This window comes from Balaenoptera acutorostrata, chromosome 21 (genome assembly GCF_949987535.1).
Source record: "Balaenoptera acutorostrata chromosome 21, mBalAcu1.1, whole genome shotgun sequence".
Classification (NCBI taxonomy): Eukaryota; Metazoa; Chordata; class Mammalia; order Artiodactyla; family Balaenopteridae; genus Balaenoptera; species Balaenoptera acutorostrata.
Window position 1 is genome coordinate 11,191,930 of NC_080084.1, and position 576,716 is coordinate 11,768,645.

The following is a 576,716-nucleotide window of genomic DNA, read 5'->3' on the forward strand; positions in this document are numbered from 1 at the left end:
ATCCCGCTCCCGGCCATTTTAAGAGCTTTATACATAATTCATGCTCACAATAATCCCATGATGTCACTAAGTTATTATCCCTACTTTATAGATAAGTCAACTATTGTTCAGAGGTCAGGCTAGTCAAGAGTCACGCTACTATGAGTATTCCAGTTAGAATTTGAACTTGACTCCAAACTTCAGAGCCCATTTGTTGCCCTGTAAGGTTTTCCATTTCACAACCCCAGGCAGGACCCTCAGGGTCTGCTACTCCCCAGCCTCATTTCTTAGGTTCTCCCTGAGTCTCTTGGTGTTTTTTCTGCTCCAATACACACCTTCTGTGAGTTCTTTAGGCTGTCGACTGAAGAACTGAGTGTGAAAGGAAGCAGAATTAATGAAAAGAAACAAGGAAAGGAGGAGAAAGATAGAAAACAAATATTTGGTTACAATAGCATGCTCTCTAACTTACAGTAATAATGCTATTTTTTATAACATGATTATTAAAACATCTGTGAAGAGTGGTTCCAAAATGTGTTTGCATGGTCATTGGATGAGTGGGTAGTTTCTCAATTAAGCTATACTGCAGGTGAAATCAATTTGCATGTAAATGCAATACACACATATACACAAATATATATATATATACTGATACCTCACCCCAAAAGGCACTGAAGGATGATGATGATACCCCATTATACATCAATACGTAGAGTCTCTATAGTTGAATTGGTAAGTTTTTAAAGTTATGACATCAGAATCGATTTCAGCACTGAACACTTCGGAGATTTTTTACTATTTAAGCTAGAAGTATGAGATCCTTCCATGACACCAGAGTGTGAGGCCAAGTATCTAACATAAATGAGATGACAAAGTCAGAAAACCAAAGGGCATTCTGTTCAAAAGCAGTAGAACCAACACAATGTCCAATACCTAGTTTTACTGCAGGATTCAGTAAAGTACGAAGACGGTAAGATTTCAAAACAGAACTTTGTCAGTCAGTTACTCATAAAGACATGATGTGACTCTGAATATAACGTCAAACTTCCTCAAAAACACCTGTGGAAATATCTAAGGAAGCCATTCTCCATTCATCAGTTCTGATAAACTTCTTCATTCACCTTCTTATTAACAAACAGTTTAAATTGAAAATAATTTTGGGGGGACTTCCCTGGCGATCCAGTGGATAAGACTCCGTGCTTGCACTGCAGGGGGCATGGGTTCGATCCCTGGTCGGGGAATTAAGATCCCACATGCCATGCTGCTCAGCCAAAAAAAAAATTATGTTTAATAGACTATCAACTAAAAAGAAAGCACAAACGAACAATAAGAATTGTATAGTGGTTCAGATGACCCTGTGTCTCACTGAATATAAAATTCTACAATTGCTTATGATACTGTCTTTTCTCACCAATTTATATACAATGTTTGTAACCCATACAATATAATATAAATTATATATATTATATTTTTATATTATAATTGTAATATAAATGTGGTTTGATGACAGTTCTGGAAAAGTTGCTCCTTGGCCCCTTAGGCAGAGTAATTAAATTAAAGGCTAGTCTCACACTTTATTAGAGTTTCTACAGGAAAAGCATGTTGATAGCATGCTGTGTGTTAGGGGCTCCTCTCTCTTTTCACATAGGGCTCCCTCAGTCAGCATCGGCCTCTTGCAATAAAAGAAAGTCAGCCAGCCAAACTCTGCCACCTCCACTACAAAGATATATGAAGACTTCTTCCTCCCGATCACCAATTTATACTCACCAGGCACATAAGACTCCCTGCAAGGCTCTCACACCCGGGGTCTGGGTGGTAGAAAATAATGGCTGTGCATTCACCTGTGCCCCGCCAGCCAGATTGCATGAGGAGAAGTCAGCGGAACTGCTCCAGGTCCAGCTGCTTGGGCTGGTGTTGAAAAATGTTGAATAATCAAATTGCCCATTTCTGCTCAATTGCTCTAATTTATTATCCCAGGCATTCTGAATGCTAATGAAATCTGCCTATCCTGCCAGCCCATGTCACTCTACTTTATGATCTTATTAAAATCTCAGCGTTCCTTAGCCCAGTGACATCAGGTAGAGAGTGGGACAGTTGCCCTCCTGACTCTGGTGTGGTTCAGACACCCGCCCTGATACCACTAACGGCTGAATGATTTAGACCCAATGAGCAGCCTTGGAGTGATATTTTTATACCCCGTGACAGGATTATATAACTTAGAGAAAGGCCATTAGTGAACACAAAGGAATAAGCAGGAGGGGGGAAGCAGGTGAAAAATGGGCAAGTAAATCTTTGGATTTGCCTCTTCATAATAAAATGCCCTTCACATGTAGATTTAATGAGCCGGTTATCTCACCAAAAGGGAAGGGGGAAGCTCTCTCCCGGGCTTTCCAGCTTTCCTCAAGATATACCCAATTACAAAGGGGAGATGCAGTAGACAACGGATGCCTAGCTCTTCCTAGTTCTGGGTGGCATTGTAGCCAGAACACAGCCCCGTGGGAGCAATTAGCAGTCCTCGGATCTCAAGACGGTGACTGGGAGGGGACCCCGGAGTTCATGTGTGTGACCCAAATATGATATAAAACTAATGAACTGTAGGCCATTTAGGCTTTCACTGTGGTTGCCAGTTCTTTGTATCCGCTTCATTGAAATGGAAATAACACCATTTCCCTAGCAGCATATGGTGGGAGCTATTTGACAGAGAGGCCTAAAGCCATCTGACCCCAGGGGTGTTGCAAGGGTTCGGGGGTCCCCCGACAAACCAAGATTCTCCATTTCAGTATTAACTATGAAAACCATACGATATGAAAGCTTCCAGAGAAAAAGTATCACTGCCATTCAAGTGTCACTTGAATGGAAAGTATTACTTTCCATTCAGCAAGTACATGCATTTTGTTTCCTCCTGGACGTGATTTGTTTGTCAAAGAAAGATAATATATTTGACATTTATGTGCACATATTACCATTTCTCAAATTTCTATGTTTTTTAGTTTTAGAGCAAACATTCGCCTTTGTTTTAGATGAGGCTCGTATATAAAGCTGTGTAGTTTTTATTGTAAATGATATCTAAGTAATATATTTATTTGTGTGTGTGTATGTATAAGTAATAGATAAAACTCTTTAATGCCCCCTAAGCTCACCGGCTTATGGGTCCTAAATCAGATTCCTGTAGTCATCAGACCCTACGTCCATAATATCAATAATCTCCGCTTGCTGAATAGCTGTTCATTGTATTTCTCCAGGTGTTCAAAGACAGTTGTAAATAGGACATGGAATTTGTTTGACCTTTATTTGGGCCCTGGACTATACCTTGGCTCTTCTTGTCAGCCCACTATGCTTTCGTGCTTGCCCCAGGTGATACCACCTACACCTGCCCAAAACAGGCAGTGCCAGTCTTCTGGCTTTCCATCCCCCCAGCCCTCCTCACACTCCCTATTCACAGACCTCTGGCCTTCTGTGCTCACCTCTCTACTGTTTGGAATTTTTATCTCTTTTCTCCACATGTCTGATGTTCGTCTCCTTCTGGCTTACAGGCAACTTCCTTCTTTTCTAGCATCGTCATTTTTACTGAGGACGTGGGTGATGGTTAAGCAGTAGGGCATCTCCCAGCACAGGTGCTTGCCACCGCCTGCAAAGGATACAGTCAGAAGTTTCACACAGAGACCTCTCCTCCCAAGGGAGCTGAGTCACCTTCAGGGCCCTGAATTGAGATGCTTTCCAATGTAGTGTACTCAGAAATACTCTTCCCTCCAAGTTGTGCCCCTATTATTGGGCCAGGCTACTTCCTTCTTTATGCTGATGGTTTTTTCCTCAAAGGCCTGTAGTGCCTCCCTTCAATCTGGTTTCTATCAGGCTCTATTTAATTTCTCATAAATATCTGTACTACACTGAATCCCAGTTGTGGTCAGGGTTTACATTCTTACCCATTGGCTCCTTGATCCCAGGCAAATCATGGGTTGTGGCTATTCTTAGGGGTGCGGCTTAAGAGAATGTTTCCTTAACTCCACACTCTTGCACATCCTAGATTGAGCTGTATCCAGCTGGAAGCATTACTAGATGGAGAGAGGGCATAGAGGAAAAGCAAATAGAGCGAGTGAGTCTAGAAGTAGCTAGCCCTGAAATTAAATGTTTTATCTGGACAGTCACTAAGTGATATATTAAGATCCAAGATAAACAAGGGGAAATGTGATCATGTTAGTTGTGTGATGTTAAACCTTAACCTAATGATGATGTCAATATTGACTTTGGGGATGTTGCATTCTCAAATTTGTCAAATTTAACCAAAAAAACAAGTGACCAAGGGAAATACAGGTTGTTTGTTTTCACCTGAAGATCCAACTTTGTTTTATATGTCTGAAGGTACCTAGGTGGATGCCAGGAAAGCAAAACTGTTTTAATGTTAGACTTTCAGCTTTTTCATTCTACTAACTCACTACTGGAAACAACACTGCCATAGAAGGAGAAAGACAGGATACAGCATGAGTTCTTACTCAGTGGGCCACAATCAAGGCCCCATGTCTATTTTACCTCTTCTTGAGTGGCTCTCTGTGTGTAGAGGTATGTTTGTGTGTGCATGCATGAGTGTATTTGTGTGTATGTGTGTGCACGTGTGCATGAATCATCATTGACATTCACCCATGAAGAGAAATATTCAAAGAGAGATGAGACTAAAAATTGTGGCTTTTAAAGTCCAAATCCATTTTATCGTGCCTTCCAGAGGATGAGGTGTCATAAATGTTACTGTCTTAAACCTGACTAATACTCCCTCCTTTGCCTGGTGCTTCAACAAGCATATAGAATCTGATGGTAGAGCTGGGCAGGATGAGTCTGGAATAGGAGGAGCTACCTTCTTTTTTTTTCTTTAACATCTTTATTGGAGTATAGTTGCTTTACAATGGTGTGTTAGTTTCTGCTGTATAACAAAGTGAATCAGCTATACATAAACATATATTCCCATATTTCCTCCCTCTTGCATCTCCCTCCTACCCTCACTATCCCACCCCTCTAGGTGGACACAAAGCACCGAGCTGATCTCCCTGTGCTATGTGGCTGCTTCCCACTAGCTATCTATCTTACATTTAGTAGTGTATATATGTCCATGTCACTCTCTCATTTCGTCCCAGCTTACCCTTCCCCCTCCTACTGTCCTCAAGTCCATTCTCTATGTCTGCATCTTTATTCCTGTCCTGCCCCTAGGTTCTTCAGAACTACTTTTTTTTTTTTTTTTTAGGTTCCATATATATGTGTTAGCGTACGGTATTTGTTTTTCTCTTTCTGACTTATTTCACTCTGTATGAGAGACTCTAGGTCCATCCACCTCACTACAAATTTCGTTTCTTTTTATGGCTGAGTAATATTCCATTGTATATATGTGCCACATCTTCTTTATCCATTCATCTGTCGATGGACACTTAGGTTGCTTCCATGTCCTTGCTATTGTAAATAGAGCTGCAATGAACATTGTGGTACATGACTCTTTGAATTATGGTTTTCTCAGGGTATATGCCCAGTAGTGAGATTGCTGCATCGTATGGTAGTTCTATTTTTAGTTTTTTAAGGAACCTCCATACTGTTCTCCATAATGGCTGTGTCAATTTACATTCCCACCAACAGTGCAAGAGGGTTCCCTTTTCTCCACACCCTCTCCAGCATTTGTTTGTAGATTTTTTGATGATGGCCATTCTGAACAGTGTGAGGTGATACTTCATTGTAGTTTTGATTTGCATTTCTCTAATGATTAGTGATGTTGAGCATCCTTTCATGTGTTTGTTGGCAATCTGTATATCTTCTTTGGAAAAATGTCTATTTAGGTCTTCTGCCATTTTTGGATTGGGTTGTGTGTTTTCTTGATATTGAGCTGCATGAGCTGCCTGTATATTTTGGAGATTAATCCTTTGTCAGTTGCTTCATTTGCAAATATTTTCTCCAATTCTGAGGGTTGTCTTTTCGTCTTATTTATGGTTTCCTTTGCTGTGCAAAAGCTTTTAAGCTTCCTTAGGTCCCATTTGTTTATTTTTGGTTTTATTTCCATTTCTCTAGGAGGTGGGTCAAAAAGGATCTTGCTGTGATGTATGTCATAGAATGTTCTGCCTGTGTTTTCCTCTAAGAGTTTTATAGTTCCTGACCTTACATTTAGGTCTTTAATCCATTTTGAGTTTATTTTTGTATATGGTGTTAGGGAGTGTTCTAATTTCATTCTTTTACGTGTAGCTGTCCAGTTCTCCCAGCACCACTTATTGAAGAGGCTATCTTTTCTCCATTGTATATTCTTGTCTCCTTTATCAAAGACAAGGTAACCATATAGGTATGGCTTTATCTCTGGGCCTTCTATCCTGTTCCATTGATCTATATTTTTGTTTTTGTGCCAGTACCATACTGTCTGGATTACTGTAGCTTTGTAGTATAGTCTGAAGTCAGGGAGTCTGATTCTTCCAGCTCCGTTTTTGTTTCTCAAGATTGCTTTGGCTATTTGGAGTCTTTTGTGTTTCCATACAAATCATGAAATTTTCTGTTCTAGTTCTGTGAAAATGCCATTGGTAGTTTGATAGGGATTGCACTGAATCTGTAGATTGCTTTGGGTAGTATAGTCATTTTCACAATGTTGATTCTTCCAATCCAAGAACATGGTATATCTCTCTATCTGTTTGTATCATCTTTAATTTCTTTCATCAGTGTCTTATAGTTTTCTGCATACAGGTCTTTTGTCTCCTTAGGTAGGTTTATTCCTAGGTATTTTATTCTTTTTGTTGCAATGGTAAAGGAGAGTGTTTCCTTAATTTCACTTTCAGATTTTTCATCATTAGTGTATAGGAATGCAAGAGATTTCTGTGCCTTAATTTTATATCCTGCTACTTTACCAAATTCATTGATTAGCTCTAGTAGTTTCTGGTAGCATCTTTGGGATTCTCTATGTATAGTGTCATGTCATCTGCAAAGAGGACAGTTTTACTTCTTTTCCAATTTGTATTCCTTCTATTTCTTTGTCTTCTCTGATTGCTGTAGCTAAAACTTCCAAAACTATGTTGAGTAATAGTGGTGAGAGTGGGCAACCTTGTCTTGTTCCTGATCTTAGTGGAAATGGTTTCAGTTTTTCACCACTGAGAACAGTGTTGGCTGTGGGTTTGTCATATATGGCCTTTATTATGTTAAATTCCCTCTGTGCCTACTTTCTGGAGAGTTTTTATCATAAATGGGTGTTGAATTTTGTCAAAAGCTTTTTCTGCATCTATTGAGATGACCATATGGTTTTTCTCCTTCAATTTGTTAATATGGTTTATCACATTCATTGATTTGCATATATTGAAGAATCCTTGCATTCCTGGAATAAACCCCACTTGATCATGGTGTATGATCCTTTTAATGTGCTGTTGGATTCTGTTTGCTAGTATTTTGTTGAGGATTTCTGCATCTATGTTCATCAGTGATATTGGCCTGTAGTTTTCTTTCTTTGTGACATCTTTGTCTGGTTTTGCTATCAGGGTGATGGTGGCCTGATAGAATGAGTTTGGGAGTGTTCCTTCCTCTGCTATATTTTGGAAGAGTTTGAGAAGGATAGGTGTTAGCTCTTCTCTAAACGTTTGATAGAATTCACCTGTGAATCCATCTGTTCCTGGGCTTTTGTTTGTTGGAAGATTTTTAATCACAGTTCAATTTCAGTGCTTGTGATTGGTCTGTTTATATTTTCTCTTTCTTCCTGGTTCAGTCACGGGAGGTTGTGCTTTTCCAAGAATTTGTCCATTTTTTCCAGGTTGTCTATTTTATTGGCATATAGTTGCTTGTAGTAATCTCGCATGATCCTTTGTATTTCTGCAGTGTTAGTTGTTACCTCTTCTTTTTCATTTCTAATTCTATTGATTTGAGTCTTCTCCCTTTTTTTCTTGATGAGTCTGGCTGATGGTTTATCAATTTTGTTTATCTTCTCAAAGAACCAGCTTTTAGTTTTATTGATCTTAGCTATTGTTTCCTTCATTTCTTTTTCATTTATTTGTGATCTGATCTTTACGATTTCTTTCCTTCTGCTAACTTTGGAATTTGTTTGTTCTTCTTTCTCTAATTGCTTTAGGTGTAAGGTTAGGTTGTTTATTTGAGATGTTTCTTGTTTCTTGAGGTAGGATTGTATTGCTATAAACTTCCCTCTTAGAACTGCTTTTGCTGCGTCCCATAGGTTTTGGGTCATCGTGTTTTCATTGTCGTTTGTTTCTAGGTATTTTTTGATTTCCTCTTTGATTTCTTCAGTGATCTCTTGGTTATTTAGTAGTGTGTTGTTTAGCCTCCATGTGTTTTTATTTTTTACAGATTTTTTCTTGTAATTGATATCTAGTCTCATAGCATTATGATCAGAAAAAGATACTTGATATGATTTCAATTTTCTTAAATTTACCAAGGCTTGATTTGTGACCCAAGATATGATCTATCCTGGAGAATGTTCCATGACCACTTGAGAAGAAAGAGTATTCTGTTGTTTTTGGACCAAATGTTCTATAAATATCAATTAAGTCCATCTCGTTTAATGTATCATTTAAAGCTTGTGTTTCCTTATTTATTTTCATTTTGGATGATCTGTCCATTGGTGAAAGTGGGACGTTAAATTCCCCTACTATGATTGTGTTACTGTCGATTTCCCCTTTGATGGCTGTTAGCATTTGCCTTAAGTATTGAAGTGAGGAGCTACCTTCTTTACCATTGCTGCTGGCCCCTTTCTTAGCCTATCCATTCCTCCCTGCTTCCTCTGCCATAGAGGAAAATGTATGCATAATCCAGTCACGCTACAATGTGGGTTATTCAAATTGTTCCTTCTATTAAACGTGCACATATTTTCAAAGAAGGTCATCAGGAGAACTTAACAGCTAATAGGAGGAAAGGAAGTGTTGAAAGTAAAATCCAAAATATCAATAAAGATAGTAAGGTAGGCATTTAAAGGGGTGCAAAGAGGGACATGCTGCCATTCCTCCAAATTCCACTATGGAGGCTATCAGTTCCTTTGCCAACATCGATATGCTGGATGAAAAAAAAAAATGGAGCTGATAGATTGTGAGTCTGACTCTATTGAGAGGTTTTCCAGTTTTGGCAGAGAGCTTAGAGATAAAGCAGTGACATATATCTTAATACAAAACTACACAAAGGAAAAAACTAAGGTGATTGTCAACTCCAGGTAAAACAAGTGGTATAAAAAGACAATGTAATATATTGTCTTACTCAGCTCAGCTGTAAACACCAAATACTTATTTAAATAATAAATATATTGGGAAGATAGAGGTGGTGGTAAAAGTTGTGTGGAAGTTTGGTGTAAGAGTTAAATCCTCATCTTTCATCAAGGGAATTTTAAAATGTCTAAAACTGAAAATTGAAGAAATAGCAATAATATTTAGAAACATGGAAGTAAAGAAAAGAAAATTAAATGAGTTTAAAGAAGCTGCCTCCACTGAATGAATGATTGGGAATGAGTGTGTAGGGAGCTTCTGTTTATCATTAGAATAATTGTTGCAGATCTTTTTCAAGTACCTACATGTATTTTGATAAAAACTAGGTTAAAATGTTTTTGAAAGGCCTCAAGGCAGGGAAAGCAAGGGTTTCCATTTACAAAATATGCTATAGTTCCAGAAATCCAGACCAATGGAAGAAAAAGGATTGTGGTTTCCTTGTGTCTCTTTTTAGGAGTGAGGAATGAGAAAGCCCCTTGCAGTTCTCTTCTCATATCATAGTGTCTAGAACTGGTCAGCTACCCATCTTTAAACCAGTTGCTGGCAAAGAAATGAGATACCATGATTATCTTGGACTAATCAGATATTAGCCTTGGGTTATATGGGGGAAGGAGGAGGAGCACCCAGATGCAACAGATGCCCTGCAGGTAAGGAAGAACAGAGCAGAGTCAGTTGGGTTGTCAACTAAAACCATCTGTTGTCAATCAAAAAAGTTTTTATAAGACCCATCCTTCATTGCCTTTTCCTTTTTGTTTTTGTTTTAAATCAATGGAGAAATGCTGGAAGGAGTAGGATATATTTGGAATCTTACAATTGTGAGCATATAAGTATCTGATGTTATGGGCCTTGGACCTATACTCATAATGAAGGAAAAGTGTCACATACCTAATACCAATAGGCCTACATCTGGAACTGTGTGTTATTCAGTTTTCTCTAGTTTGACAAAGGGCATCTGCCTTTTTTTTTTTTTTCCTGGTTATATATTGGTTCTCAGTGTTTATAGAGTTAAACAGTCCTATGATTTTCACAACTAATATTAGTTCACCAACTGCTTGAGGTGTTTAAAGGATGTGTGAACCACTCAACTGTGATATGTAACTCGAGAGGATCTTGACTTTTAAAACCACATGCTTCCAGGTAATGCTTTGCCAGAAATGATGCTGAAAACTGGGCCTCTGTGCATTGGTGCCGAATCGAATCTCAGAGGCAGAGTTTTGGGTGAAGTAGAAAAGAATAGCTTTATTGCTTTGCCAGGCAAATGGGAACACAGCAGGCTCCTGCCCTTGAAAACTGTGTGTCCCAACCCGGGAGGATTTGGTGAGGAGTTTTAAAGCAATGGTTCCAGGGCAGAATTGCTGATAAGATTAGGGTGTGTGCAGGGCCTGCACTCCTTTAATTTGATCTCAGGTAATCTCTTGATGAGCCTCTCTCTTTCCTTTAATCTGGCCTCAGGTGGGCTTCTCTGGAATGAAGAATGCTGACATCTTCCACTTGTTGGGTTTTCGTTCTATAAAGAGCTCAAAGATATTGTTATGTGTATCCCTTGAGGGGGAACCAGGACCCTGTCCCAAGGCTGCACTATTCTTTCTTGGCTACTCCTCCCTTTTCTCTGCATTCCCTCCCTTCCCTGATTAGCAACTGTTCAAATCTGCCCTTTAGAACTCAGGGAAGGTCATGGAGGCTTGAGCTTGTTCCCTACAAACAAGGAATGGGGGACACAGAAGGGCTTCCATGCCCTGGAGCCCCACAGGGTCCTGCTCGGCTTCAGAAACTGCACTTCCTAAAAGACCAGGCCTGCCCAGGATAGTTGTGTATGCAGTTGCATGGCTTTGGGGCATCGTTCACTGCCTAGGCTACACAGCACACAACCTGTGTAGCTATGCTCAGTGGCCCATGTGAAGGCCATCTTTTAGAGACTCATTGTAACCAGTGAGTGCTAACTTGAAGGCATGCTTGACAGTTACTTGATGCAACAGAGAATTTTGATAACAGGCTCAAGGTTGGGTAATAATGCACATTTATTGTAAATATTTTGGAAAATATTGAAGAATATCAGGAAGTATATAAAAATCAATAGGATCCCACCACCCAGAGATGACACCATTAATGGTATTAGCATATTGAGGAATTTCCCTACTGGTCTTTTAACTGTGTGTGTACTGCAACACTGGAATAGGAATTTGTAACCTGCTTTTGTTTTTTCCAGAACTACATGAATAGTTTTCAAGTCGTTAAAATCTCTGACAACACAGCCTTAAAAAAAATAGACAGAGCAGAGAGGAAGACAGCCTGATAGACTGAAATTATCCAAATATAAAATAAAATTTGAAATTGAGGACACCCAAGAAATTCACCTCGTAAATCAACTCATTACGTATCAGTATTAATCATAAAAATAATGGGGTAATGCCTCACTTAGGAAATCAGATTTCAGGCGTCATCGACCATCTGGAACAGAAGGATGACATTTTTCTGAAGAGAGAGAAATCCAAACACAATATACTGACTGTGTAAATGACTCTGTTTCATGAGGTCTGTAGAAATGCTTTTTTTTTTAGAAATTAACTTCTGTGTATATTATATGGTTGTCTCAGACCCTCTTAGTGTTCTCTTACACAGATGATGGTGGGGATATCAATGATGTCTCTAAGTGTTTTTCATAGTATCTGATATATGCTAGGCATTCCATAAAGAGTATTTATTTATTTATTTTTGTATATACCATCCCGGTACTCGCAGCTGTGCTCAGTCGCCCATGTGTTTTCAGGTCTTTTAAAAAATATATTATTAATACCAAGTCCTTACAACAGTCCAATAAGCAAGGTGGATCTCCTGACACTTCCATTTTGCTGATGGAGAAGTTGAGGTGCTAGGAGGATAAGTAGATTTTATAAGATTATGTTGTTGGCAGGGCGCATGGGTGTGACAGTATTCCAGGTTCCGCGGCCTCTAGCTGCAAGACGTGCTTGGAACTATAATGATCTCTACACGCAATACAAGACTTAGGACAAAAATTGTCCTTAGCCCTAATTTCACCCCAATATGATGCTCAACTTTATGTTATTAAAAATATAACTGTGTTAGAAAGCTCTGCCTCTACGTCATAGAGGTAATAATATCTTTAAATTATACCTTGGAGCCACCAAACAGGAGAAAGACAACCATGGTGCAATTCCTGGGTATTCTGTGGGCCTCATGATAATAATAACAACTAACATTTATTGAGTACTTGCTGGATGCCTATCACTATGCCAGGCACGCTATGCAAGGCAAGATACATCCTCTTAGCAGGTCCTTAAATAAAACAAAACCTCATGGAGGCATGAACTATTATTTCCCCCAAATTGTAGAAGAGAAATAGGACTTTTAGAAAGGTTAAATAGCTTCCCCCAGGTGAGACATTTAGTAAGTGGGAGGGGATGGGAACTCAGATGGAGGTTTTTTCAATTACAAAACCCAGGGTCTTGAAACAACTAATTTCTAGTTCTTCCTGCCTACTCTATTTCTGTAAGCAACATCCCCACTAAAAATGCTATTTAGGTTCAAATTTCTCTGCTAGATTTCCTGAAACTTGTCTTGATTTTCCACTTTTTTTTGAGACACAGTCATCTAATCTTCATGGATTTGCTCTACAAAAGCTAACGAAAACACAGTTCAGGTGTTTTTAGGTGACCATCCACCTCCAAACCCACTCTCTAAAAACTCAATACTTCTTCATTTACACTGACTTTACCCTGCTCTGATCTAGTCCTGTTAAGCTGTTACCAAGGTGAAATGAGGATCTGCTTACTGTATTCCTTGTGATATTGTGATTTATAACAAAAATAGTATATATCAATATTCGGTCTTCGTCCTGGGTTCTGGCACAGAGCTGCTAAAACCTTTGAAATTTCCTATGATGAATGTGATAAGGTGCCTTTTGTTACGTTAACGAGGCTACCTCTGGAAAGCACCTAAGGCTGGGGGCTGGTTATCAGTGGAGCCTACCGGGTGATTAGAGCATTGGAATTTTCAGCGCCATCCCTGACCTCCTGGGGGCAGGGGTGAGGGGCGGGGAGGGGTGGGAGGGACTGGAGGTGGAGCTCAATCACTATTGGCCAATGACTTCATCAATCGTGACTACGTAATGAAGCGTCCATAAAAACCCAAAAGGAGCAGCTGTGTTGATGAAGACGTGGAGGCCGGGGCAGAGTGGCTTGCTCAGAGAGAACACGGAAGTTCTGCGCCCTTTCTCCAGACCTTGCCCTGTGCATCGCTTTCATTGGGCTGTTCCTCTTTGTAACAGAAATAAGGTACGAAAAATGTTTCTCTAAGTTCTGTGAGATGCTCTGGCAACTTAATAAACCTCAAGGAGGGGGTCATGGGAACCTCTAACCTATGGCCAGTTGGTCAGAAGCCCAGGTGACAATTTGGGCTTGCGATTGGCATCTGAAGTGTGTATCCGGTTGCAAGGGTGGAGGTGGGGCGTCTTGTAAGACTGAGCCCTTAACCTGTGGGTTCGGCCTTTAGGTAAACTGTTGGACACCCAGCTGGTGTCAGAGGATTGCATGGTGGTGTGAGGAAAGAACCACCCACTGGAATTAGTGTCAGAATTGAATATCCCTCCGTGTTGGATATTCCTTGTTGGGCGTTGCAGCATTTTGTGTATTGTGTATTTTGTGTATTATCATCCTTGGCTTAATATTGGGCTTCTTCTCTGACGGTCACTCTTGCTCAGATAGCTTGTACTGCTGGATTTTGTCTACCATGCAGCAGACAGTGTTAAATTCTTTGGAAAATCTACTTTGTTCCCCTGCTACCCCAGGTTTCCTTTACCACTACTAAATTTAGTAATTAAAACAATCATCATTATCCCATCATAAGAATTTCCAGGTTCGCATTGAAAGAAACCCCATGTATAAACTTCCCCTTTTAGGTAGGAGTTCTTGCCTGAAACTTTTTAATTTTATTGAAGTATAGTTGATTTACAATGTTGTATTAATTTTTTCTGTACAGCAAAGTGATTCAGTTATACATATATATATATATTCTTTTTCATATTCTTTTCCATTATGGTTTGTCACAGAATACTGAATATAATTCTCTGTACTATACAATAGGACCTTGTTGTTTATCCGTCCTATATATAATAGTTTGCATCTGCTAATCCCAAACTCCCATTCCTTCCCTCCCTTACCACCCCCTCCCCCTTCTTGCCTGAAACTTATTAACACTTAACGTCTCTGGCTGTACCTTAAGCAGATCTGAGAACCTAAATAGGCCCCTAAGGCTCATACCTAAATTAGATTATCAACCTTACCTGGGCAAAGACAGGAATGAAAGTACCTGAGATACCCTGAGAGGCAGTTTGAGGGACTGTGTAGTTGAGAGAAGTCAAAATAAAAGTTACAATGACCACAAACTCCAGGCAAGTGTTTCGTAGGGTCAAGATATACTCACCCAGTTAATAAGAAAGGGATAGTGTGGGACGCCTCTCTCCAGAGCCCCTTATTTCCAGCCATCAGGAGAGTTCCATGAAGCCATTTTATTTTTATCACTTGACTAATCTTTGCAAATATCTTAAAATCTCTTTTTTCAAATATCATAAAATTGGGTGTGACAGAGGGCAGAACTCTGAATCTGCATTATTTATAGACTAGCAGCAAATCAGTAGAAGTGTATCATTTTTTTTCCGATTTAGCTGCCACCCATTCTTAACTAATATATAGATGGTTTAAATAACAGCACATAGAATCAAAGAACAAGTGGATTGAAATGGTTCAGAGAAAGATCTATCTTTCCTCTCTTTACTCAGCTTGTCTGATTAATCTGAAAATAGAACTACCCATGATTTACTTCTATAGGACTCCATGATTTCTTCCAGTTGTCTGCAAATGTGAGAAGTGATTGGATTCTGGGAGATGTCATGATGGCCCATTCTCACCTACTAGGGTCTCAAAGTTCTAACTTCTACAGAATAATCCCGCAAAAGCCCCAGGGGAGGTAGTACCCATGTTGCTAATGGAAATAGCTGGACCTTGGAGAAGTGACATTCCCAAATTGTGGTTAGTTTCCATCTATTTTGTTTAAAATTAATGGCTGAACACTCTCAATGCATTCTTGACTTTCTGACCCCCAACTTTCTCCTAGATGAACCATTCAGTGGTGTGTTTAAGCCTGTACAGTTGACCCTTGAACAACACAGGTTTTTTTTTTTTTTTTAAGAAATTCACGTTCTTTTATTTATTTATTTATTTATTTATTTATGACTGTGTTGAGTCTTCGTTTCTGTGCGAGGGCTTTCTCCAGTTGCGGCAAGTGGGGGCCACTCTTCATCGCGGTGCGCGGGCCTCTCACTATCGCGGCGTCTCTTGTTGCGGAGCACAGGCTCCAGACGCGCAGGCTCAGTAGTTGTGGCTCACGGGCCTCGTTGCTCCGCGGCATGTGGGCTCTTCCCAGACCAGGGCTCGAACCCGTGTCCCCTGCATTGGCAGGCAGATTCTCAACCACTGCGCCACCAGGGAAGCCCCCAACAACACAGGTTTGAACTGTGTGGTTCCACTTATACTTGGATTTTTTTTCAATAAATATACAGTTGGGGCTTCCCTGGTGGCGCAGTGGTTGAGAATCTGCCTGCCAATGCAGGGGACACGGGTTCGAGCCCTGGTCTGGGAGGATCCCACATGCCACTTAGCAACTGGGCCCGTGAGCCACAGCTACTGAGCCTGCGCGTCTGGAGCCTGTGCCCCGCAGCGGGAGGGGCTGCGATGGTGAGAGGCCCGCGCACCGCGATGAAGAGAGGTCCCCGCACCGCGATGAAGAGTGGCCCCCACTTGCCGCAACTGGAGAAAGCCCTCGCACGAACCGAAGACCCAACACAGCCAAAAATAAATAAATAAATAAATAAAGTAGCTATAAAATTTAAATAAAAAAAAAAAAATATACAGTTGGCTCTCTATACTTGCGGGCTTTGAATTCACGGATTCAGCCGACTGTGGATGGAAATTTTCATCCACGGTCGGTTGAATTCACAGGTGCAGAATTCGTGGATACAGCGGGCCAACTATGGGACTTGAGCGTTCATGGATTTTGGTATACCTGGGGGCTCCTGGAACAAATCCCTTGTGGATACAGAGAAACGAACGTATTTGCAATGAGCAGTGATTTTTACTGGGGAGATGAGATGATTTTAATATTTAAAAAATCACTGTTGCACTAAAGGAAAGTTAAAACTAAAACAACATTGACAAATGCAATGTCAACCTTGTGGCAGCTGGTGGGTATTAGGTAATTAATGTGGTCATTGTCTCCCAAATTAAAAGTTAAAGAAAGGGAAGGGAAATACATCCAAAATCTAGAGTAAATTGATAAAAGTAAACATGATACACTTGATTCTGACCACTTCACTCTTTTCCCCACTCTCTCCCCCGCCTCCCCCCACAAACAGTGTGGTTGCTTCTAATTTCTGAACTACAAATTCCAGTTTCTAAACTACAGATAATTCACACCTCTTCCGGTTGCCAGCCCAAATCCCTACCCCCTCCTCAAAGCCTCACCCAAAGCCACTTTTTCTATGAATCTTCTTGCTCCGAATTCCCTTTCTCTGAGTCCTGTGTCATACACATTTGCCTTTGAATTCGGTTACCTCTTATTCATTAGAATTTCCAAATCCTTTCTTTACATTTCACACATTCTAGTCATATCTCCCCCGATAGACTGCATGCTTCTTGAGGGCAAGCACCGTATCTTATATTTCCTCTGTATTTCACAAAGAACCTAGCACAGGTGGAAAGAATATAGGTGATTTTTGGTGCATGATCCAATTTCTTGCATAGCTCATGTCTCTTGATTAAGACTACCTGAGCATTCACCTTCTGGGGCTTGAAATACCTTTTTCAAATAATTCAGAACAGAGAGATGTTTGATGTATGATGGGATACTTGGTTGTTTTTGTTTCTGGTTTATAGCTCCATGTGATTTTAGGCAATTTATTTTTCTTGCTGCTATTCCAGCTCTTACCTGTCTCAGCTCCTACAGCCAGAAGTAATGTTACATCATTGATCTGACTTGGATTGAATCTTCTGTGTGTCAGAAAAAGCTATCTACCCCTAGAATATTTTTAATCAGGTTTAATACATGTAACAAATCCTAAGAACATCATGTAGATTGGGGATAATTATAATTTTAATTGCATCTGTAAAAGTGGGCTTGGCATTGAGTGTGGTGGGAGAAGCATGTAAAATCTCAGCGTAAAGATGATCACACAGTTAATCTTTGGTCTCTTGCTGGTTTCTGCTTCGCTCAATCAAGATTAAGTGTATTGACATGATTGGAAAGCTCCTTTTCCCCACATTTTTTAAAGAGAACAAACACACATTGCGGGCATTCTACTTCAATTAGGCACTCAGTCTTTCCTGCTACCATGAATTGCCTTTGCCATGGAAATCTTTTTCTTTCTATGAAAATGTCTCATGGTCTAGTCGCGTATTAGTTGTTTTTCTTTTTTTCCCCTCTTTCTTTACACAGTAAAAATATAAATTTAAAAATGTTAAATAGTACTTCCAAACGTATACTGAAAAATAAGTTTTCTTTTCCATTCTATTCACTCCTAATTCTCGCTACCCTGAGGAAACCCCTTTCAACTTTTTTTTTTTTTTTTTTTTTTTTTTATGGCCGTGTTGGGTCTTCGTTTCTATGCGAGGGCTTTCTCTAGTTGCGGCAAGCAGGGGCCACTCTTCATCGCGGTGCGCGGGCCTCTCACTGTCGCGGCCTCTCTTGTTGCGGAGCACAGGCTCCAGACGCGCAGGCTCAGTAGTTGTGGCTCACGGGCTCTAGAGCACAGGCTCAGTACTTGTGGTGCACGGGCTTAGTTGCTCTGCGGCATATGGGATCTTCCCAGACCAGGGCTCGAACCCGTGTCCTCTGCATTAGCAGGCGGATTCTTAACCACTGCGCCACCAGGGAAGCTGCCTATTCTTTTATATTTGCTTCTGTATTTGCAAATACTGTTTCTATACTATTCTTTCTTGAATTTTTTAAAGCTGTATATATTCTCCGTTGCATGCCTAGTAGGAAGCATGAGAAACTAGCTCTCTTAAATATTTAACACACCCACTCACACACATACAGAATGACATGCACATACAATGCAATCACATTCACTCATAAACTATTCTCTCTATATAGTTATTCTCTTCTTCCAATGTACTTACATCACATTTTTCTTGTGAGATCAGTATTATATGTTTATATTACTACGACTATGAAACATTCACAGCTGAACAGTGTCGTACATCCCAGTCACATTTTCTTTCTTGGAGAGTAAGTCCTTCTTGAGATCCCCTCATTATCACAATTTAATTTTGCTTAGTTCTCTCTGTATCAATTACAAATTTATCTCTACAGTCTCTAACAGATTTGACGATGTCCCCTGAATATATTCAAATATATTAGGTATTTTATCTGTTTTGTTTTCTTACTGGAATTATTGCTTCTGGAACCCACAGATATTCTGCTCCATTTTTTAAAAATTGAGATATAGTTGATTTACAATATGATACTAGTTTTAGGTGTACAACATAGTGATTCAAAAGAGATGATACTCCATTTAAAGTTATGTATAAAATAGTGACTATATTCCCTGTGTTGAACAATATATCCTTATAATTTATTTTATACCTGCTAGTTTGTACCTCTTAATCCCGTACCCCTACCTTGCCCCGCCCCTCTTCCCTCTCCCCACTGCTAACCACAGGTTTGTTCTCTGTATCCCTAAGTCCGTTTCTATTTTGCTATATTCATTCGTTTTACTTTTTAGATTCCACATGTAAGTGATAATATACAGTATTTCTCTCTCTCTGTCTGACTTACTTCACTTAGCATAATACCCTCCAGGTCCATTCATGTTGTTGCAAATGGCAAAATTTCATTAGTTTTTATGGCTGAGTCACATTCTATTGTGTGTGTGTGTGTGTGTATATATATATATGCACACATATATATTACATCTTCTTTATCCATTCATCTGCAGATGGACACTTAGGTTGCTTCCGTGTCTTGGCTATTGTAAATAATGTTGCTGTGAACATTGGGGTGCATGTATCTTTTCCAGTTAGTGTTTTTGTTTTATTTGGATATATACGCAGTGGTGGAATTGCTCAATCATATGGTAGTTCTATGTTTAGTTTCTTGAGGAACCTCCATACTGGTTCCCATAGTGGTTTCACCAATTTACATTCCCACCAATGGAGTACAAAGGTTCCCTTTTCTCCACATTCTCACCAACATTCGTTGTTTGTGTTCTTTTTGATGATAATCATTCTGACAGGTATGAGGTGATATCTCATTGTGGTCTTGATTTGCATTTCTCTGATGATTAGCAGTGTTGAGCATCTTTTCATGTATCTTCTATGGAAGAATGTCCATTCAGGTCTTCCGCCCATGTTTTAATCAGGTTGCTGTTGTTGTTGTTGTTGTTGTTGTTGTTTTAAAGAAATTCACGTTCTTTTATTTATTTATTTATGACTGTGTTGAGTCTTCGTTTCTGTGCGAGGGCTTTCTCTAGTTGCGGCAAGTGGGGAACCACTCCTCATCGCGGTGCGCGGGCCTCTCGCCATCGCGGCCTCTCTTGTTGCGGAGCACAGGCTCCAGACGTGCAGGCTCAGCAATTGTGGCTCACGGGCCCAGTTGCTCCGTGGCATGTGGGATCTTCCCAGACCAGGGCCCGAACCCGTGTCCCCTGCATCGGCAGGCAGATTCTCAACCACTGCGCCACCAGGGAAGCCCGTTGTTGTTGTTTTTAATTGAATTGTAGGAGTTGTTTATATATTTTGATATTAACCCCTTGTCAATCATAACATTTGTAAATATTTTCTCTCATTCAGTGGGAGGTCTTTTTGTTTTGTTGATGATTTCCTTTGCTGTGCAAAAGCTCTTAAGTTTAATTAGGTCCCATTTGCTTGTTTTTGCTTTTGTTTCCTTTGCCTTAGAGACAGATCCTAAAAAATATTGCTAATGGTTTATGTCAAAGAGTGTTCTGCCTATTTTTCTTCTAGGAGTTTTATGGTTTCCTTGTCTTGCATTTAGGGCTTTAATCCACTTTGAATTTATTTTTGTATATGGTGTTAGAGAATGTTTAATTTCACTCTTTTCCATGTAGCTGTCCAGTTTTCCCAGTACCACTTACTGAAGAGACTCTTCTCCATTGTATATTCATGCCTCTCTTGTTGTAGATTAATTGACCATAAGTACATGGGTTTATTTCTGGGCTCTCTAGTCTGTTCCATTGATCTATGTGTCTGTTTTTGTGCCACTACCATACTGTTTTGATTACTGTAGATTTTTAGTATAGTCTGAAGTCAGGGAGCATGTTACCTCCAGCTCTGTTCTTCTTTGTCAAGATTGCTTTGGCAATTCAGGGTCTTTTGTGCTTCCATTACAAATTTTAGAATTATTTGTTCTAGTTCTATGGAAAATGCCATTGGTATTTTGATAGAGGTTGCAGTGAATCTGTAGACTGCCTTGGGTAGTATGGTCATTTTAACAATATTGATTCTTCCAATCCAAGAACACAGTGTATCTTTCCATCTGTTTGTATCATCTTCAATTTCTTTCATCAGTGTCTTATAGTTTTCCGAGTTCAGGTCTTTGCCTCCTTAGGCAGGTTTATTCCTAGGTATTTTATTCTTTGTGATGTGTCTGAAGCACAGCAGTCATCCTAGAAGTTTCATCATCCTGGGAATCTCTTTCACTTCTCTTGTTTTCTAGATTCCAGATTTTTCTCTTTCTAGTTTTCTCTCTTGTTTTCAATGTGCATATCTCCCTGGATTTCCCTAAGAATGGAAAATTTTGAGACATTTTCTGTCTGAAAATGTCTTTTTCTATCCTCTAATTTATTTTAAATTTTTTATTGAATATCCTCTAATTTGTTGATAGCTTGGCTAGGTATAAAATGCCAGGTTAGAAATCATTTCCCTTATGATAGAGAAGTCCAGTGAATTCCTTTCTGATGTCCTTTTGTCTTTTTTTTTACTCTGGGAACATCTCAGAACTTCTGTTTCAGGTGTTGTGAAATTTCAAAGTAATATGTCTAATTGTGGATCTTTTCTTTTATACAGTATTTCACAAGTCTTCTCAATTTATTTCACGGTCTGCAATTTGAGTTGTGTTTTTTCTCTTTTGTTCCTTTGGCAGTTCTTTTTAATGTTTTATCTGCTTTCTCTGTAATTGCTATTCTTTGAATACTAATTTCCAAGTTTAATTCCTTAATGTATCTCTAATTTCTTGTCTAATTTCATATGTTTTGTTTGAGATTTGATGTTTTCTTAACCATTAGGTTGAAACTACAATTATTTCTATGGGATTATTTTAATTTTGGTGTCGTATTTTTCATTCTCAGAACTCTTTTGTTCACTGATTTTTTTAATAGAATCTTTCATGTTTCATAGTTTCATTTCTTATTCCTCTATAAAGATTAATCATAATTTTAAAAGTTTTCTTTTTCTTTTTAGTCTTGATTTTCTTCTCCATAGATTGTCTTTTCTTATTGTTATTCTATACTCTCTTTCACTTTTGGTGTTCCTCTTTTGGTATCTTGAGGCTTTCATCAAATGTCTGGTCATCAATGATTTTCTGTTCATATTTTAAAATGAGGCAGGCACACACACACACAAACACAGAAAACCCTATTCAAAAGCTCTCTGAGTGGGCAGGGCTTGTCAACTGATAAGCTTCATGATTGGGTAATCAGGTTGCCCCTGCCTGTCTTGTTTGAGGGCCTCCAAATGTCAGTATCCAGTGTTCCTTTCTCTCAGCCTTGTCCAGTTCCCCATCGAGGAATCCACCAATTTCCTCCCTGGGTGATATAAGTATTGTAGGAGGGGAGTGGGAGGGGTATATGGCCGTACCACTATTCAATATAGTCACTGTCCCTCTCACTGTTCTAAGCATGGTGCACACTCCTTTCAGTAGCTGTACATGAACTCTTTTCTTTAATGCTTGTTTGTTTCAGCTTCTTCAAAGTAAAAGCAACCTCTGTGTGGTGGGCACAGGGCAGCCAACTGGTGTGATGGGGAAGGTATCCAGGAGTCAAACTGCAATTGTTAAATCCTGTTTTAGGGGTTGTTTAAAGCCAATCCTGCTTGCTGATTACTCTGCATCCCCACTTTTACTCTTCATTCACTGTGTATCACTACTCTTAGAACAGTACTTGACACATATTAAGCACTCACTAAATATTTGTTGAATTAATGAAATAAATGACTTTAAAAATGCTCAGCAATCAGAGGCAACAGTTATAATGTATTATTGTAGACTCCTACTTGATAGGTCCAGAGTTCAGCTTCTCAGATAGACTACTTCAATTACCACTCCTCTACCCAGAGTAATTTCTCCTTACTGCTCTTTGATCTTTTCTTGTTCTTCCTGTCTTTGGGGATTTATAGCCTATTTATTCCTTTGCTGTCATTTTTGTAGGCACTGGAGATAGGAGAGACGGAGAGTGATATGTATTTAATCTGCCACATAGATACATAGATTTTCTGCTTTAATTTTGTCATAATTATGTATATATTTAAATATTTCAAGCATCGATAAAATATAGAAAATAACGTACGTATCCACATCTTTGAAAAGTCTTATCACAGTCATCTTTGCTTTGGATTTCTCTCTCTTTCTCTCCCTCTTTTATTTATAAAGAACCAAAATATCACACAGATGTATAGTTAAAGTCTCTTAACATTCTTCAATTTCAGTCTTTTCCATCACTCCTCAGAGGCAGATACTCTAAACTCACTTGGTATAACTTATTCCCATCCATGTTTATATCTTAATGTCCATGTATATACCCCTAAGTAATTTGTGATTTTATTTTACTTGTTTGAAGGTCTGTGTAAGTAGTCTCATGCTGTATTTATTGTTCCATAAATTTTTTTTCACTGAACATATTTTAGTGATGTATACATGTTGATGCACTCATTTTAACAGCTGCAAGGCATTCTGTGGGTATATTCTATATCCTTTATTTTTTAGATTTTTTTTGATGTGGACCATTTTTTTTTGGAGTATAATTGTTTTACAATGTTGTGCTAGTTTCTGCTGTACAACGAAGCGAATCAGCTATACGTATATGTACATACCCTCCCTCTTGAACCTCCCTCCCATGCTCCCCATCCCACCCATCTAGGTCATCACAGAGCACCGAGCTGAGCTCCCTGTGCTATACCACAGGTTCCCACTAGATATCTGTTTTACATATTGTAGTGTATTTATGTCAAACCTAATTCATACCATCCTCCCCTTCCCGCCCTGTGTCCACATGTCTGTTCTCTACATCTGTGTCTCTATTCCTGCCCTGGAAATAGGTTCATCTGTATTATTTTCCTAGATTTAACATATATGCGTTAATATACGATATTTGTTTTCCTGACTTATTTCACTCTGTATGACAGACTCTACGTGCATCCGCATCTCTACAAATGACCCAATTTCTTTTTTATGGCTGAGTAATATTTCAATGTATATATGTACCACATCTTCTTTATCCATTCATCTGTTGATGATCATTTAGGTTGTTTCCATGAATTGGTTATTGTAAATAGTGCTGCAATGAATATTGGGGTAATGTGTCTTTTTGCATTATGGTTTTCTCTGGGTATATGCCCAGTAGTGGTATTGCTGGGTCATATGGTAGTTCTATTTTTAGTTTTTTAAGGAACCTCCATACTGTTCTTCATAGTGGCTGTATCAATTTACATTCCCACCAACAGTGTCAGAGGGTTCCCTTTTCTCCACACCTGCTCCAGCATTTATTTTTTGTAGATTTTTTGATGATGGCTATTCTGACCAGTGTGAGGTGATAGCTCATTGTAGTTTTGATTTGCATTTCTCTAATGATTAGTGATGTTGAGCATCTTTTCATGTGCCTCTTGGCCATCTGTATATCTTCTTTGGAGAAATGTCTATTTAGGTCTTCCACCCATTTTATGATTGGGTTGTTTGTTTTTTTGATATTGAGCTTCATGAGCTGTTTGTATATTTTGGAGATTAATCCTTTGTCCATTGCTTTGTTTTCAAATATTTTCTCCCATTCAGAGAGTTGTCTTTTTGTCTTGTTTATGGTTTCCCTTGCTGTGCAAAAGCCTTTAAGTTTAATTAGGTCTCATTTGTTTTTTTGGTCTTTTAATTTATTAATTTATTTATTTTTGGCTGCATTGGGTCTTCATTGCAGTGTGCAGGCTTCTCAATGTGGTGGCCTCTCTTTGTTGTGGAGCATGGGCTCTAGACGCGTGGGCTTCAGTAGTTGTGGCACGCAGGCTCAGTAGTTGTCGTTCGTGGGCTCTAGAGTGCAGGCTCAGTAGTTGTGGCTCAGGGGCTTAGTTGCTCCATGGTATGTGGGATATTCCCAGACCAGGGCTCAAACCCATGTCCCCTGCATTGGCAGGTGGATTCTTAACCACTGAGGCACCAGGCAAGTCTCAGGTCTCATTTGTTTATTTTTGTTTTTATTTTCATTTCTCTAGGAGCTGGGTCAAAAAAGATTTTGCTGTGATTTATGTCAAAGAGTATTCTTCCTGTGTTTTATAGTGTCCGGTCTTACATTTAGGTCTTCAATCCATTTTGAGTTTATTTTTGTGTATGGTGTTAGGTGTTCTAATTTCATTCTTCTATATGTAGCTGTTAGTCCAGCGGTTTGGACTTGGCACTCCCACCACAGGCGCTCAGGCCCAACCCCCGGCCCAGTCGCTTGGGGGTTCCTCTCATCCCCTTAGGTGTCTGAGGTCCCCCACCAGCACTTGGTAGGTGCCCTAGTTGTCTGATGTGGACTATTTCTAAAGTCTTTTATGAATTTGTTACAATATATATATATTTTTTAATGTTTTGGTTTTTTGGCCATGAGGCATGTGGGAACTTATCTCCCCAACCAGGGATCGAACCCACACCCCCTGCATTGGAAAGCAAAGTCTTAACCACTGGACCACCAGGGAAGTCCCCTGTATCCTTTATTTTTGTCTTAGATTAAAAGCTATCATGCAGCACAAATCAAGTCCTTAAGGCTCATTGCATTCCACCACTACAAAGAAGCAGCATAGTTTTAAGAGCCTGGACCTTGGTGTCAAGTAGATCTGGATTCAAATCTAGACTCTTTTGTTTACTAGCTCTGTAATTTAGGGCAAGTTACTTAACCTCTTGGGTTTTAGTATCATCATTTATAAAGTTCAAATACTAAGTAGTGCAGATCCTGTCATTGTGAGTGTTAACTAAGTATGTAGATTTCAGTGCAGTATTTTACAATATTATGTAGTCAAATAATGGAGCTGCTATTATTATCATATTATATGGCCAACAATTCATTGACTCAAAATCTTGGAACTATTTTAGTTGAGTTCTCTTTACAAAATCCCCTCCAAGTAGTAGTCTGGCCTCTGATGAACACCTTCAGTGACTTGAAATTCTGAGAGTTCATCCTAGTTCTAAACAGCTCTGTAAAAATTATGCTCACTATAAGGAATTAAAAAACAAAAAAAAACCTCTCCCTGGAGTTTCTGCAGAATTGGTCCTATTTCTACCACTTGGGACCAGGCAGAACAAATCTAATCCCTATTCCATATGACAGACTTTGAAATATTTGAAGACAAATATCAAGTCCACTTGAGTCTAATTATATTGAAAATGGAAAAAAAAAAAAAAGGAATAGAAAGAAAAGGAGGGGAATTGGTTCATGTCAGTGATAGATGAAGCCTCACACCTTGAAACAGGTAGAAGAAGAGATAAGTACCTTAGAACTTCCCCTCTACTAGTTGCTCCAAAATGAAAAGCTGTCTCCAGAACCTCCCTTTGAGGAAATCTTGTAAGCATTATTGAAATTCTTTGTTACTACCTTTTGGAGACTTACCTTGACGGTAATAACATAAGTGCTACCAAATGGACTGGGAAATAATCTTTAAACATATCTTATTACCAGAATGTTTATTGTCATCTATTATACTTTAAGCCTGAAATGGATAATAATAGGAGATGCTCTGTTTTACAATAATGTGGTGTCTGAGCAGTCAAACTTTATTGTGAGGGAGATAGCAGAGTAGGTTAGCCCAAAGCCTGCCTCTCTGACAAATGTAGACCTGCTAACCCTCTAGAGGTGCGATCAGTCTCAGAAAGTTTTGTTAACAGATTTAGTTCTTCCTACTTCCCTACTTGAGTTTCTGACTTTTATTCCAGGTATTGTGTTCGAAACATGCACACCTATCATCATATCTTCAACTGAAACCACTTTTAAAACTACCCACTTAGATAAAAATGTGGAGATATGAAGACTTCTGACTGAACCCTAGGACTGCTCCTGTCCCCCAGCTCTCAGCAGATTCTCAGCCTGTAGTTTCTCCTTTCAGATTTCAATGCATCTGATTGTGTCTTTTCGACAGGTTGTCCCTCCTTAGGGTCTATAATGAGAAGCTAAGGCGGGAGGTGTAAACTATAGCCCTTGGGCCAAATCCAGCTGGTTACCTGCTTATGCACAACTTGAGCTAAGAATAGTTTCTTTACTTTTTATTTATTTTTTTTAAGGTTTAAACATTTTACTTACATATTTATTTATTTATTGAAGTATAGTTGGCTTACAATGGTGTGTTAATTTCTGCTGTACAGCAAAGTGATTCAGTTTTATATATATATGTACATATATATACATTGTTTTTCATGTTCTTTTCCATTATGTTTTATCACAGGTATTGAATATAGTTCCCTGTTCTATATAGTAGGACCTTGTTATTTATCCATCCTATATATAATAGTTTATATCTGCTAATCCCAAACTCCCAGTCCATTCCTCCCCTACTTCCCCTCCCCTTTGGCAACTAGAAGTCTCTTCTCTATGTCTGTGAGTCTGTTTCCATTTTGTAGATAAATTCATTTGTATCATATTTTAGATTCCACATATAAGTGATATCATATGGTATTTGTCTTTCTCTGTTTGACTTAGTTCACTTAGTATGATAATCTCTAGGTCCATCCATGTTGCTGCAAATGGCATTATTTCATTCTTTTTTAACTTTAAAAAATTTTATTTATCTGTTTTTATTTTTGGCTGCGTCGGGTCTTCGTCGCAGCATGCGGGATATTTTGCTGCAGCGTGTGGGCTCTTCATTGTGGCACGCAGGCTTCTCTCTAGTTGTGGCGTGTGGGTTTTCTCTCTCTAGTTGTGGTGCACGGGCTCCAGAGCACATGGGCTCTGTAGTTTGGGGTGTGCAGGCTCAGTAGTTGTGGCACATGGGCTTAGTTACCCCACAGCATGTGGGATCTTAGTTCCCCCACCAGGGATAGAACCTGAATTGGAAGGTGGATTCTTTACCACTGGACCACCAGGGAAGTCCCATTTTGTTCTTTTTTATGGCTGAGTAGTACTCCATTGTATATATATGTACCACATCTTCTTTATCCATTCATCTGTCATCGGACATTTAGGTTGTTTCCGTGTCTCAGCTATTGTGAATAGTGCTGGTATGGACATAAGGGTGCATGTATCATTCTGAATGAGTGTTTTGTCCAGATAATATGCCCAGGAATGGGACTGCTGGCTCATGTGGAAACTCTATTTTTAGATTTTTGAGGAACCTCCATACTGTTTTCCACAGTGGCTACACCAACTTATATTCCCACCAACCGTGTGGGAGGGTTCCCTTTTCTCCACACCCTCTCCAGCATTTGTTATTTGTAGACTTTTTAATGATGGCCATTCTGACTGGTGTGAGGTGGTACCTCACTGTAGTTCTGATTTGCACTTTTCTAATAATTAGTGATGTTGAGCATAAGAATAGTTTTTAAATTTTTAAATGGTTGCAAATTTTTTTAAAATCATTCTTATGTGATTCATAAAAATTATATGGAAATCAAGTTTCAGTGTCCATAAATAAAGTTTTATTGCAACACAGCCACACTCACTTGTTTAAACATGGTCTGTGACTGCTTTCTTGTTACATGGCAGAGTTGAGTAGTTTTAGCAGAGACCTTGTAGCCTACAAAACCTGATGTTTACCCTCTGATTTACCAAAATGGTTTGCTCATCCCTGGACTAGGGAATGAAGATCTGGTTAGTGAGAGGAGTCAAAAATCTCGATCTAAAGGAAAAGAGAAAAAAAAAATCTGAGTGGTGTCTTGGGAGGGAGGGACTTACCCAAAACAAAAAAAGTGTCAACAAAGAGAGCATGACACTATTTGCATGTTTCAATGAAAGTCATGAATAAAAGATGACCAGAATCTTTAAAGATTCCTTAAAAGCTTATCCCAAGTTTAAACAGCTCTATGAAAATTATGGTCCCTAAAAAGAATAATAATTTTAAAAAGTCTCCCTGTATTTTCTGCAGAATTTATCCTATTTCTACCTCTTGGGACCAGGTAGAACAAGTCTAATCCCTCTTCCATATAACAGAGTTTCAAATATTTGAAGACAAATCTCAAGTCCCCCTGAGTCTAATTATACTGAAAATGGGGGGAAAACAGGAAAGAAAGAAAAGGAGGGGAATTGTACATGTCAGTGATGAATGAAGCCTCACACATTGAAACAGACCCCCTCCCCCCGCCACAGGCTCACCACTTTATATTAACTATGAAAAACAATCCTCAAATTCAGGATTGGCAACTGCTTAGATTTAGACAAGGATGGAGATAGGAGACTTCTATTTTTCCCTAGTGGCTTCAGATGTTGAGTTATTGATGTTGGTGACAAAGAAGGGATACAGGCCTGCCAATCATTTTCTGTCCTTCAGTGCAGAAATAGCTGATCCTTTCTTCACGGTGAAATGTGGAGTAAGTCTTTCCAGGAGCACACATACTATTTGTTTTAATGCAGTGGCTCTTAGATTTTATTGCTCCTAAAGATCTCAGGGTAAGGTTGTGGAAATGCAAGATCAGTATGATTATTAATCTCTAGTATTCATTCTAAAGTGATTGTGAGATTCAATCTGAGGTGTAAGACCCAGAAACCTACATTTTTAATAAACACTCTAAGTGATTCTACTTCAGAGGCCTCATACTTTGAAAACTACTGCTAAATTGCCTAGATGAAGAAAACAAATTTAAGTTGCACCCTGCTTCCAAACTCACTGCCTATAAACTTTTGTATTAAAATGTCCCTAGGTACATTTTAACATGGTTACTCAGACTAAAACCTTGGGGTCATCACTGATTTCTTCCTTTTCTTTCCCAACATCCATCCATTGTATAAGCATGTTCTGCCAGCTGTACCTTCAGAATATATCCATAATTCAAACTCTTCTCATCACACGTAAGCAACCACTTTGAACCAACCCACAATCATCTCCACTCCCCATCCTGCAACTAAGTGGTAATTGTCTTACATCTACCTCTTTGTCCCTACAACATATTCTCAAGCCACACCAACACTGCTCAAATCCCTCAAGTGTCTTCTCACTTCACATGATTACAAGCCCAAACCTTGTGAGATCATATCTGATCCACCCCCTGACTTCTCTGAGCTCATCTCCTCCTACTCCCTTACTCAGACTGCTCCAAGCCACACGGACTTCCTTTCTGTCCTTTGAATGGACCAGCATACTTCCACCTCAAGACTTTGGAACTGACGTTTCCCCTGTCTTCAGTCCTCTTCTCTCAGGGATGATCTTGATTCACTTGTCACCTCCTTCAGCTCTTTAGTCAAAAGTTGCCTTCTCAGTGAGACCCTGCCTGACAACCATATTTAAAAATACAACTCGAATCTCACCCCCAGAAATCCCATTCCTCTTTCCCGTGTGTAACTTACTCTATATTTAGTTTGTATTCTTTGTCTCCCCCTCCAGAAGAATGAAACCTCTGTGAGAGTGGGGTACTTAGCTTTTATTTATTATTGTAGTCCACTGCCTAATATAGTGTTTCCCTGATAGTAGGCAATAATAAATATCTTAAATATTTTTAAAATATATCTTCTTTTTTTTTTTTTTAATTTTTTGGTTTTTATTTATTTATTTATTTATTTATATATTTGGCTGTGTTGGGTCTTCGTTTCTGTGTGAGGGCTTTCTCCAGTTGCGGCAAGCGGGGGCCACTCTTCATCGCGGTGCGCGGGCCTCTCACTATCGCGGCCTCTCTTGTTGCGGAGCACAGGCTCCAGACGCGCAGGCTCAGTAATTGTGGCTCACGGGCCCAGTTGCTCCGCGGCATGTGGGATCTTCCCAGACCAGGGCTCGAACCCGTGTCCCCTGCATCGGCAGGCAGATTCTCAACCACTGCGCCACCAGGGAAGCCCTAAAATATATCTTTTAAAATAAATAAACCCAACATTTGGGTAAAGCAGTGAGCCAGTAAAAGGCACAATTAAATGGTAAGTTGTGTTTCCTTTTTTTGCCAACATTGTAAAGGATGATAAAAAGAAATGATAGTTTGTGCCCATAAAAGACAGAAGAGAAGTATTAACCTCTTTCAGGGATGACAATAAATGTAGAGTTGACCTTCGCATTTTATATAATTTTTCACTTATGATGTTGTCAAAATACGTTCATATTGATAATCCTTCCCAAAGTATTTGGATTTTGAGAGCAGTGATGCTAGGAGAAGAGATCATCTCTGTTTTTCTGGGCATTTTAACCAAATTATTTAACCCTAGGTATCAGCAAAGATGAAGGAACAAGTATGGGTCACTTAGAATTTTTTACCTGCATGTCTCACAATAATTTGGTCTAAAAATATTCATTTCAGATCTTTTATCATTGACAGTAAGTGTGCAGTTCTCATTCTGTTAAAATACCTGCATAGCATTTACTAGAATATAAAGTTATTTTTCACATGCAATATTTCTTTTGATCCCTGCTGTAGACATATATGGGAAGTGGGACAGGATATTCATGATGCTGATTTTACAGATGCGGAAATTGAGACTCAAAATGTAAAATGAATTGTCTGATACTCTACTGGTAGGCCTGAGAGCTAGGAGTAGAATTTTCTTCAGATAGTGCCTTTTTTTTAATTGAAGTATAGTTGATTTACAATGTTGTGTAGTTAGTGCCTTCTTAATCTACTCTGGGCTCTGTCCATTTAACTTCACAGCATCTCATCCATGGCTGGACACCAAACACTCACCTTTTTTGAAAGAAAATATAGATTGAATTTTTCTCTGAGCTTAAAGAAACCAAGGTTATTTGATACAAATCATTTAATTGTTTGTAAAGGTGCCTCCAGGTTTTAAAAGTGGTCTTTATAAGATTGAACAAAATAGAACTCATCCCCATCAGTTTTAAGGATGCATTTTTAATTAGTTATAGAGGAACTTAGTTAAATCAAGCATTCAGAGGCAAGAATGAAAATGTTAAAAAGGTTGCCATGGGTTTATCATACGTTTGGAGATAAGAAATTTTGCAAAATGCAAAGAAATGGGTTGATAGATGAGAAAAAATAAAAGATAATCTGGACTAAATTAATTTAAGATGGAGGACCCAATTTATTTCTTATATTTCTTTAGAAAAGTGAATCCCAAAATGTGAACTGTGAGATGTTACTACATGTTCATTAAATGGGAGTTAGTAGTGATATATATTTGGAAAATGTTGTAGACAATAGCCTTGGCTGAGTGATTAAAAATGCACATTAACATAACTTCTTTCTTCAAGTTCCCTACTTACAAAATGTGAACAAAACTTCATTGGTTGCTAGGGGATTAAATGCGTGAATCCATGTAAAGTGCCTAGCATATTGAAAGTATTCAGAAAGTGTTGATTACTATTATTATGCAAAAACCTTTGAGAGGTCTCACAATAAAGAAATGTCTAAATGTGATGAACTCAGCTTTTCCCAAACATGGCTAACCATAGGGTCAGTACCTAATAACAGCATAGAAGTTTGGAAAGTGCTATTGTAGAAAATCCAGTGGGTCCTAAGGACTAGAGGCATGAAAAACAGTATGACAGCCTCTCCTGAATAACATGATTATTATATATTTATCAATGCTAATCTTCCTGTTTGAAAGCTTTCCCTCCTTTGTGTTTTTAATTATTTTTTTATTGAAGTACGGTTGATTTACAATATCATGTTAGTTTCAGATGTACAACACAGTGATTCAGATATACAGTTTTTTTCAGATTCTTTTACCTTATAGGTTATTACAAAATATTGAGTATAGTTTCCTGTGCTATACAGTAGGTCCTTGTTGATTATCTATTTTATATGTAGTAATGTGTATATGTTAGTCCTCACCTCCTAATTTACCCCCCACCCCCCATGCCTTCCCCATTTGGTAACCATAAGTTTGGTTTCTATGTCTGTGAGTCTCTTTCTGTTTTGTGTATAAGTTCATTTGTATTTTTTTATTCCACATATTGATATAAGTGCTATCATATGATATTTGTCTTTCTCTGTCTGGCTTACTTCACTTAGTATGATAATCTCTAGGTCTATCCATGTTGCTGCAAATGGCATTATTTCATTCTTTTTAACGACTAACATTCCATTGTGTATATGTACCACATCTTCTTTATCCAATCATCTGTCAGTGGACATCTAGGTTGCTTCCATGTCTCCCCTCCTTTATTATTTTTTTTTCCTCCTTTACTTTTTGTCTCACAAATTCTTACTCATCTCTGATGGAGAAATTGAAACCATGACCCAAATTCTCCACCCCTTTCTGTATCCACACTCTTTGCACTGTGATTTTGTAGCAATTCTCATCAAGAGGTGGATTCTATTTCCCTATCTCTTGAATGGGCTGGTCTTGTGAGTTACATTGGCCATGAGAATATTGTAGAAATGGTGGTGTTTCAAGACTGGGTCTCCAAAGACTTGACATGCTTCTCTTCCTCTGCCTTTACTGTGAGACATAGCCAGCCTCACCTATTGGATCATGAGACACATAGAGCAGAGTTTAGTTGGTTCTATTCTAGCCAAGGCCCAGACATGTCAGGAGTCCAGTCTGGAAGAGCCAGCCCAGCTAACCTCCCTGCTAACTGCACATACATGAATGAGTCCAGCTGAGATCAGCCAAGCCGGGATCAGGTCAGCAGGACCCCCCAGCTGACCCATAAACTTGGAAGAATAAGAAATGTTCATTTTAAGCCACAAATTGTAGGGATTTTACCAAGTATTATTGAAAGAGCTATATTAATACACCATCTTTAAATCTTAGCCCAGTGGCAACTTGACCATGTAATGTTCCCTCACACAACACACCCTGGTCTCCTGCCCCCATTCTCCCTTAACAATCTACACTCACCTCTTTCATTTGATGGTATGATAATCTTCTGGATTATCAGAGTGTGAGCTTCTTGAAGGTCGAGTCAATGTCTTTCATGTATGAATGCCCAACTTGTAGAAGAGGGGTTGGCACATACAGGTGATAGTGCCCAGGTAACTCTTTGATGTTGAAATTGTGAACACTGCCATGTTTTTAAGGCCCTTGTGTTGTTTGAAAACCAGAAAATGGGTCATCTCACTGATGGAGCATCTATTCTATGCCATATTACTATCATTTTAAACAAAATGTTATTTGTCTTCATGATAGCTATCCTTTTAATATGGATTTGCCTCATTCTTTCTCTCCTCAAACCATTCTATATGGGTGGAAAATGGGACCTTAGTACAGTTTTTTTTTTAAGCTCATTGTATTAAGCCTTAACGTTTATATTTGAAAACAAATTTCATTTCACTTATTTCAGGGATAGTTTAAGACATGGTTTTTTTTTTTTTCTTAAATAGCTTTCAGGTATCAGAATGACACTAAAGTTGAGTACATCTTTGGCCCTTGTTGTTACTTTACTATGTTTATGCAGTTGGTCCTCTGTATCTGTGGGTTCCCCAACTGTGGATTCACTCAATCAAGGATTGAAAAAGCTCCAAAACCAGAACTTGAATTTGCTGCACACCAGCAACTATTTACATAGTATTTACATTGTGCAGTTGACCCTTGCATAACGAGAGGCTCAGGGGCTCAGTTGAAAATGTTTAACTTAGAGCCAGCCCTCTGCATCCATGGTTCTTCTGCATTCACAGGTTCAACCAATCATGGATCATCTAGTACTGTAGCATTTACTACTGAACAAAAACCATGAATTAAGTGGGAGCCGCACAGTACAAACACATATTGTCCAAGGGTCAACTGTATAGATATTATAAGTAAGCTAGAAATGATTTAAAGTATACAGGAGAGTGCTCGTAGGTTATATGCAAGTACTACGCCATCTTATGTATGGGACTTGAGCATCCACAAATTTTTGGTATCTCTGGAGGTCCTAGAACCAAGCTCCGTGGATACCGAGGGACAACTTTAAAATGAACACTCTAGGACATCTCTGTTCAGAACCTGAACTCGCCAGTGACAGGTGGAGATGCTTTTATCACTACACTATTTCTTGAACATTTACTTTGTGTCCAATGAGCTTGATATGATCATCTCCTTTTAATGATAGTTTCTTGGCCAAGGTCACGTATCCAGAGAAAGGCAGAATCTGGATTATTCCCCCAGACTGTGCTGATGTCAAACACATCTTGTTAACTACTATGCATACTGCCTCTCTAAAATAAGACAAAACCTAACACTCATTGGTTGCTTACTAAGTATTATGTAGTGCGCTAAGGGCTTTACATGTATTTTTTTTTTTCTCATTTAATCTTCAGACTTTGGAAAGAATCTAAACTTCTATTATCATCCCTGTATTATAGATAAAGTAGAAATGCCAAGTGTCTTGCTTGATATCAAATGCTAACTGGTAGAGTGAGAATTTGATCGCGGACTCTGTTATCTATAGAAAATGCTAAATAAATATTTTTTAAATGAATGAGTAACCCCTATCAGAGTAAGTTTGATCAAATTCTAACAAATGAATGTTGGCTACATCAAAGAAACCTAGATTAGCCCAAAGTAGCTTTAATCCACTCAGAATTAGTTCTTAACTAGATAAAACATTTTTATAATTTTTAAAAATTATTTGGAACAGTTTATTACAGGTTGAAGCTGATCTGTTAAATTTTCATCAGGATGAGCTAGTTATATCTGGTATCTTTATGCCAGTCGACAGCCTTCACCTAGTTAAAACTTGTTCTGACCAACTCAGATTGGATTTATTTGCTCTAATGATACAAGTAATTCTGAAATTTTTGGTGTGGTTCTGCCTAATCATACTAATTTACCTAGGTTAAGTTAATTAGAATCACTTATCATTCTATCAGTAACTTAAATACATTTTAATCAGCTTGAAAGCGCTGCCTACCTTAAAATGTCAGAAAGAACAGTTGAAACCACTCACAGCCACTTTGTGAATATTCATACCCATTCCTGCTACGTCCCATCAGATGATCCCCCAAAAGTTGAGGAAATGTTGTCTGTACTCCTCCCCTCTTAGAGCTCCATCATATACACTAGATCCATCATACACATAAAGGTTTTCAGAAATCTAGAGTAGAGAATTATATTTCATTTTATTCTGTAGATTTCCAACTTGGGGGAAAAAACCTGTTACCTTTCTGTGAAAATGGTTTAAAAAACCAAATTTGGAAAACACTTGGTTTAAGCCAACTTGACCTTTTCATTGATAACCAACTAGTTGAAGCAGATCAGAAACCATCTTCTAGTAAATCATACTGTTTAAAATGGCTCCAACGAGTTGTAAGTAGTTATGATCGAATTCTTGGGAACCTTTGGCATTTTAAAAACCATTCAAAACAGATTCAGTCTGTGAAGATGTATTTGAAATGTGCAGCATTGTACTTATTTTCTTAACGTTTTCCCATGGAGAGGCATAACACTTTCTAGAGTGTCTGTAAAAATAATGCAGGCATTTTGAGGAAAAAGATGAATGGTATCCCAGTTATGGTATGGCGGGTATCTCAGAGTATATTAAACTATATCCCAAGGATAGTGGTATGTGTGTGTGTCGGAGTGGAGTAGGAATATTTAGAAGATCATCTCAAAAAAAAAAAAAAATCATCTCATCTTTGCTTCCATTTGCCTCATTTTAAACTCCTTCTTGAGGACAGAAGGAGAAATTAGGTTCAATATATAGCAGGTATTAGGAAATTGACCTTGATGTGAAGGGCATTCCAGCCCCTGGCTGACTGTGGCAGGAGGTGTGTAGAGGGGATCCTCATTGGCAGTTCAAAGTTCCACTCGTGGAGTATCCTAAAACGTCAATAAAAGACTCTTTATTCATAAATAACTGATATGCAGTAATTTATGTCTGTACATTTATCTTGAAAAGTCTGTAATCATCCAGTTTTTTTGCAAACTCTACATAAAACATCCAAACCGTCCATTTTTGTTCAATACAATATAACACAGCTGTTTGGCATTACCAAATATATATGTATATATATTTATAGATATGTACATGTGCTGAAAAAGAAGCCAGTGCAGCCTTTTCTAAGAAGTCCATCCAAGTATTTACTGTACAACATTCAGAATTTACATTGATAATACAAGGCACAAAAAGTGTGGTATGAAGCCAAGGCCATGCTTTATTCAAACTCTCTCCTCTGGCTTGTTCACTCCTTCAGCTTCATGTCAAATTAAGTATTCAGTTCTGCTTTTTTTTTTTTTTTTTCGGCTTTGAACACATCAAATGAAAGTTGAGGGTGGAATGGGTTTGAGATATGAGTCACTTGAAAGAACCACCCTCCCCATCCCCGAGACACACACACACACACACACACACACACACTTTCCCAAAATAAATAGAACAAAATGAAGTCTGTTTTTAAAATTCTTCCATACAGAAATGGAGGTAAACCATTACTCATATATATATATATTTTTGAGTTTGGGTCAGGAGAATCAGCCAGTTTTCCTCTAACTGCTTATATTTGCAATATTTCTAGGTCGAGACTTACTGGATTGCATGCACCAATTAGATACAATTCTGAAGAATGGGAAATGTTAAGTCAGTCTTTATTCCAATTTAGAAAGGGAGAATACTGTTTTCCTTACTGGAAAATTCCCACAGATGGAGTGTTTCCCACCTTCTTATAGAGAAGTTTTGAATGGGAGCGGCCAGCATCATCTAGAGCAGGCCTTGGAAGGTGTTTCTGATTGAAATATTTTAGTCACCCTCTGTTAAGGCTTAAATGGAAGCCTCCTGCTAAGGGGTGAATCTCCCTTCAGTATCATCAGAGCTGCTAATGGAGGGGTATTAGAATTATTAGATCTATTTCTGATTGCAATATCTGTTCCAGTAATGGGACAGCAGGCATGATATTCTGCTTACAAACTCCCCTCAAATATCATGATTCAATAGAATCACAGTCAAGTTTCTATCCTATATATCCAATTTTAATGGAATTGTATAATTTGTCCATTTTGGATGTAAGTAATGCTTGAGATAGGGAAATACTTTTGGGGTGAGCACAGTTTGAAGCAAAAGGACATTTTCACTGTAATCATGCCTTTTGTAAAATTATTTATCACGCATTTCCATTCATGCAAAGAACTACATTACCAAATTTAGTTATATATTTTCTAATTCAACTTTTTTGGGGGGAAAAGTACCCCTTGCCGAACTCAATAATAGGGATGGGGGGAGGAAATTTTTAAGCTTAGGCCTAAACATGAAGCTTACTGCCTTTTTCATCTTTGGGTTCAGATGGAGGGTGGGTTCTAAGACTTAAGAGTTTAGTGTTACTGTCTTAAATCCACCTCGTGAAGACATTCCAAATCCATGATCTTCACAGAAAAAGGAAAAATCAAAGTAGCTGCTTCAAAAACCACAATTATTCTATGTGAGTTAAATTTCCTACTTCAGATCACAGTACTACACACTAGTGACTAATGGCCAGGTCTGATTTCCATCCCCTTTTCTCTTTTGAAAAAAATCACAGCATACAAATTGCCATCTCGATTTTGTTGATGAGACCGGAGCTGGGGATGTGAGGAGTCCATGGTAGACACTGGCTCTCCTAGAATTACTTTTGCAAAAAAACACCACATGCTGTCAACACAGCCAAACAGCTTTATAACTGCAGCTTTTGAAAGAGTTTGGAAAGTAAAAACACAAAATATGCAACACATCTAAGATTAGTAACATTTTCACTTTGTGACATTTGACAAAATACATTTTTGCTTGTAGTTCAGGAAAATTCTATGCAGACGAAACAGTGGAAAGGGCGGAAACGGTGGCCATTCAGCGTTTGGCTAAAGCATCGATTTTGCAAATACAGTGCTATGGTAGCTAACACCAGAGGGATAATAAAATGTGTCACTATCTGTAGGACAGTATATTTTGTTCTCCCATTTGCTGTGGATGTCACCCCTAGTCCAGTCAATGGGAGTTACCAAGGATTCAGAACTCTGCAATGTTTCATGAGGAAACTTAATGAAAATGAGCCACACAATGGGCCAGAAAAGCACGTTTCTCAGCTCCTTCACGGTTCCTGTGACCTTCAGGGTTCTGGAACAAAGACCCTCGAGAGGACTTCACCTTCAACATATCTGACTCAACACCTTTACAGAGGGATTAAGAAATTGAAGAGAAAATGGCAAAAAAGGAAAACCAAAAGCACATCAAAAGATTCTGTAATGTTTTGAAATTCACAGGTAGATTGGCCAGACGTTTGACAAGTGGAGAATACCATCTTCAACCAACTGTCTTTTTAATATTCTACCTTTGCTTATCAATTCGGATGTTGAGAATTTCTATCAAGGGAAACAGCTGCAATAAATCCAGAACGTTTAATCCAAAGAGAACCCTGTTTTAGTGATTGGATTTCATATCCTCTCTCAAAGTCAACTGAAAGGAAAATGACAAGGGGTGTGGCAAAGGAGAACACCTGCAGCTGAAGATAAAAATAAGGAACAAAAGAGAGAAGTTCCCCCTGGTTAAGGAGAACTGTGTCAATTCCTATTCATCTCTTACAAAAAGGCCGGTAAAATTTTTGTGGGAGTCCATCTGAATTTTATGAGACTTCCTGCACCGGTAAGGGAAGTTTGCCTTTAAATCCAGAGAGAGCGCTTCCTTTTGGCTTAAAGGACTTTTAATGTAAACTAGGAGGACTGCACAAGCGACATTGTAAAAACTGTAAATTAACTTTATGAGACTGCAGTCTGGTTAAGCTGGGAAGGGCACCATTTTGGTGGCATCCTTTTAAGTCATGTTTAAAGCAGGACTATTAGACTTAAATGCTTCTGAGGACTGAAAGATTTGGCATTAAGTGGGCTATTCTGTAAAAATTTTAAGTAACCTACCAAGTATGAAAGACCACCTTTAATTTCGTTTTTCATTTTGCACTAGGACAATAAGACTTCGAAAGTAAGCACTTAGGCTGATGAGTAAATCTCTTTCAAGAGAGGCATTTGTGTTGTGATATGAAAATATTAAAATTGAACCAGGGTTTAGGTTACAGTGAGTAGCACAAGTTCAAGTGCCAGCTAAGTCTATCTGATCTGCAGTTTCATACTCCCTGCCCCCCCCCCACACACACATCTTCGTCTATAAATCTCAAAAACATGGGTTCTCTTTGGAATTCTTTTGTAAAATACTGCACAATCCTGACATGCAATAGCCATAGAATCTCAAGCTGTAGAAAACCTGTAGAAATCCTACGTAGAGTCCTAGCAGAAATAAGTAGGAGAAATGTAAAGAGGAAACAAAATGGACTGAAAGATGGATTTGAACCTTGGGCTGAAATCCGAGATGAATCATGTTCCTTTGCTTCCTTTATCACTCCAAGTGATATGGTGATCAAGTGCATTTATTTATAAAACCCAGGCCAAAGAAAAAAAAAAAGAATAAACACATGGGAGGAAATTCTAGACAGTCAGGGATTGATAATAAATTCTTATCTTAAAATAATCTAGATAGATTCTAGGGGAAACATTAACATTTTTCATCTGTTTTAAAATATAAAAAATATATCAAAAATCTAAAAAAGATCTGTGTGGATTCACAGAATAGATAAAAACAATTATAAGGCCAATTAGAAGGGAAGAGGAAAAAAGGATAGGATGTTTAAAACAAAAATCCTCCAAGATGGATAACAACATATGCTCTCCACTGTACTTTCTGTAAGTTCCTATTTCAACAGTTTAATGCAGATTCTTTCTGCATACCACCCATGCCAATCAACCCTCTGGTTTATTTTGGGTGGACGACCATCTACTTCCACTTCTTTCTCAGAAATTATATTCCATCATTATGTTAAATGATTAACACTTTGATGCTTTCTGTCTTTCGCTCCCTAGAAGGAATAAACAAGTTGCGTATACTAGCAAAAAGGGTATTTTCCTGATCTAGTTATGGTATTTTGAAAATATGCTCAACAGTTCTAAGAGGACTTGTTTGTTCTGTATAATATGCCTTTGGTTCCTGAGAAAAGCAAGATGCTTTTTGAATTTCATGTAGCAAAGCCTTCCATCAATTACAGGGGACCTTATATACCACACATTCATTAGAATGGCCAACACATTCAAGAGTTACTTCTTCAATGCCTTACCCAGGATATCATAAATTCAACCTATTTTAAGTATTTTTCACTTAGGTGGAGATTCACATTTTTTTAAACACGGGATCTACAAAAACATTGTTTAAAAAGTTGATCACATACCTACTGCCAAGTACTCCCTACCTCCCCTATTCCCTGACTATTTTTATTCTAATGGAGCCAACCTCTAAGTAGCGAATCAACTTTGTGGTTAATCTAGGTCCTTGACGTTGGTTGTCCTGATTCTGGACAGCTAATTAAAACAACCACCAAAAGATAATCAGGAGCAAATCTGTTCATCTGTAGTCTACCAGGACATCTTGTCAAAAATGATTAAATAGGATAAAAGATGGAGTGAAGTGTTAAGATGGGGGTCATGTATTATCCGTGGATTTCAATTCTCCACAGTATCACTGCCTCTCATTTAAAATGTAAAACAATATATTAATGGTTCTGGAAAGAAAGCATACTTGGTGAGGTTGAATTATCGGAGCTTGAAGGCTCCTTGAACAATGCATATGGTTTCTGAGACACTGTGGTAGAGGTATTCCTCAGGTCTATGTACTCGGATATCATTTAGAGCAAAGACCATCTGCTAATTTCCCAAGAGGCAAAACGAGGATGACCTATAGCCCCATGGAGAGATTTTGTGATAACATAGTACCAAAAGGCTAGAAAATTCAAGAACTGGATTGTGAAGGACAGTAAACCCCCTCATCCCTTCATAACAACTGTACTGGGGAACTAAATCAACACCTGCATCCTAGAATAACAGCTTATTTGAGGCCTATGGCATCTGCAGTTCATGTTTCCTTGGACCTGATTTGACCTCCCTGGTCTCTAAATCTGTATGATAAGCTGTGTTCTGATAGCTTTTGCAATTTGCGTGGCTTAGCTGGGAATAGAGATGGTCCTGCTTTGAGTTAGAAAAAAATAAATTTCCGTATTGAAAAGTCTATGCTCCTTGAAACCTTCCCCCTAGTGTAATGGGTAAGGAAGGGGAAGAAAGAATGTGGATAGATTTGGTCCTTGGAGAAAATGAAGGAGGGGTAGGTACGCTGCTAGAGCTAGCTTGTGATCTGTCTACCTCTTGATCGTGTTTCCATTAAGTGGCTAGGATAGATAGGGAATTGGTGCTGGTGTGGTGTACTCAGATTCGAAATTCTAAATGCCCTCCTTGACGTTGAAGTCCTACAGATGGGTTGGCAACTGTGTTTCACTTCCAAAAGCCAGTTGACAATGATTGCCGGCATCCCAGATGCCAGTTGGTAGAAAACGCAGGCAATCCGGTGCCAGAATCAGCTGGCCCTTTGGGTCACATCATTAAAAATCTGTTGCAAAACATGCACTCATTCAATCTCTGCCTTCCCAGCTTTGCTGTAGCTCATCTTGTCCCGCAGTTACTTCTATCTAGATACGCCCTCGCTTTTATCCTTGCCACTCCAAATCTGAGAAGCTCCTCAACTGTGAACCGGAGTGTGGCTTCAGAGGAGACACATATATTTAAGAGAGCTTGTACTTTTCCCTATTAACATACTTTACCTATATAAAATGCAGTTTCTTCAATCAGGGATGCTCACGGATTGTAATTGAAGGCTGAATTCCCCAAATGCCACTGGGCAGAAAGCCGCCTCTTTCTTTCCCCTGTAAAGCAAATGTCCCGAAGTTGGCCATCACTCTCTCATGAGAATGGAAGTGGAACTAGAGTCCATTTTGCCTGCTGTAGCTGAAGTCGGCTTCATCGAGCTGGGATTCCTTCATGTTCGAGAGTTTCGCTTGTGTCCTCCCAATCTCTTCAAGGGCACAGGCCAGGGAGTCAAGGTCACCATCATGCTGATGACGAGCTTCCCACAGGTTCAAAATGACAGCAGACGGGCTACTTTGTGTAGCAAAATAAGATAAATTCCTAGACAGAGAGTTAAACAAAATGACAAACTAAAAATAGAAATAAAGGAACAAATACAAATCACTATAAGGGAATTAAAAATGAATTGGAACAGATATTATTAAAATAGGAATAAAGAGCTCCACTAAGGCAGGACTGGGGACAGTCCAGTTTGTATCCCAACACTAAACTGAAACTGTACTTTGGAGGGTTACCAATGACCTTCTTAATCCTCCATGTCTTTTTTTAGTCCTCACTTTCCTTGAGTTGTGTGTGTATACATGTACATGTGTTTCTCTCTTGAACACCCTCTTGAAACACTCTACTTCATTAGCTTATGTGATGATATAACTCATTCCTTTTTTTTTTTCCCCCCAAAATATCTGACCCCTCTTTATGTCTCTCATGGTAAACCTAAGGGCTGTCAAGATTTTATCTGTGTCTTCTTGGGCTCATATACTAAATGGAGTAGTTATCAACTCCAAGTGGACAGTGTCTAAGTCGGCGTCTCCTGCCTTATAGGTTAATAATGAGCTAGTCACAGATCTTTAAATGACCTTGGGACTGCTCCAGTTAGATATAGCTTTCCACTTCCTCAGACTCGGTGCATCAGGAATTGATATACTCTCCAGGCCTCCATTGGCCCCCATTCTAACTATAACAAATATCCCAGTAATTACAACCATCCTTCTAATCTCTCACACTAGGACATTTATTTCTGAGTCTTCTCTTTGTTTCTTTCTTTTTGACAAACTCATCAGCTTCACTCTTCCTCTCCATTCATACTATTTGTATTTAATTTATGCTCTATCATTTTACGACTAAATTCCAGCAGAAGCCTTATAGCTCTTTATTTCTCCAAACTCTCTAATATACCTTGCGTTCTATTTCATAAATCATCATGTATCTACTCCACTTGTTTTCAGTGCCTGCCTTGGTCTGGCCTCAAACCAGCTCTGGTAATATATATATATTTTTTCCCTCAATATTCTTTTCTCCTTTGAGACATCAACACTGACTTAGGTAATACTTTGTTCTTGCTTTCATCCAGTGTATTCTGTTCACTAGGAAATGCCCTCTTTCCCCTCTGTTTATCAAGATCCTATACTCCTACAATGCCTGGATTGTAGATAATTCTCATGTCGTCTTCTCTCAAAGTAATTTATTTCTTTTCTCAACTCTTTTTATGCTTCTGCTTAAATTTTCATGTGAGTAAAACGCTTATATATTCCATGTGTGTGACCTCTGCCTTCTCAGTGTGATTGCAGACACCTGAAAGAGAAGGGTCATAGCTAATCATTTTCTGATTCTACAACAGCACTTAATACTGTGACAGGTATTTATTCCATATCCATCAACTGAGTAGTTGATTGCTAGGAGCTTGTTTCAGATGATATAGGATCTTCAGGGAAAACAAATGATAACCTTTTGGACAATGACTTTGCTCTGATGAAGACTGAGACAACACAGAGGATTAAAAGGTCACAGTTTTTCACAGGTACTTTTGAGGATGGTACAACTTTCCATCACCAGACTCAGCATATAATCACAAAGCAGACTCATGTAGCCAAGAGCAAGTGGAAGAGAAGACAAGCTTTTAAGGGCACGTTATCATTTACAAGCAACATACACACATAGTAATTCTGAGTGAATAAAGTGCTATTTTATTCAAAGGTCTTACGACACTACTTAAAGCTAGTTGGTTGCCAAATAGCACAAATATCAGGGTACGATATATGCTTTCCACTACATCTGAATCTTTCATTGAGAGAGGGAGAAGGCCAGCTTAAAAATATTCTCTCCAGTTTCTTTTCCTTTTATCTTTCCTTCCTTCTCCCCATCGCCGCCCCCTCCATAGCTGGCCTTGGAATCAAATATAGTTCTTTCTTTCTACACTAATAGAAATGGCAAAGCAAATGTTGCTTCTGTAGTTGAAGGGATCCTAGTTCCTTTTATTCAAAACGTTGTTTTGAATACTGCCACTTCCTTTTAGTTGTAGGGAGCTGTTTGTGGGGAGAGCTGCTGTATCTCCAGGTCTGGAAATAGACTGGTACACCCCAACCAATGTGCAGGCAGAATACAAACTGGAGGAATAGCTGAGAAAAGAGGCAAAAACTGAGAGACTGTGTGAGTGGATTCTGGGTGGGCTGTGTGATAATCTCTTTCCATGTAATTTGTGAGAATAATGACCATTGACACACATTGTTTCCTGGAGTGGGGAAATAATTCTTCATGCTCTCCATTGTTATTTCAAAAGAAAAATAATTCTGGCAAGCACAACAAAAAGAAGCACAGATTTCTCATATTATTGAAGGTTTATATTTTGTATTTCCTACTGAACCACAGTGGACTAGTTTCTGTTGGAGTGACTGGATCCTTGTGATCCTATTAACCCCAAAGCTACCCTTTATTCTATACCAGGGGTTGACAAACTATTTCTTTAAAGGCCCAGACAGCAAGTATTTTTGACCACATCTGGTCTCTGTAGCAGCTACTCAACTTCGCCATGGTAGTGGGAAATGGCCATAGACAATACATAAGTGAATGTGCATGTCTGTGTTCCAGGAAAACTTTATTTAGAGACACTGAAATTTGAATGTCATACACTTTTCACATGTCACACCATATCTATCACTCTTGTTTTGTTTATCCTTCTGAAACCATTCTAGCTCTGGGGCTATAGAAAAGCAGGTGTTGGGCCAGATTTAGCCCCTAGGTCATGGTGCTGACCACGTTCCATGTTGTCTTATAACCCAAACTAGATTTCCAGACATAGTAGCCATTTCAGAGAAGATGAGATTGAACTTTCATTTTGTGCTGCATCTGAAAATAAGCACCTAGAGGGTGAAAGTTGCTGGGTCCTCAAGCTACATGTCCTGCCCCAAGCACTCTGAGACCTTTATCCTTGGTAACGTTTGGGGAGCTTTGACATTTCAGGACATGAGAAGAAGATCTGGGCATGAAAATGCAAAAACAAAACTTTAGGAGAGGCATACAGACTATGTTTTGGAGGTTGTGATGAATCTTTGTCCCAACATGCTATTCAAAATATTCATGAATCCAGTTGCAGTGTGAAGGTGTTTTAAGTGCACCTGCCTAGAGGAAGAAGAGCAGAGTGGAGATGACTCTTGCCAGCCACTTGGTTCTGAGAAGTCCTGCAAATGCCCTGATTTGTAGACTAGGCACCCAGGGCTACAGGAAGCTAAATGATCAAAGAGGCAGAAGTAGAACTCTCCCTTGTCATGGATCTCTGAACATACTGTAGCAAGTGAAATGTGCTCCCCAAAGCATGTTCCAGATTGATGCTCTGAATTTATACAAGTACACTCGGCAACACACACAAATCTCAAATTCCACTTAATTTTAGTAAATACACGTAGGAGCATATCAGCCTTATTAAAAATGATTCAGTCAGCTTTGCCATAAACAGACATCCTATTAAACTACACTTACTTGTCTACACCAGAAGAATTAATAGACAAAAGACACTAAAGTGCTAATGCTATAGGCTATTTCTCAGACTTAGTTGGATTGTTTTACTGCTTACATGTGTGCAAATGCATTATGATTTTTTTGAAAATTGGTATACCCTATACCCATTTGGTTATCTCCATACCTTCCTTTTGAAATTATTTTGGTCCCAATCTGTGTGACCCATTTCTCTTCATAATAACGCTGGTGCATTTGGACACCAGCAGGTAAATGCACACACAATTCAGGGAACATTGTTAATACTAGAAAACAGAATTCATAGCAATAGTTGATTTCCTGAGTCTTTGATTTTTTTTTTTTTTTTTGAAATGAATAAAGAACATTTGGCAGAAACAGTCATCTTGAAATTCAGGTGGATGGCTCAAAACAAAACAATGTTTTCCTTTCTCTTTGAAAAATGTTTAAAGAAGTAAATGTTTATTATGCTTGCCTTAGATGCTTCATATTGTTACTTCTTTATGCACTGAATCTTTTGTCATAGCCTTTTCAAATTCTGATCGACTGAGGTAATTCTGAAAAATAAGATTTATTTTTTTGTGGTTCATAAAGATGCTGCATACTGTGTACATAAGATTATTTACTCTCTAAATTTTAAGAATTTACTTTAGAATCATCCTATTTCTTCAGTTTATTTGTCCTAAGTCCTGTAGACTCAGTGACCCCATCTTTTTCTTTGGAACTCTCACTGAAAGAGTCCAGATAAACTAAAAAACCACATGCTAAGACAGCTGTATAGATTTATCCATGTAAGTTCATTGAGTAGTAATAGTTTATTAAGTTTAGTTTTGCTTTGTTGAGCCTACATGCTTTCTATTCACCTGAGCCCCTGAGTTGTTTTATTACTATGATTAATTTCTTCTTTCTGAGACTTCCTTATCTGTGCTGTCCCCCAGCCCAATTAAAATTCCATTGTTTATGTGGGAGCCAGGGCAGAATTGGGAACATGAATCTTTAGCAATTTCACTAGCTATCAGAGGCCAACTTATAATGGTGTATATGGGTCAACCACCAAATTTTTATATAGAATCTCAGTTTTCAAAATACATCTTCAAATGAATGACCGCGTTAAACTAATAACGAAAATTAGGTTATTTCGAGAATTTCTGGAAATAGTTATTGTGCCATCTGTTTTCTTTTTTGGGTACAAGGAGGGAGAGAAAATTGAGGAGCATGATAAAATTCTGCCATATAAGTCTTTATATACTGTTGCAATGCAGGGCTCATTTTATGGAAAGGAAAAGTGTCTAGGTGTCCAGTGTGAATTGAAAGATACCACCCTTTCTTTAGTACTTGAAAGCAGTATTCAAATACAAATGTCTCAGGGAATAGTAACATCTAAATCCTCAATCAGTTAACAAAAAGATTAGATAACAGTAACCGATGGGGCACAGGTCTGAGACTATCTGAGCCCTGGGGACATGCACTCAGGAAGAGCTACCAAGGGCACGTGCACTTAAAGCTGGAGTCTGCCTGCTTAGGGTCTTAGTTCTGTCTGACTATGTGTGGCCTATAACGGACTCCCTTTCATTCTGAATTCCAGATAACAAAGCTTTTATCTTAGTTTACTCAGGGCCATGCTACCAGGGGGCTGACATGCCTATTTGAAAGCTGTAAGCTCTTCTTTGTAACTAATGGTGAGAATGAATTTCCTCTGTAATAAAACCTAGCAGGGGACCACATCTGCACTGCAGCCTAACATCCTTAGCACAAGAAGACGCCTCATCCCAGGTACATGCCATACTTTCATTCAGAATTTAGGATGTCACCCAGCACTTCCAAGTACAAGGGAGCACTTGCACCTGTAACATTAAGGCAGCAAGTATGTTTATATTCTATAAGCTGTTGCCATTTATATCTAAGTCAACTTTAAAAAAAAAAAAAAAAAAGCATATTTGAAAAATATCTTCCTGGTAGGTTGGCAGCATTGAAAGTGAAAACTAAGTTAAGCTGCCTATAATAAATTGGGAGACATCATTATAAGAACGGTGCATAGTCCTACTGTATAGTACCAAATAGGGAATTGAAACATAGTCATAATGAAAAAAAATATTAATATCCCCGCTATCATCGTAATTGTCTCATTTAATGAAAGCCTCTTATGTGACCAAAACCAACCCTCCCTATGGTTCTTTAAATGCAAACAGAAGAGAAAAGCCACTTATACTGGATAGCGGTGACTGGACCACAGCATAAGCATTTGGTCCATTCCTCAAGCTTTCATCCCCAAACTTCATCCTCACTGGGTACTCAACAAACAGCAGAGCAGCTTTCAGGATAAAGCAAGTCTGTTTCATTTCCTAAAGAATAAGCAAAAGATGCTTGCCATTATGTCACCTCTGCCTATTGCCCCCCCCTGTGCCTTCAAATGAAAGGAAGCTGGTATGGGGAACCCAAAAGGAAAAGATACAGGCAGTTGAAAACATGCTGAGTTCCACTCTGCCGTGCCCTTAAAGGTGGTACATTAATTCTTTTGGACCAATTAATTTGGCAATAAAATTCCCCTCATAGTTCTTCCTTTTGCCTATTTCATTATCTGGCTCCTGAAAGGGACTAGCAAGGATTCTTCCTTCTTTGGAAAATGTATGTTAGCCCTGGAGTCTTCAGGACCCCCTGGTGAGTTGCCAAACAGGAATAAAACCAGTTGTAGACTCTTGTTTTCAATTCTCCAGTTTCATTCCTGATAAGGCTCTGACAATTTCTCATATTTGGCAATGAAAGGCAATGAAAACTGCAAAATCAGATCTCAACTTTTCTTTGAATTGGGATATAGCATAGAAAAATACATCTCATTTAATGTTCCTCTTCAATAACGTTGAGACATTTTCAAGAATCCTGAGGGTAAAGGAGAATGGCCACTATTTGTTCCAAGAGAAAAGACCACAGTGCTAATCCTGAAGGGGGAAAGGGAGAAATATTGATACCTTTCCTTTTGCAAAATACTCAGTGTGTTTCAATAAAACCTCACAAATAATCGCAAAGAAATAGTTAAGCACTTTATTAAAGGACTCTCTAATGAATTAGGCAAAATCCTTTCCATAATTTCATTTTCTCAAATTATGAAAACATCACATCCAGGGATTGTGACTTTGTCAGCTTTTGCAGGTCTCTTTGAGACAGACCCATGAAGGGGATTATTTCGGCTATAAAGGGGCTTGGGCATGTCCATCTTTTCTGAAAACTACATTAGCTTAAAGGAGGGAAACCTAGTCCTTCAAAGACCAAAGCAAACTCGCCCCTTGTCACCACCCCTGCAGCTTAGAGTGGGAGTGCGACTTTGGTTCTCTTGGAGGCATAGAAACAGCTTCTCTCCCTTATTGCCTTTAGGAGAAACACCTGCCACTTATAAACCATATACGGTTTGTTCATGGCTAAACTGGCCGTAGGCTGTTTTCAGATTCGTATTAGTAGGCAGTTTCATGAGTCCCGAACTTAAGCGGAATGAAGCCTAACACCCACCACTTGGCTGTGCTGGGTCCCTCTGGCTTCACACTGAGGGCTCTTCAAATTCAGACTCTGCACAAGTCCATTGGGCCAGAACCAGAAAATCTGATTGGAGCTTTATCATATTTTGCCTCCAAGGATCTGTGTAATGAATGCTATCTTCCTGTGCATTACTTCTCCTTAGAAGAGTCATGGATATTGTTTTTTGGAAATGGCAGCCTCACATCCATTTTTATTATTTAAAGGTTAGGATGTGTTTTCTAGTCTCTAGTCTGCAGAGCCCAGACAGCTTCATTTGGTGTAATCCTAACAAATCCCAAAACACAAGAGTGAAAATATCTAGTCTCACAGGTCCCTGAGTGACCACCCTTGGTGGTCTGCCTGTGAAGCAGGCATTCTGTATATATTTTGTAATCACTTTCTCTCTCTTTTTTCCTCCTCTGTCCTTCACCCCAAAAGAAAGCTGGCCCTGGGACTTCCACTTTTAGTGAATTCTCAAGAGTTACTCAGAGACAGATTAATAAACTGTCTTGCGACCTTCCTCTGTCCTTTCCCACTGCCCTCTGGCCATTTCACTGTTCCTGCGTATCCAATTAAGAGGGGGGACAGAGGGAATAAAAGGATTTGACCTCAACGTGAGAAGATTCTGCTTCTCATTAGAGGTCCTGTTAAAAGATTTGGTGGAAAAACAAGTTACTGTAGCACCGCTGATCAGCCATGAAGTTTGAGAAATTTCATTTGCTCATGATTTCTATACCATCACCCAAAAACATTAACATCCAAAATACATTTGAACTATTTTACCCAGCTGACCAATAATAAATATGTTTCTCTGGCAGTGCTGACGCAGTTTCAAACAAGTGTACTATTATAAGAAACTGTTAATAAGGTGTGGTTTATCTACTCCTTTCCATCTTGGAATCCTTTCTTCCATTTTGGTCACTTCCCTCCTCCTCATCCTCTTGTATCTCATGCACTTTATCCAGCATCTGTTCCCACGGCAACTTGGTCAAGCTGGCTATGTTTTCACAAGGGCTTCTGGAATATGAAAATCATGAGGTCTTAAAGAAGAATGATCCAATAGTAGAATTTCAGGTACTGAAAGACAGGAATCCTCCACAGTGTCAGCCATGTAAGCTGCTCTCTTTTGAGACCAACTTTCAAAATCCTTTGACACTTATTCATTCCCATTCTATTAGGAGGCAAGTTTTTAAGGTCAAGTATACTATCCAAAGAAAATGTTCATGTCATTCATTCAAGACAAGTTTCTTGAATTTCCCCGAACTAGATAGTACTATCTAGGTATGTCTAACTGTAATTAAAAAATAAAAAAGTATCATAAAAATACAAAGTGCTATGGAAGTTTAGATATGGAAGATTACTTCTAGCTGAAGCAGTTAGTTGCTGATATCATTTAATTTGTTTAGTTCTCAGCAAAGCTCCCCACCATCTACCCCTACGTGATCAACTCTTTATTAGTCCCACCTACCTACCAATCACCTTGTGACCAAGAGCATTGAAGAGGAGAGTTATTGCAGCTGGATTTGTAGAATAAATGTGCAATCTCAGCTCTAAAATGCAGCAAGTATGGGCTCTGAGTAATCGTCAGTTTGCCCAAAGAATCTGTAATTGCAACTGTTAACTATGACATTCTTTGCTAGGCCATGTGGCTTATTTATCATAATCCATATGCCAAGCAAGTTGCAAGGCCACCTGCGTTGCTGCCTTAAGCGCACCCACTGACATGTCTCACATTCTAAGCCTTTAACTTCCTATGCCATGTATCTTCTCTCCTATTCAGATCTAAGTAGAAACTTGTTAGGCAAAAAGGCAAATTATCATCAGTGACATTTGCATTTACCGAAAGGAGGAGAACATTTTCACTGGCAACACGATAACAGTGAATGTCTCCTTCCACTCCCTTTGAAAATGCTTCCTTCATGGTTTGAGGGCTGTTGCTTTACTAGCTTTTCACTTTCGGAAATTGAAAGGAAGGGGAGAGTCAGGTAAAGGTGCTGTCACAAGATCAAGGTAGGTGAATTCCCTAATAGAAGACTGACTCTGTGCTTTGTGATCATCCTTCTCTCGTGATCCCAGGGTTGATGAAATCTCAAGCTATCCAACAGCTTTCTTACCCAATAATACCGGCATATTGACAATGTCAGATTTCTGTGTTTTAACGTACATTAATGATCACATTAGCGACTGATGATTATGTAGTATAATAAGTACTATATTATTTGTAGCCCTAAGAGAGTAAGACCAGTGATTTGGGATCACACAATAAGAAGTTGTGACAAATTACATCTGAAAATCTCCTTCATCTCTGTCACACAGGTTTCTTCCCATGTAGGAGAAGATACATTTTTGCTACAGTAGTGAAAACGTATAATGAACTTGACAATTTCTGCAAAATGAGAATAAGGATTAGCTAACATGGTGCGAGGTGATTTTCCATCATCTTTCTCTTTTGGCTTCTCTGAATATCTTCGTGGCCATCTCTGCCGGGACAGCACCAGCTTGCAGAAAGGGACTTCATCCTGTGCCTTAGCTTTAGCCTCAGGTGTAACTCTGACTGCAGCAACCAGTCCTATGAAAGTTTTACTAAATGAGAACAGACTCATTTAAATGAGGGGTCAGCAGACCACGTACTGTAGGCCAAATACATTGCCTCCTTTCGTAAATAATGTTTATTGGGACACAGCCCCCGCCTGTTTGTTTAGATATTTCCTGTGGCTGTTCTCACACCACAGAAGCAGAGTTGAATAATTGCTGAGTAGTTGCAATAGATCATACATGGCCTAAACTATTTACTGTCTCTGGGTCTTTAACAGAAAAAAGCCTGCTAACCCCTAGTTTGAATCGTTCTTACTCCATAATGAGACTACTGTTGGAGAGTTAAGCTAGAGAATAAAGAGGAAGGAAATGCCATTCACTGAAGTTGAATATGGTAGCTAAATAAGGTTTAAAGATTAAACCTTATTTAAATACAAAGATTCCGTGCATTCATGCTATTCTAACTTGCTATTAATTGTGAACATTTCAAAGGGACTAACTAACATTTATTTAAAATGGACATTTTCTTAGAACCATGTTAGAAACTTTCCATAAAGTAGGTTGTTTGAATTTTGTATACTAAGGACGTTTAGGCTTTCCTGGAGAGAGGGGTCTTAGGGAGAAACAAAAGCGAGCAAAAACAAGCAGGTACATCAAATGGTTGCCTTTTTTGACCCCGGCATTGGAGGGGACAAGCGTGCTCCTGTGTAGCTATTTACTGCTCATTAGAGCCCAGACACAAAAGGATGCTAGCCTTAGTCTCCCAGTTTGAAATGCATTTTCCCTACTGTGCAAGGTCAGAAACTGATGGCTTTGGAGGCGGCCTGTGTAGTTCTCGTATGTTTACTGTAAGTGGAGAATAAAATGAACAAGGCAGGAACATGCACGTGCTTCTTTAGCAAATTAATGCCAGCATCCATGGGTAGGTAGATATTTAGTGGCAATTATTTTCTTGTGAATTAAAAATCATCAACTCTTATTGCCAGAATGGATTAGAGAGTTAATGTAGTTTGAATTCTATGAATTGCATCTGCAGAGAAAGTAACTTAGGGATGGTAAGTGATGTGTTTGGGCAGACTGGTATTAGCTGCAGAACCAGGGCTGCTGTACAGAGCTTCTGAGTCCCTGCCCAATGTTCATTTTTCTTTAGACCAAATTCTGTCCTCTGGCTGAGTTTTTCATTCTTGTCCCCAGGTTGATCAGAAAGTGAACCTGACATAGTCACGGTGTTCATAGGTTATACACGACACGTCTCATCCTTTATCAAAGTTGCTGGGAAAAATTCAACCTAATTTTTTTCCCCCTATACACTCAGACATTTTTGTAATTTTCACTATCTGCCTTTTTCAAGAATGTGTTCTTTTTGGGCCTGCCTGTCTGTAAATGCCATTTTCTCTTACAGCCATGCCTTCTCTCTTGATTTTCCTCTCTGAGTCTGACTGCTGTCTAGTTGGGCCCTTCGTTCTTGGATTCTGGATCCCTTTTGAAACGGGGAGCAGCCCTCTATCCTTTCTTGGCAGACATCTACCTTCCTTTCAGAGAAGAAAGAGTCAGGTAGGATGTCTGTGAAAACAAAGAACAAAAAAAATGGAAATGACAGCGTAAGCCAAACAGTAAGAAAAATAAGGCTTTGTCTCAAAAGAAAAAAAGAAGTACCAAAGGAAAGGGAAGGAAAAGGGTGCTGGGAAAACTTGTTCTCTTTTCATTCTGGGGTTTGCGGCGTGGGTTAGGGAGAGAGGAGATCCTGTTTGTCAATGCCTTTTCCCCACCAGTCATCCCTCAAGCTGAGCCCTAACTGGCCTCCCCATCACTGCTCCTCTGAATAGCATTACCCCTGCTTTTTCTCATCAAAGTACGAGCGCCCACTATGAATCTCTCTAGTCCCCTTTCAACTCAACCACAACACTAGCCCAGTAATGAATAGTGTCGGTTTAAGCAGCAGACTTTTGCTTTTGCTTGTTTAATGCCCTCTGCCTTCAGACCTGAGAGGTATCTCAAACTTCCTTTTTTATATTCGCGCACCCACTTCTTCAGGCTGAGCATATCCTTACTAGGGGTTAAATAACACTTAAGGTTACCCGATGGGAGGGACGAGGTGTGAGAAACTCGCTTCTTTGTTTCTCCATCACTGTCTCAAGACTCTGGGATCCCTCACCAGCACCAAGGTGACAAAGTCTAAACCTCCATTATGGGGGCCCAATTAGCAAACCTGAAGTTGGAACCAGGACTAAAGTAGGACTTTTCCGTAACGTCCCCAAAGGCAGAGGGGGGTGGCAGGAAGGGCCACACACTGTGTCATATTTTTGTTCTTTTCCCACTTCCTTGTCCAGATTTCACGTGAAATACAGCCAGAGAAATCCATACAGATATCAGGGCCTGGAAACCACGTGGATACACCCGCCCCATTTTCTTTTTCAAGCTCTTTTAGTAAAACCCTCTTTTTGAAGTTGCCCCCAATTACCTGTTGATGCTGTTTTTCTGTGCTAACATCTGCCAGTCTTTGCCTTTGGCATTGGGTGTGTCAAATGTAGCACAAATCCGCTGTCTGATGGAGTAGGGAATTTTGAAGGCTTTGGGGCCAGTCTGTGCAGGGAAAGTGCTGTCCTCTTGTGCGAAGAAAGTTATGGTCTCTCTTTCATTCTGTAAACAAAATAAGGAAAGCAGGATCAGATCTAAGTAGAAGCCTTTCTGATCAACACTTTTATTTTTTTAAGAAAAGTTGTATTAACACACATGCAAAAAATGCTTGCCTGTTGTGATGGAGTCTATAAAATACACTAACAAGTTCCCCTCTCTTCCAAAATAGTAAATAATGTCTCTAGTAGCCTAGGAAACCGTGTACTGGAGTTTTACAAAAGCCTCTTCCACTCAGGGGAGTCACAATCTTCAGCTTCCTACATCCAAGGAGGTGTCAGGTGAGAGCAGAATTAGATTTTTTTTACTTCTCAAAAAAAAAAAAAAATCTAGAATCAGTAGGAAGAAGCTACCAGATGACAGATTTCAGTTCACTGTAAGGAGACCTTCTGAGAGTCAGAGCTGATCAGAGAAGAATGTGCTGATCAAAGGAGCTGGCTGGGAAGCCACGTGTCAGGAAAGCTACAAAGGGGACCTGATTGTATGTTGATCATTTTCAAGTGTGTGTTTCTCCCAGGCCTCAAGTGTGATTCTCTAGTAAATATTTTGGCTTTGTTTCAGAATTAAATTGCTTTTGTAAAATAGGAGGCAGCCACGAGTCAGCGATGAGACCTGGACTAGCCAGCGGAGTGCTGCAGGCTGGAGAGCTTCTGCCTGCTGTCTGCCCACTCTTCTGACTTAAGAGCCGTCCAGTGAGGATTAGTTATACATCATAACAATTAGATCATCATATCCAATGTGAAATCACACATCCCTCCATCATATCAGAATAGTTGCTGAAAGTTTATATGGACTAACAGAATTTTAAGGCTTGAAAGGTAGTTGAATCACTCCTGTGATTATGATGGGATACAAGGCAAAAGGGATTCTGCAAGTCCCTCATCAGTTGACTATGCATAGACGAAGATAGATTTTTCCGGGGTGGACCTGACCTAATCAAGTGGCTCTTAAAAGAGAGAAGATGCAGCTCCTAACTGGAGGTATCTCTCCTGCTGGCCTGGAAGGAAGCAAATAGCCACGCTGTGAACTGCTTATGGTTGGGGGCGGGAGGGGGTGAAGCTAGGAACTGAGGGTGTCCCCTAGGAGCTGAGAGTGAGCCCTGTCCAACAGCCAGCAAGAAATTGGGGGCTTCAGTCCTACAGCCACAAGGACCTGAATTTGTCAACAACCCTAATAAATTTGGGGACAAACCTCTGAGCTCCAGATGAGAATGTACTACTGCCACCACCACCTTGACCTCAGCCTTGTGAGATCCTGATCAGAGAACCCAGTTAGGCCATGCTTAGACTTCTGCCCTCAAAAAATGTGGGACAATAAGCGGGTGTTGTTTTTTTCTGATAGATTTGTGGTAATTTGTTATGCAAGAGAAGAAAACTAATGCAAAGGGAAATTAAAACACAAATCTGAGGTCGGGTTAAGGGACTAGTTAGCACTGTTTAGACCCCAAGAAACTATCCTTTGCATTAGGAACTTGTCGACTTGGGCTGTCCTTTAAGTCAACACATGCCCTTCCTGAACTGCCCCTGTGAGCTTCCCCTGATGTTTTCCTGACATTTACACATCTCCTTCTGTGGACACCACAGCCATGGAAGCCCTTCTTGGCTAGTGTCCAGGCTCACGGAGCTATAAGCCTTCAGACTTGGTATGTCTTACATCTCCAAAAATCTGTTAATTGAGGAAACTAGTTCATGCAAAGATCTTATTAATTAATGATAATGTGTTTTGTCTTTCTGTAACCATTTAACACAGTTACATATGGGGGGATGTTTTGGAAACATAATGCCTTAACCCAGTATTCCCACAGGGTATCTCAGAAGATGTTCCAAGAAAGAGCAGTCACATGGTCAAATACTTTTTGAGAAATGCTGCATGTTATATCTTACTCTTGGAACTTCAAAGTACATGTTATCAGATTAAACAGATTCTGCTTACTGGTTTTGGTTCTATTCCCTGGACTATTATAGAACAACGCTCATCAAAATTCTTCCAGTTTTGGAGGTTAGGATGGACTAACAGAAAAAGTGTGGCTTTCAGAGTCAGAAAGATCTTGCTTTGGAGTATAACTTCACATTTCGTAGCTCAATGACCTTGGATGCTACAGGACTTCCCTCAGCCTCAATTTCCTAATCAGTCTTTGACATTTTTTATAGACTCCACAGGGGTTATCAACTTGGGTAGAAGTCACCCAGGTAATTGATGCCATAGCTAAAACTAGAGTTCCGATACCCTAATACCTTTACCAGGACTCACTTCACTACATCACCCTGCATCAAACAAGTACCAAAAATCCACAGAGCAGGGTGGTCCAGAAAAATGCTCTCTGAGTGATATTAGCATTGTCTTTCAAGAATTAAGAGTAGTAGAGCTTCATGGAGGAGGCATTTGAGTTGACCTTGAAGGATGGGTAGCTACTGAGTGAACAGAAATTGATTAGATAAGCGGTTATTTTTTGGCAGAGTAGTCAATTCTTTTCTTTTTTTTGCCTTTATTTTATATATTATTTTATACAGCAAGTTCTTATTAGTTATCTATTTTATACATATTAGCGTATATATGTCAATCCCAGTCTCCCAATTCATCCCCCCCACTTTCCCCCCTTGGTGTCCATACGTTCTCTACATCTTTGTCTCTATTTATACCTTGGCAAGTCAGTTCATCTGTACCATTTTTCTAGATTCCACATATATGTGTTAGCATATGGTATTTGTTTTTCTCTTTCTGACTTACTTCACTCTGTATGACAGTGTCTAGATCCATCCACCTCACTACAAATAACTCAGTTTTGTTCCTTTTTATGGCTGAGTAATATTCCATTGTATATTTGTACCACATCTTCTTTATCCATTCGACTGTCGATGGGCATTTAGGTTGCTTCCATGACCTGGCTATTGTAAATAGTGCTGCAATGAACACTGGGGGGGCATGTGTCTTTTTGAATTATGGTTTTCTCTGGGTATATGCCCAGTAGTGGGATTGCTGGGTCATATGGTAATTCTCTTTTTAATTTTGTAAGGAACCTCCGTACTGTTCTCCATAGTGGCTGTATCAATTTACATTCCCACCAACAGTGTAGGAGGGTACCCTTTTCTCCACACCCTCTCCAGCATTGTTTGTAGATTTTTTGATGACGGCCATTCCGACTGGTGTGAGGTGATACCTCATTGTACTTTTGATTTGCATTTCTCTAGTGATTAGTGATGTTGAGCAGCTTTTCATGTGCCTCTTGGCCATCTCTATGTCTTCTTTGGAGAAATGTCTATTTAGGTCTTCTGCCCATTTTTGGATTGGGTTGTTTGTTTTTTTAATATTGAGCTGCATGAGCTGTTTATATATTTTGGAGATTAATCCTTTGATTCATTTGCAAATATTTTCTCCCATTCTGAGGGTTGTCTTTTCGTTTTTTTTTTTTTTTTTTTTTAAATTAATTAATTTATTTTTTATATTTATTTTTGGCTGTGTTGGGTCTTCGTTTCTGTGCTAGGGCTTCCTCTAGTTGCGGCAAGTGGGGGCCACTCTTCATCGCAGTGCGCTGGCCTCTCACTATCGCGGCCTCTCTTGTTGCGGAGCACGGGCTCCAGACACGCAGGCTCAGTAGTTGTGGCTCACGGGCCTAGTTGCTCCGCGGCATGTGGGATCTTCCCAGACCAGGGCTCGAACCCGTGTCCCCTGCATTGGCAGGCAGATTCTCAACCACTGCGCCACCAGGGAAGCCCTGTCTTTTCGTTTTGTTTATAGTTTCCTTGCCTGTGCAAAAGCTTTTAAGTTTCATTAGGTCCCATTTGGTTATTTTTGTTTTTATTTCCATTTCTATAGGAGGTGGGTCAAAAAAGATCTTGCTATGATTTATGTTAAAGAGTTTTCTTCCTATGTTTTCCTCTAAGAGTTTTATAGTGTCTGGTCTTACATATAGGTCTTTAATCCATTTTGAGTTTATTTTTGTGTATGGTGTTAGAGAGTGTTCTAATTTCTTTCTTTTACATGTAGCTGTCCAGTTTTCCCGGCACCACTTATTGAAGAGACTGTCTTTTCTCCATTGTATATCCTTGCCTCCTTTGTCATAGATTAGTTGACCATAGGTACGTGGGTTTATCTCTGGGCTTTCTATCTTGTTCCATTGATCTATGTCTCTGTTTTTGTGCCAGTACCATATTGTCTTGATTACTGTAGCTTTGTAGTATAATCTGAAGTCAGGGAGTCTGATTCCTCCAACTCTGTTTTTTTCCCTCAAGACTGCTTTGGCTATTCAGGGTCTTTTGTGTCTCCATACAGATTTTAAGATTTTTTGTTCTAGTTCTGTAAAAAATGCCACTGGTAATTTGATAGGGATTTCATTGAATCTGTAGATTGCTTTTGGGAGTATAGTCATTTCACAATATTGATTCTTCCAATCCAAGAACATGGTATATCTCTCCATCTGTTTGTGTCATCTTTGATTTCTTTCATCAGTGTCTTATAGTTTTCTGAGTACAGTCTTTTACCTCCTTCGGTAGGTTTATTCCTAGGTATTTTATTTTTTTGTTGCAATGGTGAATGGGATCGTTTCCTTAATTTCTCTTTCTGATCTTTCATTGTTAGTGTATAGAAATGCAAGAGATATCTGTGCATTAATTTTGTATCCTGCAACTTTACCAAATTCATTGATTAGCTATAGTAGTTTTCTGGTGGCATCTTTAGGATTCTCTATGTATAGTATCATGTCATCTGCAAACAGTGACAGTTTTACTTCTTTTCTGATTTGTATTCCTTTTATTTCTTTTTCTCCTCTGATTGCCATGGCTAGGACTTCAAAAGCTACGTTGAATAATAGTGGTGAGAGTGGACATCCTTGTCTTGTTCCTGATCTTAAAGCAAATGCATTCAGTTTTTCACCATTGAGAATGATGTTTGCTGTGGGTTTGTTGTATATGGCCTCTATTATGTTGAGGTAGGTTCCCTCTATGCCCACTTTCTGGAGCGTTTTTATCATAAGTTGGTGCTGAATTTTGTCAAAAGCTTTTTCTGCATCTATTGAGATGATCATATGATTTTTATTCTTCAGTTTGTTAATATGGTGTATCACATTGGTTGATTTGCGTATATTGAAGAATCTTTGCATCCCTGGGGTAAATCCCACTTGATCGTGATGTATGATCCTTTTAATGTGTGATTGGATTCTGTTTGCTAGTATTTTGTTGAGGATTTTTGAATCTATACGCATCAGTGATATTGGCCTGTAATTTTCTTTTATTGTAGTATCTCTGTCTGGCTTTGGTATCTGGGTTATGGTGGCATCATAGAATGAGTTTGGGAGAGTTCCTTCCTCTGCAATTTTTTGGAAGAGTTTGAGAAGCATGGGTGTTAGCTCTTCTCTAAATGTTTGATAGAATTCACCTCTGAAGCCATCTGGTCTTGGACTTTTGTTTGTTGGAAGGTTTTTAATCACAGTTTCAACTTCATTACTTGTGATTGGTCCGTTCATATTTTCTATTTCTTCCTGGTTCAGTCTTGGAAGGTTATACCTTTCTAAGAATTTGTCCATTTCTTCCAGGTTGTCCATTTTATTGGCATAGAGTGGCTTATGTAGTGTCTTATGATGCTTTGTATTTCTGAGGTGTCTGTTGTAACTTCTCCTTTTTCATTTCTAATTTTATTGATTTGAGTCCTCTCTCTCTTTTTCTTGATGAGTCTGGCTAATGGTTTGCCAATTTTTTTTAATCTTCTCAAAGAACCAGCCTCTAGTTTTATTGACCTTTGCTATTGCTTTCCTTGTTTCTATTTCATTTATTTCTGCTCTGGTCTTTATGATTTCTTTCCTTCTACTAACTTTGGGTTTTGTTTGTTCTTTTTTCTCTAGTTTCTTTAGGTGTAAGCTTAGGTTGTTTGAAATTTTTCTTGTTTCTTGAGGTAGGATTGTAGTGCTATAAAGTTCCCTGTTAGAACTGCTTTTGCTGCATCCCAACAAAAACGTGTTTTCATTGTCATTTGTCTCTAGGTATTTTTTTATTTCCTCTTTGATTTCTTCAGTGATCTCTTGGTTATTTAGTAACGTATTGTTTAGCCTCCACGTGTTTGTGTTTTTTATAGTTTTTTGCTGTAATTGATTTCTAATCTCATAGCATTGTGGTCAGAAAAGATGCCTGATATGATTTCAGTTTTCTTAAATTTACTGAGGCTTGCTTTGTGAGCCAAGATATGATCTACCCTGGAGAATGTTCTGTGTGCATGTAAGAAGAAAGTGTAATCTGCTGTTTTTGGATGGAATGTCCTATAAATATCAATTAAATCTATCTGGTTTATTGTGTCATTTAAAGCTTGTGGTTCCTTATGAATTTTCTGTCTGCATGATCTGTCTGTTGTTGTGAGGTCTTAATGTCCCCCACTATTATTGTGTTACTGTCGATTTCCTCTTTTATAGCTGTTAGCAGCTGCCTTATGTATTGATGTGCTCCTATGTTGGGTGCATATATATTTATAATTGTTATATCTTCTTCTTGGATTGATCTCTTGATCATTATGTAGTGTCCTTCCTTGTCTCTTGTAACGTTCTTTATTTTAAAGTCTATTTTATCTGAGTATTGCTACTCCAGCTTTCTTTTGATTTCCATTTGCATGGAATATGTTTTTTCCATCCCTTCACTTTCAGTCTGTATGTGTCCCTAGGTCTGAAGTGGGTCTCTTGTAGACAGCATATATATGGGTCTTGTTTCTGTATCCATTCAGTGAGCCTGTGTCCTTTTGTTGGAGCATTTAATCCATTTACATTTAAGGTAATTATCGATGTGTATGTTCCTATTACCATATTCTGAATTGTTCTGCGTTTGTTTTTGTAGGTGCTTTTCTTCTCTTGTGTTTCCTACTTAGAGACGTTCCTTTAGCATTTGTTGTAGAGCTGGTTTGGTGGTGATGAATTCTCTTAGCTTTTGCTTGTCTGTAAAGCTTTTGATTTCTCCATCGAATCTGAATGAGATCCTTTCTGGGTAGAGTAATCTTTTTTTTTTTTAATTAATTAATTTATTTATTTATTTTTGGCTGTGTTGGGTCTTTGTTTCTGTGCTAGGGCTTTCTCTAGTTGCGGCGAGCAGGGGCCACTCTTCATCACAGTGCGCGGGCCTCTCACTGTCACGGCCTCTCTTGTTGCGGAGCACAGGCTCCAGACGCGCAGGCTCAGTAGTTGTGGCTCACAGGCTTTGTTGCTCTGCGGCATGTGGTATCTTCCCAGACCAGGGCTCGAACCCGTGTCCCCCGCATTGGCAGGCAGACTCTCAATCACTGCGCCACCAGGGAAGCCCTGGGTAGAGTAATCTTGGTTGTAGCTTCTTCGCTTTCATCACTTTAAATATATCGTGCCACTCCCTTCTGGCTTGTAGAGTTTCTGCTGAGAAATCAGCTGTTAACCTTATGGGAGTTCCTTTGTATGTTATTTGTCATTTTTCCCTTGTTTCAATAATTTTTCTTTGCCTTTAATTTTTGTCAATTTGATTACTATGTGTCTCGGCGTGTTTCTCCTTGGGTTTATCCTGCCTGGGACTCTCTGCACTTCCTGGACTTGGGTGGCTATTTCCTTTCCTATGTTAGGGAAGTTTTTGACTATAATCTCTTCAAATATTTTCTCGGGTCCTTCCTCTCTCTCTCCTCATTCTGGGATCCCTATAATGCGAATGTTGGCACGTTTAAAGTTGTCTCAGAGGTCTCTTAGGCTGTCTTCATTTCTTTTCATTCTTTTTTCTTTATTCTGTTCCATGGCAGTGAATTCCACCATTCTGTCTTCTAGGTCACTTATCCGGTCTTCTGCCTCAGTTATTCTCCTGTTGATTCCTTCTAGTGTATTTTCCATTTCAGTTATTGTATTGTTCATCTCTGTTTGTTCCTTAATTCTTCTAGATCTTTGTTAAACATTTCTTCCATCTTCTCGATCTTTGCCTCCATTCTTTTTCGAGGTTCTGGATCATCTTCACTATCATTATTGTGAATTCTTTTTCTGGAAAGTTGCCTATCTCCACTTCATTTAATTGTTTTTCTGGGGTTTTACCTTGTTCCTTCATCTGGTACATAGTCCTCTGTTTTCATTTTGTCTGTCTGTGAATGTGGTTTTTGTTCCACAGGCTGCAGGACTGTAGTTCTTCTTACTTCTGCTGTCTGCCCTCTGGTGGATGAGGCTATCTAAGAGGTTTGTGCAAGCTTCCTGATGGGAGGGACTGGTGGTAGGTACAGCTGGGTGTTGTTCTGGTGGCCAGAGCTCAGTAAAAGTTTAATCCGTTTGTCTGCTGTTGGGTGGGGCTGTGTTCCCTCCTTGTTGGTTGTTTGGCCTGAGGCAACCCAGCACTGGAGGCTACAGGTTCTTTGGTGGGGCTAATGGCAGGCTCTGAGAGGGCTCATGCCAAGGAGTACTTCCCAGAATCTCTGCTGCCAGTGTCCTTGTCCCCGCAGTGAGCCACAGCCACCTCCCACCTCTGCAGGAGACCCTCCAACACTAGCAGGTAGGTCTGGTTCCGTGTCCTATGGGGTCACTGCTCCTTCCCCTGGGTCCTGATGTGCACACTACTTTGTGTGTGCCCTCTAAGAGTGCAGTCTCTGTTTCCCCCAGTCCTGTTGAAGTCCTACAATCAAATCCCTCTAGCCTTCCAAGTCTGATTCTCTAGGAATTCCTCCTTCTGTTACCAGACCCCCAGGTTGGGAAGCCTGACATGGGGCTCAGAACCTTCACTCCAGTGGGTGGACTTCTGTGGTATAAGCATTCTCCAGTTTGTGAGTCACCCACTCAGTGGTTATGGGATGTGATTTTATTGTGATTACGCCCCTCCTACCATCTCATTGCAGCTTCTCCTTTGTCTCTGGATGTGAGGTATCTTTTTTGGTGAGTTCCAGTGTCTTCCTGTTGATGATTGTTCAGCAGTTAGTTGTGAATCCAGTGCTCTCTCAAGAGGGAGTGAGCGCCTGTCTGTCTACTCCGCCATCTTGAACCAATGAGCCCAGTGCTTTTCTGACATATAAGATGTTCATAAAATAAACCACCTCAGGCTTCTCACTGCATAAAATAGGTTACAAGATACATCATTTTTTATCATGGTATGTAAAATTTCTTCTAGCCTTTAAAAATAGAAATCAAGTAGGAATCATTTCTTTAAAAATTTCCTGACTTAAGGCAGGGTAATGTCCTTAAAAAGAATAGTAAAAAACCATTGAGAAAGAGAATAAAAGGAATTCTGTACAGGATAACATGGTAATTGTCATTGTAAAATGGCACTAAAGGGTGTTAACATGTGAAAAGGTGGCTTGCCAGTGAAACTGAAAACACAGTGTATCCATGTGAAAAGATGGCAATAGACAGAGACAGATGCCCTCATAGCATCTATGATTTGACCAACTCGACCAAGCTCTGTCTTTCCTGTTGGCAGAAGAAAGAGCACCTTGATACACAAAGTCTTCAGAAAAAAATGGACAGAGTGGTACGATTTAAAGGTGAATAAAGTATTACATGAGACTGACTTGTAAAAATATGTATTTTTTCTACTTACTACACTTTAATAAATGGGCCCCCATGTCCCTCGTAAAGTTTCCAAATTTAAATATTTCCCATGTGTAAGGATGACACTTTATATAACATTTATGATACATTCTAAAAGACATCTGGGCCGAGTAATAAGAATCCAGTGGATGCATCACATCTTCTGATTGTTTAAATTAAATATGCAGAGGAACAGTAGATTTTCATGCTCTGAACATAGGAGATAAGGTGCTGCTACCTGGTTAACGTGGGAGCTGTAAATCAGTGAGGAATTCCAAGTATTCTGTCTACTTTGTAACAGACACATCATCCCCCAACTTCTACCACTTTTAGAAGAAAGATAAGAGAATTTCTTGAATGGAAAATTTTAACATGCAAGATTCCCATTTTAAGTTGTTTCTACCAAAAGATAGATTCTTTAATATTCTTATATTAATAAGGAAGGAGGAAATAAATGACTTGGGGATTCTTCCCTTCTGCTCAATATTAGCAAACTTATTTTGCTTTAGTCCACAGTACTGTTGCTTTATAGAGTATCAATTGGCTATCATCATTAGGTAATGTAGTTGGGTTAAATTTAAGGAGAACCAACCTGCTTCCAAAGATTGACACAATAATGGCTACTCTAAAGAACAGAAAAGATATATTACCTTGATCACTGAAATAATTTTTAAATTTGAGAATGATATGAATGATTATTTGGAAAACCATTTAGATAAGAGGCATGAAGGAATATGATGGATGTGGAGCTGAACATAAAGAACCAAATGCCTTCAATGAGGATGCTGACTGCATTAATTAATTTAAAATCAATGTTTTATATATATATACACACACACACACACACACACACACATGCACACACACAGACACATATATATTTTACTCTCATGGTTCCATTGCTAAAATCTCGAAATATAGTGAGACTAAGGCAATCCATTTTAAAGTAAGGTAGGAAGGGGGAGCTCTGAGCCCAGATATGTGAGGATTTTTTTTTTTTTTTTTGGTGGGTGAGATATTAAAATACATATTTCAAAGATATCTATTGAAAGTTTCAAAAATTTTAGTTCTTTATTATTATTAATCAATGACACCTTATTACTAACTTATTAAAACCACCTAAAGCAGAATCTTTCAGCGTAGTGGCCATGAAGTATGATGACCTTTAATAACTGATCTATTATTCTTGACTCAGTGATTGATACAGACCCATGTCTTGAATATATCCTGCCTCCTCTCTCCAGGTATTCCCACTTTCTCAGAACTTTATGTATCTTCATTTTTCTCGAACCGTCTACCATAAAAACCAAGTCAGTTTTAGGGAGAAGAAGATGGTTTTTATCACCAGATATATGCTTTTCCCAGGAATGAAACAATTCCAGGGTTGGAAGGGCCTTGAGTGATCATTCAATCAAGACATCCTTTTGCAGGCAGATCTACATGTAGGGAATCAATTCTATTTGTGAAGATGTATAGAATGAACACTTATTCTAGCCCAACACACAAAAGGTACATCTCATCCTTCTGCAGTCTTGAGGAAAGAACTTCCCAATTTTCATCTACTTTTAGACTCAAAGGCAAAATTGCTGATGCTGTGATGTTTGTCACTTGTGCCTAAGTCCCCAAAGAGAGGGCTTATATTATGGACAAGGCCCATGGTTAGGACTAATAAATTAAACCTCCTCGGTTGGGTTCCTGGAGTGGTATTGAATAGAAATCCAGACTTTGGTCCTAATGTTTAGTATCTCAGCTGGGAACTCTGGCTACCCATCTTATTAGCTCTGTGATCTTGGATAAGAAGGTTGACTTCCTGGAGACTGTTACATCATGTAAAATTGTGATGATATAATACTAATCCACAGAGCTGTGATGGTTATATGTAAAAGCACATGAAGTGGTACCTGAAACATAGTGGCTTTCAAAAGTTATTAATTTTCCTCTGACGTAGAAAATGATGGCCAATGAGATTTGCCTAAGAAATAGAGTCTGGTACAAAGAAATGGGGATGCACTGGGCCAAATTTCAGCAGGGACACTTAAAGCAATGAATTAAATGATCCTTACAGGATCAAACAAGTTAATAAAGCTTCCAAAATGCAGCAGCCTACAACTTAGATTGCTGTAGTCCACCACTGAATGTCTAAATATTATTCTGCAAATTCTGCCTCTGTTTACCAAGAGGTACTGTGATGTCATGTTCTTTAAGGCTTTCCAAAGTGATCGTAAACTTTGTTAAGCATTAGAAAAGGAACTGGAGAGTAAAGAAGATTATGTTTATTAGCTCATTTTCTTTTCTTTTAATTAATTAATTAATTAATTTTTGGCTGTGTTGGGTCTTCATTGCTGCGCGCAGGCTTTCTCTAGTTGTGGTGAGCGGACTTCTCGTTTTGGTGGCTTCTCATTGCGGAGCACGGGCTCTAGGTGCACGGGCTTCAGTAGTTGTGGCTCGTGGGCTCTAGAGCACAGGCTTAGTAGTTGTGGCGCACGGGCTTAGTTGCTCCGCAGCATGTGGGATCTTCCCAGACCAGGGCTCGAACCTGTGTCCCCTGCATTGGCAGGCAGATTCTTAACCACTGTGCCACCAGGGCAGCCCCTATTAGCTCATTTTCTTTCCATGCACTTCAAGGGTTTATTAAGCAAGGAGCAAAGGTGCCAGGATGTGTCAACCTTATCACATTCCTTTCACACAAATATCCTGTAATAGCTGAAATTGATCCTCAATATCTGGGTGCCTTAGAAAGTAAAAACCTTTTAAACCTGGAATTCTTTTGTCGACCTGTTGACAGGTATTTAGGGCAATTTTCATCAGAGGCATCTTATGTCCTGCCTTTTTACTCTTTCTTCTGAAGTGCAGCTCTTCTTAGATTTTCTCTTTTGTTTTAATTTTAAAACTCCCATACGATTTGTATTTTACTTTGAAATAAATTGTCTTAAATATGCCATGACTGTTCAAGAAAGAGATTCTAAAAATATCTTGCCTGAGGTTTCTGGATCTACCTTTCCTATCAGAACTATGTTAGCACATAATGCTAACTGGCAATAACAAATGCAAATATGGTAGAAACATGTCAGTTAAGACAGCTATCAATTTTGAGGCACACTTCTTTGGAAAGCCATCCGCACTTTAGAGAAAACTATTTGGGGAATTAGCCACACTCATTTTGCATAAACAGTGAACCACAATGAGAAAGGAGGGAAGTGATAATGCTTGTAGGCTACAAGTTTTGAGAAAAAACCGCACCTGAAATTGAGTTGTACAGATACAAAATGCATTAAACCTTCTGCTGAGCTTATATTTTATATATGTATACGTGAATATATGTTTGCGTATGTATGTATATGTATATATACACATACACGTTCTAAGGTGAACAATCCAGTATGTGTGTTTTTCTAAACTAGCCAGGGATTACGTTGGAATTGCTAAACAACGTGTTACCAGCTCTCCTGATTCTCGCCTCAGCTACTCTCTCCCTCTACCCTCAAATAACCATTCAGGAGGGAATGCCATTGTCTACTTGATAAGCTCAAGTCCAGAGCCCTGGAGTCATTCAGTGGTTTAGGGCCAATCCAAAGCCATGGCATTTCAGGTGTCTTTTTGCAAAAGTTCCCAAGTGAATTCTCCTCTGACTCCCATTCTAACTCTGCCCTTCAGTTATATGACCTTGGAGGAAGTCCTATCCCTTTTTGCACTGCTATGTCCTTACTGTGTAGAATGAGATTATTATCTACTCTATCTTATATTATTGTATTGATGAAATCTAGGCTTAATGGAAATGAGGATGTGTAGAAACCCTGATCCTGGAGGGTAAGAGAAATTGTAAGGCAATCAGGAACCAAGGCCTTGAAAATGAAATAACACAGATTGGGCAACTGACTTCTGAACAACTAGTCAGAACCGGCAGAAAAGCAGCCCACTGGTGACCTTGTGTCTTCTTAGGGTTATGTGTCTCAGTTCAATAATGAGTCTCAGCTGATATTCCATGTCTGCCATGAACTGTTAGATTGATTGTGGTTTTGTGTGTAAAAAGCCCTGGACAAATTCCTTCCCCAAAGGTCCCTCCACAGAGCCTATGCTCTGATGGGTTGTGTTTCCCTGCCCCAGTGGGCAGCTCAGTTCCATCCTCAGCCTGAGAAAAAGTTAATTTTCCCTTATCAGTAATGAGGATTCAAAGAGTGAGTGCGTTTCGAAGCTCTTTCATGCTATATGTATAGCACAACTGAGACAGGTATACAGTCCTTAATGTCCTTTTAGAAACGGGGTCGGGGACCTGTAGACCAAGGACTCACCTCGAGGATTGACGTCTGCACTCGGAGAATCTGTTCATGGCCTTTGAGCTGCCGGATGCAGATTTTGCAGGACAGCTGGGTGGTGGTGGGCGTGTAGCGTTCCAGGGAGAAGGCACAGTGCAGGGGCTGCCGGTTACCGCTCCACACGCGGGAGAATGGGACTTCCTGTGGGGGAGACGGGGGCGGGGGGAGAAGAGGGCTATGGTGTGCAGAGCCCAGCTGAGGTGAGCAGAGAGCAGGAGGGACCTAATCACAATAATTAGGATGATGATGATGACGGTGATGGCAGGAGAGGTAATTGCCTAAGCGACTCTGGTGGAACTGTTGTAGAAATAATGTTCCAGCATATGCCAAGCGGCACAAAAGTAATAACGTCAATTCCAATTGATAACATATGAATTCCAAAACCACACTGCAAGAGCTCAGCTTTCACTTGGTGACTCACACAGTTAGAAAGAATACCATCAAAAGTTAATCGTCGTGTCTTTCCATGACAGAAATATTCTAAAAGACTCCTATGGGTAGACTCCTAGGATTAGATGCCTACTCCATCCTTCTACCTAAGCCCGGGGTAGGATGATATCTTCTCACTTAAATGAAAATTATGCTGAAGAACTGATTGGCCAGAGCTTATGCCCATACCACAAACTCATGCCAAATTGTATAAACATAATGTTGCTAAACGTATCCAGCATAAAAATTATACCTACTGCAGAATCATACACACACACCCCAGAGAGAGACACACAAACACAACAGGCAACCCCAGAGCAGTCTAGTTTGCCAACTCCTCATTCATTCAATTCATCCATTCTACAGTTACGTGTACAATGCCTACTAATAACCAGACACTGTACTAGATAAACAAGAAAAGAACAGTAAGAATTGAGGTCTGGTCCCCACTTTCAAGGGACTTATAGACAATTGAGTGGCAAAAGCAATTTTCATTAAATGAGGGGGGAAATTATAAAATCTATACACATTCCCCTTTCCCCCATGGTTAGCTGGTGCTTGCCACCAATTGGCTCAGGCACGTGGCTTTACACTAATGTGAAGTAGAGGTCAGTCACTGATAATCTTCCATCTACTAAAATGTCTTTCATTCCTACTCAGATCAGGCTGTGGTCCTTGGCAATGACCTCCTATTTCCAGCCTATAGTAATCTTCATTCTCCCTTCTTTCTCTTCTCCGCATCCTATTCATTTGCTCTTTCACCTGTTGCTACAAATACAATTTTCCCCAATACTGATGCTGAAAGGCAGCAAAAGGTGTATCAAGTCTGGAAGTCTGAGTCTCTGAAGTGTGCCTGGTGATGGACTCAGCAGGTGTTTTAAGACCAAAGGCCATGATTAGAATTCAATCTACCCACTTTGAGGAACTATGAGTTACCTAGTTATCCCTGAGCTCCAATCTGTACACTTGTTGGTTTCCTCATTTTCTCTATAGGAAGTCTCGCAGACCCTGATTTTGGATACTTGCTGGGGGTGACCAGCAGGGAGGGATGGAGTTTAGATTGTTGCAGACTTGAGTACAAGAGAGCCAGCTTTAGGGATTACGAAGGAACAAACTCACGTGTTAACCCCTACCACACATCCCAGCAAGGGATGTAAGGGTGTCGTGTTTTTGTTTTGTTTGTTCTGAAACCTGAACCAAGGGAAAGGCAGTGGATCTTTGTCTCAAGAAGTAGAGACAAGGACTCAGAGAAGGTCTGTATGTTGACACTGCAGACTTTCATTGACTTTATCCCTGTGCAGAATGTGGGCTGTTAGGAGGCAACTCTCTCTCCACCATCTTCAGTTCTCCCCTACGTGGCAGGGGCTGGAAGCCTGAAAACTACATTTCACAGCTCTCTCCAGCAGGGAGTTCACATGTCCATTCTGCCAGTGAGAAGTACTTGTTTTAAACTTGGAAGGAAGAGAAGGAGTGGAAGCCTCGTCCTCGCTGCTCCTCTGACAGCAGCGAGCAAACCCAGAGGCTTCAGCTGACAGCACGTGTGAGGTTTGCAGGGGCTTCTGAGAACCATCTGCTTCAGGGCTGTTGTGTTTTCCTGAACTCACCAAACTTGCCGGTTTCCTTATATCGCTAGTGGCTTTCTCTGACCTTGGCTCTCCTAGGCTTTCCAAAGGCTTTATAAGCACATAAATCCTTTGATTACATTTCCCCTGGATTGAAATATCTTTTCTTGACCCAAACCATTCTCTAATGACACACCAGTGGCTTAGAAGAAGTTCTCTTAGAAACTAAGATGAGCTGGGCAGCGCTGGAAGGTTCACTATAGTGGGTTCCACAGAGAGGCTCTCATCCAGGGGAAACTCTGGGAGAAGCATGAAGCTAATGGTCACTAAGGAAGCATGTGGCGCAGCGCCGCTTGCTTATGTCACCAGCAGGACAGCACAGGTCCAACCCACGTTCTTCCTAAGCTGAGAGTTTTTCTTATGAGCTCTTCCCTTTCCCTCCTAGCAGCAGCAGGCACTTCGGATCGGTGTGGCCTCCCAGCAACCTTTAGAGGAAGTCATTCCCTAAAACACTCAAAAATGACTTTTCACCTGCACCAAATCCTATACCAGATAAAACAGTAATAATACGTATTTACAAGGTCTGCCGTTTCTCCTTATTGTGTAATCTGACTCTTTTCACGCTGCTCCGTGGTTTAGTAAACCACGGGTAACTCTCACTTCATATCTCAGCCTCCAGCTCTTGTGTCTCTGTCTCCTGAACTCTTCAAAACCCCATCTGCTCACATACGCCCAATTGCCATTTCTCTGTGGAGAACCCCAACAGCTGCATCTCTGGGTTTTATTTCATTACCATCCATCACTGACATTATACCCCGAATCAGTAGAAACAATTTTAGTTGGCCTTTCCTTTCTCAGACAGGTCTACCTTTTGAAAACGGATTATCACCATCTCTCTCTCATCGTCATTCTCCTCCAATTTTTCTATCTCCACGCGTAATCTTCTCTGATGTCATCAGAGCTAACTGGGAGTAAACTGCTCGGCAACCTTCCTATCTTGAGTCTCTACTACACGAGTTAATGAGGGGGTTGAGGCTTGACTGGGGAGGAAACAGAAAGCAGTTGATTGGTATTCTTTAGGGAAGAGCTTATGGTCTCTCTTTTACCTGTAATCATGAGTTGGGGGGGGCACTGATGTCACCACATCACCTGAGAACTCTGTTTTCATTACATGATTCCTCTGCTTGGGGGACCAGAATGGCCCCAGGATGCCTGCGTGATAAACACAGCCCCCTGGGACTTCCCTGGTGGTCCAGTGGTTAGCGCTCCGCGGTTCTGCTGCAGGGGGAACTAAGATCCCACATGCTGTGTGGCCAAAAAAACAAAACAAAACAAAACAAACACAGTCCCCTGCCTGGCCTTCAAGGGCTTCTTTCATCCTCTGTCACCTCATCCTCACTCTCTCCAGTCTCAACGTACAAGCCCTCAAACTCACTCTCTTCCCCAAGCCAGTACGTTTTGATAGTTACTCTGCACCATCCCCTTCAACGAAAGTAACTATAACAGAGGGCTCCACGGTTCATAGGTGTTTTTGCCTAAATAAGCTAACTAAGGAGGTTTTTGTTTTCTAAATCTGAAATTTGAGTCATTACAGGGTAATATAAATGTTTGGACTTCAGGGCTCTAGACAGAGCTGAATTCAAGGTCCAGATCTTAAACAAACCTACATTTTTTCTGCAGTAGCTTTGAATCCTTGGTAATGCTTACCTTCCTTAAATTAAAAAAAAAAAAAAAAAAAAGGCACTGACCACTTATTGAAAAGTATCTTCTGTAGTGTTACTTGCTAAATTTTGTATATTTTCTCCTGAGAACACTGGAAAAACCCGCCACAGAGATAATGTTTTCTTGCAGAAAGACGTGAGAATCGGCACACAAAAAAATTCTTCTCTTTTCTCTTTCCATTCTACTGCACACAATCAAAACATTTTAAAAATCTGATATTAAGACAGTGTCAAAAGAATATTTTTTAATTGTTGACTTGAGTAGCAGCTGCCGGTAGTGCTCAACAAAACATTTAAAAATAATAGAATTAGAAGCACTGTGATTAGTGTGTTTTCAGGGCAATCATCTTTGCTTTCATTTATTCAAAAAAAAAAAAAAAGGCAAAACAAAACACCAAGATGTTCACTGAGCTGAGAGGAATTATGTGGAAAGTAATACAAGAGGACAAAGTGTAGCAAAGTTATGGGTGTTTCAAGAATTCCGGAAATGTTTTCATTTTGAGTCCCATTATAATTAGTTTCCTAGCAGATGGGGATCATGTAAATCATATCCTAGCAGGAGACAGACACTGGGTTCTCCAAGATACATAGCATGCTGTAAGATAGCTGCTTTTATCCTACAGAGGTGACAGCCTGGCTTGGTGTTTTGTAGGATTTAGAAAATAAATTAATATTTTATTGCATACTGTTTATTGCAGCTTCTTCACCCCACGGGCAGCAAGGAATAAAGGCAACGATGATTAAGTAGCTCTCAGGTCCCAGTAACCTACTGAGAGCAGTTATTTCCCTCTAAAGGAGGGTTGCTAAGTCTTCCAAGGGGACAATAGCATATCACTAATTGTGGTAGAGTTTTAAGAAAAGGGGGCATAATTAATTGTTTATTTTGGAAGGACTAGTGTTGTGGGCCTCATTTTTTTCTTTGAATCAAGGTTAGTGGGGTCTATGGTAACCAGATCTCCTAAGAACTCACATACCCTTCCCTTTCACCCATCATACCTAGTTTCATAAGCAATAAGGGTTGTAGCCTAGCATTTTATAAACTGTCATCCTCCAGAATCGAAACCAACAAGATTTACAATCTAGTTGGTCCTAATATGTAGGCTCTCATCACATAGCTCTGGACCCAATCTTGAACTCACATCATTCTAAAAACATCTCTTGGTTGGTGTCTGATAGGGCAACTATTCTATGCACTGGATACCTCCCTGAGAAATTCCACCTTTCCCAGAAGAAAAAAGGAAGGTTTTTTAGGAGAGTAAGCTTTGGGTACCAACTGGAATATGTCACTTCCCAGATTCCTGATTTGAAGTTAGAGAAAGGGAGAGAGGAATAAGAAGACAAGAATACCAGAGGTCTTCTACCCACTGACTTGGAAGATGACAGAAGATGACAGGAACATTTACCAGCTGAAGGAGAGACCTATAAATGATTTCAGGAGGACTGAGGTTTTCTGTCTCCACAATAGTGCTCTGTGAGTTCTCATCCACTAAGCCTTAACAAAAAGCCATTCTCTATTATCCACACCGAGTTTGTCAGCGCACATGATGTTCTCCATGAAGTTCAAGCAGGCTGAACACAAACCCTCCCCAGAGTGTGAGAATCTGATGCCTGGAGCAAACACAGCATGGCCATTAAGACAAGCACAACATGTAGGCATATTGCTGGGGGTTCAGTGATCACAGGAGCAAAGAAATTGGTTCTAAGGGTGGTGAAGAGAAAGGAAGAATAGAGCAGAAAGCCATTTGTGGGGAAGAAAAATGAAGTGGAAATGAAAACTCAGTGGCAAGCCTCCTGGTGCAGAGAAAATTAAATTGTTTCTCAGCCTTCCAAGACTCTTTCAAATTATGCTCAATTACAGAAGGCAAATGCTTATACATGTTCACAACCTCTACGTAATCCAACCCACCCTGGCAGTAAAGCTGGTTGGGTTTTCTTGCTAGCCAGTGCCCTTTGCCTTTGGCTGGCCCTGTTGCATCCTTTGGGGTGGGCAGGCATTAACCCCCACCAAGCCTTTTGTACCTGAGGCTCTCTTTGGAATCCCTGGTGTTGGAATTGTTGTTTAAGTGCCACTGAGAGGTTATGGTTCTTTCATCTGATTTTTTTTTTTTTAATCTCCAAGCATTAAACTTAATAGTTACTTTGGACTGAGTCACTTGTACCAGATCCAGTGAAATGATGCCCTTAAATCAATAAAGATTAATACACAGAGGAATTTGCATGACTATCAGGATTTGTTTTAATAATACCCTGAAGTTCAGTTTGGACTAGAAACTTTGAATACTGCTTTCTGGGAAACAGAGCCACCTAGGTCTAGAACATCATAAATAACACATTTATTCATAGAAAACCTCTCTCCATAAAAAAAAAAAATGGTAAAGTTTTCAAAAAAAAAAAAAATTGTACAGGGCCCTGAGAGAGATTCTTGTTGCTTTGAATGCACTAAAATTATACATAGAGGGGGCAATTCCCAAGGTAATGAGAAATCTGAAAAGTAAATATAAAAATATGGCCTTAACCAATTTGAAAATTCTGAATTTTAGAAGTGTAAGGTGTTGGTGGTACAACTTTTTTCTAACTCTCATGGCATAGGCAAGGTTTTTCTCTTTGAGATTTGGCTTATTTCCATTCTGACAAGCCGGTATATCCTGTGCATGGTTTTTAAAAAATGAATGCTGTAAAGATGGAAAGGTTAAAAAACCCAAAGAGGCATTGACATTTCTTTGTTTTTCAATTTGTGATTTCTTCTTCCCATCTTGCTCAATTCATCTGGCAGCAAGCACTTTATATATTCAGGACAAACTCTCTTGTTCCCATCTGGTTGGCCAGAGCGCTCTACAACTCAAAATTATCACCCTTAAAAGGTTTCTCCCTGACATCCAGTTCATTCGTACTTGAACAGGATTAAAACTGTGTCTCATAATGAACTGATCTGAATCAAAACAAACCCACAAACACATCCTGCTCTAAGTTGTTAAATGACCACCTTCAACCTATCCCGAGTGGCGATTTAAGCAGGAGAGAGGAGAAATGTCACATTACCTGACACACAAGCCCCTTTTTCCCCCACGTGTTAGAAACCCATGGATTTATGACAATAGGTTTCATTCCCTGGGTGTAGTGCAAACTGTTACATGTCTGTGACAGTTTTGAAATTAAATCCATAGTTTTAAAGGAGGAGGAAAGTCAAGAGTACCCTCACCAGGGCTTGTGATATGCATTCTGGTTAAAGCAAAGCTATTTCTGTCAGAAACCCAATGGGCCAGTACCTGGCATGCAGTGAATGGTTTAATTCTCCAGAGGAATGGGGGGATATCAAGGACAGAGATCTGCAGACTAAAGGTATTCCCTTTGAAATGCAGCAACTTTGGTTCTTCAAGGAGTTGTCCGCCTTGATGCCTTTCATCTGAAACCACTTCCTATAGGGCAAGAAAAAGAAAGAAGCACAACAATGAAGTACCCAATTTCCTCCACGTTTCCCTTCCATAGATATGTATACTCCCTCTCATGTGTCTCCCAGGAGTAGACGAACAGCATGATGAGCGCACTCTACTTTTACGCCCCGCCCCCATCCTTGCAAGGTCAGGGCTAAGGGGCTACAGGCTGCTGAGAACTAAGGATCTGGACACAAAGAAACAATTGTTCTTCATTACTGTATTGTTGAGGCTTTTACACACACTGTGCCTGTCTTTAAAACTGGAAGACCTCCTTTGCCCCAAGCAAACTATAATACTCTTGAGTTTCCAGAACTGTGTGAATTTCATCCTGATATCGCCATAATCAAGGGATGTATTTGTACTTAACCTAACACATCATCATATTTCATGAGAAGGGGAGACACAGCCCCTCCTCCACTCTGGTTCCCTTGTTTGTCACTAACACAGGCATCATCCAATATTTATCCTTTAGCTCAAAATAAACGTTGCAAAGTGCATGTATCATGTTTATTTGTAGTAATGTTCACAGAAGTTATGCCAAAAGGCCAAGAAAAAATAAGTTGTCAAGTCAGTTTCAGCTCAGAAAAAAAATCAAATTCCTGAGATAAATACTCCTTTATCTTTCACTGGCAAATCTTTATAATTATATCTCATACAAACACAATTCACATACATTCTATTAAGCAAACCATTTAACTGGTTCCAAATTTGTGGCGTTTAGAATCAGCTCCATAAGACAAGTGAAATAATAGAACAGATATGAACGCTATAAAATGTCAAACTACTGTAGGGGGTGAGGTTTTCAGTGTTAGTGGAGATGAAAGATTTCCCTAAATCCCCATTTAAAAAAATCACCGTTAATTGACTTATAATTTCCTTGCAGAGCTAGGATAAATAGGAAAACTGAAATCCTTTAATGATGTCCTATAATCTTCCCAGAGTCTAAAAAAGGTTGTTAAGAAGCCAGGCAAATAGGTTTATAAATACAATAAAACTTACATTTCAATTATCAGGGAGTGAAAGCAGCTTCAGAAGTTATCTTTCCCATCTCTTGTTTATGTATAGATTAACATTAATGAAAGTATTTCTAAGAAGCAGCTTTCCAGCTTTTATCCTTCATGTACACACAAACTGTTAAAGGTTGCTAATGTCTCTTCTCAGGACTAAACGATTCCATTCCAGTGTCATTTTCTCCAGCTCTTGGGGGTGTGGAAGGGGTGTGTCTTGGGGCCCTGAGTCAGCACTGAACTTGCTGCGATGATGGAAGTGGTCCATACCTGTGCTTTCCAATATGGTATCCACTAGCCAGAGTGGTTAGAGTGAGTAAGGAACTAAGATTTTCATTTTAGTTAATTCGAATGTAGATACGCACACATGGTTGGCAATTACTGCACTGGACAGGGCAGTGCTAGATAATTCATTACCTTGTGGGTCTAAGCGTTGGACATAATAACACAGTGGCCAGTGTCTAGTGAGGGCTGCAAGCAGTGGAAGGAAAGAGGCAGGGTGGGAGGAAAGGGAATTAATGCCAGACGCTGACTTTAGGTCTTTACAGATGCTGGTCTGTTCCCTCTTTTGAGATTTAATGAGTGTCCAGTGGAGCAATGCTTGAGCTGGGCACTGGGTGAACAGAAATGAAACACCAAGGAGCTCAAAGTCTAGAGAGAGGGTCAGAACAGCAAGCATATGAGTATAATATAGCATCTAACTATTACAAATATGTATATTCCCAAAGGTTAAGGCAAGACAGAGGGTGCCTAACCCAGATGGGCAGAGAGGCCAGGAAATGAATTGGGAAATTAATAGAGGAAGTGATATTTGAACTGAGCCTGGAAGTAAATATAGGGGCTACTCATGGGAAAGGGAGGGAGAGTGCATTCCAGACACTGAATGGGCTCTGCACAAAGGCACGGAGGCCAGACAGAACGGGTGGAAAGTGTATGGCTGGAAGTGATGAATATTATAGGGCAGGGGCCAATCACGAATTCTGCCTTACCATGCTAGGGACTTGTATTTTTCTTTAGAGTAATGTTGTTCGGGTTTAAGGGAGTATGAGAATTTTCTGAGGGTTATATATACTCAAGAGGGCACTCATCTTGTAAACCAAAAATGGAAGCACAGGCTTCTAATCACATTTCCGCATGGTCTTGGGCAAGTCACTTAATCTTTAGGCTTCAGTTCTTTACTTGGGTTTATTCACAGCCAAGCAAAATCATTAGCATGGTAATATACTAACTTCTTTTTGCCATTCAAGGTTAGAAACAGGAACAAATAAGAAATTTGCTTATTCAAACCATATTAAAGCCATGGAATAACAACAGTGTTGACTTGTCAAAGTATATTTGACTGTGGGCTTCCCTGGTGGCGCAGTGGTTGGGAGTCTGCCTGCCAATGCAGGGGACACGGGTTCGAGCCCTGGTCCGGGAAGATCCCACATGCCGCGGAGCAACTAAGCCCGTGAGCCACAACTACCGAGCCTGCGCTCTAGAGCCCGCGAGCCACGACTACTGAAGCTTGCGTGCCTAGAGCCCGTGCTCGGCAACAAGAGAGGCCACCGCAATGAGAGGCCCATGCACTGCAACGCAGAGTAGCCCCCGCTCACTGCAACTAGAGAAAGCCCGTGTGCAGCGACGAAGACCCAATGCAGCCAAAAATAAATAAAATAAATAAATTTATATTAAAAAAAAAAAGTATATTTGACTGGGTAGGCTCTCTGAAGTGTATCCCTGTTCTTTAACTCTGACTTGCCTGAAAGTACAGCGAAATAAACTGAGGTCAGGCGATGAAGTGACTTGTTCAAGGCCATGAATTACTTGGTGTAGAGCTAGTCTATTTTAATATTTAGAAACTACATAGCATCATCACACTTGAAGGGAACTTAAGGTACTTAGTGATTTAAAACTTGATTATTTACAGAGGAAAACATGGGGACCCTCCCCCTTACCCCCAAGAAAGTGATTTGCCTGAAGTCACATGGCTAGTGACAGAGCTATTATATCAGTACTTGTTCATGGTCTAGTATTTTTTCTACTAGATTTCCCTGCATTTTCCTATACTGTGCTTGATGTTTTTAAGAGTCATGTGAAGGTCAGACTGCTATTAACACTGTCCCATAAGTAATTTTTCATTGGTGCAAGATATATGTAAAGATGACATAAGTCAGTCTGTTTTTCAGTAAATGCTGGAGAGGGTATGGAGAGAAGGGAACCCTCTTACACTGTTGGTGGGAATGTAAATTGGTGCAGCCACTATGGAGGACAGTATGGGAGGTTCCTTAAAAAACTAAAAACTGAGCTACCATATGACCCAGCAATCCCACTCCTGGGCATATATCTGGAGAAAAACAGGGTCCGGAAGGATACATGCATCCCAGTGTTCATTGCAGCACTGTTTACAATAGCCAGGACATGGAAGCAACCTAAATGTCCACTGACAGAGGAATGGATAAAGAAGATGTACATATATACAATGGAATATTACTCAGCCATAAAAAAGAACGAAATAATGCCATTTGCAGCAACATGGGTGGACTTAGAGATTGTCATACTGAGTGAAGTAAGTCAGAGAAAGAGAAATATTGTATGATATCACTTATATGTGGAATCTAAAAAGAAATGATACAAATGAATGTATTTACAAAACAGAAACGGACTCACAGACTTCGAGAATGAACTTACGGTTACCGGGGTGGGCAAGGGGAAGGGTGGAGGGAAGGCATAGTTAGGGAGTTTGGGATTGACATGTACACACTGCTATATTTAACAAAGGATAACCAACAGGGACCTACTATATAGTACATCGAACTCTGCTCAATGTTATGTGGCAGCCTGGATGGGAGGGGAGTCTGGGGGAGAATGGATACGTGTATAGTATGGCCGAGTCGCTTTGCTGTGCACCTGAAACTGACACAACATTGTTAATCGGCTCTACTCCAATACAAAATAAAAAGTTAAAAAAAAAAGTCAGTTTTTGCCCTGTGGTTATATATACTATCTAAGCCATCCCTGAGATACAGAATGGAGGATATTAGGAATTTTTTAAATGGATATCCACTTACAATTATCACTGAGGAAAAACGGCACCTCTTAAAGATTTCTGTTTTAGGGCCCCCAATTTAAATACAACCATAATTTATTTTTACTTTTTTTTTTTGCTTACTTTAATCTCCACATACTGAACCAACTACATACAATTAACAGTGTCTTGTAACCTTGCACAAAATATTAAGCAATTATAGCTATTTTGTAACAAAACAATTACTTATTAAAATGAAGAAGCCCAATAATGAACTAATCACTGTATTTATATATTTGTAAAGGCACAACTGGCTTCAGAGTGCAAGCTTAAAACCCTCTCCAAATAGGATAAATTGTACTTAACACAGAATTCCCAGTTACGCCCCTTCAACCTATTGTATTCCGCTCAGGGGCTGGGCCTAGACACTGTATTTTTAAATACTTCTCAGATGATGCTGATGTCCAGCCAGGTTTGGGAATCAGTGGTACAAACAACTCTGCTGAGCTCCTTCGGAGTCATTCACACGGATGCGTCACCCCGAGAGTGGATCTGATATCCATCTGATTTTTTCCTATCTGCCTCCTATGTGATAAGGGCCCTTGGCTAAACCTCTGAGTCTACTGTTAAATTGATATCTGTGTTAATTAAAGTAGAAAGTAGGGTCTGGCTGGTTTCTTGTATATAAGATGTACCTAAAGGCTATGGTTGGTGGTTTTTCTGTCTCTTCTATTTCATCATTTCACATTGGCGGTTGCTAGTCACCCAGGGCTAGGAGTTGTAGCCAGGAGAAACTTGTGCTTTGTGCCTCACTGAGCCATTTATGTTGATTTAATGAGACAGGCAGCGATATTCAGGTGTGCTTCAGGGATACTAAAACAAGCAGGCTGAATTTACATATTTATGAGCCAAAACTGTTGAACTTAAGTGCGCGCGCGCACACACACACACACACACACAAGTTATGTTGCTGTGGTGTTTTCCTTTAAATGTTTTGCGTGAACGATACTTTCCAAGGTTGTATTATTGATAAACACAAGAGCTACATCTGGAGGAAATCCTCTGAAATTAGATTCTAAATCTCCATTAATGCCAAGTAAGTAATGAGGACCCAGAGGTACTGAATAGGAGTGCTGGGAGCAATGGAGAAAAAAATTAGTTGTGTTTTTTTTTCCCTCTAAGATAGGGCAAGTGCTTAATTCCTTGCTTTCCCTATGTTAAGGTTTGTTTGAACTATGTGTGTGTGTGTGTGTGTGTGTGTGAGAGAGAGAGAGAGAGAGAGAGAGCGAGAGAGAGAATGTAATAAAATACAATAACAAAAACCTAGGTCTTAACATGTTACAAATTTGAAAATATATCACCATTCCTCAACCTTTGGTTTGAATTCATCAAAAGCGCCAATGTCAAACACAAACATAAAATTGCAGCTCTAATTACTACAGAAATACAGGAGCAGGAAGGACAAGTCATTGGTCCCTTTCTCACCTTCAGGCAGATGGCATTTGTATTTTTTTCAAAAAGCCTATCTGAGCGGATTTAATTTTCCATAGAGGTGGTTTTAGATGTATTTATTAGAACATAGCTTCAAAAATCTGAAACCAAATTAATTATGTCTTACCAAGGTGCATGAGGCACTTTGTTTTTGTCATTCAAAGAAATTGCTACTAGGATTCAGATGAAATATCCCCAGAGCAAATGGGAAGCAGCCCTGCAGGAGGCAAAGGAGGGCACGGCAAAAAATGAAGAATGTTTGTTCGATTACTAAAATCCTATAAAGGAATATTTTTTGGTGAGGCCACTATCTTGCCAGGTCCCCACCTAGTTCTAAGAGGACAGGAGAGTTGGGTCTAGAAGCTGCCCTTCTTCCAAGGATTTCCAGTGAGAGGGAGGGTGGGCTTTTAAATAGTTGCCGGGACATAGTTTCCCAGGGAGATGGAAACGGCGTGAAAATGCAACCATGTCCTTTAACCAGGCTTCCTTCTTGGTTACAAGCCCCGTTCTAGCTGGGCTCATATGTATCATTACTTTGAGCTATGAAAGATGTACTACAATAAATACAGCAACTGTCACAGCCACGCTTGGTCTCTATTTCCAAATCATGACAAACATTTTCATTACAGTGATAACGGAGGCAAATTCCAGGGTAGGCAATTTCTGCAGAAATACTTCATGAAAAAAAAAAAAAACTACCTATGAATTTTGATTAAGAAGTTAGGGTTCTATTCGAGTTATAGAAGGTGAGTCATCACTGCATACACAATGTTCAGCTCACACCGCACAAGTTGGGGGGAGCGAATATTAATGTGTGAAGTCCTTTAGAGATTACAAAAGTGTCCTGTTGCTATGGCTTTCTTCAAGTGCAACTGTTTTAGTGGGTTAGTAACTATATACTATTTCCCTCTAATTAAATACCATATATGAAGCCATGAAAAATATGACATAGATGATTTGGGATATGAAGGACATTTAAATGAACCTGGGGAGGAGGTCCTGAACACATTCACTTAGCAAGATACAAATCCAGAAAGCAAGATTCCTTTCTTGCACAAAACTCAGAGACTAAGACCGCGGAGTAAACGATTGTGTTCAGAAAAGCTACAAGTTATGTTCTAATCTTTCTGTGGGCCAGAAAAGTTATTCAACCAAGGCTGATGGTCTCTCGGAAGCCCAGGGGAGAAGCATGCCCTTTGCTGTTCACGACAGCTGTCACATACATCCTGTCAATAACAAGTACAACCCAACTCAAATTTAAAATCAGCTTTATTTGACATAATAGGAGAGGGAAAGAATCACTGGCGGTAATCAGATTCCGACCAATGGGGCCAAAGGTATCTCCACTGGAAAAAACATTTCTCTAGAGCAAAATTAAAGAATTTTAAGAAATCTCTCTCAGTGATGAAATAAAGATATTTATATTCAATTCAAGGGAGAATATCAGTTTCTCGAGCATTGATTAAGAAGGGTCTACTAGCCACAGGGATGGATAGTGGTTTGAAAAGCTGTGGTTTGAGCCTCACTTTCATGATTCCCACTGCAATTCAGCTGTTAACAGTTGAGCTCTTCTAGAATCTGAGAGCAATGAATGGGAATGAAAATACATTATCTGCAAGTCCCTTAGAAGAAACTCCTTGGGCAAATGTCTAACTCACTGGTATATACATCAGCAGTGAGACTGTTATTCAAAGAAAATTCCAAACTGGTTATGATCGCTGACTTCCAAGGCAGTTGTGATGAACAGATCGTCAACAGTAACCCTAGTTAGCAGTGGGTTATTCATATGAGCCCAGGAGATTGGAAATCCTCCCCGCCCTCCATGTTTACTCAGCTTTCAAAATCTGGCTGAGTTACTAAACATCCAACTTGTGTGATGGTGCATTTTACAACTAGTCAGTGGTGGCAGTAACCTCAATTTTCTTTTTGAAGTACAGTTGATTTACAATGTTGTGTTAATTTCTGCTGTACCGCAAACTTCTTTTTCTTATTAGTTATCTATTTTATACCTGTTAGTGTCTGCATGTCAATCCCCATCTCCCACTTCATCCCACCACCACCACCACCCCCCCCCTGCTCTCCCCGCCTGGTGTCCGTACATTTGTTCTCTACATCTGCGTCTCTATTTCTGCTGCCTTGCAAACCGTGTACTGCAAAGTGATTGTTTATACATATATATATATATACACACATTGTTTTTTATATTCTTTTCCATTATGGTTTATCACAGGATATTGAATATAGTTCCCTGTGCTATACAGTAGGACCTTGTTGTTTATCTATTCTATGTATAATAGTTTGCATCTGCTAATTCCAAACTCCCAATCCCTCCCTCCCCCCATCCTCTTGGCAACCACAAGTCTGTGAGTCTGTTTCTGTTTCACAGATAGGTTCATTTGTGTCATATTTTTAGATTCCACATACAAGTGATATCATATGTCAATTTATTATTTTTGATTACTGAATGTCTGTCAGGTATTTTATCTTGGAGAAATCCTCTTATTAGGGGGTCTCAGAAGCAGATGAAGAGTTTAAAATGCCATTCCTAGGATGAGGTTTAACTGCTTACACTGAAGTTCTTTACAGAAGGGCACCCCTTATGAAAAAGGTCCCTTTTGTGAACAGCCAAATATGAAGCGTGCCCTTTATAATGACCTGTGCTACTGAAGAGGTAGTCACGGAAGATCTGGGCACGTAGGTTGGCACTGTGTCACCTTTATTGGTTTATATTCAGGATTCAGGTCACTGTATCTCTTCTGTTGGTAAATATGAGTTTTCCAGCTCAGTATCTTAAAAGCTAGTTCCTGAGGAAAAGCTCTGCATCATGGACTTAATGATCCAGAACTGGAATAGCTGGCATCTGGGATGTCTCAGGAGAGCTGTTTATATAGGGGCGGAGCTTACACAGGCACTTCTGTATTATCTTTGCTGCTATTAATAAACTTGCACTCTTTGTGAGTAGCTAATTTAAAAGGAATCATGCATGATTAAAAGGACCAAAAATGGAAAGGAACCATCTCTGCCCTAGTAACCCTAAAAATTAATAGACCGTGTGTCCAGGATGTCACGTGACAGCCTGCTGAGAGGTATGCTTTATAATTGCTGTTCCCCAACTACAACCTTCAGGTGATCAAGCACTTTTCTTACTGCTTGCTGTACATCAAAAAATGTTCCTGTGGTTCACACCATTCTCTTTTCTGGACATGGTATCCCTTCCTCTTTCGCTCTTAAAACTCATTCATGCAAGAAAGTACCCTGAGGGTCCTCCAAAACTCTTCTCCAATTCCTCTCTTACCATTGGGTCTCTGTTTTCTGAATCTCAACTTATACTTCTAGTCAGTTTTCTCCTTTAGCACACAGTGTTCCTTATGTGTTCATTTAACTCTTCTCTCTTCTTGACTGCCAAGTACCTTGTACCCTCAGCACATTGTTGGACACATAGTAACACAGCTCTTGTTTCGAGAGAGGTTTCCCCATCGAGCCAGTGATGTGGGTTCATTTTCCAGACCCTCTGCAATCGGATTCTCTATTGATACCGATCTTCAGGAAACCCCATGCTTTCATGACACCCCAAGAAGAATTACAGAGAAAAGGCTGACCTGAAATGCACAAGGGGTATTGTCCACACAGTAGACCCTCAAGTTGTAGTCCAGAGAGTTACAGGACATGCAGCCAAAAACCGCAACCTTGAGCTGCTTCACGGCACAGTCTGTGATTGGTTCTCCAGTGAGGGCGTATGTCCCGAAGCTGTCTAGGAGCACGTGGCACGCAAAGGGGTCCAAAAGGCAGTAACAGGATGTGGATTCATCCTCTACCGACATCACTTCCTGTTGGGAAAAGGTCTGTTGAATTCTCTCAGCTTGGGAAATCAAATGTGATTTAACAGTCACTTTGCAAGGACCTGACATTTTTTTCAGAATATTTTTATTGAACTCATTTTCTCAAAATAACTGCCGACATCAGGAACCGAAGGAATGGCTATATTCAGGGTGTTGGGATTCGATTTAGTAGATTATAACAAACGTCACTTTCAAAGTTCTCCAATTTTCAGTTAATTTGTTCAAGGCCAAATTAAAAACAACAACAAAACAGCCTTGAACATTAATATCAATGAGCAAACTTTTATGTTTTTATAAAGGTCTATTTCTGAAAACCTCTTTCTCTATCCTTAAGGTAATATTTATTTTCTTTCAAATTATTTTTTCCTCTTTCATTCCATCAAAATCATTCACGAGGGACCATTCAATAAATGGTTTGGATAAGACGTATCAGAATATTTCACCCTCCGTGATAAGGTATGTGTGACATGTGATAGAGCATGAATCTAACACCATCTGGATGTAAATGACCGTGAGGAAGTGCTGGGAAGAAAAACGAAGATGGTAAAACTCAAGGCAAAGCAAGACGTAATGGAAAAGAGAACAAAACCCGGACCCCTTCATGAAACCCATGGAACTTGACTCCCCAGGAAATTTGCCTGTGGTTGTACCACAACTGAATAAATAGCAGAATGCATTTTCAATAAAGAATAGCGATGAGTTTCAAGACATAGCTGGGCAGGGTAAATGTCATCCACTGAAGCAACTGGGAATTTTCTTCTCCTCAAGAAACATCATTTTCCTTTTACTTCTTTTGCCTGAAGCACCGACTGGGGAGGTAAGATCCCAGGGCTGGAACAGGTCATTGTGTTCCAGCAAGATAATTCACCTGCTTTCATGCAAACTGACCTCAGACACCAAAGGAATCCCTATCAGACAGATAAATCAGAGGTTTCACTAAGAATAGTCATTCCACTGCCATCTTTCTTTGCTGTGGCGGTCTCCCTTGTCTTTACTCTCCTCTTGTGGATTCTCATTTTGTCCCTTTTATCCTCTCCTTGTACTGTTTCTTACATGTACTCGTACACACAGGGCAAGATAGAATGATTTTCAATGCATTCATTAATTCATGAACATCTATTTAGCAGCTACTCTGTTTCTGAATACTTCAACATAGATTTGTTATAATCTCTACGATGGCAAAAACAGATAGAGTGATTCCTTTTATGAATCCAGCTTGCTTGCCCTGGGCCTCTTCCCTAACCCCACAGAAGCCACAGAGGAAAGTCAGTTCAGACAGGGACATGGCCTGGGAACAAAGGCAGATACACAGGGTACATGTCTATGAGGGTAATTACAAGTGTATTCTAAAACCCAAAGATAAAGCTCTGTATCCTCTCTGGCCTCTCTTTTCCATATTCTCTCTCTCTCTCTCTCTCTCTCTCTCTCTCTCTCTCTCTCTCTCTCACACACACACACACACACACACACACACACACACACTCACACACACACTCACACACCCTGCCCCAAAACACTAGCCAATACCTCGAGGATGCTGTGAACACTTGCCACCAACTCTCTGAAAAACAAGTAAATGCTCACAAATTTCACAGCTGACTTGTGTGAAGAGAGGGTAAAAGTTAAATCCATTCCACAGGTGGAACCCAAACCCCGTTTTTTAAAAAAGAAAGACTCAGGTCTCACCTCCCACTTGCCCTGCTGGGTCCTCTTCTTTAAATGGATATTCCAGTGCTCAGAACTGACGTCTGCACAGTGGGGTATGGTCAGGGCAAAGGGAGTGGTGACAATCATGTCGGGGGGACCACAGGTGACTTCTGGACTCAGGAGTACCTCAGATCCATCTGACTGGAGGCTGTACGGTTGGGAAAGGATAAAAGAGAGCAGTATGTAAAGGAGCGGGGCATATGTGAATGAGAATTTAGTTGCAGGTTTAGCAAAATCCTTTCCTGGGACTCCCTCCTGAGTAACACCACCTCCTGGAGGATGGCTCTTCTGGACCACAGCCATCTATCCTGAACTGCTCAAGCACACAGACTGAGGTTGAGCCTAGATTTCAAATCTAGGTTTTGAAAAACAAAATGACAAATGCTTCTTCAGAAATACAGGGCAGAGCAGGAGAAAGCAAAGACCTGGCTGGCGGGTCACACACCAGCTGCTGAATCCTTATTCTCATTGATAACGTTATCAATGACCAAGGCCAAGGACCTCATAGAAATGACCGATCTGGTAATCTTACCATCATCACACTCCTTTCTCCCAACAACACATTCTATAAATATGTTTAATGCTAGTCAGCAACAAAACAAATTATTTTTGTGAACAAAGCAACACTTCAAACGTACCAGGATTGAGTATGTCTCTTCTGGTTTTGAAAACATTTATTTTCTGCCAATGCCAAATACACAAGTTATATAGCAATAGCACAGTAGACAGTTATAAACGGCATAATCAAATACATAAATATATATGTTTCATCTCTTTCCTATTTTAGCTCTAAATTTAAAATCATTCTACCTAAACCTGGTGTTCATATTTTTCTGTATTGTGAATAATTTACAATAGGAAGGCAGAGCCACGAAACAGATCAAAGAAATTTAACTAAAAGGAAATAAATACCACCTTACTGAATGCCTCCCTCTTCCATTTTTGTGTCTTTTGTTTTTAATCTCTGCCCCAAAGAGTAAATGGGTTAGTTCACAGGACAGCAATCAATGAGAACCCAGAAGTCTCCTCATTTTCCCCAACTGCTTGTATGTTTTTGAACAAGCCAGTTGATTTTTTTCCCCTTTATTTTCACTTGTAAGAAATATACTGGTACAGAATATAGTCCATAAAGCAGTTTAGGACTCTCAGACGAACAATGCAACATGAGAGCTAGGACTGGTATTATTACCTAAGCTTTCTCTCATCTCACCTAGGAAGGACATTTAAGAAATGTCATCCCTGGTCAGAAAAGCAACCCTTTGAGCAGGATGGAATCAGTACTGAAAGATACTACCTTGTCTGTGATCTTGTGTAAACAAACAGGTTTTCTATGACTAGGCCTAACATGTTGTTAATTTCTGAATTGCTTTTGTTGACACTGCTTGTTCCCTCTCCAGTTGGTCATGGCCGCACTTTACCTCATTATCTATAATTCACTGTTGCGATAAAAGGCACGGGGGCCTATAAGCTAGGAGCATCTTGTATCTACTGTATCTAAAATAGACCTGAACACCATCACAGGGTCTTCTTCCCTCCCCAAGAAGCACTGGAGCTGCCTTCCGAAAATTCAGCCTTCCACGTAGGCAAACCAAAGTTATCAATTCTTCCCATACAGGCAAAGCACAGACTAAACTGAAAATGTCTTTTATGCATTTATATGTCGAAGCAGGGCAGGCAAGTCGGGGAGGTGGGTGGGTTTGGAAAGTCCTGTATTAGCAATGACAAATGCTCTGTGAACAGCCTAGAATGCTATACTTGAGGTTTGAAAAAAATGTAAAATTGCAGCGTGAGCTGTACCCAGCACGAGGTGGCAGCTTGCGTGTGGTTGTCTGCCCGCCGCCACTGGAGAGGGTTAAGTGCTTTCTGTGTAATTGCCGCCTGCATCCTTCACAGACAGGGATAGCAGGGGTGCTTCTGAGTGACCAACGACAAGCTCTCCTAAAAGAACTGTTAAATCGCTTTCAGAGAACGATCCCCCCTTGTTGAACATATTATTCAAACATATGGGAATTGGGGGAATTATTTAATGCCAAGTGAATGGAAAGCAGCTAATGAGGTGAACTCTCACACTCATTGTGAACAGCAGGGCTCCTTTCGGTAATAACGTAAGCAGCATGAGAAGTCAGAGATGGTGCCCGGAGAAACTTAGGTGGGGACTGGGGTGGGGCCTTGCATTAGGCAGCCATTGGGCATTTCCGGAAGTGCAAAGGAAGTAAATTAAGACACATCTAGTCCTCCTACTGTGAAAAGGGTGTCCGTGTATGTAGGTCTCTCTCTGGTGAAGAAACAAAACTTGATCTGTCCGTTTTTTTCCCCGATAATTAATAATAATTTGCCCTTTTCTGCCACCTTCTATCTGTGGCAATCAGGGAGATTTACAGATATTAATTAAAGCTCTCCACATGCCTGTGTGGGCAGGTGGTAACAACATAAGGTCACAGAGAAGTCAATCAAAGAGATGGCAGCCAAATCACCACACATTTCTGACTTCCAGGCTCCTGATCCCTGTGAACAGATGCACTTTGTTTCTCTGTTAGCACTAGGAGACTGCTGGTCAAACTGCTGGCTCTCGTGACATCCCAAGTACAGATGGAGGAAAAGATGTAGTGTAGGTATAGCCATGAATACAGACCCAGGACATCTAGGGACAAGACAGCAGAGGAGAGAAGGCTTTAATTGGGCAAAACCAAAGATTTGTGAGGAAAGCACGGATGGCATTTAAGTTTGCCCACATTATACAGTATATGCCAAGGAAGTATTTGTGCTCTTGCTAGGTGTTAAAAAAAGAAAAAAGGCAACACATTTTTCTAAAATAGCTGTGAGCTAATAATAACTGGGAACTAATAACAGCAGCGATTTCAGGACCGTGATATGAACTACGTCAGTGCATCACACACCCTCCCGTATGAAAAGTCTGGTGGCGTGAGACTTCTGCTATTTAATTTTTTCATTGTGTCCCCCACCCCGGCCTTTTTCTCCATATATATGCGGTGCATGTTTACAAATGCTTACGGATACAAAAAGATCAATAATTTAAGAGCCAGGTCTGTGTAAGCAGGTGGCTTGTTGAGTAACTCTATGGAAACATGGTTGTGAATTCAAATTTCTGCTCTCGCAGTGCAGCTGAGAATTCTGGAGAAAATTCTGCCAGCTTTGCAGCTTTGATGCCCCCAACCGCAAAATAAATATACATGGCAGGAAAGGGTGCTGGTAAAGGGCCTGGGAGCATCTTGCCTGGGAATCTGGCAAGACAGAAAGCCCCACGTGACTAACCCTGTTTAGTTACCGGCAGGGGAAACCAAGAGGAGCCGCAGAGAACATAGAACGTGGATGAAAAGAACATTCTTGTGTCCTCACTTTGTGGCATCATCCCTGATATTACACCCCTCGTCTGACCTTTCCTGTGGCATGAAAACCAGACATGGTGGCAGAAGGGAAAGCCTTTCGGAGCCTCACTTGCCTCCCATGCAACATAATACCTACTCTAAGATTGTTCTAGAGTTAAAAGAAGTAAAGCCTAAAAAGCGCCTAGTATGTGCTCCATGCATAAAAGTTCTGCTTCTCAACTCTGAACTCCCACCTCTCCTACCTTTTTATGAGTCTTATTTCTATAGCAACTGTGTTTTTGAGATGGCTACTTTATTCAGTAGATGGTTCTTATCTCAGTACGTGCTTTAAGAGAATCCCCAATGCCTTAGTGATGTGCACTCTAAGAAATGAAGGCACCTTGGCAGGGCTTTCATGCTTCCCTTCCATGGTCTGTCCTCAACTCATGATATTGAGTTGAGAAATCCCACTAAAAATGCCAGCTTGTTCGTCCTCGAGGAACCGCAGCTGTTTCTGCTGCTCTGGAATTTTCCTCCAGACATCCCCATGATTATCTCCCTCGTGCCCTTCAGACCTTTGCTGCAATTGACACCTACTAACAAGGCGTTCCCCAATTATGCCTGAGCCGTGGAACTGCAACATTCCTACATCAAAAGCTGATCTTTGTTTTTCTTTGACTTCACACTCATTGCCCTCCAATGCACTATACCATTTGTTTATTTTTCTCTTCCACAGACTGAAATGTAAGTTCTATAAGGCCAGGGATTTTTTTTTTTTTCTGTTTTGGTCATTGTTGTACCCATTTCCCGCACCCCAGTGCCTCATGTAGGCCGCAAGCACTCACAAATATTTGTTGAAGCAAGCTTAGGAGCCAGTGGTTTCCACTGATCAAATCTGGAACATCTTGAGCATCAAACTGAATAATGGTAGTAAATGATGATAAGCCACTGAATAACATAAGAACCCACGAAAGATACACATATAAATGAATGGATGAGTGGGAAGGGAAAACTCTTCCATACAATAGGAAGCCAACTAATAAATGTAGGAAGTCATCATCTGACAACCAATCATATTAATAACTGACTCAGTTAAGAATTATGAATGGGATGCTAATATAATTGGTGAAATTTTCAAGAACAAAAAGGAACTATTTACGTGGTTTCAAAGTATCTTCCCACAAGGTACTTAATAATTACAAAGGGTAAACCTGACTTTATACTTGAGAACCTTGGCAGACACCACCTAACCCAAGTTATCAAAGTTAATCTTGCCAGTAATGGGATGAATTTTCAGAACATACTTCCCGATAAGAAAAAGTGAAAAGAACTCAGCATCGCTTCCGTAACATTCCTGCCAATAATACATAACCTGAATCTAATCATGAGAATTATCAGACAACTACCAGCCCAAATTGAGGGACATTTCTGCAAAATAGCTGATGTGCACCCTTAAAAGTAGTCAATATCATGAACCAGAGACAGACTCAGGAACTGCTCCAGATCAAAGGAGACCAAAGGCACGTGACAACAAAACGAAGTGAATGGAACTGGATTTTCATTTGCCATAAAGGACATTATTCAGATAAAGAGGTGATATAGGAACCAAGTCTGCAGAGTAGATAATAGTATTGTATCAATGTTAATTTCCTGATTTTGATAATTGTGCTGTGGTTATGTAAGACTTTGTGTTTAGAATATACACACTGAAGCATCTAGGGGGAAGAGGGACATCTTGTTCACAATGGTTAAAAAAATATATGTGGATGTGTATTTATTAATTCCTCTCTCCATATGTGCATGTCTCTCTCCATGCACATGCGGAGAAAGAGTAGAACACAGTAAATGTAGTAAAACGTTAACATTTGTGAATCTGGGTGTGGGAGAACTGGGAACTCTTTATACAGTTGACCCTTGAACCACACGGGAGTTTAGGGGCGCCAACGCTCTGTGCAGTCGAAAACCGTATCCGTGGTTCCACAGGCATGGATCCAACCAAGCACAGATAGCCATGTTTACTATTAAGAAGTGAACCCACCCAGTTCGAACCCGTGTTGTTCAAGAGTCACCTGTACTATTCTTGCCACTTTTCCTTAAGTTTGAAATTCCGTCAAAACAAACAAACAAAAAAATATGAATGAATGAATGAAGAGAGGCCCAGGGAGAATCTGTCCGGAACTCTTACAGTGAAGTCAGCAGGGTCGCTGACAGCTGCACACAGTGTGTGGCGGAGGTGATGAACGTTCTGCACTTGGTGGTGGTGAGGTCATGGTCCAAACCTTGGCACATCGTGACTCACGTTCTGCAGCGCCCATCTGCACACCAAGGTCACAACAGAAGGTCACGGTGAAGGTCAGCTACACGGTGGCAAGTGCTAACCACGGCAGGTCTGGAGATGCGTCCGGGCACATTTTGCTTTTGCTCTCAATATCTCTTGACCTGACTCTAGGCTTGTAGTGCGTCACTCTCTTCAAGCAAAACAATCAGCTCCATACTTAAAGACGAGATTTTCACTGTTGTTGTCGTCTGCCATGCTGTGCTTGGTAATTATCGTTCCCTCCTTTCCTCCTTGTGGTCTGTATTATAGATGAATGTAGGTTTGATCACCTTTACCCAGAGCATCACTCAGGAACACGGGCAGGAGAGTAATGATAGTTTTACTATGCCAGACCCTGGGTCGATCCATAATTAAAGCATATTTTAATGGAATAGACATAAAAGGCCGATGGATGGAAGCTGTACTTAGTTTTAAAATTAGAGCTCTGAAAGCAAGCTGGCTCCAGCCTCCTACAGTTTTGGACCTGAGATGACACATAGTTTTACTATTATTATTCTCTTTTCATTGAAACCCTCGTACACTGACCTAGAGTGCTAACATTGCTGTGGATAAAAATCCGTTTGCGGTTTATGATTTCTCGTTTTATGCGAGTCAGATACCTGTCTCACTCTGCAGCTCTGACCAGATCTTTGAGATCAGTCCCAGGAAACGATAATCACAGCATCTCGGAGATATGGGCCCTTTAGAAAGCCAGCGTGGCTCATCCGTCCATCCCAATAGCATGGCTAGGTTTCCTGGGGGATTTAACTCTGGTAACTGCTATGTATGATTTAAGAAAATAGACTTCTGGAAAGGGAGAATAGGGCATCAGGAGCAGAACAGAGGAGAAAAGAGAGAAGTTGAGCAAAATCTCTTTATCACAATTGATTCCTCTTTCAGTCTTTAAGTGGCCCTAAAACTGTAACGTGGTTTCAAACTCCTTGGGTAGCTTGTTTAAAATTATATTCCTGGATACCACCCATGACGATTCGGATTCAGTATTTCTGAGGTAGGAGCTGGGAACTCATGCTTTTCACTTGCGTTCCTTGCTTGCAAGTTAGCCCTGGTGCTAACGTTTGAGAAAAGCTCTGTGGTTCTTGGGAAAATATCCGAAGCAAAGCCTCACGCAGCGGGGGCTCGGTGGTCTGTCAGATATACATCGGGTAGGCTTCTGAAATGGAATTCAGATGCCGGTCAAGTTGAAATGCTCACGATTATGGCTTTGGATGATGCTACTATAGTAGAAAATGCAAACGCACAGGGACTGTCCCTACATCCTCTTTCTCTAAGTAGCACGTGTGTTAATATGGAAGGCTCTCAGGTTGGGGGGTTGATTAGCAGTAACTGGAAATAACGTTACAGCTCTTCAAGCCATTCTATGCCATTAGTTGGGGCGGGAGAGGAGCCAGTTAGAAGAATGGATTACAATAAGCAACAAGCCCAGTTAACTGAGGATGGAAGCATACATCTGTGCTATTAAAGGGTTTAAAGATCTGTGTCACCCACTTGGTATTATCTGCAGTAGGATCACGGGAAGGGAGTTGGCACAAGGGGCTTGGGGTGGGAGGGCAATTACATACGGGCTGGAATGAGGATTTGACTTTGCTGAAGTTTGAGCGACACCACACTGAGAGATTAAACTGTTTGCCTATGTTCAACGGCTTTAGTTTACACACACATTCATAGGGTGTTTACCAATTAATATACTAAAGGAATCGCAAATCCTGTGTAAATCACCAGTTCCTAGACACAACTTAAACCTCATCTTTCATGCAGTGTTGGCGTTTTAGCTTTGTTTACTATGAGAAGTGGAATAATGATGGCTCAGGGAGAGTGCTTTAAAGTGAAAGAAGGGGAGGGGAGAAGAGCGGATCTAGGCGGCATGCTGCTCTGACAGTTTTTATTATCTGCTAAGTGGTTTACTCATTGGCATTTTGAATGAGCCAAACAGCCTTCCCTGGAGGAACCTGAGTCCTGTGTCATAGAATCATTTCATTTCGGGGCTGGGAAAGGACCTAAGAGTAATCAGGTCAACACCATCACCATTCAGATGAGGAAACAGAAGGGCGTGCTACGGGGTGGAGGGACATGGTCGAAGTCACACCCACTTGTGACAGAGCTGGGATTAGAATCTCCTGTCCTGTGGTGGTCCTGGGGTGTGTGTGGTGGGGGGCAGGGCGGGGGGACAGGCAGTGGGAGAGACAGATGTTCCCTGGGACATGGTCTCCAAACCTGGAACTTCGAAGGTGTGTAATGTTGGCATGAGAGTTGCTAAGATTGTTTTCATAGACCCTGGAGAAAGCCTTAGGAAAACAGGGCTTTGAGAGGCGTAGAGTGGTCACAGAGGCCTGTGTTGGTTTCCTATTATTGCTGTTCCATAGACTTACTGGATGAAAACAACCCAAATTCATAATGTTACAGTACTGTAGGTAGAAGTCCCATAGAGCTAAAACGAAGGTGTCAGCGGGGCTGTGTTCTTTCTGGAGGTTCTAGGAAAGGATCCATTACCCTGCCTCTTCCAGCTTCTAGAGGCTGCCTGCATTCCTTGGTTGGAAACCCCTTCTTCCATCTGTGAGCAGTATGACATCAGTCTCCTTATGTGAGTCTGGTATTCCCACCTTCCTCTTAAAAGGATCCTTCTGTGGGCTCACCTGCATAATCCAGGATAATCTCTCCTTCTCAAGGTCCTTAACCTTCATCACATCTGCAAAGTCCCTACTGCCATGTAAGGTTCCGGGGATTAGGATGTGGACATCCTTGGGGCGCCATTCTTCTGTCTACCACTCTTCTACCACCGGGACTTTCATGGCTTGTTCACTTTAAAGTTAGGACCTAAAGACCCCTCTGTCGCTGCCTCCTGACCCACGGCCGTCTCCCAGACACCACATAATCTTGGGGGTGTCGGTTGACTTTTGGGTTATCTTCACACTTCAGCTGCACAAGTTTCTATGCAGAGTGAAGCTCCATATCTGCATATAACTTGATGGGGTCCTGGGAAGTTGTTAAAGACTGTAACCAAGGGAGTGAGGCCGTTGATTATCCAGGTTTTCAGAGGGCGTGTTTTAGTAAGCAAGGAGGGCAGCCTCAGTGTGGGCTGGCATCTTCTCTCGGCATTTTTATTAGGCTACAACTAAGTGAAGTGGAAAGGATGATATATTTTAAATATCTTAATAGGACAGGTTATTTCTACTTCCAGCATGGGCAATAAAAGAGATGGCACATACAAAATAAAGATAATTATAGTATGTGCTATTCCTTTACAATGTGCAATCAAACTCATGAACCAATGACTTTCCTCTTATTGAATTAAGGTGCCCCTTCCATTCAGACCTATTAGCCATGTTCACAAACCATTGTTATCTTGTCAATGGCATCTTTAATTAAAGACTCCTCTGGACCACTCTAATCACTTCGCATTGTGAGCTCACATGGGCTTCAGAAGCACTTTGATTAGAATGACGGCAATTTTTATTTATGCGTGTTTGTTTGTGGACCAAGGGGGTGTGAGGTAGAAGGATGGGTGAAGGCCTTGATATGAGGAAATTCTCCTTTCCAAAAAGAGCAGATCATAAAATGACAATGTGAGAATCCCCCCCCCCCGGCCCCGCTTTTCTTTTCCCTCTTTCACTATTTTTCTCTTCCCCTCCTCATTCTGGGGGCTAATGGCATTACATTCTAACCTAAATGACTTTGTGAAGAAACCATTATGATTTTACTGCGGAAAAGAGCACAATCTTCAGCTAAAGTTGCATTAACCCTTCTAGGCCATTAAGGTACCATTTGATAAATTGCCCCTTTTATTACACTGCATGACACTGGCAGTCTGAAAGAATTAATGTGTTTCCCAAATGGCAGCAATGTACTCCCCCTCACTAGCACAAGTAGTAACTTTGTTTGTTACTTCAGAGCCTCTCTCCTCCTCAGTGGTCCCCTATGCCTGTTATAGAGTTGATTAATGCCAAATCTCCTCAAAGGGATAGCTAGACACCATTAATTTGATTCTTCCAATAAAGATTTCTAAAACTCAAAAGCAACAAACCAAATTCAAATCCATGACTGACCACTAAACAGAAACAGTGACAGGGATAATTCGTTCATTTATATCTATCACTATCTAGCACGGAAAGCCTGGCAAAGTGGAGAGGGACAAAGCTTGTTTAAGGTGGCATAAGCACCCACGCCACCTTGACTGGTCATTGATCTCTTAATCTAAATACCAGCCCGCCCAGAGTCCATTGTTCGGACCCATAGGATATACCTCTAAAGTACCAATCATAGGCCAGAATGTTATGAGAAACAGAGGTAGACAAAGGAATTGATGCAGGATGTCCTTTGTATCATCACAAGGCTCTTGATTTTACTTTTAATTTAATTTTTTATTGAAGTATAGTTGATTTACAATGTTGTGCTAATTTCTGCTGTACAGCAAAGTGACTCACTTATACACATATATACATTCATTTTTTTAATATTCTTTTCCATTATGGTTTATCCCAGGAGATTGGATATAGTTCCCTGGGCTATAGTAGGACCTTGTTGTTTATCCATTCTAAATATAATAGTTTGCATCTACTAACCCCAGACTCCCAGTCCGTCCCTCTCCCTCCCCCCTCTCCCCCTTGACAACCACAAGTCTGTTCTCTATGTCTGTGAGTCTGTTCCTGTTTTGTAGATAGGTTCATTTGTGCCGTATTTTAGATTCCACATATAAGTGATATCATATGGTATTTGTCTTTCTCTTTCTGACTTACTCCACTTAGTATGATCATCTCTAGTTGCATCCATGTTGCTGCAAATGGCATTATTTCGTTCTTTTTTATGGCTGAGTAGTATTCCATTGTATATATGTACCACATCTTTATATCTGTCAATAGACATTTAGGTTGTTTCTATGTCTTGGCTATTGTAAATAGTGCTGCTATGGACATTAGAGTGCATGTATCTTTTCGAATTATAGTTTTGTCTAGGTATATGCCTAGGAGTGGGATTGCTGGGTCATATGGTAACTCTATTTTTAGTTTTCTGAGGAACCTCCGTACTGTTTTCCATAGTGACTGCACCAACTTACACTCCCACCAACAGTGTAGGAGGGTTCCCTTTTCTCCACACCCTCTCTAGCATTTGTCATATGTAGACTTTTTAATGACGGCCATTCTGACCGGTGTGAGGTGGTACCTCACTGTAGTTTTGATTTGCATTTCTTGAATAATTGTGATGTTGAGCATCTTTTCATGTGCCTACTGGCCATCTGTATGTTGTCTTTGGAGAAATGTCTATTAAGGTCATTTTTCAATTGGGTTTTTTTTGTTGTTGTTGAGTTGTATGAACTATTTGTATATTTTGGAGATTAAGCCCTTGTCAGTCGCATCATTTGCAAATATTTTCTCACATTCTGCAGGTTGTCTTTTCGTTTTTGTTTTTTTTTTTAATTTAAAAAATTATTTTATGCTTTCCTTTGCTGTGCAAAAGCTTGTAAGTTTGATTAGGTACCATTTGTTTATTTTTGTTTTCATTTCTATTGCTTTGGGAGACTGACCTAAGAAAACATTGGTATGATTTATGTCAGAGAATGTTTTCCTACACTCTCTTCTAGGAGTTTTATGGTGTCATGTCTTATGTTTAAGTCTTCAAGACAAAGCTCTTGATTTTAGAGCGAACACTTATTATGTTTGCTATCACTGAATTAAACTTTCTGCTGAGTCTAGGCATGTGTTAGTAGTTAAATGGGAATGACTCAGTATCATTGAGTCAGAGCTCAAGCAAATTCCATGGATTTTGTATCTTTGTAATTAAAAAAAGATAGACAAAATAATATCAAAATGTAGCATGTAGTTTGCACAGGACTTCTCATATTTAAAGTCACTTTACTGTCCTCACTCAAATCCTGGAATGCAGTTAATAATACACAAAATTTATAGATGATAAAATTGAGGCTTGGAGAAAGAAAATGACTAGCTCAAAGCCACCCAGGCTGGAGGTGGCAAAGGGGATTGGAACTCAAGCCTTCTGGATCCCTGTGTTGTCCTTACTCTGCTATACCATCTCATTTCTGATAATTCTTCATTTCTCATGCAGTGTCAATGACTAAGTCTGTACTACTTTCCTGACAAGTTATGTATGCCATTAGTTTACTTCAGGATTGGCAGAGTCTTACCTAGCTAGGAAGGCAAAGAAAACAAAAGGAAGGCAGAAGATCCCACTGTGCATGAGGCATACAAACATGGTCCATGCCCAATATTGGGACATTTTGCTGTAAGTAGCATTGTTGTCACATGCTCCGGCCAAATGTGGGATTTCAATTCAGCAGTTGTCTGTTTTCTTGAATATATTGCATATTATTTTCGTCTTTTATTTATTTATTCTTTAATCAATTTTCTTCCTATCCCTTTTCTTGTTAAGTCAAAGAGCTGTGTTTATTCCCTGGAAAGAAATCCAGAGCTGCTCCCAGAGCAGCTGTTATCACAAACTCTCAGGTGACTTCAGCTGGCAAGTCTCTCTCTACTAATTAATCATCAGTTCCCAAGCCAGAATTCTGGGAATTATCTCCAAGTCCTTCATCTCTCTCACCCCACATTAACACACGCATGCGCACACCAGCGGACCTGGCCGAGTTTCTCCCCAAGTCTATCTCTCAAAGCTCCCCATTGGGCGAGAGCTCCGTGACCCCCAACTAGGTAGGGTCTACAAGCCCCCTGGCAACCTGAAGAAGCTACAGAAGACAGACCTTTATCCTTCCTCCTCCCAATAAAGATTTCTTGGGGTTCGTGTCTCTCAGGGAGGATTTGGGGCAGGAGATAGATGGACCCCAGGCTGAATAGTTTCTCCCTTGTGGACAGAAACTCCATAATAGCAGAAACTCCATAAAAGCAGGATGATGGGGGAGGCTGGGCCCTGCCCAGATAGAAGATAAAAGACCACATATTCCTTATTCTTGAAGTCAAGGAGACCTCCCCAACTACACATGCGCAGAAAGGCTCCCTGGAGGTCAAAAAGGGAAGGGGTGCCACCTCATAGTAAGTGATGAAAACTACCCATAGGCCTCTTCACTAGAATCCATCTTGGCCAAGAGATGCGGACGCACACAGGGGAGGACCCTGAGATAAACCAAATACGGACTCACAACCCAGCAAAGCAAGATGATTGGCCAAAGGAAATCCAGAAGAAATGCCCCATAAAAGTGATTCAACTGCCACGAGGGTGCGACTCTCTCTCTCTCTGAGTCCGCCCATGTGTCTATCCACACGTACTGTCCTCTTTTTCCTCCTAATAAACACTTTACTTGCTTCACTTAAAAAAAAAAAAATCCCCATTGACAGCAATGTGGGGATTAGAGAAAGGATTTAAAACGTTTGCAACTAGAGACAAGGACACTCAGAAGTAGAGTGAATATAATTTACTGTCCAAATTGAGATACTTTTGAGTGTGAAAAGGAGGGCTATTAATATCTGTGCTAGGCAAAATGAGGCATCTTTTCACTGTGCTCAGAAGGATACTAGTATGATGAAGACTTGAACGTGGCCAGTGGCAGTGGAGATGAAGCAGAAGATAATACATCTCAAGTGTAAATATGACAGGGTCTCCCGAATCTTCAGCCTCAGCAATCCCTACCCATCAAGTACATTTCAGTTTCCCCTAGGCAGCAAACAACACTCTACATGGTCAAATCTTTATTTTTTCAGCTGCATTCCTCATCACTCTTCCTTTCATATTTTGTTCTGGTTTGCTTAGTTACAAAATATGTGATGCTATTTATTTATTTTTTTACTTATTTATTTTTTAATTAATTTATTTCTGGCTGCCTTGGGTGTTAGTTGCTGCATGTGGGATCTTCTGTTGCGGTGCACGGGCGTCTCTCTCTAGTTGTTGTGTGCAGGTTCCAGAGTGCGTGGGGTCTGTAGTTGTGGCGCATGGGCTTAGTTGCCCTGTGGCACGTGGGATCTTAGTTCCCTGGCCAGGGGATTGAGCCCGCATACCCTGCATTGGAAGGCGGATTCTTATGGACCACCAGGGAAGTCCCTATGTGATGCTATTTATACCTCTGTGCCTTTGCACATTCTGTTCCCTTTGACTGGAATGCCCTTTACTCTCTGTCTTTCAGGTTTTAAGTCAATTGTCACTTCCTCTCTGAAACCTTCCCTGAGCCTTTACCCACGGTTCATCCCTTCACTCCTGGTTAATATTTGGGTATCTTTGTCACCACATGTAGCACACTGCAATATCATCATTCATTTAACTGGGTTTGCTTTCGGGGTTTCATCTATTATGGTATGAAGTGGTTCTAGTTTTCCTAGTAGTCACTCTAATAGTTGTGCTTCATGGAATTGTCCATGGTAGCAGGGTACCCTGAAGATATTTAATTTTGATTCCATAACTTTTCCGTAACATTGAATTATTAAAATAGTTTGTTTTTTGGACTGATTTTTGTTCATGTAAAAACTTTAATCTCACATCTGATTCAAAATTCCACTCCCACTCCCAGTAGCCATGCACACAGACACACCTGTGCCCACACACTCATGCATATTTGCATGAACACACACAAGGTTCTAGCTACTGGGTCTGAAGCAGACAACTTGTTCCCTCATGCATTCCCTCTTCCACGAGCTTATTTCTGTAGAGAAAAGGAAAATATACACCATCTCCTACTTAACTGTGGCGTATTTTTCTTGGATGGCTTAAGTTTCTTAAGATAATCCTTAATGAATTCAGTATAAATAGGTGATGACTCCAAAAGGCCTCACCGACAGAGGGTGCAGGTGACTGGATTGCAGTTATGCCTAAGCATCTGTTGTTCCTTGTGTGTTCCAGATACACCTGCCAACCAGCCCCCAGCTGGCAGCATCTTTACGTGCTCTCTGAGCCCCTCTTCCTGGCACTGAAGTGGCCTCTGGCAAACCTGTTTTCCATCTCACTTAACCTCTCTGGCTCCAACTTCCTGGCCTAGGTTCGTCTTCTCTACCTCTTGGGAATGTGGGGAACTGGAAATTACAGAAGAGCTCTTTGCCCCTCTCTCCTGGGCTTTGGCAGCATGCCCTCTCTTCTCAAAGCTTTTTATTTTTTCCCTCTTCCCTGGGAGCATTGAACAAGTCAACAAACTGATAAACAATGAGAAAATCAGGTATCGATATCCATTTCCTGCAGATGACCTGAATTTTATGAGTAGTTCTCCTGGGGTTACTCTCTTTGGCTTTGGCAAGCAAAGGGACAGCCATCTTGGATCCCCATACTTCTCCAAAATGTGACTTCTCTTTTTCTCACTTCACGTGCAATTCTTACATCAATAGGGAGGGATAAGGCATGATGTGTAGGTGGGCGGGGGAGTGGTGGTGCCCATTCTGATGAAATGATGTTTCTCTGCAGCTTCCGCAGGGAGGTGGGAAAATTAGACTTGACATTACCCTGGCGAAATCTCTGAAACTAGAGAGATCTTCCAGACATGATCTTCCTACATATACACAATCTGTCCTCCAACCAACACCTCCACCAGAGTAACCTCCTTACATATAAGGGGTCCTATTTTTCTTGGTTCACAGTACTGAGTACATTTGGCCCTTGTCACTGACTGAACTGAGCTCATAACTCTTGCAGTGAGAAGGTGTAGTATTCTTTGTTGATGTTTTTTGCCTGAGCTGCTGTAGGATGGCTTGAGACATAACCTAGTGGGTAAGTCCTCCAAGCTGGAGAAGGCAAACAGAGATGCAAATCATCCCAGAGGTTTTGGCCAGGTTTCCTCCCTGCAGTAATGTCCTGATCCGTCACCTGGTGTCAGGGTAGAGCCAAAGGCAGGTGCTCTTATTTTATGCTCAAGAGGTAAGGTTTTTTTGTTTGTTTTTTTTTTAAAGACAGTGAAATAGAAAGTCATTTTTTATGGCTGTGTTGGGTCTTTGTTTCTGTACGAGGGCTTTCTCTAGTTGTGGCAAGCGGGGGCCACTCTTCATCGCGGTGCGTGGGCCTCTCACTATCGCGGCCTCTCTTGTTGCGGAGCACAGACTCCAGACGCGCAGGCTCAGTAGTTGTGGCTCACGGGCTTTGTTGCTCTGCAGCATGTGGTATCTTCCCAGACCAGGGCTCGAACCCGTGTCCCCTGCATTGGCAGGCAGACTCTCAATCACTGCGCCACCAGGGAAGCCCAAGAGGTAAGGTTTTGACTGGGACCACTACACTAATTGCAGTAGCCTGATGGCAGGGGTTTCTTAGCTTCTGTGAAATCAGAGCCCTTGGAGGCTCTGATTCATAAAATATGAACTCAGTTTCATATTTTACTGGGATGGGTGCTTTTAGAATGGCCTCATATGTCTGCTTTGACATAAAGCGTAGTTTACTAGAAACAGATTCATTTCATTAAAACCATTTTTACAAGTAGAATGGCCATACATATCTGTTTTCTTTTTAGCCTTCTAGAAATGAGGTCCTCCCAAAGAGCCTAAGGACATTTCTGAGTGCTTGTATCCTCTATCAGGCATGGTATGTGAGCAAGTGTGTGTTTATAATTTTGTTTTTGTGTGTGTCATTCTTGCAACCATGGAGGAAAGGCCACATGAAGCCATTCCATAGAAGTAGCTACAGTGCGGTGCTGAATGGTGAGCCAGTCACTAGATGAGAAATTGTCTACTCTCTTCCATTTCAGGCCTACTTTTTCTGTCTTCCTAGTCTTGTATTTGGTCTTATTTCATGCTTGCTATCAAAGCTAGTGCACCATCAAGGCACCACTCCCCCCAAAAGTTAACGTTTCCTAACACCACCATGTCTGCCTTCCCAATCCTCACCCCAAGAAATCCTCACCCCAAGATGTACCCAGTGGGAAGACCATACCATTTGAGAGAAAATAAAAGCACAGTAGAAAAACAGTGGTTGAAGTACTCCATCTGGGTTGAGCCCAAATTCCAAATATGTGTCCTTTTGTAAATTCTTCAGTAAGATTACATTTCCAGCTCTAGTCTAAGCATTTGGTCAGGACTATCCACATGACAGTGTAACTGGAAAAAGAAATGAATGGTTGCCTTTGGTTTCCTTTTATTGCTTCTCAGAAGAAAGCTCCATATAGTAATGTCCATTTCTCTACTCACCAACCATGGGTGGAAAGGGGGGTACAAAACGAGAGCTGGGAGTGGGTAGTGGGATGATTGTGCTACATCTGTATCATTTTCTTATTGGGGTGTATGTGGGGGAAATCTCTGAAAGGAGACAATTGATTTTTTAATCCTCTTGTTTAAACACCTTAATTTAAAAAAAAAAATTTTATTGGAGTATGGTTGATTTACAATGTTGTTTCAGTTGTACAGTAAAGTGAAATCAGTTATACATATACATCTATCCACTCTTTTTAAGACTCTTTTCCCATATAGGTCATTACAGAGTACTGAGAAGAGTTCCCTGTGCTATACAGTAGTTTCTTATTAGTTAATCTATTTTATATATAGTAGTGTGTATATGTCAATACCAGTCTCCCAGTTTATCCCCCCCTTTCCCCTCTGGGTGACCATAAGTTTGTTTTCTACATCTGTGACTCTTGTTTCTCTTTTGTAGATAAGTTCATTTGTACTTTTTTTTTTTTTTTTAGATTCCACATATAAGTGATATCATAAGGTATTTGTCTTTCTCTGTCTGACTTAGTTCACTTGGTGTGATAATCTCTAGGTCCATCCATGTTGCTGCAAATGGCATTATTTCACTCTTTTTTATGGCTGAGTAATATTCCATTGTGTATGTATGACATCTTTATCCATTCCTCTGACACTTAGGTTGTTTCCATGTCTTGGATGTTGTAAATAGTGCTGCAATGAACACTGGGGTGCATGTATCTTTTCAAATTATGGTTTTCTCTGGATATATGCCCAGGAGTGGGATTGCTGGATCATAGGGCAGTTCTATTAAACACCCTTGTTTAATAAAAGTTACCAAAACCTGTTTAGAGAGGATGAAAAAATCCACATCCCCCCAAAGCTCCTGAAGAAATGTTAGAAAGAAAAGACCCAAATTCTTTCAAATTAAAGTTTGGGAAAAGAGGCAGCCTTGTTGAGAGTGATCACTATGCTGGTTTAAGGCGGCCACACTTGGCATTGACTTAGCGTCTTAAATACACTTGATCCAGGAGAATCCTAAGGGCCTCTCACCAGCAAATACTTCTGGCAGCTCCAAGTTTATGCCATTGCCTTTCGGTGAGGCTACTCTAGCTTCTGTGACATCACGAAGCATCCTCTATTTTGTGAGTGGAGCAGTGCCTGAAACTTTATCCCAGGCCCAGCCACAGACAGACAGAAGGGTTGAGTTGGAAGGAAGCTGCTTAAGGCAATATTTGGGCATCAGAGTGACTTCAAAGCAGAGAATAAATGCTTGGATTTGATACCTACACCCCAATGTTCATAGCAGCACTATTTACAACATCCAAGACATGGAAGCAACCTAGTGTCCGTCAATAGACAGATGGATAAAGAGGGATGTGGTACATATACAGAATGGAATATTCCTCAGCTATAAAAAAGAATGAAATATTACCATTTGTAGCAATATGGATGGACCTAGAGATTATCATACTGAGTGAAGTCAAAGACAAATATTATATCACTTATATGTGGAATCTAAAATAATGGATTTATTTATGAAACAGACTCACAGACATAGAAAACAAACTTACGGTTACCAAAGGGGAAAGCTAGGGGGAGGGATTAATAGATAAACGACAAGGATTTAATGTATAGCAAAGGGAGCTGCATTCAGTATCCTGTAATAACCTATAATGGAAAAGAATCTGAAAAAATATATGTGTAACTGAATCACTTTGCTGTACACCTGAAACTAACATTTTAAGTCAACTATACCTCACTTAAAAATAAAAAAGCCTGGATTTTTACCTACTGTTCTATACCCCCTTCCTACCTTACAAATACTGGAAAATGTATCCTGGAGCTGGAAATCACTGAGTTAATAACCCTTATACCTTTCTTTGTCTGGTGAATTTCTACTGATCTTTTAGCCACCTTCCTTCCCTACTATGCCTCTGTGAATCTATCCTTAGAATAGATTAAGGGCCTCCTCTATTTTTCCCATTGTTTTCTGCGAAATCCTCTATTGCAGTGTAATTCCACATTGAAGTATAAAGTTATTGTCTTTGCCAAATCTGGGCCCCATTCTGTATGTTTCACAGTGTATTTCCATTATTAGGCATAAGCCCCATCTCTCATCAAACATGTCTTACTGGACTCAAGAATAATACACTTAATTATTCCTTAAAGTGGGGAGTGTGACATAGTCTAAAAATACATTATTAGTCAGAAACTTTTGTTTTGGTACCCAGTCCTGCTACCACGTAGGCAAACCTACTAACTTTTTTTTTGGTCTTAATTTTCAAATCTACAAAATTAGGGTAATTATTATTACTTACCACAGCAGGATGGATGAGAAGATTAAAGGAAATATTGGAGGTAGAATACTTTATCAAATATAAATGTATCAATTAGGTGTTCTCATTTTATCTTTCAAATTGTAGTATCACTGTAGATCATGCAATCCTACAACATCCCTAAGGAGGTAGGTACCTACTATTGTTTTTCAGATGAGGACACAGGGTCAAGGAGCTTCATTAACTTACCTAAGGTCACATGAATAAAACCAGTGAGTCTTAAGTCTGAACCCAGGGCTCAGATGCCTGAGTGCACACTCTTAGCCCCTGAACTCAAATGTCTCCTAACATCATGTCCACTAAGTTTCAGCACTGAGGTGACACCTGTTTCCAGACCTTTTTCTCTCAACTATGATGATGTAACAACAGCCAGTTACCTCTGTAGATGTCTAAGAAATGCTCGGCTTCATCCTGCCTCCTGGTCCTGCCTAATTCTCAGTGCTCTTACAGAGCGATTCCAGGGGATGCCTCTTTACAGGGGCCAAACCTTGGAATGCAACGTCAGAAAGCTGTTTCCCTAAAGTCTCCGACGTCAAGGAGAGGTGGCATCCTTTAGTCCGTGAGCACCGGAACTGGAGTCAGATATCCTGAAGTCAAATCCCAGCTCACCGGTAAGTAACAGGCCCTCGCAAAGCAGCCTCACTTCTTCGAACCTTCCTTTTTTAGATCTTTTTTTCTCATCTCAAAAATTGATATAAAACCCCCTTCTTTTGAACATAACTGGGGAGATTAAACGAGTTAAGCATGTGAGAGCACCTTTGCAAGTTATACTGAAACAGAGGTAAGTAATTACTTTCCCAAGGATGCGAAGTCCCCTTCTAGTGAACCATTTAAGGTGTATATATGTACAAAAAGTCAACAGATTTAATTCCCTCAGCATTATAACCAACCAAAAGTCCAGATTGCTGGAGGAGGTTAGAAAAGATTCATTAGGATGGTTGTTCGAGTCTGAGAGTGTAGACAAAGCAGGGACATTGAGGAAGGAAAGTGACATCATTCCACTTAATGGAAAGTACAGTGTCCTCTTACAGACTTCCCACGTATGCAAGTAGGACGTCCCAAGAGAGACAGAGCACATTCAATTCAAACAATGAACAACCTCCCTTGAAACTTAACCAGAATATTAAATATATCCATCTGAGACTATTTGAATACAGGGGCTTGTTTTGAGTCTAACTCCACACACCCATACCCCTGGAAATCTGGTACAGAGCTTGGATCCTTGATATCCATTACGGTTCCACTAAATCATCACCCTGCTACACCAGGGGTGTAACTCAGAAAGGAGCAACAGAAATAAATCATCAACAGCAAAACGGAACAGCCTTTCAACACAGCATAAAGATGGTGTTCAGAGAATCCCGCTGTAATTCTGTGTGTGTGGAGGTGATGGAGACTCAGAAAACTCAGTTCTCACACCTGTGACCCAAGAGGGAGGGAACTGAGATGGCTCTAGAGGCAAAGGTGAAAGAGCCAGAGCAGTGCCGTTCCAGCTCCACGAACTTTGAGGAAATGGGCCTTAATCTGGACACAAGTTCAGAATGACAGACAGCATGAGATGAAAATGGGTTTACAAGTGACCTTACAAAGAAAAGATGACACTGAAGAGCTATATCAGTTGTCTTCCCCTGATTCATCACAGGACTAAAAGCAGGACTCAGATACAAGCAGCCTCCTGGCAAGGATGGAAAAAAAAAATGTACCTGAGCTTTAGAAAAAGTAACTAAAAGGCATTTACTATTTTTAGTGTTTTTGGAAGTATGTAGTTTGGAGCTCCTCAAAAAGGAGTGAGACTAGCCAAGGAAGCTAAGTGGGCTGTAGTCTAGTGGTGTGAAGTAGGAACATCTGGGAAGGTTTCAGCAACGTGGAAAAAAATGTGTGCATTCTACAATTTTATTTCATCCTCTGTTAAACGGAGAAGAACATGCTTACTTCATAGATCTGAAGTCTTGGAGGAACTCTTCTTGTTTCCACCCACCTTCCTGAACAGCAGCAATGAACCTGCACCTCAGATACAGATGGATAAACCAAACTGATTAACATGGAACTTACAAAGCTTAGCAGGGGGTGATCCCAGGAGGCCAAAGCCGTCTTTCAAAGTCTTTGAGCTCTGGTGACTTTTTATGTATTTTTCTTTCTTATTTTTCAACTGCAGGATGTCCCAAGTAATATTTCCCTCATTTTTGAGCCATTTTATTTAAGTCCCTGTATGTTTGATGCCTTTGGACACATTCTAGCTCTGACCTCCTAAAAAGAAAGTTCTAGTAAGAGATGAGGATTGAGGTGAGCTGTGCATTAGATGCCTTTGAAAATGTGGATGAGCCCTAGGCTGGTTCTTGCATAATGACGTGAAAGACCCTGGGGGTGGGTTTGAGAGGAAGGAGCTGAACACAGGCTCCGTGGACTCATTACCACTAAACCACTAAGGCAGCAGGATGCAGCGGGGAGGAGGGTTTGCAGGAGGCCATGATTTTCAGGCAAGGTTGACTGGATTCTGCCTCAAACTTGATTTTTGAAGGGTGATGCATTTAAAAGCATATGTATAATTGACCATGACCTCAATTTTGAACAGGTACAGTTGCTTAAATAAATCCACCAAAGAGAGAAAAACGAGGTAACTCTCATCCAGAGAACTCCATTTTTAGGGCTGCTTAGTTGAGATTTTGAATAAAACCTCTTGCCCTTTTTGCCAAGTGGAGATATTTAAACACTGGCATGTTTTCAGGTGCACAGGTAAAGGACCTACGTCTACAGAACTGAAGAACTGAGGAAATAACATAAGAGCCCGACATAGCACAGCTTATGTGCAAATCCTCTGAAAGTCTCCCCAGCAACCAACTAGCAGAGCCTTTTCTTCCATTTTTTCTCAACTGCCGTAGAGCAGAAAGTTAAAACCACTGGTTACCAACAAATCCTCTTATGGAGATAGCTATCAAAGTCTGTTCAAACCATCTGTTTCTCTGACTGTTTTTCCTTCCACTGTTTTTCCTTCGTGTGTGTATTTTTTTTTTTTTTTTTGGCTAACAAACAATGACAAAATCTATTCTAAAATAACCAAGATGTTATGACTGAAAATGCCAGAGGTATACAGACCCAGTTTATAAGAGAAATTGCTTTCTCAAGAGGAGTTTGGTTTATCTTGTGTGGAGGCAGGCAACATTTCTACAAATATTATAGTTGCACTAGGAAAATAACCAACTGCTTTCATTAAGGGTATGTGACAAGATTTGTTCATGTAATTGAATTTAATGCTGCTGAAATTTGTCAGACCTGAAAGCTATTGAAGTATAGACTATTTTTTTCTTTAAGGAAAATTGCCTAAGAAATTGTCTCTCGGCTTTAGGGCAGGTCTTCTGTTGATATTAAAACGTCACAGGTCAGTTATTCTCTGCATTTTCATAATGTGTAGCATCAAAGGGTACCTCCAGGGATGATATTTTCTTCTTTTGAGAGGAAGGCTCTGTGACGCAGTCACTGTTTGTGGAGAGACCCTGATTATGCCTTGCCTATGGATTTACTGTTTCCGTGTCTGCTGTCTAGATGTTGGTGACTTGGGTTAGCTGCCTACAAAATGGACAGCCAACAGTTTTGCTACTAGTTTTTCCCTCTATAGAGTCAAGTAGCTCACTGTCTCACCCACACACCACCATGTCACATTATCTTAGTAACTTCAGAGTTTCCGCAGAAGTTCCATTTCATACTGAAGATCTCATTAATATACCATCCTTCTCTGTCTCTTACCTGGGTTCACCTTGGTTGATGGACATGTAAATCTCCCAAGAATTCTCCTCCGGGACGGCACCGTGTGGTATCAGTAAACTCACCCCTGAAACAGAAAAAGCCAAGAAATCATTTGTAGATTCTCCAGTTATCCTGAAGCACCTCAGCTGAACAGCTTACAGCTGCCCTCAAAGAGGGACCACCTCACAGCACTTTATGAAATTCCAATCCTGGCAAAGTTTATGAAGTCCAAAATGATCATGAAGAAGACACTGTTTCCTAAAGTGACATAAAGAACTGCCTATTAGTCAACTGTGTACTACAAATGAGATTTTTATTTAAAGTCTTCCTAATGTAAATTGGTGGCGCTACTGTGGAAAACAATATGGAGGTTCCTCAGAAAACTAAAAATAGAGTTGCCATATGATCCAGCAATCCCATTCCTGGGCAGATATCTGGACAAAACTCTAATTTGAAAAGATATATGCACCCCAGTGTTCACAGCAGCACTATTTACAATAGCCAAGACATAGAAACAACCTAGATGTCCATCGACAGAGGAATGGATAAAGAAGATGTGGTACATATATACAATGGAATATTACTCAGCCATAAAAAAGGAAATAACGCCATTTGCAGCAACATGGATGGACCTAGAGATTATCATACTAAGGGAAGTAAGTCTGACAAACACAAATATATGCTATAACTTATATATGGAATCTAAAATACAACACAAATGAACCTAGGAAAGAGATTCACAGACATAGAGAACAGACTTGGGGTTGGGGAGGGATGGATTGGGAGTTTGGGGTTAGCAGATGTAAATTATTACATATGGAATGGATAAACAACAAGGTCCTACTGTATAGCACAGGGAACTATATTCAGTATCCTGTGATATACACATTTATATTCTTTTCCATTATGGTTTAACTGAATCACTTTGCTGTACAGCAGAAGTTAACGCAACATTGTAAGTCAACTATACTTCAATAAAATAAGTTAAAAAAAAAGAGTCTTCCTAGCATTTTAAAAATTCTCTTATAAGATTTGGTGTCCTGAGACCTGGCACTATCAAACATATCTGAGAATATATGAGTTTATCAGTTAATTGACTCTAAAATTTCAAAAGGTACTTCTCTGTCTCTATCCACTCATTTCCTAAAAAGGTATCTGGGATGATGGGTGAGCCATCTAACATTTTGCTAGAGCCTGGTGTGTAATTGTCTTCTAAATGGTGCATCTTGAAGTCAGTTTAGGGAGGTGACCCATGGAGTAGTGCATTTTGTCAAGAAAACTGGAGAAGGAAAAAGCATGGATAAGCTTAGGAACTTATAGGTTGTTGTGTAGCCACTATTTGGCCCCATATTTGCAAACAGAAGCTAGAAAAGGTGACTTAACCATATTCATTCAAGGTCAAATTGAAAAAAAAGCTCAGTAGCCTTACTTCAGTAAAATCATATAATGAAGGGAAGGGGGAGCACATCACACTGCATTTGAAAATTCCCCTCTTTCCTCCTGAATGCTGTGAACTAAATATTTCACTTTGGCCAAGAGGGAAGAGTCTAGAGCAGGCAGAGAGTCTCTTTAAGGTACCTTCTTGTTTATAAAAAGAAATGGAGACACAATAAGATCTTTACAAAATAAAATCTCAGGGTAGTCTCCTATTCTTTGAATAATGCAGCACTCACCTTTTCTCCTTTCATTAGAGCTAATGTGATCACACAGGAAGCTTTCAGGTTGCTGACGATAATTTAAACCTAGAGATGGCAGGCTTTACCGATATCCTTCTATGTGCCTGTTAGCTGCTATAGAATCAAGAATGCAAGACTCAGGGCAAAACAAGTTACTTGTGATTCACATTTATGAACATTATTCAGTAAGACGCTAGTTACCGTCAGTATCCTTCACTAATACTAAGAATGAGGCCCATTTAAATCTTGCTTACAGCTTTTCAGCGAGGGTGTTCATTTATATTCTGGACCCTCATGTCAACAGTAGGAGAACTGTAATTGCCATACTTAATGCCCTCTGATCTGGCGCCTCCCTTAATTGCCCATTCTTCCTTACATGTAGTTGCCGAATGAAGGGGTCTCCATTACGTCCTTCCCTGCTGGGGAGCAGAAGTTGTAATACAGGGTATTCAGTGTGTGTGGATGTCAACTTGAATACACACACCAGACATTGTGTATTCTTAGTTTGGCACCGCAGTTTCTCTCTGTTGCCTCTCTTTTAGACTATGATGACAGCAGAGACATTTGGACCCTATTCTTTAGACACAGAAACGCATAGGAGGTTATCATCAAGAAATAATGCCATCTTAGGCAATTAACCCAAAATAGGAGTTTTGTTGTGCTCCCGTTTCCTATTTTTCTTTTCCTTTTTTTCCCTTGATTGAGGTATAATTCACATGGACCCATGTTAGGTATATGAATTGATGAGTTTTGGGGCAAATGTATACTCTCATGTAACCACCATCACGATCAAGATACAGAACATTTCCACTGCCTCAGAAAGTTCCCTCACGCCCTTTAGAAGTCAGTTTGATCGCCAGCCCAAATCATCATTTATTTGCCTTCTGACATGTTGATTAGCTGTCTTTTCTAAACTCTCAAATAAATGAAATAATACGGGGTAAAAAAAAAAAAAAAAGGCACTATGGCTTATTACCTCAGTAACATGTAGCACAATGCCTGGCAGAGAGTAAGCGCTCAAAAAATAAATCATGACTATATGAACAGGATTCAATATTTTGAGGGGGAAAAAAAAAAGCCAGGCTTTGAGACATGCTGTCTTCTGCAGGCCATCAGGGCCTGACAATCAACTCCCAGATCGAGTCAGAATAAATATGCGTGTGGACTTTTGAGAAAGGGCTGTTTGTAGAGCAGATCCTATCACATTCCTTTGAAGTCGGCTTAATTCTTGTGTTTACAGTGAAACATTATTCATAATACTCCTAAATTCAACCTGAATGTACGGGATCATTGGAGCTTTAAACAATTTTGCACGATTATCCTTTAAACATACTTCCCTCCCCCCACCCAAACATGTAAATTGTACGTGGCAACTGCAGATAGTCAAACACAGAGGCAAAGGTCATGGGAGGTGGTACTGCTTGTGGCAAGTTACCCCTTATGAAGAACGAACAGCTCTGTGAATCTTTATGCCTGTGGTCCCCTAAAGACGTATCTATTTTCAACATGTCATTCACGAGTTCTCTCTGATTAAAGAAAAATATACTCTCCCCCAAACTCCACCTGCTACCCTGACAGCCTTTTATTTGATAGGAGAACAGAACCACCTGAGTTTTTTAGTTCATGTTTTGCATAATAAATGATTCTGAGAGTGTGGGGACCACTGCCAGGCACCCCACAATAATTTGGGATGGATGATGACATTACAACAATTTAATTTCTGTGCCTTGCTTCTTTATACTTTAGCTCCCAGGGCATATTTTACATTTATGTTCTGCAAATAACAGAGCATATGTTTCAATTCCCCACACTTATTTTTCCTCAAACTCATTCCCAGTGAACAGCTTCAGTCTTGTCTAGGGCTTCTTGTTCAGAGCTCTGGAAATGCGCCTTCACAGAGGAACCGTTTGGGAATCATAGAAGACGCTATCAGAACTTTGAGTTTTCAACCCAAGTGCCTCTCAAGTCAGAAGGGAAACAAGAAAAAAATCTGTTTCATCGTGATTTCATCTCACTTTCTTTGATGAACGTTAAACAGCCAATAAATGGGTGGATCTTGGCACTTACTCCACGTGTGTGTAAATGTACACACACAGACACACAAGGATGGGAAGAGAGAAGAGTGGGCCAATCTATTCAACCAGTAACTACTGAGAGGCACCTAAGTGCCAAGCACTAGGTAAGAAAGTGGAAATCAAAGTATTCAAACTCAACATGCAACTTCATATAGTTCTGATGTGTGTATATATATATATATATATATATATATATATATATATATATATATACTCTTCTTTTTGAAAGGGCAGGGTTTGTATCTTTTCCAGATCCCACACTTCCAATTTACAGATTCTTACAAGAACAGTACCTGTAAATATGGCCGTCTGCTCATGTCCCATCAATCTCCTATCTGCCAAATCTCACCAGGCAGAAGGCATCACACATTGACACTCAGACATACTTAAACAAATTTTCTTACCACATCCGAGAACACTGACCGAGGAAGATTTAGAGAATTGGAAGTTTAGAAAACAAAATCATCATTGGGGCTGTACTGGAGGGCTATTTGCCTGAAATGAAGTTTTTAAGGAAGCGACTGCTATAGGAAAACCAAACAATCATCAGCTTGAAACAAACTGCAGGCGCAAGTCACTAAGCTACTTAGATGGTCAGTTAGTGGAATAGTAGCATCAGACTAGTTCTACTACAGAATTCATTGTATTAGAGAAAATGTTTGATATTTTAGGTGGGTTAGTTCTACCCTACAGAGAAATCTGCCAAGGCCCTGCTGGTCCTGACTCAACGCTAGCCAGTTCTTTAACAACACTTGCAGATCTGATATATTCCCTTTCCTCTCAGCCAACAGTGATGATTCAGAGCACTCCCTAAATCTCGTTGCTCAGAAATCGGAGGAGAGATGGCTCTCTTCCTCCATCCAGTTAGGTCTTAGACGGCAACTCTGAAGACTAATCTATAGGTAGGGTGTCATTTTCAAAGTGACCTGGGCTGTACACCTTGTCAAAACATCAAGAAGATCTTCCAACCCAAAGGGAGAAAACACTCTTGAGAACTATATGGCCATGGATCTGAAGTTTGAATTCAAAAGAGCAACCCCATAAGGAACCCTCATCACTGCGCATCATAAAGCAACATTACAGTAAAGTTGACAGACACCGATGGTGTTTATTAGGTCAGTTACTGAGGAAGTTTGACTCTGTCATTGCAGTAAATTATCGACTAGTGCATAAACCATGCTTCGCTATAAAAATGGTATTTTTCAGTCACGTCAAAGAATGTTTTCAGTGCTTCCTGATCATGTTCTAGGAAATATATTTCAAGGGGGCTTAAACTCTGGGGACCACCCGAAGCTTTTGAGCCAATATGGCTGTCAACCCTAACAGAGCATCTGATGGAGTGTACGGTCCACGCTGAGATGAAGATGGCAAAATCTAATCTCAGTGCTGGTTCTGGTTTGCCACGTAAATCAAGCCAACTTATGGAGCCATGGTGTTTGTCACTCTGACATGGGAACAGTCAACATCTTATAAATGAATCTTACGGGACATCATTATGTAAATATGATACGTTCAAACAAACGCGAGAAAATACACAAACGCACACTTACCACCCACCTGTATTTGGCATGACTAAGCGTCCTCCTAAATGGCCAAAGACACCAGTGGTCCTCAGTTCTGTCCTTGTAGGAAGTGATGACAGATTTTGGATGTAGGGTGTTTTATTTCTGGGATGCAGTGTAGTGAAGCTGCAGTTGTTTCCATGGGGAAAAGTCCCGGAATGATTCTTGCCGTGGTACTCAGCTCTCTCAGACACTCCCAGGGAAACCATGAATGAGCTCTGCACTTTGACTTTGATGTCCGACAAAGGGTTAAAGAGTGAGGACTCCGTCATGAGTTCCTTGTCCAGGGGGTCCTGTAGACAGATGGGCCCACTGTATGTTCGGCTGACTGTTAGGTCTGGTTGCATGGAGGAATTCAAGAGCAGGGAGTTACCTGGTCAAAGAAGATTGATCTGTCACTCAGAAACCAGAAAGCATCACAGTCAGGCCTTTACATCTGCTTCTCCTAACTGCGCAACAAAGTCTCGCCAGCTGCTCCGGTTAAGGCTAGCCCTTCAGACCCACCCTGGGCATCTAAAGCACCTCTAATAGGCTGATCGTGAGTGCCCAGAGCCTTGGAATCAGGAGCTCTGGCTTTCACAGTCAGTTCCCTGAATGCCACTGACCAAATGCATCACTTTCCAGAGTTCTTTACATGCTATCATCTTTTCAAAACAAGTATTTCTGGCACTCCACCAGGCAACTCACTCAGGTATGATGGTTTATGGGATTATTTTAACTGGCAAAGAGAAGCTTCCGAAAAATAAGAAGGAGAGAAAGCTGTTTTGCAAGCCAGTCTGGAGCAAAAGTAACATCTGTTCATTTTAAATGGCAAGAGATGACACAGCGTGGTGACGAGGGGGTGCTGTTTATAACCGAGGTGGCGTGGGTGCTAGCACGTCTCACGTGGGATTCTGGGCAGTTTCTGGGGCTGGGGGAGGACATGATGTGTCCTCCGAGCAAAAGCGTCTGGGGGCTTCACGAATCGCTCCATGGCTGAGTAGCCAGTTGGCTCTAATAGCATGTATGTCACTCTGAGAGGCAAAGAGGGTACCACACATGGATAGGGAGACTCAGATTCCACACGGGGAGCATCTTAGAATGGCTTCCTTTCTGACTCAAAACAAATGGAGAAAAATAATCCTTACAAAAACATGAGACATTGGACTTTCTCATCTGTTGGGACTTACCTATATATATATATATATTTTTTTTTTTTTTTTTTGGCCAAGTATAAAAACAGAAATGCTGTGACATTTTCTTGTGATGAAGTAATCTCATTTATTAGTAAATAACAAAATAACCCTCAGTTCCAAACTTCCCACCCATATCAGTCCGTCAATGTGACATCTCAAATTGAAACCCAAACCATATTAAACCATTTTCCTTTGGGGCTTGACAAAACTGTTTCAAGTATGATATTTTTGAAAATGTTGCAATTGCAGGCCATAGCATATTAGCCTCTATTGTTTTTCCATTTTCATAATTTGTAACAACGCCAGCAGGAAATCTATAACCCTGACTTTTCCCACCTCTTTGTTCTGATGCTCTAAGAATCCAAAATCGTAGCAGACGAGGTTCAAAATGAGATGAAATGACCTTATAGATCTAAAGGCACCTTGATGAGGCATTTTTTTTCATGTTTGAGCCTCTTGTGCTAAGACACAGGCATAATAAGGAGCTGAGCTTTGTAACAGAACTGCATTGAACTCTATAGGTACCAGCCTTACCCTGGGTTATGGTTTTCCCAGGCAAGAAGCGGGACTGAAGAACCATCTCACATCTCAAGAGTTTGGAGCCAGATACCCGATACCTGAAAAAGCATATCTCTGAGTCTCATGGCTGTTTTGTCTTACCTTCTGGAGTTTAATTTCTGGCTACTCTTAAAAGACCCTCCTATCTTATGTAAAGCCAAGAAGCAAAAAACATTTCCTAGAGTTAAACTCAAGTCTAAAATGCTTGATTATCGTAATATATACACATGACAGAGTCCACGGTTGAAGAAAGTTGGCAGCCAACTTGATTCAAGTTTGATCGGGGACAATCCCCCAGTGACCCCAAGTTCTTCTTTAGATGTCCTTCGAGGTCCCTGATCTACTCTACGTATGACATTCGATTGAAGCCTCACCGTTCACCTGGCTAGGGCTCCAGCCATATTTGTTCAAGAAGGGATGTCACTAAGACAACAGAGCACCAGTGTACGGTGTAGCCTCACCGTGAATATGGGGGAGAGTAGAATTTTAATAAAGGGTTTCTGCTTGTATCACTAGTTTTGTGAATTCTTGGTCAAAGAAAATGGTAAAGTAAGTTTGGAAAGGCTACATCCTCTCCTAGAAATTCACAGTGCAAGTACATCCTGAGAAGCGTCACGGTAACGAGGTGTGTTTCGGCTTATCCAAGTCAGCCTTCCCCAAATGTTCAGGTCAGGGAACCACTCCTCTCACATGCTGCCTGGTGCGCTATGGAACTCAGCGGTGTCCTGTACCAAGGTAAGGGGAAACAACTGGCTTCTAGAACGATACTCACTGCATTTACTGAGGCCCTTCCATAAGCCAAGGGTTTATGACCCATGTTATTCCAGGTGGTTTCATCCTTACAAGAACCCCCTGAGATAGATGTTAGTATCTCCACTTTATAGCTGTAAGAATTGAGGCTGAGAGGGAATAATTGTTTCACTAGGTCCTACAGCAATTCTGGATTCAAGTCTATCTATCTGATTTCAAAGTCTCTGAAGTTGTGCACAAAGCTGCCTCTCACACTATTGTATAGTCTCTATTTTTCAAGTGTTAGGGTCAAAGACATTGATATCTTATGTTTTGATGGAAATACAGTTCTAGTTTCTTACACACTAAAAAGATCAGTTCTTGGGCTTCCCCGGTGGCACAGTGGTTAAGAATCTGCCTGCCAATGCAGGGGACATGGGTTTGAGCCCTGGTCTGGGAAGATCCCACATGCCGCGGAGCAACTAAGCCCGTGAGTCACAACTACTGAGCCCACGTGCCACAACTACTGAAGCCCGCACGCCTAGAGCCCGTGCTCCTCGACAAGAGAAGCCACTGCAATGAGAAGCCTGCGCACCACAACGAAGAGTATCTCCCACTCGCTGCAACTAGAGAAATCCCGTGCGCGGCGACAAAGACCCAACGCAGCCAAAAATAAAAATAAATAAAATAAATTTTTAAAAAAAGATCAGTTCTTCACTGGATGTATTTCTAATTAAATCATATATACTAAGCTCTATACCCACATTGAGGGGATGTGTTCTCATCTGAGGTCAACCAGACTCAGACCCGGACCTGAAGCCGAGGGGCCAGAAGTGAGTGGTAAGCAGTCACGCATCCTGTCTCTCCCGGCCATCTCCCAATCTCTAGTCTGCTTGGGCTCCTGCTTCGCTATCCTGTCCCTAGTCCATCACTGCCAAGCACTGAGACTTCTTGTCGTGTGCTGCAGGTGCTACTGACAAGCAGTAAACAGAGATAAAAGTGACAATATTGACCACGAGGGTCAAGGTAGAAAACTTCATCTACGGAAGCGAGACAATTTCATTTTGTAAAATAAAAGCCATCCATCTCACCCCCATCTCCCAATCAGGAATAGAGTGGTTCAGATAAGAGAATTAAATGACTGTGTTTTAAAAATGAGTATTGCTCTAGTTTGACATGATACATTTTCTTTCCCCACAACAAAAGACTGCCTTAACTTGGCAACAGCAGAGTCATTTAGGCTGGGAATTTCATTTTTTCCCCGGCTAACTGGCCCATCAGAGATCCTTGAAAATCCTTTTACTTATTTAAAATAGAAGCCGCAAAAATAACTCCACCTAATAAGTGGTGTAATAAATATGCCTGGTATAGTCGTTGGCCCTTAGCCTTGAATAATCAGTACTTTAGTTAACTAAATATACATCCCCAAAGCAGGCTGGTTAAAATAGAAAGTTGGGTGATCTGAGATGAAATAACTTGTTAGGCTCACTACATATCAAAGACTTCAATGAGATGCCTCATATAAAATGTCGGTAGGAGTAAATCGAGACCCATTGATCCTCACAGCAGCCAAGGACTCAGGCAGACTCCTCCATCGAACCTGGTGTCCTAAGGAGTGAAGACAATTTGGTAGCGGCTCCCAGTGCCAAGAGCTACCCTCACACAGGACCAAAGAGCGCCAGGGTCTTGCGTGAATGTAGTCTATGGTCCTGGGGACGCAGTGTTGGGGGGCCCTATGCCGCTGACCTTGACGGACTGTTTTGAAGTTGAAGGTCTGGAAGCCACCTGTCAATGCAGAAGAGTCGATGACGTCCACGCCGTAGTCACTCTGGCTCCGTCTGTAAAGCGTGATGCCGACGACCAGGACCGTGACGGCCACGACCGCAGCGCCCAAGCCTGAGTACAAAGCGATGTCGCTGGCATTCTCAATGCCTGAAAGACACAAGAGAAATCCTAAATGGCCAACATGGGCACAGGGCCAAAGACCCACCCCGGGACACAGAATGAAATGCTATCGGAATTTTGGGAGATACTGATCAGACGAAATGACAAATGTAGCTAGTTGTGAGTTGGACTCTCTTTCACACAATAATCATGTTTCTAGAAGACCTTGTATAAATCAAAGGGATGCTAGTCAAATAATGTAACTGCATTAAGGTAGCTCACCGCATAATGGAATCTGGAACAGAATCAATTTTGCAAAGAATATAATATTTTTCAAGGAAAAACAGGCAACTCCTTAATTTGCTTGTTTTAGGAAGTCCTATTGCCCTGCCAAGTATTTTTTATATTTTATTTTTGTTGGAAGACACGAGACCCACGTACAATGACAAGATACAGGTGAATTGCTCTGCTTGTCTATGACCTGGGGCGCATGCATTCACAGAGAGCGGTCTAGGGTGAGAGGGTAACGCATGGTCTATGAGTCGAGAGAGGAGACCAGAGCTCACAAGTATGAACTTGAGCTTTGGCACGTCACTCAGTTCATCAGAATAGTGACAGACATCAGGGTATTTACAATCATTATGAGCGACTTTCTGTTGTGAGATATGAAAAGGGTTTGGTCCCAGGCGCTCTTATGTCCACGGTAAATGTTTTCTGGCACCAATTAAATGCTTGACTCTAATACATTTTTTGTGGAAGAGGACTGGTCTCTAAGAGGGCACATGCTGTTTCTCCCATACCTCTCCTACTCCATCCTATTGAATGCATGGGCAAAGCAAAAATAAAAGCGTTAGTTTGAATTTAGATTGTGGGTGTCTCCCCATACCCCAAGGTAAGCTGTAGCTGCTTCCCAACCCTTTTGCTAGATGTACACTGGGTGTGGTTCATTCCGGAAGAGATTCATAATGGCTACTGCAACTCAGCATGACATTTACCCAAGACCACATCATCTTAAAAACGTGTGTAAAAATGGAAGGTGGCAAGTACTAACTACATAATTGATTTCCCTACAGATTATGCGGTAGGTATACTTAATAGGTCCAAAAGTAATTACTATGTCACCCCTTTTGGGCTTAGCAGATAAAATAAACCCATCATATATTTACCTTGTAATTGCACGGCACTTACTCTGCATTCACTGCACCCTAATATGGTACTTACGTTACCAACCGAGTAATACTAACCATACAAGTCCATTTATTTTCAACAAAGTTAGTGGACTATAAAATAAGATGCCACCAAATTAAAGAGGGAACAAGGAAATCAAGCAGAACCGGTTCAGTAATAGGGCGGTCAACACATAAAAATAATTCGCGAGGAGAAGAACAGTCATCCCAAAGAACAGTAACTGAAAGGTCAGAGGATTATCAGACACTTTTCATGACCACAACAGCCTGGGAGGTATGGAGAAACGGTGTGATTTAGACTTTAGTTCAACTTCACGATGGACCAAATGGGAGAGGGAGAGGGATGGGGCATTGGTGGTGGTCTTCCCTAGACACCCAGAACCATGGGGATGATGATTGATACCAACCCCAAATGTCTACCTATGTCATGTGGGGAGAAAGGACGGCAGCTATCACCCCACTTACAGTCTCACCCTCCCTCTACTCAATTAAGTTCCTTGGAGGGAATCGTTAGAGCACAGAGAGGACACAGAACACAACAGGTGCAGCAAGCCAGGGTACCAGGAGCAGTGAGAGAACTTTGGATTGGAACCAATTAGGCTTCGCCCACCCCTCCCCTCCAGGTCCTTGGGTGCTGCCGACTGATGACACCACCATCTTAAAAGGTGTATCTGGGGAGAAGACACCCACTCGGCAACTGAGCACACAGAGCAAGAGCCTGACAGTGTCCTGAATGCAGTTGCTCTCTTGCTGAGTGGGCGAAGTAGACACAAAGGCGTCTTTAGCTTCCCAGGTACTAAAATAGGACCAGGAGCCAGAGGATGACCAGGGTGAAAGTACTTCTGCTGAAAATGGACATCACTGGACACGAAATCCTGAAACAAAACTAAGTAGCAGGAACAAGCTGTCTTTGTTCCCCTGGATTCCTATCTTGTTCTTTATGTGTCCACCCTCTTGCTACCTAGGTAACCAGAATTCTCTGCCCTCCAGATACAAGTCCTGTTTTAGGGAAAGACCCTACTTATGCCTTCAGACGGAGGTATGGATGTTGGATATAGCTCATTGTGTTTCCCAGGAATAGGTGCAGAATGTATTTGACTTAAGAGAATGAAATACTGAATTACAGAATTTTAAAAAATGAATACGGGGACTTTGGGGATAGGGTAGGGAAAGAAGGGAGAGAGGTTTGTTCGGAGAGCACTGCTTCCTTGTGAGGCTCACTCTGGCACTTGGTGGGACAGTCTGATCTAAAAGCAGAAGTTCATGGACTCCTACAGAAAGATAAGCAAAGTGGGATTTATTTTACAAGAACAATCTGTCTGGGGAATTCGAAGGTTCAGGATCTAATAATTTCATTCATTCAACACACACTTGTGGAGGCTCAACCATACAGCGGAAATGAGGATACGGGGGTGAATTAACATGTGGTCCATATTCTCAGTTGTTTCTTGTTTAAAACTGGTAAAAGACAAGGTGGTGATGGGATCCTGGTATCCAGGTGCAGCTACCGAGGTAGACCCAAGTCCTCAAAGCCACGTGTGTGCGTCTCAAGAGATGTAATCAGTCATTCTTATAGCTCACATTCTTCTAAAGTTGGGTCACCCTGCTTCTTTTTCCTCTTTTTTTTTTTCTCTTCTCTATCTATCTGCTTTTGCTTCACCTCATTCTTTCTTCTTTTCTTTTTCCCCTCTGCCCCACCATTTTCTAATCTATTTCTCCAGGACAGTAGAGTGGGTTTCCCTATAAGGGTTCCTGTGTGCTCACAAACGTAATTGATTCCCTTTTCATGTGTGTTCAGGACAGGGCCCAGGAGAACCTGAGGTCTAGTTCCACGTTTTTCAGCACAGTTTCATGGGAGAAGGGGAAGGCTGGGTGTAGGTGTCTGTGAGTACACGGGCACTGGGAGGGGTGCCACTGCAGAATCACCCCAAGAGTGAGTGCGTGCGTGTACGTGTGCACACGAGTACACACTAAGCTCTCGTCAGAGCATCAGAAGCCACTGCCGCTCCTTCCCAGGGGAGCTGCTCCGGTCACATGCCCACAGGGTGCAGGCTCTTCCCAGGACTGGAAAGCTTTCTCTACGTCCAGCCCTGCGCTCCTGCGCTCCACACTGCCTACACCCCACATTCAGCGGTCATTGACTTACTGGCTAGGTGGACCTCTGCTAGCGAAAAGCCCCGTTCACCTTTCAGATTATAATGATGGGTCATTGCCCTATACCACCCCCTATACCACTAGGCATCTAGGCCCTACCCATCTCTATCTACCCATCTGTCAGGTGCCAGCGCAGGGCTTCGTCCTCCAAGAAAGTGACTCTGTCCTAGCCAATCCAGCCAACCCTGCCAACCCACGGTCTTCTAAACTCTTCTATCACTTACGGTTCCTAGAACTCTTTTTGGATCTTCTGATGGTTAATGATCTGAGTGCATTCTGTATAACTGCTTTAAGTTCTTCACAAGCAGTTCTATCTCTATCGTTTCCCACAGAAATTTGCGTTGAATCATTGTGCGACTGTGTGTTGATCGCTTGCCTGGTCTCAGACTGCGGGAAGAGAAGTAGGAAGGAAATCCCGGTCTGAGGTTGATTGTAGAACCCCTGCCCCAGAGACTCTCTTCTTCCTTTACATCCACACACATACATGTTTATACCTGTCTGCTCACTCTCACACTCATGTGGTGCTGGTTTGTTTCCTCCAAGTGATTTTGAACAAAAGCCTTGATACCCCCTGACAGATCAGGCTATTCTGCCTTTTGCGGGCACAGGGTACTTTTCTCTGAATTTCTGTTTACGTATCAACGTGTGATTGATGTCTTTCCTGCGTCTTCATCCCTATTTTCCTCTCTCTGAGAGTTGCGAAAGTTTTAGGCCAAGCTCAGGAGGAGCCAACATGTGGTAGAAAAACTTGTGTGTCATCTATAGGCTAAAGAAAACAAAAAGAAAAAAACAAGGACTGGGAAATCTCTTATATTCCAAATTAGTCCGAAACTACAGAGGAATCTTTTCATTGCCGGAAGGATTGTGAAGCATCTACAGAGAAAGGCTACAAAGATGAATAGTTGGAAACTAGGACCCTGGAAAGGAGATGTTTATGGGTTCATTTGGCCTGGAGAAAGCAGAACTAGAAAGTGGCCTGTGGGGGGCTCTTTCACGCATAAAGCGTTGCTCCAAGAACAGGCCACAGTAGGTGCCCAATGAACCTTCATTTACAATGAAGCTAGTAACCAGCTCTCCACCATCTCTAACAAGGGCTGAAAAGGAGGACACGTGACCTTTTGTTATAGCAGTTGGGACTCTGCTTAGATATCAGAATGACCTTTTCTACAAGGAGGGTTGTTTAAAAAAAGCCACACTGTATTTCTGAGGGAGCTTATGAAATCTCCTTTCAGAGGCTCTCAAAACCGGCGTGACTTGACAGTCGTCTGCGGTTATTTCATTTTTGGGCAAAGTTGGCGAGAAAGGCTAAGTGACCTTTCAAAGCCCCTTCGAACTTCAGAGTTCAAGGACTGGGTATTAGCAAGTTCCTGTCTTCATGAATTATAATCACACCAAGTCATTCATAGTAACTTATGCCCCCAAAGGAATAAAGCGAAGGGCTGTTTACTTAGTTTGCCTTCCACTCTCCTCAGGACTCTCACTGGCAAAACATATTAATGCCACTTATTCATGGAAATTCAGCTCAATTCCCATGGTATGAGGTTAACTACATATCAGATTAGAATCCATTTTACAGGATTAGATAGGTACATCAAATGAACAAAGGAGGACAACAAAATGCCTTTCAAAACATATAGTTAGGGAGTTTGGGACTGACAGGTACACACTGCTGTATTTAAAATGGATAACCAACAAGGACCTACTGTACAGCACAGGGAACTCTGCTCAATGTTCTGTAACAACCTAAATGGGAAAAGAATTTGAAAAAGAATAGATCCATGTGTTTGTATAACTGAATCACTTTGCTGTACACCTGAAACCATCACAACATTGTTAATCAACTATACTCCAATGTAAAATAAAAAGTTACAAAAAATATGCTATTCTGTTTTATCTCATTAGATATTATAAAATGACCACTGCTCCCGTTTCAGGGAAATAAACCCCAAAAACTCAGCAACTTGAATTGGTATATATGTGAGGCAGTGAATTACTAAGGAATTCACACAATAAATACTCACAAAGAGAGGGCTGAGAGAGGCAAAATAAATAGGAGGCTAAAGATCCAGCTGCTGTGCTGGGCTCCCAGGAAACAGCCACCTCTGGACCAGTCCCTCCTTATCCAGCACAGGCAGTGCTATGTAGGTACAGAGTCATGTGTTCAAATATTTAATTGCACATGGAAACATAACAGAAGTTATTGTTCGAGTTGTTTATACTTGCTGTCATTGAGAAGCAACATTTTTTTCTTTAACACATCAGAAAATAGCTTTTAAATGGTCAGCTATGGTCAACCATGGTAAGCAATTCCGATTATATCTGCATTGCTTGGACTCTCAAAATCCCGTCACCAATCAGCATCTCACTTTTCCAACTTGCCATCCTCCAAAACCTCCTTATTGTTGTCATTAATAACAACAGCAGCACATTCTTAAATCGCACTTACTACGTGCAAGGCACTGTTCTACTACTTTACACTTATTAACTCATTTTAATCCTTCCAACAACCTTGTAAAAATGTGCCCATTTAAATGTGTAAACTGAGGCCAGAAAATCACTTGCCTTGCCCAAAGCCTCACGATTGGTAAGTAGCAGAGCTGGGAGTCAATCCAAGGCAGTTGGCTCCAGAATCGATTCTCTGGCTCATTCTCTTTCCAGCTGTTAACCTCTGTCCTGGTCACACTGCCTGATACTGAAACCGTGTACCAGCCCCTGTGTCCTTGTCTTCTGAAGTAAAAGTTGGACTCAAAAGTTAATGATTGGGAAATGTTAAGATGTAGAAATAAAGAATAGCTGTTGGGCTGGGGAACTGGTAACAATTAAGACGATAATTCCGCCACATAGCAGAACTCCCAGTTCCCTGAAAGATACAGATAAAGGCCTGACACACATTCCTAAATTGCTTTTCTAGGAAGTAGACCCCCACCAGATGAAGACTGCTGCCCACAAGAACACAGACCCCCCCCCCAAAAAAATAAAAAAAAAGAACACAGACCCTAGACCGGTTGGAACCAGAAGGTTGATGATGCCGACTCCCAATTACCTCACCACCAGCCAATCAGAAGAACGTCCACGAGCTAATCCCTCCCTGCTCCATGAACCATTACTATAAAACTCCTCACTGCCCCCTCCAGGGCGGGACACACAGGCTTGAGGGCATTAGCCCGTTGTGGTCCCCTTTGCCTGGCAAAGCAAAAAAGCTCGCTCTTTCTATTTCATCCCAAACTCTGTCTCTGAGATTTCATCCGGCACCAGTGTACAGAGGCCGAATTTCGGCAACAATACCTCTTGCTGGCAAGGGTAACCCAGTAAAGGAGCACTAAGCTTGTGCTTGCTTCTCTGAGAGCTACAGGTGTGATCACATTCTCATCCTCACAACCAAATCTATTTGAGGTAGGTATTATATTTCCTCTTTCACAGACGATGACTTAGGTGCAGATAAGATAGAGACCCGCTCAAGGCTTTGTCATGAGAAAATGGCACAGGCAGCATGTGGACACCCATCTGTCTTCACTCCCAAATAGCTTAACCATTAGAGGGTCGCTCCCTGCACTGAGGTCAACTTGCCCTGCTGGAGGAACTCAACAACTAGACTGGTGGGTATCATCAAAAATCAGATGCTTGGGCTTCCCTGGTGGCGCAGTGGTTGAGAATCTGCCTGCCAATGCAGGGGACACGGGTTCGAGCCCTGGTCTGGGAAGATCCCACATACCGCGGAGCAACTAGGCCCGTGAGCCACAATTACTGAGCCTGCGCGTCTGGAGCCTGTGCTCCGCAACAAAAGAGGCCGCGATAGTGAGAGACCCGCTCACCGCGATGAAGAGTGGCCCCCGCTTGCCGCAACTAGAGAAAGCCCTCGCACAGAAATGAAGACCCAACACAGCCAAAAATAAAAAATAAATAAATAAATAAATAATAAAAATAAAGGAATTCCTTTAAAAAAAAAAAAAATCAGATGCTTTGCAAACTCACCGGGGCCTTCCTTGCAGCCGAGTAATTATTGGATTCATGTCCTATGACCAAATGACACTTTTCATCAAAACAGTTACTCTGAACTTTGTTTCCTTTCTTCAACACCCCTGCTTCTCACCGGCCCCTTTTCTAGTTGAAAAAACAGAGGCCCTCCTATGTGAGTTCCCTCCTCCACAGCTCAGAATTCCTGTGCTCCTTCCTGTGTTTTTCCTTTCCTTTTCCCTGTTCCCTGAACAGCTGCTTCTCCTCTGTCAGGCCAGCTCTGATCCACCCTCTCCTGCGTCCGCGGGGCCCTGGCTTCATTCATTATTCCCTTTTGGGCTTGCATCTTTCAACTCTGCCTCCACACCTGAGCCTTGCCTTCTGTCTGCAAACACAGCCCTGGTCTCCCTAATCACCTCCCCCCCAAATCCTTCTCCCGACTCTGATAAACCTCGCAAAGATGCAGTTATCTTTTCACATCCACGAAATCCTTAGCTCTTTGTCGAAAAGAACTTAAAGCATTTGTTTTTAACATTAAACCTTTCGTGATCCATGTTCCATAATTTCCCTAACCAGTTAACCTCTGTCCTGCTGAAACAAAAGAATAAATAGAATACATGCATGAGAAAATGTCTTAGGAACTATAAAAAGTTACACTACACCAAGAGAAAATTTATCCTCCAACTAAGCCAGACAGAGAAAGACATATAATACCATATGATATCGCTTATGTGTGGAATCTAAAAAGAAAAAGGATACAAATGAACTTATATACCAAAGAGAAATAAACCCACAGACATAGGAAACAAATTTATGGTTACCAAAGGGGGAAGGGGGGAGGGATAAATGAGCAGTTTGGGATTAACATATACACACTACTACATATAAAACAGATAACCAACAAGGACCTACTGTATAGCACAGGGAACTCTACTCAATATTTTGTAATAACCTATAAGGGAAAAGAATATGAAAACAACCCGATATATATGTATATATAACTGAATCACTTTGCTGTGCACCTGAAATTAACACAACATTGTAAATGAACTATACTCCAATAAAAAAATAAATAAAATTGAAAAAAATAAAAGTAACCACTCTTGATAGTATCTTTGAGATCTTTCAGGAAAAAAAAAGTAAATTTCCTTTTTTTTTTTTTAACCATTTTTACTCAAAATTCTATTATCCTTATATTTCTATATTATATTTCCTTTCCTGTATGTTGCTCTTTTTCCCCCACCATGTACAGCATCTTGTAGATCTTTCCTCTATCAGAACCTACAGACCTGCTTCACTTCTTTTTACATGTGCCTAAGCCCATTGCCAGGCTGTATAATGATGTAACTCGTTCACTGTTTCTGTCTGATTTGGTTGTTCTCTTACCCTTTTAAAGTCTGGCTCTTGTGCAAACCACTGTTCCCTCTTGAAGACTGGTCTCAACTACTCCATTAATAGTAATGTTCTTTGTCTTATTCTTTTCCACTGCTCTGCAGTAGAAACACAAGAATAGCCAACCCTCCCTCTAGGGGAAAAAAAAAAAGTCCCTTAAATTTGATTCTTCTAACTTCTCTTTTCTTATTGTTTGGGAACTACCCTATCTTCTCAAAGTTCTATAAAAGATCTTTAAAGCTCAGTTCTTGGCCCCTTTTGCTCATCTAATCGGATCATCACTCACACGCAGACAGCGCTAACTATTCCTCCGATGACAAACAGTCTCAAACCAAGATCTCCTGCCTCATCGCCTATGTGAAGACCTCATCCAACATTTCCTCCTGCTCGATGGATAAAACCATCACGCAACTCTTTGTTGTGCTAACATCTCAAATTTGTCATCTGATTGATGAATTCACCATTCTTATCTCTTCAAATACTTTCTTTTCTTGAATTCCCTTTTTCTAGTAATGACATCACCAGAGACCAGGCTTGAGACTGAGAGTCATCTTTCCTCTTCTTTCCATCGATCCCTCCCCCAGACCACTGACATGCCTTACTGATCAGATCCCCAGTGCCTCTCACATCTCCGTTTCAACAGGAGGCACCCACATTGCACAGTCTCATCTTACCTGGTACCCAGGCCCCAGTCTTTGTTCACTCTGAACCACTTTACACATGGATTACTCTCTCCAAACACGGTTCTGGCACTGCTATTCCAATACCTTTCAATAACTCTAGTAGGTGCTGACTTCACTCCAACAGGGACTTTCCTTACAGCTCAAGACACTTTCTGCTCTGCCCCATCCTATTTTCAACTGCTTTCGCCCATTTCTCATCCATAGGGACCCTACTCTTTGGCTAAATCTGACTACAGGCATAACTCAAAGATATTATGGGTTCAGTTCCAGACCACTACAATAAAGCAAATATCGTAATAAAGTGAGTCACACAAATTGTTTGGTTTTCCAGTTAAAAGTTATGTTTACACTATACTGTAGTCTGTTAAGCATGCAATAGTATTATGTCTAAACAAAACAATGGATATACCTTAACTAGAAAATACTTTATTGCTAAAATGTGGTAGCCATCATCTGACAACACAAGGTGGCCACAAACCTTCAATTTGTAAAAAAAAAAAAAAAAAAAAAAAAAAAGCAGTATCTGCAAAGCTCAAGAAAGCAAAACACAATAAAATGAGGTCTGCCCATACCCATTTTTTTCAAGTAGAACTTGTACTTCAGTAGACTTTTTTGTTCAGACGTTTTGCTTTTACTGAAAGGCTCTCTCCTCTAATATTTGTTTTAATTCTAACCATTCTTCCAAGATTGACAGTAAAGATAATCTATTCTATAAAAAATATTCCTTTTAATTAATTTATTTATTTTTGGCTGCATTGGGTCTTCATTGCTGCGCGCAGGCTTTCTCTAGTTGCGGCAAGCGGGGGCTACTCTTCGTTGTGGTGTGCGGGCTTCTCATTGCGGTGGCTTCTCTTGTCGAGGAGCATGGGCTCTAGGCGCGCAGGCTTCAGTAGTTGTGGCACACAAGGCTTCAGTAGTTGTGTCTCGCGGGCTTTAAAGTGCAGGCTCAGTAGTTGTGGCGCACGAGCTTAGTTGCTCTGTGGCATGTGGGACCTTCCCCGACCAGGGCTTGAACCTGTGTCCCCTGCACTGGCAGGCAGATTCTTAACCACTGTGCCACCAGGGAAGCCCAAAAAATATTTCTTGATAATGCACATTCACACGTTTTATTCTTCCTTCTGAGTAAAGTTGCCAGATCAAGCAAATACAAATATGACATAGTTAAATTTGAATTTTAGATCAAGAATGAATAACTTTAGTAGAAGTATTTCTCATGCCATATTTGGGACATGCTTATGCTAAAATGTATTCACTGTTGATCTGAAATTCAAATATAACTAAGGGTTCTGTATTTTATCTGGTAAGTCTACCTTCAGACCGCAAAAAGAACTGTGTTTTTTCCCAACAGATACGAAGACCGAGGTAAAATGAGAAATAGAGTCAAAAAGCAGGATTTTAACTCCAGTCCTTGAGAAAATGACTTCACTTTCATTTTCTATTCTGGAAATTAAAGATATAAACTCTAACTTTGAATATACTAACACATGGAAAGATGGGGCCTGTGGATTCACATTTTTAGGAAGTACCCTGGGTTACTCTGATGCTGATGAAAATATTGGTCCATCACTTATTCACTGTGTCTGTGCTTAGTTCCGAAGTATTTAATGAACGAAATCCCATCATGTCCAGTAAGGTCAATGATATTCTTGAAAATGGTAATAAGAAAAGGTATACACTTACAATGGAATAAAAATTAGGTAATATAAAGATTGAAAGTAGTAAGAAAATTATAAATGTTGCACATATGCATGGGTTGAATTGATTCAGAGTTGGAATGATTCTGAAGGACAAAGCAAGTCATGCAATTTGTGGGAAGTGCTATGTTTATTATGTAATGGAAAATAATCAGCAGGAGATGAAGAAAAATGCTGGGTAAAATAGAAAAAAAATGTGCTTTACATCATGGCTAGAAGATTAGCATTGATGCCAGTTGCCTCATGTTAATTTAGAAGAATCTAGAAATCTATTGAGAACTTAAAGATATTATGGTTCAAAGTCGCCGATCGTTCTATGGGTTCAAGGTACCATTCAGGTCTACACAGCCTGAAAGAGAATGGTCCAAATTGCCAGTGTAGACTGCGCATCTTCTGAGGAGTTCCCTAACCCTATGAAGATCATAAAGAATGTGTATTCCCAGAATCCACATTATTCCACTATGGATGAAAGCAGCGTACTTGGGGAAAAGATGTAGAATGGAGTGTTAGTAAGGAGACGAAAAATACCTAATTTTCAGACTGTAAGGACACATTTGGGTCATTCTTTGATAGAAATGATTCTGGGAAGCATCCAGCTTGGACTTTAACCTAGCACCTGGCACAGAATAGATGATTATTAAAAACTATCTCCTTACTTCCCCTCTTCTCAAATCCTTTATTATCTTCTACCTTGTATTTAAGTTGTGGGGAAGAAGCCTTTCTTACTGTTTCCTTCACACTTCACTGGGCCAGGACTATTTATATAGAATAATTGTGCAATAAATATCTACTACATGAATGAGTTAAAATAAATATAAAGAAACAAAGTCTTTATTTTCACCTTAACAATAAAAGGCTCCGTGCAGAGTTAGCAGGACGATGTATGACCATAATAACAAGTATGAATTGAACATCTAATACATACTAGGCACAGTGGTAAACGCCACAAGCATAAGGGTGAACAAGATCCTATACCATCTACCAGATGGCAGGAGTTATGTCTAGCAGAGAGGGAATCCAGCCTGGGATAAAGGCAATGAACATATGGTGTAGAAATAGGGAAACTGCTTGATACTGAGCCAATTACAGGAGTAACTAACTCATACTTGTGGGGCTGGGGGGAAGATGGTGAATGCTTTGCAGAAGTGAGACCCAAGCCAAAACCTGGAGGAAGGATAAATTCAACAGGTTAAGATTAGGGGGAGAGAAAGTTTTCTGGCAGAAGTAACAGAATGTATAAGGAACTTTATGCCAAAATGGGCCCAGGGTATTCAGACAACTAAGAAGCTTTGTTTGGCTGAAGAATATGAGAAACTGTGAGAGGGTAGGAAGGAAAATACCTAATGACTCAGCTGCTTGAGAGAAGCTGATACGCTTAAGAAAAGCCATCTGAGACCAGATCACAAACATTAAGTACTTTGGACTTTATCTTAAAAATAATGGTCAGCTAATGAAAAGGTTTAAACACAGAGGTCATGTGACCAGAACTGATGTTTTCAAAAGGTCAGATAAATTGATGTCAGCCAAGATTGGATATAGGAAGCAATGGTAGAAATCCTGGTTAGGAGGAAAGATGGCCTGAACTTTAAAACATTTTTGTCTGGGACACCCTTTTCTTTTCACTTGGTTTTTCTCTGACTACAACTGGCTGTTACTTTTCTGTCTCCTCTGCAGTGACTTCTGACCTTCTCTATATCTAAATGTTGATGTCTTCCAGCGCTGAGTCCTCAGATACCGTCTCTATTCACACTCATTATCCGGTGATCTCATTCAACCTAATGGCTTTAAATATCATCTGGACAGTGACAAACCCCAGATTTATGTCACCAGCCAGGACTCTCCTCTGACCTCCAGACTCATATATTCAGCTGCCTGTTTAACCTCTCCATTTAGATGTTTAAGAAGTATCTCAAATCTAGCATTTATAACACTGAACTCTTGAGTCTCCCTCCAGATGTGCTAAACCAAGTTTACCCCAGATCGGTAATGGGAAGTCCATCCTTCTAGTTGCATAGCCCAAATTCTGGAATCATCCCTAATGCTTTTCCTTCTCTCAAACTCTATATCCAATCCATCAGCAAATCCTTTTGACTCTGCCTTCAAAAGATATCCATAACGGATTATGGCCCGTTTCTACAATTTCCAATGCATTCTGTCTGGCCCAAGCCACAGTCATCTGGAATCTAGGTTATTATAATAGCCTGGGTATTGTAACAGCCTAGATTATTTTAATAGATTATTGTTACAATAGATCATTGTGACAGATTTTCTTGCTTCTGCTCTGGTTCCCTGTATGTTTACACTCAACACAGCAGGTAGAGTTTATCCTTGAAAATATTAGGTCATATCACTATGAATAAACACCCTCAAAGGCTTTCCATCTCGCTCACATCAAAGGTCAAAGTCGTTACAATGGCCTATGATACACTTGGCAGTTTTTCCCTGTGCCCCACTTCTTTGACCTGAGCTATTACGACTCTTTCCTTTGCCGCTCTGCTCCAGATACCTGCCCTAATTGTTCCTCGGACACAACAAGCTCCCACCACACAGCCTTGGCCTGGAATGTTCTCCTCTCAGATACCTAGAATGTTTGTCCTTGTTTTTTTTTCAGGTCTCTTCTTAAATGTGATTTTATTACAGAGACCTTCTCTGAACACCTTATACAAAAAAGCAACACTCCCTCCATCCCTGCCTGAGCCCCTCATCCTGCTTTATTTCTCTTCACAACATGTCACCACCTCCACAGCACTGAGCACTCTTATTTTCTGGTTTGTTTTTTCCATCTCCCCTCACTGTAAGCTTTGTGGGAGCAGAAACTGTATCTGTCTGGCTCAAGTGTTAATTCTCCACCACCTAGAACATGTCCTAGCCCATGGGAAGCACTTGATGAATAGCTGCTGAATGAATGGAGGGATGGATACGCAAGAGGGAAAATGGAGAGAGTCAGTGAACTTGATCTATGTAGGTGGCAGAATGGTTAGATGGTAGTGATTCATTGGGTACTGAGCTGGAGAAGGGAGAGGAAAAAGACAGGGGTCTAGGAGGCTGTCCAAGTGTGGGACCCAGCTGAGTTAAAGGCATAGTATTCACTGAACTAGAGAAGATGGGAAGAGGCCTGGGTTAAAAACAGGGACAGAAAAGGACACATTCAATTTTGAAAAAGCTGAGATTCAGGTTACTGGGAGACATTCAACTGGTGAAGTCCTGGAGGCAACTGACTGTAGAACGATTAATGGGATTCGTGCGTAGCGTGCGTTTCTACTAGTCACAAAACAACTACGTGGAAAGGAGATGGAGGAAGAATATGTTCTGAGTTATTTTCTAGGGGGAAGCTGAATCCTTTTCATCCCTAAGGTGAACTTACTGAAGCAGTCGCCCCTTGGGGGCTCACAGCCCCTCAGAAAGCCTCATCCCCAAGCCTCCAGGAGTCTGTCTGCACACGACCATCCATCTTTCAGCCTGACTCTGGGTGTACGTGTTTGCCATTCAGAACCTCCTATATTTTACTGCACTTCCTGACATTGTTACACAACATTTATTGAAAGCACGTTTGATGGTAATGAAGTTTCTATTAACTATGATTAAATCTCCTAAAACACCTGAAGATAATTTAAGATGCGCAGAAGCAGAAAATGAAACATTCGGTTTAGTACATTAGGAAACGTAATTGATTAAATTATCTCATTTACAATAAGTGCTTTCAGGAGCGATGCTGTGCACATATTTCCCCCCGTTTGTCATTAAGATTTGCCAACAGGCATCTTAAGACTTCACTTTCTTTTCACACCTCCCCGCAACTCAAAGCCGGATCCTTAGCCCGTCTCACACGGATCTGCCCGGGAGGCTCCGAGGGATGCTTTCCATCCAACCAGCCTGGCAGAGGATCATGTGCACGGCTATATATAGGAACAGGTTGTTTCTCAATTATCTTCATAATTGACTTTGATTTTGCATCAGTGATGATTCATGGAATCTTCAGCGAAGCCCCTCTCTTTCAACGAACAACCGCAGCCTGCCTTCATATAATGCACTCCTAACCGTGCAGCCTCCAGAACCCGGATCCGATGCCTCTGGGAGCCTTTCGCAATCACATTGATTCTGTTAAGGTTTTATTTTTAGGAAATCACAAATTAAAACAGTTTAAGCGGTTCCGTGGCAGTATCCAGCAATTAAGCATGGTGTAGAGGAGTGAGAACCGCAAGCAAAACCTCCTTCAAGAGTCCCCGAGGACCAGAACTAGCTACTGTGGGGCTTATGGCTGGAATGTACCCAAATTTGTACCCAAATTAGAATGGCACAGGACTCACAAACTAAGCGTGAAATTAAATTTTCAAAAAACACACATGTGTTTCTGAGGAACTCTCCCATTGGCCGCCACATGGATACCCCTAATCTTGCTTGGGCTGCACACAGGGGCCAGTGGATGGTGAGGGCTCTGTGACCAGGAAGCCCTGGGGGACCACTTACTCCAGCAGTCCCTCTGAGGCCTTGGCCCAGACACAAGCCGAACACTCAGTGCCCCCTTTTCTCCTCCACCCTCACATGCGTGCGTGCGCGCACACCCCCCAATCAGGCTTCCCCACCTTCAGTCTTCCCATGAGTTCCAAATCCAGCATGCACGGCTCTGGAGGGCCGCTGCCTAAGTCCCAAAACGACTTTATGGGCAGCAGACAGCAGGGAAAACAAGAAGGTTTGTTTTTGTTGTTCTGTAAAGTTCTCAGGCTCCAGAAGTCATGGCATCTTTCTATCTCAAGCCTGCCTGAAGCAACATCTGAAGTATGAACATCACAGCTTTACTGTATCTTTCTCTCATGTCACCTGACCCCCATCCCAAGGCACCGATTTCTGTCTATCTTCACAGGGTCTTAATTCTTGCAAAGAAGGTGGCTAATCGAAGCTGTTAACTCTCCCATGCTATTTGAATTTTAATACCCTAGGATTTAAAAGATCAAAAGCCATTCATTTTCGATCAAAATAGGAGATACTGGTCAAGAACGTCTTTCACAAGCTTTACAAACCAAACTGGCTAGGGAGCTGTCTCTTTCTACCATTGCTAAGAGCTGCAATGCTGATGCCCTTCTATATGGACTCTGACATCTATATGATGCCCTAGTATACTTTACATATTTCTGAGAATCATTGGGGGAACATATTAAAATGTAGATTCTCAGGAGCTGCCCCTGCGCTGGGTGTTCAAATTAATTTGTTCCATTCTGAGGGGGGGCATATTTAACAAGCTCCCACCATAACCCAAGATTCTGATGCATGTGGTCACTTATCTAAGTTTCAAGAACTATTTTTCTAAGAAAAATAGTTCTCAATCCAAGCTGCACATTGAAATCACCTGAGGAGCTTTTAATACTAGGGATTCCTGTGTTCTAAATCCCCTCTTCCCATTTTGATTTCACTGGGGTACAGCCTGGGAATTGGGATTTATAAACGGCCTCCAGGTGGCCCTCAGTTTCAGCCGGGGCTGAGCACCCTGGGGTTGAATGCCGAGCTGCCAATCATTCAAGCTGTGCTCTGTCCCCCAAATCTACTGGATGCATAAGATGGAGAGAATGCAACGGCCTCTCCAGGAAGCAAGCCAGTGGACAGGAGACCTCGAGCCAGCACCCACACCCACCAGGTTCAATTCCTGGCCTTTTCACTGTGGAATACTGGTTCTTGGTCTACCCAGTTGCCATGGATTTCAGGGTTCTTCTCTTAGGCCCCCCTGCCCCCTCCTAGGTGGAGAGTCTTGTAATCAGGCTATTGCCCAAGGCTGCTCTCATGAAAGCCTGTACTGACAAATAGTTATTAATTTTAATGAGATAAATCTCCTCAGAAATAAGAGTCCTAGATGACATCTGCAGATAAATGGACTGCTCTTGGCCGGCGGAATCAAGAGGAGAGATTTACTTTTACTCTGAATGGGGGGGAGGGGGTGTGCATATTTCTGTTCCATTTAAACCTCTGATATAGTGACTCCAAACCCAATGAGAAGAAGCCCCCCAAAAGCCCTGGATCTTTCGAAGGAACTTCAATTCTGTTTGGCTCCTAAACAAATACCACAGTAAAGCAGCAAATATGAGAATAAATGATATTCACAAGAGGAAAAATAACTTACTTTGGGGTTTTATTTCATGAAGAGGTTTTTTATCTAAAAGAAAGAAAGAGAAAAAAAGAAAGTTGCATTTAATAATTTACACGGAGCAGATATATTTCGTATATCCCTTTACGTCTACCTCTATAAAGGAAACATTTTCTCTCTTTCTGTAGACAATACGGATTATGTTATTCATATTTATCCTTTTCATTCTAATTTAAAAAATTTTTCTCTTTTGCAATATTTTTCTAGGATGACTGCTTCATTCCTTCAAAAAAAAACACAAAAAATCCCTCAGGCTTACTAGACTTTCTTTCTCTTGCATTTGTTAGATTCTTATCGGCACGATGAGAGCAGTGAGCTTGCCGCCTGTCCCTTTTTTATATACAGCCAGAAGACTGCTCAGGTAAGGGATGCTATTTCACTATATATGATGATAGAAAAACGAACCATGAATAAATATTTAAAGGGATCCTGCATTGGTTTGCAGTTATCATGGTCTGGATAAAATGTTCCAAACTCTGCTTTTTTTTTCCGTTCTCGTTGGGTATAGGTGCTACGGTATTGTGAGCGTGTTGAAGGTTTATTTTTAAGGAATCACACTTTTTTGTTTCAGATCTTGATCATCTGTTAAAATGTGGATGATCTCTCTTAATGGAAAGGTGTCCTTTTTAATCATGCTATTGAGCAGGGCAGCGGTCAGATGAGATGGATACAGAGAAAAGACACTTGGTCTTTTCTAAAGCAAGTTAGACATTCTTATCCATTCTCTTCATGGCTGGCCGTTCATCCACCACCCCCTGCCATCTTCCATCACCAAATATTTTGCAAGCATCTTGCAAATCACTTGGAGACGTGGTGCCTATGGCTTGCTTTGTCTTACACTACAGTCCCTCCACTAACCATTCCTCCTGCCCCTGGTCCCGTCCCAGGCCAACACAACTCCACCACCATGCAGAAACCTGGGAAGACCAGGTCTGACACCAGGTCAAATTCCAGAGGATCTGCAGGGTGCGTCATCCCTCTCATTCGCGGCTTCTTAGGGTGTAGATGGAACACAGTCAGACTACAAGAACCGGGGCTGTTGCTAAGCATTCACAGACTCCCATAAGGCAGGGGACCTTGAAAAGTCACCTTGTGTAGCCTCCTTCCTCTCTTTGCCCGAAGGCGAGCCAAGCAGGGTGAGACACTGTCATTTTGGATTATGTTTTTAACTGAATCAAATCTCGCACAGTACATATTTGAGAACTTCATAAATATTATCTGGCTGACTGCACCATAAACCCTCCCAGGCAGACAGACACAGCTAGGTTCCGAATCCTTCACGGAATATCTCTTACCCTAACCCACTCCTGCACTTAATACTGATTTTGACAGAAAACCCTTGCCGTGTGCTTTATTTAGATACAACTCTTGTGTGTTTTGCCATCTGATTTGTGATGGAAGTAGCTTATAAAAGTTGTGTATAAATCACACTTTTGCAAAGGGGCCACCATTGTTTTCTTACAATAAGGGGAAGTTAACAGGAAAAGGGTAATATCTGACAAATCTTTCTTTAAAAAAGAAATCCTCGTAAAATATAATAATTTTTTCAAGTTGATATGATTGTATTCAGATTCTTACACTGTCAGGTTTCTTAAACCAAAACCTTGCATTTCCCTTACTGCACAGATTCAATGCCATACTAGTTTCCTTAAAGCAGGTGGTACTGCCCAAAGTCCAGATGCTAATGCACTCAAGAACTAGAACAAAACGACTTTGGTGGTTTTAACCTGACTTCAGTTTTTGCTTATTGCATGCTATAAGCATTTGGCATGGGCAGAGCCATGCTGGCAGACCAAGGCTAAGACATCTGAAAGTGATGCATTGCTAGGACAACACAAAGAGACATGCAGAACATCTGCTTAGAACTCTGGCTGAGCTTAACAGTATTTTCTTCCTTCTAAACCACAGGAACGAAGATTATGCCAGGTAGCAAAATGAAACTCCATTAAAAACAGGTGAGATGTATAACTACTCCTCAGAAAAATAAATTGAATATAGTCAAGCTGTGAAAAAACTGGGGTAGTAGAGTTCTACCCGGTACAGCTCTGAAAAAAAGAAAGAGGGAATGGGGCTGAAAAGCCCAGGGCTAAGGTCCCCAGATAGAGGGTAGGGACCACATGGATGCACAGAGCAGCAGAGGAGGACATCCTCTGCTCTGACCTGATGACACCCAGCTCTAGTGTCGTCATTACTGCCAGCAGATTAGTGCAGACTCTGAGGATCAGAAATGGATTTAAATCTTGGATTGTCTTCATCTATCTCTGTGACCTCAGTGTTCCCCACAGTAGAATGGGAATAAAAATGTCCTTGAAGCTTGGTCCCAGGGGTTAAACATGATAACCATGAAGTCATGCAGCATCGGGCTAGCACATGTTCAGCCATCAATAAATAGCAGCTGATGAATCAAAACTTGAACATGTTATGAATATGATCATCATACTTGTTCAGAGGACAAAAATGACTCATGTCCCACTGCGTGGAGACAAGGCACAGCTCCAAATCAGAAATTCTAGTGAATTTCAGGGGTCCTTGAACGGGAGTTAAGAAACATGTGCCTAGTCCTGTCCTCTGCTTGCTGACACCAAGGGCAAGTCGAAACTTCCCTTTCCTGCCATGTAAAAAGAAGGGCAGGGACCAGAAGACCCCTGGGCTCCCCTGCTTTCACTCCTATAAATCTTTAGAATAACTACCAAAGACATTCCACAGAGATCCACCTGAAATGAATTCTGAAAGCAGAGTCAAAATTATTCAGAGGGCCGCTCCTCTACCACCGCGTGTGTGATGCTGAGATCCAGCACGTGTGTTAGCCTGCGTCTTCTCACAGAAAAGGCTGGAAGTCTCTGGTGCCCAAAAGAGCTTTAGTCCCCTGGCATCCGCATCAACATTGGGTTCTGCTGTATTTTGTGAAATACCAGTATCTTGTCAGCAAGCTGCTCTCATAGACCATTTTTCCCCAACTTGAAATGTCTGATTAGAGATTGTTCTACCGTGAGCTCAAGAGAGGGCTACCACCAACCTCGCTGTGTTTTGCAGGAATGGCCCACCCACAGTTCATGTTCTTTTGTTCTGTTTGCATAATCATCTTCTCACAAGGCTCAGGGCCATGCAGCCACTGGTCTTGGTCAACCAAATCCTCTCTGTTTTAATTTCACCTCTCTCCAAGGCCACGTTCAAATGGCCCCTTAGTAAATTAATCCATTAGGGCCATGGTTCTTCACATGGGCTGCATATTAAAATTACCTGGGGAGCTTTTTTTTTTAAAAAAAATGCCCATGCTTAGGCCCCTCTCCAAGAACTCCTAATCGGGGTTTGTGTTTTTGTGATTACTGAGGGCACCACCACTTCCCGGCAACAAACCTGGGGCTCTGTGTACTCAACTCCAGTTCCTCTCTGCCTCCCAAGAGGCTTTGAGGTAGCTGGAGTGTACAGAAGGGCCCAGAAGGGTTTTGCAGGCAGAGAAATGTAATTCTGAGCCAGTGGCAGCTGAGCTGTAGTCTGGGAGAATCACAACCGTTTTCCCAGGGTCTAACTTATACACCAAGAGGTACCTTCTGGGTAAATGGAAATTGATGGTAATTATAACTCAATCCTATAGCGATTTTGTGTATTTACAGGCTAAAGGTGTGCAAGTGTTTTTTCAATTTTATTTTTAATAGTGTTTTAAATTGTGTTTTCTTTTAAAAATCATTTTTATTATTTACACTTATCATATCAAAAAAATACAGATAAGTGCAAAAAAAACCCCCCATAATTCCACCACCAAGAGATAACCACTATTATGTTAAGTTATATATACAAGTCTAGGCTTTTTTCCCCTGTGATTTTATATATATATACGATTACGTGCACACATATATGCTTATACGTATATTAGCAGGAAACTACATGAAATTGATAGTAATTGATCATTTTCACCTACAAAAACATGGAATTGTCTTTTATATATTGTTCGGCAATCTGCTTTTGTCTCTTAGCTCTGTATTGCAAATATTGCTTTGTGTCTGCCGTGTGCGTGATGAGTGTGTGCACAGAGGTATATATATTTATATATGAGGCAAGGGAAGAGAAGAGGGAGAGAGAGAGAGAGACAGAGGCAGAGAGAGAGAGAGAGACAGAGAGAGACAGAGGCAGAGAGAGAGAGAGACAGAGGCAGAGAGAGAGAGAGAGAGAGAGAGAGAGAGAGAGAGAGAGAGAGGGAGAGAGAGGACAATCTACCTTTTTATTTTTGGTGGTGATTCATTTCTTTTCCACCTTTCTTTAAATTTTGGCTTCCTTTTTATATGGGATGCTCCCAAAGCATTTCCATTGTTCTTAGAAACTATTTATGGCTGCATTCCTACCTTCCCACCCCCCCCACCCACAACCAGCCTTATCCTTTCTCTGCCAGGGAACAAATGTGGCCAGCTGCACGCAGCCCACATCCCGCGGATCTGAGTGAGCCGGACTAAGGAGAGATGACACATGTGGATGGATGGATTCCATCTCCAACCCACAGACCGGGCAAGGGGCTGCCCTCAAAACCTGTGCCTTGTGATTATTTGAAATCGGCTTCTATGGGTTTTGGATACCACACATATACGTTTCTTGAGACGCAGGCATCAAGCCACTCCGTGTGGACTAAATATCCACCAGGACAGTAGCCGGGACAGCTCTCTCCTTCCGGGCAGCAGTTGACACATGTCATTAGAGTTCATGATCGCCATTCTTTTCACTATACCTGACACGTCCCATGTTTTCATCTCCAAAGACCATTTTCATTATTTCCTTCTTCATAGATCATATGCTTTGGAACCTTTTTCACCACCACCCCCGCCAAAGATATGTCTTGAATTCAGTTTTATTTTAATTTACCCTCCACAGTCTTTGTAATCACAAATTATTTAGGAGCTGATTCTGAAGTGTGTGGCAGACTCAGTCTTCTCTGCCCATTCTCTCTGGCTAGTTCCTTGTTTGCTGGAAGAATTCTCTAGCATCATTACGTAGGAATCTACCATGATTCCACAGCCTCCACGTCATGGCCAATTTCTCTGTCTACCTTTATGGTCTTCTATTAACTGGTCCCACCACACCAAATGTGACTCAGTTCCCGCTGCGCCTCAACAAAAATCCATATTCTCGTCTGGTCAGTCCATGAACTCTCAGTGCTTTTGCCCAAGCTGTTGCCTCTCCAAGGACACCCTCCCCACTCCAAGCCTCCTATAGAAAATTGTCCTCTCTCCAATGCCTAGATCAATTTCTGATTCCTTCATGAAATCTTTGGTGATTCCTACTCTGTTCGAAGAAACCTCTCCCTTCTCTAGACAGTTTATCTTACTTATACTCACTAAAATACTATGCAATTTTTTTCAAAATATATTACTTAGTAAGTGTTCATTTGACTGATTTTATACTTTTGTCATCACCAATAGTTATGGGTTCCTAACATGAAAATCATATTTAAATGATGAGCTCACAAATAATTGGCATTGCAACAGAGGACCATGGCAAGAAAAACAGTGGCGGGAGAAGTGAAATGAAAAGCTATTTGCTTATTTACTGATTGGGAGAAAAAAAGCTGAAGTTATTGATTATCAGTGTGTTTCATTTACTCATGCTTTCCCTCTTCCCCCATAACCAGAAATAATTAAGAAGCAGTGTTACGCCCTCTGAATGCTTTCCAAAGCTGCAGGAAATCCCAGGATCTGGTGGATCTGCTTTGTATTAGCACTGGCAGATAATTAGATAAACACGAGGTCTGCTTTCATTGGCAACACCACTGTGATTGAACGTGTCAGGCAGACACTGAAGATGACAAGCAGGGATTCTATTCTGTTCTCCTGTGGATGGCGAGAGCTCACTAAGGCTGTAGGACATGCAGGAACACAACCACCAGCTCTTGTAAAAACCATGAAATTCTTCCGGCGATGGAAAACACAGCAAAATCACAAGAGCATAAAACACAGCACATCTCTCGTTTTTACTCTTTTCAGTTGTTAATTTCTGCATTGCGTTTTTCTTTCGGGTTCTTTTTTTTTTTTTTTTAAAGGATCCTGCTCAGAAATGACTCTTCAGAGACCGTATTTACCCCCACGTTACCGAGTTAATTCAATTCTTGCTTCCTCTCCCCGCTTCCCAGCCTGTATAGACCATCATAAGATCTACTGCCCCTTTTAAAATTCACTCTGAGCAGAGTTCCCTGTGCTATACAGTAGGTTCTCGTTGGCTACCCATTTTAAATATAGTGGTGTGTATATGTCAATCCCAAACTCCCAATTTATCCGTCCCCATGGGAAAAGAATTTGAAAAAGAATAGATACATGTATATGTATAACTGAATCACTTTGCTGTACACCTGAAACTATCACAACATTGTTAATCAACTCTACTCCAATATAAAATAAAAATTTTAAAAATGCACTCTGAGGACATCCATCCATGCAGGACAAGTACAGAGAATAGGAGGTTTTGAGAGATTCCTCCCAGGGTTTTCCAGTTGGCTACGTCTGTTAGAGGAATCACTGGTTTCCTCAGAGGTATCTGGGTAATTAGAGAAATTCCAGGACTGAATGGCAAAACCCCCCACCTGAATAAAAACCCGTAAGATCTGAGATGTACATCAGTAAATGAAGATCAGCTCTATTAATATTTTCTACCAAAGAACTGTTCAAGATCCCATCATATTAATTAGGGGAAATCAGATGGGTACTACAAGAGACAGCTCATGGATATGACTTCTGATGACAAAGACCTTCCACAATTGCCCCTCAGCCAAATCACACAATTTGTGTGCATGAGATGATGTCGTCTTCCCTCTTCCTTCTTTCAAATTTGACGTCTCTTATAGGAATGTCTTTTGTACTTCCTAAACTCAGACGAATAAGTATCCATAATGACCATACTCCCAAGGAGCATCTGCATATTTCATTTTTGAACTAAATCATTTCAACGTCTAGATTTCTTACCACCTTTGTCCATTCCCACTGATTCACTGTGGGTTAGTTTGTTTTTATGATGGATATACAGGGTACAGTATGCTTTGGGGTTACAGCAAAGATGTTTAAGCATCTGTCTGCAAAGACTTTCTTGTCGGCAATTGGCCTCAAAGTGATAAAATGCACTGCTTCCAATTCTGCTCTGAGGGAAGGTACATATTAAAATCCTTCTATCCTGTAAATTGTTTTGCTTTGATTCCCTCCCTTCCATCCACAACAGAAAAATATATGTATGTGTATACAGACATACACACTCACTCAAAACTAACCATAAATGTTCAGAGTCTATAATTCAAGCTTAAGGGAATAATCTATTGATAAACGTCATCATGATCACTTCCCTTACCTTAAGGGAGGAGTGATATTCAAATTATTTAAAAATAGTTTAGAAGCATCCTGTCAGTGTAAGGACCAGCCCTGACATAGGGTCATGGTAAGTTTCTGCTGTGTCCAGGGCAGTCCCTTTAGTTGCTGGGTCACAGGGAGGTCTGGGTAGGGAATGGATTGGGGGTGGTGGTGGTGGTGAGGCTGGGGAGGGTGTTTGTTATGATGACTATTCACTGACTGCTACAGAAATACTTAGCAACTGATATACACAGGCCATCAGTTCTGTCTTACCAAAAAAAAAAAAAAAAATGCTGCAAAAGAAACTGTGAATTGTGAATCTTTGACTTGTAGATTTATTCTAAGCTTCCTCAGGCCTCAGGCAAGTAGAGTCTATATCTGTGTTTTTCATCTACTCTCAGTGCCTGGAACAGTAAGTGGAATATGGTAGGTACTCAATAAATATTAGTTGAACAGATGAGTGCTACTCAGCCTTGTATGTACTTTCAATCACAAGCATTACAAAGTCAGGGTCCCTAAATTTCCTAATTTCTGTATGAATTCCTAGGCCATTGTAGTTTCTCAATGAAGGGAATGGAGCAGATGCTAGAGGCCCTGCTTTGATGACTCAGTTCTTAGGGGTGGTTGGCAACCGGCTTTGCTGGGTAGGGGATGGGCTTACCTTTGTTTCAGATCTAAAAGGTGTCCCCCTATCACCCTGCATATTCATCATCCAAATGGTTAATTTTAGGTGTGACTGAACTAGAATATCTCCTCAAAGCTGTCTAAAAAACAAATATCTGACAGCACTGACATGCCAGAGGTATCATTAAATCTTATATGTATAGATGTATAAAATACATCTGCATGTATAAAATATGAAATTTATATACATACAGATATATATGCACCTGTATATGAAAGCCACATTTAAGATTTAAAATCATAATGATTTCAAGTTTTTATACTGAGATGAAGCTTAGAGATCACCCAGCACCCTGTCTTCCGCTGCCCCCACCCCCCATTTGATAGTTATGGACAGAAGGCAAGGGATGGTGGGAGATCTGTCAAGGTCACATGCTAGTAACAAAACAACTGAACTAAGACCTAGGACTCCATACTCCCGGTTCAGAGTCCTTTTCCCTACCCTGTGATCTCTTTCTAAATGATCACGGCAATTTTCTATTCCACTGCACACTAACTTTGTCCTCTCCCAAACACATGTATGCAAGGTCAGGGCTCTTAGGAGGAGGCTGACACTTCTCTGGAAAAAGGACAAGGCCAGGGTGAAGGATAATGCACATTGGTAATGTTCACATCATCTTCATTTCCTGGATCACATGTCTCAACGCTCTTGAAGACACACACGTATTTAATTTGTAACGTTAAGGAGAAAAGATAGAATCAAAACAAAGACGTTTCCGCCGTCTCTATTAATTCACTTTGTTCAGCACACCCCAGAGGGCACTGAATTCTTTACAGGAGTAGATTACTCTGTTTTAAATCACTTCCCTGATTGGGTTCTTGCCATTTCTTTTATGGCTGGTCCACTCTATGATCTCAGACATTAAATCTTTCTCTAGTCCAGACTAATATTTCTTACCCAGGGTTTTGTTGAGTCCTGATTAAATATACTGCAGAGGTAGGATCTGGAAGACACAGAACTGCTGAAATGGGGAGAGTTTGTTTTATATGACAGGAAGCCTGAATTTTGGAAACTTCCTGACTCTGGATATCATTAGTTACTGACCAAATCTATGAGATATTTTTTAAAAATACAAAAAATATGGCAAAATCGCTAATTTGGGGATGTGGGAATGTCGAATGATGGAAGTGTTGACATGTAACAAATATCATTGATCCAGAAAAGCTGGCATCAGGAAGATAACCCTGGGATCTGGAGATGTGTATGATCTAGTAGTGCGTATGGTGGATTTTTCCCCCACCAGTGAGAAAGGATTTTTAAATGTGTGTCGACAAATTAGAACTTGCTTTATGAAAATTTATTTTCTAACACAATTGTTAGAACATGTGTATTTCATAACATGAGGGAAACTCTCAGTATAATGAAGAATGATTTTCTCACTTGGGGATCATCCAGGCTTCTCTCCTGGGCCTTCCCCTTGAGTTATTTTTAATTAGTTGTTACAATCATAGAATTTTAGGACTTGCTGGGACCTCAAAGATCACCTGGTCTGTCTCCTCCTCCTAACTAAATCCCCCCCTGCAAAGGAAGACTGGAAAATCAAGAGCTGTTCTCTCAGCTACTTATCAGACATTTTTGGGAAAGGATATTGACACTCTGGTCTGACACCAAGTTGAAGAATCCTCATGAGTTGTTAGGGTCCTTGTAAACCGTGTTCCTCCAACTAACGGTATGTCTCAAATTACCCCTCAGAACTGGTTCATACAAAGAACACAATTTGTGTCCCATAGATTTTAATGTGAAGCACATTTTATTTCATTAGATACTATATTAGTCAGACATATTAGGAAATGTTTTAACAAAATATCTAAAGTGTCACTTGTCAATTCTTCCACAGAACATGGAAAACACACTTTTTCTGCTACAGGAATCCCTTTACTAGAACACACACACACATTATTATTATTATTTACACAAATGGAGTGCTTACTATAGATGTCAAATGCTTTGCATGGTTTAGGTCATTTCCTCCTCAAAATGAACCCTTTGTAATAGGCATTATTATAACTTTTATTTTACAGAGGAATAAATTTAGGCTTAGAGAAATGAAGAAATTTGCTCATAGCATTGCAACCGAAATTCAAACTCAAGCAATCTGACCCCAGAGCCCAGATTCTTCAACCTGTTATCTATAGGATAAATGTTCAAATCCTATAGGCTCAGCTCATTCATTTCTCTCAATTCTAGGTTCATGTCCATTTCTAATTTTTCAGAAAAAGAATAACATCTCAACTCAGAATCACAGAGGACCCTGGAAGGCCATTCAGCCTTTGCTCTCAATGCCAGCTCAACCCAGGCCCATCCTGGACCAGCCCTCATGGAAACTCAACCTCTGTACCTTCTCGCAATCCCCAGTTCGGAGCCAGTGCCTTCCCTGTGCTTCTTGGGGATGCCATCTACAAAATATTTCTCTTTTCTTTGTAATGAATTTGTATTCCCATCAACTATCTGGCCCTGTGGCTAAAATTTCCCGTCCTTAAGAAATGTTTTTAAGCTTTCTACTGGGTTTTCTGTCTCCAGTTTACACTGTCACGGGGATCTGTTCTTAGTTGTCTATCTGGTTTTTCCTGGGGTTTTTTTTGTTTTGTTTTAGTCTTCTTCCTCTCTCTCTAATGTGATGTGTGTACCCTCTCTAAGTAATGTGATCTGGAGGTTATGTATCCTGTTCTCCAGCTGCCCAAATTTAATTTTAAAGTCCTTCCTATTTACAGGAGAGATGTTTTATTTCAGTTCCTCTCATAAAATGAACAAAGTTAACAAGATGTGTCAGAGATAAACAATCTTCCAGACATGTTTCTGGAGTATGACAGCACTTCCTGTCCAATTCCACCAAAAGAATGTAAGCACAGTGTAAACGTTCATATGGAAATATGGTGGTGGTGGGTCAGGGGGAGTTGATAGGAATAGGAAAAAGAAGAAGAAACAAACAGAATAATTGCATTGATTTCTATTAGCTGAGAAGGAAATTCTTATGTAGGTTACTCTGTCATGACTACGTACATGTGGCACACATCTGGGAAGAAATAAAGAGAAGATGATGACAGAGGGAAAATTTCCTGCATCACAAAAGGCATCTTAAGTCCTTGTTTCAGAGCTGGTTGAAAAGAATGGCCACAAATTTTTTTTTAATTGAAGTGTAGTTGGTTTACAATGTTGTGTTAGTTTCAGGTGTACAGCAAACTGATTCAGTTATATATATATTCTTGTTCAGATTCTTTTCCCTTATAGGTTATTACAAAATATTGAGTATAGTTCTCTGTGCTATTCAGTAAGTCCTTGTAACTTATCTGTTTTATATACAGTAGTGTGTGTATGTTAATCTCAAACTCCTCATTTATCCTTCCCCCCTGCTTTCTTCTTTGGTAACCATAAGTTTATTTTCTATGCCTGAGGCCACAGATTTTTAATGGTTTACTAAATACATATCAATCATCATGGGCCAATGGATGAAGGTCAGTCCTTACTTGGAAGGGGGATTATGCTCAAAAAGACAATCAGATGTCTTTATCTTCTTGTTAACAAGGCATAAATGTAGAAAAGTCCATAGAGGGTGGATAACAAAGCAGAGACATTGTATGGTAATTTGCTGTATATGGCTCATTCTTTTTCCTTTTTATGCTCAATTCCACTCAAGATGCGGCACTAGAGTTCAAACCCTCTTATCACAAGGCACAAAAGTAAAAGTTTTAGCCTTGTAGAATTTTTAAAAAATGCTTTCACTAAGACACATGAGTATTGAGCTATCTCTATTTTCTTTTTTAACTAAGCACAACGGAAACTTCTGTTATGAGCCACTTCACTGTCTCGTTAAAGCTTGTTATTCACTGGTCTTCTTATTGGGTCTCATAACGGGAAAGTATTATTGGGGCATGGGAGAGAGATTGTGGCTAAGTTGCTAATGACACCACATATGTCCAAATCTACATTCTTATCACTCCTGTGGGTCTGCAATATTATATCCACATTTTCTATGCAGTATACATAAAGGCAACTCTGAATTAATCAATTGTTTGTTATGCAGAAAGGCAGCTATTGGGTATTTCTAGGGAAAATCTTTATGGAAAAAGGAATACCTACTATGTACTACAAATGGAATGGAAATGGGTTTTTAACATTAAAACTACTTGGGAGAATTAACAAGCAGTAGGAAACTTCATGACAACTTAATGCATTGTGCTAGCATGTTATCTTGCTGATGCCATTTTTATTTCTTTGCTATATAGAATTTTACTGTGCTATAATTAACCAATTATGTAGTGCAGCGGGCCCTGAAATATGACCTTAGCCAACAAAAAGTTTTTAGCAGAGTTCAATATGATTCCTGACTCTTTACCCAAAGAGAGGACATGACGGTTTTCGTTTTGGTAAAGGGACATCCCTCTGTTATAATCTTATATATGAAACAGACATTCTGTAAACCACTAGCAAAAAGTAAGAGTTGTTTCAGATGCACTTAGCTAATTCTGGAGTGAAAATTCTCTTATTCAGTGCCCTGAGAAATACAGGGAAGGGACCCAGGTAATTACTGTAATGGATAACAATGAGGCTTAGAATGATTCAAGAGAAAATGCTTACCAAGGCAATCTGCACTCTGATGTGATTACAGGCTCACCTTTTCAGGTGCTTCCTTTAGGTCACTTAAGTAGATAGTTCAACAGACAATGCGGTTAGATTATGAGATGTAGCTTGGGGATGTTTATTTGAACCTGCTATTGTACAGACATCTTTATCCTTGATGAGGTTTCCAAACTGTCACCTCCAACTTTTCTTATCAGTGTACTCAGGAGAAATGAAAACAAAGCACCTTGTAACTGATCTTTCCATTTTTGAACTGTCAATGTTGAAATGACCTATCTCACATCCTGACAAGAAGGACGGATTAGCTATCAGGTGGCTCAGCCTTGAAGATTTCCTCTCTCTTTTGGGTCCCTGTGGCATTTCTCTGGCTTCATTCTCACTGCACATCTGGGCACTAATCCCCTCTGAAGCAGATTCACTCAATCCTCTGAAGCCAAAGCCCTTAGTTTTCCATTTGCTGGAATAAAAAGGAGAGGGAGCAGGCCCCCCTAACTTCTCAGGCTCAAACTAAACACCCCACTATTTTCACCCTTCTGTTCCTGCCAATGAGGAATGTACATGTCATTTACATGGACATTTCTGTGATCCTCCGGCACAGAAGCAGCTAAGTTCAGCAAGTAGAAAGGACGGTGGTCAGAAAACTACCTGATTTTGATGTTAAAGCTTAGAAAACATGGATCCACAAGTTCTTGTCTCTCGACGGTCATCCCATGTAATTATCTTCCTCGAAAAGAATTGTTCTGGCATAAAGGCACTGGATGTTTAGTTTATGCTTGTAATTTGGAACCTCGGACCCACTGCTATTGGTACCAACTGCCTGATCTTACACTCCCCGGTCTTGGGGCATTTATTTCCTTGTTGAGGGCATTTAGGTGTGGCCATCTGTGATAGCATAACACTAAGGTCCTGTGCCCCAGTCACAACTGACCTAGCAACAATCATACCCCAATATTAAAGTGATCACTCAGAGCTGGCAGCTCCGTCTCTAGGAGAAATGCAGCCTTCAGGGACAACAAAAGGAATCCAGATGCTTTGCTGAGAGCTAAATAAAATCAAAGAACTGTAGGTCATCCAACAGCCAAGCAATGTCATTGTGTAACTGCCAGGAGAAGTTGGGAATTGAGGACTTGCTTTAGGGTCGTATCTGGCATAAAGGGAAAAAAAATTTAAAAGAAGGAAATCCCCAAATTGGAACATGACCTAGATCTTTCACAAAGCAACTGCTCCATAAAGCTGTTGCCAAATGCTATTTTAATCAAACCAAGCCTTCACTGGATCTCTATCCTGAGAGCACAGCTAAGTTTCACCAAGAGCACTCTGGCGAAGTACCAGCTAGAAGCACAGAGTGATGTTGGCATCATCTAACTAGACTGCTGTTCATTGATTCCTGCAGAGATAGTAAAATGCTATTCATTTTTGTTGACATAGGTAGCCACTCTCTGTCTAAAAGGGCAGAATATATCCCGGTGTTGGGCCGTTAGTAACATACCCCTTTCCCACTGATGTATAAATACATCTCATTCACCTCTATGATTTCACAGGCTTCACTCTTTTTCCATCACAAAGCTTAGTCACTGTAGCCATCAAGAGTCTCTGATCATGTCTGACAGACATCTTAATATGCATATTACAGAGGCAAAGAATGCTAGAAAAACCCATGCTTAAGTAGGAAAGGGAATAGGGGAATGAATAGATTGAACAGAAAGGAAAGGCTTACACAGCATTTTAAACTCATGAGGGGATTTAACAGAGCTCTCAACCTTCAGTGCTGAACATATTCTAAACCTCACTGTTTCCCGATCCGTTTTGTTTCCACTATTGGAAAATGTAAACAGAATATCCACTAAACTGCACATGTGAGACTAAAACCACACATGGCCAATGTCCATAGGAGCGTTTCATTCAGTAATTAAAGCAATTGCCTGAACCTCGGCTTGACTGGCTCCAAGGAAAGAACTATGCTTTAGAACTTCACACGTACATATGTGTTTGTGATGGTTAATTTTATGTGCCAACCCAACTGGGCCATGAGGTGCCCAAATATTTGGTCAGACATTAGTCTGTCAGGGTGTTTTCAGATGAAACCAACATTGAAATTGACAGGCTGAGAGAAGCAGATTGTTCTCCATAATGTGGGTGGGTCACATCTAATCAGCTGAAGTCCTGATCCTCCCCAAGTAAGAGAGACTTCTCCTGCCTGAAAGCCTCTGAACTGGGCCATTGGCTCTTCCTGGTTCTATAGCAGCCTGCCAGCCTTTGGACTTGAACTGGAACATTGGTTCTGCAGATTTTGGACTTCCCAGCCTCTATAATAACATGAACCAATTTCTCATAATAAATCTCTTTACATATGTATGTATGTATGTATGTACATACGTATGTTTATGGCCTGTATCTTATATACGTATCCTATTGGTTCTGTTTCTCTGGAGAACCCTGATGAATACAATATCTCAGATATTAAAACTGGGATCTAGACTGGTCACTATCCTCTTCGTGCTGGTAATTCCTTTTAGCCCTAAACATAACTCTTACTCAACTAAAAAATAACTATATATTGCAATACAAGTGCAAATGAATAATATTCACATATTTGATAACAATTCTTCTCACATTAGGAGCTAACCATTGTCTGTCTTCAATCAGTAACTCTAAGACTAAGTGTCAGTCAACCAAGGTTGAAGCTTGACATTCAGAGAATTTTCCCCAAGCCCAAGTTCAATTGGTGGTTGTTAGGAAAGGTTATTACTATGGTTATCTAAAATCCAACCAGTACTTTCTTATTTCTAATATTTCAAAAGTGTCTAATGATCATCTAAACTATAATCAGTAGCCACATAGTTATACTGTCAACAGCTTTTTAGAAGATATACGAGATTAGTGTCCTAACTACTGTCCTAATCAATGGAAAAATATGTTAAAAAACATGTTAAAAATAGTCATACCTTAAAGGTATATTTCAGATAAATCTGGTGGTAGTCAAGGGTGGCCAGAGACACATTTCCTTAAACTTCTTGCTAATGAGTTTGTGTTGCTTCCTTACATTTGAAAAGACACTTCATCAAACAACATAGATGAATGACCAATAAACAAATGAAAATTTGCTCAATATCGTTAGCCATCACGGAAATGCAAATTAAAATCTCAAATCTACTTACTCATTAGAATGACTTACTTTAAAAAGACCAATACCAAGTGCTGGCAAAGATGTGGAACAATTAGCACAGTTACATCTTAGTGGTAAAAATTTAAATGATTACAGCTACTGTGGAAAGTTTCTTATAAAGTTAAATATCTAATTATGATATGACCCACCAATCCCACTTCTAGGTATTTACCCAAAAGAAACGAAAATACACGTCCACACAAAGATCTGTACACAAGGGTTCATAGCAGCTTTGTTCATGGTAGCCCCCAAATGGTAACAACCCTATGTCCGTCAGCTCATGAAAGGATAAACAAATTGTGGTAGATCCATCAAATGGAGTACTACTTAAGAATAAGAAAGAACTAATTACTGACAGAGGTAACAGCATGGAGGAACGTCAAAAGCATTATGTCAGGTGAAAGAAAGTAGAAGGTGGTTGGGGTAGGAGGAAAGGACTGACTGCAAAAGAGCAATGAGGAGACTTTTGGGATTAATGGAAATGTTCTCTGTCTTCTTTGTGATGGTGTATACAATCGTACGTTTGTCAAAATTTATCCAACTGCACAATTAAAATGGGTGGACTGTATCATATGTAAATTACACATCAATAAAGCTGATTAAAAAAAATGTTTCCTTACATTTAGTAAGGGGACAGAATGTATTTATTCGAGAGCAGGCCCTTTCATCACTGAGACTGGTGGGTAAGTTCCCTTTAATTACAGACCCTTGCATTGTATCTGACACACGCAGGCTACTCAGTACTAGTACCAGCAAATAAAGGAACTATGGGCTATGAGAAAGTGCTTCTTTCAATGTTTCAATGTATTAACCATTTAGACTTATTTTGAAAATACAACTGTTCATAGGGGCTTGCTTTCAAGCATAGCTAGTCATATTGATACAGAAAAATAAATGCAACTTAGATGTTTCCTTCATACCATAATCTTCCCAAATAAAAAGTGACATATATTCCTGAAAAGATGACAAACTATTGAACTACACTGTTTTGTTTTTTTTTTTTTGCTGGATATTTTCCAAGAAGGCAACCTGGTTCTAGAGAATAGGTATGCCCTGAATCTCCTGTTTTTGAAGGATCTAAGAAAAATCAATACACCTTAGCACATCTGAGTGGGCAAGTAGAGAAGGAATTGATATTTACTGAGCACCTATTCTGTTCCATGAAATATTCAAATACATTATTTTATCACTGAGCCTTGATAATAACCAAGAATAGGTACTTTTTTGGTACTTACAGTCAGAGAAGTTAAGCAGCTAAATGACTTGCCCAAGATCACAAAGCTAGTAAAGGACAGCACCAAATTAAAACCAATGTCTATGTGTCTCTATTTGACCCTCCCATACTTTCATACCCAGGCAGACAGTCACTTGAAGATGGTTGTAATGTAATCTCAGGAATAAAGCAAAGGCTTGGGAGTTCTGAAATAAGCATTCTATTTCCTGCCTTGCCAGACCAATTTGAAACAAAACCCACCCACCTCCTCAGTTTTGTAAGGTAACAGTCACAACACGTCCCTTTGTCCCAGAACCATGGTCTCTGAGGATCATGAAACACTTTATAGTGCTGTAAAATTCCTGGACGAAATACAAGCATTTGGTGATCCGTATCAGAATTTCACCAAACCTAAAAATGCTGGCCCCTAAAAGAAAAGACTTGCTAAGCTCAAGAGTCTAACTCATTTTCTTTCATCATGTCTCTTCAAATCATATCCGGTTACATCCATCATAAATATATGCATTTGTGGAACTGACAGTGATAACGATGTTTAAAACGACCCCATCTACTAAACATCTCTTTGTCTACTTTTCGACACTTTTCACCCATTTTCTCTTTGCTCTGGGAGATTTTGTTTTCTGTTAACTTATTTCACCGAATTAACAGTCATGGCATTTCTTTTCCTATGCTGGACAGACACAGAAGATGTGCAACAGAAGGTGTTACCTAGGATGCAGAGACCATCTGTGCAGTTCTCGGATTCCTGGCTTAGGCCTTCGCAGAATTTGCCCCCGTTTCTTGGGGCCGGGGCTGTGCACTCTCGGATCCGCAGATGCTCGCACTCTGGGCTGCAGACTGACCACTCACCCCACACCTCCCAGCTCCCGTCCACTTCAAAGGGAAACAGAGGGAACCATCGTTAGAATGAATCTGGCAGCCATTGGGAGACTCACCCCAGGGCCGCTGTTGTTCTTAGAGCTGGATTTTAAACCGTCACCACCACCACAAAAACAAAATAATATATGTGTTTATCTTCTCTCCGTGGTTTCTTTCCTAAAGAGACAGGCTAACAAAAGCAGTGGCGTAATTCTCTTGCTATTTCAGGATGAGACCAATTTACTGAATTCGGGCAAACATTTGAATTACCCGTGCCCTTGGGTTAGCTAATAATGTTATTATCCATTCTTTCCCCATCTTTCATGCCCAAATGCATCTTAGATGGACAGATACACTATGTGCAGGAACCACTGGTAATCACCGCTTCCTTGTGGGTTGATAGTTTAGAACAGAGAGTAGAATAAATGCTCTTCAAGTCCTAAAAGCCCCTCAATAATAAAAAGTTAAACCCATATATACTGACAGTATTAAACTAAAACAGGTCAGCCAAACCCCAAGACGCCAAGACTTACACAAATACAGTTTCTTGGGTCGTGCATTGCTGCTGTATGTAGAAACGAACAAACTGAATCTAATTCCTCTAAAAAACCACCCTAGAGATTATGGCAGCTGTTGGAGACAAGTGTCCCACTATCTCCCAGGAATAGGCCAACCATGCTTATGTGGGTTACTGAAGACATTGCCATTTTTAATCTAGAGCAGCTAGTCAAGAGTAGGGTAAAATACAAATACTGAACTTGAAGCAAAATGTCTGAGTCCTTATCTTGGTTCTGTCAACTTCTTGGTGGAGCAACCCTAGGCAAGCACTTAGCCTGACTTCACTATTTCTGTCAGCTGGGGGTCATAAAAATCACAACACAGAGCTAAACGACGTTACATGTATACATGTATCCTGCACAGTACCTGGCACATAGTAAGCACTCAATAAATGTATATTGAATACAAATTCAAAACAAAGCTCCAAGCATATGCTGCTGGTGAGACCCTGGCCTTAGCTTTGAGTGGAACTAGACTCGCAATTTTAAAGACACGAGTCTCTGGTCCAGTGTCCTTGGAGCTAATGTTTGATCATGCATGTGAGATCCAGGATCAATTCATTTCTCAGTGGGAGGATATGCTTTCCATTCACAAAGTCATCTTCCATCTCAGCTACTCCTCATTGTATAAATTGGGTGAGAGCCAGTAAGATGAGCAAAAGAACTCATAAAAGCCGTATTTGGTAAATGAAGCCTCCCTCTCTCTATTCAGAAAGGAAGGCAAGCAGAGCCCAACTTCGAAATGGAAGCTGCTGTGATACGATCTCTGCCAATTATATTGCCAATAAATACAAAGGTAAAACTGATGAGGTTAGTTGATTGGTGACTGATGATAAAAGGTCAAGGATTTGGTACCTGTTTTGTGCTCATAGACAACTCACTTAATCCCTATTATACAGGTGAATTCTACAAAATGGGAGAACCCAAGGAGAGAAGGGGATGGCTTAGCCCAATCAAACACTGGTAGTATAAAAATACGTCAAAACATTTGGCTTATTGATGGTGAGTGTCTAGGGTCATCTGAGTATTAAGAAAAAAATTATGCCCCCAAACAGAGGTATTTCACCCATGTTCTTGCTATTACAATGAGTTCCACGTTAGCACTTTGGACAAAGGCTCCACTCGAAGAACTTGGAAGATGGTAACTTTGGAAAGGAAGGTTCTACTGAAAGCTTCACACCAGCTCAATAATGTTGGTGGATCCGAAGGGCAAAGGGAATCTACATATATCTCACCAGGACAAAGAGAAGTGCAGGTTATTTTCTGCACTGACATTCCCTCACAAAAGGCTCCACCATTGAGAGGAGCTGGGTTGGTGCAGGTCCGGGACCGTTTCTGCCATCCTCTACCACAGCGAACATTGCAGGCTGACCACGCTGTCCAGGAAGACCAGCCTCCATTCACTGAGAGAGAAAAACGGGGAGGGGAGAAAAAAAAGGAAAGAGGCATGTACTGATTGCCTACTATGTGCAAGCCACTTGCCAGGTGTTGTGGGTTGAGTACCAAGAGACTGGCGGGGACCCTCACCAGCTGCCCCATCGTGAGGCAACAGTGGGGCTGATCTAGTCTCCACCCCTCAGTCTACTCTTCTGATACAGGAGGGATGCAGAGAATCTGCATTGCAAGGAAATGATGAACCACTGGAAGAACTCATCAACCTATCTCTAAAGCACTTGAAAATCCAGAGTATAAGAAGAAAATCTCAGCATTTGAATTTCTATTAACTTTAAGTGCTTCAAAAATAAATCCCAGGGCTCTTCTATTGTGGAAGGGACTGCCTTTACTTCAGTAGCTGGGAATTTCATTTATACAATACCTGAGATATTCAGCAAATAGTCATGTTTGTTTTTGGTGGATTTCATATGCCAGGAGAGGAGGTGCCGACAGCAGGTCTGGGGAAGATGGGGGGTGGATGTTGGGTTTGGGAAGAGTGGGAAGCAGAAGTTGCCCACCTCATTTCGTTTCAAATATAAACACAATGGAAGAAAACAACTTTTTAGATTATTGTGAAAAGAGATCGAAAATGTCACTGACTATCTCCAGAAGTCCAATTCTGGATGAAAGGGAAACAGGCATCTGCCTTCACCTGTCAAAGGGGCGAGGCAGGAGAGAACGCCATAATGGATAACCCCCAATGTTTCCGTTCTAAACATTGAAAGCTTTAATAAAATGCACCTCCCTCTGCCTCTCTGCCTTCCGTCCTCTCTCTCCATTCCTGGCCTTTGGGCTGGTCTTACCATAAACCACCACTGTGGCTGACAGGCTCCTCCTCTTGGCTACGATGTTGGCCGCCATGCACGTATAATTTCCGGAGTCCGAGAGCCGCGCCTGCCGGATGATGAGGTTGTGGTCTGCCCTGGTGTCAATGTTCTCATCTTGTTCAGAGTCAATGGGCTCCTCGTTTTTCAGCCATTCCACCTATCAGAAGACAGCAATGCTTATAAGTCATTAAAAAAAAAAAAAAAAAAGAACTTTCCTGGAGTTGGAAGATGAGAAGTTAGGGCATATGGGAGAGCGCTGTACCTAACATACAGAGTAACAACAATGATTTTTAAAAATCTTTATTCCATATCCCATCCTTTTTGGTATATTCAGGACATGAACACTCAAGCTCATAAACTGGAGGCCGGAAAAGGACGTAAATATCCTATTGACTTTGACCTATTTTCTAAAAATGCAGTGGGAGAGAGGAAAGACTGTAATTAGGTCATTTCATTATACTTCATCGTGTTACAGCTCTGACGATGATGATGATGATGTTTTAATAACTGGCCCAAGATGGAGCTCAGAAAAATCAACACGTGTATGTGGAATTTGTAATTTGTGCAGAGAGGATATTATGTTGTCAGACAGGGTTTGAAGTCAATATGTTTCCATTTAAACACATTTTAATAAAGGTGCGATGATGTCTACAGGCCAGTGTAACACAGATTTGGGTAATCATAAGCACATCAATGAAACTCAGATCTCTATATTCCCTGGTTTGGGGGATATGTTTCTTTGGTGATCATTTATGTTACTACTTCAGTGATTCAGCAGACATTTAGGTCGGATCAGGCACCCTAGGCATCTAAGCCTCAGTCTCCCTGCCAAAGGAGCTCACTTTTCACATCGTCTGAGCGTAGGCTAGTCCCATCTTTGGTGTGTTTTGTCTAGCTTGCTCCTAGAGAACCTATTTCCCTCTTTCCATCTCCTAATCCTATCCTTGGTCCAAAGTTCTCTCTCCTTGGACGCCTGAGGAAGACCCAGATGAGATCTTCTGCTCCCCGGATCCTGATCCTCCCCACAGCTGGGGTGCACCATCCCTACATCTGTTATTTCATCAAGCAGACCAGTCTTCCCAGACCTAACTGCCTTCCTTCCCCATTCTGTCCTTTGCTTCCACATCTAAACGACGTCTCCACTCTCTCATGCCATCTTGATAGCACCAGACGCAGCTCTTGTTTGACAATAACCATTTAGCTCTAGTTATCAGTATGTGTTACACACAGGAATTTAACAGACACATCAAAACGGTAATTCAACACAAAAAAAGCAACGGCAACGACTACAACAAAAAGACACCACATGGAAGCACATGCATCTGGGTTCTTTTCACCACACCCTCCCTGCCCACCACTAGCATAGATAATTGAAAGTTGGCTTTAGTTGGCTCATTTCATGTTTATATCTAAAGAATTCTAATTTATTGCCAATAATCAAGTGACGTCTGTTAGACAGCAATTTGGTCTAATAAATATTTTTGGCTTCTATAAAAAGGGATTTATTGGGGACTTCCCTGGCGGTGCAGTGGTTAAGAATCTGCCTGCGAATGCAGGAGACACAGGTTCAAGCCCTGGTATGGGAAGATCCCACATGCTGCGGAGCAACTAAGCCCGTGCGCCACAACTCCTGAGCCTGTGCTCTAGAGCCCACGAGCCACAACTACTGAGCCTGCGTGCTGCAACTACTGAAGCCCACGCGCCTAGAGCCCAAGCTCTACAACAAGAGAAGCCACTGCAATGAGAAGCCCACACACCGCAACGAAGAGTAGCCCCCGCTTGCCACAGCTAGAGAAAGCCTGTGCGTAGCAATGAAGACCCAACACAGCCAAAAATAAATTAAAAAAAAAAATTTTTTTTAAAAAGAGATTTATTTATCAGAAGAAAACCTATAACGATCCTTCAATATTTATCCCAAGTACCATCCCATTAATGAGAGTATAGAATACCAAAAGTCATCAGCCATCCAAAATCTAACCTAGATGAGGTCGATTTTTAGAAGAGAAAATGATGCCAAAATAGCCAAAAGAGATCTGAGAATTGCTTTAAAACATGAAGGAGAGCTGAAAAAGCAACATGGTACAGGACGACGAAGTAAGGAAGCAAGCCTGACTACCAACCCCAGGAGTTCCTCAAGGCATCACCACGTGCCAGCCCGGTGGTATGAGAACTAATGATGACCCAGAGCCCAAAAGCACTGCTCTGTTTAACAAAGCAGGACAGTGGAGCCAATTTTAAAACACATCTGACCACCAGCCCATGACAAAATATCCTTCACTCCCCACTAACACTGCCAGCCATTCATTCATTCATCTGACAAATATTCCAACCTTTACTGAACATTGGAGGTCGTCCTGAGAGTTGACTAAAGTGAGATAAACAAAACTAATATAGCTTCTTCTTTCATGGATCTTACTTTTAATGGACAAGATGGAAACAAAGAAGTTAAATCCACATCACCACCAGAAAATAAGAGCTGTCACCAATATTTGGGATGAAACACTGTAAAGCCAATAGGATTGGATTTTTTAAGCCACCATCACTGTTGTGTCACTGGAAAGAACAAATTGGTCAGCTTAAAGTAAGTCTGAGGAGCTTTGGTTCCACTCCACTCTCCTCCTGGTCCAGAAATTCTGAGTGAAAAATTGCCTGACTTTCTGATTGTTAATTTCCTATCCTTGTTACTTCTAGCACCTACAAAGCCGTTCTCTCCTGTCTCCACCTCAAGTCATCTTCTTTTTCCATACCTTCCCCCAAAAAAGCTAGTCAGGAAGTCGGGAAAGTCTGGCCGTGGTCCATAAGTAAATAATTCCTAGTGAGGAAATAACCAGAAAGAGCCCTGGGGGCAGTGACCCTGCAAACAGAAAAGGAGTCCCAGCACCTGGAAATCAAAGAAAACTTTCCTAAAACAAATCTTGGCCCAGAGAAAATTAAAGCCACAATCATCAAGTAGAGGTCTGGTTTCAAATTGAAAACTTATATAAAAATACATCATACACAAAATTAAGTGGGCAACAAACTAGGAAGATATTTGCCAGAAATTTGATATATAAAACAATAATAATATGATGATCTGAGGGATACTGATCTGAATCACTCAAGCTCTCGTATCAGTTGATGATAAAATGCCATCCAAGATAAGACAGAAAAAACACATGCTAATTAAACAATTGAATAAATATTCCATACCACTAATAAAAAAGTTGAACAACAATGACATTTTTCCTACCCAAAGAGCAAACATTAAAATTACACAAGCATACACACACATACGTATAGTATTTTATTTTTGCTAAACTTACAGAGCATGGGGCATTTCTGTTATGGCTGCTCTGCGATTATCTCCTTTCTGGGACGACACTAATAGCCTCTTAACTACCTGGTCTGTCTGGTGCTTCCGTTCCTGCCTCTACAGTTGATTCTCCACAAAGGGATCAGGTAATATCACTTCCTGGGTCCAAATCCTTCAACAGCCTTGAAGCCCACTAAGAACAAAATTGCAAATCCTTACCATGGCTAACAAAGCCCATCTTGGTCTGGCCCAGAGTTAATTCCCCACCTTAGATTCCCTAAGTAACCTCTGCACAGTCTACTCCAGCCCTACTGGACTCCTTCCTGTTCAAGAAAACTCAAAGCCAGTTCCAACCTCAGGACCTTAACACCTGCTGATGCCTCTAGCCTTTCCTGCAAGTATCCCTACAGCTCAACCCTACTTTTCATTCAGGTCTCTAATCAAATATTTCCTCCTTAGAGAGGTCTTGCCTAACAATCCTTTCTAGTATAGCAAAGCCCCTTCACTCCCGGTGTCCTGCTCTAATTTTCTTCCTAATATTATCTCCATCTAATAGGCTTAAAGATAGTAAAAAGCCTTCTGTTCTTGTAATTCTGATCCCAGGAATTTACCAAAGGAAATTATTAGGGCTACAAACAAGGATTTAAACAAAATAAACTATTTTTCATAGCAAAAAAGAATGAAAGAAAACAAAAAAAAGTATGCCAAAGCTACAGGCCAAATAACAGACCTTTGTTTAAATAAATGATTCAGTAATAAAATATAATATTATATAGCACTAAAAGTCATGATTTCAACTAGTGAAAACACTGAAAATGCTCATAATATATGGAAGAGTCAAAATGCAAAACTATGTTCATGGTTATCATAAATTTGTAAAAGCAACAAAAAAAAGAAATCACAAACATACATACACTTAAAAAATGGTTGGAAGAAAATGCAATATGTTTGCAGAGGTTTTTAAGAGAAGACTTGGGGTAACTGTTGTTTTTCTTCTTGGTGGTTAATTGTGGAACATTCAAGGAAAAAGTATTTAGTAATCTGAAAAAAATCACTTTAGCTTAAAAAACTCCTTTACTTATGTAGCACAGTGGTATTCAAATTTATATTTAACCATAGACTGTTTCCTCAATTTAAAGCTTATGTGATCATATGATATATACAATCATATGTATCATATGATATCACTTATATATGGAATGTAAAAAAATGATACAAATGAACTTATATACAAAGCAGAAATAGACCTACAGACATAGAAAACAGACTTATGTTTACCAAAGGGGAAAGGGTGGGAGAGCAATAAATTAGGAGTTTGGGATTAACAGATACACATTACTATATATAAAATAGATAACTAACAAGGACCTACTGTATAGCACAGAGAACTCGATTCAATATTTTGTAATAACCTATAAGGGAAAAGAATCTAAAAAAGAATATATATATATCTGAATCACTTTGCTGTATACCCAAAACTAACACAACATTATAAATCAACTATACTTCAATGAATAAATTAAATAAATAAAAATAAAGCTTTTCAGAAAGCCCCAAGTGAAAAACAGATAAATATGGAAAGCTCTTATAACAGGTACAGAAGTGAGGGTATTTGAGTTACAGAAATGAGGGGCCTTAAGCTGCAATGGCCCACACCCAGGGCCACTGTTTGTAAAATTCCAGGAGAGGTAATTCACATCCTTCCCTGTCTATGTCAATCATGCCCAATGGAGATGTTCAGTGCACCTGTACCATCATATAAGTTGACCCTGCCATACAATCTACTGCCACCCACCTACGTGTGTACTATGAACATGTACAATGGTCTGCTACTTGGTCTCCCCAGATCATAGCTTGAAAACCATCAATACAGGATGAATGAGGTATCCCAGGTACATACACATTCTGGTCTACTTGGTGTTTACGCTGTCATGACTCAGGTCCATCAACCCAATTATGTCTATAAACAATTGGCACATTAGGAGACACCTAACTGCGGGGCTGTTTTTTATTTGTAAACTAATAGTTTATCCATTTAACTGATGGCAGGATCTTTATGAGAAAATCAGTTTGGTGTTTTCTGGGCTTATAAAAGTGACAAATTGCTCTTTGATTTATGCTTTTGTCACTTAGAGAAATGTTAAAACATTTTTGATGAGCTAAGTGCTCCTAATGTAGAATAGTTTAATAAATAATAGAAAAAAAGCATTTCCTACAGCAGCAGTTGCAAACTCGAATGTTCCTGGGGGCCAGGGAGGTAACGTAAACTACTGAAGTGGAACTGGGGGCAAACATCCACGTGCATTGCTTGCATACTAAAGACAAGGGGCTATTCTTCATGCCCACGAAGGAATGAGCTCACGCTCATTTTTCTTAAAAAATGTTATTTTCTTTCTCCTTTTGTTTCCCCACTTTAGATAGAGACACGAGTATTTTTAAAAATTAACGATAGTGTAATGAAAAATGACCGTGAACTCATTTTTGCTTTTAAATTTCTGTTGCTTTTAATGTATCACAGTGGTCTTCACATTTACAGAGTATGTAGCTTCAGTATCAGGATGTACGGGGAGCTGGTGCTGATAACGACAAAAATGTAGATTCCATGGTTTGTGCAAATAAATATGCAGCCACCAGTTGGGTTCACACTACTGGGACCAGTGTAACCAGATCCTTCCGTCTTTCTTGAGAAGCCACGGCTGTGTATTTTCATGTACTATTTCTTGATTCCAACATGATGGCTCATATATTACAAAATAGATTGTGAGGGTCAAACAAAACATGTCCATGAACTACCTCTTCTCCAGATACTACAACACACCAGCTCTCTGGCCCTTTGTGAGCGTTATCACAAAGAGGAGCTCAATGCCCTTCACTGTAGTTAATTCCTTTTGGTAAGTCTGCTTCCCCCATCATCCTAGAATGTTCCGGTTCATAGGTATCAGGGCCCATTCTCAATGTTTTCTCATGTCAAGCACCTAAGAATTTCTGAACTTATATACAGTATCCTACAAGTATCATAAGGGAATGAATACTGAGTTCAGAAATGATTTTATAAGAGGTTGTCAACACTGGAAAGCCCCCATTAAACTCTTAACAAAAGCAATTCACATTTTCAAATTAGCATTATGGGATCGATACAGTGATCACCTGAGGCTAACGGACGTTTTTTTTTATCACTGATCCAAATGACCTCATACTAACAGGTCATCTCTTTGACAGAGAGGCTTAACTTTCTGGAATGTCATGGGAGGCATTCATGCCCTGAGAGGAAAAGAATTCTTCATCTGGTTTCTACTTATTTAGCTTAGATGGATAATCCCAGTTAGGAGTGTGGGAAGAAACCAGCTACTTAGAGGTAATGAGCTAATGGATTTTCAGGATGCATGAGTTCATTAGCATAGTGTTATGTGCAGATGGTCTGCAATTTGTAGCTTTTTCCAGTTTATAAACAAATCTGGAAAAGCAGACCATCAAAGACAATTAGATTTCATGCCCAACAGCAGGTTCCTGTTCAGTCATTCTGGTTAGCTGGGGACAGAAGGTATGTAATTGACGACCCTATAGATTTCCTCAACAATAGGCAGCATGGTGTAATTGGATGGGAGGCAGCCTCCTTTGGAAGAGTGATGCTTCATGGGAGATTATCTTATCTGAGACATGGGTTACATTTGAAAATCTCTGCATGAGTCCTGACATTTCGCTTCTTCTGACCTTTTGTCAAAGACGTTCTGTGCAGGTATACACATAAACTCTACACCTAAAGGTTTATTTCCATCAGACAGCATGTCAGGTTCTAATGCTCCTGTTCTTGTTCTTAATATTCCATAAGAGCCTGAGAAGGTGAGTGCTGTTATTAATCATTCAGAAATGTAAAAGCTAGACTAGAAAGAGAAAGCCACTTTAATAGGCCAGCTCTCTTCCCATGCAGGATCCCAAGCCTGTTGTCTTTTGAATTCTAGATAGTATCAAGCTGGAACTCTCTCTCCCCTCGTATCCCACAGAAAATGCCAATGGGGGCCATTTGTTGGCATCATCTACCAAGTGTTCTTATCCCCCCCACCCCCAATTCCAGTCCTCTTGGGATTTGCTAGATGAAATATAAAATTGAGTTGCTCATATATATTAAAGATGTAACCTCAGATTTCTGACTTTAGAAGCTTCTCAATTCATCTACTCATTGCTTGGGGTCATTTTCTTCTTGCACAACTCAGTGGCAAGCTCCTTAAGAACAAAAACAGTATTTTAAAACATTCCTATATCTTGCACAGAACCTTCTTCTGAGGATATGCAATGGCACCTGTTGAATAAATTTTTTAGCCCAAATTGATATACCTGCAAGTTTAGAGACTGGTGTGATATACATACACACATATACAACTTCAAACTGCATTTTAGGGGTTGGACCAAGGGAGGGGATATTATTCTTTGCTTTAAATTCCAGGATTAAGCATCGATATGATCTAGAAGAGAGACATCTTTAGCGTAGTTGTTCTTAACAATAATCTGGGAACCACTAATATTTCATAATGGCTAGAAAGGGTCTCATGTTGAATTTCATGTATTTGCTCAAGATATGAGCTATGTAAGAGTAATAAATGCTTTTTCTCCTCACTACAACTAAGAATGGCTTGGGAAGGCCACCTTGTCTGATAGGACAGGATGGAGAGACAGGGCTACACTAGGGTGTACGAGAGAGGTCGAGCCAGGGAAACACTGGAAAGTCACAACCATTCACAACGTGGTCATTCCCTACATAACCTCTCAAACTTTTCTGTAAAGTTACCACCTTACCAAATAACAAGTGTGATTGGATTTCTGTGGGAAAACAAGAGGAGGCTGTGGCATGCATTCTAGCTGTTGGGGGCTAACCAGAGATGGTACACAAGGACACAGGGGTGGGGAGGAGGGGACCAGGCAGAAGTACAGATGGGGTTCCACAGGACCCTGGGGAAGCCCCTGACTTCCACACCCTAGGACATTAGTCTAACCAATGTTTCTTATTTACTTAAAGTCACATCACGAATTTTGATCAAATGAGTATTTCCCAGCCTAGAAAATGAGACCTAGCATTTCTTGTGTGCTATGTGCCAAGTACTCTTTTAAACACTGTACATCTGTTAATTAATTTCACTCTTTAAAAGTCTCTATGAGGTCGACACCATTATCGTTACCCCCATTTTGCAAATAAAAAAACAAAGATGTTAAGTACTTTGCCCAAAGTCATATATATAGTTAACGGTAGAGCCAGAATTTGAATCCAAGTTTCAACTCCAAGTCTCGCTTTTTTTTTTTTTTTTTGGCCAAACTGCACGGCACGTGGGATCTTAGTTCCCTGACCAGAGATGGAACCCACACCCCCTGCATTGGAAGCGCAGAGTCTTAACCACTGGACCGCCAGGGAAGTCCCTCCAAGTCTTGCTTTTAACCACTGTGTTCAGTCACCCATATCATTCGCCAGATTTGGGTGGAACGACCCTATGCCATTTGCAAAATTACATTAAACATAACTTTGAAAACGTATGATTTACAATCATTCCTAAGGACGGGGTGCAAAAAATATCTTGACAAAAGCAACATTGTTGAATACGTATATTGTCTCCCAGAGGGTTGATTTAAAGGCCAGCTCTCATTTGAATGCACACATTTTGGTTATATTATATTAGCATGTCAGGATGTTCAGAATGTGACCAGAACTATTTTAACATCAAAAAATTACTCAAACTTAATATTTGTCCCTGTAGAGCTCATTAGAAGGTATGGTAGCCCTCACCAAGTTATCTGGTGTTTGATTTTGCTTTTGAGCAATGGGCAGAAATGAATGGAACAAGTAGTCCGTGAAATCTTTGTGATGACAGCCTGTAGTCTTAAAATACTCAAGAAGGCCAATTGTATCTAAGTCTATTGGGTGACTTACAGGAAGTCATTTGCCTTCCTGAGAAAAGGGATAGGTATTTCTGGCCTTTTACCTGGTTGGGCATGGATGTGATTGTGAAGCTAGGGCAGGCATCTTGTGACCACGAAGAAAAGGCAAAGGACCCCACAGAGATATTGATCACTGTCTTTACACTCTCAAATGAACACATTGCTATACAATACTTTATCTCATTTGATCCTCACAAAAACCCCAAGGCAGGCAAAGAAAATCTTATCCTTCCCATTTTACAGATTACATGATTCACCTAAGGCAACATACTTGGAAAATGGTAGAACTAGAACTGGTAGCGTTCAAATCATTTTCCTGCCACAAAACATCAGCCATTTTCTTGTCTCTTATTGACCACATGAAGGGCCACTCCTTAATATTTCCCATGATTTGGCTCAGCATTCTAAAGTAAGTCTTAACTGGGACTTAACTATTGCAATAGAGTGACATGCCTCTACTCAGAACGGAGCAAATTATCTTCTCATGTTAGTTGAGGCCATCACTTGTTTTGCTACTTTCAGATTAGATGTCATCTGTCCTCTCTGCTCTCCTTGATAATATTTCCTTCAAGTTATTTATAACAGTACTCTCATGTTTCCCCTTTTGTCTTCCTTTTCTTTCCAGACTGGATAGATTGACTTTAAAGCCACCTATACTGCAGTTGCTGCCATTTAGCTCCACTTATCTGATTATGCATCACAAAAGGAAGCAGAAATTCAGCTTAAATGTGAAGCCACAGCTGCAGAACCGGGCAAACGAGAGAAACCTAATGATCACAGACAGAATCACACTCACTGATGCCGAATGAAATGACAGACAGGAGTTCCTTTGTAGAAGCCTGAATTCCGATTATGGAACTTTATGTTCTGACATTGCATGCCTCTTGTCAGATCAGTGTTGTCCTTTAACTTCCCCGTTTCAGTTATGAAAGTCAGGTGCAGCCTCATATTTTTGTTTTTTTTTTTAATTCATTTTGACCGGTAAATGGTCTCGGAAAGTAAACACCCTGATCAACTGTTTACTGAAACTGTAACATTGTCATGAGTGAAAAATGAGACACGTTTACATTAATGTAAAGCATTTACAAGAATGATGATGAGAGGGAAAAGACAACACTGAACAGATGAAGCATAAATATAAAAATGGGGAGAGATGTGCAATCAAAAGATGATCCGTAAGGGAGGGTGTCTGCCACCATTAATTTTTCAGCTGTGCTTTCTCTAGTGCAATGGATCTTGCTGTTCGCTAATTCTACCTTTGCCCATTCCCATCTGCTACGGGAGAAAAGGGAAAAGGAATGCTGGTTTTTGAATCTTTGATAAAGCAACTCCTAGGAGATGCTTCCAAAACTTCTCAAGCTTTGAATTGGATTGGATATCCCAAGGAGTGACCTAAAACATAGTATCATGTGCCTCTTCATTTAAAGGGAGTATTTTAGAATGGGAAGAACTCTTTAACAACATTACAAAGAGTTGGCTTTCAGAGAGACTCAAAACAGTTTCTGCATTCACATTTCCTCCCATAATTTCTGGCATGTAAATCAGGTTTTAAAGTGGTGGTGAGGGGATATTAATTAACAGTTCCCTTGTTCTGTTCCTTACAACCAGGTAATATATACTCAAGTGTTGAGAAAACAGCCATCTTAGTAAGGATTAAAGACTCAAAATGTTCATATCATAACTGGTTTTAAAAGCTGGTATCTGAGTTACATACGATTAGATAAAGAAATGCAAACACATATCATTGACACGTGCATACACACAAACCACTGGAGAAACCAGATCTGTTCAGAATAAAAATGTTTCTATCAGCTACATTGAAAGGTTAATCATGTAATGATCTACAAAGGAAATGCAGGGACAGATATGGATGAGCTCAGTTTCCATATATTGGGTGGCTGAGAATGAATTAGCATAATCATAAATTTGTTCCAATTACAGAAGGCAATTATCAGAGCCCAGCTTACAGCATTTTCAAAATGAAATCAGCAAAGTGCATCTACAGGTATATGCCACTGAGTTAATGGTGCTTAAAAAAAAAAGGCTCTATGCTCATTCATCCTTCATCCCTTTGAGGACCATACTCCATACAAGTCTCCTTTTAGCTGACAGACACAAAGCCACCACGAAAGAAGAAAAAATACATGCTGTACAAAAAAAAAAAAAAAAAAAAAGTCGTGCTTAGTATAATAACTCAAGTGCAAAATAGCCAAATTCAAACTCTGAAGTCTTGTATGGATGATTTCTCTAGATCAGTGGTTCAGGCAGTGCTTTTACATTTTAGACAGTAATTCACATCATCTCTTGTGTCCTCTCCAAAATGTTGATTAGGAATAAAACTGTGAGTAAGCCTGTCATTACCTGCTCCAAACAAAAGTTCTTTGTGCAAAAATGTAATGCTGCTGTTTTGCAAAGGTAACCCCACCGCTATTCCTGTTGTTTTCATGTTGCTTTCCTGTTAAAAATAGAACCTGCTGCCTTGTTAATCGTTGCCAACCTGTAAAAAGTACAGGAGAGTCAAACATATTTTGTACAGAAGGCAACAGATTTAGTCTCCTAATTTTAAAGCTGAAAAGGCAATTCCATTTAATCAGTTAAGATTATACTTATATATACTAGAATGTGCCCAGCACTTAGGAAGACACACACTAAAGAGGAATATTACTCAGCCATAAAAAAGAATGAAATAATGCCATTTGCAGCAACATGGATGGACCTAGAGATTATCATACTAAGTGAAATCAGTCAGATAAAGAAAAATATCATGATATCACTTATTTGTGGAATCTAAAAAAATGATACAAATGAACTTATTTACAAAACAGAAATAGACTCACAGACATAGAAAACAAAGTTACAGTTACCAAAAGGGAAATGGGTGGTGGGAGGGATAAATTAGAAGTTTGGGATTAACAGATACACACTACTATATATAAAATAGATAACCAACAAGGACCTAGTGTATAGCACAGGGAACTATATTCAATATCTTGTAATAACATATAATGGAAAAGAATCTGAAAAAGAATATACACACACACGTATCCCTGAATCACTTTGTAGTATACCTGAAACTAACATACCCTTGTAAATCAACTATACTTCAATAAAAAAATTAAAGAAAAAGAGATACTCAAGAGACTGCAGATTAGTAAGAAAGACAAAAAAGAATTTCTACTGTAACTAAATGCAGTGGGTTTTACTATTACATAGAATGATAGGCCCAGTGGAGCTGAAGCAGGGGAAGCGGAGGAGAAGGGAAGAGAGACTACTACATGTCAGAGGCTATTCTAGGCTCTTTCACATCTTAAACCACTTGGTGAGGTGGCCATTGTTAACTACGTCTTTACAGTTAGGAAAATAACTAGCATGAAAGAGCTGAAATATTTGAACATGCTCAAAATTCTGCCACCTTAAACAAGTAAGCAAACACAAAACCCTTCCTTTCCTTGCTTTTCAGGCATCTCTCTTGAATTCTTTAGCAATTACTCCTCATCATTACATTTCAATTGGGCTTCCACCCAATCAACACACTGAAATTGCTCTTGCTGACGTCACCGATGTTCCCCATGTTGCTACATTCAGTGCAAACTGTCTTGTCTTCTTCTTTGACTCTCAGGGGTAATGAGAACCATTCTTGAATTGTGTCTTCCATTGGTTTTTATGATGCCACGTGTTCTCCCTTTGTAGCCTCAGGCCACCCCTGCTCTGTCTCTGTGTTGGCATCTTCTCTATCCAAACATGAATTATTTTTGGGGGGCCCAAGAACATTCCCAAATTATCTTTAGTTCACTGACCTTCTTGAGTTACAGCCTCTTGAATTTAGACATCTACTCAGAATTTATTTTTGTAAGCTTCATAGATGCTTCAAGTTCAACAGGTGGAATTGGCTTTGGAATTTTTTCTTGCAGAATTCAGAAAGTGATAGATGATTTCCTTACCTATTTGACATTAAAATATATGAATCTCATCATCTGAAAATAGGGACTCTTTGAAAAAGATTGGACGGTTGGTGACATAATAATTTCACATTAAAAAGACGACTCTGGATATGATGTATAGAATATATGGGGTGGGGTGGGGCAGGCAAAGTGAGGAGCCGAAAGATCACTAGGAGGCTGTGACCATAACCCTGGGGAGTGATTGTGGTGGGATGAACTGGAAATTATGATGGGTATACAGGCATACCTTGGATATATTGAGGGTTTGGTTCCAGACTACCACAATAAAGCAAATTTCACAATAAAGCAAGTCGCACAAATTTTTTGGTTTCCCAGTGCATATCACAGTTATGTTAACATTATACTGTAGTCTATTAAGTGTGCAACAGCATTATGTCTAAGAAAACAATGTACACACCTTAGTTAAAAAATATTTCATTGCTAAAAAGTGCTAACCATCATCTGATGACACAGGATTGCCACAAACATGCAGTTTGCAAAAAGAAAAATGAAACAAAACAAAAAACAAAACACACACTATCTGCAATAAGGTGAAGCTCAATAACATCAGGTATGTCTGTACAATAAAGAGTCTTAACAATAAGTTAAGGGGTAAAATAGAATGAATAGAAATTTGTGGTTGATTTGATAAAATATTTCAAGAGAGGGCAATCAAAATTTGGCACCCATATATCTGACTTGGGTAAGTGATATAGAGAACACCAGGTAAAAAGGTCATTTTTGGATGGTGCACTTATATTTGCTGACTGAATATCCCCTTGGGCCCTAATATAAAAAGAACATTCTGAAATCAAAAGAAAGAGAGAAAGAAAAACCAAATAAACATGGCAACCACAAAATAGTCTAAGTACTCAAATAATTAACTCAGTGATGCCTTTAGTTAAACTTAAGATGTATATAGTAACTGAAATAAACAACTTCAACCCAGATCTCTCTTCAGCTCCAGACTTACATCAACAACTTTTTGGGCATATTTACTGCAGTCTTCAGGATAATATGTATCCAATGCTATAAGCACATATGAAATCATGCAGACAGATGAAAAAAAAGTTTGAGATACAACAGTGAAGAAAAGCAGCAGAAAAGGGAAAAAGAGGCTGCAGAAATACATTGATGACATTGAGGTAAGAGAGAAAGTAGAAATGTATGTATCATGGAAGTCGAAAGAGAAAAATATATATATATTTTTTTTAATTTATTTATTATTTTATTTTTTTGGCTGTGTTGGGTCTTCGTTTCTGTGCGAGGGCTTTCTCTAGTTGCGGCAAGTGGGGGCCGCTCTTCATCGCGGTGCGCGGGCCTCTCACTATCGCAGCCTCTCTTGTTGCGGAGCACGGGCTCCAGACGTGCAGGCTCAGTAATTGTGGCTCACGGGCCCAGTTGCTCCGCGGCATGTGGGATCTTCCCAGACCAGGGCTCGAACCCATGTCCCCTGCATTGGCAGGCGGATTCTCAACCACTGCGCCACCAGGGAAGCCCGAGAAAAATATTTTAAGGACTTAAAATTACCACTGAAGTAAAAGGTGAATGTATGTCAAGTCCCAGGCTCCATTTCAACATGAAGCTCCTTCTACAGCATGTTAATTAAAGGACTCCACTCATCTTTGTTACTTTTAATGTAAATAATAATAATAATAAACCTACACTGTCCCCCTCTGTTCAGTTTCCTTGATATTCACTGAAACTTCCCCGAAGTTAATTGGCCACTTGAAAAATAAAGTGGTATCTCTAGCTCACTCCTTACAGCAAAACAAACCTCAGGCATATAAAATATTAAAAATACAGTAAGTGAAGCCACAAAAGTACCATGAAAAAGCATGGGTGAATATTTTTGTAATTTTACAGTAGAGAAGGATTTCTTGCATGATATAAAAGCCATAAAGACTGACTATTAAAGTGTAAAAGTTCAATATACCAAAAAGATGGCATACACATGGATAAACATGAAAAAATGTTTGCAACATATGACAAAGTATTGACAAAGTATTATTATACTAAAATCAAGGGAGATAGTAAATACATTTTGCAACTTATGCAGCATGATGCCCATACAATAGAAACGGATGTTGGTTATTATGTTCTACCAGAATGTACTGAATGAATACCAGCCTGGTTTCTAATATATAAAGATCATGCTAAAATCAATAGAAAACCAGCATTGCAACAGAAAATGAGCTGAGTACTCAAGTAGATTATTTAGAGGAGAAAAATACAAATGGAGGACTAACATATGAAAAGTTTTTCAACTGCTCTAATAATGAATATGAAAATGAGATATTACTGTTAGCCTATTACTTTGACAAATAATGAAACTATATAGGTTTAGCAAAAGTGTAAAGAAATAGATGTTTTCAGTGACTTTAGGTTACCGTAAAAATTAGTAAAATTAGTACATCCTTTTGTGGGACAATGTTGCAATCTTTACCCAAACTGAAAATACTGATATCATCTAATGTAAATTTCCACTGGTTGCAGTTGAATAATCATCAGTAAAAATCCAGAGATATGCACTAAGATGTTAATTACAGCCTTGTTTATAATAATGAAGAAACTGTAAACAACCTAAACATTCATTAACAGATTAAGTCAATTATGCACATTCACTCAGTGGAATACTATGCAACCATCAAAAGAATGATGCAGTTCCATGAGACACAATTGAGTGTTAAAAGCAGATCATAAAACTATATTTTTATTACCTCTACATTCAAAGACACTCATAACTATCTTGAAGGCAGTTCACCAACTGTTATTTGGGTACTGGAATTTACAGTGATCAAAATTTTCTTCTTTATAGATTCCTAGATTGATTTAATTTTCAGTATGAGCCATTCACCAAATATATCTGGCCATCTCCTTTACAAGTATGGCTGTACTTCCAGATTCCTTTTTGGTTTGGTGGGGTCATGTGACTAGTTCTGGACCAATGACTTGTCAGTAGAAGTGACTTTGTCAGTTCCAGGCCTGAGTATTTAATTTCCTGCATTGAGATGCTCTCGTCTTTTCTCCTTTTCCCTCTGCCACAACAGCTCATAGGTTTTTGAAGAATGTCTACTCCATTAACCTTGGAACTGTAGTAGGAGTGTCCATGAGCACCCAGCTGAGGCGTGATGGACACGTAACATGACAGAGAAAAAAAATTGTTGTTTTAAAGCCACTGAGATTTCCAGGTTGTTTGTTAACTTTACCATAATGTACATTACCCTATTTACTACCATCTATATTATGTTTTTAAGCAGGAAAAAAAAAAGCTATTTTCATTAAACAAACAAATATCTGTCCTCAAAAGGTTTCTAATACTCCTGGTCTCTGAGAGATGAAACAAATTGTCTTAAATTGCATCTTTCTTTTCCTAAACTAATACATTAACTAGAAAAACAATCCAGTTCTAGATGGCTAGCAGACTAAGTGACTGTCCCATATCGTATTCTATCTTCACATCTGTCTTTACCCAGCTATGTTAGACAACTCCTTGACTTCTGCATAATCTCACACTGTGCAGATCACGGATAATAAATCACTGTTAAAACTCTAACCTCCAAATCCATGGAGGGAAATTTAAATGAAATTGTTACTTTCAAATGTCATACTTAACTTCAGTTGACTATACAATTTCATTAACAAAACTGGGTTTTTATTTTTTAAATAACATAAGTAGTTTCATAGATTACAAACATTCCAAGGGGAATCTAAAAAGAAGTGACTTTGTACGTCCAACATTTTCTCATTTGGGGAGGGTGTTTACGGTTCTTGTTTTAATCAGCCTGGTCAATTCAATTGGACAGTTTCCTATTTGTTTTCTATCCAGTTTATCCTCCTTGTCTTTGCATGCTGTTTTTTATGAACTAGCTCAAAGCTGCTGTTTGGTCTTCACAACACTACAGGGAATGTTTAAAAAATAACCTAAATTGCCTTAGTGACTTTTTTTTCAAACTTGCTGAAAATGAGATTTTTCAAAAGGTTTTACTCCATAACCCCCTCCTCCCTTTTTAATTTAAATTTTGGTACTAAAATGAGCTTACAATATTCCATTAATATCACTAGGGGAGACACTTGTTTCCTACGCAATGTAGAGATTAGCCTGCAATTCTCTCCACTCCTATCTTTCTTTGTTCTATCACTTTACAATGCCTGTATATAACATATTTAGCAGTTTATTTGCCTTAAAAAAATCCACCTGTCCATCTTACTTATTGCTTCATGGACATATGTTTACCAAAAACCAAAATTACTCTGCAAGCCCTGGTATACCATAAACTGTGTTGGGAAAGAGGTGGTGATTCTAGATTTACTTCAGAACACTTGGAGAGTTGATCCTATTAACACATTCAACAAAGGAAAACCATGATCGAAATTGCCAAAAAAGAAAGTACAACCTACTTGGGAACTAAATATTTGATTATTTATTTTGGGAAAAATAAATGTACATATGTGTATCTTAAATGGGTATACAGTTCATTAAAAAATCAGCTGCAAATTGGTACAGCCACTATGGAAAACAGTATGGAGGTTCCTCAAAAAACTAAAAATAGAGTTGCCATATGATCCAGCAATCCCACTCCTGGGCATATATCCAAAACTATAATTCAAAAGGATACATGCACCCCTATGTTCACAGCAGCACTATTCACAATAGCCAAGACATGGAAACAACCTAAATGTCCATCAACAGATGAATGGATAAAGAAGATGTGGTACATATATACAATGGAATACTACTCAGCCATAAAAAGAAAATAATGCCATTTGCAGCAACATTGGATGGACCTCGAGATTATCATGCTAAGTGCAGTAAGTCAGACAAAGACAAATATCATGATATCACGTATATGTGGAATCTAGAACATGGCACAAATGAACTGACCTACGAAGCAGAAACAGACTCACAGACTTAGAGAACAGACTTGTGGTTGCAAACGGGAAGGGGGCTGGGGGAGGGATAGAGTGGGAGTTTGGGGTAAGCAGATGCAAACTATTATATATAGAATGCATAAACAACAAGATCCTATTGTACAGCCCAAGGAACACTGTTCAACATCCTGTGATAAACCATAATGGAGCGAGTTCCCTGTTGGTCCAGTGGTTAAGAATCCACCTTCCAATGCAGGGGACGTGGGTTCGATCCCTGGTTGGGGCAATAAGATCTCACATGCCGTGGGGCAACTAAGCCTGTGCGCCGCAACTACTGAGCCTGTGCACTCTAGAGCCTGTGAATCACACCTGGAGAGCCCGCACACCGCAACTACTGAGCCTGCGTGCTCTAGAGCCCACGTGCCACAATGAAGAGCCTGCGTGCCACAACGAAAGATCCCGCATGCCGCAACTAAGGCCCGATGCAGCCAAATAAATACATAAATATTTTTTAAAAACCATAAGGGAAAGAATATGAAAAAATGTATATATATGTATAACTGAATAACTTTGCTGTACAGCAGAAACGAATACAACATTGTAAATCAACTATACTTCAGTAAAATAAATTTTAAAAAAATCAGCTGAATGTAAGCTGCAGAAGACCAGTAGTCTGCTAGATGGTAAAAGCATACATCACACTTTCTCCACCAATAATTCAAAAATTCTATAATCTATATAAGTATTATCGAGTGCTGGTTCTGTGTAGTATTTATTATTATGTCAGCGTGGAGTTAATGCTGTATTCTTACTCTGTAAAATGAGAAGGAAAGGTACCTTCTTTCCTTTGCCTCATGGGGATCTTGGGAGTTTGAAAATGAACCTGAACAAAAGGATTTTTGTGGAAGGGTGAAGCAATAAATTAATGTAATGTGGTCGCAGATTCCAGGAACACATCATCTCACGTGGTTTCACTCAGGATGCAGAGTCAACAGTTCAAAAACATGAGACCAGAACAATTGCAGGTTGAACATGGGCCCTGCATGCCACTCAGAGAGGCTGAACTTAACCCTTCAGGCACTGAGCAGCCACTGACGGATTCTTTTTTCCAATTGTTGCTTTTTAAATTTTAATTTTATTAGAGTATAGTTGATTTACAATGTTGTGTTAGTTTCCGGTGTACAGCAAAGTGATTCAGTTATACATATACATATATTCATTCTTTTTTTTTTTTTTTTTAATACTTTATTTATTTATTTTATTTATTTATTTATGACTGTGTTGGGTCTCTTAGTTTTCGTGTGAGGGCTTTCTCTAGTTGCGGCAAGTGGGGGCCACTCTTCATCGCGGTGCGGGGGCCGCTCTTCATCGCGGTGCGCGGGCCTTTCACCATCGCGGCCCCTCCCGTTGCGGAGCACAGGCTCCAGACGCGCAGGCTCAGTAGTTGTGGCTCACGGGCCCAGTTGCTCCGTGGCATGTGGGATCTTCCCAGACCAGGGCTCGAACCCGTGTCCCCTGCATTGGCAGGCAGATTCTCAGCCACTGCGCCACCAGGGAAGCCCTATTCATTCTTTTAAGATTCCTTTCTCTTATAGGTTATCAAAGAATATTGAGTAGAGTTCCCTGTGCTATACAGTAGGTCCTTGTTGGTTATCTACCTTATATATAGTAGTGTGTGTATGTTCATCCCAAGCTCCTGATTTATTCCCCCCTCCCTACCAGTCACGTGTCCCCTTTGGTAACCATAAGTTTGTTTTCAATATCTGTAAGTCTTTTTCTGTTTTGTAAATAAGTTCATTTGTATCATTTTTTTAAAATTAGATTCCACATATGAGTGATATCATATGATATTGTCTTTGTCTGACTTACTTCACTTAGTATGATCATCTCTAGGTCCATCCATGTTGCTGCGAATGGCATTATTTCCTTCTTTTTTATGGCTAAGTGATAGATTTTAATTAAAGGCGTTTTGCTAAAGAAAAATCATTCTGGCATCCATGTGGAAGGTGCCAGGTGACACTGGGGATTGGAAAGTCATTACTCCACTAAGAAAGATGGAAAGTCATTACTCCACTAAGGGGGAGAAATGATGAATAAGGCAGTGAAGTAAAGACAGAGAAGACATAAAGAAGAATGCATAGAATTAATAAGTAGCCATACTGAAAATGAGAGGAAGGGTGAATCAAGGAACTGAGGAAACGTGCATAACTCACAAGTTCCCAGCTTGGGCAACTGGTACCCTTAACTAAGACAAGGGGTCTCAGAGTTTCAAGGTCAAGTATCTGTTTTGTACATGTTATCCTTAAGGTGCTGTGGGACGCTTTCAAGAACTGATCATTGATTTAAGCAACTGGACCCATCCAGTGAAACAGACGTCCCCAAATCATGCAACCACCGGTGTCTCTGATTTGAGGATAAAGTATATTTTATACCAGGCACTGTCGAGTCCTCATCAATGAAAACAAGGTTTGTTTGTGGGTTTCAGGTTGGTGGTGATCATTTCATAGGTCAAACTATAAAATAAAGTTACAATTCTTGAGTGAAGATGTATCGCATCCAGATCCAGAATATCGGCACTCCTTGAAAACAGCAGTCCATCAATCTCTGGATACAAGATAAAACTGGAACCAGTTTAATATAAAAAAGTTCAACAGCTAGCTGGTGGTCACAGGTCATTTTCTTAGAGCCTGTTCTTTTCAGTTTATAAATCATGCTCTTGTTAAAAAACTAAAAAGTAGAAGGTTCTTTACCCTTTATTTTTCAACCAACCACTTCTCATCTGTATTTTCTAATGTAAGTAGGACACAGCCAAATAAACAACCACTCTATACTTCTTTTAATCATTTTACAAAGTACATAGTACCTAGGATCGAAATGAGGGCATTCGACTGGACAATTATCATCATCAAATTCTTTTCCCCATTTTGAAAAACATCCTCTCTCCCCCATCTCTGTCTCTCTCCCACATCTACACATATTCACCCTCATCCTTACATATCACCCTCTTCACCGCCACTGCCACCATCACTGGCACCCGAGTCATCTAGGCAGACTTACAGATGTGATTCCTGAAAGGGGTGCCTTCCTCATTTTCCTGTGGATTTTTAGCTTGTCATGAATACTCATTTTACCTTTAGGCCAAAAGGCTCAAACCACCAAATACACTACAGCTACCACTGCAATTAATAGTACCAATCTGTCTAGTGCTTAAGACCAGCAAGAGTGCAAGCTGACTAGATCTGTCTTTAGACTACAACGAACTGGAATAAGGACAGAATGGCTGTTTGGTCAGGAGGTGCTAAAAAGATCAGTCATTTTCTACCAGGCTCCGGCCGTCTAAAGACAAGGAATGTGTCAGCTGTTTTTCCTCCGCCCTGAGCTCTGTATCGGTACACGTCAATTAGCTCAAGCCCATCTATTCATTGATGTATGTGTACACACTGGTTGGTAATAAGTAAATCCCCTTAAGGACACCCTAAAGGAGATGCAGGATAACTGCCTCTCCTCTTCCAGCAAACTTGTGGCTGCGGATTGACCGTTTATGACTTCTTTTCCTTTTTAGGGCTGTTCCTTTTTAGTCTGGATTTGCTTGTGTGAAAATGTGAGCAGGGGTGTGATAGATTTATGAAGGGAGGGCTTGGGGTCACCTGCTCTGGGTTCCTCCTATCCCCACCGCAGGACCCTGGAGCTATACGACCCTTTCCCTTTCTCTGTATTTATGTTGCTTTAAAGCAAGACTCATCTCTTAAAGGCTCATGATTTTTTACACAAAACACAGACCGAGCGCAGCTGTTCGTTTTCTCATCCTCACATCTGCAATCCCTATCAACCTTGGCGGTAATGCACTATCAACAGAGGGCATCAAGTGCTTTGGGAACTACTGCAGGTTCAATAAAGCACAGGGCCTGCCTTCACTCCACCAGGCTAGTCTGTAACTCTAACTGCTGGACCACATCTTATTATAGAACCAGATTTCACTTACATCAGTCTAAACTACAGTGCACAAGTTTTCTTTTTTAAGCTTTTGTCTTGTTCCCTTTTGACTCTGCCAAAAGCAAGAGATACGAGGAAGCACGCCTCCTAGAAAGTTCATACAGAGAAAGTGCTGGAATTGATACAGGTCTATGAGGATCCTCAGGCCTGGCAGCAGAAAATGTGTTCTGCAACCCACTGTCCTCTTTCCTAGGAGGAGATAATGCTGGCAGAATGATGCTAGCTCCTCAGCCACGGAATGTGGAGAAGCGGAAAGAAAGCACATCAAGCTGGAAATGAGTGACTGCCCCTCTCCCTCAGTCAGAATAGCCTCAGGTTTCATTGCTGGGGGGGGGCGCTCAGGAGTCCCAGACTAGAAGCTTCTAGCGTGAGAAAATCATTAACAAAATACAGATACTGGTTTGAATGTTTGCTTATTAAATTACATGTACCTCACTTGGGACTGAGGGTGGTTACAGGCTAGCAGTCACTGTGGTAAGACAGGAACAGAGAGGTGGGGATAAGCGCTACTCTGGGCTGGCGGGAAGGCTTATGTGCCTTGTGTGTCGCGTGGATTGGCCAGGGCTCCTCAGAGTTCCCCAACCTGGCAGAGGATTGCTTCTGTTTTGTTTTGTTTTTTCTTTTTCTTTTCCACTATGGTTTATCATAGGCTATGGAATACAGTTCCCTGTGCTCTACAGCAGGACCTTGTTGTTTATCCATCCTATATATAATAGTTTGCATCTGCTAACCCCAAACTCCCAACCCATCCCTCCCCTGCCCCTTCCCCCCTGGCAACCACACGTCTGTTCTCTATGTCCGTGAGTCTGTTTCCGTTTCGTAGATAAGTTCATTTGTGTCATATTTTAGATTCCACAGAAGTGATATCATATGGTATTTGTCTTTCTCTTTCTGACTTACTTTGCTTAGTAAGATAATCTCTAGGTCCATCCATGTAGCTGCAAATGGCATTATTTCATTCTTTTTCATAGCTGAGTAATATTCCATTGTGTGTGTATACGCACACACATATACCACGTCTTCTTTATCCGTTCATCTGTCAGTGGACATTTAGGTTGTTTCCATGTCCTGGCTATTGTAAATAGTGCTGCTATGAACATAGGGGTGCATGTATCTTTTTGAATTACAGTTTTTTTCTGGATATATGCCCAGGAGTGGGATTGCTGGATCATATGGTAACTCTATTTTTAGTTTTCTGAGGAACCTCCCTACTGTTTTCCACAGTGACTGCACCAATTTACATTCCCACCAACAGTGTAGGAGGGTTCCCTTTTCTCCACACTCTCTGGCATTTATTATTTGTAGACTTTTTGATGATGGCCATTCTGACCGGTGTGAGAGAACAATGAGAACTACTCACTGTAGTTTTGATTTGCATTTCTCTAATAATTAGTAATGTTGAGCATCCTTTCATGTGCCTGTTGGCTATCTGTGAGGATTGGTTCTAGAACCTGACATAAAGATCAACCTACAAGTCGGGGTAGGGTCCTGAGCATTAAGTCAAAAGCCATGTACGGGCAGGAAGGAAAGCTAGTCATTGCAGATACAAATGTTACACTAGGAGAATCTCTCTTTCGGTGGTTTCTTTCCTTCATACGCGGCCAATCAGGGCCCATTCCCAAGCCTTTCCGTCCTAGCCACAAATACCTCCTTGGGGATTTAAACCAGAAACAAGGAAATTAAACTAGAACAGTGATAAATTAGGAGTTTGGGATGAACAGATACACACTACTATCTATGAATAAATGACCCACAATGACGTATTGTATAGCATAGGGAACTATACCCAATATTTTGTAATAACCCACAAGGGAAAGAATCTGAAAAAAAATAGATATATATGTAGGTATAACTGAGTCACTTTGCTGTATACCTGAAACCAACAGAACACTGTAAATCAACTATACTTCAATAAAAAGTTAAACTATATATAAAAGCTTACATCTGCTAACCCCAAGCTCCCACTCCATCCCTGCCCCACCCCACTCTTCCCTCGGCAACTACCAGTCTGTTCTTTATGTCTGTGATTCTGTTTCTGTTTCACAGATAGGTTCAGTTGTGTCATATTTTAGATTTCACATGTAAGTGATATCATATGGTATCTGTCTTTTTGACTTACTTCACTTAGTATGATAATCTCTAGTTGCAGAAATTAACATAACATTGTAAATCAACTATATTCAATAAAAAATTAAACTCAAACAATATTTTAAAAATTAAATTAAAAAGTGTTTTAAACTAAAAATTAAACCAGAAACAAAGAAGACATTAGAACCTAATGAACCTAACCTAAGACATCTAGAACCTAGAACCTAAGCCTAACCCAAAATTTAGATTTAAGATCCTGAGTTTTCTCTATTCTCACCAAAAGAGGTCTCGGTATTTCAACCATTAGAAATAAGCAACAGGATCGTTCAAATAAGCTCCTCTCTACACCAATGATTCTCATAAACATTTCTTGTCTGAGGCAACTCTATGTGTATAATGCCATACCTTGCAGTATTTAACCTGAGAGGAGTGTCAGAGGATTTACAAGTCACCCTTAGTCACCAAGTGATCAGAACTCCTAAATACACACCTTAGGCCTAGAACTGTATGGGGGAGGGGAATGGTGGCTTGATCTAAACTCAATTCATGGAATAAGAGAAATTAGAACCAGCAGAGTTGGGCGGTAGGCAGTAGGTTATTGTTAGCCAGAATTTGCTGTAAATAGACAGCCCTGGGGAGAGAGAATCCATCTATTCCCACCCCTCCTCTCTAATCGTCTAGTCCCATGGTGTTATTTTATCTCAATAGATTACTATATATACGCAACTCTGCTTCCCTTCTTTCCCATTTCCCCTGTTTTACAACATAAACCAACTCGCAACAGAAGCAGAGTGATGAAGGGTGTCTTTGGCTCTGCATACATTACAGGGATCAAAACTAAATGCTGGGTGAAAACCACCACCACAGAGCACAGAATGCTCCGGGAGAAAATGATCTTTAATGGAGTTGCTCTTAAAAGTATCCGTATGTGGCAATGCTAAGTACCATGACGTCTCGCTTAGAGATCACAGACCTCCAATGCATGAATATTAAAGAAGAAAACAGCAGCGGAGCAACTAGAAGTGAGTGCAGGAAGCTACCAAGAGAAAACCACATTCATCAGGCTAACTGCCTTTCACACAGCCAGCTCTAGGCAAAACTATAATATAGATAAAACCTTTTGTTCTAGATTCACTGTTTTACCCTTTCTCTCTTTTTATGCTCCTTAATTGTTCCATTTCTATCATGTTCTGCCCACAGAGATAGGATCTGAAAATAATTATTTTCTAAAAATTTTTATTGAAGTATAATTAATTTACAATGTTGTGTTAATTTCAGGTGTACAGCAAAGTGATTCAGTTTTATATATATATATATATAAAGTTCTTTTTTATATTCTTTTCCATTATGTTATTACAAGATATTGTGTACAGTTCCCCATGTTACACAGTAGGTCCTTGTTAGTCATCTATTTTATATATAGTAGTGTGTATATTTTAATCCCAAACTGAAATTATTTGGAAAGTACATAAATGACATAGCCCCTGAATATTTGCATTTTAATTGGAACAAAAAGATTAATCTAAGAAATGACTCTCTAATAGTGAAATTTCAGGCAAGAATGGGAAAATGAAGGCGAGGTGGAAATGGATGGACATTTTGGGAAATGAAATCTCCTTTAACTCATTCCCCCATAATGCTTTTCTTCATTCGTGACATTTTCCATAGGGTTGACTTCTTCTCTAACTCTATTTTTATCCTTTTCAAGAATGGGTGGTGTGGTGGGATTTACCAAAGTTTTATTAGAGCTGGGATTTACCAAAGTTTTCAAGTATTGACCCTTTAGAAGTCCAGTTACTACTAAGACCTTTCACAAAACTCCCTCCATTGCTCCAGCAACACGGAGGTACCATGCAGAAGCTATTCTTGTTGAACTTGTAGTTGTGGTGAGGCCAATACCCATTTAAATTGCCATCACCTTCAAGATAAAGCATGAGCTCAAGTTTCTGTGTATGTATATGTGGGTGTGCAGGCACCTGTGCACGCACATGCTTGCAAAGATGTACCTTGAACTCCAAACTCATGAATAAACAGAGGCGCACGACCAAACTGCTTTGAGGAAGTCAGCAGTCACCATAAAACAGAACATAGGTGATTAATCTATACAAACCTCCACAATACCCACAGCACATCACTCGGTTTACTACTTCCATCTTGTTCCTGTTTGCTTCTATGATCATATTGCTATGTCATTGGAATAATAACAGACATACATCTTCATTTCACAGAACTGACCACAAACCTAGGAGAAGGGAAGGTCACTTTACCTGCTGTATTGTCTAAACAAATCCATCGCGGAATTTGAGTCGTTTAATCACAGTGCTGTTATTTGGTTTGGGTAAGCATATTTTCCCTTCATTACACTTAATATATAATCTTATTATAGAAATCTGACACTCTGTACTGACTCTCAACTCATAAATCAGCTTCTACTTCTGTTACTAAGGCCCAAGGAAGAAAAAAAAGAAAGCAACAAAGTGTGATAAAAATGCATAGCATAGGGCTTCCCTGGTGGCGCAGTGGTTGAGAGTCTGCCTGCCAATGCAGGGGACACGGGTTCGAGCCCTGGTCTGGGAAGATCCCACATGCCGCGGAGAAACTGGGCCCGTGAGCCACAATTGCTGAGCCTGCGCGTCTGGAGCCTGTGCTCCGCAACAAGAGAGGCTGCGATAGTGAGAGGCCCGCGCACCGCGATGAAGAGTGGCCCCCACTCACCGCAACTAGAGAAAGCCCTCGCACAGAAACGAAGACCCAACACAGCCATAAATAAATACTTCAAAAAAACACAAAATGCATAGCATAATTTTAGCCATTTAGATAATGCCACGGTGCCGTTCCACTTCTTATTCTCTTGTTGATGCACCCTAGTTCTACTGCCACGTGGGCTATCACACGGACTGCCATTTTTCTGCGCAATCAGACATTTAAAAAATATTTCACTCGTGGATCTTTCCAAAAGGTCACTTCCTAATTTTCCCCCCATCTAATCACATCAGCTATTCCTTTTTTATAACATCATGCAACATCTGGGTACTCTCAGACCACCAACATATCTATTTATAGAGCATCTACAAGTGTGTCCTATACTTGGTCCAGTGTTAAATGGGATGGGAAAGAGTAAACGATATGTTCTCTAGCTCCAAAGATGATGTAATGCATTTGGAGGAAAAAAAGACCCTAGTTTTAATCCCAGTTAAAGTGATTTTCTAAATGTTGGTATGTATACGCTGATACATCTATAATGAATAGACATCACTTATAAAATACCTCTATAAGGATGGATGTAATATACTTCTAATTAACATTTTAAAAAGTTTTAAAACTAATAATTTCCTAGACAGACAAAATGAAGTTGTGTCTCCTTTTTGTAATATTTTAACCCTTAAAAAATCATTAGTCTATTGAGGCCATGTCATGTTTCAGCTCCATAGAGAAATAAAGTCAACCTAAGAAGATGTGAATTCTATTAAGGATTAGAAGGATGTTATAAAAAAAAACACATTTGCCAACTCACACATAATGTTAAGATGCCTTCTGATGTCACACGTATGCAGTCATTATGTCTTCGATGGTAACAAATTACAGAGCATTTTATTTCAAACCGTTCTCGGCTTGCTGCCTGACTTTCCCAAGTTCATTTAAATTTCCATTTTACTTATGAAGTCATAATAGTCTGCCTGGTTGATTTAATAATTCTTTAAAGATGAAAACTTCCCCTCTCTTGATGTCAAATTTGTAGAAATTCTGCTAATTTTAAAGTACTGTAAAAAGTAATCACAATCTCAGGCAAAATGCTGGAAATGTTCAAGAATTATAATGTGTAACTATTACTTAGCCCTTCAGGTTTCTTGGATAAGAACCATAAACCTTTGTACTGCCTCCCTTTTGCATATGGAGATTAGTGTAAGTACCTACTGTACCTGAGAATCTAATCCAGCCTGAGATGCATGCAAACAACACAAAATTCCCAGCAATTTCAAACTTTCAGCCAGATCTTTGTGTGGACAGAGAATGGGCATCAAAGAGCAACTGATTCTATTATTTTTTAAAAATACAGTATCGGGCTTCCCTGGTGGCGCAGTGGTTGAGAATCTGCCTGCTAATGCAGGAGACACGGGTTCGAGCCCTGGTCTGGGAAGATCCCACATGCCACGGAGCGGCTGGGCCCGTGAGCCACAGCTGCTGAGCCTGCGCGTCTGGAGCCTGTGCCCCGCAACGGGAGGGGCCGTGATAGTGAAAGGCCCGCGCACTGCGATGAAGAGCGGTCCCCGCACCGCGATGAAGAGTGGCCCCCACTTGCCGCAACTAGAGAAAGCCCTCGCACGAACCGAAGACCCAGCACAGCCAAAAATAAATAAATTAATTAATTAAATAAATAAATTAAAAAAAAAATACAGTATCATCTGTGGTGTGTGTGTGTATACACACACACACACACACACACACATATATGGCATTATTTCATTCTTTTTTATGGCTGAGTAATATTCCATTGTGTGTATATACATACACACACATACACAATGGAATATTACTCAACCATAAAGAAGAATGAAATAATGCCATTTGCAGCAACGTGGATGGACCGAGAGATGATCATACAGAGTGAAGTAAGTCAGACGGAGAAAGACAAATATTACATGATATCACTTATATGTGGAATCTAAAAAATAGTACAAATGAACTTATTTACAAAAGAGAAATAAACATAAACATAGAAAGCAAACTTATGGTTACCAAAAGGGAAAGGGGGGAGGGATAAATCGGGAGTATGGGATCAACAGATGCACACTACCATATATAAAACAGAAAAACAACAAGGACCTACTGTATAGCACAGGGAACTATATTCAAAATCTTGTAATAACCTACAATGGAAAAGAATCAGAAACAAAATAATATAGATATATACATATATACGTATAACCAAATCACTTTGCTGTATACCTGAAATGAACACAATATTGTAAATCAACTGTGCTTCAATTAAAATATATATATATAATATGATAAAGGGCTGAATGTGGTTCTAGACTAACCTATCTTAAAAATAATACTTGTTTTGGGAGGAGCATGTGTGTGTGTGTGTGTGTGTGTGTGTGTGTGTGTCTGCCTGTTTGTTCTATTATTAAAAAGCTGCTGTAAGCTAGAAAGAATGAGGAGGCATATGTGCACTTTACTCTTTACAGAAATGGACAAACCGTGGCACCCATTCCACTCTGAGCTTTGCTGCTAAAGCTTCCCTGAGTGCAGTCCAGAGCGAAGAACCCAGACTTCAGGGAATGTACTGTTCTTGGTACCTGCACTGCCGCGATTGAAAAGTAACGGGAGGGAGGCGGACTCTGGACTAGGGCTCAAGGCTACAGTGGTGGAGCTTTGGGGTGCAGCTGCCCGAAGACGGTTAAGGCTTGCATGACAGAAGTTCAAAGAAACTGACTCTCTACGGTCTGACTTGATGGTCTCTCTATGGAGAGGGAGGGAGGAGAACTAGGAAAGACAGGAAGCGGGTATATTCCAGAGGGGAAACCTGTGATGGGGTTAACTCAATCCTCTTCTCTTGCAAGGTGAGGAAAGCCCTATTTCATCTACTGTATTTGATGTTTTGCTTCTATGCTACAATTCCCTTTGCGTTAACCTTCGACGTCTCAGGAAAACCTGATACACCTTTTAGCTCTGGCTGGTGCTACTGTGAGGAGGAAAAGCTGGAGATGATGAAATCAAGGGTGTCCTGCTAAACACACATCCCTTGGCCTGAAGTTGACTGTACTGGGACAGGTTCAGGAGGCCAAGAGCAAAGCAAGCAGCGATCTGTACTGAGAGGGGAGTGGGCAGCAGGAACGCACTGCACCTTCACATCAGCTGAGAGGCAGTTGGCTCAGGAGTGGCTACGAGACAGATCCTGGCTCTAACAGGTAAAGAAGAAGGTGATTCAGTGAGGAGGCCGACACTTGGGTCACCTAAATATAACTTAAAACAGTACCTGTTCTTCCTGCTGAACAAAGAAGGTGTTAATATCAACAGTGCCTAAGCCGAGTATTTTTCGCACACAAACTCAGATAGCATTTTGTATAAATACATGACTAAAGTTGGGCCCAGCTTTAAATATTCAAACTTAGAATATAAAGTTACACCTAGCAAAATCTGTGAATTCTAGACAAAAGCCTACACGTTATAGCTGTTTATTATAATTTGGCTGTTGGCACGTTTTTTTCTCTTGTTTGTACAACACTGGCGAGGGGGACTATTTTTCCTTATGATGATTTATTCATCTGTATCAGACTATTTTATCTTCCTCCTCAAAATTTCTAGAGCACTTCCTGTCCTACACCCCAAACTGGGCCTTAGCATCTTCTGTCTTCTATTGTTAATACTGTTTCATAAATTCTGTCTCCTCGACTAAATTAGAAACTTCTTAAAGGAATCAAATCGATCTCTGGGGATCCCTAATACCTAGCTATGTTTATTATGAAGTAGTTATTATTAAAATGATGACCAGGAGGCTTCTTTTTAAGGATAAGTACAGAAATGATCAATGTCATTCTAACAGAGCAGCTGGAATACACAAGGAGTGAGAGAGTTATAAAGTCTATCATTTCTAGGCATGACTCTGTAGATACCAATTAAATACCTTAAAGAAATGGGCACTCACCCAATATCACCAACTGAGAAAACAATGTGTGTGAAGACTTGGTTACATAACCAGGAGACTTTCATCTCAGTAAGAGAAGATGACAATATTTTTGGCTAATATCCATGTGATAATTGGCTAAAACTGCATGAATATGAAAAACTTAATTATGGAGAGAATGGTAGCTTGAACATTTTTAGGATCCATGTGAAACAACTGATGATCCAATGAACTCCTAAAAAATGCCTATAGGAAGCAGGCTGGAAGAAACTTTTGTAGCATTATTACCATTTTTCTTTTCAGAAAAAAGAAAAACTGAAGAGGTTAATTTTATGAGCAAGCATATTCTATATGGCCACTAGTTTCTGTTGAATGTCATAGGACATTACGAAGTAGATTTTGTGCATCATTTTCACCACTGTCAAATCATAGGATTTTAGAGATGGAAGAGACTTAGAGTTGATGTAGCTCAATTCCCTTGCTTTTGATCTGAGAAACCCAGGGGCAAAGGAGTGACGCAAGTTACTTGAAATCACACAATCAATCTGTAATTTTTGGCCTCGTATATTAACTTAAGTTAGCTACTCACACCATGGAAAGATATATCAAGCTCTGTCCCCTACCCCTGCCCCCGCAAAAAAAGGTTGGAAATACTGTTTCTGTAAATTAGACAGAGCAGATGCACAAAGACATTCTTACTAGCACAGAATAACATGCTTGATAGCATGTGGGAAAAAAAAAACTCTTTAAAAGCATGGCTAGACTGGTGATAAAGTAAGGTAAAAATTAGAGGCCAGACATCTCAAGATGTTTTCTGGGTAAGTGAGCCTAGGAGTAGGCATTTTGCATCAGTATGCCTTCCAATCCCTGGGGTAGTGAGACACACACACAGGAGAGGGACAAAGCCTGACATTTAAGTAGAAGAGGAGGTCATCAGAGACCCTGCACAAAGAAGGTAGCAACGGAGGGCAACAACTCAGAGAAGATGCACTAGAAAAAAGTGCACTCCACAGAAAACTTGCTTTTCTTGGAATTGACATTGAGTGGAACAGGGAAAATAAAAGTCTCTCTTGAGAGTTCCTCACCCAAGGTCCATTTTCCAAAGAGTGAGGCTGGGATCCATATAAGAAAAATCTCAAGAAAAAATTTAAGTATCAAATAAGCAGTGTCTTGAAGTACCTAGTAAAAACAATCTCCAAATCCTATCTAGAGAAACATATTCCAAGCATAGGTCACAAAGAATTCCTTTTGATGAAATCCCACAAACACAAGCTCATCATAAAAAATACCTCTAGAGCACATGAGCAAACAAGTCCTATGAATCAATCTGCAGAAACAACAAAAAAAGAAGTATCAGATTCACAAGACTGATGATATGTAATTAACAAGTACAGAGTGTAAAATAGTCCCAATCTATTCAAATAAAAATTATATGTATGTATAACACATGAAAATGAGTCTATTAGAATTGATCAGAAAACACTGAAATAGAAACAAATGGAATTTATAGAAGTGAAAATTATTCAAATTTAAAACAAATGAATAAAACTCAAAATATAAAATTGACATAGTTGAAGAAAAACTTTGTAAACTGACACATGCGTATCCAGAAATGACATGCAAAGTAGTAGCACTGAGAGAGAAAAAATGGCATATATGATAAAGTGGTTAAGAGGCATGGGGAAAGAGAGTGAGAGGTTCTAACAGCGTTTGTTCCAAGTGTGGTCCAAAGACTGATAGCATCCTTACCAGCACATTCTCAAGACACAATGCAAACCTACCATGTGGTAGGAATTTGTTCCATAACCAGTCATCCCGGTGACTTTTTTTGTAGGCTAAATATGAGAAGCACTGGCCTAATGTAGCGCTAATGTAAGTTCTAACAGGGAACATATAAAATATTGGAGTGGTAACATTGAAAAAATAATAGTTAAAGTTCATTAAATTAATGAATGGTACCAACCCTCGTACTCAAGAAATTCAATGGATTCCAAACAGGATAAATAAAAAGAAATCCTCACTTGCAGTGAAAATGAATACCAAAGACAATAAGAAGATCTTAAAAACAGTCAGTGATGAAATTCAATCTAGAGTCATAGGAGACCATAAGAATAAAGTCTAGCCCAGAAAGAGATCACTCCAGTTAAAAGCAGATAAGGCTAGAGGAAAGATTTCTTCAAGATAGTAACATTCACTAAACATTCAACATTTAATATTCTTGAATGTATAAAGAGAAGATTTTCATACCTGGCAAAAATTGGAGTGTGTGTGAATAGCTGATAACCACATAGAAAATTAAGAAAACGAAAAAAAAATCTAATAATTACTCTCCAGGGAAAACAGAATATTGTGTAATAAAAGTAATCATGCTATAACTTGCACATTTGTGAATAGATTTTATACACTCCTACTCATATACATTATCATAAGATGATCTAACAAAAAGTATACTGTAACTAGATTGGGAAGAAAGGGGCTGGAAAGTACTTAATGAGGGTCAAAAGGAAAGAGAAAGGTAGATCCTCCTTTTCTATGAGTAATACAGTAAGCAGTATCTCCACATGAGAATCAAGACAGCAATTGAAACATGGATGGAAATAGCAAAAAAGAAAATCTAAAATGGTTATAAGTAGTCAATGCTGAGGAGCAATGGATATGGTTTCTTTATAGCAAGCTTTCTTAAACTAGTTGACTCTTTAAATAAATGCAAGCATGTTTAACTTTTATAAAAGACCAGTTTACCTTCCCGCATGCTGGCAAAACATGGAAGGTTTGAAAATAAGAGGTGTCTGCCGAGTATGAGGAGCCATAAAGACCAGGTAGAGCTGCTGAGAGTTTACTTTTATATAACCACTCTTAAAAATAATTTGGTGGGGGCTTCCCTGGTGGCACAGTGGTTGAGAATCTGCCTGCTAATGCAGGGGACACGGGTTCGAGCCCTGGTCTGGGAAGATCCCACGTGCCGCGGAGCAACTAGGCCCATGAGCCACAACTACTGAGCCTGCGCGTCTGGAGCCTGTGCTCCGCAACAAGAGAGGCCGTGATAGTGAGAGGCCCGCGCACCGCGATGAAGAGCGGCCCCCACTTGCCGCAACTAGAGAAAAGTCCTCACACAGAAACGAAGACCCAACACAGCCAAAAATAAATAAATAAATAAGTAAAAAGTTGGAGCCTTCCCGCCCCCCCACCAGTCCCTTTAAAAAATAAAAATAAATAATAATAATAATAATTTGGTATTGCCTGGCAAAGGTGGATATGCACAAACTGTATTATCCAGCCTAATCTTACCTCTGTACCTTAGAGACACTCCAGCACATCTGTACAGGAAGTCTGTCAAGAATGGGAATAAAAGCATTGTTTGCATGTATCTAAAACCTGGATACAATCCAAAGGTCCTTAAGTAGGAGAATGACTAAATAAACTGTGACATATTCACATAGGAAAACCGTACACAGCAGTGAGCATGAATGAACCAGAATTATACACATCAACTTGGGTGCATCTCAATCATTTAAAATTACATTAGATAAGACATAGAAGAGTACTATTTCACTTACGTAAAATTCAAAACTAGACACAACTAAATAACACATCATTTAGGGATGTATCTTCTAGGTAAAACAGAAAAAAAAAAAAAAAAAGACAGAAAAGTAAAGGAATGAGTAGCCCAAATTTCAAAATCGAAATGATCTTTAGCGGGGAGAGACAGGGACTAAGGTGGGTAGGTGGGGTCCACCCAGCAGTGTTTCATTTTTTAAACCGTTTTGGTGTATTTTCTTATTCTTATTTAAGCTAAAACTGTAAGTTATATACACTCTTTTATATTTCTCAAGTAAAGCATATCCTGATTCAAGCCACATAACTAGAATTTGATTTCTCAAATGGTCTGGTTTCATCCTCTCCAAACCTAGCTTCCACTTCTGTTCTTGACCTTGTTCTCTTCCCTTTTTTTTCCCATTTCCTGCTTCCATCATTCTCATCCTTTGTGCATCTTGTATGGTGACTCTTAGCGTCTAACCTTGGGTCTCTCCAGCCATGCTTTTCTTCTTCTTTGGTCCCCTATATTTACACACAACCTTCCTGCTCTGGCCTGGCAACTGGGAAGTCCTATTCACATATACTGTTTCCATGGAAAATCCTACCTGGATTGGCCCACCTTATATGTAGGTACCAGAAACATAAAGATTGTGTATCTTTACTCCCCACCCAGGGCCATCCTTTAAACCACACTGGGACTTCTCTGGTGGCGCAGTGGTTAAGAATCTGCCTGCCAATGCAGGGGACACGGGTTCGAGCCCTGGTCCGGGAAGACCCCACATGCCGCAGAACAACTAAGCCTGTGAGCCACAACTACTGAGCCCGCGAGCCACAGCAACTGAAGCCCACGCACCTAGAGCCCGTGCTCCACAACAAGAGAAGCCACCACAATGAGAAGCCCACACACTGCAACAAAGAGTAGCCCCTGCTTGCTGCAACTAGAGAAAGCCCGCGCACAGCAACAAAGATGGAAGGAAGGGAGGGAGGGAGGAAGGAAGGGAAGGAAGGAGGGAAGGAAGGTAGGAAGGAAAGAAGGAATTAAAAAAAAAAACCCACACTGACTCTGTTGTGCGGAACAATAAATACAACAGGGGCCAGACCACAGGGACACCTCACTATTCCTGATAGATAAGGAAGGTTCTATGAGCAGACCTGTCACTTGACCACAGAGCCAAAAACCTGACAGGATGAGAATATAAGATCTTGAAGGGATTTAAAGGAACAGATTTTTTTAAAAGCCTATTTCTTGACAAGGTATCTCATTCTCATTAAAAATCATGATTTGCAAAGATGCTCATGAGTACTAAGCAATGCAAATTCAAGTTCTCTGGCTCCTTTGCTGCAACTGCCAGCCCAGTACTGCACCAAAACAGAACAATTTTTTTCTACAGTGCCTCCTCTTTGTAATCCAGGGTCGTGATGATTAAGGAGGAATAAAAATACTCCTCCTCTCAACAATCTATCATATTAGAAACTGCTTCATCTAAGGTAACAGAGGCTCTGGACACCCACTGTAAGTTAACATTCCCTCAGAGAGAAAACAATAAGATGGGCTAAGTGACCACAAGATTCACATCAAGTCGGTAACGGAGCAGAAGCCAGAGTCTTAATTATCAACTAGTCTCTATTCTAAATTCCTGGTGTGATGGAATTAATTTTTAGATATGGGTTCAGTGGTTGCTTTTTTAAATCTCAGTCTTCATGGTCTGAGTTGCAGGTTTGCAACTTCTTTTCCCTGTTAACTACAATAGTTCTATATTATTTTGAGAACTTGTCCCCATTCCAGAAATAGTCTCATCCAACAATTCTAAAAATCTGATGTCTAAATGTGATTATGAAAATATGACAAGCTCCCTTTCCTTTGTTCTTTCTCTAAGAACATAATCTCAAAGATAAGCTAAAACTTATGTGACGAAAATGCAAAATCATCCCCTTCTGATAGTTCTTGTTCTTGACATTGCACTGCCTTACTAGATCCTAGAGAGTTGCTTGGACTTTCTATGCATGCTGAAATCTGCGTTCGGTATTTAGATTATAATCTATTAGCTAGAGAGGCATCATTCGCCTTGTTCAGTATTCAGTAGACTTCCTTAGCACCACATCACGCCGAAATATAATGAACTCAATCTGTCAGTGACATAACTTTACATTATTAGATCCTGACTGGAATATTGCCACAAGTTATCTTGACTCTTGTTCTCTGAAGCTTCTCTCACTATTGACTTTAGAAGGAGCTGGGGATCTTTAATTTCCCTTAAGAATTCAGACCTATGAGGATATTGTGGGAACAGGTACCCATGTCCCACCTGTTAATGATGGTTAACAATCCTAAAATGTTATTTCAGGGTAAAGGGTTCAAGTTCTAGATTTAGGCCACATGACTAAATAATAATTTTGTACTTTAAAGATGAGATCAAACAGCTAATGGAAGACCACAGTCTATAAAGAAGAGCTATTTGACTTTTTTTTCTTTTTTAATTGGAACACTCACTCATTCTTTCCTTTCTGTAGATGCTGTCTTAGGATTCACTGTTGGCAGAAGGGACTCCAGATGGTTCAGTAGGTGTATGTGATACACTCTGAAGTGATGTACAACATACGAATCAGGTGACTTCAATTATTTTCTAGTAAGAAATAAATGACCCGACCATGGTGGAAACTCTGGATCCCTTGACTATATAGTTCATGGGAATAAGAACAGCAAATTATCTGAGTTGTCTCCGGGATACTACTTTATCTTGTTAACTTGGGAAGTAAAGATGTAGAGAAACACAAAGCCTTCCTTTCCACAATGCTTAGGTAAGCAGATTTCTTGAATCTAGAGCAAAAGATAAAAGAATTCCAAACCCATTGTCTATACTTATTTCTAGTTCGCTTTCATTTCTAATTAACCAGGAAGTGCCTGCATGTTGCCAATAGATAAACCAGGCCAAAAGACAACTGTAGATAAAAATGTGGCAATTGTATTTTTGTATAATCTACAAAGAGGGCATCTGTCTCGACAGCACTCATTTCAAAGATTAGGATCCACACAATAATCATAGAAAACTAATGCTATAAACCAGTAAACTTCTCCTTGCAGATCTCCTTTCCCCTAACATGAAGATTAAGTATTAAAAAGACTGAATAAAATTTAGAAAAAAAATGTAATACTTGTATAATGTTGGAGGTTCCTAAAGACACATCATTGAATGTACACAAACACAAGCTCTTGCATGCGTTCTCTCTCTCTCTCTCACACACACACACACCCCCCCACACAGGAGCTCAAAACCAGGATTTTTAATGATAATGAAGCTTCTTGATAAATGTACCATGGTCTCAAGAAATAAATTATTTTTTACCGCTGGCTTGTGCAGTCCTTATTTTTTTTTTTTCTTAAATTTATTTATTTATTTATTTTTATCTGTGCTGGGTCTTCGTTTCGTGTGAGGGCTTTCTCTAGTTGCGGCAAGTGGGGGCCACTCTTCATCGCGGTGCGCAGACCTCTCACTACCGCGGCCCCTCCCGTTGCGGGGCACAGGCTCCAGACGCGCAGGCTCAGCAGTTGTGGCTCACGGGCCCAGTTGCTCCGCGGCATGTGGGATCTTCCCAGACCAGGGCTCGAACCCGCGTCCCCTGCATTAGCAGGCAGACTCTCAACCACTGCGCCACCAGGGAAGCCCCTGCAGTCCTTATTTTTGATTACAGCAGCAACTTGAATATTTCTTCACTGTGTATAAAAGCAATAGAGTCTACGTGTGATTATGTTTAGAGTTATAGCTAACCAGGAAGGCACAGATATCAGACATTTTCTCTTGATAAACAGTTACTTTCAAAGGGTACATTTGTTGTTTGTTTATAAGATGCAGGTGAAGTCAGACAGATAGAAACATCATTAAGATCTGCTAATGAATCATCTTCCTGTTTGCACTGGTAATAAGTGTTTGAACTCAATGCTATATCCATGTTTGAAGAAATACAATTACTGGTTAACAAATGTGTTACATTTAGATGGTAGGGCTGGATGAATACTAACGAGAAGCAAGCATTGGCTCTCTGCTAGAAAAAATACAGTACATCAATGGTAGTATTCCATTTTCACCTAACCCAATACACATTTATATTGCTATGTTAAGTATATGTATCAAGTCAGAGTTATTACTTTAAAATTCATACTACTCTTTTTCACTGGTAACACGTTTACTGTAAAAGAAAATGTAGAAAATAAAGGACAAATAATCATCATCAATGATCCCATCATTCAATGATAACCACAGTTATAATTTTGGTGTCTATGCTATCTATCTTTTATGACAGATACACAAACTCATTTATATGTACATGTGTACCCCTACTTGCAGCAGCAGAGGAGGTATATGTACATATAGTAGCATTAGTCTTAAAGTACTAAATACCATCATTTAATTCCCCCCTCTCAGTGCATTACTGACAAATACCAATCATGAGACAGGTGACCATAGTTTTACAATCCTGATCATTTCAATGACTGGGTTGAAGCAGTGTATTAGTAATACTGTCCAAACTAAAGATGACATCAGGAAAAAACAGACGACAATGGTGAGCTGATTTTAATTGGCTCCTGGCCACTTTCCAATGTTCTCTCGGTGCTTCATTCCAGAGTCTTTCTTGATTCAAACTATTTCTCAACTTCACTTATCCCCTAATTATCTGAGTTTAAAGCACAGATTGTTTCATCTACCTTTTCCAAATCTAGCATGATACCTGACAGGTAGTAAGTGCTCAGAAAGTGTTAAATTTGCTAAATTGTAAGCCAATGCCCTGCCGTAAATAAAAACTTCACTTAATATTACTCTAATCTTTTTTTTCCCCACATGTTCTCACGTCATTTACATTACATGGGTCAACAGTCTTTACTGAACTCAACAGAGAGAAAATACTATTGGTTTAATTTGGGAATCCTTCAGTCAAGGAAATAGACACATACACATATACAGATATTCTTAAAATAAAACTCTAAAAAAGTAAAATGATTTTAAGGAATTCAAGCCCTGAAAGAACACAGTCTTCACTCTTATCAAGGACCAGTGGGCTAAAGACAAAAGGGAGTTGGGTCTAAGTCTTATCAATGTCTCATCTGTCTTGAACTTGACCGGCAAGAGTCTAGGAGGGCAGAAAAGAAAAGAAAAGTCTCAAGAGAATAATGTCATTCCTCTGCCTTGTCATTATGAATTTTCCGAAGAACACCCATATGTATTTGGAGGTGTCCTAGTTCAGAGACCCTCACATAATGCTTCCACAAGGAATAAGACTCCAGGATTTCTGCCCAGGAAAAACATTCCCCCTTAGGTGACATATGCTAACAGAAGGCTGGGAATACTAAAACAAGCAAGAGTTCACCCTTCTTTTTTTTTCTTTTGATGGAGAAATGTTGCACATGGGTTCAAGGAATCTAACGATTTGCATGTGTTTCTTCCTCCAGTTTCCTTCATTGTTCTGTTAAAGGGTCACCTGGAGGCTACAGCTGCAAGCAGGCATCATGCATGCATCTTTTTCACAGAACTCTATGCATGCCCAATGGATTCAATAATTGATTAATTAGGGAGACCAAGTGCTGCTTCAGCTTCCTCCAAAACAGTAAATTAAGCCCAAATAAGGGCTCTGTCACCCACCAAGAGGAAATTCCTCTATGTAGCTAGCTCAGGTAAGCTTGTCCAAGGATTCCAAAGTGCCAGCAAGAGACATTTATATTAAGAAAGCAAAATCAGATTTGTGTAGAACGAAGAGTTGGGGCGGTGAGTAGGTTGCAGTTTGTGTGTGTGAGAGAGAGAAAGAGAGAACTCTCAAGAAACTAGATGTGGGAGGCATTAAACACAGCTAGGGGATATTGGAACTACCCTGTCCAAAAGTCACTCTCTGATTGTCTGATTGCTTGGATTCTTAAATTGCTCAAACAGATCCATGGAATGGACCTTTTTTAGCTCCAAAGACCTCTGTTTAGAGTCCCAAGATATTATTATATTTATATCAGCTATTCCAAAAAGAAACCATGTCCAGAATTCCACTAGTTACTGTTCCAAGTCTCTCTGCTTGACATGTGTCTGTGTCAAGGGAAGTTCCCGGTGTAGAACATCTGACTGAGTGATTTCACCTCCCTTAGATTACACAAACTGAAAAGAAGAGGAACAGTACTAGAAGCGAGTGAGAATTCACTTATATATTTGTTTTGATGGAGAAATGTTACAAGTGGGTTCAAGGAATCTTGTGGTTTGCATGCATTTCTGCTAGCTAGGCATACATGTGATTAATCATAACCCTTCAAGATGATCCAAGAAGAACTTTCACAGGAAGGGAGAAAATGCTATGCTTTCTTGAACTAGAATCTCAGATGGTCTTCATTAATGAGGGCAGAAATAGGCTGGTAATGGGTGGACCCACCTGAGTGAGGGTGACAGCATGAGCCCACTGACTGCTCACTGAGTCATTCTCAGTATGAGAAATTAGCCCAGAGAGCTTTAAAAATGCTCAAAATGGTTCTAGGTTGTGGGTCCAGGAGCTGAGGGTGAGTGAGAAGCTTTCCATTCTGAAGCCCATAATCAACTTTAATTCTCAAAGTCATATAAATAACTAGGGGGATGGAAGGAGGGAGAAAGAAGATGGTGAATCAGCATAAATCAACACAGCTACAGTGAAGACAAATTTTTTGGTCCCCTGTGGATGGGTTACTGACATCAAAGGTGATGAGAAATAAGGGTTTTCTTTAAATGCTCAGAGGATGGCCATAGATCTGTCTGCAATAGACCCAAGGGAAACCCCATCGCCCCTTTCTCTGTTAACCATTTGCATCTCAACCTTTTCTTCCTATTCTTACGGAGAAGCATCAGGAGATCAAAACCCCTGACGCTATACAAACCTCAGTTTCAAACCCAGCAGAGCTTGGATGTGTGACGATTTGTTAGCGACTACAAATGCCAGTGATGCACTGCAGTTTCTAATTTGAAATGTGCATCGTGAAGCTGTGGGCAGGAGTGGATCTTTCAACTGGTGACAAACCTAGCAGATGGCCCAACACCTGGGACAGCTTCATTGGTCCCCCTTGTTTCCTGTAGGTACCATGAGGAAAATGACGGGCTGCGTTTGAGGTTGGGGAATGATGAAGGTCTTAGGATATTATTAGCCTGATAAAGACCAGGGGTTTATTCCTTATCATCTTTCAATTTTGCTGATGCAGCTAAATTAAAATGGTAAAACAGCCTCTCCAGACTTCGTTCTCGTTCCCATTCTCCTTCCTTACCCATCAGCATTCCAAAACATTTTTAGACAAGTAGGAGCCATTCAATGATTTTGAAGCTATGCAAGGACCAATCTGCTTCAAAAAACTCAGCTGTAGAGCTTTTAAAACAGATATGGCCTCCATGAAGGAGAGTCAGGAGAAAAGGACAGAATTAGGGCACTGTTTCTCAACTGACGGGTAATTGTTTCCCCAGCCCCGCCATGGGACTTGGTAATGTCTGGAGACATTGTTAAGTTGTCTCAGCCGGAAGGAGGTACTAGTGCCATCTACTGGACAGAAGCCAGGGGTGCTATTAAACATTCTACTGTGCACAGGGAAAGCCTCCGACAGACTGATGTCACCCCAAATGTCAATGGCGCTGAGCTTGAGAAGCCCTGAATTAGGGAGACAAAAACTCGCACTTTCCCATAGCCAAGAATTAGCAGGATGACCAGAAGCACTCTGTCTCTTCCATTACGGATGCCTTTGTAGCGTCTTTCTCAACCTGAGATATTGAACCACTCAGTGGGTGTTACACTAATTCAACAAAGGACACGTATTTTACCAGATTTGGGGCGGGAGAAGAGGAAAAAAAAAAAAACCAATTCCTTGTAACTAACGTTAGGGGGAAAAGTCATTTGTAATTATGCAAAGATGTATCTTCTGTGAGCTTAGTTCATCATTAAGATGTCTTATAGGTGCTTAACGCCTCATTAAAATTAAATCTGTACCTGCCAAAAACCAGTACTTTCCAGTTATCTGCAGAGTATGTACTATTTAAATTTAGCAAATGCTTTGAGATTAGCCAGGAGCCCAGCTAGGAAAGCAGTCTGTTGATATGCCCCCTTTCCTGATCGATTTGATGGGTAGACTGAACTGACTTGGACTTGGTGGGGTCCAAAGGAACACTTAGCCAGGGCCCTTGGCTTATCAGGGAAAGTATAAGCCTACTGGTTAAAGTGTGAGTGTCAATCTAGGTGGATAACTATGATTTGTCCACTGAAAGACCTGGAGTAAGTTAGAAGGCAGAAAAATCTCTTAAAAAAAAATGCTGTTGTCATGTTGTTTCTATTGCTTTTGTGTGATAAGAGAACTGTGAAAACTCAAGAATACGATCTATACCATTAGCAAAATATGGGCAAAGAGAAAAGATACAGTAAAATAAAAATCTCTTGATCCCAGGACCTGGGTTCTAAAACTCCTTTTACTAAAACTAAAACTGCGTTTAGTAACACATAGATCACGTGCTTAATTTAACAGCCATAAAACAAGGCAAGGCCTCAGCACTCATGTTAATTCTTGCTATATTAATGTGAGCATATCATGCTTAGATCTGCTGTTTCTGTAGCTCTGCAAGAGTAAAATCAGCTCCAGGAGTAGCAGGGTCAGAATCTCGGCCAGAGAAGTCATTCTGAAGCCAGTGAGTCAGGGGAAAGGTAAAAGTCTCAGACAGCAAATATAAACTAATGGGAGTGGGCTTTACAGAGATGCCCCAGCTCCTTGCTGACCACATGCCTTGGAGTGTTTTAGAGGATTCTCAGGGTATTAAAATGTGAGATGATGCCACCATATGTACCTGAGAAAGGACCTGCAGAAATAAGCTCCCTATGAGATCGTGCCAGCCCTTTATGTTTAGATTATGAAAATCTTAGACAGCACTTGGAGCTGAGATCTGTTAGACCAGAGTTTCAGATAAATAATACCGTTTTCAAGGTCTATCTCCTTAGAGGTCCCATGCCAATTTTCCCAAGTAGCCTTGAAAATAGCGCTGTTTTTGCACAGGCTCTGCGAATGGCTCACAAGAATCTGAGTCCTAGCTTCTCCTTTCCTTTCTATCTATGAAATAATACAGAATGTGTTATATACTGTCATAAGCTATTACAAATGATAGTGTACGACACTCTCTAATGAAGGCTAGCATTTCTTTTAAAATGAAAGCTATATGTGTTCTCACCAAGGAAGACATAATTACACTCCTGCGAGCCACTGACTTAAAAAGTTGGCAAGGGGCTTCCCTGGTGTCACAGTGGTTAAGAATCCGCCTGCCAATGCAGGGGACACGGGTTTGAGCACTGGTCCAGGGAGACAGCACGTGCCGCAGAACAACTAAGCCCGTGCGCCACAACTACTGAGCCTGCGCTCCAGAGCCCGCGAGCCACAACTACTGAGCCCACGTGACACAACTACTGAAGCCCACGCACCTAGAGCCCAAGCTACGCAACAAGAGAAGCCACCGCAATGAGAAGCCTGTGCACCGCAATGAAGAGTAGCCCCTGCTTGATGCAACTAGAGAAAGCCCGCACACAGCAACGAAGACCCAACACAGCCATAAATAAATAAATAAATAAATAAATAAATAAATAAATAAATAACTTTATTAAAAAAATAAAATAAAAATTAAAAGTTGGCAAAGATCTGATGAGGCCCACCATCCCATTTACATTTACTCCATTTACATTTAAGGTTGTTATTGATATGTATGTTCCTATTATCCTTTTCTTAATTATTTTGGGTTTGTTATTGTAGGTCTTTTCCTTCTCTTGTGTTTCCTGCCTAGAGAAGTTCCTTTAGCATTTGTTGTAAAGCTGGTTTGGTGGTGCTGAATTCTCTTAGCTTTTGCTTGTCTGTAAAGGTTTTTATTTCTCTGTCGAATCTGAATGAGTTCCTTGCTGGGTGGAGTAATTTGGTTATAGGTTTTTCCGTTTCAACTCTAAATATGTCCTGCCACTTCCTTCTGGCTTGCAGTTTCTGCTGAAAGATCCGCTGTTAACTTCATGGGGATTCCCTTGTATGTTATTTCTTGCTTTTCCCTTGCTGCTTTTAATATTTTTTCTTTGTATGTAATTTTTGATAGTTTGATTAATATGTTTCTTGGTGTGTTTCTCCTTGGATTTATCCTGTATGGGACTCTCTGAACTTCCTGGACTTGATTGACTATTTGCTTCCCCATATTAGGGAACTTTTCAACTATAATCTCTTTAAATATTTTCTCAGACCCTTTCTTATTCTCTTCTTCTTCTGGGACCCCTATAATTCGAATGTTGGTGTGTTTAATATTGTCCCAGAGGTCTCTGAGACTGTCCTCAGTTCTTTTCATTCTTTTTTCTTTATTCTGCTCTGCAGTAGTTATTTCCATTATTTTATCTTCCAGGTCACTTATCTGTTGTTTTGCCTCAGGTATACTGCTATTGATTCCTTCTAGAGAATTTTTTATTTCATTTATTGTGTTGTTGATCATTGTTTCCTTGCTCTTTAGTTCTTCTAGGTCCTTGTTAAACATTCTTTTTGTATTTTCTCCATACTATTTCCAAGATTTTGGATCATCTTTATTATCATTACTCTGAATTCTTTTTCAGGTAGAATGCCTGTTTCCTCTTCATTTGTTTGGTCTGGTGGGTTCTTACCTTGCTCCTTCATGTGCTGCATATTTCTCTGTCTTCTCACTTTGCTTAACTTACTGTGTTTGGGGTCTCCTTTTTGCAGGCTGCAGGTTTGTAGTTCCCGTTATTTTTGGTGTCTGCCCCCGGTGGGTGAGGTTGATTCAGTGGCTTGTGCAGGCTTCCTAGTGGAGGGGACTGGTGCCTGTGTACTGGTGGGTGGGGCTGGATCTTGTCTTTCTGGTGGGCAGGTCCGCATCCAGTGGTGTGTTTTGGGGTGTCTGTGAACTTAGTATGATTTTAGGCAGCCTCTCTGCTAATGGGTGAGGTTGTGTTCCTGTCTTGCTAGTTGTTTGGCATAGGGTGTCCAGCACTGGAGCTTGCTGGCCGTTGGTTGGAGCTGGGTCTTAGCTTTGAGGCAGAGTTCTCTGGGAGAGCTCTCACCAATTGATATTACGTGGGGCCTGGAGGTCTCTGGTGGACCAGTGTCCTGAACTCGGCTCTGCCACCTCAGAGGCTCAGGCCTGACACCTGGCCGGAGCACCAAGACCCTGTCAGCCACACAGCTCAGAAGAAAAGGAAGAAAAAAAGAAAGAAAAATAATAATTAAAAATAAATAGATAAATATATAAATAAAATAATTAATATAAAAAAGTTTTTAACTAATAAAAAAAATAAGATAGTAGTTAAAAAGAAAGAAGAGAGCAACCAAACCAAGGAACAAATCCGTTGATGATAACAAGTGCTAAAAACTATACTAAGATAAATATAAAAATCAGAAACAAGTCAGTCAGAGGGAGGAAACCCCAAGTCTACAGTTGCTCCCAAAGTCCACCACCTCAATTTTGGGATGATTCATTGTCTACTCAGGTATTCCACGATGCAGGGTACCTCAAATTGATTGTGGGGATTTAATCTCCTGCTCCTGAGGCTGCACAAAGAAATGTCCCTTTCTCTTCTTTGTTCACACAGCTCCTGGGGTTCAGCTTTGGTTTTGGCCCCACCTCTGCGTGGAGATCACCCTCAGGCATCTGTTCCCGCCCAAACAGAACAGGTTGAAAGCAGTGACTGATTAGGGGGCTCTTGCTCACTTAGGCTGGGGGGAGGGAGGGGTATGGTAGTTATACTTGGAATGCGGGGCAAGCCTGCAGTGGCAGAGGCCAGTGTGATGTTACACCAACCTGAGGTGCCCCATGTGTTCTCCCGGGGAAGTTGTCCCTGGATCACGGGACCCTGGCAGTGGTGGGCTGCACAGGCTCCCGGGAGGGGAGGTGTGGATAGAGACCTGTGCTTGCACACAGGATTCTTGGTGGCGGCAGCAGTAGCCTTAGCATTTCATGCCCGTCTCTGGGGTCTGAGCTGATAGCCATGGCTCGCACCCACTTCTGGAGCTTGTTTAGGTGGTGATCTGATTCCCCTTTCCTCATGCACCCTGAAACAGTGGTCTCTTGCCTCTTAGGCAGGTCCAGACTTTTTCGCGGACTCCCTCCTGGCTAGCTAGCTGTGGCGCACTAGCACCCTTCAGGCTGTGTTCAGACAGCCGACCCCAGTCCTCTCCCTGGGGTCTGACCTCCGAAGCCTGAGCCTCAGCTCCCAGCCCCTGCCCACCCTGGCGGGTGAGCAGACAAGCCTCTCAGCCTGGTGGGTGCTGGTCGGCACTGATCCTCTGTGCGGGAATCTCTCCACTTTGCCCTCCGCACCCCTGTTGTTGCACTCTCCTCTGTGGCTCCGAAGCTTCCCCCCGCCCACCCCCCGTCTCTGCCAGTGAAGGGGCTTCCTAGTGTGTGGAAACTTTTCCTCCTTCACAGCTCCCTCCCAGAAGTGCAGGTCCTGTCCCTATTCTTTTGTCTGTTTTTATTTTCTTTTGCCCTACCCAGGTACGTGGGGAGTTTCTTGCCTTTTGGAAAGTCTGAGGTCTTCTGCCAGCATTTCAGTAGGTGTTCTGTAGGAGTTGTTCCACATGTAGCTGTATTTGTGATGTATTTGTGGGGAGGAAGGTGATCTCCACATCTTACTCCTCTGCCCTCTTGAAGGTCCCTATCTTTACTTTTTTTTACAGTTTGTTCTTTGTCCTCTAATAAGGAAAGGATGAAAACTTAATGTAATGTATCCTGAGACTAGCCTCAGTCACAGTATCAGGAGGAGGTAAAGAGTTCTGAAATGAACACTCTTTTTTTAAAAAAAAAATTATTTTATTGAAGTATAGTTGATTTACAATGTTTTGTTAATTTCTGCTGTACAGCAAAGTGATTCAGTTGCACATATATACACATTCTCTTTCATATTCTTTTCCATTATGATTCATCCCAGGGTACTGAATATAGTTCCCTGTGCTATACAGTAGGACCTTGTTGTTTATCCATTCTATATATTATAGTTTGCATCTGTTAATCCCAAAGTCCCATCCATCCCTTCCCCACCCCCTCCTTTTGGCAGCCACAAGTCTGTTCTCTATGTCTGTGAGTTTGTGAAATGAGCACTCTTAATATGGAAATGTATTTTAGTTAAGACAAGGTAAAAGCAATAGAGGATATACGAGTTATACCTACTCTGGTTTATTCCATTTTTCCTACTAACATTTGTTAAGTCTCCTGTAGGTCAGATTCAGGAAAGATGCTGTAGGTATCATGATAAATATACCCTTCCCACGTTGAATTGTGTACCCAAAGTAAACTTCAAGTATAAGGGGAAATAAAAAATTTTCAAACATGTACTGGATCCAGTATAAGAGAGAGGTAAATTGACTTCTGAGAATTATGGTGAGTGAAATCCAAAGACCATGACTAAGGAAATGGTCTGTGCAGCAGGCCCTGAGGCAAGTATAGCCTGACTGGAACTTAGGGATAGGGAGATCCAGAAAGAATGTCTCAAAGAAGAAAATGGAACTGTAGGTTACTGTCAAGGAAGGAAGAAAACTTCCCTCCATCCTTCTAGATTCTTCTGGCTGGTCAAAGAATCAAATTGACATGAGACAGATTAACAGGAGAAAATAAAATTTCATTGTGTAAGTCTGGGAATCCCACATACATGAGAGGTTCAAAGACAGAAGGGTAAAATGAAGTCTGTATGCCATCCTGAGCTAAGGAATGGACGAGGGGCCTGGGGCTTCCAAGGACAGAAGGGTCATTCACAGGACAGTAAGAAGAAGAGCAGATGTTTGGTAATTAGATATCTGCCCTGCCACAGAGATGGAGGCACTTAGATAAAATCTCTCTCTGGTAATAAGTCTTTCTTGGAAAAAAATCCCGAATTTAAATTTTTCTAGGTAGTTAAGGGACAGGCTGTAGTTTCTCTTGAACCCACAGTGTCTTCATTGCCTTTAGCCCAAAATAATCCTCAGACAAAAGTGCCACATTTAGGGGAGGCTCGTTCTGAATCCTTACGTAACCTAATTCATTTGTACATATTCAGAGGTTTACAGTTCTTCTGGAACTGAATTTGGAAGAAAAACTGCCTGCATCAAAAATTAATGGAATTATTAACTCCAGGGGGAAGAAAGCGTCAGGAAAGAAAAGTAATCACAGCAAATTAAGTAACTTAAGTGCAAACAGTGCTAAATATTTCCAATACTGTAAACCTTGAATATTAATTTAATCAAATTTGTAATATATTTATTACACTGGTAGGCTAGTGACTGAGAAATGTGTTGCTGAGGGATAGTATGATACTGAATCCTCCTCCTCGGTAGCGAGAAACAAATAGATAAGTACTATAATCTAAAATCCAACTAATACCCAGAAAAGCACATTATTTTTACCTATTGATATAAATCCTAGAAGTTAAACTCAAAAGTAGGGAGGAGTTGGGGAGGGAAATTAGTCTTTTTCATTTAAGTCATATAAAATCTTTTGACTTTTAAAATTACAAACATGGTGCACTTTCTTCTTTTGAAAAATATTTAAGATATCGCATAGAATTCATAAAATTCAAAAAAATTAAAGAAATTGAAAATAGTCCTATAGCAATTATACAAGCCCAGTTCTCACTTATACTTTAATTCCTATTTTATATGTAATGAGGTTAAACCCAAGCTAGGCCAAATATTTTCCAGCTCTCAAAGTTCCTCAGTTACACAAAATTGAGGATTCATTCACTCCCTGGCTTTTAATTTTTATATTCTGATCTAATTATGATGTCTGCCCTCAGGGTTGTGGAGTAAAAGCATATAACCCTTTAAGAGTTCATGTGCCCAAAACAAAGTAACTGGAAATTCATATGAGGTCAAACTGCTTTTGCTCTACGGACTGAGTAGCTTAAATTCAGATTCTGGACTTTGATCTTTAGAGGATTACATAAAGCTGTCATGAGTCACTCTACACGAGTAAGAAGGCCTGGTGTTAAAAATCTTAGGTATCTTCCATTATCACAGACCTACCTGGAGAAAGATGCCCTAGAAGGATACAGCAGTCAAAGATGAAACTAAAAATTCTGCTCATTCCAAATAACTGTGTCTTCCAAAATCTAAAATCTCTGGAAGCTCAGATGTTTTCACACTTGTCACCTTAACTGGCAGGTTTCCTAAATTCTGATCTATTGCACATTTTCTGTTTAGTAGATTACAGATTTAAAAATATGCCTGACCTGTGCAGCCCACCACTGCCAAGGTCCTGTGATCCAGGGACAACTTCCCCGGGAGAACGCACGGCACGCCTCAGGCTGCTGCAACGTCACGCTGGCCTCTGCCGCCGCAGGCTCGCCCCGCCTCCTCCGTACCCCTCCCTCCCCGCGGCCTGGGTGAGCCAGAGCCCCCGAAGCAGCTGCTCCTTTAACCCCGTCCTGTCTGGGTGGGGAACAGGCGCCCTCAGGCGACCTACATGCAGAGGCAGGGCCAAATCCATAGCTGAACCCCAGGAGCTGTGCGAACAAAGAAGAGAAAGGGACATTTCTGCGTGCAGCCTCAGGAGCAGCAGATTAAATGTCCACAATCAACGTGATGTACCCTGCATCTCTGGAATACCTGAATAGACAACAAATCATCCCAAAATTGAGGCAGTGGACTTTGGGAGCACCTGTAGAGTTGGGGTTTGCTTTCTGCATCTAATTTGTTTCTGGTTTTATGTTTATCTTACTTTAGTATTTAGAGCTTATTATCATTGGTGGATTTGTTTACTGATTTGGTTGCTCTCTTCCGTTTGTTTTATATATATATATTTTTTTTTTTTTACCTTTTTCTCTTTTTGTGAGTGGGAATGTGTATGCCTCTTTGTGTGATCTTCTCTGTATAGGCTTGCTTTTACCATTTGTCTGAAGTTTCTGTCTGTCAGTTTTTTGGGGGTTTTTTTTTAGTATAGTTTTTGGCACTTGCTATCATTGGTGGATTTGTTTACTGGTTTGGATGCTCTCCTCCTTTTTTTTATTATGTTTTAATTTTTTTGTTAATAAATTTTTTTACTTTAATAACTTTATTTGGTTTTATGTTATTTCATTTTTCTTTCTTTTTTTTCCTCCCTTTTCTTTTGAGCCATGTGACTGACAGGGTCTTGGTGCTAGGGCCAAGGGTCAGGCCTGAGCTGCTGAGGTGTGAGAGCCAAGTTCAGGATATTGGTCCACCAGAGACTTCCAGCCTCATGTAAAATCAACTGGCGAGAACTCTTCCAGAGATCTCCGTCTCAACGTGATGACCCAGTTCCACCCAACGGCCAACAAGCTCCAGTACTGGACACCCCATGCCAAACAACTAACAAGACAGGAATACAACCCCACCCATTAGCAGAGAGGCTGCCTAAAATCATACTAAGTTCACAGACACCCCAAAACACACCACAGCACGTGGACCTGCCCACCAGAAAGACAAGATCCAGCCACACCAACCAGAACATAGGCACCAGTCCCCTCCACCAGGAAGCCTACACAAGCCACTAAACCAACCTCACCCACTGGGGGCAGAAGCCAAAAACAACAGGAACTACAAACCTGCAGCCTGCGCAAAGGAGACCTCAAACACAGTAAGTTAAGCAAATGAGAAGACTGAGAAATAGGCAGCACATGAAGGAACAAGGTAAAAACCCAGGAGACCAAACAAATGAACAGAAAATAGGCAGTCTACCTGAAAAAGAATTCAGAGTAATGATAGTACACATGGTCCAAAACCTTGGAAATACAATGGAGAAAATACAAGAAACGTTTAACAAGGACCTAGAAGAACTAAAAAGCAAACACAAAATGATGAACAACACACTAAATGAAATTAAAAATTCTCTAGAAGGAATCAACAGCAAAATAACTGAGGCAGAAGAATGGATAAGTGACTTGGAAAATAAAATAAAGGAAATAACTATTGCAGAGCAGAATAAAGAAAAAAGAATGAAATGAACTGAGGACAGTCTCAGAGACCTCTGGGACAACATTAAACGAACCAACAGTTGAATTATAGGGTTCCCAGAAGAAGAAGAGAAAAAGAAAGGATCAGAGAAAATATTTGAAGAGATTATAGTTGAAAACTTCCCTAATATGGGGAAGCAAATAGTCAATCAAGTCCAGGAAGGTCAGAGAGTCCCATACAGGATAAATCCAAGGAGAAACACGCCAAACACATATTAATCAAACTATCAAAAATTAAATACAAAGAAAAAATATTAAAAGCAGCAAGGAAAAAGTAACAAATAACATAGAAGGGACTCCCCATGAGGTTAACAGCAGAACTTTCAGTAGAAACTCTGCAAGCCAGAAGGGAGTGAGAGGACATATTTAAAGTGATGAAAGGGAAAAACCTACAACCAAGATTACTCTACCCAGTGGGGATCGCATTCAGATTCAACAGAGAAATTAAAACCTTTACAGACAAACAAAAGCTAAGAGAATTCAGCACCACCAAACAGGCTTTACAACAAATGCTAGAGGAAATTCTCTAGGCAGAAAACACAAGAGAAGGAAAAGACACACAATAACAAACCCAAAACACTTAAGAAAATGATAATAGAAACATACATATCAATAACAACCTTAAATGTAAATGGAGTAAACCCTCCAAACAAAAGACATGCATTGGCTGAACGGATACAAAAACAAGACCCAAATATATGCTGTCTACAAAAGACCCACTTCAGACTTTGGGACACATACAGACTGAAAGTGAGGGGATGGAAAAAGATATTCCATGCAAATGCAAATCAAATGGATCCTGGAATAGCAATTCTCATATCAGACAAAATAGACATTAAACTAAAGACTATTACAAGAGACATAGAAGGACACTACATAATGATCAAGGGATCAATCCATGAAAAAGATATAACAATTGTAAATACTTATGCACCCAACAAAGGAGCACCTCAATACATAAGGCAAATGCTAACAGCCATAAAAGGTGAAATCGACAGTAACACAATAAAAGTAGGGGACTTTAACACCCCATTTTCACCAGTGGACACATCATCTAAAATGAAAATAAATAAGGAAACACAAGCCTTAAATGACACATCAAACAAGATGGAGTTAACTGATATTTATAGGACATTCCATCCAAGAACAACAGAATACACTTTGTTCTCAAGTGCTCAGGGAACATTCTCCGGGATAGATCATATCTTGGGTCACAAATCAAGTCTTGGTAAATTTAAGAAAACTGAAATCATATCAAGTATCTTTTCTGACCACAGCGTTATGACACTAGATATCAATTACAGGACGAAACTGTAAAAAAAAAAAAAAATACAAGACACGTGGATGCTAAACAATATGCTACTAAATAACCAAGAGATCCCTGAAGAAATCAAAGAGGAAATCAAAAAATACCTAGAAAAAAATGACTATGAAAACACGACGACCCAAAACCTATGGGATGCAGCAAAAGCAATTCTAAGAGGGAAGTTTATATCAACACAATCCTACCTCAAGAAACAAGAGAAATCTCAAATAAACAACCTAACCTTACACCTAAAGCAATTAGAGCAAGAAGAACAAAAAAACGCCAAAGTCTGCAGAAGGTACAAAATCATAAAGATCAGATCAGAACTAAATGAAGAACAAATGAAGGAAACAACAGCAAAGATCAATAAAACTAAAAGATGGTTCTTTGAGAAGATAAACAAAATTGATAAACCATTAGCCAGACTCATCAAGAAAAAAAGGGAGAAGACTCAAATCAAAAGAATTAGAAATGAAAAAAGAAGAAGTACCAAGTGACAATGCAGAAATACAAAGGATCATGAGAGATTACCACAAGCAACTATATGCCAATAAAATGGATAACCTGGAAGAAATGGACAAATTCTTAGAAAAGCGCAACTTTCCGAGACTGAACCAGGAAAACAGAAAATATAAACAGACTAATCACAAGCACTGAAATTGAAACTGTGATTAAAAATCTTCCAACAAACAAAAGCCCAGGACCAGATGGCTTCACAGGCGAATTCTATCAAACATTTAGAGAAGAGCTAACACCTATCCTTCTCAAACTCTTCCAAAATATAGCAGAGGGTGGAACACTCCGCAACTCATTCTATGAGGCCACCATCATCCTGATACCAAAACCAAACAAAGGTGGCACAAAAAAAGAAAACTACAGTCCAATATCACTGATGAACAAGATGCAAAAATCCTCGACAAACTACTAGCAAACAGAATCCAACAGCACATTAAACTGATCATACACCATGATCAATTGGGGTTTATCCCAGGAATGCAAGGATCCTTCAATATACACAAATGAATCAATGTGATACACCACACTAACAAATTGAAGGAGAAAAACCATATGATCATCTCAATAGATGCAGAGAAAGCTTTTGACAAAATTCAACACCCACTTAAGATAAAAACTCTCCAGAAAAGAGGCATAGTGGGAACTTACCTCAACATAATAAAGGCCATATATGACAAACACACAGCCAACATCGTTCTCAATGGTGAAAAACTGAAACCATTTCCACTAAGATCAGGAACAAGACAAGGTTGCCCACTCTCACTGCTATTATTCAACATAGTTTTGAAAGTTTTAGCCACAGCAATCAGAGAAGAAAAAGAAATAAAAGGAATCCATATCGGAAAAGAAGTAAAACTGTCACTGCTTGCAGATGACATGATACTATACATAGAGAATCCTAAAGATGCTACCAGAAAACTACGAGGACTAATCAATCAATTTCGTAAAGTAGCAGGATACAAAAATAATGCACAGAAATCTCTTGCATTCCTATACATTAATTATGACAAATCTGAAAGAGAAATTAAGGAAACACTCCCATTTACCACTGACAGAAAAAGAATAACAAATCTAGGAATAAACCTACCTAAGGAGACAAAAGACCTGTATGCAGAAAACTATAAGACAGTGATGAAAGAAATTAAAGATGATACAAACAGATGGAGAGACATACCATGTTCTTGGATTGGAAGAATCAATATTGTGAAAATGACTATACTACCCAAAGCAATCTACAGGTTCAATGCAATCCCTATCAAATTACCAATGGCATTTTTCACAGAACTAGAACAGAAAATTTCACAATTTGTATGAAAACACAAAAGCCCTTGAATAGCCAAAGAAATCTTGAGAAAGATACACGGAGCTGGAGGAATCAGGCTCCTGGACTTCAGACTATACTGCAAAGCTACAGTAATCAAGACAGTATGGTACTGGCACAAAAACAGAAATATAGATCAATGCAACAGGATAGAAGCCCAGACATAAACCCATGCACATATGGTCACCTTATCTTTGATAAAGGAGGCAGGAATATACAATGGAGAAAAAACAGCCTCTTCAATAAGTGGTGCTGGGGAAACTGGACAGCTACATGTAAAGGAATGAAATTAGAACACTCCCTAACACCATACACAAAAATAAACTCCAAATGAATTAAAGACCTAAATGTAAGGCCAGACACTATAAAACTCTTAGAGGAAAACATAGGCAGAACACTGTATAACATAAATCACAGCAAGATCCTTTTTACCCATCTCCTAGAGAAATGGGAATAAAAACAAAAATAAACAAATGGGACCTAATGCAACTTAAAAGCTTTTACACAGCAAAGGAAACCATAAATAAGACGAAAAGACAGCCCTCAGAATGGGAGAAAATATTTGCAAACAAAGCAACTGACAAAGGATTAATCTCCAAAATATACAAGCAGCTCATGTAGCTCAATATCAAAAAAACAAAGAACCCAATCTAAATATGGGCAGAAGACCTAAATAGACATTTCTCCAAAGAAGATATACAGATTGCCAACAAACATATGAAAGGATGCTCAACATCATTAATCATTAGAGAAATGCAAATCAAAACTACAATGAGGTATCATCAATGGCCATCATCAAAAAAATGGCCATCATTAAAATATCGACACACAATAAATGCTGGAGAGGGTGTGGAGATAAGGGAACCCTCTTGCACTGTTGGTGGGAATATAAATTGATACAGCCACTATGGAGAACAGTATGGAAGTTCCCTGAAAAACTAAAAATAGAACTACCATATGACCCAGCAATCCCAGTATGAGGTATATACCCTGAGAAAACAATAATTCAAAAAGAGAAATGTACCACAATGTTCACTGCAGCTCTATTTACAATAGCCAGGACATGGAAGCAACCTAAGTGTCCTTCGACAGATGAATGGATAAAGAAGATGTGGCACATATATACAATGGAATATTACTCAGCCATAAAAAGAAATGAAATAGAATTATTTGTAGTGAGGTGGATGGACCTAGAGTCTGTCATACAGAGTGAAGTCAGAAAGAGAAAAACAAATACCGTATGCTAACACATATATATGGAAATTAAAAAAAAAAAAAGGTTCTAATGAACCTAGGGGCAGGACAGGAATAAAGCTGCAGATGTAAAGAATGGACTTGAGGACAAGCGTAAGCTGGGGCAAAGTGAGAGAGTAGCACTGACATATGTACACTACCAAATGTAAAATAGATAGCTAGTGGGAAGCAGCTGTATCACATGGGGAGATCAGCTCGGTGCTTTGTGTCCACCTAGAGGGGCGGAATAGGGAGGGTGGGAGGGAGACGCAAGAGCAGGGGATATGCGGATATATGTATACGTATAGCTGATTCACTTTTTTATACAGAAGAAACTAAGACAACATTGTAAAGCAATTATATTCCAATAAAGATGTTAAAAAAAAATACAGAAGATATAGGCCATCTTTGTAGTTGTCATTCATTTAGTCAAATTGAGTATTTATTATGTGCTGGATACCATTTGCCGGCATTGAATCCTTACAGAGGGAACTCTTTCTGTACCTAAACTGGTGTTCTTATGCACACACTGTACCTATATTAGCTGATTCCCATTAGCATCTTTCTCAAAGCCTACCATTTAAGCTACTCTGCCTTATGGTTTAATTGCTATAGAACAAGCATTTGTTCTTACAACAAAAATATGTGCAGGAAATGTAGGTGAAATATCTTCTTTCACTGTTATGGATTAAAAAGCAAATAACTGCCTTTTCTTAAAGATGAAAAAAGTTTGCAAAACCTCACATTGGTACACATGTAGTTCTTGGAATAAAAATATATGAAGGAAAGATTCTGTGCAAGGATGTATCACAGGCTTTTTCATTTTTTCCTTCCCATCCATCTCAAGACCTAGAAAACACTGTCTCAGAGCCACACTAGAGGGCAAAGGCCATGAGTGACAGCTGGTCCCGAATCAGAAACATAATGAAGGGCTGAATTGGGCGATTGGGATTGACATGTATACAGTGATGTGTATAAAATTGATGACTGATTAAAAATATATATATATATACATTTTTTTAAATTGAGGAAAGATCATATATATATATATATATACACATATATCAGGAAATATATATATATGGAGAAAAAGAATGATAAAGTAAATATGGGAAATAATGATATTTGGGGAATCTGGGTGAAGCATATATATGAATTCTTTGCACTATTTTTGTAACTTTTCTTTCAGTCTGAAATTATTTCAAAATAAAAAATTATTTTAAAAGTCAAAAAAAAAAAAGAGAAACATAATGAAGGGACTTCATCCACCATTTTGTACGTTGGTTGGTTGGTGCATGAGGAATAAAGAGCAGGGCCAGTAAAACCGAGTTCAAAAAGCAGCTCTTGAATAATATCAGAGGGTGAGTGTCTCTCAAAAGCATCCTCATTACCAGGCAAGAGTGAAGAAGCTCTCTCCAGGGAAATAGAGCACACCATTTTCCCCCACCCTTTTGATTTAAACCTGTGAAAAATTCCAATTAGCATCAAGAGACACCAGTGCCAACAGAGTAGGCTGAATTCTCCTGTTAAGATAGGATCTGTGTGTGTTTATTTCATCAAGAGGGTTTAACATACTGGTACTGCCCAATCCTAGACTGCCCCAGACCAATTAGAGAGGACTATGAAAGTGGGAACCCTAATCCCATCGGTCACATTCATCTCTAAAATGGGCTCAGTATCACCGGCTCCCTCTCAATTTTACAGATGTATTATAAATATAAAAGGGCTACTCCACAAAGTGCTTTGGGGATTTTAGATGAAAGGTGAGGCAGGACTACATACAAACTCATTTATTCTATGCACCTGGGAAACTTGACCTCCACATGACATCTAAATAAAACAATGTTTGTTGTGACGATTGAACCTGAGTTGAGCTAGAATACATTTGCAACTCAATCATATAGAAAATGTGTGATTACAACAAATAAGACGAAACAGGTAAACTCCTTCAGAGTACAATTCTGTTTATGGACTTCACATAAAAACAAAGAGTGCTACAAATTAGGAACCATGTTAGGAAACTAGTTATTGGACCTTTACTTAGAAAACTAAGCAATTCATTATATGATATGCTTGGGTATGATACTATTATAATCTAACCTTCTATGTTTCAAACATTTCTTCCTTAACAGTTGAATGGGAGAAGGTTATTAGAGTTTTCCCCATAGGAAATCAGAATGACTACAGGAACAGACCTCAGGCAGACATGTAGAACTGTTCCCACTAGGGAACAGAGTCTGTGAAAATGACTTGTGATTTATCAACTGTCAAGAGTAAACACACAGGATGGTGGCCAGGGTTATTTTCAATGGTACTGGGGTTTCTTACTGAGTTAGCAGGAGTGCAGCAGGGGTCTCCCAAAATATTTGGATGGGCAAGATAAACAAAGACCTCTTGAGAACAGGAGGAAAGGATATCCTACTAGGGGGCCCGATGGGAATCTCCACACCTTCAGGCACTTTCCTTGGCAGTGTAATTCCCTCACTGGGAATGCGAGAGCCAAAGAAGGATTCTGTGGTGTCAAATGCTCTATGGGGCAGTCTCCGTATAGGTCTTTACCTAAATCGATGGTTATTCTGGGGGCAATTTTGCCCACCAATCAAGGGGAGACATTTGTCAATGTCTGGAGTCATTTCTGATTGGCTCAACTGAGGTGGGAGGGGGTTCTACTGACATTGAATGGGTGGAGCCCAGGGACGCTACTAACCTTCCTACAATTCCCCCCACTGACAAACAGCACTGGGCCCCAAATATCAATAGTGCTGAAGTTCGGTAAAACCAACCTAAGTAAAAAGAATGTATCCTTGATACAAATGAACTTATTTACAAAACAGAAACAGACCCACAGCTTAAAAAACAAACTTATGGTTACCAAAGGGGAAAGGTGAGGGGAAGGGATAAATTAGGAGTTTGGGATTAACATATACACACTACTATATATAAAATAAACAACAAGGACCTACTGTATCGCACAGGAAGCTCTACTCAATATTCTGTAATAACTTATAAGGGAAAAGAATCTGAAAAAGAATGGATATATGTATAACTGAATCACTTTGCTGTACACCTGAAACTATCACAACTTTGTAAATCAACTATACTCCAATATAAAATAAAAAATTAAATTAAAAAAGAAATAAAAGGTGACATCAAATCACACACAGAAAAACACTGTACCCTTTATTTGTTTAATTTTAGGTCATTCACCATCTCCTTGGTGACAGATGCTCAGTTACTAAAAACTATTATTGTAGGTATAAAACCTATTGTTACACCCTGCTTTCCATGCCCCCCACCACCAAAATCGATTTACACAAATGAGTGTAGATAAATAGCTCCTGCATAAAGCCAGGCAAGCATTATATAGAATTGGGCAGTAGGTAATCAGAACTCTAAATGACTAGGAAAAATCTAATCACTACATAATTTTGCTTATTCTGTGGCCTTCCTGCGACACATCTTCTCAGTCAAAAATAAGATCATCCAAGATTTCTACTCTCTTCAAGGAGAAGCAAGAAGAACTACAATCCTGCAGCCTGTGGAACAAAAACCACATTCACAGAAAGATAGACAAGATGAAAAGGCAGAGGGCTATGTACCAGATGAAGGAAAAAGAGAAAACATCAGAAAAACGACCAAACGAAGTGGATATAGGCAACATTCCAGAAAAAGAATTCAGAATAATGATAGTGAAGATGATCCAGGACCTCGGAAAAAGAATGGAGGCAAAGCTCGAAAAGACACAAGAAATGTTTAACAAAGATCTAAAAGAATTAAAGAACAAACAAACAGAGATGAAGAGTAGAATAACTGAAATGAAAAATACACTAGAAGTAATCAATAGCAGAATAACTGAGGCAGAGGAACGGATAAGTGACCTGGAAGACAGAATGGTGGAATTCATGCTGTGGAACAGAATAAAAAAAAAAAGAATGAAAAGAAATGAAGACAGCCTAAGAGACCTCTGGGACAACATTAAAGGCAACAACATTCAGATTATAGGTGTCCCAGAAGGAGAAGAGAGAGAGAAAGGACCTGAGAAAATGTCTGAGGAGATTATAGTCGAAAACTTCCCTAACATGGGAAAGGAAATAGCCACCCAAGTCCAGGAAGTGCAGAGAGTCCCATACAGGATAAACCCAAGGAGAAACATGCCGAAACACATAGTAATCAAACTGGCAAAAATTACAAACAAAGACAAAGTATTCAAAGCAGCAAGGGGAAAATGACAAATACCATATAAGGGAACTCCCATAAGGTAAACAGCTGATTTCTCAGCAGAAACTCTACAAGCCAGAAGGGAGTGGCATGATATACTTAAAGTGATGAAAGCAAAAAACCTACAACCAAATTACTCCACCCAGCAAGGAATCTCATTCAGATTTGATGGAGAAATCAAAACCTTTACAGACAAGCAAAAGCTAAGAGAATTCAGCACCACCAAACCAGCTCTACAGCAAATGCTAAAGGAACTTCTCTAAGTGGGAAACACAAGAGAAGAAGAGGACTTACAAAAACAAACGCAAAACAATTCAGAAAATGGTAATAAGAACATACATATCACTAATTACCTTAAACGTGAATGGATTAAATGCTCCACCCAAAAGACACAGGCTCGCTGAATGCATACAAAAACAACACCCATATATTTGCTGTCTACAAGAGACCCACTTCAGACCTAGAGATACATACAGACTGAAAGTGAGGGGATGGAAAAAGATGTTCCATGCAAACGGAAATCAAAAGAAAGCTGGAGTAGCAATACTCATATCAGATAAAATAGATTTTAAAATAAAGAATGTTACAAGAGACAAGGAAGGACACTACATAATGATCAAGGGATCAATCCAAGAAGATGTAAGATATATAAATATATATGCACCCAATATAGGAGCACCTCAATACATAAGGCAAATGCTAACAGCTATAAAAGAGGAAATTGACAGTAACACAATAATAGTGGGGGACTTTAACACCTCACTTACACAAATGGACAGATCATCCAAACAGAAAATTAATAAGGAAGCACAAGCTTTAAATGACACAATAGACCAGGTAGATTTAATTGATATATTTATAGGACATTCCATCCAAAAACAGCAGATTACACTTTCTTCTCAAGTGCACACAGAATATTCTCCAGGATAGATCACATCTTGAGTTACAAATCAAGCCTCAGTAAATTTAAGAAAATTGAAATCATATCAAGCATCTTTTCTGACCACAATGCTATGAGATTAGAAATCAATTACAGGGAAAAAAATGTAAAAAACACAAACATATGGAGGCTAAATAATACGTTACTAAATAACCAAGAGATCACTGAGGAAATCAAAAAATACCTAGAGACAAATGACAATGAAAACACGACAATCCAAAACCTATGGGATGCAGCAAATGCTGTTCTAAGAGGGAAGTTTAGAGCAATACAATCCTACCTCAAGAAACAACAAACATCTCAAATAAACAACCTAACCTTACACCTAAAGGAATTAGAGAAAGAAGAACAAACAAAACCCAAAATTAGGAGAAAAAAAGAAATCATAAAGCGCAGAGCAGAAATAAATGAAATAGAAACAAAGAAAACAATAGCAAAGATCAATAAAACTAAAAGGTGGTTCTTTGAAAAGATAAACAAAATTGATAAACCATTAGCCAGACTCATCAAGAAAAAGAGGGAGAGGACTCAAATCAATAAAATTAGATATGAAAAAGGAGAAGTTACAACAGACACCACAGAAATACAAAGCATCCTAAGAGATCACTACAAGCAACTATGCCAATAAAATGGACAAGCTGGAAGAAATGGACAAATTCTTAGAAAGGTATAACTTTCCAAGACTGAACCAAGAAGAAATAGAAAACATGAACAGACCAATCACAAGTAATGAAGTGGAAACTGTGATTAAAAATCTTCCAACAAACAAAAGCCCAGGACCAGATGGCTTCACAGGTGAATTCTATCAAACATTTAGAGAAGAGCTAACACCCATCCTTCTCAAACGCTTCCAAAAAATTGCAGAGGAAGGAACACTCCCAAACTCATTCTATGAGGCCACCATCACCCTGATACCAAAACCAGACAAAGATACTACAAGAAAAGAAAATTACAGGCCAGTATCACTGATGAATATAGATGCAAAAATCCTTGACAAAATACTAGCAAACAGAATCCAATAACACATTAAAAGGATCATACACCATGATCAAGTGGGATTTATCCCAGGGATGCAAGGATTCTTCAATACACGCAAATCAATCAGTGATACACCATATTAACAAACTGAAGGATAAAAACCATGTGATCATCTACATAGATGCAGAAAAAGCTTTTGACAAAATTCAACACCCACTTATGATAAAATCTCTCCAGAAAGTGGGCATAGAGGGAACCTACCTCAACATAATAAAGGCCATATACGACAAACCCATAACAAACATCATTCTCAATGGTGAAAAACTGAAAGCATTTCCTCTAAGATCAGGAACAAGACAAGGATGTCCACTCTCACCACTATTATTCAACATAGTTTTGGAAGTCCTAGCCATGGCAATCAGAGAAGAAAAAGAAATAAAAGGAATACAAATTGGAAAAGAAGGAAGTAAAACTGTCACTGTTTGCAGATGACATGATACTATACATAGAGAATCCTAAAGATGCCACCAGAAAACCACTAGAGCTAATCAATGAATTTGGTAAAGTAGCAGGATACAAAATTAATGCACAGAAATCTCTTGCATTCCTATACACTAATGATGAAAAATCTGAAAGAGAAATTAAGGAAAAACTCCCATTTACCATTAGCAAAAAGAATAAAATACCTAGGAATAAACCTACCTAGGGAGACAAAAGACCTGTATGCAGAAAACTATAAGACACTGATGAAAGAAATTAAAGATGATACAAACAGATGGAGAGATATACCATGTTCTTGGATTGGAAGAATCAATATTGTGAAAATGATTGTACTTCCCAAAGCAACCTACAGATTCAATGTAATCCCTATCAAATTACCAACGGCATTTTTTACAGAACTAGAACAAAAAATCTTAAAACTTGTATGGAGACACAGAAGACCCCAAATAGCCAAAGCGGGTTGAGGGAAAAAAACGGAGCTGGAGGAATCAGACTCCCTGACTTCAGACTATAATACAAAGCTACAGTAATCAAGACAATATGGTACTGGCACAAAAACAGAAATATAGATCAATGGAACAGGATAGAAAGCTCAGAGATAAACCCACGCATCTATGGTCAACTAATCTATGACAAAGGAGGCAAGGATATACAATGGAGAAAAGACAGTCTCTTCAATAAGTGGTGATGGGAAAACTGGACAGCTACATGTGAAAGAATGAAATTAGAACATTCCCTAACACCATACACAAAAATAAACTCAAAATGGATTAGAGACCTAAAGGTAATACCAGACACTATAAAACTCTTAGAGGAAAACATAGGAAGAACACCCTTTGACATAAATCACAGCAAGATCTTTTTTGATCCACCTCCTAGAGTAATGGAAATAAAAAAAAAAATAAACAAATGGGACCTAATGAAACTTAAAAGCTTTTGCAAAGGAAAGGAAAGTACAAACAAGATGAAAAGACAACCCTCAGAATGGGAGAAAATATTTGCAAACAAATCAACGGACAAAGGATTGATTTCCAAAATATATAAACAGCTCATGCAGCTCAATACTAAAAAAACAAACAACCCAATCCAAATATGGGCAGAAGACCTAAATAGACATTTCTCCAAAGAAGACATACAGATGGCCAAGAAGCACATGAAAACTGCTCAACATCACTAATTAGTAGAGAAATGCAAATCAAAACTAGAGTGAGGGCTTCCCTGGTGGCGCAGTGGTTGGGAGTCTGCCTGCCAATGCAGGGGACACGGGTTCGAGCCCTGGTCTGGGAAGATCCCACATGCCGCGGAGCGGCTGGGCCCATGAGCCACAATTACTGAGCCTGCGCGTCTGGAGCCTGTGCTCCGCAACAAGAGAGGCCGCGATAGTGAGAGGCCCGCGCACCGTGATGAAGAGTGGCCCCCGCTTGCCACAACTAGAGAAAGCCCTCGCACAGAAACGAAGACCCAACACAGCCATTAATAAAATAAATAAAATAAACACAGAATAATCATTAAAAAAAAAAAAAAAAAAAAAAAACTAGAGTGAGGTGTCACCTCACACCAGTTAGAATGGGCATCATCAGAAAATCTACAAACAACAAATGCTGGAGAGGATGTGGAGAAAAGGGAACCCTCTTGCACTGCTGGTGGCAATGTAAATTGATACAGCCACTATGGAGAACAGTATGGAGGTTCCTTAAAAGACTAAAAACAGAACTACCACATGACCCAGCAATCCCACTACTGGCCATATACCCAGAGAAAACCATAATTCAAAAAGACACATGTGGGCTTCCCTGGTGGCGCAGTGGTTGAGAATCTGCCTGCCAATGCAGGGGACACGGGTTCGAGCCCTGGTCTGGGAAGATCCCACATGCCGCGGAGTGGCTGGGCCCGTGAGCCACAGCTACTGAGCCTGCGCGTCTGGAGCCTGTGCCCCGCAACAAGAGAGGCCGCGATAGTGAGAGGCCCGCGCACCGCGATGAAGAGTGGCCCCCACTTGCCACAACTAGAGAAAGCCCTCGCACAGAAACGAAGACCCAACACAACCAAAAATAAATAAATAAAAATAAATAAATTATTAAAAAAAAAAAAAAAAAAAAAGACACATGCACCCCAGTGTTCACTGCAGCACTATTTACAGTTGCCAGGTCATGGAAGCAACCTAAATGCTCATCGACAGACTAATGGATAAAGATGCGGTACATACATACAATGGAATATTACTCAGCCATAAAAAGGAACGAAATTGGGTCATTTGTAGAGACATGGATGGATCTAGAGACTGTCATACAGAGTGAAGTAAGTCAGAATGAGAAAAACAAATACCTTATGCTAACACATATATGTGGAACCTAGAAAAATGGTACAGATGAACTGGTTTGCAGGGCAGAAATTGAGACACAGATGTAGAGAACAAATGTATGGACACCAAGGGGGGAAAGTGGTGGGAGAGGGGTGGTCTGATGAATTGGGACATATATACACTAATATGTATAAAATGGATGACTAATAAGAACCTGCTGTTTAAAAATTAAAAAAATTAAAAAATGAAAAAATAAATCTGGTTATTCACACTAAGTAATCATTCATGCTTATAATGAAGGGACCCTGGAAAAATCCTGTCACTCATTAGCTCTTATAACTGCCTGGATGTTTTTGACTTCTGAGGCTACATGACACTTTATGCTAATACATTCGAAGGAAAACACATTTCATCTAATCAGGCATTGTTTAGACACCTGCCACCTAACTGATTCCTATATGTCCTTCATCACCCTGTCTCAGATGAAGCACTGGTTCTCAAATTAATTCATTAGTTGTGTAGAATAGCACTGGTTCGGGGAGGAAGGAAATGGATGATTTCTTATGCCGTGGTAAATAAAATGTCATGGATTTATAATTAGCTTCAATCGAACTCCTTAAATCTGTATGAGAGGTTTCTTAGTCTGAGAAATTTAATCCACATTTTCTTTCTGACACTGCCACTAAGCCGGCTTTGAGAAAGCTCGTGATCCCTTCCCATCAAAAGACCAATAATACAATATAAATGACAAAAAAAAGAGAGAGAGATTTCTACTCTCTTCTTTCTAAATATAATTTCCTCCCCTGCGTCCACCATATAATTTTACTGGGTTTATTTCCGTGAGGGATGAATTGCATGTCTCCTCTTCAGGGCACCTCAGTGAGTCTGAGAGAGGGAAACTAAAGACGATAACCTACGTCTATCGCCTTGATGACGAGGAAAACACTACAAGCCTAACTCTCTTCCTCTCTCCTTTCCATATGATTCTTGATCTCCCATTTTTACATACGTAACAATCTTATTGTATATGCGTCTTTTATTGTCAGCCAGCTCAAATCCTTTTGTGAATGTAGGCAGGGTATAAATTACAAATAGATAAATGCCACACAGACGAACCCTTTACTACATGCATCATGTGCTATTTATAGCAGGTTTCACACAGCCTTCATCAATAAACTGCCAGCAGTCGGTGTTGTTAAAATGATTTCTTACAACCAAGGAGCATTATCATGTTTTCCAAGCAGGCAAGGCAATGAGTTATTATAACTTCTGCTTGACTTCTTATTAAGAGCTGAACCACCTCAGAGCTAGAGCTAGTTTCCTGGGTAGGTGAGTAGACCCTAGATGAGTGACAGGTGAAGTGGAAGCCACACACTTAATGCATTAGGATAAAATGTGCATCCCTTTCAAAGTCAAAATATTTTTTGTGTGTATGGATGTGGTGGGTGATAGCAACGGAGGTATCACTCTATAGCTACATCACTGGAACCCAAAGGACACACCTGGGTGCAAATACACCCTGGGACTCAGGTCGGGAGGGAGAGTCAGGAGGAAGAAGAGCATGAGGGGGTAAATACTCCCCACAATGGGATGTAGATTATGGTGCCAAAGGACAATAGGGAAAAAAAATAAAACGCTAGTGGACTCTTCTAAGAAGTGTGTAACTGTTTTGTGTAACTTTGTAGAAAAATCCAGAGAGGGGAAAAAAATAACCCGTAAGAATTGTTCCTTCATTTACCTTATAATTGCACAAAAGGCACTTTAAAATCAATATATGCCATCACGTCATCTGGTTTTTTCCCTGCATCACAATGTGTAACCTTTCAAAACGAAATAACTTGTCTCTCTGTACCCTGGAACTCAGTATACTTCTTCTAATGCTCTTAATTCTATCAAATAGATCCATTTAGGTCACCCAAGGCCCAGGAAATGAATTCACACAGCTCTACCAGGAGCTCTCTAGTCAGTGCCAGAGGACCTTGGGATGGAAATCGTTCTCATTTTAGCAATCCCATTAGTAAGGATGCGTTTTGCAGTGTCTCTGTTCTGTAACCTTTGCTACTCCTTTGTGTGTTGCCTAGTTTAGTTTACAGTTTAACACTGAAGTAAAAATATGCAGGCTTCTTGCTTCTTGGCGAAAATGAGCACCATGTACACAGGCCTTGATTGAATGGAAATTCTCTGTGATTCTGGAAAAATGCTTAAGAGCACAACACAAATAAAATGGTGAATGTTTTTTAGTTTTTTGTTTTAGTCTCACTTATGAGTTTATAAACCATTTTCCAAACAATCCTGATTTAAAATGTTAACAACAACATAGGGCGATAGATGTTATCAGGACTGAGATTCAGAAATCTTAAGATCACATAGGTCAATGAGTGGTAGAGTTAAAATGAAGTGCCAGGGTTTTGTTTGTTTAAACTACAAAGGCTGTGTTCTTCTCTGTACATTCCAATGGATGACTGGTTTGGACCAACCACCGGGCTTTGATCTGGCTTCTTGTCAAGATTCTACCTTCCACACGACCGTTCTTGTGGATTCCTACCCGTGGGTAAGTGACCCTGCCTCGTGCCTAACCCAGGCTCTGTGACACTACACTGCTGCCTGGACTTACTGCTCTGGGCCTCCGTGTGCCTGGAAGTGTGTACTGGACACCAGAAAATGTAGGTCTAGCCATTCTGACCAGATATTTTAAATGCTACACCTGGGATCGAAACAGAAAATAATTCTTCATCTCAGGGAACAAAAAGAGCATAAAATAAATTGCTTAGTTTTGGACTAGAAGGGGTATGTACACCTATAATTACTGACTGTGGTTTAGAAAAAGTCTTTGTAAATCAGAAAAAAGGTGGGACACAGGGGACCACCGACAAGGGATTATTTAGATTTTGAACCTGGCAGCAAGTTAACAAGCATGTAAAGATAGACAACTGGTCTACCTAAACACTGGGGAGTTGGGATCCCAGCGTTTTGCACACTGAGTCATATCCCCAGGGGAGCAGAGAATGCCAAGGAATACGGCAGGCAGCATGGCTGCAGGCTCTACTGTCAACGGTACTATTGGAGGGAGGTGGAGAACCCTGAAGAGGAGACCCCAGGCACACTGACTCCGTGGGAATTAACTGGGACCCAGACTATCCGAACTGCAAGCTGGCACCTGAGAACCAACTTCTCTTCTGTAAGGAGGGAGCCGATTACTAAAGCTAGAGTCTACTGGTGCAGCCACTGTGGAAAGCAGTACAGAGGTTTCTTACAAAACTAAAAATAGTTTCTCGCTTGGAAACTACCATATGACCCAGCAGTTCCATCCCTGGGTATAGATCCAAAAAAACAAAACAAAAACAAAAACACTAATTCGAGAAGATACATGCTCTCCTGTGTTCATAGCAGCATCATTTACAATAGCCAAGATATGGAAGTAACCTATGTGCCTAACAACAGATGAATGGATAAAGAGGATGTGAGATACACACACACACACACACACACACACACCACGGAAAACCACTCGGCCATAAAACAGAATGAAATTTTGCCATTTGCAGCAACATGGATGGACTTGGTGGGCATTACGCTAAGTGAAATAAGTCAGACAGAAAGACAAATACTGTATGATATCACTTATATGTGGAATCTAAAAAATACAACAAACTAGTGAATATAACAAGAAGCAGCAGACTTGCAGAGAACAAACTAGTGGCTACCAGCGGCGGGGGAGCAGCACAGGGGTGGCAGAGTGGGAGGTACAAACTATTAGGGGTAAGACAGGCTCGAGGATGTATTGTACAACACGGGGAATAGAGCCAATATTCTGTAATAACTATAAATGGAAAGTAACCTTTAAAACTTGTATAAAAATAAAAAAAAATGTTTTAAAAGCTCGAGTCCAAACAAAGGAGGTGAGAATCCATCGCCAGGCAGTTTGTAGAGATGTGGGACGTCAAGGGCTAGTTTTGGACTAGGAAAGGGGCTCTAAAGGAACCACAATCAGTAGGTGAGAACTAGGAGGGCTACTGGAGGAGGAGAGATCTCACACACGTGGCGCGAGAGGATGAGTCAGCCTAGACCCATCTGAGCCTTTCTGGCCTGAAGATGGCTAACACCGCGAGGGGCAGAATGCCCACAGTGAGTCTGAGGACACTGGCATAAAGGCGAGGTGTGACCTTGGACTGACCTCCTTGTGCACCGTCCTGCAGTGGACGAGACTGCAGTGAAAGGGGAGCAGGGATGTGATCTTCAGAGAAGAATTCCATGTCCCCTCCTACCTCTGAATGTGGCAGCCATAGCAGCACAGGGAGGAGGCCGTGGCTGGTGACAGGTTCTCGTATTTCCTCGGATAAAGGTGACCCGGACAGAATGAGGACCACCAAGGTGGATTTGAAGTCAAATGACACTCAGCCTTCAGGGATCGAAGGCCCCCCTCCTCAGCCTTCATAACCACTGAGGTCACAAAGAATCCATTTCTATGTCTATGTCATTCCATATAACAAACAAAATAAAAGTCGCTGGTCTTTCAGCTCCAAGTTTTGGGGGGAATCAATGCCATGTTAAAGAGGTTTGTTTCTCAAATAATGTAGGCTTTCCTCACTCACATACTGAGAAGAAAGCATGAGTGGAAAAGAGACTGAAGCTCACCCCAAATAGGAGAAAAACAGAAAACTTTTCTGTCCACTAGGATCACAGATCCAGGACAGGTTTATAGATTTGCCACTGGTTGCATCTCACATATGCAGATATCAGTCAGTCGTCTAGTTTCAGCTGGATCTTGGTTTTAAGTGCAAGGAGGCCCTGATTGCTCTGTGGCAACGCAGCTGATTTCTATGCTTGAGTCTGGGAAGCAAGGCTTTGATGATGAGCCTGATGGAATAGTGGGTGATGCCAGACACGTGCAGAGTGCAGATGCCTACACGGACCCCAGTTAGGAATTCGTCTTGTCCTTAGAGTACTGGATAAATGATGCAGAGGAATTCTTTTTCTGGCTAATATAACATCATATTAAATAGGAAAATAAATTAGTCATGTTAAAACACCCTCTGAAGAAAGTACAAGAGTGAGGGACCATGGATCCCAAAGCTCTATTGCAACTATACGTAATCCCTGTACATAATCATATAAGGTCAGGCCTAAGGGTGACCGTCATCAATATCCTCCTAGTACAGGTGAAGACACTGAGTCCCAGGGAGATAAAGTATATTGAATAAGAGCTCTAAGGAAAATCAGAGGAAGTTCCTCTTCATCTGCCCTGTTCAGACTACTGGGCACGGAAGTGAACATCTTGAGCACTTTTCTGCTTCCATAAACTTGAATTCCCCTGGTCCGTACGTGTGCTGGGGTGACCAAGTCGAATGAGGCTGAACATCTAATGATCTGCGGGCACTGGGTCAACAACTTCCCAACAGTGGAGAGTGGAGCCATCCAGCAGCGAGTGATGCAGGTGGACGAAGACTCGACCGAGAGCCAGAAGCGGCGTGTGGAGTACCTGCCGTAACACCGACTCGCTGTGTGACTTCGAGTAAAGCATCAGGCGTCTCTGGATCTCATTTCACCGTCCCTAAAGTGAGGCAGTCAGGTCAAATGGTTTCCGAGGCTCCTTCCTTCCAGATCAAATAGTCTGCGTTTTCACAAAGCAGAGATCAGAGACCCACCATCCAGAGAGACTGCTGTCGTTCACAAATGAGGATCGCTGAGCAGAGATATCCAGGTGCTGTCTTGAATCCTTGAGACCCAGAATGATGCCCTTGGGAGAAGCCTGGCTTACAGTAGGGATGAAGTTGGCAACATTCTGGCAGATTCTTTTTCTCCCTTGGAAACTATTCTGGCTCTGAGTTAATCGTATCTTTGGTAGCACCTTAAACCAGTTAACAGAATTAGATGGGGAAGATTTAACTAGCCTTTTTTTTTTTCCTAAGAATCACTAGATGAAAGTGAAACTGGATCAGATGGTACAGTCCTAAAATTCTAGAGAAAATCCTGGGAAATTCTACAAGACAAGAGTTTGCAAGGCAGTCCCTAGGGAGAGCCAGACCATTCTCAACACACTTAACTGCCACAATATTTCTGGCTTGATGACACAGGAACAGAGGACTCTGCTGCTTCTTGGGGGCTAATAAGACTTAGCTTTGGCTTTTTCTCTGCTCCTGGTATAACCAGGCTGGACGACTCAGCCAGTGTCAGAGGAATAGTAAACTATCCCTAATGCTAGCCTTATTTTCTGAGATCAGGACTGCTCAGAATTCAAATGAGGGCCTATTAATCCCTGATCATATACTGATCATACAAAGTAATTGCAAGCAGGGGGGGAAAAAAGTACAGATCAGTGAATGCAAGAGTGTTTGCAGATGCTCCAAGTTGCTGAAATTGCTTTACCACGAATTCCAATATCATAACAACATTTCCTATAAGTAGATAAAGTCCAGTATAAAAGGTCCAGAGTTCTGTTGTCAGGGAAGCGACTCATTACATTTACTTCATTGGATTCATCAACTTAAATCCAGAAAATAAAAGACAAAATTAAAGCCTTTTCCACATGTAACTATATTACATATTTCTTATTTTCAAGGTAAAAAAAAAAAAAAAAGGTTGCCAGGTAAGAAAGGGTTCAAATAATTCAATAAGAAAGGGAAATCAAAAAAGCTGGGAAAACCAAAATCTTATGGTTACCCCCAAATTAAAAGAATTCTGGGTCTAGGCATCATACAGATGACCTCATTTATAATGATCTCAACACTTTTATGACTCGGAGGGGAACTTAAGACTGATAAACAGACAACACATTACAGCACAGAAGTTACAGCTGTGTGCTAAAATTTGTATGCACTTTTGTGAAACTAAAACATACAGCTTCCTAATTATGAGATGACCGAGTGATTTAAAAAGTGCCCATATTTAGGTAGCTTTTCACTCTTTGGTTTAAAACAAAAAAAAAAACACTGCCACCATTATTTAGGGGAAAATATAGGTTTGCTATTGAAACAGCGCTGGGAGTTTGGGAGAAAAATGGAAAATGCAAAAGGCAAGAGGATAGAAGCTCTGGATGTAAACTGTACCCTGGGTCTGCTCCCCATTTTTGCACCAAAGAAATCCACAAGACTATCCACAACAATGATGGAGCACCAGACTGGAATTTGACTGTGTTTGCATTCTGAGGTTGATTTCCTCATCTGTATAAACAAGGGGTTGGACAAGTCTGGATAATCATTATGATCCTATCCAGATTTAAGAATCACTAATTCTATGATGTATACAGATATTTTCTAGAAGGGGCCACCCTGTGGGAAATCTCTAATTAGTATATCATCAAGAGTGAGTCTCATACTGTGATACAGCATTAAGCCAGCTCTTCATAGTGCTTATGATAACAAGCTTGTTCTTTATCCCCTTCCTAAACCTAACTTCTGTTTGAACCTATAAAACCTATCATTCTAGGGTTATGTAGGACATAGTCATTTAATACGTAATCCGTTTCTGAAAACATGAAGTTCAGAGTATCTTTTTAAAAGACAATTGTTTGTGCGTTGGAAAGTTTCTAAAATATAATACCAAGGAAAAGCAAAGAAAGAAGAACAGAAATATTTCTCGGATTCTAAAATATACAAGTGCACTTTGCACACTGACATCTTGGAAATCTGGTTGTGTTTATACTTGATAACATCTTAAAATTAAAAACTGGCTTTTAGTGGTATACAAAGTAATTGCTCTTCTCACAGCTGATGGCATCTTAAAGCCTATAAAATGCAGTATTGCCTGTCACCTAGACACCAGACTCACACCTTTCTTCCAACCACAACAAAAAAAGACAGTGCAGTAAGTACAAAAAGAGAGACTTTTTTTTTTTTTTTTAAATAAAGTGCTATCAACTGGAGAATGGCAATGGCATTTGGAATTTTCTGGCATGATGACTATTTGAAAATCCTGGGTTACTTCCCACAGAAACAGGAGGGCTAGATTTCGCTAAGTAAAGATGGCTGCATTCTCAGACAGAAGACCCACAGACTATAAATTATTCACCAGGGAAAAAGACTGCATGCTTTGCTATGAAGGGAATAGTGACAAATCAATATAATAAAGGTGCCCTGAATGTACTAAGCGTCTGCCCCCAACACCCGCCCCCAGCTCCTCTGTCTTCATAAGATGATGAATCAAACAAATTAGGGCAGAAATTACTAGATTAATTAAACCAGGTGATTATGTCTGAACGTTATTGTTTAGAACTCTAACTCTATCTTAAAGGTCACTGGGTTTTATTCCAGGGGGTGTGTACAAAACTGATAAGAAAAATTGGGGAAGAGGCTAATATGATGGACTCTATGAAAACCTTTTTTTCACTTTTTTCTGTTTTATATTTTTTAAATCCCTGGGGAATTCCCTGGTGGTCCAGTGATTAGGACTTGGCACTTTCACTGCCGTGAGCCCAGGTTCAACCCCTGGTTGAGGAACTAAGATCCCACAAGCCGCTCAGCGGGGCCAAAAAAAAAAAAAAAAAAAAAAATCCCTGAATAAGGGGAAGGATAAATTAGGAGTTTGGGATTAACATATATGCACTACTATATATAAAACAGATAATCAACAAGGACCTACCATATAGCACAGGGAACTCTACTGAATATTTTGTAATAACCTATAAGGGAAAATAATCTGAAAAATAATGGGTATATGTATAACTGAATCACTTTGCTGTACACCTGAAACTAACACAACATTGTAAATCAACTATACTTCAATAAAAAAAGAAAAAAGAAAAATCCCTGAATACATTTTGTTGACATCTGTGTGTAATTTAGAAAGGTGAACGAAATTGTCGACTCTTTAACCATTTCTTAGTAGATGGGTGCTGAGGGGTCGGTGGGAGAGAGGCGTCGGTTTCTACAGACAAGCAGAGTGAGCGCATACTAGGTTATGAGTACTAAGTGTTCCGCGATGTGGTCAGAGCCAGTCTAGAGTTTTACTAAGTGAAATAACCTCCAATACCAACAAATGCAATGTCTGGCAGAAAAACATAAGCCATTACAAACTAGCAAAGCAGTTTCATAAGCAGATTTGGTCCCTACGTGGATACACAGGTTTGCCTGATTGTACTAGTTCAAACATATTTTGGATAATATTGAGAAATAATGAAACATCCCTTTTGCTAGAGCACTGAGGCTTCCTGGATGATACACATTCCCAGTCTGTGCTCTAGGGAAAGTAATAGCAACACAGCAAGTGGAAATCGTACCTTGCGAGCTCTGCTTTAATCATTTTCAAGCACTCATATCTTTCGGATGGCTTTGAACCCAAATGTGCTGAAGGCTATGTGTGCCCTGCTATCAACGCAATACCTTACAGAATCTAATTAATCATTTTCATTCATTTCTAGCCTAGGAGCATGGTTTACCAAGCACCATAATCACGTCTATGCATATAGCTAATCAGAGTTCAATTCCAAGGGGAGGCTATATTTTAATCTTTTGGTTATAATTACAATCTGAAACAAAGTCCTATGCAAAACACATATGGATCTTTTATGAGTTTCTAAGATATTATGATTATTATTTTAGCATTTATAAGATACTCTGAGAGTACCGCATAGAATTTATAACTTGAAATTCTCTTATACATTGAGATTTGATTCTTTTTTTTGCATTTAAAAAAAATCTGAGTAGCCCAAGGGGGAAAAATCCATGTGGTATTTTACAGACACCGTGGGACATGGGGTCAGCCTCCCGTTTATTGCATACAGTTTCCATTAGTATTGATGAGAAGGGCAGACATACAACAAAAGGAAAAAGAGACCCCACGGGTTCTAAACCAAGGCTGAGAAATAGTCCCACTATCTGCCAAGGAGCAATTTAATTAAACTCTTATTTACTGCTCCTCACCCCACTTTCATGCATCTCAGCGAGCAGCGGCATCCGTGTTTGCTTATCACAAAACCAGCCTTGCTTACTTTCAACCGAGTTTCTAGATCAATAATCATCGGCATCGATTGCACACTCCGCCTTGAAAACTGAAGCCAGTATGTCCTCAATGAAAAATGAAACACGCTTATTGTATTTGTAACTAATGTTCCCTGAAAGTAAAGCAAATATTGATATTCCAGGCACACATGAAAACCTAGACGTATCACGAAGTGTGTAAAATGCACACTGCACACATTTAATAATCATACTACATTTTCAATAACGGGAAACAAGGTACAATGACTGCTGTAATTCACCAACCCCTTTTCTTCCTTCCAGGAGCGCCACATTGTTTTATTACAATATAGCAATCCTGCCACGTTACATTTTACAGTATGTGTACAAGAACCGTTAATAGACTAGCCCATCTACAGTAGGCAGCAACGACTCTCCCAGCTTTGGCGACCCTTGCAACTTGGCTTTTATGTGAATTTCACATTTTGTTGATGCGTTTGCAATGAAATTCGGTACTGCCCAGAAATTATTTTACATTTCCATTAAAAGCTATAGTAGTAAATAAACCATAACAGTTTATGTAGATATCCAGTGGAACATCAAGGGGAGACCATCTAAGTGCCAGACCCTGTGTTAAACATTTGATAAAAGAGCACCTATAAGGTACATTTCTAACATTTTTTTCATGGGATAGAGTTTTAAAGATATTTTATAATACGGTACCAACCTCTACAGAACACTCAAAAATCAAGGGAAGTTTATGTTTGTCAGAAAGCAGCTGTATAGCTCATCACCGTGGAATGCCCTGTGAGGGCTGGAAATGAAACAAGTGTTATTAGAAAGCAGATAAAAAGCTACCGGAGGCTGCTGAAGTTCACAGACTACTGGGTTAAAACACACACACACACATACACACACACACAAACACGCATGCACACTCAAAATAAGACTGTAGCAGATTACAATAATTAAGGGTGATAAATAATAATTAACATCCTTGTAATTGAAAAAGGCCCTATTTTAAAGAATAAATTAACAAGGAGGTGTATGTAGGCAAATACGTACATAGAACACGACTCAAAACAGGTGGCTTGGGCTTCCCTGGTGGCGCAGTGGTTGAGAATCTGCCTGCTAATGCAGGGGACACGGGTTCGAGCCCTGGTCTGGGAAGATCCCACATGCCACGGAGCAGCTGGGCCCGTGAGCCACAACTACTGAGCCTGCGCGTCTGGAGCCTGTGCCCCGCAACGGGAGGGGCCGCGATAGTGAAAGGCCCGCGCACCGCGATGAAGAGCGGTCCCTGCACCGCGATGAAGAGTGGCCCCCACTTGCCGTAACTAGAGAAAGCCCTCGCACGAACCGAAGACCCAACACAGCCAAAAATAAATAAATAAATAAATAAATAAAGTAGCTATAAAATAAAAATGGTTTAAAAAAAAAAAAAACAGGTGGCTGATGGAGGAGAGGGAAAAACCATAGCAATTAGTTAATTTAGAGAGAGACCATGAACGGCTCTGAGATGCCCTATTTAGGTTTTCCCTTTTAAATGGGGTTGCAATGAAAAAGAATAAGGGAACACCTCTGTATCCCCAAAGGCTTTGTGCCAAGCACTGTACCAGTCATTCTTACTACGTCCTTTCATTTAAATCTTAGGACTACCTGGAGGTGGGCATTATTAGCATCTCTTTTGTTTTTATAAGTGAGAAAATCAGCTGAGGAGGAAGTTGTCCAAGACCACACAGCCCGTGATTGACAGAAGCAGGGTTTGAATTCCTGGCTGTTGATTCCAGAACCCAGGGCTTTTGTGCAGGAAGGTACAAATCAAATACAAAACTAAAACCATCATCATCGGTGCATGCATGCTGTGAATGGATGATATACGAGAGCAATTTTCAAGGGCCATCATGTTCGCTCACGGAGCACTAGTGGGCAACACAAGGTCTGGCTCTTTCTCCATGTTCTAGCAAATATCTACACGCACTCTGATGCTTTACTCACGACTGTAGCTTCTAATGGAAATGTAAGCTCATTTCTCTTTTGGGCAGTACTGATTTCATGGCAAACACGTGGACAAAATGTGAAGAAAGGTATTCCTGAAAATAAGAATAATGCAGAGGAACTGATTAAAGAACTAAAGAGATCTTTGATTGCTCCTTCCACTATAGATAGCCTTGAGCACTATTCTTAACTCTAATCCACCAGGGCTGTCCGAGGGAAGGTGACAGGTGCCTCGTATCACTCATTCACAAGACGCATGGACTACAATGACATTTCTTTTAATCTTGTAGAGGAAAAACGAAAACAGTAAAATTCATTATAAAGTTAATTTAAAATGTATAATTCTGAATGAAATAATGCCATTTGCAGCAACATGGATGGACCTAGAAATGATCCTACTAAGTGAAGTAAGTCAGAGAAAGACAAATCTCATAGGATATCACTTATAGGAGGACTCTAAAAGAATGATACAAAGGAACTTATTTACAGAACAGAAACAGACTCACAGACATCGAAAACCAAATTAAGGTTACCAAAGGGGAAAGGGGGTGGGGGAGGGATAAATTAGGAGTTTGGGATTAGCAGATACACACTACTATATATAAAATAGAAAAACAAGGACCTACTTGCATAGCACAGGGAAGTATATTCAATATCCTGTAATAAACCATAATGGAAAAGAATATGTATATATATGTATATCTAATTCACTTTGCTGTACACCAGAAACTAACACAACATTGTAAATCAACTATACTTCAATTAAAAAAATAAAATAAAATAAATGTATAATTCTGTGATTGTATGTTGTTGTTAAATGCCCTTTTCTGAATGAAATAATAATTATGGAAAATGGCTCTTAGGTCTTAATGTCCTTCCTTGAAAAAAAACAAAAAAAGTTGGCAACACCCGGCTAGTCCATCCTCTTACAGGGAGGGGAGGGGATTAATTTGATTGATCTGTGAAATCCAGGTGTCTGGGAGCCACTGACGGCTCTGAAGGAGGAAAGCCAAGCCATGGCAGCAGCTCACTACCATGCAGCTGGACTAAATAAATGGCGAAGCCAAAAGAAGAGGGCACTGAAGAAAGAAAAAGGGAGAAAAACAATTTGGGGAAAAACTCACACATAAGGGAATAATGAAGTCATCACAAAAAAGAATAAAAATAAAATAGAATGTGCGCCTCGGGTGTTCACAGCACATTCTCTGTTCCTGAGCCCAAAGTAATAGAGATTTTACTCAGCCAGAGAAAGTAATAAGGGGAACAAACAAACATAAAAATGACTCAGAGTTTGATGCACGGGATGTATTGACCAAATGCTTCCCAGGCTTGGTTTGTGATTGGTCTGACAGCTGCTGTGGCAAACACAACGTTGGCCATCACAGATGAGACAGTGAGAAGAGATTACCACCCGAGAGGCAGGGTGATACTTTATCCTTTTTGCTGACTCTACCGCTTGGAGCTCAGATCCATTCCTCACATTGATCCTGATTCTCCCACCTTGACTGGTACAGAGCACTTCCAATGACAAAATCAAGTTGTTCACATGCCTCACTGTTTTACTTTGAAAATAAGTGAATTTGTCACTGAGAACACATGATTCCCACTGTCTCTACATCCCTAAAACCGAGGGAGATCACAGTCGCCTGGAAAGAAGGCATTAGCCCGGACGGAAATAGGGTGAGAACAGGTTAAGCCGGGTGGGGATGAAGTGGGACGACATGGTTTAGGAAGAGAGAAGAGTGGATGTAAACCTCAACATAACCTCACATCACCAACATACTAACAATGTGAGAACATCACAGAGGCAGATCTGGTTCCCCAATCGTACACTATGGAGAAACGGTAAAAATAAAGCAATAAAGTGTTCATGGATTTTATTATCTGTCTAACACAACTACTATTAACAATAACCAGTTACTGTGCTACGTGGTAGGAACTCAGGTAAATGTTATAACCACATGATCTCATTTGAATCAATTTTCACGGCATCCCTATGAGACATTAGTATCCCATTTCGCCCATGAGGACCCTGAAGTTCAGAAATGTTACAGAATTAGCCCAAGATCAGACAGCTAATAAAAGGAGGGGCTTGGATTGAACTCTACCTGACTCATGATTCCAAGGTCCATGTTCTTAAATAATGTGATTTAGTAAATAATGCCTCCCTTGGATTTTAAGGGGGCCCCCCCAAAGATTGCTTTTTTTCCAGCCCCCTGTCTTTTCAAGTAGAAAAGGTAATGGTGTCATTAAAACAAAACAAAACAAGGGATTTAGCTTTTCTAATTATGAGGTGGAGAAAGGGGTCTAGAATCCAGGTCTACCACCTTCAACATGTGACAGTCCCTTGACAGTCCCGTCAAGTAAAGCTGTGGAATAAGCATGCCCATCTTGGGTTTGCCCTGGTGGAGAATGAGGTACAAGCTCCAAGAATAGGTTGTCCCCCCCAACGCCCCCACTGTGTCTCTTCAGGGTTCTGATACAGTTCAGCAGGCTTCCTACTTGGAGGCGACTTCCTCAGCAGGGTGGTGGTCTCATGTGATTCATCCATGGCGTGCATTTTTGACCCACTGGTTCAAGGTCACGAATGCGGTCTACAGCTGTGCAGTGTGGCTTTTTATTTTTTCATGTGAAGCAACTTGGGCCACTTGAGAAGTAGAGGCGGAGTGTAGACTAGGACCACCTCTTTTGGGAACAGAACTTCTGTCTGCCTGACTCACCCTGTTGCTCATGCTGGTTTTCTTTATCCAGCTCTTCTTACATGGATTCATCACATCCTCCAGAGCCCAGGTCATGTCCACCCAACACATGTAACTCCTTGATGAATCAGTCTATCATTTTTTTAAATTTTATTTATTTATTTTTGGCTGTGTTGGGTCTTTGTTGCTGTGTGCAGGCTTTCTCTAGTTGCAACGAGCAGGGGCTACTCTTGGTTGTGGTACGTGGGCTTCTCATGGCAGTGGCTTCTCTTTGTTGCAGTGCACGGGCTTCAGTAGTTGTGGCGCATGGGCTCAGTAGTTGTGGCTCGCAGGCTTAGTTGCTCTGTGACATGTGGGATCTTCCCAGACCAGGGCTCAAACCCGTGTCCCCTGCATTGGCAGGTGGATTCTTAACCACTGCGCCACCACGGAAGTCCCTAACAATCATTTTTGTTGGAGCTTTTTGCTTCCTCTTTTCATTTAAGCATTGCCTCCACATGTGTTTTCTGAGTGCCTATTCCATGCCAGGTACTCTGCTCAGGGTTGGCTATAAGGAGATGGATACGGAATGATTTCCACTGCCTACAGCATGATCCCAGGCCAGCAGGCATACATTAACAACTATCTGTTGATGTTGGGCTCAAGTCAACAAAAAATTTTGAGCACCTGCTTTGTAGTAGCCACTGTATTAGACACCATGTAAAGCATCTTTGTGAGATTCTAAAATACAACAAAGACACTGATCAGGGATTCTCAACCAGGGGTGACATTTAGCAATGTCTGGAGACATTTTTGGTTGTCACAAAATGAGGTGTGAGATGGTAATATCATCCCATAGGTAGAGACCGAGGATGCTATAAACTTCCTACACTGGGCAGGACAGCCCCCGAAACAAAGGCGGATCCAGCCCCAGAGGTCAACTGTGTTGAAGTTGAGAACCCCAGCTCTGTGTTATGTTCCTTGGAGTCTGAATCCGAGTCAAGTATTGACTGCCCAGTACCGCAAAAGGGAAGGGGATTAGCTTTGATAGAAGCTGTCCTCAGTTTCTTTAGAGATCCAGAGTTGCTACTGGGAGCCAGGGAGGCAACAGAAACCAGGAAACTCAGGGATGAAAACCCCGTAATGAGAGCATGATCACGCCCAGGTACAGAAGTGAACGTGAGCAAAACTTCAGACTTGAAAGCAGGCAAATGAAAGGAATAATGGCCCCAGCACTTTGAACGCAGGAGATCAGGGAAGCCAGAATAGCGTGAGGGAGGCTTGATTGACTAAGCCCCACTGAACAAGTGCCTACGAAGTAAAAGCAGATACAAAGGGTAACTGAGACAATGGGACAGTTGCGGGGGAGGATGAGAGGAGAGACTCACTTCACACGCTGAGTCCTGAGTCGGTCGCAGAGGTGAGAGAGAGAAAACAAAAGCTCTTCCCCTGGCTGTGGTACCGAAGAGCCTTTGAGAGGATATCTACATTACCTGGATGAAAAGCTCCTGCTTCGTGGAAACAATGACAACACTCCACTGTCCTTTGTCCAAAACCCAGGCTTTCGTGAAATACCCTCACAACTGGGGGAGCCTGAAAAGCCAGTGCTTCATGCGTGCTTCTAATGGACTCAGAGTCACTGGGAAATAGCGGGATCTCAGCACGTTTCCAGGAAAGTGAGGAGCAGATACAAAGGAGGCAACAGAAACCTTCAAAGGTCCTGTCAGATTGTTTGGGAAGTCCACACTGAACACAGAGGTAAAGGGCTGGTGCGGGGCATCGAACGACATTAGGATGCTTGACCCCTCTCTTCAGCTCCTACTTTTGTTCTGATCAGAGAAGGGCGCCCATGAGGTGAGCTGGGCAGAGTGAACAGAGTGAGTCAAGGCCATCCTGCTCTGAGGCACGGCATCAAGGCTGGTGAACACAGACGTCCACATCAGGTACACTTCTTCCCATCAGGTCCAAGTGACCCCCACAGCAGAAATGACAAGGCTTGGAGAGACAGGCCTACTCTTGCTCAGACAATGGAGGCAGGGACGGTGGTCCCAGCACTTGGCAGGGCATTGTTGAAAGGAGGCTCCTCTATGGACCTCTTGGTCTCATTCTTTTTGTTTGTTTGTTTGTTTTGTTTTAATTTATTCATTTTTGGCTGCGTTGGGTCTTCGTTGCTGAACGCGGGCTTTTCTCTAGTTGCGACAAGCGGGGGCTACTCTTCATTGCGGTGCGTGGGCCTCTCATTGTGGTGGCTTCTCTTGTTGCGGAGCACGGGCTCTAGGTATGCGGGCTTCAGTAGTTGTGGCTCGCGGGCTCTAGAGCGCAGGCTCAGTAATTGTGGCTCACGGGCTTAGTTGCTCTGCAGCATGGGGGATCTTCCCGGACCAGGGCTCGAACCCGTGTCCCCTGCGTTGGCAGGCGGATTCTTAACCACTGCGTCACCAGGGAAGCCCTCACCACCAGTTTTATTCTAAACACACACAGATTCACGAAACCAAGCCAGGACTGAAGGAAAACTCTGCCTGTCCGGGCTCAGCGGCTCCCCGGCACTAAGGCCGAGCCTCCTCGGGGAGCTGGAGAGTCTGAACTAAGGAGATGGGCAGACACACGTCTATGCCCAAAGGATCCGGAGTGCTGGCAGGGCAGGGGCGGCTGCAGGGCCAGCAGAAACCCAGAGTCTCATACGCTGTGGCAGCAACCGCAGGGCAAGCGATTCTGGGCGCCAGTGTGAGGTTCAATGTCGCCAGCCAGCTGGCAGAGCGATGGAGGCAGCCCAGACGCGGCCCTGCCTCTCTGCTTCCCAAACAAGCGCTGCGCCGGCCACATTCCCTGCAACACACGCACACAGGAAGGCGCCTCTCCACTGCCAAGGCTCAGCTGACAGCCCCAGGCTCCTCCTTCCTGCGGGCAGGCATCTCTACCCCCCTGGGGGCAGAAGGTGTCTCAGCAGAGCGCGCCCAGGGCCTGGAGAGGATGTACACAGAGCCACGCGCACCTCGGCCTCGGGGACGCCCTGAGGAGGATCACGTGGGGACACAAGGGTGGGCGGGAATCTGGGCCCGAGCCCAAAATCTAGGTAATGCCCAAACAGCCAGCCTCTGCAGCCCCAAAACAACACGAGGAGCTCCCGATTCCATGTTGGCATTCGGTGCCGTTCCTTGCAAATTCCCTCGGTGACTTCTGAGGGCCAGGAGTGAGGCTTTCATAGTGTGTCGGGAAACGGTGGCTTGAAGATGGGTATTTCCTACCTTCAGATAAAACTGGCCCAGAAACAATATCTGCAAAGGGTTTTGTAGTTTAACACCTTCTTTGATCCACATTCCCTCACTTAATTCTCACAGAGCCGGGGGGTGGGTGGTCAGCTAAGGACCCCCTGATACCCTTTCCTGGGGCGCACGCATTTACAGAAGGCAAGCATCCACAACGGCTGTATCCTCTACTCCCCACTGGAAGCAGCAAGACTGTCTAAAAACATGCCAGTGGTCCCCTGGCTGACCGCCCTTCCTAGGCCCTGCTAGGCCTCCGCTGACATACTACACTTTCCGTTTTCAAATCGGAAGACTCCACAGCTCCGCCCACCATGGCCCAGTGAGTAGCAGAGGATGCCCACCATGGAAGGGCCTGAATCTCCTTGTTTACAGACATCACCCACCAAGGAGACATGTGCAGAGAAAACAGAGCCTTTTCGTGACCAGACCCGGGGCTTCGGGTGTTCGCTGCAGGAACAAGGGGCCGCAGCTGCAGAGGTACGAACGGCGAGCTCCATCCGTTGGACCTGGGCTTCCGGCCTCCGGTGCCTCCTCCCTCCTCCAGCCTGATGGAGGCATGGCCTCCCACGGCGACGCCCTGGAGAATATCTCCGCCGGTCTGCTCCCGGGGTACAGAGGTGTGGTTTTATCCTGACTGAAGACAGAGCAGGAACTTGGCCTCTGCAGGCTTCTCTCTGCTCCCCGAATAAAGCCAGCACGGCGGGGCGCGTCTGCTGGTCACCGAGGTGTGCGGGCCTCCCCACCACCTAGAGTCGATCCTCGCGAGTCCAGCTGGTTGTAGTCTACAAAGTCACCGCAAACACGGCGTTTGCTCGTCGTAGAAGAAACATGTACACAGGTACGTACGCATCTCATGCAGATTAGAATCTTCATTCCTCACTCATCCTGGTACATTGTTTCCTTTATTTTACAAAACAGAAAACGAGGTGCCGCAAGTATTTAACATATCTTAGAGGACAGGGCCCAGAGCTGGGCTCCGTCCAGCCCCCAATGACCGGCCCCCGGACCCCAGCGTCTCGCAGACACCGCGCCACCCGCCGGCCCCATCCCCGGGCATCTCTGCAGGCGGGGGAGCGTCGCCTGGCACTGCCTCGCCTGGCACCCCGTGCACCGGGTGACTCAGATTCTTCACCGCTCTGCGCACATCTGCAGATGACTGCGAAAGTGCCGTGAGTGGTGATTTTGAGGCTACAAATAAATTTACAGAGTAGGCGAATTCAGAAACATGGAACTTGCAGGTATTAGGATGGACGACGCGGTTTTCCCTGGGTCTCCGTGACGGCCTGCGGGCCCGCAGCAGGCCCATCCCAGCCCCCCACCTGCTCGACGCCGTCCTCACCACACACCCCGGCGCAAGCCACACACTCCGACCAGACACCCCTCTCTCTCCCTGAGTCGGGGGGGCCGTGGCTCCTCTGGGGGGAGGGCTCCAGGCTCTGGCGCCCGGTTTCCCGTCCTACCTCCTCCCCGGCAAGGTGCTCTCGGTCTGGCCGCTCCCCCCGACCTGCCGCATGTTGGACCCCTCGATGTGCTCCACGTAGGTCTGGGTCATCTCCGTGCGCCGCTGGTGCAGGGCGTGTACTCCGCCTTCATCCCCGACTCCCGCTCCTCCAGCCGGGAAACCTGATCTGCAAAGTTTCTGGCCTTCAATTCCAGCTGGCGGGTCTCAAACTCGCAGTGTTCCACCTGGATTTGTAGCTCTCCCTTCTCTTGTTCCAAGGCATCTTCAAACTCGATAAATCTCTCCTCGGCCGGCTTGCGCAGCGCCTTCTCCCGCTCCTGCTGGGTGAGAAGCTGCTCGTCGTCCTCGCGCAGCGGCTCCAGCTCCGCCTCTCGAGCACGTTGACCACGAGTGGCATCAGCTCCTTGACCACCGCCTCGTCGCAGCAGTGGATGAGGCGCTCGGACTCGCGGGAGACGGAGCCGGCCAGGCGCGACACCCGCTCCGACATCACCGAGCCAGAGCAGCAGTCGTCCTGGTGCACGACCACGCCGCCGCCCTCGTCCACCTGGAACTCCAGCATCGCGGCCACCGCCGCCGCCAGCTGATACTGATCTTGGTCTCATTCTTGAGACTTTTCTGCAAGTTTGAAGTGACTTATTTACAAATAAAGAATTTTCAGAAAGTCACGTCCCATGATGACACAGAGACACACACATTTACAACTTCCTACACGCTTCCTTGTTGCCACCTAACTGTTGGGTCCTTGAACTAAAATATATACGGACATTGAAAAATACAGACAGACACATAAATCTGGCATCTCACTTCTCTGATTCGAATCCTTCACTGGCTCCCTATCACCTGTGAGCAAAAAAGCAAAGTTTTTCTAAACAACAAGGATTTACTGTATAGCACAGGGAACTATATTCAATACCTTGCAATAAACTATAATGGAAAAGAAGTGAAAAAAATGAATGTAGATATATACACATATATACGTGTAACTAAATCATTTTGCATTTTGGAAACTAATACAATATTGTAAATCAACTATACTTCAATAGAATTTTTAAAAAATTAAAAAATTAAAAAATCAAAGTTTTTTAGATGGCCAACAAGGCTTTCCATCAGTCTTCACTTCAGTGATTCTCCCCCGTGTCCTTTAGGCTCTCTCAAAATGAAACTAACTGTACTTCCTGGCCAACCATGCTGTTTGACACCTGCCTGCTTTTAATCAAGCTGATCCTGCACCTTGAGCTTTCTGTGTAACTTTCTACCATGGTGACCTCTTATTCATCCTTCAAAACCTCTATGGGAATTACATTCGGCAAGGTCTTGGTTGACCACTCTGGCCAAGAGAAATAATCATGTTCCTCCTATTTTATTAATGTTCTATTATTAGAGGTAGCACACTCTGTTTTAGATAGTTATTTACATATTCATTTCATTTATTGGATGCTTGGGTTTGTCAGGAATAGAGACTGTGCCTCACTCCTGGGTACGCCTTGAGGCAAAGAAGCCATCTATTGAAGTAGTGACAGATTAAAGCTCTATTAGACCAAGCAAGAGACTTGTCCATGAGCTGTCTTTAAATCACGCTCTGGTGTCAGTTACAACAAAGCTGACCCAGCACCAATGGGAGGGTCGTGTGATGTAACAGAAAGGATCCAACATGGGAATCGGATACACCTCTGCTGGAATCACTGCTTCCTCACTTACCAAGCACAGGGCACACGGTTAAACAGCAAGACACTGTAGGGCTGTCTAAAGATGTGGGCTTTGAAATCAAAGAGAACTAAGGCCCCTCACTCTCAGAGAACTTTGGGGAAGTTACTTAATTTAAGCCTCAGTCTCCACATCTGTAAAATGAGAATGATAACGGTACCTAACTCAGCTGTGAGAATGAAATAGGATGACATATGGCAAGTGCCTAGCAGAGGGCCTGGCACATGGTCCTCAGTGTATGGCAGCTAACAACCATGCCCATTCGTGAGGATTCGAGCATCGTGGCTCTGAGTGAAACGACCTATACACACACTCCAGCGTTTGTCAGCTCCCATCTGCTTTGAGGTCTTTTCTCCCCATTAGCTTTGTTATCTTTTTTCTCTATCTGTCATTACCATCACCCCTCTACAGCGCCAATTCCTATCAATGATTATTTGAATGAGTTAATTAAAAATGAGAATGTGAGTTCCCTGCCTACCAAGAAGGCACATTTTTCCGGGCAAATGCATGACGTTCATTACCACGTAATACTCTACTCCTTCCAAACATACACGGATATGGTAGCTAAGGTATTTCAAGCAGTACACAGATGACAAGGAAAGGTCCAACTGACCACCTAGCCTCATACAGAACTTATGGACCAGTGACTGCTCCCGCCCAGTTGGGGTGGTATTAGGCAGATGTGCTCTTCTGTTTCCTCTGCTGTGGCACAGCTGCCTCCCAAAGGTGATCTCCAAATGATACTACGGAGCTGGCTCATGAATCATCCATCTGACACTTCCTGCACACAGAAATCGATGCTTACACCATCACTTGTAACTAGCAAGGGCCAGCGCTGGTGGTGCACGGAGGATGACAACTTTCACACATGATGAATGAACACATCTAGAGAGAGAATCTGTTGGGATGATCGACAGCCAGGTCTGTAAGGCAAGACTGAATCAACAATTAAAAGAACAGTTCCAATTCGGTTAAGCCCTAGCCAAGACAGGCTCAGTTATATTTAAATCAAAATTCACCACAGCAGGGGATGATCAGCTGTTCGGCTCTGAATGCTGGATGTTTTTTCTTGGAAGCTTAACTGACAGAGCCAAGTGAATTGGAGTTATATGCAGATGTGAGCTATGCTAAGCTAGAGTGGCAGGCCTGTCATTTATGGTGTGGAAGCCACTGTGACTCGCACCAGCTAACGCTCTGGGAGTTTCATGAAGTTGCTCTTGCACTCAATGTACTTACTGCGCTGAATCTAAGGTGGCTCTGTGGGAAGATCGCAGCTTCTTAAGATTTTACAGAGTGAAGAAGCATGAGAGCTGTACAGGGCGATGAAAGAGGCCATCTAGGGTTCTTGAAACAGACACAAATTCTGGATCTGAAGCTAACTTGTCATAAGATGAGCTGGGCGTATCTCCACAGTCCCTGGAGTCAGGTGCTTATTCTGTGGGTCTCTAACTACCCCATGAAGGAGAAACGAGCACACTCTATTTGATTAGCAGTTACGTGAAAAATCACGCAGGGTGCTGGTGTACCTTTCAGTTGCCCAAAGTTAACTAAAAACAAAAGGCATTAGAGAAGGCGGCATTTCTTCCCCAAGAGACCAGACAGATAGCCATCAGAATTTGGGAATCACAGCAAAGGATTACCAGGAGAAGCTGTGATGGCACTGGTTGGTGGTTTCTATTTGAATAAGTTCTGCCTAAAAAACAAAGGCAGTCTACATTTGCTAAGTGCATCAGGATGGCGTGTAGTGTGCTTCAGAGAAGCATTAAAATCCATGCTCCCTCAGCAGGATCAGGACGGAGTTCTTGATTCATGCCCACGGAGCATTACTGCTGAATTACAGGACCTCAGCTCTTTATTGGAAGCCTCCCAGACTGCTTTTACGTCTGCATAATTCAAGATATAAAGACTGTTTATGGCTGCTAAACTGTGTAAGGTGGCACAGGACAGAGAAATCGCTCTACACCTTCGTTATGTGAACTCAGAAATTACACATTTCCTTTTCTTATGTGTTTTTCTTTCAATGTTTACTACTGATTGATTGACTGCTGACCTTCTCATATTTTCCTCCACACTGCCTTCCCTCTTGATCTGTTTGTTTGTGCTCCCAATTTGAGAAACCTTAAGCACAATACAAAAATTTTATATTTTGAAAGGATAAAGCATGTAATTTCCTGCCAGAGGAAAAAAAAAGAGGAGGGGAAGAGAAGGAGGAGGATAAAGAGATATTTTGTCAACTGCTTCTGCATCCCATCAAAGTTTGTTCAAAGTAGTCACTGGCACTAAGCAACTCTGCCAGTGCATCTCTGGGACTTGAAAACAAGGCAGATTCCAAGGCCATCGAATGATGGGGTTTCATTGCAATTGGGGAACAGTAAGGCTCAGCCCTGGAATCACAGCCAAGAGTAAAGAAAGGGAGGAAACCGTATGATATCACTTAGATGTGGAATCTAAAATATGACACAGATGAACTTATCTACGAAACAGAAACAGACTCACAGACATAGAGAACAGACTTGCGGTTGCCAAGGGGGGAGAGGGGCGGGGGACAGATGGATTGGGAGTCTGGGGTTAGCAGATGCAAACTATTATATATAGGATGGATAAACAACAAGGTCCTACTGTATAGCACAGTAAACACTGTTCAATAACCTGTGATAAACTATAATGGAAAGGAATATGAAAAAGAACATGTGTGTGTGTGTATATATATATACGTAAAACGGAATCATTGTGCTGTACGGCAGAAAGTAACACTACATTATAAATCAACTATACTTCAATGAAATAAGTTAAAAAAAAAGAAATTGAGGAAAAGCAGTAGGCTCGCATGTGTGTGCATATACATATGTGCATTCACTTATGCCATTATCTTGTGTCCATACTCTTAGCTGCATATGCATGAAATGAGATGGTGGGCGAGTAAAGGACAGGCTTCTTATCTTACTCAGCTGTGCTCAGCATACAATGTCCAACACAAAAAGAAGCTTCATCAGGTCGAGTTTAAGAGAACAGGCTCGGAAGCCAGGCTGTCTGGATTCAACGATTGGCTTAATCATTCAGTAACTGTGCCCTTGAGTAAGCTGCTTAATTATTCTGTGCCTCAGTTTCCTTATTTATAAAACTGGCATGTCATTGTCACCTACCTCAGAAAGTTGCTGGGAGAATTCAGTGAACAGTGCCTGGCATGGAGTGCAAATGCAATGAAATGTTAGCAATAGAGTAGTTTCTCCATGAAGTTATAGATGGAATCAATGATTCTGTAAAACAGAGATACTGCTATATTTGGCTACCCACAGATGGTAGCTTTAAGGATCAAATGAGTCAATATATATGAAAATCTTTGTAAATTTGAAAGTGATCATTTGAATTTAACAGTTTATTATTATGTATACCAAAGAGCGGTTGTGTAAATATTCATCCACTGAGACACAGAGGCTTCCAGACTATTCCCAGAAGCCTAGGTGTTATCTGCTAAGGTGGGAGGTGGGAGGGATGGGGTGGAAAAGGATACTGAAAAGTATCATTTGCATTTCCTATCCTGAAGGGAATTAGCCTGAGGAAATATGACATATGGTCATAGAATTTAAATACAAGAGGTAGGGGGAAGAAAAAAGAAAACAAACAAAATGTGTTCATAGCATTACGCTATAAAAGTGTTTTGGAAGGCGCTTCCCTGGTGGCGCAGTGGTTAAGAATCCGCCTGCCAATGCAGGGGGCATGGGTTTGAGCCCTGGTCCGGGAAGATCCCACGTGCTGCAGAGCAACTAAGCCCGTGCGCCACAACTACTGAGCCTAAGCTCTAGAGCCCATGAGCCACAACTACTGAGCCCGCATGCCACAACTACTGAGCCCGTGCGTCTAGAGCCCATGCTCTGCAGCAAAGAGAAGCCACTGTAATGAGAAGCCTGCGCACCACAACGACGAGCAGCTCCCGCTCGCTGCAACTAGAGAAAGCCCGCACACAGCAACAAAGACCCAACGCAGGAAAGAATGAAGGAGAGAAGGAAGGAAGGAAAGAAAGGAGGGAGGAAAGAAAGGAGGGAGGGAGGGAGAGGGAGAGAAGGGGAGAGGGAGAGAAGGGGAGAGGGAGGGAGAGAGAGAGAGAGGGAGGGAGGAGTAGAGGGGGAGAGAGAGAGAGAAAGAGAGAGAGAGAAAGAGAAAAAGAGAAAGAAAGAAAGAGTTTACGGAATTCCCTGGTGGTCCAGTGGTTAGGACTCTGCACTCTCACTGCCGAGGGCCCAGGTTTAATCCCTGGTTGGGGAATTAAAATCCCACAAATTGTGTGACGTGGCCAAAAAAATAAAATAATATTAGAAATAGAGTTACAGATATAGAAGACAAACTTATGGTTATCAGGCGATAAGGTGGGTGAGGGATAAATTGGGAGACTGGGATTGACATACCTACACTACTATTTATATATAAAATAGATAACTAATAAGGACCTGCTGTATAGCACAGGGAATGCTACTCAATACTCTGTAATGACCTATATGGGAAAAGAATCTAAAAAAGGGTGGATACGTGTATATGTATAATTGATTCACTTTGCTGTACACCCGAAACTAACACAACATCGTAAATCAACTATACTCCAATAAAAAAAAAAAAATAAGTGTTTAGAGAAAGGGAGAAACTGCTGTCCTTACTTGAGCAGGCTGCACCAATTAAATTAGGTATTTCTAAGAAAGAAAAATGAGTGTCACCTGGGACGGCCAGGGATGAAGTCAGAGATTGGCTGGGTTAGTACAGATCCTCCCAGACTGTGAAAATGACAGACAGATGGAGGTTGTCAAGGACCTTCCAAAGAGAAATGGTTACGGGGACACAGAGATAGGACTGTAAATAATACAGCCAGAGAGCAGTGCTTGGAAAGAAAGAAAGCTGAGTGTGTGAAGCTGACCTAGAAGAATGTCGAGGAAGAAAGTAAAGAGGAGGCAAGACCAGTAACTACACTACCTTTGTCATCTCATTGTGTGTCTCTACCCTTGGCTTCGAAAAATGTAATTCTATCTTCCATGTTTCACCCCCCACCCCCACTCCAGGAATACAGAACAAGAAGAAAAAAGAAAATAAATACGAATCAGGAGCTTTAGATGGCTTCTTTTCTTCCTCGGTAAGGAACCAGAGCTTCTCAGATCAGGATGTGGTAAAAGTCAGTCCATTAATAAAATTTACTTAAGGACCAGTATTAATGATGGGGGTATTTGGGCTGTAGACATTCACTTTTTAAATAACTTATATTAACCTCATTTTCCCATCTCTCTTACGATAGCAAATTTCTTTTTGCAGGAATGTTTTTAGAGAAGTAATTTACGGGCACTTAATTACTAGTATTTAACCAATTCAACATTCTCTTTTCTAAGAGTCCGTTAGGTTTCTTTTACAGTATTATACATTCCAATCAAATGTCACTTTCTGCAAAGGTCTTCACTGTCAGTCTCCTCAAAGCAAAGTTTATCTGGACTATTAGACATTCTCTCTCTGCTTTGGCTGCACCAAATTAGATTAATTATTTATACCTGAGGTCTACCGCTTCAGAACTTGGGCATCTCCACATTTCTCCAGTGGATTATTAAGAGTCTCATTTTTTAAATAAAATCTTCATTTCATAGTCTGTTTGCTGGAGGTTAAACATAATAGCCTAATGATTCCTGTATGAAACAGTTCAATGTCATAAGATTCTCTCCTGGGTTTTATGGTGATGAACACATTTGAAACAAACGAACCTTTAAGAATACCCTCGCAGGGAAGAAGGGGAAAGGGCTTCTGACTTGAAAACTGTCTGGTACCAGTCTCGCAGAATTATTAAAACAAGTCAGAGATATTATGCAGATCCTACTGTTTATACATCAGGAATAATGAGAGATACGAAAGGGACCTTAGGGGGATTCTAGCCCCTCTCCTTATTTTATAGATTAAAAAAAAAAAAAAGATCACAGCCCACAAACAGCCTTTGGCTTACAGTAACTTGCTTGGTTCCAATGGCCACTTTCAGGTATTCGTCAAAGGCATCCTTGAAAGAGTAAGACAGGGCACAAGCACTGCCATGCTCAGAATTCTTGATTGCTAGCAACTAACTCTGCTCTGGCTTGTTTAGTCAGGAAAAGACTTTATTAAAGAATATTAGCAGTGCCCAGAACCTCCAGGAGGGCCAAAGAGCCCGACCGGGCTGCCAAGTAGCCAGCAACAACGACCAGCCGCATCGTAGGGAAAGGGACGGTCACTTGGCAACACCCTCACGGTTCAAAAACCATGACGCTGGCATGGCTCGCAACCATGAGACCTGGGAGAGATGCCAGTTCTTCTGGCTGCCCCTAAGGGCTGGGCATCTCCGCCACCACCATCCTCCTCTCCAGAGCAGGATTTCTGTACAAGTACCACCTCACATTGCTCATTTCTCCATCCCATCTTGGGTGAGAACGCCTGATGAGTGGGCCTCACCACAAAGAAGACTAGAAAATTAGTTTTTCAGCTTTTACCTTAGGGAGGTAAGACTTAAAAGGAAATTGCCTAAACATTAGAAAAGAGGACAAACGTCCACCAAGTCTACCAAGATGAACAGAGCTTCTTTAAAAAACTTTTATTTCCACATGGGCATCCGGAAGGAAAATGATCTTCTTCCCTTAAACTTCCCCCATCCGCAGTAATTTGGCTTCTAACACTTGTGTGATTCTGACCCACTTTATAAAACAGAAAATACATTTTTTCATTCCGCTCCTGGGACCTCCCCTTTTTACACAAGAATGCCAAAGCCCACTTGGTGGCCAGCAGAGAGAAGAGAACCTTCTCCAAGCTCACACTACATTGACTAAGGCTCTTGACCTTTTTTTTAAATTACTTTTTAAAATTGAAGTATAGTTGATTTACAATGTTGTTAACTGCTGCTGTACAGCAAAGTGATTCAGTTATATATATACACACATTCTTTTTTCATATTCTTTTCCATTATGGTTTATCACAGGATATTGAATGTAGTTCCCTGTGCTATACAGTAGGACCTTGTTGTTTATCCATTCTACATGTAATAGTTTGCATTTGCTAACCCCAAACTCCCAATCCATTCCTCCCCCACCCCCTCCCCCCTGGCAACCACAAGTCTGTTCTCTATGTCTGTGAGTCTGTTTCTGTTTCATAGATAACTTCATTTGTGTCATATTTTAGATTCCACATATAAGTGATATCATATGGAATTTGTCTTTCTCTGTCTGACTTACTTCATTCACTTAGTATGATAATCTCATGTTGCTGCAAATGGCATTACTTCATTCTTTTTTATGGCTGAGTAGTATTCCACTGTATATATGTACCACAATTTCTTTATCCATTCACTATAGAAAATAGTATGGAGGTTCCTCAAAAAACTAAAAATACAGTTGCCATATGATCCAGCAATCTCACTCCTGGGTATATATCTGGACAAAACTATAATGCAAAAAAATAACATGCACCCATATATTCACAGCAGCACTATTCACAATAGCAAAGACATGGCTCTTGACCTTCTTGACCTTTCTAATTCCAGCACCACCTTGACTCCTTGATGAGATAAAAACAAGAAGATTGCCTGGCATGCAGTGGCTCAAGGCTAGAATCTGTCAGTTACTTGGCTTTGGGCTTTAATTCTCAGACACTGAATTATTTTGAGGAAGCTGTTTACCTTGATGTGTGCAGAATTAGCCTTAGACACTAAGCCTTTAGGGCAAGTTTTATTGTCCAAGGCAAATATAACCTGTTAAGATTTACAGACTTTATTAATAGCAATAACCATTTTACAACCAACATCAGTAAATCAGGGTTTATTGAGAACTCTACAATTTTAATCTGTGGAAAAGCATTAAAATGTCGGATTTTCATTGGACATAATTTCTAACTTTTATGAAAGATAGATTTTTCATTTAACTGGGGAGTATAAAAAAGTGCAGTGTGGGATAATGAATTGTTTTGAAAAGAGCAAATTGGTTTTAGCTAAACAACGGTGTCAAACACTAAAAAGTGGCTATCTTTAGTTAGAACTGCCCCAAGGTTAAGGTTAAAAGCAACTGCAGTAACAAATACATTCTAATACATCTAGTGATAGGATGAGCTCATAGCATTTAGAAAAGCTTGAATTATCATCTGTTCACATTTCAGGTATTTTAGGAAAAGTGTACGACCAATTATTTCATCGAACCTGTGTCTATATGAGTCTGGTGAGAACCTCCGAGTTCCTATACCGTTTTTCAAAAAGTGTTTTTAGTAACAATAATGCCATTCATAAGACTCTTTCACGGGATAAGCAAGGTGAAAAACATTGATAGTCACCAGCTTCTATAAAATAACCTTTTATTTCCTCCACGCACAAGATTACAAGAGAGGAAAGCAGGAAACTTTATGGTGTCTTCATTCTCTGATGAGCTTCAAAGGCAAGAACAAAGGGCACAAGCTGGGGACCCCACGGTGACAAGGGATGGTCTTAGCAGCAACCTTCTTCATGGGGCTCAGAATGTACTAGAAATTGCAAGAGTTTTCAGCTTTAATCTGGATCCCCAACCATAACGGAGCCCTACATCTTCCTCTGAGAATCAAAGGCTCATGATGCTTTAGAAAAGGAGGAAGAAAAGAAGTCACAATAATCTCTACTATTTATTTAGTATTAGAAACTGTGTTAGATGCTTTGCAAATTCTTGGGTTTTCTTCTCCTTTGGTTTGAGCAATCCTACAGGAAAAGTACTGTTCCTATTTTCAGATGAGGACTCTTGAGGTTCAGGGTGGCTAGAACTGCTGTAGGTCCTAGAAGTTAGGAAGTGCTACTCAGTGTCGAATCCCAGTCCGTTCGACTCTGAAGTTCATACTTTCCCCCCACGATGCCAAACTAACGATCCTCAGTTCCCTTTCGACCATTTCCAGATGCCATGGCTGTATCCCAGGTGAGAGAGCCCTGTGATACAGACATCAGTATGTGCTCATCAGAATATATCCAGGGCCCTTCACGACAAGGAGATCTGTCGGGGCCATGGCCAAATGTGGGGAAAATTGTAATGAGAGTAGAGATTACCCTTATCCTCTCCCCTTCATATGCCCCCTTTTCTTCCCCTCCAAGGCACCCTCTCTGTAACTGTAGACATTCAGTACTTCGCATTTCCTAAGATAGCATCCAACCCAGACTCCTGGTCCTTGGGAGCGCAGAGACTCCAGGGCTGCCCTGCTCCAGGCTCCTTATCCTCAGCTCCCAAAGCCTCTATTCTCTCTGTTCTGTTCTTAGTTTTATCACCAGATTACCTATTTCAAAGAAAGAAACACAGCATTTATAGCAGATTTAGGATTAGCAAATTAGCTAGAAGAGATTTTAAACAAAAACCTCTATTTCTAAGGGTGGGTGGAATGTCAGGCAGCAGAACAAGCAGATATGCTATCACTGGCCTAGGGGCTCCCAAGTTTCATAAAGGCTTTGGGGGAAATTAACGAAACCCACCATCTCACTAGAAACAAACACAAACTATCAAAGAAAAGAAAGATCTGAGCTTTAAGGTTCAATTGGCTTCTCGGTGATCTGAGAGCTTGGACAAGTTCTGTAAGATGGACGAAGTACCAATAGCCTTCTAGCATCTCACAGCAGTCTTCTGCAAATTAAATGAAGTAACACAGAGAAACTACTAAACACAGTGCCTGGCACATGGAGATAACTCCATACATGGTAGCTCTTTCTATTCTTATACAAACTACCTTCTCTGGTCATATAGATGGAGTTAGTTAATTGCCAAGTAAGTTTTACCTTGCAGAGAGAAGACAATCGTATATGTCTTGGGAAAATAAGACTTGCCCCCAAGGTTCCTTTCAATGTGCCAAGAAGGAGACCTCCACCTCCTATGCCACTGCAGGACAAAACCAGCTGGTACATCAGTAGCCCTGCCAGCCACAACTCCTTCTGGTGATGACCCCTTGCATCCCACAGGAGGTGGGCAGGAAGGGAACCAGTGGTGCAGTGGAGAGAGTGGAACACCGCCTGCTCAGGGAAGATAACTCTGATGGATGCTATTTCACAGTGACAATTTCACAGCTAATCAATTTCCAAGCACAGTTTCCAGTTACCGCCATCCCGAAGAGTCATGACTGTAGGTTCCTCGCACGACTATGAGGTCAGTAAGCACCAAAATACTCTTTGAGACCTGAAGACCCCCCTGACAGGCACTGGTAGACATCTCCACCCTGCGAGACCCCGACTGTGGAAGGTATGAACATTTTCACCTTCTTTCCCTCTCTGTGTCTGTCTCTCTCACAGCTTTCTTCTCTGGGTCTGCCTTCCCTTCAACAAAAACACAGATGTTGGTGGTAATAACTAGTGTGTAAGCTATTGCTGAAACTAAAACAGCTGTAAATATTGGTGCACAGATACAGGTAGTATCCAACTCACAAATAAGAGAAATTTCAAAGTAACTCAAGTTGTTTGGAACCCAGATGCTTTCCCGCCTTAAGATGACGCTATAAAAGCTTGTTAGGGCCTCACAACAGCCATTAACCCACAGTGTAGCTGAAACACTCTCTATTTTCATCTATAAAACAAAATGTAGAAAACAAAGCTTTCTCCTCCACCTCCCACCTCAGCTCAGAATTTCTGTTTTAAACCATCTTACAGCCACAGCTGCTCCTTGAAATGGCCCTCTATCTACTTTCAGCCAGCCTGGCTCTGAAATTTATTTCTAATGACATCTACATGCCTAAAAATAAGAGTGATATGATGTCAAAAGGGGAATGGGGAGTGGACTGATTTCAAGAGTGGCCCCCTTCCAAATTTCATGTCCACACATAAACTGTGCACGTGACCTTATTTGGAAAAGGGTGTACTGTGACCCAGAACATTAACACGAGGCCTTACTGGGTTGAGGTCGGCCCTAATCCAGTAATTCATGTCCTTATAAGAGGAGGAAAATTCAGACACATGGAGATACAGAGACAAGAATACCATGTGAACTGTCTGTAGTAATGTGTCTACTAACCAAGGACACCAAGGATTGCCAGAAACCACCAGAAGCTAAGAGAGAAGCTCATTTTCTAGAGCCCCCAGGAAAACTAACCCTGCCTGAACCCTGATTTCAGACTTCTAGACTCCAGAACTGTGAGAGAAGCCGCTTTTATTGTTTTAAGCTACCCAGTAAGTAGTAATTGGACACAGCAATCCTAGGAAACTAATACAGAAAGTAAATACCTACAGTGTGGAAATCTGGCAGGAGGGTAGGTACCAGAAAAGAAAATATACTTTCTTACTGACATGTCTGTATTTATTGTGTTCCCTCCTCCACTGTTCAACAACTCTTCCAAATGTTTTTACTGACATCAGTGTGTGTGGCTATCGGAAGTTTTTCACATCCTGTTCTCCTCCCGTGGTTACAGCTGAAAAGCATATCAGAAGCAAATAAAGATGGAAAATGAACTGAGCCAACAGGCACGACTCATTTGCCTTCAAGAACAGGGTGCTGGGGCAAGAAAACTTCGGAGGGATGTCCAAAGAGCTGCTTCAACTTCAACCCAAGTTCAGCTCTTCCCAAGTAGGTGAACAGCTAGGAAGGCTGCTTACTTCCTAGAGGCTAACCCCTTTCCCCACAGGACTCCTCCCTCCCAACCATGGCCCCAAACAGCCTCAGAGTCCTTATAATTCCTAAATCCTTGCAGTCTCTGGGAAGATGCTTCAATGCGTGTGTGTGGGTGTGCATGCATGTGTACACACTCATGCACGCATTTACACACCAAGGTGTATTTTCCCCTTTGGCTATTATTCTATATACTTTTCCAGACTGCACATTCTTTACCCTTCTCTCCTCTGTTCTTTGTTTCTACTTATGTCTTCAAAGACCGAGTGAAGAAGGTCTTACCCATTTTCTAGTACCCAGAATAGGAGAAAAACAAAAAAAACAAGAGTCTAGTGGATTTCACAGTTTTGTCTGGGGCTAGTCCTGGTACAAGCTCAAATATTCAGGAATAAAGGCAGGAAACAATTTTTCATTCATATTTAACAGATATTTATTGAACACCTGGATATGAAAAGCACTGTTTTATGTTCTGGGGATACAGCGATAAAAAATGAACAAAATTCCCCTCGTGGAGCGTTAAGTTCTAATAGACAGAAAATAAGCCAAATAAATATAGTATGTTTGTGCTAAGAGCTGAGTTAATATAAAGCAGAGAAAGGGGCTTGAAACTATACATATAGGGTAGGGAAGTGACATTTTCCTCAGAGTGCCCCGAGCAGGCCTCACTGAGCAGGTGATACCTAAGCAAGCCCTGAAGGAAGGGATGAATCGATGTAATAACCGGGGAAGAGTGTTCTAGCAGAGGGGCCAGCATGTGCAAAGGCCCTGGGGCAGTTGCATGGCTGGTGCAGCTGAGGAAGAGTGAGGAGGCCAGTGTGGCTATAGCAGGGTCAGAAGCTAAGGAGGAGAAGATGAGGTCAGAGGCAAAAGCAGGCTAGGTTATGCTGGACCACATAAGGTGCCAAAATAAAATAGACTTTTACTCTGAGTGCTCTGGGGACCTTTTGGAAGACTGAACAGTTATCGCTTAAATAGGTGCAAGACCTTTGGTGGGTCACTGGTCTGAGCATCAGTTTTCTTGCCTCTAAAATGCAAAGGCTGTGCCAGGGAAATATCTAAGTTCTCCTCCAGTTGTAAAAATTAATTTCTGGACGTCCAGAGAAATGTTCGGTTCCCACAGGACAGCTAATAAAACCATGACCTTCCTTCCATCTTCAGTCCTCTCCGATGCTGGCAAAAGTGACAGAGTGACCCAGCCCAGGCCGGGAAGGAAGCCTGGTTATGAGAGCCGGTGGTGGCTATAGCAAACTGCTGATACCCAAGTGAGACTCCCAGGAGCGCGTGGGGCATCCTCAACGAGACTGACATTCACCTGGGCACTAACGCCCCACTGCCTGCCCCCCTGCCCGGGAATCCAGGGCACACTCTCTACAGAACAAGGCGGGGGCCAAAGTAGATCAAATACCTGTTTGTTTCACATTAAATATTGGGTTGGCCAAAAACTTCGTTCGGGATTTTCATACGATGTTACGGAAAAACCCAAACGAACTTTTTGGCCAACCCAATACAAATCTAAAAATAAGCATTTTCCTTTCTCAGCATTTCACATCATGCATGGAATGTTCACTTTAATTTTCAAGTCCGTTTACTTCATTTCGGGGAAGCATTTGAGCTTTGAGTAGTGTCCACCCTGCAGGCTTCCCATCTAGATTGGCAAGTGTGTATGTTTTTTCATTCCCCTTGATACTTTCCACTCTTTTGTCCTTCCAAATGCAAAATCCCATAGCAGTGTTTGCTAAAAGGCGAGGCAAAGGATCCTTTTTTTTCGTTTTTTAAATATTTCTACTTCTCAGTGACTAAACCATGGCTCTTAGGCCAGTTTCCTAGCTTCCTAGAGAGAAGCCACAGCTGGCCTATCTACTGCTTGACTCAGGCCTACATTTATAAACACAGGATTCTACCAAGCATTCTTTATACTTCTGAGTACCCCCGCACAATACTGCCTTAATAACCATATTACTAGTCCAACAGAACCTCTTTTAATAGTGACTGAAAGGACACCATCTCTACTACCACAATGTGTTATTACTGATAATTATATTCTAACCATATGATAGAAGTTTCTAGAAAACAAGCAAGGAGCAAAAACCACAGTGACTCTGGATTCCTGCTGCCTCACTGTGAACAATGGATAACTGATCAGAGACCTGTGACTTCAACACTTCTTGTATCCCTCATGCCAGCGCAGCACCTAAAACACAACAAATACTCCTGGAATGTTTGTCCCGTAAGCAAATAAAGGATGAGTAAGTGCAGACACCCATGAAACTTGGCACTAGGGCCTGACCTCCTTCTCTCTGCACTTTTTCACGTGAATTTGCCTGTTAGATTGATCCAGAAGCCAAGGTCAGATGGAGGACACAGAAGATGTTGCCTGTACCACTGAGGTCCCGAAAAGCAAAGGCACAGAACAAATCCTACCCAGGCTGCCTAGCAAGAGCTTGTGTCAACAAGAAATTAGAGGAGAGACAATTTCCTCTTCCAACGTACTTCCATCAGTCTCTTCACCATCTTTAGCAGATGGGGCCAGGCAGCAACAAGGCCATACCCAGGCTGGCTTTCATCACCTGTAGCACACAGGACTCGGGCCCTCCCTCTTGGGAACAGGCCTGATCTTACCTCGGCAGCAGGAACTCCCTCAGGCGGGCGGCAGTGCAGCACGATCATGCCTTCGATGGGAACCTCCCTTCCCTGCGGGTCTTGCTCGAAGTTTTTCCGTAAATCTGCAAAGAACGTGAAAGATATGACACTTTGCTCTGGGGCACGTAGGATCCACATTTGCTCCAAAGTTTATAAAATAGTGAGCTGAACGTCACAACCTAGATACACACACAAGTCACTGGTTTCAGGAGTTCCTACATATTCACAAGCATTTTTGTTAAGAAAGAAATCTTAACAAAACTGTCCCTAATGTTCTATATTGAGGTGAAGGATAAAAGATTTACTGGGGGAGCAGGAAAAAAAAACCAAACCTCATTATTTCATGAGTCTTTGTCAGCATTACCTACTTAGTATCTGATAAAGCACTTGGACTAATAAATTGCCATCCACAGCTATTATGCAGTTGAGATGCATGTGATTTTTTATTTTATTAACTAAAGGATGCATTATTAACCTGTAACCTCTGCCATTCCCTTAACCCTCTAGGGAGCTCTAGAAGATGGTTAACAGAGTGAGATTACCTATTAGTCTTTTATTTGTAACCAGGGAGAAGAGGCAACATTCAACCACAACAAAATCTATAACCTATCCAACCAAACATATAATTAAAAGATACAACGCTCTCCAGTCCAACGGCAATGCCGGGTGTCCATGTAGTGCGTTTCATGGAAGGTTCCAGGCTCTCTGCAAACAAGCTGCACTATTAACCTTTTACACGTGGAAGGGTGACACTCGGAGAGGTTAATTGGCTTGCCAGTGGTCACAGAGAGTATTAGTGCCAGTGATGGGGAAAAATTCACCAAGTGTCTAGACATCAGTGTCTGACTGCTCGCCAACAAAGCTTTCTCAGGGAAAAGGATACAGGGACAGTTCGGAAGAGAGAAAGAGCATCATTTGCACAGCTTTCCACTTAAGCATATGCTTCATTAACAAGAGTGGGAGTTGGCCTTTGCTTCTTTTTGAGGTGTCATAACAACACTTCGATAATTTTACAGCACGAGCTTAATTCCCACTGGCACTTGAAGGCCTGGGATTGGTGGAGTGAAGACAGTTTTACAAGTCTTTCGAAGGTTTCCCCCTCCCTCCCGGACAATGTATATTTCTTCAATCGAGGATCTCAAATTACAGGCTGTGGATTTATTGATTTAATTTTCTTTAGTGCTTACAATAACATGAAATATGTTCTCTGTAAAGAGCAGAGCTTCAGAATCAGTTACATCTTTATAAATTGTATAAATACATTAGATTTGCTTTTAGCAAGTCAGAAACACGCCATGAATAAAAAGAACAGCAATCCACGTATTCACTTTCTTCGGAATTTTACTATTAATGTTTTCCCTCCCAGGGGCAACTGACGTCTTCTGTCAGTAGTGCTGTCTATTCGGAGATCCTTCGGAAGTGTATTTGAAGCAAAGGATCTTACAAGGATCCACACTGTAGGCAGGTGGCAGGATCCATTTTCCCATTTCCCCAACTGTCCCCCAAACTGTAAAGCCAAGCTTCCTTCCACTGGAGATCTGTAAATTGCCACAGCCTTTACAATTCAGAATTTCTGACTCCAAGTGTGAGGAAGTTCGCATAACTGATGACAAAACTACAAGTGATGAAAATGTGAATAACCCCCAGAATGAAAAATCTCACATTTCCTGCAAAATGTGACCACAAATTCTCCTTTGCTCTCCCCCAAGGGATCCTTGAGTCAGAAATCACCTTTCTGTATGACTAATATACCCATCAGGACTATAGTAACCTCCCTTTATCCATGGAGGATACATTCCAAGAACCCCAGTGGATGCCTGAAACCACAGATAGTACCAAATCCTATATATACTGTTTATTCCTATGCATACATACCTATGATAAAGTTCAATTTATAAATTAGGCACAGTAAGAGATCAACAGTACTAATAATCAAATAGAACAATTAAAACAATATACTGTAATAAAAGTTATGTGAATGTAATCTCTCTCTCAGAATATCTTATTGTACAAATTTAATGCTTTTCCACCTTAACTCAGTACTCATCATGTATTCTGGCCATTACGGGGTATGACGGCAAAACTAGCATGAATTTCTTTTTCCTTCTCACAATTTCACGGATAGAAGATTTGTGCTTACTATAGATCTTAGCAACCTCAGCATACAATTTTTTCTTTCCTTATTAAGTCAAGAACTTTCACTTTCACCTAAAGAAAGCACTTAAAGAAAGCACTTTCCAGCACCTGTTTGACATATACGAATTTCCAGCATCACCACCCTTGCACTTTGGGGCCATTATCAATTAAAAGAAGGGTTACTTAAACTCAAGTACTGTGATACCAGGACAGTTGATGTGATAACCGAGATGGTTACTAAGAGATTAATGGGCGGTTTACTTCGGACAAAGGGATGATTCACGTCCTGGGCAGGATGTAGTTGGATGGCATGAGATTTCATCATGCTTCTCAGAATGGCATGTGACTTAAAACTTATGAATTATTTCTGGAATTTTACATTTAATATTTTCAGAGTAAGGTTGACCATGGGTAACTGAAACCACAGATAAGGGGGATGACTCTATATTGAAATGAATCTACTGTAGAGTGTGAGTGACTCTTACACGACACATCAGTTTGTTAATGGAAAGAAAGGGTTGTGTTTTTGTGGTTAATTTTGTTTGGTTTGTTTGCCATGTTTTTCTTTTCTTTGATTGCTTTGTTTTCTAAAGGAAGTCTTACCCAGTGCTGCTACATGGTGATTGCAGTTTTGACAACACCAAATAATCTGCATTCAACCAAATGAAGCACAGAAAAAGAGCGTGAATTTCTATTTTGCCTTATACTATTTCTATTTTATCTTCTGTTTCCTTTCTTTGCTCACTAGAAATGGAAAAGGTAACAAAATGTAGAGTTTTCGGGTACTTCCACATTCCCCTACAGTAACTACATTGGCTGATGAAAAACTAGAGCGAAGTCGTTTTTCTTCCCCATTCCCACCTGCTCAATGAACTAGCTAAGCAAATATGTATATAAAGAAGGAAAATCCTGTACTGACACTGGGATGTAGGAAAGGGTATAGTCTATAAACAAGAAGCTTTGAGAAATTTCTAGTAGATTTCATACAGCCAGGATCAGATTGAAGAAAGGACCCACACAACTTCTTGATCTTCCCAACTGACATTTGCAATCACCACTGAAGGGTTCCAACAAGAAGTATATGGACACTTCTAAATGTGGAGATACAAAGATTAAAGATTAAAGGCAGTAGAGTAGGGGGTCAGGCAACAACTGGGGTGTCATATATATGAATCCAACTCATTACAGGCAGCCCACCACACACTAGATATCACACCAAATGAGAAACCCAAGTGACACTGAGTCCTGGCCTGTGCCTAATACTAGTGGCAGGAACACTGGCATTTTTGATTCCCAAGGAGGGCAAACACACCAGACAAATTCCAGAAAGCTACTGAAAATAGTAAAAATTATGGAAATAAATTCTTAGACATAGAAGGAAATGCTTTCCACTCTACCTATGATTCTCACGATAGGTTACCCAACCTAGTTTCTCTTTTTTTTTTTTTTTTTTTTTTTGGCCATGCCGCACAACTTGCAGGATCTTAGTTCCCTGACCAGGGATTGAACCCGGGCCCCTGGCACTGGAAGTGCAGAGTCCTAACCACCAGACCACCAGGGAATTCCCAACCTAATTAGTTTCTGAACTGGCAAACTAGATACTTTTATAACCTATGTTAGTTCCAAGGCTTGAAAGATTCAGATAGGAACCTGTGTAACTTCTAATAGTAGGAAAAACATCCCCAGCCATATAAAAAGAATTATGTTACAAATGAAGGAGACAAACCATAGAACTGAAATTAAATGGCTTCCTCTAAGACTGGAAACAAGAGGCATTTTTAGATAACTTCTAATTTAAGTTCTTTAAAATCAAAAGGAAATAGTAACTGAGAATCTAGAGTAGGGATTTATAAATAGGATAACATCTGAGATCAAGAAAACTGCCACTATGCAGGAAGAAAAAAACAACATAACTGCTGAATTAGAAATATATATATACATATATATATATATATACATATATATATATATATATATATACGTATATATATATATATATATATATATCATGGAGATGGTAGACAGCATACTGAAGACTGCTGAAAACTGAACTAGTGAAACAGAAGACAGATTTATCAGTCAGGATCCAGGCAGGAAAACAGAAAGCACACCAGATGTTTTAACAGAAAATATTAATGTAAAAATTGAAGGACTAAAAAGGCAAAAGGGGGAACTGCTAGGAACTGGTCCCACCCTAAGGATGGGGAATGGGGGAACGAAGGGAAGAGGCTGGGGTTATAGAACTTTGAAGCTTAGAGATGGCTCAGTTCTCCAAGGAGAGGGCACTGGGTTTTGGTGCTGGTACCTCAGGAACTTGGAAGACGGACCCAAGGCGTCAAGACCTAGACCTCTGAAGAAAGACCGTCCACCAGACGGCGCTGGCATCTCTTGGGGGAAGGGGATGGAGGGAGAGCATAATAAAGCTGGATCTGGAAGTACTTAAAAAAAAATAAGTGCGAAACAAGAAGAAGCTGCCACTTCTAAGATAAAGAAACTCTGCTGGGATGATGGTGACAAAGACAGAAAATGAACAGAAAGAAGTACCCTTCTTCCCTATTTCACTGTCCAGTCTCCTGTGGCACCAGGGAGCCGGGATCTGGCAAGGAAGTCCCAGCCTTAGCTTCACAAATTTACAAACCAGTGGTTTTAGAGATAGAAGGCAATGGCTTAGCATCCAGCAAAACCCAGTTTAAGAAATGTCCTCTAGTAGGGCTCTAATAATTGCTTACTCCATATCTGTTTTCCTCACTAGATCATCAGTTCAGTGAATGTGGGCTTTATGTCTGAGATGTTCACCCTTATAGTCCCAGTGCCTACTAACCAGCTGATACAGGGAAGGTTCTTAATAAATACAAGTTGAATAAGTGAGCTAAGAGGAAAATGATAAAATGATAATGAATTTACCAGAAAAAAAGATGAAATAAATAACAAAAGATAATGTTGAGATAGAGAAATATGATTTAAATATCATTGGAAATTTAGAAGGAGACAACAAGCTCAAAGAAAATAAATGATAATTAATTTAATAATGCTAACAATGTCTTCTCCAAGCTGGAAAACAAACCAACTTCAGTATACAAAAGAGCTCATTGCATACAAGCAAAATAATTCTGAAAAGAAAAAAAAGTTCCTGGATATATCATAGTTGAAAGTTTGAATTAACAAAATTTTTAAAAATTGTAAAAATGATTTTACAAGTATTTTACAGTAAATAAACAGAAGTAACTAAAAATTTCACAGATTGAAAGAATTAATATTGTTAAAATGTCCATATTATCCAAAGCCAATTCAATGAAATCCCTATCAGAATCCCAATGTCATTTTCACAGAAACAGAACAAAAATCCTAAACTTAGCACGGAACCACAAAAGACCCTGAAGAGCCAAAACAATCCTGAAAAAGAACAAAGCAGGAGGCACTGCATTTCCTGATTTCACACTATACTACAAAGCAGTAGTAATCAAAACAGTATGGTATAGGTATAAAAACAGACAAATAGATCAATGAAACAGAATTGAGAACCCAGAAATAAAACCTCATATGTATGGTTCAATATTTGACAAGGGATACAAGTATACCAAACGGGGAAAGGATGGTCTCTTCAATAGTGGTGCTGGACAAACTGGATATATGCACATGTGAAAGAATGAAATGTGAAAGAGAAGAACTCTTCCCTTACACTACACAGAAAAGTTAACTTGAAATGGATCAAAGACTTAAATATAAAGTCTGAAACTGTGAAACTCCTAGAGGAAAACAAAGGAAAAAAAAGAAGCTTCTTGATAATAATTTTTTTGGATATAACACCAAAAGCACAAGCAACAAAAGAAAAAAATAAACAAGTAAGACTATAACAAATTAAAAAGTTTCTGTGCAGCAAAAGAAATGATCAACAAAGTGAATGCCAACCTAAGGAATGGGAGAAAATATTTTGAAACCATTTATATGATAAGGTGTTACTATACAAAATATATAAGGAACTCATTCAACACAGTAGCAAAAAAAATCAAATAATCCAATTTAAAAAATGGGCAAAGGACTTGAATAGACAGTTTTCCAAAGAAGATATACAAATGGCCAATAAGTACATGAGAAGGTGTTCAACATCACTGATCATCAGAGAAATGCAAAAATCAAATCCACAGTGAGATATCACCTCACTCCTGTTAGAATGGCCAATATCAAAAGGATAAGAGTTAAGTTTTCATGAGGATGTAGAGAAAAGGGAACTCTTGTGCACTGTTGGTGGGAATGTAAATTGGTGCAGCCACTATGGAAAGCAGTATGGAAGTTCCTAAAATTAAAAAAAAAAATAACAACCATATGATCCAGCAATCCCATTCCTGCATACATATCCAAAGGAAACAAAATCACTATCTAGAAGAGATATCTACACCCCCATGTTCATTGCAGCATTACTTACAATGATATGGAAATGACCTAAGTGTCCACAGATGGATGAACAGATGAATAAAATATGATACACACATGCACACACACACGGTAAGTGAAATAAATCAGATAAAGACAAATACTGCATGATCTCACACAGATGAAGCATATAATGTATGATTCCACATATGTGAAATCTAAAAAAGCTCAACTCAAAGAAACAAGGAGTAGATTGTTGGTTGCCAGGGGTTGAGGGGTGAGGGAAATGGAAGATGGTGGTTAAAGGATAAAACTTCAAGTCATAAGATGAATAAGTTCTGGGGACCTAACATACAGCACAGTGGATATAGTTAACAGTACTGTATTGTATATGTGAAATTTATTGAGAGTAAATTTTAAATGTTCTCACTACTATACATATAAAACTGTGTGAGGTGATGGATACTGTTAATTAACATTGGTGTGGTCCTCATTCCTCAATATAAATATATATCAAATCATCACATTGTGCTCCTTAAAGTTACACAATGGTATTTGTCAAATATATCTTCTCCGTAAAGCTTGATGAATAAATAAAATTTGAAATCAAGAAAGAACTGACAATGAAACAAAAAGCAGGCTACAACTGAAACTTTTCCCTGTATTAGCAAATACCAGAGTATAATTATGTAACTAAATCTATGTTTTTGTTTTTTAGCGAAAAAGCATGGGTACTAATTTTCCATTCCCAAATAAGTTATTATTCATGAGCAAACTAATAACAATATAGTCTCAGACATGATAATTTCAAGAGATTGTAGGTAGCCATATATCCTTTCTGAAAACATTACCTTTTTATATAAACTAACTAATGAGAAGACAAAGTAATGAATTAAGTATTTGAGTTATGATTTAAAAAGAAAATCTGGCGGTGGACAATAAAAAACACTTAAAATTTTCAAATCCACTAGAAGGCTGTTTCGTCTACACTGAAAATCTGTTGTTTAGCACAGCCTCCCTCATTAATGATCTCAGCTAGATCTTCTGGATAACCTGCTGCAGCTTCTACCTCAGCACTTGCTGCTTCACCTATGTTATGAAAATGCCCTTCTTTCCTTATACCTCATGAATGAAACTCTGCTACTTCAAACTTTTCTTCTGCAGCTTCCTTGCCTCTCTCAGCCTTCACAGAATTGAAAAGAGGTAGGGTCTTACTCTGGATTAGGCTTAGACTTAAGAGAATGTTACGTCTGGTCGCACCATTCAAACTTTCTCCACATCAGTCATAAGGCTGTTTTGCTTCTTATCATTTGTGTTTTCATTGAAGTAGCAGTTTTAATTTCCTTCCAGAACTTTTCCTTTGCATTCACGACTTGGCTAACTGTTTAATGCAAAAGGCCTAGCTTTTGGCTTATCTCAGCTTTCAGCATGCCTTCCTCACTAAGCTTAATCATTTCTAGCTTTTGATTTAAAGTGAGCTATGTGTAACTCTTCCTTTCACATGAACACTTAGAGGCTATTGTCGGGTTTTTTTTTTGTTTGTTTGTTTTTTAAATATTTATTTATTTATGTATTTATTTTTGGCTGTGTTGGGTCTTCGTTTCTGTGCGAGGGTTTTCTCTAGTTGCGGCAAGCGGGGGCCACTCTTCATCGCGGTGCGCGGGCCTCTCACTATCGCGGCCTCTCTTGTTACGGAGCACAGGCTCAGTAGTTGTGGCTCACGGGCCCAGTTGCTCCGCGGCATGTGGGATCTTCCCAGACCAGGGCTCGAGCCCGTGTCCCCTGCATTGGCAGACAGATTCTCAACCACTGCGCCACCAGGGAAGCCCCTATTGTCGGGTTTTTAATTGGCCTAATTTCAATATCACTGTGTCTCAGGGAATAGGGAGACTCGAGGAGAGGAAGAGAGATGGGGGAACAGCTGGTTGGTGGAGCAAAATTCACTGATTAAGTTCACCATTTTACATGGGCGTGCTTCATGGCACCCCAAAACAGTTACAATAGTGACATCAAAGATCACTACACAGATTACCATAATGAATATAACGAAAAAGTTTGAAATACTGTGAGAATTTCCAAAATGTGACACAGCGACACAAAGTGAAAAAATGCTGCTGGAAAAATGCCACTGATAGACTTGCTCAACACAGGGTTGCCAGAGACCTTCAATTTGTAAAAAACGCGGTATTCGCAATAAAGCGAACCACAATAAAACGAGGTATGCCTGTATTTGTTTGAATTCTTGGTCTGCCACCTATTAGCACCTTGACTTAATAAGAATCTTTATCTCTTTGTACCTCATTTACCGTTTCAATAGGGCTTTTACTGGCTTAAAAAAAGATTTTTTTTTTTTTGCATATAGAGGCTCTCTTGTTTCTTGTAAGTCTCTGCAAAATGCTTGCCTAGCTACCTCTCTTTCCATAAGTTATCACATCATATAAGGACACTCTTTTATTAGACTTGGTCTTCTATTCATATATATTGAGAGGGTGGAATATAAATAGATTTCCACCTTCCGATCTCACTTATGCTCACGTGGTCTATGGAAAGAAGAAAAATAATAATTTCACATTATTTTGTATAAGGGAACTGAACCAAACTGCATACATACACATCAAGATTGAAGATTTAAAAATTTTTAAATAGCAACTGGTATGGGATTACTATACATATGTCATAGGAAAAGCCCTAAAGAGAAATCACTCAACATTTCAAAGATTTGCTACTGTATGAATATGGGTATATTCAGTATCTTCTGCATCTGTTTCTGCGTTTTCTAAAATTTTCTGTGATGAATGTGGATTACTTTTATAGTCAGAAAAAATAATGTCCAAAAATACCCCACTTTTCCTACAAGTTGTCAAGATTCTCTAAACTAGACCAAACTGAATCAGAAGCCAGGGAAGAAGTACATTTTGTTTCATTTTATTCTATCAAGTTTCACTCCTACGATGTCTATTAAAGGAAGCAAGAAGAACTATATTTTTCAATCTTTAGTAAGTGCTAAGATAGTCTTCTTTGATTTTACGTATGGGAAATCTCTGCGCATGAGAAAAAAATCTTTCATCTGTTTTGTTCATTGCCTTTCCTCTAGTACCCGGAAGGGTATACAGTAGTCACTTAATAAATATTCGTTGAAGGAATGAATAAGTCAGTGAGTTTCCATTTCAGCTCATCTGAACGATTATTATAAACTAATATACAACTAAGTCTCCAGTAGTTAAAATGACCAGGAGAAGCAAAAACAACAATAGATAAATGTACTACAGTGATGTTAAAGTAACACTTATTCATTCTCATCTTCATTGCTAGTATGAATGATACTAATAATCATCAACACTGACCGATTTGGAGCATGACCCTGTTTGCTTCTGCACCCACTTCACCGTCCCCCTGCTCAGTTCCACAGCAGAATGCCAACGAGGCACATGATGACTAGAAACAAAGCAGACGGGAAGAGGAGGGGAAGGTGATGAAGCCAGGTATTTGGCTAACCTGTAAATCATTTAATCAGCAACAGGATCAACCAGAAGCAGCAGTACCTGCCAATAAGTAGTTCATCTGGGGCCGGGCCATGGGAAGCGGCAGCCTCCCTTTCCTCACCCTATTCCCTATTTGGCCTTTTTCTCATTTTCCTTTCATGCTACTATGTTAGAAAAGTCATTGTAGCACAAGAAAATCAATAAAAATTCAATTCCAAATAATAGTTCTTTGCAGCTCAGAAACACCAGGGAGTTATCGGCTCACTCAATGTTCTGGCAGTTAATGCAATGAAATAAAAATAATTTACTCATTCAAACCAAATCAGCCAGTGAAAAATCATAGTCTTTTTTTTTTCTTTAACAGTCATAGTCATTTGTTAAGATTGCAGGAGGATGGTACAACATACCACTAGTGCTCAAATACACTGGTATTCAAATCAGGGTCAAATCTTTCCCAGCCATATATGACTAAAGGAACAACAGACCCCATTTGTCATACATAAAAGGAATTTGTAACTCAGCCAAATACAGTTCATTTGTTGTAATAAAAGGGCTGGTTCAAATGCAGAACAGCTGGATGCCAATGAAATCAAAGTCAAGGCTTGGTGCCCCCATTTGGTTCTGCCTAAATCCTCCAGCCCCGGATGGTTACAACATGAGGACTCAGCTCCTAACTTTGGTTCCCAAAGGAAGCATATAAAAGGCTTTCTGTCAGGTCAGTGCTTTCCTTGGTGATAATCTCCTCGTCTTTGGTGCATTTACCAATGCTTCTCTTGCCAGCCTGGCTTAAAACCTCTGCCTCGCTTACATCTATGAATTCTGCCCATTGCTTGACCCACTAATCCCTGTTAATGCCAGGCTGCCTCTAGTTGTCACTTCATGGGTTTGCTGTGGATCATCTAGTGCTGATGTTGTTGTCTCTTTGAAGGAATAAAGGACAATTCCACATGTAGATTTTCTTCCTTCTGGATTAGGAGAATCCCAGTTGTTTTTTTTTTTTAATTTTATTTTATACAGCAAATTCTTATAAGTTAACTATTTTATACATATTAGTGTATACATGTCAATCCCAATCTCCCAATTCATCCCACCACCACCTGCTTCCCGCCGTATTCCCCTCTTGGTGTCCATACATTTGTTCTCTACATCTGTGTCTCCATTTCTCCCTTGTAAACCGGTTCTTCTGTACCATTTTTCTAAATTCCACATATATGCGTTAATATACAATACTTGTTTTTCTGACTTCATTCTGTATGACACTCTCTAGGCCATCCACATCCCTACAAAGGACCCAATTCTGTTCCTTTTAATAGCTGAGTAATATTCCATTATATACATGTAACACATCTTCTTTATCTATTAGTCTATCGATGGGCATTTAGGTTGTTTCCATGACCTGGCTACTGTAAATAGTGCTGCAATGAACACTGGGGTGCATGTGTCTTTTTGAATTATGGTTTTCTCAGGGTATATGCCCAGTAGTGGTATTGCTGGGTCATAGGGTAATTCTAATTTTAGTTTTTTAAGGAACCTCCATACTGTTCTCCATAGTGGCTGTATCAATTTACATTCCCACCAACAGTGCAAGAGGGTTCCCTTTTCTCCACACCCTCTCCAGCATTTGTTGTTTGTAGATTTTCTGATGATGCCCATTCTAACTGGTGTGAGGTGATACTTCACTGTAGTTTTGATTTGCATTTCTCTAATGATTAGTGATGTTGAGCAACCTTTCATGTGTTTGTTGGCAATCTGTATATCTTCTTTGGAGAAATGTCTATTTAGGTTTTCTGCCCACTTTTGGATTGGGTTGTTTGCTTTTTTGATATTGAGCTGCATGAGCTGCTTGTATATTTTCTAGATTAATCCTTTGTCAGTTGCTTTGTTTGCAAATATTTTCTCCCATTCTGAGGGTTATCATTTCATCTTGTTTATGGTTTCCTTTGCTGTGCAAAAGTTTTTTAAGTTTGATTAGGTCCCATTTGTTTATTTTTGTTTTTATTCTCATTTCTCTAGTAGATGGGTCAAAAAGGATCTTGCTGTGATTTATGTCATAGAGTTTTCTGCCTATGTTTTCCTCTAAGAGTTTTATACTCTCTCTCCTTACATTTAGGTCTTTAATCCATTTTGAGTTTATTTTTGTGTATGGTGTTAGGGAGTGTTCTAATTTCATTTTTTACATGTAGCTGTCCAGTTTTCCCAGCACCACTTATTGAAGAGACTGTCTTTTCTCCATTGTATATCCTTGCCTCCTTTGTCATAGATTAGCTGACCATAGGTGCATGGGTTTATCTCTGGGCTTTCTATCCTGTTCCATTGATCTATATTTCTGTTTTTGTGCCAGTACCATACTGCCTTGATTACTGTAACTTTGTCGTATAATTTGAAGTCAGGGAGTCTGATTCCTCCAGCTCCGTTTTTTCCCCTCAAGAATGCTTTGGCTATTCCGGGTCTTTTGTGTCTCCATACAAATTTTAAGATTTTTTGTTCCAGTTCTGTAAAAAATGCCAGTGGTAATTTGATAGGGACCGCATTGAATCTATAGATTGCTTTGGGGAATATAGTCATTTTCACAATATTGATTCTTCCAATCCAAGAACATGGTATATCTCTCCACCTGTTTGTGTCATCTTTGATTTCTTTCATCAGTGTCTTATAGTTTTCTGAGTACAGGGCTTTTACCTCCTTAGATAGGTTTATTCCTAGGTATTGTATTCTTTTTGTTGCAGTGGTGAATGGGATTGTTTCCTTAATCTCTCTTTCTGATCTTTCGTTGTTAGTGCATAGGAATGCAAGAGATTTCTGTGCATTAATTTTGTATCCTGCAACTTTACCAAATTCATTGATTAGCTCTACTAGTTTTCTGGTGACATCTTTAGGATTATCTATGCATAGTATCATGTCATCTCCAGTGACAGTTTTACTTCTTTTCCAATTTGTATTCCTTCTTCTTTGATTGCTGTGGCTAGGACTTCCAAAATTATGTTGAATAATAGTGGCAAGAGTGGACATCCTTGTCTTGTTCCGATCTTAGAGGAAATGCTTTCAGTTTTTCACCATTGAGAATGATGTTTGCTGTGGGTTTATCGTAAATGGCCTTTACTATGTTGAGGTAGGTTCCCTCTATGCCCACTTTCTATAGAGTTTTTATCATAAATGGGTGTTGAATTTTGTCAAAAGCTTTTTCTGCATCTATTGAGGTGATCATATGGTTTTTATTCTTCAATTTGTTAATATTGTGTATCACATTGATTGATTTATATATATTGAAGAATCTTAGCAGCCCTGGGATAAACCCCACTTGACCACGGTGTATGATCCTTTTGATCTGTTGTTGGATTCTGTTTGCTAGTATTTTGTTGAGGATTCTTGCGTGTATATTTATCAGTGATACTGGTCTGTAATTTTCTTTTTTTGTAGTATCTTTGTCTGGTTTTGGTATCAGGGTGATGGTGGCCTCATAGAATGAGCTTGGGAGCGTTTCCTGCTCTTCAATTTTTTGGAAGAGTTTGAGAAGGATGAGTGTTAGCTCTTCTCTATAGTTTTGATAGAATTCACCTGTGAAGCCAACTGGTCCTGGACTTTTGTTTCTTGGAAGATTTTTAATCACAGTTTCAATTTCATTCCTTGTGATTGGTCTGTTCACATTTTCTATTTCTTCCTGCTTCAGTCTTGGAAGGTTATACCTTTCTAAGAATTTGTCCATTTCTTCCAGGTTGTCCATTTTATTGGCATAGAGTTGCTTATAGTAGTCTCTAACAATGCTTTGTACTTCTGCAGTGTCCACTGTAACTTCTCCTTTTTCATTTCTAATTCTATTGATTTGAGGCCTCTCCCTCTTTTTCTTCATGAGTCTGGCTAAACGTTTTTCAATTTTGTTTATCTTCTCAAAGAACCAGCTTTTAGTTTTATTGATCTTTGCTACTGTTTTCTTTGTTTCTATTTCATTTATTTCTGCTCTGATCTTTATGATTTCTTTCCTTCTACTAACTTCGGGTTTTGTTTGTTCTTCTTTCTCTAGTTCCTTTAGGTGTAAGGTTAGATTGCTTGAGATTTTTCTTGTTTCTTGAGGTAGGATTGTATTGCTATAAACTTCCCTTTTAGAACTGCTTTTGCTGCATTCCATAGGTTTTGGATCGTCATGTTTTCTTTGTCATTTGTCTCTAGGGATTTCTTTATTTCCTCTTTGATTTATTCAGTGATCTCTTGGTTATTTAGTAACATATTGTTTAGCCTCCATGTGTTTGTGTTTCTTACATTATTTTCCCTGTAATTTATTTCTAATCTCATAGCATTGTGATCAGAAAAGATGCTTGATATGATTTCAATTTTCTTAAATTTACTGTGGCTTGATTTGTGACCCAAGATATGGTCTATCCTGGAGAATGTTCCATGTGCACTTGAAAAGAAAGTGTAATCTGATGTTTTTGGATGAAATGTCCTATAAATATCAATTAAATCTACCTGGTCTATTGTGTCATTTAAAGCTTGTGCTTCCTTATGAATTTTCTGTCTGGATGATCTGTGCATTGGTATAAGTGAGGTGTTAAATTCACCCACTATTATTGTGTTACTGTCGATTTCCTCTTTTATAGCTGTTAGCATTTGCCTTATGTATTGGGGTGCTCCTATGTTGGGTGCATATATATTTATAATTGTTATATCTTTTTCTTGGGTTGATCCCTTGATCATTATATGGTGTCGTTCCTTGTCTCTTGTAACGTTTTTATTTTAAAGTCTATTTTATCTGAGTATTGCTACTCCAGCTTTCTTTTGATTTCCATTTGCAAGGAACATCTTTTTCCTTCCCCTCACTTTCAGTCTGTATGTATCCCTAGGTCTGAAGTGGGTCTCTTGTGGACAGCATATATATGGGTCTTGTTTTTGTATCCATTCAGCGAGCCTGTGTCTTTTGGTTGGAGAATTTAGTCCATTCACATTTAAAGTAATCATCAATATGTATGTTCCTATTACCATTTTCTTAATTGTTTGGGGTTTGTTTTCTACGTCCTTTTCTTCTCTTGTATTTCCCACTTAGAAAAGTTCCTTTAGCATTTGGTGTGGTTTGGTGGTGCTGAATTCTCTTAGCTTTTGCTTGTCTGTAAAGGTTTTGATTTCTCCATCGAATCTGAATGAGATCCTTGCTGGGTAGAGTAGTCTTGGTTGTAGGTTCTTCCCTTTCATCACTGTAAACATATCATACCACTCCCTTCAAGCTTGTAGAGTTTCTGCTGAGAAATCAGCTGTTAACCTTATGGGAGTTCTCTTGTATGTTACTTGTTGTTTTTCCCTTGTTGCTTTCAATCATTTTTCTTTGTCTTTAATTGTTGTCAGTTTGATTACTACGTGTCTCGGTGTGTTTCTCCTTGGGTTTATCCTGCCTGGGACTCTCTGCACTTCCTGGACTTGGGTGGCTATTTCCTTTCCCATGTTAGGGAAGTTTTTGACTATAATCTCTTCAAATATTTTCTCTGGTCCTTTCTCTCTTCTACTTCTGAGACCCCTATAATGCAAATGTTGTTGTGTTTAGTGTTGTCCCACAGGTCTCTTAGTCTATCTTCATTTCTTTTCATTCTTTTTTCTTTATTCTGTTCCATGGCAGTGAGTTCCACCATTCTGTCTTCCAGGTCACTTATCCTCTCTTCTGCCTCAGGTATTCTGCTACTGCTTCCTTCTAGTGTATTTTTCATTTCATCTCTCTTTGTGTTCTTTAATTCTTCCAGGTCTTTGTTGAACATTTCTTGCCTCTTCTCGATCTTTGCCTCCATTCTTTTTCCGAGGTCCTGGATCATCTTCCCTATCATTATTCTGAATTCTTTTTCTGGAAGGTTGCCTATCTCCACTTCATTTAGCTGTTTTTCTGGGGTTTTAATCTCGTTCTTTCATCTGGTACATAGCCCTCTGCCTTTTCATCTTGTCTATCTTTCTGTGAACATGGTTTTTGTTCCACACGCTGCAGGATTGTAGTTCTTCTTGCTTCTGCTGTCTGCCCTCTGGTGGACGAGGCTATCTAAGAGGCTTGTGCAAGCTTCCTGATGGGAGGGACTGGTGGTGAGCAGAGCTCAGTAAAACTTTAATCTACTTGTCTGCTGATGGGTAGGGCTGGGTTCCCTCCCTGTTGGTTGTTTGGCCTGAGGTGACCCAGCACTGGAGCCTACCCAGGCTCTTTGGTGGGGCTAATGGCAGACTCTGGGAGGGCTCACGCCAAGGAGCACTTCCCAGAACTTCTGCTTCCAGTGTCCTTGTCCCTGCAGTGAGCCACAGCCACCCACCCCGCCTCTGCAGGAGACCCTCCAACACTAGCAGGTAGGTCTGGTTCAGTCTCCTATGGGGTCACTGCTCCTTCCCCTGGGCCACAATGCACACACTCCTTTGTGTGTGCCCTCCAAGAGTGGAGTCTCTGTTTCCCGCAGTCCTGTCAAAGTCCTGCAATCAAATCCCACTAGCCTTCAAAGTCTGATTCTCTGGGAATTCCTCCTTCTGTTGCCAGACCTCAGGTTAGGAAGCTTGATGTGGGGCTCAGAACCTTCACTCCAGTGGGTGGACCTCTGTGGTATTATTGTTCTCCAGTTTGTGAGTCACCCACTTAGTGGTTATGAGATTTGATTTTACCATGATTGTGCCCTTCCTACCATTTCATTGTGGCTTCTCCTTTGTCTTTGGATGTGGGGTATATTTTTTGGTGAGTTCCAGCGTCTTCCTGTAGATGACTGTTCAGCAGTTCGTTGTGATTCCGGTGCTCTCGCAAGAGGGAGTGAGTGCACGTCCTTCTACCCCACCATCTTGAACCAATCCCTCTGTAGATTTCTCTTAAGATTTCTGAATACTGTAGCCTTAACTCCTGCTGAGTAAATCTGGCAGCAACAGTGAAGGAGGAGCACCTTTGATCATAGCTGGATTGTGTGAGCCTTTCCATGTTCCCTCTGACTCCACCTTGGTGCCAGACAACACGCAGGTTTTGTTTATTGGGACATCGACGAGTTTGGATGATGCCAGGCAGGTCCTGTTGTGCAGAGTCTCCTCAAGGCTGTCTCTCTGAGCCACAGAATAACGCTGGGGCTTTGCTAGATCCCCTGTGCTCGGCCATTCCTCTGCTGTTAAATTGCTGTCGTCAATAAATCATTTCATAACTAGCACGGTGTATCATTATCCCTTTCACAACAAGTAGCACAGTTTGTCAGGCAACAGTGGTTGGGAAGACAGCATCCAGCAGCAGGGACACACATGACAGTGGGAAGAAATAGCTGCAGTTTCACAAAATGCTTTGAGTACTAACTTAACCTGCTCTGTATCGAGTCATTCCCAACTGAATACATTCCATTGTATTTGTTTCTTTTGTTTACAAGGACACGCAAAAATTCATTCAGATTCTATCAAAACTTGAGGATTAACTGAACATTCGGAAGACAATCCTAATTCTGAGGCCAGGATTGATCAGAAACCAAGAAAGACTGCACACCAGGCTTGGAGGAAACAATAAGGATCACAAAGTAAGTAGGTCTTAAAGAGACTGTAACATGGCCAAGCAAGGGGGTCAAGAGAGCCAATGTAATTCTCTGAAGTGGGTTATTTCATCGTCCTTTAACACACATGTTGCTTCTGTCACTTGTGTCCCTCCTAACCAATTGCCTCTCGCTCTGTTCTGTCTTAATGGCCTCTGCTTATCCGTTACTTGCATTTACTCATGTCTTCTGATATCTCACGGTCACTACTGCCTGCTTCTTTGTGTCTTTACTTTTCTGGTGCCTCTATCAACTGCTGATTCTCTTTTAGGATCAAGCCATACTCAGAAGAGCAAGAATCCACAAGTACACAATCACCTCACCCTTCCTGGGCAAGTCTCACTCTGAGTCTACTCATGAGCAGCTAACCCGCCTAGGTGTGCATTCTTGGTCCAGTTGACATGCCAGTGGACATATGTGGTACACAGCATGGCCACCTATGCTTAAGAAGGCACTCAGCACCACTCCCCTCAGCAGGGACTAGGGGTGGGGACTCCATAACGAAACCATGCCTGTAGAAAGATTTCGAAGCTTGCTTTATCTCCAAGTTCCATAAAAGGCTCTTTCTGTGTATTGATGATATTGATTTGGCTATGTCAGTACATAAAGAATAGGTGAAGCATGACCTAAATAGCACATCTTGACAAAAATTAAGTGAAAATATAGGAGTTCCCTGCTACCTTGTTTTCACGGTATTAAATCATATTAAAATAAAGTTAATAACTCACATTCTGTACCTTTACATCACATTCCACTGAAAGCTATGCAAATAAAATACTCAGAAGTTCCATATTCTGTATGTTTGAGAATACTATTGTTCTACTTGTGATTCTAACAGGAAAACTGAGTTTTAGGTGAATGCAGAAATAGCCACTGAACCAAAGTACTTTTTTTGTTTTGTTTGTGTTTTCGTTTTCTTTGGCCGCACCGCATGGCATGTGGGACCTTAGTTCCCCGACCACGGATAGAACCCGTGCCCCCTGCAGGGGAAGCACAGAGTCTTAACCACTGGACCACCAGGGAAGTCCCCCAAAGTGCTTTTTAATCGAAGTATAGCTGATTTACAATGTTGTGTTAATTTCTGCTGTACAGCATAGTGATTCAGTTATATATACATATACATATTCTTTTAAAAACTCTTTTCCATTATGGTTTACCACAGGATATTGAATATACTTTCCTGTGCTATACAGTAGGATCTTGTTGACCCCAAACTCCCAATCCATCTCTCCCCTCCCCCCTCCCCCTTGGCAACCACAAGTCTTGAACCAAAGTGCTTTTGATGGAGAGAAAAAAAAGAAGTGCAGTCCCAGGAGCCATTGACTAGACTAGTCTACTCAGTTCTCAAGAAGTATATAGAAAAGTTACACTCCTTATGTTTCTGTCAGGATTCCCCATCTATGGTGTTGCCTAAACCCCACGTCCCTACAAGCAGCATTGGAGCTTATCTTTGGCTTAGCATCCTGAAGAACACTTGAATACCAACAAACTACATGGTCAGTAGAACAATTTCAAGAACACAGACACGAAGAATCGTTCTGGACTTTCCCTGGTGCCCTCCCAGCCCTGCCCAGGAAATTAGAGGGATGTGAACTAGCAATAAGTTTAAAAAGAAATGACCCAAAAATAACCTTAAGCTTTCAATAGCCACCATCTCATTGTAATTCAGTACTAGTACTACAGAGAGATGGGAGGCAAAAAAAAGAGGGGAGAAAGAGTAAAAAAAGAAAAAGCCAACCTAGCAGCAGGAAGAAATATTTTTTATCCTGCATTATTAGTTTTTTGATTATCCCCTCACTCCAGGTCTCCTTGAGGCCAGGAAGGTCGATCAGGACAAGACATGGCCATGTGTCTTGAGCATGTAAAGGCTGGAATATGCCACTAACCAGCTAACACTCAGCCTACTGCTTGGCCCACATGGCAAGTGGCTGGAAGAAAGGTGAACGGCATTTTGCCTGGCCTTTTAAATCAATCTTGCCAGAACAGGACGAATCTAAGAGATCACTCCAGCCAGAAGTTGTTCACCTTTTCGGCAGCAAGCTCCATATTTCACATGAAATCTTACAAAGAGACCTAACCAACAATGCAGATGAAACTAAAGCTTACATGTAAAAACCAACCACTCAGAGGTCTGGAGGACACTTTCCAGGAAAAGAGAATGGCAAAGGCTCTGAAGTAGTGACAACCTGGGGTACTTGAGTAATAAAAGAAGTCACCAGGGCTGACACAGTGAAGGGGAGCATTCTGGTGCAAGGGAAGGTAAGAGGGGGCTGGTTATTCCTCTGGGGCCAATATCATGGAGTTTGGAAATCCAATGGGACAAGTTCAGCCAAGAGAATAGCATGATCTGATTTGTCTTTTTTTTTTTTTTTTTTTTTTAAGTAATCTTTCTGGCTGCTGTGTGGAGAATGGATTTTAAGATGGCAAGAGTGGAAGCAGTGAGGAGATTATCACAGCAGAGAAAAAACCAGATGGAGGGAAGTGGGCAAATTCAGGATGTGTTTTGGAGACAGATGGGGCAGGACTTGTTGCTGGATGGGATGTGACTGAAAGAAACAGAGGAGTCAAGGATGACACCTATGTCTTGTCATGAGCCCTGAGGCGCCATTACTGGATTGGGAAAGGCGGGAATAAACACGGGTTTGCAGTAGTGCTGCTGGGGTGAAAACCAAGAGAGTTCTCTTTGGGACATATTATGTGTTGAGATACCTACTAGATATCCAAGTGGATATATCAGGTAGGCAGTGAATAAAGTCATCCGGAGATGAGGTGCAAGGTCAAGGTTGAGAATAATCAGTATATAGCCAGTATTGGAGCTACGGAGTAAGAGATTTCACCTGGGGAGAACCTGTGCGTGAAGGAGAGACCTAGAGTATTATGATATTTAGAAATGGGAAGAGGAGGAGGAATCTGCAGAGAAAACTGAATTGTGGACAGTGGGAAGGAGAAGAAACAGAAGACAGCAAAGTCACAAAAGCATCCCTGGACCCCACTCCCAGAGATTATGATTCCACAGGTCTTGAGCAAAGCCCAGTAAACCTTAATTTTTAAAGAGCTCCCGGTGTGCTTCACCTGTGCTGCAAGTTTTAGGAAACACTATTACAAGAGCACAAAGCTGATTATGAGACAGGCTTTGCTGCAGTGCTGGCACCTGGACAAATAGCTCCTCCACCAACAAAATACAAACTATAAGGGACTAAAAAGAACCATGTGCACGTGCAGTTGAGGCAAATTATGGACAACAAGATACAAAAAGACCAAAAAAACCCAACTGCCACTTCTGAAGAGCTGGGAGCAAAAGCAGGGTACTACGCATGCCCCCTGCACTCAACATCGCCAAAGGGGTGGGCAAACCAACTAAGCCACCCCTACCCTCAGCCCATATAAGGAACCAGCTCGCCCCCTGCTTCGTGAGAGCAAGCAAGTGAGCCTGTTGCTTACCTTTGCTCCCCACTGCTGCAGCAGGGGCCCCAGTAAAGCCTTGCCTGAATTTCTTGTCTGGCCTCTGATCAATTTCTACTGATTGAGGAGGCCAAAAACCCGGGTCAGTAACAGTTAGTCAAGCCCAGAACTCAAACCCAGCTCTTCTGACCTTTACTTGTTCACTCTTTCTGCTGCTCCTATTCCTTCTCACTTTAAAAAATGAGCGCATCTAATTGTCAGGCTTGTATTAAAATACCTTCCATTCCTCAAATGGTTAACTCCAGCTAGTGCTCTAGACTTTCTGTCTTCTGTCAAATTTTTGGAAAGGGGTGTCCATACCATCTGTTTTCTCACCTTCCACTGATTCCTAGACCTACCATTACCTCCTATCACCCTCTCATTACCCTGCTTTGCTCCGGTCAGTGGAAGCAAATCAATCCACTCTTCCCACTTCTTACTTTAACCTGGTGATCACACTGACACCATGGACCATTCATTCCTTCAAACAAATCTCCACTCTCTTCAATCTCCCAGTCCCTCTTCAATTTTTTTCTCGTTAATTTTCTGAATGGCTCCCCTCTGCCCACCCCTTAACCACATGCAGAATTCTACTCATGGTCTGTTGCTCTTTCTCTTCCCCAGCAGTTTGGGTGCTGGGGGGTAGGATAGAAAATGTGTAGTGTGGAAAACCACTGAGAAATAAAATACTGCCTGCCACATCAGTAAACAAAGGATGTTGCAGCCATCAAGCCATCACATTACAGCTGCCCAGACAGTGAGCCCTGAGGGAACTCAGGATGGAGACAAACGGGCTGCCCACTGCCAAGCACATCTGGCAGTCAGCCGCTGTAGCCACCCCCAGTAGTGCACCTGAGGAAACTCAGGATAAGGAAACTCAGGATGAGAAAACAGAGGATACTGGCCCCAGAGGGCCGAGGTGCATATCAAAGGAATGATTTCAGTAAGCCTAGACTCTTGCATCTTCCCATACACAGAAAAGCGCTAAATTCCTTAACTTGAAATATCTGGTTTCCTTTTATTAACAGTAATCCTTTGATGTTCCGACTACCTGGTCTTTTGTTGCAAAAACTTCTACATACCCTGGCTTCCCCCTTGGCTCTTCGGAACACCTTTCTCAACATTTATCTAAAGTCCTCAGAAAGTCTGCTGAATAAAACGTAACTCTCGACTTTTAGGTTGTGTATTTTTTTCAGTTGACACCATCTTAAGCATTTCAGATAAAATCCTCCTATCTTGCTGATGGAGATCTATTATCCTAATGACCACCTACTTGCCAATGACCTTCAATTCTAATGTTTGATGATGATCCCTGGGTTTTAGGCTCATAAACACAACTGCAGGATGAAAAGAGTCTGTTGAATGTTCCATGGGTAGTTCCCACATAACATGATCAAAAACCGAACTCAGTATCTTGTTTTGCACACTAGTTTCTTCTACTCTAATCATAACCTCATTTAATGAAATCACCATTAATTCAGTCACTTTAGCCCAAAATCAAGAAAGCCCCAAACGTGGGGTAATTCCTCAATCCCAACCTCACTTCTCACCTCTGCATGCAAGAAGCCACACAGCCTTGGTAATTTCACCTTCCTGGAATCTCCAATTTGCCCTTTCCCCTTTAACATGTACCATCCCAGCAAAAGTTCAAGTCCCGTCAGCAGTTTCACAGGTTGGCATGAAGCTTCCTTGCCTTGAGTTTTACTTGCCTTTAAATCTCTGTGGCTGAATGGGAAGGTGGGGTGAGGGTTTGAAGATATGACCACATCACCACCCTGCTATGACACTTCAGTGGCCCTAGACCACATCCTGAATAAATCTAAATCTTAACAGAGAATTCAAACACCCTCTATAACCTGACCTACTTCTCCCTGGTAGCTCCATCTCCTTGTTTTCCCACATAGTTCCATGTAGTTTTTCCATACTGTTCCCATCTTTCTGTGCTTGCAACTCACACTCTCTCCTTAACCTGAACATGGGGTCTTCAAGTTAACCCTCTTTCTTCCCAAGGAATTAGCTCAGGAAGCATATCACAGACCTTGAGGATCCGTAAGTTGAACCTCTGGTGAGCTCCTGAAACAGACTGTGCTTATCTAACCGTGCTCCCTCAAAAAAACTTGTTTGATAAGTCTATCCTCTCACCAGAGTATAAACTCTTCAAAGGAAAGGATGGGATTTTATTTATTGCTATGCTATCTAGAACATGTAGACAATTATTCATGGCTGTCCGGCACTTCCACACCTTAGTTAGCATTTCTTTGACACTTAACAAGTTTCTAGAATGCACACCCTTGTCCTTACTTATCCTGGTAGAGGGATATTAAACTAATTTAAGAATAATATCACTAGGCTCAAAATGTCCTCAAAGATGAACAAAGATACATTGTATTTCTGTTTTGGGTTTTTTCATTTTGTTTTGTTTGCTTATCTTCTGCTCATATTATCTGTCAGAAGCTTTCTTCGGTGGAGAAAATGAGAGCTGAATTGAAGTAAAATCTATATCCTCTTCCTGTTAAACTTCCACTGAGGTTTTTAGAGAAAGGGCCACTTTCCAGGAAGTTTAATAAGGTTTACTTCACAAGAATGGCAGATTGAATAAACTGAGATTTCCTAAAAAGGTGGTGGCCATATTTCTACAAATTCTTCTCAGTAACTAATAGTTGGCAATCCATAACATGAAGGAATATTATTTGGAGAATTTTTTCATCATCCACTGTAGGATATGTTGTAAAGTAATGCACTACTACCCAGCAGTTCTCATCTTTAAGGTTGATGTACTCAACTGTGTGCACGTTAAGCAAAGTAGCACAATTTATACCAATTCCATAGAAATAACCCTACTCTGTTCATAGAATCACAGTCTCTTACAGTTCAGTGTTACTCATACTTTCTACTGAAGTGCCCCCACTGGCACAAGAGGATAAATTCATATCCCCAAGGCATTTATAGATGGAGCCTAAAAAGATGTGGAATGCACAAAATGGCTTTGACGTTTCAAGTTGCATCTTCACAATTCAAGAAAATTTTTTTCCATAATTGTGTTCATGTTTATATTTTACTGACCTCAAAGGGAATACCACTGATTTTCAAAAAGATGTAGCTTGTCTAGCTTATGGATTCTTATATCCACAGAACACCCCAGCAGTGTGCCTACACCAGGCTGGAATTTTGAAAGACGTGTGTAGTTAAAAACTGACCTATTACGTAAAATGGTCCTCATTTTAGGCTTGTCCAATGTTTTCCTATGGTTAAATACAGACAAACTATATTTGGAAGGAATATCATTGAAGTGATGCTATCTTCTCATTCTATCCCATCAGGAGTAATTTGTGGATTTGTCCCATTGCTGGTGATGTCAACTGTGACAACTTGATTAAGGTGGTATATAGCAGGATTCTCTACTGCTAAATTACTAACTCCCCCTTTGTAATTCGTCAGTATCTTGTGGAGAGATACTCTGCGATCCTGTAAACATCCTGTTACTCCTAAAACTTTCAGCCACTGGTTTTAGCATCCAATGACACTTATCTTAATTAACTTTACGATAGATGCTAAATAATTTTCCATTTCCATCATTCCTTCTACATTTATTCATTTATTGTAAGGAAGAGCTTTCTCTTTCGAAACCTCCATTTATTTTAATATTCATTTAAAAAATATACCAGTGTAGATTCATGGATTCTTATTTAATGAGTTACAACCATTACGATGATCTCTTTGACCAGTGGCAGCCCCTTCTAGGTGACTGCTGTTTCCTTTTTACATGTTCAATTTGAGGACCATTATATAAAATAACTGACTTTACACTTGAAAAATTCAATGTAATGAACAATAAGGGAAGATCAAGCAATTATTTGGATTAAAGAAGGCGAAAGAGATCTCTCAACTGAATGTAAGCCATGATCTAGGATTTGTTACTGTTATAAAGGACTTTACTGAACAATTGATGAAAGATGAATAAGGTCTTTAGATTGGATAATAGAATTGTATCAATGTTAATTTCTTGATAAATAAACTACAGTAATGTCAGAAGATATGTTTTTTAAAAACATACACCATAAAGTGTTTAGGGGAAAGGAAGCATCATGTCTGCAACTTAATCTTAAACAAGTCAAAAAAATAAACCGTAATTGTCTACATACCAATACATATACTGATAAACACAGAAAGAGATGATGCCAAAGCAAACATGGTCAAACGTTAACATTTGAAGATTGTCAGTAAAGGGCTTAAGGGAATTTTTTGGTACTATATTGCAACTTTTTTGCAAGTCTGAATTATGTCAAAATAACTTTTTAAAGAAAACCCTATTAGTCACCTACTCACCCAATGCAGTAATTCCTTCTTCAGTATCACCACCACCAGACATACATCCCTCACTTGCCTCTGTACAGATTGCAGGAGAATGTGGCCATAGAAATAATGTTCCATAATGGGCATTTCTAGTTGCCAGCTTGACCCCAAATATGCCATCTTAAAACTTAGCTCCCGTGATACTGCCTCTGGCTTTGGAGGAAAAACAGAATAATCTTGTCTCTAATTCCGTGCGGAATCAATTTGAATATGTCTCTAGCCTTTCTAGGCCAATTATTTCCTTTTTATAATAGCACTACACATATAAAGTGATTTCTTGAATCATCACCATTACTGCCATTATGGCCACCTTCATGGGTGTGGGACCAGTATGGTCACATGGGGCCCCATGCTTGATTTAATGGTCTAATACTGATGTCTTGAAATGCTTAATTTTTGAACAAGGGGACCCACATTTTCTTTTCTTTTTTTTTTTTTCTATTGGAGTATAATTGCTTTACAGTGTTGTGTTAGTTTCTGCCGTACAATGAAGTGAATCAGCTATATGCATACATATATCCCCTCCCTCTTGGACCTCCCTCCTATCCCCACCCACCCCGCCCATCTAGGTCATCACAGAGCACAGAGCTGAGCTCCCTGTGCTATCCCGCAGGATCCCACTAGCTATCTATTTTACACATACTAGTGTATTTATACCAAACCTAATCTCCCAATTCATCCCACCCGCCCCTTCCCCTCCTATGTCCACACGTCCGTTCTCTACATCTGAATCTCTCTTCCTGCCATGGAAATAGGTTCATCTGTACTATTTTTCTAGATTCCACATATATACGTGTTAATATACAATATTTGTTTTTCTCTTTCTGACTTACTTCACTCTGTATGACAGCCTCTAGGTTCACCCACATCTCTACAAATGACCCAATTTCATTCCTTTTTATGGCTGAGTAATATTCCATTGTATACATGTACTACATCTTCTTTATCCATTCATCTGTCGATGGACATTCAGGCTGTTTCCATGACCTGGCTATTGTAAATAGTGCTGCAATAAACACTGGGGTTCATGTGTCTTCGAATTATGGTTTTCATTTCGCACTCAGTACCACAAATTTTGTACCCTGTTCTGCTGCCACCAACCTATGTGGCACCTTTGTGTAAACTGGACGCCTGTGAGAACACAGGTCTTGGCTATAAAACAGCAGCAAGGAAAACCAGCCCCTACCCTCATGTGGTTGTAGCCATGTTCTGGGGGGCATTCCTGCCTGGTGGAATGCGGGCTGCATTTCAACACCAATCCCCTTCCTTGGCTAGATGCTCCTGTGTAGTGTGCAATTCCATCAGGAGGCCTGGACTCTCAGATCTTTCAGTAATATTCACAGAAGTTAATTTCAGTCCAAAGGGAAAAATGATCAACCTTTGGCCAAGTAGATAGTATTTTATTTTCTCTTAACTCTGGCCACATTCTTCCAAGAGAAGAGGAAGAAGGATTTTAAACTTTTGTGCAATTGCTACCAGGTGCTGAGAATGGGTCATAACATATTTTCCATAACCTCTGAACAAATTCCATGTTCTGAAAAGGAAGGAAGGGAAAAGTACAGATACAGCTGGAGGCCTTGGGGGCTTTCAGGGCCACATGCTGCACTTGGCAGGGCTCTGATGACTCACCTACTCCCGATTCCCTTTAGACCTCTTCTTTATTGCAGTAAACATTAGGAGTACCACACAAGCCAGGGAGGACAAAGACGGTCCTTGTAATAACAGCATCCTTGTGAGCTATGGATTGGCTAAAAAGCCGGTTGCCATGTTAGTCCCATGGCACAATCATGATACACAGCTCACAAATGCCCTTTCACAGAACCATATCCAGCACTGATAGGGTTGCCTTCAAACCAAACAAACATCTATAATACAAAGGTGATAGATAAGGCTTCCTACTAGGCTCAGAGGTCGAGACAATGAGAGTAATGCAACGGAATCTTAAAGCAGGTTACCATCGAACAAGGGAAGATCAATCCACAGATAACTTCAAGATAACCATGATTCTGGGAAAATGATAAGTACCATGGGAGAAGCGCTAAAGAAATGCTAGTAGAGCTCAAAGGTGGATATCTAGGTTTTATCAATTTGGAAGCTGGAGATGCTGGAGGGGACCTTTTTCTAAGGGCTCAGTTGGTACGTCAGGCTGCTGAGGTCAATTAGTATTAAGGGATTTGCTAAACTAGGTTTCATAAAGGACACGGTATCCACAACAGACCTTGGATGTAGGAATTAGGTGGGGAAAGGCAGGAGTGCGAGATGGGGCTGGGAATACACTCCAGGAAGAAGAAAGAATATGAGCACATCAAGGAAGAAGAAAAGTCCATGTAGCAGAATCTAAGCTGTCCTAACTCAGCTTGAGCCCAGCACGCTTGTATGGATATAATGGGTAATAAGACGGAAAACGGAGGTTAAGGCTGACGGAACACCAGACAGACGCGCCGATGTTTGTTTTTATATTTAATTTTACCATCAACAGGGGGCTATGGACAGTTTTTAACAGGTGAAATTATTTATCAAAGCCATGAAGCCAAGATCCATAACTGAGGTCTAGGTGGATATCTCCTCTAAGTTCTCAAAAAAGATACTGCCCTCCCCCACCAAAGCAAATTAAAATAATACTGTTTTCGCTATGGGCCTGTAATTAGGTAGGGAGTTTCATAGCTTTTAAATGAGATTCTCTAAGTTCTTCACTCATTCTTGGCACGACTGTATGATATTTTAGGAGTGTCTCAAATAAGCCATCTATTTAAATTATATTCAGGATGCATCATGTTTTATAGATTCCTTTTCTTTAAAAATCAGCAGAACAATGGGTTCCTGCTGCGTTTTATCCCAAGTGGCCAACTTGCTATGTGACTATAACAGTCCAAGGTTTCCCTCATCCCCCCAACCCCAACTCCCGTATTGAAGAAAAGGCTCAGGTGTTAAGAAGAGTTTGCCGGGGACTTCCCTGGTGGCGCAGTGGTTAAGAATCCGCCTGCCAACGCAGGGGACACATGTTCGAGCCCTGGTCCGGGAAGATCCCACATGCCGCGGAGCAACTAAGCCCGTGCGCCACAACTACTGAGTCTGCGCTCTAGAGCCCGCGAGCCACAACTACTGAGCCCTCGTGCCACAACTACTGAAGCCCGTGCGCCTAGAGCCCGTGCTCCACAACAAGAGAAGCCACGACAATGAGAAGCCCGTGCACAGCAACGAAGACCTAACACAGCCATAAATAAATGAATAAATAAATAAATAAATGTATTAAAAAAAAAAAAAAAAAAAAAGAAGAGTTTGCCCGACCAAGGGGTGATGATAGAGGCCAAACGTTTTGTACGCAGATGAAGAAGAGGGAAAAACGGCAACACCTAAGCAGCCAAATGTTCACCCATGAGAATAAACAACTACGAATAACTGAATATTCCTCCTTTTGACAACTGTCCAGCGGCAGAAATAACAGATGCCAGAGCAGCCCGACTTCCTCCAGCGTGACTGAATCAGACAAACGAGAGGAGGCCTGTGGGAGCCACTCCCTGCACATGGACTTCTGCCAGCTTGTTGGGGGTGAATGTGGGTTGCTTTATTTATTTATTTTACCTCCAGAAAATCACTTTGAAATGGAGACTCAGCTATTTCCAGCCCCAGGCGACTGGGTGGGCAGCCAGCATCTCTCCGACACAGGGTGGGATTATTAAGGAAAAGAAAATGGTTTAAGATGACAGGCACTTTGGCTACCACAACAAAATCTGTACTGATTTTCTTGTGGCCACTAAGGCAGCAATGAGTCATGATTTATATATAAAAATATATATTATATATATATATAATATATAATAACATATATATAAAGTATATATATATTATACATATGTATTATATATGTGTGTATGTATATGTGTTTATATATATAATAACTTGTCCACGTGGAGAAACTCAATTTCTTCAGAACCAGAATAGGAAAGCCATCACTGCTTTCCTCAAGGAAATGCTCAAAGGCACATGAACTTATCTTTCTATGACGGTTCTCAAACTCCCATTTAATAGAAAGCAATCAACACGGCTTGGTAGCAAGAGCACCCAGGGAGGGTGAATGGATGAATATAAGATCTGGTTCCATGTCTGCTGGGGGACCTGTGGTCAAGCCACCTACCCTTTCTGAGTATCACTTTCTCAGCTATTAATGATGACATTGGAGCTATGGGTTAAATCCGTATTTCCCAAATAGTGCCTCCAAAAGGTGTTCTAAGGGTCTTGATACTCAAAGTAGGGCCCACAACTGGCAGCATCCACATCATCCGGGAACCCTTAGACATGACAGAACCTCGGACCTTGGACTGGACACACCAAATCATTTTAACTGAATCATCTACATTTCAATCGGAACCCAGTTGATTTGCATACGTGTTAAAATTTGAGAAACACTGTTCCTGGCCAAGCTGCCCCAAAGATACCTGATCATAGACTCACCTGGATAACTTCATACATACACAGCTTCCCTGGTCCTTCCTCAGGTCTGGGGTAGAAGCCAGGAATCTGCATAGTTAACTGATACTCCAGGTGGGTCCATTTCAATAAAACTATGAGTGACATAAATAAAATGACTGTGTCTATACTGTTTCCCTTTAAAATCGAATGATCTCTAAGCGATACCATGCCAGCGAGCTTCCTGGTGTTTTTATAGAGATGAGTTAACATGATCATGACAAGACATCCCTCAGCTGATGGCCCAGATGCCATGAAGGTTTTGCCCACTGCAGTTCTGAAATTGTTAAATTCTTAATGGATCATTGGTTAAATGCAGGAAGCATAAGGAGCTCTGATGTTGAACTACAGTAATTTAATGAATCATATAAAAATGATACTAATTTTGCAAAGTCCCCTCACGACAACTGTCAGATTCGTAAGCTACATTCATATATCAAAATCCTTATTTAGCACATGAAGATGTCTTTAGCACTTCAAAAACCAATCTTAAAAAGCAGAAATATCATGACAATTATGTCCAATTTGGCTTTTCATTTATTGGGAATAAAAGCTATCCTCATGTGCAATGTGTTATTTGCTGGGAAGTGCTTGCAAATAGCAGCGAAAAATCTCTTATTTCAAGAAAACATGAAAGTTATACAAAAATAAGAAGTGGTTTTTTTTTTTCCGTCCTGCAAGCAAATCAAAAGAATTCCAAGCAAGGTCCTAAAGGCAGTTTTTCCTCTCCACTTTCGATGCCAATAAACATAGTTAAATTTCAGTGTACGTTTTAATGTATACTGGTCCCCAAGTCAAATGCAATATTTAATGACAAATTATGTCTTGACTTGCATAAATAATTTTAAATAAAGAATCTGTCACTTGCTACATAGAAAGAGATTAAAAATATATTGTAAATATTAGAGATTATATTAAGCTAACTGCATAATACAGGCTTTAAGGATATTCTTTTTTTTTGATTTAAAAATCACATCTTTATCATATTCAGATGTGCATATCATACATAAGAATGACAAAATGATTTTTTTAATCCCTGAAGAGATTTGCAAGATTAGTACCACAAAAGTATCAGCTGACTCTAAAAAAGTAGAAGTGATAGAAAAGTGTTTTCCATGTTTTTTTAAAACATTCTGTGATCCTATCATACTTGGGAGAGTTGGATACCTAGGGCTGGCCTAGAATGGACTTTTAGAGTCTATATATCCATGAGCCACAGAAAAATCACTAAGGCACTCGAAATGTAATTCAGTTCAATTAGTTTAAGTATTAACACACTTACTGGTGAATGTTGCTTGGGCTACAGAGGATCAAGTATGTCATAAAATAATAGCTAATGATTGATAAGAGTTAACACCGTGTTAGGTGTGGTTTTAAACACTTCATAGTTATCAATACTTCTGACTCTTCCAATAACTATGAAGTCAGCACTCTTTTATCATAATATGAAGACACAGAGATGAATCAATTGTCCACCATCACAACACTAAGTAGTGGATTTAGGAACTGGAAACCAACAGGACTTCAGTATCTGGGTTCTCAGCCCCCAGGGTACACATTTATCAAACTGGAAACTCTAGGAGCAAAGGCGCATGGCAGAGAAGTGAGGGTGAAACACAGGACATTCAAGTGTTTAGAAGGATGAAGTAGAGTGTACATGATCAAAGCCTATGGGAAATTAACAAAATAGGTCTGAGTCATTCTTTGCCAAACTTTATAAGCAGGGGGAAAACCTCTGGAGGTTTCTAGCAGGCATGTGACAGTCAGGAATGAAGTGACCAAGTATGGAGATGACAGAGATTGGAGACAGACAGATTAATGAAATGCTATTTATAGGAATTCATAGAATAGGTCATGTGGGGCTCAAAGAAGTAGAGAAAAAGAGGAAGGGGAAAGTGACACTGAGAAGAAGGAAATCAAGGGAACTTGTGTTGAAATTCCCTACACGGTTTTGCCTCTCCTTTCTTCAGGATCCAGAGGATAATCTGCCTCACCCTGACCAGGGTCAAATATTGGGTTGGCCAAAAAGTTTGTTGAGGTTTATCCATAAGATGTTACAATACAATACCTCGGCTAGCCTAGGCGAGGCCATGCCAGGAGCACAAAGCTGGACTTGTTAAGGAAGAATAAAATCAAACACATTCCCTTTCTCAACTGACCTGTCAGAAAGTATCTGTGGGCTAAAATTAACTAAATAACAATAGGAAAAATATTTCCCACAGCTCTTACATCAAGAGCACAGCTTGCAAGGTCCTCCTTGGTCTCCTAGGACCCAGTCAACAGCCAGGAAAGAGCCTCCCAGATCACCAGGATAAGGAAGGTGAAACGCATATGCTGACAAGGAGATTTCATTTCCCAAGAAACATAAACGTCTCTGCAAAGAGTAATACACTCCTACTCTTAATCCCTAAACCATCAACATCTGCTACAAAGAATTCCTTGAGTCCTTAAATAAATCCCCCTTGTCCCGTATTCTTCACGGCACTCTCAAAAGCAGCATTAAAAAAAAATAGAAAACAATAACCATCTCTGCCCTCCATCTCTTTGTTGGGGGAAGGGTAACACTCCTGGGCTCACAAAGGAGATTTTATGGGGACCCATGGGGTGGGTAAGATACATTTAAGGAGGAGAAAGGAAGTTGGTGTATTTCTAAACATGCTTGAGATGATAAAAACGCTGATGCTGAAACATGATAAAGAAATCTTACTCTCCTGAAAGGCAATCTTCTTTTTTTTTTTTTCCCAAGCGTCTTTTTTTTTTTTTTTTTTTTTTTTCAGTCCTACTTCGGTCAAAAAAATGCAGTTTTAAAGCCCATTTCCATGTTTTACGATTCAGAGGAAGGAGGTTTAACAGGAGGCTATAAAACTCCCTTAATCTTTAATGTCTTATTTTCACAGATTTGCTGGCAAAGTACAGTAAACAGTCACTGCTCAACTTTTCTCATCAACGCCCCTTGAACTGTGTCATTCATGATGAACAGCAGAATCCATTTGCGTGGGTTTTTTTTTTTTTTCTTTTTCGGAAACCATTTTTCCTGGTATTGTGGAGGCACCTGCGTTCTGGCAACCTAGGCAGAATCTCTTAGCCCAACTGATTTGCTGATTGTCTTTTCTAGGGGAAATTATCAAACGTTTAAAATACAATTTTAAAAGAGTGCATTGAGTAGAGGTGGAGACAGTTCTGCTGGTGTCTTGCTAGCCTCTCATCCCTGTTCTGCAGAAGCACCTGGCCTGTCCAAGTGCTCTTCGGCTCTATGCAAGGCTAGTCTGTGCTCCTGCAGGACAAGAAGGTCACCCAGAATATACTCACAGGCTATGCGCACGGAGGCCTTCCTGCTCTTGGAGGTCCCCAAGTGGCTCCAGGCGACGCACTGGCACCAATAGTCCTCGGGCCCGTGGAAGTCTTCTACCTGCTGCCTGGTGACGTTGATAAACACCTCCCGCACCTTCAAGCCTGCAGAGGAGATAGAACCAATCCACTGAGGCTGGTGTATTTCTCAAACGGAAAGTTAAGGCCAGCCCAACCTCTTCCTGTTAATGAAAGCATTCTGGTTTTAATCAAGGTGAAGTTTTAATTACTTTGACAATAATATATTACGGCTAATTAAATTCCAACGGCTGAGTAGGCTGGAAAGAACAAGTGTAAAGTATCATCGGCCAACGTGGTTCCCATACAAAAGAATCGTTTTCACAGTACCTTGACACCATGCTTTTTCTGTCTTCTTTTTTAGCTCTTATAAATATTTTTTGTTCTTTGTTTGTTTTTTCTTAAATTCTTATTGGAGTATAGCTGATTTACAATGTTGTGTTAGTTGCTGCTGTACAGCAAAGTGAATCAGGTATACGTATACATACATCCCCTCTTTTTAAAATTCGTTTCCCATATAGGTCATTACAGAGTACGGAGAAGAGTTCCCTGTGCTCTACAGTAGGTCCTCATTAGTTATCTATTTATATATAGTAGCGTGTATATGTCAATCCCTATCTCCCAATTTATCTCTCCCCAATGCTTCCCCCCTCTTTGTCTTTCTTGGTGTAAAATCTACCATGAAGAAAGTAGCACCAAATTAATTTCTGGGATTCTAGAGGCTAAACAGTCCTCAACAAACCAACCCCAGGGACATAGTTCCAAGTGCTTCGAAGTGCTCCCACCCCTGGGTATGGCAGCAGGAGAGGGTCACTCTAGACGCGTAGCTTAGAATAACGAGAGGACAGCAAACATGCATGGGACGGGTGAACGGCTGGGAATCCAAGGAAAAACCAAAAACTCCAGACAACAAATGGGATGCAGACAAGTTGAACTAAGTTGGTCTTGAAGCCTTGAAAACCCAGGAAGGTCTCTGGAGCAAGAGAATGAGGAGGTGAAGAAAAGAGAGGCTTTCACAGAAAGAGGGGTTAAGGCTACATCTGGGAAGTGAGATAAAAAATGACAAGGTCAAGGTCTTCGTTTAATTACTATATCTTTGCATTCCCATCTAATAGTTAAAAAATTCGCCTGGTGTTTCTTACTGAGGAGTTTGAGTTTCTTCCAAACCTCCAGCCATGGACTATCAGCCTTTCTTTCTTTGGGAAGGATAGCCACCTCACATAAAGTGCCAAGGAGGAAAGGACGCCCTCCTCACCAGGATCAGTTAAATCACCACAAACAGGGGAGCAGCCTTTGTAATCAGCATGCTCTCTCCAGCTAATGCGCACCTGCCGAGGCTGTGCCCTGCCCCGAGACAGGCAGCATGGGAGAAGGAGGCGATGCTTACTGAACTCCACTAAGTGCCCAGCATCATGATAAGCCTTTAGCCTATTCACTCTTTACATTTCCGCAGTGCCCTGACGTAGCAGAGGCTACTGTATCCCCGCTTTGCAGAAAAGAGAACTGACTTACAGAGTCATCTGTCAATAATCACACAGCCTGTAAATGCAAGATCCAGGGTTTGAAGCTAGATCTGTTTTACACCCAAACCAGCACTTTGCACAGGTCCCTCATAAAAATTCGACTCTGTCCTGGTACTTTAGGTACTTATACGTAATTATGGAAATAAGACTAATGCATGGAACATTTAAGGAAAAATTAGGTGCATAACTATGGTTTTTCCTTTACGTTCAAAAGGAATTCAGGGGACAGAACCATCAGTATAGTCAAAAGGAGCCAGGGACTCTTGGTGGAGGAGGTGGAATGTGATTATATCCCGGGTGCTGGTAGGATTTAAAGAACAAGAACGGAGGTGGATTAGTCAGGCTGGGGAAACATTCCCCTCTACCCAATCAATAACATGTTATTTATAGTGTGTGATGAGAGTTTTATGGCCACATCGATCACCGTGTTCACAATCTGAGTTAGACTTCCTAAATTTGTAGGAGGTACCGCATATAGAAAATCATCTTGATGACAGTTGATAATTCACATTTCTTCTGTTTCTGCAGAATGCAGAAGCATGCCTTTTACCTGTCAGAGACGTAAGAGTCCTGAAAGTCATCTCCTGCGTCGAATAGGAAAGAAGTCTTAGAGGGGTTTTTATTGTTATTGTTGTGCTGCTGTTTTAAATTTTCACTTAAATAAAAGAGGGAATGAGAGGACCAGGAGAAGGGGGAGCTGGCAGGTGAAGGGAAAGGGAAAAGGAAGTAAGATTACAAAAAAGTTTGTGAGGACAGAAAGCAGACTGGAGCGTGACACCCATATTGGACATTTTAAAGTTAGGCTGCATAAACAAAAATAAGGAACTAGGCTGTAGATAAGAGGACTTGGTTTATATTTCACAGCTTTGATTTGAGACAAATGGTCGATGATCTACTTTGAATAGTGCAAGAGAGGAGAGAAAACCCTAAATCAGCACGTCCAGGTTCCAGGTGGAGTAACTTTGATATGTCTGAGCTCCCCTGTCATGTGATGGGGAGACCTATGAAGCAAAATACGCCAATCATGTGGGAATCAGGTCTCACTGAAGAAGCATGATAAGCTTAGAAGGTCAGAAATGTGTTCAAGCTAATGTGGAATTTATATATATATATATATATATATATATATATATATACACACACATACACACACAACTTATACATGTGTGTATATATGTGTATATATATGTGTGTGTGTATATATATATTATTTTTTTACTTTCTCCATCTTATAATATCTAAACCCATCAGCTTTCTCTAGGCTGCAAATGAAGATAAACACCATCTCAAAATGGTTCAAGATCATCATATTTATAAAGCAGAGAGTTCCCCATCCAAACCTTAAAATGTGCTATGATTTAATCTAGGCATCACGGTGTTTTAAGGGTAACTGGGACCTGTTTTAATGAGCTAAGGTAAGATGCTCAAACAGAAATGCACATCATGAAAGAATAAGTTTACACTCACAGATCCCTAGAAACAAGAGGCAAAGCACCCAGGGCCACACGGGGAAGCACCAGGGTCAGGAGGCAGAGGGGGCAGGGGGGAATGTGGGCAAGAACCTTTATTGTGGTTTCCACGGGAAGGGATCAGAGAGGCAGGGTAAAAAGATTTAGAGTTGGCAAGTTTGCATCGTTTCAGCGGGCTCCGGGACAGAAAAGCTGTCCCTACTTGTCTGGTACTGGGTTAGGGCAGGGGGATGTGGGTCAGCAGAATAAGAGCTTGATGAAAGAAGTGGTTGGGGATAAAGCTCTGGATCGGTTGGTTTGCATATGAAAGGCATGCTCTTGGGCCAGCTGTTTGCTATCTCTAGGAATTAACCAGCCCTGGGCAGGGCAGTCCCTCCAGGGTCAGCAAGACCCTAAGATGTCAGAGCATCAAATACAAACACTTGAAAACACGGTTATTACACATGGACAACCACACAATTGTTTTGGAAAGCGTAACAGTAGGCCACAGACCCCCACCACGAAGGTCAAAATTGATCTCACCCCATTCATCTCAGGAAGTCTGGCAACCTCTCATTCAGACTAAACACAGCTGAAAGGAAAATGTTGAAGTCATGGTTTCAGCATGACGATGGCTCAGTCTCAAGTCCCTCACAGAGGTTCCCCATGGGTTTGGAGAAGCAGAATGAATATCAACCAAGTATTATCCAAACACAGTGTATTTTGCTTCAGGTAGCATCAGCGTATCAGGTTTCTTTAAAAGGCCACAAGTGACTTCACTACCCCCACCCACCACCGCCATACCCATCCCCACCCCCCCCCAAAAAAAGTATAGTGTCTCTCTGGATTAGGCCTTTTTCTTCTAACATGAGGTCTTTAGCCTTGTCAAACCATCCCCTCTAGGAAAACCTTTGGTAAATCATAAATATTTTGTCTCTATTATACTTTTCTCCACTATAACAAATAACTATTGATTAAAATAAAAATTTTAAATAGTATATTCTCTTGCAAATCTTCACTATTGCTCCTCTAGTGATGTATTATAATATGCATAAATATATATATATATACATGTAAAAATGTATGTGTGTGTACACACACACACACACACACACACACGAGAAACCACACTTGAGAAGCATCCATTTAAAACGGCTCTATTTCAGGACACCTCCACCCACCCTCCTGCACTGAAGTTCATCCAACAGTGTTACAGAGATAACCATCTATTTCTCCATCTCAAGAGATGGCAGCTAACTTATTCATAGGAAATGCTGCAGGGGAACAAAAATCCCAGGCAAATAGAAGATGGCATCTCATAAATAAGACTAGCATTGTACCTGATAACTTGTGTAACTAATAGGCACGGAAAAGTCCAACCCTTTAAATTATTGTGCGATTATAACTATCAGCCTTTGTTATGGAGGAGAGTCCTACAGAAGATAAAAATATGACTATGGAACCGAAATGCTAATAAGCTTTCTACGCTGTGGATGGTTGAGTTGTAGAGAGACGAATGTTGGCAATGGATGAATAATTGCTCTGCATGTACTAAACATAACAGAGCAGCACAGAACTTCATCATTTGTCAGCTTTATTTGTTTAAATGAGAAAAATGCTGACAGCAGTTATTGCTATAATCCCCTTATTTATCAGATAGGAAACACCAGTTACTCTTAGCAGGTCTAATCCTGTTGGGAGAATAAAAGGGAATTTTCAAACTAATTGAAGGTATATGTTTCACTGTTCAAAGAAGAGAAATACGGAAGGAAGGAGGAAAGAAATGGAGAGAGAAAGAGGATGAAAATTATTTATTTCTGGTCAACTTCTAATAAAAGGGCTCTAGTCCTAGTCCTAACTTATTCTGTAGAAAAGAAAAGAGTTCCGGAAGAGAACTTAATATTCGGCACCATGCCAACTGCAGAAGAGTGCCCACTAACAGCTGTCCCCGTGCCTTTGATCTACTGCTTATTATCACACTTCTACGAAGCCCATCAGGAGCACCCTGCCGTGGTTATGGCTGCCAACCAGTTCTCAGATGCACACTCATCACAACTTGATGTCCAATCTTTGGAAGTTCTCTGTAGTAGGATACTCGGCTTACTAAAGTAAATAACTAGATTCAAGAAAATAACTAGATTCAAGAAAAAAGATGAGTATCCCTCTTCCTCCTGTCGTATTCCCAAACCACACCAAAGCAGTAAGAGGCTAGCAGACTAGGCTTTGGTGAATTGTTTTCTCACCCTAATCGCTGCGCCTGTCTCCCTGGACCATTTTAGCCCAGTGTTATACCTACTCCATGCCTGGTTTTTTTTTTTTTTTTTGCACTGTGATGTTTCATGATTGGGGATTAACCCAGAGAATGAGTCTATGTAATTAGCTTCCACAGACAAAGCCCCAAAGAACTATTCTAATACAACTTCATGAGTAGCATGGGGCCTTGCTCAATTTGGGGAGAGAGAAAAAAAAATCAAACAGCCCATGAAAAGCAACCATCTCCTATTCAAGAGCCTTCTCTAACAGACCGTCATCTCCTTAGGTATGTCAGTACCTCTGATGCCTGGATTGGGCTCTGAGATAGCCCCACCTTACTCCACTGTTTCCTAAGAAGACGGAAAACAGTCCACTCAGCTGGAAGAAGTGAGTCCACCACTTACATAAGGAGATGTTTTTCATTTGTCTCTTACTGGCCCAGGTTTAGAGCCTAGAAAATAGGCTTGAACAATAAGTTCCCCCATATTTTGAATAACATATTATCATTACTGATTATTATACCATTTGTATGGCCCTTTACTTTTATTAATGTCATCACATATATTATCTTATTTCATCTTAAAACCATGCTATTCTTATTATTATAATTATTATTTTGCTGCAGGTTCCATATCATAGGAAATAGATCAAAGATGTCATACAGTTTACAACGTATATTATTTTCGAAAAGTTGTACTGAGTGCCTCATATGTGCTTGCCATTTTGCCAGGTGTTGAAGATACTGTGACAAAGTCAATGATCAAGATTCCTGTCCTCAAGGAGCTTGCAGGCTAGATGAGGAGACACTTCAACCTGTCCCAATGTGATGTGACAGTTGCTATGACAGAAGCACAGACTGCTACAAGGTCACACAAGAGGGGCTTCTAACCTCTCCAAAGCATCACCAAAAGCTTCTGGGAATGGCTGCCATCCTACCTATGACTCGAAGGCTCCGTCCTCACCCAATATTTAGCTCAGTGTCTAGGGCGAGGCTCTGGTAAAGACACATGAATCTGATCCATATTTGGAGTTTTAAAAACTTTGAGATACAAGAAACCTTTCCAGGGAACTGTGCCTCCATTTCTTGGGGGAGCTTAGATGTCTTCAAGCCAACATGCCACTGAAAGTAGCAAATTAAATGTAGATAATTAAAAGGCAGAACCATATTTCATTTTACCGGCAGATGCTTAATTAGGGCTGAACGTCTTTTGCCACTTCATCCTAGCAACAAGATTAAAATGTATTTTGATAAAAAAAAAAAAATAGTCCTCCTTTGAAAGTTCACAATGCCTAATGAATACTCTTTAGTTTCCCCTGGATAATAACCGCTCCACATATTCCTCAGAAGCACTGCAAGTTCAGTCTTAAGTACAGAAACTAAGAACACACCCAAGCTCTCCAGTTTCGTCCTCACCGGATATTAAAATTAATCAGCACAGAGATGTCTGGCAGAGGAACGCAAATTAACTCGGTAGTGTCGTCTGATAACAGAGAGCAGGGCAACTCAAAAGGCAGAAGTGGAGAGGGGAGGGTTAGTTAGAGGACAGCATCCCCTGAATGACTCACTCAGACCTCATACTCACAACTTGTGGGATCCACACTCATGATTTCCAACCTTGCTGCCCCAATCAATGGCTTTCCATTCCTGCAGTCACTAAAACTACTTCCTGTTAGTAGATCATCCCCTGAGATCAGGGCATACATCCTACCAATTCTATCTCCCATGGTGACACCAGGGGCTCTGAGAATAACAAAGACGAAATGTAAACTGAGGGAGTGAACCACAGGCAAATAAAATGTCATTCTACGAAAGACAATGATTTACCTGTTAATAGTACTAGCCCCTTTATCTTTTTGGAACTGTAAAAGTTCATAATTTTCTCTTTGTTTTTGGAAGCATAATCACCAGCCACTTACCCCATTTAAAAAAAAATTGCAGTTTTATATTTATCATTTTGAAGGCTAACCTTGATAGCGTAACTTGCTATACACCAGACCCTGAGCAAGGTATGTCATGTATATTAGGTTCTACGACCCCCTGCTATAGTTCCATGCCATTTCATGGAACTGCCATTTCATACATGGGAAAACCGAGGTGAAAGAATGCTAAGGAACGTATCTACCTTAACACGTCCGTAAATGGAGAGCCAGATCTCAAAAATGGAGGTATCATCTTGCACTAATGTCCATGCTCTTAACCACCAGACCATCTTTTTTTTAATATCCTTATAATTCCCACTTCAAATTAGAAAAAAAAAAAAACATTTAAAATGTTGTAGGAACAAAAAAGACTATAAAAAAGTCCAAAGACACTCTTCAAGAGTTTAGGGTTGAGAACAAATCTCTGGCCAATATCAGGAAGTTACTAAATTGCATAAAGTGGTTAGCTGCCTTCTATCTCTGCTATGAATGAAATGATTGTAAACGGTCTCTACCTTTTTGTAGGAAAGGCTTAAATTAGACACAAGGTCTTCATGCTCTGTCACAAATTTTTGGAAGGAATTCATAATATTTTCCTGAAAACCTTTTTAGAATATGTCAGTCCTCTCTGAGCAGCAAAGTGATGAACAGGATGAAATCTGGGGTGGGGTCGGAGAATGTTTCTACAGTTGTGGGTTTTAAACCCACAAACTGTCAATGGAACACTTCAGAGATGGATTACTGCTGTGTTCTGCGGTCTCAAATATATGCTTCCCAAATGCACCTTGGTGATTTGTGAATCTTTGAAGGTAACTTCAAATTAATGGTTTTCTGGAGGATACTATATTCACATCCCCATCACCAGCAAAGTTCTTAGATACAAACTTTAAAGATTTAATACATTTTTTTATTCTACCCGTCTCCCTTTTCTCAACACAATCCATTAACCTTTTCTTCCCAGAGAGTGACTCCAGTTGTTTAAGGAAATCACACACAATGAAATCCCTGAAATGATATTCTTTAAGAAGAAAAATTAGTTTACTGGAGTCGAGACTTTTCCCGTAACACGTTGAAATACGCATTATTTCACTCATTAGACTTCGGTATCTCCAAGGTAGAATAAAAACCATGGAGCCTTGGAGCCTTGTTAAGGGAACTCCATTTTTACTGAACAGTAAAGAAGTGGTTTAGCTTACTGATAACTCAAGCTTCCCACAGGCTACATTATCCTGATTGTCAAGGATGGGTTTTGCTGGTTGTTGCTGTTTTTCTGTGTGTGTGTGCATGTGTGTGTGTGTGTGTGCGTGCACGCGTTTGTGCATTACTGAACAATCCACCCCTTTTCTCAGGGGCATGATTCCTGAATTGGGATTGCCTCTCAACTCCAGATGTTAACAGAGGAAAAATACAAGGAAGAAGACTTCCCATATTTCCAAATGAAATGAGGCAGAACAAATGAAAGAGGATCGCTCGGCTTGTGCAGAGAACTAAAAGTGTACATTACTAAGAGGTATAGCCATGTCTGTGCAAACACAGTAACTCACGTCAAATAAATTGTGCTTTCTGCAGGAAAGAACTCTAGCTCTGGGTTTTCCAAGCTAAATTGCATGAAAACATACAATCCTTTTTCTTCTTATTTGAACTGTTAGATGACGGGGCCAAATTGCCAGAAAGACCAAAGGCAGTTTGCAGCCTTTAACAACTGAAAGGACTTATTGTTCCAATTTGGAAATACAAAAGATTCTGTGTCGACTCCCAACACTCCCAGGTCCTATGTATTTCCCATTAGTTCTGTGAAGAAAGAAAACCTGTAAGTAAAAAGAATCAAAGTTCCCTAGGATTTTGGAAATAGAGACCATGTTGGCCAAAGATATTGAAGCAGTTACTTTCAACTTCTTAAAAGAGCATGGGGGGCTTCCCTGGTGGTGCAGTGGTTGAGAATCTGCCTGCCAATGCAGGAGACACGGGTTCGAGCCCTGGTCTGGGAAGATCCCACATGCCGCGGAGCAACTGGGCCCGTGAGCCACAACTACTGAGCCTGCGCATCTGGAGCCTGTGCTCCACAACAAGAGAGGCCACGACAGTGAAAGGCCTGCGCACCGCGATGAAGAGTGGCCCCCACTTGCCACAACTAGAGAAAGCCCTTGCACAGAAATGAAGACCCAACACAGCCATAAATAAATAAATTTAAAAATTAAAAAATAAATAAATAAAGGCAGAAAAAATTAAAAAAAAAAAAAAAAGAGCATGGAACATTCTCTGCCTCTGGTCAAACGTGGTCCCATTATCCTTGGTCTCTCGGTATCATTCACTCCCCACTGGAACGGCAGGAATTATTTTTCAGACCCCATCAAAAGCCATTAAGGCTGTAAAGGTAGTCAAATCCCTATGCTCCAGCGCCACGCTGAAGAACCCAAGGGAAGTAATGCATCTATTTTTCAATACCTGAGGCCATTTCGTTTCCAACCTTAATTACACTTATGCATTAGTTTTGGGTCTAATATCTCCACTCATCTTGCTCCAGTTTCCACTTTTCCACTATTACTACAGAGCTTAGGAAACATAATTGCAGTGTGTGGTAGACAGTGATTTTCATTAACCACACAGAAGAAAAACAGTTTTAGGGAGACATTTCTTTCCTATTGATTCAGTCAAAATGACTGGGAAGAAACGGTTGTGCTTATTAAATTCTTTTCCAAAAGGTAGCTGTTAAAATTCTTTCTCAACAGCTTATTTTTTAAATCAGTGTATAATCTCTTCAGATTTTGTTGTTTATGATTTTTTTTGTTCTTCCCAGTTCCTTTGAAATTTGTGACTTTTATTGGTCTTATTTTATTTTATTTTTTTACAGGAAGCAAAGAGGAGAGTCTTTTACATGGAGGCAGAGAATGTAATCAACCCTGCTATCTGCAAGACATGGAGTTGCCCAGCAATGCTAAGGGAATTAAAAGGGAGACAATAACAAAACAGAATGTTGTGAAATTACAAGAGGGTAGAGTGTTAAATTGGCCTGCAATACTTATCAAGAGGTCTTTAAATGAGAACGGATATAGGATTTTCTAGCAGTGGTATAAAAAAATAGTTGATCATTTTTCAATGTTCTTCCTATCTTTTATTTGGAGCAGTTTACCCTAAGGGGTTCTGCTATTTTAAGTTCATTACTGGGCAAAATCTAGGGCAGCAATGTCTGAGGATAAAACACACAGCCCCAAACAATGATCTTAGACTTTTCTCCTTGCTAATGTGATTACTAATATTAACTGCATTACCCTTTTGCTTCTGTTAAAAGATGAGTTTTTATTTCTCCATTCACTCATTTATTCATTCAGCTATTAAGTCTGATTTGTTGAAGTTTCTCACATCAGATATCTAGTTCTTATTTCTGTGGCCATTGCTCGAGAAGCAGACCTTACTTTCTCAACTGAATTATCCCAGTCTCCTAACTTCCCCATTCCTACTTCTCCTTACCATTCCAAAGGCTTCTGCTAGATTCATCTTCTGAAGCATAGCTTCAAAGCCACTGCATTCCCATGTGTCGATATAATCAATCCCCACCATTAGCAAAATAGCCATAAAATTAATTAAAAGACTCCTTGCTCTGATATTTGAGGTCTTTTATGCCACTGATTGAGCTGTTTTCCAGCTATCAGCTGCTGTCTCCTACATCTATTTCATATTTCAACCAAACCAAGCTGAGTGGAACATACACTCAGCTTTCTTTCATTTGCTAATGTTGACCTTTCAATTGCTAATGTTGGCCACTGAGACTCTTCACTCCCCCATAGGGTTTAGCATCAATTATGCCTAATTGAATTACATATTCATCAATGTCCCTTTCAAATACTATAGCTTCCACACCTTTCCTAAGAGTCCTAGATGGACATGATTTTTTGTAAAATCCTCCCTAGCGCCATCTACCTCTCTTCAGACATTTATCATAACTTCATTTGTACTGCACTTACAGGTGAATTGGTCTTTTACCTATTAGTTGCTATGAAGGTCTAGAGATCAGTGTTTGCCTCCTACCCTTCTTGGAATACTATGAAAGGCCTAGCCTAGTGTATTAAACAGCATTGGTATACAGTTAATAAGTTAAGCCATCTTGAAACTTCTTAATTATACTCAGGCTTTTTGACTTATTCAAAATCTGACATCTAGTGAATAAGTTCAGAACTAATAAAATCAATAATCTAGGGTGACACCAGATTGGATTTAGGATGAGGCTAAATTTTCAGTTAGTCTGAGGAGACAAAGTACAAAAGCATATACTCTTTCTGTTATATGTTAAAGTATAAAAGTTATAAATTTTTAAAGTTGAGTCAAATGATCTTACTTTCAGATCCAGCACAAGCCCATAGTTTACTTAATTTCTTTGAGCCTCAGTTTCCTTATCTATAAGAAGGCAGTGACAGCATTATTTACCCCAGAGAGCTATTGAAAAGACAGTAAGATAATGTCTATCAAATGCTTAGATAAGGCGTGGTATATAGTAAGTGCTCAACAAACATTAGCTAGTATGATCACTATTCTCATCATAACTCCTCATCAGCCAAATTAGCCAAGCCAATAAAGATAGTCCTGAAATTCTTTTATACTGGAGATCCTATCCAAATTTGGTCTTCTAATTTGGCCTCTATCATTACACAGTAATCAAAAGAACTTAAAGAGGACACAGAAACCACCAACTGTGGAGAATGAAGCACACAAAAATAATATCCAGGAGGAAAGATTAGAGAAACTGAATTTATGCTGCTTAAAAAGGTGTTTGGTGAAAGATTTATGTCTTGAAAAAGTATTTAGAACTCAGAAAAATGAAAACAGTGAATGCTGGCTTTATTTCCAGTGAGAATATTAACTTCCATACAAAATTAGGTCTTAAAATTATATAGAGCAGGAAAATAAAAAACTCTACCATATTGGAGTACACTAGGCAAGGGAGCTGTGGAGTCATTTAAAGATATGACTGTATGTGATATTCCAAAGATGATGTTACTATGACCTCATTCAAATGAGGTAATGGGGGTGGCTTAAGCAGTCATATAACAATGTGAGAATCTGAGAAGCTACCGTAGGTGGTTCTGATTGCTTCCCATTCTTACCTGAACTCTCGTCCAGACTCTCCTCAGAGACATGCTCATTTTGATGGACCCACTCGCCATTGCATTTGAAGAATATCTGCATGGCTGGCCTTGCTTTGCACCTCAGTGCAATGGGGTTGCTCTTGATGATATAAGCATCGCCCGGTTCCTCTATGAAATGAGGCAGTGTCCCAGGAGCTGATGGGATGGATTCAGGGAGGACTTCGCCATTGTCAGTTCCTGTGAAATTGAAGAAGATATTAGAACACAGTCTACAATGGCAGCACATACATCAGGCCAAAAAGAACAACCTGCTTTAATAATCTGTGCTGGAAAACTTTGCATCCTAACACAGCATGCTTGTAAGGCCTGTGCAGATGAATTATCTTCTAGAGATTGAATCAGCATGATATGGTACCTTTAGACAGACACACATTCCGTATTACTGGACGAGTGAAAACAATGAATAGGAGACCCCCTCAAACTACAGTTTTGAATCTGCCTTTGCTGAAAGACCTGAGATAAACATCTGTGGGGTGACAGGCTAAATCTTCAGATTCAGTCTGGTGAAGTGTTCAATGAGGGGCCCAAGCTACCTCAAAACTTTGAAATAATGGAGGGAATAGATTTGGTTTTCCCATAAATGAGTGTAAATAATGGTGACGCTGGTGGAGGATGGTCGATCGTAAGACATGTCCAAAAGATTCCAAACCAAATAGATTTGGTTTTCCCATAAATGAGTGTAAATAATGGTGACGTTGGTGGAGGATGGTCGATCATAAGACATGTCCAAAAGATTCCAAACTTTCTTTACCTATGAAACTTTGGAGATTGTCTGGAATTCTACCTTGGATAGCGTTTCTTCCCAAAATTTACTAAACCTTCTAAAAGGAATACACATTTCTTCTGCTTGTCTTTGACCATCATTCTTTACGCCCAGCACTCCTGACCCCAAAAGCTACCTCATTTTTAAGGCTAAGAACTAAAACAAATCACTACAAGCTGTAAGTTTTTAGTTTAATATCTATAGTTACATCTGTTCAAAGGGAAGAAACAGATGTGAGTCTCCCCAAGTATAGGGAACTGATGAGTGGAGAGAAACAATATGAAAAGGAAAAAGCATAAGCCAAGACTTTGCTTCATTGTCTCTTCACTCCATTTAGCAAGGACTTAAGTCCCAGGAAACTAGCACAAAGTCAAGGGAAGAAAGATGTAACTGCTGAGCAATGTGGAGCATAGCCAAGAGAAACCCTACCTTGTGCCTTCCCGTGGCCATTCCAGAGAAAGAACAAAGCAAGCAAAGATTTCAATAACCAGATCAACTATGCCCCAGAGAGGATTACTCCCTTTCAAAGCAAATCAGTCTTTAGGGCTAAGCCGGAGAAAGGGACCGAATGAAACTACTGGAACAACAATCTAGTTCAACAGGAGAGAGCCTGGAGACCAGGTGCATTCTGTGTCCTAACCCGGCTTCCTGGGTGCCGTCAGTGCAATTCTGAACAAACAGAGCCTCTTATTATTCCCACTCAAGTCAATAACCTAAATGAGTAAGCGCTGTCAAGGATAAACATAATTCACAATATTAGGGGGAATGTCCTGTTTTAAGAACCCGTAGAGAGAATTAGTAAATGTAAAAGTGGGGGGGACTAGGACACAGGAGGAATGACTGCCTATAATTATATGTTTGCGTAAGGAAGAAAATAAAAGACACTGAGTTATGAAAAAGACTGCTTGCCAACTGTAATACATAAGCACTGTGTCATGCCACTGAAATGAATTAAACACAATAGTTTGATTCTCCAAACTTTTGTTTTTTCTTTAAATGTATCAACTTAAAGGGGGGGAAAGGCCTCACATATTAAAGAGTTTGAGATTTATAAGCTTTCAAGTGCATTTGTAATAGAAAAGTTAAGTCACGCTAATAGAAAAGCTAACTCACAGAAGGTCCAAAAAAGCATCATAAAGCAAATATTCCAAATAATAAGAGAGCAAACAGTTTAAGTTATAAAAGTTAGATAAACTCCCTCAGAAAATAAAATGTGTACATATCACATGGAATAAGAAGGGTTTCAGGATAGAATCTGAGAGGTGTTTTTTTTTTAATGTTTTAAATTATATTTACAATGGACTTCATAAAATATATCATATATTAACTCATTTTGTTACTGACTGCTCACAGCAATTTCCATCTTCAATAAATACCAAGTCCCCTCAGGCTTCTATAAATCCATGCATTAGAGGAAATGACAAAGGTATTAGAAGATTTTATGTGGGCATCAAACAGCTCACACTCCCATCAGGGGCTTGAGTTCTGTCCAAAGTAATTCACTGTTGCAGAAAAGGGTCACCTGATAAAGAATATATGCAGAGCCCCATGGTGGTAGCCTGAGTGAACACGGGTGTAAGTGCTAAATGCTGAATGAGGTGTTCTTTCTTAATTAGTAACAATGCATAAATGTCAGAAGTAACTACTGACATGGGGTGGCAGTCACAAAAAACCAATTTGTAACTAAATAGTGACACCACATTTAACCAGCTTAAGTAAAATGACATACAAAGGTATTGGATGATAAGATAAATCGAGTTTTAACCATCTGAGTCACAAAACAGAGAGATCTGAAAGCAATTAGGTTACCTTCCTGCTATTTTAGTAAATACCCATTAGATAAAATAACAAGTTCAGTCTTCATCTAAAACAGAGAGCAGGAGAGTGGAATGGGAAAACTGGCTGTAAGTGTCCTGGCTATCTCAAGGACCTCCATTAAGAATCAATCAATCTTACAACACAGAAATAGACTCACAGACATAGGAAACAAAGTTATGGTTACCAAAGGGAATATGGGGTGAGGGGAGATAAATTAGGAGTTTGGGATTAACATATATACACTACTGTATATAAAATAGGTAAGCAACAAGGACCTACAGTATAGCACAGAGAACTATACTCAATAACTTGTAATAGCCTATAATGGAAAGGAATCTAGGTACAGAGCAAAACAAAACAAAAAATACATATGTATAACTTTGATACACACTTGAAACTAACACACCGTTGTAAATTAACTATACTTCAATTTTAAAAAAAGGAAAAACAATTTACAAAAGAACCAATCAATGTTCAGAGGAGGAAAAAAAGAGGCAGAATGTAACATTCTATCTTAACTATTACTGAAGCCACGTTAATATCATGTATGTATAGGAAACAGGCCAGGGTCCAGGAAAGCAAAAAATAACAAAAAAAATCAATTTATGAGGGTAAGAGTGGAAAGGTGAGACACTGTGGGTATACATTTCTATATGTATTACCATTAACTTGCATCCTAAGAAATGAAATACAGTAAGTGAAAATAGAAAAGTTACATATTTCCCTTTTTTTGTTTGTTTGCTTCGTATGTATAGTGAAGGGTTATGAGTGCTGTTTGCCTTATACTGATCCCTCTCCCCCCTTCCCCTCCCCAGGATCCTCACCAGGCTCAGACTTCAATTGCTGGTATAGCAGTGCCCTGCCCTTCACATGCCTCCCTTGCAACAAGAAGGCTGCTACCCCAGGAAAGTAGGCCCTTCCTTAACCCACCAGGCTGGGAAGTTGCCAACAGAAGTTCCAAGCTGGGGCGAAGAAGTTGCTGACAACCAGATTGATTGGTTCGAGATGGAGGAGGAGAAGGACTTGCTCTCACTCCCTCATGTGAGAGCACCAGAATCACAACTAACTGCTGAACAATCATCGACAGGAAGACACTGGAACTCACCAAAAAAGATACCCCACATCCAAAGACAAAGGAGAAGCCACAATGAGACGGTAGGAAGGGCACAATCACAATAAAATCAAATCCCATGGCTGCTGGGTGGGAGACTCACAAACTGAAGAACACTTATACCACAGAAGTCCACTCACTGGAGTGAAGGTTCTGAGCCACACATCAGGCTTCCCAAGATGGGGGTCAGGCAATGGGAGGAGGAATTCCTAGAGAATCAGACTTTGCAGGCTAGCGGGATTTGATTGCAGGAGTTTGACAGGAGTGTGGGAAACAGAGACTCTACTCTTGGAGGGCACACACAAAGTAGTGTGTGCATCGGGACCCAGGGGAAGGAGCAGTGACGCCATAGGAGACTGAACCAGACCTACCTGCTAGTGTTGGAGGGTCTCCTGCAGAGGCGGGGAGGGGGGGGGGTGGCTGTGTCTCACCGTGGGGACAAGGACACTGGCAGCAGAAGTTCTGGGAAGTACTCCTTGGCCTGAGCCCTTCCAGAGTCTGCCATTAGCCCCACCAAAGAGCCTGTGTAGGCTCCAGTGCTGGGTCACCTCAGGCCAAACAACCAACAGGGAGGGAACCCAGCCCCACCCATCAGCAGACAAGCACATTAAAGTTTTACTGAGCTCTGCCCACCAGAGCAACAGCCAGCTCTACCCATCACCAGTCCCTCCCATTAGGAAACTTGCACAAGCCTCTTAGACAGTCGCACCCACCAGAAAGCAGACAGCAGAAGAAAGAAGAACTACAATCCTGCAGCCTGTGGAACAAAAACCACATTCACAGAAAGACAGGATGAAAAGGCAGAGGGCTACGTATCAGATGAAAGAACAAGATAAAACCCCAGAAGAACAACTAAATGAAGTGGAGATAGGCAACCTTCCAGAATAATTCAGAATAATGATAGTGAAGATGATCCAGGACCTCGGAAAAAGAATGGAGGCAAAGATCAAGAAGATGCAAGAAATGTATAACAAAGACCTAGAAGAATTACAGAACAAACAAACAGATGAACAATACAATAACTGAAATGAAAAATACACTAGAAGGAATCAACAGCAGAATAACTGAGGCAGAAGAATGGATAAGTGACCTGGAAGACAGAATGGTGGAATTCACTGCTGTGGAACAGAATAAAGAAAAAAGAATGAAAAGAAATGAAGACAGCCTAAGAGACCTCTGTGACAACACTAAACGCAACAACATTCGCATTATAGGGCTCCCAGAAGGAGAAGAGAGAGAGAAAGGACCCGAGAAAATATTTGAAGAGATTATAGTTGAAAACTTCCCTAACATGGGAAAGGAAATAGCCACCCAAATCCAGGAAGCGTAGAGAGTCCCATACAGGATAAACCCAAGGACAAACACGCCGAGACACATAGTAATCAAATTGGCAAAACTAAAGACAAAGAAAAAGTATTCAAAGCAACAAGGGAAAAACGCCAAATAATATACAAGAGAACTCCCATAAGGTTAACAGCTGATTTCTCAGCAGAAGCTCTATGAGCCAGAAGGGAGTGGCATGACATATTTAAAATGATGAAAGTGAAGAACCTACAAACAAGATTACTCTATCCAGCAAGGATCTCATTCAGATCCGATGGAGAAATCAAAAGCTTTACAGACAAGCAAAAGCTAAGAGAATTCAGCACCACCAAACCAGCTCTACAACAAATGCTAAAGGCAACTCTCTAAGTGGGAAACACAAGAGAAGAAAAGGACCTACAAAAACAAACCCAAGACAGTTAAGAAAATGGTAATAGGAACATACATATCGATAATTACCTTAAACGTGAATGGATTAAATGCTCCAACCAAAAGACACAGGCTCGCTGAATGCATACAAAAACAACACCCATATATTTGCTGTCTACAAGAGACCCACTTGAGACCTAGAGACACATACAGACTGAAAGTGAGGGGATGGAAACAGATATTCCATGCTAATGGAAATCAAAAGAAACCTGGAGTAGCAATACTCATATCAGATAAAATAGACTTTAAAATAAAGAATCTTACAAGAGATGAGGAAGGACACTACATAATGATCAAGGGATCAATCCAAGAAAAAGATATAACAATTGTAAATATATATGCACCCAACATAGGACCACCTCAATACATAAGGCAACTGCTAACAGCTGTAAAAGAGGAAATCGACAGTAACACAATAAGAGTGGGGGACTTTAACACCTCACTTACACCAATGGACAGATCATCCAAACAGAAAATTAGTAGGGAAACAAGCTTTAAATGACACAATAGATCAGATAGATTTAATTGATATTTATAGGACATTCCATCCAAAAACAGCAGATTACACTTTCTTCTCTAGTGCACACAGAACATTCTCCAGGATAGATCACATCTTGGGTCACAAATCAAGGCTCAGTAAATTTAAGAAAACTGAAATCCTATCAAGCATCTTTTCTGACCACAATGCTATGAGATTAGAAATCAATTACAGGGAAAAAAATGTAAAAAACACAAACACATGGAGGCTAAACAATACGTTAGTAAATAACCAAGAGATCACTGAAGAAGTCAAAAGGGAAATCAAAAATACCTAGAGACAAATGACAATGAAAACATGACGATCCAAAACCTATGGGATGCAGCAAAAGCAGTTCTAAGAGGGAAGTTTATAGCAATACAAGCCTACCTCAAGAAACAAGAAAAATCTCAAACAATCTAACCTTACACTTAAAGGAACTAGAGAAAGAAGAACACACAAAACCCAAAGTGATGGGCTTCCCTGGTGGCGCAGTGGTTGAGAATCTGCCTGCTAATGCAGGGGACACGGGTTCGAGCCCGGGTCTGGGAAGATCCCACATGCCACGGAGCAGCTGGGCCCGTGAGCCACAATTGCTGAGCCTGCGCGTCTGGAGCCTGTGCCCCGTGACGGGAGGGGCCGCGATAGAGAAAGGCCCGCGCACCACGATGAAGAGCGGTCCCCGCACCGCGATGAAGAGTGGCCCCCGCTTGCTGCAACTGGAGAAAGCCCTCGCACGAACCGAAGACCCAACACAGCCAAAAATAAATAAATAAATAAATAAATAAATAAGAAAATCCTTTAAAAAAAAAAAAAAAAAAAAAACCCAAAGTGAGCAGAAGGAAAGAAATCATAAAGATCAGAGCAGAAATAAATGAAATAGAAACAAAGAAAACAATAGCAAAGATCAATAAAACTAAAAGCTGGTTCTTTGAGAAGATAAACAAAATTGATAAACGTTTAGCCAGACTCATGCCGAAAAAGAGGGAGAAGGCTCAAATCAATAAAATTAGAAATGAAAAAGGAGAAGTTACAACGGACACCGCAGAAATACAAAGCATCCTAAGAGACCACTACAAGCAACTCTCTGCCAATAAAATGGACAACCTGGAAGAAATGGACACATTCTTAGAAAGGTATAACCTTCTAAGACTGAACCAGGAAAAAATAGAAAATATGAACAGACAAATCACAAGTAATGAAAATGAAACTGTGATTAAAAATCTTCCAACAACCAAAAGTCCAGACAAAATGGCTTCACAGGTGAATTCTATCAAAGTTTTCTAGAAGAGCTAACACCCATCCTTCTCAAACTCTTCCAAAAAACTGCAGAAAAAGGATCACTCCCAAACTCATTCTATGAGGCCACCATCACCCTAATACCAAAACCAGACAAAGATATTACAAAAAACGAAAATTACAGACCAATATCACTGATGAATATACACGCAAAAATCCTCAACAAATTACTAGCAAACAGAATCCAACAACACATCAAAAGGATGATACACCATGATCAAGGGGGATTTATCCCAGGGATGCAAGGATTCTTCAATATACGCAAATCAATCATGTGATACACCATATTAACAAATTGAAGAAGAAAATCCATAGGATCATCTCAGTAGATGCAGAAAAAGCTTTTGACAAAATTCAACACCCATTTATGATAAAAACTCTCCAGAAAGTGGGCATAGAGGGAACCTACCTCAACATAACACAGGCCATATATGACAAACCCACAGCAAACATCATTCTCAATGGTGAAAAACTGAAAGCATTTCCTCTAAGATCTGGAACAAGACAAGGATGTCCACTCTCACCACTATTATTCAACATAGTTTTGGAAGTCCTAGCCATGGCAATCAGAGAAAAAAAGAAATAAAAGGAATACAAATTGGAAAAGAAGAAGTAAAACTGTCACTGTTTGCAGATGACATGATACTATACATAGAGAATCCTAAAGATGCCACAAGAAAACTACTAGAGCTAATCAATGAATTTGGTAAAGTTGCAGGATACAAAATTAATGCACAGAAATCTCTTGCATTCCTATACGCTAATGATGAAAAACCTGAAAGAGAAATTAAGGAAACACTCCCATTTACCATTGCAATAAAAAGAATAAAATACCTAGGAATAAACCTACCTAGGGAGACAAAAGACCTGTATGAAGAAAACTATAAGACACTGATGAAAGAAATTAAAGATGATACAAACAGATGGAGAGATATACCATGTTCTTGGACTGGAAGAAACAACATTGTGAAAATGACTATACTACCCAAAGCAATCTACAGATTCAATGCAATCCCTATCAAACTACCACTGGCATTTTTCACAGAACTAGAACAAAAAATTTCACAATTTGTATGGAAATGCCAAAGACCCCGAATAGCCAAAGCAATCTTGAGAAAGAAAAACAGAGCTGGAGGAATCAGGCTCCCTGACTTCAGACTATACTAAAAACTACAGTGATCAAGACAATATGATACTGGCACAAAAACAGCAATATAGATTAATGGAACAGGATAGAAATCCCAGAGATAAACCCACGCACCTATGGTCAACTAATCTATGACAAAGGAGGCAAGGATATACAATGGAGAAAAGACAGTCTCTTCAATAAGTGGCGCTGGGAAAACTGGACAGCTACATGTAAAAGAATGAAATTAGAACACACTCTAACACCATACACAAAAATAAACTCAAAATGGATTCGAGACCTAAATGTAAGACCGGACACTATAAAACTCTTCGAGGAAAACATAGGAAGAACACTCTTTGACATAAATCACAGCAAGATCTTCTTTGATCCACCTCCTAGAGTAATGGAAATAAAAACAAAAATAAACAAATGGGACCTAATGAAACTTAAATGCCCATTGACTGATGAATGGATAAAGAAGATGTGGTACATATATACAATGGAATATTACTCAGCCATAAAAAGGAACGAAATTGGGTCATTTGTAGAGACGTGGATCTACCTAGAGACTGTCATATAGAGTAAGGTAAGTCAGAAAGAGAAAAACAAATATCGTATATTAATGCATATATGTGGAACCTAGAAAAATGGTACAGATGAACCAGTTTGCAGGGCAGAAATAGAGACCCAGATGTAGAGGACAAACGTATGGACACCAAAGGGGGAAAGTGGCAGGGGGCAGGGATGGTGGGATGAATTGGGAGATTGGGATTGACATGTATACACTAATATATATAAAATGGATAACTATTAAGAACCTGCTGTATAAAAAAATAAAATTTAAAAAAATTTGCTGACAACCATAATTGAAAATATGAAAAAATATATATATGTGTAACAATCACTTTTCTGTACAGCAGAAATTAACATAACAATATAAATCAACTATACTTCAATAAAATTTTTTTTAAAAAGTTGCTGACAAATCCCATCCTTTGGAGGAGATTGGGGTGTGGGGTAGTGGTGATGACTTACTTTAATAAATGGTTTTATGGAAGACTGCATGGGTATTTTGGGCTTCAAGGTAAATTTACTTGTAATCTCAATACATTGGCCACTGCTCTGTAATTCAGATTATAGTTTTAAACCTGGTGTGAGAAATGCTGATGACTGACTTGCCAACTGCCTTCTCCCACCTGGTAGAGGCATGAAAAGTCACAGACTGAGTTTACTTCTTCGCAGGTGGGAATGGCCACGTGACACCCCTCGATGGCAAATGAGTCATAAACAGAACTTTCTGAGATAGCTTTTATTTTCCTGATAAAAGGAATAAATGTGGTGGGTATCGACCTTTCTATTTTTTGTTCCTGTCTTAACTGGGGAAGATCACAAGGAAAAGTTGAAGAGGGACACAGATACCAGCTCTGACAACAGAGAGGCTGAACACACACCAGGAAGCATCTATCTCCAGATAATTTGTTATTTTTTTAAAATCAGGTTTTCTGTTTTTGCGGAAAATACTCCTCACTGATACACCCAGATCTCGCTTCTTAAAGCCAGAGCGCCAAGCTTCACTATTAAATCCCAATGCACTCAGTGTTAAGTAGTTTTGGGGAAGCTAAAACAACACGGAAACTATGTTAGCAGAGAGAAAAATAAGAGCTGCCATTTATTGAATGGTTACAGGTTATGGTAATGAGGCTTCCACATGGATTAAGTCATTTAAGTTTGACACCGTCACTCCAAGGTGGGGACCGCGAGGACCCCCTTTTGCATTTGAGAAAACACTTCGATTACGTGTCTTGTCTAACGTTATGTAGCTTAGTAAGAATCTGAACGCAGATCTGACTGAAACACCTCACAATTCCATTTCAGTTCAAGTGAATGGACCCTTAGAAGTGGAATAGGGTCATATAGTGAGTGCCTGCCTTATGGCAATTATGTGCAGTGCATAAAACCAAAAGAAAATGAGAAAATGAGACATAATGTAAGTGGTGAGGAACCACAAGATAAAGTCTAATATTCATCTTAAAGATCGCTCAGTGATCCCTTTGGCTGGACTGTAATTCCAGGTCAGCATGGGTGTGTTATAGACACACCTAGAGAAGGTCTTGAGAAAATATTTTGGAGAGAATCGCACAGCAAGTACTCAACTAATTATATTCAACTGACTAGGCATCCTTGCTAAAGTCAGGAACAGAAAAAGAAGTCAAAGAATAAGCCTGTTTGAGAATAAAATAATGAGAAGGATTTTTCAACGTTGCATTTAGAAATAGTTTCATCGTTTTTAAGCAGGAATATTTAACCACTAAAACTCCAATTAAAATACAAGGAATATACCAGGACACAGTGAACTTCAGCAAAAATAAAGGAACTGGAACTGGGGCTTTTTTCATTCCATCATGTTTTTAACCATATAAAACTGCCAATGTTGGACTGTTTGAAATGTGAAATTTGTAATGGGACTGGGTACCCTGGAGCCCAAAGTCATTCCAAATTGGGGGTCATAAACCCTTGGACCATCAGTGAAGGGTGCTGGCACTCCATGGGGTTAGAGTATAAATGATGCTGAGCTTCAACAGATTTTGAGGAATTCTAAATTATTTTCATACTTTTTTGCCAAGAGTACTTTGAAATACATTTCATTTCTTTTTTTCTCTTCTACCTCCAAAGTACTTTTATCTTCTCACTGGTACAAAACATGCAGATTTGTTCCCAAGTCCAACCAATGACCTGGCCATAAAGCAAAGTCTAAATCTGGTAAAACCAGAGAACTTTAGGATCAAGTAACCTGATTTAAAGTCTGGTTCAACTCTATTACCTTGGGTAACTTAATACTGAGGCTCCATTTTTCTCACCCATAAAATGGGTGATAAAAATGTATTAGTATTTTGTGATGGTAAAGTGAGATAATATATGTAAAAAATATAGTAAATGATAAAATGTTACATAAATTTAATTTGCCACCACTACCAACGCCATCAGCGTCATTGCCTGGATAAAGAACAGCAAACAAAGGAGAGAGAATTATAATTATGATCTAGATTTCCATTCTAAAACTTATTACCCTAAAATTTATATTTCAATTTTTGTGATGGTTATTATTTTCATCCCAGTGCCCTCATGATATGAACTGTTTATAAACTATCTTTACTCTTTGCTACCCATATGTATGTTAGAGCAATCGTGTTAGGTCAAAAACTCGGAAAATATGCTGTGAGGCATTTATCTATTCAGTAAACACGTAGTGAATGGTTAAACCATACACCAGGCACATGGTTATCCTGCAAAGCAGTGTAATAATACACAATGGATTTCCTGTTGGCCAGATCCCAAAACTACTGGCTTTAACAGGCAAGCAGTTATTAAACGTAGGAAATTGCATAGTATTCCAGGGCCCCCCTCACTGCAATATTTAAATGAAGCAAGTCACCTTAGAAATAGCTCTTTAAATTCCATTCAATGTCTGGGAGCATATTTGGTCCACGGCAATATCCAAGTCAGAGCAGAAAGCCATACCAGGGAAACCAAGTTACATAATCGAAGACAACACAATAGAGCTGGGTTCTCTGCTTTTGTTTATGTAAGTATGACTTGTCTCCATATGGTTACTTAATTAGATGGGGGATGCACTGTATCCACTTAATGCAGAACAGCCGGAATTTTACAGACCAAATACTTAATGCAATTTATGAAACACAGACTCTTCCCCTAGGCCCCAAGAAACCCTTTTTTTTAAACTCAGAAATTATCTGCCTTCTTCCCAACCTCTAATAAAAATGGAAATCTTTTATATCACTGCATGTGCGTAGTTCATGTCACCTGTGTCATTCTCATACATGGTCTTGGATATTGTTCCATTGAGCAGATCTTAAATTCTGCAGAGTAGATGGTAAACAACACTTCAATGCCTTCAAAGGAATCTGAAGAGCCCTTCTTAGTTCCTCACACAAGAAACTTCAGAATTCAGTAGAGCTTATAAAAGCACATTCATCATTCCCCAGCTTATCACAATTTACCTTAATATATTCAATCTTTTTATTAAGGTACATGCGTACTCAGGTTAGACCATGTTCTAGGTACTGGACATTGAGTCGAAAGATAACTAAGGGGACTTCCCTGGTGGTCTAGTGGTTAAGACTCCACACTTCCACTGCAGGGGGCACGGGTTCGATCCCTGGGTCAGGAAACTAAGATCCGGAATGCCATGCAGCGCAGCCAAAAAACAACAACAAACACTAAGACATAGTTAATTTCCTCAAGGAGCTCTCAGATTAAATTAGAGACAAATAATTACAGAATAATGACAAGCATGCTACCAGTATACTGGAGGTATAAACAAAATGTCACAGGGCACAGAGGAGAGAAAGCCTAACTTTCCTTGGGATGGTCTGCGGCAGGCATCGCGGGGAGGGTTACATGTCAGCATAGTTCAGGTGTAGGAGTTGAAAAGGAGAACACATGGGGAAGGCATTCCAACTGAGGTGAGGGCATGGAATGGCAGTTGAAGAGTTACGCAGAGTTAAATATCATTTTCTTAGAACTCACAGTTGGAAGAGTTGACTTTGACATTTGTACGAAACTATTGGACCTACTTGGCTCTAACATCTCTTATTTCTATGCACCTTCCTTTAAGTTTTCTGAGATGCAGACACAGAATAATCAGCATATCAAAGAAAGACAGCTGTCTTGGTTTATAGCATGAGCCCTAAGGCCAGTTTAAAGTAATTCCATGTGCATGCTTTCAATGAGGAAGAAACGATGTTTGTCCTAATATGGAGGAAGGAGTTATTTTTTTTAGCCACACTAACACAATTGACATTTCTCCCAAGACCACAGGGGAAGTTGTTTTGTTTTAGTTTGGTTTTTTAAATCATCCACTATTTCAGCTCTTGCTTGAGTCATCTGGCAAAACTGACTTCTGAAATTGGGTCAAAGCCAGAGATTTTATACTGGTTCTGATGGTGCCTTGTCCCTTAGTGGAAACAAGCAACGTGCAGTCAGATTCAGCATGAGACGCTTGTTCCCGTAACAACAGTTTGTCCAAAGGGATTCTAAAGTAAGAGGCCAAATTTAGCCCAATGGCTTTCTATGTGTGGTGGGATTATTGATGATTTAAATTTTTATTGTTTCGCTTTTTCAACATTTTTAAATGTGTTCTTAAATAAACACTTAGAATCAGCACACACACACACACACACACTTTTCTATTCCAGTGAAGGAATATAAAAGGCTCTGTAAACTAAACTATGGCAACATCTAGATTTTACTTCATGGTGTCTAAGTTCTAGTATATTGAAGTTAATCAATCAGGACAAAAACAAACAACAAATATGTCCCTGGGGGGGGGGGGGGGAACAGACAAAATTAGACTGTAAGGTTGATAAAAATTATTCATTTTAAAATGTAAAAATAAAAGGGTAATATTTTACTGAAAACAGTGTTCAAGATGGAGCTTAAAAATTGTTTACGTTTTCCCCCCATAATGGATACATTTAAGTATGAGTGTGGGCCATTGATTAGGTTTCAAATTCATCTGAAAACCTAGTGGGATTTGGGAAAGGATCTGCTTTCAGAGTGTTATCACTTTTCATTTGTACCTGACAGTTTTCAAGAGTGAGGCCATTCACAGTTATGGAAGAATGGTTGTTTTTAATGCAACACTGAATGACAGAAAACCAAACAATCCAACACCATTCTCGTATTTTTCATTCTTGGAAAATTACCTTTCAGGAAGAGCTTGGTGTTTTATGTTCTACACATTAACACAGTAGGGACTTTCCATCTTTTTATGACAAAAACAAGCAACAAAAGAGGGGAAACAAAAACATAAGGAACAGACACTAAATTCTCTTCGAAATAAATACACTTCCATTAGATGTCAGGTCACATTTAAAAAAAAACTCAGACTGTGACCATTTAGTCATATATCTGAATAAATATGGACTGATTTAACTGGAACATGGGTTGATACAACTTTTTCTATGTGACCTTGACTCAGGCAAAATAGAGTGGGAGTTCATCTTCGACAAAATCTGGGCCAACTCTCTTATCCTAGAAGTAATCAAGGCCCTCAGAGGTTCAACAACTTGCTAAAGAGCTCTAAGGAGCAGACTTGGTTGAAATCTCTCTACTGACATCTACTAGAGTACTTTCCCCATTATATATGCTGCTTTTGTCTGGGTGGGACACAAAAGATTAAATTTACAACTACATTTTGTATCACTGTCTATTGAGAAATTCTACCAAGCAAACAATCTTGTAAAATCTCTTTTATGATGACATTGTAACTTGCAAATATTCTTGTAAAATCAAATACAATGCAAAAAAATCTAACATTTTATGATGTATTTTCTACTGAAAATCATGGCTTATTATACAATGCTAAATTATAGAAAAGTACAAATAATATATGTATTTTAAAAAAAAACATTGTTATCCATAGTCGCCAAGTTCCCAAAGACTAATACTATTAATAATTAGGTGTATTTCATTCTCTCATCTTTCTTTTTTCAGATGTATATTTAATATTTTGGCTTTCTGTGAATAGGATATATATATATGTATGTATACTTCAAGATAGTATCTCATTTTGTCATGGTATTATTAACTTTTCATTAAACCAGTCCTTAATGACTGAGAGTAGATATGTCAGTTTTGTTCTTGGTAGTTCCTTACTTTTTAACATTTCGTTGTTTCTAAATGTTAGGCTTATAGCATTGATATTTTAATTCTCCATTTATCATCTATATCCTGATTACACATGAATATATATCTTTAGCAGTTCTCTCTGCAGCTTCAAACCTGTACATTAAATTGCCTCTAGATGTATTCACTTAAATGTCCCCATAGATCTCACAGACTTCTTATGCCTAAAACAGAACTTATGGCTTAGCCCCTCATACCTACTATTTGGCCCAGATGCCCTAAGTCAAAGAATAGTCCTAATATTCACTAAGTCCCCCAAGCTAGAACCTGGAGGTCACCTACTTTTCCTTTGCTCACTCTCCCACATCCAATTTATCACTAAGCTCTATTGGTTCTGTCTCCTAAATTCACGACCAGCTCTTCATCCCTATTCCCACTACGCTGGCCACCACCATCATTCCCCTCACTCACTACAACTGGTCCTGTCTTCATCATCATTCTTGATTGCCCTCCTTCAATCCATCCTACAAGCAGAATGAACTCTGCCAAATGCAAATTCAAACATGTCATTCTGTCTTAAAAACCCTCCAATCCTTTGGATAAGATTCCTATTTTCTGACATGGTTTTCAAGCAAGACCTTTCATGATCTGGTCTGTGCTTACATCTCTAGCTTCATGCCAAATCACTTCACCACAAGGAGGCTAGAGGGACTATTGCTCAGTTCTTTCAGGGGTCAAATGCTCTTCATCTGGAACTGGCATCCAAGTTTCCCCTTCTGTCCAAAGTACTATTTTGGCCCTCTTTTGCTTAATAGCCCGTTCTTATCCTCAGGGTTTAGCTTAGTTGGCATATCACATACGAAGCCCTTCTGGAACAACAAAAATTCTGGGTTACCTTCCTTTTCTCTGTCCTTCCATAATGCTTTGTACTGATACATAGTTTTTCATATATATCAGTGCACCTTCCTCTAGATTTTAAGTTGCATGAAGGCAAAGAGTGTGATATTCTAAATAAATAATTACATAGATAAATGAAACTGTGATGAAACTTTTGACCATTATCTTTGCAATAAATATGTACTAAGTGCATATCACGTGCGACTAAATTTATTTTCAAAAGGACAATGCAAACTGACATTACCACCAGCATTACAGGAGTTTACCAATTTTCTTCATCCTCACCACCGAAACGTGTTTGGGGGATATTTGTTAATTGATGGGTAAAACAAATATTGTTTAAAATATACTTTTTGATTACTAGCAAACTTGACTATTAAAGAATACTCAACTATTTTCATTTATTTTTATGAATTGCATATTCATTTTTTTTACCATTTTGATTTTATGTTTTATAGATTTTTAGGAAGTTTAACTGTATAATCTCTAAAAGTAAAACAACTTGAATCTCAAAAATGTATAGCTTCTATTGTTTTAGTATCAAGTGCTAAGCAATACCAATAACACCTTACTTTTTATGTTATTTCCTCCCATCCATTAATTCCTTTATTCATCTCCAATTTGGAGTTACAACAATCAAGAGATCAGTTTCACTATTCCAAAATCAACAACACTGACAAGAATGGCTAGCTCTAGACCAAAAAAAAATGGTCTTATGCAGGAAAAAAACTGACACCTTAAAAAAAAAAAAATCAGTATTTTATGCGCGAGATCCATAAAGATAGCAAAAGGAACAGGATTTGTCTTCCATTTCTTAATGAGATGACCTTCTTTGCACAACAAAGTCCTCCTTCTGGAAATCACCTAAGACGCTGATAGGAGGATGAAATTTTGATGCTCATGTAAAAGGCTTCAATTCCTTTGTTATTTTTCCTAATACACAGATTTAGTTGAGCCTGCTGGGATGTGGGATTCAGCAAAGACTGACAATACACCACATGGCACTAGTGACCAACAATAGAAGCTGTGTCCTGATTTGATGTGACAGTTATCTGATTGGGAGGTGGAACTTGTACAATAGAGGGGGCTTACTTTTTTCATCCTCCTTAGACAAGCTGCTAGACACCGTCGGAAACAGACTTATACCAAGTTGTATCGGAAGCACAAAATATTGTTCCTCCTGGTAACTTTTATCAAGGGGCAGCCTGATGCATGGAAACTAATGTGGGCTTTGGAGTTAGATATCTGGCCTAAGATCATATAATTCATTAGTAAGCAAACCTGGATTTGAATCTAACTGTAAGCTACTTTATCCTTCATATTATTTCATGTAGAAAGAGATAATATAGTATTATAAGCCTATTAGGATATTATATGGCGTATTAGGCAATCAATAAATAAATTATTGTTAGCACATTACTATAATTATTAAACATAAACTAAGGGATGGATGGATGGGCAGAGGGTGAAAAAGAAGTAGGTTTTCATCCTGTAGATTATTTTGTTTGCGAAGAAGAAACTGTCAGAGCAAGAGCCCAGTCTATTCAGCAGCACTTCAAGAAATGCCTGAAAATTTTACATACCTTTTCCTTACAACGCTATATCTAAGATCGAAACCCAGTGGCCAATATGGGGACCTGGATATTCTTGGAAGATTAAGGTCACTCGTCTTTGCTGAAATGTATTTGGACAAGAGCTTTACGTACATCGTTTGAAGACCTGAAGTTGTACCTTGAGAATCTGGCATTTGACTTAAGGAATTTCAGGGGGGGAAAAAAGCAACAACAAAAAAGCCTACTACATACTTGAGCAGCTTAGTATTACCTAATCAGCTTAATTGCACTAGGGTGAAGCCTGGTAGGCATACTGTCAGCAAGAAGAATGGGCGAAAAAGAACACTCTTAACAGAGAAGTTTAATTACTTTATGTGATTTAATTTAGCTGTCTCAGCATCCTCTTCCACTTATAAATGAATATGAGTCAATCATGTGAATATTGTTAGGCCATTCCTGTTTGCTGTTTGTCATCAGTAGGTGGATAGCTTGCAGGTACCTATAGCCTATAGCAAGCACTTAGCTTTCTTGGTACCTAGGGTCTGGGTGAGGAGAGCAGAAATTACCTGTGCTACTATGGAACAAGTTTTAAAACTAAAAGAAACAACCAACACTAGAGTTGGTACTTTAGCGGCAGATATTAAACCATCAGTTAAATGCGGCCATGTGCTCTAGAAGGAATGAGACATTCCCCAACATTTAGAGGTGACTTCCAGAGCAGCAGTGGGCAGTCCAGAGCAGAATACAATGTTCTTGTTAGGTAAGCTGGGATAGGAAGGGAGAGGAAAGAATGGGTATTGATATGTTTAGACAGGCTGGGACAGACCCAGGACCCTTTGCTGCAGTGCTTGCACCTGGACAAATATCTCCACTAGCGTCAAAATACAAAGGAATTCTAAGGGACTAAAAATAACTGTGCGCATGCACAGTTGGGGCAAACTATAGACAACAAGATACAAAAAGACCAAAAACCCAACTACCACTTCTGAAGAGCCAGGAGCAAAAACAGGGTGTCTGTAGCAAAAAGCAGTGTACTGCGCATGCCTCCTGCACTCAACGCCCCCAAAGGGGTGGGCAAGCCACTTAAGCCACTCCTCCGATCTGACCCATGGATACATCCCTACTCTCATCCCATATAAGGAACCAGCTCACCCCCCTCAGGGAGGGAGCAAGGGAACCTGTTGCTTGTCTTCACTCCCCCCTGCTACAGCAGAAGCCTCAGTAAAGCCTTGCCTGAATTTCTTGTCTGGCCTCTGATCAGTTTCTATTGATTAAAGAGTGCCAAGAACCCTGGTCAATAACATCATTGCACTATCATTTTTTTCCTCCATCTCTATCTTTTCTGTAGCCCTACCATACATTAAAACAAGCTCACAGACAGAGAACAGACTTATGGTTGCCAAAGGGAAGGGGAGATAGCAGAGGGATGGAGTGGGAGTTTGGGGTTAGCAGATGCAAACTATTATATATAGGATGGATAAAAAACAAGGTCCTGTTGTATAGCACAGAGAACTATATTCAATATCCTGCGACAAACCATAATAGAAAAGAGCATGAAAAAGAATGTATATGTATGTATAACTGAATCACTTTGCTGTACAGCAGAAATTAACACAACATTGCAAATCAACTATATTTCAATAAAAAAAAAAATCTAGCACCATCAACCCAAAGGCTCTCAAACAGGAGGCCAAAGGTGTTTACAGTCGATTAGGGTTAGGATTCAACATCATAACTGCAAAACAGAAATAAAGCACACTTAGTACCTCTATCTGAAGACAACAATGTCAAGACATTAAAAATCAGTGTTAAGACGGTGCTTAAAGTTGACAGGAAGCTAACAAGAACATTACAGGTTGCTCATTGGAAAAAACCCTAGGTAAGCGCTATGGAACCATTTCATCACTAATATATAATTCCTAGGATGCAAAACTGAAAAAGCAAATCTGACTGAGTCTCAGAGCGAAATATTTTTAAATGCTAACTTTTAGAATTAGAAGTATATAAGGTTATTTGGATTAGTGGGGGGTTGTGTACAACGTTTTAGGGGTGGGGAACGTGGCATCATGAAACCTACATGGAAATGATTCTTTCCACTGAACGGATGATAGTGTCAACTCTTAGAATGACTAGTTGATTCCAGAAATCCAGTAAACCTCACTGGATGTTGTCCATCTTTTGGGAAGGGGCCACTGCAGTACAGTGATTATCACCACATAGGAGGGATTCAAATCAAAACACCACCTCCTTGGTCATCTGCTCTATGCAACGCCGCTGGCAAGACAACAGAATAGCTCTGGAGGTCCTTAAAGGGAAAAGAGAAGATCCTAAAAGTCTCAATTTGGAACAAAGAGAAAAAAAAGTAACCAAGGAGCCTACAACTGTTTACTACTCAAGGTCTCAGAGTGCAAATTACAAGGTGTTTCTTATTTCTTTAAGTTTTTCTCCAAGTGACTTCCCGTTACAAAGAGAAACCCAGAATAAACTGTGATGAAAGTGAAGGCACACCAAGTTTTGACCGATGATGAATAAAAGTAATGAATTACTCTTCAGACTGAAGACCGAGTCAGGGAGAAAGCCAGTGTGCCTGGCCACATGGTTATAGGACGGAGGCAGACATGGAGCGTATTGAAAGATGAGATATATCACAACATGCAAACACTAAACTGGAGCAAACTGGGCATTCACAGGTCATTTAAAAAAATGCGGGAGGGACATTTGAGTACTCAGTAAAATACCAACATATTTAAGGTAAGCATTTATCTTTCCTGGTTAATTCCCACTTCCTGCATGGCAGAAAGTAGAAATATCTTCTTCATATGAGAAGACAAAATAAATTCTTCACCTCTCAACATTTAAAATTCTTAGAAATAATTCTGCAGAGATTAAGATGTTAACATTCCAAAAAACCAAAATAACTCACTCATCTCGCATTCCACCCCGAGGTCCCCATCCTACCCCACACAAATCCCAGATGAAACAGCTGTGACAAGCTCAACAAGTCAGGTGGTGTGTTCCTCTACCTAGGAGTCCACTTGGCTTCCAAAGTAATAAATGCTTCTGAGGCTGTGTCTTGCGTTACAGAACATGGCGAGATGGATGAGACAAGTTCCCGCTCTTACTATAACTCTGGTGTCCAAGGACTCAAGGAGCCGCTTTCTGAAGAATGTACTACTCTCCCTATGACTGCAGGGAACAACACGAACCTTCAAGATCAATGTGGACCCCAGGTTTGGTTGAAGGTCTGGGCTTGCCACAAATGCAGATTATGGGTTTTCTATTAGTTAGTGGAAGACACTAGATTTCAGTAAGATTAATTATACATCAAAGCAATGTTCTCAAATGACAACAATAGACTTAAAGGTAAAACTACTAGAACAGAAGTGTGCTTTTTCCCTTTGTCTCACAGGCAACTGTTTCATGGCTGGGGCATTGTCACGCTGCAGTGATTCACAGAAGAATGTAATGTTTAGTGAGCCAAATATGGAGATAATTATGCCACTTATATTTGGGACACACACAAAATAAGACCATATTTGTAGACTCTATGAACATTCTAGGGCAGGAGAGAAAAGATTTTCTTTTTTAATAGCTGAACTGGATTTTACTATGACTAAAAACTTTGGAAGTAACACATTGCCTTTCTGCCCAATTAAAACAAGTTAAAGAGCTGAAAGAGTACATTCTTAATTTTAGAAGTTCCAAAAGGAATTTTAAGTTGCTCTGAAACTCCAACTTGATTTTATCCATGGGACCCTCCAATAATCAGATCTGTCAGTTCTTAAAAATCATCTATTGATACATAATTATCTATTGACACAGATGTGATATATTTCTTCATAGTTGCTTTTCTTGATTGTGATTTAATGTTCTAGATAAGCGAAAACAATGATGCCATTGTAATTATGAGTAAAAATAGGTCTTGAATCACAAAAGTAGATAAAGAAGGAACTCTTTCTAGATCTGTTTAATATACTTTACTATGATAAGCTAGTAGACAGCAAAGAATCATTACTTGGTAAATGCTCTTAACCAAGTTTCTGTAAGTATTTAGAGCAAAGGTAAAAGTCAACATCATGCTGTGTTTTTTTTTTAATTAATTAATTTATTTATTTATTTTTGGCTGTGTTGGGTCTTCGTTTCTGTGCGAGGGCTTTCTCTAGTTGCGGCAAGCGGGGGCCACTCTTCATCGCGGTGCGCGGGCCTCTCACTGTCGTGGCCTCTCTTGTTGAGCATAGGCTCCAGATGCGCAGGCTCAGTAGTTGTGGCCCACGGGCCCATTTGCTCCGCGGCATGTGGGATCTTCCCAGACCAGGGCACGAACCCGTGTCCCCTGCATCGGCAGGCAGATTCTCAACCACTGCGCCACCAGGGAAGCCCCATGCTGTGTTTTTGAAAACACATGTCCTTAAGAAAAAAACTTTAGATGGATAGTTGGGGTGTCTTTGTTATAGAAAAAGCAGAAAGGGGCAGAGTGGTCTAAATCTATCTTTGTGAACACTGCATGTTAATGCTAGAAGGCATTCTAGAAATCATCCATTTTAACTCATATTTTACAGACAAGAAAAGTGCCAATCGTGGAATCTAAGTAACTTGTCCAAGTTTACTAATCTAGTTAATGGCAGAGTCAAGATTAGGGGACTGGAAACACCTCTCTTAAGAAACAGAGTTCTTTCTACCATGGAATACTGAGATTCAAGTGAAAAAATCTGACATTTAAACCCAAAGATGCCTTAAACTATTTCATTCCTTCTAGATGAAACTTCCTCTCTTTGCATAAACAGCTTGCAGGGTAAAAATATCCCAAGGCATTTTAGGAATTGGTTGCAATCGCGGTGCTCATTGTAACCATCTTCAAAAACTCTTGGAGCTCTGTGAGGGCTCCACTGATCAGAAAAAGGGCAAGTGAAACGTCTCTCTTTGAGGGAAATTTAGAGTTGGCTCCACATGAGAACTCATCAAAGACTAGGAGAATTGAGTTTGGATCAGATTATTGAAGTGGGTACAAAACTGATTAGAAAAGTGATTCTTTGAATCTGATTTTAGGCATCCAAGTACCATGCCAGTTAGCTAGAGCATTGTCACAGAATTTATTCCAAAAATAGCCACAGAACAAAATAAACATTTTAAAATGTTAATTATTAGAATTAGCAGATATTATATGAGGATATTAGGGTTAGTGGGGGTGTTGGGTACAGTGTCTTGGGGGATGGGGAACATGGAGAATGGATTTAAGACTTTGGATACTCCGACAATCATGTGAATTGTTCCTCAGGGGATCTGAAGTTCTAACATCTGAGCTAAGCACACAGAGCCTGATGGTTGATCACTGCTCTAATTTTTAAAAACATTTTGATTAAGGCTGGGTTAATAAAGAGTTTGTTCATTAAGATGCTGATGAGATGCAATTTAGATAAGTGTGTCACAACCTTAGAGCAGCCACTAAAAATGTCACGTAACTTTTACAATTTTGAAAAGGGGGCATATAAAAACAGAAAGACGTATAAAAGAGGTCAATAGGGATGTTTCAGACGGAAGAATAATCATGTAACCCAGGGATATACTACTATTTTTTAAGATTCAAAAGGGATTTCAAACGAGGTTCTCACCTACCAAACTGAGTGCATTCGTGGGGTTGGAAATCACAAATTAAGATCAACTGTTGCTAATATCTGTAAGGAACCTATGGGAGAAGTCGGGGAGACTGAGCATTTTCTTAGCTCTTTTTCCGCCCTCCCTAAGTTAGTTTATCAGCTAAATCTTTATGTCATTGATGCCATTCCTCTTGACATAATCAGTCCTAAAACATAGCTCTTTTCCATGATTTCTTAAAAAAGAAAAAAAAATCTGCACAGCAAAAGATACCATCAGCAAAATGAAAAAGCAACCTACCAAGTGAGAAAATACTTGCAAATCACATATGTGATAAAGGGCTAATATTCAAGATATACAAAGAACTCATACAACTCAATAGCAAAAAAAAAAAAAAAAAAAATTCCTATTTAAAATGGGTAGAGGACCTGAATAGACATTTTTACAAAGAAGACACAGAGATGACCAACAGGAACATGACAAGGTGTTCAACGTCACTAATCATCAGGGAAATGCAAATCACAACCACAGTGAGATATCACCTCATGCCTGTTAGAATGCCCATCATCAAAAAGATAGCAAATAACAAGTGTTGAGGGTGTGGAGAAAAGGGAACTCTTGTGCACTGTTGGTGGGAATGTAAATTGGTGCAGCCACTATGGAGAACAGTATGGAGTTTTCTCAAAAATTTAAAAGAGATCCAGCAATATCTGGGTATTTATCAGAAGAGAACAAAAACACTAACTCAAAAAAATATGTTTTTCATTAAAGCATTATTTAAAATAGCCAATATATGAAAACCTAAGTGTCCATTGATAGCCAGATAGACAAAGAAAATGTGGCATATACATATACAATGGAATATTATTCAGCCAAAATGGAGAAGAATATCTTGCCATTTATGACAACATGGATGAAATTTAAGGGTATTATGCTAAGTGAAAATAAGTCAGACAGAGAAAGACAAATACTCTAGGATCTCCCTTGTATGTTGAATCTAAAAACCAAAGCAAACAAACAAAAAACTGAGCTCACAGATACAGAGAATAGATTGGGGTTTGCCAGAGGCAGGAGGTAGAAGATGGGTGAAATGGATGAAGGGGGTCAAAAGGTACAAACTTCTACTTATACAATAAACACTGGGGATGTAATGTACCATATGGTGACTACAGTTAATGACACTGCATTGCACATTTCCAAGTTGCTAAGAGAGCAAACCTTAAAAGTTCTCACCACAAGAAAAAATATTTGTACCTATGATGGTGATGGATGTTAACTAGATTTATGGTGATCATTTTGCAATAGATACAAATATAAAGTTATTAAGTTGTACAACTGAAATATAATGTTATATGTAAACTACATCAATAAAAAACCACCAAAACATTAAAAATAAATGCTCAATGAAGTTTACTTACACAAAGTCTTTGTTAGACAGCAGGATTATATTAATGTCCCCAGAGCTGGATGGCATTTAAATTTCAGGAAAACATAATTTAAATTGGTTATCAGATTGCCATTTTCATGAAAATAACTTGTCTACTCCCCCATGTAATTTTGTCATTTTTCTCCCACTTCTTACCCTCACCTATTCCTCCTCTGCCTATTCCTTCTTAAAGGGCAAAACAACAACAAAACTGACTTTTAGGGGAAAAAACTTGCATTCCCTCCATTTTCTAATACATAATTCAAAACAACCAAAAGCTCATTAATGTGCCAGCTAAGCAATGGGCCACCTCAACTGGATGCCCACCCACAGGCCCTCCCTACTAGTCTCTTTGAGGGAATGGAAACAGTATAAACAGAGCACACGTTACATTAGTGGAACAATATACATCCTTCATAAGGCAGAGAAGGATACATTCAGAATTTTACTATCAAGTACTTGATGCATATAAAATTTTTAGTAATACACACTGATTAAAACAATATATGTAAACATCAGAAATGAAGCATGACAGTAAAAGGAACACACTATTCAACCTAAGAAAACAGAATATTCCCAACACCATGGCTCTGTAATTTTCTGCAGTGATACCATCTGAAACTCATTGCTAACAACCACCATTCTGTGCTGTTGGTTTTTTTCCTTTCTTTTTTCAGATAATTTCCCCCTTTCTGTTTATGTTTTTACCATATGGGTATACAACGCTAGACAACATATTGCTTAGTTGATTGGTTTCCAACTTTATAAAAATTAGAAGGGTACACTCATTCTTCTGATTAAAAAAAAATCTTTGAGATAGAATTTCCCTTCCACAAAATCCACCACTTGAAGTATACAATTCAGTGGTCTCAGTAAACTCACAGATTTGTGTAACTATCACTACAATCTAAGTTTGGACCATTTTTATCACCCCCCCATCCCCAAAAGAAATCTTGTACCCATTAACAGCTACTCCTCCTCTTCCCCTGACCCCAGCTCCTGGCAATCATTAATCCATTTTTTCTCTCTCTAAATTTGCCTATTCTGGACATTTTACATAAATTGAATTATACAGTATGTGATCGTTTGTGTTGCGTTGAAGTTTCATCCATGTAGCGTATCTCTAGACTTCCTTCCTTATTATCAAGGAATATTCCATTGCATGGATAAACCATAGTTTATCCATTCATCAGTTGATGGATATCTGGGACATTTTCATACTGTAAATAATGTTGCTATGGACATTTATAAACAAGATTTTGCACGGACATATGTTTTCATTTCTTTCAGGTATATCTAGGAGTAAACTTGGTGGGTTGTATGGTTACCCTATGCTTAACTCTGAACAACCAACTCTTTTCCACAATGGCTATATAATTTTACATTTCTACCAACAATGTATAAAGATTCAAATTTCTCCATATCTTCTCATTCTTATTATCTTTGTTACTGAATACAGCTTTGTTATTATCTTTCTTTTTGAATACAGGCATCCTAGTGTTAATATGAAGTAGTTTCTCATGGTTGTGATGTGTAGTTCCCTAAAGGCTAATGCTGCTGGCCACTTTTCATATGTTTATTGGCCATTCTTATTCTTCTGATTGCTTTTTGCCCTCAACATTGTTTTTAAAATTCATCGTTGCCAACATATGTGGTTGAGGTTCATACATTTCATTGAAGTATTCCATTGTGTGACTACATCATGATTTACTTATCCATTCTCCTGTTAATGGCCATTTTACTTTTATTTTCTTTTGCTATTGAAAACAATCCTGCTATGAATTTTCTTTACACATTTTCTGGCATGCTCTAGTCACCCCCCCCCTTTTTTTTTTTTAAATCAACTAAAATGCCTAAATAGTAAAAACTGTAACAATTGTCTTTGTGCAACATATCAAAAGGCATAACTGGCCAAACTAATAGGTCACATGCTAAGTATAATCTAGCCAGGCAGTACTATGAGTGTGTGTGTGTGTGTGTGTGTGTGTGAGTGAGTGAGTATATGTGTATTGTAAATGTGTAAGGCTTGCTAAGCAGAAGGAACACAATATATCATTTCCTGAATAAGGAGACAAATACATATGCATGTATACGTAAGTATAAACACAGAAAGTCACATGTAAAAGCTATGAGGTGATCTTAGCAGTCCTGTTCAAGGCCATCATAAGATCTCTTTTTTTTTTTTTTTTTTTTTTTTTAGCTTTAAGCACTATAAAACTAAAGATATAAATAAATCTTAAAAAGGCCTGCATTAGAACTACCCAAATGATCTAGGGGAAGAAATCCTAGAAGGGTTTAAAGAGACCGCATTCCTGCAGGCTAAGGGAAAAAAGAATTTCAAATCAGCATATCGGGATAGAAAGGGTTATTTTTAAGACTGGCATTAAGTACCTGGTCTTCAGTACTTGTGGAGAAAGCAAGAGGCAATGGGGCTTCAATGACAGAAGTAGGAATTTAGGTCAAATGCTACGAAAAACTTCTGAACTCTAGTGTTCGGAGAAACTAAAATATGTAACCAAAGGGATTTGTGGACCCATACTCTGGTATTTTTTCAAAGGGTAGAGAGAAAATTTGTAAGAGGACTTAAATTGAGCCCTGTTCATGGGCAGAGAGGTGCATTACATCAATGGCATCCAATTCCTTTGACTAGTTCTTCCTTTGGAGTCCACGATTTAAAGGATTCTGCCTAGCAAACGACATCTGTTAAATAATTTCCCCCACTGCTTTTTAGTAATTAAAGAAATATAGAAATTTCCATCAGGACATGAGCCCAGATAAGCACACATTAAGTATGTTCTAGATGCTTTCTAGAGAAAAAATAAAATATATCTAATGAGAGTAGAACAAATCAAATAAGGTGTATTCATGGAATAAACTACTATACTGTAGTCAGCAGGGACCATCAATCAATCTACCAACATGGATAAATCTCAATTTACGTTACATGAGAGGAAAAAAGAATGAAACATGAAACATGTCACAGAAGGATATATTCTGTAGGATTCCATTTCTGTAAATTTTTATAAATTATAGTCGTAAAGCAATGCAATGAAAATTATGTACTCACAAGTATATAAATGTATGCTAAAATATGAAAATAAAATAGAAGGCTATTAAATTACTGAGAGAAGCTGCTCTTGGGAAGATGGTGAAGGGAAAGAAGACAGAAAGGGGTTTGGAAGAAAAAGCACTTTAATTTTATCCGTACTACTTATTTCTCTTGTTAAAAATCTATCAAGTGGATATGGAAAATACTACTTATGATTAATAAATAATTAAGAAACAGCAGGGTGAAAGATGGGTATACAAGTGTTTGTTTTTTCTGTATTTTAAAAATTCTCAGGGACAACAACAGTCAGAATCTCTGATTAATCCATCATTACCAATATAATTCTACCGAATTTCAAAAGTTCCAGCCAAAAGCAGAAAAATGCATTGTGAGTAAAGGCACACTTTTCATTATGCTTTGTGAACTGTTGAAAGTAGTGCACACCCCCAATTGCTCTACAAATCTACAGCATCCTAGGACCCTAGGTTAAAATTCAGCAGATGGTAGCCCCTCTCTTAATCTCTCCCAGCTGTAGAGAAGCACAGATCCACACACAAACAAGTAAGTGTACCTTCCCAATCTTACTTCCCTCTCTTTAAAAGAGAATGGAAACAAAAATATCGCCTATTGTCCCCCATGTTAAGATCTGCTTTATTACAGATCTGCCATGACACCAGCAAGAACTAGGTCCTACCCTTTCCACTCTTTTCCATCCATAAATCTGGGTCCCAAATTCTTTGATCCAAACTGCATGACAATCTAGACGCTCTATTAGCCTTCTGGCTGCCTCAAACAGAGAAGTTAAAGGTAGGCACATTTATGAAGTTGGGGCAGAACCGTTGGTTTGGGGGAGAAGTAAAGAAAAAATCTTAGAAAATAAGGCAAAGGGACTTCCCTGGTGGCACAGTGGTTAAGAATCCACCTGCCAAAGCAGTTCGATCCCTGGTCCGGGAAGATCCCACGTGCCGTGGAGCAGCTAAGCCCACGAGCCACAACTACTGAAGCCCACACACCTAGAGCCCGTGCTCCGCAACAAGAGAAGCCACCGCACCGCAACAAAGAGAATCCTAGCTCGCCCGCTGCAAATAGAGAAAGCCCGCGCTCAGCAACAAAGACCCAACGCAGCCAAAAATAAATAAATAAAATAAATTTTTTTAAAAAAGAAAATAAGGCAAAGAGAGGGGACAAAAATCAATCAACTAAAGAGGCTTGATGACATCAAAGTTTTCAATTATTGTATTGAAATCATCCTGCTGGCAGAGAAGAATGAATGTAGATCTCTAAAGAGTGTCGGTGAAGAGAACAGCAGGACCACGAACAAGACATCTCTCCAGTATCTACTGCATCGTAAAATTCAGCCAGATTTTGAGTTTTGCTTTATAATACATCTCGTGAATAAAACCAAAGCAAAACATAATGACCTCATATTTTCAAGTAAAATTAACACTCGAAGAAGACGTGGCATGTCCAACCTGGGGCTCCTTATACACTTGCACACCGCCACTTACACAGGATGGCATAGCTCTTCTTGGGAGGCACAAAGTAAAGGTATCCTCAAGGACTTGTGCCCAGAGAGAGGGAGGAGGAAGCAGCCCCTGAAGGGGCTGAGCCTGAAGGGGAAGGTCTGGGTAGGTGCATCTGGGGGGGGCGTGGGGGGTGGGCAGCAGAGACAGAGCGAGGAAGAGAGCTGAAGGGTTGATTTACGATCAGCTTTTCGGTTCTGTCTCGGGTGCTCCTGATGTGAATGCTGTTGTTCCCATCACCTGAAAACATCATATGGGAAAGATTATGATCAACACAGTGGCTTTCTGCAGATTGGTGAAGCTCTGTTGGGGTGGCAAAATGCCAAACGACCAGCCAGCTGACACTAATGAGCTGTGAGAGGTACAGCTGAACCCTGAACAACATGGGGGCTAGGGGCGCCCACTCTCTGTGAAATCGAAAATCCAGGTATAATTTGCATCTGCCCCCCCACTGAAGCACTGCCTCTGTATCTGCAGTTTCTGCATCTGCCAACTTAGACAACCATAGATCATGTGGCACTGCAGCATTTAATATAGAAAAAAATTTTGCGTATAAGTGGACACACACAGTTCAAACCTGTGTGATTCAAGTGTCAACTGTACCAACATCCAGTACAAACCGGAGCAGACTTTCAGAAGAGAAACACGCAATTCCGTTTGGAGCAAGGCTATTATGTTCACGTTAACAACACAACAAAATGCTTTTAACGATGGAATCTATCTTATTCGAGATTTGTATGCAACTGATGGGAATAAAAAACAAACGGAAAGATTTCATAAACCATGTCTATGAAGTGGTCTGAGTTCAGAAAGTAATATATTATCTCCAGCTGCATAGTTTTTGGAAGGCTTTTTGGGGAGAGTAGAATTTGAGTTAGGTCATGAGGGGTAAGTAAAATTTGAATTTGATACAGAAAGATGAGAAACAGCACAAACAAAAGTATGGGGATGGGCCTCCCTGATGGTGCAGTGGTTAAGAATCTGCCTGCCAATGCAGGGGACACAGGTTCGAGCCCTGGTCCAGGAAGATCCCACATGCCGCAGAGCAGCTAAGCCCGTGCACCACAACTACTGAGCCTGCACTCTAGAGCCTGTGAGCCACAACTACTGAAGCCCGCATGCCACAACTACTGAAGCCTGCGAGCCTAGAGCCCATGCTCTGCAACAAGAGAAGCCCTCGCACCGCAATGAAGAGTAGCCCCCGCTCACCGCAACTAGAGAAAGCCTGCGCACAGCAACGAAAACCCAGTGCAGCCATAAATAAATAAATAAAATACTAAAAAAGCTTGCCAACTTAAAAAAAAAATCTTCAGTCTTTAAAAAAAAGTATGGGGATTAGGAAATCTACAAAGAATGCGTAGGAAGTAGTAGTTCAGTTTCACTCACTTGTAAGGTACATGGGAGAATGAAAAATAAGTTAAAATAGCTAAGTCAGAGCCTCATTAGCCAGGGACAGGAATGCCAGCCCAAGAATTTTAGCCTTCCCTCTGTGGCAACTGTGGAGTCCTGACATGGCACAGTAAAATCTACGCTCCAGAAAAATTCTTCTGACAGCAGCAATATTATTACTTACGAAGTCCATAAAGTGTTTGAAGAAACAAGGGAAGAACAGTCTTATATTTACTCTGACAGCTTAAAAGGTTGCCGCCATTACACACGGAATTTTGAAATCTGTTTCTGCTGATTGTACTGACTCTGCTGAACATACCTAACCAACAACACGGGAGTGTAAAACTCAACGGAGACATTACTCGAACCTGAAATCAAATGACAATTTCATCTACACCCATGGACCGGTGCTTCTTTTTGGTTCCGTTTACCAGGAAGATGAACAACAATAATTTCAGGCAATTAATTCAGATCTTTGGCAAAGCCACACAAGAGTTTTGCTGAATACAAGAATATTGTTACAGCAAAAAAAAATGAAAAACATCATTTGCCATGCAGCAAGTTGAGAGTATGTGTGTGTGCATCATTGAAGCTAGTCTTTCAGAAATTGCCCTAACCATCAGAAATCCATCCACAACTTCACAGATGCTTTAGTAAGATGGACTCTCATATCAGGGTAGTAGTTTCATTAGACCTTCTCACTTCCGAAGGATCCACAGTATAAACTTTCAGAGCCGGCAACATAACCCTTCTCATCAAATATTTGGGCGACGGGTGGAAAATTGTCCTGCCAGCTGAAGAAGACAAAATCCATTCCTTCTGGCAATTTTCTGCAATGAAAACTCCAGGAATGAATGTGCAATAACTTGTGGAAATTTCAAATATTCTCACACAAAAGCAGTGTCCTCCAAATCTCGAACTGTAAACGAACTCCTTGCTTATCTGAATGTTAAAATGTTGATTTCGCCTTGTGTTTGAATGGCCACTAAAGAAGAAGAAACTACTTTCAGACTTTTAAAGCCAAAGGAATGCTACATTCAAACAAAGTAAAGGCACGTTGAAAGCTGTACTCGGTTAGTAGCATCTCCCAGGTCGGGATGCAAGGACCAAAAGACCATTTTCTACCACTACCTCGTTCCCAGCGACGGGGGCTTATCTGCTCAGATTAGGATGCTATGCACAAGCCAGGCCGGAAATGGATGTCGGGTTTGACTCTTCTTGGGTGGTTGCAACAAGTTCCATCTGCTCTGTGATACAGAGCTGGATCACTCTGGTGTTCTGATAATGTCTCTTCAAGGTTTCTCTCGAAAGCCCTCGTTTGCTCACTCCCTAACTGTGTAAGAGCTTGGCAGGTGGGTAGGTGATGGCAGGGGAAGCTAAAAGGGTCTGCAGCATGTTAATGATGGAGAGAGGATTGCACACCAGCACTCCAGGTCCTCAGTCTTGCACATGAACTGTTTAACCATTCTTTCCTGTGTGGGGCTTACGCTTCTTAGGTCACCTGGCTGCTGAGATGCATGATGGATCCAGTTGAAGGACAGGTGGGGAATAAGGGTTCCATTGAAACACCATACTGAACCAATTAATACTGAACAAATTAATTCAATCTACTTTCTTTAATTTGGAGGCTCTTCCTACCTCCACACCCTTTTCACCAATAGATTTCTTATTTATGTGGCTTGTGTTTGTAATGATAAGCAATTGACTCCAATTTCCTCAAATGGAATTTTACGCAATCCGTCGGTGAAGTGTATTTTTGCAATGCTTGCAAATGTTAAGTGAATGATGGAAACAAAATGACCAGTTGCATGCATTATTTAGTTTTAAAAAGCAAACTCTTTTCAGAGGTTTTAAAAGAACCTATTTAACAGGTAAGTAACCATTATACACAACACCATTCAGTGGCTCAAGGACAATTTCTTTGATGCCTTCTCTGCTTCATGCACCATGCTAGGAGTGAAATACTGAGTATCAGGAGACAAAATCCCTCCCTTTCAAGTAGTTGACGTTTTTAGGGCAGGGAGAGACAGACAATATACACATTTTCAACACATATAAAAATATATAGGGGCTTCCCTGGTGGCGCAGTGGTTGAGAATCTGCCTGCTAATGCAGGGGACACGGGTTCGAGCCCTGGTCTGGGAAGATCCCACATGCCACGGAGCAGCTGGGCCCGTGAGCCACAACTACTGAGCCTGCGCGTCTGGAGCCTGTGCCCCGCAACGGGAGGGGCCGCGATAGTGAGAGGCCCGCGCACCGCGATGAAGAGCGGTCCATGCACCGCGATGAAGAGTGGCCCCCACTTGCCGTAACTAGAGAAAGCCCTCGCAAGAACTGAAGACCCAACACAGCCAAAAATAAAGAAAGAAATAAATAAAGTAGCTATAAAATTAAAAAAATATATATATATAGCATGTTAGATGATGACAAAGTTCTGTAGAAAAAATAGAGCAGGGAAGAGATTGTTGGGTAAAGAGGGAATTACAATTGATGACAGTGTGGCTAGAAGGGCTTAGGATGGCAAAGGAGGTAAGAAGGCAATGCATATTTAGGAAAGAACATTTCAAGCACAGGGAATAGTAAATGCAAAGGTCCTGAGGTGAGAGTGTGTCTTTAATACTAGAGAAACCATAGGAAGCAAATGTGGAGAGAGGTGTCTATGGGGGAGAGTGGGGAGGTGGCAAAGGGTAGAGAGGAGGAGGAGATGAGAGTAAGGAAGGGAATGGGACAGCACACATGCAGGCCCTTTTAGGCCCCGGGACTTTTGAGTTTGAGTCTGAGCGAGATGACGAACCTTTGGCATTTCCAGACAGAGGAGTCACGATCTCACTTTCCCCTTTTTTTTTTTTTTTTAAAACTAGGCAAAGAAACTTTAACCTTTGTTTCAAACTTTATTCCCAGGGTTCTTCACCTTAGTTAGTGGCAAAGAATGAATTGTATATAAGCAAAAAACTGAAAAGAGCTGCAGTGTCCAGGGGTTTGGGCTTAAAAATATTAGAGATCTAGATTTTATCAGATCCGTAAACAAAATTGTAAAAAGCAGTCACAATATAAAATAGCAGCTCCCAGGAACTTCGAGCTTTATCCTCGTCAGAAGCTGACTCAATTCCGTTTCCTTCATCCTTGGAAGCCTCATCAAAATTCTCCACAGGATCTGGAACTTCATCAACCTCCAACTCTCCAGTAGCAAGTGGTGCCTTTCCATCCACAGACTGTTTGGGCAGAGCTTCAGCCAGTCTCCTTAAACTGGTCAGACTGTCTGCGCCAAGCTGGTTTAAGATGCTGGGTAGCATTTCTGTCAGCTGCTTTGTCTCAGCATGGCCTGTGAGGGTGAAAGTGTCTGCTGCCAGAGATGCCTGAACTTCAGGGTTGTGAAAGTGGATCACTGTTCCTTGGTTTGTGAACATATGCACCCCTTCAATACCAGAGATATCGTTTGCCCGTTAACTTCTTTAAAGGGAACTGAAGTTTTCTGTCCTCTTCTGTGGCTGTTCTATGAACCACCTTCTTCTTTCTGCGAGCAGTTGCTTTCCCACCCGTGCGCACTTGTGCCTGCAGTTTGGCGAGTTTCTCCTGATGCATGATCGCTTCTTTCCTCCGAGGCTGCTGTCCTCGGGTTCCGCCGCGAGGTGGAAGGAGAGACAAGAGACGGCATCGCCTCGCCCCCAGGGCGGCCACCCCTGGCCCCACCTCGACCCCGAGGGTCAGCCTGAGTGGGTGCACCTGTCCGTAGCATCGCCTTCCTCTCCTGCCCTGTCCCTCCCTGTCTTCGCTCCTTCCGGGCACTCCCCGCCCCCGTACCCATCCTCCTCCCATGCCGGTGTCCAGAGCCTTTTTGTACCTTGTTGGAGCGGAAATGGGGCCACGGGGGGGACTAGGGTTGGCGCTCAGGGGGTCTCGGGCAGACCAGCTGAGATAAGGCGCACACACGCGGGGACACAAGATGGCAGCTAGGGCTCACCTTCTTTACGTCGGCTCAGCTGTTACCTTTTCTCTGAGGCCAACCCTGACGACCCTGTTTAATCCTGAAACCCATGCCCCTCTTCACTCCCTCATGCCCTGACTTCTTTTTTCCGTAGTATTTTCACCTTCTAAGTTTCTAGATCACTTTTCTTATTTATAAAGCATAGTCTATTCCCTGCATCTCTACTAGGATGTCAGGTACACAAAGGCAGGGACCTGTCTCTAGGTCACTGGCAAATCCCAAGTACCTGGACGAGACTCTGGCTCAGTAAGGCTGCAAACCTTATACGTTCTTCTTATTGAGTCATGAAAGCTGATATAAGGATCTGCTAAGGATGCTAAGGATGATTTCCGAACAGCTCTAGAAAGCTATTCTATTCTGAATGATAAAGGGAAATATGGGGAAAAGCAGGTACTAAGAAAAAATCAGTAGTTCTTAATCATCCAGGTTTGTGAAGTGGAAGAAGACAAAGGGTAGAAAAAGGTCGACAGTCCTCACCTTAAATGGGTCACTGTAAGAAAGAAACTAAAATAATTTTTGCCAGTGTTTCTCCTCAAGATTGTAATACCTAAATGCCCATCGACAAATGGATAAAGAAGATGTGGTACATATATACAATGGAATATTACTCAGCCATAAAAAGGAACAAAATTGGGTCATTTGTAGAGACGTGGATGGACCTAGAGACTGTCATACAGAGTGAAGCAAGTCAGAAAGAGAAAAACAAATATCGTATATTAATGTATATATGTGGAATCTAGAAAAATGGTACAGATGAACCAGTTTGCAAGGCAGAAATAGAGACACAGATGTAGAGAACAAACGTATGGACACCAAGGGGGGAAAGTGGCAGGGAGAGTTGGTGGTGGGATGAAGTGGGAGATTGGGATTGACATGTATACACTAATATGTATAAAGTAGATAACTAGTAAGAACCTGCTGTATAAAAAAAAAAAAAAATTAAATTTAAAAAAAAGATTGTAATACCCTCCAAAGTTCAAGAAATTGCTCTTGGTCAGATTATAAGAATCCTACTGCATAAATTACATTTCTTCCCTTGCAATTTAAGTTCTTAGTAAATTCAATTAGTTTTTTTAAAAATAGATAATGGTAAAACTTTCTAAGAACCAAGGTTAATGCAGCCAGGTAACTAATGAAGTGACCTCAGGCCTGATTACTCTTTTAATATTTTAATATGTGGAGAGACAGACTTCCTTCCCTTATTCATTTTTTCTGTGTGTCTTTGAGTAACGAGTCCTCAGAATACATGGTGAACTGAGATACAGTGCAAACACATCTGCAATCTGCTCTCACATTCAATAACTTAGTAGACCTACACATTCTGTAGTAGAGTATCCCTAAATTTATACCCTAATTAGAAACGATACTTTATACAGATACACCTCTAAATTTTCTATAACAGGAGAGTTTGCCAAGTAAATTTTAAAAATGTAAGTAAGACTGGAGGAAGAAACTGTTGAAACTAGTTTAAAAACTCCTATCTTTCAAGGACTTCAGAAGCCTCCATTCTACATGAGGGCTAAGTAAATCCACTTAGTAATCTACTCAGAGAATTCAACTCTATTTGCATGACTATGAATTGAGAAAGTTATCAAACGTCTTTTTAATTTATGCTTTATGCTTGTAACGTGCCTTACCGTAGTACATAGATAATAGTTGAGATTGTATGGGGTTGAGGTGTTCTGGTTGGGTGTGTTTTCCGGTTAGAATTATAGCATCTCAGAGTTGGAATAAAATTTAAATATAACCTTATCTCAACACCCTTCAGATGCTTGAACTTCTATCAACATATTGTCCATCTTCTGCCAAAGCACATCAGATGAGGAGGCAATCATTGCCTCTCAGTGTCCTTTTCCTTCTAAGAGTCAGAGGCCCAGAAGATTCTGGCAGTGGTTAAGCTTAATCAGCTCTGGAGTCAGAGAGCCTGGATTCAGATAACCCCATATCACGGTGAGATCTTCAGTCATTTATTTAACACCTAAACCTCCGTTTTCCTATATGCAAAATAAGAACTTCCTCCCTACAGTGGTTGTGAAAATTAGAATTTAAACCATATAAAATGCTTATTATTGTGTTCAGGATATTGAAATCAGTGTTGTTTTTGCTATTGTTATGATCATCATTCTGCACGCTGGGACAATGAGAATTAGCCGGAAATCATGTCAATTAGAATTATACAAGACTCATCTATTTTCTTGGCATCTCAGGGTTTTACAGCACCTCATGAAGCCTGGTTACCGATAAAGATCAGAGTTCAGTGAAAGAGGCGCTGCTCATATACTGACCCTAAGGAATAATCTAGAAATCACTTTTGAGAGGAAAAGTCGCTGAAAGCTTGATTTTCCTAAGAGCTGTGAATTCTCTTACACATGAAGACTCAACAATTGATGAATTGGGGTCTTGCTAGTTGGATTCCAGTGAATAGAGACTTCACTATATAATTGGCCTTTCTGTCAATTAGTCCCAATTGGTAAATTTTACTGTACATTTGTCCCTGTCAAGAATGAATTAATAATTTAAGTGTGACATTACATAAATACCAGACACTGATGTATGTGTATCATCTTCGGTATACATCAATATTCCCGTTGAGTCCTTGAGAGTGGCAAGAGCAGGCCAGGTGATCAGGAGGAAGTTTTGCAGGACCTCTGTGAACCACACAGACCCAAAAACAGTGCAAAAATCACCTCCTGAAAAAAACAAGGAACTGGGTTCCAATAAGTAGACTGCAAAACTGACTTGTCTTGCCAAGCCAAGACGCTGGGCAAGCTGTCTGTGTTTGAGTTCACTGGTGAAGCTATGGTGGTGTTTCTTGGGCTCCGGGCAACCACACGGGGCAGAGGTTGTAAGAGGCTATTTGTCACAGCCTCAACAATGAGGCTTTATTTTCCCTAAAGGAGTCAGAGCCAGGAGCTGGTAACTGGTCACAGGTGTGCACACATGCAAGCACCCAACCAATGATGCCTATTTCAACTTATGAGTTGATGAGAAAGTATCCAGAGCGGGGGAAGAATACAAGAGAAGAAATTCAGCATGTGCTATGTCCCAGGGTCTCCAAGAGCCACATTTGCCTCAATTATATACAATGGAATATTACTCAGCCATAAAAAAGAACAAAATAATGCCATTTGCAGCAACATGGATGGACCTAGAGATTTTCATACTAAGTGAAGTAAGTCAGATAGAGAAAGACAAATATCATATGATATCACTCATACATGGAATCTAATTTTTAAAAATGACACAAATGAACTTATTTACAAATCAGAACTAGACTTACAAACTTGTGGTTGCCAAAGGGGAAACATGGGGCGGGGGTTACATCAGGAGCTTGGGATTGACTTATACACACTACTATATATAAGATAGATAACCAACATGGACCTGCTATATAGCACAGGGAACTCTACTGACTGAATACTCTGTTGTGATAGCCTATATGAGAAAAGAATCTCAAAAACAATGAATATATGTATAACTGAATCACTTTGCTGTACACCTGAAACTAACACAACATTGTAAATCAACCGTACTCTTATAAAATAAAAAAAATAAAAATAAGTTAAATAAAAAATTCTTAATTCCCCTGGCAAGCTAGCCAAGCTACAGATCTTTACACAGGCTCTATATTTGGCACTGTGTTCCCTTTCTAACAGCAGGGCCCTACTCATCTGTACCCTTTCCTGGACCTCCCTTCCCACTTCTTGGCCCTGGTGCATCACCCTGTTTCCCATGAAGGCCACCTGCCCTTATTCCTACTACTTTGACGCAATAAGAAATATATTTTCCTTGATCAATCCACAAGAAATGAAGCTGTGCTCCTCCTGGGATATTGATTACTCCCTCCTGCCCCCACACTCCACCCTCCACAACTTCCCTGTGTCTACGTAATTTCTGCGTATAGACCTCTATCCTACGACACAGTATTAAATAGGAGGAAAGAGCACGTGTCATCAGCCAGACACCACCTGAACTTGCACAATTTTAGTCCCTTAGCCTCCCTGGGGCATCATATCCTCCTCCTATTAAGATGGAGTTGATGAGGAACGGTGGCAAGAATCTAAGTAACTAATTCTGTATTTCAGACGTTAGCTATTATTAATTCAAACTATTTAAGAGTTAAAAATATGCTTACAAAAAAAATCAAATCTGAGGCATGCATACCGCTATATTTCATTTTCAGAAGGTGGCAGAATTCTGCCATATACCTCGGATTCACTGCTAGACTACAGACAAAGCCCTACATCTGTCTTTTCCAACGCCCTCCCTCTCTGCTCAGCCTAAGCTTATCACCAGTGTGTGTAATTAAGGGGCTTAGTGCTTGGCTGCCATTCTGAGAGCCACAGCCCCTGCCACGGTGCCACCTGGCAATCTATCAGAATTGGTTTTCTGCCGTTTCCTGCTCTGAAAGCCTCTTTTTCAGAGGAAGCTGGAAAAGACACAGAACCAGTTTCTCCTTCCCAGCGGGAAGCATGCCATTTGTCTCTTTGGAGGGCTCACTCTTGACTTGCCTGTTTAGTGATTACAAGAGAAGACTCAAAGGCAGTGGCTCGGTAGAAACTCTCCCTGTCTCTGTATTTCTTTTCAGAGTCCAGTGAGTGACAATCTTTCTCATTAGAAAACTCCTGGTGCTCCCTGATCAAGTCAGAATGTCAGGCCCTAAGCAGATGAAGATAATTTAAAAAACTGAAACGATCTAGACCTAGGTCAGAGTTTCAACTTCTCTTCCCAGCTGCATCTGAAAATAACCATTAACTTTAAACAGAACAAACTGAAGACCCTCCAAGGTCACTGCCTTACAAATGCACTGGAGTTCACCCAGTGAGGAAACAGCAACAGGGTGTCAAGAAGTTTCCAGAAGGAAGTTTCAAGTTTTTAAAGCATTCCCCCCCCGTGTTAACCCACTGGTTTCTTATAACAGCCCTGGGAGATGTCATTATCAAGTTCATTTTACTAAGAAAATTTTAGTGCCCAATTTGCCATCTCAGGACCAGTGAGTGCCAAGAACAAGGGCTTCTGACTTCAACTTCAGCATTTTTCCATCAAACCAGAGCCCTTGCAACCTACTCAGTTCCAAAAGAAAGGTTCCTATGTATTTTTCTTCTCGATTTGTGTTTTATCAATAACTGAGACCCATGACAATTTCTCCATCTGCCAGACTGTGTTGTCACCGTCCTCCAGAACCCTGTTCACAAAGCCATTCTTAATTCCACAGACAAGGACGGACTGCGTCTAACGGCACCGATAACCGCGGCATTTCACCCACACTGCGGGTCTGTCAACAGGGGCTGATGGGAAGGGAGGTCCTGATGGAGAGGTGCCCGAAAGGCTCAGCCCTACAAAAACACCTTCAAAAGGGATGGATTAACCTGACCAACATGATTCTGAAAACTCAGGACAATATTAAATAAATCAGTTAAAGCAATACGGCCCCTCGTCTACTTCTGGAGGTTGACAGCCCTCTTCCAACAGTGTTGATCCACAAAATCATGCCTCTCCCACTCGGGATCCACAGGTCCCTTCCATCCCACAGTCCTTGAATGCTTACGGAGTCATTAGCCTGTGCTGGACCACAGCTGCCCTGTTCCGAATCCCCTTCTGATAACATCCCCTGCAACGACTTCACTGGCACGCTCAGACTCCTCAACAGATGCGAGTCCTACCCAAAGCAAACAGGTCTCTGAATTAGGCTTAAGTTATAATCTTTACTTTGTGAGCTCTAGAATCAACAACTGGCCCATCATTTTCTAACCGTGTGGCCTTAGGCAAGGTTTTTTTTTTTTTTTTTTTTTTAGCTGCGAGGCATGCAAGATCTTAGTTCCTCCACCAGGATGAACCCGTGCCCCCTGAAGTGGAAGCTCCAAGTCTTAACCACTGGACTGCCAAGGAAGTCCTTTAGGCAAACTATTTAAATCTTCTTAACCACTGGACTGCCAAGAAAGTCCCTTAGGCAAACTATTTAAATCTTCAAACTTCAGACTCTTTGTCTCCGATGCTGAATAGTTCTACCTACATCTCTAGTGGATACCACTGCTTACGAGCTTCTTCCTCTTTTTGAAGAGGAATCCCATCTATTAATCTCCTTTGTTGGGCTCTGCAGTGTTTTATGCCAATCAGGATAATTCCAATTCCATTTGCCTTACCAGTAATAGGCATGGGAAACAATTTCGACCATTAAGATGTGAATGACAGTAATGCTAGGGGACTTTGAGGCTTAAAAAGATACATTCACGTAGAAAGGACCTTTCTTCTGCTAGACAATGTTGTGTCTGGATGTGATGGCTGGAACGGCTACAGCTATCTTGTTACCATGAGTGGAGTCAGCCTGAGTAAACATTCAGCTAACTTGCTGAGGATTATAATGTTCCAAAGTACCTGGTTTTCTGACATCCTCAATGAATGGCTGAATTAATCACTTAAGTTGCATCGAATAATAAATATTCTTATAATCTAGATCATCTGAGTCAGGGCTTTTTCCTACCACTTGAAGTTGGCAGAAAGCATATTAAATGATAATTATGACAATATCTAACAACAAATGTCTCAATGTCAAGTATTATTTGAAACATGTCAGTATATTAGCTTATTTGATTATCACAACAATCCTTTCAGGCTGTTAGGAAATAGCACAAAGAGGTTAAGTTACCTGCTCTATTCACCTAGTAGGGAGCAGAAAAGGAGGCATTAGAGCCCAGGCGATCTGGGTCAGAGCCAACCACTGTGCAAAATCTCTTTCCTTACTTACATACATTATCTCATATGGGGATAATAGGCTTAGCTTTAAAAATAAAGTCATCTAGACAACCTCTAATGCAAAGTTGGAGGAACTTAAATATGCTGGTAATTTCGTACTAATGATGTGTTTCATATGCTTCTGACAGTACCACCAGTCTCCTCACCCACTGTAATTGCTTCATCTCATCCCCCAGTATCTGAGTTTATTTTTTGCACTGACCCTCACCACAAACCTCCCAATGGTTTCTTGATGGCCTACACCCCCATCATCAAACTGGTCACAAATGAGCCCCGACTTACGCCTGATTCTCAATGCTGGCTTTTCTTCTCTCTGGATCTTCCAACGTTACATGCCACTCAGACTCTCAATTTTTTCATTGATTTTTTTAAATTATTTTTTGAACAATTGAGTTAGTCTCTTCAAGCCAGCTTAGCAGAGTAGCTTCTGGACATTCAATGGTACTAGGACCCATTTTCCTTTTTGTCTTCTAAATATTCCCCTAATTTTCTGACATCCTTATCCATCATTCCCAAGTAATTGGATCCTGAATACTTTCATATAATCCCATCCTTACCCAGTCTAGAACAATGACTCTTATCTCTTAGTGGCCTCTGTGAGTCTGGCTTAGTTGTTCCTCTATTTGCAGAGGGCACTTGAGGATGGAAACAGGTTGCTGAATGGTGGGGGGAAGGTGGATTCTGCTTTCCTGTGAGGAAGGAAGAGCCATCAAAAAACCACCACGACCAGAGTCCTTAGCTATATAGTTTTAGAGCAACTATATGTAATACTTCTTGGTATTCCCAAGGTGGCTTGAAAACTAACCAGCTAGCATTGATAGATCATCTATGATAGGCAATGCCCAAGCAAGGATGTATATCAGCTCTTTTAATCACCCATACAGTGCTACCTTCCTGTTAGTTCTCCATATGACAAAGGTCGAAACAGAAAGGTTATGTAAGCTGCCCAAGGCCGCACAGCTGGTCACGGCTAACCCAGGCTTTGACCCAGGTGTCTGGGTCCACAGTCAGTGCCCTTTAACAACAGTGTCATAACACCAGAACTAAGTGAGAATTTATCAATAACCATTGCTTCCTTCCAGCCAGAAAGTCCTGTGAACATGTGACCCAACCTCCCTCTAAACTTGACCTCATACCCTCCCCAGCCTAGGAGACCCTCATATCTTTGTTATCTTTCTGCCTGTTATCCATCCTTCGAGAACTAAAGCTAATTAAGATCAGCAGAACATGGCAACGGTCCCATGTGTTAAAAATCACAGGAGATAAAACTGTAAAGTAGGAAATATTGTTTCTTGAATGTAAGTCATATGTGTTCAATGTTAATGAACACTCTGCCGGGCACACAGGTAGCACGCAGGTGACAGGTAGCTATATTTAATGTTCTTTTCACTGTCCCACTCTCTTTCTTTAGATATTAAGACAGCGCCAAACAAGGAGGCATTTTTAATATACACTCTTCTGTAATGATGATTCAGAGGGAGGGACACTAGGGGTGGGAGTGGCAATTAAAATTCTAACTCCCTTTCTATTAAGAAAACTTCCAGTACAGCCTTTAAGCATTCTAATTAACAAAAACTTATGGAGAAATTAAGAGCAATGAGTAGCGTAAGAGAACACAACTCTAACAGAGAGAGTGAAATACACAAATTCTTGAGCTGAGGTCAAATTCTCTCTCTGACATTTGCCAACTCTGATCTTGGGCAAGTCACTTCACCCAAGGGCAGATTCTGATGCCAGCTATACCTTTGCTTGAGTCCTGGCTTTGCCATGTTATTAAGCTGTGTGAATTTGGGCACTGCTGCAAATCACCCAGGGATGCTGTTAAAATGCACATTCTGATGAAGCCATTCTGGGGAAAGCCATGACATTTTGTCTATCTACCAAACTCCGAAGTAATATGTGAATGGCCTACAGATCCACTTTGAGAAGGAGTTTAAGCGGTTTCCTCATCTGTTAATAAAAAAAGAAAAATGAAAATAGAGGTATCTACCTCATAGAGTTCTTGATACTACAGCTGACTCTTGAACAACATGGGTGTGAACTGCGAGGGTCCACTTATAGGCAGATTTTTTTCAATTGTAAATACTACAAATCTACACAAGTCGCGGTCAGTTGAATCCGCAGATGCCCAGGGCTGACTATATGTTATGTGGAGACTTTTGACTGTGTGGAGGGGCACACCCATAACCCTCACATTGTTCAAGGGTCAACCGTATATGTGAAAGAAGGCTAGTTACTAAATGTTAGGAGCACTGAAGCTCAGGGAGCTTCCACTTTGATCCAGGCTGGTAAGGGCAGTCCTGAAATTTGTTCCTGCTCACACGCATATGTGACAATTCTGCTTAGATCTGAACAGTACCTAATCTTTATATTAAAAAGGACTTCGGGGATTTCCCCGGCAGTCCAGTGGTTAGGACTCCGAGCTCCCACTGCAGGGGCCACGGATTCAATCCCTGGTTGGGGAACTAAGATCCCACATGCCGTGAGGCATGGCCAAAAATAAAAATAAATAAAAACAAAGATGACTTTGGCTTGTAGGAAGGATAACTTTATGGGCTGCCCTTATCTCCAAGTTCACCCCACCCTGGGACTCTTTATTTATCTAGTTCTCTCTGTGCTTCAGGTAAGCTAATGCCATGATGTCCTTACCTCAGCGAGGCTCTGCAGCAATGAAGAGGGGGAACGTCCCATAAAACATGTTTATAATTGGCTATGTGAGACCAACACATTTATATCTACCAATGAGGATTAATATGCTCATAAAACACCAGTAGCAGCTGTCTCTCTCACCAGCTGAGAAGAAAGCATTATTCCACTGCAGTCTCTATTGTATTTACATCCATATTTTACCTACATATATATTTACAAAAGTCAATTTTTAAATATTAAGTAGAATGCAAGTTATAACAAATAATCATGTCTCCCACACTTATTTAATGCCGAGGTTAAGAAAGGAAATCACATCAATAACATGAGTCAGTCCCTCAAACACAAGGTTTTATTTGTTAAGACATCAAGTAAAGCACAAGATGGTGTTTGCTCACAGGTAAAATACCAAAGCAGGAAGTCCATAAGCTCAGGGGAATTCTACATTCATTCAAATAGATTCTAATGATGGTAAGAATGGGGGGTAATTTAATCCAAATTGTTTAATTCTGAATGAGAAAAGAGGTGACTAAACGTTTCTTTTTCCCTTCCGTTTTGTCTTCTGTCTGCCCTTGCACAGAGACTTCAAAAACCAAGACAGACGCAGTGAAGCTTTGGTTCTGGGTAACTTGAGAGGTTCCCCCCAAAGGGAGTTCATTTCTGTCTCCCTCACAACACTCAGCCACTGCTACCTGGGGCACAGCCCATTGTGATCTGCTTTTGAGAGCTCTCCTCTCCTTAGTTTAAGATCTCTTGTACAGACACCTAAATGCAAGCAGCCATCAGCACAAAAGCAACATCTAGGGGACAAGCAGGCTGCAGGCTAGCCAGTGAGGGCACTTTTGCTTTTAGCCTTTGTCAGGCAGCGCCCAGAAGTGATGGAGCTCTTCGAATTTATTTCCGACACTAAGCCCCTCTATACAGACGGACTTATTCTGTCTGCCTTGGTAATCACATTTTGTGAACCCTGTAAACTTTTCCACAGAGCACTTTCATGCCTGACTGTCTGCCTGCTTCCGGTCATCAGACATCACATTTACTGAGCCCCTACCATATACCAGCTAATGTGCTAGGCACCGGTGCACAAATCAGACATGTTCCCTGATGTCACCGAGCTTATGGTAAAGCACCCACAGAGGCACCAAGAATCGTGGTCCTCTAAATGCCTAAAGGGATCTTTCTCACTACTTCCCCGGCCCCACCACTTTTTATAACAGTTTTATGAACCCCTATTATAGGGTTTTTGGTTTTATTTTTAACTAACCCATTTTTAAAAGGTCATATTTACCCACCTCCACTCCCCAACGTAGACAATATCTGGTCAATTTCACAAAGATCTTGCCCAATCGTTTGCTTTAATTTCATTCATATGCATGCATTCAATCAATCACCAATCCTTTAACTGAGCAGCTGTGGTATGCGGGCTTTGTACTAAGCATGAAGATAACCACCAGCCCTCAAGAGGCTCCTAGCCTAGTAGGCAAGGTGGAGACACTCAGTGAGTACGATTTGATGAGTAGTATAATGGGAAGTTCAGTGGCACACATATACAATGGAATATTACTCAGCCATAAAAAGAAATGAAATTGAGTTATCTGTAGTGAGGTGGATGGACCCGGCGACTATCATACAGAGTGAAGTAAGTCAGAAAGAGAAAAATAAATACTGTATGCTAACGCACATATATGGAATCTAAAAAATAAAATGGTTCTGAAGAACCTAGGGGCAGGACAGGAATAAAGACACAGACGTAGAGAATGGACTTGAGGACACGGGGATGGGGAAGGGTAAGCTGGGATGAAGTGAGAGAGTGGCATGGGCATATATACACTACCAAATGTAAAATAGATAGCTAGTGGGAAGCAGCCGCATAGCACGGGGAGATCAGCTTGGTGCTTTGTGACCACCTAGAGGGGTGGGATAGGGAGGGTGGGAGGGAGACACAAGAGGGAGGAAATATGGGGATACACGTATATGTATAGCTGATTCACTTGTATAAAGCAGAAACTAACACACCACTGTAAAGCAATTATACTCCAATAAAGATGTTAAAAGAGAAGATGCCAGAGACTACTTCACAGCGGAGTAGTTAAGTCATTGGTTCATGCATACACAGCTTGACTAGAAACATAATAGAAGCATTTCACATCTTACAAGCCTCACATCAGTCAATAGAAGAGATAAAGACAAATATCCTTGAAAACTAAGTAATATTATTAGAATACATCGCTTAATGCCATCAAAACATGAAATCAATTATAGTCAACCCTCGGGATCTGCGGGGGATTGATTCCAGGACCCACTATGGATACAAAAATCCACAGACGCTCGAGCCCCAGTGTCAGCTCTCTGTATTCACAGGATCCACATCCACGGATTCAACCAACCACGGATACAGAGGGCCAACTGGTTTTAAAATGAAAAGGTGATGTACTCATCTGCCTGTTGTTTAATGCTGTCCTGGGTTTCAGTGGTGCAAGATAACGTTCACGCCTTCCCAATTTGATATTTTCACTTGCACAAAAATTCAGTTAGAATATCAGATGTTTTGCATTTCCAGCATGGACATTAACGAAACATGCAGGGGAGGGGGATGAGAAAATGACATATTTGAGTTGCCATGATTCACATTTTTTTTTCAGTATCACGCAATGTTCCCACTAATGAGTAATAGCTGAGAAGCAATATAGGGCATTCACTGTTACATATTAATAATGCCCTGCTGCTTGAGAGCGAAAACAGGCCTTTTACATGCTGCTTATAAACAGCTTATATGCTCCTGCAGCTTCTGCTTTGCTTCGTTCCTCCCTCCAAGCTACTCTTCTTAAAAGCTTTTCAACATTAAAACCAAAACTTTCAAGGGAGATGAAATAGGCTCCTGAAAAATTGCTTCCTCTGGCTAGATAGTGCCAGAACAGATATAATTAAAATATATTTACAACAGTTATTTTAAAGTCTTCACCCCAGAGAACAAAGTTTTGCCAACCACTAAACTCAGTATAGTCACTGAATCACATGTGGTTTCTTTAGTGGCAAAACTTATCACTTTGGTCAGTTAAGTTATGATAAATCAAAGAAAGAAACTTCCATGGGGGAGAATTAACCAACAGCAAGGCTAATATCCAATTTTCACAAAGGATAACTGAAACCAAGATTCCTCCCAAATGCAACTACAGACTTAAGGTAGGTGCTTATCAGGCCTCCGGTCTGAATTGTCTGCTAATATATGGACTTGCAAACTGGCAGCAGGACAGTATTGAATGAAAGTGAATCCTGCCCTGATCATAATTGCACCTGTGGTGTGTGGTGTTGATTCTTTGCTAGAGAAAACACTTCGTTTACCGAAGCTGTTGGTCTGAACCAATCCCCAAGCTCTTCCCTCAACTTGATTTGTAGATCAATTGTTGTGATTAAAGTAAAGGGATTTGAAGGAGCCAAATGCTGATTCAAACATTCGAGGTGCTTACAGCAGTGTTATTCACATCCTGCTTTAGACTAAGCTGGTGGAGTTCTTGTTTTCAAGCAAGGAAGTCTCAGAAAATTGCTGAATGCTTGGAAGCTACTGTGGGGGGAACAGGGTCTACCCAGGGAAAGAAGAGCATGTGGATGAAAGTAATGAGAATATAGAGGGTAAGTTCGTAAAAACTAAATTTTTGCCAACGATGGTGTGATTCACCATCACATGGTTGTGAGTTTCAAGCTAATGAAGCTGGGTTTGTGGAGCATCTATGCACACTCAACTACGACTCTGTGGTCATGCCTGATGACTAAATCCAGCCAACCACCTTAAGAGGAACCAGCCACATCAATACGATATGTGCCAACATGGCTGAAACACAAGTCCTAAAACTAAACATATATCTGCTCACATCTTGCCCCATTTTCTTCCCGGGATACTGGAGGGGGTCCATCTTCTTCTTCCTCCAAGGGTGCATTTGATCCTCTTCCTCCTGCTTTTCCAGGATGCTCGCCTAATCACATTTTCCTTTCTTTCCTATAGTATACAGCTTTCCCATTTCCCTGTAGTGATCCTTCTGGTCAAGATTTAGCTGTGATTAAATCTCTATCATGTTAATCAAAAACAGTATAAGATCTACACTCCACTATCTTTCTTCTCCTTCACGAGAGTGACCTACATTCACGGTTCCTTGATGCTCAACCTGTAACCTACTCAGTCTAGAAACAGTCAACCAACACAGATCCCACCAACATCACCATCGGTTTCCATGATGATAGCTCCAATGGACATTTTCAGCCTCCAACTTAATTTATAACATCTGACACATTTAACAACTCCCTTGTTCTTGAGATGTTATTTTGCTCTTGTTTGTCCTTAATCTCAAAGGATGTTTCTTCATGGTTTCCTTCAAATCCATCCCTGACACGATTATTAACATGTTGGAACACCCCAAGGTCCAGTCCTAGGTCATGTTTTTTTCTTGTGTTCTTTCTATCCATGTTCTGAGCTTCAATTTACAAAAAAGGCACCTGACACTTGACATGTCCAAAACCTCCCTCATCTCTCCCTTCCTCATTGCCAACCCTGCCTCACCTCTGGTGCTGCCCCTCTAAAGGAAAGGTCCCACCAGGTTTCAAATTGGGTAGGTCAGCTACAATATGGATGCACCTCAGATAGTCTGGTGAGTGAAAAAAGCCAGACAAAAAAGAACACAGATCCTGTGATTCCATTTATACAAAATGCCCATAAAAGGCAAATCTATAGAGATCAAAAAGTAGATTAGCTGTTGCCTAGGGCCAGAGATGGGAAAGGGGAGTGACTAAAAATGGGCATAAAGTTTCTTTTTAGGGTGATGGAAATGTTGTAGAATTAGACTGATGTTGGCAGTGCAACTCTAAAAATACACTAAATTTTATTGAGTTGTACACTTAAAAATGGATCAACTTTGTGACATGTAAATTGTACCTCCATAAAACAGTTTTAAAAAGTTACATAAGTAGGAATTATATTTGACTTTCCCCCCTTTTCTCTCTCACCTCCATTTTCAACCTATTCCTAGGTCCCACCCATTAGACTACTAAAATATTACTCAATTCATTCATTTCTATCGCGCTCTAATCTAAACGAGCATCATCTTTTCCCTAAGTATTGCAATGGACTTTTCACCAGAGTCTCCCTTCAGTTCTGGCACCCATAACAAAGTGTTCTCCACACTTCAGCCAGAAAGATCTTTTCTGCTTAGAAATCCTTTACTGACTCCCAGAAGTCCTTAGATAAAGACCACATGCCTTAAATGACCTGAAAGACCCAGTGTGACTGGCCAGCTGACCCCTCTCCAGCCTTTCACCCCAGTCTCTCTTCCCCACATCCTGCTGGGTCAGCTACATGTTTTTATCTGCAGTGTTCTTCCACCCCTCCTTCACCTGCTCAATTCCAACTCCCCCTCTGGGTAGCAGCCCAAGAATTAGCCTGAGGGAAATTAACCATTGGTTACTGCCCTCATAGAACCATGATTCTTGTCTTCAGAAAACTAATCCCATATTACTCAGCCATAAAAAAAAGAATGAAATAAGGCCATTTGCAGCAACATGGATGAACCTAGAGATTATCATATTAAGTGAAGTCAGAGAAAGACAAATATATCACTTATATGTGGAATATAAAAAATGATACAAATGAACTTATTTACAAAACAGAAATAGACCCACAGACATAGAAAACAAATTTACGGTTACCAAAGGGGAAAAGGGGGGAGGGATAAATTAGGAGTTTGGTATTAACATATACACACTACTATATATAAAATAGATAACCAACAAGGACCTACTATATAGCGCAGGGAACTAGACTCAATATTTTGTAATAACCCATAAGGGAAAAGAATCTGAAAAAAAGAGATACGTATGTAAGTATAACTGAATCACTTTGCTATACGCCTGAAACACAAGACTGTAAATCAACTATACTTCAATAAAAAATTAAAAAACAAACAGAAAACCAATTCCAGTTTGTAATTAAACATTCACCACTGTGACAATTTGGGTTACTATCTGCCCCTTTTTCCACCCATGGAATTTGCATGAGAGCATGGAGTACATATGTATTTGCCCTTGTGGTCATCATTGTATCTTTAGCACCTAGACTAATACTTGGATGTCAATAATTAGTTCAAAGAATAGCTTCTCTGATAGTAATAGTTAATATCAACAACTTTTATTAATATATAATTCCTTTCTTAAGACAGTCAAAGGGTAGGACATGGCTATTACTTTTAGTATTTCAATGATATTTTCATACACACACAATCCTTAATACACCTGTGAAATAATCTAGTTTCCTGATCTTCACTGAACCCAGGTAAACCGAGGACTGAAATGAACAAGCTAGTTGGTCCCAGAGGCCCAGAGAGGAGCAGCTAAATGGAGATACGACCAAGCACATAAATATCCGGCAGAAATTACTTTTAAAGCTCGTCTCTAAATCATGACTTTTCTTCTATTTAATAGAATGAGCCTCTGCCAGCCAAATAGAAATTTCACACTCCTCAAATTCTGCTAGGAAAAAAATGTTTTGACATTCTTTCCTTATCTCTACATACACCGACTTCTCCTGGAGCTTCTGTATGACAGCACCTCGGGCAAGGCCAGATTCCTCAGCCTCTCTTTTCCCTGTGATTAAAAATAAGCTCCCAACCATCACCTGGCAATAAGGCTAGCTGTCAGGCGTCTGGTCCCAACTCAGACACTCTTCTTATGCCCTGGGCAGAGCTCTGAGCCTCACTGGGCCCATTCCTGGAGCACCCACCACCCCCTAATCCAAAACCAGGAGCCCTTAACAAACCAGACAGAGAAAGAAACCTGAAATGCTGGGTAGGAAAAGTGCCAAAACTATGTTTCTAAGATTCTTCTATCAGAGACTTTTTAAAATAAAATCGTTGAAAAGTACAATGAAAACAGGACAAAGGAAAGTCCCTTTTTAAAAAAAAATACATGTGAAAGATGAAGAACTAAAATCACAAAAATTTAACTGACAAATTTTGATGTTGTAGATGGGGACAAAATTCTGATTTGTCAGCATCATCCTGGACAATGACATCTAAATAAATATTCCAAGCATTTGACTCAACTTATGCAAGGCTCACACTTTAGAAATTAGAATTCTGCCAGTGTGTACAAACGGTTTGAATAGCAAATAGTGAATGGAGAATACCGCTTTTGACCACGGTCACTATCTACCTGTAATTCGTAGGAAATCAATTCTTTCCAGAGATTACAGATATTCTCTCTAAAATAAACATAACACTTGGCGCTCTCATAGGATTTTCCGAACAGTAACCAAAATATTGTAGTGTAAGTTTCTAGGAGTTTAGGAAAAATATATTGTCAATACCATTTACCCAATTAGGGTAAACACACCTAGCATGTCAAAGAAGTTCACAGTAATGCAAGATATTGTTAGAGCATAACAGCATGTTTAATATACATTATTTCATTTTCTTTAGAAACATACTGAACTCAATTCTTAGGAGCTGTTCTGAAGAGAAACATTTAATTAGATTCTGTAATTATTGGAAAACACATAATTTTATATTTAACTTTATAATACTAAGCACCAATAATCTCACAGAGAAGGTAGTTTGCATATTTGTTGAGAGTTCAGGAGAGGGAAAACCAACTACAGGGACACTTTAAACATTTAGAACAGACAGGAAAGAGAGAGAAGGTGAGAAAGGTCACTTTGAGAATTTGACTCTTTACTTGGCATCCATTTTACTAAAGGGATCCATCTACTAGTAAATGGTGACTTAAATCATCTTTCAAAGTATTCAAATGTCAGTTATTTAAAAACAAAATAATCAAAAATCAAGTTAATTTTCTAAATATTTTCATGGATATTCCTTTTGCTTAAGAAAAAATTCACGTATCGTTTTCAGTAACTTTTTTCCCGGTATAAACTAGTAAAACCTAGAAATGCAGGGTCTCCTATTCACAGAAATATGGTAGAAAGTTTATCAATTAAAGAAAGAAAATAAGTCTCCATTAAAACCCCTTCTAAAGAATTCTACAAACTTAATATAACTTAATATTCTGTTGAATTAAAAAATACCAAAATCTCAGTATTAATAAGAAAGAAAAAATTTAATAACACCCACAACTCTTTTTTTTTTTTAATGCCATTTGTGGGTTTGGAATCTGTTGGTTTGTCTAATTCTTGTTTCGTGATCCAAACAACCTAAAGATACCTTGAAATTATTTGCCAACTGGAAAAGCAAATTCAGTAACTGTAAACATAGGACCAACAACGTAAGGAAATTCTAGTGAGTTTTAAAGCATTTGGCTCCCCGACCCACTGTGACACAACATTTCATACAACACACAACCTAGACACTCCCTCTCAGAGAGACGGATAACAAGATTCCTATTTTCAAGACTAGGAACAGACCCTTAACTACAAAGTGAACTGCCTTTTTTTTTTCTGTCACAGGATTCCTTGAAGCATACCTTAATTGTTAATGAAATTCGAGTATAGATAAGAGCAAATTTTCAGTCACGCATATGACAGCTTCTGGGACCCCAAGTTCTCAACCACTGATGGCCAACTCTAGCTTTTCCTAGATTAAGGATGAAAATGCTAGTGGTCCCTTTATATTTCCCTCCTTTGCACCCTGACAAGTTCATTTCTTTTACCTTCCATCTTGTCAGTTAAAAAAGATGAAAGATCAGAAAAAGAAATCTAAGCTCTGAAGCAGAGTAATAACATAGCAATCTGTTTCTTTTGACCTAAACTTGAAGCTCTTTCTTTACCAATGACAAGAAAGTGTAAACTTATATTCAGACTCTAGAAAGAAAGCCAAAAAAGAAAAGTGCAGCATTCAGGAAACAATGGAAATTAAAGAAAATTAGCTATCAAAGTATTTGAGAAGATTTAATTATTGTTTATCTAGTACTTGCTTCATGCAAAGCCATCTACCAAAAGGAAGTGGATGGGCACTCTTGTCCCCTTATAGCATTACAAGAGTGATGAGAAGGAATCGGGTTTTTAAAAAAAACCTAAGGAACAGGCTTCCATGGTGGCGCAGTGGTTGAGAATCTGCCTGCCAATGCAGGGGACACGGGTTCGAGCCCTGGTCTGGGAAGATCCCACATGCCGCGGAGCAACTGGGCCCGTGAGCCACAATTACTGAGCCTGCGCGTCTGGAGCCTGTGCTCCGCAACGAGAGAGGCCACGACAGTGAGAGGCCCGCGCACCGCGATGAAGAGTGGCCCCCACTTGTCGCAACTAGAGAAAGCCCTTGCACAGAAACGAAGACCCAACACAGCCATAAAATAAAAATAAATAAATTAAAAAAAAAAAAAGCTAAGGAACAAGGGACTTGATTAATAAGTATTCCCACATAAACTAATGAGAGTAATGTACATAGTCAGTGTCTGGCAAATAAAAGTCTGAGTGTAGAATAAATAAGAAAAAGGAGTTTAAATACTAGAAGCATATGACAGGCTGGGGAGGGGGGGATCAGACCAAAGGATACATATGTCACAAAGTAACATTTTGGAAGCTCTTTTTTCCCTTTCCTGTTTGTCTATTTCTGTTGCCCTTAAACTTTAATCATAAAAATGAGATCACTACTTAACATTTAACCTAACTCCTGATGTTTGCTTTACTGAATGTACACAATGCCTTGCCCAACTTGTTCATCCATTTCCCGGATTAGAAGGAGTAAGAATGAAGAATAAGTAGTTAAAGAATGACTGCTTCTCTACCCCCAACTTCCCCCTTAGCAAATTTGCAGGTGGACCATGCGGGCAAGACAGCATCCAAAGAAAGATCTGGAGAAGCCAGGAGTCTGCACACAATGGAAAAATGGTGAAGAATCTGACCTCCCACCTTAATGGTGAACTGAGATCATTTCCCCTTTTTCCCTTTAAAAACTGTCATGGCTGAGCAGAATCTTCAGAGTTGGTCTCTGGACAAGAGTTCAGCTTCTCCCCAGGTTGCTGGCTTTTCTGAATAAAGCATCTGTCCTTTCTACCAACACTTGCCCCTCAATTATTGGCTTGTGAGTGGCAAGCAGCCAAACCTGATTTCTGTAACAATTTTGTCAATCTCCAAATACCACTCCTAGAGGCTTCAAAACAGAAATAACTGAGTTGTGGATCCCCTCCCACAAGGAAATAATTTCTAAAGTGTTGTCTTCTTGGAGTACATTTTGAATATGTTATGTTACTAGCCACCAAGGATGATAATGCTGGAGGGTTCCTTATTTTATGGAAACAAACATATAAAACATCTAGTTTTTAAAAATTAATTAAAATGGAAGGACATGGTGATGGAATGATCTAGAGTTGAGGTATCTTTAAATGATGACATCTCCTGTTTAAGTCAAGTGAAACAATTTATCAAGCCTAAGCTGATTGTTTAAAGCCAAGTCTGTCATAATAATGGTCATTAATAGTCAGTATCTCCCTAAGTCAGTTAATGTTTCTTTTGAAAAATTACACATGGTAAATAAATGATCATACCTTTTCTAAAAGAGAGCATCTCTATTTCACTTTCACAAAGGTTTCAAACATCATAAAGAGACACTTTCCAGAAAGGTGTCCTTGCTTGATGATACGTATTATAAAGATACTTTCTTTACCTAAAGTTCACTCAGCAGCCTCAACTATCTGAATGTAAACAAGCAAATGGAAAGCACTGATAACCTCTTAAAAACTACTATTAATGCTGCAAAATTCATGCACTAAGAATTAGGCTATCACCACAGCCTACATGTGCTTAGTTTGCAAGCAACTATAGCTAATTCAATTATTTAAGCACCCAGTGATTAAAAAAAATAATCAAGTAAGGAATGGGGAAAAGGAATGCTATAGGTGAGTGAACGGAAAGGAAAAGAAACAGCCAAAGAGTTAACAAAATTTGTTAAAAAAATAATAAAAGTGATAAAACTGTTCCTAAGAACTCCAGGTACAGAGAGCCACGTGAAGCCTTTTAATGAAATGACAAGCCGAGCTAAACCTTTTAATGTCTCCTGAGCGCCCCCCTCTCTTCCAGAGGCCAGCAGAATAATGTTCATAATGAAACCCTAAATCACCCAAAACGTCTAATGCCGAGCCACTCTCTGATATACCAAGCTAAGGATTCATATAATGTGTTTTAAAGACATCTCTATCCAAGATTATCTGGTGTTTCAGTTTTGGTACAAAGGAAACTTCAGTCATCTAGATATTTCTTTTCCACGAGCCTCCAAAATCCTTAATAAAGCAAACAAATAAGCGATTTCTATACTCATGTTTCTGGTGGCTGCCAAAAGGGAGAACACAGAATTGCTAAATAAGGAAATCTCTGGTTACAATAACAACCAACTCACAATTTTAAGAAAACATACTATAACATCCTTATAATGGATCCTTTCCCCTGAGGTTATATTTAAGTCAAGTCGAAGTTTGTATGAATAGTGATCTTTTAAATGGGCAATATTTACTAATTGTGGAAACTCAAAAATGATCTTCAACAAAAACAAAAAAACCATAAAAACAATCAAAGCTGCACGTAATTTTAACTGAGCATACATCTTTCATGTACACACCTCAGGTGATGTCTCATGATTCCAGAGTAGATGGAATACCCTGGATTGCAATGTTTAACTTTTGCAGTAACTCAAAGCATCATGTTTGTGGAAGCAGACATAGATACAACTGACTCTTTAATAAGTGAACAGTTCAGAATTATATAATTGGAAAAGTTCCCAAGTGTATTAGATTCCTAGGGCTGCCATAACAAAATTCCAGACCAAGATCATGGTATCAACGGGTTTGCTTTCTCCTGAGGCCTCTCTCCTTGGCTTGCAGACGGCCACCTTCTCACTGTATCATTACATGGTCTTCCCTCAGTACTGCACACCCCTGGTGTCTACTGTCCAAACTTCCTGTTCTTATAAGGTCACCATTCAGATAGGATTGGGGCCCACTCTAAAGGCCTCATTTTAACTTAACCTCTCTAAAGGTCCTATCTTCAAATATAGTTACATTCTGAGGTACTGGGGGCCAGGACTTTAATACATGAATTTTGGAGGGATACAATTCAGCTCATAACACTTTGCCCTCTGGCCCTCCAAAATGCATGTTTTCGTGTGCAAAATAAATTCATGCCCACCTCAACAACTCCTAAAGTTTTAAACCATCCGACATGGGATGGGCATCATATGTAAGACTCCAATCTCATCTGAATCAAATGGGGGAACAACTCGAGGTATAATTCCTCCTAAGGCAAAATTCCCCTACAGCTATGAACCTCTGAAACCAGACACATCATCTGCTTCCAAAACACAATGGTGAGACAGGCATAAGATAGACATTTCCTTTTCAAAAGGGAGAAAAAGGAAAAGAGGGAAAAAAAAAAAAAATCATGGGTCCCAAGCAAGTCTGAAACATACCAGGGCAAATTCCATTAGATTTTTAAGGCTTGAGAATAATCCTCTTTGGTTTGATGCTTTTTGGTCTGGGTCCACACCAAGATGGCGGCCCCACCTCCCAGGTTCACTGGGTTGACAGGGTTGACCCTGTCCCACTAAACACAGGCGGTAGCCCTGCCTTCTGAAACCAAGGAGGGGACAGACTCACTCCCTGGGCCTGTGTCATCTGAGCCCACAGTGGCGGTGGCACCTCTGCCACTCTGAATCACCTTGGAGTCATCCATCCTTCCCTTTCCTTGAAGGACAAGACATGGTCACTGCCAGATAGCTCTTGTTCATCCAGTAGAGGCTCAGAAATCTGACAAGTCTTCATTTTTATCCCATGTCTGTCCCCTGTAGCCCAAGCTGGCTGTATTTCTGCTGGTCCAACCCCATCTCTATTCCTAACTTCTGCTGACATGGCCAACTGGATCTATGAGTCGCACATGTAATCTCTTTATCAAATGACTGCCCAGCCACCCCCTTGGTGTTCTCTTCAGAAATGCGTTCTCATTTTTTTCCCAACACGGATAGGCTGAGGATTTTATGAGTATCCAAGTCCTGGTTTCTTCTTGCTTCCCAATTCTTTTTTTTTTTTTTAATCTATTTATTTATTTTTGGCTGCATTAGGTCTTCATTGTTGGGTCTTAGTTGCTGCATGCAGGCTTTCTCTACTTGAGGTGAGCGGGGGCTACTCTTTGTTGCGGTGCACGGGCTTCTCATTGTGGTGGCTTCTCTTGTTGCAGAGTATGGGCTCTAGGCACACGGGCTTCAGTAGTTGTGGCACGCGGGCTCAGCAGTTGTGGCTCGTGGGCTCTAGAGCGCAGGCTCAGTAGTTGTGGCGCACGAGCTTAGTTGCTCCGTGGCATGTGGGATCTTCTCAGACCAGGGCTCGAACCCGTGTCCCCTGCATTGGCAGGCAGATTCTTAACCACTGTGCCACCAGGGAAGTCCCACCAATTCTTTCTTTCATTTCTCTACTCTGGCATTTTACCCTAAGTAGCAGGGAGAAACCAAGTCATGCCTTCAACGCTTTGCTTAGAAATGTCCTCAACTAATCCCCAACAACATGTACAAATCCTGCCTTCCACAAAACACGAGAACATGATTCAGCCAAGTTCTGTGCAATTTTATAACCAGGACTTCCTTTCCTTCAACAGCATGTACCTCATTTCTGAGTCCTCACTCACTGAAGTGAGGAATCACCACTGGAGTCATCCTTCCCTTTGATGTCCTCATTTCTACCAAGAGTCTCTCCAAGACAGTCTAGGCTTCTTCTAACACGTACCTCAAAAACTCTTCCAGCCTCGACCCACTGCTCAGTTCCAAAGACACTTCCACATTTTTAGGCATTTGGTACAGCAGAACCCTACCTTCCCAGTATCAAAGTCTCTATTAATCAGGGTTCTGTAGAGGAACAGGATCAACAGGATGTATATGTGCTCTCTGCTAGTTCTCCCAGATCTGCAAAGACAGAGAGTAGACCGAAGATCCAGGGACAAATTGCAGTTTGGGTCCAAAGGCAGTCGGCTGGCAGAATTCTTTCTTGCTCAGGGGAGGTTAGTGTTTATTCTATTAAAGCCTTCAACTGATTGAATGAAGCCCACCTACATTATGAGGGTAATATCCTTTATTCAAAGTCTATCAATTTAAATGTTAATTTCATTAAACAAGTAAACAAACAAAAACAGATTCACAGAAACATCCAGAATGATTGACCAAATATCTGGGCACCACGGTCCAGCTATGTTAACACATAAAATTACCCATGACACCAAGTATCATTTCAATTTTATAAGACATATGTGTCAGGTGCAGTGCTGTGATCCATCATGAGATCAGCAATGATGGTGAGCTTCCAAAGACTCTGATAATCTTCACCTTCTAAGAAGAGTAACTAGACTATAACTGCTTAGTCATCGAGCATAATAAAAACCATCTGCTGAATCTTAGCTCTAACGTTGTGACCTGGGGTTGGATAGTACGGCCTGGGATTCTGTCACTGTTCTCTGCAAGAGTCCTGGGCTAGCAATATTAAGACAAAGTATCCAACCTCAAAAGCAACTAGTTCTATGACCCAGAGAAAGTCCCTTCACATCATTCAGCCTGGATTTCCTTAACTGCTCAAAGGGTGCATTAGAAGATAAGGTTTCATCCATCTCTACGAGGCTAATACTGAGGGTAGCCTCTTCAGACATCTTGGGGAATCTCCATGAGTTAGAAACTAGACACGCATGACACTTTCATATGGACAATAGTGATACTAAATTCACTGAAGTAGGTGCTCATTTTGCATTTTTCTTCTAATTTTAAAGATAGACATTATTCAATCACATATCCTTAACCTGATTCCTTGGTGACAAAGCATAGGCATTCTGACTACCGCTGGCTTTGATCTCATGCAACAAACCAGTCAATGACGACGATTAAAACAAAAGCAAGTTAATAATCATTCTGTTGTTGTACCTCAACTCTTAAGTTTGCATTTTTTTTTTTCAGATTCAAATCCTCTTAAGTTTCCCATGGAGTAGGAAAGGTCAAAGACCATTCTCATATTTATCACGAGGAGAAGCTCAGAGCGAGAGTTCTAATGTCTCCATGTCTCCTTGGGTCCCACTCTGAATCAGCATCAATACAGGGATTGAACCTCTTCTGGCTCCCTGCCCTCCACTCCGTGCACTTGAGTTTGTGTTTAGGGGATGGATCCCGTGAAACAGCACGCACTGGATGAATCACTACGGCAGAAGGAATTCGTTCTTACGTATGCATGACAGGAATTAGAAGGTGCCCCTCACAGAGCTCAGCAAATGGTTTTTCTATCTGCTCATGCTAATTAGGAAACTACTGAAAATATTTCCCATATTTAAAACGGCACCTCTCCTCATTGAATATGGCAACCCTGCTATGAATCAAAGCTGAATAATAATCCATCACTGTCAAAGGTAAATTACTGCCTCAAAAAAATTTAAAAAGCAGTATGACATTTAAAGCACTGAGAAATAGCTAGTTTCCCCGTGCGATCTCCAAGGTACACACAGTCCCGGGTGAAATCAGCACTATGGTGGCTCCAGAGCTGGGGCAGGTCATGTGCAGCTCATACCTGAGACCTCAATGCCAACAACGGGGCCCATGGTGAGCAACCATCATTTGATCATCTCCCCTGTGTCTACTATGGTTTTTTTTTTTTTTTTTTTTTTTTTTATTTATTTATTTTTGGCTGTGCTGGATCTTCGGTTCGTGCGAGGGCTTTCTCCAGTTGCGGCAAGCGGGGGCCACTCTTCATCGCGGTGCGGGGACCGCTCTTCATCGCGGTGCGCGGGCCTTTCTCTATCGCGGCCCCTCCCGTCGCGGGGCACAGGCTCCAGACGCGCAGGCTCAGCAATTGTGGCTCACGGGCCCAGCTGCTCCGTGGCATGTGGGATCTTCCCAGACCAGGGCTCGAACCCGTGTCCCCTGCATTAGCAGGCAGATTCTCAACCACTGCGCCACCAGGGAAGCCCTCTACTATGGTTTTTACATATACTATTTCATCTGATTCTTGGAACAACTCAGATTCTGATCATGTCCACTTTACAGATCAGAAAACCAGACCACAGCAAAACCAAAACTGTACTCAGCTTCTCACTACTAGGAAAAGGGGGAATCAAGATTGACAAGCGAAGTCTGTCTGAATTCAAAGACTTCGTTATTTTCACTGCTCATACTGCCCATGCTACTTGGGAGATTAGAGCTATTTGGGTGGGTGGTACCACAAAGCAGCAAGGGAAGTGGGTCAACATACTGGACATTAATGCAGGATCTAAAATATAAAATTACCTAAAGCTTTCTATGCAGAGTACCTTATCATATAATGGAGTAATTATTTGCCTTATGTTATAGAACTTAAATGATACTCTTCACATCAAGTCAGTGTGTAACCCACAGTAAGAATATGATAAACCACAAGATTTCTTTCTAACTCTAAATTCTGAGATTAGAATATATTTCTCTTAAATATATCAATAATCAATTTGTCCATCTCTCAGTAAGGTTGTCCTGAAGGTATTCTAGAAACAGATACTGGCTCAGTCCTATGGCTGTAGGAGAGATTACTATTGTTTATGACCATCAGCACCAGGATGAACTTTAAGGCAAATAGCAAAATAGATGGTATCAGTCTTTAATTATTACGTCACTAACTATCCTCCTGCCTCCTCTGTTTTCTGTGCATTTAGCTTCTCAGGGTTTTTCTCTCATGAATTTATGGGTTTTTCCTGTCGTATCAGAAAGTGATCCAATGAAATTACATAAAGTATTATGTTGGTGACTTAGAGTGCTAAAATCATAACATCCTTGCTTCAGTAAAAACAAAACAATTTCAAAGAGGAGTCTCTTTAAGGCACATACATTCATGAGTGCTGTTAAGATATTGAGAATTGGAATCAGACCACCTGGTTTTAATCCAGGCTTTGCTAGCTCTATTAACATTGAGCAAGCTGGCCAAGGAACTCAAAGGGTTGTTATAAGTGTTAAGCAAGGGATTGAAAGTGCTTAGCATGGTGTCAGGCACATAGTATGTACCTGATACGTGTTAGCTCTCCTTCTCGTAACACTAAACTCCATGTCAATTAAGTCAAGGAGAGCCTTTAAGATCTCTAGGATGATCCTTGCCCAAACCATGCCTTACTGCAGGGGTCCCCAAACCCTGGGCTGCAGACCCGTCTGGCCTGTTAGGAACCTGGAGGAGGTGAGCAGCAAGCAAGTGAGCAAAGCTTCACCTGCTGTTCCCCATCACTCGCATCACTGCCTGAACCGTCCCCCGCACCCCATCCGTGGAAAAATGATCTTCCATGAAACCGGTCCCTGGTGCCAAAAGGGTTGGGGACCGCTGCCTTATTGGCACCGTGTACCCATAAAACAGGCTGGGATCAAACACGCAACATGTGGCATCTGCTTAAGAAGCTGTACTAGGATTCTGCCATAGATTCTGAGGCAGGAAACAGAACTGCCCTGCCTTCTCATGGGAGGTACCATTAAATTCATTCTTCTCTCTGGCTCTACCTGTAGATAAGAGCATAGAAAATCTCTACCACTGAAAAGTCTATCCATAAACATTTATTTTATTGGGAAAGTGATGATTAAGACTGACTTGGTCCCTGATCTCACGAAATACATATATATATATTCTATTCGGGGGGGGGGGGGAAAGACTGAAACAAAAGTAGATGAAGAAACAATAATTAGTTTGCAATGAATGGTGTGAAGGAAACAAGGTAGAGAGATGCAAAGAAGGTAAAGAATGTTGGGAGGACCTATTTTAAATAGGAAGGTTAAGGCTGCCTCTCTGAATAGGTGGTCTTTCAAGTGAGACCTGAAAGACAGGGAAGAGGGAGATTGTTATACACAGTCGAGGGAAAAATATTCAAAGCAGAGGAAAGGGCGCTGGTCCTGAGGCTGGAGAGAGGTACGTGTGTTCAAAGCAATGAAAAACTAGAGTGATCAACAGGGAAGAAGAGCGACTCAAGAAGGGGCCATATTAGTATCCTAGAAGCCAAATCATGCAGCCCTTGAGGGACAGGGTATGCCTTTCACTGGAAGGTCAGGAGAAGCCATCACAGGGTCTAAGCAGGGAGTGATACAACCCCATTTACCTTCTAAGAAGATCACTTTTCTACTGGGTGAAGAATGGCCCTCGATGGTGCCCAGGTGAGAAGAGGGAGACCAGTTAGGAAGCTGCTTCAACGACAGGAAAGGAGAGATGGTGCCCAGCACAGGAAATCAGTAGTAAAGATGAAGAAATAAAAAAGGTAATAGAAATATGTTTTGGAGCATAAGTGATACAACTTACTGATAGATTGGGGTAGAGTGAAGAAAAGAGAAAACCAGGGTAACTGGAGATTCTGGCTTGACCAGCTGGTCAGCCAGCCCCAGTGGAAGCCCAGGCAGGGAGTAGAAGCAACACCAAGTTTTGGCTCAGTGGGAATGTTTTGACATGAGCAGAGCAGCTCTGTGGGGTTGCAGGGTTTTCCCTTTATTTTTCTTTCCTTTTCCCTTCTTAGCAGGCTTTTGACAAGGAGCTTGACACTGATGTCCTGGTGATTGAATATAAATATGCTTAATTCATTACAGGCAGAGATAAAGGAACTCGGCTTCCCCTTAAGGGTCATTATCTAGATAAGATTATAGTGTAAATTGAAGCCGGGTCTCTGGAGGTAGCGATCGATTGGCTAGCTCGCAAGCCCCGCCCCACCTCCCCTCATCTGGATGCAGTGCAAATTTCCTGCCTAGAATCTCTACTCCAGCTGCCCTGTCTTAACCACATTCTGAGCCTCTGATGTCAGAAAACCAGTGTAAGTGACTGCCTAAAGACAAAATTAATTAAAACGTTTTTATCTGTTCTTGAGACGCATCCTAGGCTAATATATTGATTTAACCACTGCTCCTGTGAATGGTGTTTATGAATCAATATCTCCTGGGACCATGGAGGTTGGAGGTAGGTTAAACAAAACAAACAAACAAAAAAAAAACAAAACCAAAAACCTTAATTTTTCTTTGTGCCAACTGACCTATTACAATGAATGGAGGGATAAATGTTCATTGGGTCACTGTGTCGGTAGGGAGTTAAACATTGGCGGAAGAGCCATACGCTATATATTGCTATTAGGAGGTAAGCAAAATGCACTAGTTCTTAGATAAGTTTCCACCTTTCAAGCCAAACTCCCTCAACATAAGCCCACCTTAGGAGTGACCCAATCTAATCTATGCTTCAGGAAGACCAGCCTGGTGTGTGACATAAGCCTAGGACCTACGTCTGACACACACACACACACACACACACACACACACCCACTGATGACTGAGGATTATGAAGATTGACTATCTTGATCCCTTTATGGCAGGTAAACTTAGCAGGTAAACAAATGCTTCTAATTTGGCCACCCTCAGTAAACAGCACTAGTAGTTGGTGGTGAGATGTCTTTCTGAACTTGGGAAGGGTCTTTTGGAACCTAATTAGTTCACAAACCTTCAAGGAGATCTGTATCACCTTGGACTGTCAACTCATGAATCTGAGATTTACAGGCCTGTCCACCAAGATCCAAAACTCCAGATGAGCAGCGTCTCTTTCCTAATTCTTGCAGGATTGGACGGCAGCCCTAAAAAATTGGAATTCTTCATTTACCAATGTAGTCACTTTGCAAATTACATTCATTTTTCGATTTAATGTTTGCATCTGTGGTCTCTCCTAACTTTCATAAGGTTAGTTTCTCTATTTCATTATCTAGCACATAGCATTGAATCTGCACCAAGTAAGTTCTTAAAAAAAAAAAAATACTGCTGAATTAATGAATTTTTTCTTAGGCCTCATTTAGACAACTGTTTACAATTCTAAGGTCCATATTTTAAGAGGATTTTTAGTGTGCCCAGAACTGGCAAACTAGAAAGCTCGTTATACCAGCAACAAAAAAGTCAGCAGTTCCATCTAGGAATGGGATGGCGATGTAGTAGAGTTCTTTATGGATCTGAAAGTTATATTTTAGAGAAATTCGACTTATTCTGGAACTTCAAAAGGCACAATTCAGAAAAAGTGTGGGGAAAGCAATGAAAGGCATTAACTCAAGGTTAGGAAGAAGATGCTCATAATCTGAATTATCTAAAAAGTTAAACCTCTCCCTTGGGAAGAAGTGCAGATTCCTCTAATAGGTGTATCAAAACCGCAGCTCAAAGACCAGGGCCACCTGAGATGCTAGAGAGAAGATGCCTTGAAAGAATGTCGCTTCCTCCTAAAACATCAGGATTCAGTGACTTTTAATCTGTAGATGAAAAGATGCATTTTGGCTTGTTTTAGGTACAAAGCGACATATATACAGCGTGTTCTAACTGCTTAATTTGGTAGACGGTAGGATATATTTGATGGGATAAAGACAAAAGCACGGAATTAGGTTTGAAGTCATACATATTTTAACGAGGATGCCAGAAGTGAGGATAAATAGGGAAAAAAGGATTTGAGGGACATGGAAGGAATCTAATCCACATATTCTTGTGATTAACTGGATGTGGAGGTGAAGGGGTCAAAAGGTACAGGATGCTAATCAAGTTCTGGGCGTAAATGAGGAGAGGTATATTGCAAAGATTGATGGAGTCTTACAATGCTGGGGAGAACTAGCTTTGGAGGAAAAGCTCAAGTATGATCTTGAAATCGTAAGTTTAGTGTGAATACTGTGCATATAGAAATATCCACCGTAAGGTAAGATGTTGCTCTCCAATCCAAGGGTGAGTTTGGAACTCAGTAAATGCTACAGCTGTTACAAAACAAGGAGGGAAGGAGAGAGAGGGAGCAGGAGTAGAGGTGTAGTAACAATGTTAGACCATAGGCTTCGAAGATGGAAACTGTTCTGACCGTGGCTTCCAGCACTTACTGTGTCAACTTGGCTAACGATCCCAGCTAACGTTTACTGCGTGCTTACTTTGTGTCAGACACTGCATAAAGTGCTTTATGAACACTATAGTCAGTACCAAAAAAAAAAAATCTGGACTGTCCATCCATAGAGGAACAATTAAAACAGTAAATAATATGGAATATTGGGTATTAAAAACAGTGACTACATCTATATCTATAGGCCTGGAGAGAAATTCGCTATTCAGCCTAGCTACAGAGAAATTTAGATAGTAGGACCCTAAAAGGACCACAGGTTTTATATACACTCTACCTACCTACCTACATATTGAAATCCAATTTTTCAGGAAATTCTTTTGACTTACTCTTTCACATTATACCCAACACTATACATACAAGGTGTGATGGGCTAAACATCAGATTGTTAACACTGGTTATCTTGGAAACTGGAAGGTGCTGGAATGGGATATTTAAAACCAAACCAAACCCCAACCGAACAAAAAGACTCTAGTATACTCTAAAATTTAAAAAAAAAAAACCCACAAACAAAATTCTATCCATATTAACATAAAGCCCAATTATTACGTATGCATATGGAGGATTATTAGAAGGTAGCATTTTTTAATGAAACCCTTTTTTTGTTTTGTTTTTAAGAAGGTGGTGAAAATCCATTGTTTTAACACTTTTTCAATATTACACTTCTCAAAAAGCTATTCCTTATTTTATACCTGAATTCAGAGATCGACAAGGATATATGGGCAGTGAAAAGTTGAGTATTTATTCTAGAATTTAGTATCACATTATGCAGAAAACCAAATATATCATCAAGTGTTAAGTATGTAGGGGTTGAAGGGCTAGTACAAATCTACCGTATAAGATGGGGATTTTGTTTTAATGTTTGTTTTCATGGTAGTTTTTCATTACGCTGATTGTGGCGTTAAGAGCACACACACAATGTCTCAGCGCTGATACCAGGAACGATATTACCCCGTGCCTTCGGCTTCCTAATCCTCTGCCCGTCAGATGGGCTGTGAGCACTTTATTGAATGTTAAAGGTCAATCCCCTTTTCTGGTAGGATATGTTTGCCCGACAAAATGTGCGCACAGCTTTTCGGCAAAGATTATTTAATCCACACCGTCAGCTAAGAAACTTCGTCACAGATCTTATTAAGTTCTCGGGCTCTCCGTTCACCAAAATTACAGATATTCTGACATAACTCCACATCCCCACATGGCATCTCTCCATCTGGAAGTCTAGTTGTCACCTTAACCATATCCACAACTGAAATCCCTAGCCCCCCAACCCAAGATGATACAGCAAGATCCCCCATCCAACTTGATACAAATGAACTTACAAAGCAGAAACAGACTTACAGGCTTCAAAAACAAATTTATGGTTACCAAAGGGGAAAATGGGGGGGGGGGGGGAGGGATAAATTAGTTTGGAATTAACACATACACACTACTACATATAAAATAGATAATCAACAAGGACCTACTGTATAGCACAGGAAACTCTACTCAATATTCTGTAATGACCTATATGGGAATAGAATCTAAAAAAGAGTGGATGTATGTATCTGTATAACTGAATCACTTTGCTGTACACCTGAAACTAACACAACACTGTTAATCAGCTATACTCCAACATAAAATAAAAATTAAATTTAAAAAAGCTGTCTGGAGTCACTGTTGGTAGACTTTTTTCTCACATCTCAAATCCAATTATCAGGAAATCCTGTGGGCTTTCCCTTCAAGGTACATCCAAATTGGATCTGTTTCTTACCGCGCGTCCACTGCTCCTGCTCTGATCAAAGCACTCATAATTTCTTGCTTGGACAAATCATTGTAATAGCCTCATAACTAGTCCCACTGCTTTCTCCCTTGGGCTCCAACAGTCTGACAGAAGCCAGAGTGATGGTTTGAAAAGGTAAAGCACATCATTTCATACTTTGTTCAAAACCCTCAACTCCTCATTCCCATATATTCCCCCTACTTGAACTCTCCTATAACCCCACTTACTTCTCCTACTGTAGAGGCTCTGCTTGAGCTTTTCCTTGAGGGTTATTTGATATCTACATTGCTGACTTCCCCTTTCAGGTTCAAAGATTATCTTCTCAATAAGGGCCACCCTATCTACTCCAAGTAAGCGGCGCCTCTCCTGAGCTCCTTCACCTTGCCTTCTTTTTTTCTTTTTTTTTTTAATAGCACTTACCACCTCTGGGGTTCTCTATAATTCACTTAGTTATAAGGTTTATTATATGTTTTCTGCCCTGCCTCTGCTTGAATGTAAGCCCTACAGGAACGGACATCTGTGTGTATCTAATCAGCAATGTATCCTAGCATTCTAGAACAGACCCCCAGATCTAGTAGGCTGACAAAAAATAGTGTTTAATAATGATCTGTTTTGTTTTACTATACCACCCCGAATTGAAAGAACCGAACAATGTGAAGATTTTGTCTTTCTCTCTTGCTACCAAGAAACCTCTTCAAGTTTCCTCAGGAACTCCAATGAACAAGGATGAGATCCCTGTAATGCCTAAACAAAATAATTCGCAAAATCTAGCTTGAGTTCTTCGCCTCACTGACAACTTTAGCAAAACAAAGGCTTTCTTCTTCTAGAGATTCCAAAGTGCCTCAGGGTTGCTTTCTTTAGTTTCGATTTTTCCCTAACTTAGTAGAATTTATTTTTTAAGTGACAAAATGTGTATTGCTATTTATAACTTTGGTTTCCCTATTCTTCGGAAGAACATTGTTTTGATAGTGCAATCACATACCTTGAAGAGCAAATATAAAGAAATCTCTTGTCTATGAAGACCACGGGTTCAACAGTCTACATTTAAATCATTAATTTATTATTGAAATAAAACACAACACTGGAAGCTGAAATGATCTTGAACAGACTTTAAGCATTTAACTGATAACTCAGAAGAGACAGTAATAGTTTGTCAGGGATCACCTTTAGGAAACTACGTGGTACAGGTCAGTGATTAGTGCCTTTCAGAGGACAGAGGGATGGATTCGCCGCATTTTAATGCATATATTGTTAATGGAGGCTTCCACAGCCGTGGAATTGACACTCTGGCCCCAGTAATCAGCTGATTTCAATTCCTTTGTATTCCTTCTCTAACAAAAGAAAATACCTTAAGAATCAAAGCCTCTCAAAGACTAGCAACTAATTTATTAGAAATCCCGGGTGACTTTCTGCCCCAGGTTTGAGGCTAAGCAGGCTTACTGGTTTGTGTGTTTGTATCCTCATCATCAGAAGGCACAAGTAAAGCTTTTCGAAGCCTCTGAGAGCAAACAGTCTGGGTTTGATAGAAAATGCAGCAGCCCAGTACTGAACATGTTTCTGTCAACAACATTCCTCTTTCTGAGCTACAAATACCATTTCTCCAAGTCTCTCATTCTAAAAAGACATCATGCTCTTCAAAGCCTTGCCCTTTATTTCACTCCGAACATTCTCCAAAACGTTCTTCTACAACGACTAGTTTGAGACGTAATTTAAATAAACTCAATAGCTAAGAGTGAAGACTGCAGTGTAATTCAACCAATAGAGCCTTAACTCCCTAATGATCTCATTAAAAGCAGGTTAAAAAAAAAAAAGTTGTACTTGACTTTTTGCTTCCTCAGATACCTCACTCACACTTGATCAAAAATGTTTAATGTTATTAACACATCGCAATACCAGTACAGCTTCAGAGCTGATATTCAAAAACACTGAAAATAAGGCCAAACTAAGGATCAGAACTCGGTCTATCCTTTCAGAGACAGATATATGCCTATTAAGTCAAGCACGGTCTTTTAAGTGTGATTCCCTTATGGACAAATAACCTTAGCAGCAAGCAGTGAGGGATGGGGACCACAGGCCTTTGTACTAAGAATCTTAACTAAGAACCGATGTTGAAGCCTAAGTTTGCTTATATATTTCTATCAGAACATTAAAGTACAATGTTGCAACAATTTTATGCTAACAAGTCACTTTTTGTAGAAGCTGCTAAAGGAAAGGGGGCTTTCATATTTGTGCTTCTAACCTATGGACTGTTATCTGGATACAGATTGTACTTTTAGGTTGTCAACTAAACCAAGTCTGTATATCAGCACGTAAACTAAGGCCCCTGTGTTGGCTTTCTCATGGCGGCTCACTCAGTTTCTATCACACTGTGCAATAAGCTAAATAAAAATTCAAAAACTTTAAGTGGTGAACCCGTCTGTGTTGATTATTATAAAATAAGAAAAGATCCAAACTAGAGATTCTCAATATTGCCCTAAGATGTGTCAATATCTAAGGGCCATGGCGAGGAAGAGCATTGCTAAGTGCATGAATTATGAAACCTGCGTCCAGGTCCTTCTTAAAATGGAATTATCTGTTGACTAAATAAGGCCCTTTATCCATCTTCATTAGTGATGTCAGCTCTGTGGCATGGAATTCAAAATTCCTTATGAATATTTACCTTTATCAATGATCATGTTCAAAGATGATCTTCCTACTTAAACCACTAGTAAGGGGAATAGAAATATAAATAGAAACAATAAGAGTGGTTAATCACTTCCATCTGTGTGGTCACCAGCAAACATTCAGGACATAGTGGAGTAATGATTTTTATAAGCTGCACTGTGTATCCAGATGTTACCACTGAGTGTTGATAAATGGATGTTTGGTAGAAAGTACAGAGGAACAATAAGATATTAAGTTTCTGGTCCACTGTGAATATAGCTAGTTTTTAGTTTTTACTATTCTTTTTCTTTCCCTGTTGCATAACAGCCACCCATGATTATCTTTGATTGGGCATCAGAATACCCTGTTTATAGCTCCATTCAAATTTTCCCCCCCAAACACAAATTCAAGAATAATTCTTTCTGAGCAAAAAGCAACATCATCAGCAGTGGCATCTTTAAACAATGAGCATCATAAAAATCATCTGTGAAGAAAGAGAAAAGCAGCTGATTTTCAATGATGTGATACAGACTTTGAAATTAGGCAGGTAAATACCCAAATGCTATGGAATGGATGAGAAAGAGGAAAAAAGACAAAAAAGATAAAAACACGATGAGTCTCAGTTTACAGAAGCAATATATACAGTAGGAATAATTATCATGGAAAGTGAAAAGGAAACTCTTAAACCTACCAAAGAGAAAAAGTAAAAGGCTACATTCTAAGATTTAACAAAATTAGGCCCCCAAATAACTTCAAAATTAAGTGAAATCAGTCACAAACACAGACAAATATCTTTTAAAGTACAAAGAAAATTATCTTAGAAGACCAGGAGGGTCTTGCAGCACTTCAGGTAAACCAGAAGGACCCACAAGGGGGCTGCCTGGTCAACAAAATGGATGTTGATAGCCATTCAAATGAATGCCCTCCTAGAACGATCACAGAAGGAATGTGATGCAGACTTCGGAGAGATGGGCCTAATTCTAGCAGTAAGGGAGGAAAAATAATAACAAAAAAGGGGAGCAGAATGGAAGTCAATAATAATGCCAGAATGGGTGATCAAAGCATCCAGACCCTGGGCTGTGAACCTTGAAAGAAATGAAAAGATACATACGTATAATCCTTCATTTATTTTTCCAGCCTGAGTCTGGAGAAAAATAAACAGGAAAGAACTTCTATCAATGGAGGCTGTCTTAATTTTCAGGAGAAGGCATGAATTTCACGTGAGGCTCAGCTAGAACAAGAGGTCTTGAAGAAGGCAGGGCGGGAGAAAACAGAAGGGAAACTTGGCTTGGAAACAAACTAAAGGAAGACAGACACTTGTCAGTGGTGGTGCTGAGGACAGACGTGGCTCTGAGCCTTTGTCACGAGGTTCCAAGTTAAGACCAGAGCATGTTCAAGTTCTGTCACAGAAAATACCCTCTCCCCCATCTGCCTTCATATACACTCCCCAAGTTACATTCCTGGGAAAATACTGATATACATGAAAGATCAGATAGTCATCCAATTTTCAAGTTGGAAGAAAATTTTGTAAGCATTTCGTAAGACACTTTAATAGCTAGATGAATAAACTAATACCCAGAGAGGTGAGGTGTCTAGTTGATGTCACGGCAGAGCCAAGACTAGAGCTCAGGCATCGCTTCCTCAAGGATGGGATTAGTGGATTCCAGTATGCCTGCCAAGGCCCACGCCCCAACTCACTGGTTCTCAAAATTTGTGTCTGCAGCAGAGTCATTTGGACACTTGTCTAAAGGGGACTGCAGCAACATTGGTCCTGAGGCAACAGCAAGAGACAGCACGCAGGCCTGAGCCAGGAAGAGCAACTCCAGCTCTCACAGCATTGAGACAGGCTGGGACGTGCGACCCTCAGCTGCAGTGCTGCAATGCTTGCACCTGGACAAACATCTCCTCATGCAACAAAACACAAAGAAACGGTAAGGGACTGAAAATAACTGTGTGCATGCGCAGTTGGGGCAAATTCTGGAAAAGATACGAAGAGACCAAAAAGCCCAACTGCCACTTCTGAAGAACAAAAGGAGCAAAAGCAGGGGGTCTGCAGCAAAAGCAGGGTACCGCGCATGCCACCTGCACTCAACACCACCAAAGGAGTGGGCAAAACACCTAAGCCACCCCTCCAGCCCAGCCCCTGGACGCATCCTTACCCTCACCCCATTTAAGTAATCAGCTCACCCCCCTTGGGGAGCAAGCAAGCAATGGAACCTGTTACATGTTCTCACTCCCCCTACTGCACCAGGGGCCCCAATGAAGCCTTGGCTGAATTTCTTGTCTGGCCTCTGACCAATTTCTACTGATTAAAGGAGGCCAAGAAACCTGGTTGGTAACAGCATCACTACTTGAAATCCAACAGGAGAGATGTTAATTGAGGTCTGTGTGTGTAACATGCTGCCTGATGGAGTCACCGATGGAAAAACACTGCCTTCAAACAGCTTCCAATCCAGTAACACACTTCTTATTTCAGGCCAAGCATCCAGCGGGTGCTCTACAAACTGAAGTTGCAAATGGTGTTGCTAGAACCTGCCAACTGGTGCTCAGCACACGCTCCACAGTCGCAACAAAGGCTACCTCTCCAAGCATTAATATGGGTTGCAAACCCCCTACATACGCTCACCACAGAAAGGAGGATGGGTCTGGCCGTAAGCAAAGTGTCAACAGCATGAATCTATGCAACAGTTTTTAAAAACTTGAAGAACAAGAAATTAGGACCTAGACCAATTCGTCCCCACCTCCCTGTTAAAACAAAATGCAGAACAGAAGGTTCTGTAATTCCAAAAGAAGGTGCCAAATGTGCCTCCCCCTCCCTTCTCCCACACACCTGTTCAGAGGGGCCAGGCCTGGGCTATGGTTGGGTCCTTTGGGAAGGGCTGTTCAAAGCTAGTCAAGAGAAGCCTGCAGCTCTTTAAAAGGCTCAAGGCCCCACACACCAAGTACAGAAGCACAGGCAAGCACGACGTTCGAGTCCTGGGACAGAGCCAGCACAGGGAAGGAGGCGGCCAGGCTCTGGGTGGCTGTGGTCACTGCTCTCATGTCACCTTTTGGGCCTGCGTGTGACTGGTGTGTGTGCATGCCTAGCAAAAAGGAACAGGTCATGGAGAAAACTAGGCGTGCAACCATCCCAGACTTACCCTGTTATGTCTCATCATCTCATTGGGGTGCTATTTTTATTCTGGCCGTGCCCTGCAGCATGAGGGATCTTAGTTCCCCGACCAGGGATCGAACCCGTGCCCCCAGCAATGGAAGTGATGAGTCTTCACCACTGGACCGCCAGGGAAGTCCCGGGGTGCTCTCATTTTGATGGTCACTGTTAGCATCAAGGGGAGACTCCTGAGTTAAACTCCTCTATTTAACATTTTTATTAATGCTTAGGAAAAATAAAACAAAAGCAAATCCAACCACACACACTCTACTCCTTACTCCTGGATATTCTTTCTTATTCCTCCAAATGTTGAAAGTCCAGATTCAGCCTCCCAAACTCCACTGGGGGCTGGGGGGGGGGGGGGGGGGGGACACTGACCTCAGTCTGTTTCTTCCCTACAATTTAATCCCCCATGATTTAAGTAATTCACATAATGAATGACATCACCCACTGGGACTCAGATTATCAACTCCAACCACCTATGGAGATTTTTATGATTCATCCTTCTGGTGGGCTTCCTTTCCACCACTGTAAAGCAGTTTAGTTCATTAGAGCCTTATATAAAACTTTATTGGGCTTCCCTGGTGGTGCACTGGTTGCGAGTCCGCCTGCCAATGCAGGGGACGTGGGTTCGAGCCCTGGTCCGGGAAGATCCCACATGCCGCGGAGCAACTAAGCCCGTGCGCCATAACTACTGAGCCTGCGCTCTAGAGCCCGTGCGCCTAGAGCCCGTGCTCTGCGGCGGGAGAGGTCACTGCGGTGAGAGGCCGGTGCGCTGCAATGGGGGGTGGCCCCGGCTCGCTGCAACTGGAGGGGGCCCGCGTGCAGCAACAAGGACCCAACACGGCCAAAAATAAAATAATTAATTAAAAACAAACTTTATTAGTCAGGATAGTTTGTCTTAGCTACTGCAACAAGCCATGAAATCTCAGGGGCCTCCTACAATGAAGGGCTATTCCTTGCTCACATAAAATCCAAAGCAGGTCAGTGGGGGAGAGCCTCCATCCAGGACTCGGGGACCCATAATCCTGCCATCTTGTGAGGCCACCATCTCAACAGGTGGCCTTCAAGGTTGCTGAGGCAGGGAAAGTGAGAAGGCATCCTACTGGCTTTTAACTACCTTCACCCAGAAGTAGGGTATCATATTTATGTTCAGGGGCCAGAATTAGTCCCATGGCTTTACCCTAATTGCAAGAGAGACCAGTAAAAATAAGGAAGCACATGGACTATTGAATGTGCACAGACCCTAAGAGAGCAGTAATTATTTGCATATAATAGTAGCATATACATCATACCTGGAAGGATCTTTTATCCATATTCCCATAACCCACATCTCAACAGTTGTCATCTCTCTTTTGGGAGCTAGAAGACATTCTCTTCTGGTGCTCTAATGAGGTGTGGGTAAGTTGAAAATCGTTTAAAAAATCCAAACCAACCAAAACAATGCCAAACAGAAATTCTTGTTTATGCATGTACTAAGTTAAGGACCAGAAAGTAGAAAAGAACTGTGGTAAACAATCAGGAAAGGGGTGAGTAGAACATAAAAGGAAAAGTCCCAAGTGGTATTATCTCTGATGAACAGATCACATGGATTTGCATCTGAATGTAAATCTCCTAGGGTCCAAGTACACACACACACGCCCCCAAAACACCACTGTTACATTGTCAGTTGTTTGCTCATATGGCAGGCTCTTAATACTCCAAAGCGAATGGAATCTAATTGTTATCCTGGTGGTTTCTAATCTCCACCAATCGGGGTCCTTAGTTGAGAATGCTGACTTAAAAAGCTTAGATGTCCTTCACATCATTCTTAGAGCTGTAGGGGGCCCTTGAGCTTGTGAAGGGAACTCTTTCAACTTCTGGATGAGTGCCCATGAGTGTGCAATGGTTGGGAAACACTAAGAATCTGAGGAATAGCCTCAGATCAACCACCCATCTTCTCATCATCCATCCAACCATCCAACTATACATTCAACAAATGTTGAATGCTTGCCCTAGGCCAGGTACTAAAGTCTGCTGATATAGCAGTGACTAAAGCTTACAAAAATCCCTGTTTTCATGGAATTCACCTTCTAGAATAAATCTGGATTCCATAGTTTATAAGACACCTTTCTAGTTGGGCATTTCCTTTCATCTTCCTTTTCTTCCCAACCCCCCACAGGGGAACCAGATAGGCCTATTTCCAGTTCCTACACCCTCTTATTCTTCCCATGTTGTCAGTTGAGATTGACGTTTTCCCTGTAATCGAGGTCATCAGCACATTCGTTTCTTGGAGGCTCTGTCACCAACTGTCAGGGCAATCACACTGAACGAAACACTACATGCTACAATGGACAACTTGAATATTCTTTCCACATCCTGTTTTGCTTGGCTCATTGCTCTGTCAGCCTGACAGGACGACAACTCAGGTTCGCCTCTAATTTGTTTGCTACCCACACACCTGTGCCATTGAACCTGCGTGGAAAAGTTGGCTTCCAACACCCCACCTTTATGCAATGCCTTCCATCCCGGTGTCATTATTTACTATCTTTCATTCTTTCTCAAATCTCTACTCACAGAGTTTCATTTCAGGGTAGGTAACTTATCATGGAAAGATCCAGGGTGAGAGGAAACTTGGGATCTATACTTATCTTGGCAACTAAATACCTGCTACTTTAAGCAAGTCACTTTTCCTATTTTTTTTTTCTTCAAGAGGAATCTTGGTGCAGAATTTGAGCCAAGAACATTTTCTCCCTCTTTTGTTTACCAAGGGGCTTTATGGTGATGGAGAACACATGCTCTATTTTAATTTCCCCAGAATGGTCTCTATTTCCCACATCCCTTCCCATAAGCATGCTTATCACTCCTGTCGGACTATGTCTTAGTTTCCATTAAAAACACAAGTTATAGTTCATAAGGTGCTTACCAGGGCATTCTATATTCAGATCAAAAGCTTCACACTTTGCTCAGAGTGTTTTTTTTTTTTTCTAAATAGTTCTTTTTCTAGCTTCTTCCCACTCCATTCATCTCAACTTAAGACCACGTGTCAACTTACTGCCAATCCTGCCATCCTACTCGTGTCTCCAGGAATTATTCATATTCCCTCATTTGTGGACTGCCCTCCTGGTCCGATGCTCACCAAATGCGCTCTCTCTCTCTCTTATTAGTGCAGGTTCGAAACTACTGCTGCTCAGCTATTATATATAGAATGGGTAAACAACAAGGTCCTACTGTACAGCACAGGGAACTATATTCACTATCCTGCAATAAACCATAATGGAAAAGAATATGAAAAATATATAGATGTATAACTGAATCACTTTGCTGTACAGAAGAAAATTAACGTAACACTGTAAGTCAACTATACGTCAATAAATTTAAAAAAAACTACTGCTGCCCAACTGTTGTATATAGAATGGATAAGCAAGGTCCTACTGTATAGCACAGTGAACTATATTCCATATCCTGTGATAAATCCTAATGGAAAAGAATATGAAAAAGAATGTATGTATATGTGTAACTGAATCACTTTGCTGTACAGCAGAAAATAACACAACATTGTAAGTCAACTATACTTCAGTAAAATGTTTAAAAAATAAACTACTGCTTACTCCTGCACTTGTACCACCCCATCCCCGACTACGCTCCCAAGGCCTCCACATCACCAACATCCCCTCTCCTTCACTGTGAAGCTTCTCCCAACCTGTGGGAATAGTGAAGTGTCCCTTGAGCTGATCCTCTTGTCTAACTACGCAAATCTCAAGACTCGTTTTGCTTCCTTATAGTAGATTCGATCCCTAGTTTCTGCTTCAGTGGAAAACTTCATTTGAACACTATATACTTGAGGTCTGTCTTACGGTCTCTTTACACTTTGTTCTTGTTGCCTTCACTCCTTAAGGACAGAGACTATGGAAATTCGACAGCTTTCCTTGTCCAGCACTGAATCACAGAGCAAACACTGAAGTGTTTGCTTGTTTTGTTTTAGTTTATATAGCCATTAAATGGTTGGCAGTGATCTACCATAAGGCATCAATATATTTCACTGTAATGGCAGCTTCCTCTTTTGATATCTCAGTGGATCTTTAAATACTCACCAAGCACTCCAGGGTACCGTAGCCATCAGGCAAAAATGTGTCCACCAGTAAATGTCTGTTTAATTTATTAAGTAAAACAAAAAAGTGGTTGTCTACTGCATCTCCAATAACATCCCTAGATCCCAGAATATTAGATGGAGGAAACAGGGATACACACTAGCAACAGAAAGATGTAATATGACACTATATGATAAAAGCATCAGTAGGATGTTTTTACTATGCTTCTTTTGATATGAATTGCTTTAAGGTCCACTAGGGAACTTGAATTAATACAGTAAAAAACTATGTAGTGTCTTCCCCAATGTTTTTTATGCTGGGTTGCAAGGCTGGGTTGCAACTCATTTTAATTATAAGAGCTTTCATTGAATGCTTTCTTAACTAAAATATGATGAATTTTATGCAATGCCTTCCAGTTGCAGGGATGGGCATGGCAAGGAGGTGCTTTGCCTACTTCCTGAATTCTCTACTCCTGGTGAAACATTTTAATCAAATCTACTACAGCATAAAACAAATCAAGAAAGATCTGTTAACTTAAGGAATCTCTTGGAATAGTCATTCCTTGGATATTGAGGGTTTGAAATAACTGTGAGGTGATGAGGGTATTAGTGTCTAAACATTATCACTTTTAGATGCAGAGGAAGGTCACCAAATAGTCCTTCTCAAGCAAGAACTCCGAAGGAGGGGCGTGAGTTGGGTAGACAGCTGTGATCAAGGAATGGGCTCCACGCTACTAGAAACGGGAAATCCAGGTTCAAGTGCTGGGACCTCTATTAGCTTGCAGTGTGAACTTAAGCGTATTCTTGAAACCTTTGAGTCAGGTTTTGTAGTTGTGAAATGAGAACTCAAAGAGTTGTTGCAAACTTAAATGAGACAATCTCTATGGAAGCACATTTTAATGACACACAGAAGATAAAAGTCCTTGAGGGGGTAGGGCGGGGGAATTGTTCTCAAAGCTGCCAAGTTGTGCTTCAGTCAATGCCATACCAACCCCCCGCTAAGTCTTTACACTAAATATACGTCTGTCTGTCTTCCTTACCCAGCTAAACCATAACCTCCTGAATGAGAGTCCACAGTCGATTTCCCACAAGCCGGAGTGCCATAACCAGAAGAAAAGATGCTTAAAAAAATGTCTGCTGTATTTATGAAAAGAATTACATAGATATGTTTTGGTCACAAAAGCATATTTAAAAGAGTAGAGTCTTTCCCTAAGATCCTGCACACCACCTTGTGGTGTCTCCAAACCATTTTGTGTAGGCCTACATTAATACACGTCTCAGTTATAATTATTAGAAGTTTGTCTTCTCGATTACTAGCTACATGTATTTACTATTTTGTTCTTAGCTCCTGGCTGATTATTTGTTCCTGATGTTACTTAATATTCTGCTGGAAAGTCATTGTAAAATCAAACCCAAAACGTAGTTACTGAGACCAGTGATTTGCTCAATAGTGTTCACAACATCCTTCATCAGTGGTACCCAGGAGACAGGGAAGGAGTGGGTGAGCAGTTACGTAGCCATCATGCATTCAAGAAGGGCAAGAAGTTCCAACATTCTTTTCCTTCATTCCCATTCCTCAAGAAAATGCCTCTGCCATATCCCTAAATCTCTCCCATCATATTTTGAGATTTCTTCTTAAGGTGCAAAAACTGATGTATGTCAGGCATTAAGTGTAATAATGGGGTTGGGAGATCTGATTTTGAGCTGAAAACCTTATATTGATCATTCAGGTCTTCTTGGGAGAAAGCATTAGTTTCCTTTAAATGTCCTTCTTCGGTTGAATGGAACTATTATGCAGATTCATGACATCTACATTTCTGGCTTCTCTGCCAGATAAGGGAGTAGTGAATGCTATCAAGCTCCTGGAATGGTAGGCAAATGAAGGTATAGAAATGATAAACAGGGAATCTGAAGTTGAGTTACTCTGAGTTATTAAATCAAGGCTGCACAGTTCCCCCCACCCCCAAATATATTTATGCGGTCAATATGGGCTGTTCCAGTAAAAGGTGACACTGTTTTTGGTAACTTACAGGCTCCTTAGCTTAGGTCCTGAAAACACTCTTTAATCACATTCTTTGAATACCACCTATGAATAGATACTAGCCCAACTGCTTTCTCTGCATGATTTCACTGACTCTAACTTGCAAGGTAATACAATTAGGCAAGTATTATTCCCACTTCAAAGATGAAGAAAATGAGCTTCATGGAGCCTAAATGAATCGCCTAAGTTGAAGTCGAATCTGGTTGGCTCCAAACTTTAACCAAGTATATGTTATCCTGATAATTAGAAGTTTTTACGTACGCCAGTCTGAAAATGAATGTTCATAAAACCTGTTTTCTCTTTGATCAGAATAGGTTAATAGCTGCCATCACATCACTAGAGCACTTTTAACTTGCTGAGAAAGGTGTAATAATAGATAATATGAGATAATCAGCTACCACCCCCTACAACTCCCACCTTGCACACGGCATGCATGTTTTCTTTTTCTCTCTGCAGAGGCTCCTTTGACCACTTTTCGCCCATTTCTAACTCCAATTAACAAGGGCTCTCCCATTTCCAAAGCACTCCTACCCCCTCACTTTTCTTCTAGCCCACCTGTGAATACAGCGTGCTGAAGAGAAGAATCCTAATTAAAAAGTCCTCAGCACTATCCCGTGGAGATTACACCTACTTTGCCAGGAGGTGTTCAGAAACGCTATGTGTTGTTCCTTGGGAATGACAGCAAAATGGGACTCCAGTCACTTTGCAAGATTAGAAGGCCCAGAGCAATTTGCTGCCACTGGCCAGATGAGAAGCCAATTAGTGCTGGAAACCATTCTGGGTGGTGACGTAACTTGAAGGAATGAAGAATCTTGACCTCCATCAATACAATCCCTCTAGGAAGGAGAGGCCACAGACAATAGCACTACCAACATGGGGAATCACGGCTGTGCAAAAGAGCTCAGCACTTAATATCCAACTTAAACAACTCATTTTTCTTCTTAAGAAAAAAGAGCTTTGAAACACAACGTTTACCACAATGAGTTGTTTTACCCAATATGAAGGATGATTATGGCTTCCCAAAGAGTGCAGGCAAAATAAAGAGAAGTATTGACTGGTAAAGGGAGCTGGTGATCTTTTTCTTTATGATGGTCAGAAGCACCTTCCTGTTTCCATTTACCTGAGGTTTCGTTTTCAGGTGTTCTCAATGATTATTCACCACTCTAGCTGGCAAACTCTGTGCCTCCAGGTTAAGTTAGTTTAATCAACTATTGAGTTAAGAGTGCCACCTTGATTTTGATACTAAGGAATTTCTGATTAAAATCAACAGTAGGTAAGGTCTGCTCTAATACTAATTTAAATTAGGGTTATTATCCTTAAGGAACAAGTAGGCACATTTCTGGATTTCTTTTAAAGAAGCTTACAAATTCATGAAGTCTCTGTGTGAGTGTGTGTCCTTTTGATAACATCACAGAATTTTAGATTTGATAGAAAAAGAACAAAGGTCATCCGATACCACTTCCCACCCAACGTTTTGCTGAAAAGGAACCACCCAGCCTTTGGGGGAAAGGCTTTGGTTATCAGCAGCTTATTCTATCATTACACAGCTCTTGTTGTAAGATAATGCTTTGTGATAGCGAATGAATTCTACCTCCTAACAACACCTGCCTGTAAGTTCTACCTTTGCCCTAAAATGCCACACTGAAGGAGATGAATTTTCTGTTATCTATATGAAGTTCTTTAAATATTTTGATATGGTTATCGATAGGTTACTCAAACAAGCCTGATTTTTTTTTTGACCTGTCAGTGTCAATATGGCTAGATGCTTTCAGATATAAAATGGCCCTAGATGACTCTGAACATTAATGCTACTTACCTCCTGAATGAGAGTCCACAGTCGATTTCCCACAAGCCGGAGTGCCATAACCAGAAGAAAAGATGCTTAAAAAAATGTCTGCTGTATTTATGAAAAGAATTACATAGATATGTTTTGGTCACAAAAGCAAAGGGATGGATCTAGCAATCTCATGTGTTTCAGCTGAATTAAGTTATCTTCTACCCTGCCTTCATAGCTTAACCTGTTCTTTCAAACTGTCAATCCACCCAGTTTGAAACCAACTAACTCCCTGTGTCCACACCCCTCCCCCACTTAATCTTCCCAGACCACATTTCCCTGACCAAGTTGGTACTGGAAAGAACAGGTAGTTTCAGCTGGGTTCTCAGGTATTAGAGACCAGCCATCCATTACCTAATGGAAAGACAACTAGCACTTGAGTTAGAGGCAATTTTTAAGGACGGTATCTGAAGAACTGATGAGAGCATATAAATGTCTGAACTTAACATATTCAAAAGCTGCTTGTCAGAAGCAGCTTTGGAACACACCGTAAGTGGCTTCACATGCTAATTTTATTCCAGTCCTACATGTTTACACAACCTGGAATTTCACCCCTTGTCCAAGAATCTCTAGGAGAGAGCATCCTTGACTTTAATTTGTATTCCAATTGAAAAGGTGAAATTAGATGGCAGCAAGCAAGACAATTTCCGCATTTCCTCCTGACCTCTCGCTAAAGGAGACACAGAAAACTACTATAATACAACTATGCTCCACAAGACACAATAACCCACACTGCACCTGTGAACGTGCAGTTATGCTGTTTACAGAAGTCCTGTTAGGCAAAGATTTTTCTTAGTTTTAATATATGTCCATACCAACCCTCATTTTAAAACGGTCAAGGACATTTTCGGTATATAAACTTTTTAAAAATCCTAAATTATGACTGTCAATACAGGATTGAAATTCCAACTAAAAAGGACTGAATTTCTGGTTTTGAAAGGGGTCAAAGAGAAATGATCTCATGGGATAATGAAAATTTTTTTTAAGGGAATATCTCCATCTTGTGGGCATTTAGGACTCATATTTAGCACCATTTCCAATGTGTTGCATTTTTACAGTTTGATTCAAAAAGTACTGACTTGAATGTAAAGCTTTTATGGGGGGACAAAAAGAAATATATGGGTCTTTTTCTGAACACTCACAATCCAAGTTCAAAGAGGGAGACACACATATCTAATAAAAGAGAGAAAGTGCTGACATAGGACATAAGGTTTTAAATAAGCAGGGTTAGAGAGATGAATTTTGACTGCAAGAATCTGGGCAGTTTTAGAGCAGGTGAGATTTATACTAGAACTTGAAGTCTTTATTAGACTTCAGTAAGTCGGTGTGAAGCAGCAGCTTATTCCCAACATTATGATCAGCTTGAGTAAAAGCATGAAGGTGGGTGTAATAGTTTCCTACTGCTGCTGTTAACAAATTACTTACTATAAACTTAGTGACTTAAAACACACACTCATCATCTTATAGTTCTCTAATTAAGAAGTCTGACATGGGTCTCACTAGGCTAAAGCCAAGTGCCAGCAAGGCTTGCCTTCCTTTCTAGAGGCTCTAGGGGAGAGTCTGTCTCCTTGCCATTTCCAGATTCAAAAGGGTACTCACACGTCTTGTCTTAAGGCCCCTTCCTCCGTCTTCCAAACCGGTAACAGCAGGCCGGGTTCATCTCACATCTCCTCACCGGAACCTCCTCCTATAGCCGCACCCAGTCCGACCCTCCTCTTCCGCCTCCCTCTTCCATTTTTAAAGACACTGGAGATTACATTGGGCCCACCTGAGCCCTCCGGGATCCTCGCCCTAATTTAAGGTCAGCTGATCAGGTCTTCGATTTTACCTGCAACCTTAACTCCCCTTTTCCATATACCTTAACATATTCACAGGTTCCAGCGATTAGGACCTGTTGGGAGGAGGGCGAAGGGTATTATTCTACCTAATCACAGCGGGAGAAGAATTTAATAAGACAATGGTGGGGAAGGGTAGATGGGAAACAAAAAGAAGGATGAAACGTAAGAAACAAAGGAAGGATGAAAGGGAAGATACAACAGGAAATGTAAGAACTGCGGTTCCTCAGAGGCTTTTGAGCATGGAGAAATATGATTTGAGCTTGTTCTGAAGAATATAACCCTGGCAGCAGTATGGACGAGGGGTCAAAGGCGGTATCTACCGGCGCTGGGGAGGCCAGCTAGATGAGATCAAAGAGCCCCGGTGGTTCCTGATACGGGTCTCAGCTGACACTGATTGTGTGAACGAAACATCAGATGTGTAAAACACTCCGAAGGAAGAACAGACAAGATTTTGACTATAATCTGGGTTCTGGAGGGGAGAATGGAGGAGTCTAATAACATCACTCAAATTTCAAATGTGAGAGAAATATTATTCTGTTGTCAGAGTTTGAACATAGTAGGTATTTCTTAGGTGGAGGGTCTGTGACTTAGGAGACGGTCAGAGGTAGGGATAAAGGGAGGTTTACTTAAAGCTATAGACGTCAGGGAGATCGGCCAGGAAGGCTAGACAAAAACGGATCTTCAAAGACTACCTCCACTTAAAGGGTGCACAAAGAAAAAACACAGGACAAAGGCTAAGAGTCAAGGAAGACTCAAGGACGAGATCACTTAAAGAAAAAAACAACAAGGAAAACTGAGAAGTGTGCATATGCTGAGCAAGATAAGAAAGAAGACCTCCAAACCCAGAAAATTACAAATAAGCTGGGCACCCAAGCCCTGGAGTTATTCAGCTTTCCCAAGGCTTTTCTTGGGATGAAAGTAACATCACAAATAAATACAGGTATGAAACTACTGGCATGGGAATCATTAGTCAACAATTTCCGAATAAATCAGTGTAAAATTAAGAATCTGCAAGTGACTATGGGCAAGTTGTCACCAAAGCATAATGGCAGCCAACGTTTATTGGACATTTTCTACATTCCAGTCACTGTTTGAAGCACTGTGTATTTAGTGCAACAAATTTTTTTGAGCATACATAATATCCAGGCACCTTTCTAGGTGCTGAGAATATATCAATAACCAAACAGACAAAATTGCTAACTTTGTTAAAGCTCCCATTCTAATGGATTTAATTCACCCAACAGTCCTCTAAGGCAGGTCTTGTTACTATTGTTTTCTAGATGAGTAACTGGAAGCAGGTATTATTGACGCAGCCATGGGAAGTAGAGCGGGAAGCGAAGCCAGGCGGTCTGGCTTCAGAATCACCATGGCAGGTACTGCCTTGTTATATAATCAGTGCCCAGTGTGAAAAAGTGATTCCTATCAGACTTTTAAAAAGTTATATTTCCATATTAGCTTTAGCGACTTTCCAGATTTGCGTAAATACTATTTGCCTTTGTACTTCCTTGTAACTATTTTTCTTTTTAATGTTCATAGCTATGCCAATTAAAAAAAAATCCCAGGGGCTTCCCTGGTGGCGCAGTGGTTGAGAATCTGCCTGCCGAGGCAGGGGACACGGGTTCGAGCCCTGGTCTGGGAAGATCCCACAGGCCGCGGAGCAACTAAGCCCGTGAGCCACAACTACTGAGCCTGCGCGTCTGGAGCCTGTGCTCCGCAACGGGAGAGGCCGCGATAGTGAGAGGCCCGCACACCGCGATGAGGAGTGGCCCCTGCTTGCCACAACTAGAGAAAGCCCTCGCACAGAAACGAAGACCCAACACAGCCGAAAATAAATTAATTAATTAAAAAAAAAAAAAAAAAGTTAAAAAAAAAAAAAAATCCCAGGACTCCTCAACCAGCATCATAGAGGCTGGGGCAGGCTTTGTGCTAGAAATGGGACTTCATTTTAGTTTGTGGGAACACATTCAGGCAATGAATGTCATGACATATGCAAATCCAGTCAGAAATACTTTTACTATCTATATAAGTTGTAGTCCTGCCAGGAAGGAAACATTCGTCAAGAATCCAGATCCAACATCTATCCAATCCAAAGAGGTATCGGAAGTATTACATAAGGGTGTGGTATTTCAGAGGGGAAGACATCCCCTGTCTTAAGAAAGTACCTACAGTGAAAAAGCCACCTGTGTTAGCGACACACCTAGAGGTGGTTACAACATTGAGAGAGGAGACCAAAAAATTATCTGAGGTTGGAGCTATGAAATCAAATCTCTTTTTAAGTTCTGGAATCTCTACTTTATTGCACCCATCATTAGGGCAGCGTCTTTAACAAGAATCAAGTTGTTTGTTTTATCTTATCCTTTTGGGTCCATAAGTCACCTCTGGTAGGATAGGGACCCCATTTCCCTAGGTATGATATTTTCTTTCTCTGAGTGAAAGTGTCATTTGATCCTAGGGAAATACAAAATAAAGTACACAAATAATGAAATAATCATTTCCAGCATATTATTATTTTTTGTTAAATTTAAGAATATTCTGTGTGTAATTGGTATTTTAAATACACCATTTGTATCGTTTGAGAATTCAACATTGTAGAATATACACGACACCATCTTTATGATCTTTAAGTTTTAAATGGTACATAACTGAGTAACTTTTTTTTTTTTTAAATTTATTTATTTATTATTTATGGCTGTGTTGGGTCTTCGTCTCCGTGCGAGGGCCCCCCCCAAGCTGTGGCAAGCGGGGGCCACTCTTCATTGCGGTGCGCAGGCCTCTCACTGTCACGGCCTCTCCCGCTGCCGAGCACAGGCTCCAGACGCGCAGGCTCAGTAATTGTGGCTCACGGGCTTTGTCGCTCCGCGGCATGTGGGATCCTCCCAGGCCAGGGCTCGAACCCGTGTCCCCTGCATTGGCAGGCAGACTCCCAACCACTGCGCCACCAGGGAAGCCCCTGAGTAACTTTTAAAACTAAATTTAAGCTGGTAGCACTACGAAAGTTTTTCTAAAGCTGCAAGTAATATTGTAACATGCAGAAGAATTAAGAACTACCATATTTAAAACTTTAATTTATGAGAGTTACAAGTGTTATTTAAGCACGTGGGGAAGTTTATTTGTTAGACAATTTAAGTACTTAAAAAGAAAATCGAATATATTAAATTTATAAGTGCAGTTTAAAATAATTTGATTTAAGTAACTAGGTTGTAAAAAAAGAAACCCTTTCAAAGCAATTGCTAAAGTTGCTGGATTTAGTAAAGGAATAATGAGATTTGTAAATTGAATTTAAAGACTTAAGAAAGAACTCAGTTTTTAAATTTGTAATTTTAATAAATTGAATATTACTATTCAAAATGAAAGTAGCTCTTAAATAATCTTTCTAAGCATTAAAGCCATGTTTAAGGACACCGAAAAGCTCACCCAGACACCATGAACCACCCAGAGTGTCTGTTTCCTCATCTATTATGAAAGGTCTGGATTAAAGAACCTTTGAAATCCCTTCCAGCTCCTTCGAAGCATCTGAAGGTTTGTGTCTGGCCTGCTGGGCAATTTGTTAGCTTATCCATAGCAGGTAATATTTATAGTCTTCTACAAAGGGCAACCAGGTCTAATTTCAATTCTTATCACAAAACCATAGTTATGACCTTAAGCAAGATATTTCTCCTACTCCCGCGAGAAGCAGACTTCCCAGCACCTGCTTACTGGGGTTGTCGTGAGGACCAATGAGGCAAGATTTGTTCGTTTATGTAGTGACTGTATCTCTCCAAGATGTGCTCATAACAACTTTCTGTTCTCTTGTTTGCTCCTACAATACTGAACAACATGTGTAAACAACGTCCAAAGGGCGGGATGTATGCGGGTCTTCTCCAGCAGGAATGGAATTGCTATTACTATGTATTACGATCTATTAATGGTCCCATATATTGGGAGTTTTTCACCTCCTCCAGGTGATGGATGGACTTGCCATCACCTCACACAGCTCTGCTTTGCTTCAGCTCACGGAATCTTTCCAGACACAACCCTGAGCATTCATTCCTCTTCATCGGGGTGTAGCACAGAAGTAAGAGATGCAGAACGTAAAGCAACATGGAAGCGTGAGATATAAACCCAGAGATCGAGAACTCTGGAATTAAAAGGCCTCGGCTTATCTACAGAAACAGTGGACTATGAATTTGCCAACAAATCTCCTGCATTAAACGTCCACTCTCAACCCAACTCGCCCATCACCACTCCTGTCCAAGAGTGTAATGCACCGTGACTTTGTGCTAACTACCCAGGTAACTAACTCATCACATCAACCAAGTCAACAATACAGTAGCCTCTGCTGGGGGGGGGGGGGGCGGGTCTTGTTCTCAGAACCACCACAGCTCACACTCAAACCACAGTGTCACATCCGGCAACTCCCAAGCATAGAGAGCCCATCTGCTTGCTTTACTGGCACCTAAATGCAAAAGTGGAATAATAATAAGGCAAAGATCTGCTCAGGAAACAATAATGAAACTCATCCTGACCACACTTTCTGTTTTGCTTTCCAAATAAATAGACCACTGGGTGGACAAAGTCTGGAAAATATAAATAGTATGACTCGCTGTTGCTGATGGCGAGTGAGGACAAATGAGCCTTCTAAATGTGTTGAAGTAAAGGGAAGGGTGATCCAAATTAGCCTGAAGGGCATAGACACGGAGCAGAGCAAGAAAGGGAGGAAAACAGCCGGAAAGAGACCGATAAGGAAAAAAATGGTCTCCAATATGGGAGCAAAGGCTTTGAGCAGCTTGCAGACCTTGAAAGGATTCTGTATCACAGGCTAAACAAAGAGGGGGGAGGATGCAGGTGTGATAAATAAAACATAGCCTCAAAGATCAATGAATAAAAATTAATTGGCATTGTGGTGTTGCACTGTAGCCACTGTATTTCCTTGGTTTAAACCTTATCTACCCAGGGGATTTGGAGTAATATGATGAAGCCATGTGTGTTTCAGAGGTTTTGTGGTCCTGGTGTAATTTCAAGTTAGCAAATCCAGGCTTTGCATTTCATTGCAGCATCTGGACTATTTCCTGATGGGGAGTTTGTTTTAACCGACATTTCCACGAGGAATCTTGAATCTGGTATTTCTCAAGCTGTCAAGACAGTCTCCCTGGGAAGATTATAACCTCCTTTAGGGAAAGCAAGCCTCAGGAATATTTTGAAAAAGGGAATGCTTCCCCCTCTTTTGCTCAGAAAGCGGCAGAGCCAGCATTTACCATCTCACTGCCCAATTCAGAATTTTTTAACTTTTCTGGGAGTAAAAACAATTTGATAATCCAAGTTGTGTAAATTTGCAGTTTGTATATGTAAAAATGAGCTTATTTTTCCTTTCCCTTCACTCCAAACTTTCAAACTGTCCAGAAACCAGCTCTCCTGCTCAGATAAGTGGGGTGGTATTGCTAGTTACTCCCACCATTGCCAATGTTAATGAGCTACTGAGCTGAACCCTACAGGAAAGAGCCTTCCCATTTAGTTACACTTGTCCAAAGGCCATGGCAGATCTAAAAATACCTAGTGACGCCTATGTTCATGCAAATGTTCATCAGTTACAGAAAGACTGTCCAGTGGCATAAAGTCGAGCTAAAAATATCTGCAACAGTGCATTAGAAATCAAAACAGAAGGCTCATTAGTGCAACAGGAAGGGTCTAGGTTTGAAATAAGATGCTTTCCCATTTGACAGTATATGTGGACACCACGCTCCCCTATTAATAAGCCCTGTTTAAAAAAAAAAAAAGAAAAGATAACATTTCCTTCACCTAATCTGATAAATAATGCATTGGTGATGGTGACAGGTTTGGAAAGACTCTGGTAGAGATTGTGGGGACCACGCGTCTTCTTAATTCCTCCCTGTCTAATACATGCCACGACCTTCAGCTTTGTGATTTGAACATTTGGCCTCAAATGTCAAAAGGCTTGTGCAGCGAGCCCAGCAAATTCAGCTACGTGTGATTGGATTCACCACAAATTCTGGAATTAATGTGTGTTCAACAAGCAGTTATACTTCGATAACATTTCAGCATGAAAGAATAATGGGGCCAAGAATTTAAAAATTGAAATGTTATTACCCTGCTTCTCCTTGTTATAGGCAACACTACCGTCTCTGGTTCGAGGCTCAGCGTCGCTGCTTGAAATCCTCCAGCCTCAACTAACCGAGGAAGATGCCCCAATGGAATGAATGGAACAGTGTCTCGTGCGCACAAAGAACCAAAGGGTGTCATTCATAGGGAAGCAGATGAATTAGCCTCAGTGAAATCAGATGAATTAGCCTCTCCAATGGTACCCTCCCCACCTCCTCATACCACCCTGCAAAAGAGCTAGAAAAAATGAATTATTAATACATCAAGCAATGGCTTCAACTGAGATACTCTACCAGCTCATGGACCTTCTGAAATGTTTTCCCCACACATGCATGGGAGAGGAGGCCAAAAGAGGGGGGGGAAAAAAAGAAGTACAGAAAACAGAAGGGAGAAAAGTTTTTGTACTTAGATGATGAAACTGCTACTTATTTGCATAAGAGTAAGACATAACGGAAAAACCCAATAGAGCCTGAAGCTTGCATTAGGTACCTTGGCTTTAAAAAGGCTGCTCGTACTGTTTCATCCCACTGCTTTCCTCTTGGAGCACACACCTCTGACCCTGGATGGGTACCAACCATCCCCAGCATCCCTGGGCTCTGCTCTTGGCGTACCTGTTTTCATACATCTGGAAGTGTCTTGTTATTTAAAATGGGCATCATAGTTTTCCTTAGTGGCATAAAGCAAGGGCTTTCCATGCCAGCCTTGTTCTCTTGTTTTCCTTTAAACTCTACTAATCAAAGATTCCGTGTTGGAGTGAAGAGGGACCGAATCCCATGGCCAACGAGTCAGTGCTGGTGGCCTCAGGAAATGGCAGCGCTGTACAACTACCACTCGCGGTGCGCCCTCTCCAGCAAGCAACTAGCTGACAGCATGGATAACCACCGTCAGCAGTGCTTCTTGCGGAACGTATCCCGACGATCACTTGTGCTCAATGACAGAACTCATTTCTGGGTTTATTACAAGGTAGGGAAAGATACCGGTGGGGATTCCTATGCCAGAAAATGGTCTCGCCATGCGGGCAGTGAGCTTCCTCTTCCGTAGAATGAAGGGGTTGCACTGGGCACTCTCCAAGGCCCTGCTCTCACATTCTGTTCTGTACGAGTGGGGACTCTCCTGCAGCCACATTGTGAAGGCGCAGAGCAGGCAGCAACGCTCTTTAGCAATCCCCGTAAGGCTCAATGCCCGGTTCACCATGGAGCTCATCAACTGGTAAGGCTTCACAAGGTCTTTACAGGATGCTCTGTGCTTTACTGCCAATTTGAATAGGTCTTTGGAAAAATCGCTTGCCATTTTTCTTTCATGAGATTCTTGGATGTCTTGGGATTGTGTAAGAATTCCAAGAACATTGATATTTTAATAAGCTCCTTCATTCAAAAGTAATGACTGAGCCCGCACTGTGCAGACACTTAAGCACTGAGAGTAAGAAAGTAAATAAGACCCAGTCTGTGTTCTCACATCGATTCATTTTTCCACTGGGCTCCTAAGGGACTCAAAAGATAAGTACCCAGGAAACTTATTAAAATGACAGACGTGTCCCTTCCTCATGGATTTGGGACGCTAGACACCATTCCATCTCCAATTTACCCACTGAGAATCAGGCCCCATTTCCTGCCTGCAGGTAGCACCCAAACCAAAAGGATGGATATATTCAAACAGCTTGAAAGACTCATTTAAATGGGGAATGCTAGGTTCTGTTCCAATAGAACCTGATAAGCTATCTGTACCTATCAGAACTGTGAAGGTATATTCAAACTTGTTACCTTGGGGATGATAATGGTATGATAAGAATCAACAGTTAGACCCTGGCCACTGCCATCCTGTTAGGGCAGAAAAGGAAAAACAAAGGAGGAAGAAGAGGTCAAAAGTCAGAATTGGAAGTTTACCAATTCTTAAACTGGAACGGCCTCCAGTCTCAGGCTGGAAGAAAACTGAGACACCATGAGACTCAAGCATCTTTCCAATTATGACTAGAATCAGGAAACATCAATTCATTTAAAAAAATTTATTAGGCAAATGATGAAAAGAGAAAAGGGAAGAATTAAGTGTTTATTACTTGCCAGTCATTTTACAAGCTATACCATTCAATCTTCAGAGCAACCCTAATTAAGGGCAGGCATCATTATCCCCTTAAGAGAGGCGGAAAATGAGGCGCAGTCAGAGAAAATAAGAAAAAACTTGCTCAAGAACATACGTTAATAAATCTGAGCCATAACCCAAAACCTTGTCTAAATGCCCTACAAGTAAAACAGGTAGAGGCGTTTCATGCATTACACAAATTATAGCTCCTAAGGATGTTGACAATGAGATATATGTTTAGTGGGTGTGATCTTGCAATACCCCCGGTGAGCGTTCGCCCAATAAGTGATGTTTCCCATTGTCCTTTCCTAACAAGCCAGAGAACATTACTAAGGAGTGCAGCATTAAGGTCCAGATTCCTATGGAATGAAGCGAGGCGCTATTGAATTTAACAACTCATAAACATTCTGAGAGCTAAGGTCAATTACAGCAATAACTCTTCTTCTGGTAGCCCACTGTGGTTAGGCAGGTTCTGGCACATTGGTGTCGGTACTTTTAAGCAAAGTGATGCTGTCATAAGTCACACTGAAAGTTTTCTGAAAGAGCATTCATTACCCCTCCATTCTTAGAGTGCTTTAAGGACACGATGCTAAGTGTTAGGTAAACGTGAAGATCTGCAAGTAAATACTAAACCCCATAGGGATCCACAAACAGAAGCTAATTTCACCCAAACTTATCTAATTGTTGTGACTTCCTGCGTCCTTGAGTAGTGAACCTCCAAGAGTGCGCCCTTAATCAGCAGCCTCAGAATCACCCAGAGATGCAAATACTTGGCTCCATCCTAGACCTAAACAATCAGAAAGGCTGGGAGGGGACCCAGCAATTTGTGTTTAACAAACCCTCCAGGTGTTTTTGATACACACTCAAGTTTGAAAACCACCAACCGAAAGAGAACAACAGTCTAGTAACCCAGGTTCTAAATAAGAGGGAAAAAAAATAAGAAGATCCATTGAATTATAATACTAGGTAATTTTCTAATGAAATTCCTTCCAGAATGTGGAATTCTGATTGCCTATTTTGATAAATGGATTCTCTTTCTTAAAATAAAACAACATCTAAACTATGCAGGCCATTGGGGATTTACCTTAACTGCTAGGAAATTCAGTCTCTAAATACCTGGCTGTTTTGTGTATATCTTTCACAAAAGCCATCCTGTATTTTTGTACATGATATTAGAATGTCCATCTCTAGTGTAAAAGCTTTATTTTAGGGAATAAAATTATAGTTAGGAAGGTCACGCATTTATTACTACTTTATAAAATATAGTTACTTTATATCTGAAAGCAGGACGAGATGCATACTGATAGATACATCAATAGATAGATAGGTAGATGGTAGGTTGATGGACAGCACTGTACCTTCTGTCTATATAGTAATTTTCACTGGAGCAAATCTAAAGTCTCTATACATCCTAAAATTTTGCCTCTGCTACCTTGTCAACTACATGAGAGTAAGAAGTAAGCCCTATTTATAAAGGTGCTCAATAAATGTTGAATGAAAGAATGAAATCCATGATGTGGGGTATTTTTCATTTGAGACTCAGACTTATCAATGAGCTCGAGAAGGTTTCCTGGGTCAGAAGAGAGAAGCTGCCAAAGGACAGACGATTCTTCCCCAGGGTAGGAGACATAGAACTTTCCCTATACACTTACTTACTTACTTACTTACTTACTTTACTTACTTTACTTACTTACTTACTTACTTACTTACTTACTTACTTATTTATTTACGTATGGCTGTGTTGGGTCTTCGTTTCTGCGCGAGGGCTTTCTCCAGTTGTGGCAAGTGGGGGCAACTCCTCATCGCGGTGCGCAGGCCTCTCACTATCGCGGCCTCTCTTGTTGCGGAGCACAGGCTCCAGACGCGCAGGCTCAGTACTTGTGGCTCACGGGCCTAGTTGCTCCGTGGCATGTGGGATCTTCCCAGACCAGGGCTCGAACCCGTGTCCCCTGCATCGGCAGGCAGATTCTCAACCACTGCACCACCAGGGAAGCCCCTCCCTATACACGTTTAAATTCTAAACTGGGATCAGTGGATTAAACTGACAAAAAGCCAGATTAACAGGAGAGAAGGCCAACAAATCTTACTGATGTTTTAAAATTTTATGTGCATGGGAGTTTCACAGAAAAGAAGTGAAACCTCAAAGAAGCTGTTAGACTTGAGAGCTTATATACCATTTTAACAAAGGGTGATAAATTGCGTCAAAGTGACTAGACAAAGGAAAAGGGGTTTGAGTGAGCTTCTAGATACAGTAAACTGTGAAAACGTAAGTATATAAGGAAGCTACTGCAAGATAATAATTATTCAAATAATGTCTGTGCAGACTTCTCTTAGGGCTGACTTTCCATCTCTGGTTGATAATGGTGACTGTCCTCCCGGTTTGGGAGAGGGGAGGAGGACACCTTCACACAGGGAAATCGATGCTCTGCTTTTAGATAGACAGGGGGAGGGCACAAAGCTCTTCTTGGGTTTTCTTCTTCTCAACTGCCTTCAGCTCAGCAGCATATTTGCGGGTGGTCTATTCTGATCCCCTTCACCTGAATCTTTGAGCTGGGGGAAGAGAATGCCTCTACTTGCTGATTCTCTTGTGTGTTCCTGTGTGCAACCTCTTTTAAAATCTAGAACCCTGCCTGTCCAGGCTGGGAAGTTTCAAGAACAACTATGGCTACTCCTTCCCACCCCTGTTCTATATAACATGAAAAATGGAGACAAAAGAGGGAGGGTTTGTCAGGTTGGTGGATCAAATAGTAGGTCATAAACCCAAGACTCCAAGATCCAAGTATATCATGTGCAGTTAAATGTGCTGTGCAATTATAAGGAAACAGTTTCAGTAGTCACAATTTTCTTTTATGCTTTCATCTATTTCTCTGATTCTGTATTTTTCTGCTATAAGGAGAAATGGTGGGGGGTGCGAGAGGAGAAAAAGATGGCTTACAAAAATCAAAGCCAGCCCTTTGTACTGAGTGTGGGCAGGAGGTTAATTTTATGCTCCAGCTAAAGGAGGATGAGGAATGTCCTGGTAGGCAGGCGAGTGGGCGGGTGGCAGATGTCTCACTCTGCCTTTTAGAAACACATGTTGGAAAGCAGAGTCCTGAATGTGCTACCCCCTCGGGATGCAAAGCAGCAGAGGCCTGCAAGGAGGGAACACAGACAAAAAAAGAACTAGGCCAAACCACAATTAGGAGAAGAAATTAACTGAGAAAATGCCAGAGGACTTTATCCTCTTTTTCCTCCGTTCCCCCAATAGAATTTTACAACTAAATACTAAAGAAACAATTATTCTCTTATTTGATTTGTTCCTCTCTTAACTGTTCCTAGGACTCTTTAGTCAAGATGGTCCCCATACATCTCTCAAATTATAATTATCAGATTATATCAGACTAAATCAGATGGCTGTGACTAGGGGTTGCCAGAAATTGGAACTTTCACGGGCAATGCCACACTCTTCCAAGTTAACTTTGCCTCTGTAATGCTCCCATTTTTCAAGACCCTCAAGATACGGTACATTTGCTTTATAAATCTCAAATCTCCATTTTGATGGAGACAGGATGTACAATGTGCACCACTGGTGATGACTCAAAAAGACCTCTGGAATTCTGGGATGATAATTCACTGTTCCCAGTACCAGCAAATGCTACTGGACAGAAGAACAGAAATTCAAGTAGAAAACTGCAACTCCATCTTCATGTCCTTCATCTGAGGTCAGTAATTAAATAGATTTCCTCACTTTCCAATGAAGACATCCAGCATTCAAAAAAGTGGCTGTGGGTTTTCTGATTCTGCGTAAGTGTGAGAGCCAGAAGCGTGCAGGACAAATGCATTATTTAATTTTCCACTATCACACACTAAACAGCTTTTTTGGACTCTAGACATCAATTTGTTCCAATACTAAAGGCCCCAGTGGTAAAAAGATATGAAAATATTCAAAGTAAACTAATGCCTCTGAAACTCTTGGATCAGAATACTAATGCCTCCATCTGAAGAGGCCATAAGTCATAAGTTATCTTTCCATTAGAAACCTTTCACATAAGTCCATCTCGACAATAAATACCTGTGGCTCACGGAATGGTAGTCAGTAATATCCATTAATTTTTCTATGTAATGCCCTTCGTTGTCTGCATGTTTTATGCAAATTCATCAGCAACACTTTTTTGTGCCTTAAATCCTAAAGAATTCAAAGAAAGCTACTACTGTGTGTCTTTTCAGCTAACTTTGGGTGGTAACTAGGATAGCAGCATGTGGATTAGGTACTTGAAAACGTGGGTTAATGAAGGAAACTAGAATTCTCTTCTCTACACACACACACTCACACACACCGAAACTCAAAGCAATTAACAAATTCGTATGATGCACCAGTGACTCAGAGCATCGACTCACACACTAATTCATTAAATATTTAGTGGTTGCTATGTGCCAGGCACTGAACACTGCACTTTCAATTGGGTAGGTACCGCCTTGTCAATAAACAGCTTACAATATAGGGAGAAGTAACGTATAAAATCTTGAATTAAACAAATGTGTTAAACTAGTGCTCACTGCCTGGGAGGAAGGAGAGAAGGGTTCACAGGAAGTGTGAGGGGCTTCACAAAAGAAAGCTCTAGTTTCGATTTGCCTCCAAGCAGGAAATGGCTGTCCCTTATTTAAAGGAACTTCAGATTTCTTCTCTCAATATCAGTGTGTAGAGCAATGTGAATTTGCAGAGAGAACTCAGCTACCAGAAAGACCAAAGGCACAGAACACTCAGTGATGGACCTAGAGAGTTCCAGCAACAAGTGCAGACTTACAGTGACCTATATTCAGTAATAACAGGAAAGAAGCATCATAGCAGGACCCAGATCCTTTGGGACACCCAGACAAGAACAGGGGAGGACCAAAGTTACGAAGCAGCGTACTGTTTAAGGGTGTGAGGATGGATAAACAACCAGGTCCTACTCTATAGCACAGGGAACTATATTCAATATCCTGTAACAAACCATATGAAAGAATATGAAAAAGAATATGTATATACATATAACGGAGTCACTTTGCTGTACAGCAGAAATTAACACAACATTGTAAATCAACAACACTTCAATAAAATTTTTAAAAATAAAATAAAATAACACCCCAGCCTATCTAAAAAAAAAAAAAAGTGTTAAGAGATAAAAACTCCAGAAGGTTTCTCTTGGGGTTGGAATCTTAGCTCAACCGCCTATGTGACCTTGGCATAGCATCTTGCCTCTCTGTACCCTGTAACTTCATTTATAAAATTGAGATAATAATGCCTACTGCTTTGGACCATGGTAAAGACTAATGTCTTAATGCATCTAAAGAACTTACAATCATGCCTAGTGCCTAGAAAGTGTTTAGTAAGGATCTGCTAATAAATGAACTATTTACTTAGTCACCTAGGTTATACAGATTATTACTAGAGTCTTACTGAGGAAAAGCAGATTGCTTTCAGAAACGACTATAGTTAATCTTCATTTGTTTGTAAGGATATTTGATATCATTATACAGCTCTCACTAGAGAATGTATAGTACCTGTGTCATAAGCCATCATAAGAATCATTACTTTATCATTAGACATGCTCAAAAGCATTTTTGCCTCCCTAAATTCTAAGCTAAAGAACCAACTGAGATATTATTATAGATGTTAATATTATAAACAGGTAAGAGTAAGCCCAGAATAGGAAAACCCAGATAAGTATATGGTCGGCTATCTTATGGAAGATTATCTTCTTTATTTATAGAGGATAGTACTAACCTGTTTTGGGCAAGGCACAGGACATGTAAACTAATGGTCACCAGAAATAACAAGGATTAAATTTTTAGCGATCCATCAAAGTGCATTAGTGTGCATTTCATCAATCCAGATTCGTTCAGCACTAATCAACAAAACACCTTACTAAGTGCTAAACATTTGCATTTTCTGCCCTCAAGGAGCTTAAATTTTAGCTGAGGTACCGTGTCTAGTATAACAGAAACTTAACAAAAATGTGTCACTAAACAGTTCTAGAAAAACACAAGAGTAATATCCAGACTAGAGCATTTCATAAGAAAGAAATCAGTATGAGTCAAAATGGTCTAAAAAAGCTTTGTGGAGAAGAAAGATAAAAGATTCCAGGACCAATGTCGATCCCTATGGATTTCTCCCCACACCACCAAGCAATTCTCCAACACCAGCTGGGTGTCCTACAGTTCTGACAACTATCTACCCGGAGACAGCATCAAATCCCACAGGGTAAGGGCTCAGTCCCACAAGAATGCCTCCAATTCAGAGGGCAATCACAAGTCCACGTTTTTCCCTGTGCTCCTGATGAAATGATGATAAATCAGAGGTTCCCCCCAACACATTCCCTGGGTTCAACTAATTTGCTAAATTGATGACAAAAAGCATTGCTGCTATAGCTGAAAAATTCTGAAACAAGCAAACGGGGAGGTGGCAGGAGGGGGAGATTTTGGAGAATGTTGGCCAAGACCTTCAAATATGAGAGGACGTTTAAAGGGAAAAGTTCAGAAACTTTCAGACAGAGGAGTATTATTTCCTGGTAGAATATTGTTGAATTTCCCTATCTTCTGAAGTTCTCCTGTGACTAGTTTAAGACTGTAATTATAGCATCAGAGAAAACACTTGGAGCTAGATTTTCTGAAAATCTCAACACTAGATGGAGTGGAGGGAGTGAATAATAAATCCTCTAGGATAATTTTCTCTCTCCCTGCTATGTCAGCATCCACAGTTTAGCTCACCCAAACCACCTACTGTTTTAATTGCAAATGCCCATTTACTGGGTATTATTGCCTACAAGACACATTTGTAGCCACTTTAAATGTCATTTAAGCCTTACAATATCTCCAGAAAAAAAAATTAGTATTTTCTCCATTTTACAGATGAGGTAACAAGCTTAGAAAGACTTGAAGAAATGACTTGAAGATCAAAAAGGAATACATGTTAGTAGAAGGACTCAAAGAACAGTTCCAAAGCCGGGACTCTCACACCTGTGCTCTCCTAGACCCATATCTTCATGCAGCTGACAAGAATTCTATAACCTGAACTTCTTGGCTGGACTTGAAGCTCTCAACCAACAGCTCGTGATCTGTCCTTGGGCAAAGCACATAACCCCTCTGAATGCCACATTCTTCATACATAAAAGTTCATCAATTCAACAAGCATTTAGTGGGCATTTAGTACGTTTTGCGATAAGCATTTACTAGATACTTATATCTACTAAACACTTAGCATCTCCACTTGTTTGTCATGTGACCTTAGGCAATTTTTCTCCACCTCTTTGCTATTGTGAAAAATAAGAGTATTTACTTCATAGAGTTTATATATATATATATATATAAATTCAATGAGCTATTATATAGAGAGCACTTAGAATGACCTGGGTGGCACAAAGTAATCACACAATAATGTTCATTCTTAGCTCTGAGGATACTGGTAATAATAATGAAAGTGCAAGGCTTCCCTGGTGGCGCAGTGGTTGAGAGTCTGCCTGCAGATGCAGGGGACACGGGTTCGAGCCCTGGTCTGGGAAGATCCCACATGCCACGGAGCAACTAGGCCCGTGAGCCGCAATTGCTGAGCCTGCGCGTCTGGAGCCTGTGCTCCGCAGCAAGAGAGGCCGCGACGGTGAGAGGCCCGCGCACCGCGATGAAGAGTGGCCCCCGCTCGCCGCAACCAGAGAAAGCCCTCGCGCAGAAACGAAGACCCAACACAGCCAAAAATAAATAAATAAATAAATTTAAAAATAATAATAATAATGACAGTGCAGGTGACGGTGACGATGCTAAGTGTTATCAATCCAGCCCCAGTGTCTCTGTGTAAAGATAAAAGAGACTCATGCTTTTGAAAGCATGAACTGTAGAACAGTACACAGATAGTAATTCCCATTTACCCTCAAGGTAAAGCTTATAGGCAATGGCAGTTCTGTCAGGGAAGGAGTGATCTAGCCAAAATGGACCATCCGTTCACTGTCTTGGGCAAGAAGGCATTAGATATGAAGAACTAATTGGGCTTCCTGTGTAAGTTGAACCATTTTCAGTCATCAACTAATATCCTACCTCAGACTTTACAAAGATAGGAAATGAGGTAAGAAATAGAGATCTTCATTTAAAAAGATAAGAAATTCTTGAAATTCAGAGAGGTCGAATGAGACTCATTCATTTATTCAAGAATTCCACAAATATTTACTGAGCCAATCCAGTTATTTTGCCAGGGACCTTTAAAGAATTTAAAGAAAAAAAGAATGTCAACTGATGATATCGGGTTAATGTAATTACTGTTTGTTTTGTTTTGTTTTGCTTTTTACTTTTTCAAAATTTGATCTTCTATATCTAATATCAAAATGAAAAATTCTATGGGAGAATGTAAAAGAACTAAATGTAAACATCAAATTCATGAAGCAGCTACTCGACAATCTAAGTGAATGCTTATCTGATTTTGAGTTGTAGACTCTTTTTAGCGTAAAGACAATATAATATATGTGAATTACATGCCAATAAAAAAATTCTCAAAAATGTAAGAACCCCCCAAAAAAACACATACAAGTAAAATTTCTGCATATTGAAAATGCAAGGAATCACTTATAATGGTATTTTAGAATTATCAATGACTGAAAAAAATGCTCACAGTATTCTACATGAGTACAAGCAAATTATAAAGCTGTAAACACAATAATTATTACTGCTTAGATTTCAATGTTTTTACACTTTTATGTATTTTCCAAATTTTCTAAATTAACTCTCGATTACAGAATTAAGACTTTTTGTTATTGTTGTTAAAAAGCAAAGTAAAAATAATTGAGAGATCAGAGAGATCAATCAATGAAAGACTCTAAAAGAAGGCAAACATTAGGGGGCATCTGAATAACCAGTAGGGTTTGCCACTGGGCCGCATCCAGAGTTTCTGATTTAGCAGCTTCTCAAGTGACACTGATGTTCCTGGACCATGCTTTCAATTACTGCGTAACAGACAAGATCATGGACTTCTGAGCCAGACTGTTTAGGGTTAAATCCCAGCCTTGATGCTTCCTAAGTGTGTAAAGTACTTAATCCCTGAACCTCAGTTTCTTCATCTGTAAAATGAAAATAGAGAGGGTACATAACAGTACCTACCCCTTAGAACTGTTATAAGATTTATAGCATTCATTTATAAGTTGAATGAATTAACAGATGTAAGGGAACTCAGAACAGCATTTATTACAGAGTAAATGTTATATGCATTGTTTTAGAAAGAATGCAAATCTATCACTTCCTATTTCACTAACGATGTCAAGTAACAGTTTTAAAATTTCTATCACATTTTGGAACTTACTGATATTTATTAACAACTCCTTTTTTTTTCAATTCTTTTGTAAGTACTTGCCATAAAGTCATTCAGAATCTTCAAAAGAATTATGTTTACTGAAGGGCAGGTAGTGAATAAGGTCGGAGGGAAGGCCAGTTGAGTACTGGACCTATGAAGTACTGGACGGTGGCACAAGGGAGAGGAAGTTGGGGAGCTGTGCTCTGAAGTCAACGGGAGAAACGTTCAAGGACTGATATACAAGTCACTGGGTCAGGAGAAACGTAAATAATTTAAATGATACAGTGTTACCCCAGGATGAAAACATCACCCACACCTAGGATGACTTCATAATTTCTCATACCAATTGGGACACTTAAAAAGTGAGCAGAGGCAGGTAATATGAATTGTTACAATGGGTCAAAAGGCATAAATGAGAGTTCTAGCTAGAGTACCCTCCAAAATCACCAAATAAAAATTCCTTCTCCTTTTTCCTATAGTCAAAAAGGATAGTTTTCATGAGGTTTGTATGACTGTGGGGACTTGGGATTCTGATATAGTCTTAGGAGAAAGCATGCTGTATTCAAAGTGATGGGGTTCAGGGCAGGCCATCCTAAAATATGCCACTTTGGCATACTGATTATTTCAAAACAGAGTTACTACTTCAGAAACAGCTGATGCAAGAAGGTCACTCTGACCCTCCTCTACCCCCTGAAGGCAGGTGCCATTCACAGAGAACGCTGTATAAACAAACCTCGTTACTTCTTTACTAATTTTTAAAAAATTTTTATTTATTTATTTATTTTATTTTGGCTGCCTTGGGTCTTCGTTGCTGCGTGCGGGCTTTTCTCTAGTTGCGGCGAGCGGGGGCTACTCTTCGTTGTGGTGCGCGGGCTTCTCATTGCGGTGGCTTCTCTTGTTGCAGAGCACGGGCTCTAGGCGTGTGAGCTTCAGTAGTTGTGTCACGCGGGCTCAGTAGTTGTGGCTCGTGGGCTCTAGAGCACAGGCTCAGTACTTGTGGCACACGGGCTTAGTTGCTCCGCGGCATGTGGGATCTTCTCGGACGCCACCAGGGAAGTCCACTTCTTTACTAATTTACTACCCCAAACCCGCACTTTTTTGTCTTGTCAGTTCTTCAGAAATGTATTGCTTATTTGTCTAAAACAGTTATAAAAGCTGCCTGCTTTGGTCACTTCTTTGAGTCTCATATTTCTATGAGCTCCCACACATACAAATTAAATTTTTCTCCTATTAATCTGCCTTAAATCAGTTTCATCACTGGACCAGCCAAAGAACCTACAAGAGAAAAAAGGAAAAGATTTTCTCCCCTACAAAAGAATAGAAACTTGAGAGACCTAGGTTCAGGGTGGACCAGGTCAGAAATTTATATTTTATATACATATAATTCTAAATTTCTGTTGTCATTGATCTTCCAAAGGCTGGGATTATTTAAGGCAAGAGTTTCACCTCCTCTTATTTGAGTTTAGAAGATGAATAAATTGGGAAAAATACGCATTCTATGTGTTACTTGAAAGGGGAAAAGAAAATCAGGCCCTGCCACAAAGACTGAGGGGAAATCTACTACAATAGACTGATTACTTTCCAGGAGGTAAGCATTCTTTAAATGTTTCAAGTAATCTCAGATTGAATGTGCTTCCAAACTAAAATTAGCTAAGTCCCCCAAAGAGGTTATCACTTGGTTCAGTAGGAAGAACTAGCAGAATATGCAAAGGGTATGAAACTAAGCATACCAGCAAGCACTGGAACACATCTGCACTTAAGTAGGGCAGAAAGGAGAATGGGGAAGTTGATGTTTCTTCCAGTAATGCCTCCAAAATCAGTCACCTTCTCTCAAGAGGATGCACATTCAGAGATGGGTTAAGAAAAGGTCCCCTCAAATGCCTTTGAACATTGGATAAGAGATAATAACAAATCAAATTATTTTATTAGGCTATATCAAATAATTTAATTCTTTTCAACAAAATATGTGTTTAAAAAATGAGTGAGGAAAAATACATACAACACTAAATGTCATCAATTTCCACATTAGAAGCAGTGAAGAAAGTGATCCTTTTTCTCTGATATTCCAACTTTTTAAAAATTTTATTGAAGTATAGTTGATTTAAAATGTTGTGTTTAATTTCTGCTGTACCCTTTCTTATATCTCTATTCTAAGAGAATCTACAAATAGCATACAACTCCACTTTCTCTCCCCATGATGAAAGATGATCAGCGTCTAATATATCCCCTTCAGGTACATTTACATAGAGACTTGTATATGCAAATTGAATTCTGTATTACATTCCAGGTCTTAACTTTATGACAACAATCAAACCTCGAGGTAATACTTCAGAAAGCACCAATTCATTAAAAAAAGTGTAGTTTTTAACCAAAATTCGTTAGAAATGAGAATTATTTCTAGTGTGAAGCTATTACCATCAGCATGCAAAGATCGGGAGCAGAATTAATGCATTGCTTGCTTTCTTGATTAGAACTAGATATTTACCACGTTCTCACTGGAATCCATAATCTATATTTTGAGAATCACCAAAGCACTAAATTCACCATCATTTATACAAACCTGCATCGTGATGGAGTCAGAACATGTCTGGCTGTGAGCTTTTATGCTCCCATCTCATCTTACTTTTTCCCATTTATTCCAGTCTGAGCATGCCAGCTTCTGCGGCTTGCTTCCCCTGCCAGCAGTAATTTAGTGATCTGTTGAGACTGTACCCCCTGCTGAATCTTCTCCATGTTCTTCCCCTAGATAATGTACCTCATTGTCATACACAGAGAATTGACTCACTAATACAGAAGTCTCTACATGCCCCAAGAAAGCAGATGCAGTAGGGACATATTTTACAAGTGTTCTTAGAATTTCCTTCTTGGTAACAAGCGGTAGGTCGTTCTGAGTCAAATAACAGAGATTTTGGTTTTTAGCACCCAGAGAAAGAATAAGCCCAGGATGTACAGTATGGTATAAAGAATATGTATGGATATGGAGTCAAAAGCCATGGGGTCATTTCTCTCCTTTCCCAATTAATAGTTGTAAATCCAGAGGCAAATTGCTTAACCTCTCTGAGCCTAATGGTTTCTGTTATAAAATGGTGTTGTGATGTCTATAACACACTTTAAAATACTTTAGCATAGTGTGGGGGGTGTGAGTGTGTGTGTGAATGTGTAATAAAGTTTTAATTTACAATCAAAGATAGTTACTTGCCTAAATTGTGTTGGCTCTCGTATAATCTAAAGGTTACAGTAGCTACTGCAAACACTTTTTATCTCTGATCAGCAAAATAGGTTTTATTAAACATCATAAACTACTTTTGAAGTGGGTATTCAAATGTTGTGGTCCTCAAATAGTGTGGATAGGCTAGAAATTTTATATATATTCTTGCATGAATAAGTTGTACAAAGACTTCCTTTGAAATGGGAGCTGAAATTTGGTTTTTAAAAAGTCTTGAATCTAGTCACTATTTCATAAGATTCTGGTAACCAAGGCCAATTATAAAATTAAAGAACTCTTGTCTCTAGAATAACTGTTGTGTTTGTTACAACCATTTTTTTATGCAAGCTGTGGATAGAACTCATAAAAGAACAGAGCACTGGATATTATTATTTATGTAACATGATTATGATTAATTTCATACTTTCCTTCTAAAAAATATGTGCGTTTGTAACAAGATTTGGTCCAAAATATAACTTTGTATGTGGCAGTAAGGTTATGCAGAAAGATATATATATAACCCTCACCTACCTATAATGACTGCAGGTTCCTGATATTTAAAAACAATAATAACCAGTACCAGAAAAAACCTAATGATTACGAACAGCCAAATTTGGTTAAGTCAATTTACAAAAAATAGGAAGAAAAATAATTAATGACAAAAATAACCTTATACTTTACTGGGATATACAGGACCTACAGGATATATAGGACTGTATGGACGAGAGGTGATATTATGTATCTGGTAATAGACAATACTAAAAAATTAGTTTGTTATCATTCTGTAAATCAAACAGGTCCTGGAATCAGAAGTTTACTGGCACATGGCAGGGTCCTTGACCAAAGCCCTTGAAGAATTTCTCCTTCTTGCTGGTTGCTCCCTTCTTTATTTTTTCTGGTTTTCTTCATCCATTTTTTTACTGAAGTATAGTTGATTTACAATGTTATGTTAGTTTCAGGTGTACAGCAAAGTGATTCAGTGATACATGTACATATTCTTTTCCAGATTATTTTCCATTATAGGTTATTACAAGATATTGAATATACCTCCCTGTACTATAGAGTAGGTCTGTGTTGTTTACCTATTTTATACATATTCGTGTGTATTTGTTAATCCCAAACTCCTAATTTATCCCTCTCCTCCTCTTTCCCCTTTGGTAACCGTAAGTTTGTATTCTATGTCTGTGACTCTATCTCTGTTTTGTAAATAAGTTCATTTGTATCAGTTTTTAAAGATTCCACATATAAGTGATATTATGGGATATTTGTCTTTGTTTGACTTCACATAGTATGATAATCTCTAGGCCCATCCATGTTGCTGCAAATGGCATTATTTCATTCTTTTTTATGGCTGAGTAATATTCCATTACATATATACCACAGCTTCGTCACCCATTCATCTGTCGATGGACATTTAGGTTGCTTCCATGACTTGGCTATTGTAAACAGTGCTGCTATGAACAGTGGGGTGCATGTATCTTTTCAAATTAAAGTTTTTGTCTTTTCTGGATATTTGCCCAGGAGTAGGATTGCTGGATCATGTGGTACCTCTGTTTTTAGTTTTTTAAGGATCCTCCATACTGTCCTCCATAGTGGCTGCACCAGTTCACATTCCCACTAACAGTGTAGGAGGGTTCCCTTTTCTCCACACCCTCTCTGGCATTTATTCTTTGTAGACTTTTTGTTGATGGCCATTCTGACCAGTGTGAGGTGATACCTCATTGTAGTTTTGATTTGCATTTCTCTAATAATTAGCAATGTTGAGCATTTTTTCATGTGCCTGTAGCCATCTGTATGTCTTCTTGGGAGAAATGTCTATTTAGCTTTTCTGCCCATTTTTTTAAACTGGGTTTTTGGTTTTTTGCTATCTTGTGTTTCTGGATTGGAAGAATTAATATTCTTAAAATGTCCACATTGCCCAAATGTTCCACAGATTCAAGCAATTTCTATCAAAATTTCGATGGCGTTTTTCACAGAAAGAGAAAAACAATCCTAAAACTCCTATGGAACTACAAAAGACCCCAAATATCCAACACAATCTTGAGCAAGAATAAAAGACCTGGAGGCATCACACTTCCTGATTTGAAATTACATTACAAAGTTACAGTAATCCAAACGTTATGGTACTGGAATAAAAATAGACCCAATGACCAATGGAACACAACAGAGAGCCCAGAAATAAACCCATGCTTCTACGGTCAATTAAATTTCATCAAAGGCACCAAAATATACAATGGGGAAAGGACAGTCTCTTCAACAAATGTTATTGCTTAAACTGTATATCCACGTGCAAAAGAATAAAATTGGACCCCTACCTTATTCCATACAGAAAAAGATCAACTCAAAGTGGATTAAAGACTTAAATGTAACATTTGAAAATGTAAAACCCCTAGAAGAAAACATAAGGAAAAAGCTCCTTGACATTGGTCTTGGCAATAACTTTTTGGAAACAGCACCAAAAGTACATGCAACAGAAACAAAAATAAAAGTGTGGGACTACATCAAATTAAAAAGCTATTGCATAGCAAAGGAAATAATCAACTAAATTAAAAGTCAACCTATGTAATGGGAGAAAATATGTGCAAACCATATATCCAATAAGGGGCTAGCATCCAAAATATATAAAGAATTCATACAACTCAACTGCACAAAAACAAAACAAAACAAATAACCCAATTAACAAATGGACAGAGGATCTGAATAGACATTTCTCCAAAGAAGACATACAAATGGAAAACAGGTATATGAAAGGGTACTCGATGTCAATAATCATCAGGGAAAGGCAAATCAAAACCACAATGAGATATCATTTCACACCTATGAGGATAGCTATTTTTAAAAAATAAAAACATAAGAAGTATGGGCAAGATGTGGAGAAAAGTGAACCCTTGTACACTGTTGGTAGGAATGTAAATTGGTACAGCTATTGTGGAAATTAGTGTGGTGGTTCCTCAAAAAATTAAAGCTGGCACTACCATGCCATCCAGCAATCTCACTTTTGGGTATTTATCCAAAGGAATTGAAATTAGGATCTTAAAGAGATATCTACCCTCTCATGTTCATTGCTCTGTATTCACCATAGCCAAGATATGTAATCAGCCTATATGCCCACTGAAGGATGGATGGATATAGAAAATGTGGTGCACGTATACAATATCCAGCCTTAAAAAAGAAGGAAATCCTGCCATTTGCAACATCATGGATGAACCTGGAGGACATTATGTTATGTGAGATGAGCCAGACATAGAAAGACAAATACTGCATGATCTCACTTATATGTGAAGTCTAAAACAGTTAAACTCACAGGGGGAAATGGGAAGACGATGATCAAAGGGTACAAAGTTACAGTTATGCAAGATCAATAAATTAGGGATAGCTACCTATAGTGCCTATAGCTCACAATACTGTACTGTATACTTACAATTTGCCAGGTGGGTAATCTTACATTAAGATCCACACACAAACTCACACACACACACTCACACACATAAAACAATCATAATAAACGGATGCAAGGAAACATTTACTAGCAACGGATATGTCTATGGCCTTGATGTCAGTGATGGTTTCACAGGTATATACTTATCCCCAAACACATCAACCTGTACATATTAAATATATACAACTTTTTACATGTCAATCATACCTCAATAAAGGGATTAACAAGACAAAGATATTCTTGTACAAGAAACCCCAATGCTCATGGCAGAGAGTGGGAAGTTAGTTATACCAACAGGAAATTGCATGTCCTGAAGACCCGCCATCTTTCCCCAGCCAACATTTTAGAAAACATCTAAACAGCAGACCCTTATTAAACATTAGTTAAGGGAGCAGATAAAATCTGGTCCTTGCCCTCATTTGAGAACATTTATAGTCTAGCCATGGAGATAAGATCACCATGTATGAATCACTGAACAACATATTAGAAAACGCACAGATCAGGAACAATATTAGGAAGACGAAAATAGCACCCATTAATCAAGGAATATATACAAATTAATTTGTGATGCATGTTTTATGTGGTGGAGCTGTTTAGGGAAGATAAAAATTGGCAACAGCAAGTAACATCTGCATTCCACCTCCACAAGCATTAATATTCCTTGCCTTTAATCAGGACAAGAGTAGCCAAGGAAGGCTGTGTGGAGGAGGTGAGATTCAAAGGGCTTCTAAGTTCAGTGCAGTTCAAATTTAACAAAAGGCTTGAATGCATCATGAAGGCACCAACAGAAGCAGTCACTAGACTATTTGTTTGCCTGGATGGCAGCTAAAAATTCCAAAAAAAACCCAACAGAGAGTACAAAAATCTTTAAATTCCTCTTTTATTATTATTATTAATTTTCATAAAGCAGGCTTCACAAAAAGCTGCCAAAAGTGAATGTATTTTCTGAGAGACATAGGCTGACAGAGTTTGGCAAAATGTACTTTCTAAGGGTGATTTATGTACCTGTGATGTGCTCCAATGATGCACCAGGGACTTTAAAATGAGGTCAGCAACACACATTCAGAGGGCTTTTAGGATCTCAGATAAGCCCAGACGGCAATGCTTAGTTTCTTACCTATCAAGAAACATTTCTCCAAGATGAAAGGATGGAGTTAGTTACAGGCCTCTGGGGTCTATTGCTACTGGTTAGCAATACGGGTCACCGGAGTGACAGAGTTGAACTTGGGGACAACTGTGGTAAGAAAACAGTGAGAACAAGTGAGCAGGTTGGGGAAAAAGAGTACTCGATCTGCAAATACCTGCTTTGTGACCTTTACATCCCTGTATCATACCATTGGATCTATCTTCTTCCAACTGAAAATAATTGCCCTATCTCCTTTTGTTTACCTTTAAAAGGTGAATTATGACAGCCTGAGAGATTTCTGACACTTTGACTTAGTGAGGAGTTCAGTACAGTTATAGATTTCTTTTTTCAGCATAGCCAAGTGTCCTAGGAAAAGATACTTGCCAGGGCTAGCAAATGACACCCTTCCTGGGAATGACAGGGATCTCAGATATACTTCTGTCCAACCACTCCTCGTGCAGCTAGCAAAAAACGAACCTGAGAATTTAGGAAGATGCTTTCCCATGGCCCCAAGAGACTTCTGCTAAAACAAGCAGCATTATGTCATGGATACAGGGTTCTAAACCAGGCATTGGTTCTTAAACTTACCCAATCAGTGAAACACTTGGAATGTGTTGATTTGGGAAGAAAAGCAAGAAATATTGATACTGTTCATTCATTTGTTTTGTCATCTATTGCCGCCCACTGGCAGGCAGGCAGCAGTAAACACCAAAGGGTGAAAACATCGATCTCAGGGAAGCTGCCAATTGAGAATATCCCAACCAAATTGGGTTCCCTGCAAATTAAGAAAAGGCTACCCTCATGCTATTTTATTCACAGTGGCACACAGTGGATCAGCTTGCAGAATGCAGCCACTGCACTGGGACACGATGACAATCACTATTTATTGAAAGCCTACTGGAGAGCAGACACTATTTTAAGTACTTTTCATGTCTTTAAAGCAATCTGTGAGGTAGGTATTATTATCTACATTACCCAAACTAGAAAGAGGTCTCAGATGGTTTAATTCACTTGCCCGTGGTCACTCAGCGTGGCAAAATCAGTCCTTGCACCTGGGCTGACTCATTTACCTCTTCAGATTTCCAACCTCTGTCTCCTTTTCTCCGTAAATGGAGCTCTCTTTAGCCCCAAATACAAGCTCAGCCCCGCCTCTCTAAAGCCAGACCTGACCTCAGAAATTCCTGATATCTGATTATAACTTCATGCCCTAATTCTGGTAAATGTGCTTCTGTTAAATGTTCCCTACACTTGGATAAACTGGTATCCCAAATTCTCTATCTCTGATTCTCTACCTTGTACGTTCTTGATCATTAACTTACTAGACTTTTAACCTGAACTTCAACCCTGTACTTTAAATCTTGCTACTTGCTGAAGACTTTGCCAAAGGCAAATTATGTGAAAGCCAGGGTCAAAGCAAATCTCCCAGTAAAGGTGGTTTGTCTGTCTTATGTTAAATAGTCTCAGCAAAAAAATTTTTTAAAAAGAAAAAAAATATATATATATATACACACACACATACATATAGATACTTGATAGCATATGTGAGTGAAAAGGCATTTATAGTTTCCTATATATAAGGTCACCGTACATCTTTGCCTAGATAGCACAGGGAACTATAATTAGTATTTCGTAATAACCTATAAGGGAAAAGAATCTGAAAAAGAATAACTGAATCACTTTGCTGTACACTGGAAACTAGCACAACATTGTAAATCAACTATACTTCAATTAAAAAAATAAAACAAAATATACCAAGATAACATAAATCTGAAGAAATGAGAAAAAAAAGTACTGAAAAATAAAGTAAGGACTTAAAAGGAGCCAGATATAACTATAATATCAAGTAAGTTAACATATGATTCAGTATTCTGGCTTCCCGTGAAAGAAAGCTAATCAGTTTACAAACCAAGGATCCATAAGAAGACAAAAAAATCAACTGCTCAGAAGAAACCCAACTGTTCCTGATACTAAAGTTCAGAAAGCAGCAAACCATTTCTCCTTAAGGGAAATCATAAAAGGGGTACTGCAATCCCGCGAACAAAGATCGTAACAACATCTTTACAGTAGACTTGAAATTTCTCTACAGGTCTCTTTCTTATAGCATCTTTTGATATTGGCTAATGGTACCACTCCAAAGCATAATTCAGAAGAGAGGAAAGTGTGAGTGATTTTACAGGAAGCTAATAACATACCATTCAGGCATGTGAATGTTGGTTCAGTCTAATCCTGCGACAGATATTAGCACACTTAATGGTCTAGAGCATTTAATGGGTATTCATCAGGCAATCATCTATAAATGTTGTTTTATTTCCCTTCACACGGATAGATATTGGGAAGAATATCTGTTTGTCTATCTATTGCCAGAAAAGAACTTTGTTGATCATTCTACCCAGATCAAAAGGATTACTTTTTTTTTCATTGCAGCTATATCTTACAGATGTATCATCTATTTCTTCAATGCTGAAGAGGGAATGTAATACATTAACACATCAAGAAGCCACTGATAGTAGCAAAATGTGACAGTTTTCAAGGAAACACCTAACAGTCATGCCATATGTTTAGATTTTTATAATGAAAGTGATATATCCAATATCCATCCTAAGACCATGAGGGCATGCTTTGTCACTAAGAATAACCAAGCATGAAAAGGAAATATTCTTAATGAAGTTCTGTTATAGTAACTGACAGTAGTAAATAGAACAACATTCAAGTATTGCTATTAAACATGTATTTTAAAATAGTTTCACTTGCAGCCACTATGGAAAACAGTATGGAGGTTCCTCAAAAAACTGAAAATAGAGCTACCATATGATCCAGCAATTCCACTCCTGTGCATATATCTGGAGAAAACTCTAATTTGAAAAGATACATGCACCCCTATGTTCATAGCAGCACTATTTACAGTAGCCAAGACATGGAAATAACCTAAGTGAAGTGTCCATCGACAGATGAATGGATAAAGAAGATGTGGGGTGTGTGTGTGTGTGTGTGTGTGTGTGTGTGTTTATGTATTATTCAGCCATAAAAAAAGAATAAAATAATGTCATTTGCAGCAACATGCATGGACCTAGAGATGATCATATTAAGTGAAATAAATCAGACAAAGCCAAATATCATATGATATTACTTATATGTGGAATCTAAAATATGACACAAATCAACTTAATTACAAAACAGAAACAGACGCAAAGACATAGAAAACAAACTTGTGGTTACCTAAGGGGAAAGGACAGGGGGGATAAATTCAGAGTTTGGGATTAGTAGATACAAACTACTATATATAAAATAGATAAACAACAAGGTCCTACTGTATAGCACAGGGAACTACATTCAATATCTTGTAGTAACCTAAATGGAAAAGAATATGAAAAAGAATACATATTTAAATGAATAGCTTTGCTGTATATCAGAAACTAACACAACAGTGTAAATCAACTGTATTCCAAAAAAAAATGTTTCACCAAAAAACTGTTAGTACTAATAAATGAATTCATTTAAATTGAAGGATACAAAAATTAATACACAAAGATCTGTTGCATTTCTACACGCTAACAACAAACTACCAGAAAGAGAAATTAAGGGAACAATCCCATTTACAATTTCACCAAAAAGAATAAAATACCTAGGAATAAATTTAACCAAGGAGGTAAAAGGCCTGCACACTGAAAACTTACACTGATGAAGGAAACTAAAGAAGACACAAATAAATAAAAATGTAGTCTGTGCTCATGGACTGGAAGAATTAATTGTGTTAAAATGTCCATATCACCCAAAGCAATCCACAGATTTAATGCAATCCCTACCAAAATTCCAATAGCATCTTTCATAGAAATATAATGAACAATCCTAAAGTTTGTATGGAATCACAAAATATCGCAATAGCCAAAGGAATCTTGAGAAAGAAGGACAAAGCTGGTGGCATCATGTGCCCTAATTTCAAACTACATTACAAAGCTACAGTAATCAAAACAGTATGGTATTAGCACCAAAACCAGACATATAGATCAATGAAACAGAAAAGAGATTCCCCAAATAAAACAAACCCACACATCTGTGGCCAATTAATTTATGACAAAGGAGGCAAGGATATACAATGAGGAAGGGATAGTCTCTTCAATAAAAGGTGCTGGGAAAACTGGACAGCCACATGCAAAATTATGAAAGTAGACTACTATCTTATACCATGCACAAAAATTATGGATTGAAGCCTTGAATGTAGGATCCTTGACATTAGTCTTGGCAATGAGTTTTTGAATCTGACTCCAAAACCAAAGACAACAAAAGCAAAAAATAAACAAGTGGGACTACATCAGTCCAAAAAGCTTCTACACAGCAAAGGAAATAATAAAATGAAAAGGCAATCTCCTGAGTTGGAAAAAATATTTGCAAAATCATATATCTGATAAGGGGTTAATACCCAAAAACATATAAAGAACTCAATACAATGCAATAGCAAAAACAAACAAATGAACAAAAAATCCAATTTTTTAAAAATGGGCAAAATATCTGAAGAGACATTTTACCAAAGAAGACATATAGATGGGAAACAGGTACATGAAAAGATGCTCAACATCACTAGTCATCAGGGAAATGCAAATCAAAATCACAATTAGATATCACCTCACACTTGTTAGAATGGTTACCATCGAAAAGACAAGAAATAACAACTGTCAGCAAAGAAGTAAAAAAACAAAAGGGAACCTTTATGTACTGTTGGTGGGAATGTAAATTGGTGCAGCCACTATGGAAAACAGTATGAAGGTTCCTCAAGAAATTAAAAATATAACTACCATATGATCCAGTAATTCCATTTCCGGGTGCATTTTTTCAATAGCCAAGATATGGAAACAATCTAAGTGTCTGATGATGGATGAATGGATGTGAGATATACATATATATACCTTGAAGGCATTATACTAAGTGAAGTAAGTCTGAAAGAGAAAGACAAATGCTGTATGATCTCAACTATATGTGTAATTAAACAACAACAACAAAAACAACAAAAGGAACCCATAGATACAGAGAACAGATTGGTGGTTGCCAGTGGTAGGAGACAGGATGGGAGAAATGGGTGAAAGGGGCCAAAAGGTACAAATCTCCAGTTATAAAATAATTAAGTCATGGGGATGTAATGTGCAGGATGGTGACTATAGTTAGTAATACTATAGTGCATATCTGAAAGTTGCTAAGAGGGTAGATCTTAAAAGTACTCATTAGAAGAAAAAATATTTGTAACCATGTATGTTAACAAATGTTATCAAGACTTATTGTGATGATCACTTCACAGTATATACAAATATTGAATCATTATGTTGTACACCTGGAAATAATACAATGTTATATGTCAATTATACCTCAATAAAAAAAGGTTTGAAAATATGAGTACAGAACTCTATTTTTTAATACAGATTTATCAAAGAACCAGAAAGAAGTTCCAGGAAAAATATACATAATAATTGAAATGGAAAATCCAGTGGATGAATTTATAATGGATTAGACACAGCTGAAGAGAAAATTAATGAACTAAAAATTCTTTTTTTTTTAACTGATAAATGGTATTATTCCTTCCACAGAAAACATTAGAGAAACTTCGAGCCAAAAATATATGCTGACTTTCTGCACAAAGTGTAAAGGGTTTTTTTTTAAATTATGTGTAACATAGACAAAATTATTTAAGTCAATAAATTTTTAAGGAATTTCACATGTTCTGATTCTTTCCACTGCCAATCACCTTAGTTACTCCAAACTCATAACCTTCAAGATAAAATAGCCCTTTCAAAAAGAAGTTGTCATGTGAGTCAGCCCACAATTCTTTTAGTTAGGTTTCTTTGATCTCCAATGGAATATGGACACACTTCAAAATTCCCCACCTGTAACCTTCGGGATCCAATTTCCTCAAGCGATTTACTTTAGGACCATGTTTAGGGTCAGGAGATGGATCTGCCTGGTTCTGAATTTGACATCCTCTAAAAATGTATAAGGTTCAAATCATATTCACTCCTAAGCCATCACACCCTAGAACAGTACAGATCATTGGGATATGCCAATACCTAAGATTAAAAAAAGGTTTGACTGTTAGGTTTTTCATAGTTTACTTGGCAGCTCTGTCTTGTAGTTCTTTCCCACAGATCTAACAGGTAGTTCTATGAGTAAAGGAAAGTACACAGTTACTCTGAGGCATTTCCAACAATGTAGGTTTACAGAAAAAGCCCCATCAGGATAGACCTCAACAAGATAATTCTTAAGAAACAATCCAATAGGAAGTCCTGACAAAGATATGGAAAACAAGCTAAGTTAAACGACGTGAAAGATAGTGTGTGAAGGTCTAACATATATAACTTGGAGTTCCAGAAGGAGATGATTGTAGAAATAAAGGGGCAGAGGGACGCTTCAAACAAATAATGGCTGGCATTTTCCAAGAATTGCTAAAAGACACCAAAACTCAGTTCTAAGAAGCACAATAAATTTCAAATAAGACAGAGAAATTCACAACCATACAAATTTTGTTGTAACAGCAGAACATCAAAGATCTATTACTTTTAGGTATATATACATTTTACTACTATTCCTTTTGTTACATTCTTACATTAATATACTCTTTTGTACATATATTTCACAATAAAATATTTTAATGGCAAAATATAAAATACAAATAAATAGTTTCTGGACACTTTCCTTTTTTTCCCCAATGTAAAATCACATACGAATTAGCATATAATGTTTCTTTCACGAAAAAAGCTCTAGGCCTTTTTTTTTTTTTTTCTTCTTTTTATCTGAAAACACAGTAGAGATTTGAACTCTAAGTAGTCATTACTTTCAGGTAATAGTCCCTAAACAGTTTGAGTTACCAGAAACTTCTGTCTCCCCAACACCTGGACACATTGGGATTCTTTTCTACTGTGACCCATACGTGAAGTTCTTGATTAATGATAATGATTGGCGATATCCAACATTAGTTCCAAAGACTTCTGGATGAATTCATTAGTCAACAAAACTGAATGCCAATTGTTGAAAATACCAGGAACGTTCTCAGCTAAATACATGTTTTTGGTGTTCTCAAGAACAGTTTTTGAGTACAGAAAAGGCTATTCAGTGCTCTATTTAATTTCGTCTTTTTTTTTTTTTTTTTTGGCTGCACCGCATGGAATGCGGGATCTTAGTTCCGACTAGGGATTGAACCCGGGACCCCTGAAGTAGAAGTGTGGAGTCCTAACCACTGGACTGCCAGGGAATTCCCTCTATTTAGTTTCTATAATAAAATTCAATTTACAAAATTATAAGCTCCAAACCTAAGTCTTTCTTAAATTCTTAAACAACTAAACGAATCTTAATTTCCTATTTAGAAATCTAAAAACCATATTACCTTTAATGGTGCTCTGGATAATGTTTATATTCACCATAGATTTAAGCATCTTCAAACATTTGAAACTTTATTTATATATTTAATATTTTGAATACTTTAATAGTGTTACAGATAGACCTTAGTGAGCACTTAACTTCCTGTTAAAATCAAATATATTTAAATTATAATGTGAAGAAATAAAACATTTATATATTAAGCACTCTGATAATGTTTACAAGCTTACTAAGACTCAATTTAAAATCATGGTTCTCAAATGTAAAATAGCTAGCTAGTGGGAAGCAGCTGCATAGCACACAGAGATCAGCTCAGTGCTTTGTGACCACCTATAGGGGTGGGATGGGGAGGGTGGGAGGGAGACACAAGAGGGAAGAGATATGGGGATGTGTGTATATGTATAGCTGATTCACTTTGTTATAATGCAGAAGCTAACACACCATTGTAGAGCAATTATACTCCAATAAATAAATTATTAGTCATAAAAAAATCATGGTTCTACATTAATTATTAAATTTTTGAATAATTAAGTTAGAATTAAAGTCACAAGGCTAATCTATTTTTTATAATAATCCAAATATTAAATACTGTAGGTATGATATTTTACAAATCCTTTTTTATATAAATATTAATACAAAGAGATAAATACCTCTTTTACTTCATGATAAAACTTTCTAAGTGTTTGACAAATGCTTACTCCCAAGGAAATAATTATTTCAGTCTCCACAATGTAACCTTGGAGTTGACTTCCCAGTGTTCTACAGCTCTCAAAATGACCAGAAATTCAAGCTAAGAGGCTGACTGCACCGTTGACACTTACCCTCAGAGGAACTCTGAACACTTTATACTTTCCAAGTCTATGACTTTATAACCCAAAAGAGGCAAGTTCCAACACCTGAACTTCAAGTTTTACAGTATCTCCCCACTCACAGCTGTCTTAGATATATCATTTGATTGGATTTTAAATTTATTTGGCCCTTAAGACATATTTTCACTTTATCTTCAAAAAAGTTTGTTTCCCCTTGTACAGATTTTTTTTTTTACTGTTTCATATGCTTAGAAACATTATAATGATACATCCAGTTGTATTATGGTCATCACACATGGATATCACACAACACACAACTGTGTTGTCACAATTTCCAAGGCCATTCTTCCTAAGTCATTTTAAGGCAATTTATTTTTCCAGTTTTCCCCAGAAATGCATGAAAGAAATGACTAAAACTTAAAAGTCAGAAAATATGTTTTTACTACTGCAAAGTTATACCATTGCCACTCCTCTTATTCCTGAAGTGAAATGTAATCCTTACTGTCTGTATTAGTATTTGGATCATATTTAATTGTTAATGAGTTTCTTTTTAAATTTATCTGTTTATCACGTTTAAGATATCCAAAACAAAATTAAGGATCTGCCAAATGGTTGATCATATGTAAAATAAAGATAAAATGATTTGGAGATGCCCCCATAAACTCAAGTAAAAAGCATTTTTTGACCCAAATTACTGAACCCCCTTCAAAAAATAATACTCCACAGTCTTTCCAGTTTTAAAGGTCACTGACATTTTTAAAAATAAGTTTAGCACTAGCTAATGTAAAAGAATAATGAAGGGTACTGAAAGACCGAACAAAAATCACACACACACGTGAACACACACATGTGCATGCATACACACACACACAACTTGAAGAGACCAAGGGCTGATTCCCATCCTTTCATTAATAATTGACAGCATCATTGCTCTTGGTCTATCATTTGCCAGAGAAAATATTTTAACTCTGTAACATAAATTATAGGCTTTTTTATTTAATGGAAATTGATCTAGTAAAGAACTTTTATGACAGTTCTCAGGTACCTAACTTGCTTTCGAATTTTGGTATATCATTAAAAATACATGGTTCCTAATGAATGGGTGTATGAGCCACTTCTAAGTTAAATGTGGCACTGTAGTAGATAATTACTACAATGAGGTACCACCTCACACTGGTTAGAATGGCCATCATCAAAAAATCTACAAACAATAAATGCTGGAGAGGGTGTGGAGAAAAGAGAACCCTCCTACAATGTTGGTGGGAATGTAAATTGGTACAGCCATCATGGAGAACAGTATGGAGGTTCCTTAAAAAACTAAAAACAGAAAAAAAAACTAAAACCACATGATCCAGCAATCTTACTCCTGGGCATATATCTGGAGAAAACCATAATTCAAAAAAAATACATGTACCCCAACGTTCAATGCAGCACTATTTACAATAGCCAGGACATGGAAGCAACCTAAATGTCCATCAATGGAAGAATGGATGAACAAGATGGGGTAGATATATACAATGGAGTATATATGGCTATATACTTAGCCATAAAAAATAATGAAATAATGCCATTTGCAGCAACATGGATGGACCTAGAGACAGTCATACTGAGTGAAGTTAAGTCAGACAGAGAAAGACAAATATCATATGATATGGCTTATATGTGGAATTTTAAAAAATGGTACAAATGAACCTATTTACAAAATAGAAATAGAGTCACAGGTGTAGAAAACAAACTTACAGTTACCAAGGGGGTAAGGGGGGGAGGGATAAATTGGGAGATTGGGATTGACATACACACACTACTATATATAAAATAGATAACTAATAAGAACCTACAGTATAGCACAGGGAAGTCTACTCGATACTCTGTAGTGACCTACATGGGAATAGAATCTAAAAAAGAGTGGATATATGTGTACGTATAACTGATTCACTTTGCTGTACGCCTGAAACTAATACAACATTGTAAATCAACTATACTCCAATAAAAATTAATTTAAAAAAATACATGGTTCCTAATAAATGGTATATGAGTCACTTCTAAGTTAGATAACCACCCAAGATTTACAGCAAGAGAATCACAATTATGCAAGGAGGTGGGGGGCGGGGGGAATTGAAGAGGAGGAAGGAAAAGGATAATTTTATTTCTGGGAAACACTTCCTTCTCAAAAAAACCAAAATTACCTAAAAAAGCTAAAAGCAACTGTTCTATATTTTCATTTACGAAGTTAAGAAGAGATGATTTCTATTGTTACACAGCTATTACTTAAAATTAAAATAATTTTAAAACCGTTCCCTTTAATTTTCCACATTTCCCCTGCCCCCAGTAAAGCTATTTTCATTTTGGAACAATTCTAAGGCAACAATTGATGGCTTTTAAAATCAAAATTGAACCACTGATTCTTATTTGTAGAACTTGCTATATTTTCACTAAAATGTTATTAAATTCATTTCTATAATTCAGTATTATGAGTCAGCTAATATACAAAAATCCATATGAAATTGTTTAGATTTAACTTACTATGAAATCCTAAAATTTCATAACAGTTATTAGGTTTTTCAATAAAAGTTAAAATTCTTCCTTTCTCAAGTCAGGTAGTAGATTTTAGTGTTTTATCCAAAGACGTATTTTAAATCCTTAATGAAAAAAAATGCTAGTTTAAAAAGTAAATTATCTTCTAAATAAACTGAGAATAATAGAATATATTGCAAACAAAACAGACTAGAAGTCAGAAAAAGATAACCTGTTAAATAAAATTTAACTGATAAAGTTTCACTGATATAAATTAGAATATAGGGTGATTGTCAGTGAAAATGGTTCTCTTCATTAACATGAACCCAAGAATGATTTTATATTACAATATAAACAGTTTCAGGATTTTCTTTATTCTTATGGCATCTGAATACTGATGGTTTATAAACCAATTAAATTTCTGTTCATATCCTATGCTAATAAAATACACAACTATTATTTTTCTTTTTGGAATTATTGTTTTTAGTACAATAAGTAGAAATCTGGAGGGAAACAAAATTAGAATATACAAAATTCTCCTAATAGGAATTGGCATCTTTGGAGGAGCCTCATATTAAATCTGGCACCACTGCCTTTAGGACACTTGAAATAATAAACTCAGCATATGTGCCCCCTGGAGACAACGCGATTACACAACTATTTTTAATACTAGTCTTTCACAATAGAGTTGAGTAAACTTTTATGATTATATTTTTGTTGAGAGGGGATTGATAGAATTTACACATTTAAACATGTATAAACTACTCTTTCCTCCTTTAGGAGTTAATTGGTGAATTTTTCTTCTTGTATATCATTCACATCATAAACCAAGAAAGAAATTTTAGAAAATCCATATGGAAAAATATATATAATTTAAGGCTCTATGTTATATCCTTAACAAATGGACTAAGAATATATACATTTTGAGATGAAAGAGGAGATTCCAAGCTACCTGTGAATATTACTGACCAAGTGGAACAATTTCATCTCTAGCCCTCATCACTACATTAGATTATCCATCCTACAATTTGCTTATTGCTATTTTTAGAGAAATTTGACGTACCAGTAGAAATTCATCATCGAAATCTTCATGTGAAAAAGACAGTCAATGAAGATAAGTTTCAGCTTTCAGACTTAGCCTTGGAAATCAAGTAAGTCAATTCAATTACTCAAGAGTTTATGTGCCTAATATGTGTCAACACTATTGATTGCCAAGGATATAATAATGTATGAGACATGGACACTGACCTCCAGAAATCTCACAAGTAATTTGTGAATATCCTTTCTGTTTGTTTGTGTGTTTGTTTATTTGACTACAAACTCACTATTTACCTGTGCAACCAAGTGAAACATTCTTTATTAGAGTCATGAGAAATTAATTGTTCCTGGCACTAGACAAAGCTGCCTTGGCCTTGAAAGTGATTGCAGATCAAAAGTACTTAGGCAGGACAGCCAACTATTTGGCAAATTAATTTAAGAAATTGGGAACCTTTACTCTCATGTAAATATGAAAAATACACAAAAAGTGGTTTCAATGCAAGTGAGATAAGAGATGGCTGGTTATTTAACTGACAAGTGACCCATTTTCCCACGTCTTTCCATCATCAAACAATTTTTCCTTGCTTTTCTACTACCAAGCAGACAACATTAATTTCATAGAATTATGCACCAACCTCAGGATGCTGTAACCCAAGGGATTCTAGTTAGAATTAAAGTATTCAGTATAAAGGGTAGTATAGCAAAAAGGGCCTGGGACTTTTCAGCACCTGGGACAGTACCATAGGGCCAGAAAGAGAGGAAATATTTCATAAGAGAATGAAAATGAGAAATCTTCCAGTGGAGTGTTTCCCAAATTTTTCTGAAATGTTGAACTGTGACATAATATTATTTTTTCAAAACTGGGAGAATTAACTGTTTTGGGGAGGGATAATAATAATAGATGTCTTCCTGTGTGTCTGACCCTATTTTAAACATTTTACATGGCTAAACTTGTTTACTCCTCCCAACAACACTATGATGTAGGTTGGCATTACTTTCCCTATTTTATAGATAAGTGTACTGAAATTAAATAACTTGCCCAAGATCACACACCTTGTATACTGCAGATCCAGGATTCCAAGCCAGATATCCTAACTCCAGAACCTATGCTCTTAATCATTCCTCTGTGACATAATAAGGAAGACAGTTTAAGTTACAATCAATATGTTTTAAAATATTTTATCAAAAAGTTCCTTTTAATACTCTATGTATCTAAAGTTAATCATAACTTTCACAGAAAATTATTTACTTCCTTCTATTTAACAAGTGGTCCGTGCCACTTTATTTTAAGCATAATTTATTATGACTATTATTATTTGAGATAAAGCACAATTTATAAATGATTTTTAAATTAAATATTACATTGTATTAAGTTTGGAAACCAAACAAACATTATAAAAATGTAGAGTGAAACTTAACTATGTACTACAGTCTCAAAATAGTACAAACCTGTTTTCAATATCTGATATTTAGGAGTCTTGTACTTTATTCATAAAAAATCCTTTGGTATAAATTTGTAATGTTTGTGTGCTATTTATAGATGATGACATAATAGAGGTTTTAGGGTGTTATCTTCAAGCACTTCTTCACAAATAATCCATTATATTTACAGAGTCTTTATACCTCCCAAATGAAAAGCCAAACAATATAATTTTTACTATAGTTTTCTTTCTACCATTGTTTGCCAACAGCAAAAAAACTAGGTCTTGACATTTTAAAAAGTAGTTTTAAGGCAAATTCAAAAAAATATTAGGTTCTATAGTGACAAAAAATAAGATCAGTAGTTGTCATAGGCTGGGGCTGGGATTGGAATAGACCAAAAAGTGATACCAAGAAACTTTCGGAGATGATGGAAATGTTCTTTACTTGATTGTGGTGGTATCAGAACTCATCAAAGAGTACTCTTTAAATAGATATAGTTTATTGTACATAAATTATACTGTGATAACACTGACAAAATGGGGGGAAATTTTTATTTTATAACATGTAGAATAAGCTTATGAAACTCACTTCTCCAAGGAATATTTTCAACCTAAAAGGTTAAATAATAAAAAATCACAATGTCATAGTAAATTCAGGAAAGGTTAAAATTCAATACATTAGAGATACTGTGGCAAAAGTATCTAAAATTTTGACATTGACATTGTAAATAACAAATGGGCTTGAATAAATTCACCTTGGTCATCACTACAGAGGCAAAACATTAAGTTAGTAATACTCTATCCACTAAAGTATTTATATAGGAAGAACAGGTTACATGGAGAAAAATCTAATTAATTGCTCAATTTATAACCTCAGTTTATTGCCATCTCTATGAAAAATCTATAGTTAAAAATCTCTGGTACAACACTTATTGACCTCTTAATGCCACTAACCCCCACTACACCCTGTTCTGCATCACCAAAGAAGAAAGGGGGATACGTAGCTTTTGAAAAACACAGTCCATATTCATGCTGACAATCATCTATGATGTGTGTTTTATACAATGTAAATGAAGCATAAAATAGCCAACAGATTTCACTTTCATTGCTACCATATTTTCCATTTAACTAGCAAACTGGGGCAAAGAGATGGATTCACTACAGTTTAGCAACATCTCCCATTCTCTCAGTGACTAATCAATTACCATATTAGATTCCTTTGTAAATTGCCTACTTTTCCAGTGATTATTTACTGTTTATTTGAAGGCACTAAAGCCTTTAACAAAAAGTTAAAATGGTCAGGAGAGTAGCCACTATCTCCCCAGTGAGGGTTGGTTTCTGCAGTTGTTGTTGTTTTTCATGAGTGAGCTACTTCCTCACTACTACAGATTTTTCTTTTGTTTTGTGTTGCCCAAGTTAAGCGATGTTAGAAAACTGATAGCTGAGTCCTTGATGATCAAGGTTTCAACAGTAACTTGTTAACTGACCTCAGGCATCCAATGAGATACATGGATATCCAACAAAAATTTACTGTGTGTGTGTGTGGTCTATATGTGTGTGTATGTCATAGTTGCTGAACACCAGCATGGTTTCCTTATATTGAACAACAGAAAATGTGTCCTAAGTGGGGCGCAAATGTGCCAGGAAGAAGCACCATCCATTATTCTGCAAGAAGTAGGATTAAAAATACGACGTGACATACCTTTGAGTCCCTCAGTCTTGTGTCAGTGAATGAGGAGGAAACCATATAAGCAAGTTTCTCAGCATATCATGCCATGGGATTCTGGACCATCCATCCTCAGGTTCCACCTGAGAACTACACTTCATTTATCTATATCCAATATTGAGCTTCCAGAAAAGATTTAGTTTGAAAAACAAGTTTGCTGTTGAAAGTGTTTGTAAACTACAATTCCATGATACACTCACCAGACCCAGGGTACCCGTGAGTTTTAGATGCATAGGCTTTAAGTTGCCCTGGCATAGAGTGCCTTGCAATTTTATTAGCAGGAAAGGGCAAACGTATCCCAGAAGCCTGTGACTTATGAATGAGCATTCCAGAGAAAACATTGGTTTGATCAATTTGACTTCATACTGGAGATTATCAGTGAGGGCAAAATTGTCAGAGAACCAAGAATAAATTAATCCAGCCTGGTCAGTATACAAGAAAGGGCAGGGGTTAGGAAAGCATAGTGCAGAAAGATCCTAACTGAAATACAGACATAAACAATTTCTCCCTTGTCTACCCACATTTCATCACTATTATATCTAATATCCTAGTCTTCAAAGAACAGCATATGCCAAGGGGGAGGAGGACGGGAGAGGGATGGAGTGGGAGTTTGGGATTAGCAGATGCAAACTATTATACATAGAATAGATAAACAACAAGGTCCTACTGTATATAGCACAGGGAAATATATTCAATATCCTGTGATAAACCATAATGGACTGAATCACTGTGCTGTACAGCAGAAATTAACACAACATTGTAAATCAACTATACTTGAATAAAATAAATTTTTTAAAAAAAAAGAGCAGCATAAATCCCTTTGTCTCTCAGGGTTGATGGTGGACAAAGATATCCAGCTCTGTTTGTCATCCATCCTGCTAAAAAAGATGAGAGGTTCTTTGATGATAAAAGCATTTCAAGCAAGTAGAATTTAACACACAATACAGTGGCAGTCTGAAAAATCCCTGAACTTCTCATTCTGTTTACTGGCTGGGTGGACGCTACCCGAGGTAGCCACAGGTGGGTTTTCAGAGATCCATGTTCACCCATGCGTGTACATGTATGTGTGTACTCACCCATGTATATACGAACATCCACTAGAAGAGAAAGAAGGGACTTAGGTAAGCAGACGTGAGAACCGGGCACTGAATCCCAGGCATGCCAGCATCTCTTTGTATGTAGTTGCATCTAGCGGACTTGACAGAATAATTCAAAAATGAAAAAAAAGAACAAAAACAAACCTTGAAATCTACATACTCCCTCCAGCTGGAGCTGGATAACCGCCAATTCTACCATAAGCTGCTTTGTCAATGCAAGAGGAATAAAGCAGGGAAGATGTATTTCATCTTCAGTGGAGCCAAGTGACTGTAAGAATCAACTCGTCCATCATGTTCCATCGCTGAGAAATTTAGTAAACAGTAGCAGAATAGGAGTCGATAAATGGGCTTGCATAATACCTTGGCTTTTACTTGTTGTGCTTTTAATTTGGTAAATAAATGCCTTCCACTGGGTGCGCACCCTAGAGGCCAGGCAATGATGTGGATTAAGTAGTCTGTTGGCTCCGCACAGCGGAATGCATCTCAGAGGTCTAGCTCACTATAATGGTCCTGGACCATTCAGCCAAAATCTCCCTGCTGTTTAATTTCAAACACTAAAAAGGGGCATGCAGGGGCAACAAGACTCAGAAGTTAAAAATACCACTTTTTAATAGTTTTAAGTCTGCTCCCTGAACAAGAAAGACATAGATGCCTTCAAGGTAAGAATACAAGCATGTGGATGCTTATAGAAGACCTTCAGAGGATGGTTTACTTATTATATTAATATATTAAGTTAACCTGAAAACAAGTGTGCTAGTGTAATACCAGAAAGCAATATTTAGCAAAGGAAAGATCCCACTGTTCTCCTACTTGGTTTCACAAAAGTAATGCAAGAAGTTTTCTGCACGATTATTTTCTACATTGTGAATTCTATGATCACTCAGAGGAGAAAAGAAAACCTTCACAGAGGTTTCCGTTGCTCCTTTATTTTCCTTATTTCATCCATATTTTGTGAATCTGTGCTGGTCAGATTATATTTAAAGGATCACATTTTTTTTTAACCCTTCCCCCTCCCAGTGTCCTCAAGTCCATTCTCTACGTCTGTGTCTTTATTCCTGTCCTGCCCCTAGGTTCTTCAGAACCATTTTTTTTTAGATTCCATATATATGTGTTAGCATACAGTATTTGTTTTTCTGACTTACTTCACTCTGTCTTACAGTCTCTGGGTCCATCCACCTCACTACAAATAACTCAATTTCGTTTCTTTTTATGGCTGAGTAACATTCCATTGTATACATGTGCCACATCTTCTTTATCTTTTCATCTGTCGGTGGACACAGGTTGCTTCCATGTGCTGGCTATTGTAAATAGAGCTGCAATGAACATTGTGGTACATGTCTCTTTTTGAATTATGGTTTTCTCAGGGTATATGTCCAGTAGTGGGATGGCTGGGTCATATGGAAGTTCTGTTTTTAGTTTTTTAAGGAACCTCCATACTGTTCTCCACCATACTGTTCTCCATAGTGGCTGTATCAATTTACATTCCCACCAACAGTGCAAGAAGGTTCCCTTTTCTCCACACCCTCTCCAGCATTTATTGTTTGTAGGTTTTTTGATGATGGCCATTCTGAACGGTGTGAGGTGATACCTCATTGCAGTTTTGATTTGCATTTCTCTAATGATTAGTGATGTTGAGCATCCTTTCGTGTGTTTGTTGGCAATCTGTATATCTTCTTTGGAGAAATGTCTAGGTCTTGTGCCCATTTTGGGATTGGGTTGTTTGTTTTTATGACATTGAGCTGCATGAGCTGCTTGTAAATTTTGGAGATTAATCCTTTGTCAGTTGCTTCATTTACAAATATTTTCTCCCATTCTGAGGGTTGTCTTTTCATCTTGTTTATGTTTAAAAAATATGGAACACTTCATGAATTTGCGTGTCATACTTGCACAGGGGCCATGCTAATTAAAGTATCACATTTAATATATAGTCCTTGAAGTCCATTCAGAGGAAAGTAAAGAAACTTAGAACCATGTTTTCTGAGGAACACTTGGAAGAACTCAGAATCACTCAATCTAAAAAGAAAAGGCAGGTGGAATATATTGACGGAGGTGGGAGTGTCATGGCCAAAATCCTTATTTTCAAATACTTGAAGGGTTGTCATGTTTAGATGTCCTACACAGCTTCAAAGGGTAGAAGTTACAGAAATAAACATTTCAGTTAAATTAAAGGGGAAAATGAGCCATTTAGACATGAAATGGACTGCCTTAGGAGGTGGTGAAATTCCTATCATTGGTGTTGCTAAAAAATAAACTAGAGGATTCAATGTCAGGATATTCAAAAGGATGTGCAAAAATCATATTAGAGGTTAACTAAATGGTTTTGAGGTCTCTTCCAACCCTGAGAGGGTTAGAAAACAGGTCATGGTAATGTCACCAGAAAGCAAATCTTCACAAACACACAGCCTGCCCATCTAATCTCTCTGAAGTGGGGAGCAGGGGCAGGGGTAGAAGAAAAGGAAGCCGATGACTAGAAAAGTAGTCAATAGGAGGAAGTCAACTGGTTCTGAGGCAAAAGAATCAGAGCCCTAGAGAAACTCACTGTCCTTGAGCAAGTCCGTCTGACCTTCTCAAGCACAGCCTTGGTCAAATTTCTATAAACACTTACTTAACTCCCGGGCATGCTGGGTAGCTTACCATAATCCTGAGGTAACATGGTATACAGAGCACAGCAGTGTTTGAACCTGGGGGTCTCCGAGTGTATATACATCAGCATTTACCACATTTTGTGCCTGCATAAACAGAAGCACCAAGAAGCTTAAAAGGGTAGCTAAAAGAATAATGCATTTAGCCAGGGGCTGAAACAGAACCTTCCCAGATTTCTGCCTTTTTACTGACTCTGTTGCGACACAGAGAGTTAAACAAGTAATGGGCATCCAAGGGGGCAGAAGACAGAGTGAAGACAACTTCCCCAGCACTCACCTCTGCTAGAAGAGGAGCAGTTTCAACTCTGTACTTGACCACCCACACTCTAAACAAATAGCCCCTCGGGACTTCCCTGGCGGTCCAGTGGTTAAGACTCCGCACTTCCATTGCAGGGGGCGCGGGTTCGATCCCTGGTCGGGGAACTAAGATCCCACATGCCTCAGGATGCACCCCACCCCCCAAAAAATAGCCTCACTAACCTCTATCCCACAACCAAGGGTTAAACGGAGAGAAAAAGTTAGCACTCCTATAAAATTCACTGTTTAAGTTACAGCAGCTAATACATCAATCCCTTCTTAATATAAAAACAAATTTGTTATCTGCTGAGTTAAAAAAAAGAGCAGTTAGAGCGGGGGAGAGGCGTGAGGCCTAAGCCCCCCTCAGGAGGCTCATGAGCGAAGCTGAACCTGAAAGTCACTGCCAAAATCACATACAGAGCTTCATAAACAGATGCTGAGACCTCATCCCAGGCTTACCAAGTCAAAGCCTCTACGAATGGGGTCTAGGAAAGCTTATTTTGTAAAAGCTTTGTAGATGATTTTGCAGCTCACACAAGAATCCCGGGGTTTGTATCTCATTCCTAGACAGATACCCTAGGTCTGACAGGTCCAATATGATAGCCACATGAGTTACTGAGCCTTTGAAACATGGTTAATCCAAACTGAAATGTGTTGTACATGTGAAAGACACACCAGAGTCCCCAAACTTAATACTAAGGAGATTGTAAAAGACTGATTACATGTTGAAGTGATAATAATATTTTGGATATATCCTGTCAAATAAAATATATCATTAAAATTACTTCCTCTTGTTCCTTTTTATTTTTTAATGGGGTAAATAAAAAATTAAAAATTACATATATGACACTGGTACTGTATTAATTACCTAATTATATAGGTGCTGTATTAATGATCTCTTACATTCCTACAGACTTTTGCATTTTCAGAGTGTGTGCTTTGCCATCCACTGTCTCACTTGCCACATTATCCATACAAAAGCTCAACCAAAGGAAATCACTCAGGCTCACTCAGAACTACTATCCTCTTTATTAACTTCTTTCAGTTTATAAACACCTTGCTGCTATTTTACGTCTTAACTGACTCCAGCTTGAGCTCTTTAGTTTCAATGAAAGCCAACAGCAGTCACCCTTCATACTTCTGTAGGAAAGATGCTACCTAGTTTTCCATCCTTCAGGAGATATTTTCCAATGGCTGTATCTCCAAAATATGACACCTATTAAAAATTAGTCATAATTACAAATCTGGCGATCAATCGCTACTTGCTTAAAGTGGTGTTAGCTCAAGTATTTGTCACCTTCCTATGTATTGTACCCAATCATTGACAATTTGAGTCAATTTCTATGCCCATGGGTCTACTAATCAACAGAAGGAAAGAAATGTTATATGGTTTCTAACCTGAATGAAGAAGACCTCTGCTCATATGTGTAAGAGATGATCTCTATCATCTAGAGTAGGAGCAGCTGACAAGACAGGGGGAGAGAGGACATTTCAGAGAGAAGAAATGATAAGAGGGAAGGTCAGAGGCTGCTGTGATAATGGCATCTGTGGGGCACGACATGGCCAGCCTGGTTCCTGTGAATGTACTTAAAGACACACGAGCAGTGACAGGGGTTCGTGTGTGTGTGTGTGTGTGTGTGTGTGTGTGTGTGTATCAGTAGAATCTGAGGTGGTGCCCTGCTCAGTACAATCACCTTATATGTTCTTGCATCACCAACTCAACTATAAGCCCAGGTCTCCATGCAGGTGGAATTACCTCCTGCCATAAAAGTGACTAAACCACCAAACCACTGGCTAAAGTCACACTGCGACTGCTTCTCAGAAGCAAAAGTGTCATTCATTTTCACTTGATGGAGGTCAGTTTTCTTTTTTCTTTGGGCCGTGTCACAGCGTGCGGGATCTTAGTTCCCCAACCAGGGATCCAACCCGTGCCCCCTGCAGTGGAAGTGTGGAGTCTTAACCACTAGACCGTCAGGGAAGTCCGGGAGGTCAGTACTGAAGGAAGAGTGACAAGACCTGGATTGCAGCACCAGCCATTCAAATAGTAACTGTATAATCCAAAGCAAGCCACTAAAACATGGAAGCTTTGTGTCCACGTTGTGGGATATTTGTTTGAGAGCCTCAAATAAGACATCTGCACTCTTCACCACTTTAATTTCCTAGGATCACAGCACAGCAGACATGAAGGAGCATGGACATTGGAGGTAAACGAGTAAACCACTGCTTCTCAGTCTCAGTTCCCAAACTTCAAAAGAGAGAAAACGCCATGTAACTCATGTAGTTGTTATGCAAATTAAATGCGATCATTTGTATAAAGCACCTGGCACATAGTATGCACTCAATAAATAACAGGGCTCTTCTCCCTATTGTTATTATTCCAAGTGATGTCAAGTCGCATTCAAATTTATATGCACACAAAATTAGCATTGGTTTTAGTCAAATATGAACAAATAATTATCCGTGTGCCTATATATTGAAATTTATAGGGAAGCAGAATGGCAACATTCATGGGAGCATGTCACTGTATATTATGGAGGTGATTCTTCCATTCGTGAGTGCTTGAGTCCAATGAGTGGTCTCCCTCTAGACATGGCAACTAAGTTTCTAGACCGTCACTGACAATGTAAGATTGGTTCTTTAGAGAACGGTCAAGCCCCGGCTCACATCAGGACCACTTTGAACACCCTCTGTTCAGCAAAACAAAGAGTAACTGAGAGAATGGTCTCCCGATGAAACTCAGTCCGCTCCAATTTCTTTCTAGGCATGACACGTGTTTATGAGACATTCTTCTGTTCTGCCATTTCCACAGAGTTCTAATAACAGCGGCCCGACTGTAGCCATCATTGTGTGTCACACACTCACAGGAAAGGGGCCATACTGAGATCTGTTATAACTGGCGGTAACTTGGAGAGTGTAAGGGCATGGGTCGCTATACTTGAAACGGCTCCGACAATCCTGGCGCATATACACTCAACCACACACAAATAACCACTGCAGAGGTAAAACAGCCAGAAAGTCAATGTTGAAAAAGTGTTCTTTTAATGGACATGAAGAAGGCAGAAGGTACATTACCCTGTTCAAAGTTTGATTTTTATCTTGTATCTTCCAGGGGTCTTCAATGAAAATTTCTTTATTCAGAAAGGCCCACTACAGATAGATAGATAGGTAGAGAGAGCTATATATATGCCGAGTTTAAATCTTCTTTTTCACCATTTTAAAAGCTAAATGATGGTATTAAGCAAAGTTTAGTCAAAAGCGATCTAAAACTGAAGGGCGGGGTTATATACGTATATACGTATATCTGATAAATAAATCTTTTCGGCTGTAAAAATACATGCTTATAAGAAACGAATAACTCAATCAATATTGAAGCGTACAAATTACAACACTAGTTTGTATACAAAACTGCTGCCAAGTAACAAATGAATAAATGACAAAAAAATTCCCACTCTGAAAGCATAATTTAAAAGTCTCTAAAAACAGGAGATGTACTCATTCTATGAATCGCTTCAGTAGGAATCTGATGTATATTTGTCAACAAAGTGCCTTCCTTCCTAAACCCTATTTATTCCCCAATACTAGGAATTCTCTTCTCCCCTTTCCAGTACAGTTATTAGGTGAGGTCTTGAGGCCAATGTCACAGCTGACTCTCCAGGCAAGGCTGGCAGATCGGGGGCAAGTCTCCCCTCCCAGTACAGAGGGGCAGACGATACTGCATTTCAGCCTGTGCCATTTCAGATGTACTGAGAGGCCATGCTTGGTCCCCAAAGGCCACGGCTCTCTCAGCTACTCCCACCGTGCTTTTGAGAGAAGAAAACACCGATGCATACTTAGATTAATGTCATAACCTTTCCGGAGAGCAAACTTTGCGGGGGTGGCAGGGCCGGGGGGCGGGTGAAGTAGCGCTTTGCGGCAAATAGTCCCTAGATGGGGGGTGAAGAGGGACACAACATAGGTGGGAAAAGGGGACACTTTATACCTTCACAATGTAGCCTAGACCCAGCCTTGCAAAGAAAGATAGCAGCGACCAAGTTATAACTTAAGTCAGTCTCGGGTAACTCCAGAACAAAGGAGTCACACATCATTTCTGACCTGTATCCTACTTGACTTGTCAGACACTTTATATAATGGTGATTTTTATAGCTCTCCCGGGTCTACCCTTTCTATACTAAGGCGTGAGAGAAATGACACACGCTCCCTTCCAATGTACTGAAATAGCAGCCTCTCCGGAAAAACCCACGGTATTAATGGATCTAATTAATATGGCATCAGTATGATTTTTCCACTCACTTACACCCTGAACTGTAGGCTATTACAGGAGGAAGGGGAGGGCAGGAAGCACATTCTGCTCCCTAAGGGGGGAACTGGTGTCTTCACAAATACATCTGCTAGTCTATTCTTGAGTTGTGGCTTCTACCGACTCTGGACTAATTGTACTCAAATTGATGGAGCCAACAGACACTTCATCCTGGGTTCCATTTTCACATCTTACTTTAAGATATACCATGAGGCAGCAGGTACAGTACCATATTGGCAACTAGCTTTATGAACAGCCAGAAGGGCCTAAGTGCAGGCGAAAGAAATAGGAAGAGAAGATACTGTGTCAGTTGATTCTAATGAGAAGTTTCCTAGGAGGTCAGATCTTGTTCTTCAGTCTCAAGAGGATATGTGTGAGTTACTCACCAGTTTTGTGAATGCTAGTAAATTATATACATATTAATAAAAACTGCACAGCTTCTATAAGGGGGTTCTTTAATTTCAAATTCTTTTCTTATAGAAAAAAAAAAAAGAGGAAAAGGAAAAAAATAGTTGCTCAAAGGATCCTTCATTAGCTGGCCACAAAGATGCAAAAGATTCCTCCCCGCAGGAAGTCCGGTCAGCTGTTTAATTGGCATGACTTGTGGAGCTGGAGCTCCCGGCTACACAGAAATCCACAGGTGATTTGTATCATCCTCACTGCAAGGCAGTGATGCCACTTAAGTGCAGGGGTTTAAAAGTAGGTGCTAATGAGCCAGTTTGTTGTTTTCCTCGAGGCTATATTTTGGGAACCGTGCAGAACTGTGAATTCTTCTACTAACAAGTGATTCTTGAAGATTTCTGGCTGCTTCTGCCACTGCACCCAAACAGGGGATTCAGATTTTCAAAGTCCCAATGCCTAGCAGAAGTCAGGAACCATCCCATGGGTTTTCAGACTGTGTCCACACAAAAAGTATTTGCAAAGCACAAATAGAGTCACAGATGCAGAAAACTAACTTATGGTTACACCAAGGGGGGAAGGAAGGGTGGGATGAATTGGGAGATTGGGATTGACATATATACACTACTATATACAAAATAGATAACTAACGAGAACCTACTGTATAGCACAGGGAGCTCTACTCAGTGCTCTGTGGTGACCTAAATAGGAAGGAAATCTACAAAAGAGTGTATATAGGTATATCCACTATATATAGTGGATATATGATTCACTTTGCTGTACAGCAGAAACTAACAACATCGTAAAGCAACTATACTCCAATAAAAATTAAATACAACAAAAGAAAAAAATATGAAAATATTAACACCTGTGCACCTTCATCCTTCCAACCTTCCAAATACTTCCTTGAGTCAACCATGAAAGTTCTAGAAATGTGTGTTCAACAGTTTTGAACACCACTTTTAAGACACTGTAGAGACAGAGGGAAGAGTTGAATATTCCAGAGTCTGCTGATGAGACTAAGCCTATTTACCATGTTAGCTTTATGTAGAACCTGATACTATTAATGAGATATGGAATGACATTGGGGCGGGGCTTTCCTTCCAATCAGTTTCCACTTTTTCTTGGTTTTTTTGGTTTGTTTGTCGGCCTCACAATCAGGAATCCTGACCAGACTGTGAATGGCATTCTGACAGATATTTTGAAGACAGGAGACAATATGCTTTTAGTATCTGTCCAATTCAACACAGGTACTTCTGTGTTCAATCAGCCTGTAATGGGGGTCTACAGCATGTGGAAAAGCCGGACTGCGATACAGGCTTTAAAATCATCATTAATGTATATTGAAATGAACAATATGCCCCAAATGCCTTTACATGTCAAGTATGAAACCAGCTTCTAGCCCCTGCAGATGGAACAAAAATGAAATGAAACGCTGGCAGAGACTCTCCAGCCCTGGGAGGGAACAGGTTGAATCTCTGATAACAACTGCTCCCCAGAGGCTGCGAGACTGCAGTTAGCAAACCAAGGGAGGCCGAGGTGACTACAATAAACCTCTGAGATTAGTTCCGAACACCACTGATGTGGGCCCTGGGCAGGGAGAGGCAAAAGGAACAGGACAGATTTTTTTTTTAATTAAATGAAAATAATATGTAACAGCAATTAGCTTTAAAGCGGTTTGATCCCCAACTCTGTTTTCAAAACTCAGCACTCAACTCTGCAGCAGGCTCGGCACCTGGAAAGAGGAAAGCTCAGGGCTTTCAAAAAGAAATGAATGCACTCACCTGATTGACACTAGCTCACCTAAGCAGTGTTCAGTGGAGTTGGAAATGCGCATAGTTAAAATCCAGAAATCAGAGTCAAAAGTCCCATACAGCGTGACACAAATACGCTGTCTTGGACATTCTCACATCTGTAACTCTGGGATAATGATTCTTTTGTTGGTTGGCTTAGAAATATGGAAGCAGAAACATGCCCGGGATGTCTCTTTGGCAATCACTTTTAAAATGAAGAGACAGCTTCCATTTCAACAGGGAAATTCAATAACCAAGAGGTGAACATATGTCATAATAAATAAGCAAATGAAAAGGCATTAGCATGTTTAAAAGAGAAAATTTATTTGTGTGACACTTAGACTCATGTCATTTAAAAAAAAAAAATCTCTATGTTTGACCTGTTACTTCAAGCAAAATAAGAAGGGTTGATTCATTCCACGTTATATTGCTTTTCTGCACACCTTTTTTTTTCAAATGGTTCTGCTGGAGAAAATAAATCCTTTGGACAGCCCACTCCTCAGCCACATCAGTCCTACTTAAAATGTATATCCAAACCTAATACAAGTCCCCAAACTCATTTTGCCCCACTGAATCTGATGTCAAAATCAGCTGGCAACATCTGCCGAGTTCTGGATATTAACTCCCAGTAGCAGATCTTACATTCAAACAGTTCATTTTAAAGAACCCTCAAATGGTCCAGTTCCATCTCGATAATCGTGGACTTTAAAAACTATACAGGGCTTCCCTGGTGGCGCAGTGGTTGAGAGTCTGCCTGCTAGTGCAGGAAACACGGGTTCGAGCCCTGGTCTGGGAGGATCCCACATGCCGCGGAGCAACTAGGCCCGTGAGCCACAACTACTGAGCCTGCGCGTCTGGAGCCTGTGCTCCGCAACAAGAGAGGCCACAATAGTGAGAGGCCCGCGCACCGCGATGAAGAGTGGCCCCCACTTGCCACAACTGGAGAAAGCCATAGCACAAAAAAAACGAAGACCCAACATAGCAATCAATCAGTCAATAAAGAAATCTTAAAAAAAAAAAAAAAAAAAAGTAAAAAAAAAAAAAAAAAAAAAAAAAAACTATACAATTAGATACCACATCTTCTGCTGATGGGCACTTGGGCTGCTTCCATATCTTGTCTATTGTAAATAGTGCTGCTATGAACATGGGGTGTGTCTATCTTTTCAAATTAGTATTTTTATTTTTTCCAGACATATACCCAGGAGTGGAATTGCTGGGTCATATGGTAGTTCCATTTTTAGTTTTTACAGGAGCCTCCATACTGTTTTCCATGATGGCTGCACCAATTTGACTCACAGACATAGAATACAAACTGGTTACCAATGGGGAGAAAGAAGTCAGAGGGAGAAATTAGGGGTATGGGATGAACAGATACAAACTACTATATATAAAATAGATAAGCAATAAGGATGTACTGTATCACATAGGGAATTATATCTATTATCTTGTAATAACCTATAATGGAAGGTAATCAGCAAAAATACTGAATCGCTATGTTGTACACCTGAAATTAACACAATATTGTAAAGCAACTATACTTTAACAATTTTTTAAAAACTCACTCTAAAAAACCTATACAATTACTGTTATATATTCATCTGCTGCCTTTCAGATGAAGTTTGCCTACAACTGAGACAAACCTGTATATGGCAGGTCATCATTTGTAAATGAAGGTCATGCACATTTTCTTCTCTCCCAGTTGGAAAATCACAAGAGTTACTTCGGACTTGATTCTTATTATAAGAAACAAAATGTCATAAACTCAAATACTTGCTAAAACACAAAGCTAAACACAGTGAGGCCACCTGTATTTTCTTCAGGCATTTATCCTAATCAGAAATTTTGAGGGCCATCATCAATTTTCCCTCTTATGGCTAACTACTAATTTTTTGTATTTACATTGTCCAGGCCTTTATAGATCAACTTGCTTATGAAACACTGATTAAAGCAAATGCCAGATTCCAATGTGCTCTCAATTAGTCATTTTTAAGTGCAAACAAAAAAGTCAGTAGAGTACAATACAAAAATAATTTCTTTTTTGTCTGGGCTGTCTGCTTTTTTATCTTACTCTCTGCATTTCCTTTCTGTCCTAAAATCTGGTTCTCCTTTTCTGATTTAGTGAGTAATTTAACAATGTAGCCAGCAGGTGCAACCCCTAGACCAAATCAATCTTCCTATGCTTATGCCTGAGCCTTCTTGGTACCCTGGAATCTCACATCCTATAAGGGTGATGGCAAAAGCAGTGGCGGTAACAAAACTCCACTTTGTTAAGTACTTAACAGTTTGCAAGATGCATTCCCAGAGGAAATCAAACCCAAATCTTTTAACATAAGCTCAGTTGTCTTCCTATTCCATTGCTGTTCACATTTTTGATCCATAAAACAATTCCAAATTTGATGTAGCTTACACAGTTCATTTGTTTTTTTTTTCTTCTTTATAAATATGGGTGGAATAGTTGAAGCTTTCTTAAACCTGGGGATCGCTGGCTTTTTTTTTGGGTTTTTTTGGCCGCTCCATGTGGCATGCAGGAGCTTAGTTCCTTGACCAGAGATCGAACCCGCACCCCCTGCAGTGGAAGCATGGAGTCTTAACCACTGGACCACCAAGGAAGTCCTTGCTTACACAGTTGAGATTAAGAAAGTAGGGGACATAGAGGGAGAGCTATCATGGCCTTCGTGACTAGTGGTGTATCTTCTGAAATACTTAATGCTGAAATGGTATAACTAAAAGTGGACACAAAAATCAGGGGAGTAGCAGAAACAGCTGAAGATTGGAAATTCAAAATAACGACCTAGATAATTCTCCAGTAGCAAGTGAGAGGGTGCTGCATGCATTCTCCATGATCAACGGGTAAGAGAAGTATACAGCTGCCTAGCTGAAAAAGGAGTCAGATGGAGAATATTCAAGAAACCTAAGAGTGATTGCTTTGGAAGGTTAGGGAAAACTAAGTGGCCAGGGAACAGGAGAGAGGGAGACTTTCTCCTCTCTGCTAACCTTGAATAGATTTTAAATAATTCATGATGTGCATTTGTTGCTTATTTAATACATAAATAAATAAAATTAAAAGGAAAAAATAAATAAGTCAGATGGATTGCATGGTCAAAGAGGGTTTGGGAATTTACTTTTCAAACCTGACTTCACATCAGAATCACCTAGTAATATTGAGTTACTTGACTATCCATTTGGAAGAAAAATAAAGCAAGATCCTGAAGTTTGTCAGACCATAAACCTATAAAATTATGTCAAGATCAATTACAGACTTAGAAACAAAAACAAACTGTAAAACTATCAGCAGAAAACCTAAAATAATTTTTGTAATGATATTGGGAGAAGCAAAATTTTTCTAAGCAGAATATCTCAGATAATTTTTTTGTTTTAATACACTCATCTGAATCCCAGACCTTCCCTTCCCCAAACAAAATTTTGATTTAGTTGGTCTGAGATGAGGTCTAGCCATATGTTCCTTGAAGAAATTCCTGGCATAAATTGGATTCACAGTCCTAGTTGAGTTCCATAAACTGCACTGTGGCAGTTTATTAGAGGGCATTTTCTAATAAGTGACAAGAGAGAGAGAAAAATAATGAGTCTTCCTGTTCAGGGCCCAGTGCATGTTTCCATGTTAACTACTGAGATTGAAAAAGAGATCAAGTTTATTATGATTTGGAAAACTGACCCTTAAGGAGTTGGAGGAAAACTAGGAATAAATGAAACAACCAGTGTGATGGACAAGAGAATTTCTTCAAAAGTAAGAGTTTGCACGTCTCCATCCAGGTCAGAGCTTGCATGTCTTTGGTAAGATGGGACAAAAAAACAATGTATTATTTTTCAAGAAGTTCAACTTCCTCTGCAATTATGGTCATTTTAAAGTTTTGGTTCTTAAATCCCTTTTTAAAAAAGAAATCCGAATGATGGTAACTCATAGTGTTTGCTTTCATTCTAGAGTTTTAGGTTGGTAAATAAGGAGTTGGAAGACCTCCATCAGATTCACAGCTAGGCTAGAAGATTTTTTAAATATGACAAATGAAGACTGTAGGAAGGATATATAATATATCAAAGGTAGAAAAAGAAGGCTACGCTTTGAGAATATATGCAGATATCATGTGTTATAGCTACATGACCACAAAGTCATCACCATAAATTCTAAACTTTAATGACAACTAAAGTCCTGTACTAAGAAATGGAAGGGGTTCAGAATAAGCTTCCCCCCAAAGTGCCACTTTGGCATGTGGATTATTTTGACTTGAAGATAGTTAAGGCTCAGAAGACTCGGGAAGAGCTTTTTGCCTTCCCTGAACTGCCTAAAAGAGTTTAGACAGGGGAACTGGTCCAGGAAGAGAGTTATCACCAGTGATAACTACGAAGAGTGTGAACTAGGTGTGGTGCATCAGTAGGGCTCACAGGGCCTGTTTGTTCAAATTTCTCCGAGTCCCATGGTCTCTACAGGGCATGGCAAACATTTGCATCTCCATGTGAACAGCCTTCCTCCCCCTCTGAAGCCCCAAACCCCTTCCCCGCTTCTCCTTAGCTCAGGATGGCATATAAACCTCAACTGCCAAGACTGCCTGTGGGTCTCAGATTCTTATAGATCTCCCATACGTATGTAATTAAATTTGTCTTTCTCCTGCAAATCTGTCTTAAATCAATTTAATTATTACACCTGCCAAAAGAAGCTAGAAGGATAGAGGAAAAATGTTTCCTCCCCTATAACATACAACATAAATATTCAAGAGGACACGAAAAAGACATAAGACACAGTTCCCGCCATTGAGTAACTCAGAATCACAATTTCATCAAAGGTTCTTGGATTTCTTTTGGATTTCCATTGGAATCTTTACTGCAGACCTTCCAGTGAGATTAATATAATGGAGCTAAAGGGAAACTGAGCTGGTAGGATCAATTAATGCCACAACAGGTGATTCTCAACCTTAACAGTGCTTTAAAACAACTTGAGGAGCTTTACAAACAAACAACACACTGCAATCAGGAATCTGAGGATGGCTATAGGACTAAGGTAATTTTTAAAGCTCTCCAGATGAGTCTAATGGGCAGCCAGCATTAAGACCCACTGATGTAAAGTTTATACTCTATGAAATTCTATACTTCAAAAAATGTGTAGACCTTTTCCACTAGGAAGAAAAAGAAAAGAACTCTCTGCTCCCAATTTAAGAGATGGATTAAAGTAGTTCCACTTTTTGTGATTTCTTAGGCCAGCCTCACTACTTTCATATAGTATTTGAAAAGATCTTAGCCATTCTGTAAGTTGAATGGATGATTTGAAGAACTTGAAATAAGTATTTTGGGCTTTGCACACAATTACAAGTTCCCTGGGTAGGGAGACCCTTTCATCAAGATCAGATTGTCTACCGTTACATTTTGTCATGTGACTTAGATGATGGCAGAAAGTCAAAGGGTAATCATCATCATCATCATCATCATCATCATCATCATCACCAGCCCATTTAATGCCTGTTATCAGTACCGTGATAGCTGCTATTTTTACACTTAGAATGGTGCAGTCAAAGGCTCTTGGTAGCATCAGGCTTCTGGCTACATTCTTAATGAGTTTAAGAGGGAAAGGAACAAACAGCTGAATGGCTTGAGTTTTTTTTTTTCTTGGCACAGTCTGTTAAAATCTTAGTCTCCAGACGTCCATCTTCAATTCGCCTAAGACTGCAAAGAAGAGGGGGAAAAAATCACAGCCCCTAATTAGGAAACCTAAGAGGAATATCTTCAGAAATCTAGGAGGCAGGGATATGGAACACGACTAATGTAGATTTGTTTTGCATTGACTGCACAGACTAATTCATGGTTGCTCCTCGAAATACACAAACCAGTACTGGCAAACTCTGTATGCAGCTCCTGGCACTAATCCACTACCCAGTGACTTTGCAGCTGCTCAGTGTAAACAAGAAACTACCTTGACAGTGAAATTCAATAGAACCAGGTCATTTTCTATGCTGAAAAGGAATCCAGCGAGACCCATATGTGAGTTAAAAAGCTCTCTCTCTGTAGACTGCATACCTGCCTTCTTCTTAAAAGAGTTTTCTGCAGCTCTCAGTGGAGTCAGGGTTTGGATCTATTTCTAGATTACTAGTCATGGGAGTTGGAACAAACATCTAACTAGTTGTGCATGATAAACAGGAAGGGATACACCAGGACAGTTTCCCAAACCTGATAACAAGCAGTCTATGCAGTAGGAAGGGCTCATCAGAACTGAATGGCATTCTACCAATGTCTTGTCTTACTGTGAGAATGCCCTTTCTAAAAGGCTCAGAGTGCTTTATTTGCATGGATTGATTCATTATTTTAGGACTCCCGTTCTGGAAAAAAAAAGATGCCTTTTTGTCATATTAAAGATGATAAAACCATGGCAGGGAGAGGTTAAGTATCCTGCCTGGGGTCATAAAGAACCCTCGGTATTTGGGATTAGACGTCAGATCTTTCTGATTTGTGGTTCATGTTTTTTCTGATATTGCATACAAAAAGCAGAGGATGTAGTCATTGAAAACAGGGAGCATCCTTAGCCCAAGGGAACATCTCTGATGTTTCTGCCAAATCATTTGTTTTCACTTAACGCAACAGTGCTTACAATTTTAGCGTAAGATCCGATCAGAAGAGGCAGTACCACCCATCTGAGCCAAACACTTTGTCCCTATTACTGTCAGTGTGGGCAATTTAAGGATATTCCTCACTGGTGCCCACTGGAGAGTTCTAAAAATAGGACACGGCAGGAGCTCAGGGAACCCTAAAAGCCAATATTGCATTCAATATTGAAGCATTTATACTGAAGTAGATATAAAATAGAACACTGACATTTATCAGAGGCTGTTTAGACACCAATAAAGTAACAGAGGTATAAAAACCATCAGGAAAAACAAGGAGGTAAACTACAGCACATAACAAAGTTTTTTCAATAAAAGATGTTCTGCGATTGTGAGAGACCACCCCCTTCCCTCTCTTTAATACTTTCCTAGTGTCACAGGGATAGGACAGGACATAAGGTGACCTGTGATCTATTCTTTCATTTTGAGTAGAATCATTCCAAGCAGGTAAGAATCATTAGATTCATTCAGTCAAGGAACACCTACGGCACACTTTTTAACACACCATGCCAAGGACTGTTCTAGGTACTATGGATACACATCGGTAAACAAAACAAACACAGCTCTTGCCCTCTACATTCTAGAGGAGGAAGAGAGACAATAAATAAATAGAGATGTACTACAGTGCCAGTGCTATTTCTAAGATGAGATTTAAAGAAAGTAAAGTTGGTCAATGGAATAGTGACAGGGGCTGTGTTTACAGGTAAGGTGGCCAGGGGGAACTTCTCTAAATAGGTAGCATTTGACCTGAGATCTAAATGAGAACTATTTCATTCACTCAAGTCATTCAATTCATCAAAAACTTGATCACTGTCTATGATGTTCCCAGTACTGTACATTAGAAAATGGCATTCACGAAGCCTCTGCTCCGTAAGAAATATTTAGCGGTAGGAAAAGAAAGAGATAATACTGCTTCTCTGAAATCAGGAATGGTATTTGCAGTTTTCTGTAAGACTTAACCAATGTATGTCTGTAGTTCTTTTGTTTCTTCACAAAATATCAAGAAAATCCAATTTACATTGTGGCAAGGAATGCCAACTGCCATATCAGCCAAGGATGTTGTGGCCATCAAGCCATCGGCTGCTACAGCTGCCCCTGATGGTGAGCCCTGAGGGAACTCAGGAGGGAGAAAAACAGGCTGCCTGCCCACTAAGCTGTCAGCCTCTGCAGCTGCTCCCAACGCTGCACCCTGAGGGGATTCAGGATGGAGAAAAGCAGGATACTGGCCCTACAGAGCTAAGGTGCATACCAAAGCAATGATTTCAGTGAGCCCAGACTCTTCCATCTTCCCATACATAGAAAAGAGCTAAATCCGTTAACTTGAGATGTCTGGTTTTCTTTAATTAACAATAATCTTTGATGTTCCAACTACCTGGTTTTTGTTGCAAAAACTCCTATATATCCTGGGCCCTCTATATCCTCTACATCCCTTACCCCTTGGGAGCAGTCCCTCAGAGCGACAGGAGAGGCTGCCTTCTGGGCTTAAGCCCTCAGAAAGTCTGCCGACTAAAACACAATTCTCAACTTTTAGGTTGTGCATTTTTTTTCAGTTGTGATTAAAGAATCACAAATGCAAGCAGTTTAAATAGCTTAACTGGTAAATCTTAAAATGACCTTTCACCCATTCAGAGATAGCAGGAGACCTTTTACTCCAAAGTAAAAACAAACTTCGGAAGCCCTGAGGCACCAGCACTTCTGCCCAGGGTGCCAGGGGTCTCAGCTGGAAAAGCGCTGTCCTATACCAGGAAGGGTCGTTGAACTATTCTGACACCTAGTTTTCAGTAATCTCTCTCCCAAGTCTGTCAGTATCTTCCACCCGGATCACAGGAATAACATAAAATAATAAAATACTAAATCATGGAGACTTAGCCGTCAATGAGGGCTTCTTCACTATGGGGGAGGGGCCTCAAGCCATCCTCCTCTCAATCAAATACTGAAGCTAAGATCAAGTCCAGTCACATGTCTCACTATAGCGGACAAACGAAGTAAAAAACAGTTTCCATAGAAACATATAATCCAGTCTGAGTAAAATCTAAAAAGGCAGTCATTTGGAGCTTTGGCCTAAGAATCAGGAGATGGCAACTCTATTTACGCTTCTAAAACAATCTGTTGTGTGACCTTGGGCAAGTTACATAATCTCTTTGAGGCTCAGTTTTCTCCTCACTGCAGTCATTATATGAGGCTTTCAAATATCTCTGCAGAGTCTAGTTCAGCCTGAGCAGCTCTGCTTTTACCTGTTTTGACTGCATGTCTGGGTAAGATTTCATTGGGAAAACAGGTGCCCTGATGAAATAAAACCACCTCTTTCTACTCCAGGATACCACTGACAGCCATGTAAATGAACAGCCAAACACTGTCAGAAAGAAGTATCGTTGGGGCTAACTCCCAGTGTAACTGTAGATTAACACAATGTGACAAATGACACAGATACACGCACGCACGCACACACACACACATACACATATACACAAAGGTTGTTGGTTACTGTAATGAACTTTTACACTCTGTCCTTTTCGCCTGATGAGGTAAGACTCTATCATTATTAAAATAAGAATGCTTATTCCTGAATTGTCATTTATACATTGTATATTTTTAAAAATACATGAAAGAATTTTCAGGAACACAAGCAATTACAAAGAAGGAAGGAGAACAAAATAGCTCTGTAATGTTTAAAGGCTGAGTGAACTAGAAAAACACTGAAAACAAATCGTTACAGGACTTCCCTGGTGGCACAGTGGTTAAGAATCCACCTGCCAATGCAGGGGACATGGGTTCGATCCCAGGCCCAGGAAGATCCCACATGCCGCGGAGCAACTAAGCCCGTGCGCCACAACTACTGAGCCTGTGTGCCACAACTACTGAAGCCCACGCACTCTAGGGCCCGTGTTGTGCAACAAGAGAAGCCACCACAACTAGAAGCCCGCGCACCGCCACGAAGAGTAGCCCCTGCTCACTGCAACTAGAGAAGGCCCGCGGGCAGCAACGAAGACCCAACACAGGCAAAAATAAATAAATAAATAAATTTATTTTTAAAAAACCAAATCATTACATGTGAACATGCTTAAAATAGATCCTGTTGGTTTCTTTCCAAATAATTTTTTAAATATTTTCATAAAAAGTTTGTTAAAATGATATGAATGATTGCAAACTTTCCTAGCCAGAGAGTTGATGCCAAATGACCTAAAAGTAGAGGCATAATTATAGTTTAGTCTTCCATTTTAAAACCTGTATTTCTATCATGTGGCCTTGGGGTTTTTCTCAGAAAGTGATCAATCCAGCATAACGGCTTGTGTGTGTGTGTGTGTGTGTGTCTGTCTGTCTGTCTGTCTGTCTGAAAGTATCCCACTGGACAATCAAAACTAGTTTATGCTCAAAGATATTACTAGGAAATGTTTTTAACTTATATATATGCTTTTTACATATATATACACATACATCCATATATACATGTTAATTCATACCCATACGCAAACAGTACATAAAATATACCGTATGTTCCATGTAATGGTGGATGTGTAATTTTGCAGTGCTGTGAAAATAATACTGGAACACAAGACTAATACACTAGAAGACTAGGATCCTAACTGCCACCAACCAGCTGTGGGACCTAGGACAAGACATTTGTTTTCCTTACCATTCAGTTTCCTAAATCCAGAAGGTCATCTCGAGTTCTGAAATCCTATCAAAGTCCTGACAAAGCCCTTCAAGGGAACCGAAGCACTTCTTGTTATTTCTCCTGCCAGCCGCTCTCTCTCCTCACCCAGTACCAAATGCTCTCTGGGAAACACACTCTCAGAAGCCGAGGCTAGGAGCGTCCTTCACTCTTAAAACTAAGATAGCTAAGTCTTGGAAAATTAAGATAGCTAAGTTTTATCACAGTAAAGATATCCTTGAAAATAAGTATTTCTCATAATTCTTAAGAACATATATAACTTATCAATACCCCAGTAGGCAATGTAAAAATAATTAAGGTTTACCAACTATTGTCATCTTCTGTATAGCGTTCAACTTACACTGTTGAAGATTCAGTGGTTTTTTTTTTTTGGTTGTTGTTTATTTTTTAAATTGAGATACAGTTGATTTACAATGTGTTACTTTCTGGGGTACAGCAAAGTGATTCAGTACCATATATATAGGTATATATATATATATATATATATATATATATATATACCTATATATATATATACACACACACACACACACACACACACACATACATACGCATACATATATATTTTTTTCAGATTATTTTCCCATATAGGTTAATGCAAAATATTGAGTATAGCTCCCTGTGCAATATTCAGTGGGTCCTTGTTGTTTATCTATTTTATATATAGTAGTGTGTATCTATTAATCCCAAACTCCTAATTGATACTCCCCCTTTTTCCCCTTTGGTCACCATATATTTGTTCTCTACGTCTGTGTGTCTATTTTTGTTTTGTAAAAAAGTTCATTTGTATCATTTTTTTAGATTCCACATACAAGCGATATCATATGATATTTGTCTGTCTGGCTTACTTCACTTATATGATGATCGCTTTTTTTAAAGAAATGAAAGGTAATTATAATCTGGAGGATCAAAGTTTGTTATCCCTAGTCTTATTGGAGGTACTATTTTACTAACAAGCCTAAAATATAATAAAATGGAAGAAGAGGTAAACCCTCACTGAATTAATTTGTACTCCATAATTAAACTAAATGAATGCTCTATTAATAAATACAGAATGCTCAGAAACATTTAATTTTGCATTTGTCTTCTTTTTAGTCCATTTAAATCTGCAAACCTAGAATATAGCTACATCTCTGAGTTACGTATGTCAGAATTCTAAATTCAGCAAATTATATTCATATGGATATTATTTTTATATACTCCAGTTCAGTACACCAAAAGGAAAGATACAGTCACACGTAATATTTTCCTACAGGAAAGAAGTGCTAAAAGCTGGTCAGAGTTGTAACTAGAAATGAAGCTGAAAATTAGAAAATGAATCAACTGTGATAATGTGATTTCAGAACCTATAAAAGAAGTTGTGAACAGAGAATGTCAACTCCTGAAAACAGTTTAACATTAGGGGAACCTTCATTACCAAAATGAACATGCATCTTTATAGAAGTAAAGAACGTGGGGGGAATCTTTTTTAAACTTTTTGCACATCTAACATTGGTTATTTCCAATTATCATAAAATATATACTGTCATCGCCAGGTCAGCTTTCTATGCAATTTAAAGTCAGTGGCTCAAACTCCACACTCAGCGTGAATCCACAAGCATCTCTGAGATTTGGTCCATTGGATCGCTAGAATTTCAGAACAACGCAACATATGAATTAGGGTCTAGGGTATATTTTCGTTGGGAGCCCATATACTCTTACCATATACTGCCTGATTTCTATTATGTACACCACCCGCTCACTCCCAACCTTGACTTCTAACGATTCCTCTTTTCTCCATCATCTGGGTGAAAGCAGCTACCATCTCTTGGGTTGTAATTGCTGCCGGGGTTGAAAATGAGATTCCTTGTAGGAAGTCTCTGAACTCTTGACAGCTTGCTGTTCAAATATTGTTTTTAAAAATGCTTCTGGGGGCTTCCCTGGCGCAGTGGTTGAGAATCTGCCTGCCAATGCAGAGGACACGGGTTCGAGACCTGGTCTGCGAGGATCCCACGTGCCGCGGAGCAACTGGGCCCGTGAGCCACAACTACTGAGCCTGCGCGTCTGGGGCCTGTGCTCCGCAGCAAGAGAGGCCACGATGGTGAGAGGCCCGCGCACCGCGATGAAGACTGGCCCCCGCTTGCCACAACTAGAGAAAGCCCTCACACAGAGACGAAGACCCAACACAGCCATAAATAAATAAATGATAATCAAAGGTGCTAATAATTAAAATAAAAAAAAAACTTTAAAAAAAAATGCTTCTGGTTGTGTAAGTTCTTTATCTTAAAAATATTTACAACAGTGGTAAAGCAGCTACTACAATTCCCATTTTGTAGATAAGAATATGAGGCACAAGAGTCTAACATATAAAGTCACTTAAGCCACTATTAGTAAAGACCAGTGTGTATCAAATTTGAAAGTGTCTAAGAGTCATCTGGGAAATCTTGCTAAAATGCAGATTCTAAATTAAAAAAAAAAAAAAGGATACAAATATATGCATAACTGATTCACTTTGCTGTATACCTGAAACTAACACAACATTGTAAATCAACTATACTCCAATAAAATATTTTAAAATTCACATTCTAATTTGATACAGTTCTGGGATAGAGCCTAAGAATCTGCATTTCTAAGAATGATGATGACAGCGAAGACAACGGCTCTTCTCAGGTCATAGTTTGAGGAGCAAAAGCACAGACAACCTTGAACCCCAGTTTTCTCCCAAGTCCAAGCACCCCAGAACCCTGTTCCCTTTATAACTAGCATCTATTTCTCCTCTTCCTTCTCAAACCCACTGCTGGGCATCAGGATGGTAGAGCGTACCTCACACAGGGGACTCAATCTTGAACGGCTCTCCTGGCCTCTTCCCCAACCATGAAGAGGCCGATTCCTCCAGAAATTTCTAACCCTGCTAGACAAACCCTCTCTTCCACCCCCCCCTCCACAAACCCTTGTGTTTTCTAATAGACCTACCAAAAGTTACCATTTATTTGAATGATTGTCTTTCTGTTTTCAATAGGAGAGAGGCTATAGGGACTTCACGACCTCCCCCAGGCTGTCTCAGGCCCCAGGGAGCCAGGCCTGGAGAAGGGAACACCATCTGCAGGACCTCATCCTAGCAGAACAAGTGCAGGCAGCACATGGCAACACCCACAGGGCAATCTCCACGCAAGCAAACCAGAGAGCTGGCGTGAGATAAGATCCGGTGGGAGGAACGGAGAAAACCCAGCGGAGGGAACAAAGGGCGAGATGGTCCGGGAAGCACTGTCCCGGAACACGGTATGCTGCCCCACCAGAAGTGCCCATCTGGATTTAGCCTGGTCTAGTCATTCTGAGGATGGTTGAAGAAGATGGTGACGACTATGCTTTCTTAGATCATCTTCCACATGAGCAGCAGAATGTTCTTATCGTAGCTGAACTCAAGGCACTGAAGTATGTATACTTTCTTCTGCTTCCAGTACCTCTCAAGACTGTTTCCACTATTTAGTTTATTGGCATCCACAGTAGATGCAACGGGACAGCTCTTGGAGTGGCAAGAAGGAGGAAGCTACAGGCTGATGCAGAAGCTCCCTCCTCCAGCTGTCCTCGCTGCCCAGAACAGGCAGCAGCCCAAAGGTGTTAACACACGGCGTCTTTGCTGAGGAGGTGACCTGAATGCAGCTTTTACAAATGTGACACGGTGACAACGGGTGCCTGACCAACAGGTCTCGGCAACAGGCGAGAGCATTACAAACGGCTTACGCTTTCACTTCCTTGATTTACACAGTGCAATGTGACGGCCCGGCCTGATTAATAAATACAGGTGACAGGGAGCAGCAAAAGCAAAAACTTTACAAATGTTAACTCATGTATTCCCTGCCTCTTAGGATCTGATAATGCCAGTGTTCAACGACCTTGCAGGATCTGACGATGACACTGGAAGAACAGGTCTATGAGGCAAAATAAATGCCCACGAGGGTGTGGCTTTCCAAGATTGGGGTGGCAGTAGAATTGAGCACTGGACCCTTAAAATCCAAGGGGGATACACACATGGAGAATCCCTAAGTGAACAGAGAACAGGGTGGAATAATTTGAAGGGCATCAAACTGCCCCCAATGCCTTATGGGTCATAGTTCTCAACCTCTCACTATTCTTTGGGGGTAAAGAAGGGGTAAGGATAACCAAGATAGAAGCGTAAGTAGTAGGGAGAAAGGAAGGGTAATCATACAGGCTCCTGATGAAGAATCCTAATGCATCTTCCATTTGGAGAGTTGAAGACGGCAGCCATTACCAGGCAAACGCAAAGGTCAAGTTGGTGGATGGCCCACGAAAACCAATCTCTTAGGGTCTCATGAGAACAGAGAGTTTGCATAAATTTCAAATTCCAACTTAGAAGGATAGGAGATAATGACAGACCCATCAGATAAAGATTCAGTTTTCTCTAAGCCACTCAACATGACATTACCAGACCAAACTTCTTGCAGGTTATATTTTAACATTCAGAAATGCAGGGGCCTTTCAATGACCCACCTGGAAGGAGAATAATGGGGCAGAAATGCAATCATACAAAGACCAATCAGAGAGTGCACAGGTATGCAACTGAGCAAAAATTGTCCAGATCAAATCCATAATTGACAAGGCAAAATTAAGATCAATATTTCTCGCATTTTACTAAGAGGACAGTCCAGCAATTGAAAGTAAACATAAAGGATGGCAGTATTTGTACAGGATAATGCCAACTTTGCTGGTTTCTTTCGAAGGCTTCTAAGAGGGTCTTTGTCAGCTATTTTCATTCAAGGCAGTTTGCTAGAAGGCTCATAAACATCAGACATGTTTTCTCTTTAATTTCTTCTAGAATATGAACTCAGGTGATGATCTTAGCCTGCACAGGGATTTAGTATGATATCTCTCCCTTCTCGTCCAATGTCTGCTGTACCACCTTTCAGGGTAGGAAAAGAGAAAAATGAAGTTGGAACAAGCAATGCCTCTGTCCCTCTTGCAACTTTTTTTAAAGAAAATCTTTGATGGTAGAAAGGCTTAATGGGAGATATGCAAACAGAAATGAGGTGCTCCTGGCTGCTGGGACTTCAAAAGAAGTAACTATTGCACCTTTCAGCCCTAGAGTTGAGAAGAGCTCTGCTGGCAAAGAGGAACCCTAGTGGGTAGGCAATCAACTGTGTCTACACCCAGCTTTGATGATTAAAATTTAAATCGTTATATTGAATTAAGATCAATGAAAAGCCTTTATTCTGTAATTAAAGCAGTCTCAGTTCCAATTCTCATTCATTTCCTATCTTTTAATGAGACACAGATGTTAAGTATACTAACTTTTGACATCCGTATGCATGTAAATGTGTGATGCCCAGATGTGGAAATCAGTGTCTAAACAAATTTCCAAAGATAGTGGAAAATACGTGGCTTGAAAACTGATGGGCAAACCCTTCAGTTTGGGTTGAATCTGAAACAAAATAGAAGCTCTCACTCTCTAGAGAATATGGCATCATAACAGCAGGATGATAGCAGTCGAGCCACATTTTTAGTTTAACCCACAACTTGTAAGACCTATTTGACTATTAAGGGCTTTGAAGAAAAAGAAGGCGGCATTGTCTGGACCCCCCCCCCCCCCTTCCCCCACCGAAGGGCTGGAAATGCCAGAGGGTCTTCCTAGCATCTGGAGTATATTGCTTTGTTCAGAAACCTATTTTGTGCTTGACCACTTCAAGGAGATCAGAGCAAATTCATTCCTATAGGGTGAAATGAATTAATTGATATAAAGAGAACTGTTCTTTTTTTTTTTTTATTAAATAGTACTCCTGTTTTTTTAAAAAATGAATGAAATGAAATTCTCAGCATGCCCATTTAATTTAAAAAACACACAAATCACTAGCAAACCAGTACGCCTGAGAGTTTTTGCACAAGTGAAACATTCCAACACATAACCAGATTAATCCTTTATACATTCAGTAAGACAGCAACTGAAAGATAAACCCAAGAATTTAATGAAGAGCTTCCCAAATACAACAACAGTGGTGGGAAAAAATAAAGCAAGTAGAATGAAGAAGAGACAGATCAAAAAATGCCTGATTGGAAGCACTGCTATTATCTAATTATGAATTTAGGGACTATTTATAAAATGTCTACTGGCCCTGCCGAATGCTGGCTATATTGTCCATGAACTTGTGAAACTTCACAGCATTATGGGGTAAAAGATATTAAACAAATAATCACATAAATTAGTATAAAATTAGTGATTATGAGATGAGCAGTAGGAAAGAAAATGGCAGGTCGTTATAGAGACGGTGATCCAATTTAAAAGGATGTGCTCGAGAAAGGACCCTCCGGGGAGGGACTGATTAGCAGGATGGTTACATCTCCAAGGTTACACCTGTGGACCACGAATAATTATAAATAACACCCCTTTTCACACTAAAAAGTGTCCTGGTTTGGATGACAAATTACGTGGTTGTCCTCCTTTGAAAGTAAGCTCCGAATAATTAATAGGTGTTAGCCTAACAGTAAGAAAGAAACACTAGTGTTCCTGGGGTCTGAATGAGCTTGTTCAGAGCCTGAGGGTGGAGAGAGCTCAGTGAATTTGATAAAGTCAGAAAGGACCCACATAGCTGCAAAATAACAGACTGAACGGTTCCAGATGGAGCTGGATGAGTCGGGGCTAGCTGATGTCATATTCCAGACACAGGAGTTCATCTTAAGAACAATGTGAAGTCAAGGAAGAATTTTAAGTAAAGAAGTAACATTCTCCAGTTGTAAGAAACAGTCTCAGGCTGCCTTGTGGCGTGTGGATTAGCAGAGGGCACACGCTGAACAGAGAAGGCAGTTTGGAGGTTACCGTGGCAGTGTCATCTAGAGATGAGAGTGGCATGAACCAGGACAGTGCAGGCAGAGAACAAAGCTGGGTGAACCCCGGTTATCTTTTAGATGATTGTGTGTTGGGGACAAGGGAGCAGGCAAGGAAAGCAACTGTTAGTTTCAGCAAGATGTTAGGTATCACCTGAGTCTTCAAGAAGTGCCTGCTGTATATCAAGTGGCAACATCTCTGGTACACAAGTTGAAAAGACTGTATATTAACACATAGATTGTGTAGAAAAGGGTTCACCTCGCAGGCCAGATTACTTATCCTTTAAAAGGCGTGTTTACAAAGTCGGCCTTTCACTGGCCTCTGGGAACCTGGATTTCAAGAGGGTTTCCCACACTGCCAGAACTGATACCACGGCTCACTTGGGCTAGACTGTTAACATAAACAACATGGTTCATGTTGAACATCTACTTTCCTTATGGGAGTCTGGAATCTTGGTTCATGCCAGCCAGAAGGTGCCCACCTTACCAGCCTCCAGTGAAAACCCTGGGCACTGAGTCTCCAATGAGCCTCCCTGAGCAGCAACACCTCACACGTGTTGTCACAACATGTTTCTGGAGGGATTAAGTGCCTCCTCTGTGACCCCACTGGGAGAGGACTCTTGAATGCTGGTGTCTGGTGGCCCTGGACTCCACCATGCCCCTTTCCCTTTGCCAGTTTCACTCTGTACATTTCACTGTAATACATCACAGCCATGAATACCACCATACGCTCAGTCCTATGCGTCCTTCTAGGGAATCCTGAAACCTAGGGTGGACCCCTGGCACAATGATCAAATGCCAAAATGTAGACTAAAATACAGTAAGTCCCCTACGTACAAGAGCGTGTTCATAAGTCCAATTTGTTTGTAAGTCCAACAAAATTAGCCTAGGTACCCAAGTAACACAATCGGCTATCTACCACTGCTTTTACGCTTGCTTCTGGACATCCTGGGCTTGAAATAAAGATTCTGTACTACTGTACTCTATATAGTACTGTACAGTAAAGTACACAAAAGCACAACCACTTGCAGAGGATGCACGCATGTGACAGTGTACAACTGATACGTGAACTAAGGTGACTGGACACATGAAAGCACATTTGCATCTTTGAAAGTTCACAACTTGAAGGTTCGTATGTAGGGGACTTACTGTAAAACAGGAGATCAAAGATGGGAGAGTGGATGATACAGGATGAATACTTCAGGGATATGACTGCAGGGACCACTTCATCTAATGACTATCAAAGCTACATGCTCTCCAAACAGGCGTTCACATGGCTTATGTACTGGGGCTTTGCTTTCCCTTCCTCAGGGAGATAAAGTCATCATACCAAGGAAAGAAATAACGGGTAACAATACATTCTTGACATTCAGAGTAAATTTCCCAGTGTTCCCATGCCTTGGCCGCTCCACGGAGCTGAAGAATCAAGTTTAAATCTTCAGCTGTGGGCCACAGAGAAGTGACAGAAGGGAGAGACTGGGTACTTGCTGATGTCAGAGGAAAATAATGTCAGAGGCTGAGGAAGTGTTTGCGGATTTTTTTTTTTTTCTGACCAAAAGGTGCTTTCTTACCTTGTGAAAATACAGAATTAGCCATCACCTACTTATTCTGGAAGGAAGCACTGAACACAGAGTATGAAATAACAATTCCAGCAACAAAGGCAAACGAGAATCCAAAAAAACTTTAAGGTAATTATCTTGAGACACCGGCAGGGCTCATGCCAAGGAGCACTTCCAGAACCTCTGCTGCCAGTGTCCCCGTCCCCGCGGTGAGCCACAGCCACTCCCCGCCTCCTCAGAAGACATTCCAACACTAGCAGCGGTGTGGCTGACAGGGTCTTCGTGCTCTGGCCGGGTGTCAGGCCTGAGCCTCTGAGATGGGAGAGCCGTGTTCAGTACATGGGTCCACCAGAGACCTCCCAGCCCCTCATAATATCAAACAGAGAAAGCTCTCCCAGAGATCTCCATCTCAACGCTAAGACCAGCTGCACTCAACGACCAGCAAGCTACAGGGCTGGACACCCCATGCCAAATAACTAGAAAGACATGAACACAACCTCACCCATTAGCAGAGAGGCTACCGAAAATCATACTAAGTTCACAAACACCCTAAAACACACCACCGGATGCAGTCCTGCCCACCAGAAAGACAAGATCCAGCCTCATCCACCAGAACACAGGCACCAGTCCCTTCCACCAGGAAGCCTACACAACCCACCGAACCAAGTTTACCCATTGGGGGCAGACACCAAAAACAACGGGAACTACGAACCTGCAGCCTGCAAAAAGGAGACCACCAAACACAGTAAGTTAAGCAAAATGAGAAGACAGAGAAATACACAGCAGATGAAGGAGCAAGGTAAAAACCCACCAGACCAAACAAATGAAGAGGAAATAGGCAGTCTATGTGAAAAAGAAATCAGAGTAAAATCAGACAGTAAATCAGAAATCAGACAGTAAAGATGATCCCAAATCTTGGAAATAGAATGCAGAAAATACAAGAAACATTTAATAAGGGCCTAGAAGAACTAAAGAGCAAACAAACAATGATGAACAACATAATAAATGAAATTTAAAATTCTCTAGAAGGACTCAATAGCAGAATAACTGAACCATAAAAACGGATAAGTGACCTGGAAGATACAGTAGTGGAAGTAGATACCGCAGAGCAGACTAAAGAAAAAAGAATGAAAAGAATTGAGCACAGACTCAGAGAAATCTGGGACAACATTAAATGCACCAACATTCGAATTATAGGGGTCCCAGAAAAAGAAAGATCTGACAAAATATTTGAAGAGATTACACTTGAAAACTTCTCAAATATAGGAAAGGAAATAGTCCATTAAGTCCAGGACGCACAGAGAGTCTCATACAGGATAAATCCAAGGAGAAACATGCCAAGACACATATTAATCAAGCTATCAAAAATTAACTACAAAGAAAATATATTAAAAGCAGCAAGGGAAAAGCAACAAATAACATACAAGGGAATCCCCATAAGGTTAACAGCTGATCTTTCAGCAGAAACTCTGCAAGCCAGAAGGTAGTGGAAGGACATATTTAAAGTGATAAAAGGGAAAAACCTACAACCAAGATTACTGTACCCAGCAAGGATCTCATACAGATTCGATGGAGAAATGAAAATCTTTACAGACAAGCAAAAGCTAAGAGAATTCAGCACCACCAAAGCAGCTTTACAACAGATGCTAAAGGAACCTCTCTAGGCAGGAAACACAAGAGAAGGAACACACCTACAATAACAAATCCAAAACAATGGTAATAGGAACATACATATCAATAATTACCTTAAATGTAAATGGATTAAACGTTCCAACCAAAAGACACAGACTGGCTGAATGGATACAAAAACAAGACCCATATATATGCTGTCTACAAGAGACCCACTTAAGACCCAGGGACACATACAGACTGAAAGTGAGGGGATGGAAAAAGATATTCCATGTAAATGGAAATCAAAACAAAGCTGGAGTAGCAATACTCATATCAGACAAAATAAACTTTAAAATAAAGATTATTCCAAGAGGGCTTCCCTGGTGGTGCAGTGGTTGAGAATCTGCCTGCCAAGGCAGGGGACACAAGTTCCCGCCCTGGTCTGGGAAGATCCCACATACCACGGAGCAACTAAGCCCGCGAGCCACAACTACTGAAGCCCGCGCACCTAGAGTCGCAGGCTCCGCAACAAGAGAAGCCACCGCAATGAGAAGCCAGAGCAGTGTAACAAAGAGTAGCCTGAGCTCGACACAACTAGAGAAAAGCCCGCGCACAGCAATGAAGACCCAACGCAGTCAAAAATAAATAAATAAATTTATTTTTTAAAAAAAAGACTATTCCAAGAGACAAAGAAGGACACTACATAATGATCAAGGGATCAATCCAAGAAGAAGATATAACAATTGTAAATATTTATGCACCCAACATAGGAGCACCTCAATATATAAGGCAAATGCTAACAGCCATAAAAGGGAAAATCGACAGTAACATAATAACAGTAGGGGATTTTAACATCCCACTTTCACCAATGGACAGATCAACCAAAATGAAAATAAATAAGGAAACACAAGCCTTAAATTGTACATTAAACAACATGAACTTAATTGATATTTATAGGACATTCTATCCAAAAACAACAGAATACACTTTCTTCTCAAGTGCTCATGGGACATTCTCCAGGATAGATCATATCTTGGGTCACAAATCAAGCCTTGGTAAATTTAAGAAAATTGAAATCACATCAAGCATCTTTTCCGACCACAACACTATGAGACTACATATCAATTACAGGAAAAAATCTGTAAAAAATACAAACATATGGAGGCTAAACAATACACTGCCAAATAACCAAGACATCACTGAAGAAATCAAAGAGAAATCAAAAAATACCTAGAAACAAATGACAATGAAAAGACGATGACCCAAAACCTATGGGATGCAGCAAAAGCAGTTTTAAGAGGGAAGTTTAGAGCAATACAATCCTACTTCAAGAAACAAAAAGCATCTCAAATAAACAACCTAAACTAACACCTAAGGCAATTAGAGAAAGAAGAACAAAAAAATCCCAAAGTTAGCAGAAGGAAAGAAATCATAAATATCAGATCAGAAATAAATGAAAAAGAAAAGAAGGAAACAATAGCAAAGATCAATAAAACTAAAAGCTGGTTCTTTGAGAAGATAAACAAAATTGATAAACCATTAGCCAGACTCATCAAGAAGAAGAGGGAGACAATTAGAAATGAAAAAGGAGATGTAAGAACTGACACTGCAGAAATACAAAGGATCATGAGAGATTACTACAAGCAACTATCTGCCAATAAAATAGACAACCTGGAAGAAATGGACAAATTCTTAGAAAAGCACAACCTTCTGAAACTGAACCAGGAAGAAATAGAAAATATAAACAGACCAATCACAAGCACTGAAATTGAAACTGGGATTAAAAATCTTCCAACAAACAAAAGCCCAGGACCAGATGGCTTCACAGGCTAATTCTCTCAAACATTTACAGAAGAGCTAACACCTATCCTTCTCAAACTCTTCCAAAATTTAGCAGAGGGAGGAACACTCCCAAACTCATTCTACGAGGCCACCATCACCCTGATACCAAAACCAGACAAAGATGTCACAGACAAAGAAAACTACAGGGCAATATCACTGATGAACACAGATGCAAAAATCCTCAACAAAATAATAGCAAACAGAAATCAACAGCACATTAAAAAGATCATACACCATAATCAAGTGAGATTTATCCCAGGGATGCAAGGATTCTTCAATATAGGCCAAGCAATCAATGTGATACACCATATTAACAAACTGAAGGATAAAAACCATATGATAATCTCAATAGATGCAGAAAAAGCTTTTGACAAAATTCAACACCCATTTATGATAAAAACTCTCCAGAAAGTAGGCATAGTGGGAACTTACCTCAACATAATAAAGGCCATATATGATAAACCAAAAGCCAACATCGTTGTCAATGGTGAAAAACTGAAACCATTTCCTCTAAGATCAGGAACAAGACAAGGTTCCCCACTCTCACCACTATTATTCAACATAGTTTTGGAAGTTTTAGCCACAGCAATCAGAGAAGACAACGAAATAAAAGGAATACAAATTGGAAAAGAAGAAGTAAAACTGTCACTCTTTGCAGATGACATGATACTATACATAGAGAATCCCAAAGATTCTACCAGAAAACTACTAGAGCTAATTAATGAATATGGTAAAGTTGCAGGTTACAAAATTAATGTACAGAAATCTCTTGCATTCCTATACACTAATGATGAAAAATCTGAAAGAGAAATTATGGAAACACTCCCATTTACCATTGCAACAAAAAGAATAAAATACCTAGGAATAAACCTACCTAGGGAGGCAAAAGACCTGTATGCAGAAAACTATAAGACACTGATGAAAGAAATTAAAGATGATACCAACAGATGGAGAGATATACCATGTTCTTGGATTGGAAGAATCAACATTGTGAAAATGAGTATACTACCCAAAGCAATCTACAGATTCAATGCAATCCCTATCAAATTACCAATGGCATTTTTTACGGAGCTAGAACAAATCATCTTAAAATTTGTATGGAGACACAAAAGACCCCGAATAGCCAAAGCAGTCTTGAGGCAAAAAAATGGAGCTGGAGGAATCAGACTCCCTGACTTCAGACTATACTACAAAGCTACAGTAATCAAGACAATATGGTACTGGCACAAAAACAGAAACATAGATCAATGGAACAAGATAGAAAGCCCAGAGATTAACCCACGCACCTATGGTCAACTAATCTATGACAAAGGAGGCAAAGATATACAATGGAGAAAAGACAGTCTCTTCAATAAGTGGTGCTGGGAAAACTGGACAGCCACATGTAAAAGAATGAAATTAGAATACTCCCTAACACCATATACAAAAATAAACTCAAAATGGATTAGAGACCTAAGTATAAGACTGGACACTATAAAACTCTTAGAGGAAAACATAGGAAGAACACTCTTTGACATAAATCACAGCAAGATCTTTTTCGATCCACCTCCTAGAGTAATGGAAATAAAAACAAAAATAAACAAGTGGGACCTAATGAAACTTCAAAGCTTTTGCACAGCAAAGGAAACCATAAACAAGACGAAAAGACAACCCTCAGAATGGGAGAAAATATTTGCAAATGAATCAACGGACAAAGGATTAATCTCCAAAATATATAAACAGCTCATTCAGCTCAATATCAAAGAAACAAACACCCCAATCCAAAAATGGGCAGAAGACCTAAATAGACATTTCTCCAAAGAAGACATACAGATGGCCACGAAGCACATGAAAAGATGCTCAACATCACTAATTATTAGAGAAATGCAAATCAAAACTACAATGAGGTATCACCTCACTCCTGTTAGAATGGGCATCATCAGAAAATCTACAAACAACAAATGCTGGAGAGGGTGTGGAGAAAAGGGAACCCTCTTGCACTGTTGGTGGGAATGTAAATTGATACAGCCACTATGGAGAACAATATGGAGGTTCCTTAAAAAACTAAAAATAGAATTACCATATGACCCAGCAATCCCACTACTGGGCATATACCCAGAGAAAACCGTAATTCAAAAAGACACGTGCACCCGAATGTTCATTGCAGCACTATTTACAATAGCCAGGTCATGGAAGCAACCTAAATGCCCATCAACAGACGAATGGATAAAGAAGTTGTGGTACATATATACGATGGAATATTATTCAGCCATAAAAAGGAACGAAATTGAGTCATTTGTTGAGACGTGGATGGATCTAGAGACTGTCATACAGAGTGAAGTAAGTCAGAAAGAGAAAAACAAATATCGTATGTTAATGCATGTATGTGGAACGTAGAAAAATGGTACAGATGAGCCAGTTTGCAGGGCAGAAGTTGAGACACAGATGTAGAGAATGGACATATGGACACCAAGGGGGGAAAACTGCGATGAGGTGGGGATGGTGATGTGCTGAATTGGGCGATTGGGATTGACATGTATACACTGATGTGTATAAAACTGATGCCTAATAAGAACCTGCAGTATAAAAAAACAAACAAAACAACTAATACTAAACTTTCATTGGGTTATTTGTATGGAAATATGTTAATATAAATGTTTCAGACATTACATGAAATTTCTAAAAATCTTATATTTGTATTTGTATGGAAATATGTATGGAAATATGTTAATATAAATGTTTCAGACATTACATGAAATTTCTAAAAATCTTATATTTGTATTTGTATGGAAATATGTATGGAAACATGTTAATATAAATGTTTCAGACATTACATGAAATTTCTAAAAATCTTATATTTGTATTTGTATGGAAATATGTATGGAAATATGTTAATACAAATGTTTCAGACATTACATGAAATTTCTAAAAATCTTATATTTGTATTTGTATGGAAATATGTATGGAAATATGTTAATATAAATGTTTCAGACATTACATGAAATTTCTAAAAATCTTATATTTGTATTTGTATGGAAATATGTATGGAAATATGTTAATATAAATGTTTCAGACATTACAGGAAACGTCTAAAAATCTTATATGTTCTGGTATAATGTTATAAGTAATAATCCTAGTTATTACTTTAAAATGTATATCTCAGAAATAACTAATTTTCTTGTCAACTGCATTATTATGAACTTTCATCAAATCTTTAACCATGGTCATTTTTAAGTCTTTTGTCATTTACAGACAGTTCTGGGTGTACTCTGATGATTTTGCAAATATGTTCCTATAAAAGAGTTTCATCTTCAAGAAATTCATGGAAAAGACTCTGACAAGTACAGGTTTCTGGTAACTGACTGTACTGCTGAACTGAATGAATAAGCATTTTCAGAACTCTAATGAAAAACTGATGAACTCATAAAAGTGCTAACAAAAGATCAAGATGAAAAAAAAGAAATTAATTACATGGGACTGAGTGAACTGATGAGGATGAGTATAATTTTTGTGACTTTCTGTCTGAATTAAAAAAAAAAAAATCCCACAAGGACTCAGAGGAAAAGAATATACAAATCAATTTTCACTGCAAAGTAAAGGAGCTGTTACAGTGGAGGATTACTGGACTGAATGTCAATATTATGACATAGTATAAGTGTGTTTCATGTTTGGTAATTGCAATCATTGTTGCTTTTGTTGTGGTCATCCATGTACAATGCTTGGTGTCAGTCTATCTATCTCTTGTAAAAATAAAATACAGTGTGTGTGTGTGGAAAAAAAAAAAAAAAAAAAAAAAAAAACCATAATGGAGAAGAATATGAAAAAAAAGAATGTGTGTGTATGTGTATATATATATTCATTATATATATATTCATATATATTCAATATATATATTCATATACATATATATTCATATATATATTATATATATAATAATTCAGTTGTGTATATATATATATACACAACTGAATTATTTCGCTGTACAGCAGTAATTAACACAACATTGTAAATCAACTATAGTTCAATTTAAAAATAAAAAGAACTATTCCTGTTTAAAAAAGAAAAGAAAAAAAGAAATGCGTATGCACTTGTGTATGCAGAGAAAAGTCTGCAGTGCTGTCCTTCACAGGGATCAGGTGTGTAATAAAGAGAAGGTGAGGCAGGGTTTGGGCAGTAATGGGCGTCCACCCTGGTTATCACCCTCCTCGTCTCATCCCTGGTGGTCCTCTTTGCTGCAGGTTCCTGAGGACCAGGACTCTCCCATCACTTCTCCTGACGTCCATGTCTCCCAGAGGCAAGCACTTTGCTGGAGGGTAACCTGTGGGAGGTCTCAGGGCCCCTGGCTCTTTGTCCTCCCCCCACCCAGCATCTGTCCCTCTCCTGCTCTAGGCTGAGCACAGAAGTGTCCCTGACACTTGACTCCGGCTCAACTGAGAAGCAAAGCGTAGTGTCCGTGATGAAGGTCAACACGGGTCTTACTACGGAGGGTAGAAGATTTTAAGCCCCACACCTTTAAAGAAACTATCTGTCAAGCAGTTATATTCAGAACATTCTTCCTGCAATATCTTAAAATGCCTAGAGAAATTCAAGATTTTCTGAAGCAGAGCGAGTTGAAGGGACCATGTTGACCCTGAGTCAATTTTGACCCCTTCCCACCCTCTCCTTTCTCTTATCTCACTTACCCTCCTTCCCCACCTTGTCCCCCCTCCCCACTTGGTCCTCCCCCACGCCCCCGCCTCGCCCACACTGCCTTCTCCACCTCACCCCTTCACCCCTCTGCTCTCCCCTCCAACCCCCTCCATCTGCCCCTTTTGTTTCCCTCTCTCCCTCTCCATTGAACACCAACCCCCTTCCTTTCTCCCCCTCCTCCGCATTCTCCAAATAGCTCCCTCATTATGTCTCACAAAATGCCTCCCAGGGTCTTCCTGGTGGTCCAGTGGTTAAGACTTTGCCTTCCAATGCAGGGGGTGCAGGTTCCATCCCTGGTTGGGGAACTAAGATCCCACATGCCTCCAGGCCAAAAAACCAAAACATAAAAAATGGAAGCAATATTGTAACAAATTCGATAAAGACTTAAAAAAAAATGCCTCCCAAATTTCTCATTGATTCAAAAAAATCTTATAAGTATTTTTTTCAAATTTACAGTAAGTAATATTGATGAAAATAATCAACAAAAAAATTAAATTGACACTGGCTAAACTCTCATAAAGTATTCTGCTGCTCAAAAACTGGCTGGTGAATCACAATATCTCAATATCAATTTTAGAACTGCAACATTGGAGCTATAAACATTTGTATTCAAGAGAAATAATGACCACAAATTACAACTCACAATAGGAGAACTGATAATCTGAAAACTTTGATGGAAGAAAATATTAATTAAATGAATAAAATCTGTATATAAAATATAAAAATTTAAATACTTCACTCAATCAAAAAGTATACAGAAATAGAGTTAAGATGTAGAAAATAAACTTATGGTTACTGGGGGGGGTAAGTGGGGAGAGGGATAAATTGGAAGATTGGAATTGACACATACACACTACTATATATAAACCAGATAACTAATCAGAACCTGCTGTATAGCACAGGGAACTCTGCTCAGTACTCTGTAATGGCCTATATGGGAAAAGAATCTAAAAAATAATGGATATATGTATATGTATAACAGGTTCACTTTGCTGTACAGCCGAAAGTAACACAACATTGTAAATCAACTATACCCCAATAAAAAATTAAAAATAAAAAAAAAAAAATGACTCAACAAATGACTCAATTTCGTTCCTTTTTATGGCTGAATAATATTCCATCGTATATATGTACCACAACTTCTTTATCCATTCGTCTGTTGATGGGCATTTAGGTTGCTTCCATGACCTGGCTATTGTAAATAGTGCTGCAATGAACATTCGGGTGCACGTGTCTTTTTGAATTACGGTTTTCTCTGGGTATATGCCCAGTAGTGGGATTGCTGGGTCATATGGTAATTCTATTTTTAGTTTTTTAAGGAACCTCCATATTGTTCTCCATAGTGGCTGTATCAATTTACATTCCCACCAACAGTGCAAGAGGGTTCCCTTTTCTCCACACCCTCTCCAGCATTTGTTGTTTGTAGATTTTCTGATGATGCCCATTCTAACAGGAGTGAGGTGATACCTCATTGTAGTTTTGATTTGCATTTCTCTAATAATTAGTGATGTTGAGCATCTTTTCATGTGCTTCGTGGCCGTCTGTATGTCTTCTTTGGAGAAATGTCTATTTAGGTCTTCTGCCCATTTTTGGATTGGGGTGTTTGTTTCTTTGATATTGAGCTGAATGAGCTGTTTATATATTTTGGAGATTAATCCTTTGTCCGTTGATTCATTTGCAAATATTTTCTCCCATTCTGAGGGTTGTCTTTTCGTCTTGTTTATGGTTTCCTTTGCTGTGCAAAAGCTTTGAAGTTTCATTAGGTCCCACTTGTTTATTTTTGTTTTTATTTCCATTACTCTAGGAGGTGGATCGAAAAAGATCTTGCTGTGATTTATGTCAAAGAGTGTTCTTCCTATGTTTTCCTCTAAGAGTTTTATAGTATCCAGTCTTATATTTAGGTCTCTAATCCATTTTGAGTTTATTTTTGTGTATGGTGTTAGGGAGTATTCTAATTTCATTCTTTTACATGTGGCTGTCCAGTTTTCCCAGCACCACTTATTGAAGAGACTGTCTTTTCTCCATTGTATATCTTTGCCTCCTTTGTCATAGATTAGTTGACCATAGGTGCGTGGGTTAATCTCTGGGCTTTCTATCTTGTTCCATTGATCTATGTTTCTGTTTTTGTGCCAGTACCATATTGTCTTGATTACTGTAGCTTTGTAGTATAGTCTGAAGTCAGGGAGTCTGATTCCTCCAGCTCCATTTTTTTGCCTCAAGACTGCTTTGGCTATTCGGGGTCTTTTGTGTCTCCATACAAATTTTAAGATGATTTGCTCTAGCTCCGTAAAAAATGCCATTGGTAATTTGATAGGGATTGCATTGAATCTGTAGATTGCTTTGGGTAGTATACTCATTTTCACAATGTTGATTCTTCCAATCCAAGAACATGGTATATCTCTCCATCTGTTGGTATCATCTTTAATTTCTTTCATCAGTGTCTTATAGTTTTCTGCATACAGGTCTTTTGCCTCCCTAGGTAGGTTTATTCCTAGGTATTTTATTCTTTTTGTTGCAATGGTAAATGGGAGTGTTTCCATAATTTCTCTTTCAGATTTTTCATCATTAGTGTATAGGAATGCAAGAGATTTCTGTGCATTAATTTTGTAACCTGCAACTTTACCATATTCATTAATTAGCTCTAGCAGTTTTCTGGTGGCAGTTTTAGGATTCTCTATGTATAGTATCATGTCATCCGCAAACAGTGACAGTTTTACTTCTTCTTTTCCAATTTGTATTCCTTTTATTTCTTTTTCTTCTCTGATTGCCGTGGCTAGGACTTCCAGAACTATGTTGAATAATAGTGGTGAGAGTGGACATCCTTGTCTCGTTCCTGATCTTAGAGGAAATGCTTTCAGTTTTTCACCATTGAGAATGATGTTTGCTGTGGGTTTGTCATATATGGCCTTTATTATGTTGAGGTAGGTTCCCTCTATGCCCACTTTCTGGAGAGTTTTTATCAGAAATGGGTGTTGAATTTTGTCAAAAGCTTTTTCTGCATCTATTGAGATGATCATATGGTTTTTCTTCTTCAATTTGTTAATATGGTGTATCACATTGATTGATTTGCGTATATTGAAGAATCCTTGCATCCCTGGGATAAATCCCACTTGATCGTGGTGTATGATCCTTTTAATGTGTTGTTGGATTCTGTTTGCTAGTATTTTGTTGAGGATTTTTGCATCTATATTCATCAGTGATATTGGTCTGTAATTTTCTTTTTTTGTAGTGTCTTTGTCTGGTTTTGGTATCAGGGTGATGGTGGCCTCATAGAATGAGTTTGGGAGAGTTCCTTCCTCTGCAATTTTTTGGAAGAGTTTGAGAAGGATGGGTGTTAGCTCTTCTCTAAATGTTTGATAGAATTCACCTGTGAAGCCATCCGGTCCTGGACTTTTGTTTGTTGGAAGATTTTTAATCACAGTTTCAATTTCATTACTTGTGATTGGTCTGTTGATATTTTCTGTTTCTTCCTGGTTCAGTCTTGGAAGGTTATACCTTTCTAAGAATTTGTCCATTTCTTCCAGGTTGTCCATTTTATTGGCATAAAGTTGCTTGTAGTAGTCTCTTAGGATGTTTTGTATTTCTGCGGTGTCTGTTGTAACTTCTCCTTTTTCATTTCTGATTTTATTGATTTGAGTCCTCTCCCTCTTTTTCTTGATGAGTCTGGCTAATGGCTTATCAATTTTGTTTATCTTCTCAAAGAACCAACTTTTAGTTTTATTGATCTTTGCTATTGTTTTCTTTGTTTCTATTTCATTTATTTCTGCTCTGATCTTTATGATTTCTTTCCTTCTGCTAACTTTGGGTTTTGTTTGTTCTTCTTTCTCTAGTTTCTTTAGGTGTAAAGTTAGATTGTTTACTTGAGATTTTTCTTGTTTCTTTAGGTAGGCTTGTATAGCTATAAACTTCCCTCTTAGAACCGCTTTTGCTGCATCCCATAGGTTTTGGGTCGTCGTGTTTTCATTGTCATTTGTCTCTAGGTATTTTTTTATTTCCTGTTTGATTTCTTCAGTGATCTCTTGGTTATTTAGTAACGTATTGTTTAGCCTCCATGTGTTTGTCTTTTTTACGTTTTTTTCCCTGTGATTCATTTCTAATCTCATAGCGTTGTGGTCAGAAAAGATGCTTGATATGATTTCAATTTTCTTAAATTTACTGAGGCTTGATTTGTGACCCAAGATGTGATCTATCCTGGAGAATGTTCCGTGTGCACTTGAGAAGAACGTGTAATCTGCCGTTTTTGGATGGAATGTCCTATATATATCAATTAAATCTATCTGGTCTATTGTGTCATTTAAAGCTTCTGTTTCCTTATTTATTTTCATTTTGGATGATCTGTCCATTGGTGTAAGTGAGGTGTTAAAGTCCCCCACTATTATTGTGTTACTGTCGATTTCCTCTTTTATAGCTGTTAGCAGTTGCCTTATGTATTGAGGTGCTCCTATGTTGGGTGCATATATATTTATAATTGTTATATCTTCTTCTTGGATTGATCCCTGGATCATTATGTAGTGTCCTTCCTTGTCTCTTGTAACATTCTTTATTTTAAAGTCTATTTTATCTGATATGAGTATAGCTACTCCAGCTTTCTTTTGATTTCCATTTGCATGGAATATCTTTTTCCATCCCCTCACTTTCAGTCTGTATGTGTCCCTAGGTCTGAAGTGGGTCTCTTGTAGACAGCATATATATGGGTCTTGTTTTTGTATCCATTCAGCCAGTCTATGTCTTTTGGTTGGGGCATTTAATCCATTCACGTTTAAGGTAATTATCGATATGTATGTTCCTATGACCATTTTCTTAATTGTTTTGGGTTTGTTTTTGTAGGTCCTTTTCTTCTCTTGTGTTTCCCACTTAGAGAAGTTCCTTTAGCATTTGTTGTAGAGCTGGTTTGGTGGTGCTGAATTCTCTTAGCTTTTGCTTGTCTGTAAAGCTTTTGATTTCTCCATCAAATCTAAATGAGATCCTTGCTGGGTAGAGTAATCTTGGTTGTAGGTTCTTCCCTTTCATCACTTTAAGTATTTCATGCCACTCCCTTCTGGCTTGCAGAGTTTCTGCTGAGAAATCAGCTGTTAACCTTATGGGGGTTCCCTTGTATGTTATTTGTCGTTTTTCCCTTGCTGCTTTCAATAATTTTTCTTTGTCTTTAATTTTTGCCACTTTGATTACTATGTGTCTCGGCGTGTTTCTCCTTGGGTTTATTCTGTATGGGACTCTCTGCGCTTCCTGGACTTGGGTGGCTATTTCCTTTCCCATGTTAGGGAAGTTTTCGATTATAATCTCTTCAAATATTTTCTCTGGTCCTTTCTCTCTCTCTTCTCCTTCTGGGACCCCTATAATGCGAATGTTGTTGCGTTTAATGTTGTCCCAGAGGTCTCTTAGGCTGTCTTCATTTCTTTTTATTCTTTTTTCTTTAGTCTGTTCCGCAGCAGTGAATTCCACCATTCTGTCTTCCAGGTCACTTATCCGTTCTTCTGCCTCAGTTATTCTGCTATTGATTCCTTCTAGTGTAGTTTTCATTTCAGTTATTGTATTGGTCATCTCTGTTTGTTTGTTCTTTAATTCTTCTAGGTCTTTGTTAATCATTTCTTGCATCTTCTCAATCTTTGCCTCCATTCTTATTCCGAGGTCCTGGATCATCTTCACCATCATTATTCTGAATTCTTTTTCTGGAAGGTTGCCTATCTCCACTTCATTTAGTTGTTTTTCTGGGGTTTTTTCTTGTTCCTTCATCTGGTACATAGCCCTCTGCCTTTTCATCTTCTCTGTCTTTCTATAACTGTGGTTTTTGGTCCACAGGCTGCAGGATTGTAGTTTTTCTTGCTTCTGTTGTCTGCCCTCTGGTGGTTGAGGCTATCTAAGAGGCTTGATGGGAGGCTCTGGTGGTGGGTAGAGCTGACTGTTGCTGTGGCGGTCAGAGCTCAGTAAACCAAAATAAATATTCTTATACACAGAATTTTCTTCTGCATAGGGGGGAACTAGTCCTGTGAAAACCTCATTAGTTCCATGACAGAATGGTCAAGGGGTTTCCTTAAAATATACCTACATCACTTAAACATCTAGGGCTAAGAAGAAAAAGAGAGAAAAAAATGAGAAAGAGAGGGAAGAAAGGAGAAATGGAGGAGGGAGAACAAGAAGAAAGAAAGGGAGGAGGAGAAGGAAAAAGAGGGAAGGAAAAGAAATTCCTAAACCAGATATATATTTATTCCTTTAGCCATGTGAAAGTCGAAAGCTGAGATCAACTTTGTTTAAGTTCTACAGTGGATTATTCCAATCTAATGCAAAACTTCTATAAAACTAGAAAAATGCCTCTTTGGACAGTTACAATTCAATTTCTTTCCCCTTCCCTTAAATACTTCCCATCAGAGCCACAAAATTGTCACGAGGTGGTTTGAGGTGAGAATAGCATCCATGTCTGAAAGACCCTATGATAATGAAAGGGGGGGGGCATGTCTCCCCTGAATCACAGGTGCTCTTCATTTTCAGTAATTAAAGTCAGGGACTCAAATCCATGCATTTCATTGGTGCTTTCCATATTATGAAAAGACTACACTGTAGAGGTCTTTAATTTGGTGAGTACTATTTGCAACGTGACAGAAAAGATTCCTAATTTACGTAAAGCATTGCTGAGAATGATCTATATGACAGTGTGATATAAAAAGCTAAATGCAAGTCATTCCTCACTAAAGATGATCTGAAATAGTATTGTGTCAAGGGAGTCATTAGATTAGAGAGGATAAAATGCAGGAATAGGTATTCGATATTTATTATATTTGTATAATCACCTTAAGTGTCCTGTTGGAGCTAACTAGCATACAAAGAATAGTAGTTTCCACCCCCCCAAAAAAAAAGAAAACTTTTTTTTAAAGAACAAAAGATATAAATTTTATCAAATAGATCTCATTGACATCCATCTTATTACAAGGAGAAGCTGTACAATTCTTGCTTTTTATGAATGTAAATAAATGCTTCAAGAATTACTAAAGAATTATCTGTACCATGAGGTAACTCTGGTAGCCAAAGGCTGCAAGAGGACACGGCTTACCCAATTGCTGTGGAATCTATCTCCCATGTGGTAGGCCAAATAACGCAGCCTCTCTACTCCTCAAGATGTCCTCATACTAATCCTCAGAACCAGGGAATATGTTACCTTTCATGGCAAAAGGGACTTTGCAGATGTGACCTTGCAGTAGGAGGAAGATCTTGCATTATCTGAGTGGACGCAATGCAATCAAAATGGTCCTTAAAGAGGAAGATGGGAGATATATCAATAACTTTGAGAAGAAGGGTCAGAAAGATGAAACTTTGCTGACTGAAGATGGAGGAAGGGGCCACTTGCGAAGATGTGTGGGCAACCTCTAGAAGCTGGAAAGTTCAATGAAACAGATTCTCCCTGGAGAACCTCCAGAAAGAAAATATAGCCCTTCTGATTCCATGAATTGAGCCTAGTAAGACCCATGTTAGAATTCCCACCTTCAGAATGGTAAACTAATAAACCTGTATTTTTTTAAGCCACTAAGATTGTGGTAGTTTGTTACAGCAGCAGTAAGACACTAATACATACCATTTCTCCATCATTAAGTTTGAGAACTGAAACCATGACATACTCCAGTTCCTGTGGTAATGAACGAATACTGGAACCAGGCAAAAGGAAATCCTTTTTTTGTTTTTGTTTCTGGAAATAATATTGTAAACCATGTAAAATACGTGACTCAACATCAAGACTTGTTCACCAATACTCACACCCTGATCTCACTGTGCCCTCCACACCAGTTTATATACCCAGAACTGCCCAATCCTGACCAGTTCCTCACCTTGCAAGACCTACCTCAAACTCACCCACCTAACTAGGTCTTCTATCTTACAAATATTCTCCATCATCTTCCTCCTTTTGCAAGGCTACTCCCCAAGTAAGTATTCTTCTTTACTACAATAAGTCTACTAAACTTATTTTGCTTAATCAACAGATTTTCCTATTTTGGAGAAGGATACACACAGATGGGGTATTTCTTTCATGGGTATACCTGAAAATGTCTTTATATGGCTGTAAAGGCAAAGGCATGTGGATCTAGAGTACACTTTAGACTCCTACTAAGCTGAGAGGGGAAATTTAACAATGGAATTCCAGAGATGAAAATGTACATTGATTAAATATCACATTTATTCATTTGTGTGTTGTTGAATTTTTTTAATTATACACTCAAATTCTGGATGTATTTGTTTCTCATACTGGGACAAGACCATTTCCAAAGAATAACTTGGTTGGCTTGTGCTGGACAGAACAGATCTGGAGCTGAGGAATGATGAGAAGAAGACGCCTGTGAATCTACCTGGGGGAGCATATGAGATGGCTTTTTCCTCCCCTCCATAACCTTGTAGTTTACAACATTAAGGTTGAATGAACCTCAACAGAATGAGGTCCAGTTTCATCACAAATGTCTTTATCAAGACGGTTCCAACTATGCCTAAGGCATAAGACATGCTTAATGCCACTCTCCCAGCTTTAATTCCCTCCAGTCTGTGCCTGGTTGCCAGTGACAGATGAAAGGACAGAGACTGAATCCATATAAGCTCCAACTTCTCACAAAGCAAAAAGACTCATCAAATGCCTTAAAGCAGTTGGATATTATGGCTAAAAGCCAATTGCTTTTCTGCATATGGAATTTAGTTTTTGTTCTTGTGCTGTTTTTTTTTTTAAAACTCTCTCATAACAATAAGGAGAGGAGGTTAGTGCATTAGTTTAACCAGTTCAGATGACAATGAAGAAGAGTTATCATCCATTATATCCAAGTTATATCTGTCATTTGGAACCCAATTTTCCCTAGAAAACATGACCATTTAATCAATAAGGAGGAACTAATGAGATATTTGAAAATGGAATACATGCATCCGTACATTTAGAGAGACTTTGCTAAGATTAATAATGTGCCAGAGTGTTATCAATGAACAGGAAAAATATTTCTTTTGCGTGTTTACCTAACAAAAAGAGCACTTTTGCTTTTTTTTTTTTTTTAAAGGTTTTATATATTTCACTTTGATCCTATCTCTTAAAGATTCTGATTCTCAGAATTCTTCTCTTTGGAATTATTTTTTCCTTATATCGTACTCAACACCAAGAGAGTTCTCTTAAAAGGATCTTACGAAAAATGAGCACTGCCATCATTGATGATAATGCTAGCCACAACAATAGTAATATTGGCAATAACTACTATTTATGGAGGATTTACTATGTATGGTGAGTTTTTCAAACCTACTTTAAGTTAATGTTCTTAACAGGTAGGTATAACAACTAAGTACCTTCCTTTAACAGGCAACGATGATTATAACCATATCTAGACAGCCACATACATGTTCTTTCTCATTTCCTTTAACTTCTCATTGTTTCTATATATCGCCCTGTAAGACTGATTTTTTCTTATCAGTCAGAACATTAACTTCTAGAATTACATTAAGGAGGCGAACCGTGGTTGCAAAATCCTTTCTATACCACAAAGTAGTTTTCAGGCTTGGTAATATGTATATTTCACCTTGTAAAGGAAGAAAGGGCAACTCATTTAGCAAGTCATAATATTCCTTTCTGTTTATTATAAAATAGGCAGGGGAAGAACATGGGGGTTTTTGCAGGTTAAACAGTGGGCATCAGATTCTCCTAATTACAGTCATGGTATGGTATCCACAGTGCAAATCCTGATCCAGTTCTTTTCTACTCAAAATGTGGGCCAAGAACCTACAGCATTTGCATCACCTCCAACTTCTTAGAAGTGCAGAGCTCTAGGCCTTACCCCATTCTAACAAGATGCCCAAGTGATTTGCATGCACATTAAAATTTGATAGCAAAGCCCTAGTTCTTTTCTCTTACATCTTGAAAAAGCCATAAGTAACAGGAATCAAACAAAAAAGGCAGGACTACTCAATCCTAGCTATTAGACACCATGGCAGAACATGACCTACAAAGTCAGAATCTCCATGATGGACCCCGAGTTTCTGTATTTGTAAAGAAAATTCCACACAGGTGATTCTGATGTGTCGTTACTGTTGAAAACCACAGGTAAAAGTTTAAAGAATCTTATTTCCACCCAGTTAAGAAATAATCACACACACACACACACACACACACACACACACACACACACACACTCCGAATGTTCCTCTGTCTACTTGTCAGCTCTGAAGTTCCTGAAAAAAACATAAAAAGCAACCAAAATAAACTATGAATGGATTCAGTGAGAGGAACCACACTAGTCACCCCAAGAGATGCTGACATCTATTTTAAAAAGTGTGTTATTCCGTAGAGAATGGACTCGAGGACAAGGGGAGGGGGAAGGGGAAGCTGGGACGAAGTGAGAGAGTGGCATGGCCATATATACACTACCAAATGTAAAATAGATAGCTAGTGGGAAGCAGCCGCATAGCACAGGGAGATCAGCTCGGTGCTTTGTGACCACCTAGAGGGATGGGACAGGGAGGGTGGGAGGGAGAGGCAAGAGGGAGGGGATATGGGGATTTATGTATACATATAGCTGATTCACTTTGTTATACAGCAGCAACTAATACAACAATGTAAAGCAATTATACTCCAATAAAGATGTTAAAAAAGAAAAGCATCTTACTCATTTTTACTAAGCTGGGAAACCTTAGTTTTCAACATAAGAGTGTGTTTTCACTTCTAAATGTTGACTCTCTTAGCAATGCCCAAACTTTACCACCAAAGATAATTTATTCAACCACATTCTGGAACAAATCAGTCACTCTCAATTCATAAAATCAGACAAACAAACAAAAGAGAACAGCCACTGCAGAAAATAACATGTTAGAATCTTGATAGCATGGGCTAATTTTCATGTATCTTTGTATCTACAGCACTGAGCGTGGGGATTACACATAGGAAGAATGTTTGTGTTTAACTGAATTCACTGAAAGCACGCATACAGATTGGTATGAGTACTAACTCCCATCAAAACACTAGAGTCACGCCATGCACTTGCCAGGCACCTATTTGATCTTACAACCCTTTTACTTGGGCTACTCTTCCAAGGCTGTAGGACACTGATTTAAACCTTTGAGGCTGTGCAAACGAGGAAACACATTGAACCTGCTCAAAGTATGGCGGACAGAAGATTCAGGGCTCAGCATCTTAGGGAAAAGGAGACAATTTAAAGGGCTGTGAATTAGCTTCCATTTCCAAATCTTCCTTCCCTCTTAAGAGAAAGCTGATTCCTGAACAGGACTTAAGAATTTCCTTGTCAGTATTATTCCTTACTCACTCTTGGCCCTTTCCTCATACTTCTGTGTGCTACTCTTTTGGAAATCCGGTATTATTTCTCTTCCTAACTACTTATCCCTTCACAGCCTGCTTTCAGAAAAGAACTCAGATAGCATTCATTTACACACTATTATATTCCCAAATACATAGAACACCCTTTCAAAAATTATTTTTAGTGTTAGTCATAATGAAAGTAATAGCTGACTTTTATTGCATACTGACTAGGTCCCAGTCACCCTCTCTAAATATATGTACTCAGAAAATCTACTCAGATGGATAATCTAATGGTCACTGCATCACCCTCATCCTGCCCACGAACACACGGAAGATCAGAGATGCTAAGGAAGTTATCCAGGCTTGCACAGCCACCATGCGGCCTAGCTAGAGAATCAGCTCCAGGGTCCTCACACTGCATCTCAATTCTGCTTTTCTCTCTACTGTTTTTTATTTACTGAAATTATTTACTTAATATTGAAGAACTTAGCTGCATTAGCAAATAGAAGCTCTTTTTTTTTAAAAAATAAATTTATTTATTTATTTTTGGCTGCATTGGGTCTTTGTTGTTGGGTCTTAGTTGCTGCGCACGGGCTTTCTCTAGTTGTGGCGAGCGGGGGCTACTCTTCGTTGCTGCGCGCGGGTTTCTCATTGCGGTGGCTTCTCTTGTTGCAGAGCACGGGCTCTAGGCGTGCGGGCTTCCGTAGTTGTGGCGTGCAGGCTCAGTAGTTGTGGCTCGTGGGCTCTAGAGCGCAGGCTCAGTAGTTGTGGCGCACGGGCTTAGTTGCTCCACGGCATGTGGGATCTTCCCGGACCAGGGCTTGAACCCGTGTCTCCTGCATTGGCAGGCAGATTCTCAACCACTGTGCCACCACGGAAGTCCCAAATACAAGCATTTTGAGCAGGCAAAGAAGGTAATTAGGAGACTAGAGAAGGGACGTATCTCTGAAAACTGCTCAGGCCCGAGGTTCTCATACATCAGTGTGTGTCAGACCTGGAGGGCCTGAGAATCTGCATTTCTAACAGGTACCCAGGTGGTGCTGATGCTGCCGCTATGGGGGAGGGGCGGGTTCTTTCTCGCTATCATTTTGCAAATTCCAATAATCACATTTTAGAAGTGACTTCTCATTGTCAGTCTGACTCCCCCTCATCACCTCCTTCAGAAGAGTCTCAGTTTTAAAGGGGGGGAAAAAAAAGTAAACCCTGCCCGTATCAGTTTCTACCAGAACTTTCAAAAATAAAAAAGGAAACTCAAATTGTCCCTTCTCCACAGTCACAGATTTAACCACTTCTTATGTTTAAATTTCATGTGGAAAGCCTCCCGCGAGTCACTTTTGATAACAAATAACCCCGGATACTCTTCAATGCCATTTCTTCAATTATATTTTCTTTACTGCTCAAACACGATAAATGGGGGGAATCCAAACAATTTTTCATAGGTCACAGATTCGATGCAGCTGGAGTTTGGTTAAAAATACAGTGAGAGCTCTTCGAAAATTATAACCTAGACGATTTTTTTCCCTCCTCAGGCTTTTCGTCGATTTCCCTTTCACAGCACTGAGTCTCCTTTTACAAAAAAAAAATAATTAACAGAAGAAATCACTCAACCTTCCAGTTAAAATACAATGAGGTACTATGGTTAGAAAGGCAAGCAATTAATTTATAGGCTCTCAGAGCTGAGTGATGTCCCTATTTAAATCGTGTGTGTGTGTGTCTAAAGAAAGATATACCCTATTTCTGCTTTTAGCTAGCAATTTTAATAATTTCTATTCGAAAGTCCATCTTTAAATTTGAACACATGATGCTCTTAGAGAGTTTGGGTTAAATGGCTTGAAAATCAGTGATAGCTAACTTTCTTCTTCTTTTTCCACTTAGAAATTTTTGCTAAAAAAAGAAAAACTAGGGAGAAAGAAGTTAAAAAAGTCATATTAGGCCTGAATGTTGACATTTCAAATATAGAATAATCCCTTTTATAACTCTGAGTACATACAACAGTTGTTCTATGCTACCAGACATGCCTGAGAACTAAATTAATAAAATAAACCAATTATAGACATCATTGAATCATGGTTAGAAGAGGAAACTGAGGCCATCTACTACAACCAAATACAAAATTGTTGCTGGCATATGGTTAGAGATGTCAGAAATTCTTGTGAAACATGAGAAAAATTTTCATCTAGAAAGAAGACCATCCCTTTGTATTTGATTCAACAAAATCCCAATCCCAGCAACTTTTTTTGTCGATATTGACACACTGAATTTAAATTTGTATGGAAAGGCAAAGGCACTAAATAGTCAACAATTCTGAAAAAGAACAAAGCTGGAGGACACACCCGACCCAGTTTCAAGACTTACTATAAAAGGACAGTAATCAAGAGAATGCAGTATTGGTAAAAGGGTAAGATAAGACCAATGGAACACGAAAGCTGAAAAGGGTACCTACTGTTGTTGTCTTTGTTGAGAACAGGAAGACAAAAGGATGTGAGCACAAAGCAACTAGGGTGACCCTGTCTAATAGAGTAACCATCCCCGCCGGAAACTCGGTGCCATGTAGGTTTCAGGCGGTGCAAGAATCTTAAGGAGGAGCTACAAGAGTTTTGTGTGCAGAATGACAGCTTGAACAAATCAAAAGAAATTCAGCACCAGGGAGGATCAATACCTTATCACTTGCATTGTTTAAAAGTGGACTGGACAAAGACCTAGAGGCTCAAACTGTAAAGAGCAATTCCCTAGGCTGGCAGGCGGGGAAGGTGTGGATGAGATTGCACAGACCTTTCCCATCTTAATTTCTGTGATTCCACAGCACTGGCAAACCCAATTTCACTAGGGTAACTGTGCTGAGCCATGGCTGCTCCCCAAGGTCTCCTCTGACCTTACACTGGCCTTCTCAGGAGACCACTTGGGGGGCGTCTTCAACACACAGCTCTCTTCACCACCTCAGCTTCAGTGCCTCTCCCAAAGGGCTCCCACGTAATTTACCGTTCTTTCCCACAGATTCCAAAGATAAGCCCCATGCCTTCTGGGGCATCTAGACTGGTCTAGCTGCTGCCAGACTACCAACCCCACAGACCTAAAAAAATGTAAACTCCAGTCAGACCAAAATCCAGGGCTACATTTATGGTAGGTAGATAGAAACCTTCCTTTGGGGGTGCAAATATCTCCACGCACCTGTCGAGTTAAAAGAATCAGAAAGAAATAAAGTGTCACTTTTACCTGATAATTAATTGCACGATCTATAAATGTGGGTCAATGGCTCACCTCTTTCTTCCCTTTGTCCCAGTTTGGGTTTGTGCAACTGCCACCATCTGTAACTTTGATGAAGAGCCCTGCATTTCATTAGGCAGTCCAAAGCACTCAAGGAACAAGCAGACTTGTTGGAAAGCAAAACTCCACCAAATAAATGGGCATTAACAACAGAAGGGGCTTTTAGAGAGTTGACTCTGCCAGCATGGATTTGAAAGATACAAAATGCTTCCAAGCTAAATGGCGAGGAAGGAGAGAGACTGGGACACAAGCAAGGCGTGTCTGAATGTACAGATGCAGATGCCTTTACACTGACAGTACACCCATGTGTCAAATCAAGTGTTCACTGAATCCCTATTCTATGTGCCCAGCCTATTCTAAACACTGTGGGAAATAGAGCTAATTTATAAACACACCCATAATTTTCTAAGACAACATTTTTCTTGTTGTTGGGTGTTTTTGCTGTCATGCACACACATATATTTGATGGACTTCGCTTTATTAAAAACTCAGGACGTTTGGGATTGGCATGTATACACTGCTATATTTAAAACACATAACCAACAAGGAGCTACTGTAAAAAATAAAAAATTAAAATTAAAAAACAAAAAAAAATTAAGGACATTTCAACTACAAAACAAGGTCATAACCCAGAAGCTAAGCTTTAGTCTATAATTTATTTTAAATCCCACCTGGTCAGCCTCAGTTTCTACTTCTCCCTACAGTCAGACACAGGCTACACTCTTCCATGCCGCCATGTTTTTGCCCACACCATCCCCCTTCCTGAGATGTCCTTTACCTACTTATTTATCCTTTAGTTCCTATGGAAAGATCTTTTCTCCCGGAAACCTCTCAGGTAACATACGTCAGTTCTCCCTCTATGAACTCAAAGGAATGGGTATAAAATTATCTAATTCTAATAGCACTTCTCAACCTGTCCTATAATTTTCATCCCCTCTATATGACTGCGGGCTCTTCAAAGGCAATATGTAACTACTATAATATGTATACAGATTTTCCCCACCCTTAACTAGGACATTTAACTGGAACACTTGTTTGTGACAAGCGTTGCAGGAAATGGTGCAGATTAGTGAAAGCAACACTAGTCCTAAGTTAAAAGGCATGGGGGTCCCAGCCTGGGCTCTGGTTCTCCTGGGGGTGAACTGCTGGTCAGGTCACTGTGATGAAGGTCCTTGCCCAGAAAATCATTATGATAATAAACTGCCCTCTTACTGAATTGCTTAAATCTGATCATTGATATGAAAGTGTTCTTTAAATTATAACGGGCTATCAAACCATCACGAAATGCATGTTCTCCTCTGGTACTTCCCAATGGGGAATATTTTAAGCGAGGTTCCATCCAAATCTGAAGTCACTGGGCCTGTGCAGTCTTACGGCACAAAATTCCTGGCACTTTCAGTCAAAAGGAGATGATGTGAGTATTAACAAAATGTCTATAATATCTATAAACTACGAGAGTGATTATGATCAAGGATATAAAAGTGAGACACAAACTTTCACAGAAGCTTCACAGTCACAGTCATAGCACAGGGGCACAGACAACCTCCCCAGTACACTGGGCTCTGTAAACAAGCAATGTTTAAGCTGGCAGGTGTGAATGTCCTTCTTGAGATGTGACAGTAGGAACCAAGTCCAGTCACCATCACTATAAATCTACAAAGCAAAAAACTCCTTTGCAATTCTCATTCATCTTTTAGAATTTATTACCAATAAAATATTAAAGCTCAGTCTCAAGACAACACAAAAGATAAAGTACTTTAGCCAGTAAACTCTAAGTTGAATAAAAAACTGTATATTTTTAAGTAAATAATAGATCCCGTAAAATCCCAAATCAACAAAAGGAAACGTTACTTTTTTAAAATCAAAAAATAAAAAGGGGCATCTCTGTTCATAATTGTGTAAGCTAAGGACCCCGAACAAGTTCTGTCTTCTTTTAGAAGAAGTGACTTGAGGCAATTCTGAAAGTCTCGCCAATGTTCTTTTCTTTTCTCTTTAAGGACATCACAGACATGTAAAGGGGAATAAGAAATACAGTTGCCTGGCCTGAGTTACATATCAAAAAACGCCATCAACTTCCTGTAGGGGAAAACACAGAACCTTAAATTCGAAGCTTCTAGATGCCTTTTAATTCACCTTGACAGATTTTATCTTAGCCTCTGCAGAGCTGTGAAGAACTCCTCAAGGTTATTTGAGATTGCTTTATGTTGGGTGTATGGTGTCAAGAGTTGCAGGAACTTGTTACTTAAAAATGTATTTGCACTGAAATAATCCATAATTACAAAGTTCTATTAAAATCCCAAAGGCAAATGAATCCCTTCAAAGCGTTACAACACTCATTTTTGATATCACATCCGACCTTCAAACAGGTGGTCCTGCCGGTGTGGCTGAACTACATCCACTCACCTTTTAAGTTAATAAAGATTTAATATGAAATGAAAACTCCGGCACAAAACAAAAGCAGCAGAAATTTGCGACAAGAAAGCATGAAGAGGAAGCAACGGTTCTGTTAAATCAAGCCCAGGCGAGTGTGCAAACACAGGGTGACTATATGCTTTGTGATAAGGCTTTAGGCTAAAATCAAAGGAGCAAAACTTCAATATTTCCTGTTATCGCAGTGGCTTGGCAGGGCTAAAAATTTAATAAGCGCTATCTAAACGCATGGCAGTGCTTCAGACTGGAGAAAAAAAAAAGATGCCTGAGATTAAGCATTCTAATGACTACTTACTGAAACTTAAAAGAATATAGATCATCATCTCTGGAATTAAATTACTCACTCTAAATAATAATAGTTAAAAAACATCCAAATGGCCCACAGCTGAGTCTGGTGGAAGATTTGGGTAGCAGAGCTGGTGATTAGGTGAGGATCTCACTAAAGCTGAAGCACTGAGTGAGGGGCTTGTGGGGGGCAAATAGCTGGCAGGCATCTCTTAACAGAGCTGGCAGAGCTGGCCCGGCTCCTAGGTCTGCAGTTTTAAATCACCTAGGATTCAGGGCCCTGGAACAGGCAGAGGTAAAAAGGACAAGATAAATTATTTGGACTCGAAAGGCAAAATTTAAGTGTCATTTGCTCCATAAAATCTTTCATGATCACCCCAGTCAACCCACACAGATCTCATTCTAATTCCTAGAAGCTTTCTCTTCCACTCCTTTGGAATATTTAGGAAGCTGATTTTTAATGCTGATTATCATACTAATTTGAGTACCTATAAGGTACTCTATTTAACTAGATCAATAATTTCTCTGGCAGAATTTTTTTTCACGTACACACAGCTCTTTGTGTCTATCCACAGAGTTTAACACAATACCCTCCTTCTACTCATTATCCAGTGAACATCTTTTGGTTGATTAGAAGGTAATGTCTAGAGCAAGAGGATGGCAAACAATGTGAGACAAATCAATAATCTTCAGGACTTTTTTATTTCTCTTTAAAATGGTCATGAAAACTGCTATAGGTTTAAGATAAGAACTTTGACACAAATATATACGCACTATCAGTTTCCACACAACAAACACAGATGAACTGACATATTGCTGTAACTGTCAGCGTACATCACTCCTAATTGCCTAAGATCCCAAATCTTCCTTCCTCATCTAATTTGTAATTTTACAGAAAACTTTTTGCTTCCTCTGCTTTATGAGCTCAAGTTCAAATAAGCCTTCCTTTCAACTTTCTAATCTGGAAGCCAGATTCTTACAAGCATGAAATTATAATTAAAAAGTATAATCAACATTAATAAAAAATCATACCCAAGGAATCCTTCAGTGGTATTCCTCCTGAAAAGCTTTCAACATTCCCCTAAATAAAAGATCACGCCTTAGAAAACAACATCATTCTTTCAGACAGGATGGAGTGTTCGTGTGCCCCATGTTATAATATATACAAATATATTCAGACATATTTATGTGTGCGTGTATATATAAATATAGACAAGTATATAATATAACACGTCAAAGTGTACATTCTTCAGGCTACTAGAAGAGGAAGCCTTAACCTTATGAAGCCCCGATATCCCCTGCGTCTCTCCTCACAGAGCCTTTGTGTAAAGGTGAGCCGCAGTGTTTGTTTTCTCCTCATTAAGTCGCTGGCTTCTCTAACTTGGGATCTCAGATGGAGACTCTAAGGCAACAGAGAGTCCAGAGACACTTAGATGACAGGGGATGCCGAAGATAGATAGGATTGCAGCCATGCATTCGGAGGTGGCTCTGGAAGACAGATTTTAGGGCAGGATGCCCCCCAGGAAGTCAGGAAAACCCACTGGGAGCAATGGTGGGAAAGCGTCATGCAGACATAAATGCCAAGTACAAAGAATACAAAGAGAAGGAAAGGGACAGAACAGATAACACCAGATCCAGAGATGGTGGAATCCACCAGGCTTAGTGATGGACGGTGTAAAGAGAAAGGGTGATGACGTCAAGATCCCCATCCTGGGGGCCTAAGGAATTGGTGTGACGCCATTTACACAAAGGGGAAAAGAGGAAGGTGGATTGTTTCATGGGGTTGGTGGGAAATTAGCTGAAATGGAGCTAAACAAACTGGGCAGTGTCACTCTCAATGGGAAGGACACTGGAGAGGGGGTCGGCGCCCGCACCGAGCGGCTGTGTGACCTTGGCAGACACGTAAATCGCCACAGGCCTCGGTTATCTCCTGTCAAATGAGCAGGCTGAATTAGATGACTTGTATGCTTTCCTCTGCTCAAGAGACTACAGCTCAAATGTTATCACTCCCATGTCCACAATCAGCAATATAGGAAGTCAAAAGAAACATCTATTCTCCTTGACACGGAAGGGAGCTCTAAAATAAGACTAGAGAAATGTCTTCTATCCTTTTTTCTAGGGCTCTCCCCCAAATCCAAAGAGCACCTCCACACCTGCAACCTGACACCAGCAGGGACTTGGCCCTTTGCTCTTTAGCGAAGCCAGTGAGGCACAGTGATGGGAAGGCGATTAGACTGGGACCACGGTCGGAAGCCCCCAGCCCAGCGCTACGAGTCCAGGCTACACCTGAGCCATTCCTCAGCCTTCCTTCCACAGGGCTCTATCATCCTCAGCACCTTGAAAATCCAGGGGCGGAACAGAAATACCCAGACTTCTCAGCGCTCTCTATCACTCCCACTAGCCAGTGTAGCAGAATGAGTTCAAAAACTTAGGGACTGAGCAACAGACCTGCCAAGAGGCAGGGGAGATGGGGGAGGGATGGATTGGGAGTCTGGGATTAGCAGATGCAAACTATTATATAGAGAATGGATAAACAAGGAGGTCCTACTGTAGATCACAGGGAACTATATTCGATATCCTGTGATGAACCACAATGGGAAAGAATTTGAAAAAGAATATGTGTGTGTGTGTGTGTGTGTGTGTGTATAACTGAATCACTTTGCTGTACAGCAGAAATGAACACAACACTGTAAATCAATGATACTTCAGTAAAATAAATAAGTAAATAAATAAAGTGAGAAAAACTTAGAGACTTATGGTATAAGCACTATGTCCTGGGTGGTCACAGGGCTTTCCAGGAGAACTGGGAACCTGAAACCAGGCCGGGATCAGGCAGGTGCAGCCAAAAAAGGGGCTGGGCACCGAGGTTGGGGAAGTATGCTCCCCACTTTTAGCAGGAGACTTTGAATGTGCACCCTTACAGGGTAGGACAGGGTTTGGATATGGGGCTAACTGGAGGGGATGAACCTCTCGACACTCTCTGGGGCTTGGAGTTCAAGGGTAGGAGCAGGAGTCAGCCTCAAACAGCCTGGGTCATGGGGTCGGCAGGCCAGAGAACCCGGGACAAACAGCACACCCGGGGCCTGGCTATTGATTCTGAAGTACAGGAGCCTCTGCTTCCAATGTGATGTTTCCCATCCTTTTCAGCCTGACATGAAATGCAAAGCTTGCCTTGCTCTTCAGAACTGTGCCAAAAATAGAACTACCATACGACCCAGCAATCCCACTACTGGGCATATACCCTGAGAAAACCATAATTCAAAAAGAGTCATGCACCACAATGGTCATTGCAGCTCTATTTACAATAGCCAGGACATGGAAGCAACCTAAGTGTCCATCGACAGATGAATGGATAAAGAAGATGTGGCACATATATATACAATGGAATATTACTCAGCCATAAAAAGAAACGAAATTGGGTCATTTGTAGTGAGGTGGACGGAGTTAGAGTCTGTCATACAGAGTGAACTAAATCAGAAAGAGAAAAACAAATACCGTATGCTAACACATATATATGGAATCTAAAAAAAAAAAAAATGGTCATGAAGAACCTAGGGGCAATATGGGAATCAAGACGCAGACCTACTAGAGAATGGACTTGAGGACATGGCGAGGGGGAAGGGTAAGCTGTGACAAAGTGAGAGAGTGGCATGGACATATACACACTATCAAATGCGAAATAGATAGCTAGTGGGAAGCAGCCACATAGCACAGGGAGATCAGCTCGGTGCTTTGTGACCACCTAGAGGGGTGGGATAGGGAGGGTGGGAGGGAGGGAGACGCAAGAGGGAAGAGATATGGGGATATACGTATATGTATAACAGGTTCACTTTGTTATAAAGCAGAAACTAACACACCATTGTAAAGCAATTATACTTCAATAAAGATGTTTAAAACAAAAACAGAACTGTGCCAGTTTCCTCAAATCCTTTTGCTCTGCCTGGAGCCCATGCAAGAGGCTGGATGCTTCAGGGAAATACTACAAGAGACCTGGACAGTTGAGACCAAGTGAAAAGTGAGTCATGAGGTAAAATTCCCTGTTTGGGCAGAAAACAGCATTCATACAGGTCATTCTATCTGTATTTAAGGAGATGTATTTAAGGACCACGTGTGCACGCCCTTGTAGAAAGGGCTGTCACAAGACATCACAGGCGAGGAGACAGGGGACAGGATTAGGAAGCCAGCCTGTTTATCCTCATAGTAAAGTTTTTAAAAAACACTAAAAGTTTGGCGGTAGAGATGAACAGGAGGTGAGTGAGGAGACAGCAGCTGCTGGAAGTGATTCGTAATCACCTCATCACTATGCACCAAGTATTACACAAGGAGTTCTGGGGAGGAAGACACAGAGGCAGCAAGAGCCCTGATGATACTGGAGTGTTTGTAATATGGTGAGAAAATAAAGGATGCACTGCATAAAAAGGAAAACACAAATAAAGTATATATAATAGAAATGGACGACTTCTCTCACAGGAAAACTGTAAGCTCAGAGCAAATGGATAGGCTCAGAAGAAGAGCACATTTTTAAAAAGGCCAGATGTGACCCTTTTGCTAAAGCCTTCAGAAAAGTGACCCGCTGTGTCTCAGGGATCACAGATATGGAATGTCTTCCCCCGTGGCTCACCTGGAGACTCTGCTAGTAAATATCACCTCCTTTCTATGTAAACACAGATAAACCAGAGGAACAAGGGCAGATGAATCAAAGGCACTCCAGCTGTCCCTGTGGTCCCACAGAGGTTTATTAATGTATTTCGAGGCTGCCCAGCAGGAGGCTGGGGTCAGCAGCCAGGAAGGTGACGCGGGGGAGCTTTCCCACTGTGCTGCAATTACAGCAACACTCTGCTTTAATAACCCCAAAGCCAAGAGCAGCAGAGGCGCACCACTCACACTCTGCCCTCGTGCTCCCGCTGTGCTCCGCAGGAAGCTGTTCCCAGGAGATTTCAAATGCAAATAGGACACCAGTGTTCACCAGCACAGGACAATAGTCACTCCACACCTGAGCCAGGGCAGGGTTCTACCAGAAAGCATCTTCATTACAAACCTAAAAGGACTCCTGTGCCCCAGATAAGGATGGCAGTATTGTGATCAAGGTTTGCAGTGATCCGTGTGGCAGAACAAAAAATATGTGCTGGACAACAAAGTACCAGGCAGCATGTGATCTGAGAAGAAGACAAATGATACAGCGTGTGATGCTTTTACGGAAGAGCCTCACATTCTCGCCCGAGAAGATGACACGCACATAAAATAAGTATATAAGGAGAGGTAAGGACACCATGGATGGCAACCCCAGTTTACCAAAGGCCATGTAGAAAAGAGGACAAGCATTATGACGCAGTTGGGACATTTTTATGAGAAAAGTATGGTTTTCACTGCCCATAGAAGATGGTAAGTACGGGGATTGACAGTGGGTTGGGAGCGATTGTTCCTAGCTGATGGAATACTATGAACAGAGGTGGAGGAGGAGGATGGCTGGTTATAGAGCACAGACACATTGGAGAGCAACTGGATCCTGTAGAAGCAGGTTGGGACCACAGTGTAGAAAAGGCTTTGAATAGACTCCATGACCTGGTTGGATCGTGATTTTCAAGAAGAACCAAGAGAGTCTTCTTATCTATTTCCATCAACTGTCTCTCTCTGTATCAATGGCATGAACTCGCAAAAAAGCATCTGCCTTCCCTCCTTCCCCTCCAAAGAGCCACGCTCCCTCACACACGTCTCACTTGAGCCTCTTAGTCCAACATTATTCCCAACGAAGCTCCCCAGCCACCATCCCTTGGGTCTTAAGTCACTTACTACTGTGCCCTACATTTGTTCTGTCTCGCAAAGGACATCTCACAGGCCAATGTCATTTTCTTCACCAAATACTTCATTCTGTAGAAACTCTCTCTGGCCTATTCTCAGAGGTTATGATAAAGCAAACCCTTTTCAGCAGAGGGCTTTCAGGAGAGGCTTAAAATTCACATGTGCCCGTCTTCACCTCAATCACTGGCATCTACCTGCTTCCTAGTGCCAGGAGAAAGTGCACGGTACCATGGATCACACCAAATCAGAGTCCCCCAAGAAGGTGGTACTCAGTATGCTTTGCTTATGCCACTTCAGCTCCACTCAAGCACATTTTAATTCATTTTTGTAACCTCAATTTTACTGAAGACAGAAAGCGGTCAGATTTTTTGTGATTAAAAAATTACACAATCCAAGAACTTTTTCAGCATAATGAGATACAGACGATAGTTGGCACAAATGAACTTCTGATAATGTCCCACATTTCTTCTGAGCTTCAGGAGGTGGGAGGGTATAAAGAGGTGGTTTCACCTGGAATTTTCATACTGTAAGAGAATCTAAAAGTAATCAGCATTTGGGATTTCAAATACCGCCCTGGGCTCCTACTCTCAAGGGATTAAAAATATAATTCCTCTTTTCAAAAATGCAATTTAACAAATGGGACAAATTCAATTACCGAGCCATTTCTCTATAGCTTTAGGAACTGCCAACTCCATGAAATTCAGCTGAATCAATAGTTTGGATTAGAGAAGAAAATTCTCAATGACCTTTCTTTATTCTATTGCTTTCTCTAAAATGTTGGTGATTTCTAACAAATGGAATTCCCACAGTTAAAATTAAATATAGATTGTAAAGCCGCTACCATTAATCTTATTTGTTATTATTGTTATTGTATGAGGATTGGTTTGCCATCACTGCGCGTGGTCTCAACTGTAACTTTTATATTGTGTGTGCATGTTGTCTTTTTTCTTAGATAAGAGCTCAACTGTGGGAGGAGGGTTTCTTGACCATCTCTAATTTCTGTAGTGGAATTCATCACAAACACTTTCTTCTTCATCCCTCTCCTTCACCAGCACCCAGCAAGTGTGGCAATTATCAAGATATGAAACATTAGTAAGGTGTACTTCAGTGACTCCTACTAATCGTCGTGGTCCCTTTAACAAAGTGTTGGCAAGAGACACCATTCACTTTAAATACTTTGCGGTTCTCCGTGGACAGTCTTACACTGAAAGTAAACTTACAGAGCTTTGATTCCCCTCACTTTTCCAGGTGGGAGAGATGGCATAGACTGATGTATAAATAATTTTTTTTTTTCATTCTAGATTGTAGTTAACCTATTTCCTCCATAAGGCAACCTCACTACTTTCAACTGTTCATGACAGTCTCTAATAATTTAGGTACAATCCTTAGCTGAATTCCGTCTTTATAGTACACATAATAAAAAAAAAAAAAACTCAACTACGAAAATAAACAATAAAAAGGTTATAAAAAGAACAATTAGCTCCTTAGAGTAAAACAAATTTTCTCATTCTTCTGAGGTTCATTTCTATGTGAAAATGTGATCTGCTAAGCTAAGTAAAACACGTCTTACCTCCGTATTAAAACAGAGCCTCCAAGAATCTCAGACAAAACAGGGAGCATGTAATTTGCAATGCATTACACAGCAATAAAAATGTGTTTTTAAATTCTACTATCCAAAATTGTCACCAATTCCACTTCCTTCACAAAGGGTCTGAACCGATGAAGATCCCAGAGGTACGTCTGTAATCTCTGTTAGAAGGTAGAGGAAAATTAAGTATAACTGAAATGAGAATTCAGTGTGTCCTTTTGAGACAGTAACAAATAAGCACTTGGGAGTTTGCTGATGTTCAACAGGGATGTGAATGTGGGTGGAAGAAAGTGGAGAGGGACCAAGGTTGCTAATTTTTTTTTTTGGCAGTGCCATGCGGCTTACAGAATCTTAGTTCCCCAACCAGGGAGGGACTGAACCCACACCCCCTGCAGTGGAAACTCGGAGTCTTAACCGCTGGACTGCCAGGGAATTCCCTAATTTTTAATAGCGTGTTTTGGTTTGGTCTCTTTATGGGCCCAACCTAGCTCTACCATACTTAGTCCCTTCTTTATACATAAAAGCTTTGTGCCTTCTCTAAGCTGTATATTACCTTCTTGTAACCCCTCAGAAGATTGTTTTCAACTGGAAATGGGGGAATACCCTTCACAAAATCATTCTCACTTGTATGTCTTTCCTCCAACTTCTTTTGACCAGTGCAACTTTCAACCCCTAACATTACATCATGCTCTTTGGACACCTGGCTCGGAACACCAGACAAACTCTATTTAAAACACATACTTCTGTCATCATTTAAGTGAATTACTTCTTCTATTAAACAGCAAAGGAACGGTTTATGTTAAAAGCCAAGTACAGGCATGGTGGTAATTTCTCCGAGTGAAATGCAATATCATCAGTACACACTGAAGATGTACATAAAACGACGAGAATGCCACCAAAAAAAACCACGATTTCTCTGCAAAGTTCATAGTATTGTTTGAAGCTAATCCATCGTATAAAAAAAAAAATCGTCTCTGTAAATCTATATCGTTCACATACTTGCTTATCCCTTCCCTTAAGACAAAATAATTCCCAACCCATTTTGGAAAATAAAGCATGCTGGAGAAAGGAAAATCAGTTTGATTTCCAGAACCCTGATGCTCAAATGAGATAAAGATGGGTCTGTACTGATGTATTCATCCATGTTATTTTTTTTCCCTATAATGATATCCAAAAAAATGAAGATGAGTTTAGACACATGCATTCTGAGTTAACTCTGGGATTTAAACTTTCAAATAATATACAACTGCCGATAGTTGATTCTGGCCTCTTCTCTCTCAACTCTCAAAACCCCTCCTGGGATAAACCAACCTCAATGTACTGCTGATACATTCTCAAGACAGGGTACGTTCAAAATAACTACATCTGCCTTATCAGTGGGCCCCTCGGCTGCATGAACTGTTGGCTTTCTTGCACTAGAGAGAGGAATTAAACCTTCACCAGCTCAGGTGTATAGCCCAGTGCAAGCAGGACAAGTATGCAGCTTCATAGTATGGGATGCTTATCAACTAGAAAATAAAAGCTGTGTTATAAGAATATGCCTGGGACTTCCCTGGTGGCCCAGTGGTTAAGAATCTGCCTGCCAATGCAAGGGACACGGGTTCGATCCCTGGTCCGGGAATATCCCACATGCCATGGAGCAACTAAGCCCGTGCACCACAACTACTGAGCCTGCACTCTAGAGCCTGTGCTCCGCAACAAGAGAAGCCACCGCAATGAGAAGCCCGTGCACCACAACGAAGAGTAGCCCCCGCTCACCGCAACTAGAGAAAGCCCGAGTGCAGCAACGAAGACCCAATAAAGCCAAAAATAAATAAATGAACTTATATTAAAAAAAAAAAAGAATATGCCTGACAGGAAAAGGATAAATATGTCCAGGCTTTATTGCTACATGTATTTTTTAAAGAAATGCCTATTGTACTGTGGAGTAGGTAACATTTCCCAGTATGTTTGGAATCATTCAGTGTAGCACCATATGGTGCGGTAATGTCACTAAACAGCGGGGCACGAATAACACACAATTCATGACACTTTGTACTCTTACTTGTTTAAAAAGTAAAACTGTCCTGAGATGCAGCACTGCCATTTGATGTCCCTCAGAATCAGCACAGGCTGGGTACTAGTGAAATTATTCTTTGTTACATATGAAGCCACTGAAGAAATACAAAAGGAAAGGATATCCTTCTGGAAGGATATCTAAGTTAGCCAATGTGAGAGAAAGGGAGTGGACCAGGCAGAGAGAACTGAGATTCTGTTTACCTGGCACATGAAATAAAGCAAATCATGGGCTCTGGGACTAAACATCTTTTGGCACTCACTGGGGTGGTGAAAGAGACTATTCAACTAAAGGAAAGATGAGTGGGATGGGGGAATTAAAACACTCAGCTTGTCTGACCCATTATGAACTCAGGGGCTTATTCCTTTTCATTTGGAAGTTTCAGCTTCAAATATCAAACAATGGCTATAGTAGAAAAGCCCATCTGCTTCCCTGTAAAAGTATATTAACCCCTAAAAATGTACAAGATTAACACGGTGTCAAAGAGCCAAAAACTAGTGGTGCACCAAATTAAATAATACATGTATCATGTCATTAGCAAATGGTCTGGGAAGGGGGGAGAGTGAAAGAAACAGTAGACTCAGATCAGAGCCTAAGATCAAGGATCCAAAGAGTAGATGACATTATGACACCATGACTCCTCCTAACCCACCCAGTTAGGCAACAGTTCATTGTTCCTCCTTGTTTGTTCTGTTCGAAAGGACCATAAGCCCACAGGTCCTAGCTAAGAGGAAGGGTTATAAAACTGTCTTCAAATCTAAACATCTACTTCCTAATGGGACACTGTTCAGAAATACTCACCATAATACACAGTGAGGCAAAAAAAGCTATAAATAAAAAACCCTCAAGGACCTAGAATTATAAAAGGATGTATAAGAAATGTCCAGAGATACAGACTTCAAGAATTATGACCTGGACCAATTTTTCTTTCCGGTATGAGTCTTCTGAAGTGACGACAGGGACTTCTCTGGTGGTTCAGTGGTTAAGAATCCACCTGCCAATGCAGGGGACATGGGTTTGAGCCTTGGTCCGGGAAGATCCCACATGCTGCGGAGCAACTAGCCAAATAAATAAGTAAATAAATAAAGAACTGCTTTGCCTGAAGTGACGACATCTATCAAGACAGCACTCTGTAACTAGAATCAAGTTCCTCTCACCAAACCAGAAATGGATAGACCTTCAATCAGTGTTATTCCCTCTTATAACAGGTGTTTACCAAACAAAGGCTTGACTTTCAAATATAATCCTCAATAAACTCTGCATGTCTGTAACATCTCCTAAATTTTTTAAAAAAGATAATGTCAACCTAACACTTGCCCCTATAGAGAGTATCATCAAATGCAAGGGAAGAAACAGTTTAATAATTATTGGCCTGGAATACAGCTTTACATTCCTCTCTTCCACATTAATGGGACCAAGGTGTTACAGTCATGATCAAGATGTAACAATCCAATGGAAAGTAACATGAGGTATAAATCAGAACACATCTTAATTGCTACCATTTTCATCTTTACTGTCTAATACACTTTTGGAAAAAAAATTAAAAATGAACCTTGTATGAAATGTTTTAACAACTACATTATAAGTAACTCCACAGACTTTTTCCTTGGGTTTCTTCAGATGTGATTGACTAGGCTGTTTTACCACTTACTTAGGGATTTATTTATTCAGATTATCTCCATGAGACAGCAACCATGATTATACTACCACCATAATTTCTAGTCCTGTTAGGAAACTATTGTGGTATTTGGCTCCATACCAACAAACAGAATGGATTCAATGGCCTCAGCATGGCTTTCGTGTATGTTTCATTTTCTTGGCTAAAAGTTACTTTCATTATTTGGTTCCATTTTTTTCAGCAAACAGAAAATAAAGAAAAGGCTGAGAGACTGTTAAAAAATATATACAACATTCTAAACAGCACAAATAAAAGGGAACTATAAAAATCTTAGGAAAACTACTGTTTTTTTTTTCCTTCGAAGACAGTTTTAATTTTAAACACTCAACATTCTTATGAAATTTTCTAGATACAATTACACTGAAAAGGCTTCATACATTTAAAAAGAATGTGACAGAACACTTAGTTAAATGTTATATTAAAGATTCATTGTAAATTAAATATTAAAAAGTATTCAACAGATCCAAGTGTGGTTCGAATCCATCTGTTACTACAAACTATATTTTTTCTTTATCTTAGCATTGCCATATGTCATGACAGAAATCCAATCTTTTTTTTTTTGGGGGGGGGGTGTTTTGTCTTTCTCTAATTGCTGTTAGGTGTAAGGTTAGGTTGTTTATTTGAGATTTTTCTTGTTTCTTTTTTTTTAATTAATTAATTAATTTTATTTATTTTTGGCTGTGTTGGGTCTTCATTTCTGTGCGAGGGCTTTCCCTAGTTGTGGCGAGCGGGGGCTACTCTTCATCGCGGTGCGTGGGCCTCTTACTGTCGCGGCCTCTCTTGTTGCGGAGCACAGGCTCCAGACGCGCAGGCTCAGTAATTGTGGCTCACGGGCCTAGTTGCTCCACGGCATGTGGGAACCTCCCAGACCAGGGCTCGAACCCACGCCCCCTGCACCAGCAGGCAGACCCTCAACCACTGCGCCACCAGGGAAGCCCCCAAGCTTTTTTTTTTTAATTTTCCATTTGAAAATCCACCTTGGACATGAATGGCCATGGTTAATACACACCATTTATACTGCACTATAGATTATCACAGAGTCATATTTCGCTAGGTCATTTTAGGAAGACCACAGATACAATTTAACTAGAAAAAGTTTTCTCCCTCTGAAGGTGTGTTAGCTTCTTAGAAACTCTGGATTAAAAGTTTATCATTAAATTGGTCTCAAGTTATAAGAAAAATGAAGGAAGGGAAACATACCTGGAATACTCCTAAGAATGGGAAACAAAAAAGTAGGAGGGAGAGAGATTCCAAATGTAAAGCAAAAAGATAGAAAATTGCCACCCAGAAACTGTGTCCTTATGCCACTGACAATATAATTATTGAACATACAAGGAAAGCATGATAAGCAAGGTCCAATAAAATCTTTGCTAAACAAAAGCTCCAGAGACATAGGTCTGCTCATTATAGTCTATTCTGAGGGAAAATAAAGAAGACAATTATACAGGGGAAAATTGGAATTGTCTATGTACCATCCCACAGCAACCATCATGCCTATTGCCAGGGGAGCTGTTTGCAAACAATGAAAACAAACCAGAAGAGAAAGAAAAGCGCTCCAGGACACACCTATGGAGGGACACAGCCAACCAGACAAACTCTCAGGACTACTTGACCAGGCCAAGAGGTGGAAACATTTGAGAAATTAAATTTACACCCTTAATGTGGATAAAGCCTTCTCTGACAGAGGCAAGAAAAATCCGAGGGAACAAGAGTACCTGCCCAACCCCCTTCACAAATATCCCGTATTAGGGTTTTCCACTTAACTATAAAAGTGCTATCACCTGAAGTGTGTATACACTTGAATTCTATTTCAAAGGCCCTAAAGCCTTACTATTTAGGGAATATCATTCTACCTGTTAATTTAGATAAAACTAGCTGACCCTTGAACAATACAGGTTTGAAATGCATGGGTCCAATTATACATGGATTTCTTTTTTCAATAAGTATTGGTACATACTATACTACTACACAATCCGTGGTTGGTTGAATCCAAGGATATGGAACAGAGGCAGACACGGAGGAAGCTCGGACACAGGGCTGACTGTGAAGTTATAGATGGATTTTTGACTGCATGGGGGTCGGGGGCCCTAACCCCAGCAATGTCCAAGGGTCAACTGTAATTCAACGTATCACTCAACTTACCACATCTTCTGCACCCACTCAGTGTTATTTAGCTGCTGAGAACACAAAGATAAAAAGCATGGGAATCCTGAATTACACGTGACTCTTGACGTTTAAGACCTCACCCTCTAGGGAAAGAGACAATGGGAGAGATGGGTCTCTTCATTACTACATGCTAATCGCCAACATTGCTTTTCTGAACTTGATATACCTACACCATTACATAAAACACGTTTAAAGTAGGAATAAGATATATCTTAAACATATGATCTTTTTATACTGTAATATATTATACAGTATATTGTATAATACTGCCTCACTCAGCTCTAGCTGCTGTTAACAAAATACCATGGGCCAGGTGGCTTAAACGACAGAAATTTATTTTCTCACAGATCTGGAGACTGGACATCCGTGTCTATGACCAGGTTACCAGCACAGTCAAGTGCTGGTGAGGGCTCTCTTCCTAGTTTGCAGAAGGCCGCCTTCTTGCTGCTTCCTCACATGGCCTTCCCTCAGTATGTACACATGGAGGGAAGGCCATGTGCACATACTGAGGGAAATGACTGTAAATGACTCGTGAACCACCAATCTTTTTGTTCTGTCCGACACCGCACGCCGCACAACAGAACGATTAACTGCTTTGGCTCATTTGGTCGGACACGCCTGTGAGAGCAAACTTCAAGGCTTCCGCAGCCCAAAGTACCGCCAGTATAAATTCACACTTCTTGCTTATTTTGTTTTATGGATATCTCTGACTAATGTCATATTTTTTGCTTTCATTTTTGACTTCAATATTTTTCTATTTGCTCTTTTATACTGTTATAGAATCAGAACTGAAGTATTTTAGAGTTTATAGTTGAGATATGCATATTCATTACTTCTATTATGTTCCTAGTAATTATGAATGTTTCTCCCCTCTGGGAAACTGTAGGGGCATATTCCCACACACATGGACCCCCAACATGATTTATTTATAATCAGGTTATCAGCTGGGGAGGGCGAGGTTCCTGCTGTAGTCAAAGTGGAGTGTATCTGAAATATTTCTTTTTTTATATAAGGAAGAAATGAGAAGTTAGAAAAACAAACAAAAAAAGTATTATGGCAGAAAGGAATTGTGGAATGGTATAAAAGCAGGGGGAGAGAGAGGAAGAGGTAAGAATTCAATAATCATTCTCTCAATAGGTAGGTAGGTGGGTAGATGGATGATTAGTTGACAGACGATGGATATAGATAGATAGACAGATAGTAATAATCACTAATTCTATTTTTTTTTTTTTTGGCTGTGTCATGCAGCATGTGGGATCTTAGTTCCCCAAACAGGGATCCAACCTGTACCCCCTGCATTGAGAGCATGGTGTCTTAAGCACTGGACCACCAGGGAAGTCCCAATAATCACTAATTCTAGAACATATTCATTTATGGGGAGAAAGAAAAACTACTCCATAATCATTTTGGAAATGCTGTATAATATATCCTCTGCAAGATTCACAGTGAAGAGTAGTATATGACAGGCTCTAAGAAGTTCTACAATAAAAAAATTACTAGTACCATTAAGTCAATAGATCTGCACCCTGTTGTTACTTCTGCTAACTAAATTATAACCACTACAGGCATGTCAAATAGTTCCACATTTCACATTATTTTATTATATCCCATTTGGAGTTGTGCAAAAGAAGACTGCACCAGGCTGATGATCTCTATTATGACATGAGCTAAGAAAATAATTTCCATTAATCTTAGGTGATGAGGCTTTTTATGAAGCTGTCTATCAAGAGATAAAGTAGAATATGTACTATATCTTAAATGATGGTAATCACGCTTTAATAACCCTGTTGTCTTTTATTAACTGTTTTTCAATACATTTCCAATTATATTTATAGCCTCTAAACGACTCAGGGGGAGGAGAACCCAGGTTTTACATTACCTCGCATCCTGGATTGCTGGACCACAGATGGATCCATTCACTTAGTAAATATGTCATCCGTGGTAAATACTGCTCTAGGGGGATATAATCAGAGGTCGACGACAGACTAGCTTTACTATTCAAAGACCTTAGAGGAAGGATAAATGAACACTTATGTAAGCAAATCAGTAAGATTTCTAGATGCACAGACAAAATAATACATAAAAGAAAAACCTCACCAATTCTGGATGGTCAGGGAAAAATTACCTGAGAAATGACATCTAACTGAGAGCTGAAGACTGAGAAGAATTAGCCAAAATAAGGGTGATTGTGTGTGTATGTGTATTGGGGGAAGGGAAACAGGTAAAGTGCATGAGCATGAGCCTATAGGGAGGTGGAACATTAGGGAAAATTGGAAGAAGTTCATTAGCATCTCTATCAAAGACGGGGCAAAGGTAAGAGGAATAAAAAGTGAGAAAAGTATACAGCTGGCCGTCTGTATCCACGGATGAGGAACCCATGGACATGAAGCCTGCAGATACGGAGGGTCTACTGTATACCAACATGCATATCCTTACACACTCCACGGTGTCTGCCTGCTTTAGGGGAAAAAAATGCAATTCGTTAATTAAAATGGGATTCAATTCCAAGCATGAGTACGTTTTGGTCAAGCGCCCCAGGAGCCCATATAAGATTCCCCTCTTCTTTCCTCTCTCTCTTCCCCACTCTACCCAAAATCATGACATTTTGGGGGTAGTCAATAAAGTGTGAAATGATACAATTTTTGTTTCAGTGGCTTATTATGGCTAGAGATTTAATTACATTTTGTTATGTTTATATTTTCTTCCCCAAACAACTGAGGATAGTTCTTTCATTGCCTAATTAATACAAACTAGTTTTAGGTTAGGGCATCTGCACAGTTACTTGTTCATTAAACTCTTATTTTTCCCAGTAGAGAACATGCAAAGCATTGCCTAAGCCTAAACCTAGCTGGCGTCTAGAAAGAAAAACTGTCAACACTTACTAGCAGGATTCTATTCCCCTCCAGGGATCCCATTCCCCATTTCTCCAGTGCCTGGTACCTGCAGGAGTTTTTCCTTCCATCTTTGACCAAGGCAGTTCTCAAACCCTCTATCTCCTCAACTGTGAGTGACTGGTAACTGTGTTACTGTCTCATCGCTTCATCCCTCACATTTGCTTTATGTGTTTTGTATGAAAACTACAAGCTAAAGAGACACTCCTCCAAGGGGAAAATTTGGGTACAAAAAACGGTAGGGAAAGAACTGTGTTGGAGACGCAAGTGCTCTAGGGGGTTCCCGCTGGGACCCACTCTTAAGCTATTCCTTATGTATTTGTTTTTCAGTTAACAATGTATCTTAGAATTATCTCCAAATCAGTTCATAGAGATCATCTTCATTTTTGTTACAGTTACACAGCGTTTCATTGTGTGCATGTACAACAATGTACAACAATGTACAACAGTTAATTCTGTCTCTCTCCTCTGTGTACACATGGAGCTTGTTTCCATTATTTTGCAACTACAAACAATGCTGCACACACAAAAAACTATATATACATATATACATACATACACACATACATAAATGTGCCTATTGCTGGATATAGAAGAGTGTATTAAAATATCCACGCATCTGCTCAACTGTATACAATGAAACATAGGAAGGATATGAGGATATGCAAGGAACTAATGAGTTAAGTTACACCAAAGGAATAATAAGTGGGAACAGAATGGAAAGAAATGAGTAAATGGGATTGAGGTGCAAGGGATGGGGGAAGGACATTTCTCTGAGCATAACTTTTCATATACTTCTGACTTTAGAACTATGACAATGTTTCATGTATTAAGGAACAAATAACTAAAATAAATATGGGAGAATGGTGGACAGACATTAACAAATGAAACTAACTTTATAATAAATGAACAGCATAACCACACTTAAGCATAACCTAAGCAACCTGGGAGTTAATATATTGACTATATAATCCAAGGCTCAAGACAAAAAGAATTGCACAAAAAGCTACTACGGAAAACAGTATGGAGATTCCTCAAAAAACTAACAATAGAGTTGCCATATTATCCAGCAATCCTACTCCTGGGCATATATCCAGATGAAACTATAACTCAAAAAGATACATGCACTGCAATGTTCATAGCAGCACTATTTACAATTGCCTAGACATGGAAACAACTTAAATGTCCAACGACGGATGAACGGATAAAGAAGATGTTGTATATTATACAATGGAATAGTACTCAGCCATTAAAAAAAATGGCATAATGCCATTTGTAGCAACATGGATAGACCTAGAGATTATCATACTAAGTGAAGTAAGTCAGAAGGCGAAAGACAAATACCATATGATATCACTTATATGTGGAATCTAAAATACGATGCAAATGAACATACCTATGAAACAAAAACAGACCCACAGATATAGAGAACAGAGTTGTGGTTACCAAGGGGGAGGAGGGGTGGGGAGGAGTGAATTGGGAGTTCGGGGATAGCAGATGCAAACTATTATATACAGAATGGATAAACAAGGTCCTACTGTATAGCACAGGGAACTATATACAATATCCTGTGATAAACCATAATGGAAAAGAATATGAAAGAGAATATATATGTATAACTGAGTCACTTTGCTGTACAGCAGAAAGTAAACACAACATTGTAAATCAACTGTACTTCACTAGATTTTTATTTTTGGCCACGTCGCATGGCTTGTGGGACCTTAGTCCTCCAACCAGGGATTGAACCCACGCCCTTGGCAGTGAAAGTGTTGAGTCTTAACCACTGGACCACCAGGGAATTTCCAATTATTATTTTTTTAAAGCCAAAGAATTGAACAAAAATAATAGGTTTGTTTTCACAGGGGTATAGGTTCGCAATTTCAAACGTACCTTGTGTTATTCTAGGATTGAACAAATAATTAAATATATCATGGATAATGAGAGCCAGCTTTCTCACTGGAAAAGAAGATTGTTACAAAATAAGGAACAGGGAAAGGTTGAATTCTGTTATGTTGGATTGGTATTAGAGGCATTGGTATACTCTCGGATTTTAATATACATACTGATATAGACACACAGACACATAGATACAAATCTGCGTGTGTGTGTACACTTTGTGCATACATTGTCTTGCTCTGTTCACTGAGAGGGCTTGGAGTCAATGGCCCTCCAGGACAATACAATGCCTAACTCTTTTGATCACGGTTTCTGAAGATTATTCTTTAATAAAAGGAAACAGAACTCCATGATAAAATGTCCTAATTCCAGGACTGGGGCAAGCAAAGCACAAGATGAGCCAGGAACATCTTCATCTTGGGGTGCCATAATATAAGAAAGCACTTAAAGAAATGACAGGGACGTTCAAAACGATACACAACTAACTTCAGGGGCCTCCCAGAAGCCAAACTTGGGATAGTTTTGAAAACCAACATAAATCATGACAGCAATGGAACTTCGCCCAAAGTATAAAATAAGAATCCATGAGCTCATAGTAATATAAACAAACAAATAAGGAATAAGGGAAGAGCAAATCTTTACTGTAAAATTTTAACCGATAAATGTAGATGGAATAATGGAACTAAAAAGTCACCGTGTGGCACACAACAGATTATTAACTGGTTAAGGAAAGAAACATTAATGAACACACATTAATGAACACTGATGGGCAGAAGTATGAGTATATAGTCTCAAAGTATGATAATTACAAAGGTAAAAATAGTAACATTTAAATTACAGATGGAAGAAGAATAACCTTAAAGGGGAAAAATGTGGCAGACAGCATGCTAATAACCAAATGAACCATATTAGCATCACCAATAATGGGAAAAATAGATATAACATGCCTCCTGACATAACGCACAGAGAAGGTCACAATATCATCTCTGTGTTGCTCTTAAAAAAGGTACAGAGGAGGAGCTTCAAGATGGTGGAAGAGTAAGACGTGGAGATCACCTTCCTCCCCACAAATACATCAGAAATACATCTACACGTGGAACTGCTCCTATAGAACACCTACTGAACGCTGGCAGAAGACCTCAGACCTCCCAAAAGGCAAGGAACTCCCCACATACCTCGGTAGGGCAAAAAAAAACCCCAAAAAAACCAGAGACAAAAGAATAGGGACGGGACCCGCACCAGTGGGAGGGAGCTGTGAAGGAGGAAAGGTTTCCACACACTAGGAAGCCCCTTCGCAGGCGGAGACTGCGGGTGGCAGAGGGAGGAAGCTTCGGAGCCACGGAGCAGAGCGCAGCCACAGGGGTGCGGAGGGCAAAGCAGAGAGATTCCCGCACAGAGGATCGGTGCTGAGTAGGACTCACCAGCCCGAGAGGCTTGTCTGCTCACCCGCCGGGGTGGGCGGGGACTGGGAGCTGAGGCTCGGGCTTCGGTGCTAGCCGGGAGGGAGTCCGGGAAAAAGTCTGCAGTTGCCGAAGGGGCAAGAGACTATTTCTTGCCTCTTTGTTTCCTGGTGTGCGAGGAGAGGGGATTAAGAGTGCCGCCTAAATGAGCTCCAGAGGCGGGCGCGAGCTGCAGCTATCAGCGCGGACCCCAGAGGTGGGCGCTAGCCGTGGCTATCAGCGCGGACCCCAGAGGCGGGCGCGAGACGCTAAGGCTGCTGCTGTCGCCACCAAGAAGCCTGTGTGCGAGCACAGGTCACTCTCACCGCCCCTCCCGGGAGCCGGTGCAGCCCGCCACTGCCAGGGTCCCGTGATCCGGGGACAACTTCCCGGGGGGAACGCACGGCGTGCCTCAGGCTGGTGCAACGTCACACCGGCCTCTGCCGCCGCAGGCTCGCCCCGCATCCGTACCCCTCCCTCCCCCCGGCTGAGTGAGCCAGAGTCCCCGAAGCAGCTGCTCCTTTAACCCCGTCCTGTCTGAGCGAAAAACAGATGCCCTCAGGCGACCTACACGTAGAGGCAGGGCCAAATCCAAAGCTGAACCCCGGGAGCTGTGCGAACAAAGAAGAGAAAGGGAAACCTCTCCCAGCAGCCTCAGGAGCAGCGGATTAAAACTCCACAGTCAACTTGATGTACCTGCATCTGTGGAATACCTGAATAGGCAACGAATCATCCCACATTGAGGAGGGGGACTTTGGGAGCAATTATATTTTTCCCTTTTTCTCTTTTTGCGAGTGTGTATGTGTATGCTCCTGTGATTTTGCCTGTATAGCTTTGCTTTTACCATTTCTCCTAGAGTTCTGTCTGTCCGTTTTTGTTTTTTTTTTAGTATACATTTTAGCGCTTGTTATCACTGGTGGATTTGTTTTATGTTTGGGTGCTCTCTTCTTTCTTTTTTAATTACTTAAAAATTTTTTAATAATTATTTTTTATTTAATAACTTTCTTTTATTTATTTTATCTTTTTTCTTTCTTTCTTTCTCTTTCTCTCTCTCTCCCCTCCCTCCCTCCCTCTCTCTCTCTCTCTTTCTTCCTTTCTTTCTTTTTTTCTCCCATTTACTCTGAGCCGTGTGGATGACAGGCTCTTGGTGCTCCAGCCAGGCGTCAGGGCTGTGCCTCTGAGGTTGGAGAGCCAAGTTCAGGACATTGGTGGTCCACAAGAGACCTCCCAGCTCCACGTAATATCAAATGGCGAAAATCTCCCAGAGATCTCCATCACAATGCCAATTCCCAGCTCCACTCAACGACCAGCAAGCTGCAGTGCAGGACACCCCATGCCAAACAACTAGCAAGACAGGAACACAGCCCCATCCATTAGCAGAGAGGCTGCCTCAAATCATAATAAGGCCACAGACACCCCAAAACACACCACCAGACGTGGACGTGCCCATCAGAAAGACAAGATCCAGCCTCATCCACCAGAACACAGGCACTAGTCCCCTCCACCAGGAAGTCTACACAACCCACTGAACTAACCTTAGCCACTGGGGGCAGACACCAAAACCAACGGGAACTACGAACCTGTAGCCTGTGAAAAGGAGACCCCAAACACAGTAAGTTAAGCAAAATGAGAAGACAGAGAAACACACAGCAGATGAAGGAGCAAGGTAAAAACCCACCAGACCTATAAAATGAAGAGGAAATAGGCAATCTACCTGAAAAAGAATTCAGAATAATGATACTAAAGATGATCCAAAATCTTGCAAACAGAGTGGAGAAAACACAAGAAACGTTTAACAAGGACCTAGAAGAACTAAAGAGCACACAGTGATGAACAACACAATAAATGAAATTAAAAATTCTGTAGAAGGAATCAATAGCAGAATAACTGAGGTAGAAGAATGGATAAGTCACCTGGAAGATAAAATAGTGGAAATAATTACTGCAGAGCAGAATAAAGAAAAAAGAATGAAAAGAATTGAGGACTGTCTCAGAGAACTCTGGGACAACATTAAACGCAACAACATTCGAATTATAGGGGTCCCAGAAGAAGAAGAGAAAAAGAAAGGGACTGAGAAAATATAGTTGAAAACTTCCCTAATATGGGAAAGGAAATAGTTAATCAAGTCCAGGAAGCACAGAGAGTCCCATAGAGGATAAATCCAAGGAGAAACATGCCAAGACACATATTAGTCAAACTATCAAAAATTAAATACAAAGAAAACATATTAAAAGCAGCAAGGGAAAAACAACAAATAACACACAAGGGAATCCCCATAAGGTTAACGGTGTTTCTTTCAGCAGAAACTCTGCAAGCCAGAAGGGAGTGGTAAGATATATTTAAAGTGATGAAAGGGAAAAACCTACAACCAAGATTACTGTACCCAGCAAGGATCCCATACAGATTCGATGGAGAAATGAAAATCTTTACAGACAAGCAAAAGCTAAGAGAATTCAGCACCACCAAACCAGCTTTACAACAAATGCTAAAGGAACTTCTCTAGGCAGAAAACACAAGAGAAGGAAAAGACCTACAATAAAAAACCCAGAACAACTAAGAAAATGGTAATAAGAACATACATATTGATAATTACCTTAAATGTAAATGGATTAAAGGCTCAAACCAAAAGATATACACTGGCTGAATGCATACAAAAACAAGACCCATATATATGCTGTCTACAAGAGACCCACGTAAGACCTAGGGATACGTACAGACGGAAAATGAGGGGATGAAAAAGATATTCCATGCAAATGGAAATCAGAAGAAAGCTGGACTAGTAATTCTCATATCAGACAAAATAGACTTTAAAACAAGACTATTACAAGAGACAAAGAAGGACACTACATAATGATCAAGGGATCAATCCAAGAAGAAGATATAACAATTGTAAATATTTATGCACCAAACATAGGAGCACCTCAATACGTAAGGCAATACTAACAGCCATAAAAGGGGAAATCGACAGCAACACAATCATACTAGGGGACGTTAACACCCGACTTTCACCAATGGACAGATCATCCAAAATGAAAATAAATAAGGAAACACAAGCTTTAAATGATACATTAAACAAGATGAACTTAACTGATATTTATAGGACATTCCATCCAAAAACAACAGAATACACTTTCTTCTCAAGTGCTCATGGAACATTCTCCAGGATAGATCATACCTTGGGTCACAAATCAAGCCTTGGTAAATTTAAGAAAATTGAAATCGTATCAAGTATCTTTTCCGACCACAACACTATACGACTAGATATCAATTACAGGAAAAAATCTGTAAAAAATACAAACACACGGAGGCTAAACAATACACTACCTAATAATCAAGACATCACTGAAGAAATCAAAGAGGAAATAAAAAAATACCTAGAAACAAATGACAATGAAAAGACAATGACCCAAAACCTATGGGATGCAGCAAAAGCAGTTCTATGAGGGAAGTTTATAGCAATACAATCCTACCTCAAGAAACAAAAAACATCTCAAATAAACAACCTAACCTTACACCTAAAGCAATTAGAGAAAGAAGAACCAAAATACCCCAAACTTAGCAGAAGGAAAGAAATCATAAAGATCAGATCAGAAATAAATGAAAAAGAAATGAAGAAAACAATAGCAAAATCAGTAAAACTAAAAGGTGGTTCTTTGAGAAGATAAACAAAATTGATAAAGCATTAGCCAGACTCATCAAGAAAAAAAGGGAGAAGACTCAAATCAAAAGAATTAGAAATGAAAAAGGAGAAGTAATAACTGACACTGCAGAAATACAAAGGATCATGAGAGATTACTACAAGCAACTATATGCCAATAAAATGGACAACCTGGAAGAAATGGACAAACTCTTAGAAATGCACAACCTTCTGAAACTGAACCAGGAAGAAATAGAAAATATGAACAGACCAATCACAAGCACTGAACTTGAAAGTGGGATTAAAAATCTTCCAACAAACAAAAGTCCAGGACCAGATGGCTTCACAGGTGAATTCTATCAAACATTTAGAGAAGAGCTAACACCTATCCTTCTCAAACTCTTCCAAAATTTAGCAGAGGGAGGAACACTCCCAAACTCATTCTACGAGGCCACCATCACCCTGATACCAAAACCAGAGAAAGATGCCACAAAAAAAGAAAACTACAGGTCAATATCACTAATGAACATAGATGTAAAAATCCTCAACAAAATACTAGCGAACAGAAACCAGCAGCACATTAAAAGGATCATACACCATGATCAAGTGGGGTTTATCACAGGAATGCAGGGATTCTCCAATATACGCAAATCAATCAATGTGATACACCATATTAACAAATTGAAGGAGAAAAACCATATGATCATCTCAATAGATGCAGAGAAAGCTTCTGACAAAATTCAACACCCATTTATGATAAAAACCCTCCAGAAAGTAGGCAGAGAGGGAACTTACCTCAACATAATAAAGGTCATATATGACAAACCCAAAGCCAACATCGTCCTCAATGGTGGAAAACTGAAACCATTTCCTCTAAGATCAGGAACAAGACAAGGTTGCCCACTCTCACCACTATTATTCAACATAGTTTTGGAAGTTTTAGCCACAGCAATCAGAGAAGAAAAAGAAATAAAAGGAATCCACATCGGAAAAGAAGAAGTAAAGCTGTCACTGTTTGCAAATGACATGATACTATACACAGAGAATCCTAAAGATGCTACCAGAAAACTACTAGAGTTAATCAATGAATTTGGTAAAGTAGCAGGATTCAAAATTAATGCACAGAAATCTCTTGCATTCCTATACACTAATGATGAAAAATATGAAAGTGAAATTAAGAAAACACTCCCATTTACCATTGCAACAAAAAGAATTAAATATCTAGGAATAAACCTACCTAAGGAGACAAAAGACCTGTATGCAGAAAATTATAAGACACTGATGAACGAAATTAAAGATGATACAAATAGATGGAGAGATATACCATGTTCTTGGATTGGAAGAATCAACATTATGAAAATGACTATACTACCCAAAGCAATCTACAGATTCAATGCAATCCCTATCAAACTACCAGTCGCATTTTTCACAGAACTATAACAAAAAATTTCACAATTTGTATGGAAACACAAAAGACCCCGAATAGCCAAAGCAATCTTGAGAAAGAAAAATGGATCTGGAGGAATCAGGCTCCATGACTTCAGACTATACTACAAAGCTACAGTAATCAAGACAGTATGGTACTGGCACAAAAACAGAAACATAGATCAGTGGAACAGGATAGAAAGCCCAGAGATAAACCCACACATATATGGTCACCTTATCTTTAATAAAGTAGGCAAGAGTATACAGTAGAGAAAAGACAGCCTCTTCAATAAGTGGTGCTGGGAAAACTGGACAGCTACATGTAAAAGAATGAAATTAGAACACTCCCTAACACCATACACAAAAATAAACTCAAAATGGATTAAAGACCTAAATGTAAGGCCAGACACTATCAAACTCTTAGAGGAAAACATAGGCAGAACACTCTATGACGTAAATCACAGCAACATTCTTTTTGACCCACCTCCTAGAGAAATGGAAATAAAAACAAAAATAAACAAATGGGACCTAATGAAACTTAAAAGCTTTTGCACAGCAAAGGAAACCATAAACAAGACGAAAAGACAACCCTCAGAATGGGAGAAAATATTTGCAAATGAAGCAACTGACAAAGGATTAATCTCCAAAAAAACAAACAACCCAATCCAAAAATGGGCAGGAGACCTAAACAGACATTTCTCCAAAGAAGATATACAGATTGCCAACAAACACATGAAAGAATGCTCAACATCATTAATCATTAGAGAAATGCAAATCAATACTACAATGAGATATCATCTCACATCGGTCAGAATGGCCATCAGCAAAAACTCTACAAACAATAAATGCTGGAGAGGGTGTGCAGAAAAGGGAACCCTCTTGCACTGTTGGTGGGAATGTAAATTGATACAGCTACTATGGAGAACAGTATGGAGGTTCCTTAAAAAACTAAAAATAGAACTACCATATGACCCAGCAATCTCACTAGTGGGCATATACCCTGAGAAAACCATAATTCGGAAAGAGTCATGTACCACAATGTTCATTGCAGCACTATTTACAATAGCCAGGACATGGAAGCAACCTGGGTGTCCATTGACAGATGAATGGATAAAGAAGATGTGGCACATATATACAATGGAATATTACTCAGCCATAAAAAGAAACGAAATTGAGTTATTTGTAGTGAGGTGGATGGACCTAGAGTCTGTCATACAGAGTGAAGTAAGTCAGAAAGAGAAAAACAAATACCGTATGCTAACACATATATATGGAATCTAAAAAAAAAATGGTCATGAAGAACCTAGGGGCAAGATGGGAATAAAGACGCAGACCTACTAGAGAATGGACTTGAGGATACGGGGAGGGGGAAGGGTAAGTTGGGACAAAGTGAGAGAGTGGCATGGACATATATACACTACCAAATGTAAAACAGATAGCTAGTGGGAAGCAGCCGCACAGCACAGGGAGATCAGCTCGGTGCTTTGTGACCACCTCGAGAGGTGAGATAGGGAGGGTGGAAGGGAGGGAGACGCAAGTAGGAAGAGATATGGGAATATATGTATATGCATAACTGATTCACTTTGTTATAAAGCAGAAACTAGCACACCATTGTAAAGCAATTATACTCCAATAAAGATGTTAAAAAAAAAAAAAGGTACAATCTGGAAATTCCCTGGTGGTTCAGTGGTTAGGACTCGGCTCTTCCACTGCAGGGCGCCCGGGTTTAGTCCCTGGTTGGGGAACTAAGATCCTTCAAGCCGAGACGCACAGCCGAAAAAAAAAAGAAAAGTACAATCCGAATATGACCATGAAGAAATACCACAAAAGCCCAAATTGACATCTAAACTACAAAATTACTGGCCAATATGCTAGTTTTGAGGTCACTAAATATAAAAACAGATTGAGAAACTCTTCCAAATTAAGGAGACCAAGAGATATAATAATTAGATGCAACACCTGATCTGGGATTGGACTCTGGACCACAGAAAGGTCATTCATGAGAAAACTGTCAAATTTTGGGGCAAGGTTAGGATTAAACCTTTTGAAACACGTTCATTACCGTTCATTTAAGTATCGTCTACAGCTGCTCTTGCCCAGTGGCAGAGATGAGTAGTAGCTGCAGAGACCTTATAAGCAACAAAGCCAAAAATGTTTATTCTTTGGCCCCTTATTGAAAAAATATGCTAAACTCTGGATTAGAAAATAATATTGGATCTATAAAATAAACAAGGACCTACTGTATAGCACAGGGAACTATATTCAACATCTTGTAATAATCTATAATGGAAAAGTATCTGAAAAAGAATAGATATTTATACATATATGTATAACCAAATCACTTTGCTGTACACCTGAAACTAGCACAACATTGTAAATTAACTATACTTCAATAAAAACATGGTTAAAGTAAATAAATACTTTTTTTAAAAAGAAGAAAATAATATTGGATCAAGGCTAATTTCATGATTTTGATAATTGCACTGTTTTTCTTAAAAATGTTAGTTTGAGGAATCTGAGAGAAGGATTTATAGGAAACCTGTTTTTGCCACTGTCTTGTGAGTCTGAAAATGTTTCAAAATGAAAAATTCAAAAATAAATGTATACCTTAGAGCTTAGTTATTTCCACTGTCAGAGTGGTCCAGTCATTTATAAGATGGATTCTTCCCTGGCTTCATCCATTGAAGTTTGGCCCTTCATTGCCTCTGGTGGCTACTCTCAGAGAGGACTAAATATGGAAATGCAAAATCCATGCACTTAGCCAGAAAATGCTCTTTTCCAGAAGGCACTTTATGGTTGCCATTTATTCTGTGTCAGTTTCTGGGCTAAGTGCTTAACATCTATTTTCTTGTAAAGAAGTGTATTCGCAAAAAGGAAAATCCATTTACTTGGAGATTTCTAATTCCATTAAAAAAAAACCGTTTTAGTAGATAGTAAAGTAAGCAAACAAGGACTACAGAGGACCAACCTCAGAGAGCGACTCAGCGCTCAACTGCAACTTGTAAAAGGGTTATTTTTAGCGAAATCCCTCCATGCCCAGCATCCCAAACATATTAATGGGGGTTTTCTGTCTCTACTTTATTATGAATATTGCTTGAATAAAGGGACTGATATCATGGCTGGTGATAAAGGTTAATACCATAATCCAGGGGTCCCCAACCCACCAGTCCGTGGCTTGTTAGGAACCGGGCCACACAGCGGGAGGTGAGCAGCGGGCAAGTGAGCGAAGCCTCATCTGCTGCTCCCCATCACTCACATTACCGCCTGAACCACCCCCCTCCCCCCACCCCCCCCCACCCCCCTGCCATCCACGTCCATCTGTCCATGGAAAAACTGTCTTCTACAAAACCAGTCCCTGATGCCGAAAAGGTTGGGGACTGCTGCCATAATCCATCAAATCTTAGATATCATTGATTGCAAGATGCACCAGTATTTTATTTTCCCCTAAAAGAAAACGTTTTGCCCATTTTAATTGGAAAATGTCATCAATTATAAACACTTCAAATTCAAATTCAGAGAGATTAAAATGTATGCCTTTGAATGAAATACAATATATAACATGTACTCAGTATATGGTCAGCAACACTTTTTTTTTTTTGCTTCTGTTTTAATTGAAGTATAGTTAATTTACAATGTTGTGCTAGTTTCAAGTGTACAGCAAAGTGACTCAGTTATACATATATATTCTTTTTCAGATTTTTTCCATTATAGGTTATTACAAGATATTGAGTATAGTTCCCTGTGCTATATAGTAGGCCCCTGATGTTTACCTATGTTATATATAGTAGTGTGCATATGTTAATCCCAAACTCCTAATTTATCCCCTGCCCCGACCTGCTATATCCCCTTTGGTAACCATAAATTTGTGTAGTGTCTCTGAGTCTCTTTCTGTTTTGGAAATAAGTTCACTTGTATCATGTTTTTAGATTCCACATATAAGTGACATCATACAATATCTGTCCTTCTCTGTGACTTACTTCACTTCATATGATAATCTCATATATTTTTGGAAGTACCTTTTACTAATTTGGATTGTTCTATGTAGAATGATATCCCAGGTCTGACTTAACCAAGAAAAATAATGACTAAAATAGATGGCCAGTTAAAACTGTTACTAAGACTCATATTAATGGGAATGCTGGTCAAGATTGGAAAATTTCAGCTCTGTCAAAGGAAAGAAGCTTGCACAAGTGATTCTGAGAACCCAAATGACCTCCAGCACAGGTGCTGTAAGGCCGCAAGCTACTGACCTTCTCCCACGTCTCTGCATTTCTATGCGTGCTCTGCTCCTGGTATCAATGACAGTCAATATCTCACCTGAAAGAAATCAGCCCATTACGCTGCTTTCTTAACATTCAGAGTTGGCATCTTGAAGACATTGGAATAAGTGGCTAATTCCTTGTGACTTCTGTCCTGAATGTTTGTTGTTCCTTAGAGGTTACACAGTCTGATAACATAAGGTCCAACTGCCCTATTTATTGCCTTAATTGCTTACTGTCTACGTTAAAATCAAGGGTGGCCATGAGATTTCATATTTTCAAGTCTAGCTACTTTGGACCACAAAGGAGATAGAAGCAGTGAGAGGTGAGAGAACATGTACATAAGAAAAGGACGTGAGAAAAAGATACAAATGAACTTATTTACAAAACAGAAATTGACCTACAGACATAGAAAAGAAACTTATGGTTACCAAAGGGGAAGGGGGTAGGGATAAATTGGGAGATTGGGATTGAAATATACTCACTAGTATATATAAAACAGATAACCAACAAGGACCTACTGTAGAGAGAATATATATACACACACACACACTTAACCGAATCACTCTGCTGTACACCCTGAAACTAACACAAAACTGTAAATCAATTAAACTTCAATAAAACAATTAAAAACAATAAAAAAAGAAAAGGAAGTGAGGGAGACTCAAGCAGAGCCCAGACCAGAACCCAGGTCTTCTAACTCCTGGTCCAATACTCTTTCCATTTCATCATGTAGAGGACTGAAGCTTGTTTAATATTTGCAACTACCCTGAAACTCCTCCACTGTCCACATACCATTATCACAATCCTGGCAAACATGTTAGTCTTCAGATATTTGGGCATCCATTAAATTTATTTTCTTTTTGAAAAAAAAGAGTCCAAATGTGCTTTTGATGTTTGAGAGTGTATATATTTTAAAATATTTTTAAAGCAACTTGTATAAAAATAAAGCTGTCTGAAGCAACAGCAATTCGGCAACAGTATCCCAATCACAAGTCTCCCATCTGGGGAGACCAACCAGAACACAGTAGGAGTTTTAAACTACTGTCAGTACCTATAGTTGGAGTTTTTAAAAACTCTACTGTCAATTTTATATCAGTGCTTGGAATATATATTCATATGAACATAGCCACAGTTTATACCTACCACCATGCCCACAAAGTCTTCCTTACTCCTGAAATATGTACTCAGAGAGCAGGAATTAATAGATTGAATTCAGAAATGCACGTACTTGACTTCTAACAGACCTGCAGTTAAGATTCAGATACGTGGAACAGAGAGGACAATTTCCTTTCTGAGTAATGACCGGTAACCTATCGACAGTGCACTAAACAAGACAGATTACAGAATCCTCCAACACACTCAGCATTCCAGAGAAAACGCCAAGAAGCACATCAAGCCAATCAGCAGTTCAGCAAAGCCCAAGATCAGAAACCACATCTTCCCTAACTCTGATTTAATGAAGTTCACAAAAGCTGCTTGAAAGGAAGATGCATTCGATAAAATTTAGGGTACAGAGATCCTCTAATTAAAGCACTTCTTACAGAAGAGAAAGCTTCTGGTGTGAATTACAGGAATTCAACATGTTACTCCTGTTTGGAAGGGATATATACATTTACAGGTCAGAGGAAACAGGAAACAACGCTGATGTAGGGACCTGACGAGATAAGCTTGGGACCTGATGAGATAAGCTTAGCCACTGACCCGGGCTTGAAAAACGGGCAGCAGATAGAACCTTCAAGGACAGGGCAAGAATCTGGGAATGGTGCAGGGACATGGAAACAAAGAAAAAAACCACTAGAACAAATCGGATTTCTAGTGCAGTATTATTTGAGTTTGCATACGAACCAGAATAATTTCAACTAATTCAGAAAAAAAAAAAAAGGAAAGTGATCAGAGAGTCAGCTAATGTACAGAAACTCTCCATTAACCCTCACTTCCAAGCTTTTATGATATAATGATAATTGGTATTCATAATTTTAGAACCCATACTACTCTCTGAATCATCACAGAAGATCATCAGAAGCACATCCACTTAATGAATGTAATGTAGGGCATACTTTGAATAAGCTACTGAACTCAATGCTGAGGGACCAGAAAATATAAGGGTCATAATGTAGGAATTAAAAGAAAGGAGAGACCTAGTGATATTGTACTGTATTTTTTTAAACCTGATGATCCATGTATGGTATAAATGGTAACTTCATTAATCAGGATATTCAATTCACCAGAACAACTCATATCAAAGAATAGAGTTTACAGATGACTGCCACCTGACCTACAAGGACTTCAATAATGTTGCAAATGTCCACAAATAAAGATACATGCAATGGGATGTGTATTCTAAAGGAGTAACGAAGGATTCTCCTCATTCCATGAGTTGGCAAAAATATGGAAGTTGGTAGCTATGTAAAGAATTTCTGTTTTGAGAGCACTGAGAGCCCAAGTGCATGAAGAAAAAAACAAACAAACCCCCCCCAAAAGGGTCCCAGACACGTGCAGACCGTGTAAAAGCAAGGATGTAAAACCAAAGAAAAATATGTGCATTCAAAAAGAAATACAGTTTCTGCTTAAAGAGACTTATAATCCCTAAGTCCATTTTACAACTGTATCTTACATATTCATAAGAAATCATGATTTAATATAGGTTAGTTTTTGACTGATTCCTATAAAAATCCATTTTCCACTTAACCCAATAAAGGCTTAAGGTATTACCAGCGCCACAGAAATACCAAAAGATAGATGTACTGCCAGCTCCTAAAATTTTATTCTATAAAAAGGAAAGCAAGAATGACTGTCACTGGACATAATTGTGTGTATCACAAACTTAAGAATGTTTCATAAGAAAATGATAGTCGAAATGGAATGATTCAGGGTTAAAACACTTCCTGAAGAAGAGATGGATATTGAATTCTGACTTAAATACATGACATAGCAGGTATAGAACAGAAAAAAAAAATGTGCTAAAATATCTGGATGGTAAGCAAAGATCTGGGTCCAGAGAAAAATTTCCCAGTGCTTAAATCTGACATAAATATGAAAAGGTGTTGTTACAAATTACAGTAACATCCCATTCATCTGGAAGTCAGTCATATGAAAATTTCAATCATGTAGATTAAAACATGGATGGATGGATGGATGGATGGAAGGAAGGAAGGAAAGAAGGGAGGGAGGGAGGGAAGAATAAAAGACAGAGAGGGAGAGGGAGGGAAGGAGAGAGGGAAAAGGAAAGGAAAGGAAAAGAAAGGAAGGGGTGGGGGAGAGAGAGAGAGAGAAGAAAGAAAAGCAGAGGGGAGAGAGGAGGGGAGGGAAAAAACAGCTAGCTAGCTAGCTTCTGGTCTGCAAAAATCATGTCAAGATAATGAGCTAAATTGCTTTCCTCAAAGATCCACAGCCTACCTGCCATCAGATGTACTTATTTGCACAACTGATCTTTATGTGGGGCTCAGGATGCACCAGGCACTGTTCCAGGCATCGGCAATAACTCTCAAAAAACTCAGTCTCTATCCCCCCAAGCTCCCAGACTAAGAGAAGATATAGATCAGCAAGTGAGCAAAGCGAATGTAGTAACATGGAATGATATCTATTGTGGGGAAAATAAGGGGGCAGAAAAGGAGCACACAGAAGTGGAATTAACCTAGCTTTGGTGGATCAGGTAAGGCCTTTGGAAGAACTGTCCTTAACTCTGGGACTCAGGAAATTGTAGAGGGGACAAAGAGAAAAAGGGAAGGGGAGAGGGATACGAGCAGAACATCGTCATGGGGAAAGGCTTGCCGTTAAGGATAAGCAGAGCGTACTAGAGGGCCAAAAGGAGCCCCTGTAGTTGGAACATCAGGTGAGAAGGGGAACTCGGTCACAATGAGGCCCGAAGAAAGCAGGGGACAATCACTCAGAGGCTTGTAAGTTATGTGACTTTGCTCTTGGGGCAACAGAGCCATTACAGAAATCCAAGCAGAGAGATCACCTCGTGAGACCTTCACATCCAGATGCTCACCTCGGCTGCAACGAGAAGGAAAGAATAGAAGGGAGGCAAGACTGGTATCGGGGAAATCGACTGGGAGACTTTGGATGAAAAATACAGGTAGGGCAGAGTAAAAGGGAAAGGGACAAAAGGGTGGGTTAGGATCATAGGAGGTTAAAGAAAGAATAATTGTCTATCACCATTCATTTCCATAGCTAATACAGCCAGCACTGACCATGTTCTTAAGAGCTGCATGGTGCTGGGGAAACAGACACAAATAAGATACAAAGCATACCCATACATTGGTTAAATAACAAGATATTTTTTAAAATAAATTTATTTATTTTATTATTTATTTTTATTTTGGGCTGTGTTGGGTCTTCGTTGCTGTGCGCGGGCTTTCTCTGGTTACGGCGAGCGGGGGCTACTCTTCGTTGAGGTGGGCAGGCTTCTCATTGTGGTGGCTTTTCTTGTTGGGAGCATGGGCTCTAGGCATGTGGGCTTCAGTAGTTGTGGCATGTGGGCTCACTAGTTGTGGCTTGCAGGCTCTAGAGCGCAGGCCCAGTAGTTGTGGCGCACGGGCTTAGTTACTCCGCAGCATGTGGGATCTTCCTGGGCCAGGGCTCGAACCCGTGTCCCCTGCACTGGCAGGCAGATTCTTAACCACTGCGCCACCAGGGAAGCCCCAACAAGATTGTTAAGGACTTGGAAACAAGCCTCCTGGTCCTGTTGATGGGGGCACTGCATTACAAGGTTCTCAGGGGCTACTTCAATCTGCTTACCATATCAAGATGGAAGGCGAAGAAAGCTGTTTTTAAAAGGCTTTTTATCAGGAAAGAAGAATCAGAGCTTTGGAACTGAGGGTCAGGTTACAGGCTGCTGGGATGAAGAAGAAGAACAGAGGCTGACTCAATGTTCAGAGTCCCCCCATCTGGGCAGGTATTTCCTAACAAGATAAAGAAAGTTAAATTGCTTTGACTTGGCCCAGAAGCTCAGGTTAAGGAGGAAGGAAGGCACACTTTGGGGTTTGAGCTGAATGATCTCATTCAATAAGTTTCCAACAGAGTCCTCAGGATCTTGTCCAGGTTTTTTCAAAAATAAGGAATTGACCTCAAATTCTTTGACGCACCTCCTCTCTAGAGCTTGGGTCCATGTTCCCTCCCCTTGAATCTGAGTAGACCCCGTGACCTCATTGGCTAACAGAATTTAGCAGAAGTGACTCAATGCCTGTTTCCAGTCCAGCCCTAAAGAGACAGGCAGCTCTCAGTTCTGTCTCTTGGAAACCAGCTGCCATAGAAGAAGAGTGACTATCCTGATACCGCCGTACTGCGGGAATCACGAGCCACAAAGAAAGGCCCTAGACAACATGCTGTGTGGGGAGAGAAGCCGCAAAGAATTGAGATGCCACACATTTGAGTGAGAAAACCATCTTAGCAATGGATCTTCCAGCCCCAGCTCTGGACCCAAACCAAACTACACAGGCCAGCTCTCCCTAACATCCTTACCCAGAAAATCATGAGCTACATAAAATGATTTAGCTTCGAGGTAGTTTGTTATACAGTAAAGGATAATTGGGAGGAAATTATAAGTGAACTAAGAAAACAAAACCACCATTTTAGGATCCTAAGTAAAAAACTGCCTCTATGGTCTCAAGAGAACCTCTCCTTCACCTTGGTGAAAGCATACTGGCAGGATAAAAAGTGACCAGGCCAGGGCTTCCCTGGTGGCGCAGTGGTTGAGAATCCGCCTGCCAATGCAGGGGACACGGGTTCGAGCCCTGGCCTGGGAAGATCCCACATGCCACGGAGCAACTGGGCCCGTGAGCCACAACTACTGAGCCTGCGCATCTGGAGCCTGTGCTCCGCAACAAGAGAGGCCGCGACAGTGAGAGGCCCGCGCATCGCGATAAAGAGTGGCCCCCACTTGCCACAACTGGAGAAAGCCCTCACACAGAAACGAAGACCCAACACAGCCAAAAATGAATAAATAAATAAATTAATTAAAAAAAAAAAAAAAAAAGTGACCAGGCCAGTGATGGGAGTTACTATATAGACTAAGCAAAATAAAGTAAATTTTGCATAACAGAAAGGAAATCCTCTGTTACCTTGAAAACACATGCATATGAAATAGCTCAAGTTGCACTGGAGTTCACTACATCCCTCTGTTAACATCTTGTAAGATGTTAATTTTAAGTGCTTATTAACAAAGATGTCATAAACTCATAAAAATTCCCACAATGAACTTTTCCAGTGACAAGCTGTCACTCATGTATTTGAGTATTGTTCCTGCTTTGCCTAATATATCAGGAGAAAAAATAAGAGGAGAAAAAAAAAGAATAAATATATCGACACCGAAAGACATGACCCACTTATTTTCTTCTATTTGCAGTGTAAAACACGATTCAGACTTTAAAAAAGGAAAGAAAAAATAATAGTGCTCTGTGATTCCAATAAATTTTCCTGTATTCAACACAACTTTGAAAATAATTACCAAACATACCCGGAACAAACTGTGCGGAGTCACATTAATATTTTATTTATATGGTATTTAAAATATATATTTCATTTATTTTCTGGCTAATATATTTACATTATCCAAACTCCAAACTTTGTAAATAGAATAGAGAGAAAAGTCACCCTCCCAACCCTACCTTCAGCCACTCAGTACTTCTCCCTGGAGATGACAAGTATATTCAGTTTCCTGTAACATTTCTAGAAATATTTTATTCAATGAAAGTACATACGTTTTTATATAACTGTACTTAAATACATGCCATATATATCTGTATATATATGTACACTTTATTTAAAAATTTTATGCACATGAGTAGGGATGTGCAGATGTGTGTGATTTTTCCCCTATTCTACACAATCATTATGCACTGTCCTGCAGCTTCCTATTCCCAATATATATTCTGGAGATTTTTCAGCGTTAATACATATAGAGGTATCATGTTCATTTTTAGAGTAATGCCTAGTATACTGCTCTATATTTAATCAGCACCCTATGGATGAACATTAGGATACCTGTAGTCTTTGCTCCTTACCAGCAATGCTGTGTTGACTAACCATCATTTGCTAGCACACGACATATAACATTTCCAGGATGTAAAAGTTCTGGGTAAGAGGGTGTATGTATTTATAATTTAGATAACTCCTCTCAATTTTGCCTACACAGAGACTGTATAAAGTTACAATACCAAAGGCAATGGTTGATTTTATCCACAGATATGACAACAGTATTATATATGTTGTCTATGTACTATACCATATACAGTACTATACTATGAATAGTATTAATAGTATTATTAATACTATTTAGATTTTTGCTAATTTGATAGGTGAAAAATTGCGTTTTGGTGTGCTTTATTTTATCATTCTTTTATGTACTGTCTATGTTTAAGAGCCATTTGTGTTTCCTATTCTGTGAACCATTGGCTCATATTTTTTGCCTACTTTTCTAATGAGTTATTGGTCCTTTTCCTATTGATTTCTAGGAATTCTTTATTTTAAAGAAATGATCACTTTGGCTCTGGCAGGAGTTCTGAAATTATTTTCCCAAATCATCTTTTGAATTTGCTCATCGAGGTTTTGCCATGAAAATTTTCTTAACGCAGTTGAATTTCTTAAACTTTTCCCCAATGGCTTATGCATTTAGGGGCATAGTTGCAAAGACTACTTTGTTGATCTATTTTGCTGTAATGGGTCCAATATCCTGCAAAAAGATATTAGTCAAGTGTCATTAGGAGCTATCATCATTGAGAAAATCTTTATAGGATAAAAATGTCTCCTAGGATCCTTATTAGTGAATTATTTTTTTCCAGCAATATTTGAATCAATGTAATTATAGTGCAATTTAAAAAAAAACAACAGGGACAATTTCTTGGCTTTCACTAGACAGTAAAATTTTACTTATAATTTTTGATGTTGCAAGTTTTTTACTTCTAAAATTATTCAGAAGGTGATGTCAGCAAGGTGGAGGGCTAGAGGATCCCAATGCTAGTCTCTCCTACAAAAACAATAAACAAACAGCTACAAATCAATGAAAATAGCTCTAGGAAGGCTCTGGACTACAATAGAAAGCAGTCAAAACCCTGCAGAGCTCAAAACCCAAGGATTGCTGCATAGAAAGATGTAGGAAGCATTTTACATGCATCACCCCATCCCCGAACCCAGAGCAGCTTAGCACCAGGAGGGATCCACTCAGAGGGGTTTCACCCCACAGGGTAAAGGAGGTCATGAATATTTGCAGCCTTTGCTACCAAGGACCCCACAGTCTTAACTAGCACTGAACCCAGCTGACAGAGCCACCTGGAGTCCACACAAACGTGTCTCCTCCCGGGACCAGAGCTGCTGCTGCTCTGTACCTGCCCTCTGGGGCTCAATCGGGCTTTGACTCCCAATAACCAGGCCTGTGCTGCTGATGCTTATGCATTTAGGGTCACAGTTGCAGACCCCAGGTCCTAAGTCACTGGCTGCTGTGACCCACCATCACTGGGACTGAGCTGCTGCAGCTCTATCCCCATCTCTGGGTCCTGACATGAGGCTTTCATGGGCCATCACCAGGGCCATGCTACTGTTCTGTGACTGCCCACTGTGCTTCCTAAATCACAGCTTTGACCTGCCATCCTGGGGCTGTGCTGCTGCAGTCCTGTGCCCCAGCCCAAGGGTTATAAGGTATGGCTCTGACTCGTCATTACACAGGTAGGGGGTGGGGCACTAATGCTGCTCTGCAACCCACCCCTGGGTTCTAACTCCTGGCTTTGTCCTGCCATCACTGGGCTGTGCTGCAGTAGCTCTGTGCCCACCCCCAGGCTTCTAAGTCATGGCACTGACCCGCAATCATCAGAGCCAAGCTGCTGCTATCTCCAACTACCCCCTGGGGGGCCAGAATTGGGACTCTGACCCACCATTCCCAGAGCCTACTACTATACCCTGCCCCTGAACCAAAGCCAATGTTGTACCCTGTCATCCCAAGGCCTGTGCTACTGCTCGTCTCCCCAGCACACACACACACACACACGAGGCCCAAGTTACTGCCCTGAGCCCTGGAGATGCAGGTCCTGGTTCCACAGGAGATATGCACAGGCCTGCACCTTAGACACCAACACCACCACCATAAAAAGTGTATCTCTGTCCCAGGACCCAGGGGCTGTGGTAGCTCTAAAAGCACCTGATTCCAGGATCCCAGCTCTGCTGCTGCACTAACAGCCAGCACACCAGACCTGGGGACAAGAGAGATAACCTCAAATAAAATATCCTCCCCAAAATAAAAACGTAGACCAAAAAGAGCCCAGCAGCCTTCACCTCTGAGGATGACAATAGCTCTAGCTGCCACTGCCACTCAGAGAACCTCTGCAGTCTTGACCACAGAAAACTCCTGTAGTTTTATCAGAAGATGATCTCAGCTGATGGAGACACTCAGAGACTATGCCTCTGTGGCCTCCCAGACACGAGAGACATTGAACCCCACCCAGCTAGTGCCTTTGTACCCAAATTCAAGGAAAAGTCTTTCTTTCCCCACCAAAGCCAATCCAAAAAAGGCTGGAAGAGGTAACTGTTCCCTTAAATGCACAGGCATGAATGCAAAGCCAAGAACTCAGAAAAAAATTGTGTGAACAAAGTGAGAAGTTCAACAAAGAGACATAAATGATTAAAAAAAACAAACAAACAGAAACTATAGAACTGAAGTATATAATGAATAAAATGAAAAATGCAACAGAGAGCTTCAAAAGCAGGCTTAATCAAGCAGAAGAAAAGAAAATCTGAGAACTTGAATACAGATCTCTCAAAATCATGCAGCAAAGAAAAAATAAATAAGAATTAAAGAGTTAGGAAAATTGACATGAATTATGGAATACCATCAAAGAAAACAATATTAGCATTATGGGAGTCCCAGAAAGAAGAAGAAGGGGGAGAAAGGAAATGAAAACTTATTTAAAGGAATAAGAGCTGAAAGCTTACCAAAACTGTGGAAATATACAGCCATACAGATACACGAGGCTCAAAGATCTCCACATAGGTTCAACCCAAAGAGATCTTCACATAAACACATTATAATCAAACTCTCAAAAATCAAAGACAGAAACAGAATTTCAAGAACAAGCAAGAAAAAAATATTAATCACATACAAGGGAACCCTGATAAGGCTAGAAGCAAATTTAGCAGCAGTAAACTGTAATAAATGAAAAAGAAGGTCATTATACAATTATAAAGGGGTCAAGTTATTAAGAGGGCATAAAAATTGTAAATATATACAAACCCAATATCGGAGCACTTAAACGTATTAAACTATTATTAACAGATCTGAAGGTAGAAACAGACAGCAATGCAATAACAGGGGACTTCAATACCCCACTTTCAACAATGGATAAATCACGCAGACAGAAAATCAATAAAGAAATAATGGACTTGAACTACACTTTCAACCGAATATACCTAACAGACATATACAGAACATTCCATCCCATAGCAGCAGAACACACATTCTTCTCAAGAACACACAGAACATTTTCCAAGATAGATCATAGGTTAGGTGACAATACATATCTTAATAAATTTTAAAATATTAGCAAAACCACAATGAGATATCACCTCACATCTTTTAGGATGGCTATTATCAACAAGACTTGAGGGACTTCCCTGGTGGTCCAGTGTTTAAGAATCCCCCTTCCAATGCAGATGATGCAGATTCAATCCCTGGTCAGGGAACTAAGATCCCACATGCCACGGGGAAACTAAGCCTGCACGCCGCAACTACTCAGCCTGCATGCCACAACTAGAGAGAAGCCTGCGCACCACAAGAAACAGCCCACACACCACAACTAAAACCCGATGCGGCCAAATATATAAGTAAAATAAAATAAAATAAAATAAGAACAAGACTTGAAACAGTAAGTGTTGGCAAGGATGCGGATAAAAGAGAAACACTATTCACTGTTACAGGAAATGTAAATTGGTGTAGCCACTGTGGAAAACAGTACAATGATTCCTCAAAAAGTTAAAAATAGAACTACCATAGGATCCAGCAATTCCATTTCTGGGTATATATTCAAAGGGAATGAAATCAGTATCTCAAGATATATCTGCAATCCCACGTACAATGCAGCATTACTCACAATAGCCAAGACATGGTAATAAACTAAATTTCCCTCGAGGGATGAATGGATAAAGAAAATGTGATATATACACACACATATCTACACACATACACACATGTGTAATGATTCAGCCATTAAAAATAAGGAAATCCTGTCATTTGCAACAACATGGAAGAACCTGCAGGGCATTATTCTAACTGAAATAAGCCAGAAAGAGAACGACATATAATATATGTTATCACTACATGAAGAATATTTTTTTAAAGTTGATGTCACAGAAACAGAAAACAGACTGGTGGTTGTAAGGGGCTGGGATGAGGGGAGATAGGGATATGTAAATTAAAAGTATACAAACTTTTGGTTATAAGAAAGTTACATTTCAAGGATATAAGCACCAGGGACTTCCCTGGCAGCACAGTGCTTAAGAACCTGCCTGCCAATGCAGGCAACACGGGTTTGAGCCCTGGTCCAGGAAGATCCCACATGCTGTGGAGCAACTAAGCCCATGCGCCACAACTACTAAACCTGCACTCTAGAGGCTGCGAGCCACAACTACTGAGGCCCACGTGCCCGGAGCCTGTGCTCCGCAACAAGAGAAGCCACTGCAATGAGAAGACCGCGCACCACAACAAAGAGTAGCCCCCACTCACTGAAACTAGAGAAAGCCCACGTGCAGCAACGAAGACCCAACACGGCCAAACATAAATTAATTAATTAATTTAAAAAAAATAAATAAAGGATATAAGCACCAGTTTTTTTGTTTGTTTTAATTTATTTATTTATGTTTATTTATTTACTTATTAGTTTTGGCTGTGTTGGGTCTTTGTTGCTGTGCGCAGGCTTTCTCTAGTTGCTGCGAGCAGGGGCTATTCTTTGTGGTGGTGCGCGGGCTTCTCACTGTGGTGGCTTCTCTTGTTGCACAGCACGGGCTCTAGAGCGCGCGGGCTTCAGTAGACGTGGCGCGTGGGCTCAGTAGTTGTGGCGCGTGGGCTCAGTAGTTGTGGCTTGTGGGCTCTAGAGTGCAGGCTCAGTAGTTGTGGCGCACGGGCTTAATTGCTCCGTGGCATGTGGGGTCTTCCTGGACCAGGGCTTCAACCCGTGTCCCCTGCATTGGCAGGCGGATTCTTAACCACTGCGCCACCAGGGAAGCCCTAAGCACCAGTTTTTATCAAACTTTTAAGGCTCTCTAAATCTTAAAAGGGGAAAAATGGCACTTCCATATTTCAACTTGTATTTTTCTTATCAATACTATTGAAAATAAAATTAAAGTCTTACCATTTATACTTCCACTAACACAAACAACTTCTCATATTAGGCAACAGCTGAATGAATGTTCCCTGGGAGCAATGAGATCACTAAATTTTCTCCTTTGAACACGATATTATGTAATGCCATATTTTCTAGGGGATAACGAGTCTCACTCTCCATGTGCAGAAGGATCAGTTCTTTGCTTCTATAATCTTGAAAAACAGCAAAGGTAGGATGGCCCTGACTATAATTTATCAAGGAAGATGCTACCCTGATGGTTCCATTTTCCATAATATATGAGACTGAAAAATACTTACACTGGCATATGCCAACTTGTCTACCTTTATAAAATGCAATCAAACCGTATAGATACATTTAATACTGTGAGTTCAGGTGCTTTAAATATCACTATCAGGAATATTTTAGAAAATCTACTATAAGATCACTTATCACTTTTAAAAGTTTATAATTGTTTAAAGGCTTCATGAGCCATGTGGGGACTTGGTGGGCAAGAAAAAGAAAAGGAAAAGAGGATTTTCAACAATCTTTTGGGAAAAAATGAGTCTCAAGGATTTGGAATTGGCGTCTCTGTTAAGAGTACTTGCACACTTCCTATACACTAATGATGAAGAATCTGAAAGAGAAATTAAGGAGACACTCCAATTTACCATTGCAACAAGAAGAATAAAATACCTAGGAATAAACCTACCCAGGGAGACAAAAGACCTGTATGCAGAAAACTGTAAGACACTGATAAAAGAAATTTAAGATGATACAAACAGATGGAGAGATATATACCATGTTCTTGGATTAGAAGAATCAATATCGTGAAAATGACTATACTACCCAAAGCAACCTACAGATTCAATGCAATCCCTATCAAACTACCAATGGCATTCTTTACAAAACTAGGACAAAAATCGTAAAATCTGTATGGAGACACAAAGGACCCCAAATAGCCAAAGCAGTCTTGAGGGAAAAAAACAGAGCTGGAGGAATCAGACTCCCTGATTTCAGACTATACTACAAAGCTACAGTAATCAAGACAATAACAAAGCTACAGTAATCAAGACAATATAGTACTGGCACAAAAACTGAAATATAGATCAATGGAACAGGATAGAAAGCCCAGAGATAAACCCATGCACATATGGTCACCTTATCTTTGATAAAGGAGACAAGAATATACAATGGAGAAAAGACAGCCTCTTCAATAAGTGGTGCTGGGAAAACTTGACAGCTACATGTAAAAGAATGAAATTAGAACACTCCCTAACACCATACACAAAAATAAACTCAAAATGGATTAAAGACCTAAATGTAAGGAGAGACAGTGTAAAACTCTTAAAGGAAAACATAGGAAGAACACTCTTTGACATAAATCACAGCAAGATCCGTTTTGACCCAGCTCCTAGAGAAATGGAAATAAAAACAAAAATAAACAAATGGGACCTCATTAAACTTAAAAGCTTTTGCACAGCAAAGGAAACCATAAACAAGATGAAAAGACAACCCTAAGAATGGGAGAAAATGTTTGCAAACGAAGCAACTGACAACGGATTAATCTCCAAAATATACAAGCAGCTCATGCAGCTCAATATCCAAAAAAAAAAAAAAAAAACCCTATCCAAAAATGGGCAGAAGACCTAAATAGACATTTCTCCAGAGAAGATACACAGATTGCCAGCAAACACATGAAAGGATGCTCAACATCACTAGTCATTAGAGAAATGCAAATCAAAACTGCAATGAGGTATCACCTCACACAGGTCAGAATGGCCATCATCAAAAAATCTACAAACAATAAATGCTGGAGAGGGTGTGGAGAAAAGGGAACCCTCTTGCACTGTTGGTGGGAATGTAAATTGATACAGGCACTATGGAGAACAGTATGGAAGTCCCGTACAAAACTAAAAATAGAACTACCATATGACCCAGCAATCCCACTAGTGGGCATATACCCTGAGAAAACTATGATTCAAAAAGAGTCATGTACCACAATGGTCATTGCAGCTCTATTTACAGTAGCCAGGACATGGAAGCTACCTAATTATCCATCGACAGACGAATGGATAAAGAAGATGTGGCACATATATACAATGGAATATTACTCAGCCATAAAAAGAAACGAAATTGAGTTATTTGTAGTGAGGTGGATGGACATAGTCTGTCATACAGAGTGAAGTAAGTCAGAAAGAGAAAAACAAATAGTGAATGCTAACACATATATATGGAATCTAAAAAAAAAAAAGGTTCTGCAGAACCTAGAGGCAGGACAGGAATAAAGACGCAGACATAGAGAATGGACTTGAGGACACAGGAAGGGGGAAGGGTAAGCTGGGATGAAGTGAGAGAGTGGCATGGACATATATACACTACCAAATGCAAAACAGATAGCTAGTGGGAAGCAGCCGCATAGCACAGGGAGATCAGCTGGGTACTTTGTGTCCACCCAGAGGGGTGGGATAGGGAGGGTGGGAGGGAGACGCAAGAGGGAAGGGATAGGGGGATATATGTATATGTACAGCTGATTCACTTTGTTATACAGCAGAAACTAGCACACCACTGTAAAGCAATTATACTCCAATAAAGATGTTAAAAAAAGACAGACTTAGAATGAAGATGGAGGATAGGAAATTTGACTGTTTTTAAGTAATTATGTCAAAAATAGTTACTTGGAAAATGTAAGGTCACTTCTGGGGTCCATTTTAAAGCTACAAATAAGTTTTGAAACCACAAGTGGTGAAGGAGTTTATTATTCCATTATTGTTCTCTAAACATTATATTGTTGAGTTTTGCATGGTCTTGGATTTTATTAGTAAAAATTTCTCATTTAAAAAGATACTTACTGAGTGCCTATTATTTGCTAGGAATTTGTATTTATTTACGATCCAAACGTGAATTAAATACACGAAGACACCCGATTTCACAGAGATCATATTTTAGTAGAGGCATGTTTAGTAGTGTACCATAATTTTTTCATTTTTCTTTTTTCACCTAACATTATTATCTTGAGATAGAACCCCATTATATGACTACAGGAATACCTTGGAGGTATTGTAGGTTCAGTTCCAGATCACCATCGTAAAGCAAGTATGGCAATAAAGTGAGCCACACAAGTTTTCTGGTTTCCAAGTGCATATAAAAGTTATGTTCACAGTATACTGTACTCTATTAAGTGTGAAATAACATTATGTCTAAAAAAATGTACATACCTTACTTTAAAATGCTTTATAGCTTAAAAAGGCTAACCATCATCTAAATCTTCAGCAAGTCATAATCCTTTTTTGGCTGGTGGAGGGTCCTGCCTCGATGTTGCTGGCTGCAGCATTTTGAAGAAGCTGTAGCAATGTCTTAAAGTGAGACAACAGTGACGTTTGCACACGGATGGACTCTTGGATGAAAAATTTCTCTGGAGCAGGCAATGCTGTTTGACAGCATTTTACCCACAGTAGAACATCTTTCAGAGTTGAAGTCAATCCTCTCAAACCCTACTGCTGCTTTATCAACTAAGCCTGTATAATATTCCCCATCCCTGGTGTTTTCCCAACAATCTTCACAACATCTTCAGCCTGAGTAGAGTCCCTTTCAAGAAACCACTTTCTTTGCTTATCCATAAGAAGCAACTCCTCATCCTTTGAGGCTTTATCGTGAGATTGCAGCAATTCAGTCCCATCTTCAGGCTCCACTTCGAATTCTCGTTCTCTTGCTGTTTCCCTCACATCTGCAGTTACCTCCTCCACTGAAGTCCTGAACCCCTCAAAGTTATTCATGAGGGTTTGAATCACCGTCTTCCAAACTCCTGTTAATGTTGATATTTTTACCTCTTCCCATGAATCACAAATGTTCTTTTTTTTTCTTAAACATCTTTATTGGCGTATAATTGCTTTACAGTGGTGTGTTAGTTTCTGCTTTACAACAAAGTGAGTCAGCTCTACGTATACATATATCCCCATATCTAATCACAAATGTTCTTAATGGCACCTAGAATGTTGAATACTTTCCAGATGATTTTTTACTTTATTTTGCCCAGAACCATCAGAGGAATCACTATCTCTGGCAGCGATAGTTTTACAAAATGTGTTTCTTCAACGATAAGACTTGAAAGTCCAAATTTCTCCTGGATCCATTGGCTACAAAATGATGCTGTGTTAGCAGGCATGAAAGCAACATTAATCTTGTTGTGCATTTCCATCAGAGCTCTTGGATGACCATATGCTTTGTCAATGAGCAGTAATATTCTGAAAGAAATCTTTTTTTCTGAGCAGTAGGTCTCCACAGTGGGCTTATTAAAATATTCAGTAAATCATGTTGTATAGAGGTGTGCTGTCATCCAGTCTTTGTTGCTCCATTTATAGAGCACGGGCAGAGTAGATTTAACATCTTTCTTAAAGGCCCTAGGATTTTAAGAATGGTAAATGAGCATTGGCTTCAACTTGAAGTCACCAAATACATTAGCCCCTAATAAGAGACTCAGCCTGTCCTTTGAAGCTTTGAAGCCAGGCATTGCCTTTTCCTCTCTAGCAATGAAAGTCCTAGATGGCATCTTCTTCCAATAGAAGGCTGTTTGGTCTACATTGAAAATCTGTTGTTTAGTGTATCACCGTCATTAATGATCTTAGCTAGATTTTCTGGATGACTTGCTGCAGCTTCTACATCAGCACTGGCTGCTTCACCTTGCACTTTTATGTTATGAATATGGCTTCTTTCCTTAAACCTCCTTTCCTTAAACTTCTTTCCTTAAGCCTCACAAACCAACTGCTGCCAGCTTCAAACTTGTCTTCCGCAGCTTCCTTGTCTCTCTCAGCCTTCACAGAATTGAAGACAGTTAGGGTCTTGCTCTGGATTAGACTTTGGCTTAAGGCAATGTTGTAGCTGGTTTGATCTTCTAACCAGAACAATCAAACTTTCTCCATATCAGCAATAAGGCTGTTCTCCTTTCTTATCATTTGTGTGTTCACTGGAGTAGCACATTTAATTTCCTTCCAGAACTTTTCCTTTGCATTTACAACTTGGCTAACTGGTACAAGAGGCTTAGCTTTCCGTCTATCTTGCCTTCCTTACTGAGCTTAATCATTTGTAGCTTTTAATTTAAAGTGAGAGACATGGGACTCTTCCTTTCATCTGAACACTTAGAGGTCATTGAAGGGTTATTAATTGGTCTAATTTTAATATTTTTCCACCTCCCAGAAAAGAGAGGCTGTAGGAGAAGGGGAGAGGGGAAAAGCCAGTCAGTGGAGCCGTAAGAACACAAACAACATTCATCAATCAAGTTTGGCCTCTCCTATGGGTGTGGTTTGTGGGTCCCCCAAACAACTACAATAGTAATATCAAAGATCACTGATCACAGATTACCATAACAAATATAATAATAATTAAAAAGTTTGAAATCTTATGAGAATTACCAAAAATGGGACACAGAGGCACAAAGTGAACGAATGCTGTTGGAAAAATGACGTCAACAGGCTCGCTTGATGCAAGGGTGCCACAAACCTTCAATTTAAAAAAAATGCATTATATACGAAGCACAATAAATTGGAGTGTGATAAAGTAAGGTATGCCTGTGCGCTACAATGTATTTCTCCATCCTCAAGTTAACAGGCACTGGAATTATTTCCAAGTATTTTTGTATTACACACAATTAAACTGAAAACATACTTGTACCTATAATGTGGTGAACACTTGCAAGTTTTTCTAAGATAATTATTCTCAAAATGGGATCCACGGAGCCTTGAGAATTCCCGACAACCACAGAACCAGGAAGAAAAATCTAGTCTACGAATAATACTAAAGTGTGATTTTCTGTTTTCACTGCATTGACATTCAACTGATGGTGGAAAACCAATGGTGAGTAAACTGCGGGCAAAACTGATATATCGGCACCATACTCTACTGCATCTTTTACCGCCACACACTTGCAACAGAAAAAAAAAAGTGTCAGCCTCAGGACTTTGATGAAGCAGTAAAAATCGTTTATATTTTATGAGGTCTCCATTCTTGAGTACATGCTTTTTAAATAACAAATATTATGCATAACGCTCTCCTCTTGCATACTGAAGTAGAAAAGCCCTTGTGTAACTGAGCTATAAACTAAACTAGCTTTTTTTTTCATGGAACACTGTTAAACTGGAAGAAAGACTGAAAAAAAGTATTATTCAAATTTGAGTATTTAGCAGAAATTTTCTCGAAAATAAACAGATTATCATTTCAAACAAAACTAAACAACTGACAATACTCATTGCCAATAACAAAATTTGTGCTTTCATTTGAAAATTAGAATTGTTGAAAACTTTTATCTGCCACTGTGAATTTATAGCTTCCTAATACTCAAAGACCATTCAGATGAAATTAGTAGTAATATTAATGAAAGCGATTTTTCTTTTTTTTAATTTTTATGATTTGTATTGAAATTGGATGCAACATAGATTCATTTTCATTGTTAGAATATTTTTTTTTCTTTTACTCCTTCGCTTCTCAATTTTTTTTTTCATTTTTACTGGAGTATAATTGCTTTACAATGTTGTGTCAGTTTCTGCTGTATAGCAAAGTGAATCAGCTATATGTATACATATATCCCCATAACCCCTCCCTCTTGAGCCTCATCTCCCACCCTCCCTATCCCACGATTTTTCTACTGCATTATGAATGCGTCCACATTTGGAAGATCTGCAGAACTCGGTGAATCAATATTTTCTAATTGACTGTTGCATGGTATCACAAGATTATTGTGGATAAACACCCAACCAAAATGCAAGCTACCAGAATAGACACAGAGTATAAATCTTCTTTGACATTGCTTTACATTGCCACTAAACTTTACAAAACTACCACGTCAAGTTGCATGTAGTATCAAAAAGAATGCCCATAAATATCTAAAAAGGCTATTAAAACACCCCTTCCTTTGTCAAATATACATCAGTGTGGAGCTAGACTTTCCTCATATACTGGGACCAAAACAACATAGCACAACAGATTGAATCCAGAAGCAGATATGAGTTGTTTCCTATTTGGCCAAACATTAAAAAGATTTGCAAAAATGAAAAGTAACATCATGTTTTTTAGTAAATTTTTGCTTTGCAAAGCATAGCTATTTTTCATAAAAATATGCTGTTTACGTATTGGGTATATTTTTGTTATTCTAAGCATAATAATAAATACCTGAAAATGGTCTAAAATTTATATTGGAAAAGATGGGTAAATTGGTAAAGATTGGTAATACTGGTAAAGATCCATAGATAAAACCTACAGAAGCAAAAGCTCTTTGGGGTTCTCAATAAATGTTAAGACTCTAAAGGGATCCTGAGACAAAACTATTTGAGAACGTTTGTTCTCAAGTACATTTCTAGAATGAATATGAGGGATTTGGATACACATAACCTTCAACTTTATTAGATAATGAAAAAAATATTTTCCTATTTTTACAGCTAGCAGCACATGTGTTACTCTTCTTTACATCCTATCCAATTTTTGGAATTATCAGAACTTTTCATGTTTGTCATTCTGATCACAGAGAAACAGCATTTCATTGCCGTCTTAAAGTTCCTTTTCTCATGGATAGATGAGAACTTCTCAGTGTGGTAATTCCACACTGATTTTCCCAGGCTAACCTAAAGCTCCAACTAGCATGTCTGTATCTGTGACTGCTAGAAATAAAGAAACTAATCTTTACTGATTAACATTTGGCATATCTGTCTTATCCTATAGCATGCAATAGCCTTTGTAATCACTGAACTTGCTTCTCTCCCAGCTGTGCGTAACAATATTCCAGACACTCCCAAACTTGCTCCCCTGACTGCATGCCTTGTACTCACAATTTGTTCACTCCATGATATATTTCTTTAGTGTAAAAAGCAAATTAACGTATACAGAATGATTTTTATTTTGGTAAAACAACACCAATGATATGGGGATTACATCTGCTTTAATATATCTGTATAAGCAATTTTAAAAGGTGTAAAGATAGACACTGGGACTTCCCTAGTGGGCCAGTGATTAAGACTCCACACTTCCATTGCAGGGGGCATGGGTTCGATCCCTGGTCGGGGAAATAAGATCCTGCGTGAAGTGTGGGGCGGCCAAAAAGAAAAAAGAAAAAAAAAAAAAAAGATAGGGGTGGGGCCAGGGGACGCTCGGGAGGTGCTCGGCCAGTCCAGCCAGCGCACACGCGAGCTGCCTGCCAGTAACCGTCGCATGGGGGCTGGGCGGGAGGGGAAATAAGGGAGTTTAAATTATATTTTGAAAAACAGAGAGCGAGATCAAGAGGCATCGCGACCCAGGTTTCGCCGCTTCCTGCTACACAGGGCTTGGCACCCAGGTCCATTCCTCTGCACGCCCCCTCCCCCTGTGCCCTCCACCCTGGAGCCATGTGGCTCTTAAGAGGCGGCGGTGGAGGACAGCATGACTGCTGCAGCCCCAGAAGCCTCGGAGAAGGAGGGAGGGAAGCACAAAGCCGGCTTCGCACCGCGAGCCTTGTGCTGACAGAGTCTTGGTGCCCCGTCCTGGTGTCAGGCCTGAGTGTCTGAGGTGGGAGAGCTGAGTTCAGGACACTGGACCACCAGAGACCTCCTGGCCCCATGTAATATCAATCGGCAACAGCTCTCCCAGAGATTGCCGTCTCGATGCTAAGACCCAGCACCACTCAAAAACCAGCAAGATGCAGTACTGGGCACCCCATGCCAAACAACTAGCAAGACGGGATCACAGCCCATCCCATTAGCAGAGAGGCTGCCTAAAATCATACTAAGTTCATAGACACCCCAAAACACACCACTGGACGAGGCCCTGCCAACCAGAAAGACAAGATCCAGCCCCACCGACCAGAACACAGGCACCAGTCCCCTCCACCAGGAAGTCTACACAACCCACTGAACAAACCTTACCCCCTGGGTGCAGACACCAAAAACAACAGGAACTACAAACCTGCAGCTTGTGAAAAGGAGACCCCAAACACAGTAAATTAAACAAAATGAGAAGACAGAGAAATATGCAGCAGATGAAGGAGCAAGGTAAAAACCCACCAGACCAAACTAATGAAGAGGAAATAGGCAGTCCACCTGAAAAAGAATTCGGAGTAATGATAGTAAAGATGATCCAAAATCTTGGAAAAGGAATGCAGAAAATACATGAAATGCTTACCAAGGACCTAGAAGAACTAAAGAGCAAACAAACAATGATGAACAACACAATAAATGAAATTAAAAATTCTCTAGAAGGAATCAATAGCAGAATAACTGAGACAGAAGAATGGATAAGTGACCAAGAAGATAAAACAGTGGAAATAACTACTGCAGAGCAGAATAAAGAAAAAAGAATGAAAAGAATTGAGGACAGTCTCAGAGACCTTGGGGACAACATTAAACGCACCAACATTCGATTATAGAGGTCCCAGAAGAAGAAGAGAAAAAGAAAGGGTCTGAGAAAATGTTTGAAAAGATTATAGTTGAAAAGTTCCCTAACATGGGAAAGGAATAGTCAATTAAGTCCAGGAAGCACAGAGAGTCCCATACAGGATAAATCCAAGGAGAAACATGCTAAGACACATATTAAATAAACTATCAAAAATTAAATACAAAGAAAAAATATTAAAAGCAGCATGGGAAAAGCAACAAATAATATACAAGGGAATTTGTATGGACAAATTCTTAGAAAGGTATAACCTTCCAAGACTGAACTAGGAAGAAATAGAAAATACGAACAGAACAATCACAAGAAATGAAATTGAAACTGTGATTAGAAATCTTCCAACAAACAAAAGTCCAGGACCAGATGGCTTCACAGGTGAATTCTACCAAACATTTAGAGAAAAGCTAACACCCATCCTTCTCAAACGCTTCCAAAAAATTGCAGAGGAAGGAACACTCCCAAACTCATTCTATGAGGCCACCATCACCCTGATACCAAAACCAGACAAAGATGCTACCAAAAAAGAAAATTACAGACCAATATCACTGATGAATATAGATGCAAAAATCCTCAACAAAATACTAGCAAACAGAATCCAACAACACATTAAAAGGATCATACACCATGATCAAGTGGGATTTATCCCAGGGACGTAAGGATTCTTCAATATACACAAATCAATCAATGTGATACACCATATTAACAAACTGAAGGATAAAAACCATCTGATCATCTCTATAGATGCAGAAAAAGCTTTTGACAAAATTCAACACCCATTTATGATAAAAACTCTCCAGAAAGTGGGCACAGAGGGAACCTACCTCAACATAATAAAGGCCATATATGACAAACCCACAGCAAACATCATTCTCAATGGTGAAAAACTGAAAGCATTTCCTCTAAGATCAGGAACAAGACAAGGATGTCCACTCTCACCACTATTATTCAACATAGTTTTGGAAGTCCTAGCCACAGCAATCAGGGAAGAAAAAGAAATAAAAGAAATAAAAATGGGAAAAGAAGAACTAATACTGTCACTGTTTGCAGATGACATGATACTATACATAGAGAATCCTAAAGATGCCACCAGAAAACTACTAGAGCTAATCAATGAATCTGGTAAAGTAGCAGGATTCAAAATTAATGCACAGAAATTTCTTGCATTCTTATACACTAATGACGAAAAATCTGAAGGAGAAATTAAGGAAACACTCCCATTTACCACTGCAACAAGAAGAATAAAATACCTAGGAATAAAACTACCTAGGGAGACAAAAGACCTGTATGCAGAAAACTATAAGACACTGATGAAAGAAATTAAAGATGATACCAACAGATGGAGAGATATACCATGTTCTTGGATTGGAAGAATCAATATTATAAAAATGACTATACTACCCAAAGCAATCTACAGTTCAATGCAATCCCTATCAAATTACCAATGGCATTTTTTTACAGAACTAGAACAAAAATTCTTAAAATTTGTATGGAGACACAAAAGACCCCAAATAGCCAAAGCAGTCTTGAGGGAAAAAAACGGAGCTGGAGGAATCAGACTCCCTGACTTCAGACTATACTACAAAGCTACAGTATTCAAGACAATATGGTACTGGCACAAAAACAGAAATATAGATCAATGGAACAGGATAGAAAGCCCAGAGATAAACTCATGCACCTATGGTCAAGTAATCTATGACAAAGGAGGCAAGGATATACAATGGAGAAAAGACAGTCTCTACAATAAGCGGTGCTGGGACAACTGGACAGCTACATGTAAAAGAATGAAATTCGAACACTCCCTAACACCATACACAAAAATAAACTCAAAATGGGTTAGAGACCTAAATGTAAGACCAGACACTATAAAACTCTTATAGGAAAACATCGGAAGAACACTCTCTGACATAAATCACAGCAAGATCTTTTTTGATCCAACTCCTAGAGTAAGGGAAATAAAAACAAAAATAAACAAATGGGACCTAATGAAACTTCGAAGCTTTTGCACAGCAAAGGAAACCATAAACAAGACGAAAAGACAACCCTCAGAATGGGAGAAAATATTTGCAAACGAATCAATGGACAAAGGATTAATCTCCAAACTATATAAACAGCTCATTCAGCTCAATATTAAAGAAACAAACAACCCAATCCAAAAATGGGCAGAAGACCTAAATAGACATTTCTCCAAAGAAGACATACAGATGGCCAAGAAGCACATGAAAAGATGCTCAACATCATTAATTATTAGAGAAATGCAAATCAAAACTACAATGAGGTATCACCTCACACCAGTTAGAATGGGCATCATCAGAAAATCTACAAACAACAAATGCTGGAGAGGGTGTGGAGAAAAGGGAACCCTCTTGCACTGTTGGTGGGAATGTAAATTGATACAGCCACTATGGAGAACAGTATGGAGGTTCCTTAAAAAACTGAAAATAGAATTATCATATGACCCAGCCATCCCACTACTGGGCATATACCCAGAGAAAACCATAATTCAAAAAGACACATGCACCCCAATGTTCATTGCAGCACTATTTACAATAGCCAGGTCATGGAAGCAACCTAAATGCCCATCGACAGACGAATGGATAAAGAAGTTGTGGTACATATATACAATGGAATATTACTTAGCCATAAAAAGGAACGAAACTGGGTCATTTGTAGAGACGTGGATGGATCTAGAGACTGTCATACAGAGTGAAATAAGTCAGAAGGAGAAAAACAAATACCGTATATTAACGCATATATGTGGAACCTAGAAAAATGGTAGAGATGAACCGGTTTGCAGGGCAGAAATAGAGACACAGATGTAGAGAACAAATGTATGGACACCAAGGGGGGAAAGTGGTGGGGGGTGGGTGGTGGTGGGATGAACTGGGAGATTGGGATTGACATGTATACACTGATGTGTATAAAATGGATAACTAATAAAAATATGCTGTATAAAAAATAAATGAAATAAAATTCAAAAATTAAAAAAAAAAAGATGCAGATGTAGAGAATGAACTTGAGGACACAGGGAGGGGGAAGTTTTAGGTGGGCCAAAGTGAGAGAGTGGCGTGGACATATATACACTACCGAATGTAAAATAGATAGCTAGTGGGAAACAGCTGAATAGTACCGGGAAATCAGCTCGTGGCATTGTGACCACCTAGAGGGATGGGATAGGGAGGGGAGGAGGGAGATTCAAGATGGAGGGGATATGGGGAGATATGTATACATATATCTGATTCACTTTGTTATACAGCAGAAACTAACACAATATTATAAAGCAATTATACTCCAACAAAGATGTTAAATAAAAAAAATAAAAGATAGACACTGAGCTGTCAATACTGCTTTTATCAGGTGGGGAAATTAGGATAAAGTCAGGAGGAAAGGAAGATAATCAGCTTTGCCTTTATACATCTTTCCATTGTCTTATTTCATTTGATCAGACAAGGAGGTATCACTTTTGTAATCTGAAGAATTCCAAATAAAGAAAGATAAAATATTAATATTTCTCCTTTGCGTTTAGTTCCCAGGTTATCCTTAGCTCTGCTCATGTTAGACTTTCATTAGTCTTTAGTCAACATCCTTGGTCTCCCATCATGTGACCTCTTTGGCTATACATTATACATTTAAATTGAATTCTAGAGAGTTCTACAGAGTGAAATTCACCATACACAAATCACAAATTAGGAAGGCAATCATAAAGTGCTGGGAGCACTGACCTTGAGGCCAGGTCGCCTTCTCTCTTTGCTACCTGTGACCATGTCAAGGCTCCTAGCAGTGAACTTAGCAAGGAGGAATGTGTTGGGGCATGAACAATGCGTGATGGCACTCATGTACCTTCCAACCAAATCCTAAACATCATGTCACAAGTTTAGGAGAAGGAGCTCTAAGCATACTTGGGGAAAAAATGATACCGCTGATGATGACTCTAACAAAAACTTTCAACGATATTCTTAAGAGAACTCTCACTTCATCCCAGAGAACGCATGTCAGTTGCAATGAAAGTGACCACATGTTTTTTGGGTTTAACTGAGAAGACTAAAGACGACTGGGTGCATGCCACATTTCCATCACACAGTTTAAGCAATCTCCTTCTCAAAATATCTCAAAAATATATGGGTTACAAATCCTCTAAAGGAGACTGGCTGAATATATGCCCTACAAAACCTACTCCATGGGTAGGTAGGTTACTGTCTCCTGAGTTACCACAGCTGCTGCTCAAGGGGTCAGCCTCTGTTTTGGCTCTTCGCACAAAGAACCTACTTCTGGTCCAATGAGTTAATTATTTTAAATTGTCAATTGGTGCGATCTGTTGACCATACTCACGTCACAAGCCTCAAAGGACATTTTCCAAAACATTAAGTTGTTCTTCACTCTCCTTTTAATATGGTGGTGAGCATCCCTCTCTTATATTTGCTTAATTTTAGTTCAACTTCTATCAAGCTTCAATTAACCTAAAGAAAAATGGCTACTGTGCTCTAATGCATAGATTTTCTGGTCTGCAGTGATGTGCTGTGTTACTCTGAAGAGGCCCAATGTGGTTTTACAGAAACAAACACAAAGACAAAATCATTGCTGTGAATGCCAACATGTGACACATGGAATCATTAGAAAACATAAAACTGGGCAAATGAAGGAGTAGTGAAATCTTTCTGCCCTCTCACGATACTTACACTCATAACGCTAATAAAGAAATAAATATTTAGAATAGTGACCCTCCATTATCTACTGTCCAAATGAGCCATTGATTCTATGGTACATTGAAGACCGCTATACAAATTTTTATCAAATGATGAATATTTATGCTTAAAAATTCTTGGTTATATGAAAATGTAATAAAATATTTATACATATAAAACTGTATACATATACAAATATCTATACAAATTTTACACATATTTGTAAATATATATGACTCTTTTCATTTCATGGTTTTATATTTTCCCTGAAGTTAAGATGTTCTCTGAAAATTCCCCTATTCTATATTTTCCCTCCATTATTTTTGACAACTAACCCTGCTCCAACTACAATCCATACATTGATCCTGAAACTATATACTAAAAAAAAAAGCAGTAAAACAGCACATATGATTAATGAGGAAAATACACCTTGAAATTCCATACATCACCGATGTTTTAAATTGACTCCTCAAACGTATTTATGAAAAAAAATCTTTGCAGTCCTAATGAGTTTTCATTACTTTCTATATATATATTTAATTAGTCACTATGATTGAAAGTCTCTAATCTGATTTGCAACTTCTCACAAAGACAATGATTATTTCTACACAGTTCCTGTCATTTCCTATTAGTCTAAATAATGATAATATCATGGCTTCCACTGACAGTTTTTACCTCCCATACCCCAAGCTAGAGTTCATTTCCTCTTTTTCCCCAGGAGAATATGCAAAGTAGAAAGAGATAATCAGGTAAAGCCAAAGATCTTTTCAATTTAGAGAATTTTTTTTTTCTTTTAAGAATTCCAACATGATAAAAATGACGTGGAAATCCTCCAGAGAAAATATACATCATGAACCAAAAGTTATACACAGTCAAGACCACCAGAAATTAAATGTGCAAACCTTCTTCATCTTTCCACTGGTTAGTGATGCTCCCCACAAAGGGATTGTTCTGCTTTTTAACCTAATTTTTTCTGTCAGGTCTGTATCAGATTCATAAAATCCCTCTTCCTTCCTTTGGACTTTATACATTTTATTAGGCACTTCCATGCGTGAGTTTTTATTCAATGTTTGAGGGTAAAAAAAATGTAGTATGTGTTTCATATCCTCTAAATTTTTGTGAGCACACAGAAAAACATTTAAAATAAAAGTTTACTGCAAAGTCCCAAAGATATAAAGTTGGCATATTGTGTTTCTGAGCACAAACCTAGGTTTACTTTTCTTCTCATGCCTTACACCAAGAGATTATGTAAATTTCTCTGCCGAATAAAAGAAATCTCTTCCTGTAAATGAAAATGAAAAGTGGAACCAGAGAAAACTTACTAACATCGAGATGTGTGATTCAAATGTACTCAGAGCAGAATACAGCAGAATCTTTACTTCTAGAAATGTTCCGTATGACAAAAAGAAAACACAGTAGGAAACTTCTTTCTAGGTCCCTTTAGAAACATTCAAGTGTTTTCTCGCAGGTATTTTTCTCTCATACTTCTGTTCTTATTAACTTATTTTTTCATCTGATGCAAGCAAAGGGGGTTCACTGGAAATTCTAGAGGAAACTCATTAAATGAAGATACAGCAGGTCAGAAATAAACACAGACATTATGAAATGTAAACAGCACTGTCTACAATCAAATATAATTAGATTACAAGAATTCTTTTCAGGTCACACATGGAGAAAAATGTGCATATAAAGGTAAATGTCTATAATTTAGCAAATACAGAAGTTAATATACAGATTAAACTTTGCCATATTTGAAAAATTAAACAAAATTGAGTTGCACAATGTAATCCTTCTGGCATTTAACAACTGCACACCCATTACTCAATAGGCTAGAGACATGTGTACATTACCACTATATTATTTCTATGCAAGCACACAAACCCACTTGTTAAGTATTAATATTTATCTAGGATATAAAACACTATAGAAGGAAATCATCTCACATGTTTAAAACTTGTGCTCCTTAAATTTTGTATCTATTAACAATACCATATTTCAGCCAAAATGACATACCCTACCAACCCCCCATGAAACATTTCTAAGTTTTAAAAGATAAAATATAAACAGTTTGAAGCATCGGAGTACTGGATAACCATTCAGAAAAGCAAAAGATTTTGTGTACTAAACCTCTTTATGAGACTGTAGTAGTTAGAGATGAAATTGTAAATGGGGAAGTGTAGATTGCTTTGATTTAGAAAATTGTTGCCATTAAACAGTTTACAAAAAGCCTACTGTTTCTGCATCATTATCCCCTATGTGTCAAAGTCAGCATTTTCACAATATTTAAAGCACTCCCAACTTCCTCATAAATATCATTTATATTCCTGCACGGCTATTCAGCATATCGAGGAATATCATTTACAGTCTTCTATGGTTACACAGTGTGACTATTTGAGCCCATGCATGTGAACCTGAAATAAAGATACAGAACAGAACAAAATTCTCTCCAAGCAGAAGCATGGAGATCATGTAATTTTACTGCCAAGTTTGATCCAAGACTCAAGGCCACTGTGTGCTTAGCGTGTAGAGAGTAGCCCAGAAGGTCATCTGGGCTTACACATGCAGCAGAATCTTGCTACTGGGCAATTCAATTGTGGGTGAGCAGCTGGCCCAGGTACTGACATTGCCATTTATTTTTATTTACTTGTTCTGTGTTGGAAGAGGCTTTTCTTGCTTCTACAAGGATAGAGCAAGACCCACAATGTCTTTTTCTCTCTCTCTGCCTGTTGAAATCACAACAGAGCCATTTCAAGTCAGGGCCTCCCACAAGCAGCAACTGCTCAGGCTGACCCTGGTCACAGCCTTCTCTGAAATTCTCCAGCATTTGTCAGTAACACCACTTTGGATAGGCAATCTCATATAACCTTCAGATGGATCCTTCATGAAATTCTTGTGCAGCCTAGTAACTTTAAGCCATGAGAATGATAAATGCAATCCTTAAGTGGAATTTGCAAACACATTCATTTATATTCAACACAGCAATGCTACAGAATTATATAAAGTGGCTTCTTGTTTCTGAGGCTGTGAAAAAGGGCCACCACAGGTGAGATGGTACCACATGTGCTGTGACTTAAAGAAGTGAGGCCTGTAGCAGCCACGAGGTAAAAGGGAATCATTTAGCAAAGAACATTTTTAATTTGTTAATTAAGACTGTAATTCTTCAAGTAGCCAATGTAACAGCTTAATGTTTTACAAAGAAAACACTACCCTGGGAAATATTTCCCAGACAAATGGCTAACTTATTTTATCTATCAAGCGCTCCTGCAAAACATCGAGACTAAAACCTCAATGAAAAAAGTAAGCTACAGAATGAAAAGCAGTATATGGAATGAAAAGAGGATTTTGTAACATACAAAAAAAAAAACCCTAACAATATTAAGAGTGATTAAAGAAACCAGAGTTTCCCACTCATTGGTGAAAAACTGAAGGCTATCACTCTAAAATTAGGAACAAGACAAGGATGCCCACTCTCACCACTCTTATTCAACACAGTATTAGAAGTCCTAGCCAGAGCAATTAAGCAGGAAAAAGAAATAAAAGGCATTAAATTGGAAAGTAAGAAGTAAAACTGTCACTATTTGCAGATGACATGATTTTATATACAGAAAACCCTAAAGACTCCATCAAAACACTAATAGAAGTAATAGACAAATACAGTAAAATTTCAGGGTATAAAATCAACATACAAAAAGCTGTTGCATTTTTATATGCTAATAGTGAGATAGCAGAAAAAGAAACTAAGAAAACAATACCATTTTCAACTCCAAAATAAAGGAATAAAATACCTAGGAATAAATCTAATGAAGGAGGTGAAAGACTTGTACACTGAAAACTGTAAGACGTTGTGAGAAAAAACTGAATAAGACACAAATAAATGCAAAGATATTCTGTGCTCATGGATTGGAAGAATTAACATTGTTAAAATATCCACATTACCTAAAACAATCTACAGATTCAATGCCATCTCTATTAAAATCCAAAGGACATTTTTTATAGAAATAGAAAAAAAAATTCTAAAATTTATATGGAATCACAATATATTCCAAATAGCCAAAGCAATCTTGTGAAAAAAGAACAAAGCTGGAGGTATCACATTCCCTGATTTCAAACTATATTACAAAGCCACAGTAATCAAAACAGTGTGGTAGTGGCAGAAAAATGGATACTTAGATCAAGTGAACAGAACTGAGAGTCCAGAAATAAATCCACACATGTACAGACAATTGATTTACAACAAAGAACATAAAATGGAGAAAGGATAGTCTCTTCAATAAGTGGTGCTGGGAAAACTGGACAGCTATGTGCAAAAGAATGAAACTACACCACTATCTCTAACCATACACAAAAAAATCAACTCAACATACTTGAATGTACAACCTGAAACCATAAAATTCTTAGAAGAAAACACAGTCAGTATGCTCTTTGACACAGGTCTTAGCAATATGTTTCTAGATATGTCTCCTCGGGCAAAGGAAACAAAAACAAAATAAATAAATGGGACTACATCAAATTAAAAAGCTTCTGCACAGCAAAGGAAACCATCAACAAAACAAAGAAACCTACCAAATGAGAGAAGATATTTGCAAATCATATATCTGGAGTTAACATCCAAAGAGGTTAATAACCAAAATATATAATGAACTCATATGACTCAACAACAACAACAGCAAAACAAACAACCTGATTGAAAAGTGGGCAGAGGACCTGAGCACACATTTTTCCAAAGAAGACACACAGATGGCCAACAGGCACATGAAAAGATGACCAAGCTATCCTCCACTTCTGGGTATTTATCCAAAAAATATGAAAGCACATTCAAAAAATATATGCACTCCTGTGTTCACTGCACCATTATTTACAATAGCCAAGATATGGAAACAATCTAAGTGCCCATCAATGGATGAATGGATAAAGATGATACACACACGCTCACACACATGCGTGCGCGCGTGCGCACACAAACACACACACACAAATACTATTCAGCCATAAAAAAGATGAAATCTTGCTATCTGTGATAATAGCAAGAGATTATTATGCTAAAAGAAATAAGTCAAAGGGAGAAAGACAAATACTGTATGATTTCACTCATATGTAGAATATAAAAAACTAACTAAATAAACAAATGGAACAAAACAAAAACAGACATGTAGATACAGAGAACAGAGTAGTGGTTACCAAAGTGCTGGGGTTGGCAGGGAGGGAGAGCAAAATGGGTAAAGGGGATCAACCATATGATGACAGATGGAAACTAAATTTTCGGTGGTGAGCATGCTATAGTGAATACGGAAGTAGAAATACAAGGTTGTACACATGAAACCCACATAGTGTTATAAACCAATGTTACCTCAATAAAATTTAATTAACAAAAAAAGAAACCAGATGTTTCACAAGATGCTATTGATGTATTTATTTGTTATTTGCCTATAAATTGGCAAAGATTAAAATAGGATAACGACCTCTTGGGTTTTTGAAGTCCTGGCAAAATCACCATACCCATATATTGCTGGAAGATAAGACAGCAACATATATCAGAAGATTTGAAAATTGCTATCTCCAACCTAGTAATTCCACTTCCGTGAACGATCCTAAGGAAAGTAGCAAGTTAGTACATAAATATATACACACAGCAGCTTATAACAGGAGAAAAAGTGGAAGTACCATATATATTCAGGAATAGCAGACTAGGCAAATAAATTATACTCTTTAACTGAATCTATGAAATCCAAAAGTAATGATGACTGTGCATACAGAATTATTAAAGAGCAAAGTATATAATGTGTTGCTAAGTGAAAAAACGCTGTCAAAGAAAAATAAGGCATGGTAAAAGTATCTGTGTAATAGGACACATTATTTATTAATTAATGTCTTCAGATCTGCCTTCCCCCAACCTGCTAAGGGAGACCGGGGCCCAGCTCCTGCATGTTTTCTCTCCTAAGCCTTCTAAGGAGGGACCCAGAGAGTCAGGCATTTGCTTTTAGATTTCTAATATCCTGTAATTTAGGAAGAAAAAGGAAGGAAGTGGAGGATAAGTGATACCCATCTGATATGGGTGGGGTTTTTTAGCGGGAGTTTTATTTGGGGAGAAGTTGTATTTAAAAAAAAAAAAAAGATGCAGGAGCTGCCCCAGTATTTGATGGGTGTGAACAGGAGACACCTATAATATGTTAGAGGTAAATGACCATGCTTCATACACTTAACCTTTAAATACTCCAAGAAATTAAAGAATCTGTGCTACTTTGAATTTCCTCTCCATAGATGGATGTGTTCTCTTCAATACAATGCTGCTCTGAACCTGGATGGACCCTGTGAGTCATGGCCAGGGATGCGTGTTGGTGCAAGATTTTACCCTACGTTTACCTCTAGATGCTAGATGACTTAAACACTTAGGTTTGGGTGACCTGAATTTTCTAATTCTTCTGTAAGAACACTCATCGCTAATAAAATAAGTATACTTGACAAAAAGTTACTAAAAGCCCGAGTTGTTACATAAATGCTCCCTGGATGGATGTTCACTTGAGTTTCCCAGTGGTACTCAAGTTTCAGCTACACTGGTTGTCTTTCCTCCCCCCATGCAAAGCAACCCATGTGACAGGGATTTAAGTGAAAGTTGGTTTCTCTGAGACATATTGCTAGGAAGTACTGGGCCGTGAATGGACGATGTCAACGCCTGCAGGTATAGTGTGAGCAGAGGGATACAGGGAACGGAAGGAAGTCTATACACGGAACATACCTGAGCAGGTTACCCTAACCCTGGGCCCAGTTCTGCCAGAGACCCGTGGGAGAGGCTGTCAGGTGCTCTCAGAGCTCTCCCTGTCTTGGAATACTTATTCACCAACTCTGGCATTTCCATTTCCAGCATACCTGCCCCTCAGGTCCAGTAAGGTCATCAGAGAATGCCCCCGTGAGCAGGTTACAGGGCACAGTCTTCCCATTTCTTTGGAGATGATGATGTATCAGCTACAGAGTGACAATGCCATACACTGTCCTCGAAGTTCCCTCCTTTGCTACCCCATCCCCACAGTAGCACTCAAAGTGAAAAAGAAGTGTTCTAACACTAATCTCACCCAACACATCTGGGTCCTACATCTCAGGTCCTTAGAACACAAGCCCTTGGAGAAGAACCAGAACATTACCCACTGTACTTGGTCTTAATTGGTGTTGTCATCCAGGATATCTGGCTCTCATCTGATGACTTCAGGAAGCAACAAGAGAAGGAACGCATTTGATGCGAATAAAAACTTATGGTGTAACTGAAAGTGTGACCCCCCCCCCCCCCTTTCTCATTCATTTAGAGAAACTCGAGGCAGTAAAGAAAAAGAGGAGAAACTTGATAGACTGGATAAGAAACAGGATTTTTGGACGCTTTAATAAAAACAACAATTTGTATCTCAACACACTACAACAAGTGATTCTCTTCTCCAAGGGTGGTCCCCAGACCAGCAACATCAACATCACCTGAAGCTTGTTCAAACCAAACACTCATTGGCCTCACCCAGAGGTACTGGATCAGAAATTCCAGGGGTGGGGCCAGAGTCTGTGTTTTTACAAGACCTCCAGGCAACTCTCATGCATCTTACAACGTGGGAACCACTGCCTGGAGGACTGGTTTCAAATGTGTGCAATAAAATGTTGCTAGATGGTCCTGTACAATATACATACACTAATATGTATAGAATAGATAACTAATAAGAACCTGCTGTATAAAAACTAAAATAAAATTCAAAAAAAAAAAAAAAGATGGTCCTGTACAGAGGTGAAGTGTCATACTGTCTGCAGCTTACTTTGAAGCATCCCCTCTATATCAGACGTACACAGAGATATAAAGGAAACCTGGCAAATACTAACAATTATAGAATCTAAGTGGAGAGTATATGACACACAGTCGCCCCAGAGATTGTGTTACAATACTTGTTTTTGCCAAGTATCCTGTGTTTTCCTTAGGATGATGGTTTACATCACTTTAAACAACACTGATAAAAAACACTGCTCTAGACATCTTCTGTATTTCTTAGTATATGATGGATTTGGCAGAGCAGCCATCAATCCCCCAATTTCTTCTTCTATTTGACAAACCAAACCTGTGCATGGTTTTTGGGGGGTTGTTTCTCTTACCCACAACGCCCATTATCTGCAGGTAGTGGGTTACAATTTTCCTGATGGTTCCTATTTTCCTGCATATATCACAGAAGATCATATTCAACATCTTTTTTTCTTTTTTAAAATTTTATTCAAGTATAGTTGATTTACAGTGCTGTGGATTCAACATTTTTTGATTCAGAAGGCAACATGGCAAGCAATTTTATAAACCCAGTATGCGGTCACTCAATAGAGAATCAAGTCTCATACAATGAATGAGTATTGGGATACAAGAGCATCTTTCCTTCTTCCTGTCTGTCCACAAGACAAGATCGAATCTACTTGGGATTCTGAGGTCAGAGGGAAAGGTCAGAACTCATAGACCTGGATGGTTGAATTTTATATTATTTATAAGACTCCTATCTGTGAGCTCCACTGAGCCCTAAAACGTCCATGAACGGATCTGTTTAGATTGCAAATAACCTGGGACAAAAATCACTTCAATGCATCAATGGCAAGTTAAATTTTTCAGAATGAAGATTGATAGCCAAGAGTCTTGAAGATGGGGGAAAAAAGAAGAAAATAAAACCTATATTCTACAGTACTGATACTGTGAAATATTTAGGCTACTTGTAAAACTGCAGTGTTCGACATTTTGCCCTATTCTCCCCAAATATAAAAAACTGGAAAAAAACTGCATGCTATTGCATAAGTCATCAATACAACATCTTTTTAATATGCATTTGTCTTATAAAGCTGAGTTAACTATGATATTCTCATTTTTAGAATAAAAGCTGGCTGCTGCATGTTTCACTATTAATTCCATTTACACAAAGTATTTGTCACTTCACTGGCCACTTGTTAATGACAAGTTTTGCTATTAGTTAATTCTCCTATCAAAGATGTGTCTGTTCTGCCTAATTTGCATGATTATTAAGCATCTCAACTTTATTCTGAGTACTTCTGTAAAGGTTATATCAAGATGACAGGCCAAAAATGTTTTAAAATGGGTAAAAAGAAGAGGAAGAAATAAATACAATGGCTGTTAGTTCAATCAGCTTTAAATGTGTCTCCTCTAAAAATGAAGGCTTCTCCCTCATCACCCCCACTGCCCCATTTTGGGTTTGGCTGCTCTGTTTACTACCTTTCTACATGGAAGGCTATCTGGGTAATAGATCAAGTAAGAATTAAAATCCATGTAACACGCAACTCTACTGAAAGAAAACAGATGTGTAAGTAACCCTCACCTTAGGCATATATGAAAAGTGGGTGATGCCTATTTACAATAGCCAGGACAGGGAAGCAACCTAAGTGTCCATCGACAGATGAATGGATAAAGAAGATGTGGCACATATATACAATGGAATATTACTCAGCCATAAAAAGAAACGAAATTGGGTCATTTGTAGTGAGGTAGATGGACCTAGAGACTGTCATACAGAGTGAAGTAAGTCAGAAAGAGAAAAAACAAATACCGTATGCTAACACATATATATGGAATCTAAAAAAAAATGGTTCTGAAGAACCTAGGGGCAGGACAGGAATAAAAATGCAGACGTAGAGAATGGACTTGAGGACTGGTAAGCTGGGACAAAGTGAGAGAGTGGCATGGACATATATACACTACCAAATGTAAAATAGATAGCTAGTGGGAAGCAGCAGCATAGCACAAGGAGATCAGCTCGGTGCTTTGTGACCACCTAGAGGGGTGGGATAGGGAGGGTGGGAGGGAGACACAAGAGGGAGGGGATATGAGTATATATATATATATATATATATATATATATATATGAGGATACGTATAGCTGATTCACTTTGTTATACAGCAGAAACTAACACAACATTGTAAAGCAATTATACTCCAATAAAGATGTTAAAGAAAAAAAAAGTGGGTGACACATGTCTAATATTTGGCATAATTAGCGTTTAGTACTTATAAAATCATGACTAGATTATAATGGAAAAAATACGAATCATTCCAATATGATGTATACAGTAGAAAATTTTAAGGATTTTGCTCTGAGTGTTCCTGAAAATTGCTATCTTTGAGATTACTTTGTGTCAACATAGTTATAACAGGCGACTAATTACAGATAACCACTATTACAGTAGTCACAGGTCAGAGTATGTTCCTAGGTTCTGAAATCAACCATTTTTAAACTATAGAATATTAGATTCAGAAAGTCATTCTCTTCCCCTGAAACTATACTTTACTCTTAGGACAGTGAGTGTCAAAGAGCAAAGTTTTGACCAAAATACTTTTCACCCACCTAACATCTGACTGGAAATTTTTGGCCCCTGAGTTTCAAGGCTGGTAATAAGTCAACAAATCTTTGTTTCCTCGTGTGGCTATTATATAAACCTCAACTCTGGGGTCACCAAATCAGAGTGCTACTTGTTATCCACACACAGCACACAAAAATACAAATTCAGTTTTTTCTCCCAATTATACATCCCAAATGACCAAACACATTGTGAAGATGGGACCTGGGTACCAGAGACGAAGGAGAGATTAATTCTCTGTAAGCTGCAAATGGAAGATCCCAGATCATCCCAGTGACCACCCAGGGATCTTCACTTTCTCCAAGCCCAACAACTGCCTTAGCATTTCTACCCGCATATTATAATGCCCACGGAAACCCTCAAACGTACCAAACGAGTGACCACACTGCAAGTAAAGCAACTACTTATAAAGCAAGTAGTTACTAAATGAAAACCCACAGAGTGAAAATTACTTTGGTCCACACACAACAATTTGCTACTTGCTGTATCTGTCATTCAACAGTTTGCTGTATTTGTCCATGATCTTGTACAGGGTATCCAGCACCAAGGCATTCCCAAGAATATTTTTATTTAGAAACGTATCCCTGCTATCACACAGAGAAGTATCTGTACTACCGTGATAAAGTGCTTTGTGTGTATCTTGTAGGAATGGAGGTTTGAAAATTCCCTCCCCATCATCTGTCCCTGTCTTCCGGTCTAGACGCATTCTTCCATCTGTCACCCACTCTCTGCTCCAGCAGCTCACAACTACCCCAGGTTTCCTACACCCTCCATGTACTTTTTAAAAATTGAAGTATAGTTGATTTACAATGTTGTGTTAGTTTCAGGTGTACAGCAAAGTGATAGTTATATATACATATATATATATGTATATGTGTGTGTGTGTGTGTGTGTGTGTGTGTGTGTGTGTATATATATATATACACACACACATTCTTTTTTAGATTTTTTCCATTATAGGTTATTATAAGATATTGAATATAGTTCCCTGTGCTATACAGTAGATCCTTGTTGTTTATCTATTTTATATATAGTAGTATGTATCTGTTAATCCCTCACTCCCAATTCATCTCTCCCCACCCCCTTCCCTTTTGGTAACCATAAGTTTGTTTTCCATGTCTGAGTCTATTTCCTTTTTGTAAATAAGTTCGTTTGTATCATTTTTTTAGATTCCACATATAAGTGATATCATATGGTATTTGTCTTTCTCTGTCTGACTTATTTCACTTAGTATGATAATCTCTAGGTCCATCCATGTCACTGCAGATGGCATTATTTCATTGTTTTTTATGGCTGAGTAAGAGTCCATTGTATATATACATACATCTTTATCCATTCATCTGTTGATGGACACTTAGGCTGCTTCCATGTCTTGGCTATTGTAAATAGTGCTGCAATGAATATTGGGGTGCACGTATCCTTTCGAATTATGGTTTTCTCTGGATATATGCCCAGGAGTGAGACTGCAGGATCAAAAGGTAACTCTATTTTCAGTTTTTTAAGGAACCTCCATACTGTTCTCAATAGTGGCTGCACCAACAGTGTATAATTAAACCTTCCATGAACTTTTAGGCTTTCATTTCTATGCATGTTTTGTTCCTTCTTCCTGGAATTCTCTTTCACCTCTTGATGCCCTGGAGAATTCCTACCCATCCTTCAAATCCCAAATCAAACGTCATGTTCTCTGTGCAGACTTCACTGCAAGCATGGATAATAAACAGAAGGAGAGGAAACTGGGAGTCCCACCATCTTCTGTTACTCAAAGTACCGCTGTGTGCACAGCCTCGTGATATGAAAACTGGTCGCACCTTACAGTAATGTTTTGCTTATATCTCTTTCTGTCCCACTATTTTATTAACTCCTAGTAGCGGGTGGTATTGAGGAAATAAATGTTTTCTTGTCTTTTTACTCGTTGATCTAGCACACTATTAAGGACACAGTTGACTCTCAATAACTACTGAAGGCAGGAAAGAAGAAGGGAGGGAGGGAGGAGAAGTAAGCGAATTCCTTTATACCACTGCACAGCACTCTGGAGTTCAAAGGGAGAGTTAGGGCCAAATGGCAAAATGCTTTTCACTCTATGACACTATTAGATGGATCTTGTCTCTTCCTATGTTCTCATTCTTTTCCCTTCCAACTAGTTTATCAGAAAGCCATTTTAGGCATGAAAGAAAGCATCCCTTACAAAATGATGTTCAGTAAAAAGCCCTAAAAGAGTGAAAACAGCATCCCCAAGGTACATACAGACTTCTATCAAGGGAACCTAGAATGGGATGCCTCTCTGGTGGCTTTCAAGGGCTTGATCCTGTGAAGGTGGGGAATGGGACTTGGGGCAGAAGTAGGTCACAGCGCATTTAACAAGGCAGGACAGGGCTGGGGCGTGGAGACAAAGGACTGGAGCAGAGGCCAGAAGAGGGTGAATAGCAGGCATGAAAGCAGTGAGGAAACTGCAATGTCTTTTCTAAACAAGCCAGGAAGAAAATCGTATTGAAGTCAGAGATGGGAAGAGAACCTCTTCCCCTCCAGAACTTTCCTCAGCCCCACTGGCCCAAAGCCAACACTGCAATGCATCTCCAGTAAGCTGGTCTCTAACAGAAAATCTCCAGGGTTACTGGAAAATCTGAATACGAGTTATACACCCACTGCTCTTCAGCTCAGATGATCCGGTTCTTAAATCTATATCCTAGGGAATCAAATGTTGTTCTTTGGGAGATCATCTCACTGGCTTCTCTTGTTTTACAAGCAAACAAAAAGCCAAACTGGATTAAAATGAATATTGCTGAAGGTATCACTACATTTTAAACACAAAGTCACTCCTGTGAATTGTTATTAGCTGCTAAGCATTAAAAAAAAAAAAGAAAAAACCTAAAGAATAGTAAATTTGAAAATGTGGGCAAATTTCCCCTTTGGAAGACTGGCCTTTGGCAGCCTATCTTGTGAGAATATATTCCAGAGAAATTTCTACATTCTAAAGGAGAATATATTACTTCTGTGTTAAATGATCATTTAACTCTCCAGAAATTAAGTGGAAAAATATAGAGATTCAAGAACAAAGGGATGAATGTTGGGAGGTTTCCTCTCAAGTTTCCTTTTAAAACACTGAACTAGAACTCCGATTATGAATACTGCACAATAATTTTAATATAATCATTTGCATTCTGCAAACATTTTAAAGCAATGAGACAGCAAAAGGCAAATTAAACTTTTACCACATGCCAATCAATCTGGATAATGCAGGAGTGAAAAAAACATCACAAACACTAACCTTTAATAATTTATAACTTCGACAGTAATAACTAAAAATATGATTACCACTTGGGAAATGTTGAAATTAGACCAACAATTGACTTTCTTGGCTATCTGATTTGCTTTTTTTTTTTCCCCTCGGAATATAGAAAGATAATAGTTTTTCCATATTTGCATAGAATGAGCCTTTTACAGTTTTTCCAACAAAGACAACTGGAAGTTGAGTTTGTCTAAGAGAAACCATTCTAGCGGCTTACTGAAGGGAGTAAAATTCAATGTGTGCTGTGTACCATACCAGAATGCTAAGAGGAACTGCCTACAGATTGGGGCAGATTCTCTTAACTCAGTAGAAAAAGCTGACTGCTTCCTTGATGATTGAAAACTGAAGTAAATACACACGCTCCATCCCAGCAGACCCACTGAATAGGCTAAATGCCTAAATAAAGTGTCAGTAGTGACCCAAAACATTACTGCCTTATGTCAGAAAGAAAAGAAAGGACTTCCCTGGTGGCCCAGCGGTTAAGAATCCACCTGCTGATGCAGGGGACACGGGTTTGAGCCCTGGTCTGGGAAGATCCCACACGCCGCGGAGCAACTAAGCCTGTGCGCCACAACTACCAAGCCTGCGCTCTAGAGCCCGCGAGCCACAGCTACTGAGTCTGCGTGCCACAAGTCCTGAAGCCCGCAAGCCTCGAGCCCATGCTCTGCAACAAGAGAAGCCACCGCAACGATAAGCCCGCGCACCACAACGAAGAGTAGTCCCCGCTCACCGCAACTAGAGAAAGCCCACGCGCAGCAACAAAGACCCAATGCAGCCAAAAATAAAAATAAATAAATTTATATATGAAAAAAAAAGAATGGAAAGAAAGCATTCTGTTTAAAAGCAAGATCTAAATAAGGTACTGCCAAATAAGCTGTTCCTGCCTCTGAGGCTTCCTCCAAGAAAATAACCAAATTTTAATTGAAGAGTTATTAGCATCAACCTTGGAAACTCCAATCAAAAATCCTCTCCTGCATACTATTAGGTGGTGATGTTGAGATGAGGGGGCAGGGAGATTGAAATTTATTAAAGACACTGATGTCTCCTCAAGTGTATGTCTAAAAAAGACAACATTAAGATCACTCAGCAGTTGAAGCCCATGATGTATTGTATCAGAATTTATAACCACTGCAGTATTTCTAAATCATTACTCTCCCATGATGGGGTCAGCATTTTGAATATTACTCACGGAAAAACAGCTAAACACATACATACATAAATAAATAAATAAATATGAAAAATGCATGTGATCAGCCTGACAAAATAGTTCAGGGGGGTTACTGAACGGCAGTGGCTCACAGGCATCTGTTCATCCAGCTGTTAGCTGAAAAGACAGAAAGCAGGTGTCAATTTCAGTGCAGCACTGAAGTTAATTTCACATAAGGCAGTGCTGAAAAGAAAAGACTATCCAAAACAATAGTAAAACTAAAAATAAAGTCAAAGAAAAATCACCATGTCCTTGAATCTCTCTGGGCTTTGTGTCTGAAAAACCACATGCTCAGGAAAGAGTCCTTTCTTCAAGTACTCCTGGGAGGAAAGAAAGAGGTCTCCATACTACCCAGGTCCAGTCTACTTTCAAGCAGACGTGGAGCAGGGCGGCAGCTACCCAGCTCTGACCCTCTCTATAACCTGAGAGCTCGGCTACATCACTTGTGATATTTGGCTGGTCCTCAGCATTCAGACCAAAAAGATAACAGCACTAAATCTGGAGACCAGTGAAGACTCCTGCATAAATGCATTAAAATACTACGCGCCTCCGTAGCAATCATAAACCTCTCCATGGGCATAATTAACAGTGATTCAATTCAATATTTAGATTTCAGGGAGTGCCAGAGTGGTTAAGGAGGTATCTTGTCACATCATATGTCACAGAATCATAGATTTTTGAGCTGGAGGCTTATTCTTCTAAGTGGCAGAGAGGTTAAATGATGTCCCCAAAGCAACATAGCTGATAAGGAAAACGGTCTTAGCCCTCAATCTAGAGATCACTCCTCAATTTACTACACACTAAAGGAGAAGCTTCAGAATTGCATTTTCTTTATCTTAGTTCTTTTATCATTGACTCTCCATATATAATAGTCTTTTAGAAACTGAAATTTCTCATTTCAACCTGTCACTTCAAAGGTCGATTGCCTATCATTCTCTGTATGTTGTTAGCTGGTAACCATGCACATACTTCATGTTCTAAGCAAATATAGCTTTGAAATAGAGTTAGACCCACTATGATGCAGTATGATGGAATAATCACTTTTCACATGAACAAACTTTCCTGAGAAGAAAAACGTATTTCAGGACTGAAATCTTCTAAAGTTTTTAAATTGTTAAAGTTTAAAAAAATAATTATTTAAGACTGTAAATGCTTACGACAGGCGAGGCACAGTGCCAAGTGCTTTGCATGCATCATATCATTTAATTATTCCAACAAATTTGTGCCTTAGTTACCATCTAACAGGTTAAGTGACTAACAGAATGTCATAAGGCAGTTGATGGTACAATAGAGATTTAAATCCAAGTAGTCACCATACAACAAGCATATAACCCAGCTATACCACTCTGACATATTTACCCAAGAAACTGAAAGCATGTACACATGAAGACCCACACGGGTAACTTCTTAACAGTTTTACTTGTAATAGCCAAAACACGGAAACAATCCATGTGTCCATCAACGGGTGAATGGATAAACACTGTCACAAAGCCATACAATGAGATACTTACTCATTGATAAAAAGCAACCAACACTGATAAACGCAACATGGAAAAAACTCTCAAATCAATCAAGCTGAGTGAAAGAATTTTGACAAACAAAAAACACATACGGTATGATTCCATGTATATACATTTCTAGAAAATGCAAACTAATCTATAGTAACACAAAGCAGATCAATGACTGTTTGGAAAGGGAATGCAGAAAAGGGAGAGATGGATTCATAAGTGGCATGAGGAAATGTTTGGGGGTGAAGGTTATGTTTATTATCTTTATACTGTGGTGATGGTTTCACATGTGACCATGTAGGTCAAAATTCATCAAAGTGGACACTTCAAAGATGTGCACTTCACTGTACATTAATTATATACCTAAGCTTTAAAATCTAGGCAGTCCAACTCCAAAGTCTGTGCCCTTAACCACCAGAGTATATGGCCTCAGATATTATAAAATGTCCTACTTAGAAAAAGAATATTGACTTTAATTCAGTTTTACTTTAGTGCAACATCACTTATTTTAGTCTATAAGCTATAAAGGGCTAATTGACGCCTATTGCTCTAATTAGTGATTTTGTCACCTCCCTGCAAATTAAATCCTGAAGGACAAATTTGGTTTTGATCCCTGTTGCCCTACACTGAATGGTCCCACCTTCCTGCTGTTTTCACTGAAGCGGCTTGTCTTTTCCCAGCTGTCTCTGATCTTTCCAGTTACTTTTTGCTTGTTTAGGTAAGACTTTTTTTTTTTTTTTTTTTTTTTTACTTATTCTTTTAATCTATTTTCTTCAGTGTCTGCTATTCTAATCCCTCAGGTTGTGAAGTTAAATAAAAGTGGCAAGCATACACTGCATATAAAATTAAGTAAAAAAATATCAAAAAGGTTGTGTGCTGAAGGAGGGCTTCTGTTACACCTTTTCTATGGAGGAAAATGCTCTGTTAGAGGAATTTTTATTGACACTGACGGTTAATTCACTTAGAGCTGAGTCTGAGACACTCCCAAAGTTTCCGAGATCTGAACGCTGGGTAATTGGTAATTTAGTGATACAAGTTATAGTATTAACATTTTAAAACACTGCAGTAAAGCATGCCATGTTCTTTTTTTTTTAACTTTCAAATACATATATAATTTTTCCAAGTCTCCAAATATTTTTTTTGTTAGTTTCTGCTTTATAACAAAGTGAATCAGCTATACTTATACATATATCCCCGTATCTCCTCCCTCTTGCGTCTCTCTCCCACCCTCCTTATCCCACCCCGCTAGGTGGTCACAAAGCTCGGAGCTGATCTCCCTGTGCTATGCGGCTGCTTCCCACTAGCTATCGGTTTTACATTTGGTAGTGTATATATGTCCATGCCACTCTCTCACTTTGTCCCCGCTTCCCCTTCCCCCTCCCCATGTCCTCAAGTCCATTCTCTACGTCTGCGTCTTTATTCCTGTTCTAATTTTAGTTTTGTAGGAAGAGATTTACCCTGAAGTCACGACTGAAACAGATACTAATTTTCCGGTTTCTGAGAGAGCTAAAAGTCAGACACAAATCAGAATTTGGAAGGGGGCACATACAAGGAAGAGCTTTAAAGCTTACATGTCTTTAGCTACATGGAAAATCCACCTCTGATCTCAGAGCAGCTTATTCATAAGGGCATCAGAGACTTGGGACAGTTCCTCTGCCCGGCTGACTGGAAAATGATGCAGTCAGCACTTGATCAGAACTTTGTATTAACCCCACTCAGAAGCATAATCAAGGCTGGGAGCTCTGAGGGTGCCTGTGTCAGCTCAGTTAATGCTGAACTGAGGACCAGGGCTTTCTCTTCGTGGTCTCCACACTCCAACTGCCCACACCTCAAACTAGACTCCCTCCTCCTTCTGACACCACTGCAGTTAACGTGTGAGGGTGGGCAGAGGGTGGGCATTTAGCACTAATCACCCATGGCCCCATCATCAAATGCCTTGGCCCAGAAATAAACTGTCTAGAACTTGTTTGGTCTTAACCATGACTAATCTGCCTCTATATAATTGATAGTTGATTGGGTATAATTGTATTGTCTAATTACCGATATTTTATGTTTTAAAAAAGAATGAAATAACGCCATTTGCAGCCATATAGATGGACCTAGGGATTATCATACTAAGTGAAGCCGACAGAGAAAGACAAGTAACAATATTTTATGTTTTAAAACCACAAGATCGGATTCAGAAGATGGCGGAAGAGTAAGACGCGGAGATCACCTTCCTTCCCACAGATACAGTAGAAATATATCTACACGTGGAACTGCTCCTACAGAACACCCACTGAATGCTGGCAGAAAACGTCCGACCTCCAAAAAGGCAAGAAACTCCCCCCGTACTTGGGTAGAGCAAAAGAAAAAAGAAATAACAGAGACAAAAGAATAGGGACGGCACCTGCACCAGTGGGAGGGAGCTGTGAAGGAGGAAAGGTTTCCACGCACTGGGAAGCCCCTTCGCGGGCGGAGACTGCGGGTGGCGGAGGGGGGAAGCTTCGGAGCCACGGAGGAGAGCGCAGCCACAGGGGTGCGGAGGGCAAAGCGGAGAGGTTCCCGCACAGAGGCTCGGCGCCGAGCAGCACTCACCAGCCCGAGAGGCTTGTCTGCTTCCCCGCCGGGGCGGGCGGGGCTGGGAGCTGAGGCTCGGGCTGCGGTCGGATCGCAGGGAGAGGACTGGGGCTGGCGGCGTGAACACAGCCTGAAGGGGTTAGCGCACCACAGCTAGCCGGGAGGGAGTCCGGGGAAAAAGTCTGCAGCTGCCGAAGAGGCAAGAGACTTTTTCTTCCCTCTGTGTTTCCTGGTGCGCGAGGAGAGGGGATTCAGAGCACCGCCTAAACGAACTCCAGAGAAGGGCGCGAGCCGCGGCGATCAGCGCGGACCCCACAGCAACAGGGGCGCAGAGGGAAAAACGGAGAGACTCCCGCACAGAGGCTCGGCGCCGAGCGGCGCTCACCAGCCCGAGAGGCTTGTCTGCTCCCCCGCCGGGGCGGGCGGGGCTGGGAGCTGAGGCTCGGGCTGCGGTCGGATCGCAGGGAGAGGACTGGGGCTGGCGGCGTGAACACAGCCTGAAGGGGTTGGCGCACCACAGCTAGCCGGGAGGGAGACCGGGAAAAGGTCTGCAGCTGCCGAAGAGGCAAGAGACTTTTTCTTGCCTCTTAGTTTCGCTGCGCGCAAGGAGAGGGGATTCAGAGTGCCGCCTAAACGAACTCCAGAGAAGGGCGCGAGCTGCGGCGATCAGCGCGGACCCCAGAGACGGGCGTGAGACGCTGGGGCTGCTGCTGCCGCCTCCAAAAAGCCTGTGTGTGAGCACAGGTCACTCTCCACACCGCCCCTCCCGGTAGCCTGTGCAGCCCGCCACTGCCAGGGTCCCGGGATCCGGGGACAACATCCCCGGGAGAACGCACTGCACGCCTCGAGCTGGTGCAACGTCACGCCGGCCTCGGCCGCTGCAGGCTCGCCCCGCCTCCTCTGTACCCCTCCCTCCCCGCGGCCTGGGTGAGCCAGAGCCCCCGAAGCAGCTGCTCCTTTAACCCCGTCCTGTCTGGGCGGGGAACAGACGCCCTCAGGCGACCTACACGCAGAGGCGGGTCCAAATCCAAAGCTGAACCCCAGGAGCTGTGCGAACAGGGAAGAGAAGGGGAAATCTCTCCCAGCAGCCTCAGGAGCAGCGGATTAAAACTCCACAAACAACGTGATGTACCTGCATCTGTTGAATACCTGAATAGACAACGAATCAGCCCAAATGCAGGAGGTGGACTCTGGGAGCAGGAGATATTAATTTTTCCCCTTTTCCTTTTTTTTTGTGAGTGTATATGTACATGCTTTTGGGTGAGATTTTGTCTGTATAGCTTTGCTTTACAATAGCTTTATTTTACTTCACTATATTATAGCCTCTTTCTTTCTTTCTTTCTTTCTATTTTTTCTCCCTTTTACTCTGAGCTGTGTGGACGAAAGGCTCTTGGTGCTCCAGCCAGGCATCAGGGCCGTGCCTCTGAGGTGGGAGAGTCAACTTCAGGACACTGGTACACAAGAGACCTCCCAGCTCCACGTAATACCAAACGGCAAAAATCTCCCAGAGATCTCCATCTCAACATCAAGACCCAGCTTCACCCAACGACCAGCAAGCTACAGTGCTGGACACCCTATGCCAAACAACTAGCTAGACAGGAACACAACCCCATCCATTAGCAGAGAGGCTGCCTAAAATCATAATAAGGCCACAGACACCCCAAAATACACCACCAGACGTGGACGTGCCCACCAGAAAGACAAGATCCAGCCTCATCCACCAGAACACAGGCACTAGTCCCCTCCACCAGGAAGCCTACACAACCCACTGAACCAACCTTAGCCACTGGGGACAGATACCAAAAACAATGGGAACTACGAACCTGCAGCCTGTGAAAAGGAGACCCCAAACACAGTAAGATAGGCAAAATGAGACGACAGAAAAACACACAGCAGATGAAGGAGCAGGCTCAAAACACACTGGACTTAACAAATGAAGAGGAAATAGGTAGTCTACCTGAAAAAGAATTCAGAATAATGATAGTAAGGATGATCCAAAATCTTGGAAATAGAATAGACAAAATGCAAGAAACATTTAACAAGGATGTAGAAGAACTAAAGAGGAACCAAGCAATGATGAAGAACACAATAAATGAAATTAAAAATACTCTAGATGGGATCAATAGTAGAATAACTGAGGCAGAAGAAAGGATAAGTGACCTGGAAGATAAAATGGTGGAAATAACTACTACAGAGCAGGATAAAGAAAAAAGAATGAAAAGAACTGAGGACAGTCTCAGGGACCTCTGGGACAACATTAAACGCTCCAACATTCGAATTATAGGGGTACCAGAAGAAGAAGACAAAAAGAAAGGGACTGAGAAAATTTTTGAAGAGATTATAGTTGAAAACTTCCCTAATATGGGAAAGGAAATAGTTAATCAAGTCCTGGAAGCACAGAGAGTCCCATACAGGATAAACCCAAGGAGGAACACGCCAAGACACATATTAATCAAACTGTCAAAAATTAAATATAAGGAAAACATATTAAAGGCAGCAAGGGAAAAAAAACAAATAACACACAAGGGAATCCCCGTAAGGTTAACATCTGATCTATCAGCAGAAACTCTGCAAGCCAGAAGGGAGTGGCAGGATATACTTAAAGTGATGAAGGAAAAAAACCTACAACCAAGATTACTCTACCCAGCAAGGATCTCATTCAGATTCGATGGAGAAATTAAAACCTTTACAGACAAGCAAAAGCTGAGAGAGTTCAGCACCACCAAACCAGCTTTACAACAAATGCTAAAGGAACTTCTCTAGGCAAGAAACACAAGAGAAGGAAAACACCTACAATAACAAACCCAATACATTTAAGAAAATGGGAATAGGAACATACATATCGATAATTACCTTGAATGTAAATGGATTAAATGCTCCCACCAAAAGACACAGGCTGGCTGAATGGATACAAAAACAAGACCCATATATATGCTGTCTACAAGAGACCCACTTCAGACCTAGAGACACATACAGATTGAAAGTGAGGGGATGGAAAAAGATATTCCATGCAAATGGAAATCAAAAGAAAGCTGGAGTAGCAATTCTCATATCAGACAAAATAGACTTTAAAATAAAGACTATTACAAGAGACAAAGAAGGACACTATATAATGATCAAGGGATCGATCCAAGAGGAAGGTATAACAATTGTAAATATTTATGCACCCAACATAGGAGCACCTCAATACATAAGGCAAATACTAACAGCCATAAAAGGGGAAATTGACAGCAACACAATCATAGTAGGGGACTTTAACACCCCACTTTCACCAATGGACAGATCATCCAAAATGAAAATAAATAAGGAAACACAAGCTTTAAATGATACAATAAACAATATGGACTTAATTGATATTTATAGGACATTCCACCCAAAAACAACAGAATACACATTTTTCTCAAGTGCTCATGGAACATTCTCCAGGATAGATCATATCTTGGGTCACAAATCAAGCCTTGGTAAATTTAAGAAAATTGAAATCATATCAAGTATCTTTTCCGACCACAACGCTATGAGACTAGATATCAATTACAGGAAAAGATCTGTAAAAAATACAAACACATGGAGGCTACACAATACATTACTTAATAACGAAGTGATTACTGAAGAAATCAAAGGGGAAATCAAAAAATACCTAGAAACAAATGACAACGGAGACACGACGACCCAAAACCTATGGGACGCAGCAAAAGCAGTGCTAAGAGGGAAGTTTATAGCAATACAAGCCTACCTCAAGAAACAGGAAACATCTCGAATAAACAACCTAACCTTGCACCTAAAGCAATTAGAGAAAGAAGAACAAAAAAACCCCAAAGCCAGCAGAAGGAAAGAAATTATAAAGATCAGGTCAGAAATAAATGAAAAAGAAATGAAGGAAACAATAGCAAAAATTAATGAAACTAAAAGCTGGTTCTTTGAGAAGATAAACAAAATTGATAAACCATTAGCCAGACTCATCAAGAAAAAAAGGGAGAAGACCCAGATCAATACAATTAGAAATGAAAAAGGAGAAGTAACCACTGACACTGCAGAAATACAAAAGATCATGAGAGATTACTACAAGCAACTCTATGCCAATAAAATGGACATCCTGGAAGAAATGGACAGATTCTTAGAAATGCACAAACTGCCGAGATTGAACCAGGAAGAAATAGAAAATATGAACAGACCAATCACAAGCACTGAAATTGAAACTGTGATTAAAAACCTTCCAACAAACAAAAGCCCAGGACCAGATGGCTTCACAGGTGAATTCTATCAAACATTTAGAGAAGAGCTAACACCTATCCTTCTCAAACTCTTCCAAAATATTGCAGAGGGAGGAACACTCCCCAACTCATTCTACGAGGCCACCATCACCCTGATACCAAAACCAGACAAAGATGTCACAAAGAAAGAAAACTACAGGCCAATATCACTGATGAACATAGATGCAAAAATCCTCAACAAAATACTAGCAAACAGAATCCAACAGCACATTAAAAGGATCATACACCATGATCAAGTGGGGTTTATCCCAGGAATGCAAGGATTCTTCAATATACGCAAATCAATCAATGTGATACACCATATTAACAAATTGAAGGAGAAAAACCATATGATCATCTCAATAGATGCAGAGAAAGCTTTCGACAAAATTCAACACCCATTTATGATAAAAGCCCTGCAGAAAGTAGGCATAGAGGGAACTTTCCTCAACATAATAAAGGCCATATATGACAAACCCACAGCCAACATTGTCCTCAATGGTGAAAAACTGAAACCATTTCCACTAAGATCAGGAACAAGACAAGGTTGCCCACTCTCACCACTATTATTCAACATAGTTTTGGAAGTGTTAGCCACAGCAATCAGAGAAGACAAAGAAATAAAAGGAATCCAAATCGGAAAAGAAGAAGTAAAGCTGTCACTATTTGCAGATGACATGATACTATACATAGAGAATCCTAAAGATGCTACCAGAAAACTCCTAGAGCTAATCAATGAATTTGGTAAAGTAGCAGGATACAAAATTAATGCACAGAAATCTCTTGCATTTCTATACACTAATGACGAAACATCTGAAAGTGAAATTAAGAAAACACTCCCATTTACCATTGCAACAAAAAGAATAAAATATCTAGGAATAAACCTACCTAAGGAGACAAAAGACCTGTATGCAGAAAATTATAAGACACTGATGAAAGAAATTAAAGATGATACAAATAGATGGAGAGATATACCATGTTCCTGGATTGGAAGAATCAACATTGTGAAAATGACTCTACTTCCCAAAGCAATCTACAGATTCAATGCAATCCCTATCAAACTACCACTGGCATTTTTCACAGAACTAGAACAAAAAATTTCACAATTTGTATGGAAACACAAAAGACCCCGAATAGCCAAAGCCATCTTGAGAACGAAAAATGGAGCTGGGGGAATCAGGCTCCCTGACTTCAGACTATATTACAAAGCTTCAGTAATCAAGACAGTTTGGTACTGGCACAAAAACAGAAATATAGATCAATGGAACAGGATAGAAAGCCCAGAGATAAACCCACACACATATGGTCAACTTATCTTTGATAAAGGAGGCAAGCATATACAGTGGAGAAAAGACAGCCTCTTCAATAAGTGGTGCTGGGAAAATTGGACAGGAACATGTAAAAGTATGAAATTAGAACACTCCCTGACACCATGCTCAAAAATAAACTCAAAATGGATTAAAGACCTAAGTGTAAGGGCAGACACTATCAAACTCTTAGAGGAAAACATAGGCAGAACACTCTATGACATACATCACAGCAAGATTCTTTTTGACCCAGCTCCCAGAGAAATGGAAATAAGAACACAAATAAACAAATGGGACCTAATGAAACTTAAAAGCTTTTGCACAGCAAAGGAAACCATAAACAAGACCAAAAGACAACCCTCAGAATGGGAGAAAATATTTGCAAATGAAGCAACTGGCAAAGGATTAATCTCCAAGATTTACAAGCAGCTCATGCAGCTCAATAACAAAAAAACGAACAACCCAATCCAAAGATGGGCTGAAGATCTAAATAGACATTTCTCCAAAGAAGATATACAGATGGCCTACAGACACATGAAAGAATGCTCAACATCCTTAATCATTAGAGAAATGCAAATCAAAACTACAATGAGATATCATCTCACACCGGTCAGAATGGCCATCATCAAAAAATCTAGAAACAATAAATGCTGGAGAGGGTGTGGAGGAAAGGGAACACTCTTGCACTGTTGGTGGGAATGTAAATTGATACAGCCACTATGGAGAACAGTATGGAGGTTCCTTAAAAAACTACAAATAGAACTACCATACGACCCAGCAATCCCACTACTGGGCATATACCCTGAGAAAACCATAGGTCAAAAAGAGTCATGTACCAAAATGTTCACTGCAGCTCTATTTACAATAGCCAGGACATGGAAGCAACCTAAATGTCCATCGACAGATGAATGGATAAAGAAGATGTGGCACATACATACAATGGAATATTACTCAGCCATAAAAAGAAATGAAATGGAGGTATTTGTAATGAGGTGGATGGAGTTAGAGTCTGTCATACAGAGTGAAGTAAGTCAGAAAGAGAAAAACAAATACAGTATGCTAACACATATATACGGAATCTAAGGGGAAAAAAAAAAAAAAAAAAGGCCATGAAGAACCTAGTGGCAAGACGGGAATAAAGACACAGACCTACTAGAGAATGGACTTGAGGATATGGGGAGGGGGAGGGGTGAGATGTGACAGGGTAAGAGAGTGTCATGGACATATATACACTACCAAATGAAAAATAGATAACTAGTGGGAAGCAGCCGCACAGCACAGGGGGATCAGCTCGGTGCTTTGTGACCACCTAGAGGGGTGGGATGGGGAGGGTGGGAGGGAGGGAGATGCAAGAGGGAAGAGAAATGGGAACGTATTGTATATGTATAGCTGATTCACTTTGTTGTGAGGCAGAAGCTAACACACTATTGTAAGGCAATTATACTTCAATAAAGATGTTAAAAAAAAACAAAAACAAAAACAAAAAAACCCCACAAGATCCTCTTTATAACAATGTTCTGACCACCAGAATTCAACATATTTAACTGTAGCAACAAAAACAAAAGAGCTGTCAAAATCCAACAAGAGCTCAGATGAAATCTTTGCATTTCGAACAATCCTTCGCAAGGTATTCCTAAGAAACAAAGGAAAGAGATAGCTTCTCATGGTGGTTGTTAAGGCCAATATCCTCACTTGAACCTGAAGATTTGCATTTGAGAATATCAGACCAAGAACTTTGAACTTGAGCTTTTAATAAACCTGCTGTGCTGCATTAAAGTAGAATGGTAAAAGCCTCCAAAATGGATTCAGACTGAAAGCTAAATGTTGATCTAACATTATTATTTCAAAACACTGCTAAGTTAGTATACTCCTAGCGTCCACCCTAATTTTAGCAAATTTTGGCCTGAATCAGAAAGCTTATGATTTTATCCTCCATAGAGGGCACTCGCCAAGTCATGCTGAAGCCTGCCCACGTATTAGATGGGTCAATGGACAGCATACTTACAGGAGAAGAAAAGTTTACTACCTTCAGGCAAGCGAGAAAACAAGAGCAATCAAAATCATAATAATGACCATCAAATACTGAACACGTGCTTTATGCCAGGAACCATACCTTCTATACCTGTTGCCACCACCTTTCCTGAGATCTGGGCAAAGGAAATGTTGGTTTCCTATTTTCAGTTGAGGCACAGAGAGTAGAAGCATTTGGCAAATATCCTACAGGTCGTAGTGACAGAAGCAGGAGGTAGGGCTGAATCCGTAGCCCAACCTTATTTTATATCAAGCAGTTTGACTGTGTTCACTGCACTTTCATCATCCTTCTTGACAAGAACTGGTGCACAATACAAAGGAAACATGAGAATTATGTATATGTTAAAGTTGGTCCACATTCAAAGGCTAGTGGACCCGACTGGTAATGCAAGCTCACGCTGCTTTCTCTCTGCTTAACTCCTGAACCAGCAGACGAGCAATGCAAACGACAGGAGAGATAAAGATAAGACAAGTGGACACAGCGTTCGCCTGCTGCATCAGTCCGAAGGTCCTGCATGGATGAAGCATTCCACCATAAGCAGGGAGCATAGAAATCTGTGCTGAATAGTCATGTCATTGGGGCTGGGGGACAGACAATATCAGTGCTTGGGGGGGAGGTCTGTAAACTGCTAGAGAAGGCAACTGCACTTTTGTTTTAATTTTTTTTGGATCATTGGACTCAAAGGCCTCCCCAATATAACTGCCCTGTGTCTTTAAACTGTTTCAAACATCTACATAGGCTTCTGAATTAATCTCTCTCATACACACACACACACACACGCACACATCTTTCTTTGTCTCTGGTCCTTCTTTTTTCTGGCTCTTTCTCAGTTTCTCTTAAAAAATCCCTTTTGGGTCACAATTCCTCAGAAAAGAAAAAAAAAATCAAGACGAAGATTATCTTAACTTGGCAAACAACAAACCAACCCACCCAACCATGGCAACCCTAAGCAACCCAGAAAGTCCTTAAAAGAAAGGAAATGAGGTTGCCTTACATTTTTGGTCTCCCTGGGGCAAAACGCTTCCCCATGCGACAGTGCACTTCACTTTATACAATCATTTTTAAACTCACTTATCACTTTATCCACATTTTGTATAATACAGTGCAAGGATCCACTTGCAAGCCAAAGCGTCCGTGCATTAAGGAGGCCAGTCAGGGTTCAGATCAAGTTCAATTTTATAGGTTTTTTTTATTGCAGCCCCCAGCGATGCCACTCTATGGTAATCAAAGTCAGTCTCCTTCACATCATCTTATGTATATTTCAGATTTCCAAACTCAGGGTTAGAAGCCTAAATGTATTTTGTTTTTCAAACAGTCTGAAAAATGAAAGAGGCCCTGCAAAAACGTATCTAGATTGGATCTAAATGGAATTATACCACTACAGCTGAACTGAAGAGCAACTGGAATAAGGCAATAGCTATTTGCCCAGTAACTGGTGCATCAGCGAGCGGCTCTGAATTATCTGCTAGTCACCACTTGTGGTTTTATTCACCAGAGTTCAGAAGAGATCTTAGGGCTCATTTAACCCTTTCCCTCTCATTTTACAGATGAAGAAAAAACAGTCCAGACAGGTGATGTGAACTGTTGAGGTCACGAAGCTAAACGCGGTACCCATCTAACTCAATCCTTCATCCACTAATTATAAGTCTCGTGTGTGTTTCAATAGCATCCAGCCTCTGTCTTACTTTTCAATACAAGAAGCATTTGTTGAGCAATCAGTATGTGACAAATACCACATTCGATCATGGAAATCGAGTATGAACCAGGGTTAAGGACTTGGCCGATGGAGTCGGAAAAACTAAAGGTTTAAATCTGACTTCACTACTTGCTATCTCTGTGCCTTTGGACAAATGACTTAGCAGCTGTGGAAGCTCGGACAACTTACTAAATTTTTCCAAATGGGATTTAGTTCTCTCCTTCATAAGTGGGAACAATTTAATGAGATAATGTAACTAAAGTGCTCAGCCCCAGTGCCTGGAACTTATTAAGGATTCATTACATGTTAGCTATTATTATTATTACGATGATGGTAAGTTAAAGAAAGCATTGCTCATACCTGCTCAAGTGCTAGAAATCCAAATCTAGAGACATGCAGGGCAACAGTGAATAATGATGGACTGAGTTCAGTGCAATCCTGGAGGCCTGTATGAAGGGCACAGAGCCACCGATTCTGTTGATGGAAATGCCATCCTTGGGCAAGCTGGGCTGGGCCTCAGGTACAGACTTTTTGTTTTTATAACTTTTTAATTTAATTTAATTTTATTTTATTTTATTTTTTACTGATTCAGTTTTACAGCAAACCCGATCATGGCCTAATACAGGGGAAGGAGTCAGGGAGGAAGAAATATTGAAACACAACTAAAATAACGGGCAAGGGACTTTCCTGGCGGTCTGATGGGTTAGACCCCGTGCTTCCACTTCATGGGGCACAGGTCCGACTCCTGGTCGGGGAACTAAGATCCCGCGTGCTGTGTGGCCCAGCCAAAAAAAAAAATGCAGTAAACATTAAAAAACAATAACAACAACAGGCAAGACGTCAGCCATTATTAACAGAATTTAATATGATGTTCAGCATTTTCCTGGTGATTTATTCTCTGGTCTTATTAGAACTCCAATCTAATTTAATGTTTTTAGGATTGGCATCTCATGTTTCTTTTCTTTTTTTTTCAGATATAAGTCACCCCAATAAAAACCAAGAAATTGGGAATATTCTCTACCTATACAACTTTTATATGCTGAAAGAGTCCTATCTTTTTTTTTTTGATCAGAAATATGCAGTCTTCCTATATGATGTAAAAGGGGCCAAAGCACTGGAGACTACAGCATGGAAAATACAAAATAGGACATGGGACGTGAACAATTCCAAAATCAAATTTTGGCTCCGATTTTGAGCAAATTACTTAACCTCTCTGAGTGCACTTTCCTGTACAAGAGAGGAATCATATCTACTGTATGGGGGCCAGTGATGATTAGAGGATGTAATACACAAAAGAGATTAGAAAAAAAAAAAGTCTATTACCCACAAAATTATAAAAGAAAACCTGGAGAAATAGATGACCTTATGAGTAAAGGGACGCTACCAACTCACTCATCAGTATCTCAGAAAATACAGTTGAGATAAGAGGCCAGGGCAGGAGTGTGTGCTTTAAAGCAGGGATTTGGGGGAAGGAGATGCAAAAAAAGACAGAGAAAGACAGTGTAAAAAGTATGTGGGTATGTGACTGGGGAAGAAACAGAAATAGAATCCTTCCAAAATGTATTATGAAAGAACCAATTCACTTCAAGGGTCATAAGCGGAAGGATACCCCTGGGGCCTCCAAGAGTAAAAGGCAGCTCCTGATATAGACGGCCTGCCTCAGAAGAAGGAGTTTTCACATTGGGCCAATCTAACTTTTTACAATTTATATGTGATGTGTGAGCTGGCACATTAAAATTTTCTCTGAAATCCGAGTCCTGTCTGCCTTGGGAATTACTATATTACATCAGGAGGCCCAATACCAGCTATAGGTTACAAGAAAAAGAGATCCGTTGACATATTTTTGAAATGGAATTTGGAGAATTATTTACAGTGGGAAGAAAAGAAAGCACTTGAACCTTTGTCTGGACTGAAACTATTAGCTCACAAGAATCAGGTGAACCTGGGTCCCTGCCAGGAAGTGAATGAATGTCTTACCGAATGCCAGTGTTTACAGTTGACAATACAAAAACAAACAGCATTGCAAACGATGATTTCCTTTTACTTCCCTGTGGAGGATAAACGTATTCGTTGTCTAAAGCACAAAACTGTCAGGGAGTTTACAGTCTATGACTAAAAGAATTGGGCCCACTACTATCTGTGACTTTGTACAGGGATTATCTTCCCACTGCTAATAACAGCATTAGGTACATACACAAAAGTAAATCTCTGTTAAAAAAAAAAAATGATTTGCACAGTATCTTTTCCAGGGTTTTAAATTTATTTACAAATACATACAACATACACTATATGAAGGTTCCATCAACGGAGATTTGAGGTCACCCAAATCTTTCCTGGCACTTGAACAGTAGAAATGTCCATGGAGACCTTTCCTTACCCTGATTTCCCAGTCACACAGACGAAAAATCAAAGACCTTCTTATCCTAATCTTCCGTGAGTTATTTCTCTAAGTAGTGTGTCTAACAGCTGTCACCTCAAACATCCAAATCTCTGGGTTCACACTTCTGATAAATGACTCTTGCAACATTGTACTTGTGAAATCCACTGACCAGCTGGGAGCTTAGAACTTTAACTCGGGCTGTCACCTTCAATCTATCATTGTGGATTGGAAGAGAATCACAGCTCTCAAACCGAGGAGCTTGCCAAACTCAGAAAGAGCAGTGGCAGTCAGTTAAGCAGGTAAGGAATCAACTTCCCAGGTTCCTCCTCCAAAAGATAAGCCTCTGTTTTAAAGGAGACACACGGAGAGTAAATGCAGACGACGGAGCTCGGACACTCGCCCTGGCAAAGGAGCCCTGCCAAGCCCCACTTGCCATCACAGAGGTCTGGATGAAGGGAAACAGTCTTCCTGCCAAATACAGCCTATGTGGCAATTTCCATAAGTTGGGAGTTCTCTCTTCGATCTTGGGATGTTGGGATGAACTGATGCCAGTTGTATGTCCAAGTCACCGGCAGGAGATGCGTCAGCAAACACGCCCCACGTGGGAAGCACACGTGCAGAAAGTGCATTCCAGAGCCAAGATCATCCCTGTGATCATTTGCAAAGGCCATTTGGTCCATGTAAAACTTAACTGATATGACTTACATCGTTTCAAGTATGCTCGTCACTGAAATATCCTTTGGGAAACATGCTTTGGAAAATATCATTACGGCTGTATGTTTCAGAACTCAGTGGGCGTCTAATTTTCACGGCCATTCCTCCCGTTGATCTCTCTGCTGAGGTACTGGGATAATGCACCTTCGTGGCTTTGCCCTTCTTAGAAATACATATCTGACCATTTCCACTCATTCAGAGAAATTTCCCCCTCCACAAGTCAATCCAACTGGGGGCAATGTTCATTACAACTCTACTGCAGCTGAACCTTAAAAACAAATTAAAATGATGCTACTTCTGGGAGCTGAACACATTTATAGACTGGCCACCATCCAGGGTCCTGTATCACACACGCCCCACTATCGTGCCTGTCACTGGGTTGGGGGGTGGGGTGGCTGATTCTGCAGAACTTCACCTCAGCATCAATGTTCTAAGGGTGCTGATGGCTTCTATCTTACTTCTTTTCCACTTGAAACCCTGATCTTTGCGGTCCCACGGGCTCTCCTGCATCTTAACTACCAGCTGAGCTCTCCCTGCCTTGCCTTTTAAAGGAGTCTTCTGGTTTCTCACCCCCTGCCTTGACTTTCCCTCTTTAGGGATATGAGGGATATGTCACTACACTCTGATGTTCTATCAGTTTATTCATAAAATCAAGACACACATGCTTTCAGGGTTGGAAAGAATCTTAAAGGACATCCACAATCACCCTACAACATTTCAGTCAAGGGGACACCCTGCTGAGGCCTGAATACCTCCTTTCTCCTACAAAAACCTATTCTGCCGTAAAAGAATATAGTAGAAAAGTATTTATTATACTGAATATAAATCACTGTTAAAGTCTGTACTCATTGGTCTCATTTCTAACCCTTCAGGACAGAACAAAGTGGGAGATAAGGAATATGGACTTTGATGACCAAAAGATCCAACTTGGGATCCTAGTAATACCATGGTATTGGGTTGGCCAAGAAAAGTCCGTTTGGTTAATGAATATGCTGTTCAATAAAGTACTCGGTGAAAATGAAAAATGTCTTTTATTTTTACTTGAAACCGAACAAACTTTTTGGCCAATCCAATACTTGCTGTGTGAGCTTGTGCATAACACCCAGACTCAACAAGCATCATTTTCTTTGACTACACACCGAACCACCAAGCTATGATTTGGGGGGGGAGGGGGCGGGTGGTGAAGATTAACTGCAGTATTTTAGTATCTAGTCCAGGGACCAGAACAGAGGACATTAGACAGATGCTCTTACTTTTCTGTTTCTGCTTCTTCCACATGCAAGTCAGTCTCTCAGAAGCGTGAAAGGCCATGATGCCTTCCTTAAACAGCTTCTTGCTTCCAAATCTAGTTGATTCTGTTTGTAACACGGTACCCAGAATGAATGCACTGCCTCACGTGCGTTCCAGTGTGGGGCAGAACTGTGCTGATTTACACACCCCACCTGCTCACTTAACACAGACTCAGGTTCAATACCCTCTCTGCCACCACCCGCTTGCCAGGTGATTCTAAGTTTTTTCAATCTTACTTTTCTGCCTGTATTCCTTGTCCTGGTGCTTGTATCTGTCTCCCTTTGTTACAAAACCGTGGATATTCCTGTTGAATTTTCACTGGTGGTCTCAGATTTTCAACCTAGACGCATTTGAGGAGCATTATCAAGGTAAGATCCTTTTAAAACAATCACTAGAAGAAATTTTTATTCATCTCCAACCTCCAGCCTTTTAATGTATGTGCTTTAAACGTATGTGTTTGAAGAATTAGTTGCTTTACCATTAACCTCAAAGGCTGACAAGACTGCTTTTGTCATTTCCCTCCTGGATTCTATGTACTTGCTTTAGGCCTGAATCCAGGGGTCTCCCATCTCTTGGTCTTTATCACTTTCAACTTTTCATTGGCTGGGAACAACCTACAGTCTTCCCGAGGTTTGCTTCTACTTCAAGAAACATGACTATATCAGATGCCCATAAAAGAGGTGATGGGTGGTGTCATTCAACACAGTGCCTGGCACATGACACTGGTCCTCCCCTGCCGTTTTCTCATGTCAGTGCCAGAAAAAAGGGGCCAAGACCTTAAAGAAATGAGACTGCTTAACAAACACTGTCCTGGGACAAGTACAGGATGCCTTCTGCAGCACAGAGAACTAATTAGCATTCATTTTCTGTAACAAGCAAGTTGCTAATTTGATAGAAAAACCTAAGTAAATTTGAAGCTTCCCTTCATCATATCATATTCATTTTCATTTAGCAACTCAGCCATCTCATGCTGAATATTAGTTTTGAAATTTTAATTGACTATGTGTCTTTTACTCAGTAACCACAAACACCAAGTTGAATTATTCGGCTGGAATATAAATGAAATTAACAAATGGCTGAAGTTACCTCTGAGGAGGGCACATATTATACGTTATATTGTTGTTCAATATAACAAGCAATGATAAAAATAAAAGTGAAAATTTGCATAGCAGTTTAGAACTTATTAAGTGCTTTTCTAATATCTACATTACCCATTTTAAATACTTGAAAACAGCAGGAAAACAAAAGATGAAAATGATGTAAGGGACAACTTAAATGGCACAGGAAATTGGGAAAAGGATTTTTATTATCCCTCTTTTTGTCTCCAAGTGTCTTGTACTGTACCTGGTACATAGTAAGTACTCAATAAACATCCATTAAATGAATAGATGATGGAATGACTCGTCATTATTGTCATGTTTACCCAGAACCTGTGTGCACATGACATGCTCTTGAGAGACTGAACAGGGACTTTGCCTAACAAAAATGGACAAGTTGACAATCTGCGAGCCTGAGGAAGCCCATGACTTTGCTATCAATCATCTTCATACAAGTGGTTAAATGTATATTGAGTTTGAAAGAAGATTCTGAAGATATACTGCTTGGGTAAGATTCAGCTTCACCACTTAGGAGTACTTTGGACAAGTAACATAAACTTTCTGGGCTTCAATTTATTCATCGCTAATATGGGAATAATAAGAGTACCTGCCCCATACGGATGTTCCAAAGAAAACTATATTAATATATGGAAAAATGCTTAGAGCTCCATACACTATAGGCACCACATATGTGTTTGGAGTTAACAGGAGTAATATTTCCAGTTCCGTTCCAGTGCCTAACAGAATGCTTACCACAAAGAACTGATAATGTAATATTTGTTGGACAAATGAATGAACCTTCAGACTTGTTTCTACTTGGAAGAAATGTCTATTTTTCAGAGTTTGTAGTCTCTGGAATCACTCAAAGATGATAAAGGACAGAGTGGAAGGGGAGCACACAGGTGATTCTGAAACTCATTAAAGGTGGTACACAGCATTTCCCTAGAAACCAAGTGACTCCGAGGAAAGGTGTGTCAAGTAGAGTCAACAAAAACATAAAGCCACCAAATTAGGCAGCCCATTCCCTTTCAGAGACCACGTATAGTTTAGTACTGATTACATCCTCAAGATGGTCCCAGGTCTCATACCGACTGAAGAAAGGCTTTTCCAAAGTGTAATCCATGTAAAAAAGGAAAGTAGAAAGAGAAAACAGTAAAATGTCAAGTTGTTTTTTTTTAATGTCAGAAATGGAAATCATGTAATGAATTAATATCCACTTCCTCTGATGGAGAGTATTAGTTCAGCTTTCAGGTTAAATATTGTCTGATTCTGTTCTGATATATGTGAAGGTCATATTAGCCCTACTGTTAAATCTGGATTGCCAAAGCAGAAATGTCTGGGCTAAAATAAAAAAGCCTAAAGATAAATGATTTAGAAATACAGCTTGCTTAATGGAAGGACTTGCCGCTACAACTAGATACTATGTGGCAAAAAAAAAAAAGTACTATATGATTTCTCTCTTTAAACCTGTCAATCCAACCTCTTGGGAGAGTAGTAAACTCATCATATCATTACAGCGATTTAGAAAGATCATTTAAGAAGTCGTAGTACTGAGCCAAAACCTTGTGCCATGATTAGAAAAAATTAGAAGCATTAAGTTACCTATAAATAGGAAATCAACATATTAACCTTTACTTTAGTTAAAGAGGCAGACACAACATGCATTGCAAATGAGGGACGTTCGCATACACTTATTGCCTATTCCCATCATGATTAAATCCTCTTGAGAAGGCAGAATCGGAGAGGGGATTAAAGCATAATGTTTCATTTAGTCCCCTGGGGGAATCCAAAAATATTATGTGAAAGCAATGGATTGAAGCAGGGAGTATCAGACCAGGAGGAAAGGGATGTATCCAAAGCAGATGCAAACGCCAAGAAACTAAGAAGGTGAGTTTGTAAAATGAAGATTTACACATGTTTGTGTCTTAGTCAATTTAAAGGGGTACTCTTGCAGAAGAACAGTTTTCTAATTTAAAGGAAAAGAAAGAAAGAGAGAGGGAGGGTGGCAGTGAGGCAGGAAGGGAAGACGGAAGGAAGGAAAGAAGGAAGGAAAAAAGAAAAAAGAAAACCTCTATCTGTTTTCAATTCTTTACATGAGGAATAAGAACCATTAATTTGTGCAATTTAGCACGTCTACGAAATGAGCAGGTAATAAATATTAATATGTGCCATCTTTAAAGAAAAAAGAAATCCTTGACCAAGTAGTACAAAAATAACCCCTTCAATACGCGTAACTCGTAACACCAGAATCTGCTCATATAATGATATTGCGCACTTCATTCATAGTTGTCATTAAAAATATCTGTCCTCCAACAACCGATTCTTGTTCATATACAGGATAATAAGGCTACATCTGCGATGTTTACGGCACTGGGCTGAGGGTTTCACATACACGTTCCTAATATATTTTTCATAAGAAACTTGTGAAATAGATACTGTGGGTTTTAGGTTTCTGCCTATAAAATGGGGATAAAAATATCCACTGAGCAGTTCAAAAGACTTTCTTAAACTGGACCACGATGTTTGTTAATCAGCATAAGGGATGGTGAAAGGAGAGGTGATCAAGACACAGAAAGAAGGGCTTCCCTGGTGGCGCAGTGGTTAAGAATCGCCTGCCAACGCAGGCGACACGGGTTCGAGCCCTGGTCCGGGAAGATCCCACATGCAGCGGAGCAACTAAGCCCGTGCGCCACAACTACTGAGCCTGTGCTCTAGAGCCCGCGAGCCACAACTACTGAAGCCCGCGCGCCTAGAGCCCATGCTCTGCAACAAGAGAAGCCGCCTCGGTGAGAGGCCCACACACCGCAAGGAAGAGTAGCCCCCGCTCGCCACAACTAGGGAAAGCCCACACGCAGCAACAAAGACCCAACACAGCCAAAAATAAAATAAATAAAATAAATTTAAAAGACACAGAAAGCAGCAGCTTTCTAATAACTTCTAGGCAGCACTTGCAATCTGAAACCCTGGTCACCCAGGGACCCCCAGCTTCACGGGAGACTTTGGCTCCTGATCTGCCTTTGCAGTTGGCTGGTCCTAGGATCAGCATATTCTTTTTTTTTTAAATTTATTTTATAGAAGTATAGTTGATTTACAGTGTTGTGTTAATTTCTACTGTACAACAAAGTGACTCAGTTATATGTACATATTTACATACTTTTTCATATTCTTTTCCATTATGGTTTATCACAGGATACTGAATATAGTTCCCTGTGCTATACAGTAGGACCTTGTTGTTTATCCATTCTATATATAATAGTTTGCATCTGCTAATCCCAAACTCCCAATCCATTCCTCCCCCACCCCCTCCTCCCCCCTTGGCAACCACAAGTCTGTTCTCTATGTCTGTGAATCTGTTTCCGTTTCGTAGATAAGTTCATTTGTGTCATATTTTAGATTCCACATATCATTGATATAATACGGTATTTGTCTTTCTCTTTCTGATTTACTTCACTTAGTACGAACATCTCTAGGTCCATCCGTGTTGCTGCAAATGGCATTATTTCATTCTTTTTATGGCTGAGTAGTATTCCATTGTATTATACACATCTTCTTTATCCATTCATCTGTCGATGTAGATTTAGGCTGTTTCCTTGTCTTGGCTATTGTGAGTAGTGGATCAGCATATTCTTGAACCTGCTACAGAGTTCACCTTTCAGGTACAATGCCCGTTGCAGTCACGAGGACAGAATCAGGTTCTACATGAGCTTATGGAAAGGCGGTATGGCAGTTTGGGGCTGCCTGCTAACAAATATTCATGTATTGAACACAGTTTGGTGTAAGACCTGCTATCACTATAGCCCACTTCCCAAAAGCAAATTGTGATGCCGAGAATATACAGTCCTCACTTCTCTTTGGTCTCCAGATGCTGCTGTATTTCCCGGGAGAACATGACAATTGTGATGGAACCTTCTGTATGTGGTCACGTTACAAAGTTCTGATCACGTCAGAAACTTATAGCCAAAATAGCGTCTTGTTCTTTTCTGGCTTCCTCACTATGGAAATGGAAATCAATGTATTTCATTCTAGTGATTCTCTTAGCAAAACACTATTTTAAAAGAGAAAAAGGCAGAAGCTCGTGGAAAGTAAGTGATAGTGGAATGGTCTTCACCGAAGAACACGTTTCAGAGAGACAAGAACCTATTATGTCATAGGGAAAGAGAAAATCCTATTAAGGAATACAGATTCATCTGACCTTTACCCAAATGCACACTGGACCAAGGATTCAGACAGCCTCACACACAGCAAAGGGAGATACACCCATGTTTCCATAAATGAGAAGTTAAGTTGGCCTGAAGGGTATATTTTAATAGGAAGCTAAAATGTGGTTGTACCCCTCATACGGGGAGAAAATCCAGACTTGGTCACCATACTAGTGCAGCCGAGCTCGAAGATGCTTTATCAGGTTAAAGCATGGCATGCAGACGAGTTATGATTATTAAATGCTACCAAGGGAGAGCCCAGAATCCCTTTTTCTTTTTCCAAAGACCTGAAGGAAGAGTAGATGCCTGGTTTGGTGAACGCTGGTGAGATACTTCTCTAAGATTCTATGTACTTGGGTAGATTTTCTGTTACATGAACCTCCTGAGGGAGTATTCATTTTTGTGCATTCTAAGGATCTGAGTGTGTACTCAGATACACTCTGAATGAATAGGTTACAGCTATTCTGTAAAGCCACACATTTGCAGCTTTGGTGTCCAAAGGTCACTGGTGAAATCTGTGTTCTTATTGAGAATACGCCACACTGGGGCCCAGCCTGATTTGTGTTCAGGCTATTATGACTTGCTTAGGATAATAAAGTGTAATCCAATGGGAAGTGACTTTCTCCATCTTTAAATATTGACAATCTCCAGTTCTCAGATGAAGAGAAAACACATAATTACTAAACACCTACGTGGTAGTCACATCAATAAAGCATTAAATGTACAAAACTGCTTTAAATCCTAAAACAACCCTAAAAGGCAGGTATCATTAAAATGTAATAGGTGATAAAACAGAATCATTCGCAAAAATACCTGCCCTAGATCACACAGTTGGTAAGAAGTGAGGCTCACTTCAAACCCTGAATCTGATTTCCAAGCCTATCCTTTTTGATTCTACCTTAGGGATTCATACATTTATCATGTGCTTACTTCTTCTACTGTTTACAAGTGACCTAATCTGTCTGTCTCGTTACTATTAATGGGTGAAAGACAACTAGTATTTCTGGTTCTTTACTGGGCACCAGGGAAAAAAACTGCTCTTTATATATCAGTCCATCTAAACCCTGTCGAAGTATTTTGACACAGATGTAGAATTTGGACTCCAACCTACAGGCTGGACACAGAACATGGAAATGACAGTGAGGTGATGTGATATCTTCTAAGAACTGTGAAATAAAGGGAATTAGGCAGTCTTCTGAGAGTGAAATAGTAAAATTAGACCAGAGATATGTAAAATCCCCTTTCAGAGAGAGACTATCTCTTCTGCCCAACAAGACTTGAAAATGTATTAATATATATGGTGGTCGGGATGTGGAGAGAGTATCAACCAGAAGAGAGGACAGTCAGAAGTTGAGTAAAAGGAAAGAGAGCCACCAGAACAAGCTTCGGCAGTGCCTGTCCTCCTATTGACCAGAAGTTGTGTCACACACGCCCCAAAGCTAAGCTGCCTTGTCCCAGCAGGAGGCGTTCCTACAGGGAACATGGACACGGTAGGCAATATTAGCTTGGAACCATGAAATATTTGTCAATTATCAACACCTACTCTCAGTCTAACACCGAGCTCACCAAGTAACCTGGTTTTCCCAGCTCAGTGGAAGCAGAAGAGTACACAGTAGGTTGAAGGGAACATCTACTTTGACGGGTTGTTCGCTGTGCTTCTCATCGTTGATTGACGGGCACGCCGCCTTCGATCTGTTAGTCTCTTTCAAGTACTTTAACGTGATTCAGCATCCTTAGTTGTGCTCATCCTGATATTGTTATCATTTAATTTTTGGCTGGTAAGCTATAAATTATACCTTTGACCATGATAATCTTACCAAGATATTGTTATAATGTCCTTTGTAGCCAGTGGAGTCAGCTGGTCATTAGCTGGTGACCAGAACAACCAAAAACCCCGTACTTGTAAACATCTTCGGACCCCATGGAGCAATTCAAGAGATGTTCTCTATCAGTGAATGGACAGTTTTGTTTTGTTTTTTAATTACAGTAGTAACAGGTACACCAATCCCCTTCTGACACATACTATTTGGGGGTGAATTACTCATAACTATTATACACCACTGAAATAGCAAATGATGATGGACGACGCATTAGACGGGAACTAGAAAGTGGGGTTATTTTCCCAACTCTGCTGTTAATTAGCTACATAAGCTTGGAAATGTGACTTAACTCTTCTGAGCCTCATGTCTTTATCCATAAAATGGAGGAAGTGAAATATATGCTGTCTCAGGACTTTGCAAGCTCTAATATTCTCTCACTATTAAGTGTAGATATGAGCTTGTCCTCTAAAAGTCAGAACAATTATTTTATGTTGTATGATTTGACTTTCTTTCAAAGATTAGCTTCTGGGCTGTCATGGCTGCTCTCACTGATTACATGAATGTCCTCTGGTGTCCCCTAACGTCGCCAACCCATCTGACAGTGTATTTCCTAAAAACGCAAAGTATTATAAGCAATGAGGAAAACTCATCTCCACAGTCTCTGCATTATCTGTGGCCTTACTTACTCATCACAGCGAACGGTAGCCTCGATAAAAACTTAACCTAAATAATTATACTCTCGATTAAATCTGTAATCATTTTCATTCAGGCTCACATGAACCATTCCAGAAACCGAGAGGCCAGAAATCGCTAAATCAAATAAGATAACACAGTTATTTCATTCTCAAATAGTTAGGGCAACGTATCTGATTTTTCTAAGCTGCTGAGTCAGTCAGTATTCTGGAGAAATATTTGTTTCACACCTTGTGAGTTAGCTTGGCAGACGGACAATCACAGAGGAGTTCTGTGTTCACTGGATAAGTACCATCTATACATCTCACGTAAGGAGACGGAACGGGGACAGGCATCTTTACAATGCCAATTAGCAAATGTATTCATTAAAATCCCTTTCACACCTCTACTGTCAAGTCCAATCATTTATTTATATCAACTCAAATCATCTGCCTCTATTACTCATTACTGACTTAACAAATGATAAAGAAATGTACCTCCCTAAATGTGTTACAAGCTCAAAATTCTAGTTTCCCCAAGCTACTGACACCCAGTCAATAGTGTCATATTTGTATGAAAAAAAATTAATGTTTCCCTAGTTTAGATAAAATTATACAGCTATTCAACTACCACTACCTTAGAGCAGTGTTCTATCAGCATGCTATTAAGCAGTTGATCAGTCAATTTCTAATACTGCCCTCCTATAATTTATTCTCCATCATGCAGCTCAAGTGAGCTTCCTAAGCAGTAAAGCTGATCATGTCAATCTTCTGATCATCATTCTTCAATGGCTCTCCAGTGTCTTCAGGATAAAATCCCAGCTTCCTGCAACGGCACACAGTGTTTCTCACGGTCTGTACCTATCTTACGTCTGCCCCAAGGAACCAGCAGAGCAGAGTGGGTAAGAATCAGACTCCTGAATCAGATTGTCTAGTTGCAAAATCCCAGACCCATCTGCCATTCATACCCAGACCCTGACCAAGTTAAATCTCCCTGTACCTCACTGAGATTTTTTAAGTTGTACAGATGACAGACTTGATCACACATATTTTCACTCTTCTCAAGATGTGCAGTCACTTATATCTCACTTATATCTCTCTGGCCATGTGACTTGCATTGGACTTTAGCAGAGGCTTGGAATGTGCTTGAACACTGAGATTTGTCCTCTTGCTAATTTTGAGTCCCTGTGACTGTCACGTCAACAAGCCTGGCTGACCCGCTGAATGACCAGACACAGGGCCACGTCGTCTCCACTGCCCCAGCCAAAAGCAAAACAAATGCCAAACGTGTGAGTGAGACCATTCTAGATCATCTAGACTAGATGAACCACCAGCTGAGCACAAATGAATGAGAAAATCCAGTCAAGATGGTCCAAGCCTGGCCCATTCCAGCAGAATTACCTTTCTGACTCCTAGACTCATAAGGAACAGTAAATGATTGTTATTAACATAAACCACTAAGTTACCGGTTGTTAAATAAGCAAAAGCTAATGGATACAACAGTATTAAATGAGTTAATATACATAAAGCACTTATAAAAGTTTCACTCAGGCATATATGAACATTAGCTATTATAACTCAGTGGTCTCTGCCTCACTTGCCATTGTCACTTGCATCACTGGTACAGACAATCCTGAAATATACATGTTCTCACATCCCCATCTACAGTTTATCAACCTGGAATACCACTGTCCCTACCCTCACATGGCAAACTCCTAACCCTCTTAGCTTAAACTATATCCTTTTTTGAGAATCATTTCCTGTCACCATTGTGTGGTGTTCAATATCCCTGATACAAATGAACTTGTTTACAAAATAGAAATATACTCACAGACACAGAAAACAAACTTATGGTTACCAAAGGGGAAAGTGGAGGGGGAGAGGGACAAGTTAGGAGTTTGGGATTAACCTATACACACTACTATATATAAAATAGGTAAACAACAAGGACCTACTGTATAGCACAGGGAACTATACTCAGTATCTTCTAATAACCTAAAATGGAAAAGAATCTGAAAAAGAACTACACTTCAATTTTTAAAAAGGCATTAAACAGGAAAAAAAAAATGTCCCTTCTGTGAATTCTCAAGAACTCTGTGCTTACCCTGTTGTTACTATTTCCACAGTGTACAGCTCTCACTCATAGCTTTATTACCAACACTATTTTACAAGCTCCTTAAGGGTAGGGGCTATGTCACTACTGGGTGTTAACTACTGCTTTACTTTCGATTCCTTAGCACAGTGCTTAAGTCAACCTTATCTAACCCATCAGAGTTGACTCTCCAAAAGAAAATTGTGTTTCAAGGTTCAAAATGTGTTTAAATAAACTTTCGTTAAACCTAATCCACTTTACTACCGTGAGTTTTTAAAAATATACTAATATGATTTTACATATACTGTATTCTTATTAAATGTTACCTCACTTGTTGCAATCATTGTTCTTACTATTTTTTTGAAACTTATATATATATTTTTAATTTAAGTACAGTTGATTGACAATGGTGTATTA

The 576,716-nt window shown here is 40.0% G+C and overlaps 1 protein-coding gene, 2 non-coding genes and 2 pseudogenes across 3 annotated transcripts; 1 reads left to right on the top strand and 4 right to left on the bottom strand.

The window, feature by feature from the left end:
* Window positions 1-36,176: 36,176 nt before the first annotated feature.
* UNC5D (unc-5 netrin receptor D) lies at window positions 36,177-302,093 on the bottom strand. Its single transcript, XM_057537499.1, has 17 exons — window positions 301,936-302,093; window positions 289,636-289,779; window positions 256,557-256,660; window positions 156,823-157,003; window positions 155,821-155,988; window positions 153,879-154,043; window positions 136,168-136,200; window positions 118,857-119,042; window positions 114,644-115,021; window positions 109,336-109,420; window positions 86,532-86,700; window positions 84,606-84,833; window positions 75,334-75,483; window positions 68,332-68,496; window positions 54,386-54,564; window positions 42,093-42,456; window positions 36,177-36,261 (listed from the first exon to the last, which is right to left on the bottom strand). The coding sequence occupies exons 1-16, from the start codon at window positions 302,015-302,017 to the stop codon at window positions 42,252-42,254; spliced, it is 2,622 nt and encodes an 873-aa protein (XP_057393482.1). The 5' UTR covers window positions 302,018-302,093; the 3' UTR covers window positions 36,177-36,261; window positions 42,093-42,251.
* TRNAE-CUC (transfer RNA glutamic acid (anticodon CUC)) lies at window positions 246,561-246,633 on the top strand. Its single transcript has one exon. It is a non-coding gene; the product is annotated as a tRNA-Glu (tRNA).
* Window positions 302,094-335,445: 33,352 nt separating the features above from the next.
* LOC103019993 (transcription factor BTF3-like) lies at window positions 335,446-336,179 on the bottom strand (annotated as a pseudogene).
* Window positions 336,180-415,315: 79,136 nt separating this feature from the next.
* LOC114236296 (small nucleolar RNA SNORA18) lies at window positions 415,316-415,444 on the bottom strand. The gene has a single exon (XR_003622264.1). It is a non-coding gene; the product is annotated as a small nucleolar RNA SNORA18 (small nucleolar RNA).
* An 11,576-nt stretch (window positions 415,445-427,020) lies between these two features.
* Window positions 427,021-427,115, bottom strand: LOC114236295 (U6 spliceosomal RNA; annotated as a pseudogene).
* Between the last annotated feature and the right edge of the window lie 149,601 nt (window positions 427,116-576,716).

Excerpts from the sequence above, each read along its gene's own strand:
- UNC5D (XM_057537499.1), bottom strand. The coding sequence starts at position 302,017 with ATGCAGATATTCTTCAAATGCAATGGCGAGTGGGTCCATCAAAATGAG. Across the intron at positions 256,661-289,635 it reads GGCCTCCGTGCGCATAGCCT|ATTTACGGAAAAACTTCGAG; the intron begins GTGAGTATATTC and ends CGTTCTTTGCAG. Across the intron at positions 157,004-256,556 it reads AGGGAGTTCCTGCTGCCGAG|GTGGAATGGCTGAAAAACGA; the intron begins GTAAGATCAGGC and ends GTCTTCTGATAG.